Source organism: Grampus griseus (assembly GCF_964374135.1).
Source record: "Grampus griseus genome assembly, chromosome: 4".
In the NCBI taxonomy this organism is placed as follows: Eukaryota; Metazoa; Chordata; class Mammalia; order Artiodactyla; family Delphinidae; genus Grampus; species Grampus griseus.
This window is the reverse complement of record NC_138997.1, coordinates 29,921,928-30,498,643: the sequence shown is the minus strand read 5'-3', so window position 1 is coordinate 30,498,643 and position 576,716 is coordinate 29,921,928. Positions and strand designations below refer to the sequence as shown.

General features: G+C 42.3%; 3 protein-coding genes across 12 annotated transcripts; 1 reads left to right on the top strand and 2 right to left on the bottom strand.

Moving 5' to 3' along the window:
- The first annotated feature begins 138,315 nt into the window (after positions 1-138,315).
- On the top strand, positions 138,316-219,621 carry GATB (glutamyl-tRNA amidotransferase subunit B). Of its 5 annotated transcripts, none has more exons than XR_014296621.1 (14): positions 138,316-138,502; positions 140,463-140,613; positions 169,119-169,232; positions 171,593-171,791; positions 172,203-172,325; positions 180,824-180,937; positions 183,193-183,277; positions 183,985-184,029; positions 186,005-186,194; positions 197,791-197,924; positions 204,997-205,075; positions 211,581-211,715; positions 213,073-215,517; positions 217,589-219,621. XR_014296621.1 is itself a non-coding variant. In XM_082652869.1 (14 exons), the coding sequence occupies exons 1-13, from the start codon at positions 138,327-138,329 to the stop codon at positions 213,199-213,201; spliced, it is 1,674 nt and encodes a 557-aa protein (XP_082508995.1). In that variant the 5' UTR covers positions 138,316-138,326; the 3' UTR covers positions 213,202-213,204; positions 214,205-215,679. The 5 variants fall into 5 exon arrangements, 3 of the variants coding, with proteins under 3 accessions (XP_082508995.1, XP_082508994.1, XP_082508996.1); XR_014296622.1 differs by lacking the exon at positions 217,589-219,621 and having other exon boundaries at positions 213,073-214,406; positions 215,376-215,678; XM_082652869.1 differs by lacking the exon at positions 217,589-219,621 and having other exon boundaries at positions 213,073-213,204; positions 214,205-215,679.
- A 96-nt stretch (positions 219,622-219,717) lies between these two features.
- FHIP1A (FHF complex subunit HOOK interacting protein 1A) lies at positions 219,718-490,845 on the bottom strand. Of its 5 annotated transcripts, none has more exons than XM_082652865.1 (14): positions 490,820-490,845; positions 417,105-417,167; positions 411,945-412,071; positions 324,323-324,554; positions 312,626-313,252; positions 299,709-299,867; positions 297,482-297,568; positions 255,204-255,371; positions 249,645-249,724; positions 238,964-239,154; positions 234,209-235,351; positions 227,396-227,574; positions 227,001-227,139; positions 219,718-221,232 (listed from the first exon to the last, which is right to left on the bottom strand). In XM_082652865.1, exons 4-14 carry the CDS (start codon positions 324,425-324,427, stop codon positions 220,973-220,975), a joined length of 3,138 nt encoding a protein of 1,045 aa, XP_082508991.1. In that variant the 5' UTR covers positions 324,428-324,554; positions 411,945-412,071; positions 417,105-417,167; positions 490,820-490,845; the 3' UTR covers positions 219,718-220,972. The 5 variants fall into 5 exon arrangements, with proteins under 5 accessions (XP_082508991.1, XP_082508990.1, XP_082508989.1 ...); XM_082652864.1 differs by lacking the exon at positions 490,820-490,845 and adding an exon at positions 489,747-490,099; XM_082652863.1 differs by lacking the exons at positions 417,105-417,167; positions 490,820-490,845 and adding an exon at positions 489,747-490,099.
- Positions 307,438-309,599, bottom strand: LOC309821505 (biorientation of chromosomes in cell division protein 1-like; the record flags this gene model as incomplete). 2 transcript variants are annotated; one of them, XM_082652874.1, is made up of 2 exons in its annotated part: positions 307,438-309,040; positions 309,238-309,599. In XM_082652874.1, the coding sequence occupies 2 exons, from the start codon at positions 309,597-309,599 to the stop codon at positions 308,956-308,958; spliced, it is 447 nt and encodes a 148-aa protein (XP_082509000.1). In that variant the 3' UTR covers positions 307,438-308,955. The 2 variants fall into 2 exon arrangements, with proteins under 2 accessions (XP_082509000.1, XP_082508999.1); XM_082652873.1 differs by having other exon boundaries at positions 307,438-309,599.
- Positions 490,846-576,716: the final 85,871 nt, after the last annotated feature.

Sequence of the window (576,716 nt, the reverse complement as noted above, 5' to 3'; positions counted from 1 at the left end):
CAGGGGTGCCACTTGGGGATCTTCACGGGAACTGAGCTGGGGGGAACGGTGGGGGGAAGAGTCTGTGGGAAGTCACGGTCAGGTAGAGAGGAGAAGCGATGGAACAGGAGTTACTCAGCAAGCCCACGCCTTCCAGTGACTCACACCCAGATCTCTTCTCCAAATATGAAAGTGACTAGATGGACCTAGAGATTATCATACTAAGTGAACTAATCCAGACAAAGACAAATATATCATATTGCTTATAGGTGAAATCTAAAAAAAATGATACAAATGAACTTAGTTACAAAACAGAGACAGACCCACAGACATAGAAAACAAACTTACGGTACCAAAGGGGAAGCGGGGGGATAAATTAGGAGGTTGGGATTAACATATACACACTACTATATATAAAATAATCAACAAGGACATACTGTATAGCACGGGGAACTATACAAAATATTTTGTAATAACTTATAAGGAAAAAGAATCTGGAAAAAAATAGATATATCTATGTATAACTGAATCACTTTTTTGTACACCTGAAACTAACACAACGTTGTAAATCAACTATACTTCAATTTAATAAGTAAATAAATAAAATATGACAGTTACTTTGAAAACTACGAAAGTGACAATTGACACAATAAGGGATGAGCCTTTGGAACATGTATCCCACATCGGTAATCAGTCCAGCAGATGCTAACGACCTGACTTGTAAGATATTTGGAGACCATTTTTAATCTGCCTATTACTTTTCGTTAGGAAAAGATAAGAGTTCAATATTTTTCTACTTTTACCTTCTTCTGTTCACATCTGTCACGCACTTAGGCCTTTTCACACCTGTGATCTCTCGTCTTCCCATTATGTACATCCTCCCCATTACTGGACCCTGTGCCCTGTCAGGGCAACTTTCGAGGCTTTTGGTGCCAAACTCTAGGGACAGGTGACCTATCCCCTCAGCCTCTACTTCTCCTCCTTTCATCACCCTCCTGACTCCTCAACAGTATGGATTCTGCCACTTCCGTGACACAAATCACCCTCATCACAGCAGAGTCTTTAAGGACAAGCCCTCAGCATGTTTCAAAACAGACCCTCTGGTGCACCCACCATCTCGTGACCATTTCGCTTGTAACATTTCCATTTGATTTTCTTACAGCACTACAGACAGCAAATAAATTTTGAATTCAGTGCCCACTCCTGCCAACTGGTCACAGCTGCCTGGAGTGTTGAGTGGGGAAGAAAATTCAACTTACACCTAGGACGTGGTGATGGGTTCACACACTTGTCACAGGCCGAAAATGAGAGGTGTGGCATGGATCGCATGCACTCACCTTCCTGTACCACACAGCTTGTTTCCCCATGTTTCTTTTTTTTTTTTTTTTTTTTTTTGCGGTACGCAGGCCTCTCACTGCTGTGGCCTCTCCCGTTGCGGAGCACAGGCTCCGGAGGCGCAGGCTCAGCGGCCATGGCTCACGGGCCCAGCCTCTTCGTGGCATGTGGGATCTTCCCGGACCGGGGCATGAACCCGTGTCCCCTGCATCGGCAGGCGGACTCTCAACCACTGCGCCACCAGGGAAGCCCCCCCATGTTTCTTTTTGTTCTCTCCTTTTCTTTTACACTTCAGACACCTGTTGACTTCCTGACCACTTTTGGGGTCTCTCTCCATTGCAGGAGTGATAAAGTCATTGAGAGAGTGACTCCCAGTGAGACGATGATTAGAAAGCTCCTTAATTATACAGGAGTCGGAATCAATAGTAACGATTATTATCACCTTGATTTGTTTTTTGTTTTGTTGTTTTGCTCTTTTCAGAGATTTAGTGCATCGGATATCACGTGTTCTTTCTTGATGCTACTCGCTACCACCTTGACGCCTATGTCTGCGTTCCCAGCCCTGCCTTCTTATCTACACTTCAAGAAAGAAGAAGACAAGTAGAGAACAGGAAGCAGAAACCCCTGCAAAGGATAAGCAAAACCAAAAAACTAGGGAAGGTGACATTATTTTTCTTCCCTGAGAGTTTGTTCGTTTGTTTGTTTTCAACAAAATCAAAAAGCTTTGGAGGAAAAAAAAGATTTTGAAAATTATTCTGTGTCTTTATACCTATGGCAAAGACGTGATCCCTTCTACGGAGATGCTGACCCCCAAGTGTCTGACCTCTGGCTCCACAACAGGACAACCTGCTTACCTGCCCGCCTCACGTTTTCTCTTATACTCTCTCTTCTTCTTACCTGCTGAGAGCCTCTTTTGAGTGTCTCTACTAGGGTGGAAAAACAGGGTAGGAGGAGAAACAGACTCACAGAAGTACTAGTAGATCAAACAGGAGAAGAAGGAAGAAATGAGAAGGGAAGCAACAGCCAGCAGTGAAGCCCTCCTCTCCCAGACCCCAGACAGCCTCTCAGCCTCCACAATCCCGACCTGACCCCAGGTGCCATTTGACAAACCCCTTGTGGATGGATGTCTGCCTTCAGTATCTGTTTTTCTACCCCAAGGATGCATTTTGCTTTTCTACAGGTTATATGCAATCCCACCTTCTCTCTGCTGTCTTTGCAGGGGCCTCAGGAAGCTTTATGTTGGTCACAGATGGGGGTGGGGCCTGATTAGCCAGAATTACTCAGGAGGAGCGCCTCAAAGATAAGGCTCCTTGCTCCTCCCACCCACCCCAGAAGGGGGGGGTCTCTCCCTCCCTCCCCTCAGGAGGCTCAGATTCTAACAAATGAAAAGGAGCCCCTCCTCACAGAGACTTAACGTCCCCATTTCAGTTTGTTTCCCAAGTGTTGGTGCTAGAGCTTTTTCTCTCTTAAGAGATTGACCTTTTTCACAGAGGACAATGCTACCCTGTTTGGTGACTCCTGGCAGCTCCGTTCTGGGCCTGAGAGGGGAGGCTGAAGAATGGCCCCTACCCTGCTGCCGCTGGCCTCTTGGGGAATATCATGCAGGGTAATGGCTCAGCCCTAGGGCTGTGGTTCGCAGGCAGAGGGCCGCAGTTCTGGATACGTATTCTGAAGCACCCCAAGTCGAAAACTCTCAGATGGCATTCCCCATCAAAGAAAAACTCTCCTGACCGTAAACACATGAGTCACCTTGCTGATTAAACTCCATCCTGTTAGACATCAGTTGTACACTCTTTGATTTACCAAGTGCTATTTTAAACACGAGACACACATTCGTCACGTCGTTTATGAAGTGCCCTAGCACCCTGGAATTTTGCTTCCAAGCTCTTGTCCATTGTATCATCATGCATAGATTTGTATGATTATGTTTTTCTTTTCCTTTTTTAATTGGAGTATAGTTGATTTACAATGTTGTGATAGTGTCTGGTGTACAAGAAAGTGACTCAGTTTTACATATACATATAACCACTCTTTTTTAGAGTCTTTTCCCATATAGGTCATTATAGAGTATTGAGTAGAGTTCCCTGTGCTATACTGTAGGACTTTATTGTTTATCCATTCTATATATAATAGTTTGCATCTGCTAATCCCAAACTCCCACTCCATCCCTCCCCCACCCCTTCTGTTCTCTGCATCTATGAGTCTGTTTCTGTTTTGTAAATAGGTTTATTTGTGTCATATTTTAGAATCCGCATATAAGTGATATCATATGGTATTTGTCTTTCTCTTTCTGACTTACTTCACTTAGTATGATAATCTCTAGGTCCATCCATGTTGCTGCTAATGGCATTATTTCATTCCTTTTATGGCTGAGTAATATTCCATTGTATATATATTTTATGATCATTTTAACATCTGTGTTTTCAGCTAGACTGAGGTGCCTGAGAATACGGACCATATCAGCTCTTGCCCATCATTGTGTCTGTAGCTACTGGTACAATCCTTGGAACAACGAGCCTTGCTCACCAGGAGAGGGGTGAGGGGATGGGAGGTGTGTTCATGCCAGGAGCTGGTGCCTTTGGCTTGATTTCACTCTACTGGAACTTCTTGTCTCCTTTACATCATGGATGCCTTGGAGCACCTGGTGCAAACCATAGAGCATTGCCTCAGAAGCAAATGCATTTACACCAAGTTTCAGACCCCTTGAAGCCCATCCACCAACCCCAACTTTGAGAATTCCCCAGAACATACAATTGAGCATCTTATTTTTTCAATTGACATTTTTAGGGGCATTTCCCCATGATATGAATTTTTCCCTAAGTATCACTTTTGAGAGTTACAAATACATAATTATACAAATTTATCATAATTTACTTAACCTTTGTCCTACTGATGTATTTCCATATTTCTGAGGACCTCCTGATTATGGAATTCTAGGGATGGCATTATTGGTTGAAAGATTCTTAATACGAGATGCCATATTGCCTTGCAGAAGGGTGTACACATTAATACTCTAATGCTATGTTAGCGTAAAGTTGAGCAGTTTTAATTTAATAATGGAAAAAGAGTATTTAGGGAGCATTTTAATATTTCCTTCACTGATCTCTAATAAAGCTAAACATTTTATTAGCTACTTTATTGGCTCTTCTGTAAAAAATTTACAAAATTTTTCCTACTGTTCTGAGGTCTTGCCACTTTTTTCCTAATCAAAGTGTATCAGCTTATGATTAATCCTTTGTCTTATATGTGGAAGATGTATTTTTTTCTCAGTTGTGTTTTAAATTGGACTTACAGTTTGTTTTTTTTTTACATGCTTACTGAGGTTTTAAACTTTTAGGTGTCATGTATCTATTTACCATAGTAATTTTAAAAATTATTTTTCTGTTTAAAAATCCTTTTCTATGCAAATATTTAATCAAATTTGTATTGCTATTTTTTAAATTCAGCTATTTAAGCCATGAGGAAATTGTTTTTGTGTGTGCTATGAGCTGGTTCTGTATGAGCGTCTATTCATCCTAGCTACCCAGCTTTCCTTGGTAGCTTGCTAAATGTTGCATGGATGGTGGTGCCTTCACATACAATTGTTTAGGTCACATGATACGTAAGAGCAGCGCATCTAAAGAGGTGGCCTTTACATTGAAAACATCATAGATTTGCATTTTTATGATGACAGTTTTCTGACAGGTGGCAGGAAAGAGTCCTGTTCTAACATATTCAGAATACTATGACAATTTTCCAGCAGATGGAAGTAAGATGTCTTGAGCAAGGGGTGCCTTTTCTAATTCCCACAAGGCACAGTATGGACCAGTGCAGCACTGCCCGATTGGCCAAAGGGATCGATGCTTCCTGACCTCTCCCTTCACACTTAGAGGGTATCTTCATGACCTGGAAGCTCTATCCCACTAGATGTTGCCACACGTACACACACACACACACACACACACACACACACACACACACACACAAAATACCTTTCCTTCATGAATATGAAAGTAACAGGCCCTCCCGCAACAGCCATTTGGCCTCTTTCAGATAACTAAAGGCCTAGAGGAGTATTTGATTTGCTTCAACCTGAACTGTGACCACAAGGCTCTCTCGAATTTCTCTCTCTTCTCATAAATAAGGAAGTCTTCTCTCACCAGTTCAACAACTGGCCTTACAGATGGGACTCCAAGCACCCAAATGAATAAATGCCGAGATGGCAACGTGCAGGAAATAATTAATTCAGGAAAGAATCCACAGCTGCAGCATGCTCTGTGTGCTCTAACAAGGCTAAACATGACTTGTGCCACCTAGTTATGGCTCCAAGTGCTCACCTCGGGCCCTTCAAGTATTCCATTAAAAACTTTTTGATTAACTTGGTCTCAGGGCTAACTTTTGTATGTTTGTGTCTTTGGAATGAATAGACATTCCACACCCTTGTGCCCAAAGAGCCACCTGGGCAAATCAGCAGGAAGCAGTCAGGCTTAGAAAGACCAGAAGTGTGGGCATTACTCTCCGGACTGACATTACCTGAGAGAGTCAAGATTTGTCTGATTGATAAAAACTGCACCGCACAGGTGTGTAGAGTGGACTTTTCCATTTATTTTAAGGAACTTTGAGCTGTCAGGAGTTAGGAAGAAGGTGGCTTTGTTTTTTATGAGGCTGCGGTATTTTTCACTGTTTGATGCTGAGAGGAGATTACATGTGTGTGGATATAGACCCCTTCCCAGTTTGGACCCAGGTCATAATAAATGTATGTGCTATTTACACATGGCTTTAAATAATTTTACTAAGAGAAGTATGCAGCCTAGAAATTTAACTCCTCTTTGTAGTGCATAAATGGCTCTCTCTTTGAGAAAGAGAGAGGAAGGTAGGGGAGGAAAGAAGCAGCTTCTACCATAACCAGAACACTAATGATGATATCTTGTTTTTGCCTAGCACTTAGGAACATGCTCTCCCAGGCGTGTCTGATCCTCACAAAACCCCTGTAAAGTAGGAAGAACAGGGATTATTATGCTGAAATACACATATAGTTATATAAAATATTTATGTGATAATATAATTTGTTATAAATTATATATAACTATTATAAAATTATAATATGTATAAATATTTACATAAAATTTACATATATCTATATATAAAGAAGCTGATGCTTAGCATAAGAAGTTGACGTTTTCGAGTTCATGCAGATTGTGTTTCCCAAAACCTAGACTTTAGGGATTATGACATCAAGGAGTCCAATGGCCTTTTTAATATTCCATGCTACCCCCATAAGCCATTAAGGTTTTACTATCTACTATAGGGTCATACCATACTTTCAACATTTTGGCATAATACTTAATTTCCTAAGCCTTGTGCAGTTACTGAAAATTTTATGTGGACTGGGGTCCGGATAGGACTCAGCACCATCATGGATGGGACTACAGTAGGCATATGGACCACCTTACTTATTACTGGGCTCGTGACCGTCATCACCAATCAATCACCGCACCCTTTCCCAATGGCTGATGTCTTGGATCAGACAGAAAAAGCAGTTGAACTAAGTCCTGTGTCTTCCTACTCCACAGCACGGATTGGCCTCAAAACCTACTACCCTTAGATTCCTAGGGTATCCAAAGAGCAATCACTCACTTTGCTTCATCTTACTTCTACTTTCTTTGGAAATGGGAATCTCAAGACAGTGTTTTAAACCATCCCCACGATTGACAAGAATCAGCATGGGAGAAAAGCCTAGTTGCCACCACAGCCAAGTGTTCTAAAGCATATTGTTCTTGACTGTATTGATTACTTATATGGGGTTGGTCAAAAAGTTCTTCTGGGTTTTTCCATAGATGTTACAGAACCATGTTGACTATATCATTTCATTTCTAACCAAGTCATGCCAAGTATTAGAATCCCCACATCACTAAATCCAGGGCACTAACACATGAAGCCTTGGAGGGTATAAAATCTATGGCTCTATCCAAACTACAACACCCACTGTAGGGTCTGCGTTGAAAGCAATGCTGAGATTCCTGGCCCATTGGTTTGAAAGTGAACTTAAGACAGGACAACTACCCCACAGAGACTCTATTGCTGGAGCTGGAGCTTTGAAATGACAAAGGAACATAACACCTCTCACCATACTGGTCACTATGTATCAAGCTAAACTCTTCTTTATTCCAGTGTGATTGAGATATAATTGACATACAGCTCTGTACAAGTTTAAGAATTACAGCATAATGACTTGACTTACATTTATTGCAAATTGACTACCACAGTAAGTTCAGTTAACATATATCTCCTTATATAGTTACAAAAAAAAATTCTTTTCTTTGTGATGAGAACTTTTAGGATCTACTCTCTTAATAGCTTTCAAATATACCATACAACCAAAAAGGATCTACGCCCAGGGAACGATATTCAGTACCTTGTAATAACCTATAAAGGAAAAGAATCTAAAAGAGAATATATATATATATATATGTGTGTGTGTATATATATGTATATATATATATTTATGTGTGTGTGTGTGTGTATATATATATATAAACTGAATCACTTTGATGTACACCTGAAACTAACACAACATTGTAAATCAACTGTATTTCAATAAAAAAATTTTTTAAATACCATACAGCAGTGCCAACTATAGTTATCATGCTGTAAGGCTAAACTCTTTTTTATTTTTTTTAACATCTTTATTGGAGTATAATTGCTTTACAATGGTGTGTTAATTTCTGCTGTACAACAAAGTGAATCAGCTATATGTGTACATATATCCCCATATCTTCTCCCACATATCCCCATATCTCCCTCCCACCCTCCCTATCCCACCCTCTAGGTGGTCACAAAGCACTGAGCTGATCTCCCTGTGCTATGCGGCTACTTCCCACTAGCTTGTAAGGCTAAACTCTTAACTCCCTCATAGCATTTTTGATTTATTTGAATATTTATTGTCTCTCTTCAAAAAATAAAATGAAAGCTCCTTGAAGGCAGGAGGGGCTTTGTTTCATTTCCTGCACAAAAGCAACACCAGGAATGTAGTAGATCTCCAGTAAATATTTGTAGACAAACCTACAGCAGAAAAAAGAGACAAGAATTTGTTCCAGGCATGCTGGGAAGCAGATCCCTTTGTAAGCATGGGATTTTACAGGGAGTCCTTAAATCATGTAACATTTGAGATAATATTATACATGTCTGGGCTTTTAGAAATACTCTATTCATCTTTATTCAGTCAGCAAGTATCACTGACATGCCTATAATATGCTCAGGCATCAGGCCGGCTTTCTAAGGAAGACCTCAGCCCATCCGGCAGAGATGGAATCCCCAGAGCAGTGTGTGAATGGACCCACCCAGCCTCCCCAGCCTCATGTCATGGATCAGGGTGAGAAACAAGTTTGGGCCAAGTCCTGTGTCCTCATGAACAGCCAGGCACAAACCCACCTCACCTTGTAGGGTGGATTCCTAGAGTGAAAGAATAATCACTTACTTTGCTTCATTTTTCTTCTACTTCCTTCTAAAATGCTTTTGTTCTCACAACCATCATGGAAGCTCAGGGACAGGAAAAAGCAACTTTCTTAAATTTCTCTCTTCTCCTCCACCTTGACGCCCTACCTATCTGGTAAGTTCCATAACATCTCTGTATTACCCCCACATACAAGGAGCCATTGCTCTGGGAGGGGCGAGCACTGCCCTGCCTAAATCTCTTTTCTCATCCATATTCTAATTTATCTTTTCATGCCGAGGAGACAGCCAGGAATGGGGTAAGATTTTATAATGTCCAGTATAGCATTAATTTATAATAGCAACGCTCAGAAACAACATAAACTTTCTCCAGTAGGAGAATAGCTAATTAATTATAGTACTTCCATAACACGGAACACTAAGTAGGCTTTAAACAAGCATATTTAATGGCACAGAGAAATGTTCCTTATATAACGGTGTATGAATAAAAAACAGATGCAAAACAGACCGGTTATATAACTGCACACATAAATGCATACACCAAGAGACAACTGAAAGAGAGAAACTGAAAAGTTAACACAATTAACTCTCAATAATGGAATTTGGGGGTTTTTCTTCCTTACTCACACTTTGTGTATCTTTCCAAATTTTCTACAAGAAATCCAGTATTTTATATTTTTTATATTATAAAAAAAGCAACACATAATTGAGAAGGTGTGTGTATATCAATCATGGTTTATGACAGGAAAATAAACATGCGATAGATCAGTGGCTCTCACACTTGAGGATGCCTTGGGATCGCTTGGAGGGCACGTTAAAACACAGATGGCCGGAGTTTTTGATTCAATAGGTCTGGGGCGGACCCGGGAATTTGCATTTCTAATGTATTCTCAGATGATGGTGAAGCTGCTGGTCCAGGACCACTCTTTGAGAACCACTTTCAAGCAGAAAGAGGTTTAATTTTAAGCAGAAAGGGGTATTGCAAGCAGGAAGAGAATTAATTGTGAGCAAAATTGTTGGCTGTGCAAAAGAGAGATAACTTAGGGGAGATGCCCCCAGCTTTCATGCTACCCTACAACAGCCATGCTCCAGAGATCACCACGGCGGTCCTCAAATCCCGGGGCAGGAAACTGCAGCTGACTTCATAGCTGTCCCTGGACCTGAAGCTGTGACTGACAGTAGGACATAGAGTCCACTGCAAAAACTCACATCTGCTGCAGCCCATGTATCTGCCGTACTTCTGCCAGAGATTGAGGAGCCCCTTTCCTGCCTTCCAGATCTCCCTGGAGTGCTTCTCACCTGGAAGCAAGGGAGGCTGGATGTATGGTTTCCAGTCTCCCCCCAGCCCCGGACCAAGATACAAGCAAGAATATAGATGTGTTGCGGCTTCCCTGGTGGCGCAGTGGTTGAGAGTCCGCCTGCCGATACAGGGGACGCGGGCTCGTGCCCCGGTCTGGGAAGATCCCACATGCCGCGGAGCGGCTGGGCCCGTGAGCCATGGCCGCTGGGCCTGCGCGTCCGGAGCCTGTGCTCCGCGATGGGAGAGGCCACAACAGTGAGAGGCCCGCGTAACGCAAAAAAAAAAAAAAAGAATATAGATGTGATTGGGAAGCTGATAACAACAAATAATATCTAGCAGACGGGCGGGGAGGAAAGGGATGGGAGAAGAAGGGAAGGAGGAGGAAGAAGAGAGAGGAAATAGAGGTGGTGTGTATCACATTTAGGTGTGAAATTAAGTGCGATCTGCAGTTGTGGAATGGGAATTGGTAGTGGCATTACTGAGCGGGGGTGGGGTGGGGTGGGTGGGGAGTGGAGAGCCAGGAGACTGGCTGCACCAGGCTAACAGCACAGAAGAAATGTATGGACAAAAAGGTGTACTGGAATCAGATCCAAAATACATTAACGGAAAGATCAACGGCCAACGGGGCGAGACAAATTCTGTGATTAAAACAGAAGTAACAAAGTGTTGAGATTCCTCCTCCCTCATTTCCATCCTATGCCTTTAAGCGCCTCCGTTTTGGTAAGTAGATAAAATCTGCTCTACAGGGAGATCAACTCCATGCTTTGTGCCAACCTAGAGGGGTGAGATAGGGAGGGTGGGAGGGAGGCTCAAGAGGAAGGGGATATGGGGATATATGTATATGTATGGCTGATTCACTTTGTTATACAGCAGAAACTAACACAACACTGTAAAGCAATTATACTCCAATAAAGATGTGGAAAAAAAAAAAAACTGTGAAACACTATGCAGATGTAAGGAACCATCGTCTTTCTTTTTTACTCCAAGGTGGCCAGCTAACAATCACTACTGACTCATCAGAAAAGCAGGGAGAGAGGGCTCCCTCCTGAAAGCCTCCAGGGAGGTGGAGAGGCGAGGAAGGAAGGGGTCACCTGCCCACTCCCACCACCCCGTGCCCCAACTTGCAGTTCCCTCCCTGGTCTGCTCTCGCTTTGCTGCACAACAATCCTTGGGAATCCCTGGGCAACACCACAGGCCGGGTAGAACTGCTTTGCACCTGAACATTTATGGGCAGTAAAAGCGGTTGCTTTCTCTTCCTTTTACAGCGTGGCCAACCAGGTGCTGAGCCTCCTGATGGATGAGCCGGGAAGCTTCAGGACAGGATTCCCAGGGCAGCTTGGGGTCTGGGAGCTGTGTTCTGTGAAGCATGGAGGCACTGCCTGAGAAGTATTGATAGGAGACCTGAAAAAATAGCCAGAGGAAGCCCAGACTGTTCCCAAAGAAGCAGGACAAGAAGCTCTCAAAGTCAAATGATGGAACTTTTCCTAACGTTATTGCTCAAGGAGACGGAGGCTTAAAGAGGACGGCAGTGGGGAACTCAGATAAATCCCCTCTGGTGTTTCTCCACAATGCCCATATTCTCTTCTCCCCAGTGTCAGGGATTCAGTCTGATGCCCTCTTTTGAAGTCAGAGTTGCTGCTGAAGCCAAGAATGCACCAGTGATGACTATAGATCATAGATCCTCTTTTAGGAGCGGGGCTACCTCCCTGGGACTCGTGGCATCCTCAGACCCCCTGCAGCCGTCCTAAACCCACCTGGCATCACTGAGGCGCCCATGCCTCCCCTTCCAGGTTTCTCCAGGCAGGGCAGCAGCTCAGCCTGCCAGGGGCTCCTCAGAAATTGATCCTTCCCCGCTTCACACTCTGCTTTGCTGCTGCTGCTTCTGTTATTATTGCTGTGGGGGGTTTGTTTTGTTTGGGCTTTTCTTCATTTTGTTTAATGAATGGTCCTTGCCAGCCTCGAGCAGCAGAGCAAGGCACCTGTCCACTCCTCCCTCTGCTCTTTTCCCCCAAATGTGAACAAGGACCACATCTGGCTTCTACCCTCTGCCCAAGGGCAACGAGGCGCCGTCTCAGTTCTCTCGCTTTGCCTAGCCGGTAGGGTGAGGCAGGTTTACTGCTGCTAAAGAGACCCAGGTGTCGGCCGGCTTGAGGCTGACGTACAGACCATCTTTATTCAAGTCACTGGGGCACAGTCTCTTTTTTCTCTGATTCTTGTTCAAGGCTTGTGAGCTCTGGATTGGCCTTTTTACAAAAAAGAGTGATAACAAGTGGGGCTCAGGTGTGAACTTCGGGAGGGAAAAGCAAAAGCAAACTTTTCAGACTGCTTCTGGTACAACTGAAACAGGCTGGGACTCGGGACCCTTTGCTGCCGTGCTGCAATGCTTGCACCTGGCTAAACGTCTCCTCCAGCTACGAAATACCAAGAAACTAAAACTAACTGCGTGCTGCATGCGCAGTTGAGGCAAATTATAGACAAAAAGACCAAAAACCTCAACTGCCACTTCTGAAGAACCGGGAGCAAAAACAGGGTGTCAGGAGCAAAAGCAGCGTACTGCGCATGCCCCGCGACGCTCAACACCACCAGTGGGTGGGCAAAACACCTAAGCCAGCCCTTTGGTCTGACCCCTGGACCCGCCCCTACCCTCACCCCGCCCCTACCCTCACCCCATATAAGGAACCAGCTCGGCCCCCCTCAGAGAGCCAGCAAGGGAGCCTGTTCTTGCTCTCGCTCCCCCCTTGCTGCAGCAGGGGCCCCGATAAACCCTCGCCTGAATTTCTTGTCTGGCCTCTAGTCAATTTCTATTGATTAAGGAGGCCAAGAACCCTGGTCCATATCACAATCACCACGTGCCTCGTGATCGTTCCCCTCTGGGGAAACTCCAACTAATACCAGACCCATCTCTTACTCTGCTTGGTCCCCTGGGGGTATGCAGGTGCACGTGGCTGTGGGTGAAGGAGTTAGGGACTGTCTTTGGGCCATCGGGTTCTATATGAACATCCCTGTTTCCACTGAACCTGCAATCCAGACCACTCATTTAAGGCAAGGAGGGTGCCTGCCCTCAACGGAGTAAGTGTCCCACCTTAAATACTGTTCTAGCGGCCAAACTGCGTTGTCTGTGTCACACGCCCAATCAGACAAACATCATGAGCAAAGCATTCTGCTGGCTCTTCTCATCTTGCAGAAACAGGTACCCCATGAGCGGAGTGGGGACATTTTGCTCCCGAGACGCCCAGGTTGCTGCCCTTCTCAGCCGGGCACATGGGGGGTGATTCTAGGTCTGGCTTTTTTAGGCAACGGCATTCGTGGCATGTCTCCCAGATTTTGAAAAGGCTACAGGGTAATATACCATCTATCTAGACATTTAAAAGGCATTTTTAAAATGCCAAATGTCTGTTCGCTGTCTGATCAGATGAGCTTCTGTACCTCATTTCCACTTTAACTTTGTAGGAGCGGGCTCACGTACAGAGTGTGGAAACTTGGTTATTATGCACCAAGTTTTATGGCAAGAAGATCTGGGCTGATGAAGCTGACCGATCTACAACCTGTCTCTAATTTATCTGCATTTAAGAAACTGATCACGATCTAATCCATTCCTTCAACATTTTTGTTAGTTATATATGTTGTGGTATTGCTGAGTCTTTCATCAGAGCTAGCTAAGCCTTTAAAAACTTGAATTTCCACCTTTGTAAATGGGAAAAATACATTAATTATGCTACTCAGTTTTGAGAATCTAATGAAGCAACGTACGTGTAAGTACATTATAAACCATTGTGGACTTCACAAGTTAATGATATTTTTAAATGATTCTTGGATATATTGTTGGTGATTTCTCTATTATGAGTGGAATAGTGTATACCCCACCTCCACCCCCCAAAAAAGAAACTGGTCGTAGACGGCCAAGAGGACTGGGATTGCAATATCATGAGCTCAGAAGAGAAGCTGTGGGGAGGGGGAGGGGTGCCCCAGCAGCAGAGCTGGGTGGCGGGAGGGGGTCGGGGGACTCGAGAGTGGGAAGGAAGCTGAATGAGGCTCCTACTTCTCATGTGTGGTGCCTGAACCCTTTCCAGCATGCCGTCTTCCATTCCTGATACCGTGCGTCCCTTCCTTGTGCTTTGTTGTGATATCCCAACACTTGGCAAAGGGGATCCCAGTCCAAACATTCGGTGTTATTTTATACCAGGTGAGTGCGGTGCTCTGAGCAGGCTCGGGCTGGACCTGCAAAGGTGGCTGTGAGTGTGTGGCATTTGGTCGTGGAGCTTTTCATTCAGCATCAGGCTGTCCTAAGAATGCTTAGTTCATAAAGAAGAGCCCTGGGGGGTTAGTAGCCCACTGTCTAAGACAACTGTGGGCTGAAAAAAAGGCACTTAGCATTCTCAGCAAAGACCTGGGCATCTCCAGGCTTGGTAGGTCGCAGGGTACCCCAATTTTAGCCTGATAACGTCAGTCATATAAAGTTTAACAGTTACTTACTAATAGCCAGAGAGACAAACTACCCATAGATACACAAGTAAGAGAAATGCCTCTACAGATAGAGAAGAGAAAACTGAAGTATGCAAATAGGGGCGCACAAGGAACAGGACCAGATATTTTAATCAACCATGAAGTCAATCAACGGCCATTGATTGACCGACCATTTATTCCAAAATATTAATTGGGTATCTCCACGAGCCAGGCCCCAGGCCAGGTACTGGGAATATATCCATGAGTAAGACACTGACCCAAATGTAAATGGGCTCACAGCACATGTGGAGAATCTGAGAAGTACATCAATGATTACAGTAAACAAAGATAAGTGCCACAATGGGAAAGTTCAGGGAGCTGTGGGAGCACCAGGAAGGGACCCGTAACTCAGAGAAAACTTCCCAGGCCAGGTAAAACGTGCTGAGGTCTGAAGGAGAGAGGCTAGCCAGCCACGGGTGGGAATGGGTGTCCATCGGGATCATGACCCTCTCGGATGCAAAAAACTAACCAACTGGAACCAGAAGGTTGTGTCAGATGACAAAGGTTAGCGTTACTGGAACACAGAACTCGGCAGAAGCCATCAGAAAGACATCCCAGAGAATGTGATATGGGCCTTAGAGTATAAGAAAAGTTTATTCAGGTAGACAAAAGAGGGGAAGGGCTTCCATTACAGGAGAAAATTTATGGGAACAAGAAAGGACACAGGTGCTTAGGGGTCAGTACTTGGAACATTCATTCAATACATGTTTATTGAAAAGTACGTGGTTCTGAAGGGCAAATGAAGTCATATAAGACATGCTTCCACCCTGTAGATCAGGGGTCAGCTATCTGTAAAGGGCCACGTGGTAAATATTTTAGGCTGTGTAGGCCCCGTAGAGTTTGTCCATGGACCGTGGCATCGTGATCCTTGTTGGAGAGACTTACACTCTTAAAGGGATCACAAGATAGGTATGTAAATAATTATAATGCAAGATGAATCTCCCTGGAGTCTTGGGGAGCTGGGATCAGACTGTGGGGGGCTTTGAATGCCTGACTCAGCAGTTGGATGTCATCTTGTAAGTAATGAGGTACCATTTGCGGTTTGGAGCCAAGGATTGTCTTTTCGAAGATGAATCTTGCAAGAATGTGCAGGATGGATGAAAGCATGGAGAGCCTGGAGGCAGGGAAACTGGTAAGAACTCTAGCATGGTCCTCAAAGCATCAAGAGAGGAACTCGGATTCTCCCGTTAGTCGGGAACATGGGATGGGAGAGACATTCCACGCTGTTCAATAACTGGATAAGAGACCTGAAGGAAATTAAGGAATCCAAGGTAACCCCACAGTGACAAATCCAGGTGGCTAAATGTTGACTTTGAATGAACAGATATGAAAAGTCAGGAAAGGCAAGGGATTTAAAGGGACAGGTTTGTTTAGCTTCAATGCGTGTTGAGTTTGAATCGACAGTGAGACGTTCACGTGAAACTGATGGTCTAAAATACCAGGAGGAGAGCTCAGAGGTGTGTCCAGGATCGCAAGAGGAGACTGCGGCTCATCGATGAAGGATCAGCAGTCATAAAGTTTAGGAGAATAGTCAACAGTGAGCACTAACGTTATGACAAATATTGCCTTAGACATTTTTTTTTTAGATTTTTTTATGTGGACCATTTTTTAAAAAGTCTTCATTGAATTCGTTACAATATTGCTTCTGTTCTTTTATGTTTTGGTTTTTTGGCCCCGAGGCATGTAGGATCCTAGCTCCCCAACCAGGGATCAAACCCACACCCCCTGCACTGGAAGGCGAAGTCTTAACCACTGGACCGCCAGGGAAGTCCCTGCCTTAGACGTTTTACATGTGTTAGCTCCTTTAATCGCCCCAGCTACACTTGGAGGCATATATTGTTATCCTCATTTGACAGATGACAAAACTGAGGCTTAAAGACATGAAGTGATTTGCTCAGAGTCACGCAGTTATCAAGGTGTTAAGCTGTTAGTTGGTTATGTCTGCCAAGTAACGCTGTGCTCGCAGCGTCAAATGGCGCCGCTGTTTGGTTGAGGGTGAGGGTCCTTCCCTGGATGCAGACGCTTTCCTCTCCACTAGGCTATCACACTCAGAACCCTTATGCACTCTTGGGTTCCCAATGTATGTGGGAAAATACTCCCATTCTTTTCTTTTCTGAATTAACTTAAAACCCAGACAGGCACTGCTCACACACTCATCCATCCACTGCAGGTCCAACTTCCCCGAGGACGCGAGGCCTGGGGACAACCGGAGAGGTGTAATCTCCATCCCTCGATTACTGGGTTAGCATCCAGACCTCTTCCCTTTTCACCTGCTCTGTCAGCAGACGGCTGCTGGGATGTGTTCCTTAATGTATTAGCTCCCAGTGATAGATGGCAAAAAAGGCCACAATTCTTCCCCTTCCTGTATCCATGCCCTTGCAGTGTGACTTTGAAACTTCTTCCATCAAGAGTAGGGTATTTCACCCCGGGCATCTGGGTTGGCCTTGTGACGTGCTTTGGCCACTAGAAAGTTATGAAAGCGATATTTTGCCAGTCCCAAGCCCAGGCTTCACGAGGTCTTGCATACAACCACTACATCTTTAGAGACTGCTGTCTCTGCAGTTTGAACAGTTTGAATTAGCCTGCTGGATGATAAGAAACTACCTGGACCAGAGTCGAGTAGCCCCATCATCCCAGCCAAGTCCTAAGACAGGTGAGGGAGCCCAGCCCACATCAGCAGAACCACGTACCAACGCACAGACACACCACTGACCGGATGCCTGAGGAGGCCCCACGGAACCCAGACTAAGCTGGTGATTTGCAGAATCTTGAGCTAAACAAATGATTGCCTTTCTTTTTTAAACCCCTTCATTTTGGGGTCTCCTAGCCGTATCTGATACACTCCCTTTCACACTAAAACTTCATGATATCTGCATTTGAACAGCCATCAGCTAACCACATTCTACTCTAGAACTTCCTGGATTTCACATATTTGAGCCTCTGAGACCGGCTTGTTCGTGGTTGCTATGAGTTAGCACCAAAACTGAGAACAGAAGGCAGAACCAGGCTAGCTGTACCTCTAACCACACAGACACTCTCCCTCTTGGATGAAAGGGCTCTAATTAAAAGGCGGGAAAGATCAGATACCTGCAGAGTTCACTGCTTAATGTCTCTGAAAACCTGGCTCTTAAAGTCGCTTTGCTTCTGACTATTCATACATCAGAAGACTAATTAACTATGGCAAGTTGACCACTGAAAGCCATTTTCATGAGGATGACACAATGATGGATGGGTCCATGCTGTTACAATTTCATTGCTGAAAAAGATGTGATGAGTCGAGTTCCACTTACGTAGATGCACACACAATACAGAAGCCTCTTTAAAGCCGCAGAACCCCATTGCAATGGCCGACATGTGTCACATTTCTGTAGTTAAGGGCCACAGTCATGGGCCAATGACACACTGAGTTATGCATGTTAGGCCTTCTGTGTCTGGCAGTTGGAATGATACCCAACTATATCTTGTGGCTTCAGGGCTTTGGACACCAAATGGGAAATTTGTACAATAGAAAAACCCAGCCAAGAGCAATATTTTCCCATTTTCCCATTTCCAACATGGGAAATGTGTGTGTGTGTGTGTGTGTGTGTGTGTGTGTGTGTGTGTGTGTGTGTGTTTCCTGCCTAATGCTGCCCCACGCAGCAAAAACTGTATGTCCTGACTAGCCCTGCCTCGTCCATCACTCAATGGTTTTTATGTTTTTGTTGGGATGTGTTTGGTCCGAGGTTGGTCTCAGTTGTCACCATATACTTTAGGGCAAAATTTGGAAAATGATCTCAAAAGGTCCTAAATCTGAGGTGGCAAATGTTTTCCTGAAGGGCTGGATAATAAATATTTTAGTCTTTGCAGGCCAAGAGGCAAAAAGGCTATTGCCTAGGCATTTATAGAACCATGTAAAATGTGGTCATTCAAAAATGGAAAAGCCATTCTTAGCTCACCAGCCATAACAAAATAGGCAACTGGCCAGTTATGGCCCACAGGCCATGGTTTGCCAACCTTTGCCATAAATAAACAAAATTGTTAGATTTCTCACTAGTGCTATATTTCTTCAGGAAAAATTCCCTTAGCTGCAGAAAATATCTTTTAGGTGCAGAAAGTCTGATCACAAAAAAAATTTTAAATAAGTTAATAAAAAAATTATTTGCAGTAATATATTATATATATTATTATATGTATAATATATATTAATATACTTATTAAATCTTATATTCATATATAATAGATTACATGTCAATATTACATTATATAATATAATCAATATAATATTGACATTACATGTCAATATTATATTATATAATCTATTATATATGAATATATATGAATATATAATAGATTACATGTCAATATATTTATAATATATTTTTTATATATTATATTTATAATATATTATATATAATATATATAATATATAAAATATAATAAATTATATCTAGTAATATATTGATTATCACTTCTTCCAATTATCATCACAAACCAGTTTTTTTATTTCCCTCAAACAAAAGCTAAGGCTCCTTATTTGGTTCCCGATGTTGCCACTAACTCACGGCTCACCAAAACCTCCCCATTTCACAAATCCAGGGTGTAGGCTGGGGGTGAAGAGCTACTTGCCTAGAAATGTAGCAAACACTTTGATTTCATTATTTGAAGTATATGGAGGGGAGAGTTTTAAAGCCTCCTATTTTAGTCATCTTATGACCTTCTACATGTCTTTTCTACAAGAATATTGAATACTCTGTGGCACTAACATTTCTAATTTAAAATTCTAATACATTCACACGATTCAAGAATCAAATCTGCACAAAGACGTGTATTCTGAGAAACGTTGCTCCTGTTCATTCCCATCCACCCTGTAGAGAATCCTGTGTATGCTTCCAGGGTCTCTTTATGTAAATACAAGTATAAATTCTTGTTTACCTATTTTTAATACCCAAAGGTAGTCGACTTCATACTCTATTTTGTATCTTGTGCCCACGCCCCCTTGAATATACATTCTACCTTGGAAAATTGTCCACATCAGTACGTAGAGATGTGGCATGGATTTAAGGCAATCAAAATTAAGCAGATTTTTTTGGTAAACAGTTTGTTGGGATGTTTTAACTCTATGTGGGTACGAAAATGAAATCATCTTAATTTTTCCAAACTGTCTCCAACTTTGCTAAGTCAAACTCCATTTTCTTACTGGACAGTAGCTCTTTTAACAACATCTCAAGTTGATTTTGAAACTTGACAATGACTTCTGCTTAAAACAGTCACTTTCAGTTTTTAAGAACAATTGAAAAGCTCATGGCACACAGACCAGATTTGAGTTCCCAGAGGCTTAGCGAGGGGCAGTCATCTGGTGGTGGGGCCTGGGAATCTAAACTCATACTCTTTCCCTTTCCATTGGGTGTTGAGGCAAGAACAATGAATGGGAGGCAGGGATTTCACTTTATGCTGCTGACGTGAAGGAGCTGTAGCCCTTCTCTGGGGTCAGTCATTAACTGCATCTGGCTCACTGCCTGTGGGCTCTATGTAGATAGATGGTAGCAGCTTTGTTAGGCAGTGGGTGTCTGTGTCATTGGAATCAAACGCTGTTACAGGTGGTAGGAAACCCAAGTAATAGAGGCTTAAGTAAGAAAAGGGTAATCAGAAGTCTAAGAGTAGATAGTCTGGGGCTGGTATAGTAGCTCCACAAAGTTGTCTGTGACTTACGCTCTTTCTGACTTGTTGTTCTGCAATCTTGAGAGTATGACTTATCCTCATTCTCACAAAACAACTGTTGGAGCTCCAGCCGTCTCATCCAAGTTCCAAGAAATAAGAAATAGGAAAAGAGTAAAGAGAAGAAAGGACTTTGCCTATGACAGGAAAGCAAAACCTTCCCAGAAAACCCCAGTAGGCTTCCACACACTGACTAGACCTGTCTTATTTGAACAACGTGAGCTGCAAGAGAAGCTAGGCAATGTAGTTTTTAGCCAGGTATATTGCTCGCTCCAGATGTTTTGCAGTTCCCTTAGAAAGGAGAAAAGTGAGAGTAGATGATAATAGACAAACACCAGTCTGCCATGTGGTTCTTTGCAAGAATCAGTACATTTTCCAGGGAACCACCAGCTTGTGACCTTGCAGTATTCCTCTGCTACCCACAAATATCTTGCAAATTTGTAACCCCCCAGCTCACCTCTACTAGCCCCACCTCCAGAGCCTCCTGTTGTGTTTCGGATCTACCTTCAGTACTCCCAGAGACCAGAAACCACAGAGGATGCCCTTGCTCCCCTCTCTACCTGGCCATCTCTCTCTTGCCTCTCCCTAAGCTGCAAACAATTCAGTGAAGCGGGATGGTTTGGCCAGCCCAGTCATTAGGTGGGAACACCGAGGACATCCCTCCTCTCCTCTCCCAAATACTGCACTTTCCTATCCCACCCAGGTCCTCCTGAGGGGCAGCCACAATCGTTGGTGCTTTCCTGAACTTTGATTGTCATTGATTTAGAGCCTTTTACTTCCGGTCTTAGGTTTTAGATGAAATTCTGGAGTGACAAGATCCCCCTTGGCTCCCAAAATACCCACACCTTTGCCTAGATTTCTCACTACCCCTGGGCTTCCCCTCTGCTCCCCACAGCAGATGTCCCCTCGCCCTCCCTAATGGTGCAGTTCTGAGGTTCACATACTGTGATATTGTGATTTATAATAAGAAATATACATTTGGTCTTCATCCTGTTTTGGGCACAAAACTCCTAAAACCCTTGGAATTTCCTAGGTGATAAGAGCAATAAAGCTGTCTTGATATTCAAAGCAAATCCCTTTCAACCACGCTGGAATTTATGTTAATAAGGTGACTTTTGGACAGCACCTAAGGATGGGAGTTGGTTGCCAAGGGAGACAACCTTGTGATTGGAGCATTGGAACTTTCAGTCCCGCCCCCCTGACCTCCAGGGAGAGGGAGGGGCTGGAGGTCGAGTTGCTGGCCAATGGCCAGTGATTTAGTCGATCATTCCTATGTAATGAAGCCTCCATAAAAATCCAAAAGGATGGGGTTTGGAGATCTTCCAGGTCGGTGAATGGTGAATGTGGAGATTTGGGGAGAGTGGTCCGTTCAGATGGCATGGAAGCTCCACGCACGCCCTTTCCCCACCCCTTGCCCCGTGCACCTCTCCATCTGGCTCTTCCTGAGTTATAGTCTTTTATAATAAACTGGTAATCCAGTAAGTAAAATGTTTCTCTGAATTCTGTGAGCCACTCTAGCAAATTAATCCAACCCGAAGAGGGGGTTGTGGGAACCTCCTACTTAGAGAAGTTGGTCAGAAGCACAGGAGACCACCAGGACCTGTGATTGGCATCATAAGTGGGATGCGAGCAGGCTTGTGGGAGGAGCCCTTTACCTGTGGGATCGGACACCGTCTTCAGGTAGGTAGTGTCAGAATTGAGTTGAACTGTAGGGCACCCAGCTGGTGTCAGAGCACTGCTTGATGGTGGAAAAAACTCCACGTGTTGGAATTCAGAGCAGAATTGTACATACTATTCCAACCTCCAAGCCCCATTATTTTTTTCACAAGTATTTATAGCGACAGAGGCATCAGACATAGATGTACATGCACGCTACCTCCATCAGAAGCATTAGCTGTGTGGCTAAAATCAAGCTGTTAATGGGTTTGAAACTGTTGTTGGGCTTTGAGCCTCACTGCTTCTAGCCTTCTAAAAGCTTTGGGATACTAAGTCATTATCCGGGGAGATAAAATCATCCATGTCACGATAAAACACCAAGTTTGTTTTCTGGTGCATTCTGAACTTTGTTTAAGGCGTAAGGGCTACAGGAGCTCTGAGGGGGCCTTAGAGGTGTGTGTAAGTGTGGGGTGCAGCTCTGGGAGGGGTAAGGAAACAGATTCTCGGAGTCTTGTTACCCTCCCTCTCAAAGCCCGTATCTCCCGGCTCCTTTTTTCATCCTCTTCTGCTGCTGCCTTCTCCCAGTTTCCTCTCATCAGCCCTTGACCTCGGATTGTCATTCTTCAATCATCATGGCAATTTGGGCTGCTTTTATCCTAGATTCCATGAGTGAACAATGTCTTCAGGTTTGCAGGTTGGAGGCCTCTAACCAAAGGTTCTAAAAAGTGTTCCTGGCCAGAGGACTTCATGGAGGCAAATCCATCTGCAGACCAAGGAGTTCTGGGGCAGGCCTGGCTGACCCATCACCGCTCCCAGGCCCCCAGAGCCTGGCCCAGTCCACTTCAGCTCTCAGGTCTGGGTAGAGGTCCTGCTCTCTTCTCTGATTCACAGGAACCCCAGAACTCCAGGCCAGGGTCAGGCATTATCTGTTGCCCCCACTAGAACGTAAGCTCCATGCATGCAGGGATATTCGTTTGTTAATTCCCTACTGTAGCCCCAGTGCCTAGGACAATGCTGTCACATAAACGCACAGCAAATATTTGCTGAACACTTGAACGTTGGCCCCTGGAGAGACAGCCTTGGGACCAGGGGGGTGCTGCAGCTGACCCCGGGCTTGGGCCGGGGTACCAGCCGTACAGATCAACTGGACCGAGTTCAGATCTAACAAGCCCCATTCAGAAGTGTGTACAGGTGGCTGGTCCAGAATCCTACAGGACTCCTGGAGCTGGGATGGTGGGGCTTTGCTCATTACTTTTTTTTTTTTTTTTTTTTTTTTTCCGGTACGTGAGCCTTTCACTGTTGTGGCCTCTCCCGTTGCGGAGCACAGGCTCCGGACGCGCAGGCTCAGCGGCCATGGCTCACGGGTCCAGCCGCTCCGCAGCACGTGGGATCTTCCTGGACCGGGGCACGAACCCATGTCCCCTGTATCGGCAGGCGGACTCTCAACCACTGCGCCACCAGGGAAGCCCCATTACTATTTGACGTGTGCTATTTGGCTCTTTGACAAAGTGCAGAGACCCGCTCACCTTCCTGCCATGGTTGGGCCATTGTGTGTTACAGCCTCTCTGTGCATTATACGGAGTCATCACAATGCACAATTTCCGGTTCTGGACAAATAGTTCCACTTGCTTTTGAAAAAATGAAGATAATTCAGTTCACTGATTAGGCTTCCAGATGAATCAGTAGGGCATTGAAGATGGTTTCATTATTGTACTTTTTAAAAAAGGTGGGGAAAAAAGAGACAAGACTGAAAAGAAAGGCTTATGTGGTTTACAGTTGGAGAATTTCTCTTCTGAACCTTTAGAAATTTTCCCTGTGAGGCTTAATACAGCAAAGGCGAGAGTGGAAAACGTGCTTATCTGCGATCTCAGATGCGAGGCAGCCTAATAAATCTAGCCTGGGTTAAGATTAACATTGTCTGAAGCTGGAGCCTCTTGGTCTAATCTATAGTCAAAGGGGTACCCACACATCTTTTCATGTGGCCCACTGCTGACTTTTTTTAATTCGCAGAAATAGGACCAAAGAAAAACTTTAAAGCTGACGTCGTTGAACATTATAAGCTGAAAAGCACCTCTCTCTGCTGCATGGAGAAAACAGAGATTTTCATGAACTGCCAAAGTAGCGCCTAGTGAAGCCCCAGGTTTCCTTAAGGAAAATTCATTCCAGCTCCCTGAAGAGCTCCTGTGCAAAATGTCCAGGATGGAATGTGGAAAAATTGAGACAGGTAGTTGTTGATTTAATGGAGGGTAAAATACTTTGGAATCAATTTTCTTAGTGTTGAAAACCCCACAGTAGCTCCCTGTTATGGACTGAATTATGTCTTCCCGCTCCCCCAAATTCATAGGTTAGAACCCAAATCCCCAATATGATAGTATTAGGAGGTGGGGCCTTTGGGAGGTAAGGAGGGTTAGATGAGGTCATGAAGGTAAGCCCTCTGGTGGGATTAGTGCCCTTATAAGAAGAGACCAGAGCTTCTTCCCATCATGTGAGGACACAGCAAGAAAGCAGTAGAGTCTGCAAGCCAGGACGAGGGCCCTCACTAGAACCTGATCCTACTGGCACCCTCATCTTGGACTTCCAGCCTCCAGAACTGTGAGAAATAAATGTCTGTGGTTTAGGGCCCTCCCCCACCATGGTATTTCCTTGTAGCAGCCAGAGATGACAAGACACTCATTTCATGGGCTCTGAAAGACCTCCCTCCTCAACCTCCCTCTCTTTTTCTCTGTTCCAGCCCATCGGCCTCCTAGCACATGCTAGGCATACTCCCACCTCAGAGCCTCAGCATTGGCTGTTCCCTCACCTGGAACACTCTCTTCCAGGTGCCCACATGGCCTGGGTCACTCCCTAAACATCCCTCAGGTCTTAATCCAATGTCACTCTCTCAGTGAGGCCTCCCCTCACTCTGTTTGAAACCACCACAGTCACCCATAGTGCCTGTCTGCCTTTCTGCTTTATTCTCTCCCTGGCATGTATATTGTTTTCCTCACTTGATCTTGTTTATCATCTACCTTCCCTGGTAGATCATAACTTTCATACAGATATGTATTTTTGTCTTTACTGTTATAGCCCTAATACCTAGAATAGGCCCGGTACTTAATAAGCTCTCAATTTTTTAATTGAATGAATGAACACATGAACGAATCAGTGAATGAACTTAACTAATCCTAAACTTACTTAAATCTGAGGTCTAAACATATCTGTACACATTGTCCTATCTTAACTGTGTTTGCAAAATATTTGCTCTCTTCCTTCCAGACTTTCCACAGAGTTGCACGGCTTACTCCAGGTTGCCCGTCGAATGTACCAGATGGGAAGCATGCTATAGACTCTCGACAACTCAGGGCAAGAAGGCCCAAGAGGAAGCCAGGCCTGGACAGTTGAGAGTATGGGGAGGACTACAGAGCAGGCGTCCAAGATGACACAGTACTCAGCTCTCCCAGGCATGCAGACAGGACCTGGGCATAGCAGCAAGGAATTAGGATGTCGGTCAAATGCTCAGGCAGCCTGTGGTTCTAATGCCACAAAATCTGTCACATTTGATAGGACTCTACCCTGGGGGTCAAGCATGGAATTCAGTCCCTAGAAGATGAAATGGAGCAGAAGGATGGAAGCTCTCAAGACCTTAGCTACACAGTCCTAGAAGAGTAGGAACAGAGAAGAAATCAAGAGCCTCCAAAGTGATCCATCCCAAGACCCAGGGGCCACGTCCCTCTGGAGGGTGGCGCAGAGCAGGGAGCTCAGAGGGACTCAGGCCTGAACAAGGGGAGTGTGGTTCTGGCTTCAGTAAAAGGGGGAGCTGTCCTAACGGGTCCCCGGGCCCCGCGGGTTGGAGTGAGAGGTGACAGCCTCCTTCATCATGAGCCTGAGTCTTGGGGTGCAGACACCCCGCAGATGTAGCTGTGAGTGGTTGAGAAGGGCTGAGGAAGGAGAGTGAACCAGGGTCATTGACCCCACTCTGGTTGTTCTAATATTTTTATCATCTCGTGTCCAAGGGAGACTTAAGGAATTGCATTTCTTCTCTCAGGAGTTGCTTCTCAACGGCACTCTCGTCATTTTGCTTTCTTCTCCACTTCTGGTGCCCTGTTCTGTCTGGTGGATGCATTTAAATTCACTGTTTTAAACACAGTTGCTTTAATGAAAGCTTATCCAGGGTCCAGAGGACTCAGCCACCCCCCAGAGTCAGAGCTAACATTCCATTCAGAGCTCAAGCTGGTGGTGGTGGTGGATTAATTAATTCTGCCTTCAAAAAGAAAAAGAAAAACCCTCGTCTTTCCTTTAGAACCATGATAAACTACTTCTTTATTTTTTGTCAGTTTTATCAACTTTTTTTTTAAAGAGCTGGGCTCAGCTTTATGGGTTTTTTTTCTGTGCCCTTTCAAGTAAAAAGAACTTTTATTAACACTGCTCCTTGTCTGTTAAGAGCCCAGCTTCTGAATAGGATCTTCCTGGAAACCCCGAGTGATGGAGAGCACCCAGGGCCGTTCTGGGTTTGCAACTGGCTGTCTTAGCCGGGGAGCCTGTTTCCCCACATGCGCCAGGTCTGCGGAGACCCCCATACTGATAAACATAAAGATGTTTGAAAAGTGAGGCAAAGGACAGAAAAGAAAACAGGGCTCTGCTTCTTTCATTTCACTTTACTGTTTGCCACACTCTTTGGCTCTGTTTCTTAACCTGGGGCCAAGCAAAAGAACCAACTGTTCTAATCATATTCATTCTAGAGTTTCCGGATGCCCTGCCCCAATGACTACATCCAGGGCACCTTTGGTCCAAGGATGGCCAAGCTGCTCACAAACATCTAGTCGTTCTCGTCATACTCTCTCCCTCCCTGCCCCGCTCAGTCTCCTCCCAGAAGGAGCTCTCTATCCTTAACTCCAAGGAAGAAAACCAAACCCTGAACTGCTCATTATTTTTCCTGAGTCACCAAAATTTAAGTGGAGACTGGACCTAAGAGAATGCTCAGCCCAGGTTCCTGGACAGCTGTGTCTGCCCCTCCCAGGTCCCTTCACGGCGGCCAGAGCCAGACTCCCCTAGTGCAGGCCTGACCTGAGTCCTTCTAAGCCTCCCACAGGGACATGTTCTTAGGTCCCGGGATGGACCACTTTGGAGGTTCTTGATTTTTTAATCTCTCCCTGCTCTTCTAAGACTGCATATCTAAGGTCTTGATACCCTCCATTGTTCTGGTCAATTTCTTCCCCTAGGGACTGAATTCTGCACTTGAACCTCTCTCCCCACCTCCCCCACCCCCCGCCTCCCAACCCACACACACCATGCTTCTGGTCTCCTTGAAGCAATCAGGCTCAGGCTCGTCGCAACCCTTGACCTTGGCCATGGGGACAGCCAGGCTCGGGGCATGTTCCCAAGTGCATTTCAGCATCAGACCCCTTCCTTTCCCCTGGCCTCGGCAGGAAGAAACACTGAGCAGTGCAGTCCGGCGCCCACCCTCTCCTTCCTGCCTGACTGCTGTGTCCCTGGGGTAGCGCCCACTGGGAATAGCGCTTACCTTCCTAAGAGACGTTCCTGCTACTCGCCTCCTAGGATGGAATCCTCCTTCTCTTTATTTTTTTCTGAGAAAGCCGAAGCCCATTCCAACCACCTTATCTCTTTTGCAACTTTGCACAGCTGTCCAAGGTGGATTTTATAGTTATTCACAGCAGAGAATGCCCCCAGCTCCATTTTCCCTCCCATCCCCCAAAGAGCCAGGCTTGACAAAGTAATTCTGCACAGCTCCAGCCCAGGCTCCTACCAGCAAGAAGTGCATCAGAAGTTCAGAGATAATACAATAAAAACCACCAGCTTGTTTTCTCACTGGTAGCCTTGTAGCTAAGTGCTAATGGCATCTTCTGCTGAATTGATTAGGTCTATTGGCTGGTTTTCTAATACCTGGGCTGTTCTGCAATTAGAGAATACCTGCCACTTTTCTGTCTTTTTACCTAATCATTACTTAGGTCCTAAATCAAGGTGAGACGTTTCTCCCCACTCTTCTATTTGGAGATGAAGAAACAAGGGCACTTCACAGAAAAAGCCCATGGCAGAAACGATCCAATGACCTCCTGAGGTCCTCTCGGGCACTCTACCCACAGTCCTCTGCCACCAGGTTACTTTGGTCAGTGACACCAGACGGACCAGGCATTCTGCCCCCTGCTGAGACTCCTCAGAGCACCATAGATCTCACCACAGTGCAGCTGGGGGGGACCAGATCCCTGCCCTCAAGGCTGGCCTGTGGCCTAGGGGGTGTGAAAATTGTGTCAAACAAGGCTGAGCCCATCTGATCTTCTCTCCGGGAGTTTGAACTCAGAATCCACAGAGGGAGGTTCGGTTTTGCACAAGAGCTGCAGAGAATGTGGAAGCAGAGACAGAGTCACTGAGGATCATAAAGGTGGAGCATTAGAGCACGGGGCCACCTGCTGCCGCTGTAGTTACATTGTTAACCGGCTGCCACGGGGGCAAAGTTCACGAATGTTCTTATGTTACATGGTGGGCTCTTCCTAAGCAACCTCAGGGCCATTTGAAACTTCTGTCTTCAGGATTTTCTCCTGAATCCCTACAGCCAGCTCTCATAGCTAAAGATAAACTGCCCACAGCATTGTGAATGAATCCAGCAAATACATCAACCACATTAACCAGAAAAATAGTTAAATGTTGGTCTATTGTTTCCTAATAGATATTTCATGAGAACCAGGGAAGATGTCTTAGAATTATATCATGGCTTGCACTTTTAAAATGTGCAGATCCAAATCCCATCAGCCTTCCTGAATTAAATCAAAATTGAATCAGTTACAATAGTTAATGTGTGGGGCAGCAGCTGGTACGATGTCTGGAAGTGAGAAGGATTCCAATGAACATAAAATTTTAATTTGGATATTGAAACTTATGATTGACACATGACAGACAAATTTGGGTCAGAGTCTCTGGAGGGGAGAAGGTAGAAATGTTCCATGGTCAGCACCTGGCCTGAGGGCCTCAGGCCTATGGGGGCGGACACTGCCTCCAAGATGCTTTTGGGCTCAGGATGGAGGACACTGCACCAGGATGTTCAGAAGGGCTGATGAGCCAGGTTCTAGGTTTTCGGACAAGATACCTCTTTAGGCCCTGTTAGGCCTTCTCTAGAGAAGGATTGAAGCATAAGCAGGGAAGTGGATGATGGAGACAGAAACAGGGAATATTCAAGATGCCTAGAGCCTAGTCCAGACCATGGCAAAAAAAAGAAAACAAAAACAATAAAACCGAACACAATATTGTAAAGCAACTATACTCCAATAAAAATTTAAAAAAAAGAAATATCCTATGAGCTAGAGCTAGAGGGAGTGTTATGAGCTGAACTGTGTCCACCCAAAATTCATATGTTGAAGTCCCAACCCCCAGTACTTCAGAACGTACCCATATTCAAAGAGTGATTAAGTTAACATGAGGCCATTAGGATGGAGCCCTAATCCAACATGACTGGTGTCCTTATAGTAAGAAGAGGAAAAACACCAGGGGTGCAAGCACAGAGGGATGACCACAGGAAGAGGCAACAAGAAGGTGGCCACCTGCAAGGCAAGAAGAGAGGCCCCAGAGGAAACCATCCCTGCCAGCACCTTGATCTTGGACTTCCAACCTCCAGACTGTGAGAAAATTAATTTCCATTGTTTAAGCCACCCCATCTGTGGAATCTTGTTATGGTGGCCCAAGCTGACTAATACAGAAGGGGAATAAGAAATGAGTGAGAGTGGGATGAGCTAGGTCAGATCTGAAGACTGGTGGGAATGGCAACTCAGACTAGATTTTTTCAATTTGCTTTCACTTCTATTAGTTCAAAATCAGCAATTAACCAATGCAAAGGCTGCCCCAGAGTCATGAATACATGTGACGAGGCAGAACTCTGTTCCTTCCCTGACTCCTTGGAGTTTATTGGTCTTACCAGGTCCAGGAGCCCAATGCATGGCTCCCTGTCTTTTAAACCATTAGGCCGGGAGCAGGGCCACACCCACCCTGTCTGCTACCCCCACAGAAACAATTTCCTGCTCTGCCATGGTTATATACCTCCATGTTGCATTTTTTAAAACATCTTTCATTAGGCCTATCTGGCCATGGACCACCAACAGAAGGTCACAGCTGCCAGGTAGAAGATTGAGAAGATATCTTAGAATTACATCATAGCTTGTACTTTTCAGCCTCCAGCCAGGGTACTCAGTACCCACACCCTGTCCCATGGTTTCAGGAAGAGATGGGAGACATCTCCTGAAGGTCAACATCTCTGCAACTGAGCATGCACTGGAAAGAGCTCCTCCTCAGCATTTCTAGAACTGGCTGCTCAGCATTTTACATGTGTTATCTCATTTAATCCTCAACAACACTACAGAAGATGTATTATTACAGTATCACCCCGTATTACAGCTGAGGTTCTGCTAAAAATAGAGTTGCCCTATGATCCAGCAATCCCGCTCCTGGGCATATACTCAAACAGAACTCTAATTCGAAAAGATACGTGCACCTCAATGTTCACAGCAGCACTGTTCACAATAGCCAAGACATGGAAGCAACCTAAGTGTCTGTTGACTGATGAGTGAATAAAGAAGATGTGGTACATATATACAATGGAATATTACTCAGCCATAAAAAATAATAAAATAATGCCATTTGCAGCAACATAGATGGACCTAGAGATTATCATACTAAGTGAAGTAAGTCAGAAAGAGAAAGACAAATACCATATATCACTTATATGTGCAATCTAAACTACAACACAAAGGAACCTATCTAAGAAACAGACACAGGCTCACAGACATAGAGAACAGACTCGTGATTGCCATGGGTGGGGGAGGGATGGATCAGGACTTGGAATTAGCAGATGCAAACTATTATATATAGAATGGATAAACAATAATGTCCTACTGTATAGCACAGGGAACTATATTCAGTATCCTGTGATAAACCATAATGGAAAAGAATATGAAAAAGAATATATATGCATATATATATATATATATGTATAACTGAATCACTTTGCTATACAGCAGAAATTAACATAACGTTGTAACTCAAGTATACTTCAATAAGATTTAAAAAAAAGAAAGAAAGAAACTGAGGTTCTGGGAAATCAAACCACTTCCTCAAAGTCACAGAACAGTGTTGTTGGCCCTGAATATCCCACAGTTCCACATCTGTGGATTCAACCAACTGCTGTAGCAAGGGGAAAGGGTGGTGATGGAAGCCCAGGGTCTCCTCACAGCACCACAGCACCCAGCAAATTACCCAGAGCTGCCCACATGGTGTGGTGCTCCCTCTAACCGCCTTAGCACTCCCCGGTGTGGCCCAATGTTAGAACGTGAGTGTAATTGCTTTATTTACAATTCTCTTTTTCAATCGTTCTAATTATATAGCTCTGTTTTTGTTTTTTTTTGTTGTTGTTTTTTTCGTCTCACACCCCGCATACAGCCCACCAGGAAATCCTGCTGGAGCCAGACCCAACAATTCATCTGCAAACTCACTCTCTCCACTGCTGCCACCTTGGTCCGAGCATCACCCTAGATGCATTTCTGTACTTCCTGGATTCCTGCCACAGGGCTCCTTGCCCCACTATAGCCACAGATCGAGCTAAAACCTAATGTATCCCAAGCACCCAGAACAATGCCTTGCACATAGTAGGTGTTCACTAAACACTGGTTGAAGGGATGGATGGATCTGGAGCTGACAGGACCCTAAAGTCTTTGTGCTCCTCTCTCCCAGAGCCCATCGGGACACAGCTGTAACCCACCGTCTCCACCGTCCGCTTCTGGGGCAGGATGCTGGTACCCTACTGCTCTGTTTCTGTCCTTCCATCCCTCTCTCTGGGAGGAGACCTCTGTGTTCTGTATGTGCCTCCATGAGCTATCCCAGCCCTCCGGTTCTGTTGCAAATGCAAAACGTTTCAGCCCCACCTCAGGGCAGCTCCTTGTCCTGTCCATTCTACGCAGAATGAAGACTTGAGGCGTCTGAATCTCCAACCAAGAGACAACAATACTGCGCAGACCCCAGCATGTGTGAATGAACAGAATCCCACCTGCACTTCTTTTCTTTGTAGTCAGAAGTGGCTGACGGCAAACGTCATTATATTGGATAGCCTGCAAACTGAATGCGGGTTAAGGTTCACAAGAAGACGAACAATTAGTTCCTCCCCGGAAGTTGACACTTAATTTCCAAGGTTTACTGTTTATCTTGTCTTGTTTAGGGCCCTTGGTAAATTATTTTCATTTAACAAGTTTTCGACTCTCCCAAGTCTCGTATTTCATACTCGAGAAGCCAGAGAAGTCAAAGCAACACCTTTGATCAAAGTGGAATATTTTAATTAAATAACCATAAAATTCCCCTCTAGGAAACAGGTCCACACAAAAGCACAGTGAGCAGATTTTCTCATTGCTCTTTTCAGTTCATGACATTGGCCCAGTGCAGTCTCTGTCCTGCTGTGATGTGTGTGTCTTAAGCCCAGCGTCGTCCTCTTCACTCTAGGAACTGAGGCAGTGATTGCCAAGCCCAGGTCATCATCACATCACCTCGGGAGCTTCCCATGAATGAGGAGAATCTGGAAGCTCTGATCCCGTGTGCAGGTGACGGGGCCTGGAATCTGCTCCCTGGCGAAGCTCCCCAGGTGCTGCTGGTGAGAACCAGGTGTGGGAACCAGTGCCTTGGAGATTTCTTCCAAGCAAGCTGAGCAGAGCACTGCTTTGCACACAGTGGCGTCCACTTCAAAATACGCAGTGACTTGGAGAGAAAGAAGAAAACAGCTTTACTGATAGTGATGCTGAGTATTTGATACGGAAGCTCCAGAAGAATAAGGACCTTGCTGGTCAAGTTCTCAGTTGATCTCTAGCTTTTTGCGCCGTACCAGGGACACGGTGAATGAAAAATCACTGAGTGAATGAATCTACTCCAGCTGATCTCTTTGCGTACAGTGTTCATTTAACCTACTCCTTACAAAACCCAGGTGAAGCACGTACTATCGGCTCTACCTTTCAGATGGGCACATGCACTGACGTTCTAAGGAGTGAAGTAAGTTCCTCAATTTGCCTAGAAGTGCCTGAGGAAAGACTGAAGCTCTGATTTACTTAGCACCAATGACCTGCGTGTTGCACATCCCTGCAAAGTGACTGGTGAGCCAGTCATGGTGGGTTCAGACTGTGCCAGTTACTGTCTTTCCCAACCCCATCCTGCAGCAGTAACCCAAGCCCTCCACCCTGCCGGTCTTCTTCCACTCACCCCCTCCAAGGCCCATCCTGACCCTGTCTCTCTCAGAAGGTCAGTTCTGGAATGTGTCACGCTGCCCTGAGTTAGGACTACCCAGGGTAACCCCAACTATCACAGGGTTACAGAGCTGGACTCTCCCATCTTGTCTGCTTTCTTCCCAGGCCCAGCCAGGAGGAACCTGTCTGTAAGATCCGACTTCTCCTGGGCCCATCGCTGGAATTCTTGTCTCCTTTAGCCGAGTCCCCGACAGCTAGCCTGGCCCTTGTTAATCCCTTTTCCTGAGCTCTCCAGCCTGCATCCCCAGCTCATCCCTATCAGATTCCACGCATGTTCAGAACTCACTGGGTTTCCCTTGGTTTGTTGTCCTAGATTCCTAAGTGGTCTCCTGGCTTCAAGAATTGTTCCATTCTCCAGACATCTCCCATCATGATCTATGAAAGCACACGTTAAGCCTTGTTTTAAACCTCTGAAGGGGTCCCTATCACCTACTGAGTGGCATCCTAGCTCCTTAGAAGGGCACACCCACCCTTCCACAATCTGTCTCCTATCTCCCTCTCTGGTCCCATTTCTTGCAACTCTAGTCACATGGAACAAGCCATGCTGTTTCCACATGTCTTTGCTTTTCCCTCTACCTAGAAAGTCCTCCCCACCATCTTAAAAATATAACCCTGTTTGACTCATCCTCCAAACTTCAGCTCACCTTCTGCAGAAAGTCTGACCTCAGTTCCCATCCTGGGTTGAATACCTCTCCTCTGCACACTCAGAGCAACCTCAGCAGATTATGTTGACGTCATCTTGTAAATTCCCCAAGGGCAGGGCCAAGGTTTATTTATTGCTGAGCCTAGCACCATGCCAGCCACAGACTTGACATTCAAAAATTATATGGACTTAACTGCACTGAAGCCTGTTGGGAACCTCACCACCCCTAGGGAGCCCATCCCTCCCTCCAGCATGCCTGACCATCAGGATTTTAGTCTTTGGAGACTTCCAGCCACTCACTCACTAGATCAATATATCAGGATGTCAAAGCAAATCAGGCTGGTGTACCTCCTTCCGTGTGGAGACATAGACCATAGGCTTTTATTCTGCGGCAGCTTCATGGACAGAGGTCCCATCCACTCCCAGCCTTTTCTCCCTATCCGTTCCTGCCCCCAAAACAAGCCCAGCCTGACTCTGAGCCACATCCTCCACACAGGCCAGGTAGATGATACCTCTGGCCAGGGTCACACATCTAGCAAACAAGCATCACTGCTCTCAAAGGACCAGAAAGGTAGTACTGGTGGTTCAGCGTGCTCTCTACATGAACAACAACTTTAACATAGATTCTCTCCTGAGAGCGGGTAGGAGCCTCATGTACATACCTGAGTAACAACACTCAATTAATATGACACCTCACTGGGTAAGTAGGTTCCAATTTTCTTGCATCACCAAAACGAAAGCTCCAAAGGCACCCCTAGAACTCCAAGCCCCTGACAGTCCTGTCACTCCTGTGCCCTGATCCTGATGGGGAAGGATGGTAGTGAGGGGGAGGGTTTCCTTGCTGCCATAATGCCCACTCTCCTCCCACACTGGCATCTTAGAGCCATAAATGCACATTGTATTTTCAAGGCTTGTCTGATCCTATTTCTTTGTAAATTATATTGAACTCTTTACTGTGTATTACTGATATTAAAAAGGAATGAATTCACATCTTGCAAACACAGCAAAAAGCAATCGCTCCCATGGCAGGGAAGTCATTGGCCAGTATCCACAAGAACCCAGTTTTAACTTACGAGCCCAGTCAGCAGGCAGAGATGCTGGCTGATGGCAGGGTCAGACCCAGGCGACATTGTGAGCCGGGTAATGTGAGTTGTCAGCGTCTCAGATCTCCATCTTTTTCTCTCTTTCCTCCCCATGCATTCTGAGTGCCTCTTGGACACAAACACTCCATCCTCCTCCATCCTTCCAAGCCTCTTCATGTCTCCTGGAGAAAAGACCCTGGACATGAAGGTTAGGTATGGAAATGGCATGACCAGGGGATATGGTCTGTGAAGTCCTATACAAGAATCACAGCAACCCCTTATATGTGAATCATCTCTACACTTTGTAAAGCCCTCTTGTCTCAGTGGCATAGAAACTCTTTGGAAGGTTGCATCTCCACCCCACTCTCTCCTCAGTTTCTCTGCATTTTAGAAGATGATCTTGGTGGTAGAGAACAGAAAAACAAAGCATGAAGACATGAAGTTTAAGATTTCCAGGCTTCAGGGGAGCAGTGATTTGGGATAGAGCCTAGAGAAGGGTCAGGGGTAGTTTTCTGCATTCTTCAAAGTGCCAGAAGGCCATAGCTCCAAATCTGGCCCTTTTGAGAATTTTTAATGATTGGGATCAATAAAAACATGAAAGGAGCATGAACTACTTAGATATGACTTTCCCATAATCTAAATGTCCATATTAGGGGAATGATTAAATAGTAAGGTAGATTAAAGAGTAAGGTAGATCTGTATGTACTGAAATGGAAAATTCTCCATTGTAAAAAAGCAAGTCACTGAATAATGTAGGTGTTATAGAAGGATTCCATTAATACACACACATACCTACACATTTAGCATGTCTGTATGTAAAATACATATGTGATAATACATGGAAGAGGTCAGGATGGCATCTTCCCAAACTATCAAGAAATACAGATAGCCAACAGGCACATGAAAAGATCCTCAACATCACTAATCATTAGAGAAATGCAAATCAAAACTACAATGAGGTATCACCTCACACCAGTCAGAATGGCCATCATTAAAAAGTCTACAAATAACAAATGCTGGAGAAGATGTGGAGAAAAGGGAACTCTCCTACACTGTTGGTGGGAATGTAAGTTGGTACAGCCACTATGGAAAACAGTATGGAGGTTCTTCAGAAAACTAAAAATTGAGTTGCCATATGATACAGCAATCCCACTCCTGGGCATATATCCAGACAAAACTATAATTCAAAAGATACATGCACCCCTATGTCCATAGCTGCACTATTCACAATAGCCAAGACATGGAAACAACCTAAATGTCCATTGATAGATGAGTGGATAAAGAAGATGTGGTACATATATACAATGGAATACTACTCGGCCATAAAAAAGAATGAAATAATGCCATTTGCAGCAACATGGATGCAACTAGAGATTATCATACTAAGTGAAGTCATTCAGAAAGAGAAAGACAAATACCATATGCTATCACTTATATGTGGAATCTAAAATATGACATAAATGAACTTATCTATGAAACAGAAACAGAATCATGGACATAGAGAACAGACTGGTGGTTGCCAAGGGGGACGGGGTTGGGGGAGGGATGGGTTGGGAGGTTGGGGTTAGCAGCTGTAAGCTCTTATATATAGGGTGGATAAACAACAAGGTCCTACTATATAGCGCTGAGAACTATATTCAATATCCTATGATAAACCATAATGGAAAAGAGTATTTTTTATAAAAGAATATATATGCATGTATAACTGAATCACTTTGCCATACAGCAGAAATTAACGCAACATTACAAATCAACTATACTTCAATTAAAAAATTTATTGGGGGAGAAAAGGATCCCAAAGGATCGCCTTCACATCCTCATGAAGGAGTTTCCCCTGCCACTTCCCTGCTCTCACCCACCAGGAGCTGAGATATTCCTTCAAGGCTGGACTCTGCCACCATGGGCCTGGGTCGACCGTGGGTCCCATGGCTGGGTGAGGGCCTGGTGTTGCACACAGTCTCGCTGGAGCACTGGACACCCCCAACAGAGCACCCCACACAGATGCCCCTTCTCTCTGTGTCCAGCTGGGGCTGGGGGTGCAGGGCTCACAGCACACCTGCCTGCACTCCCAGGGCACAGCTCTGTGCATTCCTGCTTTCAGGTGACATTCACTGTCACTTCCTAAGGCCAGCCCATGGTGCCTGGCAGCTGAGTCAGAGGGGTTCCAGAACCATCCCCTCCCCTTGACCTAGGCCTTAGGGTTGTGTCCAGGTTGTTAGTCTAGATCCTCTCCCTTATATTGAGCCTATAACAAAGCAATCAGTGGCTTTGTGCAAAATTTGGAAATGATCCTGTCTCCTTGACTGGTGCCCTGAAACACAGTCCCCTGTTAGGTGATCTCAGCGAATGAAAACCTGGGCCACTTTCCACATGACTTGGCCACACAGACCAAGGTTTGGTCAGGTGGGCACTCAAGACGTCAAGCCCCTGGGCAGCTCATGTGCTAAGAATTGTCAACCTACACTGGGACATCCCTGGTGGTTTGGTCGAGAACCTGGCAAAGCCTTGGGGCATGAGTCAGCCTCTGCCTCTACTCACATTCACTGAAGCAAAGGGAATCTGACTCTAGCTGAGCCAACAATTAACTACTGAGACTGAAGAGTGAGAACTTGTCCTTCGGAACTATTGTAAGTTCTTATAAATGGGTGTTCTCCAAATGGGTTTCTTTCTTAGGAAAGAAAACCCTCTCGGACCACTGTTATGGGCTGAATAGTGTCTCCCCAAACATTTAGATGTGCCTCAGAATATTACCATATTTGGAGATAGGGTCTTCAAAGAAGTAATTAAGGTTAAGTGAGGTCATTAGGATGGACCCTAAGCCAATATCACTGGTGTCCTTATACCAAGAGGAAGTTTGAACATAAACCCATACAGAAGGAAGACTCTGTGAAGAAATAGGAAGAAGATGGGCAACTACAAGCTGAGGAGAAAGGCCTTGAACAGATCCTTCCCTCGTGGCCCTCAGAAGGAACCAACCCTGTCGACACCTTGATCTTGGACTTCTAGCCTCCAGGACTGTGAGACGATGAATTCCTATTGTTTAAGCCCCCAGTCTATGGTATTTTGCTACAGCAGCTCTAGCAAACTAATACGACCACTCAGCATTTTTTAAAAAGAGAAAAAAAGAAGAGGAGGAAGAAGACGGAGGAAGAGAAGAAGGAAGAAGAAGAAAGAAACCCACGAAGCAGGTGGGCTTTTGCCAGACAGTCTCTCCTGGACCCACTTCTTCCCCAGCCAGGTTGACCCAGTCTGTAGCTCTGGGTTTGATTCCCCAAACACTGATAGCTTTTGCTTCTCATTCTTAACTGTAGGTCTTTCTCGCAGTCACAAGGAATGAAGCAAGACCCAGGTGCAGCCGACGGGAGGGTGGGGTGTGATTTGTGAGCAAGACGGCGCAGGGGGTGATGATCGCTGTCTCTCGTTGGTTCCTGAGCTTCTTCAAGTCCGACTGCTAGACACAGGCTTCTCAGGTGGCTGCAACTGACAAACCCAGCTTATAAACAGAAGGTCCAACAAAGAGAATAGAGTTGTCCAGAGATGGGGGGGTTCATGTGCTGCTGGCTTCTGTTTCTAAAAATGGAACAGAAAAAATGGTACATATCCTTGAGTTCGGAGGAGGGAAGCTCTTCCAAGCATGGTGCCAAGAGGGAAGGGGGGTCTGCAAGTCACCTCTTCTGACCCACTCAGACTTGTGTCTCGCAAGTGGCCCAATTTCTACACAGGTAAATGGCCCGAAGAGAAAGGACTCCTTTGGGTCTGATGCTTTTTCAATGTTTTTTAAGAGAAACAGTCTAAAGCTGAACATTTGAGATGATTTGGGGTTCCCACCCACTGTCTGTGGGACAGCTTGGAGCTGACGAGCTTAGCTTGTTGAAACGCTCTGGGATCCACTCCGACGCTGCCCACACAGAGAAGCCTGGCACCTGCTGAGCTCAGGGAGATCTGATTTTTGCAAACAGCCCGTTTTCCCTCTCCCATCAGTTTGGGCCGCTTGTTGCTTTCTTTACCCATGATTTGAGGGCTGCTGCCTCCATCCTGGCCCAGCCCCTCAATCCCAGCTTTCAGGTTCAGTCAAGTTCAGGGCTTGGCCTCTTAGGGTGAGTTCTTGGAGCCGCATGCCTGTTCTCCCTCCAGCTTCTCTTGATTAAACGTTGCTGGTATTTTTACATATCTAAGCAGGCTGCACATGCTTCCTCCTCCTTGGCTCACTTCCTACCAGCTCTTCTGCTCCCGCTTCTCTGATAACCAACTCAGACAGAAGGGCCTTATGTAACACACCTCCCCCACACTCCCAGCAAGGGGGGCTTCCAAGCCAGCCTGAAGCACAGACATCTACATGTCCCACTTAAGGAAGCAAACACCGCGATGGGCTTCCTGGAGCCTCTCCAGGGCTGTGAGATCAAGAGAGGCACAAGCTGAGCTGAGCACATTCCTACCTGGCACCCTGGCCGGCCCTGCCTCTGCTACCTGGTCAGAGACGACATGAGCAATTGTCCTATAATTGTCATTGAATCTCTTCTCAGAGATTTCAGCTGGCTCTCAATTGTTTTGGCTAATACAAACTAAGGAGATTTGCAAGAAACTCCAGATGCGTTCGAACACTTTGGCGGATAGCGCAGCCTGAAGGCAGATGAAACTTAAATAAACAGAAGGTAATGTGCATTGGCAAAAGTAATCTAAGACGTGAGCGCACATCTGTATGCTCTAAATTTGCAGCTGTCTCTGAAGAAGCAGATGTGGGAGTAGCTTATAATGGATGAAGTGGGAAGAGCAGCTAAAAAGTATCCCAGGGTAACGACCCCTTGACAAGGAAAACTGGATCTCGTTTTGGGCAGATTCCAACTGTGGCCCAAACTGAAAGGTGTGCTTGGGTCGGCTACAGATTCCAGAACCTCACTCCCTGCTTTCTCGTGTGGGAAGACAGCGAGGAGTGGTTTCCAGAGGCAGGTGAGGCTGGGTGAGTGTGATGGCATTCCTGAGGGGGTGTGGAGAAGGATACCTCTGGGTTTGCCCATATTTACCATTTTCTGCCAAGGCCTGGAAGGTGCTAGGTTATCTGGATCTGCTGTTTAACCCCCAGGGTCACGTTTAGATGGGACAAGCTTTCAAAGTACAGCAGCCCCCCGTCTCAGTCACTTCCCTACTTTCTTATATAAAAAGAACTGAAAAGCTGCATTTTAATACATACACAAGATATAAAACAGAGCTCAGTTCCAGGGGTGATGGGGGGATATGTATACATATGCATATACACACACAACAAATAAATATATATGCATACATGTGTGTATACACACACACACATATGTGCTCATTATGATTCCTGCAGTTCTGTCTCCTCCTGGTCCAAGAAACCCAGTAGACAGGTAGGCGATGCTCCTGGCACTTTAGAGGCACCGGCCTATGCAGGGCAGGAGGAGGCTGGCACAGGCCTGCCTGTCATACCTTTGTCCTAACCACTTGACCCTCCTCCAGACAGGCTGGGGCAGGAGGCCACCCACCCCAAGAATCCGAGCTGCTCGGAGAGGTGCTGATTTCTGGAAACGGGAGGGAGAAATGACCTGTTCCCGCCCTCAGGAACTACTGAGCTACGTAGGGCCTCAGCCAGCCCAGCTACCTTTGCTCTCCCGCCCGACCCTGCAGAAAAGAAGCGAGGACTCCAAGGGAGGCTGTGGCTTGGGAGGGGAATTTGGGCCGGGAACATTCTCCTTCCCAGAAAATGGTGAGAGAAGTTCCAGAGCACGGCAGTCCAGAGGCCCCCTGCAGCGTGGAGGAGAAAGGAAGCCATGGCCACAGCACTGCCTTCATGGCCGGTCAGGTCCACATGGTCCGTGCATGATGTCGTGGCTTGAAATCATCAGTATGTAACTGACAACATGAAAGACCAAACTGCGCATGTGAGGGGGCTCACAGGGGTCAATATGTAATGTGCAGAGCTTCCCGCTGTGTGAAAGGCAACCACCAAAAAGCTGTGGGCTTCCCCCTCGTCCTCAAGAACGGAAGCATCTCTCTTCTTTCACAGTCAGCACCTGCTCGGCCTGAGGGCTCATGTCCTCAGGTCTGGTGACAAGAAAAGTCACTTATCAATTTCTCCCCCACTCTGAGGCCACTGAAACAAGCGTACCACCCCACTGCAGGCCTTGGAAAGTCTTTTATTTCTAGTAAGACAGGGAGTGGATTAATTCATTTATGCCATCAAATATGCCTCCACTCTGTACAAGTCACTATGCTAGGCCGGGCAGAAGATAAAGATTTAGCAGTCATAAACAAGACCAAAAGACAACCCTCAATATGGGAGAAAATATTTGCAAATGAAGCAACTGACAAAGGATTAATCTCCAAAATTTATAAGCAGCTCATGCAGCTCAATAACAAAAAAACAAACAACCTAATCCAAAAATGGGCAGAAGAGCTAAATAGACATTTCTCCAAAGAAGATATACAGAGTGCCAACAAACACATGAAAGGATGCTCAACAACATTAATCATTAGAGAAATGCAAATCAAAACTACAATGAGACATCATCTCACACCAGTCAGAATGGCCATCATCAAAAAATCTAGAAACAATAAATGCTGGAGGGGGTGTGGAGAAAAGGGAACCCTCTTGCACTGTTGGTGGGAATGTAAATTGATACAGCCACTGTGGAGAACAGTATGGAGGTTCCTTCAAAAACTACAAATAGAACTACCATACGACCCAGCAATCCCACTACTGGGCATATACCCTGAGAAAACCATAATTCAAAAAGAGTCATGTACCAAAATGTTCACTGCAGCTCTATTTACAATAGCCCGGAAATGGAAACAACCTAAGTGTCCATCATCGGATGAATGGATAAAGAAGATGTGGCACATATATACAATGGAATATTACTCAGCCATAAAAAGAAACGAAATTGAGCTATTTGTAATGAGGTGGATAGATCTAGAGTCTGTCATACAGAGTGAAGTAAGTCAGAAAGAGAAAGACAAATACCGTATGCTAACACATATATATGGAATTTAAGAAAAAAAATGTCATGAAGAACCTAGGGGTAAGACAGGAATAAAGACACAGACCTACTAGAGAATGGACTTGAGGATATGGGGAGGGGGAAGGGTAAGCTGTGACAAAGCGAGAGAGAGGCATGGACATATATACACTACCAAACGTAAGGTAGATAGCTAGTGGGAAGCAGCCGCATAGAACAGGGAGATCAGCTCGGTGCTTTGTGACCGCCTGGAGGGGTGGGAGGGAGGGAGACGCAAGAGGGAAGAGATATGGGAACATATGTGTATGTATAGCTGATTCACTTTGTTATAAAGCAGAAACTAAGACACCATAGTAAAGCAATTATACTCCAATAAAGATGTAAAAAAAAAAAAAGATTTAGCAGCCACCAGGGGAAAAGAAACTGGACACAATTTACAATGTCTGCCAGAAAAACAAAGCCAAGAAAATGCTCAGAAGAGCAAATTGCATCAGGACTAACTAAACAGGAATTTACCTGCAAAGCAGAAGGATTCCGAGTGATGTCATCAATCAGGAATTGATTGGTTCTGCTCAGACTTTGAGGTGCACCCAGGTCACTGGAGGAACCGATTCAGACAGGCTGGTGTGGACCTGAGTCTCTGCATGTCTACCAAGCTCCCCTGTGTTGGTGAGGCCACTGTGCTGTTGGTCCTCAGACCATTCTGTGAGTAGGAAGGTTCCAGACCACGTTGGTTGCCACTGTGTCTTCTATGAACTTTCAGCCCTGGGTGGTGGCATCACAAGAAAGGACGGTTCAGCTGTAGCTGAGTGGCGGGCGGGAGGCTACCATGACACCCATGTGGCCACATCCTGCCAACCTGGCTGGATCCAGGAGTCGTTTTCAGAAAAGCTGGAAGAATGGAGTTTGAACACGTCTTTTAAATTCTTCCTAAATATCGTTTTTTCTCAGTCTAACATCTTATAATACCAGGTGGCTATAAACTCAAGATGGTCTTCCCCAACACACACCTGGAAAGCAGGTGAGTTGCCACTGGAGCACAGGGCCATCTGCCACAGCAGATGTCAGCCACCTCCGACGAAGCTACGGAGCCTGGAAAGGATGTGGCCCTGGGTCAGAAGGACAAGGGTGTGGGAAGGACAAGGAGGGAAAGGGACTTCCCAGGTGAAGAGAAGAGCTGAACCAAGGCCCCAAAGTAGGAGGAAGAGTAGAGTGCGTAAGAGATGCTGTTCTCCTTGTTCGCTTGCCTCCTTCAGTTCTCCGCTCAAATGTCCCCCCTCAGGCCACCGCATCTAAAACAGCCTCCTTCTGCACCTGCCAGGCTCACCACCGCACCCCATACTTCACCGCACTCATCACCACCAGAGACCCCATCAGCTAGTTGAAGAAAATACTTCAGAAGCGGAAGACGCTGCAAGCGCAAGGCCCCGAGGCTGGAGGGAGCTGCCGGAATGCAGCGAATGGGGCTGAGAGTCCAGAAAGGCCGCTGGAGAGGACACCGGGGACCACGAGGCAGCCTCCCCAGCTAAGGTTGCCCAGCAGTGAGCACCTGTTTCTCTGTGCATCTGGCCGTCGGCTGGGGCAGCCCTCCTCCGTGTGTGTCGTTCTGGGGCCCAGGCTGCAGCCCCGCCAGCCCCTGGGGTCCATCCTCATCCCGGCGATGGCAGAGATGCAGGAGAGCAAACCCATCAGCACAGACTAGGTCCACTACCATCCCATGGCCAGAGCACAGCTCGTGGCTCACAGGGCGGGAGGACACCATGGCCTTGGCCAGGCTGTGGCAGGGTATGGGTGTCCTATTACCACACCACAGGGATGGGAACACGGGGACAGTAATTCATTCCTCCCCACAGTGAGTGGGATGGGGCAGTCACTGCGTGGGGGGAGGAGGGCATTGGGCAGAGGAGTGATACGACGGATGTACACTTTTTGGAGTCCTCTCTGGCTGTTGCATAACTAATAGACCCACCCTGGGGACCAGGGTGGAGACAGAGAGACCCTGCGAGAATACAGCCGATGATGACCGTGGGCTCACTGAGGCCTTGCCATGTGCCTGACAGCTAGAATACAGGAGAAGAGGAAACACTTAGGCCCTGCCTCAGGGACCCCTACACGGAGCTGTGGTCCCCACGCTGACAGCATTGAGGAAAGGCGAGCACGTTCGGTTTCACCCTCATGGTACTCCCAGCACTAGCGTGGACGGACAGGCAGAGAGAGAAAGCAGGGACCTCTGGCCCCAGGGATGACCACTGGGAACATCACAGGAGTGGGAACGGGCACTCGGACCAGATGTGGAGAGAAGACTCCCTGATGGCACTAAATGTGCGTGCGGTGTTCAGAACGAGGGCTGGAAGGGAGGCGGACAATCTGTGCCTCACTTGAGCTGTAAAAATAAGGCAGCAGGATGATGAGTCAGAGGAAGCTGGCTGGCTTCACACCCTGCAGGAAGAAAGGAACGGGCTTCCCATCTCATCCCATCCCACTTAAACCCTGCATGTGTCATGTCTCAGATCTCCCGATAGCGACAGCAAAATGAGATGCTCCGAGAGAGCAGCCTTTGGGAAAGCAGAACGTTTTATAAAAGAAACACACTGTAACCAGGAATTTCCGTCCGTGGAGAAGTCAACAAGTTGTCAGAGGGTGTCAAGCAGACACTGTAGGAAACAGGCAGAGGGATTCCTGAACTGGGCAGGGCTGGGCAGAGGGGTTGCTACCTTGAGATACGACAGGGTGAATGGAGGTACCTCTGGATCCCAAATAGCGGCTGTCAGCTGGGCACCCAACGGCGTGGATCAGATATCCTCTCTTCATAGCAAAAGGATAGCACTTTAAGGCCAAAAAGGAAACTTGTGTTATTCAAAACTTCATAGGCGTATAAATAGCAAAAAATAAGCACACACAACCAGAAAGGAAGGATACGCCACTAAATGGGTCAGATCCAGTCACGTAAGCTCTTGCAAAATTTAGTTTTTCGTCTTTAGGCTGGGGCGTTTGGACCAAGTCACATTTTAACATTCCTTTTAGTTCTGAAATTCTATGATTCACTAGAGCAGCAGTCCCCAACCTTTTTGGCACCAGGGACCAGTTTCGTGAAAGACAATTTTTCCACTGACAGGGGGTGGAGGGGGCAAGGCGGAGGATGGTTCACATGGCAATGCGAGCGACGGGGAGCGATGGGGAGCGGCAGATGAAGCTTCACTCCCTCGCCCACTGCTCACCTCCTGCTGTGCGGCCTGGTTCCTAACAGGGGTTGGGGACCCCTTCATTAAAGAACACCTTGCAAGAAACCCCGAAGAATGTCAAAATAAAACCAAGAAACTGATGGCGGTAGATGGAACGCACTAAGGAATGGAGAAAGGAAATAGAAGAGAAATTGTACTAGCGCTGTGCCTTGCCCTCTACCAGGGAAATGAGCACCCTTGAAATAGACAGGTCAGGACGTTCAACAAAATTGTAGTCAATGCACAGATTGTTCTAGTCTTAACTGACAAAACACGTATCAATAAATCACCCAGACAGGATGGGATTCACCTAAGGATTTCCAATGAATTCACGGGCAGGATTGCTTAACTGTCGACCATGATGTGAAACCAGTTGTTGCAAAAGCTGCTGTGTTAGATACAGAACAGTCAGGTTGCCAATGTCAGGCTTATTCCAAGTCTCCAGAGGGGACCCTGGGAAACCATCCACTGGTTGTTTCTCCCTTCCCTACTTGCCAAGCTGGTGGAATCGTTAAATAAAATACAGAACTGCAGAAAGCTCAAATCAGCACAGCCCATGGAGGCAAAGGAAGGACGGAATCTATTCGAGGAACTGGGTCTGATGATGAGTTCTTTGAGGGTCTATGGAAAAAGAGGAGAGAGTCATTTTCCAGACTCTGGAGCTGCCTTTGACAAGTGTCCGCACCAAGAACGAGTAAAGAACGGTTGAGTCACCATAGGATTAAGGGACTATTTGAAATGGATGAAGAATTTAATTCCAACATAGGAAAACTGGGTAATAATAAAAGAGACATTCCTTTGCAAAAAGTAGGAGCTCTCAGAGATCAAGAGGGGCTGATCTTGGTGACTAATTTTATAAAGAGATTTGAAGAACTAGGTACACAGTGAAACTTTCACAGTTGTCGATGATCCCAAGACATTCTAAGGAGTAAAATGGCAAGTCAGTGGGATAGAGGCATTTTTTTAAGGCTGAGCAGAAAGTGGTACAGGAGTTTCAGTGCTGGTAAGTTTAAGTTAAAGCACCTTAAAATCAAAAACTTGTAGAACAATAGCCTAGGAACTAACCCTAGAGCCAAGAGGAGACCTTAGGGGTTATTTGCTTTCCTGAGAACATTAAGCCCAACGCAGGACAAGAGCATCAAAGACAGTAACGTGCCAGGCACTCTATAAATATCTGTTAAATGAATGAAATGCTGAATCATCAGAAAGATGCAAAGTAGAAAATATGTTCAAGCTTGAAGAAAACAATTTGTAACAGGATGTCAAAATGGGACTCTTCTTACCACCGTTTTAGCTGAATCACGAAAACAATATGTTAATGTTCCAAAGTAAGACCATTTTTTTTAAAGACTTGTAAAAAGGAGATGGCTGACAATCTCAAAAAGATATGTACTGAATGATCCCATGAAATAACATAACTACGGAGATAGTTACGGCTTAGGGGTAACAGAAGAAAGGGGTGTGCTGTAAAGGGGTAACGTGAAAGAAACTTGTGGTGATGGTACCGTTGTGTATGTGATTGTGCTGGTGGTTACATGGAACTACACGTGTGATAAAATTGCACAGAGTGGCAAACACACACACACACACACACACACACACACACACACAATTGGGTGGTGAAATCTGAATAAACACTGTGGATTGTACCCATGTCAGTTTCTTGGGTTTGATATCTCTTTACAGTTATGCAAGACGTTAACATTGAAGGTGAAGGTTGCATGGGAGCTCCCTGTACATTTCTTTGCAATTTCCTGTGAACCCATAATTATTTCAAAATAAAGCAATTAAAGAACAAAAAGAAGTGGGAGGTTGAAACCAGTTTCAACCCTGAGCTGCCTACCCACCTCTAGCCTGAGGAGAGAGAAGAGATTGGAGAAGCCAGGAAAGGAGAGGGCAGAGGTCGTGAGATTCTTTCAGAGAACGCTCTAGGTGTGTTATGATTCCAATCCTCTCCTTGGAGGTAGGATTGCGATGTCAGCCCCTCGTGTTAAAATTAGTGAAGAGCCTTCAGTAGGAGCACCCCGAAGGCATAATCTACGTCCCCTGCAGGGATAGGAAACATTCCACTGTGTCTGACTCGCACCCAAGAAATGTCAAGATCAAGAGTTTCAAGGCACACAAGCGAAGGAGAGGAGGCTGTGTTGGGTGATCTCTGCTCTCACAGACTTTGTCAGCGTGAAAGATGCATGACTGCTTTCCATGCAGCCGAGGTTCAGCAAGCAGAGTCTTATCCAAGAAGGCCGTCTGGAGGGATGAACAGACAGCAGCAGAGGTAAGTTAGAGATAATGCCAAATGCCAGGAAGTGCAGGAGTAACAACGAACTGGAGACGAGTGCATTGTCTCTATTAGTGATCTACGGAGGCGACGGAGGTCTCCATTGATGGGGATATCAAACAAAAGCACAAAATAGAGATGAGAACCAAGAGTCAGCTTTCAACACTTCCCAGGCACAGAGAGGGCAACACCGAGCTCACAGTAGCACCAGAAAAGGAAAAACTAACCAATGTTATCTCTTCTCTCTCCCTGTGCTCTACACAGGGAGCAGAAATCACAGTTAACAGGATGGAGGGGAGATGGAGGAGAAGCACAAGGTGAAGAGAAAACATATCCCCTTTCCCTGCTGCCAGCTTCCACCTGCAACAGGTCATCATCAGGGGAGAAAAAGAAAACTTAATATTGAACCAAGTTCTAAGTATTATCTGTTACATGGGACTGGACTCTTACATTATTGATTAGAGGAGCTTGTATCACCTGGGTGACCAGCAAACCTGCCTGATTTTTCATCCAAATGCAAGAGAACGAAACCTACACAGCAACAGCCACCACTGTGTCCATGAGATAAGCTTACTTAGAGGGAACACTCTAGGAGAGGCCTGTGTCTTTGATACCCAGTCTAGGCTGTCTATTTCTGGAGAGAAAAATAAAACTTGACCTCGTTTAAGCTGCATGATTAGTGTTATTTTTTAATTGTAACTAAATCTAATTCTGATATATAGGTGTATAGTAAATATTTATTGGATAACTATACATGTGTTTTTCTTTTACACTTTTAATTTTCAAAAACTTTTAACTTTTATACTTTTAACTTTCAAAAACATACCTTGCTACATCCCCCACTCCAAATCTCTAGTTAAGCAGTTCTCAAGGGGGACTGGTTGATTGCAATGATCAAGAATCCTAGTTCAGTCTCTTACCTGCTAGCTGTCCCACCTGAGGCAACGTGCTTCAACTCACTAAGCCTCAGCTTTACCATCAGCAAATCAAGTCAACATTGTAAACAGATGCTTCATAATTATTCATTGCTGTTGTTATGGTATGAATTCTAAGGCAAAGTAAAATATTTTAGGAACGTGCCAGTGGCTGTCTCTGAACCTACACTGGGAAAACCACAAGGACAACCTAATCGACTATGACAATTCTCACGCTGCAGTGCTTGAAGGAAAAGAAGATGAATCATATATAGAGAACTCCTCTGAATGCAAGTTACTGGGACTCAGTGGGTCTAGCTAAGTTGAATTGAGGAATGTGGCTGAGCCAGGGAATGACTCAGCCAGAGACTGAACAGCCCCAGATTCTTTCCCCATCTCTGTTTCCTCCTCTTCTCTTTGTTTCCATTCCATTCTTCTCTTCCTCTCTGTAACCTGCTTCCTCTGCTTTTCTGGTTCACGTAGCAGAAAAATATGGCTGTAGAGAACCCTCTAAGTTCACGTGTTACTGTTCCCACCATCTGGGAGGAAACACAGTTCTCCAAGTTTCCAGGGAAGAGACTCTGGGTCAGCTCAGCACTATGACCACCATAGCCTCAGGAACTATACAGTAGGGGCAGGGTGAGTGAGTCCTACTATAGGAACATGGCCAGTCCTAACTCGACGGTATGGACAGAGATGGGAACAGCGCCCCACACTGGAGGGAGAACTGGACAGAAAAACAAAGTATTCATTATGAGAACTGAAGTCACGTTTTCTCTGGTGAGCAGAGTGTCTGAACCAGAACCAAGGAAGAGGTACAGGTGGTGAGCTGAATTGTGCGAGATGCTAACTCTTCAAAAAGCTGCCCCCCCCAAAAAAACCAGTGATATGTGTGGCTGAAAACTGGGTGTAATGGAGAGATGGACCTGAATGAAGACACCCTGGCCACTGCATGGACAATTCAGAGAAAAGCAACTTGCAGGAGAGTAGAGGGCTTGTAGTGGTCAAATGTTTCGTCTGATAAATACTCAGGTATCGTTCCCCTCAGAGACCAAATGCACAGATGGACTGAATGTAAGAAAAAAGAAAGTCTCTCATTGGCCGCCTTTAATCTCTTTCATCTTTGGAAGTAAAAAGACTATTTATAGATTTCTCTTTCTGCAAGCGCTGCTTTCAAGATGATGTGCAGGCTGTGTCTCCAGGGCCTCCCTGACGGCAGCTCCCACTAGGCACACCTCCCACCAGGGAGGGCCTCCTGGGTCCCACCACGCCCGGGTCAGTGAGCAAGGGCCCGTTACTGGTCCCTGAGTACTCACGTGGCTGTTCCCCTAACTCCTCCATAAGTCTCTTCCTTTGGGAAAGAAAAAGATGACTGCCTATGGTCCCTAGAACATAAACAGATGGCTTCCTTGCCATCACACCACTCATTGGTTTACTGCACGGGCCCTTCAGTGACATCTGGCTGTGTCACAACTCAGCAGCCTTGGTGACTGAGGCTCTGACACTTCTGCCAAGGCTGGAGCACCGTCACCCATGAGTGCTCGGAGCCTGAGAGAAGTAGTCGTTGCAGAAGAGACTTGGTAAAGGAGGCTAAATCTCTCTCTCTCTCTTTCTTTTTTTTTTTTTTGGCCACGCTGTGCAGCATGCAGGATCTTAGTTCCTCCACCAGGGATCTAACCCACGCCCCCTGCATTGGAAGCGGGGAGTCCTAACCACTGGACCGCCAGGGAAGTCCCTAAATCTCTTTCTAGATGGACCCTCCAGGGCTTTGTTTTTTCCTGACACTGATGTAAGCTTATGGGATTCTAAGCAGCCTAACTAAAATGAGGGGTAAGTCTCCCTGTGACATCCATTGCAGGGGGAAATAGAAGAAGAAACACATTTGAGGTAAATGCCATTGACCCTGAGAGATGCTGGGAGACCCTGCATGCAGGTAAAAGGAAGAGGGCATCCTGCCCGACGTTGTTTTCACCGAAAGTCAGGTGATCCCTCAGCCAGTTCAGCAGGGTGGAGCGTGCTTGGACTTTGAGGTTGTGCGGACCTGGGCTTGCATTCCGGCTCTAACCCTTAAGATCTGCAGGGCCTGGGGAAATTTTCCTAATTTCTCTAGGTTTCTGTTTCCTCTTCTGCAAAACGTGGATCATCTCCTGCTGATGACTGTGAAAATTAGCGGGACCACGTGAAGGTCTGGCACCAAGCTCCACAGAAAGTAGCATCTCAAATAAATGCATCTGGAGTCCTTGTGAATGTCGTTGAGACAGCATAATACACCACCAGCCTTTCAAAAGATCTTCCATTTCTTTGTGTTTCTTCAAGTTTTCTCACGGGTTTTAATAACGCCCCATCCGTTGCTGGCTCAGAGGGAACGTGTGTAAGCATCTACACCTCAGTTTCATCGATTATGCAGCTCACAGCACTGACATCTGTCAAGTTTGTAAAACTGCAGAGTCCAGGGCCCCACCCCAGATCTCGGGCAGGTGGGGCCCAGGACTCTGCATTTTAACCGATTTTCCACTGAGTTTAACATGTGAACTTGGGAGGACTTCTAGTCGATATGCAATGGGTTTTTTAATTTATTGGTGATATGTTTAAAGGCAGTCAAAGAGGACAGGACAGTGGTTCTTTTAGTTGGTGAGGATGGTCTTATAACAGAGGAGCTGCCCTTTCTCCCAGCCCCTGGCTGCTGGTAGGAGTGGTAACCATCCTCACAGTCCCAAGAAAAGATCCTCTCCTGCCTAGGAAAGCACCAGAATAACCAGGAGCCCACCTCAGGTCTGCCTACGCAGTCAAGCTTTCTCAAAAGTTTGGAAATTTTCCGATATCAAAAATAGTTTCTTTTGCTCAGCAATTTGCTAGGCTTACCCTACATCAGCAAATTTTTATCAATGAGAAAAACAAGATGGAAGACTGAGTGGAAGTGAGTCCATCTCTAAATGATTGATTTAAAACTTCTTAGAAGTAGGTTACAGAATACCACCTGATTGTCCCTTACCAAAGGCAGACTGCCTAGAGATCTCAGGACTTAAATTTGGATACAAGTCAGGAAACACAATAGTTTTGGTATTTTGTGGAGTTCCTTTTCTTTCTGCCCTTCTTTTTCTCTTTATTTCCATTCATCAAAAAATACTGTCTGCACTGTGTCTAAATATTAGGAAGAAAACACTGTCTGAAGGTCCCTGAGGTCCACCACTCTTGTGCGTACTGCCCAGTTTCTGTCTGTGCCTCTCCTGGGCACTGATCCATTCCCTGCATCTCTTGCTTCGTACGAACGTGGAACATGCAGCTTTCTCCTCAGATCCCTGTTTAACTGCACTTGTCTGATTAATTCACCACACTCAACACAAGATGGTCTTTGCTATCTGACCTCCTGGGAATTAAGGGCCTTATTCCTTGAAAGGGCCCAATCTACATCTAATGGAATTGAAGAAAGCCAAATATTTCTTCTTCTGATATGTCTGTTGCTATTTGCCAAGGTAATTCTGTGAACAACTGAGCTTTAAGTTGCTCCCTAATGGTTGATATAAGGTCATGAGGGAGACCCAGGGCTTCTAGGATTGGGACATCGTGAAGAGTATTCCAAGTTGTTACCCTTGATACCAAGGTAATGATACTTTGCCAGTTATTATTCTGCTGATTTATAAAGTCTCTTAAGGGGTGATTCCAGACTGATTGATCTTTTTTTTTAAATTAATTTATTTATTTTTATTTGGCTGCATTTGGTCTTCGTTGCTACACGCAAGCTTTCTCTAGTTGCGGCCAGCAGGGCTACTCTTCGTTGTGGTGCGCAGGCTTCTCATTGCGGTGGCTTCTCTTGTTGTGGAGCACAGGCTCTAGGCACACGGGTTTCAGTAGATATGGCGCATGGGCTTCAGTAGTTGTGGCTCTCGGGCTCTAGAGCGCAGGCTCAGTAGTTGTGGTGCACGGGCTTAGTTGCTCCACGGCATGTGGGATCTTCCCGGACCAGGGCTCGAACCCGTGTCACCTGCAATGGGAGGCGGATTCTTAACCACTGTGCCACCAGGGAAGTCCCCCGATTGTTCTTTAATCAACTCTTCTTTGGTTTCTTTGTTGCCTCCAAAAAAGAAAGAAAAAATGAATTTGTTGAGGTAGTAAGGAGCCCTGCCTACATCCAGTGATGAGCTTGGTAATGGAGCTGATTAAGCTCAGAGTTTTCAGTCTCACATGATCTTGTGAGAAGACAGACTCCTTTATCCCGGTCATTTGTCTTCACACATGTATATGCTTGATGACAGAAGGGACTGGGCAAGAAGGATGTATAACTCATTCAATATTCATCCCATTCACTAAATACTCACCAAGAACCCACCCTCAGACAGGCTCTATGCCAGGCACAGGTGTTAGAGTGGAGCAGCGAACAAGGCAGCTTCTGCCCTCTAGGAGCTCACAGGCTTGTGGAGAGAGAACAACAATCACCATAAAGTGTAAGTAGAGAGCGGTCAAGACGAAGTGGGAGGGAGGGGAAGGAACAGTGAAGACTGCCTGGTTAGCTCAGAGGATCAGCCAGCTACTGAACCCAGGACTCCAGGCTCTGTGGCAGGTTCCATGGCAGGTCAATAGCATTATCTTTAGTCAAAGGATTGTATCATTATCACAGTTGTCTGAGTGGCAGGGAAATAAATTTGCCTGTGGCTCCCATAAGCCCTACCTTCTTGTTCGACATTATAGGAAAGCCCAGCCTACTTGGTGGAGATCATTATTCCCTGATACGGGAAATCATGTTCCTGTGAATCACTCCACACCCCACAGCCACTCTTTTTCATCACATATAAGCTTTGATCTCGAGTTGGGTGTTGACAAAACTGTTCCCTAATGCTTAAGTAATAGCGTGGAAAATAGTTGACGAAAAATGAAAAGGTTGATTTTGATTATACATAGAATCTCTTCTCTTAAGAACAAAATGTGTTTGAACAGACATGAGTCATTCCTTACAGAGTTTGAGAGGATTGACTTGTTTATGTAGTTGGTTGTTTAACTGATTTTTTTTTTTTTTTGGTGCCGAAACCCAGGATTGATATGTTTTAAAATAATACCTTTACTGGCTTTATACATGCATATTATAAAAATTCAAGAAACACAGCAAAAAAACAATGCATTACTCAAATTCTATTCCCCAACAATAACTAGTGCTAATATGTAATTACCCTCAATTCAAACATCTCTATCTACAAACTATAATTGGACAGAGGAATGGATGGATGAACAAAAATAACCTCATAACAATGGAATCATGTTATATTTCCTTTAAAAATAAAAAAATTTAATTTTACATGGATTGAATAGAAGGCAAAAGAAACTAAAGTGAAAATAAAAGGAATAGTGAAATTCATAGATCTTTCCTCATTCATAAGAGATTGCTCTAAGGATAAGAAGAAAGACCATGAATACCGTTAAGAGGCTGTTTTCTAACTGCTTGTTTCAATTTTAGACAGTATGGATTGAAAGATTTTGCTATAAAAGCTTAAGTGACCAGCATACTTAGACTCTCTCCCACCTCCTGATTTTTTGGGTGTTTTTATTTTGTTTGCTTAGTCAAGATTTACGCATGTACGTTCTGTTCTGCAGCCATCCTTCCCTTGGTTGTTGCTGTTTTTGTTTTATCTTGGATCTATATTTAAACTAATTCAATGCTCACCAGCGGTCCATCTCTTGGGGGGATAGATTTCTTCATCACAATGATATATAACATTGATTACAGCGAACATATGTATATATGGCTTTTCCTATGGGCCAGGCACTATTCCAAGCACTGTACACACATTAATTTTTTAAATCTACACAAACAACCCAATGAAATGGTGACTATTGTTAACCCTACTTTACAGATGAGGAGACTAAGGCACAAAAAGTAACTTGCCTGAATTACACAACCAGGAAGTGGCAAGCCAGGATTCAAACCCAGACAGTCTGGCTCTGAGTCTGGTCTGGAAGGCTTTCTTCAAGAAGGTTTATGGAGGCTTTTTTCCCTGAGCTCTGTCGTGTTTTAGAATGCTCTCCTTGTTGCTTTTATACATAGATGATGATTTGACTGGATAAAAACTTTGTAGCTCACAGTTGTTTTCCTCTGTAGGTGTTGCCCTACTGTTCTCTGGCATGGGGAAGTGATGGAGAGAAGTCTGAAGCCCCCTGGATTTTCTTCCCTTTTGCTTTTTCTGCTGGATGTCTGAAGAATACTTTATCTTTGAAGTTGAATAGATTTATCATTATATGACTCAATGCTGTTTCTTCTATCTAAATTTTGCCTAGTATACACTGTGATCTTTCAGATGGCTGATTCAGCTCCTCCCTCACTTAAGGAAGGTTTTCCTGTACTATGTTTTCCAATATTTTTTCTGTTTCGCTTGTTCATTTCTTACCAAGAATGTCAAAGATCTTTATACTGAATTGTCTTTAAGCTCCTTAACTATTTTCTAATTTTTTCCTCTTGCAATTGCTGTGATTATTTCAAGTCTTCCTCTGTCATTAATAGAATTTTTAGCTATTTGCACTATCTCTTTCTGTTTCTAATAGTTACTTGAAATTTTATTTTGTCCCTTTTAGCTCTTCAATATCCCATTCCATATCACTTTGTTGTCATGTTATTTTATTTCATCTATGTTCTTATTAAGTTATTGTATAGTGCAATGTACGTGCAAGGAACCTGCTTGCTGTTTTGGTTTTGGGTTCTTCCAGACAGGATTGTTCTTCTGTGTCTCACATGTACTTTTTTCCCTTATTTTATTTGCACAGTGACTATGCCATTACTTTGCATCTTATTTATGCTTAATATGAGCAATTCTGTCTATTGCTTCAACAGAATACAGTGTAGGTGAATTTTCCTCGACATCCTCCCTGCCTCATATAGAACCTTTTCTCTTCTCCACTCGAAATGGCAGTTTGAGGACTAGGTGTTATTTTCTGTAGCTTAAAGGTGTGGGGATAAGGAAGAGGGACAATTCAGCTGGGCCTGGGTGGAGCCCTTGCTTAGGACCCAAAGTTTCACTCCTTTCTGAGATGCAGAGAACGATCTTTCACCCAAAGCCTGGTCCATCCAACAAAGGGTGTAGCGCACTCGCCTGGGTTTCAGCTGGTTTCTGCAACACAACAGACCGACCTGGGAGCGCTTCCAGCCTCAGTCAAAGGCCCAGGGTCAAGCATTGTGGCCTCTTCTCTGAAGACCTTTTCCTGGAATTGCTTACTCACCCTCCTCAATCTGTTTCTCTTGAAGCTGGAGCGTATTAATGAGAATCCTCAGGATTTCATTATTTGGCCATCTCTCCTCTCTGTGGCTTTGGAGGAACAGGCACAGGTGATGCGGGGTTAGAAACCCCACTCAGCTCCAACAGCATCTTCTGTTTCTTTTTGTAGCTCTCACTTCTTGATGTTTGTGGCACTTTCCTTGTTTGTTTGGTGCCAGTAAATAGCACTCAGTCTCTCTCTCTCTGTCTCTCTCTCCGTCTCTCTCAAAAGAAAATATCCCATACCCTTTGAACAGTCACTCCCCCTCCCCTCCCTCAAGCCAGCCCCTTGCAACCAGCAGTCTGCTTTCGGTCCCCATGGATTTGCCTGTTCTAGACATTTCACACACATGCACTCTTGCAATACGTGGCCTTTTGTATCTGGCTTCTTTCACTTAACATAACGTTTTCAAGGTTCATCCTTATTGTAGCAGGTGTCAGAACTTCATTCTACGTGTGGCCCAATAATCTTTAATTCTGTGGATACACTGCATTTTGTCTGTGGCCTCTTCCTTCATCTTCAAAGTCAGCAGTGTAGCTTTTCTCTGCCTCTGTTTTGTTTATCACATCTCTTTCTGTTACCACAGCCAGGAAAAGTTTTCTCCTTTTAAGAATTCATGGGATTCGATTGGGAACACTTGGATAATCCAAGATAACTCCTCATCTAAAAGTCCTAAACATAGTCACATCTACAAACTCATATTCTGGGGTGTGTTGCAGTATATTCTGTAACTGGTTATGGGGACTAGGGTGTGGACATCTTTGGGGGGTGGCATTATTCTGTGTACCACAGACATGTAAACTGATAGTGATAATAATAATAATAGCCAACATCTCCTCAGAGATTACCATGTGCCTGGTACTCCTCTAAGAGTTTTAATTGAATTAACTTATTTAGTCCCTACCATATTCCTATGACTATTATTATTCCCATTTATAAATGAGGAGGATGCCAAAGTAAGAAGAGATAAAATGACTTGCCTGAGGTCTCACAAGAGGTAAATAGCAGAGCAAGAATTTTAACCCAGCTATCTAGTGCCAGAGCCTGTACAATTAAAAAGGGGTCCACCTAGGGTCTTCCCTGGTGGTCCAGTGGTTAAGACTTTGCCTTCCAAAGCAGGGGGTGTGGGTTCCATCCTTGGTTGGGGAGTTAAGATCCCATATGCCTCAGGGCCAAAAAACCAAAACATAAAACAGAGGCAGTATTGTAACAAACTCAATAAAGACTTTAAAAATTGTCCACGTCAGAAAAAAAAAATTGTAAAAAAAAGGAGGGGATCCACTTACTAATAAGATTGGAACACCTACCCTAAAGGATAGAGCCTTTCCTAATCAGGTCTTGCCTTAGGTCCTAGCTGGTCCCCTCACCCCTCAGACGTGCCTGTGTACTGGGGAGGGAGGTGGTCCCACAGGGCGGGGCTCCAGGGCCAAGCTGGGATTAGGGCTCCACCAAGCACAGTCAAGAGCCCTTAAAATGTTATGAATTCTGGAATGCTATTTATGGTTGCCTTTGTATCTAGCGACTGATTAAGAAAATATATAACAGCAGCAAAGTACATTAAATATTGGAACTTGTTTAATAAATTTATCTCTTACTGATCAGTATATTTATATATTTAAATTATGATAGTTCTACAATCCCTTATCCCTGAACTTCATAAAGCATTGAAGATAGGGTTTGGGGTTTTTGTTTGGGTTTTTTTTTGTGAGGTTTATTTGGTAAGTTGTGACAAGCTAATTTTGGGGGCAAAACTGGACCCGAACTGACATAAGGCTATTTATATAGTCTTTCTTTATCCCATCAGTAGTGAACAGTCCCATATTTAATTGCAGAACAATTAAAGTGCTTGATTATAGGCTGCTGTCCCAGACTTTTCTGGGGATGTTATTAATGCATGGTAGATACATCCTATTACCTGACTTCTAAAACCTGAGATATCTGACTTTCAAGACACATTTGGCCCCAAAGGTTTAAAATAGGTGTTTGTGGACCTGTAGGAGCTACATGTGTCAGAAATATGGTTCATTTAGTCTATAATCAGTACTCGTGACTCTATTGACACCTTGTAATAAGTTCCCTTACCTGCACACCAAGCTTGCTGGCCTGCTTTGCAGGTTTACCAGGGTCTTTGTCCTCATTTAAACCGTCTAAGCCCCTAATCTAAGCACTACCTCATCTCCCAGAGGCCCGTTTAAAATAAATACTATATGAGTCCAATATACTTAATGGAAACATTTCAGTGTAATAAGAAGCCAGCATGATCCAGCTACAGAATAACATAGGATGGCTTATAATCCCCATGTGGAATTATAGAGAAGAGGAAATGTGGGTTGTTAATTACAACATGCTTTAAAGAGAGTGACAAAAAGTCCTTGCCTGGCTTGGGAGGCTCTTAGAAATGCAGATCCTGTGGAGCGCAGCAGAGAAAGAGAACTGGCTAGAAGGCCGTGAATTCTGAACACTGGTACTCCCCGCCATCTCACGCTGGGTGACAAAGCATGGGGGGCCTGCTGCTCTCGGCCTCCGTTTCCTCATCTATAAAAGGAGGTGATTTGATGAACTCAGCAGAGCTACAGCCTGTGGTTGGAAGGACCCTCCTTTCATGGGACCGCGAGGCCTTCAGGAACGCAAGTTCGAACAGCATCCCAGAACCTCACTTCTGACCCAGGTTAGCTGCCTCTAGAATGAAATGCGTGTTTTATATCGATAAAATGTAATATGTGTACCAACTATGAGCTCATAAATATACGCTCATTTATATGCATGTCTTAACTCATAAATAACCAAAGGAATCAACAGTTTATCAAATGTTCTTCTGAGGTCAGGAAGGGGACAACTCCCGCCTGCTTTTCCTGGAACTGGTTGTTGAGAATTCTGCCCCGTTCTGAGCTGACCCTGATGATGAACTCATTAATTCAGTTCTTGCTGTGCATCGGGTACTGTCCCGGGGAGGGGAGGGGAGCGGAGCAGGCTGTGGATTTTGCATTTATTGGCTCGCGGCACTGTGTAGCTGTCTACCTTTCACAGCATAAGAGTACATGCTGCCCCCCCCCCCACCCAGGTCTGATGGTGACGGAGGAAGTTGTTCATTAGCATGTCCGTTGAGTCCCACTCCTTTTTGATGTATCACAGATAATTAAGGTGGAATAGTGATAGCAGAAGGCAGGGGATTGTTCTGGAAAGCAGTTTTATTTGTTTTCTGCTTTTTCTCCAGCAGAATACTGACTTTAAAGTTACCATGTGGGCTTCCCTGGTGGCGCAGTGGTTGAGAGTCCGCCTGCCGATGCAGGGGACACGGGTTCGTGCCCCGGTCCGGGAGGATCCCACATGCCGCAGAGCGGCTGGGCCCGTGAGCCATGGCCGCTGAGCCTGCGCGTCCGGAGCCTGTGCTCCGCAACGGGAGAGGCCACAACAGTGAGAGGCCCGCGTACCGCAAAAAAAAAAAAAAGTTACCATGTGAGTGCAAAAAAGCTTCGCACTATGGTCGCCTCAACATGAAGCAGCACCAACCATCAGACCCAATTGGCCACGCAGCTGGCAACAAGCTCAGGGGCTCTCAGAGAGCCAGCGGGTGGCCTGGACTCCGGCCTCCTGGGCAGTGTCTGTGCCCTGCCCAGAATGGGCGGACAACATCGGCTGCCCCAGAATGTGATTCAGGGCTAACACTATCGCCCTCTGCATCCACTCCACAGCTGCAGGAGAATCGGCCCGGATTTCTGGCCAAGAGGCCTCCCAGTGAGGGCTGCCCATGCAGAGGAGCAGATGGGGGATGAGGCGGGCTGAGGGCCGTTGGCACGTGGCTCTCGGCTCTCTGAACCTCAGGATCACTGGCAAACAGCGACCTGGCTGTGTATTTGGGCTTGAGGGCCTGCTGAGCAGAGGAGTCCCTGGCCGGGGCCCAAAGCTTGGAGCCCTTCCTGCTGCCTCCCCTGCTGAGTCTTTCCTGCGCTCTGTCTTCCCAGGTAGACGGACGGTATTACTGACTCCCAGCACCAGCCCTTTCTGCTACAAATCAGTCACTGGGACCTGTGCTAGAATTACTCATGCAGGTCAGAGCGGTTTCAGAAATCGGCACAGTGCATATCCAGAGCTCTAGAGCTCTCTCCTGGGGCCCCAGTTCCCTTCTGCTCCGCAGGGGCCAGGCCCGGGCAGCACTCCAGGTCGGCACGGTCAGAAGCCCCACTGCAGGGCGTGGGTAACGCTTTACCTGCTGCTGTCACGCCAGAGCTACAGCCTCCGCCTCCCTTCTCTTCTTTCTTCCTTGTTTCAGTCCCCCTCCCCACTCAGAAACCCCCATCCTCTTTTTGTTCTCTTTTGTTCCCACCAGAAGCCTGAGGCACTTGACGGAGAACTCTTTCTTTGTACTAGAAGCTGTGCATGGCTTGAGGAGTTCTTCCTCTGAGGAAGATTCACCTTTCATAAGAGACCTAGGGAGGAGGGCCCTGCTTACCTCTAAGGAACAAGCCACAAACGGTGGCATTTCAGCCTCCAAAGGTGGACCAAGGGAAATTATTTTTAGATTGGAAATATCTGAAATCAAACCACAGAGACAGCCCCTTATCTGTGACGCATATGATTGTTACTGGTTCATTTGCAAAGCGAGGCTAGAAGACCTGGGGGTTAAGCCTAAGGCTACTCGGGCTCTGAAGCCACCAGTGACCGTGAGTGTGACCCTGAATTGCAGTGGTCTGCTTAGGACGCGTAGGGCTCTTGTGGCGCGGGCCACACCTCACTTCTCTCCTCCCAGACGGTCAGCTCCAAGAACGCCCTCGGAGGCAAGACCTTTTCCCTCCTCGGTGGTTACTGCAAGCCTAGCTCCTTCATCGCAGGGCGGCAGTGAGGTCTGTAAATACCCTCTTTTCCATACGCTCACCCACCGCCCCTGATGTTGAACTAAGTGGATAAGGATGTGCCGAGAACCAGAGATGAACCCAAAAGGGGGTTCTGCTAAGCAGGTTCTAAAGAAGAATCTGGTCCCGCCAGCGTAATTTAGAGAAGGGGGACATATACTCTGCTCAGTAGCAGGCACTCCTGTGTTGGCGATTTGCGTCGACTAGAGACACTGAAATCCACCCTCGGTGGAGGCAGGGGCGGCCCACGCTGAACCCCAGCGCCTCGGTCAGGTGACCCCACACCTCCTCCCTTCCGACGCCCACGACGTGCTCGGCGCGGACGGGACCGGAGGCGATCTGCCTTATCCTCAAGATGCCAACCCTCTGTGTCTGCATCCTGGACCCCCCAATCATCCTGCTGATAGAGAAACAGCCGGTCATTTTTCTCACCCAGCATCCCACCCGGGCTGGAGCTCCACAAGGACCCCAGGGCAAGGGGCGAGCAGCGCCCTCCTGTGGGCTGTCTGGAGCATAGCGGGCCGACTTCCCCGCGGTGTTTTTGATGGTTTGTTTTCTGCAGGACGTTTTTTCCCCTCTACCAGCCGTTCTCTTTGTTTCAGGGAGTGACTCTCTGTGCAGGATTTATTGGCTATAGCTAGAATCTATTTTCTCCAAAGACATTGCCGCAGATGCCCACTCTTTCATTCTATCCTGGTATGTAAAGAGGTCTGAAACTGACAAGAAATGGAAGAAATTTGAAACCCAAGAGGGAATGGAGCAGGATTGGGCAGGACATTTGCGTTCTAAGTCAGATCTTTCCCACCAAAGGAGAAGCACTGCGGCACAAAGAAGGATTTCTTAAATCAATTTCCTTCACAATCCCGCAGAAAACCTGAGTAAGGCTCTCTCTTATGGGTAAATGATTGTTTAAATCTCCTCCTCCCGTTTTTTACATAGCAGGTTCAGCCCATTTGTGGGCAATTCTAAGCCATGGTGCGTCCAGGAAGCAAATTTTTGATTTGTGGAATCCCACTCATTTATTCAGTAAACCTTTTCTTGTTTGGCCCGGGAGATCTGGAGATGAATATCACAGCTTGCCTCATGGGGGTCTCTAATGAGGGTACCGACCGAAAAACCATCATATTCAAGCCATCACCACATCCAAAAAGGAACTCCAAGAATAAGCTCACATCTATCCATTTGCCTCTGTCTTCACCAGCATCACCCCATCAAAGCTACCACCTCTTCTCTGGACTACAGTGATAGCCTCCAGAAAGACACTGTATAACTGTCACCAAATATTTCATTTTCTTTTCCTGCAATGCCCCTCCTTCAAGGGGCTACTTTCCCTCTCTGTGGAACTCAGGAGTGACCATATACGTTGATTTGGGCAATAAAATACAGGTAGAAGTGACAGGTGACATATCTAGGCAGAGATTTTAAGAGCTATGGTTTGCTATGCTCCCTTTCCTGCTGTGGTGACCATCAGTGTTCAAGCTGGTGGCTTGTTCAGGTCCTGGAGTCGGTGGATATGAAGAAGCTCCCAGCTGAGCTGCACTGGGTATGTAGCCCGAGTGCAAGGGTTCTGCTGAGATAAGCCACAGATATTTAGGGGTCGTTTGTTACTACATAACCTAACCCCTTCTGGCTGATACACTTCCTATATTGTTTCCCTCTTTCTATCTTGCCCCACTCCAATCCAGTCTTCAAACAGCAGACAAAATTATCTCTTAAAAATAAATCAAACTTGCTAGAAGACTTTCGCTGGGTTTCTGTGGCACTTAGAATAAAATCTGAGCTCACTAACACGCTTTGGCCCTTGTTTTCTCTGTCCTTCTTTTATGTCACTGGCTGTTCTCCCACCAACACTGACTTTCCCCCTCCTGCACAGGTGTTCCGGCTAGACTGACCTTGTGATGCTCCTAATAGGCCAGGCTCCTTGCTTCTGGGCCTTTCCATGTGTTTTTCCCACTAACTGGAACACTATTTCACCATTTTTATTATGGCAGGTTGCTTCTCATACTTCTGATTTCAGCTTAACTGTTACCTCCTCAAAAAAAGCTTGCCCTGTTTTTTTTTTTTGATGAAAATTAAGTTCTTCTTGTCATTAACACCATGTTCTTTTCATTCATAGTATTTATTATGATCTTTAGTCATCTATTTGTATAATTATTTCCTTTTTTATTGTTCCTCTACCGCCACTGAGATATCAATTCCACGAGGTTAGGGCCCATGCTTGTTTTGTCCGTAATGGCATATGCAGCACCTCACACAGTGCCTGACACCTACATATTTACTAAGTGAATGGATGAATGAATGAGTGAATGAATGAATGAACAAACAAAATAACTGCTTCAGAGGCTTGATTAAAGTAGCGGTGAGAACCAGCCAAGAGAAATACACGTCAAGGATAACTTCAAAGAGGAAGCTATAATCTGAACTAGAGATGGTCTGAAATGACAGAGAAGGCCCAGTTCAGGTTAAGGTGTAAGGCTGGTTCCAATGTTAATCCAGAATTTCAAGGCACAGTCAAAGGGAGCCTAGACTACAAATCAAAATCCCATGAAACTAGTCACTAGACAGGACCCCCAAGAGGCAGCTGGCACCTCTACCCTCTCTCCCCCTCCCCCATGCCAGCAAAGAATGCATTATTCCAGAGGACTATAGGCAGCTCCCTATTGCAATGGTGGGTTTTTTTTTCACTTGCCTATCCTCTAATAAAATGTTTGAAAACTAATGTGGCCCCTCAACACATTTTTAAGTTAACGTTTAAACTATTTATCATATTTACTGTTGCAAATCTCACATCATTACTTTTTCTCTTTGAACTCTTATTTTCATTCTACATTACCCATGGACTTTCATACTGATATAAACTTCTTGGCAATAAAGTATCAATATATTACCAATCTTAATAAATAATGCTTACACATATAATTCAAATTTTATTGAAAATGCATCTTTCAGTGGGAGAGATGAGGCTTCTGTTTTCAATCAGTTGATGCTCCACGAATAAACATTACTTTTTGCTAGAATAAGACGACTTCAGCAACAATTCTATTTCTACTCACTCTTGTTTTAAAGTGGAACTGCTGAGATACCTTGCTCACATAAATACATAGATAGGCTTGCATGGAAAGCAAATGGGTCTGTTTTAGAGGCGCTATTCATTTCTTTGAATTCTTTCTGATGCTTACATCAAAAAGTAACAAAGTGATCTATCACCACAAATTATTTTTAATGTCTGAGAGATGGCAACTCAATTAGGTCTTCCTTCAATTTTATTGAAAGCAAAGAGTTGAAACCCACCCAACTCGCAAAAGGATTTGTTACCCAGTCAGCCATCCTCTCTCTTAAATGCTGAGAAGTATATCAAAGTGTCTCTACCAAGACTTATCAAATGACTAGCATTTGTACATTTTACTCTTTTGCTTACGGGCACCTTGTTTAGCCTGATACACACGTAAAAGGTTGGGAAAATCAATTATTGCTTGTTTCATTAGCGCTTTTCCAATATAATATTTTTTGTTAAATGCTTTAATCTTATCACTGGCTTTAAATATATTTTAATACAAACTTGGAGCTATACATTGATCTCACTCATTAACGGAAAAATGTCTGCCGTATAAAATTGGTTTCTTGATGTCTAACCAGTCAGCCAGATCAGGCTTAACTTTCTGTCAGAATATATCTAACTTTGTATGTTAATCCAAACAAACATGTTAAGATATTTTGCTTTGACCACCATCCACTACAGAGAGACAGATAATACCCCCAGCCTTTCTATGAAACAAGACTCTGCCTTCAATTTGCCTTATCAAAAGTCACAGGGATCTCCCTCCACAGAAAATGTTTCTTTGGCAACATCTAGAGTATGGAAAAACAAGATCCTTTAAAAATGTTCCGTACTTCTAACACTCCCTTTGTTTGATACCACAGAGGTTTTTACATCCCGGGCAACGTATCTTAGTATGACTTGGGTTGGGTGAGAAATAAATGCTTCTCTAAAGTGGGAGAAGGGAGACTATGAAAGGAAATATGGAATAGAGAAACAGTCTTGTTTTCAGAACTCCCACTCAATTGTAGAAAGAGTATCTATGAAAATTGAGGATCTGGAAATGAATTCCCTTAAATGTAGGCATGCCGGTGCATCCCTTGTGACGCCTTTGTACAATAAATCCCCAGATTTCAACCTGCCGTGTTGCTCTTGGGAGAGGTCTACCTTGGGCTGCAGACTGAACTAAATCCTCCTCTATGATATGATGGATCCAAACAGCTGGGGGTGACGAGGGACCACCGAGGGTCCATCCCGCTCCATGCGTCTCATCCCGTCACATCCAGAGTAAGAGCAGTGGCCGTAGGAGTAGGGAACGTTTAGGAGACCACTTCCTGCTGCATGCTGCTGTTCTGGTCACTAGGAGATTGCTCCTTCCTGGGATGGATAAAATGGGGAGTACGCTTCCCTGCTGGCACGTCAGTTCAACATGAACCCAAGGGGTTTTCTAATTTTATTTTCAAAGACTTAGTCCAAATGAGTCAAAGCCATTCATTTCAGTAAATGTAAGCTTTACCCAGAAACTAAGTCAAAGTGGGATATGAAATGGAAGCTAGATTTTTCATGTGTTTATTAACTGACTTGTAACAAATGCAGATTTGACATGCCAAATCCTTTGCATAATACAGTAATGCTTAATCCTTCCAATAGCCCTGCAAGGCAGCTATGATAGCTCTCCGTTTACAGTTGAGAAAACTGAGGCTCAGTGTGGTTTCATGGCTAGCCAGGGGCAGACTCAGACTCACAAAGCCTTTGCAGTTGTCACCATGCCACACTGCCTCTGTACCCTTTGCCCACCGTGCCCATGGCACTCAGGACATGCATCCTCAACAGTAATAAGCAGCTGATACATCTTTCTTTCCTGTGTTTTGTGCCGATTAGTCAGGATTATGAGTCATGTCCCATTAACTATAGAAGTTGGCTAGCGTGGAGAAATTAAAACCACATGTAATCCCCAAATCTCATTTTAGCCAATAAATTCGGCCTCTTCTTTCATAAGGACTTTTAGAAGAGCTTCTAACAAAAATAATTGACAGGGCTTCCCTGGTGGCGCAGTGGTTGAGAGTCCGCCTGCCGATGGAGGGGATACGGGTTCGTGCCCCGGTCCGGGAAGATCCCACATGCCGCCGAGCGGCTGAGCCCGTGAGCCATGGCCGCTGCGCCTGCGCGTCCGGAGCCTGTGCTCCGCAACAGGAGACTCCACAACAGTGAGAGGCCCGCGTACGGCAAAAAATATATATATATATTTGACAGGTTCTATTTTCACCACCTTGCCTTTTCAACCTTACCCCTGAGTAGAGAGTGTAGCTAACACAAGAGAAATTTGCAAATTCAGTAGCAGGAAGAGAGAGAAGAGCATCTGGGATTTTGAATGACATCTGTATATGTGTAAGATGGCTACTGGGATGTTAAAACCGTATCTTCAATTGAAAAGCATGCTCAAATGCATTGATTCTGACCATGGAGGCTATATCTCAAACTGCTGAGTTTCAGATCACAGTCAGGGACCACAGCAGACACCTGTGGTACCACCCTGCCCCCACCCACCCTCACGTCATTCCCCTCAGTCCACCTCTGACTTCAGCTGCCACTGTAGTGGACAGCACCCAGTAATTTCAGACTCCCCTTGCTGTGTCAGGGTCTGCCCCATGGGCCTTTCTGCTGGGCAGTGGTGGGCAGGTTCTCTGATGCCATGGGGTACTCAGTCCATGCAAGTGTGTCCTGGGAGTGGTGAAGGATGAAGTTTGTTAATACCCCTGGGGCCACCTGCAACCAATAGGAATGGGAGACTATTGGCTACAGTCTTCTAAGTGCTAAGTGCTAAGTTCTACAGTCTTCCATCCTTCAGGGGGACCATCCTGGGATACATAGGTACACTTTTCTGTAGGTTCTGATAGAATCAAGCCCTTATTGCCCATAGCATAACCTCAGTAACACACTTGTCTATTGGCTTTTTCTTCTTCCCTATCTCACTCTCCCTGTTTGCTCACACTCCTGCTTCCTGGGACCACCTCCCTAATAAAATACCTGCTCTGAGGACTCTCACACTCTGCTTTGGAAGGAACCCAAGCTAAGACGTGGAATTTTCAGATGTTATTTACAAATAGGCCAATCTCCATGGGAATAGCTAAACAAACAAAAAACATTAAATAACAAAGCAGGTCATGCCAATAAGGCAGTAATTCTTGACTCACAAGTGGGCAAGTAGCTAGAAAGAGGGACACGTGCCCCAGGAGAAGCTGTATGAGTCATCAAGGGAGCTTTTCAAGCTACAGCCTTGAAATTCTGGTCTATCTTTATGGAGCATTGCATAATTTCCTCCTTCAGAATCACAGCCACATCAAGTCACCGTCTTGTCACCACTGCTGATGAGAAAATGTGTTGTGTGGGGCAGGAAAAGAAGTTTGCTGCACTGACAGCTTTTTAAAGACAAAATTGTTCAGATGCAATTCAGTATGTTACTCAATAGTCTTAGCTATTTTTAATTGTAGTTTAATTTAACTCGGGTCTTCTTTTCCCCGTGGAGCCTGAGCTTTTCTTTCTAGCATTTGTGTTGAACTTGGAAAGTCCTTATCACTCCTCCAGGCCCCTTTTGTCTTCTCAGTGACTCAGGAGATGAACATGTCACAGAATTGTACCTCTGACGGCACAAAACTCCTGACCTGTTTTCCATTTTATTCTTTAAATATCCCCTTTCCCAGCAACTTTCTAGTTAGAATTTGCCAACTCAGTGTAACTTAGAATTTGCATATAATTCCTTTAACAGCTCTCTGGAAACCTGCAAAATTTACAACTGCACAAGAGAGCCCCATATAAGGGGAAAAAAAGTTGCAGAGAATACTCATGTTGCTACTTAGAATAAATCATTTTAAAGAACAAATTTAAATAAGGCCTTTTGGCACATAGATTTAAATTAGAGTCACAGTAACCATAAATTTCAAAAGACTTTAGTTGAAAGCTAGGGGTTGGTGGGAATACTTTAAGCCTGGTACATAAGGGCTGCCCACTGCAGACATTATTAGTTGATCACAGCAATACAGACATTATTAGATGATCACAGCACTCTCTCTCACAAATCTGGATGCAGTCCCTGCATTCTTCTCAAGACAGCATTCTGGCTTGACCAAGGATCTTAAATTGATAGAAAAAAATCAGGAAAGACAAATATAGACTAGCATTAAGGATACAATCATGAACAAAATAAAGCTCTTGCCCTCATGGAGCCAGTTTTTTTGGGGAAAAACACAATAAATCAATAAACAAATGTGTATTTAATATTTGGAGTAGAGTTTGACAGTTGCCTTCTAAGTACCTATTTTTTGCTTCTCTCTCAAATTAATAGAAAAATGATTTTTATCTGGACACATGGTTTCCCAGATAAAAGACCATATTTCCCAGTCTCCCTCATAGTTAGGTGTGGCATAGGACTAAGTTCTGGTCAATGATATGTAATATCATAGTAAGCAGGTATACTTTGTGGGACTTTCAAGAAGTTTCCTGAAAAGAGAGGGAGCAAATACTTCTTTCCCTTTTCCTCCATCCTGCTGCGGGGAAACTGGATGTTATGGCTAGAGACCCAGCAGCCATCTTGAACCTAGAGGATTAGAGTCACATCCTAGGCACTGTGCTTTGGCAAGCTGGAAGAAATCTTTAGTTCTAAATTATGGAGGTCCCATACCAGCTCTGGACTGTACACCTCTAGACATTTTCTGCCTCAGAAAGAAAGAAATTTCCACTTTATTTAAGCTACTACTTTCCAAGTTTCTGTTATTCCTAACTTAACCTAATCCTAGCTGATAATTTTAAAATACATATACTCACACCCTACATAACATTGAAATAGATACATGATAGTGAAATATATGTCCAATAGTGGGTATTAATTTTTCATAGAAGAGAGGCAGACTTCAGTGTTTCAATTGGAACAAACAATTATAGATTTAAATTTGGGACATTTGGCAGGAGTAAAAGTACATATTTTCTTTTGTGGTTGTAGATTGTATTTATGGGTGGCATCATTTCTGAAAAGTTGCAGTGTCTGCATCTAGTAAATTAATGAATGGTTAAACGGCTATATTAAATTGAGAGATTGTTTTCTGTTTTAAAACAGTTTACAGAGCCGTAAATTTCCATTTGCATTGGGTATTCCAAGGGAACATGTCTCATCTGCATTCTAGGTCTCTTTGTCTTCTTTCATCAAAGCAGCAGCACCATTGAAACACCAGGGCTGCAATCCTATCCTCTTGTTTTCTAAAGCACCAAAGCCGTGCTGGTTTGCATATTAGTTGGCATACATTTGAATATTAATTTCAGTAGGCATTGCCTCTAAATCTAGAAAATAAATACAGCCTGCTGCAATTACACAGATAACCAGGATTTACGGCACATGGGTGCCTAAAAGTTTTAAACCTTCTGTGCTTAATTATACTCAGATTATACTTAACACATATACTCATGCAAACGTACACAGTTGTCACATTAGAGGCTGTGAACTTTACAATGAATTTGTTCCCACAGCCAGATGCAAAAATTTCCATTTCGGAAAAACTGATAATACAGTTTCAGGAATGTATTGGTCAGGACCCCCCTCCTAGTTACGAAAGGCAGAAAACCAAGCTAAATCTGCTTTCAGCTAAATTGTGAATTTATGGGCTCATGCAACTCAGAAGTCCAAGGGGTTATCTGACTTCTGGTACAACTGGGCTGAGTGTTCAAATGAATTCTCCCCCTTCATCTTTCTGCTCTGCCTGACTCTGCTGGTTTCATTCTCAATCAGATTCCCTCTATCTGCGGCAGCAAGAGAGCCCTGCCAGTCCCGATCTTGTCTTTGCACCTTATAATCTCAGAAGCATAAAAGCCCTCTCTCTCTCTCTCTAGCAATCCCCAGGAAGGAGCTGCTCTCAGCCAGCCTCTGCCAGGTGCCCAGGCTTCTCAGTGACAGCCTTACCAGAATCACATGCACTTCAGAAGGACTAAAGGAAACAATAGCCACAGACGGCGGGGTGGGGCGGGGGGGAATGTGTGTACTCATGAAGGGAATGATTATTTATTGCCTTTTGCTGAGGTGAATGTGAAATCAACTTACCACCAGGCTGGACAAACTGTGTCCCTTCTTAGCCGGTCCAGGCTGCTACTGTGGAAAACCACTAGGCAGCTGGTGGCATGTACTCCTCAAACTTTAACATGCATACACGTCATCTGGCGTTTTGTTAAAATACAGATTCTGACTCAGTAGGTCTGGGGTGGGGTCCAGGATTCTGCAGGTACAGCAGATTCCTAGGTCATGCTGATTCTGCTGGTCCCTGGACCACACTTTGAGTAGCAAGGGTAGATGCCCCATCACTACGGAAAGTCTGTTTGACCCCAAGAGGGCAGCTCCCTGTCTCTCTTCAGAGTTGTTGCACCATCTTCACTTTGGCACAGCCTCAGGTCCCGTGGATAAAGCCGTCTTTACTGCTGCCATTCAGGGGTTAACATGGCTAAGGTCCCTGCCTTTTGAATCTCCTGACACAGTTTTCCTGGCTTCTGCCTTGGGTGTGAGAATCCCCGGTGGGCAAAACTTCTTTTCTGTGACCGGCACCTGTCAAAGCAGATACACTGTGCTGAGCAAGTAGGTCTCATTGCCGTTTGACTGCCTTTCAGTTTGCATTCTCCTAAACGATGGAGTGTTTAGGAAAACTGTACCACTGATAGCACTACTTTCTGGACAAACAAAATTACTTGCTTGCATAATTTACCGGAAAATCATGTCTTAGCACCTGGGCATTCTTGCTCATTTAATGTGCAGGTGTATAAAAGATGCATAAGACTTTCTCTGGGAGCTCTCCAGACATAATACCCATCAGCTGCATCCTGGACAATGTCATCCGGGCTTTTGAATAGGGACACGAGAATGTGAAGAACAAGGGGAGTTAGGCATCATTTAGCTGAATGCTACATTTCTGTGTCTTCCTCTCTGCCTTTTTCCACACACAACCCTGATCCCCCTCCTGGCCACCACCAACCTAGTTCACACCCAACACACTGCTTTGTTATCTCAATGAAGGAGCAAGGGGTAAAGGGGAAACCTGGCAAACCTGGAAAAAAACATCACAGTGTGCACTTCTCTCCATCTTTAATCAATGAATTCCAGTGCAAATGAACTTCAAGGCTGGTTTTAAAGGGGGAAGAGAATTCCTGAATTGTTTGTGTTGAAGCAAAAAGGAGCAATCCCACCCATCTGACCTGGAAGACCCAGGAGTTTTTTTAGAAGATGTTGGGGGTAGGAGTTTATTAATTAATTTATTTATTATTTTTGCTGTGTTGGGTCTTCGTTTCTGTGCGAGGGCTTTCTCTAGTTGCGGCAAGCGGGGGCCACTCTTCATCGCAGTGCGCGGGCCTCTCACTGTGGCTGCCTCTCTTGTTGCGGAGCACAGGCTCCAGACGCGCAGGCTCAGTAGTTGTGGCTCACGGGCCTAGTTGCTCCACGGCATGTGGGATCCTCCCAGACCAGGGCTCAAACCCGTGTCCCCTGCATTAGCAGGCAGATTCTCAACCACTGTGCCACCAGGGAAACCCACCCCAGGAGTTTATAGGCTGATTGTATTTTATGTAAATTTTGCTGGCGAAGCGCTCTCCTGCTCTCCTTCTTCCCTGAGTCGCTGCTAAGAAGAAGGAAGGAAGGAAGAACACAGAGAGTTTATCCAACACCAACTCCTTCCCCTGCTGCGACCCTCCCCAGCCCCCCAGCCCCCCAGCTCAGAGTTCATCTGCCACTTCCTTGTTTCTCCAAGAGTCACAGCTTTGTACACACTGCCCCAAAAGAAGAAAATGTCAGTCCAGCCAAGTGTTTAATTGCAGGCACGTGCATGAGGTACAGGGCTCAATTTCCTGTACATAAAAAAAAAGTCCTTCTTGAGGATCAAAAATTCATACCACATTTTGTAGGAACCTGACGGGAAATGATGTCTGGGGAAATTTCTGCAACTTAAGATATGCAAATTCACTATTTGATTGTAATGCTAACCCACGATCCAGTGCTACTACCTGTCTCTTACAAGATGAGAAGCTATAAACACTAGTATATTAAAAATGTATCCACCAAAGTAAAATTAGTGCTCAGCAAATGCTTATTCTAGAGTTTCATTTCTCAGATGAATTGGTATAATTTTTAGGGATACATATTGCCAGCCTATAATAAATATATAAGCCTATCAAAACTGATAGAAAAAGGCATCAGATAATACACTGTGAACTAGGGATCAATTCTACATTAGTCTCAGGGGATGTATCTAGTGACCTAACAGAATGTTTCCAATTCTAATTTCTATGATTCTGTGAAATCAATTTTTCTATAAACTATAACCGGTACATGAGTGCTTTGCAAAAACTAATTGTATTGGCATAATAAGCGTGTCAAGTTATGGTATAATGGACATTCTGTTGTCCTTTTATTGAAACTAACAGAGTAACATTAAAGGAATAAAATACTCAAAATGATAACAGTTTATGGCTTTGATTTTTTTTCCAGCCTTTTACATTTGATGGTATAGCATATTGGCTCTCAATCCCCTTGTATGAGTATTTAGTTGAAACCTGTTTAAAATGACGAAGAAATGGCTAAGAAGAAGCATTTTCCCCTATGTGACCCTCAGCCAGTGTGGTCGAGAAATAGTCATGCTGTGGCCCCTTCATCTGCGAGGATCATATGTCAGCTGCTGCTGCCGGGAAGATTCAATGAGGGAGAAGAGTTATGATGTTAAAGCTCCTGCTTTGTAATGTTGACAAATTAGCCGATCTCAGCTCTTCATTTCGGAAGTACCTCTACCCAAGTAGAATGAGATGAAGTTGAAGTTGGTCATGCTAACCCGGGATGACCTTGAATGAAATAGATCTCTCTGCTTACCAGGCATAAATATTACCGTGGACTCATCCATCAGGAGGCCCACAGTATCATAGACTTATCTTACTAATTTGAACTTTACAGGCACTGGAAACTAAAGCTTCATTGCTAATTATTATTATGGTTGTTATTTAATGGGATTTGGAAGCCTCCCCCAAAGCAGATGGGCTCTCCTCGTTGATACTTACCACAGTTGTGGCTGATAATTAGTTTTTGATTATATATAGAATGTTTGACTCCCCCACTAGGCTCTAAGTGCTATGAAGCCAGGAAATGTACTCATCCTCCTAACGTGACAGCCCCAGTTGCTAGCACAGGTCCTCAGTAAGTGGAGGGACCAGTTTGTTCAGTATCAGTTTTCACCTGTTGTCCTGTAATAATTATTAAAACCTACAGTCTCTCTAGCACTAAGAATGTGTTAGAGAGATAAGTGGATGAGTCAGCACTTGGCCATATATTGGAAATGGCTGTGGGCTTGGAGTCGAGGGTAATTGGTTAGAGTCCTAATGACTCTGTATCAGTTATGTGACTTGAGCTAGTGAATTAAGCTCTCTGAGGTTAAGCTTCTTCACTGTGAAATGAGAAGAATCTAGAGCAAATATAATGCCTACTGCATCGGAACTCCTCAATAAGTATTTCTCTTTTTTCTTCTTCCAATACAACTTTCTGCAATGATAAAAATGTTCAGTACCTGCACTGCCCAATATGGTAGCCACCAGCCCCAGGTGTATATTGAGAGGTTGAAATGGGACTAAGGCAACTGAGGACCTGAATTTTAATTGTATATAATTTTTAGTTTAAATAGCCGCATGTGGCTAGTGGCTACTATATTGGACAGAACAGATCTAAGGGGTTTTATAGGTTTTAGAAGAGCCAAACTGGGGGATTACATAAATAACTAGGTTTTTTTTTGTTTTGTTTTGTTTTTTTGCGTTATGCAGGCCTCTCACTGTTGTGGCCTCTCCCGTTGCGGAGCACAGGCTCCGGACGCGCAGGCTCAGCGGCCATGGCTCACGGGCCCAGCCGCTCCGTGGCATGTGGGATCTTCCCGGACCAGGGCACGAACCCGTGTCCCCTGCATTGGCAGGCGGACTCTCAACCACTGCACCACCAGGGAAGCCCAATAACTAGTTTTAATAGAGCTCCCAATAACTGTTCTGGGGTCTTCAGCATCTAGGATTAATGAGTACATTTCTTTTCTTTTTGTAAATCACATATTCTGGAGGTGACCAGTTTGCATTGTCTTAGTAAACTGTCAACATTTGGATACTTTTTCAAAACCCAGGACAGTTCTCATAATTGTAACACACATTTGATATGAAATGATTTCTTTCCACCCATGAGAGACCGACCACCCCATAGAATGACACCATGCTAGGAGAACCCTAATTTTACAACACTACTTGGCTTCCATCAAAACTGTGAAGCCACCAAATGTGATTTATTTATGAAGTGAACAACTTGTAGTCACTTGGACTTTTTTTGAACTTTGGTGAATTATTTAAATGTCCATTTTTTAAATTTGAGATTTAAATCTAAATCTGGAGGGAGGGAATAGGTCTTACTCAATAAAAACTTCAGACTGTTGCATTAGTCCTTGAGCAATAGTTAATTGTTCCCTTGAGGGAGGAGGAAAATGGGGTGCTATGTTTTCACTGGATTCCAGAAAAATTGACTGAAAGAATTATTTCAACACTTCACCTGGAAAGAGAACATCATTTAAAAAAACTCAGATGAGCTTTCTCTGTAGCTACCATTTAAACCTGAAGTCATGAGTCGTTCACTCAAAACACAATAGCAGATTGCACTGAGAGCTGATTTTTAAGGTGTTGTGTATACATATTAATAGCAGAGCTCACGATCACTGGAGGAATCGAATGTATACTGGTTAAAAAATACTCAGTGTTGGAATTTCAAAAAGCTGAAAGGAGATCACAAACGTAGTTTTCATTTGTTTAGATGAATGCTAAAACCAGGTTTCTCTGGAGCTAAAGCAAGTTCTGTTTTCACTGCAGTAGAGAAAGGACCATTAATACCTAATTGCCCAGGCTTACAGCCCACTGCTTAAAAAACAGCGGTACTAGAATATCATTTTGTCCCTTTTGGTTCACTTAGGAGTATTTTCTTTATAGACCTTTCAGAATATGTCTAAATGAGAAATTCATTTTGAGTCATCGTCATCACGCCTCTAGCTAGAAAACCAGCTATATCTGTTCCAAATCAGGACAGACTAAAATCGTGCGCTTCGTATAGGCAAATCCAGTTTCTTAACTGGCTCTCCTCAGAAGCCATTGTGCCTGCTTGCCTAGTTCTTGCTGACCGAAAGGCAAGCCAGAAACATCACCGGGTAGCTTGGGGCCCACCACCAGTTCATTATGACTCCAGTGGAGAGTGGTTCATGAGATCATATACACTTACAACATGATGAACTCTCTGCTCATCAATTCAATTTTTTATTGGAAATGTCACTGCAAATGTGGCATAAATTTCCTGGGCACAGCGTTCGGTTTCACCTTATTATTCAGCACAGCTTTCAGAGATAGGAGGTACTGTGGCTAATCTGAATTTAATTTCAGAAGAAGTTAGCTCTCCTCCTTGCTAGAAGCCGAGCTCCATTTCTAATGTTACCCACAACGCTAACCAAGACAGGCTAGAAATACCTGTGTGAATTGTAGTACCAAAGAATAACCCTGAATCCGGAATAAAGGTGCAAAGTCTCAGACATTTCCTGGCATCACCAAGTCTATGCCTGCAACAGAAGCAGCTGGATCCTGCAGCACCGTTGACACGTGGCTGTCAGCATCTGTACACACCCAGAATCTCCCATGAAGAGCATCTCACAATTCTCAGAATCAAGCCACTAGCCTTCCAAGACAGAACTCGGTGTGCGGAGAAGTTCCTCTCTATTAGGGGAAATAAATAACTTGATGCCTTTTTAATCTGAGCAGATGCATGGAATTTCCTATGGGAAATTCTCACAAGGATATTTTTACTTGAATGTTTTTCTGCAAGAGAGAAGGAAGAGCCTGGTATGCTCCTGGATCAAAAGTACAGGTTTTTCATTCACTTGCGATGAATATTTATGTATCAAATCCACATCCGCTTAAAAAGGTGGAAATTACCCTCATGGTTTATTGCACCAGGCAGGGACTTATTAGTTCCATCGGTTCTTAACAGAGCTTCGACAGCTCCATAACTGAAGAAATTCTTCCAGGACCATAGATATTATTTAGATTTTCTGTTACCTAGGATCCACACCAGGAAGATTATGTGCAAACACAAATCAGATATTCTCCTAGGACTTATTTGCTGAATGTTACTTGGCGAGAATTCCCGCAGCATCAAAATTATGCCTGGAGAAAAAAAGAATGGAAGCCTCATAGCGAACCATGATGCTTTTTGCAGGAACAAAGCAATACAGAAAAATAAGGCCTTTGACAAACTATTTTCCTCCTCAAGTCTACTCTCTTGTCAGAGGCATCTTTTTAAAGTTTGTGGGCCAGCCTGAACGTGAAAGAGCTTCTCAGGCCAACGCTGTGACAGTTTCTGTGTCTGGAGAGTTTTAAAATATGCTGAAGCTAACAAACAAAAAATCTTTATATAGGAACCAAAAATCTTCACATTAGTATATATTTGTGGGTGGGTGTGTGGGTACGTGCGCACATGCACACGCAGGAGCTATGAATACCTCACATAACCCTGTGAAGTGAAAATAATATTAAGGATAAAGCATCTTTTAAAAAAATTAAAGTAGGGTTTCCCTGGTGGCGCAGTGGTTGAGAGTCCGCCTGCCGATGTAGGGGACACAGGTTCGTGCCCCGGTCCGGGAAGATCCCACATGCCGTGGAGCGTGAGCCATGGCCGTGAGCCACGGCCGCTGAGCCGGCGTGTCCGGAGCCTGTGCTCCTCAACGGGAGAGGCCACAACAGTGAGAGGTCCGCGTAACGCAAAAAAAATTAAAGTATAGTTGATTTATAATATTGTGCTAGTTTCAGATGTACAGCATCGTGATTTTGCAGATTATATTCCATTATAGATTATTACAAAATATTGGGAAAATTCCCTATGTCATACAGTAAATCTTTGTTGCTTATCTATTTTATGTATAGTAGTTTGTATCTGTTAATCCCATACTCTTAATTTGCCCCTCCCCCTCCTTTGGTAACCATAAGATTGTTTTCTGTGTCTGTGAGTCTGTTTCTGTTTTGCATGTAGATTCATTTGTATTATTTTTTTCAATTCCACATGTAAATGATATCATATAGTTTTTATCCTTCTCTGTCTGACTTATTTCACTAAGCATAATATTCTCTAGTCCATCCACCTTGTTTCAAATGGCAGAATACCATTCTTTTCATGGTTGAATAATATTCCATTGTATATACACACCACATTTTCTTAAGCCAATCGCCTGTTGATGGACAATTAGGTTGTTTCCACATCTTGGCTATTGTAAATAGTGTTGCTATGAACATCGGGATACATGTGTCTTTTCAAATTAAGGTTTTCATTTTTTCTGGATATATTCCCGGGGTTAGGACTGCTGAATCATATGGTATTTTTATGTTTAGTTTTTTAAGGAAACTTCATACTGTTTTACATAGTGGCTGCACCAATTTACTTTCCTACCAACAGTGTACAAGTGTTCCTTTTTCTCCACAAGGAATGAAGCATCTTAAATTACAGCTGCTAATTTGTCCCTCCATGATTTTGCAAAAACTTTACAAAATTGTCCAGTTGTTCATCTAGAAAAAGAAACATTCAAGAAGGGGTAAGAAAAAAGATTTAAAAGAATAAAAGAGAACTTGCTATACCAGATTTTAAAACTTAGGATAAAGCTGCAATAAATAAAAGAGTGTAGTACCAGCATAGCAATATATGGCTAGACCAATGGAGCGTGCACCAAAAAAACTATATATATATATATATATATAGAGAGAGAGAGAGAGAGAGAGAACATTTGCGGTGTAACCTGGATTTAAATTCCAGTTGTATCACTTCCTAGCTGTGTGCTCTTAAGCAAGTTAATACTCTTATTGAATATAAATTACCTAAATCTAATGGGGGTGATGATATGTGTCTTGAAAGGTGTGAGGACTTGAGGATCAAATGATATCCTGCATGTATCAAGCCAGGTTTTCAGTTCCAAGTAACAGAGATAAACTCTGGCTAACTGAGGCAGAAGAAGAATTTATTCAAGACTATCATGTGGCTTACAGAATTTCTGAGAAGGTTGGAGAACCAGACATGGGGAAAGGAAAGATCAAGGAAGACTAGGTGGGAGCCAGGACAGCAGAAATTCATGGCACCAAAGAGCATGCGGAGACTTCCAGCCCCACCACTGAACACCTGGCTGCCACAACTAGCCCTGCTCCATGAGCTCTTGGAAAGCAGGAATTGTTGACCTGACACAGCAGAATGGCCCTTGGTCACTCCACCTTCCCGGGATCAATAAATCCAGTTGTGAAGCCTGAATGGGTCCGTTGGTTGATTGACCCTAAATCACATGTTCCTTGCCTGAGTGCAGAGGAACATGGGAAATAAGCTCTTGGCATTTTCAGGTTTTATAGTCAAGGCAAGCACTCTTTCCCAGCAAGAGTCGTAAGACAGAGAATTTACCAAACAAAGGAAGGAACTTCAGATTCTGAGTGCCATAGAAGATGCACAAGTACATTACAAAAGATATCAAAGTTCCTGACACATAAGAGGCATTCAGTAAATGGTGACTATGAATATTTTCCTGAATCAGTGGGAAAAAGGAACAATCCATTATTCAACAAATGGTGCAGAAACTATTAGTTACTCGGGAGAAAATAATATACAATTCGCCAAAGTAAATTTCAATTGGATCAAAGATTAAAAAGAGAAATCAATCCTCAAAAAATTACACATCCCACTGTGCCCATCAGTGCCTCCTGACCCACCCTGAAGGGCCTTGTTTTACACATCTTTGAGTCCTATTATGCCTGGCTCAGTGCTTTAAACATAGGAGGCTATCAAGTCATGATAGAGGAAGAAACTTGAATTGCTTAACCTTAACTGGATAACTGTTTTGAAATGTCTGGTAATGGTTTCAGCGTTGAGAGCTAATTTAGATAAAGTCACCTCTCTGTTCCTCAATTTCCTTTCTTTTAGAAGAACCAGTACACTTACATTGCCTATTGCCCACATAGTGCTACATTGTGCCTAACTTCACATAACATCAAATATTGATTATTTCAGGCTCGATGAAACAATTCATAGATGACAGCTCTTAAGTTCACAGATGGACAGCTTTCCAGAATATATACCACTTTTTCCTCTCTTATCTATAATCCTTACTGTTCCCAACTTCCAACTGCCACTCCTATATCCAGTTCTGAAAGACTAGTCAAAAATGAGTGAGGCTGGTCAGAAATATCTCTTTTCTAGCTGTATTTCTTGTTGGTTACATTTTTCTTTCTAATTTGATACTTTTCTCTGATGTTAGAATAGATACAGGATCTGAAACATTACTTTCCTCATGATTGAAGTGATGTTTGCTTTTCTTTTGGCTTTCTAAAAGCTTCTGATATTATTTAAGTTGAGAGACCACTTTGAGACCCTTAGATGCAAATAAATGAAATATGTATATTACTAATGCTGCTTTTGCAAAAAAAGAGGGAAAAATCCATCTCTTACATATACTATATTTTCATATTTAAATCTTAAGAGCAAAAACACTGTTAGCCATGATACATCCGTAAATAACACATAAGTAAGGATTTACCGTCTCTGAAAAATTTTCAACTCCAGACCTGAAAAAGGCCATTTGCTGCCCTGTCTGATTCATCTCTGAGAATGAAAAGAATCAAAAGTCATTTCCCTTTAGTACAAACTCTCTTTCATATTTTATTTGCTAATGTACAGCTAATTTCTAAATTAAGAACATGCTTACATGAAAGGTTAGGAAGCTATCCACTCCAATCCATTAGTAAGTCTGGTTTTGACTGAAATTTTAAATAACTTTTGATAATTATTGCATCTTGGCTTTTGGATTTCAAATAAGATGAAAGAATCTGTTTTCTTTTTGATTTAAAATTACAGTAGATCCAGCCCAGTCAAAAGATTCCAGAGTTTCTCCCAATGAAACATTTTGGGAAATTCCTTAATTCTCACAAGGAAAATATGTGCTGACTATATATGCCCATCACCAACTTTTAAGTGGTCATAGTGTCGAACTATATTTGTAATGAGGTCAGAGGTCAGAAAACTTTTTCTGTAAATATCCAGATAGTAAATCTTTTAAGCTACGGTCATATGGACTCTGTCACAACCTCTCACCTCTGCTACTGTAGTGCAAAATCCACCATGGACGCTACACAAATGGCTGAGTAGAGTTATGTCCCAGTAAAACTTTATTTATAAAAACTGAAATTTGAATCTCATATAATTTTCATGTGACATGAAATATTATTCTTCTTTTGATTTTTTCCAGGAAGTAAACATCATTCTTAGATCATGGGCAATATAAAAACAGATGGTGGGCCATATTTAGCGAGTGGGCCATAGTTGCTGACCCCTGCTTAAGGTGAACAAGGGATGAAATTCCTAAGAAGTTTTTGCTTTTATTGATGCCCAAACTTTGCCATATCTTGCATAATTCAAGTCCAAATTCTTTCAATTTATGCTATACATTCATTTAAAAGAAGGATGTGGCTGTTATGTGCAATGATATTGAATGCTCTCCCAGGCACACGTGTGGAGTAGGCTCTCATTTATGTTTAAAAAGGCAAACTATACACACATATATACCTCTCTATGCAAAGACCTCATGAAGGATACACCAGAAAATCGTAACAGTAGTTGCCTCCATTGAGGGGAATTAGATGACCAGGGACAAGAGTGAGAGGGTGACAATTTTCACTGTATACCTTTTGGCTTTTGCACCATTTAACTGAACCTACTTTTTCTTTTTCTTTTTAAATTTTTTATACAATTTTTCAAGGTTACTTTCCACTTACAGTTATTACAAAATATTGGCTCTATTCCCCGTGTTGTACAATACATCCTTGAGCCTGTCTCACCCCCAATAGTTTGTATCTCTCACTCCCAGATCCCTGTATCGCCTCTCCTCCCCCCGACAGTGGTAACTACTAGTTTGTTCTCTATATCTATGAGTCTGCTTCTTTCTTGTTATATTCACTAGTGTATTTTCTAGATTCCATGTATAAGTGATATCATACAGTATTTGTCTTTCTCTGTCTGACTTACTTCACTTAGCATAATGCCCTCCGAGTCTATCTGTGTTGCTGCAAATGGCAAAACTTTATTTTTTTTATGGCTGATTAGTATTCAAATGAACCAATTTTTAAATAATACATTAAATTTTTAAAATTTTAAATGCTGAAAGGAATGACTAGAGGGATCTGAAGCTGGTACTTAATATCCTTCAAATTAAAAGGGGCCCAGAGCAAGAGTACCAATGAAGGTCCTGGCCCAAATGATTCCAATTTGAATTCTCTTAAATTCATTTTCACTGTCACTTGTCATTTTTTCTGTGTCCCAGCCTTGCATCATCTGCTAATCTGGAGATCCGAATTTCTGTCGTTCTACCCATTGCAGTCTATAGATGAACTGACAGAGACTCAGTGATTCCCAGAGCTCCTTTCATCAGCTAGAGGCCCTCTTATGGAAGGTGCCTAGGAAGGGAGGGAGGAGGGAGGAAGGAAGGGAGGAAGGAGGAGAGTATGCAACAGAGACCATATGTGGACACTCAGAGCTGGGAATAGTTACTATCTGAGCCTTTACGAACAAGTTTGCCAACCCTTGGTTTTGGAACAACCAAGAGGGTAAATAACACCTTAGAGGTCCAGCCCTTGAAAGAAATCAGGTAGCAGACTGAGAGGGTATCTGTCAGCTATTTTCACAATAATGCTGCATAGCAAACTATCCCAAATCTCTGTACCTGAATATCGCAGTTTACCTGTCTGTGGATGGGCCAGGCTCAGCTGCAGCAGCTCTGCTGATCTTGGCTAAACTCACTCATGCATCTGTGGGGTAGGGGGTGGACTGAGCTAACACAGGCAAGGCTAGGCTGGGGCAGTCTGCTCCACACTGCAAGTCTGCAGGTCTGGATCTCCACTGCTGTCTCTCCCCTTCCTTAAACCAGGCGGCTAACGAGGATATACTCTTCTCATGGCTGTGACAGAGCCCGAAAGAGAGTGGAAATATGCAGCAGCTCTTAGAGGCCTCCGCTGGGAACTCACACATCGTCACTTACTTCCCCAGCCTGCCCTCCGTCAAAGCAAAGCAGCAGGGAGATAGTCACCTCCCTTAGAGGAGTTGCCTAGTCTCACGGCAAGGATGTGAAGAAGGGAAGAGGGAGAATTCGGGCTGATGATGCAGACTGGAGCTCAATTCACCACATACTGAGCGCCAACACATGCCAGGCACTCTTCTGTGCCAGGGAGCTATCAGCAAACAAGACTGCCTGTTGCCCCTGTGCGGGAGCTTAATTCTAGTGGGATATGCAAGGGATTTAACCGTCAATGCTACCTCCTTCTTGTCTGTTTTGTTTTGTTTCACTAGCGGATGAGCCCTTTGGCATGTTTGCTCCTGGAGGCCAGGAATCATCTCTGCTTGGCCGGCTTTGTGTCTCCCAGCACCCAGCACTGGACTTGGGGCAAGGCAAATGTTCACTAATAAGTGAGGGAGGAAGGGAGGCATTTTCTCTCTCTCTGTTCTGGGAATCACTGAATCTCCGTCAAGTCATCCACAGATTGCAAGGAGTGAAATGACAGAAATTCAGATCTCCAGATTAGCAGATGATGCAAAGCTGGGACACAGCACAAATGACAAGTGACAGTGGAACTGGATGTAAGAGAATTTGAATCATCTGGGTGAGAGAGCCCACAGATGGCACATGCCTGCTCAGTGTAGAAAAATGGGTCATGGCTCCCAAACCAATCACTACACAGCCTCCGAGACCAGAGAGAGGAGCAGAGCCTTTGTGCCACAGGCTGGTCATGGAAGAGCGTGGGTAGATTTGTGGGGACTCTCTGACACATGGGGACCCATGCTCACGGCAGGATGGCAAAGCAAGCACAAGAGGGGGTGCTGTGCTCAATGAGGTTCTTGACCTTGGCCTTCCTGGGTAGACTGAGGGCGAGGCTGGCCAGAGGGTACCAGTGCTACTGTCACCACGGTGCCTGAAAGCGAGAGCCAGCCCTTGGTGTCCATGATGGCTGGGGACAGGGAACCAGAGGTCCTCACCCCAGCCCAGCTCTGCTTCCTGAGAAAGGCTCCTTGACCTTGGTTCCTTCATCTGTGATGTAGGCATTATGCTACCTGCCCTACTTACATCACAGGATTTTAGTAAGATTGCAAGAAACAGCAAGTGTAAAAATAAACCCAAATAAGCCCGACTCAGAGAAGGTGGGTAGGATTTGGTCTTATCTTCAGAAAAGCTATGCTACTCTGCCTTTGGGGAGGGGGTGGAATGCATGGGGATAAAGAAATTTGAGAACCATGCAAGAGATTGTTTCCAAAGTTGAAAGTGAGACAGGATTCACTGAGGAAAAGAAACCGTGAGGAATGATTTTCCAGAGCTTGAGTTGTGAAAGTTTCAGAGGCCCAACTGCTTCTCAGGAGGGTGATAACTGTGGGAAATAAATTAATTTTGAAGTTAATTGAAGCACAGTGTGAACAAGCCCAAAACACACCTACATCCCTTTCAAATGAAAGGGAATAGAGACATTAAGAAAGAAGGTCAAGGGGGGTGGTGAGAAAGGGGGCAAGGAGGCCAAAGGTCAATGTTGAAAAGACTAACGTGTTCTTTTTCTCAAACGGTTGTGATCTCAGACGCGGTGTTGCACGGGCAGGCAAGTCACCAGCCCAGGAACACCCTGTCCCTTGTGACCTGCCAGGGGAGGTTGCAGCGGTACCTGCCATCAGAATGTGCCCTGTAAGCTTCCTCTGATGGTGCCCCGGTTGCTCTTCAGGGACCATCACTGTCACTTTTATTTCAAGCCCTTCCTCTCCCAGACCTGCTGGGCACTAAGAGGAGGAGGGATAGGGGTCACAGCGACGTGGAAACAACTTTATACATCAATTGGCCTGAGGGCAACAGCAACAGCGGAATTTATGTAATCCATGAAAGCACAGAATTGGGTAGTAAAACTGCATAACTCATCTCTCTTTAAAACGCGAATTCTCACCAAGCGCCATCCCGATAACGTACGAGGAGTATCGCTCTCATCTGGACACACCTGCCCCCTAAAGATGACGTGCCTGGACGCCTCTGAGAATTACGCAAATGTAAGCAGCATTTACACATCAAGGACCAGAAGGTGTTTCCAGGTGTGAGTTACAAGTCCTCTAAAGGCCATGACTCCTTTACAGGGTTTTAGATTGTGGTGATTTTCTGTAAATCTGGCCCGAGCCACACAATCGGTCAAGAGCAATTAACATTAATTAGACGAGCCCCGTAAAGAGGTTGCTGCACTGACGCACGGGTAACCTGTAAACGCACTGAGCATGTGAACGTTCTCGAGGGCTTGCCTTCCACGGCTCCATGGGTGCAAGGCGGGCCCCTCCTGCCCCAGGACTGCACACACCTGAGCGTAACACTGATCAGCTGGAACCCAGCCCTGGGACCACCGCTCTGCAGGCTGAACCACCTGAGGATCCTGTTCAAATGAGATTCTGACTCAGTAGTCCTGGGGTGGGGCTTGAGAGTCTGCATGGGTAACAAGCTACCCGGCGGTGCCAAGGCAGCTCCACCCCAGACCTCACTCAGAGAGGCAACAGAAGCCCTCTTGACAGTCCCGGGGGGGATGGCCCAGGTCAGGGTCAGGGTCAGGGTCAGGGAGAGCAAGCCAAACCATCCAGTGCACTCCTAATGTGCTGGCCTTTCTAACCGCCAGGGAGTTACGGCCGAGGAGAAATACGCAAGCAGTATATTACGCAGACATTGAAGTTAACCTCTAAGTCACCCCAGATACTGGAAGCCTCATCTTCTATAGAAAGGAGCAGAGGGCTTCCCTGGTGGCGCGCAGTGGTTGAGAGTCCGCCTGCCGATGCAGGGAACACGGGTTCGTGCCCCGGTCCGGGAAGATCCCACGTGCCGCAGAGCGGCTGGGCCCGTGAGCCATGGCCGCTGAGCCTGCGCGTCTGGAGCCTGTGCTCCGCAACGGGAGAGGCAATGACAGTGAGAGGCCCGCGTACCGCAAAAAAAGAAAAAAAGAAAGGAGCAGAGATAAAAATCAGCCACTGAGAAAGACGCGTCCAGGAGTATCTCCACCCTTGGGTTCTCTGTATCCTGCGCCTGCCTGGTAGAGTGAGCCGCCAGGGATGCCGCGGCCCACCACTATGATGTGCGGCTTTTCCAGAGATGAAAGGATCGGGAACCCGGTAAACCTCTCAGTAGCGCCAAGAACCCTTATCCCTAGGCACAGCCTCCCTCTCTGACTTGACACCATGGTGCACAGAGAGGACCTGGATTTAAAGGCCACCACAGCCTGTGGCCAACAGTGAGGGGGAGGGGGACTGTGCAGGCAGGCAGACAGCGTGTGTGTGTGTGTGTGTGTGTGTGTGTGTGTGTGTGTGTGTGTGTGTGTGTAAGGAGAGAATGTGAGCAGTGGGGGTGGCAGGCAATGGGCAAAGGTCAAATATAGGCAGGACTGACCGTGGTGTGGTGACAGCCATGAGGAGTTGGCCAGCAGAAGGAAGGAGCATTCCGTCAGGACTGGGACAGAAAAGTCAGAGAAAATAGTACAGAGAACAAGAGAGAGAAGTGAGGAGGCTCTCAGCACCCACCTTTGGGAGCAGATGTGAGGTATGGAGCCGCCTGTAAAACTGTAGGCCAGCCAGTCATAAAACTATATTATGATATTATAACAGTGTGTCTGCAGAAAGCATCGGTAACAATGTATTGCCTGTGGCAGTTTCCACTTCCATTCCTTAATGATGTGATTGAAATTAGAAGTGTACCATGAGGCCATGGAAAGGGGCCTGCGTACTTTTCTTAAAGCAACCTCGTATCAATTTTCTGACCCAAAATAAAGTCCAGCTTGCAAAAAGTGGGGGAGGAAAAGGGGGAGTATTTGCTTGGGTGGATGAGATCTTAGCAAAAGAAGTCACAAGGGCCGTGCGGGGAGAGCCCACCGGGGATACCTCCTTTACACAGAGAGCTCTTGGATTCCTTAGAGACTGGAATCATCTGACCAGGAAATTTGCCCTTGAACCTGTGGCCTTTCCTTTTTCTTCTCTCTGTGACCCTTCCTCTGTAGCGTTTTCACTGCAACTCAAGCCAAGTCGGCTATTTATAGAGCAGAAACAATTTTACCACCGGGTGTGGTGTTTAATTTGAAAAGACGTCAAAGAGCGAGGGGCAGATGGCGGGTCCAGCCGTGCCTCTCGGTGACCTTGACGGGACCCCCAAGCCCACGGACTTACCCTGAATTTCATCCATTCGATCCTGAGTTGATCAAGCTCTGGGGAAGAAAGGATAAATTGATAATCCAGGTGCCCACTTATTAATTTCTAGAGGATCTAGAAATGAGAGCAATTCAGATGATCCGTTCTGAAATGACTCCATTTGAGACGCAATATATATCACAAGATCACTTGGATTTGGAAGATCCCAAATCTTTTTTTTTGGGGGGGGGTACATAATACAAACTGTAATGGCTGTGCTACCGTGTGGTCCAATTAAACATTAAGCATGAATTCAGCATCTGGTATTAGCTACCATGGAGGCAGGTTTGGAGGTAACAATGGCAACGGCCGTTCCCTGCCCTCAAAGATCCAACCATCTATTAGAGGCGGAATTACTATTATTATGAGTAACTTACTTAGCTTTTTCTCCCTGGCTGCAGGAGAAAGTTTAAAATGTATTGATGCCAAGGTTCTAGCCCTGACCAATGAAACCAGAGCCCCTGGGATGGGACCAGCAGTATTAGTATATTTTAATAGTTCCCGAGGTATGATGGTCAATTGTATGTATCGACATGACTGGGCCACCGGGTGCCTGGATATTCAGTCAAACATTATTCTGGTGTTTCTGTGAGGGTTGAAGGTCTGAATAAAACTAAAAGGCTGACCCTCTCCTGAATAAGAGGGAATTCCTCCAGCCTGGTTGTCTTCATGCTGGAACATTGTTTTCTCCCTGCCTTTAAACTTGAACTAAAGCATCGGCTCCTTCTAGGTCTTGAGTCTGCTGGCCTTTGGACTAGAACCACACCTTGGCTCTCCTGGGCCTCCAGCTTGCTGACTGCAGATCTTGAGACTTGTCAGCCTTCATAATCATGTGAGTGAATTTCTTATTTTATATGTATTTCCTTTGGAGAACCAGGTGATCTTAATATGAAACCAGCATTATTAAGAACCACTGACCTATAAATAACAGACGAGGGAATGATTAATTCTGCCTGGCGAGGAGACTTCACAAAAGCTATCACGTTTGAACTGGGCCAGAAAGAACAAGCAGTATTTGCCTTGCCAAGCAGATGGGCACAGAGGAAAGAGTATTAGCAAAGGAAGCAAAGAAGAGAGGTTGGGAAGAAAGAGGAGTAGTTGGAGATGAAGCTACAATGGAAGAGTTGGGACCCGATTCTGACCTGCTGCGAACACCATGGCTCAATGGTAAGAATATTGAAACGTGTTACATGTGGGAGTGGTGTACCATTTCTGCATTTTAGAAAGATGAATCTGAAAACTGTGTAGAAGAGACTGAGAGTGAGGGGGAGCAGTTAGGACATCAGTGTAAAAGCCTGCTGTGGACTGAATGTTTGTGTCCCATCCAAATTCATATGTTGATACTCTACCCCCCAAATGGTGATATTAGGGGGTGGGGCCTTTGGGAGGTAATTAGGTTTCAATGAGGTCATGATGTTACCAAACTCAGGTCTGGCTGCTTGCCACTCAAAACCCAATACCTGAGAGGCAGGTTCTGGTAGAAAGGAAAGTAGCTTTTAATCAGAATGCCTGCCGGCAGTCTGGGGAGAAGGTGGACTCATATGCCCCCCCCCAAAACCAACTACCAAGATTCTGCTCAGTGATGAAATCTTTTAAAGGGAAAAAAGGGAACTCATCTCAGTTAATCATTAACATAGGGGATCAGAGTGGTCACCATCTCCCACTATGTGCAGGCTTGTCAACTTCTTGTGATCTTTCTTTAGATAGATGCTATCTTGTTCATGCAGTTTGCTTACACAGTTTGTTTGCGAGATTACTGAAGGGGAAGCTAGGGAAGAGATCTGGTCACCTGTTAATTACTCATTCTTCATTTCTACTTATTTGATCTATGGAAAGACCCAACAGGTTAGGCAAGAAGGTATTGTGTGATCAAAAGATTTGCAAGGTGTGCTAGGGCCAGAGACGAGTAGAGCCTGTGGGTGCCTGGTTTCAGGTTAGCTACAATATAGCTCTGCTAAAGTGACAAGACAAGGGGGTTTCCTGCTCAGGGCTATTTCCTGCAAAGAGTTGCTTACAATGAGCGTAGAGACCCTCTGGTTGAATTAGTACCCTTGTAAGTAGAGGAAGAGACACCGGAGCTCTCTCTCTTCACTGCACAGCAAGAAGGCAGCCATCTGTAAGCCAGGGAGGGGGCTCTCACCAAGAACCAGATCTGCTGGCACCTTCATCTTGGACTTCCTAACCTGTAAAACTATGAGAGATAAATGTCTGCTGTTTCAGCTGCCCAATCTTTGGTATTTGTTATAGCAGCCCAAACTAACTAAGAAAAATCTCAAGCAAGAGATGCCATGGTCCTGGACTAGAGAAGAACAGAGGATTTTTGGTATGTTTTAGAGCTAGTCAACAGGATTTTGGTGACTGGTCTTGGGAAATGAGGTGGTGTCAAATATAACTTCAAAGTTCCTAACTTAGGTGACTGAGAGGATAGTCCTGTTAAGATTGGGAGGACAGGAGGAGAAACAGATTTTGTGAAGAGCATGATGGATCCACTTAAATTTGAGGTGCCACAGGACATTTGCATGGAGATGTCCAGTCAGCTGATAAAAATAGATTCCCAGCCCTCAAAAAAGGGGTTGTGCTCTTTATAGATAAAAGTTAGGAATCATCAGAATAACAGAATTGATAGCAGAATTCATGGGAGTGGGTAAGATTAGCCAGGAGGAAAATGAAGAGGGCTGAAAACAGAAGCCTGGGATATGTAACTGTTTAAGGAACAATGAGGCAGGGGAAGTTATCAAAGAAGCTAAGAATGAGTAATCAGTCAAATAAAAGTAAAACAGGTGAGGATGGGGTAGGAGAAGGCTTCTGAATCTGGATCTAATCAGTAGACAGAAACCACACATTCAAAACAGAAATAGAATACAAAGAATTATTAAGCAATGATAGAGATAGAGAACTCTAAGGTTTACCCTTAAACTGAGGGAGAGTGTGAAAGGAGGAATAAACTTAGAATTCAGAACTTATTGAAGAATATGTAGGTAGGAACATATACTCTTCCCATGGAAGTCAAGGAGAGGATTTAATATTTTCCAAGTAATAATCTAATCTAAAGCAAAAGCGATGATTGTCCAGTAATTGGAGGGAAACCAGAGAAGAGATACACTTGGCCGTCCTTGGGGTAAGTGATTAATATTCCGGAGCATTATCTTTCATTTTAAATCAACTGGGAATATATAATGGAACAGAAGGGAAAATTAGCATAAATTTTAAAGATTAAAAGGAGAATTTCAGGAAGTGTGTTTGCAGGTACATCTAGAACTACTGATACAAAGAACTTGGGTCTTAAGTTCTTCTCCTCTGCCGTTAGGGGTGCTGTGCTGGGAGAGTCTGAGCTGGTTCTTCTTGAAGAAAGTGGACCCATTTCTGAGAAAGTGCTCAGAAACTTCAGCTAAGCAAACTACCCCTTGAGTCTAAATTCCAATCTAGGGATTTAGAGCAATCATGGTAGTCCAGTGACTTTTTTTTTTTTTAGAAGAAAGTAAAACCTGGGAGGCAATTTGGCATTTAGCAAGACTCATCTTACTGCTTCCCAGGATTTCTTTTCTTTAGAGAGAAATTATTCAGTTCCACAAACGTTTTCTTCTATTAAAAGCCTATAAAGCAAAAGAAACAGCTTTCCATTGGCTGATATGAATTCAAATAAATGGCCATCTGGTCTTCCCATCAAGGCTTTCCAGAGACTCTTTGATCAGTCGTGACCTAGTATACTTTGTCTAAAAATATAGCAAAACCTCATTCTCTGAGGCCTGCTCATTGAAAATTGGTCCCTATCTTTTCAAGGCTTCTTTTCTCTGCAAAACAAGTATGGTTCCTTATCTTGCGACTTCTTTAGGAGAAAGCCCAGAACATTCACACAGCCCCTGTGGATGGTAATCATCAAGATCACAGTGTCCTCACTGCTTTGGACTAGATGGCTCTAAGATTCTATCTCCCCCGGTCTCAGGGTCTCTAAAAGGATTGCTAGAATGAATACTCTGCCTCGCCTCTTGTGACAGTTCATTACATTGATGGACCCACAGAACACCCCTCCTGATACATACAGGTCCCGGAATTATTGCCCTGTGTATTCCCCGCCCACTGAATCAGGGCTAGGCCTGTGACTTGCTTTAACCAAGAGAATGTGGCAGAAGAGGCGCTGTTCCTGTTTTAGGACCAAGCCTTATGAAGGCCTGGCAACTCCCACTTCTGCATTCTTGGGAGCCCTGAGGTGCTCTGTAAGACATCCGGCTTCTCTTTTGGAGAGATCATCTGGGAAAGGTGAGGCCCTGAGCCCTCAAGTAGAGGGAGAGAGAGAAAGCAAAAGAGAGAGATGCAGCCATCCCAGCATCCCAGCTGAGCCAGCTCAGAGCTGCCTGGCTAGCTAACTACAGTCATAGGAGGCCAGCAAAAGAATCACCCACTTGAGCTCAGTCCTAATGGCAAATCATGAGCAAGTAAAGTGATTGTTGTCTTTGACCACTAAGTTGGAGCGTGATTTGTTATACAAGAATAGACAGCCCCAAAACAAATACTATTATGACCCTATAAAACAAAGGTTGGCCAGGGTTGTGTGATATGCCAAGGATCTGACACTCTTCCTTGCAGAGGTGATAAAAGGTAGAATTACTAATTTGCCCAACCAATTATTGTATTAACCATGTCTTTTTATTCTGCATTGTTGATGTTCACCCCAAAAGGATTGCCCCTCCCTGGCGTAACCAATTCTTAGAGATGATAAAGGGCTCCATACCTTTCATATGGAAACCAACCAATCCAGAGCCCATACCCCCACCACCTCCTTTATAAAGTGCTCATACTCTGGACCACTATTCACCTGCCCTAATCACCCCAGGGCCAGTTACTAGACCACTAGGGCAGCCCCTATGCCCCAGAGCCCACTGAAATCACTCAAACTAGCCAATTCTAAGCCTACTCACCCTGCCTTGCCTATTCCTTCACTCAGAAACCACAATAAAGGCCCTTGTCCAAGTTTCCTCCTGCTCCCTCTGCCTCCTGACTAACCCTGGTGCTTCCCCGTGTGACTCCCACAGCATGGCATGCCCCCTCCTCTTGGGATATGTGAATATAACAAACTATTTTTTTCAATGGCAGTCATCACCTGATCTGTTGGCCTTGCTACAGCTAAATAATAATAAAACCTGTATAATAAGACAATAGCTTGTGAGTAAAAATGAGAGGGCAAATATGGCCATTGTAACTCTCACAGGAGACTAAGACAGATGAGGCAGAGGTGATTGGGAAGGACCACCTTGGAACACTGTGCAATGAAAAATAATAACTATTATTTTTGAATGCTCCTCATTAATCCTCAGGATAAGTCTAGAAGGTGGGTTTTATTGTTCCCATTATCCAGAAGGGAAAATTAAAGCTTCGATTAAATAATATGCCACAAGTTAAGTGGCAGAACCAGGATTCCAACCCAGTTTTGCTGGAATCCAAGACTAGAACTCCTCTCCTATGCTGTCCCAACAATCTTTGCCAGGCTCACCATAGTTTGCCAAGACTTCCTACATGTTATACCATACCTTGGTAGGTTTTCTGTGTTGAATTTTTGAAAAATCAGTTTTATCTTCTTTAATCACCTGATAGTAATAACTCTCATTGACAGTTTAAAATATAAGGAAGAAATTTTAAATCACTCCTACAAGCACTCAGGGATAACAACTATTAACATCTTGGTGTACGTCCTTCTGGTCTTTTTTCCATACCTATTTTGCATATATTTTACAAAACTTACATTAAACTCATTCTCTCTTATAACCTATTTTCTTTTTATGCAAAAATATATTGTGAGCATTTTACTATGCCATTCGTTATTCTCCTGAGATAGGAATTTTAATGGCTAATTTTTAGTTTCCTAGTTCATAAATACTGTAGCCATTTATTAGTGCTCCATTGTTATGTGAATTATTTCTAATATTTTGCTAATAAATGTGCTCTGCTTAATATCCTCATATGTCCTTATGCATAATTTTTTATGAATACCTTTGAAATCTTAGGAAAAATCTCTAGGTGTAAATTGCTGAGTCTAAGAATATGCGTATTTTTAAGACTTTTGATACTTTAAAATTTTTTATTGAAGTATAGTTGATGACAATATTACATAAGTTACAGGTGTACAACCTAGTGATTCACAATTTTTAAAGGTGATATTCCATTAATAGTTACTACAAAATACTGACTATATTCCCTGTGTTGTACAATACATCCTCATAGCTTATTTATTTTATACATAATAGTTTGCACCTCTTAATCCCCTACTCCCATCTTGCCCCTCCCCACTTCCCTCTCCCCACTGGTAACCACTAGTTTCTTCTCTATATCTGTAAATCTGATAATCATTTGTCAAATTGACCTGCAAAAATGTCATACCAATTCCCACTTACCACAGAGCCCTTTGTTGTTTTTTTTATGTTAATGTGTATTTCCGTTTTGAAGTATAGTTGATTTACAATGTTGTGTTAATTTCAGGTGTACAGCACAGTGATTTGTTTTATACACACACACACACACACAGACACGCACATACACACACACACACACATATATATATATTCTTTTTTCAGATTCTTTTCCCTTATAGATTAGTAAAAAATATCGAGTATAGTTCCCTCTGCTATACAGTAGGTCCTTGTTTGTTTACTACTTTATATATACTAGTGTGCATCTATTAATCCCAAACTCCTAATTTATCCATCCTCCCCCACCTTTTCCCCTTTGCTAACTATAAGTTTGTTTTCTATGTCTCTGGGTCTATATCCGTTTTGTAAATAAATTCAGTTTCATCTTTTTTTTTTTTTTTTTTTAGATTCCACATATAAGTGACATCATACGATATTTGTCTTTCTCTGTCTGGCTTACTTCACTTAGTGTGATAATCTCTAGGTCCGTCCATGTTGCTACAAATGGCAATATTTCATTCTTTTTTATGGCTGAGTAATGTTCTATTGTATATATATATATATATCACATCTTCTTGTTCCATTCAACTGTCGATGGACACTTAGGTTGCTTCCATGTCTTGGTTATTGTAAATAGTGCTGCAATGAACACTGGGGTGCATGTATCTTCTCAAATTATAGTTTTCTCTGAATATATACCCAAAAGTGGGATTGCAGGATCATATGGTAACTCTGTTTTTAGTTTTTAAAGGAAACTCTGTATTGTACTGCAGAGTGCTGTACCAATTTACATTCCTACCAACAGTGTACAAGGGTTCCTTTTTCTCCACACCCTCTCCAGCATTTATTATTTGTAGACTTTTTTTTTTGCGGTACGCAGGCCTCTCACTGCCGCAGCCTCTCCCGTTGCAGAGCACAGGCTCCGGACGCACAGGCTCAGCGGCCATGGCTCACGGGCCCAGCTGCTCTGCAGCATGTGGGATCCTCCCGGACCAGGGCATGAACCCGCGTCCCCTGCATCAGCAGGCGGACATTCAACCACTGTGCCACCAGGGAAGCCCTATTTGTAGACTTTTTGATGATAGACATTCTGACTGGTGTGAGGTGTTATCTCATTGTAGTTTTGATTTGCATTTCTCTAATAATTAGCAATGTTGAGTGAGCCTCTTTTCATGTGCCTTGTTGGCCATCTATATGTCTTCTCTGGAGAAATGTCTGTTTATTAGATCTTCTGACCATTTTTTGATTAGTTTTTTTTTTTTTTATATTAGCTGGATGAGCTGTTTGTATATTTTGGAAATTAGTCCCTTGTCAGTCTCATTGTCTGCAAATATTTTCTCCCAGTCCATAAGTTGTCATTTAGTTTTGTTTATGGTTTCCTTTGCTGTGCAAAACTTGAGTTTAATTAGGTCCCATTTGTTTATTTTTGTTTTTATTTCCATTACTCTAGGAGATGAATCCAAAAATATATTGCTGCGATTTATGTCAAAGGGTGTTCTGCCTATGTTTTCCTCTAGGAGTTTTATAGTATCTGGTTTTATATTTAGGTCTTTAATCCACTTTGAGTTTATTTTTGTATATGGTGTTAGAGAATATTCTAATCTCATTCTTTTACATGTAGCTTTCCAGTTTTCCCAGCACACTTCTTGAAGAGACTGTCTTATCTCTATTGTATATTCTTGCCACCTTTGTCATAGATTAATTGACCATAGATGCGTGGGCTTATATCTTGGCTTTTACTCCTGTTCCATTGATCTATGTGTCTGATTTTGTGCCAGTACTATACAGTTTTGATTACTGTAACTTTGTAGTATAGTCTGAATCCAAGGAGAATGATTTCTCCAGCTCCATTCTGCTTTCTCAAGATTGTTTTGGCTATTTGGGGTCTTTTGTGTTTCCACACAAATTAAAAAATTTTTTGTTCTAGTTCTGTAAAAAAAAAAAAATGTCATTGGTAATTTAGTAGGGGTTGCCTTAAATCTGTTGATTGTCTTGGGTAGTATAGTCATTTGACAATATTTATTCTTCCAATCCAAGAAGATGGTATATCTTTCCATCTGTTTGTGTCATCTTCAAGTTCTGATTTTTCATTGTTAGTGTATAGAAATACAACAGATTTCTGAGTATTAATTTTTTAACCTGAAACTTTGATGAATTCATTGAGCTCTAGTAGTTTCCTGATGTTGTCTTTAGGATTTTCTATGTATAGTATCATGTCATCTGCAAACAGTGACAGTTTTACTTCTTCTTTTCCAATTTGGATTCCTTTTATTTCTTTTTCTTCTCTGATTGCTATGGCTAGGTTTTCCAAAACTATGTTGAATAAAAGTGGTGAGAGTGGGCATCCTTGCCTTTTTCCTTATCTTAGATGAAATGCTTTCAGCTTTTCACCATTGAGTGTGATGTTAGTTGTGGGTTTGTCATATATGGCCTTTATTATGTTGAGGAATGTTCCCTCTATGCCCACTGTATGAAGAGTTTTTTATCATAAATGGGTGTTGAATTTTATCAAAAGCTTTTTCTGCATTTACTGAGATGATCATATGGTTTTCATTCTTCAATTTTTTAATGTGGTGTATCACAATGATTTGCTGATATTGAAAAATCCTTGCATTCCTGGGATAAATCCCACTTGATCATGGTTTTATCATCCTTTTAGTGTATTGTTGGATTCGGTTTGCTAGTTTTTAATTGAGGATTTTTGCATCTATGTTCATCAGTGATATTGGCCTGTAGTTTTCTTTTTTTGTGGTATCTTTGTCTGGTTTTGGTATCAGGGCAATGATGGCCTCATAGAATGAGTTCAGAAGTGTTTCTTCCTCTGCAGTTTTTGGAATAATTTCAAACGGATAGGTGTTAACTGTTCTCTAAATGTTTAGTAGAATTTACCTGTGAAGCCATCTGGTGCTGGACTTCTGTTTGTTGGGAGTTTCTAAATCACAGATTTGATTTCAATACTTGAAATTGGTCTGTTCATATTTTCTGTTTCCTCCTGGTTCAGTCTTGGGAGAATGTACCTTTCTAAGAATTTGTCCATTTCTTCTAGGTTGTTTCTTTTACTGGCATATAGTTGCTTGTAGTAGTCTCTTATAGTACTTTGTATTTCTGTGGTGTTGGTTGTAACTTCTCCTTTTTCATTCCTAACTTTATTGATATGAGCCCTCTCCCTTTTCTTCTTGATGAGTCTGGCTAAAGTTTTATCAATTTTGTTTATCTTTTCAAAGAACCGGCTTTTAGTTTCATTGATCTTTTCTATTATTTTCTCAGTCTCTATTTCATTTATTTCTGCTCTGATCTTTATTATTTCTTTCCTTCTACTAACTTTGGTTTTTGTTTGTTCTTCTTTCTCTAGTTGCTTTAGGTGTAAGATTAGGTTGTTTATTTGAGATTTGTCTTGCTTCCAGAGGTAAGCCTGTATCACTATAAACTTCCCTCTCAGAACTGCTTTTGCTGTGTCCAATAGGTTTTGGATCGTGGTGTTTTCATTTTCATTTGTCTCTAGGTATTTTTTAAATTTTCTCTTTGATTTCTTCAGTGATCCTTTGGTTGTTTAGTAGTATATTGTTTAGCCTCCACATGTGTGTGTTTTTTGCAGTTTTTTTCTTGTAGTTGATTTCTAATCTCATAGCATTATGGTCAGAAAAGATGCTTGATATGATTTCAGTTTTCTTAAATTTACCAAGGCCTGCTTTGTGGCTCAGCATGTTATCTATACTGGAGAATGTTTGATGTGCACTTGAAAAGAATGTGTATTCTGCTTTCGGATGGAATGCTCTATAAATATCAATTAAGTCCATCTGCTCTAATGTGTCATTTAAGGCCTGTGTTTCCTTATTGATTTTCTATCTGGTTGATCTGTCCATTGATGTAAATGGGGTGTTAAATTCCTGCAATATTATTGTGTTACTGTCAATTTCTCCTTTCATGTCTGTTAACATTTGCCTTATATATTGAGATGTTCCTGTGTTGAGTGCAAATACATTTACAATTGTCATATCTTCTTCTTGGATTGATCCCTTGATTATTATGTAGTGTTCTTCTTTTTCTTTTGAAACAGTCTTTAAAGTCTATTTTGTCTGATATAAGTATTGCTACTCCAGCTTTCCTTTGATTTCCATTTGCATGGAATACCTTTTTCCATCCCTTCATTTTCAATCTGTGTGTTTCTGTAGATCTGAAGTGGGTCTCTTATAGACAGCATATATATGGGTCTTGTTTTTGTATCTATTCAGCCAGTCTGTGTCTTTTGGTTGGAGTTTTTAATCCGTCTATATTTAATGTAACTATCAATATGTATCTTATTGCCATTTTGTTAATTGTTTTGGATTTGTTTTGTAGGGTTTTTTCCTTTCTTCTTTTGTCCTCTTGTGACTTGATGATTATCTTTGGTGTTGCTTTTGAGTCCTTTTTCTTTTTTGTGTGTATATCTACTATAGATTTTTGGTGTGTGGTTACCATGAAGTTTTGGTATAGCAGTCTATATATAAACAAGATTGTTTTAAGTTCCTGATCTCTTAATTTCAAATGCATTTAAAATATCCTGCATTTGTACTCTCTTCCTCTCACAATTAATGATTTCAATATCATATTTGTGTGTGTATGGTTTCATGTCTTTACTGTATGTTTGCCTTTACCAGCAAGCTTTCCCATTTTGTAATTTTCTTGTTTCCAGTCATGGCCTTTTCTTTTCTGCTTAGAGAAGTTCCTTTAGTATTTGTTGTAAAGCTGGTTTGGTGGTGCTGAACTCTTTTTGTTTTTGCTTGTCTGCAAAGCTTTTGATCTCTCCATCAAATCTAAATGAGAGCCTTGCTGGGTAGGGTGCTCCTGGTTGTATTCCCTTTCATCACTTTAAATATATTGTGCCACTACCTTCTTGACTGTAGAGTTTCTGCTGAAGAGAATCAGCTTATAGTCTTATGGGGATTCCCTTGTATGTTATTTGTTGCTTTTCCCTTGTTGCTTTTAATATTTTCTCTTTGTCTTTAATTTTTGTCAATTTGATTACATGACATGTTCCTCCTTGGGTTAATCCTGTATGAGACTCTGTACTTCTTGGACTTGGGTGACTGTTTCCTTTCCCATGTTAGGGCAGTTTTCACCTATTATCTCTTCAGATATTTTCTCAGGCACTTTCTTTCTCTCTTCTCCTTTTGGGACCCCTATAATGGGAATGTTGGTGCATCTGGTGGTCTCTTAAACTGTCCTCATTTCTTTTCATTCTTTTTTCTTTATTCTGTTCCACAGCAGTGATGTCCACCATTCTGTCCTCCAGCTCACTGATCCTTTCTTTAACCTCATTTATTCTGCTATTGATTCATTCTAGTATATTCCTCATTTCAGTTATTGTATTCTTCAACTCTGTGTGGTTGTCCTTTATATTTTCTAACTCTTTGTATAAAACTTCTTGTAACTTCTCACTCTGTGCATCCATTCTTTTCTGGAGGTCTTGGATCATTTTTACGATCATTACTCTTAAGTTTTTCTTGGGTAGATTGTTTACCTCCACTTCACTTATTTGTTCTTCTGAGGTTTTGTCTTGTTCCTTTGTATGGAACATATTCCTTTTCTGTCTCATTTTGTTTAAATTTCTGTTTGTATTTTTCTGTATGTAGTAGGTTAGTTATGTTTCTCGATCTTGGAGAAGTAGCACTCTGTAGGAGATGCCCTGTGTGTCCCAGCAGCACACTCCCATCTCATCACCCAAGGCCCAGGGACCAGCTGGTTCCAGGGCAGGTTCTGACCTGTGTTTGCAGACTCAGTTCCACAGGCTGTGGGAGCATACTTTTCTTGCTTCTGGTATCTGCACCCTGCTGTGTGAGGCTGGTATAGAGGCTTGTGCAGGCTTCCTGGTGGGAGGGGCCGATGCCTGTGCACTGGTAGGTGGAGCTGGGTCTTGGCCCTCTGGTGGACAGGGCCTCTCAAGCGGCATGTCTACAGGTGGCTATGGACTCAGGATGACTTTAGGCAGCCTGTCTGCTGATGGCTGGGACTGGGTGTTCCCAGTCCCTGATGGGCACCCTGATGGGTATTGCCACCCTGTTGTATTTTTGGCCTGATGCATCCCAGCACTGAAGCCTACAGGCTGTTGGATGGGGCCAGTTCTTGGTGCTAATAACCAAGGAAGATGTTTGCCGCCAGCAAGATTTCCCATAGATGAACCCTCTCAGATATGTCCGCCACCAGCTTTTATGACCCTAGGGATAGCTACAATGGCCCCCCAACTCCTCAGGAGACCCTCCAAGACCAGCAGGTAGGTCTGGCCCAGGCTCCTATGAAGTCACTGCTTTTGCCCTGTGACCTGGTGCACACGGAACCTTGTGTGTGTCCTCCAAGAGTGGAGCCTCTGTTTCCCCCAGTCCTGTGGAGCTCCTGCAATCAAGCCCCACTGGCCTTCAAAACCAAATGCTCTGGGGGCTCCTCCTCCTGATGCTGGACCCCTAAGCTAGGGAGCCTGACATGGGGCTCAGAGCTCACACTCCTGTGGGAGAACTTCTGTGATATAATTAGTCTCCAATTTGTGGGTTGCCCAGCCATGTGGTATGGGATTTGATTATATTTCAAGTGCACCCCTCCTACCATCTCACTGTGGTTTCTTCTTTACGTCTTTGGACGTAGAATATCTTTTTTTGGTAGGTTCCAATGTTGTTTTTTAATCAGTGGTTGTTCAGTAGTTAGTTCTGATTTTGGTGTGCTCGTGAGAGGAGGTGAGCAGAGCCCTTTGTTTTTAATATAAAATGACTTACCACTAGGAATTGTTCTGTGTGTGTGTGCGTGTGTGTGTGTGTGTGTGTGTGTGTGCTTGAGTGCATGTGACTAAACCACACACAGGGTCCTTTTCATGTTAAGTACAAGCAAAGTTTAGTCTTTAATTATCTCTATAGTTGGTAAATAGAGATAGTCCCTAGACTTGAAATCTTTGTTCTAAAAGAGCGGCTCCCTTTCTCTGAGGGACTTGCCAGTCTGATGGTGGAGTCACTATTGTTTTTCAGCTACACAGAACTATGACACATGACTACCTACATTGTTTAAATGACAGGTTTCTCTGTGTCCCTCTAACATAGTCAAATATATTGTGAGGAAGCTGTATACAGTAAGTCCGGAGAGAGAAGGCCAAAGAGCAATGCAGTGCATAGACTTCAATAAAGGAAGTGTGGCTGGAAGGGGTGGCATTTTACCTGATTCTAAAGAAGCGAGAGATGCAGAATCCTGGAATGCAAATAGGAGGCTGGATTGCTCCCCTCCACGCCTGGGCAAAGGAATGCACTACTTACCTGGTATGAATAAAGTGTCCCCCAAACAGATTCCTGCTTCCAAATGGCACTCCCCACCAGCCTTTTGTTGTGTGCCCTAAATTCTAAGTAGTAACACCTTTGGCTTTAAGCTGAAAGGTCCCTGTTAAGATGCAAATAGATGAGTTGGAAGGGCTAACACCTTAAACCATTAGCAGCATTAATAACTTAGCTTGGAGGAGCTTATCTAGTAGCTGTAGTCACCTAGAAAGGCCCCAAGGAAATGAGACCGGAGTATGCAATATTATACAGAAGCCAAAGTCAGGGTACAGTGGGTAGCAAAGTAATGTCCTGGATGATCTGGAGACAGAGGATGGCTCTGGTGGCAAAAGGGACAACATAGTGTGTTTTTAAGGACCCTGAGGAGAGAGGCTTCTAGGGAAGTGTTCAGTGGGGTTCAGGCAAGTCATTGGACTTGTTGGATTGTTGTACTAAAGCTAGAGTCCCATTCCCTGCTGGTCTCTTAACCACACTGGTTCAGAGCAGAGGTCATATCTGTGGCTTCTACTCACTGCCACCCACAGAACTTGTAGCAAGCAAATTACTCCGGGTGGCCACAGGGCTTATGTCTCCTTCCTCCAGAGGTATAAGCCCCGTCACATCCATTAACAAGGCCCCAGTTCCATGAACGGCAACCCTGAGGAGATTCTTCTGTGCAGAAGGAAGGCACTAAATATAATAGCCTCTAAACTGGAACATTGTTATTAGTATTATTATGGCTTCTTCTTCATGTCTGTCACTGGATTATGGTAAAGTTTTTAGTCATGGGTTTTAATCAGAGTTGAAGTCTCTGAGTTACTGACAGCTCGGGAGAGCTGTAACTGCTCCAAGATTGACTTCACACTGTCACAAAATCCTAACACAAGGAGAAAGCTAGAGCTTCTCAAAAGCCTCCTCCTGCCTATTAAAACCAAAGCAACTCTCTAAACAGCAGCCTCTCTTTCCAGGCTCCACACAAAAGGGAGGGAGACAGAGGGCACCTACACCCCCCTCCTCCTCCCCCCAAAGTTCAAACCAGGAAACAATGATCCTGGCAAGGGAGGTCCTAGAAGCAGACATTGCAATTTTGCTAATGGTACCTACAGGAAGCTAGAAATCATTCCTTTGACACACTGAGGCACTTACACAGCATCAAGCCATGTTGAGTTCTCCTGACCTCGCATTGCCTCTTCCCAGACGTCCACGATCACTCATGTGAATGACCACCATGGACCAGAGTGAACGGGTAGCCATTCTCTTTGGAGGTGATGAGACAGAGGCAGTCAGAGCCCTGGCCTTGCCTTCTTATCATCACATGTAATGGAAGTCCCTTCCTGACCAAATGGGATGATGACCGCAAGGCATCTAGCATTAGGCCATGTGTTAGGCAGAGATCACTACATCTTTTTCCTGTCACCAACCTTCGACAGACCCTAGATATTGCTCCATTCTGCCTTTGGGGTCCTTCTACTTCCTCCACATGCAACCACATTCCCTTTTAGTGCCATCATTCTTGGAACCCCATGACCAGCATCTAACTTACTTTTGTCCTTCACGTCTATCCAAACCCTCATTGACAGAGGTCCTGATCTCAAGTAACTATTGTGGAGAGTTGACCTGAATACATCAGGCAGGATAGGCTAGGTGATGCTGCAGTAATAAACAATCCCAAAATTGCAATGGCCAAAACAAGGGTTTCTCACTCCTGTTGCCCATCCGTCGCAGGTTGCCAAAGGGCTCTGCTCCTCAGAGTCTCTCAGTGACCCAGGCCATGATCTCAAAAGTTGCAGTGATCATCAAAGGAAAGAAGGCTCTAGAGTCTTTTCCTGGCAATTAAATGCACTGGTTCAGAAATTATAAATCTTACTTCTACTCTCAAGTCATTGGCCAGAATTAACCACATTGCCCCATCTAACCAAAATTATCCAGGAAGTACAGTCCTCTTTTGTGCATCAGAAGTATAGAAATATTTGGTGCATTACATAAATGACTAACACACCAATTCAATAGTGTTCACTAAGAAGAAAAAATGAAGATTCACAAGGTGTTACCCCTCCCAGTGGTATTCGCTAGTACAGTGATGCTTATGATAGTCAAATCTCCAGTGCTGGGCGACCAGATCACAGAAACAAGGAAAACCTCTCAATTCAGACCCTATACTTGCTTGATTTGCTAACAGTTCTCAAAGTGGTTTGCCAGAGTGAATCAATAATTATATAAATACGTGCTGATGATGAAAAAGGATGTGGTGAGAATGTTTATCCAAAAAATGCTAAATAATTTAAATTTAGTTTGAGGGGATCAGGGTAGAAAGAATTGGAAGCCAAGACAGGAATCTGAAAGGGACTCTGGGATGATGAAAATGGAGCTGGACAAGGATAATTTTTGCTGCTGGTTGCTGAGTTTCTGGAAGCAAGAAAACAAAAGTGCCGGTATGAAAATCGTAACATCAGTCTAACATGGAGCAATTAAGGCTTGGAGTGGAGTTGGAAGGAAAGAGATATCTGATCTCAGAATCTGAGACTCTGGTGAAGGAATCATAGATATGATGAGATGGTGGTGTGGGGAGATGAGGACCCTTGCTGTTCCCAGATCTAGGAAAGCAGCCGGGCACCAGCAGGAACTCTGGACATGGGCAGTGAGAAGCTGAGTTTCAGCAAACAGAAGGGCATCAAAATAATCTTGTGCCCTGGCAAATGCTATATATGTGCCCAGGGCAAAAACAGCAAAGGCAGAAGCAAACCCCAAGTGTGACCCATGGTGTAGTGTTGAGAACTCATCACCAGAGCAGGGGCAAGAGGGGGCAGAAATCACAAGGATCTCTGTCCACCTGTGCAGCAACGCCAAGCTAGTGGGCCTGAGGGGTGACACCACATCCCACCTGGCAGCCAATTCTGTGGGCTCTTCCTTCAGCATGTAACCAAAAGTAGACTACATCTTACCACCTCCACCTGCCACCTTCCGCCAAACCACTCTACTCTCATGCCTGGGTTTCTTCAATAGTAGCTTCCTAACTGGTCTCTTATTTAAACTCTTGCCTCCTGAGTGTCTATTTTCTATGAAGCAGCCAGATTAATCCTCTTGAATAATCATTTCTCTGCTCAATGAGAACTCAGTGTCTTACCAATCCACTCAGAGGATCCTGAGGCCTTCCCATGCCCTGGAAAGCCTTGTAGGATACAGTCCTCTGAATCTTCTGGGACTTCATCCCCTGTCACCCCTTCCCCACCCACTCACCTTTTGTTACATCAGCGTTGCTGCTCCTTCTACCAAGCCTTCCACCTCAGGGCCTTTGCACAGACTCTCCTCTCTGCCTGGAAGGCTCTTCCCTCAGAGATCTGCCTCAGGCCCAGCTCGCAGGCCTCCTTTGGGTCTCTGCTCAGATACCACCATATCAGTGAGGTCTTTCTTATTCATTCTATTTAAAAGAGCGACCCAGCTCCCAGCCCTGTAGGCCCTATCCCCCCTCAACTATCTTTCCTTAACCAGTTTTGTGTGAAATGACTCATCACATGGAAATAACATATTTTATACTCTACTTGTTTAGCTGTAGTATAAGTAAGCTCCAAGAGGGCAGGAGGGTGTCTTGCCCGATTTGTTTACTGCTGTAACCTTGGCATCTAGAACTTACCCTGCCACGTAGTATGAACTCCATAAATATGTTAACTGAATAGACTGAAATTTATCCCAATCTTACCACCACACAGATTTAACGTCAAAGCCATATTCAAGAGACAGGCATTTCTTTTTCTTGAAATGCCCTGTGAGGATTCAGAGAATCCGCCTCCTCCTACCTAGTATCAGCTGCCATGGATACAGGTTTCCTAAAGGGGTCAAGGATGGAACAGATGCTTTACATTAGCTTTTATATTCTCCATAAAATTAGCAACAAGCAAACCCTGAGGAACGGAGCTATAATTCTGTCTTGCAATTCTGATCCAACACAGAGTGTAAGAGCTTGGCTCTAGAGGCTAAAAGCTGTTTCCAGAAACCCTCAATGGAATTATACCTCTGTAATTCATTTACTGTTATTCATTTTATATATGTTTACAGATAGAACCCCCCAAAATCACACAGCCAGCAAAACCAAAGCAAAGAAGAAAAGAAAACCTAGTGGTTTTCATGTTTAAATTACAATCATTATGTAAGATATAATATTTTGTCACCCTACAGCTCTTCTAGACTAAATATGAAATACACTTCACAGCAAAGTAAACATAATATTAAAGCTTTTTTAAAAAATGAATATTACCTCACTCTGTCTTCAGGGATGTTGTTCTCAATAGCAATATCAATTCACAAAGAAAAGTCAAGAGAATAATTACGGCTCTTTAGCCAATAAGACTCATGGATGTGAACAAGATAAGCAAAAGTATTGGATAAAATCCTTGAAAGGTCTCCACAGTTATTGTTCAGCTACATGACCAAACACAATCCAATAAGCCTTCATCATTTATGTCCCAGTTTCTAATGAAACAAACCTCACGCAAAATAAACAAGTATACAGATGGACTTGGAGAGATCTGGAATCAAATATGCCTCATATTTTTTTAATTTTATTTAGTTTTAAGACCATTCAGGGCAATCAACAGTGGTTTGTTAGAAAGAAGCACTGGGGGAAAATGGCATTTTCCACACACCAGAGACAACGTAGATAAAGATAAGACGGATACACTTTCTCCAGCCAATGAGCTCCAACCTCACTTGGGAAGGAACCCAGGGACCTAACAGGTTCTTGTGGTGTTGATTTCTATCCACAGGGCATTTGTCTGTCACTTACGACCCATTTCATATATAGGTTGCTGAGCAGCCTCCAGATGGTGTGTATAAGATTTTACAAATGTTTTTCTTGTTCCAATCAGACATGACCTTTCAAATGTATAAAAGCATACACAAGAGCACTGCCCACAAGACTTCTAGAAAAATTGAGCAAATTCAATTCACAAATACTTTGGAGCACCTACTGTGTGTGGAACACCATTCTAGGTACTGAGGAAACGCTCATGAACAGAATGGACCTTAAACCCCTGCCTTGACGAAGCTTCTATTCTAGTGTGTGTGTTGGGGTGGGGGAGGGGTGCACAGACAGTAAACAAAATAAATTATAAATTTTGAAGGTTATAACTGCTAAACTCCTTTCTAAATAGAATTGGAGTAGGCTTCATTGGGAAAGAGACATTTAAGCAAAGACTCGATGGATGCCAATATCTAGAAGAGCCTTCCAAGCAGAGAAAACTGCAAGTGCAGAGGTCCTGGGGTGAAAACTTGCCTGGCGTGTGACTGGGCAGAGTGACCGAGAGGAGAGCAGTGGGTGAGGTCAGGGAAGTAGTGGGGGCCGTATTTGTTAATGACTCTGGGCTTCTCTCCCAGCAAGGGAACCATGGAGCAAGGTAGTGACATGTGACCAATGTTTTCAAAGCACCACTCTGGCTACTTTGTCGAGTATAGCTGTTGTAAGTAGGGGGATGGGAGGTGAGGGCAAAAGTAGAAGCAGGGAGACCACTTAGAAAGCTGTGGCATTAATGTAGGCAGGAGAGGATGGCTACCACCCTGGGACCAAGGTAGTAAGTAGCCATGTGGATGATACAACGCTGTCAGATTCTGAATATATTTTGAAAATATATAAGGTAAGACGGGAACAGCAGGACTGGAGCTCCCACAGGCTCATATGGCTACTTTAAGTTTATATGATCCTCTTCCAACCAGGTCCAGAGGAGTGTTATTTACATCATCCCTCACCCATCAAAAACTCACTGGCATTAATGCAAATTTTGAAGGCTAGTTCAGAAATTTGGCTTATTTTGGAAGATTTAAGAACCACGTTAGAATTTGAGTTCCTGAGTCAACACAAGGCGTCCCATCTCAATATGACATGTTGGAGGGGGTCAGGCTGACCCATCCCTGTGCTGGGAGCCACCAGCAGAAGAGCCCCGGGGGTACCATATCTGTGCTCAACGATTCCCAGTCTGGGATACGAGGTTACCTCCTCCTTTCTTTCTCTGCTCTTCTTCTCTGTTTTTCTCCTCCCCCGCTATCTCTGCCAGGGCTCCCTGGGGCCCTCGAGGCACCAAGATCCAAAGAGCCGCTGACTCACACTCCTGATAAACATGAACTCCACGGAGACTGCTTTCTCCCGCTTGCTCCCGTGCTCTTGTCTGCTGCCCGATGCCCGCTTATGCCCAGCTTCCCGCTCGGGAGTGGGGTGGCCCTGTCTCTGACTTCCTTCTGTTTCTTTCGTTGGCTCCTAGTTAACAAGGTAAAGCCCAAACCAAACAGGATGCGGCCCTATAAAGTCCAGGATCGACCTAAGATTAATGACAACGAGACCTTCCATGGGGCCTTTAACTTAGATGTTCTTCGACCTGCTCCTACCGGGAAGAAGGGAGAGTAGAGCATTCCTTTCTGAACAGCTGTGGTCCATGTTCCAGGTTACTTGGACCTTTCATTAAATGAGCCCTCCCAGTGACGGAGACCTACAGAAAGTCACTACTGTGTGGGTTCCTGATGCCTTTGAACATACAAAGGTATTGTACTGGGGATCATGGGGGCCTAGGAAATCAGAGTTTTACTGTCCACTTAGTTTGTAAACCATGTCTTTTCAGCATATGCTGTGGCAGATGGTAGGTGATACCACGGTGTATTCAGTTAGATGGGCTTCTTGCTAACATCCACCCATCCTACCTGCACACTCCAGAGGCCGGGACAGTCTTGTACCTGTGCTAAGAAATCCACCAAAACCAAGAAGACATTGTAAAATGGTCAGTAACAGTAACGGGTCTGTGCTAATGAAAATGCAGAGCTTCTCCACTCAGTGGAAAAAAACAAGTTGAAGCTGGTATCAGCGACTTTCCAGCAAGGCTGTCACTGTGATCTGTGATGTGCTATCAAGATGAAACTGGAACCAGTGTACTTTATTCAGGACATCTGTGAGATAAAAAATATAATGCTCCTTTTCTATCTTTGTGACATTGTTCGCAACGATGTGATTTGGCTGTTAAAACCACTTGCGCTCTATCTCAAGGCTAAGGCTGACAATTCAAATAAAAGCCTCTCCCTGTCTTTGGTTTGTTATCAGAGCCACATTAGCTATCATGGCTGCTCTACACACAGGGGCCTTGGAGAGGGGGCGAGGCATTTGACTGACCTGCTCTAGCTTCCCATCTGACTCTGTGCTTCTGATCTCATTTAATTGCCTGGGGGTCCTGGAAAGTTTTTTTTTTTTCTTTTTCAGTGCCCTCAAAACCAAGTGCAGTGTTAAAAGACAAAATGATGTTTAATTTTTAATAATTTTACTGTATGTACTTTGTAGAAATTTTAGAATATACATTATCGGTATAAAAAGGAAAATAGGATGCTACCATTTTCAATTAGCACTTTGAGTATTTCAACGCATTTCCTCCCAATCTTTTATTCTATGCGTGTGCGTGTGTGTGTGTGTGTGTGTGTGTGTGTGTGTGTGTGTGTGTTGGGCTTGTTTTGTTCAAGGGGAGGGGTCTGAATGAAAATTTTGTGAACTCCTCTTTAACAATGTATAACAAACCTTACTCCGACAACCTTTAATTCTCACCAGATGTGAGTACGCTATTTTTTTTGCCATCATCATTAATCTGCCAGGAACCCCATTTCAGACAAGTGTCTCTCTGATTTGTCATAAATCACTCTAGAAGACAATCAAAAGAAACCCTGTGAAACGTGTCTCTCTCCAGAGATACAGTGTTGCAAACAGAGAATCTTACCGAAAACATTCAAGTTCACTGGCCCTCTTGACTAGGCCTCCAGCAAGCACTGCATTCTTGTTTGCTTAACCTCAGAACCTCCAATGTGCCTGGGGTGGGGGGCCATTCTGGCCTGCAAAGGGTTCCCCCAGGGTGTCCTACTTACTCCTCTTTCTCCCCCAGGAGTGCTTCTGGCTTTCTGCAAAATAAGTCATTCTTACAACAAAACCCAAAGGGATTAGTCCTCTATAAGAATGCAACTTTCAGATAAATATATTTGTACATTCTCACTGGAGAGACTAGGTTATTGAGTTGATATTGAAAATACATTAAAAGCCCGTGGTGCTAAGCAGGAGAAAGAAGCACAATTTAAATTCAAAAAAAGGAACATTAAAATGTCACTCATTGGGATCTAGCATTGGCTGACAGCTATTGGGGCACCCCCAGTATGTGGCACTGTCTTGTGACCATGGTATACCCCCCATTAAGGAACCTCAGGAAAGCTGTAGTGGTTTAAGGAGGGGCATTGTGGCCTCCTTGAAAAAATTTCACTTTTGGAATAAGAAAACGGTGTGCAGTACACTCACTTGTCTTTTGTCCTCTGAGCTGACCTTGCATCAAATTGGGGTCAAGATTTCCATCTGGGAGGCGGAGCAGTTAGGACTAGCCGGGGCTGCCATGTCACTTCAGGTGCCTGGGACCAATGTTCACGCTGACACCTCAGGCAGAGAGTTGCTTACTTATTTTCTTTTTACCACAGTCAGTGTAGACATCCATTTCCAATTGCATACAACATTTTTAACGTTTTGTGAGACGGACATAGAGAAAATGAAGACACAATCATTGTTTCTTGAGGGCTAGAAATGGCAGTGGACTATGAAACAGACCTGAAATCTCATCTCTATCAGCAGGGGATGAAGAAAATCTGTTGTATTAAATCGTTATTAAACTCCCCTTTCCTGGGCTGTGGGAGGCAAGGAAAAGGGAGAGGTGCTCAAACTTCACTGGAACATTTAGAAAAAATCTGGCTAAGACGTAGCCCATTGATTGCTACTAGAAGAAGTTGCCTGTGGGTTCTGTAATAGTCTTATTATTTAAGAGCAATCACAATCCTGCAATGGTTTTTCCATCTCTATCCCTGATGATTTCCCCCTATTCCTTTCATCATTATAAGTTACTATTTCATGTATTTTTAAGTAACTACTGCCATCCAATAGGTGAATTCCAGGCTTCTAAGCAATGAGAGTTTATCTTTTACGTTAGGACACACAACTTGAAGTAAACTCATTGATTGTATAATTAAAAATCCACAGGCACTAGTGGCAATCTCTTAGCCAATTGATTACACTTTGTTATGCTCGTTTTCATGCTAAAATTAACCGAAGATCCAAGTAAAAACTGCCAGTTTGAATCAGAGGGGGAAAAGCTAGAAAAAGCAGCTTTCAAGTATAGAAATATTGGGTTCAAGACCCGGCACAAAAATGAGAGAACATAAAACAAAATTTCATTTTTATAGAACAGGTCAGGGTCAAGAGCACTACCATTAAAAATAATATTCTATAAATATGGAAATCAGCCCATTGTTCTCTGGAAATGTTGTGACACCTAAGAAGAAACTTGCAGGTGTTGGCATTTTCCGTGAGTAACAAATGCTGACCACCAAGGAAATCCATCAACAAGTGCCTAACCTAGAAAAGAAGAAAAGGGAACTCTAGGAGGAAAAAACACCTCCAGAGAAAACCTGAGTGGTTCTTGTAAACTGAGGAGGGTGGAGGAACTGGGAAACTTGAGTGGAGAAGTAAATCTCAGACCTGATGGTATGAGGAGAAAAGAAACAACCAAGGAGAACAGGAAAACGACATGAAATGGACAAGCTCGCAAAACAGAAATCCCAAGTAATGCATGTAATGGAGGGTGTTTAAAGGACAATTCATCGAAGGGAACTGCCCGAGACACTAACACGGGTACCTCTGGCATCCCCTTGAGTGGAAGGCAAGATTTTACACTGCAGGTTGGAACAGTCATTTCCATTTCATAAAGCCTACATCTCTGGAAAATTGGGTTCCATGAATTGAGATTTTTCTTACATTAAGCTTTACTTTTAACTTTCCAGTAGTTTTACAGGGGTAATTTATTTGAACCATTCAAAAGGATAGAACAAGCTTGTAAGATAAAAATGAGTCAAAAGTTTTAAAATTAATTGAATAAATCAATTTGATAAGTAGTCCAACAACACTGATTTTTCAGGAAAAATAAATTGCATATCAATTAATAAATCTGAAATTAAATGCAGTCAGTTTTCAAGTATCAGTGCTAATGGAGCAAAGGCAGAAATGAGAAACAAGATGCACAGAGAATTCTGAAATCTCATTTCCATTCAATCTTTTCCCCCATTTCCATTTCAGTCTTATTATTGAACAAATTCGAGTTTTACAAAACCTCTCTGTTTCCTTGCTGGTCATTAAATAAACATTTATGAAGCACCTGCTATGTGCCAGGTCCTCAAAAAAACATTCAGAAGAAAGAGACCAGGGCCAAGGGGCTGACCAGGACCCTAATAATAACAGAGTTGGTTTCAGTCGTTTCCTTTTATCACCCCAGCAAAATGCAGAGCATAACTTAGAATTAATAAAAAGAAAAAAATGCCCTTAGTATGTATGGATATCCTTATCACTTTTCTTCTCGAAAATAGAGTTTTCACTGGCTCTCATTTTTAATCCTGATTTCTGTATGAACAAGAAAATAGCAGCTGGGGAGAAATGGAGAAGGAACAGAAACTAGGCAAAAAGCAAAAGCAAAGTATATAGAAAATTAAGATATGAAGAGAAAAGCAGAGTATAATTCATCTATGAACAACATTGAAGTTAACCTCAATTTTTCCTAGCAGATGAAGAGCTATAAAAATGGATTTATAAATGGGAATGTCCTGCTTGACAAGCAAAAGGCTTATGTAGAGAGGATGTAGGAGTAAGACAGAAATGATGTCCATCCCAACAAATAGCCAGGAGGAAAGGAAGCTGGAGAAATCAGTGAGCCGGAGCATCTGCTCCACATTCATTACAGAAGAGACCGGTCAGGAAGTCTAGGACACAAGGAGCAGGTCAGGTCCATGATATGAGGAGCTCCTTCTACAAACTGTTTTCTTTTTTTTTTTTAACCATTTTTTTAAATTGAAGTATAGTTGATTGACATGTTGTGTTAGTTTCAGGTCTATAGCAAAGTGATTCAGATACTATATGTATTCTTTTTCAGATTCTTTTCCATTATAGGTTACTACAAGATATTGAATAGAGTTCCCTGTGCTACACAGTAGGTTCTTGTTGTTTACTTATTGAATATTTTATATATAGTAGTGTGTATCTGTTAATCCCAAACTCCTAATTTATCTCTCCCCCCCCACACCGCTATCCCCTTTGAGATAAGTTTGTTTCACAAACCATTTTCTTACCTACTCATTCCACAAACATTGGAGGTGCACCTATTGTGAGCTAGGCAACCAAAGAAACCTATCCACCTCAATGGTGTGCAATAAGTTTTTTTTTTTAACCAATAAACGAAAGAAGAATATAATGAACGATCAAGCCAATGCTTCAGAAAATCCACCCATCCTTTAGCACCTGCAGCTCCTGCTAGGTATTTCCTTATCCTCGGCTTCTGTTGGGTTCTCTCTCATCTACCCATTAATAAGGACTCTTAAATCCCAATCGCTATGACTTCAAACTCTCACGGGCCACACCAACCAAGTGAACTCAAGTGAATCCGGTCTATTAATGTTGAGGAATCTGAATAAAGGCAGGCTGTAGAATTCCAAGAAATAAGATTAATAAATCTTATTCTTACTTCCGACACTCACGGGCAAAATGGAAATATAAGTGTTACATTGCCAAATACCACAGAGAGAGCAGATATCTCCATTAGATAGTTCTAGTGTCTCGTAGAGAAAAGTGCCCCTAATTTGAGCCCTCACGCTCAGCCCCATGCCTTTCTGCTGTAATAAGACATGAACTGTGCATGATGTGATCTCAGGTGTCCATGACACTGGGTGGGATGACATTGCAGGTCTTGACACGTTCTAACGGTGAAGCACAGGCTCACACTAAAGTCAAATATGTGATGCCAAGGGTTGAGAAGAGATGCATACCAGAGGCTGAAGAGTGTCACCCAAACACACGCCAATGCCAACACCCGGAACAGAAGTGTCACAGACCCAACTTAACTACAGAAATCCAGAAGGAATTCTTCCAGAATTCAGTGCCTGACCAACACTGTCCCAGAACCCAGAGCTTAAGTAATACTAAACTCTTTACACCTGACACGTATATATATATTTTTTTAAAGCTCCCCAGGTGATCTCAGATTGAGAACCACAACTACAGCATCACAAAACTTCTGGTTCTTCCTCCTCCTCCAGGCTCCTTCGTGAAAATGACAGGCTCTTGAAACATTAAAAATTCACTAGATAGTGTATTTGACAGCGTCACAAGCCTTGCCCAAGACTAAATCCTTAGGAACATGCTTGTCGATCCAAAATAATTGTGGGAAATTGTAGAGTAAATTAAGTGGTTGACTGATCAAGGCAGTGGTGAAATGTGGCCCGTGCCTTAAGGAAGAGAACGATATGGTCTCTTGGGGCCCTTCCCCTAAGTTGTTTTCCCCTGCAGGGGAGGAGAAAACCTTTCCTTTACCCATCTTAGGTTCCTTGGCTAGAGCCCTGCAAATTAGACTGACAAAAAAAACCAAACAGATCAACAAGAGAAAAACAAACAGAAGTTTATTCCCACATGCATTGCACAGACACACAGGAGTAGTCAGCAATAAGTAACTCAAAGGGGTGGTTAGAACTTGGGCTGATATAACATCTTAACAAAAGACGAATAAATTTTGTAGAAAAGTGACAAGACAAAGGAAAAGAGCTTTAGGCTTTCACGGGTAGCAAACTCTGGGGAGGTAAATATATGGGGGAAACTAATGGAAGATAAGCGTTGTTCTGTGGATTCCTGTGGTGCTGCCACCTCTGGGCTGATAAGAGTCTAGAGTTGTCTCCTGTGATTAACAATTGCCTTACCCTTCCTAGTAGGAAGGCAGAGGGCTGAGAGGTTTTCTTGTCTACTTTTTTTTTTTTAATTGCCTTCAGCTCAAAATAATCCTTATGCCAGAGTGGCATATTTGGAAGGAGCATACTCTGAACTCCTACACCCCTTCAAGGCTGTTTGATGGGCTGGAAAGCCCTCTGTGCTCTCCCCATCAAGTTACTCTCTCTATGTCATCACCCAGTTGATTTCTTCTTTGGCACTTGTCACTGAGTAACTAGTAATTACTTAGTATATTAGAAGTGATATTTTGAAAATTATTTAATTAGCTTTTCCTGTTTGCTTTTGTACTAGCAGGCCCAAGGTGTCCATCTGCCATGGGGGAGATTAGAATTTGCTGTGGGAAGTAACAAACAAAAAGGATAAGGGTGGTATCCACTTGTAACATGCAAAATAGGATTAGGCAGCAAAACAATAGATTTACTAGCCAGGCATTTGTATTGAGAGGATTTTCCAAAGTCCTCTAATAGCCACTTTATGAAGGGCCATTGGTAGGGCTCTTCTCCTGTGTCCAGAGAAGCTATCCCTTTCCTCCTAAGACAGGAAAGCTGACAGCCTTGCTGCTCAGTAGGGGGAGGATGTAACAAAGGGGAAGTTAAAGAACTAAAACAAACAACAAAAGCCTGGGGAAGACTGGGGTAGTGGAGAGGAAGAAGAGAGAAGAGAGAGTCTGTGGACCAGCTTTGAACCAGACAAGGTAGGTAGTTGCTGTAGATAAATGAGGATGTGAGGGTAACACCAAGGGCAAGTACGGGCTCTTGCTCCCACCTTCTGTTAGGGTTCTAGAAGAGACCACCCAACTTCGAACTTGGCCACTGCAAATTGGCCCTGCAATGTCATTGGGCAGATGAGGCTCTGAGCCACTCTTGTTCCCATCGAATAGGAATTGAGTTGAGAACAAAGAATCCTGACATTTTGGTTAGCCTGTGCAGACTTTCTGTGGAAACATGTACCATCTCTTTCAGGTTTATTGAAAAAGTGAAACTAGTTTTACAAAGTGAAACTATAGTGTTTGTACCCACTCCAGCCAATATGCTGCAGGATAGTGAATTCTAGACACCCAAGCAGGAGTCAGGGGCCCTTTTCTATCAAGTACCGACATTTCCCCAACTCCCAACCCTGTAACTGTGAATACAGACATTTGCTTACTCATCCATCAGTCATCATTTATTAAGCACTGTGGTGTCCCATGTTCTGGGATATGTACAGCTGAGACAGAACTGTCCTCAAGGGGTTCACAATGCAGTAGGAAGAGGTGACAATGTAAAAAAAAGATTAAAATACTGCTATGAATTGAACTGTGTCCCCAGAGAGATATATTAAAGTCCCAATCACTGGTACCTCAGAATGGGACCTCGTTAGGAGATAAGGTTTTTGCAGATGTAATCAGGTGAATGGTAGCAGAATCGACCACCCCAAAAATGATTGCAGTAGTTCAAGACAGGCCACCTCAAATCATGACCCTTTAGTATTTTGATGATTTTGAGCTGTAAGCACTTGAGAAATGGCAAGTGCAGGGAGAGGATTTCCGTGAACTCCCCTTAACTACCTAAAGACAGATCCTCCAAAAGGAACTCCGTTATCATAAATCCCTCCCCGGGGGTTTCATGAACCAGGGAAGATGGACTCTCATCACAGGAGAAGACATTAGAGGTGGGCCACAGCCAGACAGACCTGGTCCCAAACCATCACACCTTCTATTCTTCCAAGGGCTCCTTCATCTTTCCCAAGAATCATTTCCTCTCCCCTAAGAGGCCAACATCCCCCTGCCCCCTTCTCTATTAAGATGGTATTTAAGCCCGAATTCTAAGCCACCTCAGAGAGTTACTCATTTTCCCTTGAGTGTCTCCCATTTATACATGAGGTATACATGTTAATAAACATCTGTTTGGTTTTCTCTTGTGAATCTGTCTTTTCTTATAGGGGTCTCAGCTAAGAACTCAGAAGGGTAGAGGGAAGATTATTTTCCTCTTCTATACAAGTTAAGATGAGGTCACACTAGAGAAGTGGGGCCCTAATCCAACACAACTGGTGTCCTTAGATGAAGAGGTTAAGAGACACAGACGCACACAGGGGAGGACACCACGTGGAGGAGTAAACAGAGACTGGAGTTAGGATGCCACAAGCCGAGGACAACAAGAATTGCAGGCAGCCGCCAGGACCTGGGAGAGAGACGTGGAAACAATTCTCACTCAGAACCTCCAGTGGGACCCAACCCTTCTGACACTTTGATCTGGGACTTCTAGCCTCCAGAGCTATACAAGGATACATTTCTATTGTGCTAAACCACCCAGTTTGTGGTAATGTTTCAGAGCAGCTTGAGGAAACCAGCACAAGTACCATGCGAGGGATGCTTCAATGGGGGACAGTTCATTCTCATAGGGCTGGGAAGCGCAGTGAAAGGAGCATCTTTTTCTGTAGAAAATGGAACGCTCTGTCTCATGGGCGTGGTACAGAGGTGACTGCAAGCAGCAGCTGCATGAAGTTGCCAGCTCAGCCAGAAAGACACAGGAAACCTAAAAAAGAGACTTCTCCATACACAGAACCTGTTTTGCGGCTCCCAGAGGAAACCAAGCCTATGGTGAACCAAGATGGAAGTTAGTCTCAGCATGTAGGGCAAAGACGTTTCTAACTGTAGAACAAAGGAAATGAGGAATTTATGACAAAGCTTGAAAGCAGGAGATGGAACAATGATTCTCTAAGTCTGTGTGAGTTGCTTTAGTGCCTTAAGTGGAGGAGCCCTAGGAAATGAGGCATCAAGGGAACAATGGAAATTCATAATATGCAGATGCAGACAGCCGGCCACTGATGTTCTGTGGAAAAAATGGGACGAAATTATGTTCAATCTCTTTCTCAATGAGATATTATCATCTTTATTATTATGACTTCCACTTTATCTACCAAGCTGGTATTTCAAGAAAGGATTTCTTAGTTGAAATGAATTCCTATCTTTTTCTACCAGATTCTGAGAATAAATGCATACCCCAGAGAAGGCGTATTTGGAATTCCAAGGGGTATTCTAGGTAAAATCTACTCTGCCATTCTTTTAAAACATATGAGATCGGTTGCACAAATACATTCATGCCGAACCATTTCTAAAAGAAATGGACATCAAGCTCCACAGATCATTTCTGAGTTTTTATTCCCATATTAAATGTCATTGTAAATCATAGAAAGAGTAGAGGCAAAAAAACTTGAGCTATTGTTTCACATTGCAGGAAATGTTATTTTTTCCCGATTCCAGCTTAACTGAAATTATTACCTTGCAAGGAAATGTTTCAAAATACAGGTAGAAGGAAACACATACATTTTTCTCAGTCAGACGATTAAGCAGGATCATTGGCAAGTCTTCTGAAAAAAACATATTAACCTTCTGTTTTTCAGAGACGGATTACCCAGGTCTGACTACTCCCTCCTACTGTTGACTGATCAAAGTCAAGGAGAAAAGGCTGAATGAGTCAGGAGCTTCCCAGGCCCTTCTCAATCCTTCTGATATGTTTGCATTTTAAGCTTTACCTCTGTGAAAGGGTATTTGGTTCAGAAAGCGTTATTTTCTGTGGCGCAACCTAAAATTTCAGGACACAGTGAGCAACATTCTCCTCCTCTTATGGATAAGGCCAGCTCTGCAAGTCCAGAAATAAGTGATATTAGAAAGAAAGAAACAAACAGAAAATTCCGATGCAATTAAGGACCCCAAATCCAAATGGGTAATTTAGATTAACATGTACTCTTTTCCTAATGTTAATTCACTTGTTCATTTATTGGATTTCAAAATTGCACCCTGTGCCCTCCAGCCTCAGCCAACAAAGACATAATTTAAAATACTGAGACACAAATGTGCTATTTATTACTGTGTAAAAGAGCCATTATTACAGTGACTTTTTTTTCTCCAGGAAGCTAGCTCTTTTCAAGTTATTTACCATGTTGTCAATTATTACCATCATTAATAATGATAATGATAATCATTAAGAACTAGCAATGTGCTAGGGAATAAATAGAGCACAGAGCCAGTCATGGTCCCAAACTAGTGAAACAATGGTGATTTTTGTTTCACCCCAGATTTTACAAAGTGAGGGCGGCAGATAGCAGGACAGTCTTTACCCATTATCCTCCCTCATCTTTTGAGTTTCAAAGCTCCCCTTTTGCAATTCCCTGGGCACACAGAGGGTGTGAATTCACAGTCGCCCTCTTTTGCATGACCTGGCAGGTACCCCAGCCCATGCAGTTCCTCAGGCTGGCACTAATTGCCAGATTCCCCCACCAGCTGAGAGGGACTGGATGTTAGTCCCACTGGGTGCGCTATTAGTGGAATCTGTTATCAAGTCACAAGACAAGATGCCAGTCTGGCAGTATCCTGCAAACTGGAAGTATATGGGGGAAACACAGACACCCTGTCTGACGATGAATAGCTAAGCTGTGAAACCAAGTGACGGGGCACCTACTAGAAATGAGCCTGTCAAAAATGATCGCACTGTATGAGATAGAGCATGATGTATTCTTGTGTCTGTCTATTCGCCTGCCTGTGCCCCCTTCAGCTTCATAAATGCATGTGTATGTCTATAACAGAGTCAATAACAACTGAATTTCTTGGGAAGTACCTTGCTTGGGTTCATGTGTTCTGATAACATTCTTCACATAAATCTAAGTGAAACATTAAGGGCAAGAGTAGAAATTATATAATAGCTCTTTTCTAAGGAATCATTCTTTGGAAGAATTGATCTCACGATTTTCAGGGATGCTTAGAATGAAATAGACAATTTATTTTTATCATATTATAGAAGTTGACTTAATACAAACTTAAAGGCATACCCCTCCCTACAATGTCTCCCAAGATTCTGAAGCTTTACACTGAACATGAGGAATATGGCTATGAAAGAAAAGTAGTAGCCCTTCTTGTTGTCCTCTGCCCCCTTCTTGGCCTAGCTGTCCATACGACAGGGGCTGGAAAGAAAACCACGCAACACTGGCCAGGGGAGTGCTGGCGGATCGTACCCTGGTTGGTGACATTTCTGTTTCATGGCCCCATTTCCTATTTATCCTATTTTTTTTTCCACCTAGAGACTACCAAATAAACACAGAGGATCAGAAAGGCTCTCCACGTGCACGTGTTTGTGTGCACACACACACAAACTCCTAAAACATAAGCTTTTCTGAAAGCCAGAAGTAGAGATCATTTAACAAGAAGGAAGGCAAGTACTCATTCTCTTATAGCCCTCGTAACCTAGTTATTCAGTTTTCAAAAACTTTCTCTTCAGAGGCAGTGGATAGAGACCCAGAAAAACTATGCATACATACAAACACTACATATGGACACAGGACACATGTATACATGATACAGATCAACTTCTGCTCTTGAAATTACACATTATTCTGAGATCCAAATACAACCTTAGCTTTTGTAGAATTATCTCAGTGGGAGTTATCTGTGTGTATCAAAGGGTGAAATTCAGTCTAAGCTAATTAAGTTTGTTTTGCTTTTATCATTTAGACATGTAGAGTGGTATTCTCAAAATATATTTATTGTGTTTTTAAGAAGGACTTTTTTCTTACATACACTTTTAAGTTAAAAGTGCTATGGATAGGGCTTCCCTGGTGGCGCAGTGGTTGAGAGTCCACCTGCCGATGCGGGGGACACGGGTTCGTGCCCCAGTCTGGGAAGATCCCACATGCCGCAGAGCAGCTGGGCTCGTGAGCCATGGCCGCTGAGGCTGCGCGTCCGGAGCCTGTGCTCCGCAACGGGAGAGGCCACAACAATGAGAGGCCCGCGTACCGCAAAAAAAAAAAAAAAAAAGAAAGTGCTATGGATAAGGACTTAGTTGTCAATAACAATCAATTTTTCTTCATTGGGAGTTACAGACCTATATCAGATTATTTCTCATAGAGACATTTTCCTTCAATTTTTAGAAGAGGGAGAAGGTAGAAGGAATATTGAGATTTTTATTTAAATGACCTGAGATTTGTGTCTTTAAACTTCCAATTAAAGAGCGCAGTTTTGCAGCTGAACATTCTGTAAACCTATCAGTTAAAAGCCTATGTAGTTTGATGGCATGTCACCTCCAACCCCTGATTAGCAAATTGCAGGCCAAGCTTGAACGCTTAAGCAACGCTGCTGCTTGTGTCAATTTGGAGGACTAGATCATTACAGTTTGGTAATTTAGATAAATCCTTGCAGCCTATACTTCTTCTCTCTGTAGAGATCTGTAGAGAAGGCACTCAGGGCCAAATTACACACTACATTTTCCTTATAAGAACATGCCAAAGAAATGTGCATTGATGGAATTTATAAGAGTTCATCGCATTCACTATCTGAAATTACCTTGTTCGTTTACTCATTTATGGGTTGTCTCTTCCTATAAAATGTAAGCTCCATGAGATCACAGACCTCGTCTCTCCTGGGCACTGCTGTATCTCCAGATCATTGCACAGAGCTCAACAAGTATTTGTTAAATGGATAGATTCATTCATTCATCCATTCCTCAGGTATTATAGATGAGAAAAAGAAGTTCCCTGCCTCGGAGAAGTTCAGTCTTTTAGAGGAGACACAAACACCGGACCACTACAGCGCAAGTACGTGAGCCTTGGGGAAGGCAGCAAACACTAGATATTACTCTTAAAAATATAAGCTACATATTACCTTCATGTATCACATATGTGCTATATATGAACATGGACATATTCACTATATTACCCACCAGTGATTACTTATTCAACAAGTATTCACTGAGTACTTGGGCAATGCTGCCATGCTTATAATTTAGAACCAAGTCAGAGCATGAAGCTGGCAGTCCCAGGGCAGAGGCAGCTTAGAGTCAAAGACAGGCTGGGGTAAAGCTGGGGCTGATGAGTGGCTTAGCCAATCTAGTCACTGGTTGAGGTAAGCAACTAGTCTTGGAATATTTGAAAGTCAGGAGGGCAAAGTTCAGTAAGTTCTATAAGTTCTCAACTTTTGCATCAAATGGAAAGGCCATGGTGTCTGAAGCTATTCACAGATGCCCGTGAAGTCAGGAAGACTGACTAGGAGATAATTCAGCCCTCTTCCCCTTGTTGTTTCCCAATTTCAGGGTTCTACTTTTCAAGACAGAATCAGTACTTGGCCCAGAGCCCTGACATGAAAATGTCTTCAAATGTTCTCACTCTATCCACCCCTGGCTTAAGGATCTAGGGGACCAGGGACACAGGACTGGAGGCCCTTTAGATAATGAGCCACCTTGTGCCAGGACAAGTCATCTCTATTTATTTATTATGTGCAAATTTATTTTAGCACTCAGATTAAATTACATGGCTCCAAATGATGACTCAATGCAGGGTTGATACAGTTGCTTTGTTGTTTCGCAGCTAATAACAATATAGTTGCTAATATTCATTGAGTGGTGATTATGTGCCAGGGCACCATTCTAGACACTTTCTATTGACTAACCTGTTTAATATTCATAACCACCCTATAGGGTGGCTACTGTTACTATCCCATCTTACAGATGGGCAAACAGGCCCAGAGAGGTTGAGTAATTTGCCCCAAATCACACAACTCATAAATGGTAGGATGCGACAGAGCACACACACCTGGCCCCAGAACAAGCAAACCCCTAACCACTGAAAATTGCTACCCTATTTTGAATGCCAGCTAAGTGCCAGGGGCTTTACATTTACTTTTATCTCTGTAAGTCTGTTTCAAACAGCAACACTGCAAGGTAGGCATTCTTTTCCTCATTTTTCAGACAAAGATACTATGGATGGCCCCAAAAGTTCTGAAATCAGGGTGTGAACCCTGTCTGTCTGTCTGTCTGAAAGGCCTATGCTCCATCCATTGCTCAGAGCTTCTTCTGTGATCTTCCTTCCCACTGACCTTGAATACTATCTTACCTGAGTCTTGCTTTTTCTATTCCTGATTTATTTAGTTTTCCCTGGTCAAAATAGCAACAACAAATTTTAATTAAGTGTTCATTAGGAGGTGCTGTGTTCCTTTCTGAGAGCCTTAATTTTTCACAGTAATATACCACTATATATATTTCCAATAATGTTCATTTACATGCCCTCATTTGATCATCATAACATCCCTAGCATAAAAGGTAGGCATTATTGTCCCCCATTTCTGGAATGAATAAACCTTACGAGCGAGAGAGAGAGAGAGAGAGAGAGTAACATGCCCAAGGGGCTTGCACCTCGTCCTGCTCTACTTTCATTTACTTGCCTTTGTTTCTACTTTGTGTAAACATCCCGAAGCAAAGGTCGATAGGTGGGAGAATCGGGCCAACAAAAGGAAATACGCTCCCATCTCTGAGAGACTCATATGGATTTCTGCAATAGCTCCCCTGCCTGCAATAAAAATATCTGAAAAGATATCACAGGGTTCTAGTTAAATACAGAGGACTGGACACTTGTATTTACCATTTCTTCTTCTTGAAATTATATAAAAATTACAGAAAATACATAAACAGAGCATAAACCCACAATAACAAAGATACTGAGACAGAAGATGATCAATCTAGGTGGCCCAACATCTGAAGAGTAGGAGCCCTGGGAAGAGAGAACAGAGGGGGATTACTAGAAAAATAATTCAAAATTTTTATCCACAACTGAAAGACATAAATTTTCAGATTGAGATGGTCAATGGAATGCCCAGCTCAAGAGATGAAAAACGACCCACATAAAGAGATAATGTTATGAAATTTCAGAATGTTAGGAATAAAGAGAAGATCCAAAAAGCATCCAGAGAAAAAAACAGGGGACATAAAAAGACTGAGAAGCAAATGGCCTAGCACTTCTCAACAGTAGTATTGAAAACTAGAATAAAACAATGGCTTCAAGAAGCCTAGGGGGAAAAGAAAAAAATTCTGAGGAAAATTATTTATTAAAAATTATATTTGAATTTTAAGCTCATCCAAATTACCAATCAAGTATGAGGTTAGAACAAAGATGCTGTAAGATATGTATCTCAAAAATATTTACTGCCAATGTGTCCTTTCCCAAGAAGCTACCAGAAAATGTGCCTTACCAAAACAAGGAAATAAAGCAAGAAAGAAGACAGCGGATGGGAATGAGGAAGTAGAGGTCCAACATATTAAAAAAGTGAATGGAATCCCCAGGATGATGACAGGATTATTCAGGAATACAGTTGTGTATCAAGACCAGGGAGCAACCAGCTCAGATTGGAACAAGAGGAAACAGAATGTTCCAGGAACATGTGTCTAAAACAAGGATGAAATTGATAGACAAATATATGTTTGGCTGTCCTGAGATGCAATTTACACTTAAATTAAAAGCTTAGAAATAAACTAGGGACATACAAAACTAAGCAAAGGAAAAATAATTCATTAAAAAATTTAAAAATATATGTAACTACAATATACTACATAACCCAGCTTTGAATCATATTAACATAATAATATAAACATTGAGTATTGAGTGAATAAAACTATGACATAACTGTATTGGAAGAATGGGTGAAGGGAACTGGGAGTGGTATAGGCATGTGGGTGTAAGAGCGGTAAACTTTTCATTTTCAATAGTAAAATAAATAGATACTATTTAAAACAAGAAAACAATTTGCAGCACAATGTTGTTGTTTTTGTCTGAAAATGAAGGTAAATATTAGGAGAAACAGAAAAAAGAGTTGAAAATAGTTGCCTCTAAGAAATGAGAATCAGAATGAGAAAGAAGATGGCAGAGAGGATATAGTTCTTAGCAATTCTGAAAGAAATGTTGTTGTCTACCATTCTTCTCTTTTTCCTTGGTAATAGAATCCCAATTTTATTCAGGAGAGCAGTATGCCAAGATAAAATACCAGGTTTCTCTGTACCTCTGCAACTAGATGTGGCAATATGGGCTTCATTCTGGCCACTGAGATGTAAGCAGAAGTTGTTGGGTATGACATAACTTTTATCTTTCCCTTTTTTCCTTTCTGCTTCCTGGAATGCAGACATAAAAATGGCTGGAGCTTATTGTGACTAAGGACAGAGAAGCAGAAAGCTAGAAGGAGCTTATGTTCCTGATAACATCAGGAACTGCCAAACTAGCCCTGGACTATCTAGCACTAAACAGCTTGTACTATAAATAATAAGCCTTATATATTTAAGACACCAACATTTGGAGGTTTCTGTTAAATGCAGCTGAATCTAATTCTAAGCAATCCATATGCTTTAAGTATGTATCTGGCTTATAAAACTATGTATGTGTACCTTGTGTCAAAATTAAAATTGAAAGAAGGGATGGATGGTCAGCAAATACATAAAGAAAAGAACTGCCAAGTACCCACTTTGGAAAAGTTCTTTAGGACCCTGAATATCCACGTGATGAATGACTTCATTGCTAAAGACATGTCTGAGATAAAAAATACACTGGATGGAACTTATGGTAGATGAGACATTAAAGAAAGAAAAAAAAAAGATTTCTGACTTGAAGATAACAGTAATAGAAACTATCTAAATAAAAATGCACACAGAAAAATGAAATTTAAAAACTGAAAAACCCTCAGTAAACTGTGGGATATCTTTAAGAAGCCTAATATCTATGAAATTTGAGTTCCTGAAAAAGAGGTGGGGTGAAGGAAGAGATGGATGAAAGAAATATTTGAAGAAATAATGACTGAAAATTTTCCATATCTGGAGAAACCTATATATCCACAGATCTAAGAAACTAGACAAATCACAAATAGCATCCTTTAATAGAATAAAAATTTTATTAAATTTTATTAAATTGCTAAAATCCAGTGATAAAAAGAAAATCTTAAAATCAGCCAGAGGGGAAAAAATCATGCTAGGTACAGAAGAGCAGTAAAGATTACAGCAGATTTCTTATCAGATACAATGGAAGTGAGAAGACATTGGAATGATACCTATAAAGTAAAGGGGGTAAAAAAACCCAACAATTGTCAACCAAGAATTCTACCATGAGACAAATGAAATGAAAACACAATGATCCAAAATCTATGGGATGCAGCTAAAGCAGTTCTAAGAGGGAAGTTTATAGCAAAACAAGTTTACATCAGGAAACAAGAAAACTTTCAGACAACCTAACCTCAAACCTAAAGGAGCTAGAAAAAGAAGAACAAACAGAATCCAAAGGTAATAAAAGAAAAGAAATCATAAAGATCAGAGCACAAATAAATGGAATAGAGAGTAAAAAAATAGAAAAGATGAAACTAAGAGCTTGTACTTTGAAAAGATAAACAAAATTGATAAACCTTTAGCCAGATTCATCAAGAAAAAAAAAGAGAGAGGGCCCAAATCAATAAAATCAGAAATTAAAAAGGAGAAGTTACAACCAACACCACAGAAATACAAAAGATCATAAAAGATTACTACAAACAATTATATGCCCCAAAAATGGGCAACCTAGAAGAAATGGAGAAATTCCTAGAAACATACAATCTCCCAAGTCTGAACCAGGAAGAAATAGAAAATATGAACACACCAATAATCAGTCATTTAATTTGAATCAGTAATTTTAAAAACTCCCAACAAACAAAAAGTCCAGGACCAGATGGCCTCACAGGTAAATTCTACTAAACGTTTAGAGAAGAGTTAACACCTATGCTTCTCAAACTATTCCAAAAAATTTCAGAGGAAGGAATGCTTCCAAACTCATTCTAAAAGGCCAGCATCATAGTGATATAAAAACCAGACAAAGACATTACAAAAAAAAGAAAATTACAAGCCAGTATCACTGACCATAGATGCAAAACTTCTCAAAAAAATATTAGCAAACCAAATTCAACAATACACTAAAAGGATCACACACTGTGATCAAGTGGGATTTATCCCAAAGGTGCAAGGATGGTTCAATATCTGCAAATCAATCAACATGATATACTACATTAACAATTGAAGAATAAAATCATATGATCATTAAATGTAGAAAAAGCTTTGGACAAAATTCAACATCCATTTATAATTTAAAACTCTCAACAAAGCAGGTATAGAGGAAACAAAACTCAATGTAATAAAGTCCATATATGACAAACCTTCAGCTAACATCATACTCAATGATGAAAAGCTGAAAGCATTTTCTCGAAGATTAGGAACAACATGAAGATGCCCACTCTCGCCACTTTTATTCACACATAGTATTGCAAGCCCTTACCACAGCCATCAGACAAGAAAAAGAAATAAAAGGCAACCAAATTTGAAAGAAGTAAAATTGTCAGTGTTTGTAATTGACATGGTACTATGTATAGAAATCCTAAAGATGCCACCAAAAAGCTGTTACAGCTAATAAATGAATCTAGTAAAATTGCAGGATACAAAATTAATATGTAGAAATCTGTTGTATTTCCATACACTAATAATGACCTAGTCAAAAAGAGAAATTAAGAAAACAATCTCATTTACAAGTGCATCACAAAGAATAAAATACCTAGGAACAAATCTAACCAAAGACGTAAAAGGCTTGTACTCTGAAAAATATAAGACATTGATGAAGGAAACTGAAGGTGATACAAATAAGTGGAAAGATATTCCATGCTCATGAATTGGAAGAATTAATATTGTTAAAGTGACCCTACAACACAAGGCAATCTACAGATTTAATACAATCCCTTTCAAAATACCAAAGGCATTTTTCACAGAACCAGAACAAACAATTCTAAAATTTGCATGAAAATGCAAAGAACCCTGAATAGCCAAAGCAATCTTGAGAAAGAAGGATAAGGAAATAAGCAAAGCAAAGAAAGACAAGCACCATGTGATTTTATTTATATGTGTGGAATCTAAAAAACAAAACAAACAACAAAACAGAAACAGACTCCTAGATACAGAGAACAAACTTGTTGTTGCCAGTGTGGAGGGGAGTAGGAGGATGAGGCAAATAGGTGAGGGAGATTAAGAGGTACAAATTTCCATTTACAAGATACATAAGTCACAGGAATGTAATGTACAGCATAGGGACTATAGTCAATAACATTGTAATAATTTTGTATGGTGACGGATGGTAATTTGACTTATTATGGTGATCATTTTGTAATATACAAAAATATTGAATCACTATTTTAGACACATGAAACTAATATAGTATTGTAAGTCAATTACACTTCAATTAAACAGTGGAAATATTTACATTTAAAAAAAGAAATTAAAATTTTAAAACAGTACCATCTATAATAGCACCAAATATAATATACTTAAGGATAAATCTGACAAAATTATGCCAGACATATACACTGAAAACTATGAAACATTGCTGAGAGAAATTAAAGAAGAACTAAATGAATTACACAAGACTCAATATTGTTAAATGTCAGCTCTCCCCAACTTAATCTACAGATTCAATGCAATCTCAAAGTCCCAGCAACTTTTTTTGTAGAGATTGAGAAACGGATTCTAAAATTTATATGGAAATACAAAGGACTAGAATAGTCAAAAGAAGTTTGAAAAGGAACAAAGTTGGAGAACTAACACTAACCAATTTCAAGATTTATTATAAAGCTATAATAATCAACACAGTGTCATACAGGTATAAAGATAGCCATATAAATCAATAGAAATTGATTAGAAGAATAGAAGAAATAGAAGAAGAAATAGAAGAAATAGAAGAAATAGAAGAAAATAGAGAGTCCAGAAATAGATCCAAATATACATGAACAACTAATTTTTTTTACAGTGGTACAGAGGCAATTCAGTAGAGAAATGATAGTCTTTTCCACAAATGGTGCCAGAAAAATGAATATCCATTAAAAAAAGAGAAAAAGGGAGACACAAGAGGAAGAGATATGGGAACATATGTATATGTATAACTGATTCACTTTGTTATAAAGCAGAAACTAACACACCATTGTAAAGCAATTATACCCCAATAAAGATGTAAAAAAAAAAAAAGAGAAAAAGAAAAAAAAAAGAACTTTGATCCATACCTTACACTACACAAAAACTAACTCAAAATATATCATAGAACTAAATGTAAAATCAAATACTATAAAAATGTCCAAAAGGAAAATGTATGAGAAAATCTTCATGACTGGTTCCCAGATTCATAATTTTGGAGTTCCTCTTCTACAATGCAAAAACTCTTTTGCACATGCAGGGTGACATCTGGTTATCACACTGCCCTGAAAGGGGAGAGTAGAATGTGAGGAATATATATATGTTTTATAAACTTTTAAATCACACTATATGCCCCCCACCCCAGATAACTCCAGCACTCTCATGGTCTTAACCCCCACTTATCTTCTTATGACTCCCAATTTATATTTCTAGTTTAGACTTCTTAGTGTTCACACTGGTATTTTCAGTAGCCCTGCATGCATTCACTGAGATGTCTCACTGACACCTCAAACTCAGTATGTCCCAAACTGTGCTTGGTATCCACCCCCTACATCCACTCATGTTACTGTGGAGGCATCATCTCTACCGAGTCACCCATGCCGGAAACCTGGTGATCACCCAATGCCCATGACGGTTAAGAGAGGCAAGATTCACTTATAATTTCAATGCTTGTAGCCAGAATAACTGAGAAGGTGGTTTCTCATTAACAGAAAAAAAAAAAAAAAAGTCCAGGGATGGAACATTACATTCAGGTGGAAAGATGCTGAGATTGTGGACGTGTTGATTTCTAGGTACTGGCAGGGCATCCAGGTGGAGATTCCTCGCAGTCAGTTGGAAATGCCACTGTACATGACAGATCGCTGATCTTGGTTACAGAAATGAAAGCTCAAGAGCTTTTCTGAAAAGTTTAAGCTGTGGTTTGACAGGAATCATACTGTTTCTAAGAGTGAAAACACTCAGAAACATTCGTCTGTGGAGGACAGACCACAGGGAGGAAGGGAAAGAGAGCCTTGAGAAGGTGGAGGCGTGGCATTTGGAGAATGATTCTCTGGCCAGTTAAAGGCCAGGCAGTACCAGTCACAATTTTTGTGGTAGGTCCTTTACTGGAGAGTTCTTCACTGTATGACTTCTCTCTCCTTCTCTGCCTGACAAAATCTCTTCCCTCTATTCCTGTTACATTTCTTATCCTATTTTTCTACTGGAGCCCTGCATGGGAGAAGGCAGCGTGGAGAGCAAAGGTCTGGCTGTAGGTTTTTCACTCCACTGCGTTAGGAAGGCAGACAGTGAGGAAGAGGTTCGTAGGAAAATTCTTAAGGCTTTGGCTGTCCTTTTGATTTGTGCATTAATGCTGTGGAGTTGATAGCCTGCCTCAGAGAGGCTGAAGGGATGTGTGTTCTGCCTGTCTGGAATTTATTCCTTTGGCTCTGTAAGATGTGACACCGCATAATGGCCACGAAGAAGTAATTTTGATCCTGTGACGGACGATCTTGGCAAAAGTTCCAGAAAGACATATGGACATAATCTTCTGGACATTTGTAGAGGAGCCTTCCCTTAAGGATGGTCTTTGCCGGCTTGGGTTCACTTCAAGACCTATGGCTCTCACTTAAGCTTTAGTCTGTTGTTACTTAGGAGGTAAAAATCTCAATTGTATTCAATTGAAAGAACCAACAATCTTAATGTAAGAGCAAGTCATCATTATGCCACATATCAATTTCTCACCTCTGAGGCGGTGCACAGATGCAGGGCTCTGAGTAATAGCCCAGCCATGATTAGGAAAAAAGAACTCTAGTGGATCTTAGTACATACTGTGAAAATATGAGTTTTCACCATGATGGGAGCCGGCATCTTCAGCTATGAACTTACAGAGAGGTGACATAAACAAAAAAGTCTTCCTAGGAATGAAAACTTGCTTAAATATTATTCTGTAACAAGCTATTATGAATCTAGGACCCTACATATCAGGTATATTTAAGGAATTACTTATTTCTCACTGGAACAGATTTCAATCTATATACATTTTTATTTTAAAAGAGTTGAGAGAGCACAATAAATCCAGCTAACTTTCCCCTAAGTTTCTGTATGTGTTTGGGAAATAACCACTTATTCAATTTAAACTTCATGTATGGCCTTCATTTAATCCTGGTCCTTGTTTCTTTCCTTGATAAGTCTAATGTGGTGATAGAAAAAACTCAGAAAATACCAAAGCTCAACCTCAGTCCATGGAGAATGACCATGCCTGCCCCAAAAGTTGCCCCTTAAAACTGGCTCCCAGAAGAAAGCCAGTTAAAAAGTCTGCCAGGAGACAATCTTTATTCATTTACTAGGGTTTTGTGAATCCCCTCTGAGAAAACTTTTTGGAGTTGTACTACTGGCAACAGGAGAAAGAGAATGAAACTGTGGAGAGACAGATGTTCTCTGGGGTATGAGGTCTTCTTTGCTTCGTGGTTTTCCCCCAAGGAAGCACTCAGAGTCACCTTGCTAAAAAACTGCCTTGCCTGACGGCCAGCCTAAAAAGGATGGGTTGGTTTTGTTTGTTTGTTTTTTTAATCTCAGTGGTCACTACACTATCAAGATCTAAGCAAATGACTGTTCTATGAACCTTGGCTGAGAAAAACGAGTGATCACGAACTTTTCTGTATTCCTACTCATCATGGTTATACGTGAAGTCAGTCTTATAGAATCTGATGATAGATCCAGAGAATTACAGATCTTGAAATGGCTCAAGAGGTCATCTGATCCAGCCTCCTGGTGCTCAAGGCTAGTGGATAGTACGTCGCAGGGGTGCAGGGACCGCTAGCAGGCTATCAGGACCTTAGCTGATGTTTGGGCATGTACAAACTAAGTTCCCCCGCACACGTCTGAGGCAGAGTGGAGGGATGTGTGTTCAGCATGTTGATGGCTTTCTCTTCATGGCTGGAATCTAGACTGCTGATAGGTCTTCGGTTTTACACAAGTGGGACAAATTGTTTTCTTAGTTCTGGTCCAAAAACATAAACCAGGAAAGGGCTCTGATCGGTCTTACTTGAATCAGATATTCCCTTCCTCCAGGACCCAAGAAACCATGCTCTGTGTGTACATGCACGCACAGTAGGACTGGCTTCGTGGGCATGCAACCTGTACAGTGGTACAAGGACCTGTGCTTAGAAGGATCTCATGCTTGGCTCAAGGCTCTGATGTTGCCACCTAGAAATTTTTAGTAATGTCTGAACAATGGATTCTGCATTTTAATTTTGCACTGGACCCCATCAATTATGCAGCCAACCATGGCATGGAGTCCTAGCTCAGCTTGGCAGTCCTGAACATAGTCACATGGATGGTGTAGGTGGGGAAGGGGAAATGATTCCCAGGATCAGTGGGTAGATCGTGGCCAGCTAGCATAGTTCTGAGAACTAAAAGGACATGAAACATGAAAGATATGGTCCTTGTACTCAAAAATCTCAGTCTAGTAAGACGGATTCTCTTTTTGAAAATTTGTTTCTGCAGTACACACATATCCAAATGAATATATTTATCTTGGGTGCTAATGGGAACATCCAACTGCTGTAGGAAAGCAGAGGCTCCTCAAGGAAAAAATAGAACTACCATATGATCCAGTAATTCCACTTCTGGGTATACATCCAAAGGAAAAAAAATTGCTTGAAAAGATATCTGTACTATGTTTATTGTAGCACACAATAGCGAAGGCACAGAAGCAACCTGACTGTATATATATGGAGAGAGAGAGATGTTTAATATATGAATAATAATAGATGGAATCATTTGTGTCATTTGTGACAATATGGATGAAACTGAAGGGCACTATGCTAAGTGAAATAAGCCAGACAGAGAAAGACAAATACTGCGTGGTATCACTTATATGTGAAATCTAAAAAAAAAAAAAAAAATTGGTTGAACTCATAGAAACAGAGAGTAGAGTAGTGGTTACCAGGGGCTGTGGGGTGGAGGAAATAGAAGTTGGAAAAAGGGTATAAACTTTCAGCTGTAAGATGAATAAAATCTGAGGATTTAATGTACAGCCTGGAAACTGTAGTTGATAACACTGTATTATATAATTCAAATTTGCTAAGAGTGTAAAACTTAAATGTTCTCACCCCTCCAAAAAAAGATAAATATGTGAGGTGATACATGTGTTAATCAACTCAATTGTGAGAATCCCTTGACAATGTATCTGTATACCAAATCATCATGTTGTACACTTTAAATATCTTATCATTTTATTTGTCAATTATACCTCAATAAAGCTGGAAAAAAATGTAAGTAAAGAAAATATATGGAGAATGTCCATCTTTGCTTTCAATATCACAAAGACTGGTTTTTATAAAACTGTAAGCTAGTCTATGACTACAGATGGAAGTAAGAGTCCCTTGTACAACAAGAGTGACACTGTACTAGCAGCAGTCCTTTACTATTACAAACTGTTAAAAAAAATATTCTTTCTTCCAAAGATACATGCGCCTCAATGTTCACAGCAGCACTATTTACAATAGCCAAGACATGGAAGCAACCTAAATGTCCATCGACAGATGAATGGATAAGGAAGACATGATATATATATATATATACATATGTGCTATATGTGTGAGTACACACACACACACACACACACACACACACAACAATGGAATATTACTCAGCCATAAAAAAGAATGAAATAATGCCATTGGCAACAACATGGATGGACCTACAGATTATCATGCTAAGTGAAGTAAGTCAGACAGAGAAAGACAAATACCATATGATATCACTTACATATGGAACCTAAAAAAAGACACAAATCAAATCAAGTACACACTTATTTACAAAATAGAAACAGACACACAGACATAGAAAACAAATTACCAGTTCTTGGCAACAAGAACCTACTGTATAGCACAGGGAACTATATTCAGTATCTTATAATAAACTATAATGGAAAAGAATCTGAAAAAAAATTTTTTTCTACCAAGATCCATGAAGAATAGGACAAAGTAAGCCCTGGAATGGTGCCTGTAGCCTAGTAAGGATTCAATGCATAGATGGACTATAAACAGGAGAAAGAAGTTGAGTAAAGAAGAAAAGAAAGGAACGAAGGAAGGGCGGAGGTAATTTGGTCATGCTGTTTTTCAGGGTAAGCAAGTTGTCCAGGAAGATGGTGGGTGGAAACCATAAAAATGAAGGGTAAGCCATAACTAGAGCAATAAATTTTATGAAATGTTAATTGGGTTAACTCTCAGAACTCTTCCTTTCATTATTCTGTTTAACAGCAAACACTAAAAAATTAATCAGAAAATTCCATCTGGCCAACAATTTTAATTTATGAAATTCCTTTTGCTTCTGAAAATTAAAAGCAATCCTCTGAGTGAATTGAGCATTCTAAGAGAGCCCCAAACAGCCCTGAACGAAAACTCTAGAGTGTTGCTTCCTTTTATATTGTAACATCTTTGAGTCACTTACAATCTATAAATAAATTTGCATTTTACAGGAACGGCTCTACAAAAAGCAGCCCCATGCTGGAATTCAGTACACAAGGCTACTTTTTAAAGCGTTTTGATTTTTAAAAATTAATTATAGGCCCTAGATAACACAGCAGTTATAACTTGGCTTACTACAAGTTTTATGTTGCTTAACAAGTCTTTAAAACAATTCTTACACCTGTGCTTTAAGTGCACAGCAATGTTAACTTGAAGACTCCATTGAGTGTGGCTGCCCTGTTCTACAGCAGGAAAAATGGGATCACTAATATTCTGAAATCAGCAATTAATATTGTTTACCTTTAAATATATATATTTGGTGCTCCTGTTTTTAGATCTCTTTGGTTTCCCTAGGTGTAAAATAAGAAGCTGTCTGACACCAAAATGAATCTTTGAAACAGAAGCCCTTGCCTTAAAAACATACAAGAGAAAAGCAAGGAAAATTTTGAGGCAGTGTTCATCTTGGCAGAAAGGCATGTTCAACTGCAATTCTGTGAAAAAAATAACATTATGAAATAATGAAAACTTTTGACCTAAATATATTTTTCCAATTGAACTTGTTAGTTGATTCTATATCAGGGATAACAGAGAAGAGTTCTTGACATAGAGGAGAATTAGGTGAAACCACATGCCTGGGAAATATTATAGCCTTTTTCTTATGTCAAAAGGCATAGATAGTATGATATAGAAGTTGTAGTATTTGGAAATTTTAGGCCTCAGAAAGTAAATGTTAACTGCTCTTTCAAGAGTATGGGATTTAAAAGTATAGAAAGCGAGGTGATTATTTCTGCCACTATCTTAATTAACAAAGAGTAAATGCCTAAGTCTTGTCTGGGTTTTGCTCTAGAAGAACAATCTTTGAGGATTTTCTCCTAAGAAGTCCTTTGGAGAGGAGCAGACTTTAGCCATAGTCACCAGAGACAGGACAGGACCTCGGATATGTGATTCCTGTAAGAGAAACAAATCGATTTCCCATAATTTGGCCTGTCTTGACACATTACATTTCAGACAGAGGGAAGATTACTACTTCCAAGCTCGTTTCTTGCCAATGGAAAATAAATGGCAGCATTTTTTGAAAGAAGAAAGCACAAACACAACATTTGATTCAATGATGCCATAGAAATCCAACAAAAAATACGTACTCAGTTTGACTTTTCAACTCCATGGACAACAGCTACTAACTTACACAGTGAGAAGCACAGTTCATGCGCTCTATTACACAATAGAACCGATGCAAAGGGATATTATCACTTTGAAATAAGTGACACAAAGGATGATTTTTCGGAGACACTAGTCTGCCATCTTCTCGGTCTGCCGGCTTTCCCAATAAAGTCGTATTCCTTGCCTCAAAAAAAAGAAAAAAGAAAAGAAATAAGTAACACCTTAGATCTCCGTTGGGCAAAGAGAACAGAAGGGCGTAAGGATAAGTCTAGTTGGAGTTTCCAGAAAGAGATAATAAACAATGTAGGCCAACAGCAAAATATTGTTGGTCTTCCTTGGGGAAGTGAGCTACTATTCCAGTAAACAGAATTGCTATAAGAGAGGTTGTTATACAGCCACTAATGTCCTCTTGCCATAGATCCCAAGAGAAAGGCCCCGGGCACCTAAAATGGTTGCTGGTCTAGAGAACTAAGCAAGACGAATTATTTTCTTTCCTAAACTCAAGATTCTTCATTTTGACATCTGCTCTGGACACTAAACTCTGAGAGATTGTGCAGTGTCAAACCAACCCTCATAAATTGTGAGAAGATTTCATAAGATTGTGTGAGTTTCAGTGTGGCAAGTAGAAGGTAATGAATTTATTTAATAAATCTATATAAAATTTTAAAAATCATGGGCTCTGAATCACGGCAAAATGTTTCCCAGAGAAACGTTACCAACATATTATGGCAGCCAAAATAAAGATAACAGCTCTAGAGAATGAACACAGAGAGAATATTAGGCTAGATGGGCCCTTGTTATTTGCTAGGGTGGCATTTTACATAATCTTACTTTCCCTTGTCTTTTGAAAAACACAGTAACCAGTCCTATTCTTAACAACATTTCTTTTCATTACTACTACATGAGAAAGGGGTGAAAATGCCTTTTAGCAGGAAAGCTGGTCTAAGTGTAGAATCAACATCAACTTGAAATCATTTTCGAGTCAAGCTATCAAATCTTATTCTTTGATAAGAATAGAATCTAGAGTCGGACTCCAAGGAGACATGAATAATGTCCGTGCTGGTCTTTCCCTTCCTAATTAGTATTCATGAATCGCTGGGAATTTTTTTGCTGTCTCTCTCTTTGCATTTATCTCAGTAGTTGTATCATTTGGGTGCTAATGTATTTGAATTAAGCTGCTTGATTTTAATTCAATCTGGCACCTCTTCGTGGAGTACTAAATTTCCCCTCAACAGCCATACGTTGAACTGTGCGGAGCCCTTAAGGCTCTGCCGCCAATAAGATTTCAGCCTTTATTGCTTTGTGCAGCCCATCCATTCTTGGTTCAAGGGCAGCCTAGATACAGAGATCCCAGTTCAGATACTCACAGGTAATGACACCGATTACCTGGCAGGATGTGCAAGATGATCCTATCTGTTCTCTTCTGTAGCATGCTGGTGGACTCTGATATATCTTCCCTTCAATTATCAAGTAGGGGTACACCCAATGAGGGAAAAGTGTCATCAAAGCTTATGCGTCTTGGGCTTCCCTGGTGGCACAGTGGTTGAGAGTCCGCCTGCCGGTGCAGGGGATGCGGGTTCGTGCCCCGGTCCGGGAGGATTCCACATGCCGCGGAGTGGCTGGGCCCATGAGCCATGGCCGCTGAGCCTGCGCGTCCGGAGCCTGTGCTCTGCAACGGGAGAGGCCACAACAGTGAGAGGCCCGTGTACCGCAAAAAAAAAAAAAAAGCTTATGAGTCTTGGTGGCATAGTTCTGTACCATTGTACTCCTCATAATCTTTGGACTTAAAATCAAGAGAACCATCTGACATCCAAAACCATCATGTTTTGAAACCTAAAAGCCTCTGATCATTATCTGTGCAAGATCCCGAAAAAAGACACCGCTTAGCTGTGTGTGTGTGTACAAACTCTGTAACTTTAAAGGCCAAATACCCGATTCCAAAACACAAAAGAAAGAGCTTCTTAGTGCATAGCAGAGATCTGACCACATAGCTTCCAGGCACACAGAGTTGAACATGTTCTACTGCCAATACTTGCAACTCAGGAGCATTTTCTTTCAAGGAAGCTGAGTCAGGAGGATGTGGAAAGGTGGAGCTTCCACACATAATTCCTGACTGCTTCCAGGATTAGTCAGATTTCTAGAAAAGCAAAAGCCTGGGAAAACAGCAAGCCATCCCTTGAAACCATATAGAAGAAGAAAGGGTGTGGAGAGATGACAGTTCATGGACCAGGCAAGCCTCACGGCAGCGATACACTGGCCCCATCTTCCCCAGACAGCACTTCATCTCTACAAAGACATTGGACAGGGTGTTCTATTTCCCTGCTTTGGAAGGAAGAAAAAGTTAATAGATTTCTTTGCCTCAGAGCAATCTTCCATAAAAAGTAATTGTTCCCTCCACATCAGTATTTTACCAGAATAAAGACTTAATTGTAAAATAAAAGAAAATGAATCTTGTTCTCCTGATTGCCCAGTATGCATGTGGTCCAAGCCCTTTTTCTTCCCCTAATGACACTCAACTGGGTCCTACAAGGTGGTTTTTCTAAAAAGGAACTTTATGCTTTCAGAATGCTTTTTCAAAAACAGGCTCTCCTCTAGTGCCAATGTTCTTCCTACCTGAAAATGATGCTGTCAGTTTTTGTCATCTGTACATCATCTGAAGTGGACTTTTTTTTTAGAGAATTTATCCTGACCTTCCTTCCTCCCTCCCCACATGATGTAACATTCAAGGCAGCAGGCTAGCTGCTGTAGCCATAGAACAGATAGAAACTAACAGTTGCACAGAGGAACTAAACTCACAACTGTGTTAAAAAATACTAAGATAGCCCTCTACATCCAGCTCTGTTAGACTGCAAGGGACATTATGTTTATTAGTCTGCTAGATGTCGTTAAAGTGCTGCCTTTGTTTCCAGAAAGCAAAAGTCATTAATCAAAGAATAGGTTAGTTAACACAATTTTCAGATTCAAAATTGTATACAAATCGATTTTGAGATATACTGTCAGGATACATTATTAAAATGAGGAGTGGAAACTATATCCTTTTAGTTTTACTTGAAATTTTAATGTTTCCATTAAAACTGTTTATTTCATTTTAAAAACTGGAAACTTAGAGCCACTTGTGTCATTCCCTCACACTGTACTCGTGATACTGAAGAAGTTATAAATCCTAGAATACCGTGTTTCCACACATCATTTTGCCCATCTCAAACCCGTGAAAGGATCAGAAAGAAAGTGATTACAATTAAACACCACTTAGATTTGGGGGGGAAATTATTTGTATTAAGAAATCAATGTGTTTATACAGATACCTGGGGATTTAGAGTCAAATACAGAGGTAAGCCAGTCTGTTCCAACTCTGATATTCAAAGACTCTCTGAAGAATACTAAACAAAACCAAGCATGTTGTTTTAGGTATACTTCCTAACTACTGCCGTTTATAAGTAACAACTCGAAATTCTGTCCTGGCTTCCATATCTTTTTAGGAACCTGTTCTAAATTTATTTGTCCTATGTCAATTATGTGAATAAAATAAGAGCTGAGAGACTCTCCCTAAGAAAATGTTTTTGCTAGGAACCCTGTCCTGCCACTTTCTGAGCTTCTTGAAAATGAAAATCTCTGTGTCTTCCAGATGACAGCCACCTTTTCGGTGAAACCAAAATAACTCTCTCAGCTAGAGAGCTGTCAGTAAGAATTCTGATAGATATCAGAGTTGGCATGCAGGAGGAAGGCAAGAGAAACGGTTCCGTGGTAGGGGGTTTGGTGGGAGCCCCTGACTAGGCAGGAGGGAAAACAATGCACCCCTAGACACTAGACCAAGCACGAGGAGACCAACGGGCATTTCCGGAAATGACAGATAATCTTGGGGGAGAAGGGAGACATTAGGTCCTGCAGGATTTTTAAAGGACTACGTCATATGCGTCGATCTGGAAGGTGTCCATTTGTTAAAGAAATCAAATACACTTCCATGCATAGGATTTTCTCTCCCTCTAGTGGTGGGGTGGGATATGCTATTACTACACGATACTACCTCATAAACAAAGATGAGTTTCCATTATAGCACATTTTGCCCATAAATAAGAATTTTCATGAGGTGTGCTGCTCTCTCTTACAGTGATTTCCAAACACCCTCAAACCCTTCATGCTAGGGAGTGAATTGCCTCCTAAGTAGGCTGGTTATCAGTGGGAAGGTAGCAAGGATCTCCTTGTCCTTTTGGTTAAAGAATGCCCATGCTCACTTCCAAGATACAGGATGCTCCTCTCCACTGTAGTCCCGATCAACAGGTTATTGATCAATAACTGCAAATCTATCAGTGTGAAATATATAAAGTATGCAGCTTTTCCCCCTGCTCCATACCATACGCAGTTAGGCATCAATGATGCTTATTTGACTTCTCCTCTTGTATGTCTCCAAGGCAACCAAAGTCATATTTTCCTGCAAACCAGTTTCTTTTCTAGTTTCCTTATCTCAGTGAATAACTTCATCGGCCATTCAGTTGTACAAGCCAGAAATTCAGGAGTTACTTGACCCCCACCTAGTCTTCCATCATCATATCCAATCCATCACCAAGTCCTTCAATCTCACCTCCTTAATCTATCTCACCTTAATCTATCTCACAGAGGTCGATTTCTCTCTGCCTCAACCACCACACTATTTCATCATCTCCTTCCTACACAACTAGTACTCCAAAGGGCATCCACTCCATCCCTTGTCAAATGCATTCTTCACACTGCGCTACTTCATTTAACAAATATTTTTGAGGGGCCTACTCTGTATTCTGGTAGTACTGTGTTGAATAAGGCAGACTAATTCCCCATTCTCAAGGAGCTAGTGGAGACAGGATATAGACATTAGATAGTCATAAGCACTATGCAGAGTTGTAAAATAGGGTGATCTAATAGAGAATGGTTGAATGGCTATTCTAAATTGTGTGTTCAAATACAAGAAATCAGTGGGAGTTTCAAGAGGGGATGAGTTTTGAAGCAGGAAAACAGAAGTCCACTGGGATGATGGTAGCTGCTATCAATTCCTCGTAGGTAAGGAAAGTGTTTCAAATACTGGCCAGGATCAAAAAGAATCAGTTAAAATGTTCCTGAAGTTTCAATCTAGGTCTGTTTGTCTCCAAGCACCTCTGCTGAAATATAGTCCTTATTATCTATGTGAAAGCATCCCATTTTCGTTAACTTTTCGGTACGTCTCGTCTACCAGTAACGTAAGCTCCATGAGCAGAACGGCCATAACTGCCTTGCTCATTGCTGAATCCCCAGTGCCTAAGAACTGTGTCTGGTATATAGTTGGCATGCAAATAGGTATTTGTTGCATTAATGCACAAATTGGTGTGTGAAGTGGAAAAGGAAACAAAAAATTTACTGAGTGGGTTTGGGGTTCACGAAGCCTTCGCGGAGATGTCAAGGTCATTTACTTCAGCTCGAAAGGTTAACTGGGCTATAAAATCCTGGCCAGGTTTCTCCGCTTTGGATCTCTGGCACCACCTGCTCTCTCTCAAACTCACACACGTGCTCACGCCTACAAAGCTCTCCAGCTCCCCGCTAGGAGAAGTGACACCTTCCGACACAGAATCCCTCCCACCCTCTCCCCTATTTCTCATTCCCTCCTCTCCCCTCCCCTCCCGGTTCCGGAAGTCTTCGAGTCGCAGTGCCTCCTGGGAACAGTAGTCTTCCGGTCCGAGCCTAGAACAGTTTATCCCTTTCCAGAACTACGCTTCCCAGAGAGCCTTGCGGCAGAGGGATGCTGTATCACCTGACCAGGACTCTGGAGAGGCAATGGCGACGCCCGTCCTGCGCTGGTGCTGTCCTGGAAGGCGTTGGGTTTTCGCCGGGATTGGCGGCGTTTCTCGCCACGGAAGAGGGGTTCCAACTGGGTCCACGTCCAGCGGGAAGAGGGGACAGAGCTCAGTGGCTCAGCAGCCCCTCATCACGGCCCAGAAACCGAGGAAAGGGTATATTATTTCGTACCATTACTCCCCGCTTAAGCGTGAGGTGGAATTGCGGGACTGGAGAGATAATGGCCACTACAGCCCAGCCTTCAATCTAGACGTTTTGGTGGGCGGGAGGTGCTGGGCTATAAGTTGCAGCTCTGAAACCTAAATGAAAGCACGAAACTGGCCCTCTGTCAGCCCCGTCCACACACGTAAACCGCTGTCTTCAGGTAGACAGGCATATTTGGGTAATTTGCGAGTGTAAAATAGCACGTGTTTTCCTGACTCGAAAGCTGCACGGACAGAAGAGTGGATTCAGTTACCTTAACTAATAGCACCAGTAGCGGGGTCGGTGACAGTAGAAGATGAATCTTATTTACCTGACATTTATTTAGAGCTATTGCGAGTCAGCAGTGTTGTAAATTATTAGTCAGAAAACACCACCTATCTGTGGAGGCGTTTCATTTTGAACATGTGTGTCTAGACCTAGGAGAATGCAGCCAATGACAAGAGATCTTCCCTCTGGTTATGTAGAAAGTGTTGTTTATTTTGCTTAATATCCACTGAACAGCTGTTTATATATCACTATATGAGACCTAAATAGTTTATTTTTAAGTACAGAAACATAAGGCATGTGTCTAATATTCAGTTTTTCTTTTGAGATAGTTAGGTTGCCATTATTTTTGCTTTTCAGTTGGAGGAACAGAGGGAAAATGTCCAGAAACACTGTTTCTGTTCCTTTCATAAATTAGGTTGTCTCACTGTGAATGTAAAGTATTTTTTTCTCTCATGTAATGAAACTGCAAAAATACATTGAACAAGGTTTTAGTGAATGCAAATTTCTGATAAGTTCTTCGTTTAATTCCTCTCAATTACAGGTTGTGCTTCCCAACTTTAAAAAGAAGGAATTCATCAGTACTACAGATGTAGAACTTCATGTGTTGAAATGACTGAAACAAAACCAAATACATGTAAACAAAATACATGTAAAAAAAAAATTCGATAATACAGAAAATTGCTTGGGGGAAGAGCAGGATAGGAAGAGGCAGACTATGGAGAGAGTAGGTGAACACCAGGTGATCTTTAGTTTGCCCAGGATACATGGGTTTAATAATAACCCATGGAATAAGCACACTTATAAGAACCTGGAGAGACCTCTGTATGGAATATTCATACAGACCCAATAGAGTAGGAGTGGCCAGATAAGAGATTATTGTAGCATTTAGGTTGCTTTATTGCAGCTTCTTAGGTTTGGTAGCAGTCAAGTATAAAACAAGCAAAGGAACCTGACACTAGATCTTTGGAATTTAAAGTGATCTGGGGAACCAGAAAAAAAAAAAAAAAGCCACTTGCAATGGTTTAATGGTTCCCTTTGCACAAAATTCCCAGGAAGGGTGTCATTTAGTGGTGATCTGTTATATCTGTCACTCTGGTTACTTTACTTGCAAACCATTGTTAGAAAATGAATTCCAAACATGACTGAGAATTTCCCTTCCTTTTTCATAATGAGATGTGCAACTATTTACCATTATTTCTCTAGTAAAACCCTGATGTTTATGTTAATTCTAAAAACGTTCACAAGATCAGCTTTCTTCATTTGCTGACCGACTAATTGACAAAGCACAGTTAATTTAGAAAATGCTTCTTTCATTAGTCAGCCAAGCAGTCACCACCTGATACCCATTTCTAAATTGTTTTCAGATGCCAAATTGTTCTTTTCTGTTACCTTCTTGTTTGCACAATGAACTCTCCTTATGCCACGTTGTAAATGAATTTTGCTTTGCCGGCCTTGTAGGTGTTCATTTTGCATTGCTTTTGATTTAGTCACCAGTACAGTATGACACCTTTTTTAAAGTAGGATATAAAATTTTAATAAGTTAAAAACACAAATAGAAAATTAACATTTGTGGTTTCAGCTCTTAGAAATTCATGCATGGTGACGGATCTAAGAACTTCTTAACCATTTTGTCTTCCTATTTAGTGAACGTGAATGGGCAGCTGTGGTAGGTTTGGAGATTCATGCCCAGATTGCCTCCAACTCCAAACTCTTCTCTGGATCTCAAGTCGACTTTGCAGCACCTCCCAATTCTTTGGTATCTTTTTTTGATGCATCTCTGCCTGGAACTTTGCCGGTAAGGTTTTTATTGTATTCTGTTTTCATTATACAATGTTCATGTTTTATCGAACATAACTCTTAGGAAATACTTGTTTAGGGAGCTTTGTATGAAGTGGGTTGGACTAAATGTTTTCCAAAGACTCATCTCTGTAATTCTGTTTCTAAGTCTAAACGTCATCCGTTTGTTCGTGTATTCATCTCACACACAGTGTAGATTGTTTACTCAGTATCAGGCTGTCCGGTCTGTGCTATGAACTGAAACAGAAAGATGAGCGACAAACCGTGCCTTTGAGGAGTTCAGAGACTAGCTGGGGAGATGTGTCTTCTGTACAGAGTACTGTGTCACTGCTCCTGTGGAGGTCATATGCAGAGTATGGTTTTGGAACCCCACTCAGGGACTTACTGAATTCAGTAAGAGAAGGACTGTTGTGAGAAATTGGGGAAGAGATAGGGTTGGCTAAGGAGGGGTTGTTGGAAGAGCAACAATCTTCTGAGCTAGCTGAGAAGGCAGGCGGGAGTCAGGCAGATGCATGGAGGAGGGAGAGGCGGGGGAGTCTCGTCAAAGGAAGCAGTATATGTCACGTGATATTATGGTATAAGGTCAATAATGATTGTGGTTTTAGAAAATTAAGAACTGGTCAGTAATGGAGAAAAAAGTCAACCACAGTATGCTTTGAGTGAAGTACTCATTTATCTATTCATTCGCACTGAAACTGGCAATGACTGGGTCTAGTGTACTAACTCATCAGCAAGATGTTTCGCATATATTTTCACATAGGTGGATGAAGTTTTGAAGGAAAGGATGGAAGGAACAATGTGAATATTTGGGCTAATACATGGCTCATAGTCTGTCCGGACACATAGTATCAACTGGGTGTGGGGTTTCCTGCCCTCCTTGCAGGGAATGTGTAAGTGGTGGTGATGTGGGCAGGGAGAGGTTTCCTGGGTGAGTTCCACACTTTCTAACATTTAAATACAAGTGAAAACTGGTTGAACTGCACACTGGCGGGTGTGCAGAGGCAGAGGTTTTCTTTTCCCAGAGTCACTGCCATGGAAGGTCATGGGCAGTGCCTCCAAAGTACCTGCTGCACCCAACGTTTTGGTTATACTAGGGCAGTGTCTCTGTCTTGGAACTTTTTCCTTACTTGTGCTTTTTGTCATGGAGGACTCCTATTCCTGTAAACCATGCCTAGGGTCACCTTCGACTTGCTGTTGGGTCTTTCTGGGAGAAGACAAGTATAGGAGTGTCTGTCCCTTCCCTCCTCCCTCCCTCTGCCCTAGAATATCTATTGATGGAGAGATTGTTTTTATTTGAGAAGAGACAATTTTCCAGTTATAAATGTATGAACTCTTTTTGGGGCAGAGACTCAGCTATAGTAGAAATAAAGTAATATCTATTTAGACAAGTGAATGGAAAGCAATTCATCACAACACCTCTTCTTTCTTCCTTCTGAGCTCAAAACATTCTTTTTCCACATGGTGGCTGGTTCATTATCAAGAGACTAGACACAACTGCTGAGTTCTTTCTAGGTTTCTCCAGCTCGGAATATAGTATCTAGCAAGGTATTTATTATAGTTCACATTGAAAACATCTATTTGCAGATAGACATGTTTTCTATAGATAGGCTCTTTACTTGTGGCTAACTGTGGTCAAATATTAGAGACAATTCAAAATAACTAAATGTCAACATGCTTTGAAGACATCTTGTTATGCCCCCAAAGAAGATACTTGCCCAGTGATAGGCATATCAACATGACGGTGAAGTCGTTTGGGACATTGGCGCATTGAGAACTTGGCTTACATTCACTAAATGACAATCAAAAGCTAGAAATCCAGTTTTGCTCGAGCTGGGTTTTGTTTTTCCTCTTCGGAGCCTACCACACGCATTGTTTGAGCAGCCTAATGGGTTATTCTCGCAACAGAGCTAATCTGCCTCTTTTTCAGAAATGTTTCTGTCTTTAAAAGACCTATGTTAGTGTGTGACCTAAATTATACCATAACTACCAGAATAAAACGTTGTCATTCCCACAGCCCTTCAAAACCCAGTGATGTATCTAGATAGAGATTTTAAATATACTGAAACCTTTAGACAGTTGGCCTTCTCTAAGCCTGTGGAGATGGTGTATTGATGCTCTGATATTCTGGCTACGCATTTGGTTATTTTTATGCAAAAAATGGTGACCATTTGTTAGATACACTGTTAAGAAGGTAGAAATAGGCAACCAAAAGAACTTAGGTTATAGTGTCAAGTCTTTTTCTGTAGACCAGATTCATTTGCTCTGCTGTCTTTCTGTAAGTATTTGATTCTCCCCCTCTCTTGATTGTGTCTTTATTCATTTGCTCAACTGACATTTATTGGCTGCCTCCCATGCACTAGCCATCGTAGAAGTTCTAATGATACAGGTTTGAAGAAGGTAAAAGATCGCTGTGGGTCTTGTCTTCACGGAGCTTGGACAATTAAGTGGGCAATTGCAGTACTTTTCAATGAACATGCTGGTAGTGGAAATACAGTGTGCTCTAGGAGGGGCGTTCAACACAGATATAGGGAATTTGCAAAATTTGGCCAAATAAAAGTGAATAGGATGCACAAAGACCAGAAGAAAAACAGGGCATGGCTTGCTCTAGGAACTGAAAGAAGTTCCGCGCGTTGTAGCACAGAACTGGAATATGGTGTGGCAAGAGGTGAGACCGGCGTGGAAAGCATAGTCTGTACCATACAAGCCCTGCTAAGGAGTGTGCATCCCATTGCAAAGAGGTAAGAAGATGTAAGGAGAGTACCAGGGCAGAGACTCGAAGGGACGGCATATTTTGAGGGGTGAGTACACAGTATTACTGAAATTCAAGTAAGGTGAGGACCAGGTAGTGGTCATTGGATCTGTTAAGGGGGATATTTACAGGAAGCGTTTCCGCAATGGGGTTAGAAGGGAGGTGGCAGAAGGTCGAAGAACTTGGGGATGTTGAGGTAGAGATGAGAGAGTGTGGGCAACTATTTCAAGAAGTTTGGCTTGGAAGGAAAAGAGAATGCAGTAGAGAATTCCCTGACAGTCCAGTGATTAGGACTCCGCGCTCTCACTGCCAAAGGCCTGGGTTCAATCCCTGGTGAGGGAACTAAGATTCCCGCATGCTGCAGGGCGTGGCCAAAAAATAAGTAAATAAAGAGAGTCGGTTTAAAAAAAAAAAAGCCTAATTTTCCTTAATGTTGGAGAAACTTGAGATTGTTTCAATGCTGATGAGTTATAGTCAACAGTAAGGTATCGTCCACTTAAAAATATGTTAAGGGCTTCCCTGGTGGCGCTGTGGTTGAGAGTCCACCTACTGATGTAGGGAACACGGATTCATGCCCTGGTCCAGGAGGATCCCACATGCCGCAGAGCGGCTGGGCCCGTGGCTGCTGAGCCTGTGCTCCGCAACGGGAGAGGCCACAACAGTGAGAGGCCTGCGTACCGCAAAAAAAATAATAATAATAAAATTAAAATAAGATTTAAAATAATTTTAATGCTGATGAGAAGGAGCCAATGAGGGGGCAGTTAAAGAGGCTTTTGATTAATGTGGCGAATTGAACGTATACATGTTAATCTGTCCTTCTCCTCCTACCCCAAAGAAACCCCACTGAAATGACAGTGAAAGAATTCAAAGTTATAAACCTATGAGAGAATGGGAGAGTAGACCAACGTGCATGAGACGGTAGATGGAGGAGGGCCTGACTTGGCAGAACGAAGTTAAGTGTAACCCAGGAAAGGGACAGAAAGCCTTCAGAAAGAGACACTAGTCAGAAATGAGATGGTGTGACCTATGCAACCCCGGAAAGGGTCCGGATGTGAGATCAACAGGTATTGTGGAGGGCCAGAGGGAGGTGAAGACAAAGGGATTAATTCGGAGTCTGGATACAGAGCAGTTAGACCCGAGGTCCTCTCCTGCCCCTTGGTAGCTGCCCTACCTTCATAGGAATCTATAGTTTGGGGAGAAATTCAGCTTGTGACACACTCCCGCTAGGGACCCCAGGCAGAGCAAGAGGTACTGGTGTTAGACAGCACCTGTACTCTGAACCCCAGGGCCTGCCCGATCCTTTCCCTGCCCCGTTTGAGGAGCTCAAGTGAACTGGTATGGCCATCTCTTCTCTTTCCCACCTCCCCCAAGCAGGAACCCCTAGGAACCTGACAGAACTTGACATTTAGGGGGATCTCAATTAAAAAAGCTACCTGGCCACCTCATTGATTGTCCTAGAATGAAGGCCACCAATCAGCAAGCCCTGGATATTTACATAGAATGCTTAATCAGCATTTTAGTACCTTACTTTAAAATATAAATAGACTGGGAGTTCCCTGGTGGCGCAGTGGTTGAGAATCCACCTGCCAATGCAGGGGACACAGATTTGATCCCTGATAAGCAACTAAGCCTATGCGCCACAACTGCTGAGCCTGCGTTCTAGAGCCCGTGAGCCACAGATACTGAAGCCCATGCACATAGAGCCCATGCTCCGCAACAAGAGAAGCCACCACAATGAGAAGCCCACACACCACAACGAAGAGGAGCTCATGCTCGCTGCAACTAGAGAAAGCCGGCGTGCAGCAATGAAGGCCCACTGCAGCCAAAAATAAATAAATAAAAAGTAAATAAATTTCTTAAAAAAAAAAAAGATCATTTCAAGAGGTAAATTTTAAAAATATATATGTGTGTGTGTGTGTATGTATGTGTGTGTTTATATATATGTGTGTGTGTGTGTGTGTATAAATTGACAGCCAAATATCACCAGACATTTGAAGAAATTCTCCAATGTAGTGGACAGAGCCCAAAATAAAAAGAAAACAAAAAAATAAGGGCAACAGATAATGCACAGGGTAGAATTCTTTAAAAATTAAAAGCTTTTATAAATATCCTTAGAAAGATAAGAGAAGGTAGCTGCATCCTTGAAACAAGAACAGGATACCACCATTTAAAAATAAACAATCAGGGCTTCCCTGGTGGCACAGTGGTTGAGAGTCCGCCTGCCGATGCAGGGGACATGGGTTCATGCCCCGGTCCGGGAAGATCCCACATGCCGCGGAGTGGCTAGGCCCATGATTCATGGCCACTGAGCCTGCACGTCCGGAGCCTGTGCTCTGCAACAGGAGAGACCACAACAGTGAGAGGCCCGCGTACTGCAAAAAAAATAAATAAAAATAAACAATCAGGGACTTCCCTGGTGGTCCAGTGGTAAAGACTGCCTTGCAGTGCAGGGGACACGGGTTTGATCCCTGGTCAGGGAACTAAGATCCCACATGCCACGGGGCAACTAAGTGCGCATGCCTCAACTACTGAGCTCGTGAGCCTCAACTAGAGCCCACGTGCCACAAACTACAGCACCTACGTGCCCTGGAGCCTGCACACCACAACTAGAGAAGAGAAAACCCACGCGCCACAATGAAGAGCCTGCGCGCCACAACAAAAGATCCCACTTGCCTCAACAAAGACGAGCCTGACTACACATCATTACAGCTACACTTGAATCTCAGAACGTCAGGGTGCCCTCCCGCTCTATTTTTCTAGGTTAAAGTTATGATTGAAAAGTAATTGGCATATGAAATGTTTTTATCTCACCTGAGATGTATAGAGTAGTATTTTTTCTGAGGATCACTCTTACCTCTTTTAATCTTGACGGCGTTACCCGGCCTACTTTCTGGTTGCCATCACTCAGGAGAGGAGACCAGGGTGGGGCCTGGGCAAGGACTCAGACCCTGAATGCCTTGGGAACCATGACTTTGATTATTTTGCTCTTATGAAACAGCTAATGTGATTTTTTTTTGTATTAATATGAAGGTTTTCCTCAAAATTCTTTTCCATCCTGGAGAGAAGCCAGCCCCAGAACAGTGAATAGTGTAGTGTTGTTGTGAGATTTCCCCTGTAGATTTTCTCTCCGTGGACTTGAACCAAGCACTGCTGCCACATCGGCCTTTAAAGCACAGGCTCATGTGGGGCCTCCCCAGAGGGTCTCATCACTTGGGGGAAGAGTTTGTATATTTTTTCGGTTGGCTTTTCTGTACCAGTTTCTGGCTTTTATTCTCAATATATTTTTGCTAAACTTGTTTCACAAATTAAAAAAGAAAACAAAGATCCCATGTGCCACAACTTAAGACCCGACCCGACACAGACAGAAATAAATTAAATAAATAAATAAATGATAAATCGTTTAAAAAAAATAAAAAATAAACAATCAGAACAAAAGCTCTCAGAAATTAAAATTAGGATGGAATAAAAAATCCAGAAGAGTCAGAAGATAAAATCAAGAAAATCTTCCAGAAAGTGTAACACACATGCAATCGGACAATCGGGGAAAAAATAAGAAAATTAGAGAATCAATCCAGGATGTCCAACCTCTGATTAATAGGAGTTCCAGAAGAGAGAAGATAGGAAGTAGACAAGAGGAAACTATCAAACGAATGACACAGATTAATTTCCCAGAACTGAAGGACATGCGTCTTCAAGTCAGAATGGCCTGCTAGTGACCCAGTGCAAGGAATAAAAATAGCCTCCCATGCAGAGCTGTCATCATGAAGTGTAGAATTGGAACACCAGGGATAAAGATAAGATACTAGAACTTACAGAGAAGGAAAGTCACACGCAAAGGACTGGGAATCAGAAAGGCATCAGACTTCTCAAAGCAGCACTTAAAGCTAGAAGATAATGGAATAGTGCCTTTAAAAATCGTAGGAAAGGGCTTACCTGGTGGCGCAGTGGTTGAGAGTCCGCCTGCTGATGCAGGGGACATGGGTTCGTGCCCCGGTCCGGGAGGATCCCGCATGCCGCGGAGCGGCTGGGCCAGTGAGCCACGGCTGCTGCGTCTGTGCGTCCGGCAACGGGAGAGGCCACAACAGTGAGAGGCCTGCGTAACGCAAAACAAAACAAACAAACAAAAAATCGTAGGAAAAAAAAAAAATCATCCTAACGTAGAATTCTGTATCCAGCACTATAAATCAAGTGTAGCAGTAGAATAATGGTATTTCAGACAGGCAGGTTCTCAAAAAATTGTCCTTCCATTAAACGGGAACCTGCTGAAGTCATGGAGAGGCTTCAGACTGCTGGCTGTGTAGCAGTGGGAGAGGAGGAGATGGCTCCAGAACAGAGGTTTCGAGAGAAAACGGGAGGTGGGGAGGGAAGAGCAGGTATCTAATGCTTGTGTAAATAAGAGACTTTACATAGAAACTGGAGTCTTTATTTATCTTATTGAAGTATAGTTGATTTACAATGTTGTGTTAGTTTCTACTGTACAGCAAAGTGACTCAGTTATACATATACGTGCATTCTTTTTCATATTCTTTTTCATTATGGTTTGTCGCAAGATATTGAATATAGTTCCCTGTGCTGTCCCATAGGACCTTGTTTATCCATTCTATATATATTAGTTTGCCTCTGCTAACCCCAAACTCCCAGTCCATCCCTCCCCCACCACGCCCCTCCTTGGCAACCACAAGTCTGTTCTCTGTGTCTGTGAGTCTGAGAAACCAGCGTCTTTGAGAATAATGAGGAATAGGCAGTAAGAAAATAAAGCAAATTATAAAATGAAAGACCTGTTGACTTCAGGAAGAAACAAAACGTTCAAGAAAGGACATGTAATCGGTGTGTACTTTACAGCTCAGCGGAGAGACATATTTACATAATAATAGAAACACCAACCACTCATGTAAAAAAAAAACTGTGATATAATTGGGATATTGGCAAGTAAAAGAACTAAATTTTTATCTACCATAATCAGAAGTCATGTCCTAAATTGATAAAGTAAGAAAAAAGTAATGTAGGAATATGCGTTAGGAATACTTTTGGCCACAGATTAAGGGGAGCCTTTTTTTCCTTTTCAGGCCCTAAGTTGATTGATTGGTTTTGTTTTTTTAATTGGGTGTTATTATTTCTTTTAGCATTTTATTTTTTTTAATAAGATAATGAGTGAAAGATTTAGAGCTCCCAAGAGACAAATTATTAGGCAAAAGGTTTTTCAACAAAACTTTTAAAAAAGTTTTTATATAAAGATAATATTAAGTAATAGTCAGATATCACCTCTGCTGGTTTCTCAGCCATCTGTTGGTGAAATTTATCTCTTTTTTGTTCCCAAAGTTCGAAAAGTGACAGCATCCCACCTCTTCCCCCACCTGTAACTCCCACCCTTACCCTGCCCTTAGGAGGAAAGGCTCATCCACATTCTAGATCCTTCATAGCCAAGTTCAGGCATGTGGCAGGAGTCCCTGCTTCCCCATGGGTGGAATGACTTACCTACCTACCAACCTGACTTTTCCACTTTGATGTCATTCAGGTCATCATGGGCTTGCACTTAGGGGCGGCTTATGTTGTTCTTGAATAGAAATGTGATAAAGTAACAAGCACGGGTAAATTCTATGGGACAGAATAAAACATAAAAGTATTGCAAAATATCTCACCTTGTAACTGATATACATTATCTCTTGGGAATGGCATGGGCCTAGTCTGGTGGCTCCATATTCCAAAAACAAGAACATTGGGTCCTTGGGACAGTTTGTCAAGTCTGTCTTTTCCCCAGATTAAGGAAGGATTGTTACGTGGCAAATGGCCAATAGCCTTGGCCAGAAAGTGATGGATTTTCCAAAGGTCCACTGGCACAGCATATTGTTTAAAAATAGGAAGGTAAATACCAGACATGACAGCTCAAAGATCTGAAGGTGGTTCAGGACTAGCGGCGGAGGGTGGCGGGAACTGCTGCTTTTTGTTGTAAATTATTTCTAAATACGTGCCTCTAACATTTTGTTAAACAATCAAAAGTTAGGTTTAAAGGAGTGACATATAGGGGAGAGGAAATTATTGATAGAATCAGGTTCCTGAGAAATCAGGAGCTGTCCCTGGAGCACAGGGAGAAAGACAGCTCTCCCACTGGAACCTCAGGGAAGGGGTGCCCCTCCACCCACAGCTAAAGGCAACTTTTGGGGTTGGGCTGTGGAAGGTTGAGGAGGCCCCCATATGATTTTTCCTTCTCTAGCAAATACTGTTTCTTGCATCTCACTCTCCTCCTCCTGGGTGCTCTTTCCTGCCTCTGTTAGTGTGTTTTGAGTTCTGGGTCTGGGTGATCCACTCTCAGCTTTTCTGGCCTCCAGTCCCTTCTGTTTCTCCCTGGCTCTCGAATGACAATATAGAATCCCAAGCTGACAGTTCTGTCCCCTCAGCACTTGGAAGACATGATTCCGTTGTCCTCAGACGTCTGTTACTGCCGATGAGGAGTCTGTATCCTTTGTAGGAAATCTGTGTTTCCTCTCTGATAGCTTTGGCCAGGATATGTCCAGGTATGGATTTGTTTCTGTTTATCCTGCTCAGTACTCAGTGGGATATCTCCACGTAAAGACTCGCCCCTGGACTGTGGCGGCACCTGTGGAAGGAATTCATGGTGACTGTGTTAGGGCCCGTTGGGCTTTACTGAACAGACAGTTTCTCTGTCCATTTATTGGCCCCCAGCTGTCACACTGCTTGGATGGTGCCGCCCTTCAAGCCCACACCCACGCCAGGAGCAGGGCCAGGGACTCTAGGTGGGTGGCTTCCTCCACATCAGCTCCTCAGTTAGTGGCACAAGATTTTCTGGCTGGACCAGGGTTTTGTGGCTCCCGGCTCCCTGCCCCCAGTGGAATGCCCGCCTTGACTTCTGTGCCACAGGTGCTTGAAATCGCCAACAAGTGGTGTCTCTTCAGTGTGGTTAACAATGCTGATGGTAGTAGAGTCAACTAACATTTACTGAGTGCTTTCTTTATGTGCGTGTGGTTATTTTAACCTCATAAACTTAATGAGGCAGCTCCTGTCATTATCCCAGTTAGAAAGTAAGTGGGCAAGCTAGATTCAAACCCTGTGGTCTGGCTTCCAAGTTCATGCTCTTAACCCCTTTGCTGTTCTGTCTCCTGCAGTTATACCCCTGGGTGATGTGGGCCCCAGGAGATTTCCTTTCTTTTGAGCTTGGCTGTGTGTATTTATACATTTATATGTGTATGTAAATGTGTGTGAAGACATAATACTTGTCCTCATCCCCCATGTCCCCCCCACCCCAGCATGTCTGCACCACCAGCTCTGTATCACTCAGGCTGCTATCTTTACCGGTGGTTACAACCTCCCCTCTCCATTCTGATTAGTGACCCTTCTTCTGAATGTTTCTTAGGACTACAGGCACTTTATCTTCTTATTTTACCTTTAGTTTTAGAATTATGTGGAATCCCATCATAAATCTTCAGACTGAAAAGGTTACTCAGCCTATTTTCCTGCTGGTAGGCAGGATTACAGCTAAACCAAGGACAACATTCTTTATTTTTATTAGCAGGCATTCAGCTTCGCTCATTGCTTTGACCTAATAAGACCCCTTACTCTGATACAGAATCTCCCTTAATTTATTAAATCATTATTTGTCTGTAGAATTATAGACAGAATTTTAGGTTATTTGCTTCAAGTCAATTATTTCCTATTTATCAATGTCATTCCAACTCTCTACTTGTAATATTTTGTATGTGAGATGCGAAATGGGAAGAAAAATAGGAAAGGAAATATATTTGTTTGATAAAACGTCTTGAGATATACAAGTTTATTTGTTCATAATTTACAAATGTTTCCAGTAATGGCAAGATTTCAGCAAGGCATCAAGTCTGTTTGAAATTTATGCCTGTGCAGACCACACACACACACACTCTCTCTCTCTCTCTCTCTCCTCGATTTCATTTCAAAAAAAATATTAAAGAAACTAGTAATTCTGCTCTTGTTTTACTTGTTTGAAAGCGTTTATCTGTACATAACACGGAACTGCCTAGTAACTGTGACTGCCTCTTACTCCTAGAACTGGGGAAAGGGCGATAGAAGCTCTCTTCCCCACGCGTATGCAAGAATGCTCTCCGCTTTTCTCAGGATCAGCCTGTCTGAAAAAGCATTGGGAGTTTTCCATGTCAAAGATATTTTAGATTTGCCCTGGCAGCTATGGCATGAAAAGTGGAACTGAGATACTGTTTACCCATTTTACAAAACTTTTCTTTTATTCACAAGAGTGTTACTACTGTTAGCAAGCAGAAGGGGAATGAAGAGGGAGGAAAATCTGATGTGAATAAATCTAAAGTGATGCCTGCCCTCTGGGAACTAACAAACAATGCAGTTACCATGCTTTATGTTGGAGATTTCTTCTTGAATGTGTATGCAAATCGCTCTGAAAGGGATCCTGCCCTTTTAAGAAAAGATAATGTGAATGCTTATGTAAAGTACTTTGAGATTAATTAATTAATTTTTTTTTTTTTTTTTTTTTGCGGTACGCGGGCCTCTCACTGCTGTGACCTCTCCTGTTGCGGAGCACAGGCTCCGGACGCGCAGGCTCAGCAGCCATGGCTCACGGGCCCAGCCGCTCCGCGGCACGTGGGATCCTCCCGGACTGGGGCACGAACCCATGTCCCCTGCATCGGCAGGCGGACTCTCAACCACTGCGCCACCAGGGAAGCCCGAGATTAATTTATTTTTAAAATTTCTTACAGCAGATTTATTTAATGCTGGGTAAATCTGCAATATTCTAGCTCTCTGAACATAGCAGATATTGGTAATAACTTTTGTTTTGAAGGACCTAATGGATTTAGAATTAATAGTTCTAGAGAGCATTAGGCTGAAGCGCTCTTCTGACCCTTAATTCTAAATGTAATTATAAACATTTTTAAACTCAAGACTTCTAAACAAAATAGAAATTCAAGAAAACAGCATTTGGGAAAAGTGTTTAAATGCATGCATTTATAATCAGATCTGTATTTGCCTCTCTGTCCATTCACACTTAAATGACGGTTAGTTATTTGACTAAGAAGACAAAATGGGACAGTTTTCTATTAAAATGTTTTTCCATTTCAGTGATTTGCTTTAATGTAACCTGTAGAACTTATAATTACATTGTGTTCTCAGACGCTAATCTTGCTGTTGTCTGAGCCACTGTTAACTTTTTCCTCATCTCTCTGTAGAGTGGGGTGTTCCAGGGGTTGCAGTGTTCTGCCCCGTGACCCTTGCTTCTGCAGAAGAGGTGTGTCTGCGAGCTCACGCACACAAACGTGGAGAGGCTCCCTTTCAGCTCTTAAACTCTCTGATGGTCCAGACTTGTCCTCTGACGTCATTAACTGGATTTCCCCCGTGGACTCGGCTGACGCATGACCATCACGGACCTTCATGTCCAGTAGGCAGCATGACCTCCCCTCCCTTCAGGGAAGCATTTAACTCCTTCCTGCCTTGGATCTTTTTTCCAGAGTTCGGTGGGTTCTTGAAAGCCTCCCTCTTCACGACCATTCTCCCTTCCCCCACCCTTCTGCCATTCCCACATGCAGTATTCCCCACGGTGAAATCTAATACTAGTGCTTCTACATTGTATCCATATATATTTCGCAGTTGACTGACCATCCTTTATGTATGTTGTTTATGGGGATTTCTGTGTTTGATTATAAGGTTCTAAAAGGCAGTTCATAGATCATACTCGGGCCACTTGACAGTACCTTGCACAGAACATGTATATATAACACCCATAATAAATATTTCTCTATATAATTGCACATACTTAATGAGCACATACATGAGTCCACATGAAAGAATTTTCCAGATATCTAAAACCCTTTTGATATGTTTTAACTTCTTTATAGGAATCTTTCTAAAATGTATTTTCTACTTTTCTCCTTTTAAATAGGGTATGTTGAACATAAGCTAACCTTTTCTTGATTGCTCAAGGTTGTCAGCAATATGTTGTTGTAATATAATGGTGCCTTCAGGGTCTACTGAGGTGTGTAAAATGATCTGATCCTACAGGAAATGGCTAAAGATAGCCATTCTTTTTAGGTTTCATATTACAGTCTTTGTTATTGCAGTCATCTATCCCTCAACTCCTTCCTTAAGCTACTGTCAGTATATTTGATTCTAGGAACCACTTCTTGCTCATTTTTCACTTCTCAATTATTACTTCTGGTCTGCTCCAGCCCAGAAAGCCAGATGATTGCATTTCTTAATGTAAGTAAGGACAGGCTCTGAGTAGAGACCTGTCCTACAAAATAAAGTACCATACGAATGGTATGAATGGTATGAAGGTAGTTAGCTTCTCGACATTGTAAACAGTGTGAGAATAGAGTAGGAGGAGATCCTGGAAGTCAATATAGTACTTTTAACTTAGATGAGAGAACTGCTGTTGTGACTTGCCCGCTGTCACTCAGTTACTTCATGTCCTAGTCAGATTAGAACTCATGTTTCTGACCTCAGTTTAACGCTCAGCCTCCAATCTCTTTTCTACCATAACTATTGGAAGTCTGATTTATGTAGGTGCTATTATTTTGCAAGTACGTGTATATTACAAAACATGGATACCATCAACTGGTGTATATGTGGTAATGTTAATAGATGTATGTCCACATACTATACACACACACACAGGCATTGACTGTTCAGCATTGACGCTGATCATATGTGCTATTTATTAGTGTCCAGTAGGTGAGAGATCTAAATCTGGGGGTGAGAGAAAAGTGGAAAAGAGTGCTGCTTCCAAAGAAGAATGGGTGAAAGGAGATCTGACCTAATAAGCTACCAGTTCAGTGCCCTGGACACTGGATTTCTCCAGACCCCCTGCTAAGAGAGCAGCCCTGACTCTGGGCAGCTCCCAGCTATACATTTTACCATGCAAATAGTAGCCATAATGAAATATTCTTTTAGAATCTTTTATCATTGTTTCATTCTGGGAAATTTTCTCTACATCTTCTTCCAGTTCACTAATTCTCTCTTTGTTATATATGCTCTACTCTTTAACATACCCACTGAGTTGTTTTTTGTTTTTTCACTGAGAGTATCTTTTATTTACAGAAATTCTGTTTTTCTCTTTTAAATCTCTCCTGTCTTTTTGAAAATATCTTGTTCCTTTTTCATGTATTCAGTTCTTCATTTCTTTGGTAGCTTTAAATCTAAATATTTTATAGCCTGTGTTCAGAAATTCTGTTACCTGAAGTTCTTGGGCTGTCTTGTTCTGCTTTTTGGTGTGTCTGCTGATTCTGGCAAATGGTAGATGATGTTCTTGTTGTATTTTGTATTTTGTATTATGAAGTCATGTTTGACAGGACTTTATTAGTGGGAATCTTCTGGCTGGGGTAAGAGCGAATCTCTCCAAAGAGCTTTTACTTTGGCTTTTGCCAGATACCCCAGGTCTAAGCCAGGCCATTTTTCATGTTTATCTTTTAGCTTGGGGGTTCCTTGACCACAGAGTTAGTAAATTAGAACCCCAGGTTCGCCTGAGAGCAGGTTGTGGCAATCAATTCTTAGGGCAGACTTTTTTGTTTTGTTTTAACCTAAGTCTGGGCTGAGACTTTACTACAATTGAAACTTTACAGGAGGGAACAGAGGGTGTGACCATGTAGCTGGGTCTGCAGCCCAGGCTGTGAAGGTGAGCGACTTAGACTCCGAATGGGACAGGAAAGGCATCTTTGTGTTTCTCTCAGGCTTCCCTTTCCTCTGCCACCGAGATATCCTTCCCTTCTGATTGCAACTGAGGCTGAGATCTGTACACCTCCCAGCTCATCTGTACACCTCCCAGCTGAGATCTGTACACCTCCCAGCTCATCCTATCTGTCCTCTTATCACAGACACAGATCAAGTGATTGAGCTCTTTCCAAATTCCCTCTGGTTGTGCAAGGATGCACACTCTCACCCACTGCCTTTAAAGGTTATCACTTTCCAAAAGCAATTCAACCTAAATGAATTGTTCCCTTCACCTCTGTTTAGAAATGGTGATGCCATCTTGTTCCTCTCAAGGGACAACAAAAAGTAAGACAGTAGAATTAAGAGGGACAGTGGATTTTGGTGGAGGGAACCCACGAGGAAGCCAAGGGGCTGTTTTCCCCTCCACCCCAGCCTCAGGGAACCTGAGGGACCTTGTCTGGCCTTCTCCCCAGGTGACTCTCTGACGCGGCCACATGCTCCTTTCTGGGAAAGGAACATCTCCAGGCAGCACACTCATCTCCCTAGAGATTCATTCCTGAGCAAGAAACCTTCAGTATTGGGCTTAGGGCTTTTCTCCCATTTCCACATCCCACTAGGCAGGTTTATTTTCCCCTCAGAAAATGCCCTTGGATGAGACATTGAGTACAATAACACCAAGCCCTTGTTAGAGAAGATAGTGCTCTACTTAGAACTCGTAAGTGTTTAAAATGAATTTGGTACACCACTGCACCCACAAGTCTGTAATGCTAAAAAACGAGGTGGGAATGTGTGGAAAATAAACTAAAAACATTACCAAAGGTGCCCAGGAGTACAAAAGCTTAGAGGTCTTTTGTTGATATAAATATATAGTAGTTTAAAAAATTACCTAACACTGTTCTGTGACATAGTTTTTGTCTCTGCCATTCAAGCAGCTCATACTGGCTTTGTTCTGGTGATTTACGCTAGAAGCCTATAATAAAAATGCAGCCTGAAATCATGCAGCTGGGTACCATTCATTTTTCTTCCACGGACAGTTCCAGAGCTTAAAAAATTGCAGCAGACCTGTAAAAGCTCTGCACCCACAGGACATGCATCCTCAGCCATGGCAGCTGGCTCTCTCAGGTTTCTTCTGCTCTGTGGAGTCATTGGTGATGCTGTTGGGGTTTCTGGATTGGTTTAATGAGTACTAGAAAAGAGTTTCCAGGAAGATATTGTGCGGTTTTAGGGCATCAGTAAAAATAATACTCCCTTCTCCTCTTGAGTCAGAACCAATTGAGAAATCAGCATAGAATTAAGACAAATGGAGATGAACCTACCAGCTTCATTACTGATAACAGCTTGATTGAAAAATGTAACATGATATATCCAAATGGCTTCTAGTACTTTCTGCCTCAGTTGAACTCAGCTCCCCCAAAACCATAGGCCTTTCACTTGCAGAAGGCTTATCGCATGGCCAGAGTAAACCAGAATATACCATCTCGGTGGGCATACTGATCAGAAAGAGCTGAGACAGGCTGTGTTCTGGTGATTTCTACTAGAGCCTGTAATAAAAATGCTGGGCCATAAGGAGCCGACCACTTGTGGTCGATTCCTTTTCCCAAAGTCACTTGTCAGAAAAGTCACTCCTCTTTGAGGACCAAAGAATATTGAATAGCAGAATCCAGCCACATGGAAACATGGGGGCAGGAGAATGGAGGATGCCCAGTTCTGCCTTCATTAGCCCGAGCCAGTTTTACTGTGTCTGCCTTTCATCTGGGAGTAGGTGTGAGATACTCTTTTGGGGTGGGTTCTGTGGAATTCTTTCTCCACACCACAGGTATATACACCTGTCTTCTGAGGCCATTGGGATAGACCTTTCCTACTTGACCATTTCCAGATGTATTTTCAGCTTCATATTTAGTTTGGGGGAAGAAGTTGGCTATTCTCTACACTGCAGCATCTTGGGGAATTTTTCTCCTTAGCTCTTTTAAAAACCTTGGCCAAGTTAAGAAGTCATTTGCCATTGGCATCCCAAATATGACAAGCATAGGCTTGGTGATTCTGGCATAGTTAGTGTAGTCAGGCTGGGCTCCTCTAAAGAGAGTTTTGTTACTCATGGCAGAGGGTTCTTGCTAGCGAGCCTTCATGTTTCCCAGCCTTCCACCACTGGTTGCATCCTTATAATAAGGCCTGGGTGCTGGGGCAGGGAGAATAAGTGGGAATCAGAAAACGTTAGTGTTCCCAGGAGCCTTAAAAGTACTCTATTCCAAATTTTGATGCATGAATCTCTTTTCTCAAGTATAAAAGCAGGAAGCATAGTCAATCAAGAGCCTTTGTCATGCTCTGCAGCTTTCTTAGGAGATGCAGACAGGCAGTAATATGTGATTGTCAACAGCATCTTGAATTTTCCGTGGTGCTTGCCAAGTCATAGGCCACCCAAGTGAGCAAGGTTGGGGCTCCAACCCCAGTTGGTAGGAGAAGAAATTGAGGGCCTTCTGGACTTATGCAAGGTCACAAAGAGGTCGGGAACCCAGTTAAAAATAGAAGCGAGACTTGCCTGGTTCCCATTCTTAGCATAAAGCACCAGACTTCATTCCCTGCTGCAGAATTTGCTAATTGTTCATTTCTGACAACACAACAGGGAATTTTTCCTTTGTAGCTGTTTGTAAACATTTAAGATGCCTGTCATCACTCATAACCTTTGTTTACTTATCACAGCTAGCTAGCTCTCTTATTTACGTATTTCTTGTTCTTTTCCGTTTTTACTTCTATGCAGAGAAGTGACTGTATATGAAAGCACTTCATAACTCTCAAGTGGCATGTAAATGTTACTTGTTATTATTGTACTCATATTCTTAACTTTGCACCATTAAAATATTAATACAGATAGTACTTCTATTTTATAGTGGCCAGTAGGTTTCAGCACTTAAGATGGGACAGCTTACAACAGCATGAATGACAATTAACATGAAGTTCTTCATCACAGATATATTTCAGAGAAGCACAAATTGAGAAATTGCCTGTGTATTTACATAGTGAGACAACAGAATGGAAGCATTAACAGAAAATAAGATACCTATACAAATTTGGGAGACGCTAAAAGTATTTTTCAGCTAGAAAAGATATAACTGGAGAAAATTATTTTCCTACCAGGTAAAAGAACACGTCTTCCCTTCATATTCTTGTTTATATATATGTTGTCTATACTTACTTATAGATGGTACAGAATTCCCCGTTAACAGATTTTTCACATGTAAAATGAAATACTTAATAGTCCTACGAGTGTTGTACTATATACTTCATTATCTACACAAGGAACTTAACATGTTGACAGCATAGGAAAGTTTAGACAGATTATAGTAAGTAGAATATTTTCTTTTCTACAACTGATTTTCAGCAATGCTGAATGGGAGCTTCCAGTACACATGTATGGTTTACAAGTTAGCATCAGTTTAAATAACTCCAGCCTCCTCTAGGCTCTCCTCCTGACTTTAAGGCTTGTAACATCTCCCCATTCTCTTAGGTAGGAGAATTATCTACTCCTTTCTTCCTCCCCCAGACTTTATTTCCAAAGAATTCAAACTTATAGAAAAGTTGAAAGAATAGTACATTGAACGTCCATCCTGCACCTAGATTTTTTTTTTCCCTTTGGATTAGCCATTTGAGAGTAAGTTGCAGACATCATGGCCCTTCACCCCCACATGTTTCAGCATCTGTCTCCTAGGAACAAAAACATGCTCTTATTGATGGCTGTATAATTATCACACTCAAAAAAGCTTAACCTGTTTACACTACTGTTATCCAAGACACAGTTCATGGTCATCTTAGTATTATCCTTTATTTACTTCTTCCCAACCCAGGATCCAGTCAGAGATCACACACCACATTTAGTTGTCATGACTCTTTGGTCTCATTTTTTCTTTTTCTTTGTCCTTTCCCTTTCTTTCTCTCTCTCCCCACTCTCTTCCTCCTGCTTTCCCTTTTTTTCCTTTCATGACATTGACATCTGTTTAGAATCCAGGCCAGTTCTTTAATTACCTACTCTTGAAGGAAACATAACTAAGGAAATAGGGGGTCTGCCTTATAAAGGTTTGGCTTTTTTTTTTTTCCTTTTAGCCTCCATGATTTCATGGCTTGCCGTGAAGCCTCTAACGAGATGCCGTATACCTACTGGATGCATAAAATACAGGATGGTTTTTTCTTCCTGATAACTTGTGTCCTGATAGACTCTTCCAAAGGCTCACTCCTCAGGCCATTCCTGGGACTGAGGAACAGAGCTAGTGCACTTTCAATAGAATGGCAAGTGTCTCTAGGAATTGCTTTCGATATTGACAGGCCTTGTTCCCTATCCAACTTCCCTGTCCATACCAGTAGTGAATACCTAGCTAGCATTTCTTAGAGTTCAGTTGGTTCAAGCAGTTGCTTTGTTTCTCAGCAATAGTCAGAGCTTTCAACTAAGTACTAACCTTTTATGTAAAGATAAAAGTAGATCTCTTTCTGGGTCATTAGAGCTTTTCATTCATGAAATTAATGTTTCTTATCACTATCACTGATTACTCTTAATATGAAAAAGTTTGTCATTCCATTGAATCTCTAGGTCTTGGGAGTAAATTTTAGGGTAGGTTAGAAAAGATGTGGCAGTTTCAGTGTGGGGGCAGTGATCTAAAATGAATGGATTTGTATGCTTTAGCCTTTTTAATAGTAATATACTCTTCTTAAAAGCTATAAACAAGAGAAAGACAAATATTCAGAGTTAAAGTTGGGGGAAATCTTTCTCCATTAAAGATCCTGGCCCAATCCTGAAGTTTTATTCAAAAAGGACAGTTATTGGGACTTCCCTAGTGGCGCAGTAGTTATGAATCTGCCTGCCAATGCAGGAGACACAGGTTCGAGCCCTGGTCCAGGAAGATCCCACATGCCGCAGAGCAACTAAGCCCGTGCGCCACAACTACTGAGCCAGCACTCTAGAGCCTGTGAGCCACAACTACGGAGCCCATGAGCCACAACTACTGAAGCCTGTGTGCCTAGAGCCTGTGCTCCGCAACAAGAGAAGCCACCACAATGAGAAGCCCGCGTACCACGACGAAGAGTAGCCCCCGCTCGCTGCAACTAGAGAAAGCCCGTGCGCAGCAATGAAGACCCAACACAGCCAAAAATAAATAAATTAATTTTTTTTAAAAAGGGATAGTTATTTTTTTTCCCCTGAACAAACTCTTTATTTTTTTTAATTGAAGTGTAGTTGATTTACAATGTTGTGTTAATTTCTGCCATACAGCAAAGTGATTCAGTTATATATACACTTTTTTTTTTTTTATTTTTTGCGGTACGCGAGACTCTCACTGTTGTGGCCTCTCCTATTGCGGAGCACAGGCTCCGGACACGCAGGCTTAGCGGCCATGGCTCATGGGCCTAGCCGCTCCGCGGCATGTGGGATCTTCCTGGACCGGGGCACGAACCCGCGTCCCCTGCATCGGCAGGCGGACACTCAACCACTGCGCCAACAGGGAAGCCCTACACTCTTTTTTAATATTCTTTTCCATTATGGTATATCATAGGATATCGAGTATAGACCTCTGTGCTATACAGTAGGACCTTGTTTATTATATCCATTCTGTATATAATAGTTTGCATCTGCTAACCCTAAACTCCCACTCCATCCCTCCCCCACCCCCTTCCCCTTTGGCAACCACAAGTCTGTTCTCTATGTCCGTGGGCCTGTTTCTGTTTTGTAGATAGGTTCATTTGTGTCGTATTTTAGATTCCACGTATAAGTGATATCATATGGCATTTGCCTTTGTCTTTCTCTTTCTGACTTAGGTCACTTAGCATGATAATCTTTAGGTCTATCCATGTTGCTGCAGGATAGTGATTTTTTAAAACGTGATTCCCATGTCTCCTTCATGCCTTCCTACATCTCTTCTCCGCAGACTCTCTTTGAATTTCAAAAGTAGCTGCTATCTTAGAAGACAGGAAGTCACAGATATGTGGTGGGCAACAATGAGACGGCAGTAAAAATGGACTCAGTTATCTGGTGTCTAACTGTTCAGCTTGTCAGAAGGTAGTTTCTCTCACTTAAGAATGGGAGCTTTTTCCAGCCACAGATTTATTTTGCTTCACGATAAAACAGAGAAAATGAAGTCATATAAGCTTCCTGAGACGTTAAGAAATATGGTCTCTATTCCTCTGCAGATAACAAACTAATTATCACAAAAGTGTTGGTTATCATTTAAGCGGGAAGTATGATGTTTGACATAATACATAATTTCAGCATCTGTTGTGCCGTACTTTGGATTGTAAATCCAGACTAATGGGTCTGTGGAACTGTTTAGACCCTTTCTTATTAGATTCCCTTGCCTCTTAGAAAAGCTTGCATATGAAAGATTCAGTTGATTTGGGCATTTTGCATTTAATAACACTTCCATTCTGAAACTAGTGTGTACTAAATGTCTACCATATGTTGAGTAATTTTATGGAATTCACCAAACAATCCTGCAAAATAGTTATGTTTTTCCCCTCGCAGATAAGAAAGCTGAGGCTGAGAGAGGTTAGGTGATTTGTGCAGGGTCACACAGCTGATGAGTAGAGAGAAGACAGGCTCAGGTCTTTCCGACTCAGTCTCGACCCAGTTTGTCTTCTCAAGATCAGAATAACTGCCGTGCTAGTAACTGCCCGGAGTGCTCTGGGAACAAGAAATGGAGACCAGCCAACCTGCACTCCCAGTCTTGCTTTTCACTGGCTGCCAACCATTCTCAAACCTTCCTCTCTAACCTGGCTCCCTGGCCAGGTCTGAGGCTCCACAAGTGAACACTGTAGTAGTTGGCTTGGCCTCCGACCCCAAAGTGAAGTCCGAACAAACCAGGCTGTGTCACGTGAGAGCTCTTTTTCCCTGGGCTAGAGGGACGCCTGGATCTTTCCCTTCTTTCTCCTACAAGCCCAGAGGTGAATGTCAGGTCCTAGTATCCCAATGGTCCATGGAAAAGCAAGAGGGATTGCTCCAGTGTCAAAGGCCAAGCTGGTCTAGGCTGCCCTCTCCAGCCCTTCCTTGTGGAGGGAGTGTGGGTACCAGCCCTAGGCCACCTGACCTTGCCAGGGAGGCGGGGGCAGGAGGAGAATGGAATCCCAAGTGAGGAGAGTGGGCCTTCTGGCACTTTGGACCAAGGAAATATCCTTGCCCTTGATCCTGACCCGTCCTGGGGAGCGGAATTGGTACAAGAGGGCTGAGAACAGAGAGGATCGTGGAGCTGAGGGACCCCTGAAACTGCCAGACCACACCCCTCCTCTTTGAACAAGAATTGTTTCCTGTGATGGATATTTGATGTTTTTTTCCCTTTTGTGAAAGAGGGATTTAAACAAAAGAAAAATCGTTGCATTCACGTTCTCCTTTTCCCGAGGCAATGCCCATGTTTAGATGTAAAGAACATATATATTTATGTGGGCATATCTAGATAAATATTTAGTATCTACAGAAACCTGGTAACTTTTGATGATAAAAGTCCACTTTTAAAAAAATTGTCTTAACTGAGCAGTTTTAGCAAGCTTAGTCATCAGTGCTCAAAGTGTTTGTATTTGTATCCGGGGATGATAAAAGAGCTCAAGGATGAGAAGGAATGTGGTGTGGGGAGGCGATGGGATGGGGAACAACTTTCTTTACCATAATGAAAATTTATCTATGTGGGAACTTTCGCTTTGAATATGAATCAGAGGGAGTTCGTGCTTTGAGACAAATTTATGGTTAGCGGTAAGATAAAAGCACGTTTTAGTGCCTTATTTTTACTTAATAAATCTTAATTACTTTCTCTCCATAAATTAAAGCATTTACCATGCTATATCTTAATCATCAGGTTTGTCATGTATAGCATTAATTTCATAGAGTAATTGCCACTTGGGATTTTTGTAAAACATCACCTTAGAGTCTTTGTTTGAATGATCCAGAGGAGTTGCTAACTGGGTTTTCAGTGAGTTACACTAGTCTTGTCATGTTGCCTCAATTTTTTAAGGAGGTACTGGTACCCACTGGACTAACTTTGGGTATCATGTTACTGTTGGGTCACCAGTTGAGGGTAAAGGAGGAAGGGGAGAGAAATGGTGTGAACTACAAACTATTTTGAAGACTATGCAGTTTTACTCCTTTGAAGTATATCACAAAATATTTCCTGGCATAGGTCCCCAAGACTGACTTCTGTGAATTGATTTATTTGTAATTTGTAGAATTTCACGTAAATGTGCTAAAATCCTAGGGAATGTTTTATTGACTGAATAAGTTATGGAGTCTTCTTCATTCCGTGAACTTACTTAGCAAATCGTTTCCTAATAGTCAATGTCACCTTAGAGTTCGGTCCAACCCAAATTGAGTTATCACAAATCCTTCTTATAAATTAGTAACATTTCATAATTCTTGGATACCAGTATGTGAAAAAGGAGTCCACAAGATTTTCATTTGTATGTTGATTGGATAGACTTGAGAGTGGCATCGTTTGATCAATTAGATATTTAACAAAAGAAGGAGTCATAGAAGTGAGTATAAAAATGGATGGGATTTGCTGTGTGGTCGTGGCCTGCGTTCCTCAGTTCCTCGCCTCACCATTCGCCCGCTCTTTTGAGTATCACTGCAGGGGGGCAGGAGGGCGGGGGGGGGGATCGGGGGGCATGTGTTCCCGCAGGCTGACGGTCCTAGTGTTCCCCCAACCCGCCCCCATCAGCTGGCTTCCGACTGGTTGGGCGGGAGGCTCTGATGAAAGACTGGAGCTGGGAGGAAAGAAGCAACAGGGAATTTCTCCTTCCCTCTTCCTCTGTCAGCATCACAGGTAGTGGAGAAGTCACGTCCACTGCTTCTGCTTCTCCCCACGCAGCCCCTCCATCCCTGGGGTATGAGTGTCTTCCTGCTGCTGAGAATCTTCTAAGTTGCCTTTTTGACATCCTGGCTCGTCTGTCATCTGTGTAATAAGGTCTCTGCATGAAATCTGTTCTATTTTACATGCTAAGAGTGGTTGCTTTTTCCTGACACATTTTATGGAACAGTTTTGCTTTTATTTCATAGCTTGTGGAGTTTGGGATGTTGATAAAGGGAATGCTAAATTATTCATTACCTCAGTTAATGTTTAATCAGCTGGTTTGCATTTGGTAATGGCTCAAAGAAGATAAAATGAGTTGACTGCCCTCAGGGAGCTCAGCCTGGCTGGGGAGCCAGTGTTTTTCCAGAGCGCACGGGAGCTGAGAAGGAGGGATACCTACGCTGAGGTACTGCTGGGTCAACCGGGAGGCTTGCCAGGTGCTAAGATCTTGCTCAAGTGGTTGAGGAGGAAGGGCGTTCCCAGCAGAAGCAGCAGTTTGTTTGAAAGCATGTCACGTGCAGAGCTGCATAAGCATCTGTCGGGTTGGGGGTAGTGGAGGGAGAGGAAGCCAGCAAGGTGATGATGGGCCGAGTCACAAAAAGCACTGAAGACTTCACCAGCCCTTGAGTTTATCCTTTCGGTGGTGGGGAGGAGGGAAGAAGCATTTTCGGCAGGGGAATTACATGAACAGATTTATCCTTTAGAAAGATCACTCTTGAATGGGTGTGGAGGAGAGATTATAGGGCTGAGGGTGGAGGCAGAGACACCTGGCCAGGTGGCAGGTGCAGAATTCTTGATTGGATGGGGGATTGTTTGAATGGAGGCCTGAATTAGAGGATTTGGGAGGAGGGGAAAAAATCAAGACAGACTAAGAAAGTAGAATATGAATTACTTGATTATTTATCTTGTATGTGTTGGGAGTTGTCATTAAATGATTAAACGATTGTTGTGCTCAGAGATCAGGAAATGTTTCTTTGGTTAGGCTAAGTAAGTCTTAAAACTCGAAGACTGCTTCTCATATTGTGGTCACAACGTGTCCTTGGAGGTCTCATGATGTTTCTGGGCTGTTTATGCTGCCTTATGCGCTGGATGTATTTTAGGTTCCACACAAGTTACGGTTTCAGGACTGCTTATTTTTCAAACAAGCCGAACAAGTGATGATTCTTTTTAAAGACCATTCACTACCCCCTCACCCTGTATCCTTTTTCGGGCCGTGATCTGCCCAGTCTCTCTGCTGGTCATGACATTTATTGGCTGTCTCATCTCCTGCCTCCGCCTCTCATACCTTTCTTAACTTCCGATTAAGGAATTAGCTCTTCACTTATTCAATAAATCGTTTCATAGGTACTTTTGTCTAAAGGTTTCAGAAGTCGAGCGATACAACATCCCCTGCTGATTGAGAAAAACTGTAGGTCCACTCACTCTCCAGCTCCCACATGCCAGAGCCTGTGTACAGAGTGTTCTACAAAGGTCAAAGAACACGAGGCTCACCCTCTAAGAGCTTGACATCTGAAAACAAGACTATGCAGGTAGAAACTGGCAGGAAGAAAATACTGGAAACGGAAGGGTTTGGTCTGAGTCGCTGCTGCAGAGTTATGGCCTGAAGTTAGGGTCTTGAGAGCTAACAGTAATGTCCTTCATTCTTTGAAGGCTTACGATGAGTGTAGCCCAGAGCCTGGGTTCTGGGGGTCTGACATCCTGGCTCTGCCACTTACTGTGTGTGTCACCTTGGGCCAAGTTACTTAATCTCTTGTGTTTCCCTTCATTATGTGTAAGATGAGGATTATAAGAGTATCTGCCCTAGGCCCACCGAGGGGATTAAATGGCACGTGCGTGTGGTGTGCAGAGCACACCTCCTGACACAAGCTGAGTGCAGTCAGCACTTGCTGTTCATGGTTCCCAAATTCAGAGTGAGGTGTCCTAAGGCTCACCTGAGAGAGTTGTGCTTTGTGAGTTCCAAGAAGCATTGCTTTCCTTCCACACGAAAGCTGCTGGGGTTAGCCGTGAGCTCCTTTGTAGTCACTGTATGTTAATTGCAAAGAAAATTCTGTAACAGGCTTCTTCAGGACAAGTTAGTCTTTGGAGTTTTTGAGTTACCTCTTTGATCATATCATACGTGATTGGTCATCACTTCAGGGCACTTCCAAAAATAAGTCTGAAGGCCAGCAGGTGGCAGGTAACACCTTGGAGGAGAGAGAGGCATCACTGCCTCTCTGAGACCCTCCGTGGATACCCATCACCTCCCTCCTCATTTGAGTTCAACACACATTGAGCACCACTGCTTTTCAGTTCTGTATGAGGCTCCAGGGGTCCAAGGCTGAACAGACAAGTCCCGTTCTCATGAAACTTAGTTTAGTGGAAATATATGTAAACACATCTAATCCACTGTGATACAAGCACAAATGGCAGCATGTAGAAGGTCAGAGAGGTACATAGGAAGAAGCGTAAGGAACGTTGCACAGACTTGGTGACATCTCAGTAGACTGTGAGTAGGAATAGGGCAAGTCAGCAATCAGCATGGTTTACAGGAGAACTGGACCGTGGGGTGGGGTTGGGTGGGGGGATATGTGATAGGAGATAGAATTGAAAATGGAGGCTGGAGCTAGACCGTGTAAAAGCTTGGCCTTTATCATGTAGACATGGGGGCCACTGAATGATTTTAGGCAACAGAATGCCATAAGATTTGCATTTTTAGCAGGATCATCCTCACGTGGAAGATGAACTTGCAAAGGATGTAGGATGTGCCGGCAGGTTCATGTCCTCAATGCACATTCATTGAGGCCAGCAACGGAGTCCTATGTCCCTCTGCATTCCTAAAGCCTAGTATTGTGTAGACACTGAAGACATTTTTTGGAATAAAGACAGCCCCAGTTGAAGTTTCCAATTCTGCATCCTCTCCTCAGAACATGCTGACCTGGACCTCCATCTGTCACAAGCAGCTTGACTAGGATCGCAATAAATTCTTTTTTCTTGGCATTCTTTTAACTGGCACTCTCTGTTTACTAGCCCTTCTGTGCAACTGTAGTGTGGTGATGATTGACGCTTATAATTCTGACCCTGAAGTGCTCCAAGCCGCCTAAATCATCCAGAAAAGATGAAAGTATATTCAATATTGCTGTAATGTTTGTGTGTTTTACTGAATTCTTATTCTTTGGAAATTGATGGTTTATCAAGTGCTCGTGTACTCATGTGCATGCAGGGGCAGTGAGAGTCTGTGATCACCCACGACTCTTCACTCCGCACAGCACCAGGCGAGGGGTGTTTATTAGCAATGCACACTCAGAAATTAGCAAGCAAAACAGACCTGGGCTCTCTTCATGCCTGGAAGGAAGAAGGTTGGCCCCAAAGCGGCAGACTGGACAGAGATGAGAGAGGAAGCAGTGGTTAGAAAACAGTGGGAGTGATAAAGCAAGAACTGGACAGACAGCCAGTCGGGCAGTTTCCAAGCACACCCATGCCGCGGCCCAGCCCCGGAGGAGTGGGGTTCGGGGCCGGGACCCCAGCCTCAGGTTCTCGTGTGCCTTAACCCGGGTCAGGTTTTTGGGCTTGGATTTGGCAGGCTCTTCCACCAGCTCTGTTTGTATTGCAGTAACAACTGTTCAGTAAAATGCCAAACATTAGCAAGTGAAAACGTCAATAATTAGAGCATCCTGTTCACGCCGCACACACATCTTACCGTGAAAACCATTATAACTGCAGAGCTGACGATATTATTTGGCCCAGAATGAAGAGCTCCAAATGGAAGCTGTGAGATGGCTCCATTTTGTAACCCGGTTTCCAAAACCAGGCACGTGATGATGTTATTAGGAGGGAGGTTTGCTGTTGGCTTTTTCTTTTGGGGGTTGTATGTTGCAGTGAGTAGAGACACCTCTTACATTTTCTTGTACAGATTTGTTTTTAAAATCTGCGTGTTTGATCAACAAGTCCTGCCTGTGTCTGGGTGCCTGGTCCCCGCACCACAGGGATTCTATTCTATTTGTCACCCTCTGGGCAAGGGCACTTGCGAACTCTCGAGCTGGCTTTAACATTTTCTGCTCTGAGATTCCAGTGAGTCTCTTGGTCTCTCTGGGTCTTAGTTTTTTCTTTTTCTGACATATTGGAATAATACAAATTCCCTCTTTATAGGGTTGCTGTGGGGCTGAAATAAAACGGCAGATGTAAAAAAGCATAACTGGAAAGTCCTACGTAGATAATAACATAGTAGATACACTAAAGAACACCATAAATAGTCTAATAAAAAATAGAAGTATGTTTCATCAGCAAGCATAATGTCCTCAAAACGTGCCCCGAAGCGGTGTGGGGAAAATGAACCATGTATTGAATTCCTGCTGTGGAGGAGGTTTGCCAGCTGTGACTTTGTCCCCTCTGCAAGGTAGACATTGAACCCCTCTGTCAGAGGTGAGGAAACTGAGGCTTCCAGCCCCACAGCTGTACATCTACACAGCGGCAGTGGGGTCTGGACCTGACTCCAGAGCTGAATGCTCTTTCCTCTCATCTCTAGTTGTCTACCTCATTCCAGCCACCTACCCACCCCCCAAAGTGCTAAGAGCTGTTTACGTCCCTTGGGGCCAGAAAGTTGGCCAGCCCTTTCTTGGTCTTTTGCTCCTGAAAGCGGGACAGGGTGGGATCCAGAAGGAGCTCAGGAGCCCCAGGAGCCCTGGAGGGACGAGCAGCTTGGGGAGGTGAGGGGGCGGGGCACGCTCAGCCTCCACTTCTAGGGAATCAGCCAGGCCTGGACCGAGAGTAGGAGGCAGGAGTGCGTCATTTCCCAGCCCTTGAGGAGATGGCTGCAGTCCTGTCATTTCCAGAACTTCATTCTTTCTGTGTCACAGTGTCTCCCAACCTCACTGAGGTTGTTTGGAGAGCTGCTTCTCAAACCCTCCTCTCAGGAATCAGTGCCTCCTGTGTGTTCTGAGCGGCTCCTTGTTCTTCTAGCAGAGGCAGTGACAGTAAGTTTATTTCCTGTAGTAACCACTCTGCTGAGCTTTTCTGGGACCTTCCCTGTTAACTTTGATGTCATGTCAGGTACGGGTAGGGGGGAAGGACCCCCGATGTGGCAGTTACTAGGTGCCCAATGGGACCCATCACCGCACGCATCTTCTTTTTTATATAAACTAGCCCTGACTCCAGATACAGAGTCGGCTTGTAAGCCGAGCTGCCTACACAGAACCAGAGGTGATGCCCATCGAAGGGCCGGATGGCCAGATTCGGGGAGGATGTCCGCAGGCGGAGGAGCGTTTGTTCAGAAGGTGGGTCTGAGAGGAGCCGCGTGTTCTGTCCCCCCAGGTCCTCAACAGGCGGTGTGTGGAAGCAGCCGTGATGACCGGCCTGGCCCTGGACTGCCACATCAACAGGAGGTCCTTGTTTGACCGGAAGCACTACTTCTACGCAGACCTCCCTGTGAGTATGCTCTGCCCTCCGTCCATCCATCCGTCTGTCCACCCACCCAGAGCTGGGGCTTAGCCGCGGGAGGGGGCTGAGCGCCTCTTCAGCCAGAGCTCCATCCATCCCAGCGGGAGGCCCTGCCCAGCCTGATGAAGCCAGTGCCCCCTGACGTTTACCAGACTGGATGCCAGGGTCCTGATCGCCGGCTCTGGCGGAGTCTCGTGCTTCTGGCGGCTCGCTCCTAACTGACTGCGGAGGGGAAGCAGCCCGCGCTCTCAGGCTCAGCCCGGCTGTGGGGTTTGGTGCTAATTGTCGTTAGGACAGAAGCTACTTCCGTGGCTGATGCAGCAGTCAGTGCATCCTGTGGCTCCGGAGACAGAGCGAGAGTGTCCCTCTGTTAAGTTGGAGGTCCCAGTAACAGGACCGGCTCCTCTGCAGACATTCATGTCGTCCCCAAGTACTGAGTAAGTGGGCAAGAGCAAGCAGAAACGTAAACCAGAAGCCTGGACGAACAGCAGTAATTGGCCGAGCAGCAAACCCAATATTAACCTGCTTTTTCCTTAAAATTAGAAAGGTTTTTTCTTTAAGAGGAAAGTCAGTGTGAACTAGAGCCAATTTTTCATATTACTGAACTGAACCAAAACTGTAATGTCAAGTGTGTTTCCCAAAATAATGTTTGATTTGCTCTGAGCCTCTGATAGTAAGTGTGGCCCTTCTTGAGGCTTAGGAAATCAGTAGTGATGATATTGCTTCACGTTATTCTCTCTGAACTGAAGGCGGGGGTGAGCTGTTTTCAGCAGGTGAGGGCAGGAGTAGAATTAAATAAAAAATACAGCTGGAACCTGAATTCTCCAATTGCTGCTGCTTTTTCCCTCTGGCTGCCAGCCTTGTAGTAAATTCTACTGCTTGGTAGGGTGGAGAGAATTGAACTGCATTTTTTTCATCTTTTAAGAGTGATAACGAGTTTGGTTCAGGTGGGAGACTTAGCAATATGTGACTAAAATGAGATGTTTTATTAACTCTGGCTTTCTGGATTTTCTTGCCCAGGTAGCTCAGATAATCTGGAGGTCGTGTTGCCAAATATTACATGAAACAGACACACTTATACTAAAAGAAGATTCGTTTTTATCTAAATAATGTATTCACATTATTCCTATTTCACCAAGCATCTGTATTTTATTTGGCAGCCCTACCCAGAGTTTAATTTTCACAGATTGAGACTTCCTGTCTCAGCACAGAGAGCAAATTGACCTAATGCAGTGGTTCTCAAAGTGTGTTCTCTAGGCCATTAGCATCAGCATCTCCTAGGAACATGTCAGACATATAAGTTCCCAGGCGCCACCCCAGACGTGCAGTCAGAAATGCTTCAGATGGAGCCAGAAGATCTTTGTTTTGACCACTCTACCGGATGATTCCAATGCAGCTGGTTTGAACAATGCTGGCCGGGTAGCTAGGGGCGCAGACTCTGAGTCAGATCATCTGAGTTCAGATCCTGACATTGATACTTACTAGCTCTGTGGCTTTGGGCAAGGCCCTTCACCCCTCCATGCCCTGTAGCTCCTTCCTAGGGTTGTCTTGAGGATTAAATGGTGTGAAGTACCGAGAACCGTGTCAGGGGACACTAACTGTGTCAGTGTCATTCTCTGTTCTTCCCCAGTTCTCCGTCCTGACCTGCCTTCTCTTTAGTGTGCGTTCATGCGCATGTGCATTTGAAAGTAATTCTTCCTCCCCACTTAGAAGGTGGCGAGGGAGCTCTGGCAACATCCATCAGTATTTTAGTACTCTGTGCTTTGCATTAGCCGGGCGTGAGTGTCACAGCATTTTCTGGCTCGAGGAACAAGGGAAGTCGGGTCAGGGAGGGCAGCTGACATGACTGGTGAGCTCGAAAAGCAGGAATGAATCCAGCTTCACCGCACTAGCAACTGGTGTTAGCTGTGCTGAGAGTAGATGGCAGGATGCTTAGCCAGCACTTCCAGTGAGAGGGTCTGTCAGGAGCCCAGTAATCAGTTGCAGGGCTGAGCTAACGAGCTTAGTGGAAACAATAGGTTCTTTTCTTAGAGGCTTCAGACAGAGAGATTATTGTTATTCCCCAGAATGGTGCTCTCTAGGGAAGATAGGGTCCACATTGTTCACTGCTTCATTATTGGGGGTGTGGGTTCAGGGATGGGGAAAGGGGCGTCCAGAGAAGCCAAAAGAGGCCAGGCTAAATTACGGCCGCAGCACATAAACTGATTTGTGTCTCCTTTTCCTTTTTTCCTTTTCTGTTCTGTTGTGGTTTTAAGTAAGTCTGTAGTTTTATGACATTAAAAGGAATGATCAACTAGTTCCCAGCTTTGACCTACAGATGAGTGACTCTGGCCCACATTTGCGTGCAGGCCGGCTACCAGATTACCCAGCAGAGGCTGCCGATCGCCGTGAATGGGAGCTTGGTGTACAGCGTCTGTGTGGGGAAGAGGCGGAGTCAGATGGTCACCAGGACAGCAGGGGTCAAGCAGATCCAGCTGGAACAGGACAGCGGCAAAAGCCTCCATGACAGCCTGCGGTCCCAGACGCTCATTGATTTGAATAGAGCGGGTAGGCTTGGAGAGTCCCCATTTTCCTTCCTGCCACTTCCCTTCCCCTCCAGAGTTTGCCCAAACCAACTGAGGAGACAGGCCCCGGAGCCTGACTAATGGCGATCGGAATATCATTGTTGGTGTTGGCAGAGCTGCTTAGAGTGCCGGGCTAGGACTGTGGTTTCTATGCGCTTGCAACTAACCCACCCCTAAAACGAGACAGCGTCGCCGCCTAGTCACAGACCCAGCAGCTTGACATCTGAAGCAGACATTAAAAGAAAAGAACCAAAGTTCAAAATCCAAGAGTGAGGGGAAAGTGAAACGATTCAGGGCCTGTCAGTGCTGCAGGGTTTTCCTAAGTTTCAGCCTGATGTATCTGCGGATCAGACTGGAGAGCTCCAATCAGACTGACTCTGCCTCTCTTTGGTAGGGGTCGGCCTTCTGGAAGTGGTCCTGGAGCCTGACATGTCCTGTGGAGAAGAGGCGGCTGCAGCCGTCAGGGAGCTACAGCTGATTCTTCAGGCCCTGGGGACCAGCCAGGCGAACATGGCAGGTAGCAGCCACAGAAGCAGTGCCCGCCTCTTCCCCATCTCCCTTTCCACTCCCGGGCTCTCTCCTCACTGGAGTCTTATTCTCTGCAGCAGCTACAGTGGGGTTGTTTGCATCCTTTGCTCAGCCTTTTCTACCTCAGGGTTTTGGGGTCTTTTCTTTAGAATTTTCCTTGAATTTTTTTCTGAGCCCCTGACCAAAAATAAACACACAAACAGCGGCCCTGCAGAGGTGCTGAGCCCAAGAGTGTGAGATTAGGAGTCCAGGGACTGGAGGTGTCCTCCTGGCCTCTTGCATCAGGACGTTGTGAGAATTAATAAAATAATGTGTTTGAACAGCTTCATCGTCCTCAGAAGACCCTGTGTTTATGCACAGTAGCTCTTAGTTTGTGAGTTCTGTGTGGGCAGCGCTTCATTGCTACTGGATGCTTTTCCTCTGGGTCTCTTTCCGCCTTTTATAGAATTTCCATCCATGTAAGCTGAAGCCAGATTGTATCGACTACAAACCAAGGTTATGATTTCACAAAACTTTAACTTTGAGATAAAGTCTGAAATTCAATAGAAATATAATAGGGAATTAAACAGAAGAAACAATGTGAAAACTTGGGATCAAGGAAATTATACATTTTAAGTGTTTGCAAATTGGATACAAAGATCACAAGTTTTGGTCAAACCCAGTTTCTTCATGAGCCTTTCCTAGTGCTGCTTTGCCCACTCTTACATCCTTGAATGCCCATCTCTCCCATGGTTTTCCCCTATTTTCTGTTCCCAGGGGCTTTTAAAAAATGTCTGCCACTCGCAGAGCACTCCCTGACAGCATGGAAAAAGGGTGCAGGTTCTGCATCTGCAGTGGTTAATCCATCTCTCAGTCCAGTGGCGTACTTACTAGTCAGGGTTTTCCAGAGAAAGAGAACAAATAGGATGTGTGTGTGTGCATGTGCGTGTGACATGTAAACAGATTTATTATAAGGAATTGGCTCATGTGACTGTGGAGGCTGAGGCGTCCCTGAGATCTGTAGTCATCAAGCAGCAGGAGAGTCAATAGTATAGTTCCAGCCCAGGACTGAAGGCCTGAGAATCAGGAGAGCCAAGGACGTAAGTTCCAGTCTGAGCCAGAGTCCAAGACAAGACCAGTATCCCCGATCCAAGGCAGTCAGGCAGAGACAGCAAATTCCCCCGATGCCAAAAACTCGACCTCTGTGCGCTGGTGCCAGATCGAATCTCAGAGACAGAGTTTGGGGTGAAGTAGAAAAGAATAGCTTTACTCCTTTGCCAGGCGGAGGGGAGCACAGTGGACTCATGCCCTCAAAACTGTGTGTCCCAACCCAGGGGGATTTGGTGAGGAGTTTTACAGCAGCGGTTCAAGGGCTGGGTTGCTGATAAGGATCAGGGTGTGTGCAGGGCCTGCACTCCTTTAATCTGGTCTCCTGATGAGCTTCTGTGGTTCTTAAGGCTATCACATCATGACCTTCTCTCTGGAATGAAGAATGCTTCATCAGGTAGTTAACATCTTCCATTTGTTGGGGGTTTTAGTTCTGTAAAGAGCTCAAAGATAGTGTTATGTGTATCCCTTGAGGGGGAACCAGGACCCTGCCCCAAGGCTGCACTGTTGTTTCTTGACTTCTCCTCCCTTGTCTCTGCATCCCCTCCCTTCCCTGATTAGCAACTGTATGAACCTGCCCTTTGGAACTCAGGGAAGGTCATGGAGGCTGGAATCTGTTCTCTACAAACAAGAAACAGGGACACAGAAAGGCTTCCATGTCCAGGAGCCCCGCAGGGTCCTGCTTGGCTTCACCCCGACTCTGCCTTTTGTTCTATTCTGGTTTTCAGCGGATTGAAGGAGGCTCACCCACGGTGAGCAGGCAATCTGCTTTACTCAGTAGATCAATTTGAAGGTTCATCTCATTCAGGAACACCCTCACAGACACACCCAAAATAACGTTTAACCAAATATCAGAGCATCCCTTGGCCCCGTCAAGTTGACACAAAAAATTAACCACTTAACATGTCACAGAGGGTGCCACTGAGTACCATTGGTGGGGATGATTCATCTCCCTGTCGGTTTATCATACCATTTACCGACCATTTTGTCACACGTTTGTTCACATGTTACAAAGGGACTTCAGAATTTGTAATGCCACATTTGTCACATAGGACATCTAATGGGCAACAAATTGTAACATCAAAGCCCTGGTACAAGTTGAATCTAGAGATGGAACTTGCCAATTTGCTCTCTTCTTTAAGCTAAAGTCAGGAAAAACACAGCCAGCCACATGAGTTTGAGTGGAGTGCTCTGTGTTAGAGCAAGAGAATTCTCCATTGTAGAATGGAGAATTGGCTCATCCTGTCTTTTTACCCACAGAATAGAAACAAAATATGGGCAGATTGGGTAGTTATCCATTTATGCACTGTTGCTTTAAAAAAGTTTTATTATTCCATTCTTCTTCAAAATAACTGTGATTCCTACCAAACCTATGGAATAATAAACAGGCCACCTGTTAGCTGAGAAATAGTCCCATCGGGTCCTTGCCAAGAGATAAACCATAACAGTGAGAACTCATCAGGCAGTGACAGCTGAGAGGGTTCATTAAATCTCATTTGTTGTGACACTTTTTGTTGCTTTTAAATACAAATCAGACAGCTTTGCCCCCAGCACAGCAGCAGAGTGGCTGATGTTGTCCTGAAGTGCTCTGGGTAGTGAAGGTCTGCCTGGAGTCTGCAGGTGTCCAGCTTTTGGTGCTCTCAGCACTTTATCAGCCCAGGCCCCTTTCCCATCCTTCTGTCCCACCACCATAGGCCACTGTGTCGCCATTGGAGAATGCAGCCTGGGAACCAACGGAAGGCTGCCCTGGAGAGCACCAGTGGACCCCCAGCGTGCTTTTGGAATGAAACTTAAATTGCTCCGGGCTGTGCTTCAGTGAGTTCCTGATAGTTTTGCTAATGAGCGTAGACTAGCTCAGCTTGGGTTCCAGAAGTCACTTCCTTCTCAGGATGTTTGCCACTGTTGAGATCCTCAAAGCAGTCTGCTGAGTTGAATGTGTACCAAAGTATATAGATACGCTAAATGTTTCCAAGGTTGTAATATCTGCCGGTTTGAACATCGAGTATGTGCTCATCAGTTCACTAAGCATTTTTTAAATTAATTTATTGTCTCATTTAAACTTTATGACATTCCTGAGAGATGGGTATTACTGTGCCTACTGTACAGGTGAGGAGTTGAGGCTTCCAGAGGTTGGGTTATTTGGCCAAGGTGCACAGGAAGTGCCCGAGCCCGGGTGTGTCTGACTTCTGGACGCCTTCCTTTGTAAGCACTGTCACCCCGCTTCCTAGTGCCAGCCATGACAGTGTCTCCGCTGCTGTGGATAACAACCTTGAGGGCTTCCCTGGTGGCGCAGTGGTTAAGAACCTGCCTGCCAATGCAGGGGACAAAGGTTCAAGCCCTGGTCCGGGAAGTTCCCACATGCCGCGGAGCAGCGAAGCCCGTGTGCCACAACTACTGAGCCTGCGCTCTGGAGCCGGCGTGCCACAACTGCGGAAGCCCGAGTGCCTAGAGCCTGTGCTTCGCGACAAGAGAAGCCACCGCAATGAGAAGCCCACGCACTGCAACGAAGAGTACCCTTGCTCGCCGCAACCAGAGATAGCATGTGCGCAGCAAGGAAGACCCAACGCAGCCAAAAATAAATAAATTAATTAAAAACAAACAACCTTGGGAGCTGGGTTAGCAGAGTGTGAGTGCTGAGGACACTGCAGGCCCAGACCTGGGTTGGAATCCTATCCTACCGCCTCTAGCTATAGAAACTGGGCGAGGTATTTGACTTCTGTGAGCCTCCCTTTCCACACTTGTGAAACGAGTCCCTAAATAATTGTATATGGAAAGAGAAAGCAAGAAACCAAAGAGGAGAGGAAGTCATCCAAGTCATCAAACAGAGTTGGGGCAGCAGGGTGGGAAGAGCAGGCGAGGACTGGCCTTGTGGAAGAAAACCTGGAATACCGTCTCGGACGTGTCAAGTGTGAATTGCCTAAAGGACGTCTAAGTGGATGTGTCATTAAAGCTCTGCTGTAGGGAAAAAACGTGGTAATGTGCATAAAACGTATCACAGATCCTGACAAATAGCCTGTGCTCATGAAAGGTCAGGTGCTTCTATTGACAGTAGTAAGTAGAATCACCACTCACTGTGGATGAATAAACTTTGTGAAATATGTTGGATAAAATTGAGCCACGTTATTTATTTTACCTTATTTTTTGTCAAACCCTGTTGTTTAAGTTCTGGAGAGTATTCAGTGATCAGAATGAAACAGCTTAATAGACTTTCTCACTAAATCATCAGGCCCCTGCTGTTGACAGAAACAGTTTTCTGCCCTGATGTTATATTTCTGGTGTGTGAATGTGTTTTTAAAAAAAAAAAAAATGTGACTGCACCATATCACTGTGCTCAGTAGTACAGGTTTTTTCGTTTTGCTGTTACCAATCTCTCTACTTCTAGAGGGTGGAAATTGAGCTTGATAACGTTCTTGTGAAGGCCCTCCCCCCGTGTTGCAGAATGCATTGAAGCAAACGTGACTGTGAGGCTTTTGTGGACTTGAGGCAATTTACCTTAATTTGTTTAAAAGGTATTTTGTCTTCACTGGGTAAATGCCTTTTGTGAGTGTTGGATACTGTATTGGAATCCAGGCAAGGGAACTGCCTTTCAACACTGCAGGACACTAAATGAGTCCCCTCAGACATCTATGGAGTGCGGTCTTCTCTGGGAGAGACTGAACCTCATGCTTTATTCCTTTTCCAAATTAAAAGTCTAAATTGTGAAAGATGGTTTTATTTTTAAAAGCAGGAGAGGTCCAATTCAGGGTTCTCAGGGCTCAAAAAAAGTTCTCTCCCAAGTATCGAGGTTTGGCTGGGCAGAGCTCAGCATACTTGGGAAGTTTTCCTTTGAGCTGAATGGGCCTTTCACAGGATTCAGTAGATTAGTCCTATTCAGACAGAACTTTAGAACTTGTCGGGAACCTACTGTGAGACCAGTCTGCTTACTCGTGGCTCAGGAAAATACCAAGGTATGAATTTATCGAACAATTACCATGTGCCAGAGGCAGCTCTAGGTTCTGAACAGAGCAGTGAAAAGGACATTGTTCCTGCTACCTAGAGGAAATATTGTATTCATGAGGGACACAAATCCATTAACAAATAGAACAAAGTAGTTACAGTAATAAGTGCTCTAAGGAAGTACAGAGGGTGCCGTGATAAAGAATACATTGGATGGTGAGGGCCTCTGGAGAATAACCCGAGGCCCCAGCCCCAGGGAGCTAGAGGATGAGCGTCCAGGAAGGAGCCCAGGCAAAATCCCTGAGGTGAGGAAAACGTACAGTATATGCTTGGAGGTAACACAGGTGGCGGAAGACCACTGTAGGGAAGGCGCGAGGAGCAGGGCAGTGTGGCCTCAGGTAAGACTGAAAAGGTCTGCGAGGGCTAGATCACCAACAATGATAAGAAGTTTGGATTTCATTCCAAGGGCAGTGGGAGGTCAGGGAAGGGCTTTTAAGCCAAGGAACAACATAGTCGGATTACCGTTTTGGAAAACCACCACGGCTGCTCCATGGAACGTGGCTGGTGTCGGTGAGGATGGAGAGAGCAAGATGGTGGGTTCGAGGTGGTTTTTAGAAATAACAGGATTTTTGTTAACAGGCTGGTGTAGAAGGCAAAGAGTCCGGAAGAAGTCAAGGAGGCTTGAGGAACGAGGTGGCGGTGCCATTTGCTGACACGGGGAAGATGAGGACAAATGTGCATGTGTTGCAGGGGCAGATCCTTTAGTTTCGGAAATTGAAATGCCTGGGCCACCTCCACGTGGAGATGAAGTAGGCGCAGAGGTCAGTGTGGATGGAGTTCAGAGTAGGGTTTTGGCTGAAGAGAGAAATTCAGGAGTTATCAGAACTTGAATGGTGTTTAAGACCATATACATTTACAGAGAGAGTGCAGGTAAAGAAGACAGTCCTGAGTCTGGATGGGAACAAATGACATGGACATGGAAAGTGTCCAGGAGGTAGGGGCCAGCTAAGGGTGAGTAAGGTCACAGCAGCCGAGGGAGGAAGATGTTGCAGGGAGGAAGCGTTGGTTGGTAGGTCACATGCCGCCGAGGGCCGGCGTATCCAGTGAGGGGAAGACACAGCGTGTCCTGCGTCCGTGGGATTTGGCAGCCAGGGGTTGATGGTGACTTTGACAAGGCGTTTTGCAGAGAGGTAGGGACAGAAGCCAGGCTGACATGGGTGTAGGAGTAAATGGGAGGTGAGCTCACGGAGATGAGACGCCAACAAACAAGCAGTACTTGTTTGAGAGGATTTGCTGAAAAGGAAAGCAGAGCAATAACAGCAGAATGATGAAGAGAGAACTGGGTTCAAGGGAGTGGGTCTTTGGGGTTTGTTTCTAGTGAGAAATACTGTTGATTATGGATACACATGCATAGAGGGAATGCTGAAGAAGAGGGTTAAGGAGTGCTGTGGGAGAGAGGAGAGAACTGAAGGAGTGATGTCTTTGGGAAGGCAAGAGGGGTGGGAGTTTTAAATCTGGGCTCCATTCCCAAGGGCCTTCCATCTGGTCTCAGAGAAAAGACTAATTCAGAATAGACTACAATCGTGTGCTCTACTGACTGCATGTATTCTGGTAGCTCCGAGGAGCCACCAGTGGAGGCCGGCCTACGGATGAGGGTTTCCAGGAGGAGAAGGTGGTACCACTTATGTGGGACCTCGAAGGATGAGCTGAGGTTGAAGGAGGGCCAGTAGCAGGGATGACGAGGGCCTGTGGGCACCAGCGAGCAGACAGAAGCTTCCCTGATGGGAGGAGGCTTTCTCAGGGAATGAGCAGCAGGAAATGTGGGGTGCATCGGTCAAGACCAGACGAGGGCTCTTGCATACCAAGCAGAGGAGGTGGGATGACCCAGTGGGAGCCAGCTGTGCACTTGGTCAAGTGCTGGGAGTGGATGTGGCCAGAACCGAGCTGGAGCGGGGCGGGGCTGGAGCAGGAGGGGTCACTGAGTTGAAGGTCAGGATGGGATGCGGGTGCTCAGGCAAGGATGGCAGCCGTGGGAATGGAGAGGAAGTGACAGCTCTGAGGGATGTTTGGGGGAAGGAACTGACAGGATCTAGTCAGTTAGACTACAAAGGGCCAAGAAAACAGCAGCAAAGGATGCCGCAGGGTTCCTAGACCAAGAGTCTGATGATATCAGGGGTCGCTGGGACTTCTTGAGATTCAAGGAAGCACATGTTGTCCTAAAGGGGCTATGGGATTTTGTAGAAATGTGAGAGGTCCATTCTGGAGACATAGAGTAATTTCTGGGCTGAAAGGCACCTTTTCCCTGCCTGCCAACGTGGGTGGCCATTGGAGCGGCAGAGTGGGAATGACAGAGACCTGTTGCAAGGGTCTCTTTTTCTTGGCATGGAATATATTTGAGCTATTTTATTATTTTAATATGCTTTTGCTATGAAACCTTGGAAAAGAAATTGCTTTCTTCAGCCCGTCGACACATTCCTCTTTGGCAGATTCTTTTTTAGTTCAAAGACTTGCCTAAGAAAAATCCAGCATTTTGTCTTCCCCTTTTGTTCTGTTTTAAATATTGTAAGTGGAATTGGAGAACAGAGAATTGAGGCCTTACCTTGCAGGGTATAAAATGTGATGATTTCTTATCTTTATCTCTCTTTGGCTTGAGATTTTGCTTCCCTATCCTCCTCAAGAGCCTCTTGGCCCTCTCCATAAACCACCTGCTTCCTTAGGGATTACTGTTCCCAAAATGGGGCGGGGGGGTGGCTTGCAGGGTCAGAGAAGGTCCTCCCAGGATGGGGATGGCCCCCTCTGAGTCCCTCCCCCACAGACCGTCCCCTTCATAACAGCACTGTCTGTCTGCTGCGGCAAACCCTTACAGCAGTCAGGAAGGATTCCGAGTCCTGTTTACGGAAGGAAGCGATCATTACAGTACCTGGAGGAAGGACGAGGGGAAAAGCCCAGGTTTCTGGCTCTTGCCCTTGAGCTGTAAATTCTCAAGGACCCTCTTATAAATCTCTCGGAATCACTGTTGGAAATCCACATTCCATTGGAGAGCAGTGTAGGGCTATCACATGATCATTTCTGAAGCCTTCCCCCACAACCCAGCTCTGACACTTTGAAAAACACTTCGGAATAAAACTGCAGGGTAAATCTCCATTTTTAACAGTGTTGTTTTTCTTATTTGGCATGAAAGAAATTAGATTTCCCAAGCCAGTATATCCAGAATTTCTCCTGCATTCTGCATGTGCACAAGTGCACAGAAATATATACACACACACCCCTCAGATGCCTTAGGACCATCATTTTCGCAAGTGGGCAGAAGTTAGTACTTCAGGACCAACCTTAACTTCCTCTGAGGTTAGGCTGCTGTAACTGAACAGGAACTAGAGTTAGACGTTGCTTGTACTCTCTTGCCTTGAAAAAACCACGATTGCCTCAGAGAATTTCTAAAGTGTTGTCTTTTTTCTTTCCTTACAGAGGGCCAGTTGAGAGTGGACGCCAACATATCTGTGCATAACCCTGGGGAGCCTTTGGGCATTCGAACCGAAGTAAAGAATCTCAATAGTGCCAGGTTTTTGGCCAAAGCTATAGGTGAATGTCAGCTGTTACTCCTCATATACTTCTTTGTATCAGTTATCTATTGCTGTGTAACAAGCATCCCCCCCCAACTTAATGGCTTACATAATAACATCTCAACTTCAGAGTTTTGTGGCTTGGGTGGTTTTTCTACTTGTCCTGCCTTGGCTCATTCATGTGGCTGTGGGGAGCCGGCAGCTCCGCTGAGATACAGGGTCCAAGATACCTCACTCACGTGTTGCAGCCTTGGTGCTGGATGTCTGCTGGGCTGCTCTACCCACGTGGGCTTGCTTCATTCACTTGCCTAGCCCAGCCCTTCTTATTTGGCGGAGGGGACACCCCAGGAGGATGAAGGCAGATGCCTCAAGGCCTCTTGAGTCATTAGCTCTAGAACTTGCACAGCATCTCTTCCAGCACATTCCATTCAAAGCAGGTTCAAGGGGAGGGGAAATAGACTTCACCTCTATGGGAGGATCTGCAAAATCCTGTAACTCTGTTTTTCCATGTACCACATTCCTTCTGACCAGACCGAACTGTATAAAGTCATATTTGTTCATTATAGATGGCCACGATTTGACCTAATTGGTCAGTATGTTTTTCTGCTTTTTACCGTTTTAACTAATAGATTGCTTGGGCCTGTGTAATCAGGTATTGGTCTTGTTTGTTCACATTGTGGATCTTTCAGTGTGGACAAATGTATACTAGTAGTTAAAATCGAACAGTTGAGCAAGGTCAACATCTAGGGTGGTCCATAGAAGTTGATATCTGTGAATGTGAGGGGAAGACATCTCAGAGGAATGAAAATATTCTTTAAAACCAAAGGTATCTAGAGAGGAAGAGAGGAGGGAGGAGGTGGAGGTTAAGGTGCACCCTTCAGGGTACACAGAGAACGGGACGGATGAATGTGGAGTCACAGCCAAAAGGTTTAGTAGCATCCTGGGTATTAGAAGGAACACAAAAAAGATTTTCTAATCTTGTATAAAATTTTATTATCCTGAACCTGAAATGATCAACTAGCCTCAGTGAAAACACTTTGAGTCTACAAGTTTTCAGGAAAAAAGCATTAAAATGGTCAAGGGGATGACTTCCAGGAGAGGAAGGTGTTGGGGAAGGTCCCCGCGTAAAGACAGACTAACGATGGTGGACTCTTCTGCCTGTAAAAGGAGACACAGTCCAGATTTCTGAGGCCATGATAGGTTTGGGTTAGGGAAAACCCTCCAGCTCAGGTTTGTGAAGGGGAAGCTTGGAATGAACAGAAAGAAAGTTCTACTTCACCTTGTAGGTGATAAGTGTTCTGGAACTCATTATTCTAAGAGGTGGTGATGGGAACCTAAAAAACAAGATTTTAGGTAGATTCATCCCTGATGACTTATGATGGAGACCCCTGCCTGATTTTGGCTGTCCCTAACCTGTTATTTTATGAAGGACCCTTTGGAGTAGTCTGAGACAGAATTCTACCTGTGGTCTGACTCAGCCTGGAAGAACCGAAGCTTTACTGTTATGGGCTTAATTCTTCAAGCCTGTAATTTTTCTACCCCATGTTTCTCCCTACATCACGCCTTTTAGCCATCCTCTTCGTGTTGCTGCTTTTTATCAGCTATGATAAGAGTTTGGATTTGGGCAAGGGCAGGTGGTACATGTTGGGCGGGGAGTTGAGGGGGGAGCGGAGGCTAAAGCTGTTTTCATAAGGAAGCTTAGCAACTGTGGCTGTGCTTTGCTTACCACTTCTGCCTTGTTGGGTGGTGAGGGAGTGTGGCATAGAGCAGTGGCTGTTCATCATTTGGGGTCATAGATCCCTCTCCATATTTTGGAGAGAGGGTCCAGAGTTTTTATTCTGGACCCTCTCTCCAAAATATGTGCCTGTGCACACATGCACGTTTGCATATAATCTCAGGAGGTACTAGAACCCCTTGAAGGCCACCCATGGATCCTGGGATAAAAACTCTTGATAAGCAGCGATCTTAGATCTGGGGTCATTCTGCGTAGATATTGGTCCTAGCCCTGCTTCTGCCACGTTTTGTAGCCTGTACTGGGTTACGCAATCTCTCTGAGTCTGGGTTTTCTCAAAAAGTGAAGAAGCAGAGCTTCCTAAAAGGCCCTTTCTAGCATGATTATTCTATGACGGCAGCAAGAATAAAATATAGCATCTGTGGGAAGAATTATAAACAACTCCCTTGATTAGTTTTTGACATAAAGATTGAAAAAGATGTCTAATTATTGCTAAACTGGATGAAAGGGATCAAAATATGATACTAAACTATTATTTTTAGACTATGAAATTCAGAGACAAATCAATGAACTCGAGAATGGAGGTAAAATCCTGAATGAAACTCGCTCGTTCGATTACAAGCTGGGGTGAGTTTGCGTGACAGCATCTTGAATACAGGTAGGTGGGGCTCCAGTCTGGGCTCACCACAGACCAGCCATGTCACCTTGGAGAAGGTACTTAGCTTCTCTGCACTTTGGTTTCCTCATTAGTAAAATTAGGAAAATAGGGTACCCTACAGGGTTGTGATATGCCCTCTAGGGCTGGTAAGAGGTTTCACCTGACTGCCATCAGACTTGCTGAGTCTTAAGTCCTGGCACTTCCCTGGCTTCCAGCTTACCTCCTTTGTTCCAAGAATTTTTACTTCCTTAAATTCTATCAGACCTAAGTTCTGCCAATTTAAGCTAGAAGTGGAAGAAAGCTTAGAACTGGTTGTAGTGGTGTCTTTTTCTGTTTAGATATCTTTGAGTCTAACTTTCTGACTCTGAATTTTGAGGATTTTATACACTTAACAGAAGACTGGGGAAAAAAGCTCAAGAGCCTAGAGTTTGAGCTGGTTAAATGTTGGAAACGTTGAAGCAATTTCTTTTCTGTTCTTTTTCTTTAATTATCATGCTAAACATTTGTCTTTCTTTAATATTATTTCTGCAATGTATTCATGAAAGTGTCTCCCAAGGAAGGCTGAGGGGCTTGAATCCCCTGGGTTCCCTATTGGTAGGGGAACCCCTGTCTGCATCTACACTAGCTGACGCTGCATGCAGCATTTTTAAAATGTTTTCTCATTTAACTGTCACAGGTGCACCGTGCCGATGAGAGACAAAGAAGGAAAACAAGACTACAGGTGGTTACTCCTCTTGTCAAAACACCATTCTATATTTGGGTCATATTCCAGATCCACTTACAGACCAACATAATGATCCTAGATTGCTTTTAGGAACCACTTTTCCTTGTTGTTGTCGCATAATGGAAAATCTAGGCTTCCTGTTTTACGTGTACACTGAGAGGAAGAGTATTTTCTTGATTTGGTAGCCTTGGAGTACCTTATTTGACAGGATTCAACAGCTGGAAAACACTTGTTCACTCACCTCTGTGTCAGAGTTTTCATAATTGAGCTAAGAGGATGGCAGTTGTGGGGTGGGGCCTAGGCTGTTCTTATTCTCATGTTCAGTAATTAATGCAGTAACACTGAAGTTCTGTGAGAAGGTAGAAAAAAGAGATGTATATGTTAATGGCAGTTCCCTTCAAACCTCAGGTGATGCTGTTTAACACGTTAGGCCTCATTTGAGATCCAGAAATAAAGCAAATAATAAGAATAGCTTCCAATAAATTGAGACTTTTGTTTCTTCCCAGTTTAGCAGACTGCAAAAATTAAAGATTTAAGCAACAAAGTGGTGGGGGTTGGCACTTTCCTTTGCGAAGTGCAGGAAGAGGTAAGAGTAGCCATTGCTGTCAATGAGGAACAAATATAGCATCGAGATTTAGGAAAGACAAAGCTCACAAACCCTTAGAATGCATGTCACCTCAAGGACTCCTCTTGTGTGTCTGTCAAAGTCACCATTGTTCTAATTATAGTGATCCCTCTAGGTTCAGTCTGTTCTTCCTAAGAACTTCTTTGTTTTCCATTGTCGCCCCTACTCTGTTTATGCTGCTTTCTCACTGAGCGTGGAGTTGGCTTTTAGCACAGCCAGTGGCTTCAGCTCTGTCTCTCAGGTTAACAGATGGGATTCAGGAAGCCTCCCTTTGGTTTCCTCTTGCCTTCAGAAGTCAGACTAATTCATAGCACAGATTTGGCATTGAGGTGATGGGTTGCTTGCCCTTCTGAGCTATTACGTTGGAGCCACCATTCTGCATTACCCTGCTTTTGCATAAGCCCTTTGACAAATATGGGCAGAGAGAAAACGTTAGAGTAGAACAGAGGGAAGGACATCTTTATTTCACAAGAGTATATGCAGCGGTGCGGCTTCCACATTTTTTTAAAAATTAGTTGACTTTTTTAGAGCAGTTTTAGGTTTACAGCAGAACTCAGTGGAGATTACAGAGTTCCCATATACTCCTTGGTATGTGTCGTATCCCCCCGCCCACACACACACAGAGGTTCCTCTGATAACATCTTGCATTAGTGTGTAGTGTGGTACCTTGGTTAAAATTAATGAACCAATATTGATACCTTATTATTAAGTAAAGTCCATAGTTTACATAAGGGTTTGTGCTTTATGTTGTCCATTCTGTGGGTTTTGACAGATGTATAATGACATGTAGCCACCATTACAGTGTCATAGAGAATAGTTTCACTGCCCTAAAAATCCCTTATACTCCCTTTATTCATTCCTCCTTCTCCCCTAGCTTCTACATTTTATTTAGGCAAAATCCATTTATTTCTTGCACTTCTCAAGAAAGAAAGTTTTCTTTTTCTTTGACTTTTCATTTGTTACACAAATACTGCTAAAAATATTTTTAAATTTATAGTCTTTCTTCCTAAAAAGTAAATTGTTCTCATTTGGTCCTATTTTTTCCAGCCTATGTCTTTATGAATATATACTTTATCCACAATTACAAACCACAGTGTGGCATCAACATGGTGCTGTGCCTTTTTCACTTAATGCTCGTTTAAGCATAGAGAGTGGTGGATTTGGTCATTTTGACCTTACACTTGTATAAGGACTAGTTCCTGGAAAACTAGGAGACTTGATATTATGGGCTGTTGGAAAATATTTGCAAGTAACATGGCATCCAGACACACACTTTCATACTGACGATAGGTTTGTTTCTTCCAGCTAAACTGAATACTCAGTCATGCCATCTCCTCTGTGTGCCAGGTTAATGCCGGAGCCCAACCTGCCCCCGCTGCTGCTCTACGACTCGGGGTCCCTGCCCCCTGGCACAGACCCGCAGCAGGTGATCAACATCGACCAGCTCCGGGAGCAGCTTCCCGAGCTGCCCCGCGTGACCCGGGAGAAGCTCGTGCAACAGTATGGGATGCTGCCGGAGCACAGCTTTGCCTTGCTGGTGGGTACTGATCAGAGGCTGCGATCAGCCCAGCAGGGGCGGGGGATGCTCCTCAGGGGGCTCTAGGTGCAGTGGCCCATGCCTTCAGCTGTACCGTAGAACAAGGCGTGCTAACCTTCCTCACCAGCCTTTTTGTTAAATGCTCCTCCGAAAACCAGAAGATGAGGCAGGATCTCGTGTCAGTCATTCCTTGTGTGTAGACACGAAGAGCTGCTCACAGCGGCCGTGGAGGCTTCTTGAAGACAGTCCAAATGTTATGGATGAGTGTTCTCCCTTGCGTCTGCAGGACAAAAGGAAATCAATATATAGGCTTTCTAGATGTCTGGCAGTATTGGACATGACAGAGTCTGGCAGGAAGTGGGGTTCTCAAAAAGCCAGCCAGTTGTTTTACCAGTTATAGAAGAAACATTTATTCCACATGAAATGCTGAAAACTCTGACTAAAAGTGTTGGTCCTTAGAGGATGCATCTGAAGGGGCTGTTAAGAATCTGACACCATGGAGATGTGCTCAGGGATTTTCCGTCCTTGCCAGGGCTGTTGGGCTTTGCAGTTTCCTTTGTCACGGCAACATTAAAGTGACACAGCGTCTGTGAGAGTGGCATTTCGTCACAGCTTGTCTGTCAGGGAGGATGAGGAAAGTTTCTCTGCTGCATCTCTCGGGGATGAGGTGTCTGCCACACTCATCGTGTGGAGCGCAGAATCCCTGGAAACGCTGGGTTTTGCATTGTAATTGACTGATAATAACTATGTAGGGATGTTAGAATATTCCTATTCGTATACATATGTATATACTTCAATAACAAAACTTGGCCATTTCTGGTACAAGGTAGGCGAGCGAATGCTTGTTGAATGAATGAGTCTCTCTTTATCATCCATTGATCAGCTCATTTGAAAAGTATCCAGAGTATACAAAACTCAGTTTTGTTCGGTCGACCTTGGAAAAACACACGAATCCTAACAGGCTTTCCGGCTAATAGGTGTTCTGTGCGAGATGCACATGAACCCTCTTTCACCACCAGTGATTAGACACGATGGGTTATTTTCTCTTGCTTTAGGCAGAGTTGCTCACCACCTCCCATGGGCTGCTGTTGTATCTTATTCACACCTCTGAGGTGATTATGTCACTGTATTTTAATTCTTTGTTAGTGTATTTCGTTCAGTGCCTTGAGGCCGAGGACGGTTTCATCCTCTCCCTCTGCTCCATTACTCCGCACAGATTAGCACATCAGCAGTGCTGACTGCCAACTCTTTGTAGGAATCAGTTAGTGAGCTTCTTGTTCCGAGCACCTCTTAACCTGAAACCTCTGGCAAGTCACGGCCTGTTCCTCAGTTGATTTAACAAACCTGAGTTTTAGTCTTACACATCTTCCCCACCATCTTGACTTTCCAGACCACTTGAAATAAACTTCAGACTCAATACTAAATGCTAAATTCCAGTCCTGCATTTCATAACGGATTTGCCAAATTAAGTAAGGAATGGGAGGACACAGACCAAGGCTTCTCAGCCCCAGGGATAGTACCCTCACCGCCAGCAAGTTCTCTGAGGCAGAGGCACATTCGCACTTGTGTCTGTGTCCCAGGCTCTGCTCCCGTGACCTTCAAGTGCCACAGCCTAGGAGGTCTTGGATAGATGGTTGCTGAGGGTGGCAAGTGAGTGAGTCTCTGTTTTCATAGTTTAAAGGCCCTGTTTAGGGAAACTTATTTTTGATCTCTTCAGTACAGCACTTTTACTGGCATCTCCTGTGTAGCAGGTACTGAGACAGGGACAGGGACTCTCCTTTTTGTTTGTTTGCTCTCCAGGAATATGTACAGATGACACTACAACTAACCAGTCCCCAGGGCAGACTGCACTAGATAGATGTGTGATGTAGGCTGGGAGCCCAGAGGAGGTAGTGATTACCTTGATGGAACAGAGGGGAAAACTCTCAAGAAGGAGGTGGTTTTTGAGCCAGTTTTATAGGGACTTGTTTTTTTTGATATACTAAAAATATGCTTATTTTTATAGCTTGCAGATAATGTAGTAGGTGACTCATTTCGGTTTTTTCTTTTTCTTTCAATGGCTAGTACTTGAAATTTTCAAGACGGTTGAGAAGAGAACTTAGTAGGAATGGAAAGAAGATGATTCAGACAAATTTTTTTTTCCTGAAATTAGGCATCTTGAGCCCTTGATGACTTGATAATCACTGGAAGCTGAGTTACTCGTAACATACCCGAAAATGGTCTGTTCACGTTTTTTCCTCCCTTCCTCAGAAACACAACAGATTGCTGAGAAGGGCAGATGCACAGATCTGATGAACTCTCTTTCAATTTAAAGAGTGCCCAGGAGTATTCATTAAATCAGTAGCCGTGGTGGAGGTCTGCTCTGCAGAGCTCCGAGTCCACACTCCTGCCTTTGGGTCACTTATTAAATTAAACATTAAGCACATACCCAACCCCGCACAGGCCTTACCCACAAATGATTAAAAAAAACTTCAGAACTTAACTCTAGTCTTTAATTTTTTTTTAATTGAAGTATAGTTGATACACAATATTATATAAGTTACAGGTGTGTACAATACAGTGATTCACAGTTTTTCAAGGTTGTACTCCATTTATAGTTGCTGTAAAATATTGGCTATCTTCCCTGTGTTGTACAACTCTAGTCTTTAATTTATCTTGTCGTCCTACTGTGTGGTGAGCGCTGAATTGCCTATTGATCATTTCTCCTTGGCATTTACAAAACTCTAATATAGGTCTATCTTAGCATTCACCACAAAGTCTGGCACACAGTAGGCATCAGTGAACAGATGGACAGGTAAGTGGATGAATAGGGTACTGTCACAATACTCAGGAAAGTCCTGGGAGAAGCAGTGTTCCTGATAAAGCATCCCTGTTTCCAAAGGTCAGATACATAAACCACCCTTTTGACAGCCCAGCAAATCACAGGGTGGTACCTGTGTCCTTGAGCTCCGGGGGAGAAGCCTGGGGTTTCCGCCTTAAGCTCACCATGTGCCGTGACCAGCCTCAGGTCACTTGGTCTCTCTGACTCTTGTTTTCTGAACTGGTTTCTTTAGGACATTAAATATCTGCATTCTGGTTTCATCTCTTAAACCCGTCTGATAATCCCCTCCCAACAGGTAACCTGTATGACTGTTTCTTCCTCTGGCCTCATGAAAAGTATCATGTCCCACCTGAAACTTCAGCCTAGTGAGCTAACCTTTCCTCCCTATCTTGTGTCAGACTCCCTTGATTTCTGACCTCATTTGTAAGGATTATGGAATGGACATAATGGAAGCTGAGATCACAGCATTAGGATTTTGAAAACTGAGAGATTCTAGTAGCGGAAGCACAGCAAGTTCTTCTCTGAGTCAGTGTATCCAGGGTTAATTATGAGAACAGTCAAGGTTATATGCAGGTACGTTTTTCTGGTAGATAATCCCAGGTGTTTTCTTTGGGGGCATCTCTTCCTAAACCTTGCTTTGCTGGACTTGGAACGCAAACGAATTGTTGTCATTGGCTTGATAGGCAGCGCAGAGTCGAGGCTGTTGGCTAACAGCAGGTTGTGCGGTTCACAGCAGACCACTTTCTAATCCATCTTCCCAGCACCCCCTGCTGCCGGTACCATCCATCACCCCATTTTCCCGGTGAGGAAACATCACCTCTGTGGTTGAGTGGTTGAGTGTAAGACACTGAGTGACTTCATCAGGCCTGTGAGGGAGCTGACTGCAGGGCCCATACTCTACTTGCAAGCGCTTCTGCCTGCTGGCACATACAATGTGCCACAAGGCCAAGTGGAAATAATGTTTCAAGTTCATTGCTGTTTTCACTCACCTAACAGAGAAAACAGAATGTTTACTTTTGTGGATATTAATGCTTTCTCCAGCCCCACTGATGCTTCATGAAACGGAGCCATAGAAATCAGTCTATTTAAAACTTTTGCCCACCCCTCTAGGTTTTTAAGATACCAGCCTGCCTATAAATAAACATAAAAAGTGCTGTCTACTGAATTTAGTGAAAATCAGTCAACTCCAATGAAAAGCAGAGATTTTATTCATTTTCCAAGTAGAAAATTTAAGTCAGAGGAAAGAAATGTAAGCTCTTCTCTGCAGTTTTATTTATTTTGTTTCTTAGACTTTCTGCCTTAGGTACTTGGCCCCTTCTGACGGAATCATTGAGAAGGGCCTCCACATAGTGCATGGGGTTTGTAGGTTGTGTGGGATGATTTTGCCCAGTTCCTTGTGTCATGCACTTGGTAAGAATGCATCTGAGCTCACAGGGTGGCTGGCTGTGTATGAATTCAGTGGACAGATTTCAGTGTCATCTGTCGTGGGAGGTTTAGTGGAGGAATGACATAGCAGCCTCAATTCAGTGTTTCTTGAGAGCCCACTGTACTCACCACAGTGCCCTATGCTGTTGTCAGATGTAAGAGCTTTATCTTTTCTGTGTTGTGTTTAATTCTCCTGAGGAGCCCTGCAGGCCAGTGGGTTAACACACTAAGAGACAGACACTCTTTTTTTTTTTTTCCTGACACATAGTTGATTTACAATGTTGTGTTAATTTCTGCTGTACAGCAAACTGACTCCGTTATACACGTATGTACATTCTTTTTTATATTCTTTTCCATTATGGTTCATCCCAGGACATTGAATATAGCTCCCTGTGCTATACAGTAGGCCCTTGTTATCCATCCAGTCTGTATGTAATAGTTGGCATCTGCTAATCCCAAACTCCAATTCCGTCCCTCCCCCACTCCCCCCTCCCCCTTGGCAACACAAGTCGAGACAGACACTCTTTCTTTTTTTTTCAAGATTTTTTTTTTTTGATATGGACCATCTTTAAAGTCTTTATTGAATTTGTTACAATATTGCCTCTGCTTTATGTTTTGGATTTTTGGCCCCGAGGCATGTGGGATCTTAGCTCCCTGACCAGGGATTCAACCTGCACCCCCCTGCATTGGAAGGCAAAGTCCTAACCACTGGACTGCTAGGAAGTCCTGAGACAGACACTCTTGAGTCCAGATCTCACCTCTGGCATTGAGGAGCTGGGAGGACTCTGAGAAGTTACCTGAAGCTGTTCCCTGCCCAGAGGAAAGAGGAGGGGAACGAGTCACTTCCCCAAAAGGTGACAGGCACAGCAGCGTCTTCACGGAATCTAAAAAGTCTACATACAGCTGACCAGACTCCCAAGAACATGCTGCCAGGGTGCAAGAGCACCAGACAGCTGCTAGCACATCAGGAGCCACGCAGGGCAGAATTTTAGGAGAAATCCAGCATGGCTTCTGTGAGACTGGAGGGAGATGTGATTACCCTCCGAGTCAGTGACTTCTGCTATGTGTCTGTCCGTCTTTGTGTGCAGCCTCAAGATATGTGGTCTTATTCGAACAAATTCATTTGCCCAGCTGGTTATTCCCCATTTAAAGTCATAATCTTTTGTTTCTGACATCATGGAAAGAGTAAGATGTCTCCGAGGAACAAAGAAACAGAAAGGATATCATGATGGTTGGCTGTCGAATGGATTGTTTTCCAAGAGTTTTGCTCTGGGTCTCTCGTTACCTTGAAATGGCCTGGTTTTCTGTCTGGATGAATTGCCTATAAAATAATTTCCCGTGATAGATATCTGTCTATCCCATAGGTAATACTGCTTTAAAGCTAATAGTTAGAAAAGCAACTGAACCTTATGGACTGCTTTTAACCGCCCAGACTTATTGAGTAGCAGAGGACTCACCGTGTAACCACAGCTGAAGGAAAATCCATTTGGTCAACACCATCGCTCACCATATTTCAGCTTCATGCACTTTACAAAATCGATTTTACTGTTCATTTTATAAAATTGCCCCCAGTGCTCGTCAGCTTAAGGGTGCTTTCACGGTTAGTCTGTGCACCGAAAAAATAACCCATGTTTTTATTCTGGTCAAGTCGAATCAAAAGGTGCGTCTTCTAACTTGACTCCCGCAAAACCCACAGTTCATTCACTTCAGGTGCAAATGGCAAGGGGCTTTCTGAGGTGAGTCCCCTCTGGGCCCAGGCACCTGCCCACTGGGGGGTGCAGTCCTGAGCGCCAGCCTTGGGGACTCTCAGGGACTCTGTCCCCAGCCCATCCCGAAGCCTCATTTCCTGTCTATACAGTAGACAGGTTTCCTTTTGGGGACAGTTAACGGAAAGCTTCAGCTGAGTAACACAGGTTTCGTCCGTGTTGGGACCATTTTGACAGCAGTGGTTTTAGGCTCACTGAAGTGTGATTACCATCAGAATTGATTTCTTGACAACATCCTCTTTGTGTCCGATTCTCGCAATCTTTGGTTATGCCTGTCTGCTGTCAACTTTTATTACCTGAATTATTTGGATTTTGATTGTCCAAGGGAAAGTCCTCCTCTCAAATTGGTTTCTCTCAACGTCTCTCCTGGAGTGAATGCATCACAGAGAATGTAGACTCATTTCCGTGCGTCTAAGCCGGGGGTCAGTGAGAACGCTCCCGGAGTCCAGCTCAGAGGTGTGTGCTTCCCGGCTTTGCTGGGAACAGAGCACAAGTGAAATGGATGGAACCGGAGTTTCGCTCAGATTTCAGGGGCTCCCAAGCTCTCTGGGAACGTGACCCAGAGGTGGAAATTGTGGGGACCAGAATAGGACTGTAGACCCATCTAACCATGTATTCCTTGAGTCAGGCTAAAGAGCATACCCTTGGTGTTTTGAGTCAGTTTCAGAGCTGCTTGAAAGTGGCAGTGATGGTTCAGGATTCCAGCTTCCTCCGCACACTCGGTGGAGAGCGGTGTTTTCTGTGCCAGCCTCACACCACCAATTAACTACCTTTTGTTTTCCCCACTGATGAATCCTCTGGATGAGTCTTTTTTTTCCCCTTCTCTCTCACTGAAGGATTTCCACAGCCCCTCCTTGTTTCCGTGAAAAGCAGAGGGAGGCCGTTCACAGCAGAGACCCCCCCTCCCGCCCCACTGCAAGTCCCAGTCCCTCCCATGGCCGCCCCTCGTAGGGGCCTCCTATCACCTCATTTCCATTTCCACCCCAACACTAGCAGTGATGTTATCTTCAGGGCCATGTTTCACAAAGTTTTGGGTCCGAGTTCTTTTTTTCTCTCACCTTGTAAGAAGGATTAGACTCACAGGAGTGATGTGGAAGCACAGAGCTCCCGTCGACGTGCAGATGCCGGGCCCTCTTCCCGTGGCGTGGCCCCTGTGGGTGCCTCCCTTCTTAGGGCTACTCCTCCTGGCTCCTGTGAGTGCAGCCCAGGCGGAGCTGTTGTCACTCAGTTGCGGGTACGGGGTCCCCCGAGCTGTCAGCCACTCCCCCCCACAGCACGACCTGCCCAGTTAGGTATAACCTCGTGCGTGAGTCACCCGCATCGGAGGAGCCAGAGTGCGAGGAAATACCATGTGCTTGACGCCGAAACTATGTGAGTGACAACAGGGTTTGTTTTGCAGTGACAGGGATGCTGCAGAATCAGGCAGCACCCACGCAGGTGCGCTCCCTGACTTCTCTGGGGAGGGGTGTGGAGGGACGCAGGAGAGAGGCTCCGGGGGTGTTCCGGCCACCCTCCTGTCCCCCCGGAAGCGCTGTATGGGGGGTGCCACCGTTCCTCTCCCTACCCCCCCCCCCCGACCTGGTGTGTGTCAGCCGCGGCGGAGAGCACCACGTGGTCTAGGTGTAACCTGGCAATGGCAGCACCTGAACTCACCATTTTCTCCTCCTAATTTCTAAGCTAATTGCTGAGGGCCTTTGCTACATTTTTAATATGTTAAGAACCTTTCAACAGCTGGCAGCTCTCAAAATCATGCAAGTGGTGGGGAAGTGCATTCTTTGGATGGGCAAGTTGCCTCGTGTTGTGCCCAGCCCTGGCGGGTGCTCAGTTTCAGTCCCCAGGAAGGCGGGGATGTGACTGTCCTTTGTCAGCGGCAGCGGAACCCAGAGGGTGAGAGCACAGGCTGCAGAGTCCCAGCTGTACTGTTTTCTCACCGTGGGACCTCAAGCAAGTCAGTGCTCAGAGCGTCCCCACCTGTAAAAGAGAATTCCACTAGTGCCTCGCCCACAGAGTCGTCGTTGGCACTGGATGAGTTAATGTAGAGAAAGCACCCATTATTGTTGCTGTTGAAACTACTATTAACATCATTAGCAGCAGCAGTAGCCACGTGCCGTCCCCACCCTTCCCCCCGCAGGGCTGCCCGCTGATCCCCGTGTAGCAGGTATTCAGGCAATAAAGCCAGGGTCCCCGTAGCTGACGGGTCACTCCCTGCCACATAACCAGCTGTCCCATAACGTGTGCTCTGTGGCCTTTTTCTTCTCTGAGTCTGCCACCGGGCAGCTGTCTCTATCGGGTTTCATTCGCCTTCTAAATATAGTCCAGCCTCATCCTGCCTATCATCAGATTCCCAGCGTGTGTGACTTAGGACAGGAATGGCAGTTGAGAAATCAGCCTTCCTCCTCTTGCAGCAAGATAGTCTTCTGGCATTTGGTCATCTCTGAAGGTAGGCTGGAAAAGTCGGCTGCGGGGCACCTGGCTTTAGGGCCCGATGCAAGTGTGGGTAAGGTTCCTTCCCAAAGCAGCAGGGAAGGGAAGGTGACCCCTCTGCCTTGCCTCACCCCAGCAGTGACCAGCGGACAGACCCACTGGCAGTGGAGGGTTCGTGTCTGCATCCAAGAGGCTGGCCTGGCATTGGCTTTGGGTGTCATGGGATGCTTTGGGAAATTTGATTAAAATGTGAAAAGGATGCTTCCCAGTTAGTCGCAGAGCTGTAAAGAGTGTCTGGTGTTACACAAAAGCCAGGACCAATTGTCCATGCCACTTGGGCTATCTCTCTCTTTTTTTTTTTTTTTTTTTTTTTTTTGCGGTACGCGGGCCTCTCACTGTTGTGGCCTCTCCCGTTGCGGAGCACAGGCTCTGGACGCGCAGGCTCAGTGGCCATGGCTCACGGGCCCAGCCACTCCGCGGCATGTGGGATCTTCCCGGACCGGGGCACGAACCCGTGTCCCCTGCATCGGCAGGTGGACTCTCAACCACTGTGCCACCAGGGAAGCCCCGGGCTATCTCTTGAAGGAACAGTTTGAGACATAGTCGGCCGGGAGACTTGACGCCCTGTGTAGCTGAAGGTTCAGCTCTGTCTGATGTGGGATAGATTAGTGCTGGCTTGTTGCCTCTGAGAAGGACATTAAGGGTTCCCTAATGCAGTGGCCTTTTTGCGTTGCTCTTTGTTTTTTTTTTTTTGCCTGCACCACGTGGCTTGTGGGATCTTAGTTCCTCGACTAGGGATTGAACCCGTGCCCTTGTCAGTGAAAGTGCAGAGTCCTAACCACTGGACTGGCTGGGAATTCCCCTGCGTTGCTCATAATATGGTTTTCATGTAAGGGAATTAACTGGTCCATTGTTTTCCCAAGAAAACCAGATGGCTGCGCGGCCATGTTCACAGGGGCTCCTGAGATCTGGGCCAAGCATTTGCCAATCTCACAGAAAAACGAAGAAGGCCTTACCTAGAATGCTGTGTTTTTCTCTTGGTAAGCGGGCTTCTGATGTAAAGAGCCCGAGCGGGCAGCCCATGTGTGACTTTGCATCCATCTGCCATTCTCCGGGTGGGGACAGCTCGGCCTCCTGCAGCCCTGCTGCCTACAACTCGCCCTGTCACGATCGCAGACTTTCCCATCCATTGCAGATTGTGTACTGAACCCACATATCCCCCAGTGAAGCACAGCCCCAGCTCAGAGAGGCTGCCTCCCAGCACTGACACGAAAAGACAAACAGAAATCTGACTTGCCATGTTATCCGTCCAACAACAAAACCACCCAAGGGTAGAGGAATAGATATTCATCACGTCCCAGCAACTCAGCCAGGCCTGTGAGTTCAGTATTTCTAGGTGGACTTAGAATACCTTTCCTCGGCAAAGCAGAGTCCTCCTGACAGCTCTTTTCACCAGCAGGCCAGCCTCTCTGGGTTAGAACAAAGGGAATCCCACTTATGTGATTTGGGCCGGTAGCCGGTTTTCTCCCTCTCCAGTGGTTTGTGTGCCATTGTGGAAATTTGAATACTTTTCCATAAGTTAAACAGAACTTTCTCTTCATGCTGCCTGAATTTGCCTTTATCTGTAGTCAAGCTTTGGCTGCTGAGGTGGCCTTTGCCCAGGTTTAGCATGAGCAGAATAATACCATCAGCTTGAAAAGAGATTCAGGAGATGATTATGGGATGATTCAGTAGGCTTGTCACCAGAGAATGCAACTGTTATAAAGGGCACGCAGTTCGTTTTTGTTTTCGTTTTTTTACGGAATTTCTATTTTAGCAGCTGTGTGCCTGTGTGTTTATTACAGCATCTACAATCACGAAACATTGAGAGCACTTTTGTTAGTGTGCCTCGCTTCTTCCTAGTATCGTATTTTTCCAGAATGTTCTTTTGGTTAATGAAGTTTCTCTGAAAGGAGCGAGGGTGAGAGCCTTACCTGCAATATAAAGTTAAAAAGGAATATTTTAAGGAAAGCGTGGTTTGATTTGAATTTCAGCAGGTAGGGGAAACCTACTGTTTAAAATGCATTTGGAACCTTCAGCCTCTCAGATGTGGGTGGAACATGTTTTTATTTTCTTCATTGAGAAACAAGGGCTGGGCTTAGCCACATTTCTTGGTTTTGCCAAATCCGTCTGAGCAGGCAATGTACTGTATAATTCAGTGAGTGCCTTGGGGATTACTCTTAGGCATAATTGTGGCAATTCCGATATTTAAAGGTGAACATGGTATGATAAAGGGTGAGCATTCACATGTGATTTTTTTTAAGAAAACACAAGGCGATGGGAGACGCTGATTCACCCATCGATGCTAACCAGGCAGCTGCCGTGACCCAGCACTGACATAGCTCTAGTCCCAGAGAGAACGGGCAGCGTGGCCCCTGACTCACAGAGTTGGCAGTCCGGAGGGGGAGGGAGAGTAGGGGCTTCTTCAAGCACGTCTCCTTGATGAGCCAACCCAGGTGATTGTTTTCACAGAGCGCAGTGAGAGCCAGGATCAGCTGGGCTCAGAGGCCTGGCACTACCCTCCACCCATCACGTGGTCTAAGTGGGTCACGTGCCTGTGTTCTTACTCATTTTGAAAACATGTGAAAACCACTTCTGTCCGCTCTGGGGATGATGTGAAGATGAGTACAGTTACGATCCACGTTTGATTTTTCAGAAGTAGAATGTTCTGTTTGTTCCTTCTTGGTCTGCTGCTTTTCTTACCTTCTTTTTCTAGCCATCGCTAGGACTTACAGGAGCAGACAGGCCTGGAAAGAGACAGGACGGTAAACTCAGGCTAGACATGCTGCTCAGGGATAAACGTTGTAGGGTAGGGTACCCATGGCTGACACTGAGAGGGCGAATGCGTTTAGGGGATGTCAGGTTTCATCGTCCTCTGGTCCACAAAGTCCAGGCTGTCTGCAGTATGTTCCTTCCTTCGACAGACTGCTGTATAAATGCATGCTGACAGTAGTAGAAGTAGTAGAATACTTGCTGTTTACTGAAAGGGATCAGAATTTTCTGGTGACATCCTTGTTTGGGGAAGTACCAGTAGATGTCTCAGGGATGCAGAGGGTGACAGTTTCAGAATACTGATCTTTCATTTTTTGGAGGCTTTATATCATTTTCTTTTTCTTTACAGAATGAAGTTGGCCTACTGGAGTTCTTCCAAAATGTGATAAAAGAAACTAGGGCAGAGCCAAAAAAAGTGACTAGTTGGGTCCTCAACACTTTTCTGGGCTTTTTAAAGCAACAGAACCTTGCCGTCAGTGAGAGGTGAGTGGGGTCTGGGGGCGCATTTTCCTTTCTGGTGAACTCTGTGTCCAGAAGCAGTTGACACAGGGCAGGGCTGGTGTTCTGCCCTCCTTCTTCCCCCTCAGGATCTCCTGACGAGACACAGACATCCCCTGTGAATGTCAGAGTCTAAAGCTGTCCGCCATCCCCTTCACATCTGAAAGCTCATTTATTCCGATCTCTGACCGTCCACGCTGTCCTTTGTACTGTGCTGGGCTGGGGACCTACAGATGAGTAAATGAGGAGTGTCCTACCTGCAGGGCATCCAGGCTGTAAGAAAGCAGACAGTCGGCTCAGTACGATCCCGTTACACCGCAGGTGTGTTCAGGCCACCATGAATGCACAGGAAGGGGACCTGCACCGAGGCTGGGGCGTCCACCAAGCTTTCCCTCAGGAGGGAGAGCGAGTTTCCCTCAGAGACCAAGCCCTGAGGAGTTGCCAAGTGGAGGGAGGGTTCCGAGCATTCTGGACCGTAGATGCAATTGTGCGACACTCAGAGACAAGAGGCGTGGTGGGCTCAGGAGGCCCAGAAGCTCCAGGGTGCTCGGGAGGGAGCAGGGGAGCTGCAGGGATGGGCAAGGCCACCCGGGAGGCTTCACACGCCTTTGTCGGCAGCTGTCAAAGGCCTGAGAGCACACGCTCACTCCAGGTCCCCTCTGGGGGGATGGGATGGAAGATGGAGCCGAGGTGGGAAGCCCAGTTGGGTACCTCTTACAGGAGCGCCCGTGCGAAACGCCCTGTGCCTGGGCCCGAGTGCGGTGGACCAAGGTGCGGATAGTGTTCTCAACTCCACATGACTCCACCTCCCTCACGCGGGCTTGGGGCGAGATGGAGTGGAGCCTTTCAACCTGGTGGGAGGTAAAGGAAGAGGGACAGGTGGGGAGGATGCCATGTTCCTGTTGGACATGCAGGGTTTGAGTTGCCTGTGGGACAGATGTCCCCCTCGTGGGGTGACTGATAGGCAGTCAGATACATGGGCCTACATCTGCTGGGAGGCATCTGGGAGTGTAAATCCGAGAGTTCTCACTTGTTCAAAACTCAGCACCTGTTAATTGAGACTCTGCCCTATGCTAAGTTCTGTGCTGAGCGTGGGGAAAGCCGGTTCACGAGGCAGACGCGGTCCCCGTGGTCCTTACAAAGCAGCGAGTTGGGTGCCCTGAGAAGGGGGAGAGGAGAGCTGAGCTCCCTGCTGAGTGAAGGGTGAACGGGGCCCAGCAGGCCAAGTCCAGCACACGCTCCAGGCGTGGAGAGCAGCGTGTGCACGTGGCTCGAGGGGAGCCCGAGCGTGGCATCTCGGGGAAGGCAGGGCACGGCCCAGTATAAGCGGATCGTGGACTCAGCAATGTGTAGATGGTACTGGAAGCCATTGGAGCAGGTGAGAGCTGTGGGGAGGATACCGTGTGACCAGGCCTGAGACTCCCTGGACTACCCAAGGAGCATGGGCAGGGAAGGAGGGACAGAACCAGGACCATGGGTGTCATAGGAGCCAGAGAAAAGGAGAGTGTGAGGAAGGAGAGAACGGGCAGCAGGTTTAAATGTGGGTGTTCATCAGGGACACACAGGCAGGTGGCGCCCCGCGGGAGGCCGAGCTGTTCTTGGGGAGCGTCGTTGCTGCAGCAGCGCCCACGGCCATATGGGGAAGCAGAGCCGGGGAGACAGGCGTGTGCTGACTGATACGTGAGTCCAAAGAGTCGTCTGTTCGGAGAAGTTACCCCTGTGCGATGCTGGCTTCATGTTCGGCCTCTTGCTCGCAGTGTGTTTGCACAGGTACCAGTGTGGCCATGTGGCTCTGTTTCACCTCCTCACGTGGCTTCTTACAGCCGTGACCTTGGATGAGTCACCCTCAGTGCCGTCACTGTAAATGACAGTGATAGTGCCTGCCTCCGAGAGTTTTTGAGAGGAAAACACACGGCGCCCGTGGGCCCTTAGTGTCCATTTCCTTCTCTATTCCGTGATGGTATGTGAGGTACCAAAACGATGTCCCCCCCTTCCCGCCCCGATCCCCAAACTCCCATGGCATCTGTTGCCTGTTTCTTTCCTTCTTGTCCTCCCCGGTTTGACCTCTCTACTCAGAAACTTCAGTCTTCACACTGAAAAGCCCGGGCCCATTCAGGCAGAGTTGATGGAGGAGGTATAGCTGTACCAGAGCCTGAATGGCTCTGGAGAGGTCTTGGTGAAGGAGGGGCCAGGAGACATCTGTGAGGAACCAGGGCGTGGGGATGGCGAAGAAGCAGCAGCTTTGGGGAGCAGGGGGAGCATAGCTGGGAGGAGCAGAGGGTGGAAAATGGCAGAAAAGTACAGTTGACCATATGATTGGGGTCGAGCCGGAACATGGAGGGTGTGGAAAGTCGCGGGAGTTGAGCCGTGAATCCAGCACTGGCTGTAGAGCACCCTCTGTGCGGAGCTCGTGGAGAGCCAAGCAGGACGCTGGCCCGGCCCTTAAGAAGCTGTGTCCTGGGGAGGACTGGACTTGTGCACTAATGCTTTTACCTCAAGGCAGAATGGAGTGCTTCTTGTTTAGAACTAGTCAGTGCGGTGCAAGCAGAGAGGGACGAGACCACGTTCACCTGAAAGGCTCCGGGAAGGAGTGGTTGGAGCTTTGGGAGGAGATCTAACTCTTAGCTTTAAAAAGCGTTTTCCATGTTGCTGACTGATTGCTAGAGTCACTGAATTTCAGTCTCAGCAGAGACCTGAGCTACCTCTGGTTCAGCTCTTTCATTTAGCAGAGGAGGAAATCCAGGCCCCTAGAGGTAAGGTGCACAACTGCTCAAACCGGAAGCCAGCCCCCTGGCTTCCAGACCAGTTTCTCTATATGTTGATCTGTGACGTGAGGGGTTTGCTAACAACCATTTTAGGAGCTTCTACAGGAGCTGAGATTGATAAATTAGACTGTCAGGGGAACTTGGAGCCTCTGGTATTTATCCAAACAATTCGTAAGCACTAGAGTCTTAAGAACTCCAAGGGGGGGCTTCACCTGGTAGCGCAGTGGTTAAGAATCCGCCTGCCAATGCAAGGGACACAGGTTCGAGCCCAGGTCCGGGAAGATCCCACATGCCGCGGAGCAACTAAGCCCGTGCGTCACAACTACTGAGCCTGCGCTCTAGAGCCCACGAGCCACAACTACTGAAGCCCGTGTGCCTAGAGCCTGTGCTCCGCAACAAGAGAAGCCACCGCAATGAGAAGCCCACGCACCACAACGAAGAGTAGCCCCTGCTCGCCACAACTAGAGAAAGCCCGTGCGCAGCAACTAAGACCCAACACAGCCAAAAATAAATAAATAAAATGAATAACTTTATCAAAAAAAGAAAAAAGAACTCCAAGGGCACCAAACTCTAAATAAAAGTGTGCTTGGTTGTTCCAAAGTCAAGGAAGGAGGAAGCTAAGCAACAGTTCTGTGCTAGAGTTTATGTAGAACAGGAACTGAACAGGAAGCAAGCTCTGTGTAGCAGCTCTCACAGTCTACACAGTTCAGACAACCACTGCCTGGGCTGCATATACCAGCCTCACCTTGGAGCAAACATTAACCAGTGAGCAACCTCGGCAGCTGGGCTAACGTTTCCAAAGCCTAGAAGGGCAGTAGCTGCAAAGCTAGCAGTAGTCTCATGATGACACCAGGCAAGGGACACTCCAGAGATCACGTTGGCAGGAAGTGATTTTGCAAGTGAGCGTTCATCTTTAAAGACCTCTCAGAAGACTGGTGTTTAAAGGGTCTGGCCAGAAAAGTGCTTGTTGAACTTGGCTTTTTCATTATTTTGAGCATATTGCTTTCTTGGTTAATAACTCATAGCTATTCATACCAGATTTGATTTAGTTAGGAAAGTGGAAGTTACTGATTCCCTGACCAAATATTTCCTGGTAATATCAGGCAGGTGCAGCTGTCCAGTTGTTCACTCCAGCCGAGGGCCTGAACTTGCGGGTCAGCTGCGGGCAGCAGCTCCTGAGGCACTAGGAAACCAGGGAAGGCCTTTGAGCTGAGAAGGGGCTGAGGCTCACAGGAGGATTAGTCCGGCAGCGTGAGATGCGGGGCAGCGTCCAAGAATGGGATGTAGGAGGTGGGAGCCTGTTAGAGGTCACAGCCGCGGGCCTGTTTGTATACAGCCTGTGAGCTAAGGATGATTATTACCTCGTATATTTAGAAACCAAAACAAAGAAGACTGCATGACCGAGACCAGGTGTGTCCCACGGAGCCTTAAATATTTGCTCTCTGGCGCTTCCCAGAAGTTTGCCGACCCCTGGCTTAGAACATGTGTGGGGAGACGGGAGCCCGGGCCACTCCTCGCCAGCGGGAAGAGGTGGAGGAGGGCAGTCAAGGAGGGAAAAGAGACTGGAGGCCCAGGGAGAAGGGGTTTTCTCAGGGGGTGCAGCAGGGTGGGAAGCTATTATGTTTGGTAATTAGTGAGGGGAGGTGATTTTAAAAGAACAGCATCTGCAGAGGGATAGGGTTGGGATCCAAACAACAAGGGCAGACAGTAGCCACTGATGCTCTTCATTGGTAAAAAATAATAATAATAAGGTCAGGCAGAATCAAGTGACTGCAAGACCACTTGGAGGCACTGTCAACACAGGGCAGATCTGAGCGCTCGTGAAGGTGTGGGGTTAAAGCCGCAGGAGGGAGGAACCCGGCGTCCGAGTAGGATGCGTAGCAGTGGCAGGTGATGCAGGCAAGAGCGTGGGTCCAGGGGGCTGTCTGATGGAAGAGGAGGAGGCGGGCACCCCAGAAGATTCTGAGCCTTCCATCAGTGGGTGACCTTATGATGCGGGAGGTGAGGGTCCGTGCTGAGAAGGGGCGTGGGAAGGAGACGCTCTAGAACAGCAGCTTGGGTGGGAGTGCCAGGCAGGGGCGCTGGGACGTTAGCGAGGTGAACAGAAGGATTGCTGAGCAGCCGCCTAGGTGTCCGTGTCTCCCTGTCTTTCTCCGCGAGCCTCTGTGTCCCATGAGCTTGGGCCTAAAATGAGCTCAGGGGTTGCGACAGGCGGCACATTTCACAGGAACGGGGGTGGCTGTGGAGGTGTCAGGGTGTCTGCTTCCAGAATCCAGGCTGGAGATAGAGTCGTGATCCCATAAGAGCTCTAGGGGATTGGGTGAAGTTGGAAGGCTTGAGAGATGCCATTTCCCCTCGTCTGCAGATGCGCCGGGCTGGGGATGGGAGACTAGCCTTCCACGTCGGGCTCTTCTTTAGTGGAGACACACCCACGGCCCAGAAACCAGCGTGATCTGACAGCAGCCAGTTGTGCTTCTGCTGCTGTTCTGTTCCAAATCGGCCGATTTATTTATTTAACCTGATGAGGGGGGCCTTTCAAGGCCAGGGTGACAGGTCCTGATCTTTGTCATCGTCTTACTGGAGGTGAGCCCTGGCACAGCTGGAATTAGTAGACACAGTGTCCCAGTTGGGGGGAAGGAGTCTGTGACACAGATACTGCTGACCTACTATGTGTCGAGCACAGTGGGTACAAAAGGGCGATTGAGAAATCCCAAGTCAGTGGAGGTATTTCATAGTGAATGAAGGTCATTGGATGAAAGGCGAAGTATTTTTAGTCATGCTGTACTCTATTTCTGTCCTTCTCTGTCTTCACATCCCTTTATCATCAGCTCACGTGGGAGTGGGGACCCTTTTGTTTGCAGGCTTGAGAAATCTAGTTCAACCTCAGTGCTTATTACAGGTTCTACACACAGTCTGCACTCTAATTGGCCTTTATGTTTACTAGGATCATAGAACATCCAAGAAACCCGAATTTATTTCGGGAATTCTTTGTTACTTGTCAATAGGGTGGGAAGTTAGAGAAAGGGTGTCTTGATTTCCCAGCCCTCTGCCCCTTGTCCTGCTGAGATTTAATCAGGGTGGTCCAGACACTCTGCAAACCTAATATCCTCTTGGAATGATCTTTTATCCATACTTCGGGATAAGCAGACACTTGCAGGACAGTGGGCTGCCTCTGTGTGTCAGCTGCCTCACGTGAACAGCCCTGTGAGGTTTCACTGCACCTGAGTCAGACCTGGTGCACTTGCACTCGGTTGGCCTGGAATTCCGGGAAATTGGAGTAGGGGCTGAGCGGTAGTTTCCTTTTTACTATCTAAGAGCTTAACAAAGAAATGAATAGTGAGTAATGGGAACTGAGACTTAAACAGAAGGTGTTTTCAAGTAGTGTTAAACGTTCCAGAAGCTTTCGTTTACACAGACACACTAACGTGCTATTTATAAGTCGTTCCAGTCTATTTAAAACTGGTCCCCTCATGACCTCAGACAGACAGCGTTTCATTAGCCTAGTTGCTGCATGTGTTTAAAAGTAGCAAAACTATGTATTTTAAAAGAAATAGTCTGTAATTCAGTCTTTTCCACTAATCCTAGGCACTCACCGCCCCCCTCACCCCAGAATGTCAATTAATGACACTTTACGCCTTTGGTTGCCTCTCGTCCTTTTATATCATGGGATCTTGGCAAATAAGTCCCTTCCTAGAAGTGTAGGCATAATGAATTCCAGGCCCTTCTGTGAGAAGCTGTTGCGAGCCTGCGGGAGAGAGCAGTTTGTGGATGCCCATGAGGATGGCTGACGACATGGCTGGTAGTCACTGCGTCCCTAAAAGACAAGTTCTTACGATTAAAAAGAATTTATATTTGCACAAAAACACTCGAAAACTGGCCTTGTTAGCTGTTTTGTTTGAAGTACTTTTTAGGCTGATCTTTCAGTCGAAAATATTTAATTACTGGGTTTTGGTTTTTTCTCTTCTCGTCATGGTTCATGAATTTTGCAGCCACCTCCTTTTTTTGACTAATTAAACTGAGCAGTTGTCTGTCACTACAACTTCTGCCAAACTGCGGTTATTGTTGGGTAGTAAAATAAAGAAAAACAACACTGGTCACAAAAATGTGTTCTGTCCTAAAGTACAAGATAACTAAATAACATAGAGCCTAACTGGCCTGTTACTTCTTTTCCTGGGTGTGGATTGAATTATTCAAACCTACAAAATCACGTGCTTTGATTTTAAATAACCATAAATGCATACACCGACAGAGTGAAATGTACATGTTTCTTCTCTCCTTTTTGGGGCTGCTAGTCCTGTCACACCCTCTGCCCTGGCTGAGCTGCTTGACCTGCTGGACAGGAAAGCCGTCTCTTCATCCGCAGCTAAACAGGTATGTCCCCACCTCCCAAAGGGTCCGACCACCCTGCCAGCCCCGTACATGTTTTATGTGAAAGTCAAATGCCATCACTAAGTGCATTTCATCTTTGAAGTATTAAATGCTTCTAAGGGCTATTTTTATACGGAGAGGTAGAAACATTTTATTTAGCAAATGAAATAAAGCCAGTACTATGTATGACGCAGGTAATTTGCTTCTCATCTTTGCTAACCAGACGGCGTAGTTGTTTGGCTTTGCCCGGAATGTTTCCCACACATTTGTTTATGTGAAAGGTGGGCCCTGAAGCTCCTGGGGGCTTCGGCCTGTGCGCTTCCCCCGTGCCCTGTGTGGCCGACACTGCTCCCTGGCCCTTTTCCTCCCTCGTCCGTCCTCTGCAGCCTCCCACCCAGTACCAGGGGCTCGTTTGTCTTGTCACGTGGTTGCCCCTGAAAGTCAGTCTTCCAGCAAGAAGGGTGAGGCCAGACAGACTGCCTCCCACTTAGTAGATCAAATTTAACAGACAGGCCCAGTGTGTGAAAACCCAGACAAATAGCATCGTCATCAAAGGCGGCCTTCCGCCTCATCTCCAGCCCCACCTGACAGTCTCAGGTGGGCGCAAGGTCCCTGGAACTCAGAAAACTCTTACAAATAAGCACCCGGAAAGATAAAGAACACCAAGGCGGCCGCCTGATCTCGACTTGAGATATCACAGCTGTCAGTTCTTCAGCCAGTAACTTAATGTTATTTTAATGGTGCCTTTGGCGTTTAATATTTATACATGTTCTCAGTAGTGGCAGGTTACATAGTGAGGCTTTGGAAAAGCGCTGCTTTTGGCTAATTACGAGGCACCATGGAGCATACACCCAGCTCTGTGCTGTGAAACTGGGGATAGGACCTAATAAAGGTTCTGTTTACCCACCACCAAGTGAGGCTGTCAAGTATAGGGACTGCGCCACATTTAGGAAAGGGTTTTGGTTGCCTGGATGTCAGAGGAATACAAATGTTTATGAGAGCGTTCAGCAGTAGCAGAATGATTAGATGGCCGGAGGGCAGAAAGAAACTGTATATACACATAAGAGCAAATGAATTGTTGCATTTCAAACCAAAGAGGAAAAAAACTTCCCCTTCCTACTCCTCCTGCCCCAGCAAAGAAAACCTAGTGCAGATAATATGTTAGGTTCAGAGGGGAGAAACTAGAACTGCGGGGGGATGCTGACAGCTGGGTTCAGACAGAGATAGAGACATTTTTGGATTCTGTTGGCTTCTAGCGTGTTTAAAGGAGGTGGGGTGAATCCTGGCTTCTGTAAGGCAATCACAGAACCAAAATAAGAGTCTGATTGTGTGTCCCATGAGGGCATCTCCCTTATGCACCATTGCCTTAGGGGATTTGCTTTTTAATTTTTCTACCTTGTTCTGTTTTTTTAAAAAATCACTGATTTTCTGGTGGGAAAAAAATGGTATTTGTTCATTGTAACAACTTAAGTAATGCTGAAAAATATAAAGATTTTCCAGTTCTACCACCTTGAAATAACTACCATTAATACTGGGTGAACGGGACTTCCCTGGCCATCCAGTGGTTAAGACTCCGCGCTTCCATTGCAGGGGGTGCAGGTTCAACCCCTGCTCGGGGAACTAAGATTCCACATGCTGCACGGCGTGGCCAAAAAATTTTAAAAATTAAAAAAAAAAATATTGGGTGAGCATCATCCCAGGCAGCTTCCTGTGCACACATACAGTTAGCAGGGTAGATTGTGGGCTGGGCAGACAGGAGGTTAGAAAAACAAGGCTTTTGAAAATAAGAGGTTTTAGTGTACTGTTTTTTAGTTTTATTTTTTAAGAAGCCTACAGTTCATTGGTTTTTAGTATAGTCACAAGGTTATAACCATCACCACTATCTAATTCCAGAACATCTTCATCACCGCAAAAACATAACCCTGCATCCAGTTAGCAGTTTCGCCCCATTAACCCCTTTTGCCCTAGGAAACTGCTAATCTACTGTCTGTCTCTATGGATTGGCTTCGTCTGGACATCTAAGATGAATGGACTCATACGATATGTGGCCTTTTGTGTCTGGCTTCTTTCACCTAGTGTCATGTTTTCAGAGTCCATCTATGTTGTGTCAGTACTTCGTGCCTTTTTATGGCTAAAGAGTATCCCATCGTGTGGGTAGAACCACATTTTGTCTACCATTCATCAGTAAGTGGACACTTGTGTTGTTTCCTGTTTTTGGCTCTTATGAATAATGCTGCTGTGAACATATATGTACAGGGTTTTGTTGGCGCATATGTTTTCAGATTTCTTGGGGCTGTACCTATAGGAATGGAATCTCTGGGTCATGTGGTAGTTGTATGTTTAACATTTTGAGGACCTGCCAGACTGTTTTCCAAATGGGCTGCACCGTTTTACAGTCCCGTCAGCAGTGTGTGAGGGTTCCAGTTTCTCCACATCCCCGCCAGCCCTTGTAATTGTCCTGCTTTTTGGTTACAGTCGTCTCCTAGTAGGTGTAAAGTAGTAGCTCGTGGTGGATTGATTTGCATTTCCCTGATGACTAATTACATTGAGCGTCTTTTTTATTTTTAGAGTCTACTGTAAAATGTAACACATAAATGTGTTATAATTATTTTTTACTGAATTTGACAGAGGAATCCAAGTAGGCCTTAGGTTTTAGAAACCCTGTGAGGCAGAAGGACTCTGGTTCCATTGGTTACTGGTGTTTCCTCTGACAGAACTGGAAGAGGTCCTACTAGTGACTGAATAACCAGGAGATGAGAAAGAAAGTTGACTGAGAAAATGACTCCTAAGGATGACAGATACGCAGAAAGAGTCATCCTGCCCTGAGAACGTTCTGAACTCCAAAGACTCTCCCACTTTACGTCTAATTTATTATTAATCCACCTCTTGCCATCCGGCTCTCCTTTCCATGACTGTCCATTATTTTCATCCCTGACACATTTCACTGCACCTTGCCCCCAGGTGTCCCAACAGTGCTTCTGAGGTTTACAAACCTCATCCTCTCAGCTCCCTGGGCCCCAGGGGAGTTGAGAGGTTGCTGCCGTGAGGCAGCCCTGTCTTTCAGAAACAGAAGCTCAAAGATTTTTTATCACCATGAGCAAACTCCTGGTAACTGTAGACAAAAGCACCCGGGCTCCTCTCACAGGATCCGGTTCTGTCTAATGAAGTAGCCCCTGTCTCCTCCCCTCACCAAGGACAGGGCACACCAGACTCCCACCTGCAGAATCACAACACCCCTGCGGCTAGCATGCCAGGGTCCTGAGCCTCTGGGGACTCGGAGGCCCCGGGCGTCGTCCAGACTGCTGGCCAGCCAGGCCCCGGGGGAAATCACCCCAGATGCCTACGTGTCTCCTCTGTGCGAGCCTGGAGTAAGTGCAGACGGTCCACCGTCTCCCAGGGATTGTCCCTCTAGTGCTTCCTGTGGGACCAGGCTGGACAGGGATTCCACAGAGATGGAAGTCGAATTTTAACATGCGAGTGTGCCATTTAAGCAATTTCCTCCTGTCTACTTTGGGGTCTGCCTTAAACAGAAATCACCAAAAACCTTTTAATATAGAAAATGTTACATCGTGCAGTAAAACTTACGAATAATTTGATGTCTTTTTCTCCGTTTTAGTGCGTCAGTTCTTTGCACATTTTCCTGTGCCCTGCTTCTCTTAAGGGCCTAGATTGACGTCTGTGCCTTTCTAGAAGAATGACGTTTCGCGATACTTGCCTTTGCCCAGAGGGACCCCCTCTCTGTCTGTCACCGCTCCCTCCCTGCCCTCTCCCTGGAACAGGTCTTTCCGCCACCCTCTGACCCTGGAAGCCCCAAACAGGCAGGGACAGGCCAGGAGCCTGTGTGCTCTCCTTTTGTCCTTCCCTCCAGATTCTTTAAAAATAGCTTTAGCTAGAGAAATGGTTGGGTAGTAGTTAGGAGGGTGTGTGCTCAGTCACCGGGAACTGAAGCCTGAGTTTCCACCGCATGCGTCAGAGCTGGCTTCGGTGGTGGGGGTGTGATCGGGGGTCCCCAGCTTGCAGCACTCCCTACCCTGGTGGCCATTTATTAACCCAGATGACCGGCCCTGCACCAGGACCCCCTTGTGATGCGGTCTGTCTTGGGTGAGCAGCTGCAGGCCTGGGAGGTGCACTCCTGGCCAGAAACAATTGCACTTCGATAGCACTTCCCAGGGTGGTGATTAAACACAGACAAAAGCTGAGGATTTATGCCGCAGCACGAGGTTGGCAAGCACAGAGCCACGATGTTTGCAGCCAGGAGGCCGGGGGAGGCCGCAGAGTCTGGCCTGGAGGCGGCCGGGCCCCGTATAGTGGCTCCCGCCCTGCTGGGCTACAGCCAGGAGGGCACAATCTGTGCCTTAAATAGGAACAAGCAGAGGATTGGATTCTGGAATCCACTGTGTCAGCCCAGGGGTGCTAACTGGGGAAGTGAGTAAGCTGGTGTGTTCTAACTCTGGGAGTGGGAGAACCCTGCAGCCACCGGGCACTTGCTCCTGGAGGCTGCTGAGGTGTGCTTCCCTAGGTCACTCCTTGGTACCCCTCCCCACTCTCTCAGGGAGCAGCCAGCCTCTCTGCATGTAAAAGCGTCATCCCAGCATTGTCCTGCTTTTCCTTCTGAAAGGTGTGGTTTGGCCTTGGTCCCTGACTGCCTCAATTGCCTTCATTCTTGTTATTTTGGCCCAAGCAGATCCAACCAGTGTTTGGGCCTGTCGGGTCCCAGGTGTACTGGGTGCCAGGCAAAGGCTGACCCCTGGGCGGCCAGCTCAGCTCAGCTCTGCACTTTCAGCCGCAGTGGCTGCAGGGGCCTGTGACCGCCAGGCGTTCAGCTCCTCCCAGGCCTGGGCTGCAAGCAGCATCCACACCTGCCGGGCTTTCCTGTAAAGAGTTGCTGTGTAGCTTCTCATCAATCACTCTTGCAGGTGACTTCTGTTATAAGCTAGGGATCTGGTCTCTCTTGGGATCTCCATTCTCTCTTTCTGAATGTTGGACATTTTCAACTAGAAACTTTTTTAGGAGACTCTGCAGATGAACAAAATAAACACTGGTCCGAATCTACCAGTAGGGGGTCATTTAAGTAAATCATGATGAATATTGGATTTTTTTGTTAATACAAGAAAGTACTTCTGTAATCAGTGAAACAGAAGCAGGTTACAAATTGTATATGTGCTGTGATCACAATTATGTTACAAAACAGAAAGAAAACCATGAAAGGGAAAATACTAGAATACTAACATTGGTCACCTTGAGGGGATGGGAATTGGGTAAGATTTCTCTTTGTCTTTTCTGTATTTCCTTCCTTATTTTCTACAGTGAACACATATTAAATTTTATAATTAGGAGCAATGTTTTAAAATTGTCTTATTCAAGAGAAATAACTCTATCAGGGAAAGGGGGCAGAGAAGCTCTTCAGACGCTGAGTCTTATCCGCATCACAGATTGTCTGTCCTCCGGTTCCTGTGCTGTGGGCACGCCATCAGTATGTCCGCTGAGAGCAGGGGAGGTTCTTACCCGCTGTGTGCCCCTTTCTCCTCAATGCCTTTCTCATTGTCGGCTGAATACACGTTTGAAGAATTGAGTTGGAGGCACTTATGTTCAGTATTTTTCTAAGAGCGGGGACAGGTCTGCATACGCGGCCAGGGCTGTGTGGTGATCGCCAGAGTGTGCCCTGTAGGTGCGCTTTCGGAAGGATGCCCCAGACGCCTCTGGGCCACAGTCACCATGGGCGCCCGACAGCCAAGCTGAAGGCACACTGCTCTGGGCAGAGGGGCTCCTGGCTGGCAAGTGCTCAGTGCTGACTGCTGGCTGAGATGGAGGCTAACGGGATCCCCTCCCCTTCCAGCTCACACTAGAGAAACAGGCACTGTGGAAAACTGCCCTGGGACACCCCTTCTTTACAGATGTCTTCCTTTTTTTCCAACTTTATTAAGTGTGGGAATTGGTTATCTCTTTAAGTAGAAAAATACCCACACCGTCAACTGCTCATTATCCTAGCCAGGTTCCGAGCCACATCCACCTGTGGGGATGGACGTGGTAAGCCTTGGTCCCCAAGGATTGTGATTTATGTTTTTCGTTATTTTCCATTCTGTATCTTCATTATGGGTTCCTCTCTCGCCCCCTCCCTGAAAAAACTCCTGTTTCCTAGCAGAGGCCAAGTTTTCATGACCCCCTCTAAGTGCAGTGGTTCCCTTTTGCAGCCCGTGTGGCCCCATCCTTCACCAACATGTCACCGCAATTAATTAATTCCGTGGCACTCCCGTCAGCAGGGGCCCTGTGAGTGATCATCTTCTCACACTCCCCGCCCTCCCTGCTGTGCCCTTGGAGTCGGCGAGTGGGGACGACCCGTCTCCGCCAGCGTCTCCACCGGCAGGGTCTCCGGCTCTGTTCTGAGGGCACAGCTCGGCGCGGGGAGGCCCCGGGTGTGTCTGCATGCAGCTGGGAATCCACTGACTGCTCTTCCACCCCAGCAAGTGGAGCTGGCAGAAGAGCTGACCCCGCCTCTCTCTGCCCGCAGGTGTTTCAGGAACTGTGGAGGAGTAAGGGCAAGACCCCAGCACAGATCGTTGCAGAAAAGCAGCTTGAACTGATGCAGGATGCAGAGGCGCTGGAGCAGCTCTGCCGCTCCACGCTGGAGGCACATCCTCAAGTGGTACTTAGCCCCTCGGGGGAAGGGGGTCTTCACGCGCAGCGGCAGGTGGGCAGGGGGTCGCCGGCAGAGGCCCAGGGCCAGGGCCGCCTGAGGACTCATCCAGGAGCCCCTCTGCTTCTCCCCCTTGCAGCCCAGCGGTGCTTCCTAATAATGGTTGGCCCGGTTTCATCAATAATCCCCCAGTTATTTTTGTCAGTTTTAAGCTAGAATCAAGAGATGAAATTAGGTGACTATTGGAAAAATACAGCTTTTCCTAGAAGGAAAATCCCCCCCGTGGAGCTTGATCTCATGGAGTTTCGGTTGAAGGGGGTGTTAGCAAGTTTCGACCTCCCAGGCCTGCGGCCCTCTCCCAAGGTTGCCGAGCTCTGCTTTGTAAGAGGACCTCTCTATCAGGAAGCAGCAGGCAGCACTGCACAGGGGCAGAGACAGGGAAACACTTCAGTTCTGTGCCTTTGAGAGCTGGGAAGAAAGGCAGAAGGGAAAATTATTTGTAAATTATGGGGAAAATCCTTGACAGGAACATAGCTGGAAATCAAGTCATTCTGTGTTCTGAGCGTAGAACACAATAGAAGAGCTAAAATGAGGCGCATCCCTCCCTCCCCAAGTCTAATCATATTGTCCAGAGAGATTTTTCAGTGGGGAACAAAATTGCTAGCATCCCTTTCAGAATGATACCACCTGCCCATCAGCTTGCGGGGACACTAACAGCTCTGTAAAGAGCTCTCGATAAGGAAAATGAGCTTGTGCAGGGTCTCGGCAATCTCCATCTTCCAGCCTCATCTGGAGTGACTGATAAAGACACACTTTTAGTTTCAGACTCAGAATGCAGCACTGCGCAGATACTCGCAGACGCTGTTGCCGATCAGAAGCAGGAGGTCGGGCGGGTGGCCCTGACGCGGTGGCTGTTTGACAGGCACTCAGCGCCCCCTGCCCCGGCCCTTCCAGCCTGCCAGCCAGGCACTCCCCCACCAGAAGCTCGGGGAGCGTTGCCATCTCGTGGCTTTGTCTTCTAGCGAACGAGCTTCTTGGCAGGGAGTCAGGGGAGGAGAGCCCGCTGAGCCCCCGCAGGGTCAGGAGCTTCACGATCCGGCACCCGGGTCCTGTGCACCGGCTTCTCAGCTGTGACACGTCACAGTCCTCCTCACTCCCTTCGAATCAGGAGGCGGGGTAGCAGACACCTCCTTTGCCAGGAGCCCAGAAACCTCCTCCGAAGGTCACCGCTTCCCGTTTCCTTTTCTCATTCTATATCTAATACAGAAAAAAGAAACTGAATTTAAGTTTCCATAAACGTAAACTTGATTTAAGATTTTTAGGCGAGAGCCTCTATTTTCTCCTCTAAAATAATTTGTCTTTAAAGGTCACGGATGTAAAGAAGGGAAACCCCAGGGCCATAAACAAACTGATCGGGTTGGTCCGAAGAGCGACTCTCGGCCGAGCAGATCCAACGGTGATAAAGGAGGTGCTGGAGAGGCAGCTGTCGTCGTGACAGGTTCGGGTCCCCCTGCCACGGCCGGGCTGGAGCCTGTGCGCTGACGTCCTAGGCCCCAGCCAGACGCCCCGCCTGACCTGCGCCTTGAGGTGCAGCCTCCACGCAGACCAGGCCTGGTGCCATTGCTTCATCGACATCACACGCTTCCGGGGGAGGTGCAGCAGTGGTGAGAAACAGCACGTCCTAGTGCGCAGTGACGCCAAGCTCAGTGCCACATGCTGTTTCAGATACTGTCACCACCCTAGGAAAACGTTTCATTCCGCAGGTCCCTCAACAAATATTTTTAAGCACGTGCTAAGGGCCGGGCGTTGTTCCAAGTGCTGGGGATTAGCAATGATGAAGAGAGGCCGTGATCTGGATGCAGTATTTTGTCTGCGGCGCTCTCATTAGTCTTAGTACCAGGAATAAGTATTCTCCCATCCACTGAGTAAAAGTGATGTTGCCCATTCAATGCCCAGGGATCCCAGAAGGCAGAGGTCTGAGAATAAATAATTTATTTATTTTTTTGGTTAAAAAAAGACAACAGAAGTTTTCAAATAAATTTAATGAATAAAATTTATACTGAAACATCACATAAAAAATTAACTTACACGTCGAAGATTGTGCAGTGGACAAACCCCCCTCCCCACCCTCAGACCGAAAAGTTTTAAAAGGCGAAAAAAAAGCTGTAACATTAAACTGATTTGTTTTGCCTGGAAAGAATAAGATGGTAAGCTAGTAAATCAAAATCTTGACCTTTAATGGTAACTGTGGTACAGTTAACAGTAGTCCATGGAGGCTGCGTTGCCCTCACCCCTGTTCTCATGGCAATAATACTATTTCTCTGTCGCACTGGGGCACCCCTTTGTTCACTGCACGCCTTTGTTACCTCTGACTCAAAACACTAAAGACCAGTTTTGCAAGTGCTGTTTTTTAAAAGCACATGTCAAATAAACTGTGACATAAAAGAAAATCATTGGAGGCCCTGATTTTACACTGAATTCTCTCTTGTACTAAGAAGAGCACAAACACTTCCGTCATGAACGGTGCTCCAGTGGTAGCTGGGGACCCGGAGAAGAGTCACCAACTTAGCAGCTCGTGGTTCCTGGTTGCAGACGATCGCTCAGGACTTCCCTAACTAGGAGTAAAGAGAGGACTGCCCCTCTTCCCAGCCAGAAAAGCAGGGACCAGTCATCTGGCTTATTTCAGACAAGCATGAAGAGGTAAGGTTTTTGAAAAAACTAACTTTTTTAAAAATGAGTGACTTAGAAGTGTTAAGAGAATACGGTACGTTACATCACCAGGAAGCTGCGTGCCCCTCGCGCATCCCGCTGCAGTACTGAAAACTCCTGGGCCTGACAGTAAAACATTTTCATCAAACCTCTTTTCGAGAGAGAAAGGCAGAGCCAGTTCCCACCCCCCCACCCCGTGGCTCCTGAGTCTGGAATCTGGCGGGATCATGATTTTGTAAGAAATGATAAGATTCAGTTTTGTTTTACAAACTCCATTTTCACCAGAGGTCTGGCTTCTTGGTCATCAACCCTTACAGAAAGCACTGGACGATCTTTCCAGACAATTTTAAATCAAGGGCTTACTTAAGTGGGGTCTGGGAGGGGCGGGGACAGCCAGATGAAGGCCATTTACCAACAATATCACGTCATATGTAAACCGTCTTATGGACTGATCATTTCGGGAGAAAAATGCCATTGCTGGGGTCGGAGGTAGAGGGAGGGCGAAATGGGTAAAGGGGGTCAACTATGTGGTGGCAGACAGAAACTCAGCCTTTGATGGTGAATACACTGTAGTGTATGGAGAAGTCAAAATATAATGTTATACACGTGAAACATGTAATGTTATAAACCAGTTACCTCAACACACAAAAAAGCACTGGATCTTTACAATGCTAACTCATCCAGCTCTGACAATTGCCTGTTGTCTTGAAGGCCCACTTCTGAAATCCTGAAAATGAGATTGTGTTGTTGTAACTGCTCATAGAAAGAAAAAAACATACCAAAGCACAGCTCAGATATCTTACCTGGAACTTGACTAGATATTCAAAATACATGTTTATCTAACACCCTAAGAAATTCACAAAGTATGGCTCTACTTGTAACTGGGCTTCAGTGAAATACAATTTTAAATACATTTTTGCGTGATTGTGAGTTTAGTCTGGTTCTCTGTTTGCTATTCAGGGGGAAATCTCATTGAAATTTATGAGTTGGCACCACAGGTGAAGCCAGTGCCATCTGTCACTGGAGCCCGCACACCTGGAGGCTGGGAGGGCGACGTGCTGGAAGACTGGCTCCCCCGGGTGCCCTGTGGCTTGAGGAGGAGGTTGGTTGATCGGCTGGTTCTGGGGGGAGGGGAGGGGTGGCAGCCGCAGCACTCGGCATGCTACCTGGCACGGGATCCGTTTTTAGCAAAAGTTCATTAAGTTTATAAAGCAAAATTAATGGACAACCTGTTGTGGGAGTCCCTCTGTATGAGGGGTGGCTGCTGCCATCCACTAGGCTTTTAAACTCTGGGTCTAGGTAGGAGCTTCTTGACTCTGTCCAGGCTTATGCATCAAGGTGAACTTCTGTTCCCATCTTTTAAGATGTAGACAACCCAGGGGAAAAAACGTGTCATTATTTATACCAAGTTAAGGGTGTTTTTAGCTGAGCTCCCTCCATCCCTTCTTTTTGGTAATTATGGCTAATCTGGAAGAAGGCTATGAATTGTTTTCAAGTAAACACTCTCCTAGAGCTTTGCGTTGGTTGGTTAGTTCAATATATAGCTTACGGCCAGGACCCACAATCCATATTGTATTTTTCAGGTCTATTGAATTTAGCCACATAATTTCAAGGATTCCACATAGGACTATTTGAAAAAAACGACTAGATCTATATGAAAGGCCATGTTATTTTACCCACCACCAAAAGCAGCATGGAAATGGCTGTCACGCCTCTTCAGTAGATTTTAGACAAATTGCATTTGTGGATTATTTGTGAACAGAGCGGACCCTCGATGGTGAGATGGAAACCGCTGATTGAAATCCTCTCTTGTTGTCTCCCTTCGTCAGACGTCTTAGCAAAAATCATTTAAGTAATATCGTCAACACCAAATAATCTCTTTTAAAATATCTGCAGGGCAAAATGGTACCTCGTTACAGGTGGGCCTTTTCTAGACTTGTCCCAGTAAAAAGTCAGCTGCTGCCCTAAGAAGCACAGACTTCTGCAGCCTCAGCTCCATGAAATGCACAATCTGGCCTAAGAGCTGCCATAACCCTTGTCAGGTTCGGAAAGCACACAGTAAATCCAAGGCTCCCCAAAGATGCCTGAGATATGTATGGGACGCATGCGGGCACACCCTACTGGCGACCTTGTCCCTTGTGTGGGTGACAGGAACAAACTTCACAGTGATGACAGACAGGGAGGGGCGTTCCCAGCTAAAATCGGCCCCTGTCTTAGGATTCCAAGTGCAGAGGCCAAAGAACTTTGCCCCTGTCCCTCTGGTCCCTACAAAGCCTCAACGAAAACCTTTCACTGAAGCCCCCGTTTATCCAGTTAATGAGCTGCCAGGATGATCTGTCCTCCAAAACAAGTAATGGCCTAATAAACGCCTGAACATAGAGAGGATTTACTGAGGCAAAATTATCCCGAAAACAATGCTCAGTCTTTTGAGAGCTCTTTCTAAAGCGTTAGTTTATGACGATCATTCAAAAAGGAAAAAAAAAGTCAACTCCATTTTCTTAAAATGTTTCCTCCGTGATGTGATTTAAGAAATGGAGTATAAACCGGTTTGACAGTGTTCTGTCTTAAGCTGTTATCTGATGGAGAATGAGTGTTGTGTGATTTACAGTCTGATGGCTGAAGCGAGAAGGGGCCGAGAATATCTTCTTAACGACTTAAAGCGTTGTGGCCTCAGCTACAGAGGGCTGCTGTTCAGGAAGAGCTAATACCCCAAAGCTGGCTGGGACGCGAGGGGAGCCACGAATTACCCCGGCCTGGCCAGTGACTCGAAGTAGCACATGCAGTAATAGCTGTCCCGCAATAAAGTGTTTCATAAAAATGGCCAAGGGTGCCAGCCATTTCAGTAAATACACGGCTGGTAGTTAGCAATTACATTGACCCATCCCTGCGTGAGAGCTGGGTGTGCGCTGCAGACATTCACCGTCACACCGGTGACACGTCCCACCCCCGCCAGGGCCGCACTTCCCAAGGAGAGCAGCCCAGGCACACTGACCCACGTTCAGAACGGGCAGCCTACCCACAACCCCAAACCTCTGAACACAGCTGGAAACCCACCCACACTGACCCTGGCAACCAGGCTGATTCCGAGACATCAAAAATGACTTTCAACCCCGAGTACCATGGGCTGCCCAAAATGAACAGGTAACCTGAATAGTCACGTATCCTGTCTCTAGATTCTACTCATAAGAGGATGCTCTCCTGACAACATCCGGGAGCCAGGATGTCTTAATGGACTGAAAATCAACAACTGCATCAGACCTAAGTAAAAGCCACTTGATGAGGAAAAGGTACCCCTGAGGACCCGCGGAAGAAGTGAATGCGTCCTCCCTACACGTGACAGAGGCATCGATTCCAACCCCCAGCTCGTCAAAGTATTTTACTAAGTCAAGTGGGGACCATGTCACAATTCCTCTAAATACCAGGGAAGGAAAGGAAGTACCTACTAATAAAACCACATCTCTGATTGGTTACTCCAGCATTCCCATTTCATGTCTGGGAATCTGTAATTCACTTCATAAAACTGTATTTTAGGCTAAACTCGACCTGGAATCGCTTTGAAATTTTAAAAACAAACATTTTTAAACATTTGGCCACTTCCAAAAATCAGTTTTAAGTATCCCAGTGCTCTCCTATATTTTGAAGCACAAAATCCACTCTACCTAGAACTTGACGTCAGACTCTGAGTTATGAATCAAGGTGAAGGATGTGCTCCAGGAACCCGTGACTCACCTCCGCTGCCCGGGGCCACCAGGCTCGACACAGCGACGCCAACCTCAGGGGCTGCACCAAAGCCCGTGTCCACTGAGTCCTGGGGGCCTGTCGCATACAAAGGCATCCAGGCACTGGCACATTTTAAAGCATGCCAAGTATCGTTCAAAATCCTTCCCCAAACTCATCGCAAAAGAGATTTCTAAGGGTGTCACCTATTACTTTGTGACTAGAACATTCTACTTCATTACCGAGACTTTTCCCATCAAGGAGTTCCCATCGCCACCCCCTGCTGTTCAGTATCTTCCTATCTGCCTAGATCAATGTTCATTCCTCCAAACCCCCCAGGATTTGTTCTTCTCCTATTTTAGCTTCCGGTTTCTGCTGTGTTCCCTCTCGCATGTCCACACCACCCCCAAACCATCCTTAACCTAACCCACCTGGCTGTTCCCCTCAACTGCATGGGTTCACCAGTTCCCTAGAATATATTTCCAGGCCCATTTTCTGACTTCATTTTGAGAAACGCTGGACTCAGTACTCTGGTGGAGGGCTGCAGTGGTTTCAGAAACCGGAACCAGCGTCCACCTCCAAATAGGTTGGGTTGTCATGTGGGTTTGCTACCAGCACCCCACCATGGGAGTTAGTTAGTTAATTTTCCTGCCTCTCACCCCACACCGGTCATCTCCGTCCTCCTTTAAAGCAAATCTACTTTTTTTATAAGTACCTACTTAAAAAAATACTCTTTCCCAGATGATGCCTTCCACAAAGGGGACAGTGGTTTTTTATAATAGAGCAACATGGACTCAAGGAGAGGAATCGACACCATCACCAGATAATGGAGAGACGTGGAAATCAGACCAGAAAGCTGAAGAATACGGCTCTCAGACGTGACTTTAGCTTCCTATATACCTGGTGAGTCCAAACTGGAAGATACGTACTTGTGCAAAGCAAAGTTGGAGGATAATACGTTACAGCTGAAACTCATCTTCTGTTCCTCTCTCTCCATCTCTGAGCCACTGACTTTTCCAGTAGAGACACTTATGCAAGTGCAAGTGGATGTCGGGAAGCCAAGAGCAGGCCAGTCCGCTGGGCCTCGCACATTCTGGCTGCTGCACCGCAGCCGGGCAAACCATCTTTCAAGACAGACAAGTTTGAAGTCAGAAATGTACAGCGAATCACTATCTTTGGTTCCTTGCCTAGACTTGCAAGCACCGCGAAGCGGGACTCCTGAGAGCCACCCAGCCCCAGCCAGAGCTCCTGAGGCTTCATTCCAGGACTGGCTCACTCGCTGCAAGATCCCTGAAACACAAAAGGCAGCCTCGGCTCTGCAGCGTCTCAGATGTGCTTCTCTCCTCCACGCCCTTCCTGTACTAGGGCCTGATTGATTAAAACCAAACCAGTGCTCCTGAGGCACCACCACCAGCCCTGTGACCACCCCCGGGGCTCAGCAAGATGCCCACAGAAAGAACAGAGACCCGGGGCTTCCAATTTCCTTCCAAACCGGGTGTGTGGGGGGGGGGCGGGGGGGGTCACCCTGCTTACGCGCTTCTCACCTGCCCACAGTACAGGAGAGTGGAATCTAATATCCATGAATATCCGTCGTTTATTGTCTCGTTCTTTTTTAGCCCACAATTAATTATTTTGTGTGTTTGCCCCTCTCTCTGTGGTAGGAAGACCATGGCTCTAAGTATAATTACACCTGGCAGAGCAGGCTGCAGAGCAGAGAGGCACTAATACATCACAGTGGGGCCTCGTGATGAACCCCATTACTCAGAAGGCAGCGTTTCTGTGTGGAGTGAGGCCCCAGCAGGCACTTGGCTTGGCGGGGCTCCCCACGACCTGTTTGCCTTTACATCCTGGTTCCCTAAGTGGCTGTACAGTTCTTGTTTCTCTGCAAAGTGCAACATATTAGAAAAAGCAAACAGATTTTAAAATAATTACCAAGGTTTGTACAGATTGTATTTAGTTTACTTTTATCCTTTCCCCCACACCATACCCCTCCAAAAAAACCCACTATGAGACAGTTTCACAGATGAACCAGTTTGTTTTTCATAAAACACTTAAAAGAATAATGATGGCTGTCTTCTTACATAAGCATATACCACGCTTTGTTCACACCGATCAAAGTCCTAAAAGCCAAAGTAACATTTTGCATAGGCATAGTTCATCTTGTGCAAATCTTACTAAAAATAAGGCTATTTTCAGTGTTTAGGTAGTGATATACTGAGCAAAGAAAGCTCTCGAGCAACAAGAACGTTTCCCTGCATTCCAAATTCTCTCCAACTACATCTGACTTCCCAGGCAGAGAGCTGAGACCAGTGGATTTGCCTGCGCTGTAAGGCAACACGTGTTGGGCGGAATACAAGTCTTGGAAGTAAAATGCAAAGGGACGGATGCTGTGTGCTTGTGTGACGGAGGCAAGAAGGGCTCCATCTTTATTCTTCTCTTAATAAGAAGACAGAAGCCACGACACAGAAGGCCACAGGGGCAGGTGTGCGTTCTTACGTGCTGTTGAAGGGCCTTCTGAGGTGGGCACCTCCAGAAATCACTGCCTCCCGGCGTTCGCTGGGTGTGATCTAAGCTGCAAGCTGAGTGACTCCGAGGGATGGGAGAATAAGGACCAAGAACTCTGAGGAGGAAAAACTGAGCCAAGACTTAGATTCTAGGGGGTACAAGGTGGGAAGATCCGGCTGGGGAGAGGAGGCACACAGAAAACCCCCCTCCCCACGTATCAAGTATCGTCAGGAAGTCTCAAAGTAGAGGTGTCTGTAAGCAGCTTTGCATTTAACGTTCAGTCACGGCACTAAAACCTTAAAAAAACGAGAACCTCTATTTGAAAAGAAAAAAAGCTAACAGTAGCTGTCATCCGAGTCGCCCAGGATCTTGCAGCAGAGAATGGAGTGTTCCTGGGCCAAGGCAGCTAGCTCCTTCAGGAACTCGGGGAAGAGGGCGGCCGCCAGCATGGTGTCCCGCACAGGCGGGGGCAGGCTGGGGGGCACCCCGGCCACCTTGGCTCTGTTTGTCAGGAAGGGCTGAAGCACTCGTGGGGGGCCATCCAGAAAACTCCGGCCGCTCCCTGTCCTGGAGGCGTCCTGAACGGGATCTGAAACTAGAAGGAAGACAGCCATGGTGATCCCCCAGAGCCCTTTCCGCCCACCCCTTAAATGAAGTATGTGTGTTGTGGGGGTGTGGAGTGGAGTGTCTCGTGCGGGTTCAGCTCCCGCTCTGACTGGAGTCTCAAGGCACGGCCCCCAGTCACCCCTCACACCACTCTGAGACACACGGATCTGCCCAGATCAGCTCCAGCACTGGGCACGTGACATGAGAGTTTGATCCCAAATCCTGTAGGAGGGCCTTCATGTAGAAACTGTGGCAAGAATATGGGTGTATCAAGAACCCTCCCCACCCAGGGCCTGGCGAGGGGGGAGAAGGAAGAAGGCACGTCCTGCGGCCGCGTCAACCAAGTGAGGACACAGGTCACTGCGACGGTTATTTAGGGGCCTCCCAGGGTCGGGGTGACCGTCCGCCCTTTGCCAGCTGAGCCCTGACCACCCGGCAGAGCTGCCGGAGGCCACCTGGGTTACACACACCACGCCCTGCCGTCTGCAGCCCGGGCTCCGGCCTCCTGGGCTCCCTGCTGATCCCCAGCCCCTTCTGGCCAGGACTTCCAGCCTTTGTGGAGAATAGAATGGAAGAAGGCTTTTAAAGGCTGGAAATAACGGAGAGGAAGCTGGGTGCTGATAAGACCAGACTGGGAACTTCCCGCCACCGTGGGCAGCTTGTGGCAGCAAGTGGCTTGGACCTTCCATTCAAGGAAGGTTTCCAGGAGTTTCGATTTCAGTTTCAAAAATGTAGGTCCAAGATGATATGAACCAAACTTCAACATACCCAAGTGATTTGCATTTTCATATCAAATCAGTTTTACCAATTAAAATGGTTCAACTTTCCCAACTATTTAATTCCTGAAGCTCTCCGGCCTTCACATTGACAGGAATTATTTATGCCTTCTTCTGCCCCCGACTCAAACAGACTCATTACTCCTTATAAATCATTATATTCAAGCTCTTCATTATTTTGGCTGCTTTTTAGAATTCAGTCCCATTTTTCAACACTCTTCTCAGAGTGTCGCTTAACTGTGGTACTAAAAATTCTTGACATTTATAGTACTTTCCACATCTCACTACTATCGTCGTTAGTGTTAAAAAAAAAACTTCCGCTTTACTGCTTCAAATATCCTTTTAGATTAAAGCTTATCACAGTTCATGCCATAAAGAACTGGAGAAGTTGTTGAGAATCTGCCGCTACCTTTCAGCAGAAACTCACAATATGTCTTGACAACAGAGTGAGGACGAAAGTGTTGACCTCCCTGAGCACACTGCCACCCTTGGGGGACCACGCCTGAGTACCTCCACCCCAGCCCTCCAGCACTGCGGCACCCGGCTCTCCAAAGGGCCCGGCGAGGCTCACTGAGGAAGCTGGGCTGATGCCGCGGGGGATGGGACACTCCGGGCACCAGCCCCAGAGCCACACTGCTCATGCTGGTTCCCCCACCTGGCATTCCCTTGCCCGTGTCTGCACACCTAAACCTCACCAGGCTTAGACTCTGCCACTTACTGGCTGAGCGACACCAGGCAAGTTGCTTTACCTCTCTGTACTTAATGTCCTCATCTGTCAAAATCTCATGGCGGTAAGGATTAAGTGAGTCAATAGGTATGATGTACACAAGGACCTCTTGGTAAGTGTCAGCCATCACACCACCGTCGATTCAGCCGTCACTGACTTTACAGACCACTCCCGTTTCCTGCCCTGGAAGTGATCCCCTGCTCTAGCCTCCCACTCATTTTATTTACCAACTGGGGCTTGCAGTGCCCTTCAGACTTGCGTCGCTGTTTATGCTCTTTCTCCTCTACCAGACTTCCAGGTTTCTGAGAGCTGAGCCCCTAAACGACGTGTCCCTCATGGCCCCTAACACGCTTCCTCATCCACAGAAGCAGCTAATAAACGTTTGCTGAATGAACGAGGGAAGGGACCGACCAACGTCAGGTCCTCCCTATACCTGATCTTACTGGAGCTGGTTCATTTCCTCATCTCCGTCTTCCTCTTTCCAATTCACTCCTCTTTTCCCCCAGAAGGGCTTTTGTGGATCGTTTATCCAGCGCGATCCAGGAACTTAAAAAGCGTCATCGCTTAGGCTCATTTACCTAGCTTGAATCTAAGAATCAACACTGTCTTCGCTAATGAAGGCAGGCGGGGGCCCAGGGAGGGAGACAGAGGGCCAGCAGGGAAGTCCTGGTGGTGGTTCTGTCCTGTCAGCGTGGGACTGGCCCTTCCGTGAGTCAGACTCAACTCAAAAACAAGGAGACCCGAGTTATGGTCCTTACCTGGCAATTAGCTAATCATATAACGTCTCAGTTTCCTTTTCCACAAGATGGAGATAATACCTACCTGGTCCCCTTCTAGAATTAGAGATCAGTGAAAGGACTCTGAATACAGCTAAATACTAGAAAATACCACCTCTGTGGTTGAGGGGAAAATGGAAAGACTGGCAAGTAGCTGAGCCTCAGAGACCGATAGTCTCAAGAGTGACAATGTGACAGGAGCACAGAAAGTCCACCCGGACTTCTTCTTTTGGAAGCGTTAGGCTGGTTTCACCAGGGCCTGCGTGACGGAGCAGCTCGGGCTGCGGGCGTCCATCGTAAAAGGGCCCAGGGCACGGCTGCAGCGCCCGGAGCAGAGGCAGGGAGGAGGGAAGTATAAATAAACGTCAGAACCGGGAGTGGTTTCCTGAAATGTTGCCCTGGGTCTGAAAAGCCACAACAAAGTGTTTTCAAGATACTACTGGGAAGACTTGAGAAGTTAGGAGAGAAATCCGTTCCCCCTCACCTCCCTGTCAGCGGCATCAGACAAGGCGCACGGCGCACGGACATGGACACCCCAGTATGTGGCCTCTTACGGGATTCTAATCACTCATTGCTCTGTGTCCCGGTGAGAACAGGGCTCCCAGATTCATCTCATTTATAGGCAATCACATCACACGCAAGCCTTCAGCTTTGTACAAGGGGACGGAGACCTTCGTCATTCTGTGCGTTGAGAGATTTTTGAAGTTGAGGGGAGGGTGTCACTTTGCTAACCTGAACGAAGTTAGGAGGTTAATCTGAAAAATTCCATCAAACAGAAGTCTTTGATCCTGACAGTAGCTTCCTACAAGTCAATGTCCCCTGAGAGTCACAGACCTTGGAAATCACCGCCCACAGCTGCCTAATTGACCACCTTACGCAGTGGGAACAAGACCCCCCTGGGCACGTATCTGGCAGCTGCCACCATCAGTCTGAGGCCAGGACAGAGCACAAGGCATGCTCACCTGGAGCGTGCAGGTCAAGGAGGCTGGCCAGGGTGTGTAGGCACCCGAGCTTAGTGATCCTAGCTGACCACCCGGGCCTCTAACTTCAGCTTCCTTCTATGAAAATGAAGCTAACAGTACCTTTCTTGCCCATTGCACAGTGCTGTTTGAAAAGTAAAACTGTCGGGGAAAGCACTTTACAAACTGCAAGATACAAGTGAAGACCAAGCCCAGAGTGCAGTGTGGGGAGACGCAAGTCACCTTCTGTCTGGAAGACTGCAAGAACTGCCATAATCCCTTGCAGCTCTTCCCATCAAGAGGTGGGGGGTCTGCTTCACTCCTGCACCTGGGCTGACCAGTGGCTTGGCCAGCAGAATACAGCAGAATCGACCCGGTGGAGTCCCGAGCTGGTGCCTCAAGAGACTGCGTGTGCTCACGCTCTCACTCTTGCAACCCTACAGCCATGAAGCTGCCAAGCCAGGGCTAACCTGCTGGATGACGAGAAACGCGGACCCCCAACACCATGGCCAGCAGCCACCCCTGTGAGCTGGGCCATCCCAGATGCCCAGCCCCCGAGCGAGTCCTGCCAGCATCAGCCATGCCCGCCCGGGCCAGCAGATCACCCGGGCAACCACACAGACTCATGAGCACACATGATGGCTTTGTCTTGAGCCCCGGAGCTTTTGTGGTGGTCTATTACGCGCAAAAGCTAGCTGAGGCACCGTCTCTCGCAGGGTGAGTCACACAGCGTGCCCCCAGCTCAGAAGGGACAAGCCAACAGGCCGACTGTCCACGGGGCTAGGAGAGGCCACGTGGGGCCCGTAGGCCACCTTCCCACAGACATGGGCACTCCTCCCCTCCAGAGATGGCCCGCCTGCTCTCATCCAGGGCCAAGGCTAGAAGCTGCCCCTCATTTCACCAGTGGCACAGGGCCCCCCTTTCTTTCAAAGGGTGCCTTGTGGTGTCCTAATGCACTTCACACCCTGAGTCCTACAGCCAGAAAGGACTCGAGAGATGGAAGACAAACCCTTCACTTAAGAGTCGAGGAGAGACTTCCCTGGTGGCACAGTGGTTAAGAATCCGCCTGCCAATGCAGGGGACACGGGTTCGAGCCCTGGTCCGGGAAGATCCCACATGCCACAGAGCAACTAAGCCTGTGCACCACAACTACTGAGCTCGCCCGCCACAGCTACTGAAGCCCATGCACCTAGAGCCCGTGCTCTGCGACACGAGAAGCCGCCGAATGAGAAGCCCGCGCACCACAACGAAGGGTAGCCCCTGCTCGATGCAACTAGAGAAAGTCCGCGCACAGCAGTGAAGACCCAATGCAGCCAAAAATAAATAAATAAAATTAAAATTTTTTAAAAAAAGGGCTTCCCGGGTGGCGCAGTGGTTGAGAGTCTGCCTGCCGATGCAGGGGACGCAGGTTCGTGCCCCGATCCGGGAAGATCCCACATGCCCCGGAGCGGTTGGGCCCGTGAGCCATGGCCTCTGAACCTGCGCGTCCGGAGCCTGTGCTCCGCAACGGGAGAGGCCACAACAGTGAGAGGCCCGTATACCGCAAAAAAAAAAAAAAAAAAAAAAAAAAGTCGAGGAGCACGAGGCCCAGTGAGGCCAAGTGACCGAGATCAAACAGCTACACAGAGGCAAGGTCATGCCTTCACAGGGCTGGGGTTTTTTCAGCTTCCCTCAAAGGTTTAACACTGCCCCGAGTTACACTTCTGCCTCTCACTCCAAATCGTGTTTCCGATCACATGCTTTAGCCCCGGACCAAGAGCCCTGCTCTCTCCACTGTTCACCTGCCACAAAGAAGCCTGGCTTGTCCAGGGGAGATGAGCGAAAGCCAGCACAATGTGGGCCGTTCCCTGGCTTGCCCTCTCACCAAGGCTGAGGCCACAGCTCAGGAGACAACTGGCGTCAAACCTGCGCCAGCAGAGCCCACGCGAGGCCAGGCAGCCCCGTCCCCAGGCCTGGCCGCCGGCAGGGTCCTCAGGCTCTGGTCGGCAGCCACCCCCCACCCCCCGCCCACTTGGCCAGGCCTCCTGAGCCGACGGAAGGCGCTTTCAGGAGGGCTAAGGGGTGCCTAAACTTTACTGCTTCTTACTGCTCCAAGGGAGTGGTTTTTACCTTCCAGAGCCTAAAGCACATTCATCTGGGGCCCGAGAGTATCTGAAAACATAATAATGAGAACGGATGCCCTCCTTAGGGTAGGACCGGCCAAAAAACGGCTCAGGGTGTGCACATACCGCTCCCTTCTGGCCCACACGTGCTAAGTTATTTATTCTAGCGGCAGTCCCCACATCACTCCTGCCCTGCACTACTCGGTTAGGAAAGCAAGTGCCCCGCTAGACTCTCCAAACTGGGAGCAGGCCGGGTGCGGGCAGGGTAGACTTTCCTTTGGGTTTAAGGACGCTCAGGGGAGGCTCTTCCCTGCTGCTTAAAAATGGAAATCTATTGAGATGCTTTTAGGGTCCAGGAGCTGAGGCAGCACCTGTGACTCCACGTCGGGAAGCTGGGGAAAGGGAAGAGCGGCTGACCTTTGGTGGGTGCCTCAGGGCTCGGGTCGGACAGGTCCACGCGGAAGAGCAGGTACTGCTGGGCTTGGATGAGGAGGCCCGGGAAGTCTCTCTCCCCAGAGGCGAACTGCTCAATCTTGTTCTTCACAGATGCGAGGACCTGTCAGAAGCAGCACTAATGACGCTACCGCCTCAGCACAGACTTCCACCCTGCATCAGGACATCTGTCAGGCAGAGGCCCCGCCGCAGGGTTTTAACTGCCTGGGTGTTCTGGGGAGGGCCCTCTCGAAACGTCAAACCACACGAAGCTTCTAAAGCTTCGCAGTTTGTCTAGACAAATCAACACAACCAGCATAACAGGTAACAGAAGGGGCAGGAGAGCAAAGGGATGAGAGCGGGGCGGGGCGGGGCGGTACCTGGTAGAGGGAGCGCACGCTGGGCTGGAAGACCATGTTGGTGTTGAGCAGGAAGGAGCGCAAGAGGGGCTGCGGGTAGCTGGCCAGCTGCGTGATGATGCCGATGAGCAGCAGATTCACGTGCAGAGAGTTCTCCAGCATGTTCTCCAGCTTGGACAGGACCACGCTGATGAACGGGCCTGTGGAAGGACACGAGGCTTCAGGGCCGGCTGCGGACACGGGCCATCTGTCCCGAAAACGAGGAGCCGCCGGGGCCACCGGGTGCAGCCGACGCGGCCGGGTCGCCTCCTGCCTCAAAACCAAACCACAAGACACACCACCGCCACAAAAAGAAAGCAGAAACATGGGGGTGGTAGCTAGTATTTTGACTCCCAGAGCAGTTTTAATACTTTGAAAATTATCATAGACCTTTAAAAAAAACCAGATGACCCATAATTTAATTTTTAAAATCAAAATATACTTTTCATACTATTTCTGTATCTCCTGGGGCTGTCAGTGCTCAAAAACATGGCATTCATCATCCCGTGATGCTGCGTGCTGTAGGGCGTCATGCAAACATTAGAGGCCATTAAAAGTTTTAGGGCTTCCCTGGTGGCACAGTGGTTGAGAGTCCGCCTGCCGATGCAGGGGACGCGGGCTCGTGCCCCGGTCCGGGAAGATCCCACATGCCACGGAGCGGCTGGGCCCGTGAGCCATGGCCGCTGAGCCTGCACGTCCGGAGCCTGTGCTCCGCAACGGGAGAGGCCACAACAGTGAGAGGCCCATGTACCGCAAAAAAAAAAAAAAAGTTTTAGTAACAAAAAAATCTTCATGTCGTTAAAGAATAGCAAACACGTACAACTATGTTTACCAAACAGCAGCACTGTGAACGGGGGACTGTCTGTCCCCCAAAAGCACCTGAGAAAGACTCTGTCTTGTCAGTGTCACAATGTGGAAGAACCAGAAGAAGAGAAGATGAGAGGTAAAGGTGGGCTTGGCTGTAATTTTAGAGCCATGCTTTAATTTTCAGGGGGAGGTGGGGATGAGAGAGAGGGAAGGGACTCAGTTTGGAGAGCTGGAGTTTGGTGTGTCCTAGGCTCCTTAAACAAGAAAATCCCTATCACTATAAAAGCAGTTTGTAAAAAAACAATAGGCAAAAAGAAGCTGTGACTAATCTGGGCCACTAGAAAAATAATATGCTTTCTGTTTGTGTTCACTGAAGACAGGGAACAGCCAGGCAATAAATCTGGCATTACTAAAACTACTTGAAGATGTTTTCCATTTTCACCATAAAAGTGGTCCATTACGCAAAATCAATGAGAATTTTCTATTTCCCCCAGTGGAGCTATTGATGATGTCACTAAACCATGGCATATTTATGACAAAAGCACATAACCCTTGATAAATAAGCATGTCTTATGAAGATTTCACCAACATTAATATGAGTTTAGCAAAAACATACTTCATCACAAGATGCTTCATTCAGAAGCCTTGGTTAGCGGAAGAGTTAAACCCTTTTTGTAAGAAAGCAGAAGCTGTCTGTGAGAAATGGGAACAGCAAACCACACCTGCAAGTAACAGGATAATGGCAATATTCCCGGTGCCACAAGCACAGAGGATGTCTTCTTAGGGGCCTGGGAACTCAGAAGAGACACTTTCCCTTTGTGGGTTGAGATTAGCCCCAACTTCCCCATCCCTGGGGGTTGGGGACAGAGCTCCTGAGTCACTTTCCATGACACAGGAGGTCAACGAATTCTTTGAATAGAGAGCCCTTGCTTACAAAACTGGGAGAGTTTGCCAAACACATTCGGAAACTCTGGACTGGAACCCCATTTTGAAAGCAACTTGATGGGGTTCCATCAAGAACCCCGAAAATGTCACCGGTAGCTCTTCTTAATTCTAGTCTTCCAGGCAGACAGGGGAAGGCTGCTGCTGTCCTCACTCCTCCACCCCAGACCCGGGCTTTCCCCGCAGTCCCTGGGGCTCAGCATCTATTTCCTTCCAGAGGAGTAGAGACAGGTGAATCAGGTGATACTTGGGTGGAAAGAGTCTCCTATAAAACCTGTCTCCTTAGTGGAGCCCTCAGCTTCTCTGCCATAGGCCCAGACTAGAGCTGGCCTCACCTGGCCATCCTACAAAAACGAAAGCTGCACGGTGCAGAGGCAGGGGACAAAGTCTACAGTCCATCACTACTGAGAGGGAGGAAAAAACCCAGCCTGCCCCCGCGCCCTGTGAGTCAGGGTCATCGCTGTCTCGCTTGAACGACAGAATATTAGGTCAAGGTCAGCCGATTGTCATTATAATCCACTAACAACATTAATTACAGCTTCTTAGGCGTGTGCAGTAAGAAACATATATTAAACACTTTCAAGTTCCTGTTTTATTCTTAGTTGCTTTCTAGCACTTAAAAAAACCTCCTTAGCAAAATGCAGTTGCTAGGGGAAACTGGCAAGCAGCTGAAAACGAGAAAAGTCAGCTACAATTCAGAAAGCTACAGGTGTGGGGGGGTGACGCCGGGTGTATTTTTTTCCCCTTTTCTTCCAGGAAGACAGATAACTTCTGCACCTATAAAATACTGAATTTTCAGAACAACTAATACTATGGCGTTTCCTTCTCTCCCCTCAAGCCCTCTTTTCCCTGCCTCAGTGGCCCCCCACCCCAGCTCCCAGACTCCGAGGGGAGCTGCCATCACCCTGCACCTCAGCTCTGCAGAGTCCACCCTGGAACATCTCCCAAACGTGGACCGCCACCTCCCCTGCCAGAACTGCCTGACGCCAGAGACGCCTCATTTCTTGTCTGGACTTCAGCAACGGTTTTTCTATTTTAATAAAGACTAAAATGATTTAAAATTTTTCTGCTTCAAGCAGTATAAGAATATAAAGAACAGGCCTCCTCCCTGGAGGTAACCCATGTTAACAGATCCAAGTGTATTCTTCCAGAAATGTTTCACATACGTAATAAGTACTAATAACTGAATTATCATTCAGAACATTTATTAATCACTTATTATGTGCCAGGCAGTGTTCTAAGCACTCTTAAAGTATCAACTTACTTAAATATTCACAACAACCCTACAAAGTGTGCTTATTATTTATCCACATGTAAAGATGACCAGAATGCCAAGTGCACAGTTAGTAAATGGAGTCACAATTTTAATTCAGACCATCTGTTTCCAGTGCCAGGACTCTTAACTGACACACTATCTTGCCTCCCAGGGTGTGTGTGTGTGTGTATCTCCTGGTATTTTTTTTTAAACAAATGATAAAATGACAACACTGTCTACACACCGTTCAGTCCCTTGCTTTTCCACTGCACAACAGCTCCCAGAGACCGTCCCACATCAGCACACACAGAACTGTCTCATTCATTCACAAGATATTTGGTTGCCATGGGTGTTGCATTAGCAAAACAGTCCCCTACTGGTGGACATATAGGTTATTTCTAGTCTCTTTCTATTATAAACAACACTGCAATGAACATCTTTGTGTACACATCTCAGCACATCCATGTGAGCACAGCTGTGAAAATGTTCCTAGAAACATTACTACTGATGCATTTCAAATCCTGATATGATGACAAGTCTCTTACTTTGATCTTCCTGGCACCAACCTCTCCTCACTCCAGTGCTCTCTCCCCACTCTCCAAGGCTAGCCTTTCCAAACACGGATCTGGTCACATCATTCGCCAACTCTGATAATTCCAGGGCATCTTCAGTGCCAGGAGCACAAGGCCCCCATTCCTCAGCGTGGCCCAAAGGCCCTCCTGGGCCGGCATCAACCAATTTTGTGGCTTCCTCTCTACCCCCCAAGACCCATGCCTTGTCACCCCCATGTGCTGTCAGGCTCCTTTTCCTTGCCTGTTTTTTCCTCTGCCTGGACTGTCATTCTCAGCTCCTTTTACCCAGAAGCTTCTGTTCACTGTGCCCCTCCTCTGTGAAGCCTTTCCCACTCCCCACACAGGGCTCCCATAGGATTTGGATACAATGACGAACACATTTCTCACTAAGAGAGTATAGTTCTTTATTGACGTCTCTTCTGAAAGTCTACAAATCCCTTCATTTTTGTGTCCTTAGTACCTAGCACATAACCTGTCAACTATTAGGGGATCAATAAAAGATTGCTGACTTCATGAATAAATAAAATTAATTAGATAAATGAAATGCAATGCTTTGATTTTGCTGAGAAGCAAATTCATTTCAGTGGAAATCAGGATTCCATGGAGAGAGGGAAGTTAAGCAAATGCTGCAGAACAAACTCAGAAGTTTAGACACTACAAAGTTCACAAACGTGGAAAGAGAAAAGACGTTTCCTGAAGCTGTGTACAAGCTTCAAAGGAGGAAACAGGCAACGTTTTAGTTAAAATTACCTATACGTACCCAAATCTCAGGTTATGTTTTGGCGGTGTTCAGGTGTATCATATTCAAAATATTGATGCTATTTTATAGGTGGTGTATTAGCTTTTTTTTTTTTTTTTGCCCTAAGCTATACTTTATTTCCTCAATTTGCATATTGCCCAGGGATGAAGCTCCTTGTATAGGCTGGCATTCTAAAGAACAATCTTAATTAGCAGTGGGTAGTCCTGATGTCTTGGAGAACACTGCAGACAAAGTAGGATTCCTGCTGGGGGAGAGTAAATGGGGCAGCCCTAGGGCAGAGTTGGGACTGAGCTAGGCTACTCTGCCCTCTTCCTCCCACCAAGCTCTCCCCACCCTCCCCTTATAAACTGGGAAAAGCCAGATTATCTAATCCTTTTTACTTATGATTGACTGATTGAATTTTAATTAAAACCCATTCACACTGAAATGTTATCTCAGCTAGACCTCAAGCCTTTTAATTGTGGAATTAAAAGCTTTCTCCCTGTTTAAATAAATTTTCAGGCTTCCGTAAACAGATGAATAAAAGTTGGAGGAGGGCGGAAGAGCTCCTTGAGATCACGTTAAGCCTGCCTGGCTGGACCCAAAGATGCTGTGACTTCGTGTATTTTGGGTGATCCAAGGAGGCGGGAGCATGATCTCCGCCCACCGAGCTGCCCCCTGCTGGCCAGGGAAGGACAAGCCTCGGCTGAGGCTGCTGGAGGCTGCCTGTGGTAACAGTCATGACACGGCCCACCACCCCAGCTCAGGATCACATTTGGTCCTCCCCGAGTTAGGGCACCAAGGCCACATGGCTGGAAGCACCAGAGCCAGGAGTCCCCACAGGCGTGACTGCAAGGCCAGTCTGTCCCGCTGAGATGTTGGCTCCTTAGGACCCTCTCCTCTAACGGAACACCATTCAGGGGTCCCACCCCAGCTGTCCCTGAGCCTGAGGACCCCTCCTCTGTGCCAGGTCCCTCTGTACCACGATTTGCAGATTTCAGATTTTGTACCAGAGCAGGACCCTGTGGGGCCTTCCCAGGACAGACCCCCCCTCCCCCCACCCCCGCCATGTCCTCCACCTGCCTCTTGCCTGCAGAAAAACTTTAGCCAAAGAATTAATTTAATCAGAGAAATGAGAAACTAAAAAAGCAAAGGAAAATAGTCAAGCAAGACAAAATAATAACAGTCTAGCCATGAAACCAAGTCAAGGCCCTTTAGTTCCTCCTCAAGGGCTGTAGAGAATATTCTGAGCCATATCCTTTGAGCTGTTTTGTAGATACTGAAACCCTCACCAGGTGGAAGAAGTGAACTACACGATGACCTGACTGTATCCCTGACATAAGCTGCTGCAGTTCTAAGAACTGGCCTCAGAGAAATGGGAACAAACCGACCCTGGAACTGAAGGCTAACTGTACTTAAAACAATCGAGATGACGATGCTGATCAGACCACTGCGTGACTCGTTTCAAGACGACTGTCAGAGCTGACGGTGCTGTTTCTGCAGGGAGCCCCCTCCCTCCACCTATACACCCCTGAAGCTCCCCTTTAAAAGCTCCTGCCCCCTGATCGGCAGTGGGGAATCGGCTTTTGGACACGAGTCCACCTTCTTCCCAGGTTGCCGGCCTCCTGAATACAGCAATCTTTCTTTTCCTACCGACAAGTACTGGCTTTGAAGCAGCGAGCAGCCAAACCTGAGTTCAGTGACAATTTTACTTGGGTAATAATTTAATGATAATAATTCTGTCATAATTCCTAACCTCACTCCACTTACCTGATACCCCATCCTACCCCTTTGCCTCGTCCGCGATTTCTACCTGCTGTTAGGGGTTTATCACTGGAACACAGCCACTCTTTAGCACAGTGATGAGTGTATGTGGGTCTACTCTACTTATTTTTGGATGAAGGTTTTGTGATTAACTGAAATGAGCTCCCAGGCCCAGGCAAAGGCACGACTAACCCCGATGGCCTCTGCTGTGTGGACACAGCCACATTGATTCAAGGGGTATTCTGAGTACCTACTATGTGCTCTCTCCACTGTTCAGCACCAGGGATAGAGCAGAGAACAAGCCAACACCTGTGCCCTCAGGAAGCACACATGCCAGTGGGGGAAACTGTAATTTTTTTTTAAATACACGTAAAAGCAAATGCTAAGGAGAAAAATAAATTAGGCTAGAGGAAATGAGGCTATTAAATGATGAGACTGGATTTCTTGTGTGGTTTAGTCAGTCCTACTACTTTATCAAAGGCATATCAAGGGAAGTTACTCAACGGCAAAATGTAACCTCTAATTTGCTGGGGGAAAAAAAAAACAAACGACAGAATAAGATAAAAATAAAACCACCCCTCCCTGCTGCTTACAAAAACATTCCACCCCTCCGGTAGGTAAACTGATAGCGCTCCTTACCTGCACCTTCCTCACTCTCCGGGTGCAATACGTACAAGCGCTTTCAAAAGCAGAAACCACAAAGCAATTAGCGTCACCTGTGAATGGGGTGCTCTGAGTCCTCGCGGGACGGTGACCGGCAAAGGCAGCCTCATCTCTCGCTCCAAACGGGGACGGCGGGGTCTCTGCGGCAGGAGCCTCAGCTATGAAAGAGTCAAAGTCATCCCCCTCCCCTTCTGGTTCCTTCTTCCCCTCTTCTTCTTCTCCTTTGCTCTCATTTTCCTCCTCTTCGGGCTCCTTTGTAAGAAGCAACGGATCAGGAGAGGAGACATTCTGCTCCATCAAGCCCTCGGTGCTGGAATCCAGTTCCTTAATGATTTGGTCATACTGGGCAATGAAATCTTCACCCTCGGGGTTAGCCACTGTCAGGCGTGCACCGTGCTCTGCCTCGGGGTTGGGGGCCGCTAACTCGGGGCTTGACTCCAGCGCGACTTCGGGCTCGTTCTCTCCTTCTGGTTCCTTGGACACACCGTGAAACACGTCCGAATCGTCCCTACCATGTTCCTCCTCTGAATCTGTCTCTGGCTGAGGGCCGGGCAGGGGGCCGTTGCTCACGGAGGGACCCTGGACCTGGGTCTGGGCTTGGGCTGGGGGCCTCGCGGCATCCTCCCGTGAACCGCTGGTGTCCTCTGCATCCTTCTCGGCACACAACCTGTATACCATCACGTCATCCTGGAAGTCGGACTCTTCGATGTAGGCCCCTTTGAAGAGCAGGATGGCGTTCTTCTTCATCTCCTGGATGTGTCTGGGAGGATCCACGGGGGCCGGGGGACCCGAGTTCTCTGCATCCTCATACGGCCCAGGGCAGCCCCCACCCACCCCCGAGGAGATCCCGGTGTCGTAGCTGTCGTCCCACTCCAGCTCCGTGTGGCTCTTCTCCTTTCCGGGAGCCAGCTGGGGCCCCGTCGTCCCGGGGACCTGCTGCGGGAGGCTGAGCACAGGGTAGGTGGCGCTGGGAGCCCTCTCCTCGGGCGGGCCCAGCAGAGCCGGGCAAAGCGCCTCGGGGTCGGGGGAGTCTCCATCGTATAGGGCGGACCACACGTGGCAATCCCTTATGCAGCGGAGGATGTTGGTGTGGGCCTCCCAGAGGTACTGCAGGTAGCTGATGTCCAAGGCTTTGCCGTACTCCACGATGCAGGCCGACGGCGAGAACGCCTCGGGGGGCAGCTGCTCCGAGGGCCCTGCCCCGGGAGACACACAAGTCAGAACCGGGCAGGGGGACACAGGCAATGGATGGGAATGCAACTCATCCGGCTGCCAAGGCTTTGTCCCACCAGCTACTTTGGTTCTAATAATTTCTGATTAAATGATTTCCAAACAATAAAAAAAAGTTAGATTTTAATAGGGAAAAATAAGAATAGAAACTCTATCCTCATAGAACATACAAACCAATCTGGCTGGTCAGATACCGGCCATCACCAACAGAAGGCTGTTACTTGGTATCAGTCTTCAGAGAAACGTGAGCTAATGAAGGCAACCTCTCAAGTCGTTGGGAGTGAGACAGGCTGGGACCTGGGACCCTTTGCTGCAGTGCTGCAGTGCTTGCACCTGGACACACCTCTCCTCAAGCAACAAAATACAGAGAAACTGTATGGGACTAAAACTAACTGCGTGCATGCGCAGTTGGGGCAAATTCTGGACCCAAAAGATACAAAGAGAGCAAAAAACCCAACTGCCACTTTTGAAGAGCCTGGAGCAAAAACAGGGTGTCGGGAGCAACAGCAGAGTACTGCGCATGCCCCCTGCACACACCACCACCTAAGGGGTGGGCGAAACACCTAAGCCAGCCCTCCTGCCTGACCCCTGGACCCGCACTTACCCTCACCCCGTATAAGGAGCAAGCTGGGCCTCCACTCAGGGAGCCAGCCAGCAAGGGAATCTGTTGTTTGCTCTCGCTCCCGCCCGTGCTCCAGCAGGGGACCCAATAAAGCCTCGCCTGAATTTCTTGTCTGGCCTCTAGTCAACTTCTATTGATTGGGGAAGGCCAAGATCCCTGGTCGGTAACAGGAGGATTAAGTTAGGTAATATATCCAATATAGTACCTGCCACTGAGTAGGCAATTAAGAAGCTTTTTACTTTAACTCTAAAGTGGAAAGCCTATATAATCCATGAATTTGGGAAACAGATTTTCTCTAGAAAACCCTGGGTTTTTCGAAAAGACTGTTCATTCATTCTGCCTTCCTGGGAATTATTGGGAATTATATGTACCAAACAGTGACTTAAGATAAAGTCATATTCACTCCCAAAATAGCCCTTTTAACCTAAGAATGCTACCCTGACTACCTTTGATGTTAAAAGCTCTCAACCGTGTAACTGAAACAGGTATGAAGACATCTGCATTTAAGTTTACATTTTCCTTTAGGGAAAAAAAAAAAGAACTCAGACAAGGGAAAACACAAACTCTACCATTTCTTAAACATCTACTACATGGCAGGCGCTTTCTCAGTCAGTGCTATCTAATTTAATCCTCACAACAACCCTACATGGAGATACTATTTTCTCCATTTACAGATGAAGAAATTTAGGCTCAGAGACAATGATCACCCAACGAGTCAGTGGCAGAGCCAGCAATCAAGCAAAAGTTGCCTTACGTCAACCTCTCTCCTTTTTTCGTTCGATGCCACACCGTTCAACCCTATTCATTGTCTAAATCTCTACCTGACTGGGCCACAAGTGAACCTTTAAGAATGACACATTTTCACGTCGTTAGGGTGGACACAATCCATGTTTTACAGCTCTACTTTTAAAAGTTTACCTCTTATCCACTTTGACTACTGATAATATTTATTTAGCACTTACTACATACTAGGTAGTTTTCTAACAGCTTTGTATGTCCTGCATCACTTATTCTTGGAACAACCCTTTGAGGAACGCAGAAGAGGAAAAAATCTTAGAAAGATCAAGTAGTTTGCCCAAGGAAGGAGCAGAGCTGAGATTCAGAATCCTAGCTCTTAACTACCGCACAAAAATCACATTATCTATCTACCCACCTACCTACCTGTGTAACCACCTATCCATCAGGGCACTTAGCCACCGTTAAGGCAACCTCAGAGAGAGGAGAGCGGAAAGAAATGGAATTTGGAATCAGAGGACCTGTGTCCTCTGTGTAACCTTAAATAAGTCAATCCCTCACTCTGAGTCTATTTCTTCATCTATAAAATGGGAATACTGTCTTCAAAGGATTAAATGTGATTAACACAGGGAAAGAACGTGGCGAGTTGCAGGCACTCAGCCATCATATGTTTAACCTGAAATTTGAATTCTGCAGAAAGGTCAGCCACAGACTCATTCTTAAAACAACTTTTTTAGTAAACAAAAAAGACATCAATTTTTAACTACGCTTTTAAAAATGACAGTTGGGTAGGAAAATATAAGATACGCATACTAGTTTACCTAACAGGAAAATATACTGAAAGTACAGCTTGTTACACTGCCACATAAAGTATTAATTTCCACGATACACTGTATCTTTATTTACAAACTAAGAATCAGTAAGACAACCTTAATTTCTAAGAATTGCATTTATACCAAATATGCTGATATTTTCTTAGTCAAGTAGCTCAGCTCTTAGACAAAATGCTTTTTATCGAAGAGGACTAGAGCTGGGTGGACAGAATGACACTGTTTGGGGGGATATCAGAATATAGATTGGAAACACGGAAGTCAGCACGAGGCCGGGACCATTTCCTAGTGGTCACAGGATAGGCAGACCCCTCCTGAGCTAGCTGAAGCAGCCTTCTGACCACCAAAGACACACAAACGCCCCTTTGCTGCCTGCCAGAGGGAGGGCCGCGGTTGACACGGGGGCCATTTAAATTTTACTTGGACAAGATCAGCTGTGGCTGGCAAACACCACGGGGTACTGTGGCTTCTGGGACAATAAGTATTTATGAAAAACCCCTCGTGATGTCAATCAAATGAATCATATACTCTTGCCATATCAGACATTTCACATTTTAGAATGATATATCATTGGCAGGCAAAAACGGGTCCCTTTGGAAATTAAAATAAGGGCTAATTCTGTCTTAGCTATAGCCACCCTCCACATCCTCGGCCCCATTTTGTTTAAAAAGACACACGGGTACACTATTCATACTGGACTCTGAGGATGGCGCTAGGAAGCCTAGTTAAAATAAAGGTCTGGGAACACTGAGTAGGTAAGAGCTGGGTACGTCAAGGAACACTGATTACCAAACGTCCAGAACTCTTTACAAAGCAGAAAAGGACCCCCAGGTAGTCAGTCAGAAAAGAAATGGGACTCACTGCATCATTCCCTGTCTACCTAGAGACAGACACATCCAAGGAGAGATGGAATTGGGCATCCTTTTGTTTAAAGATTATCCCTCGAGAGGTCCTCCCCTGACAGGCTGGGACCTGGGACCCTTCGCTGCAGTGCCTGGACCTGGACAAACATCTCTTCGGCTCCTCCAGCAACAGAATACAAAGAAACTATAAGGGACTAAAAATAATTGTGTGCACTCACAGTTGGGGCAACCTATGAACAACAAGATACAAAAAGGCCAAAACCCAACTGCCACTTCTGAGGCGTCAGGGGCAAAAGCAGGGCCCTGCGAAGGATTCCTGGCCTGACCCACCAATTCGCACCCCCCTCACCCCACTTAAGGGACCAGCTCGCTCCACCCTGGGGAGCAAACAAGGGAAGCTGCTTCTTGTTCTCCCTTCCTCGGGCTGTAACACGAGTCCCAATAAGGCCTTGCCTGAATTTCTCACCTGGTCTCTCTTCAATTTCTATTGATTAAAGGATCAAGGACCCAGGTCGGTAACACTCCTACCTGGACTCTCATGCGTGCACTTTGACCAGAGAATATAATCCCTCTCTTGGTTCCCAAGCGTCAGGGTGATCCCGCTGGAGCAGCAGACGGGGGTCAGGGCGAGCAGCCTGGCCGCAGAAACAGAGTAACAGTCTCTCTCCTTCACAGCCCACCTCTGACTCAGCATCATGTGATTGCAAGGGATCAGATACCTGGAAAGCCAAAAAGGGCCAGCGTTCAGTGTCTGCAGGTCTGTTCCCAGTCCGCCACCGCCTAAGCCACGACTGTCACAGCCGGGGTGGCTCATGCTCTCCCCACTCTCACTCCAGCCATCCCACCACCCCCCAGGGCTCACTCCCGTGCTTAAAACTTGTCAAGGGCTTCTTTCTTCTGGCGCAGATTTAAGGGCCTTCACAATTTAACCTCCACAAACTTCCCCATCTTTTAATGGATCCGCTATCCCTCTGTGCCTCCGGGCCTTTGCACCTACCCTAGCCGTCCCCTGCAATGTGCTTTCCCCTCCCCCTGCCTGACAAATGCCTTGTCATCCTGCAAAGTCTGGCTTCAGTGTCCTCTTCTCCGGGAAGGCTTCTGGGCTTCCTACTCCAAGATGGAACTACCCTCTCCCTCCACTATGCTCACAGCCTTCTACTAAGGCACTATTACTAGAATCACAGTCATTTCGGTGTCTGCCTTCTCAACATAATGTGCTATCAGAGCAAGCACCTCCTTCAAGAGTTTTGTCTCATGATCCCGGAAACTGGCTCAGAGTCGGTATTGAATGACAGCAGTTGCACAAAAAGGCAAAGGGACCCGTCATGGTGCGAACCTCCTCTCATATTCTCGCAGATGATCACGAGAACATATTGTGCTACAGGCGTTCCATCACCAGTTCCAAAGAGTGGGTGTGTGTAAGGCAGGGGCAGGATGTCCCCACCCCACCAAGCAATCAATGGTCCAGACATGAAGGTGTCCTTCAGTTCTGCTCAGGCCTGACGCGTCTAGCCGGAGATGGCAGCGCACCCCACAGGTTAAGGGTTCGGTCCTACAAGGCTTCCCCCGACACTCCCAACACACACACACACTTCAGACGCCACTCACAAGTCCAGCTGTCACCTGTGCTTCCGACTAACCGGCTATACATCAGAGGTGCCAACGACCCCCCTCCTCGGGTTCGATTAATTTACTAGAGCGGCTCACGGAACTCAGAGACATTTTACTTACCAGGTCGCTGGTTTATTACGAAAGGCTATAACTCAGGAACAGCCAGATGCAGAGATGCACGGGGCAAGGGTGGGGAAAGGGCGTGGAGCTTCCATGCTCTCTCCAGGCTCTCTCTCTCCCAGCGTTCACCAACCCAGAGGCTCTCCAAACCCGACCGTGGCGGGGCTTTATGGAGGTTTCATTATAGTCATGGTTGACTGAATCACTGGCCATTAGCGCTTAATTCAACCCTCTCCCCTCTCTGGATATCAGGGGGGTGGGACTCAAAAGAAAAAGGGCAAACACCAAATATATATTTCTCCTTATAAATCACAACATTACAGGGGCCAAGGACTCACCGGGGAACACTGGGCCCGGTTTCACACAAAACCCTTTTGGGTGGTGAGCAAGGCATCTCAGGATCATTATGAAGCTGGAGAGAAGAAAGCCTGGGCAATCGTTTCTGACACACTTGGAGCACACTAGCGGGCTGTGTGGGTACAATAAAGTGTGTTTAAATGGCTTCCTTTCCTAACAGGGAGATAGACCATATTGTTTATTTAAACAAAGATGGCACAAATGGGATGGAGGCCTCACGGCCAGAGCCGAGTGTCCCACGTCTGTGCAGGAGCCAACGCCAGAGACCCCAAGCCCGTAGGCGAACAACCACAATCTTCAATAAACCAGAGTGTTTTTGTTTCTGTATTTAGCTTTTGAGAGAGAGGCAGTACGGAGGAAAACAAGCTGTGATGACGGATTCAGTGAAAAAGATAAAAGTACAACTTCCAGGGCATGTCTTGAGGCCAGTAAACATTAAGCCGTCTCCCGCAGCTCCTGTTGGTCCCAAAGAGGAAAACCTATGTTTGCATTAATGACTGAGCCACTGCAAGTGCCTGAGTCAAGGAGGAAAAGAGATTTAATTCTCTTCAGAGCAGTTTACACTTAAGGTCTTAATAATGTCCATGGTATAAAATGACAAACTTGCCACTTAACCTTCTGTTCTCAAAACATAAATCAAACCATGACTCATTCAACCCAAACCTTAGCTAGGTGGCCAGGTAAGGGGGTCCCAGTCTCCCCTCCCCGCACTCATGGGCATACAACACACACACATGCGCGCGCACGCGCACGCGCACACACACACACAGACACGAGCCTAAATCCCTCTCCCTAAGACCCAGACACACCCTGCATGTCTGATGTGGTGGCATCTATTTGCATAAGTTCAGCTGCATGGGAGTCAAAGGTTCTAAAAACAAAAAGGAAACATTGGAGCGGGGTGGGGGAAAAGAGGCCAGATCTGTTCTAATCCTTAGCCCAGCTCTGGGGACCTGTACCTGAGCCCTACTGCAGAAGAAACAGATCCTGTAGGTAGAAAATGAAGGACCTCTTTTCATGAGGATCTCTGTGAGCAGAGATGCTTTGTTGACCGAGAGTGAGGCAGAGGAGAGAGGCCTTCTCCCACCTGTCTGAAGCCAGCGCAGCTCTGGCCCCTAGAACACTCAAGGAGGCAGTGCCGCTCCAGCACCTGAGCGCCATCCCCGTCCCCAGCACTCTCAGGAGGGGCGGGGACACGGCAGGGACAGAGGGGAGGCAGCACCAACCAAAGGGGCTCAGCAGAGATGATGCTGCGGCAACTGTCATGATCATGAACACACATAAGGCCCCTCCCTTGGGACACCCCAGAAGTGACGGCTGACGCTTTGCAGAGGGCCAAGGTCTTACATGAGGAGCTAGGGTGAGAGCCAGGAAAACCCATCCTGTGGTTGTTGATGTGAACGCTTCTGCTCTCACAGGCGAGTGAGGCTCAGGGAAACTCAGATTACACAGGATTTTTTTTTTTTCGTGGTTGAGAAAAAAATTTTATTTATACAGCATACATATAAGTTAAAAAGTGGCAGAATGTTAACAATTACTGAATCTAGATACAGAATACATGGGCGTTCATTATACTATTCATTCAAATTTTCTACGTATTAAAATATTTCATAATAAAAAACTGGAACATAATAAAATTAAAAGGGGCCTAAATGCAATGAGGTGCCCAAGAACAGGTCCCTGAGACAAAAAAAAAAAAAAATAATACATTAGTAGAAAAACTGTTGAAATCTGAATAAAGTCTGTACTATAGTTAATATTATTGTATTAATGGTAATTTCCTAGTAAATGTGCCATGGTTATATAAGATGTTAAGAGAAAGCTGGATAAAGGGAACTCCCTATACCACCTTTGCAAATTTTCTGTAAATCTAAAATTATTCCAAAATAAAAAGTTATTTTTAAAAGGGGGCAACCAGTATATAAAAGCTAGAAGTTTTCATTGATTTTTTTGACAGAATACATGATATAGGACTACTTCTTAATAACGCTAGTCAATCAATAAGGAAAATAAGTGATCAGTAACACAAAACGTCTGACTGTAGGTCTTCCAAGAAAGGAAAAAGGACTAACAAACAAGAATACAGTGCTTTACCATTTACAGATCTTTCACATACATTCCGTTTGACCCTCACAACATCGCTGTGAGGTGGGCAGCACAGATATTATTCCCATTTAACAGATGAGGAAAGTGAATCTCAGAGCAATTGACTGATGTGCCCAAGGTTCTACAGTTAGTAAATGATTTGTATTCATATCAGTCTTTGACCTAAAAATTCAGCACCCCACCTCCCCTCATACTTGCCTACCTACTTCACAGGGATAACGAAGATAAAATGAATTCAAGGCTAGAAAAATACTTTGAGGGAAATAATTTTCCACGATATATGGCTCATTCCCCTTCTGGTCCCAGCTTGCGCGTAAACACAGAATTTTATATTGCCTCTGTTCTGTGTTCAGCTAAGCAACTAAGTAAGACGGGGGAACAGTGTGATCCTCTTTCAAGTTACATAAATTACAATCAGGGTAACTGCTATTACAGCAAGTTGAAAAACAACACAGAAAGCCCAATGTGCAACTACACAGGATTTATTGTACCCTTATTTTCATCATTAATTATTCAAGAAATAAACTGCGTCAATGCTTTTATATACTGCAGGAACTCAATGGCTGCTTACAGCTCACACAAAGCGCATTTCATGATTTAAGTTGATGTATGTAGATTTCTATTCTTTGTTTGAAGTACTAAAACAAAATGGAACAGTGGATCAAACCTAATAAAGCTATTTATCACATATCACCAGCGGGTAGCTTGAAATTATATTAGAATACAGAGTTACCGGGAATTTGCAACTCTGCAAACACATGCTTTCCGTAGAAACTAAGCACTTTCTTCTGAGTAAATCAAGTAAAGGGAGATCCCCCACAGACTGAAGGAGGGGCTTCTATAAAATTGGAAATTGGAGAGTCAGTTCAAATGAGTAACACCCCTGTATTCAAAGCAGTACTTCTACTACTGTGCCTTTAAAACGAAGGATTATCCCAGAGGGAAGAGTGGGAAAACCGTACACTGACCCTCTGTCTCTCCATCATTTACACAGAAAGATTAGAAACAGAATAAAGTCAGAAGCTCCCCAAACGTCGAACATCAAATACACCATCATGTATAAAACAGATAGCTAGGGCTTCCCTGGTGGTGCAGTGGTTGAGAGTCCGCCTGCCGATGCAGGGGACACGGGTTTGTGCCCCGGTCCGGGAAGATCCCACATGCCGCGGAGCGGCTGGGCCCGTGAGCCATGGCCGCTGAGCCTGCGCGTCCGGAGCCTGTGCTCCGCAACGGGAGAGGCCACAGCAGTGAGAGGCTTGCGTACCGCAAAAAAAAAAAAACAAAAAAAACCCAGATAGCTAGTGGGAACCTGTGGTTAGCACAGGGAGCTCAGCTCGGTGCTCTGTGATGAGCTAGATGGGTGGGATGGGAGGCAGGGGGAGGTCGTCCAAGAGAGAGGGGATATATGTATACATATAGCTGATTCACTTCATTGTACAGCAGAAACTAACGCAACATTGTAAAGCAATTATATTCCAAAAAAAAAATAATAAAGTGGCTGTCGATAGCCGAAAAATCACTTAGGAATTTAGTACAGATGTCTGTCATCAAACTATCTTTTCATTTCAACTATATTTGCCTGGGGTGGGATTTTATTTAAATTCAGGAAGCAGTAAATATAATCAGAGGCTAATAAATGGCTTTAGAGGCTCAGATTACTCAAAGCCATCCCAATACAGCAGGAAAAATATATTCCCCACATCGTCCCCCCTTTTTTCATTATTTCCGCAACCCTCTGCAACCCTGGGTCCATTTTCTATTTTATTGGATATTACTCATTAAAATAAATCACCATCACTTCTGAAACAATTCAGTGATAACCAATCAATAACAAAGGACACACGTTGCCTACTGCTACACTGACAATAAAGACAAAGAAAACAAAGCAGTGAAGTATGATGAAGTAAGCAAGGTGCTTCTTAAGAGATGATGATAACCTCAGTAATGTACCAACAGGCAAGAATCTTAAAAGCAACGTTAGTGAATTTCAAAAAGCTCGTTTGTTTTTCAGAGACACTCTGGCTGTGTTTCTCCTATTCATCTTACCCTAGACTGGCATTTTTTCTCCCCTCTCCTCCAGACACCCAATGCCCACATAAGATGGAAATGCTCCTGAAGAGAACAGGCAGCTTCTCTTCGAGCAAAACAGCCTCTATCCGAACACAGCAGGCGAAGCAGTTCATAAACCTGACAAATGACCAGCACTTCTGAAAGAAACACCCCAACCAGAATATTCAGAAATGGCATTCAGGGTATTAAGCAATTAAATGTTGCCTAAACTGGGAAGTGCCAAGAACATGCAGTTGATCTGTCACTTCACTGCTTGTCAGCATTTCCTGCCTGCCTTAGGCCTATCATAGGTCACATCCCTGGAGGCGGGCAATTTCTCCTTGGTTTTCTGCTTCCTTAAATAGCCTCTCTTTGGGGGGACCTTATTTCAACTTACTTTTCTAATATTTTGCTAAAGGAAATAAACAGATCAGTTACAAATGGATTATCACTTTGAAATGTCAATAATTAAGAGTATCTGGGTTGCAACAAAAATTGATGCATTTATTTACCATGGAGCAAATAACTTCATTAAAAGGATTCACATAATCTTCACTGCTCTATTGCCTCTCAGATCTACAAGTTTATCATGTATATTCGAATGACTACAGTGGCAACAACAAAAAGAACAAGTTATAAATCTATTTTTTAGGTCCCTTAAAGTTTAAATGACTAGAAAAATAAGGATTTTTCATTGACCTTGCTTTTGGTACAGATTCTAAATAAGAAAAGACATTGTTTTCATTACAGTAACCCCTCCGCCCCTATCTGTGGAGGATACATTCCAAGATCCCCAGTGATGCCTGAAACCACGGGTAGTACTGAACGCTATATATATACTATGTTTTTTTCCTATACATACATACCTATGATAAAGTTTAATTTATAGATTAGGCTCAGTAAGAGATTAACAACAATAGCTAGTAATAAAATAGAACAACTATAGTAATACACTGTAATACAAGTTACGTGAATGTGGTCTCTCTGCCTCTCAAAATACCTTAGTGTGCTGTACTCACCCTTCTTCTCGTGATGATGTGAGATGACAAAATGCCTATGGGATGAGATGAAGTGAGGTGAACAATGTAGGCCTTGTGACGCAGGCTGCTATCGACCTTCTAACATATAAAGGAGGACCATCTACTTAAGGTGATCCTGGATCACTGAGCCATGAGGATGTTGATGGCTGGATATCAGGGGCAGACGATGTCAATGGCTAGGGATCCTGGGTGGGACGGCATGAGATTCCATCACAATACTCAGAACAGCGCACAATTTAGAACCTATGAACTGTTTATTTCTGGAATTTTCCATTTAATATTTTTGGACCACAGTTGACCTTGGGTAACTGAAACCTCAGAAAGTGAAACTGCGGGTAAAGGGGTTCTACTGTAGTTTAAAATGTATTTTCTAGAAAATTCCCCTCCCTTAAATTTGTGTAGTGCTTTACAGTGTTTCAAAATATCTTCACAGATATCACCACAGTTGATCCTCCCCAAAACCTTATGGGATAGCAAATTCCAAAACCAGAATAGGTCAAGGGGTCCTAACTGGATTCGTTACACCCCATCACTCCAGCCACCATTGTTCATAGCCTTGTTCTCATATTTTTAAATCTCATTATGTCTTTCTGCCGCAAATTTAGTAGTAACTTCTTCAATCTTTCTTCTAGTTCATTAATTCTCTCTTAATCTGTATCTTAAATGCTATTTATACCAAACACTCAGTTTTTCATTTTAATAATTACAGTTTTTACTTCTAAAAACCTCAGGTGGTCTTCAGATCTTCCTGTCATTTTTGCTTATCAAAATGCCACTTTTATTTTAACAGAAAGTAACAAGTACTGGAGAGGATGTGGAGAAACTGGAACCCTGTGCACTGTTGGTGGGCAATGTAAAATGTGCAGCTGTTATGGAAAAAAAAATTTAAACAGAATAACCATATGATCCAGCAATTCCACTTCTGGATATACACAAAAGAAGTGAAAGCAGGGTCTTGAAGAGAGATATTTGTACCCCCATGTTCATAGCAGTGTTATTCACAACAGCCAAAATGGTAAGCAATCCAGGTGTCCAGTGGCTAAGATTCCATGCTCCCAATGCAGGGGGCCTAGGTTCGATCCCTGGTCAGGGAACTAGATCACATATGCTGCAACTAAAGATCCCGCATGCCACAAGGAAGATTCCACATGCCACAACTAAAATCCGGCACAGCCAAATAAATAAATGTTTCAAAGTGTCCATCGGCAGATAAATGGGTAAACAAAATGGAGTATAAATAATGTATCATTATTCAGCCTTAAAAAGGAAGGGGATTCTGAGACCTGCTGCAATATGAATGAACCTTGCAGGCACTGTGCTAAGTGAAATAAGTCAGGCGCAAAAAGACAAACACTGTATGAGGCAACTTACATGAGATACCTAGAACAGTCAAATTCACAGACAGAAAGTAGGATGGTGGCTGCCAGGGGCTGGGGGAGGGGAGAAACGGGGAGTTAGGGTTTAAGGCATGCAGAGGGTTTGTTTTACAAGGTGAGAGCAGTTCTGGAGATGGATGGTGGCAACGGTTGTACAATATTGTGAACGCATTTAATACCACTGAACTGTACGGTTAAGATGGTAAATTGTAGGTTCTGCGTATTTTACTACAATTGAAAACACTTGTTAAGTGTGCGAGGCGATCAGCAATTCAGAGGACAGAGACCAGGAAGCAGAGGCTTCCTGCGAGTCTACCGCATGCTGACTTCTGACCTCTGCACCCGCCCCCCACCCCCACTCACTCTTCTCAGATTCCCCCAGGCAGCGCGACAGAATTAGAAATACAGAAAGTATTAAATAAAGGACAACTACTATTATTATGGTCTCACCATCATCCTCATTAAGGAAACAGAGAAGAAACTCAGGCTCAGAGTGCTGGACCCATGGTTACGCCCAGCACTCTTTCCAAGACTCCATTCAGAACCTGCGACCACGTGCCCTTCAGGTGCTTTCCTGGGAAATGATGGGTCCTTACTTGCCCTGGAAGTCACAGCCCCGACTTGGATGCCTAAGTATTTCAATCACAAGCTGATTTCTTCACCTCCATAAGGCACAGGTCTGGGTCTCAAAAGATGCTTTGACCAGTACAACCTCTGAGGACAGTTTTTACAACAAGTACCGCCCTACGAGTAGACAAAGGCCACTGAACAGAAGTGTCCGCCCCCTGGGCTCAGTCTCCCCTGGTGACCCAGAGCTGGGACGCCGGGCCAGGCTTCCAGGTCCACTGCAAAAGACAGCTGCTTTCCATGCCATCAAAGAAGCAGCATTCAAGAGTCTAACATTTAAATATAATCAGGATTTACCCTTGTTGGAGGCAAAGTCTGGTTTTGGGCAGTAAAAAAGGCTATAATGAGTTGCTCTGATGGATTTCATTCAGGCCTGCTAATGCACTGTCACATCAGTAGAGACTTGATGGGAAGCAAATGTAATCCTTTTAGGACAGATAACTAATGCTCTCCCGGTCTCCCCAGGGTGTTTCTTTATGAGCGGATTTATTCTTTGCTAATGCCCTAAGATTAGTTATTGATGACCTGATCTAAACCCCTAAAAAGTCCGAAAGCTCTCTTTAAACTAAAAAAATTAATAGGTGATACTCTCCCATAAAAGAGTGACTCCGTAAGGCCACCGTCGTTCCACCCACCAGCCCCCTGTGGTATCTGCATCGCTCCCTTTTGCAGGACACCACGTCTATACTGCAGCCTTCCTCAAACCAGTGGTTCTCAAACTTAGCCTCGCGTCAGAATCTGCTGGAGAGTTTGTTTAAAACACAGCCTGCCAGGCCCCACCCACCACCACAGTTTCTGATTCAGCACATCTGGAAGATGGCCAAGAACGTGTGTTTCTCACGAGATCCTGGGGGATGTCTCTGCCGCTGTTCCCAAGATCGCATGTCACCACCCCCTTACTTTTCCACAGCCACTTCTGTGGGAATGCTGGACATCCTCTTGGGATGCCAACTCCTCAGTAATTCTGCTCACGTCATGTCTAAACCCCAGTGGGGACCAGGGGCAGCCCAGATCTCCTCCCTCTTGCGCTGCTCTCAGCTCCTTCTGCCCTTCTTCTGCCCGAGGAGGGGTCAAAAACAGGGTCTAAGGAATGAGGAGGTGGAGGGCGTGCCCAAGGACCTGGTTGGCTCTTTCCTTTTTGTTTCCACACCACCAGAGGGGAGTGAGGGAGCACAAGCCCTCACCAACTCTTTTCCTTCACAAAAGGAGATGCTTCTCTCAGGGACCCTGAGAAGCAGAGGCAGGGGCAAGGCAGGATTGGGTGTTCCTGAGTTTCCTGCCAAACGACCAAACTAATGTCTTAACAGCACTTAGACTCTGACGCCTGTCTTCAGATACCAGTCCCTTCATGAAACCTTTCCCACCTGGACGTCTGAAGGACATACCTTTTCTGCCTTGTATACATGTATGTCCTTTTCAGTTCGTCCCCTCCATGCCTTATTCCCTTCTGAATTGTGCACAGAAAGTACTCATTAAATATTTACTGAATTTAACTGAAACATACTCACAGGTCAGACAGTGAGCACTGTACCATTTCTAAAGCAAGAGTCATAGAAATTATACATCAACAGCATTTAATATTTAGAAAAGTTGTTTTCAAAAACGAGTCCCCTAAAAATGTACTTCAGGAGAAAGACATGCAGCTACGGACCAGAAGAGCGTTCATAATACTTCTGAAAGTTTCCAAACATTCTACGTATTCTTTCCAGGAGCACATGTATGATATAATGCCTTTGGCCCCCTAAAAACTGTTAACAGTAAAACGAAAATTAACCTTGGGAAATAATGCATAAATTAAATTGATTTGCTCGATGATTTTCTTTCTTAGAAGCATGGCCCTTACTTCACTTACATTACCAAAGAAAAATGTAATAGCGATAGTGTAGAGCTTTCCTTTAAAGGGAACAAAAGATGGCAACTCACCTTAGAATTAGTTGTAACATCACATCTTCACAATGTAAACCGATGAGAGTTCTAAATAATGCCAGGGACACCACACAAAGCTGGGAAGCAAGAAAAATATCTCTTTCAGATATTGGAAGGACAGCTCTACTTCACACAGATGGTAAATAAATCAGAATTACAAAATAAAATGACCTTTTTTTTTTTTTAGCAGTTTTGATTAAGAAAAATGTAGAATTACCCTCCTAATAAAATGCCTGTGCTCATATTTCCAACTTGTAAAGATCCAGATAAATATGTTCCCTACAACTCCCCAATACACACACACACACACACACACACACACACACACACACACACACACACACACACACACACACACACCATCTCCTACTTATGTCATTTGTTTTCCTAGTTATTTTCAAATACGACACTGGTTATTTGCAAGACAGGGCTAACAGAAAATTGCATATACCCCAGCCATCTCTCTCTCTCCAGAGTCCTCAGCCCTAAGCCTCAGCTCCTCTTGCCTTATCTCTTGGCTTTGGGGCAAACATTCTCCCGGGTTCCATTTCCCATAGTGCTGAGGGACGATGTTATACCTTCCTAGGATGTTCATTAAAAAACAAGATTTCTTGCAGTCTCTGATTTCCAAAAAGGAAAGATAAACTGTCCAACAGAGAAGGTTCCCAAAGGTGCATTATAAAATCACCGTGCCTTTTGGGAGTAAGCTTTTGCTGCTCCACCAGGCCACTTAAGTCATTTAGGCTCTCATTCTTTGTACAGGAGAATAAGGGCGAGTCTGTGTTCTAGGCAGGACAGGTTTACAAGCTGGTCAATGAAATCCGTAACGGTGTTGTAGAGAAAGAGCTGTACTTGGCGTGCCCCAAAACATCTCTTGTGCTCAGGACAGGTCACACCTTACAGTTAGGAAGAAGCAAATACTTCATTCCGTTCCTTCCACGCCTTTGCACACGCTGTTTCTCTGCCTGGAATGTCTTCCTCTGTCTCCTCTGCAGGATAACCCTACTTATTCTCAAAGACTGACTGTAGGCATCACCTCTCCTAGGAAATCTTTCTTCTCTTTCTCCCAGGATTACCACTCAACACCCGCTTTCCCCAGTCCGAGTCCTCTCTATATGTTGCCATAGTAACCTGGGCAAATCACTGTCAAGGGTGCACAGCACCCTGTATCTGTCTTTTTATTACTGAGTCCAGGGAGTTCATTATTCTACATACAAGTATCTTTTCAGACACATGATTTGCAAAGATTTCTTCTTATTTTGTCAGCTGTTTTTTCAATTTCTTAATGGTGTCCTTTGAAACACAAAAGTTTTTACTTTTTTACAGATTTTAGATTTCTTCTTGAATCAGTTTCAGAAGTTTGTGTCTTTCGCAGGAATAAAGACACAGACCTACTAGAGAATGGACTTGAGGATATGGGGAGGGGGAAGGGGAAGCTGGGACAAAGCGAGAGAGAGGCATGGACATATATACACTACCAAACGTAAGGTAGATAGCTAGTGGGAAGCAGCCGCATAGCACAGGGAGATCAGCTCAGTGCTTTGTGACCGCCTGGAGGGGTGGGATGGGGAGGGTGGGAGGGAGGGAGACACAAGAGGGAAGAGATATGGGAACATATGTATATGTATAACTGATACACTTTGTTGTAAAGCGGAAACTAACACACCATAGTAAAGCAATTATACTCCAATAAAGATGTAAAAAAAAGAGTAAAATTTTAGTAACTATGAAAAAAAAAAAGAAGTTTGTGTCTTTCTAGAATTTGCCTGTTTCACCTAATGTATCCAATATTTTGGCATGCAGTTGTTCACAGTATTCCCTTATAATCCTATTTATTTATTTATTAACTACATTTTTTATCAATGCATACAGATGTCATTAACTATGAAGAAAAGAGAAGGCATATTTATTACAAAAATCAGAATCATGGTTATTTCTGCAGGAGAGGGAGAGGGTTGTAATCAGAGAGGGCTACCGAGGGGCTTATGAGGTGTTGGCAATGTTTCATTCTCCCCTGAATGATGATGACATGGTGTTTTCTTTACAATTAAACTGTATATTTAGGCTTTATACAGTTTTGCTCTGTATGAATATTGTATCTCATTATAAACTCTGACAAGGCATCATTCCACTGGGCAGAGGCTGCAATAGTAGTTCTCTATGTCTGGTCCAAGTCTTCCCATGGGTATAATGGATATAATCCTTTTTAGTTCTATAAGGTCAACAAACAGTAATACCCCCTCTTTCATTCTAGATTTTACTAATTTGACTCTTCTCACTTTTCTTCTTAGTAGTCTAAAAGTTTGTCAATTTTGTCAACTTTTTCAAAGAACCAACTTTTTTATGAGGTTTTTTGGTTTGTTTTTATTGAATGAAAGATTCTTTAAATTCTACAGTACTTTATAATTTTCAAAAGTTTCACACACATTGATTCCATATAATCCCATAATATCCCTTTTCCCCCCTACCCCTATATTGCCCTTCCTTCCTTCCCTCTCCCCACTGGTAACCACGTTTGTTCTCTATATCTGTGAGTCTACTTCTTTTTTGTTTTATTCACTAGTTTGTTGTATTTTCTAGATTCCCCATGTAAGTAATATTAAGACAGTATTTGTCTTTCTCTGTCTGACTTATTTCACTTAGCATAATGCCCTCTAAGTCCATCCAAATTTTGCAAATGGCAAAATTTCATACCTTTTTATGGCTGACTAGTATTCCATTGAATATATATATACCACATCTTCTTTAAACATTCATCTGTTGGTGGATACTTTGGTTGCTTCCATACCTTGGCAAATGCAAATAATGCTGCTATGAACATTGGAGTGCATGTATCTTTTCGAATTAGTGTTTCTGTTTTTTTCGAATATATACTCAGGAGTAGAATTGCTGGGTCATATGCTAGTTCTATCTTTAGTTTTCTTGAGAAACCTCCATAGTATTTTCCACAGTGGCTGCACCAATTTACATTCCCATCAACAGTGTAAGAGGGTCAAAGAACCAACTTTTGCTTTTGGTGATTTTCTATTGATTTTGTTGTTTTTCTAGTCTTCATTTCCTTAATTTCTGCTCTAATCCTTATTATTTCCTTCCTCCTGCTTGGTTTGAGTTTGCTCTTCTTTTTCCAGTGTCTTAAAGTAGAAGGTTAGGTTACTGATTTGAGATTTTTCTTCTTTTTTAACGTAGGTGTTTATAGCTATATATTTCCCTCTTGGCAGTGTTATACTGCATCCCGTAAGTTTTGGTATGTTGTATCTTCATTCTCATTTATCTCAAAGTACACTCTCATTTCCCTTGTGATTTCTTCTTTGACCCACTGGTTACTTAGGAGTACTGTTTAATTTCCACATATTTGTGAATTTTCTTTCTGTCAATAAATTTTAATTTCAATCCATTGTGGCCAGGGAACATACCTGGTATAATTTTAATTGCTTTAAATTCATTGAAAGTGATTATCACATGGTCCATCTTGGACAGTGTTCATTCCGTGTGCACTTGAAGAGAATGTACATTCTGCTGCTGTTGGGTGGAGTGTTCTATAGATGACTGCGCTAGGTCTAGTTGGTTTATAGCATTGTTCAAGTCTCCTATTTCCTTTTTCATCTTCTGCCTACTTGTTCTATCTATTATAAAAAAGTAAGGTGTTGAAATATCCCACAACGATTGTTGTATCTTCTATTTCTCCCTTAAATTCCACCAGTTTTTGCTTCATAAATTTTGGGACTCTGTTTTTAGATGCATATATATTTATAATTGTTGTATCTTTCCAAGGGATTGATCCTTTATCATTATAAAATGTCCCTCTTTCTCTCTAGTAACATTTCTTGTTTTAAAGCCTAATCTGTGGCTTATTAGTATAGCCACTCCAGCTTTGTTTTAGTTGCTGTTTGTGTAACCTGTTTTTTCTATCCGTTAACTTTCAATCTACTGTTATCTTTGAATCTAAAGTGTATCTCCAGTTGGCAGCAAATAGTTGGATCTTGTTTTTTATCTAGTCTGACAATCTCTGCCTTTTGACTGAATTTTTAATCTATTTACATTTAATATTATCATTATAGTTGGATTTATATCTGCCCATTTACTTTTTGTTTTCTATATGTCTGATATCTTTTTGTTCCTCTATTCCTATTTTACTGTCTTCTTTTACATTAAGTGAATATTTCCCCCATAGTAACATTTTAATTCCTTTAATGATTTTTTTTTTTACTATTTTTTTGAGTTACTAGTGGTTGCTCTAGAACTTACCATATACATCTTAATTTATCAGACTCTACTTCAGATTTATACTAAATTAATTTTAGTGAAATACAGAAATGTTACTCTTATATAGCTCTATTCCTTCTTCCCCCCTTTGTGCTATTACTGTTATACACATTACATCTACATATGTTACAAACAATAACACTGTTAATTATTCCTTTACCTTTTTTTGCATTTTTAATGGGTCTTTTTTCTGAAGTATAGTTGATTTACAATATTATATTAGTTTCAAGTGTACAACATAGTGATTCAACATTTTTATAGATTATACTCCATTTAAAGTTATTATAAAATATTGGCTATATTCCCTGTGCTGTACAATGTATCCTTGTAGCTTATTTATTTCATAAATAGTAGTTTGTACCTCTTAATCTCCTACCCCTATCTTGCCCCTCCCCTTTTCCTCTCCCTACTGGTAACCACCAGCTTGTCCTCTGCATCTGTTTCTGTTTTGTTAAATTCATTCGTTTTATTTCTTAGATTCCACATGTAAGTGATAACACACAATATTTGTCCTTCTCTGTCTGACTTATTTCACTCAGTATAATGCCCTCTAGTTCCACCCATGCTGTTGCAAATAGCAGAATTTCATTCTTTCTATGGCTGAGTAATATTCCATTGTATATTTATACCACACCTTTATCCATTCATCTGTTGATGGACACTTAGGTTGCTTCCATATCCTCGCTATTGTAAATAATGCTGCTATGAACATTAGAATGCATGTATCTTTACAAATTAGTGTTTTCATTTTCTTCAACTATACCTTTGCTTTTAAAACAATAATTGCACTTAAATAGACAGCCTTTGGAGAGAGGGTTGCAAAGGATTACACTAATGGTATAAGAGGATTTTCAAAGTTAATCAGAGCACCAAACTAAAGAATGACTACCTAAATTCACAACTGCCCAGACGTGCATTTCAAAACACTTATGGACAGAAATATGATCTCTAAATACCCAGACTTGATACACTTTGGTTCCCTGGCTTTACCTGAACTTAATTAAGCCCATATGTTCCCCTGTACCTTGTCTCCTCAGAAGCACATTCTGCTGGTTCTACAGAAGAAAGTGCCAACCCAGACAAATTGAGAAAAATTGTCCTATGAAAGGCAGTAACTCCCACCTCCCTGACAGAAGGGCTCCTGATAGCAAAACAAATTATCTAGTTCATCTCTTCCCAAATAGAAAAGTAATGGCTGCAAGAAAACAGAATATTCATAATTTTATTCCAAAAACAAACTCTCCTGAAATCTCTCTTGAGCTATAAATTCCCTTCCTCTGGGGCCTTCCTTACCCGAAATGGGGTGTTGATTCGGCTCGTGAGAGTATCTAGGATGTGGACGTTCTCATGCTGGTGCAACAGGATAAAACGGAGGAAGATCTCAAGTAGTGCTGGCTCAGAGATGCTACGCAGAAAAAGGTCCAGATATGCAGTTGTGGTCATGACCTCCTCCACAGTCACCTGGGACCAATGACAGAGTGAGCACAGGTGAGCATCCCCTCAATGCTCTGATACATGCCTCCTCAATGGCCCCCAGCCTCACCGCAGTGAACCCATCAAGGCAAGAACACGCCTGCCACAAGAACACACTTCAGAGCTTCATCTGAAGCCCATAACCTATTCACATTCCATAAAACCTCATGCTGCTTCCGCCCTTTAATTCAGTAAGGGAAAAGCAAAGGCAGAAAGAAGCAATTCAAGTGTTCCAACGACTCTAATTACCAGATGCAGTTCGAACACCATCAAGATTTTAGCGTGTAATCACAAAGGAGAAAAAAAGATAACAGAAAGTATTTCCATGGTCAGTAAGGGATTAATTATAAAGCTCAGTACAACTTGTTTCATTATTAGTCATTCAATAAACCTTTATTGGGACCTGCTATGTACAGGAGCTAGGAACATAAGAACATATTTTCTGTCTAGGAAGTTGGGTTATATATATGCTCTAGCAAACAAAATAATAATATAATAAATAGCAAATGAGAGGTCCAGACACAAAATGCTGTTGAACACAAGATGTTCAGATATGTTTCTGGAAAGTTGTAAGCCAAATTTTTATAACCGAATAATATATATATATAAGTATTATTTATAAACTGCTATAAGAGTTTACGGCTTATGAAGTAACTGTGACTTTTTTTAATAATACAGATTACTATTTTCTATATGGTGTGATTTTCCCACGTAGTAAAACGTTGATCTTTCAGGAAATAGAACCCTCTGAACAGTCAAGTTTTTCAAAGAGCTGAGGATTTGATCCTTAAAGCATCAAAATTTTAATTTTACACATGTTTATTGGGAATATTTTAAGAGCTAATATACGTTTCTTCATCCTCCTAAAAGCAGCATAGGGGTCATCAATTGCCTTGCCATCTGTAATATAGAAAGACTCAAACAGGGGTACGTGAAAATCACCAGGGAAACAGTTCAAAATTTCAGATTCCAACCTTATACCCTAGAAAGCTTAGAAATCTCCCCTGCCATAAGTCTAATGCACCTGATGCTAAATGAAACAGATGGTGATAATTTTCGAGTGATTACATCTTTTCTTTTCCAGTATTCCATCTTCTTTCTTCCTCCCTTTAAAAGCATTAACTGTCACTTTATCATACTGTTACTGGGCCATTCCTTTAAAAATCCATTCCTCTTCTCCTTTTCTGCCTTCAAAATCCACAAATCGGTTTAGAAACCACATCTCCAGACCTGCTATATAAGTGTAGATAGGCCTTGTGTGGATGCATCTGTGCAAAAAGGCTTAAATTACTTTTACGAATTTCTTGGTTCTTAGGGATGTTCTAGATAGATGCGTTCAAATAGATAAGATAATACCAAACCAGTTCTGTCTGTTTTCTTTATTCTAAGCACGGCCCCTATAGGACATCTGAATCCACTCTCAGAATCTATGGACAGCTCACCCGGCAGCACTGTGAGCGGCCCGAGCACTGCGTCGAGCCCTTCGCTCCCCAGCTCAGAGCCAATCCTGTGAGCCCTCAAACACTCAACACATCCCTGTGTCATCTGGCCAACGGTAAAGGGCTCTCTGTGGCCCAAATATAGCAAAGGAAATAGGTAAGCATCAACTGCATGGCAGATAAATTACCTCGAGAAGAGTGCTTCACGTGGGCTGCCCTGCTTCTGAAACAAACTGCTCCTATCCTGTGTTTTCCCATGTTCGCTAGCCCCAGGCTCACGGCACTTGTAATATTGTCCTGGGACACAAGCTGTGACTTTTTCTTTATTACTCCAGCGCAATGCAAAGAGCCTAGCGCGTAGAAGGTACTTAATAAGCGTTTCCTGAACAAATGACAATCCCCAAGGACCTAGCAATTTACATCTGTCAGAGTTGAGCTTAAGTTTTTAATTCCTCCCTCTTCTCTGCATGAGATCTGAAGGCCCCAGTGAGTGGGGATATTTCTTTATAAAGACCTATAGAATAACTGACGTCACCAGTATAGCTAAGGGGGAAAGCCTTTAGGCAAAAATCTAACTCCCTAACAATCTTGATCACTAGAAAAAAACTAGCACTAATCATTCCAAAGGGGCCTTGCATGTAGTTCCTGCAATACTGTTTTTTCAACTTACCTATGGAGTGCTGCTAAGCTGACACGTCACACAGAATTCCAGGAGCTGCCTCTGCATCAGTAATGCAGCATGAGTTTTTCCCCCCTTAAGTTACGCATGACCGTAATAAGCTCAAAAGCACAGCAATAAACTCTTTAGAATCTAAATCTCAGTCTTCAGGGCCTGGCATGAAAGAAGGGAATTAAGCATCTATTGTTTACTACTCTTAAGCTGCATAAATGAAAAGATTTTTTTTTTTTTAAGAAATCCAAGCTGTCATTTATAAGCTAAGAGGATTTAAGAAAGCACTTGGAGGGGCGGTATTTACATAACAGGCTATAAATATTAAAAGCCCAATTCTATTAAGCATCCAGTTGCAAAGTCTTTATAAATTGAGGTCACACTCATCTTAAACTAATACCCCAACCAAGAAAATCTGGTTCCATTCTCTATCCATCTCTTCCCTCCTCCATATGCTCAGAGCCCTTAGAAGCCTTTTATCCCAGAAAATCTTCTCCTGCCCCATTACCTTACTTCTCAGAAACTTCCTCTAATCCTCCAAATAGGTAACCTCCTTAGTGAGAAAGAGACTAGAGCCTAAGTGTGATCACTTGAAAGCTAACGATGAACCACCATGGGAAGGCGGCTCTGCTGGGAAGACTGTAAAACTCAGGTTCCCCTGACGCCCCAAAGAGCAAGTACCAGCAAAACGGGAGAGCAACCTCCTCCTCGTGGTCCAATTATGAAGGACAATCGGCTGTTGATGTAAGGAGGACCTTCTGCCTTATGGCTGACTGTCAATATTTATGGACCTGTTCTATAAAGAACTGCAGGTAGCTATGAATTTACATAGAAATTCTACTAGAAATGGTAAATGAGGTTCTACCACATAATATGCAATAATAAAGCTTAAGAATGCTAAAGCTTAGGAACGTTCTTTCTTCTTAAAGGCAGACCGCAATGGTGGCAATGACCTAAGGAAAACTCGGTTCCCACAAACAAATAATTATCCTTGACAAGAGAGGTACAACCATGAACCCAAACAGGATATCTGTTTAGGCACTTTCACGTGCTTCCTTGTCAGCCCAAGTTCTAGAATGGAGCTCTGACTCAGGTACTTAATTTTACTGCTATCCAGTCCAGTTTAGTCTATTCTTTGAAATCTCTTTCCTGGCCACCTTCTCCACCTCCACCAGCCCTTACCTGAGTCCTCCTTCATGCCAAACAACAGTTTGAGACCCAAAAGTGGGTAGTAAAATCAATGTATTGGTCCACTCATGGTTTAGACCAGATTCAAATGGAAAATATTAGAGTACACTGCACGTAGCATGAGTAACTACTGTTTTGTGAAACTTTGGTATATATATTTTCTTCAAACTATATGTAATACAATATATTATGTATGTGACTTCTTACATGTTCAATAAAAAAATACACACACACGCAAATGTATAAAATAAATTTCTGGCCATGAGTTACAGTCAAAACTATCTGAAAACCACTGAAGTAGTACTGCAGTAACCCAACAAATTCACAGTCCTTTCTGCCATCCTTTCCCCACCAGTTCCTTCTACTCCAGGCCATCACCCAGCATGGCCTGAATCTGGGTGAAGTGCATGTACAGTTGGGATCGGTTCTCTGAACAGAATTTACAGTCAGTCTACTCCTTTTTATTCGAGCCTAAGAGCTCCAACAGTGCATTTTTATTTTTTAATGAAAATTTCAAGTTTGCCAGAAATGGACAAAATAGAGGTTTTGTTTTCTTTGAAAAAAGGGGGTGAGTGGGAAGGGAGGAGTTGACACTGTGCGTCACATTCCACTTCTACAAAGTCAAAACTCTCTCAAAAGTGAAGGCTAGAACCAAGCCCAGCCGTCATGCCCATTTAATGCACAGCGCAGGAGGGAAACTGAGCATATAGACATCTTGACCTTTCTGTAATCAGCTCCAGTTGGGCAATTCCATTTGCATCTAAATTAGCACCAGAATCCTCGCTGTAATGGCAGGTTTATTGTCTGTCCTGAAAAATATATTTCCCACCTGCTAATTGGGTGTGTGTGTGTGTGTGTGTGTGTGTGTGTGTGTGTGTGATATCTAGTCACACTGGGACAAACAGATGGGTCCTACCTTCTGTCGCCCAGGGAGGTGTCAGCCAGTGGGATCAGGTGACTGTAGCACCCTCTCCAAGTTAGAAGCCACCCTTCCTTGGCTAGTCCTTTGGTGTAGAGGAGAAAACTAGACAAGCTAGGGTTCCTCTGGGTCCTCTGTGAGCCCTCAGCCCCAGCGGCTCCACCCAGAGAGCAGGAAACAAGGAGACCAGGGGTCCTCTGCCCACAGAAAGCAGCAGCGGGGAAGGAAAGATGAGGCTGGATTGCATGAAACAGGGGAACACAGGCTAAGACCCTTCCTGCTGCTGCCAGAGAAAGACAAGCTAACAGACAGGCAGGAGGCATGTCCACCCAAGTGCTGTCAAGGGCGGCAGCTGGATGGGCTCTTCCCATGCATCTCCTTCCCTCCAAGGATACAGAGCACAAGGAACATTCAGGAACAGAGGGAAGACAGTCACCCTGGTTCTCAGGGAGCGGCCCCACTGTTTCAGTCAAATTCAGGACAGAAAACATTCAATGATCCCAAGTCTGAAAAGAGTCTGCAGTTGATGACTGAAGCTCCCTCCTGCCTGGCTCCTTCTGCTTCTCGACCTGCAGGCACTCACTGCATTGACCACACTGCCAGAGGCAGGCAGGGGGCCGTGAGTGGACATAACATCCAAAATCCATAAGTGTGGCTACTCATTCCTAAAACACCTGAGGAAGGAGGAGATTACAGTGATGGCTACAATGACTTCAGCAACATAGCTTTAGGAAAAGATGTTAAAAATAAAGCCAGTCTCTGCCTCTTTTCCCCAGCATTTCCTCAATGTATCTGTAATACATTAAACATAATCATTAATTAAATCAATTAAATATTAATTGATTGACTAATTACCTATGATAGGGACTAATCTCCACCGGGGCGGGTGGAGGCTGGGAGCTCTTAGGTATGATAAACCTCTCCCTGGAGAAGTCAACAAATTATTTCTAGAGCCTTTCTTTTCCTATTCTATGTGTGTATAATCTGTATCCTACTACTTCATTATAATGTAACCTATCAGAGTATAATTCAATATATGATCCGTTATATTTGAACCACATCCAATAGAATTTTGTTATTGAAATATTCCAAATATCACTAAGAAAGGTATTTCATAGCATGGCTTTCAGGTCAGAAATAACAAACCAAATATATTTTAAAATAAAATAAAAAAATATATTTTAGCTTAGAAGCAGAGATCTGAAGAGTATTCCAATGATCATTTGATCCATCCCTTTCCTGTTACTAATTGTTCCTGTTACTAATTGTTCCAGAAAGATTCTTCTTAGTTGCAATACAAAGAACTACAAAGACAACAAGGCGGAAGAGTAAGACGTGGAGATCACCCTCCTCCCCACAAATACATCAGAAATACATCTACACGTGGAACAACTCCTACAGAACACCTACTGAACACTGGCAGAAGACCTCAGACCTCCCAAAAGGCAAGAAACTCCCCACATACCTGGGTAGGGCAAAAGAAAAAACAGACAAAAGAATAGGGATGGGACCGCACCAGTGGGAGGGAGCTGTGAAGGAGGAAAGGTTTCCACACACTAGGAAGCCCCTTCGCGGGCGGAGACTACGGGTGGCGGAGTGGGGAGCTTCGAAGCCGCGGAGGAGAGCGCAACAGGGGTGCGGCGGGCAAAGCGGAGAGATTCCCGCGCAGAGGATCGCTGCCGACCGGCACTCACCAGCCCGAGAGGCTTGTCTGCTCACCAGCCGGGGCGGGCGGGGCTGGGAGCTGAGGCTCCGGCTTGGGAGGTCAGATCCCAGGGAGAGGACTGGGGCTGGCGGCGTGAACACAGCCTGAAGGGGTTAGTGCGCCACGCCTAGCTGGGAGGGAGTCCGGGAAAAAGTCTGGAGCTGCCGAAGAGGCAGGAGAGCATTGTTTCGGGGGCAATGAGAGGGGGTGCAAGGAGAGGGGATTAAGAGCACCGCCTAAACGAGCTCCAGAGACGGGCGTGAGATGCTAAGGCTGCTGCTGCAGCCACCAAGAAGCCTGTGTGCAAGCACAGGTCACTATCCACACCTCCCCTCCCGGGAGCCTGTGCAGCCCACCACTGCCAGGGTCCCGTGATCCAGGGACAACTCCCCGGAGAGAACACATGGTGCGCCTCAGGCTGTTGCAATGTCACGCCGGCCTCTGCCGCTGCAGGCTCGTCCTGCATCCGTACCCCTCCCTCCCGCCGGCCTGAGTGAGCCAGAGCCCCCGAATCAGCTGCTCCTTTAACCCCGTCCTGTCTGAGCAAAGAACAGACGCCCTCTGGTGACCTACACGCAGAGGTGGGGCCAATCCAAAGCTGAACCCCAGGAGCTGGGCAAACAAAGAAGAGAAAGGGAAATCTCTCCCAGCAGCCTCAGGAGCAGCGGATTAAATCTCCACAATCACCTTGATGTACCCTGCATCTGTGGAATACCTGAATAGACAACAAATCAGTCCAAAATTGAGGTGGTGGACTTCGGGAGCTACGACATATATTTTTTTCCTTTTTCTCTTTTTGTGAGTGTGTATGTGTATGCTTCTTCGTCTGATTTTGTCTGTATAGCTTTGTTTTTATTTGTCCTATGGTTCTGTCTGTCCGTTTTTTGGGGGTTTTTTAGTATAGTTTTTAGCGCTTGTTGTCATTGGTGGATTTGTTTTTTGGTTTGCTTGCTCTTCTTTCTTTTTTTTATTACTTTTTAATTTTTTATTTTTAATAATTATTTTTTATTTTAATAACTTTGTTTTATTTTATTTTTCTTTCTTTTTCCTCTCCCTTTTCTTGTGAGCCATGTGGCTGACAGGGTCTTGGTGCTCCCGCCAGATGTCAGGCCTGAACTTCTCAGGTGGGAGAGCCGAGTTCAGGACATTGGTCCACCAGACACCTCCCAGCTCCACGTAATATCAAACAGCGAAAGCTCTCCCAGAGATTTCCATCTCAACACTAAGACCCAGCTCCACTCAACGACCAGCAAGCTACAGTGCTGGACACCCCATGCCAAACAACTAGCAAAACAGGAACACAACCCCACTGATTAGCAGACAGGCTGCCTAAAATCATAATAAGGTCACACACACCCCAAAACACACCACCAGATGCAGTTCTGCCCACGAGAAAGACAAGATCCAGTATCATCCACCAGAACACAGGCACTAGTCCCCTCCACCAGGAAGCCTACACAACCCACTGAACCAATCTTACCCACTGGGGGCGGACTTCCAAAAACAAAGGGAACTACGAACCTGCAGGCTGCGAAAAGGAGACCCCAAACACAGTAAGTTAAGCAAAATGAGAAGACAAACACACAGCAGATGAAGGAGCAAGGTAAAAACCAACCAGACCAAACAAATGAAGAGGAAATAGGCAGTCTGCCTGAAAAAGAATTCCAAGTAATGACAGTAAAGATGATGCAAAATCTTGGAAATGGAGAAAATACAAAAAACATTTAACAAGGGCCTAGAAGAACTAAAGAGGAAACAAACAATGATGAACAACACAATAAATGAAATTAAAAATTCTCTAGAAGGAATCAATAGCAGAATAACTGAGGCAGAAGAATGGATAAGTGACCTGGAAGATAAAAGAGTGGAAATAACGACTGCAGAACAGAATAAAGAAAAAAGAATGAAAAGAATTGAGGACAGTCTCAGAGACCTCTGGGATAATAGTAAACACACCAACATTCGAATTATACGGGTCCCAGAAGAAGAAGAGAAAAAGAAAGCGACTGAGAAAATATTTGAAGAGATTGTAGTTGAAAACTTTCCTAATATGGGAAAGGAAATAGTTAATCAAGTCCAGGAAGCACAGAGAGTTCCATACAGGATAAATCCAAGGAGAAACACGCCAAGACACATATTAATGAAACTATCAAAAATTAAATACAAAGAAAAAATATTAAAAGCAGCAAGGGAAAAACAACAAATAAAATACAAGGGAATCCCCATAAGGTTAATAGCTGATCTTTCAGCAGAAACTCTCCAAGCCAGAAGGGAGTGGCAGGACATCTTTAAAGAGATGAAAGGGAAAAACCTACAACCAAGATTGCTCTACCCAGCAAGGATCTCAATCAGATTAAACAGAGAAATTAAAACCTTTACAGACAAGCAAAAGCTAAGAGAATCCAGCACCACCAAACCAGCCTTAAATGCTAAAGGAACTTCTCTAGGCAGGAAACACAAGAGAAGGAAAAGACCTGCAATAACAAACCCAAAACAATTAAGAAAATGGAAATAGGAACATACATATCGATAATTACCTTAAATCTAAATGGATTAAATGCTCCAACCAAAAGACACAGACTGGCCGAATGGATACAAAAACAAGACCCATATATATGCTGTTTACAAGAGACCCACTTCAGACCTAGGGACACATACAGACTGAAAGTGAGGGGATGGAAAAAGATATTCCATGCAAATGGAAATCAAAAGAAAGCTGGAGTAGCAATTCTCATATCAGACAAAATACACTTTAAAACAAAGACTATTACAAGAGACAAAGAAGGACACTACATAATGGTCAAGGGATCAATCCAAGAAGAAGATATAACAATTGTAAATATTTATGCACCCAACATAGGAGCACCTCAATACATAAGGCAAATTCTAACAGCCATAAAAGAGGAAATCAAGAGTAACACAATCATAGTAGGGGACCTTAACACCCCACTTTCACCAATAGACAGACCATCCAAAATGAAAATAAATAAGGAAACACAAGCTTTAAATGATACACTAAAGAAGATGTACTTAATTGATATTTATAGGACATCCCATCCAAAAACAACAGAATACACTTTCTTTTCAAGTGCTCATGGAACACTCTCCAGGATAGATCATACCTTGGGTCACAAATCAAGCCTTGGTTAATTTAAGAAAATTGAAATCACATCAAGTATCTTTTCCAACCACAACGCTATGAGACTAGATATCAATTACAGGAAAAACATCTGTAAAAACTACAAACACAGGGAGGCTAAACAATACACTACTTAATAACCAAGAGATCACTGAAGAAATCACAGAGGAAATCAAAAAATACCTAAAAACACATGACCATGAAAACACAATGACCTAAAACCTATGGGATGGAGCAAAAGCAGTTCTAAGAGGGAAGTTTATAGCAATACAATCCTACCTCAAGAAACAAGAAACATCTCAAACAGACAACCTAACCTTACACCTAAAGCAATTAGAGAAAGAAGAACAAAAAAACCCCAAAGTTAGCAGAAGGAAAGAAATCATAAAGATCAGATCAGAAATAAATGAAAAAGAAATGAAGGAAACAATAGCAAATCAGTAAAACTAAAAGCTGGTTCTTTGAGAAGATAAAGAAAATTGATAAACCATTAGCCAGACTCATCAAGAAAAAAAGGGAGAAGTCTCAAATCAATATAATTAGAAATGAAAAAGGAGAAGTAACAACTGACACTGCAGAAATACAAAGGATCATGAGAGATTGCTATAAGCAACTCTGGCAATAAAATGGAGAACCTGGAAGAAACAGACAATTCTTAGAAAAGCACAACCTTCCAAGACTGAACCAGGAAGAAACAGAAAATATAAACAGACCAAGCACAAGCACTGAAATTGAGACTGTGATTAAAAATCATCCAACAAACAAAGGCCCAGGACCAGACGGCTTCACAGGCGAATTATATCAAACATTTAGAGAAGAGCTTACACCTATCTTTCTCAAACTCTTCCAAAATATAGTACAGGGAGGAACACTTCCAAATTCATTCTATGAGACCACCATCACCCTGATACCAAAACCAGACAAAGAAGTCACAAAGAAAGAAAACTACAGGCCAATATCACTGATAAACATAGATGCAAAAATGCTCAACAAAATACTAGCAAACAGAATCCAACAGCACATTAAAAGGATGATACACCATGATCAAATGGGGTTTATCCCAGGAATGCAAGGATTCTTCAATATACACAAATAAATCAATGTGATACACCATATTAACAAACTGAAGGAGAAAAACCATATGATCATCTCAATAGATGCAGAAAAAGCTTTCAACAAAATTCAACACCCAATTATGATAAAAACCCTCCAAAAAGTAGGCATAGAGGGAACTTACCTCAACGTAATAAAGGCCATATATGACAAACCCACAACCAACATCGTTCTCAATGGGGAAAAACTGAAACCATTTTCACTAAGATCAGGAACAAGACAAGGTTGCCCACCCTCACCACTATTATTCAACATCGTTTTGGAAGTTTTACACACAGCAATCAGAAGAAGAAAAAGAAAGAAAAGGAATCCAAATTGGAAAAGAAGAAGTAAAGCTGTCACTGTTTGCAGATGACATGATACTAAACCCAGAGAATCCTAAAGACGCTACCAGAAAACTACTAGAGGTAAACAATGAATTTGGTAAAGCAGCAGGATACAAAATTAATGCACAGAAATCTCTGGAATTCCTATATATTAATGATGAAAAATATGACAGAGAAATTAAGGAAACGCTCCCACTTATCACTGCAACAAAAAGAATAAAATGCCTAAGAATAAACCTACCTAAGGAGACAAAAGACCTGTATGCAGAAAACTATAAGACACTGATGAAAGAAATTAAAGATGATACCAACAGATGGAGATATACACCATGTTTTTGGATTGGAAGAATCAACATTGTGAAAATGACTAAAATACCCAAAGCAATCTACAGATTGCAATCCCCATCAAACTACCAATGGCATTTCTCACAGAACTAGAACAAAAAATTTCACAATTTGTATGGTAACACAAAAGACCCTGAATAGCCAAAGCAATCTTAAGAAAGAAAAACGAACTGGAGGAATCAGGCTCCCTGACTTCAGACTATACTACAAAGCTACAGTAATCAAGACAGTATGGTACTGGCACAAAAACAGAAATATACATCAATAAAAAGGATAGAAAGCCCAGAGATAAACCCACACACATATGGTCACCTTACTTTTGATAAAGGAGGCAAGAATATACAACGGAGAAAAGACAGCCTCTTCAATAAGTGGTGCTGGGAAAACTGGACAGCTACATGTAAAAGAATGAAATTAGAACACTCCCGAACACCATACACGAAAATAAGCACAAAATGGCTTAAAGAAGGGCTTCCCTGGTGGCGCAGTGGTTGAGAGTCTGCCTGCCGATGCAGGGGACACGGGTTCGTGTCCCAGACCGGGAGGATCCCACATGCCGTGGAGCGGCTAGGCCCGTGAGCCATGGCCGCTGGGCCTGCGCATCTGGAGCCTGTGCTCCGCAACGGGAGAGACCACAACAGTGAGAGGCCCGCGTATCGCAAAAAAAAAAAAAAAAAGGATTAAAGACCTAAATTTAAGGCCAGACACTATCGAACTCTTAGAGGAAAACATAGGCAGAACATTCTATGACATAAATCACAGCAAGATCCTTTTTGACCTACCTCCTAGAGAAATGGAAATAAAAACAAAAATAAACAAATGGGACTTAATGAAACTTAAAAACTTTTGCACAGCAAAGGAAACCATAAACAAGATGAAAAGACAACCCTCAGAATGGGAGAAAATATTTGCAAATGAAGCAACTGACAAAGGATTAATCTCCAAAATTTACAAGCAGCTCATGCAGCTCAATATCAAAAAAACAAACAACCCAATCCAAAAATGGGCAGACAACATTTCTCCAGAGAAGATATACAGATTGCCAACAAACACATGAAAGGATGCTCAATATCACTAATCATTAGAGAAATGCAAATCAAAACTACAATGAGGTATCACCTCACACCAGTCAGAATGGCCATCATCAAAAGGTCTACAAACAATAAATGCTGGAGAGGGTGTGGAGAAAAGGGAACCCTCTTGCACTGCTGGTGGGAATGTCAACTGATACAGCCACTACCGAGAACAGTATGGAGGTTCCTGAAAAACTAAAAATAGAACTACCATGCAACCCAGCAATCCCACTACTGGGCATATACCCTGAGAAAATCATAATTCAAAAAGAGTCATGTACCACAATGTTCACTGCAGCTCTATTTACAATAGCCAGGACATGGAAGCAACCTATGTGTTCATAGACAGATGAATGGATAAAGAAGATGTGGCACATATATACAGTGGAATATTACTCAGCCATAAAAGGAAATGAAACTGAGTTTTTTGTAGTGAGGTGGATGGACCTAGAGTCTGTCATACAGAGTGAAGTAAGTCAGAAAGAGAAAAACAAATATTGTATGCTAAAACATATATGTGGAATCTAAAAAAAAAAAATTGTTCTGAAGAACCTAGGGGCAGGACAGGAATAAAGATGCAGACTTAGAGAATGGACTTGAGGACACAGGGAGGGGGAAGGGTAATCTGGGACGAAGTGAGAGAGCGGCATGGACTTATATATACTACCAAATGTAAAACAGATAGCTAGTGAGAAGCAGCTGCATAGCACAGGGAGATCAGCTCAGTGTTTTGTGACCACCTAGAGGGGTTCGACAGGGAGGGTGAGAGGGAGATGCAAGAGGGAGGAGATATGGCGATATACGTATAGCTGATTCACTTTGTTATAAAGCAGAAACCAACACACCATTGTAAAGCAATTATACTCCAATAAAGATGTTTTAAAAAAATACTACAACAATATCACTGATCAGTTTTTGAGCACCAATGTGTAATTAAGGACTATTCTCATCATATTGTTTCAGCCCTTTGAGTCCACACCATCTCAGGAGAACTGAGTTGGCCTATACAGAAAAGAAAACTTATTGGAAGGAGCCTGGGGTAGGCTAACAGAATCTCCAGAAGCCTGGAAAGCAAGCTTAGAGAAGAAGGGAGGTCTGATGGTTGCCGACCAAAGGCAATCAGACAGGGGATGACACAGCTTCCTTTGGCAACGCAGCTCAGGAGGTCTCTGCAATCAAGAAAGCACGCCTCAGTGTACAGGAAGATTCCAGCTGCTATAATTTAAAGTGTGCCTTACTCTGCCATCACGTTAAGAAGTGGTGATGGGGAAATGCTGTCTCCCAAAACTCAACTTCCCATCCTATTCTAGGATTCTTATTAAACCTCTCAGCTTCCTCTTTTCTAGACTAAGTCCATTCCCCTTCTCAATTTTCTTAATGCATTCATCCATCCTTTAAGATTGCAAACTTACTGTGTCTGACCTACAGTGTGAATTCTCAAAACACTTGGTAGAGCAGCAGGGACCCAAAGGATAATCAATAAATGTGTTAAGATGGAAATCAGCTGCCCTGTTACTAATAAAAGAACAAATGTGGTCTTCACAGCCCACGTTAAGGATGTCTTCATTAGCAAGGTAGTTAGATTAATTTGAAGATACGTGAACAGCAAAGGAAATCTTCCTTTTATAGTGAATAACATTTCACTGAAAATAAGGAGCCAAACTCACGCTAAGCTCTTGATTATGGCTACCGAGAAAAGTGACCCATTGGGAAAAAGGAAATGCTTCCTCGGGCTTCCCCCTAATTTCTCTCCTTGATTAACAAGACAATACTATTGAATTCTGATAAGACTGACACTAAACCCAGCGGTGGAGGGGAAATGGCTCGTGGGCCAGTCTCAACAAGCAGCTTCTTTAGAATGAAGTATTTGAGAACAGTTATAAGGTGGTGGCCTCTAATGCCCGCCGCTCCCACCCCCCAGTCCATCTGCCTGCTGCATTCCATGTGTTATCTGGGGATGGCATTTTATACACAGACAATTTTCCTAGACACCAAAACTATAACAAAAGCAAGTTCTGATGATGAAGGACGGATTTCACTCCCGGCTTAATTTTCCATGAGAGATGGAAAGACCTCAACACAGGGAAGACTGAGAAAACACACAGGTGTCTGCCCCCAACAAATTCAATAATTCTAGTCTTTCTAGTTGTTTTTCTCTGTTATCCGAAACCTGCTCATCGTCAGGCACTGGACGATCACAGGGTAAGGCACACAGAGGGGCATCCTGTCAGAATTATTCTTTCTCTCTCTCACCTAAAATGCAAGTCAGACATAAAAATGATGGGAGAGCAGGCCCTTAAAAGAAGTTAGTGTACATATGACAACTTTCTATGCTATTATGTAATCTTCTGTTTACTGGAAGAGTCCATTGAGTCAACCTCCCCAGCCATGTAACTAAATCACTTTCAGAATAAGGAAATGAATAAATAAAATAAAATACACAATTTTTTAACCAAGTTAGTGTGGGGCAAAAGAAAATTATACCAAGAAGGTAAAATAAGCAGACTGTAAGCTTCCTTTCTGTTCTCCTTGCTTTTTGGTTTTCTTACAACTACTTGAAGAAAAACTTGCAGGGCATTTGTTGCTGATACACTTTTAATGGTCTCTTAGGAGAGTGCAGGGAAAGAAGAAAAGATTTACACCAACTTCCAGACCAGATTCTCCCTCGCCTCTCCACATCTGTTTCCAAGACAAATACCGACTGGCTGCCTTAGATAAGGTGGAGTTTTGTGGGAGTTATTTTTTGTGTTTCTCTGTGTAGAGTAGGTGGGACCCTTCCTATCTTTTCATAAGCCTGATGCTTAAGAACTGAATCCTTTGGTACTGCATTATCTCCCGCATGCACTTGTTGAAAAAGAAAAGAAGTGTGATTTTCCATTTCAAATCAAAAAGTAAGTGTAAGCTTAATTTATAGCCCTAATTTTCCTCTCCTGCAACAGAAGAAAAGTGACGTGAAGAACTACAGCGAGGTCAAAGATGCAGAGGCTTCACAGTACCTGGGACCTGCTCAAATGCTAAAACGTTTACCGTGTGTGTGTGTGTGTGTGTGTTTAAGACAAGGAATACAGGTTTGTCTCCTAACTTCTATAGATTTTTTTTTTTCAAGTATAGTTGACTTACAATATTGTGTTAGTTTCAGGTGTACAGTATACTGATTAAGTATTTTTGCAGATTATATATTCCATTATAGGTTGTTACAAGATAATGGGTATAATTTCCTGTGCTCTACAGTATATCCTTGCTACTTACTAACTTCTATAATTTTTAAAGTAGCAAATCTAGGGAAGAAGAGCTGTCCCAGAAAAAGGGGCAGAACCAGGTATATCTAGGGTCACGTGTTTAAGGTCACCTGTAGACTACCTGGCATCCTGCCTCTGAGTCAAAACCAGCCCATATAGTGCAAGTCTGTGAAGCAGTAAAAGCCACGCCCCCCCACGGGCCCCCGCCACCCGGCAGAGTCACCACCAGGGCCAGTTTGGAAGTAGACGGCTCTGCCAGAGAGCAGAAGTGCCTGCTGCCCATTAGATCAAGGTGCCCGTGCTGCAGGTGGACACGTCCCCACACGAGGCCACAGTCAAGCAGGAAGTGCGCTTCATTTCCCCCTCTGCCTGCTTAGCTGGGCATCCCTGTGCAGTGGACAATCTGCACAAGCCTATGCCCGGCCAGCCGGCGCTTTTTCAGTCATTACGATAACAGAAACTTCCAGCTGCCCATCAATAGAAACAAGATTTTGTTAACATGTGAGAAATGCTGAGGTTTGGGGTAGGCACTTCTAAATGTCCCCCGATACTCAGTCTCTCTTTCTTCCTTGGGAATAAACCCTAACTTTAGAGCTAAAAAACTACATTTCCCTTCTTCCTTTGCATCTAGGTGGGGCGGCATACGTCTTGGCCAGAGACGTGTAAACAGAATTGGTGGATATAACAGGAAGAGATTATTAAAGGGAGTTTTCTGTTATCTACAGTTAAACCCTATGCAAACTGATACAGTGTCTTCTCTGAAAATAAGATGATTTGCTTTGTAAGTAAACTGCTAAAGAGATCTCATCCCCTGCATTTAGAACAGTGACTCCCATATACTGGGTACTCAAAATAGAAAAGAATGTTCTATACCAAGAGAAGACCAACTAACATTTGCAGCACATGATAAAGCAGAAACGTAGCATCAAGACTAATTTCATAACCCATTTCCAAATAATCCTTCAAAAAATGATAACTGTCTTTTTCAAAACTTTTCAAACCATGACCCATCATAAGAATTATATTTTATGTAAAATAGATAGCTAGTGGGAAGCAGCCACATAGCACAGGGAGATCAGCTCAGTGCTTTGTGACCACCTAGAGGGGTGGGATAGGGAGGATGGGAGGGAGGGAGACGCAAGAGGGAAGAGATATGGGAACATATGTTTATGTATAGCTGATTCACTTTGTTATAAAGCAGAAACTAACACACCATTGTAAAGCAATTATACTCCAATAAAGATGCAAAAAAAGAATTATATTTTACAATAATATAGGATATTTACCATTACTAAACACAATGCACTCTGATATTTTCTATTTTATTCTGTTTTGAAGTGCTAACTGTGACCTACTCAACTGACTTTGTGACTCGTTAATGTGACAAGACTCAGTGTTTAAAACTCTGTTTCATATATATATATATATATATATATATATATATATATTTACTTACCTGTTAAATTTTCTGTCAACTACTAAATGAATAAGAACCAACACTGAAGTATAACTTTTTAATTTAAAATGTAATGGAAAGAAACAGTGGTAGAAATAACCAAAACATTGTGCTTATTTTGTTTGACATGTTTATACGATATTTAAATATGATCACTGAAGTCCTGGGGCCCCTACAACATAAAACAAATATTGAATCTGCACGGGGAAAACCTGCTGGGAACTTAGGAGGAGCAGAGAGCTGGTGAGGTGACCCAGCCTCCTCTGGTCTCTACTCCTGCTTTCTGCTCCTCCCTGACAATGGGCAGCATCCTCTCTCTGCACCCAGCAAAGCCAGGCTGTCCTTGCTCCAAGCTTCGTTCCTAACTTTCTACCCTGGGTGGGTAAATACTTGTGTTAGCTGTTCTTTCTTTCCCGAGCAGGAATTCAAAAGTGTACTTCCTTTCTAAGCTGGAATTCTCAGAATCTAGAGATAATAATTTAAGAAAGAAAAAGGGCATTTTCAAAAGGTAGTTGACATGGACTGCAGTGGGAATACAAAACGCTTGCATCTTAACCTTTAGGAGCTGGGGACGTTGGGCAAGTCAAGTAATCTTCGGCGTATCAACTGCTGTGGCTGTACACCAAGCATGGAGCCTCTGACCTGCTGTGTCATCTCGCGTAGGAAGTTTACCATATGTTAACGAAGAAGGTCAACAATGAGATGTGGTGACAGCTTCTGTGAAAAGCGCTTTTCTCCCCAGATTTTGGTGAGAACATAAAGACGTGAGCCTCTACAACATAATAGAAAAGCACTTTGGAACACTTAGAGGACAGCATAATGTAAATGTAAAGCTGCCACATCAACCTTCTGTGGATAAGATAATGTTAAGGAACTGAAGCATCTATTCCGTATCCTCTATTCCTCTCACAAATAGAGGAATAAGCTCTATTCCTCACAGACTCTGGACTGAACTTTTCCAATCAGAAGCCTTAGTGTTCTCAGCTGGAAAATGATGGTTTGAATTAGATGATCTCTCCTCTCAGTTCCCAAAATCTGAGATTCTTTGATTCCATGTGAGTGGCATGAAACAAGAGCTAATTTCAGTTCTTTGTCTTGGTAATTTTATCTTCCAGCATAACAAACACCTAACTCTATTCTAGTGCAGTGCTAAGGGTGCTAGCCACTGTTTTTTGATACATTTTTTTAACCAACTACATATTTATTGAGTGCTGTTCATGTGTACAATATACCAGCAGCTGAGGGTACATAAAAGAAGTATAAGAAACAGCCTGTCCCTCATGGTACTTAGAGCAGCTGGCTGGTGAAATTCACGTGATGAGACAAGTGCTAGACTGCCTGGTCCGTGGTCAAAAGCGCAGCAGCAGTTTAGGGATGAGAGAAAGCAGTGTGTGTTTAAGTGCAAGGTGGTAACCAATATGGGGACTGTACTGGGATTTAACAGATGAACATATTCTGGACAAACAGACAGGTGGTAGAAAGAATAATCTAGCAGGAACACGGTAATAAGCATAGAGGACCATGAGGGCACTGCTCTGACTTCAGATTTGCACTTGAAAATCATGGGGATGGTGGTCTCGTAGAATGAGTTTGGAGTGTTCCTCCCTCTGCTATATTTTGGAAGAGTTTGAGAAGGATAGGTGTTAGCTCTTCTCTAAATGTTTGATAGAATTCGCCTGTGAAGCCATCTGGTCCTGGGCTTTTGTTTGTTGGAAGATTTTTTTTTTTTCCTTCGGTACGCGGGCCTCTCACTGTTGTGGCCTCTCTCGTTGCGGAGCACAGGCTCCGGACGCACAAGCTCAGCAGCCATGGCTCACGGGCCCAGCCGCTCCGCGGCATGTGGGATCTTCCCGGACCGGGGCACGAACCCGCGTCCCCTGCATTGGCAGGCGGACTCTCAACCACTGCGCCACCAGGGAAGCCCTATTGGAAGATTTTTAATCACAGTCTCAATTTCAGTGCCGGTGATTGGTCTGTTTATATTTTCTATTTCTTCCTGGTTCAGTCTCAGAAGGCTGTGCTTTTCTAAGAATTTGTCCACTTCTTCCAGGTTGCCCATTTTATTGGCATATAGCTGCTTGTGGTAATCTCTAATGATCGTTTGTATTTCTGCAGTGTCAGTTGTTACGTCTCCTTTCTCATTTCTAATTCTATTGATTTGAGTCTTCTCCTGTTTGTTCTTCATGAGTCTGGCTAACGGTTTATCATTCTGTTTATCTTCCCAAAGAACCAGCTTTTAATTTATTGATCTTTGCTATTGTTTTCTTCATTTCTTTTTCATTTATTTCTGATCTGATCTTTATGCCAGACAAAGATGTCACAAAGAAAGAAAACTACAGGCCAATATCACTGATGAACATAGGTGCAAAAATCCTCAACAAAATACTAGCAAACAGAATCCAACAGCGCATTAAAAGGATCACACACCATGATCAAGTGGGGTTTATCCCAGGAATGCAAGGATTCTTCAATATATGCAAATCAAGCAATGTGACAGAGCATATTAACAAACTGAAGGAGAAAAACCATATGATCATCGCAATAGATGCAGAAAAAGCTTTCGACAAAATTCAACACCCATTTATGATAAAAACCCTCAGGAAGTAGGCATAGAGGGAACTTACCTCAACATAATACAGGCCATATATGACAAACCCACAGCCAACATCGTTCTCAATGGTGAAAAACTGAAACCATTTCCTCTAAGATTAGGAACGAGAAAAGGTTGTCCACACTCACCAGTATTATTCAACATCGTTTTGGAAGTTTTAGCCACAGCAATCAAAGAAAAAAAAGAAATAAAAGGAATGCAAATCAGAAAAGAAGAAGCAAAGCTGTCACTGTTTGCAGATGACATGATACTATACACAGAGAATCCTAAAGACACTACCAGAAAACTACTAGAGCTCATCAATGAATTTGGTAAAGTAGCAGGATACAAAATTAATGCACAGAAATCTCTTTCATTCCTATACACTAATGATGAAAAATCTGAAAGAGAAACTAAGGAAATGCTCCCAGTTACATTGCAACAAAAAGAATAAAATACCTAGGAATAAACCTACCTAAGGAGACAAAAGACTTGTATGCAGAAAACTGTAAGACACTGATGAAAGAAATTAAAGATATACAAACAGATGGAGAGATATACCAATTTCTTGGATTGGAAGAATCAACATTGTGAAAATGACTCTACTACACAAAGCAATCTACAGATTCAATGCAATCCCTATCAAACTACCAATGGCATTTTTCACAGAACTAGAACAAAAAATTTCACAATTTGTATGGAAACACAAAACACTCCGAATGGCCAAAGCAATCTTGTCAAAGAAAAACGGAGCTGGAAGAATCAGGCTCCCTGACTTCAGACAATACTACAAAGCTACAGTAATCAAGACACTATGGTACTGGCACAAAAACAGAAATATACATCAATGGAACAGGATAGAAAGCCCAGAGATACACCCACACACCTATGGTCACTTTATTTTTGATAACGGAGGCAAGAATATACAATGGAGAGAAGACAGCCTCTTCAATAAGTGATGCTGGGAAAACTGGACAGCTACATGTAAAAGAATGAAATTAGCACACTCCCTAACACCATACACAAAAATAAACTCAAAATGGATTAAAGACCTAAATGTAAGGCCAGACACTATTGAACTCTTAGAGGAAAACATAGGCAGAACACTCTATGACATAAATCACAGCAAGATCCTTTTTTGACCCACCTCCTAGAGAAATGGAAATAAAAACAAAAGTAAACAAATGGGACCTAATGAAACTTCAAAGCTTTTGCACAGCAAAGGAAACCATAAACAAGATGAAAAGACAACCCTCAGAATGGGAGAAAATATTTGCAAATGAAGCAACTGACAAAGGATTAATCTCCAAAATTTACAAGCAGCTCATGCAGCTCAATATCAAAAAAACAAACAACCCAATCCAAAAATGGGCAGAAGACCTAAATAGACATTTCTCCAGAGAAAATATACAGATTGCCAACAAACACATGAAAGGATGCTCAACATCACTAATCATTAGAGAAATGCAAATCAAAACTACAATGAGGTATCACCTCACACCAGTCAGAATGGCCATCATCAAAACATCTACAAACAATAAATGCTGGAGAGGGTGTGGAGAAAAGGGAACCCTCCTGCACTGTTGGTGGGAGTGTCAACTGATACAGCCACTATGGAGAACAGTATGGAGGTTTCTGAAAAAACTAAAAATAGAACTACCATACAACCCAGCGATCCCACTACTGGGCATATACCCTGAGAAAATCATAATTCAAAAAGAGTCATGCACCACAATGTTCACTGCAGTTCTATTTACAGTAGCCAGGACATGGAAGCAACCTAAGTGTCCATCGACAGATGAATGGATAAAGAAGATGTGGCACATATATACAGTGGAATATTACTCAGCCATAAAAGGAAACAAAATTGAGTTATATGTAGTGAGGTGGATGGAACTAGAGTCTGTCATACAGAGTGAAGTAAGTCAGAAAGAGAAAAACAAATACCATATGCTAACACATATATATGGAATCTAAAAAAAAAAAAAGGTTCTGAAGAACCTAGGGGCAGGACAGGAATAAAGGTGCAGACGTAGAGAATGGACTTGAGGACACAAGGAGGGGGAAGGGTAAGGTGGGACAAAGTGAGAGTGTGGCATGGACATATATACACTACCAAATGTAAAATAGCTAGCTAGTGTGCAGCAGCCACATAGCACAGGGAGATCAGCTTGGTGCTTTGTGACCACCTAGAGGGGTGGGATAGGGAGGGTGGGAGGGAGACGCAAGAGGGAGGGGATATGGGGATATATGTCTATGTATAGCTGATTCACTTTGTTATACAGCAGAAACTAATATAACATTGTAAAGCAATTATACTCCAATAAAGATGTTAAAAAAAAAAAGAAAATCATGGGGAAAGTTAGGTCAGTAGGTAGGGGTCAGATTAGGAGGGGTTTCTAAACACAAGTGAAGGAATCTGGATTATCTTCTGCAGGTAACAGGGACCCATTATAGGTTCTGGAGCATGGGAAGGACATTTAAACCACCCCTATTTGTTTTTTTAATATGATTTACTACTTGCAAATTTGTTAGCATTTAGAAAGGTTGGATTTTTATCGGCCCAAAAGAGAAAACTGATGTCTCCAATGCTAAAGTTTCCTCCCCGACACAGGATCTCCTAGCAGGGTGCTCCGGGACTCGCTCTGCCTCCCTCAATTACTCTTCACCTGGCGGGGGGCGGGTGGCAGGTAACTTGTCATTTTGCTGAGCCTGTCCCTTCCTCTCTTTTCTTCTGGGAGCCAGGCCGCCAGCAGGAAGTACTCATTCTTTTCTGTGTCTGGGAGAGTCTGTCTAATTCTGGGGCTCAGTATCAGGAAATCTCACCCACAGATATAAACCCTATTCTCCAGCATCAGTTTTACTGATAATAAAGGTGCTATTTTGGTCCTCTATCTGCCTCATTCCTTTTTTCTCAACTTGTCAGAACCCAGATGGGAAAGAAAGCCCTTTATACCAAATTAGACTATACTGACTTTTCTGAAACTGCATCACAGGTCGCTCAGCTACACAGATCCAGTTTATACTGATTCATAGAAATGCTTTTGACTCTAAGCCCAGTGCTTCAATGAAACCGCACTGTCCTCCAGACACTGCCAACTTACAGCAAATCACCAAGGTGGTACCAAGACAAACTTACGGCAACACACAGGCAGTCCTAACAGGGAACTCGGTACAGCCATTCAAAATAGCCACTGTGTTTGGGCCCTCACCAGTCCCGCATCCTGGCATCTCCTCTTCTCGGCTTCCCAATGGTCAAACCCTTTCTGTCTGTCCAAGGCCCACACCACCCCATTGTTAGGGAACCGCTGACCGAAACTGCCCACCTTGGCCAAGCAGGATGGTAACCACTTGCACAAGCTGTCTCACAACAGGAGGTCCCGATAAGGAACACGGTGCTGTCGCCGAAACTAACCGGGAGAATTCAGGAGGGGCCAGAAGGAGGCAGGAGACGCCAGCCCATAATACGTCCTGCCAACCTCCCAGAATCCTTCGAGCTAGAATCCATCTTGGCTGAGAGAGATGTACGTGCCACCAGAAAGGACCCTGAGTCAGACTAAGTATGGGCCAAGCAAGATGATTGGCCAGAGACAACCCAGAAACTCACCCCATCACCATAAAACCTGAGACTGCGAGCCACGTGGCAGAGCAGTTCTCCTGGGTTCCCTTACCCTACTGCTCTCCACCCCGGCGCCCCTTCCCCATGAAGTCTTTTGCTTTGTCAGTATGTGTGTCTCCTCACACAATTCATTTCCAAGTGTTAGACAAGAGCCCACTCTCAGGCCCTGGAAGGGGTCCCCCCGCTTCCTGCAACACCATGGCACCAGGTATGGCTTACATTAATCCCCACGAGTCACATTTTCCCTTCTTCCCTGCTAAACCTCCGTTCTACATTGTTCAGGTAAAAATCTACGTTCTATTCCCTCTGAGGTAAACAAGCAGAGTATACACAAGATGAGCGATCAGTGAAATTGACTCTTCTAGGGAGCAACTACACTTTAAGGGATTAACATGTGATGAGGCTAAATTATAACATGTGGGTTATGTGAGGATGAAAATTCTGAATACACCTTTCCCAGCTGGGACCCCTGTGAACAACACTGCTTTACCATCCCCATTCTCAGCCCACCAGGAGGACAACTGGACACATGGACCACGAAGCTGCTTATCTCAGGTACCATTTCCAAAGGAGATGAAAAACGTTGTTTATTACCATCATTATCATTAATTATTACTATTATTAATAGTAGTTCCAGAAACAGCTGCCATTTATGGAGTCCCAGTTCTGTGCCAAGCAATGTGTTAGGTGCTTCACATAAATACATTGCCTAAGTTAATTCACCTGTAGGGTAGGTTGATGGGGTTCTCATCTTACAGATATGAAAATTGAGGCTCACGAACTTGCCCCCCAAAGTACACAGTAAGTGGCAGAGATCAGATTCATGAGAGACCAGGTCTGCCCGATACCAAATTTCATGTTCTTTACACAATACTATTGTCTTGGAAAAGTCAAGACAAGGATTCTAACAATTCCTTGACATTCTCATCCTCTGCCCTCTGGAAACACAGCAGAAATACTTTGAAATTGAATTGTATAAACTATGTGGACTGATTAAGATCAAAGACACTGCTTCCCATTGTAAGAGCTCAATTTATGGCATTTTGGAGGATCCCTGTCCTTTTACCACCACACCCCTCCTCCAACCAATTCAGCTCCATTTCTCAGAAGCAAGCTGCCCAGTGACAGAGCAGGACTTTATTCCAGAAAACAGTTTCTCCAAAGAGCTCTCTGAGCACCTTATTCCCGGACACCACAGAAAGAGGGGAAATTCATCATGAAGCCAACAAGAGAAAAAAATAGATTGAATGTGAGACACCAATTTTCCTACTGTCACTGGGACAAAATGCCAACAATAGAGTCAATGCCCTCAGCAAAGGACAAGTATAAGAATACGTCAAACTGCCACTCACAAAAGCATTCCCTTCTGGCCTGCTCCTGCCTACCCTGCAAGTACTCCGGTTCCTCGGACCCAGATCGTACACCAGGACTGAGTCCATGAGCACCAGCTAGAGATGTGAGTCACACAATGATGACTTCATTACTCCAGTCACAATACAGTACCACTTCTGGTCCCAAAGAGAATACTGGTTTTCAAATATGGATCTCCAGTATTCAAACTGGATTTGGAATCCCATGATTCACAACACGCTTTCAAGGATATCATACAGCAGTGGTTCCGAACCCTGGCTCCATGTCAGAATCACCTGGGGAGCTTTTCAAACTTACCCATGCTCACATTCCACCTGGATCCAGGTAAATCAGACTCTCCAGGGGTGGGGCCAGGCTTCCTTTGTTGATTCCGATGTGCACCAAGGTGAGAACCACTATCACAAAGGATGCCTACACTGCACAGGTGATAAAGAAGTATTTAAGATATTGTATTTCAGCTGCTGGAGTAACAAAAATAAAAAAAAGAAAGAAAGAAGCCTGGTTTTCACGGAACAGTAGTCTGTAAATATAAAGATGACCAATCATATTCTTTCCAAAGAAAACTCAGGCCTAGAAGGTAATGAGCATTTCGGATCTCAGGGCAAAGTCAGTGATGAGATCCCGCCCTGTGTTGCCCACTCAGTCATCCAGTTACCCTGCTTGACAGACACCATCTTCTGCCACCGATCACATGAGATAAGTATTTTGCAGACCTTGAGAAAAGATTTAAATCTCTATTGAAGGAAACAAAAGAATAATTTGGAAGCTTCCCAAAACTTCATTTATCCAACTGGGCAGAAGAATACTGTGCATTACTGAAAAAGGTAATTGCCCAAATGAGTACTAGTGGATTTCCCAGGAATAACAGCAGGATTTGACCAATTCCCAACTATTACAGGAAGACCCATTACAGAAGAGTTACTGTTCTGAATTAACGAGTACAAGGATCCAAGCCCTGGTTGCAAAAATAGGTTGATATACTACCCAATTCCTTACCTTCCTTTCATCATTAAAAGAGCCTGGTCATGAACATGCCATGTTGTGAGCACCGTGAGGTACAAAGGGACCCTACCATCATTCTGGGCTTCCACCCTCACTCTCATGATACGAACAAAGGGTTCCATGTGAGAATCTGCAGATTAATTAAGTAAAAAATAGCTCCTTTCTTCTTTTTAAAACAGGGCCACCAAAAAATTAAACCCAAGAGCCTCTTCTTAGATCCACTAGATGGTGCAAGCTCTCCTTTTGGAACAGACTTACCAGGAGGACAAACTCAAGCAGGACATTAAAAATTTACTATGGGCGCACCCAAGCAGCCCCTGCACTGCACAGTAGGCTGCATGGGAAGGGTACTTGCTGTCTGAGAATCTTTCTATTTTGCAACTAAAAAAAGCATAAGGAGGGGCTTCCCTGGTGATGCAGTGGTTAAGAATCCGCCTGCCAATGCAGGGGACACGGGTTTGAGCCCTGGTCCAGGAAGATGCCACGGAGCAACTAAGCCCACGTGTCACAACTACTGAGCCTGCGCTCTAGAGCCTGCGAGGCACAACTACTGAGCCCAAGTGCCACAACTACTGAAGCCCACGTGCCTAGAGCCCGTGCTCCACAACAAGAGAAGCCCACGCACCACAACGAAGAGTAGTGCCCGCTCGCCGCAACTAGAGAAAGCCCATGTGCAGCAATGAAGACCCAACACAGCCAAAAATAAATTAATTAATTAATTTTAAAAAATTATTTTTAAAAAAAGCATAAGGAGAATTTTTCTAAATTCTGCATTAGGAGCTCAGGATTTAACTTAACGCCATGGAAAGACTCACTGGAACTAAGATTTACTTCGAAGGGAGTAATGGGAAGAGATGATACCAAAGCCTCAAGACGTGGAGATCTCGGTTGAGTCCAAGCTCGGCCGTAAGCAGATCTGTGAGCCTGAGCAAGTCACCTAACCTCTCCAGTCCTCAATGTTGGTATCTGAAAAACGAGGAGCTGGGACTAGACCAACTCTGGAATTAGGTCTAGCGCTAAAATTCGATGAGTGTGCATAGCGCTTTACGTTTTTATCTCCAATCCAATCTCTGCATTTTAGATGTGGCAAGAACTTTAAACACAAAGGATATGTTTCATGAAATCCATCCAATCTGAAATTTGTGTAAATTAGATATTAATTCACTTACTGAAAAACTGAGATGTTATTAATTCCTTTACTGAAAAATATCTATTAGATGAGTGCCTACTGGGTGCCAAGCATCGGGCCACCACTGTCAGGGAATAAGGACATGGACACAGATGAGAAACACACACACCCCGGTCCACACATAGCTCCCCAATGAAACTGAAATCCAGTGGACTTTAAAGTTCTAAACTTCAAGTTCTAGGAAAAACTGCACAGCTAAATCTACTAGTTCTGTTAAAGCATTTAACACAAATATAAATATCACACATCTTACCCAGATATTTTGATGTCTTGATAACTAACCATGGCAACCATATACTGTCAAATATTTTAAACTTGATATCTCATAGGCAACTAAAGCCAAAAACAATACGGAAAAGTTCGCCCACTTCGTATAATTTCATTATACGAAGATGTGGAGAGCACGTTTCAGACATGAATCTTAGAGCCATCACTGATTCGTCAATATATTTTTTGTTCATTTTCCTTCTGCTTCTTTCTGTAAAATATCTATGTCTTCCTTTACATTTTCCCAGCAATATCTGTCTCAAATCTGGTCATTTCCCTTCTGGACCTCCACAACAAATAAGCATTGTCTCTCTTTCAGCAAAAGTCACCTCTAGCCAATCCTCAACGCCCCTTCCCTCAAGTTCCTCACTTGTCTTCCACTCCACGCCGCCCGCCGTCAGCGAAACACCAGTTCATCAAACTGACGCGACCACGACAGCTCTAAACCATCCCATCTCTCTTCAGCTTTCTCCTCACTCCCTCATATTTGCTCCACACACACCCCCGCCGCACCTGCTCACCACATCCATGTTCACACATTCACTCTTTTCACTCAGAAAACAGTACAATACCTATTATGCACAACGCAGTGTGCTAGGTATGCTGCCACAATACTTGCTCAATGAAGAGATGAATAAATACACATGTATGGTCTCTACGCTCATGGCATCTACCTCCTGAGAGCACAGGTAAGACATTAAACCCATAATGATTGTACGAGGGGATCTTGAAGTGCCACGTGAGTGATACCAGCCAAACTCTAAGAAGTGAGGAGTGATTGCCTACTTCTGGCTTGATCACGAAGACTTCCAGAAGGTGGCATATGGTCAGGATCCTGGAGGAGGAGAAGGATTGGGGTAAGTATAGTCTCAGGAGAAAGGCCGCTCAAGTAGAGGGAAGCATAAGCACAGGCTTTTAACTAGAAGGCTAATTCGCACTCAGTGTATAGCAAATGGCCCAGGGGAGCTGGAGAAGAGGGTCTATGGAGAGAGCACGAGGAAGACACTGGGAATGGCCTGGGGAAGATTCAGAGTCGGGCTCTACCAAGTCTACGTCCAAGTTATTTCTCCAGTACCTTGATGTCTACAGTTCTCTGCCCATTTCCTCCTGGCAATGTGCCAAATGCCATGTCAATACAGATAATAATAATAGTAGTATTACAGTATAGTATTACAGATCAATGAAAGCACTGCTGGGTCATCTAAAATTATGATTTTCCAACAAGTACATAGTAAATACAGAAATCGTTACAATAGAGTTAACGCATACATAGCACTCTGTGCCAGGCATCATTTTAATGCCATTCAATCCTCACAAATCCTATAAGGTAGGCACTATTATTATCACCCCCATTTTACAAATGGAAATGAGGAAAATGGCTCAGAGAGGTTAAAGGTTCTGCCCAAGGGCACACAGCCAGCAAGTGGCAGAGCTGAGGTATCGACCCTGGCGGCCTGACTCTGAAATCCACATCGTATTAAACCCTTTGCAAAGACCTTATTCACTGGATACCACTACATCTAGGTTTGTGTCAATGAATGAATAAATCTGCCCTCCTCTTTGCTCTCTATTTTCAGTCTGTTTACTCAGGCCAGTATTGTTTGGTTTTTGTTTTTATTTGTTTTGGCACAGCATTAGATACGGCAGTGTAGAGACAAGGATGCCCCCAAGACACCATGAAGCTGTCAACACCAAGGTGATGACATCATGAATCCTATGGCCGGTTAGTTCACTATTTGTTCTGTGAACATGCAAAATGGAGGGAAATATTTAGATTTTCATTCATATAACAATATGCCCAGGCCCTGGCTGCACACACACCACGTGCCTTACCTGGAACCTCCATGTCTACAAAATATCCAAAGATACAGCGTTTAAAGCGGGCTGGAAACTTAGTGCAAGACCTTAGATATTAATTACAAGATTTTGTTTAGGATAAAAAAAAAAAAGAGGTGAATGTTCCAATAGCTTCTATTATAATCTACTGCCACATTCTCAGATGCTTTCCACAATAAATACTAGACATATCATCTTGTTCCACAGTTGGTCCACAAGTGATAGCTCTGGGATAAACAATGGACTCTCTTAGGCTTTTCTATATATTGATAAAGAGAAAAGAATACTTGTGTATGGATCTAAATATCTGTACATGTCATCTTTCCACTTAACATACAGTATGAGAAGTGAAAAAGTAATAATGGTTACAGTCAACCCGAGAAAATCTGCCCATCTCCTCTTTATTGTGTAACCTCCAGTTACAACCTCCTTTTCCCTTCTGCCCACAGCACCAAAGCACCTGGTAAGACCAGGTCGGCAGTGGAAAGGCGATGCCCTGTAATATTCTGGGATACACATGACATCAGTGAGTGGCCAGTATTCCCACTGCCAAGCTGACAGCATTTCCATTTGAAAGGAGTTTTTATGGTATTGACATCACTGTTTGCATATCTTAACAGCATCACACAGGAGTGCGGAGCTGATTTCAGGGTGATGAGTCGTAGCACTTGCCCAGCATCCTGAACAATGAGAGGTACTTCCCTCAATCAAACACTATGCACACATCAGGGGCAGAAACACATTCCTAGAACCCAACAATCTTCTTTCACTACTCAACCTTTACATATTATGACTACTAAGTCTTTAAATTATACAAACTATTTTCACATCTGCCTTGCTGGCTAAAACAGCTCCAGACCGGGCAGAGCAGAACCTCATCCCCATTTTAACACCTTGCTCACTTGGAAGAGGCTTCACGGCTTCCCAGACTGTTGTTATCTACCTTCTTGTCTGATGTTCCCCACAGTCTTGGGAAGCTGACAGGGTGGGATTACTACACATGAAAAAACTAAATCCTTAAGTGAGTTAAGATCCTTGCAATCACACATAAAACTAGAACCCGGGCTTCCCTGGTGGCGCAGTGGTTGAGAGTCCGCCTGCTGATGCAGGGGACACGGGTTCGTGCCCCGGTCCGGGAAGATCCCACATGCCGCAGAGCAGCTGGGCCCGTGAGCCATGGCCGCTGAGCCTGCGCGTCCGGAGCCTGTTCTCCGCAACGGGAGAGGCCACAACAGTGAGAGGCCCAAGTACCGCAAAAAAAAAAAAAAAAAAAAAAACTAGAACCCATGTCTTCCAAATCCTACTTCAATAAAAAAGCATAAACAGCCAAAGGGCCAGCAGAAGGTCACAGATCGGTGTGATCACCCGAGTGTGGCCCTTGGAGCACCTGGGTGTTGGCTAAAGTGTGAACTCCTGGGCCTCAGCCTCACCCATGAAATCCAAACACCCAGCCCTCGGGAGTTTACATGTAAGAAGTTCCCAGGGAACTGTTTTCGCACATTTACGTTTGAGAACCTCTGACACTGAGAATTAGAACAAAGTGGGAAATAACTCTATGAACAACTGAATTGACATCACATTCTGAGGGAAATAAGGGCAGAGTAAATCCAAAGTCATGCTGTCTATGAAATAATGTAAAAATCTGCTAAGGAACAATACGCATATTATCTAAAATCAAAACACGATAGTACTAAAGATGGTAAAAAAAAAAACAAACCACAACTCACCGTCCAGGAACATACAGTGCCATGGGAGGGATGTCTCATTTAGAGACCCAGCTGGTTAAGTTAATAGGTAATATGTATTTAGTACTGAGTGCCAGAGACAATAAGCTCGCTCAATGCGGCATCTCGTTTATTCCTCACAGGAACCCAATAAGGTAGGTGTTATTACCCACAGGTGACACATATACACAGATGATGGCACTTGCCACAAGGCACTGCTAGTTAAATAGCCAAGAGCCAGAATTCCAACTAAGGTCAATCTCAAAAGCCATTTCTCGCAACGTTAAGCTAGATTGCTTCCCCGAATTGTATTAACCAAATATAATGCATTAATAGAAGGTATTAGATTGCACATACTTTCAGTTTTCAATTAATAAATCAAGTATTTCCAAGTCAAAGCCTCTTATAACTGTCACTGAAATCTTCTATGTCTGTTTAATAGCTGGGTCTCGTTGGAAATAGCAATTATTAATTTAGGCTGTCTCAACCTGGCCCGCTTAATATGATTTTTTTCAATCCAAGTTTAACAGTGTCACATAGCTGCAGGCCCACGACAGGACTGGGCCTTTTAATTATCTCATTCGACTGCCCTTACTGATGGACGACAGCGATAGTCACATCTGGCCCCTCTGTTTCCACAGAACTCTCCTGTGGAGTCCAGGGTAACAGGAGACAGAATGATTGCTTGGGCTCTGTCCCCGCCATCCCAGATCCTCAGTCACCCCTGGATCCCCAGCATCGGACAGGAACCACAACGCTATATATGAGCTTGAGGTGGCACCAGGTGCCCCAAGCCTTCCTGCTGAGCTCACACATCACAGCGCATGGCTGCCCCCGCTGCCAGCTGGCCCTGGAGGGACCCTTCCGTGCCCTGGAGCCCGCTGGAGCCGCCTCAGAGGCTGTGAGGCCACGGCAGCAGCTTCCAAGAGGAATAACCTCATTTCACCAGGACACGCTTGAGAGCCCTTCCCCTCACACAGACCAGCATCTGTGGACCCAGGTGGGCACATAGCTATGCTTTCAGCACAGTGGAGAAGAGAATCATTCCAAGTAACTCGTTTACTCCAGGCACGGTGAGAAACAGAGTTCCATATGAACAAGGACAGTTCAACATCACTGCAGGAAGAAGATAAGGAGCTAGCAGAAAAAAGAGCAGGACAGCATTTGGGAGCCTTCAGTGATTGCAGAGGTTGGGTCAATAATGTAGAGAATGCATTTTAAAAAGCAAATTGTTGGGCTTCCCTGGTGGCACAGTGGTTGAGAGTCCGCCTGCCGATGCAGGGGATGCGGGTTCGTGCCCCGGTCCGGGAGGATCCCACATGCCGTGGAGCGGCTGGGCCCGTGAGCCACGGCCGCTGAGCCTGCGCGTCCGGAGCCTGTGCTCCACAATGGGCGAGCCCACAGCAGTGAGAGGCCCACGTACCGAAAAAAAAAAAAAAAAAAAAAAAAAGCAAATTGTTGAAATGCATAAATAGAGATAGGAAAGGGAGAGACCAAAATATGATCCCTCTACAGTTTTCAGTACGGTTCACCCCAGAGCTGGAGTCTAGTGTAGAGCTCCATGACTCAACGGAAAACTATAAAAGATTTAGCAAAGAACCACCAGATTTGAAAGATAAAATCTCAAATTTCCAGGGCCAAGATGGCATCCTAATTTCCTCCTCCTTCCAATTTCCCACTGAAAGGGGAATGACCTGATCGAAGAAATTTTACAGCATTATTGGAAACCAGACATAAAACGTCACGGTATTTGTCTTCTGGAGGTGACATAGATGATAGCAGAGTGATGAAGGGCACCAACCTGCTAGGCATCCAAAAATGCAACAGGAAGTCTGCCAGAAGAGCAAGGAGGGGACTTGTCTCTACACTCTTGCCACCCCGAGCCCCCCCACCATCTCCCAGACAAGAGATGCGTGGAGAAGGACGGATATAAGTGACAGTTAAGTGACAGGCTGCTCCGTCCACTCCTCGCTGGAGACTGAAACACCGGCAGAAGGGACCAGTGTAAACCTCCTCTACACTCAGCACCCAATTATAGCTCATTAACACTCATTAACGGTGATAATTTGAAGACGGCACGCAATTGCTCTTAAAATCTTCAGTCACTAGTTTCACTGGGCATGAAAGTCAAAAACATCCCTGGCTAGTGGGAGCCCCACTGGGCTCTAAAGGGGTCCCCGCCCACTGCACCCACAGACACACAAAGAGCAAGTGGGAGACTCACAGGTGTGGCTGCTCCCAGCCTCTCAAAATTTCCATCTTTTCTTCTCTAGTCCCCAAAAAACTTCCATCCATCAGCCTAAGTCAATAAGCCATGAATTATTGAGCTCACAGGATATAGATCATGAATATGTATGTGTGTGTTTGGAAGATGAGATTCTAAAACAAATGGGCCACATATATACAATGGAATATTAGCCATAAAAAGAAACGAAATTGAGTTATTTGTAATGAGGTGGATGGACCTAGAGACTGTCATACAGAGTGAAGTAAGTCAGAAAGAGAAAAACAAATACCATATGCTAACATATATATGGAATCTAAGAAAAAAAAATGTCATGAAGAACCTAGGAGTAAGACGGGAATAAAGACACAGACCTACTAGAGAATGGACTTGAGGATATGGGGAGGGGGAAGGAAAAAAAAATAAAAATAAAAAAATATAAAACAAATGGGCTCCACAGTGGCTTATAAGAAGCCAGCACACATGCATGCCTTTAAGGAAATGGCTGAAACTAGTCTACCCGTATATATTGTTCAAACATGGTTTTAGCACACAAGAGATGGTGGAAAAATCAGTGTTTCTGGTGGGGTTTTTGCTTGTTTTTCCAAGTGCATGTGTATGGAATAATTTGCTGAATGAAACACTGCTGGCTGCTCTCTGCAAAATCCAAAGGTACGGGCTTTCTTTGAGGTCATGGGTATTGCACCTAGCGCCTGTGAGCTGCCATCGGAAAAGAATGGTGTGTCATTAATTTTCCTTCCATCCATCCTTTATTTCAGCACGCTCCCCTCAAGGTCTCCACCTCCAACCACCACAGAGAGCCCCAAACTTCTGCCCTAATTCCCTCACAGTTTCCAGATAAAGGAGCCAAAATAACCCACAAAACAGAACATCCTAGTTTACAAGAAACTTGACAGAAATAATATGACAGAGCCCAGCATGCTCTGTATGCAACTCCGCCCCCTCTTGTAACCTTGCTGGGGCCAGGGCAGCACTGAAGCCATCTTTGGCTCCTACTGCCAAACATCCACTGGTCTCCCGCCAGCCCAGGGCCCCTAATCGACAGTCTGGACAAAGATTCCTCTAAGCTGGTGACAAAGCCAATCAGCCTGCTCCACTTCTGGGCTTGTCTGTGGCTCCTCAGCCTGACCACTACGTTCAAAAAAAAAAAAAAAGAAAGGGGGGTGGGGGGCGGCATCTCTCTCTACCTGGAGACCTTCTTCTACTATTATCATCCTCCTCAAACATTTATTGATCACCTAAAATGTCCAGGACACCATGCTACCCCTATTGCCAGGATCAGCAAACTTTTTCTGTAAAGGGCCAGAAAGGAAATATTTTAGATTTCACAATTTACATACAGTCTCTGTCATATACTCCTTTAAAAAAAATCTTGGAAAAGCGTAAAAAAATTCTTTTTAAAAATTGTGGTAAAGTACACATAATATAAAATTTGCCATTCTAATCTTTTTAAAGTGTATGGTTCAGTGGTATTAAGCACATTCATATTGTTGTGAAACCAACACCACCATCCACCTCCAGAACTCTTTCCGTCTAACGAAGCTGAAACTCTCTACCCATTAGACAACTCCCCATTTTCCCCTCCTCCAGCCCCTGGCAACCACCATTCTAATCTGTGTCTATGAATTTAAGTGTTCTAGATACCTCATGGAAGTGGAATCATACAGTATTCGTCTTTTATGACTGGCTTATTTCACTTAGCATAATGTCCTCAAGGTTCATCCATGATGTAGCATGTACCAGAATCTCCTTCCTTTTTAAAGCTGAATAATATTCCATTGTATGTATATACCATGTTTTTGTCTAATCATTCATCTGTAGATAGATGTAAAAACCATTCTTAACATTCAGGATATAGAATAACAGGCCACAGGCCCGACCTGGCCCACAGGTCGTAGTTGCCAAACCCTGCTATAGAGGCACAAAAAACATACAACACAAACCAGAGGTTCTGAAATTTTCTCAGTCTCTGGCACCTTCAGTATATCAGTAATTTTTCACAGCACCCCTAAGCCAAAAGAAATACCCAACCATCCCATCTATTATGGATTTAAGTCCAAACAACTTACTATGTGGTTAGGTCCTAACAACTTAACTCCTGTTGGGCACTCGAACCTCAGAATCAGACTGGACACTGCCAACCTCCCACCCTGTTCCACATGGATTTTCATGGGATACTTGCTTTTAAGCACAGCACCCAACAAAAACTCGGTTTTGCAGAAAGTATGCCCATATTGAAAGGAATGTATATTTAATGCAGAAACTGGCTTATTTCAAGTTAGTTAATTCACGTGGTGTCCAACAGGTGTCACTGTATTTCCCTCATAAATGTAGGCACTTTTCACTGAGTTCTCCCACCAAGAAGCCCAGGGTTCCTTGGCACACTGTTTGGGAAATGCAGATAGAGACTATTCCAGGGGTTTCAGATAGAGGTGGGGAAACAGAGTCAAATGCCAAGAATATGCTGAACAAGAGACAGTAGCAAATGCTCAGTTTCCAATGACCACTGACAGACACTGAGCTACAGATTCTAGACAAGAGACAGCCTAAAGCCCCAAAGTCAGGGACAGCTGCAGGCAGGAGTGGGATTTAGGCTACCCATTGAAGAGACAGTAAGACCCGACAGGAGAAGAACAAGCGAAGGGAACAGACTAAGTACAGGAGAGGCCCCGACATAAGAACGAGGCGGGTAGGAGGGGGGCCCTGGAGCAGCGTGCACACTGAGGAGACCTAGGACATGAGCCACTCAAGGTTTCAGAGGAAGGTGGTGCATTTAAAGATGTGTTTAGAAAACTTAATCCAGTAGCTATGGGTGCAACAACCTGAAGAAAGAAGTCGTAGCAATGAGACCCATGTCAAGGTGTGGTCGAGGTATGTACAGAGGGTGACCTACATGGACACTGTTGGGAGAAGAAACAAAAAGGATCAGACTAAAGAATCTTATGGGAAAAGGCTGGCCTTGTAGCAGCGGGGAGCATGAGAAGAGATTCAAGAATAATCAAGGTTTCTAGACCAGGTAACTAGGGGAAATGATGTCATTCACACAAAGGAATTGTGCAGAGGCTGCGCTCAGGTGGCCCAGAAAGAGAATATGAGTGTTGCTTTTGATATTCTACGTCTGAGGGCATGGCAGGTAACTCAGGCAAAGGGATCCAGCTGGTGGCTAATCAGCAGAGCCCAAGCCCTGGGCACACCCACACGTAGGGCAGGAAAGGAGAGAGGTCAGACAGACTCTGAAGGAGAACAGCAGAGTCTGGAGGGTGGAGGTCAGAGGGAAAGCAGGCAACTCTGGTCCAGGAGTCAGAAGCCTCAGGTTTGTAAATAAAGCGATTCTTTAAAATCCCAATATTTTAAACAAATGTTTAAAGTGCATTTAATGACGTGGCGAGAGGAACGCTGGCGGTGGTACCCGGGGAGCAGCAGTCTGCTCTCTCAGATCGGAGGATCTGATGCTTGGTGATCGGGACCACCTCTTCTCCTTGGAACCTTTACTCCCTGCATCCCTACTTTCTCCAGCCCCTTCCCCTCAACCCTTCACTTCTCTTGAAAGTCCTTCCTTTCTGATTTTTCAGTTCCCCACCATGCTTCCCAAAATGCCAGTGCACCCGCCGACCTAACTTTGTCCCCACCGGACTGTCCCTGAGCGCCTCACCATAGGAAGCCCCCTGCACTGAAACTCCTTGCTATGGACGTAAGAGTTCACCTGCCCTGGGAGTCAGGGTAGGGCCTTTGCCCAGCCCCCATCCTCCTGGGCCTCCCCTGCACAGCCACACTCCGGGTGTAGTGTATCCAAACACAGCGTCCGAGTCTTGGGTCCTGCCAGCGCTCTGTCCCCAGATGTCCTTCCCCAGATGCTCACCTTCATGGGTCAGCACCCAGTCACTCTCCCTCATCACCTACTCCGTGTCACAGCGCACCCCTCACCCACCCGCCCCTGCTGCTTTCTCTGTCATGGCACTTATTTTAGTCCATTTTGTTTGGAGTTTGTGGTTGGCCTGTCCGTCTCCTGGTTCCCAGATCACAAGCTCCACGGAGATGAGAGGGGTTTTCAGTCACCTCCATCTCCCCACAGGGTCTGATCACATGTTTTGCACCCAGCGCACACTCACCAAGTGGTCTTTGAACACACGATATTACCCTCTGCCTGCATATGAGATGGCAGACTCTGTCCTGGAGTGAGTACCATAATACCTTTGCGTGTGATAGTATACTGCTTTCAGAATGCTCTCATGGAATGGACTTGAGGACACAGGGAGGGGGAAGGGTAAACTGGGACGAAGTGAGAGAGTGGCATGGACATATATACACTACCAAATGTAAAACAGATAGCTAGTGGGAAGCAGCCGCATAGCACAGGGAGATCAGCTCAGTGCTTTGTCATCACCTAGAGGAGTGGGATAGGGAGGGTGGAAGGGAGGGAGATGCAAGAGGGAAGAGATATGGGGATATATGTATACATATGGCTGATTCACTTTGTTATACAGCAGAAACTAACACAATATTGTAAAGCAATTATACTCCAATAAAGATGTTAAAAAAAAAAGAATGCTCTCATGTTTGAGGCATGAGGAGTGTTACTATCTCCACCGTGCAGCAGAGGAAAATGAGACTCAGAGAGGTTAAAAGCTTTGCACAAGGTCACACAGCAGTAAATACAAGAGCCGGGATTAGAACCCAGATCTTCTGCCTCATGGTCTAGAACTCTTCCACCACACACCCTGCCTCTGTGTGAATCCGTGTCATGATAAGCTTGACTTGGTGATGGTTACCTGTGCTTGAGATATTGCTCTGCTGTTTATTCATGTCTCGTATGTTGTTGGCATATCTGCCTGTCACACTAAAGTCTAACTATGTTTTAGGTTCCAGAGAATAAGGATCAATATACAGTCTTAGGCAGTAACTCTAAATTGTACTTTCTTATGTGTTACTAGAAAATTTTAAGCCGCAATTTACTTAAGCACTAAACCCAAACACGCTCTTACAGTTGCCATCTCTCACTGCTGATGAACACTCTACAATGCTGAAGCGAGTACAGACATGTGCTGATGGCTTCCACTTGCCCATGCATACCCACTCTTCATCTTTTCCACCCTGCTCTGAGCCCCAATTCACCTGTATGCACCAATTTTCTCCATGATTCCCTTGCCACCTGGATTCCATCTGGTTCACCCAGTGGAGTCCAGCAGGAGATCGGAGGCAGGAAGGAGAGTGAAGTTTGGCTATTTATTCCCTGACTCCCTCCCAGATTGGCTGTGACCCACGTCTGAGGTTCCTGGTTCTTATCAGGGGGGTCTCTGCATATAGCTCTTGGACCCTTTACGCACAAATTCGGTCTCAGGGTGGTGACTGTGGTAAACCTGCCCAGAATATGGCCACAAATTCTTTGACATTCCTATCATCAAGATGTGGGGTCTATGTCCTCTCCCCTTGAAAGTGGGTGGGCTCTGCGACTACCAGGAACAATAATACATGGCAGAAGTGACACTGTTTCAGTGCGCAGACTGGCAGCTTCTACCTAGGGATGCTAAGGCAGAACTGTTCTGGGAGACGCAGGCCTCCTCTGAAGGCCTTTCTCACACTGCACAGAAGTCTCAGACACTCTGGGCAACCTCTCCCCCCTCCCTTCACCCGGGGTCAGGCTTGCATTGCAGTCTGACAGCTCCCCCAGCCTTCCCCACCTTGCTTCCTATTTTCTCTCTCACAAGCACTTCCCCTAATAAAATCCTTGCACATTTAATCCTACCTCGGCATCCTCTCCTCTGAGGACCCAGACTAATACAACCATCCCAATAAATATTCAGCCTTGAAAATTGAGCTTTGATGTTAAACATATAAAGACAGTAGAACTAGCTTTTGCTGAATAAGGGCGGTCCCATGAATCTAAGGTCATAAATAACCAGTCTTATATTGGGTTCACCGAAAAGTTCATTTGGGTTTTTCCATAACATCTTACAGGAAAACCCGAAATGAACTTTTTTTCCAACCCAATACAATACGATGTCTGTATGTATGGCTGGATCTAATTCCTAAATGATCTATATTAACACGGTATCATTTTCTTTAATAAGACTTTTACAAAGTATGGTTTTCACCTATCTCCAGAAATGTATCCTTCCCCAGATGTCCAAAGTAGGTTCTCAATCCCTTGTCCAAAACCTGGAGACCATGTGCATTTTGGAATTCAAAACTTTTCAGGAAGTAATATGTACATCTGCCATAGTTGACATAACAAACCCAGCAGGTCTGGCGCAAAACTCTACAATCAAATACATTAATACAGCAAGTCCCCTACATATGAACAAGTTCTGTTCCGAGAGCACATTCATAAGTCCAATTTGTCCGTAAGTCCAACAAAGTTAGCCTAGGTACCCAACTAACACAATCAGCTAATTAGTACTGTACTATAATAGGTTTATAATACTTCTCACACGAATAATACATAAAAAACAAACACAAAAAATAAAACATTTTTAATTTTACAGTGCAGTACCTTGAAAAGTATGCCAGACACGTGAGCCAACTTATGTGATTGGACACGCGAACGCACATTTGCATCTTTGAAAATTCGCAACTTGCAGGTTCGTATGTAGGGGACTTACTGTACTATGTCCTCCACAAAACATACAAATATTGAAACAAGTGGTATAAAAATAAATTGCCTAGAGACAGTGAAGGTATGGGTTTGCCACCAAAGGAGTTCAGCAAAGGTTAGACTGCACTGCCATATGAATTATTAAAAACATTCAGTTTTCAGAGCTTTTTGAATGTCTGAGTGTGAATAAGGGATTGTGGGCCTATATAGACACGCTAAACTATGCAGCCCTTTAAAAAAAACAAACAAACCAGATACTCCTTTGCACCAACACAGAATAAACGGCCATCCCCCAGCGCGGGATGAAGACGGCACCGAGCAGGACCCGTGCAGAGGCAGGGTGACGTTATGCGACTCCAGAGAGGGGAGAAGAAAGGTGGAGACGATCTTCACTTGTCAAAGCCCCACACCCACCTTTTACTGCCCTCAACCCTTTGTTACGACTTCATCTCTGGTTAAGAAATTCTGTGGAAATATTGTTTATGAGTATTGACTGTGATGTGGGAAAATTTTTAAACCTGAATTTATCTATACTATTTATGACACACTCCTGCAAACTGCCTCCATTGATTGCAGGCAACTAAAATGTTAGACGTAAATTGGGAGCTGAGATAGTCCACAAAGGAAATTTATGTAGGGTATTAAATAAGCCTCAAGGCAAGGGACACTGAATATGAGAAATGTGGACCGGAGCCGCTCCAGTAGCCCTGAGACTTCCGGGTGTCCCTTCCCGGGTCAAAGGCGAGGACACACAGTGTGTCTGCTCCCCCTGGGAGCTCCTCAGAAACACCCAGCCCTGCACTTCCCTCCTCCGCCCTGAGCCCCTGTCGTGCCGCTCACAAGAGGCTCTTCTCTTCGTCAGCCACGTAGGGAGCTGAGAGTCAGCGGAGAGGCCGTTCACCTTCCTCCTCTGCCCTGCTTCGTCCTAAACCTCCTCATTCTAAGTGATAAAAACACAAACAATGGAAGATGAAAAGCAGGGAGCGAAATAAATTAGGAAGGAAATATTCTCCCTAGTCGCTAAATAGCCCTGGGAGAAATGGTCTGCAATGGGTAAAAGTTAAGGAATATTATTAGGGATGGGAAATTCAAATCTAGCTTAGTATTAGTATTTTATATATTAGTATTTTATATATTCAGTATTGACTGTTTTTTCCCCCAATAAGCATGTATTAACAACTTCATGATTTTTCAATCTCATATGTTAATTATGGGCATAACTGAGAACAATGTTAGTTAACACATGTAGGTGCTGTTATTTTTCTCTAGGAACCACTGTCTGGGAATGTACTGAGTGCCAACACTCCGCCCAGCACTTTAACAAACATCATTCCATACCTGTGCTGTTCATTCAACCCCCAGGTCTAAGGGACTGTGCTCAGCACTGGAGATTCCCCAGGCGACAAGACGGGTGTGCGGCTTACCCTCAAGAAGCAGGCAGAGCACTGTGGAGACATTACACAAGGTCCTGCACATTGAATGAGTTAATTCCACTAGTGGCGAGTGCTACGAAGGAGAAGTACTCAGAGACCAGTCAGAGCCTCCTAACAGCTCTCTGAGGTGGATCTCATCCTCGATTGTAGATAAAGAGTTATCATTAATATTTGTAACATTAAGGTACGCTAATTATAATAACATAAAATGTCCTGGACAAATAATAATTACAATGATCACTATTATAATACTGACTTGGGAAATAATTTTATATCAGCTGGTCAATGAGAAAAAGGATGGGAATAAATGAGGAAGAAAGTCTGAATGCGCGAGAGAGTATGTGGATAATTACTGTCAAAGAATTTCCAGGGCACCATTCTATTCCCCCATAAAGGAAAATTCCTCCATGCAGGGGCTTAGAGACCTTCAGACACCCTCCCCTCCTCCAGAACAGCAAGGTACTAACAGAAGGACAAGGTAGAAACAAATACAAGGTTTGTATTTTCCAGAGATGTGTCCCATATTTCCCAAGACAAATTTAATTTCAAAGACTTGGTTCCTTGGTTCCCATAAACCAGTGAAAAAACCTGGAATCACAACCAAGATTACCTCCTGAACCCAGAAGTAACACAAAAATCCTAGTCAGACCAAGTACCCTGTTTGTTTGGCAAAATATTGCTACTGTGCTCAAAAGGCACTAAATGATAAGAGGTGAACATCTTCCACCAAGACCTGCTGCTCTAAACGAGAACTCCCATCATCACCACAGCCAGGCTTCCAAGTTATCATGATCAGGTGTTCTTAGCTTCTATAAAACGTGAGCCCATGGAAGTGGAACGTCCAGATATACAAAGGTGGGCATTCCATCAGAAGGCACGTGATACGTTGTTCCTTGCTTCTCTCCCTGCCAGGGCTGTCAATGCCAATAACTTGACAAGGAGCCTCTGAACTAAGTACTGTATATGTGTCTTTACTTAGTGAAAAAAGAAAACTCCTTAAAATTAGAATGCTAGGTCCACGATGTCTCCTGATAGCTCACAATAGAAAAGATATCAGTCGATTTATTCCATGAAATGAGAGCGTCATAAGGAATTCAGAGTGATGCTAATGAGACAGCCAACCTTTGATGGGAACTTCACTTGGCTTCGCTTTAATTTTTGCTGTCACAAAGCTGTTATAATAAAAAACTATGTTCTGTTAAGTAGATGGCAGCTCCAGGGCACTTGTGCCACCAGCGCCCCTCTCCATGTCCACAGGAAGCCTCACACTCTCTATGACAGACCTCTTAAGCTCAGAGGACAGCTTCACAGAGAGTTCCAAGTAGCCACTACCTATGAACTCAAGTAGACCCAAGAGCCAGTCCAGTTGCCAATGCTTGTTTAGACTCCCTTACTGGACATTCACAATGTCCTGTTCTATGACATCAAATGGATCCCATCAGACTTAAGCTGTTGCCGGCATTAAGACCTGTAATTGATACTGGTAAGGAATATGGATGGAATGAGAAGGAAAATAAGGCTAAAGTCGCCATCAAGTCAATTACACTGTGTTCACCTTCCTCAGTTTCCATCAGCTGTACTAGAAACAGGTAGAAGATTACATCAGCCAATCACTGACCTTATGGAGAGCTGGAGCCAAGACTGGTACCAAGAATCCATTGTAAATATAATTGACGAGCTGATTACGAATCAAGGGGTGAGCCACCTAAGAGAGAAACGGCAGTCATGAAAAAGGTAAGGAGCGCAATCTTTAGGTCTTCTTAAAATCAACCATTTCCGTGTACATCCTGAATTCAAGAAGGAAATCCAAATTTTGGCCATTTATTCCACGGTTAAAGAAAAACGCAGACTTCAAACCAACATGTAATTTTTCCAGATGGTTTATCCCATTATAAACAGCCTGGACTTTCAAATTTTAAAACGGGTAATTTTAAGTTTCTATCTGAAAAAACAATAATAAATAGACTGATTATGTATAGGGACTCATAAATTAAAGTCGACAAACTGGAAAGTATAATTTTTGCTCCATAACTTCCTCTATGTCCTATCTCAACCTGTGACTAATTAAAAAAATAATAATAACTGTCAAAATAGACAATTAAAAACATTCATTTTGGTAGCAGAAAAAAAATTCTCATTTTGAAAATGCATTTTCTGATAATCATTTATATTGAGGAAGAAAGCATTTAGAAAATTTTTTCATAAAAAAGATACTGTTAAAAAGCAGAAAACATTATCAGAGGTACAACACTTCCTATATTTAATTTTCAAAATATATTTAGCATGGATAAGCCTTACTAATATCTTTTATAATTACAACCATCCCTGGGTGTCTGTAGGGAACTGGTTCCTGGATGCCCACCCCTACCAGGATACCAAAGTCGGCAGATGTTTAAGTCCCTTATATAAAGTGGCACAGTATTTGCATATAATCTACACACGTCTTCCCATATACTGTAAATCATCTCTAAATTACTGTATAATACGTAATACAATATACATAGTTGTAAATACAATGTAAACGCTGTGTAAATAGTTGCTGGTACACAGCAAATTCAAGTTTTGCGCCCTTTGGAACTTTCTGGATTTTTTTCGAAATATTTTCAGATCCTCTGTTGGTTGAATCCACAGCTGTGGAACCTGCAGATACAGGGGTCAACTGTAATCTCTTCACTTATACCCCCAAACAAAAAATCTTAAAAGTATATGGCTTCAATCTCAAAATATGATACAAAATGTATCATTTCTCTGTTCTTAACCATGCCCGTTAGCTTTCTCCTTCTCTAAAAAAATAAAAATAGCATCAAACAATAAAGTAAAAAGCAATTTCTAGGGAAGTGAGGCTAGATCTTTAAATTACTGACAATCTCTCTCTCTGTGTACATTTGGGGAGAAACTAATAGTTCCATCTTTTTTATTTCCACATTCTTCTGCAAGAAAATATTGACAGACTGTAATGTTAAAGGAAAAAATAACTTAAGATGCAATCCATTTATCTCATACATAAATAAAATTTCCTTTGCCTTAGCAATAAAAATGAGATGGGAACTAAAGTAATTTACTTGCATTTTCTTCCAGAAGCCATTTCTTTATTTGGTAGATAAACAGATTATAACTAACATTTTTCACCTTACAATCACCATAAAGAAAATTTGATTTCTTAATAAATCCAAGATTAAGGTAATATTTGTGCTATATAGAAATAAAACATTTTTTGATGAAAACCTACTACACCCTTGTGTATTTATAAAATCTGGGTTTTTTTTACTGAAAACAGTAACAAGAAATCTGAAGGTAAAAATCTAATCAAAAAGCCAATATACTAGAGTTCAGTGGTTGGTTGTTCCCCGAAGCAGGCCAATTTCAAACCAAATTTAATTTGTGTTGCTAAGAAGATGCTTAACTTCTTCTAAATTCAATTGGAATAACAATATTCTTTATGCAGTAAGCACCATTAAGCAAAATAAAGTGTTTTCCTTTGTAGACTCCCAAGAAGACCTTGAAGTGAAAGTGGTATAATTTGGAGTACTTAGAAGCCTAAAAATATCTATTTACTGAGTCAGGCAGTGAACTTATTTTTGATAGTTAAGTGGATAATCAAAACAGAATTAACACTTTTTATAACGAAGGTAAAGAAAATCTACTCTTTTTTTCTCAATTGAAACTACCCAGAAACCTCTAAACTAACACTTTTACTCATTCGAGAACATTCAGTAGGCTTAAAGTAAAGCATCAGTATTCCATAAACGTTTATTGAAATAAGAAAAGGAATGTTTATCAACTGATCCTTCACAATGCTTGTATCCTGAATGGACCACAACAGAGGGTTCCTTGCCTGCTCCCACCTGAATGACGGCGTTGCAGAACTCAAGGGAGTTCATGAACTGGACCAGAGGAGGGAGCAGGACCCAGTCGTCCTTCAGAAGGCAGTGCCATTCCTCGTCTTTCTCTTCCAGCTTGGCAGGCAGGGAAGAGTACAGACCACTGAGCCCGGTCGCAAGCACCTGTGTTCAGAAATAAAAACGTAATAAACACTTTCCCCAGGTTCTTAACCTGCAACAAACAGCTCCCAGGTGATGCCACTGCCACTGGTCCAGACTGTACTTTAGGTGGCGAGGTATTCCAGCATCAGAGGCTGTCAGCTAGGAAGGATTCCACAGCTGGAGGCGGGAGGGAAGGACAACTCCAGCAGAGGGAACAGAAGCACCAGAGGTCTTCGGCTAATACCTACGCGATTCTACAGGTTGTTTATCTCCTACGTGCCAGGCCTATGCTGGGCAGTGGTAGGGGGAGTGAGGGAGACACATGCAAGGTGAAGAAAACATGGTTCCGGCACCCAAGGTATGCAGGAGAGGAGCGAACTCATAAACAGTGCGTTCTATTACACGACGCTGAGTGCACACACAGAGATGACCCACACCCCCCGTTCCACGGGGACACACCCTGGACTGAGGCGGCCCGGGACAGAAGATCTCACACGGGCAGCATGAGTAGCTTTATGAGAAAGATTCCTGCAGGCATGTTAAAGCTCATGACTGACACGTGCGTGCTTCCAGTTTAGAGAGTGCTTTCATCTCATCTCCACAAATTATAGCAAGAAGAAAGAACTGGGGGTCACAGGTCAGTTAGATGGGATGACGAAACTTCAAACAGAGGTAAAATGGGTCTACACGGAAGCATCGGCAGTGGGAAAAAGAGGAGTAAAGAAAGGGGAGGATCACATGTAAGGTGGACATGAGGGTGAGCTAACTATCATACCTACCTATCCAGTATTAATCCAAAGCTCACAAGGTTTACTTTCTTCCCCTGCTCGGTTTCTAAATGACACTGACAGTGTTTGGGCTCAGTTAGTGACGGTGAGTGAGAACTCCAAACTGTCACTTTATCCAGCTTGGTCATTAAGAAAATGCAGATGCATCAATTGAGACAGAAATATAGAAAAGGAACACACATGTCGACTGCCTAGTAGTTTTATCTTGTGGAGAACAGGACCAAGGAAAACAATGAATTTCACAGTACGGGGAAGTGATGCTAGCCAAACAGCACCTTAGGGCTCCTGATCCGGTAGATGTGCAAAGGATGGACAGGAAGTGCCCAGAAAGAAACACAGAAGTGATTTATAAAAGGGGTTGCTCTAGGGTAAACCCTGAGGTTATAAGAAACTCAAATGGGATAGAAACATTCAAGAAAACATTCCATTCTGAATTAGGCCCAGAAAAGAAACAGCAAAGTATTCACTAATCTCACAGTCTCATAAGAGATGAACAGGCAATTATAACAGTGTAATAAATGCTCAAACTACTTAATAGAAAATATGTCACCATGGATATACAAACCCAGACTTGGAGTGTTGGGAGCAGGAAATGTTCTCAGAAGAAGTGATGTCGGGCTCCCCTGGTGGCGCAGTGGTTAAGAATCCTCCTGCCAATGCGGGGAACACGGGTTCGAGCCCTGGTCCGGGAAGATCCCACATGCTGCGGAGCAACTAAGCCCGCGCACCACAACTACTAAAGCCCGTGCACCTAGAGCCCATGCTCTGCAACAAGAGAAGCCACCGCAATGAGAAGCCCACGCACCACCACGAAGAGGAGTCCCCGCTCGCCGCAACTAGAGAAAGCCCACGCCCAGCAACGAAGACCCAATGCAGCCAAAAATAAATTAATTAAATAAATAAATTTTTTTAAAAAAGAAGTGATGTCTAAGCTGCTGAAGAATGAATAAGAGTTAGCCAGAAAAAGAATGTTGGAAAGAAGAATATTCCAAGCAAAGGATGTACAAAAGCTCAAAGGAGCAAGAAAACATGGCACCTTCTGGAACTAAGAGAAGTGCAGTATTACTGGAGCATATAGTTAGAGATGGGAGGAGCCTGGCAGGTACGCTGGAGCCAGATCCTGCAGGGTTCTGTAGGACAGAATACAGAGCTAGAGCCCAGTGGAGAGTCCAGCAGACAGTGTGTGGGTCTGATGCCTACGAGAGGCACCTGGACTAGAGATGGAGCCCTGGAGCTGTCCACATGGCGATGAGACCCCAAGCTATACAGACCAGAGAGAGAAGGGAAGGGAGGTTTAGACCATGAGCTATAACAAAATAATCCATAGTGCCTGGTGTCAGACACAGAAAGTCAAAAGGAGGTATAAGGACCTCCCTGGCAGTCCAGTGGTTAAGACTTCTTCCAGTGCAGGGGGTGCGGGTTCGATCCCTGGTCGGGGAGCTAGGATCCCACACGCCTCGGGGCCAAGAAAACCAAACCATAAAACAGAAGCAATATTGCAACAAACTCAATAAAGACTTTAAAAATGGTCCACATCAAAAATACTCCTTAGGGACTTCCCTGGTGGCACAGTGGTTAAGAATCCGCCAGCCAGTGCGGGGGACACGGGTTCGAGCCCTGGTCCGGGAAGGTCCCACATGCTGTGGAGCAACTAAACCCGTGTGCCACAACTACTGAGCCTGCACTCTAGAGCCCATGAGCCACAACTACTGGGCCCGAGTGCCACAGCTACTGAGGCCCGTGTGCCTAGAGCCCGAGCTCCACACAAGAGAAGCCACCGCAATGAGAAGCCTGCGCACCACAATGAAGAGTAGCCCCTGCTCTCTGCAACTAGAGAAAGCCCGCACCCAGCAACGAAGACCCAACACAGCCAAAAATAAAATATAAATACATTTAATTTGAAAAAAGGAGGTGTGGATCCCGGCGTGCCGAACTTGGAAATATTACCTACAAACTGTTGCCTCTCCTCCCCCGTCTTGATCCTAGAGCACCCTCTGGAGCTCCCTGTGTAGCAACTGTCCTCCGTGCATTTATTAATTTATCAGCCCTCTTCTCCATCTCACCTGGCCTGACGTGTTCATTCTCACCCACACGGCAGAAGTGGGTGACTTGCCCAGTCAGACGCTAGCAGTACTTCCCCTGAGTAACACATCCGTCAACAACAGAGGATGGGCCTGAGGATTGGTCACCTGGAGGTCTCAGTGCAGAGAAACCAGACGCCGCCAGGGGGCAAATGGGGGAGGGGCGGGATGGGGGAGGGGTGGGTATAGGGGCTATGAGCTCACAGTGGAGTGTGAGGGCAGCGAGAGAAAGACACGAACCGTCTCAACAGTGGAGAAACAGAAAGGTTACATACATTTCTCTGTTCTATTTCCTAGTGACCTAGATTTACTCGTTCATTCATTCACTCACTCATCTAAAAAAAAAAAAATCAGTGAGCACCGTCAGGCCAGGTACTATGTTAAGTACGGGACATACGATAGTAGACAAGATAATGCACGTATCTCTTTCAAAATCAGGGCATCTGTGGTCCCAGAGGAGAATGTCCCCGATTTAAAAGCATTTAGCTCCTTGTCAGCAAACCCAAACAAATCACTTAATTTCCAGTTTTGAATGTGACCCCAAGTGAGCTGTTTGTTATAAATTAGAAACTGCTGGCAAGAGAGAACAGAGACCAAAAGTTCTCCTTGAAGGGAAATCTAATCTTGATGCCACATTTTAAAATCGATTACATTTGCTAACTCATGCTAAATTAACCACAGAACAAAGGCTTTAATTCTGCATACTCCCGATTCCTTAACCACTTTGAGGCTTTGAAAAAGAATTCATAAAGACAGCTTAATTTGTCTGACTAAGAAGCTGGGAATAACTATTCAGTCTATCAGTATAATTACAGCAACATTAATTTTCAAATTACATACATCAGTGGCGGTAATTAAAAAGAACACATACCTAATATTCACTTGTTTTTAAAAGAGTGTTCTGAAAAGGGCATGGCTGAGATGCGAACACGGCCCGCCTGTGCGGGAGGACAGTGCGGTGTGCCCGCTGGACACGCACTCCTGCCATGTGCTCGCCCCTGGAAGCAGAGCCAGAGAATGTTTCTGCAATGGTCTCCAGCGTAACGAAGAAACACAGAAGAAAACAGTCTGCACGATAAAGAGGACTACACGGGCTTAAGAGCAAGATTCCAAATCTTTACTGCTAAATATTTATCCTTTCCAAGACTTTGCTCAGAGTTCAGATTCCTTCATCCAATACACATATAATTCTAGAAGACCAACGACAGGCCAGGCACCGTGTCAGGCCGGTGCTGGGGAAAGAGCATTGAGCGAGTCAGACTGGGTGAGATGGAGAAGACCACCAATCAACCAATAAATGCAAGAAAGGCAATTACTCCAGGAAGAGATGCAGGTGGTGCTGTGGGAACAGGAAGAGGGGAAGGGAGGGGCAGCAACAGGTCTGCAGGTAATTCTTCCAAGAGTTTGATGGCACAATCTATTTCCTTTCAAGTTTAATTTTTACCTTAAAAATGTAAGAATATATAGACATTCAACAGCGAATTTTTTTAAAATGCTCATCCACTCTTTTAGCCTTTTACTGATCCTGACCACAAAAAAAGTAACTGTAAAACACTGTATTTATTCCCAACAGATTAAGTATTAATTTTTTTTTTTTTTTAGCCGCGCCGTGAGGCATGTGGGTCTTAGTTCCCCAACCAGGGATCGAACCCATGCCCCCCTGCGTTGGGGGTGTGAAATCTTAACCACTGGACCGCCAGGGAAGTCCCATAACCCAGTATTTTTAATTTATCTTTTCTCAAGAGTCTTAAAAAAACAAATCACCATATAAAACCACAAGGATGACAGACAATTTAAAAAAGCAAACCACTTCCCAGACGGCAGTATAGCATGGTAATTGTTGAGACCATGGATTTCAGTATCAGACTAACGTGGTTTTGAACCTGTCTCTGCCATTCACAGGCAGAAAGTCCCTGAAAGTTCAGTTTCTTCACTGAGCTGCTGCAAGGATTGAAGGAAATCGTGCACATAAATAGGAAGGCACGATGGTTTACACACAGCAATGCTCCCGACGGAGGGAAGAGAGATGATGTGCACAGAGCAGTGAGCAATCTGGAAAGGTCCGTCCCCCTTTAACTTTAAGCGTCTAATAGTACCCAGTTAATTTCAGCAAAAACAAAAAGATCGTAAGCAGATGGCTTTAGTCTGAAGCTAGCAGCAAAACACCTGGTGGGGACCATATGTGACAACTTGCCGAAATAAAGAGCCTCATAAATTTTAGATATGGGATAAATAACTTTCTACCTGCGGCTGTGTACCGAAAGGTGGCTTATTTCAATTTGCATTTCCTAATGTATGTGTAGGCTGTTTTCGACTTTTGCCAATATGTAACAAGTAACAGGGCTTAATCATCAATACTCCGTTTAAAAAAATCAAAAGAAGCTACGGTCATATACTCGTCAACCATTCATTGGCACTAAATAGTTCCCTAGAGTATCCTCATTCTCTTTCTTTTCTTGGGAAAACACAGCTTGAGACAAGAGGCAGCTGAACCAGCAAGCTCTTCCTATCAACCACAGAACAAAAGTTTCCAAAAGTGGTCCAGTTTCCTGAAAGAGTCATTACTCTTCCCAAAGCCTGATGCTAACACACTTTGACAATCATACTAATTAGAGAAAGCTTTTTGTCAACTGTGGTCCTTAGCTGGATGGTTAATAGTGTATGCTTTTATCTTCAACATAAAGAGGTCTTTTTTTTTTTAATTATGTTGTCAGTTGTAATTATAGAAATCTGGGTACAAACGACATTATGGGATCTATCCTGAGGGGCAACTTAGCACAAGGAAGCTCTGTGTTCCATTCTGGCAAATAAGGTCAGCTGGAGATGTTTTCCCTCTAATTTTAATGAACTGTACAGTGTTTTAAAACACTTTTTTTATGAAAGCAACAACTACTCAGTGAAATCTGCCTATAACTTAGTAAGTGGAAATCTAAACGTTAAAAGCATGCTCCATTCTAGTCCTAATATGTTTAAATGTGTAAAATATGAAATATTACAAAAATGTAAAACATAATAGAATAGAAAACCATCCACAAGATTTAAGATTTTAATATTTTGCCATAATTTCTTCAGAGTGCTCTTTATTATTTTAAAAATAAAACATTACAAATAGAGCTAAACCCTACTCCAATCCCATTACCATCCCTCCTCCTTCCTTTGCCCCCAAAAGTAACCACAGTCCTGAACTTAGTACCTATTACTCCTGTGCTTGTTTTTGTACTTCTACTGTATTCATAGGTATCCAAAAGCCAGTATACACTAAGATTTCGTCTTAAAACTTCATGTAAATTTTATGTAAATATTAACATACTATATGTAACCTTTTGCTACTTACTTTTTCATGTTTCTAGATTTTATGCTTTTTGTTTTTAGGTTTATTGGTGTTCACACATGTAGATGCAGTTACATGCTAATAAATGTGATTCACTGTTTTTTTATTGAAGTACAGCTGACTTACAATATTATTAGTTTCAACATAACACAGTAATTTGATATTTTTATAGATTACACTCCATTCAAAATTATTATAAAATATTGACTATATTCCCTGTGCTGTACATTACATCCTTGTAACTTATTTACGTTATACCTAGTAGTTTGTACCCTTCACCTATTTTGCCCTGACCCCAAGCCCTCTCCCCACTGATAACCATGAGTTTGTTCTCTGTACCTGTGAGTCTTTTCCTGTTTTGTCATATTTCTTCATTTGTTTTATTTTTTAGATTCCACATATAAGTGAAGACATATTTGTCTTTCTCTTATTTATTTCCTAAGCATAATACCCTCCAGGTCCATCCATGCAGTTTCAAATGGCAAAATTTCATTCCATTTTTATACAAAGAAAACAAAACACTATTTCGAAAAGATACGCGCACCCCAATGCTATACATTATCTTTGTGCATGTACCCTTGTAAACATGTGCCAGATTTCCCTAGGGCAGATATCTAGAAGTGAAGATGCAGGATCACATGGTATGCAAATATTCAATTTCATTAAATATTGCCATATGGCTTTCCTGCGTTATTGTACCAATTTATATTCTCAAGAGTTCCTGTTTTTCCACCCCCTTGACAGCACTTGGTGTTATCAGATGTCTAATGGTTAGCGACTCTGATGCCATGACCTGGTGTTTCATTGTGGGTTCATTTGTATTTCCCTGACGCTAGAGAAGATGAGCATATCTTCATATATTTATCAGGTTTGGGGTCTTTTGGGAAATATCTGCTCGTATCCTTCACCCATGTTTCCTCATTTTCTTATTAATTTGTAGTATTACAAATATTTTTGTATATTTTGGGTACCAACCACTCGTAGTTATGTGTGTTGCAAATATCTTCTCCCAATCTGTGTTTTTGCTTTTTTAAAATTTATTTATTTATTTATTTGGCCGCTCCGGGTCTTAGTTGAGGCACACGGGATCTCTGTTGCCGCGTGTAGGATCTTTAATTGCAGCATGCGGGATCTGGTTCCCAGACCAGGGATCGAACCCGGGTGTGGTTAAGAATCCACGCTTCCAATGCAGGGAGCAGGGGTTCCATCCCTGGTCAGGGAACTAAGATCCCACATGCCGTGCCATGCAGCCAAAATGAAAAAAAGAGTCACTTGGGCCTAATTGGGAAACTGGATATTAGATCATATTATGGAATTATTGTATAATTTTCTTAGTGTAATAATGGTATTGTGATTATGCAGGAGCATGTCCTTATTTGTAGGAGATACATGTTAAAATACATGATGCCTATAATTTAATTTCAAATGGCACAGCAAAACAAATAAAGGGCATAGGTGATAAATATACAGAAGTATGACAAATATTAACAATTTTGAATTTAAACGGTGTGTACATGGTGTTCATCTTAGTATTCTTCCAAGTTTTCTGTATTTTGCTTTTTTCCATAATAAAAAGTTGTAAAACATAAATTGCATTAACTTTATGGACTGACTTGCAGAAAAGTGTCCTCTACACAGTATCTACAAACTGCAGGGCTTTCCATTTACTTCTATCTTATTTTATGCCCTTCAATAAAGTTGTATAATTTTCCTTGTGAAGGCCTTTTACATATTTGTTAGATTTGTTCAAGATAAATCATGATGCTTTTGTGAATGGTACCTTTTTATTTATTTTTTTAATAAATTTATTTATTTGATTTTTGGCTGTGTTGGGTCTTTGTTGCTGCTCTCGGGCTTTCTCTAGTTGTGGCGAGCGGGGGCTATTCTTTGTTGTGGTGCGCGGGCTTCTCATTGCAGTGGCTTCTCTTGTTGAGGAGCACAGGCTCCAGGTGCACGGGCTTCAGTTGTTGTGGCACTCAGGCTCAGTAGTTGTGGCTCGCGGGCTCTAGAGCGCAGGCTCAGTAGTTGTGGCACAAGGCTTAGCTGCTCCACGGCATGTGGGATCTTCCCAGATCAGGGCTCAACCCGTGTCCCCTGCATCGGCAGGCGGATTCTTAACCACTGCGCTACCAGGGAAGTCCAATGGTACCTTTTTAAAATTGACATGTAGATACTGAACAGGCGAACCACGCAAATTTTTTTTTTCAGAGTATCAAATGATTTAATTACAAAACTTAAGCCACTTATTAATTATTCACCTTCTAAAAAACACAAACATGAGAATAAAATAAACACACCCAAGACTCACTAGCCCTTGCAGGATAGGAAGCAGCCCCGGACAGAGAGCCTGCAAATGTTTTTCCTTACACCTAATTCTACATTTCCTCATGCATTCTAGGGTCCCATGTTTTGACACCTCTTACAGGGGAAAGGAAACGGAAGCTAAAGAGTCATGGACAAGAGGGTCACAACAACCTTAAAGCTATTTGATGCTAACGGCTTGTACACTCTTATTTGAAACTCTGAGAAACAGTATCAAATAAGCATTGTCAAATACCTACTCCTGGCTAACCTTTACTGTCATTCTTTGAAATTGCATCTTTGGGACTGGTTATGTGCCTTCATTGTAGCTGTTGCTTATCCCCAAGCACAAACCCTAAAATTCATACACAGTCTCTAAGTTCAAGTACAGAGGTTTGTTTCAGGACAACCCCAAGTTGATGTAGTGTTTCTTAATGTATCTGTAGTGTCTAGTGGGTGTCACCCCTTGGACAGGCTGGCCAGACGGCAGCACGATGTGGGGCCCACATGGTCAACTCTCCTACTGGCCCATTTGCTCCCTACTTTATCTGGACACCGCCCCACAGTCAACGTTGAATTGTGAAATCAGTGATGACCTTGGCCTGTCTTCACTCTGAAGTTGTACTCTTATGTAACTGAATCCAGTTCTTCACCATTAATTCAATGGAGCTTCCAAAACGTGTCAGGCATATTCTTAGGAAGCATCCTGGGATGGGGCTGGAGGGTCCTGGCTTTCAGGCTCTGGAGGGGGTGCTGGCACAGCTTCTTTTTTCTGGGCTGCCAGGAACTCATGAATTGCTCGTTCTATCTGTGGCCTGAAGATGTGGTTTAGTTTGGGATTCACCACCTGGGAAATAATTCTGTCCACTCCAGCTTCCAACATCCCTGACTGAACCACACTCTGCCTCAGACCATTTCGCAATTGGTTTTTGTTCATCGTAGGATTCCACTCCTGCTTGTCCAGATGTGTTGACACAAAATTATCCACTTTCTGCCTCAGGTTTTGGTAAGCTGGCTTGGTGTCCACGTCGGCCAGGCAGTCCCGGCGGAAGCTGTCAAACAGCCCCCGGCTCTTGAGCTGCTCCACGATGAGCGCGATGAGCTGCGGGTCGCCGGGAGGCAGTGAGGCCGGGTTGATGGGGCCGCTGCTCCCACCGGCTCCCGTCGCGCCTGTCGTCGCTCCCGCCGAGGCTTGGCCGGCGCCGCCGCCGCCCACCGCGCCGGTGCCCCCTCCGCCCCCGCCGTCCGCCATGGCTGCGCCCCGGGCCCGCGAAGGAGACTGAATACGGATTCCTCTCAAGGACAGAGGGCCTGGGTCGTGTAGAGGTGGCCGAGGGGCCGGAGAAGGAGGAGGCGGCGGCGGGGGAGGAGGAAAGGGTGGCGGCGAGGACGGCGGCAACGGCAGCTTCTGAGGCAGCAGAGGTGGCGGTCCACGCAAATGTTTTGATGATTTGTTTTAATACCTGCACTCCCTCTTTAATAGCAGAACTACCCAAAACAATTCAAGTAAGCCCAAACTCAAACCTTTGCAGAGCCCCTGCACAAAAAAGCCTCATTGTTTAATGAGCTGCTGCCTACACATCACTGCTCAGATCCAGCTCCTCTCTTACGTTCTCATTCCTGCCACTCTTGTTTCTCGACCCTAATGTGTGTCCCTGCTTCCTCCACAACTCCCAAACTTACATAGTCAGATTAAACTCCTACAAGAATTTTGATCATGCTGTGTTCTTGATCAAATCTCTTCAAGAGCCCTCCAAACTGAATGAATATGGCAACTGTGGTAGGCAGAATAATGGTCCCCCCAGACCTGTCTATATGCTGGTTCCTGAGCCTGTGAACAAATGAGGTTCCATGGCAAAGGAAAATTAATGTGGCAGATGGAATTAAGGGTGCTAATCAGCTGATCTTTAAATAGAGATGATCTTAAAAATCTTTAAATCCTGGATGATCCAGGTAAACACAATGTCCTTGTGGAAGTGGGAGAGGCAGGCAGAAGAGCAGAGTCAGAGGGAGACGCGACTACAGAAGGATGGTCAGAGAGACGCAGTACTGCTGACTGTGAAAATGGGGGAGGGGGCCATGAGCTAAGGGGTGTGGGCAGCCTCTAGAAGCTGGAGAAGGCAAGGAAACGGACTCACCACAGAGCCTCCAGAAAGGAGCACAGCCCTGCCGACATCCTGATTTTAGCCCAGTGAGACCTTCTGGACTTCTAACCTACGGCAAGACACTACTACTGTAAGATAATAATTTGTGTTGTTTAAAGCCGCTAGAGTTTTTGGTAATTTGTTACAGGCGCAGTAGAAAACTAATACAGCAACGTATTCCAAAGAGGCTTAGATTCAGGGTGAGACGTTACATTTTTGCCTTAAGATATATTCTTTAAAAAGAGTTTATAGGGTTTCCCTGGTGGCGCAGTGGTTGAGAGTCCACCTGCCGATGCAGGGGACACGGGTTCGTGCCCCGGTCCAGGAAGATCCCACATGCCGCAGAGCGGCTAGGCCCGTGAGCCATGGCCACTGGGCCTGTGCGTCCGGAGCCTGTGCTCCGCAACGGGAGAGGCCACAACAGTGAGAGGCCCGCGTACCGCAAAAAAAAAAAAAGAGTTTATAATCTAGTTTATAATTCTGTTGAAGGAGATAAGGAAGGGAGATTTAATATGTTGGCACAGATGAATGGAATCAGTTCTTCACTTCCCATTTGATTCTCAATCTTGTGCAATTTCTTATTCCGTTGGTCAGAAGCCAGAAGAGAAGAGATACATGGCACCCTGAACTTAATTGAAATTCTATTTTTCAAAATTTTTACTCATTTGTTTCCCCTGAAATAAATATTCACCACACACTAGGGGACTCTGGTCTATTAGTGAAAATAGGACTCAGTAGTATAAAGAAGATTACTGCTTTTGAACCTCAAAGCAAAATACAGTATGTTACTCACTAGGATTGCTATTAGCGTCTGGGGCAGGTCAGCTCTTTCCTGTGTGTGACCGTTCCACAAGCTACTGGACATTAAGCATCCCTGGCCCCTGCACACTAAATGCCAGCTGACCTCCCTCCCAGGCGACCCCGTGTCCCTTGACAACCAAACACACCCCACGTACACTTCTAAATGCCCTCACCCCGGTCCAGAACTACCCACGGAGTGTTAATTAACAATGAATCTGATCTACTTATGGCAACTTGCCTGGCCTGTTCTAATAAAACTCACTAATGGTCTTAACACACGATTCCAGCAGAATCAGGAATATTTAAGGCAATACAGTTTATAAAGTAACATAATGAGATGATTGGTACAAAGAACAGATAATGGAAATAAACCGGAAATGTTCACTGATTTAGGAAAATAAAAATAGCTGTGGCCCAACATTTGACAAACCAAGAGAAGATATAAATCTATAAATCTGTCATTTAAATAACACCAAAAAATAATCAGAGTCCTAAGGCTTCTTAAGAATCTCAGACAGCTCCCAGTATTTTCTAGGACTGTGACTGGGCCTGGCTACTCGGGCATCTCCAAAAGACCTTACCCTTTATTTCTCACCAACCAACTATTAAGAAACTATACAGGGACTTCCCTGGTGGTCCAGTGGTAAGACTCCTCGCTCCCAATGCAGGGGGCCCGGGTTCCATCCCTGGCCAGGGAACTAGATCCCGCATGCATGCAGCAACTAAGAAGTCCGCATACCACAACTAAAGATCCCGCGTGCCGCAATGAAGACCTGGTACAGCCTAAATAAATAAACATTAAAAGGAAAAGAAAAAGAAACTATACAGAGCACTTCTTGCTCCTTCAAAGTGTAAATATGTATTCCTTTTTTAAAAGATAAAATCAGTGCTTTGGATCTACAATTTTGGTCATTATCTTGCTGGGAAACAAATTAATTTGTGAAGCCAGCTGTGAGGGGTCTGACCATATGCCATGACTCGCTGGCACAGAATCAACCTGAAAAGCTAAGAATATAAGAAGAACAGGTTTTACCAACTGCTCAGGATATGCTCTTAGAAAAAACTAAAACAGCTCGTAACCCAACAGAAATGAACCAAGAAACAGTAACACGTATAGTTTCCTCTGTTGGCTTATTTCCAGCTGACACTGCTCAGCCGAATGGCATCTCAACTTAAATTCCTCTGCTCCCTCCAAAAGATTTCCTCTAAATATCTTTCCATAGAAGGTGCCAAGGACAGTCTGCTGAAAAGAAAGGAATAAAAAAGTATTTGTCATTAGCCCAGGAGAGGAGAAGAGAAGCGGGTGGAAAATGGGCCAACAAGAAGGACTTACTGGACAAAAGTAGGTGTTCTCCACGATGTGATGGGCCACCATGCTGTTCTCAGCAGAGAGAGACATGATGAAGAGCAAAGCATCCCGGGCCTGCTGGCCTACAGTCCCCTCCCGGTGAATGAAGGGAATCAGAAGAGAGAAGATGAGGAAGTTGGCAGCCCCTTGGTCCTCGCTAGTGTGGAAGAAGAGTTCCAGGATGGATGGATCTTTGGCAAGAATGGAACAGAGCTGATTGAGCAGGACAACCAGCTTCCCCTCCACAGTGGGGGTGGTTGTTCCTGAACAAGAGCTCAGCAACATCATCAGGGGCTTCAGGATGGGCTTGTGATGCAGCAGAGGCTGGTGGGACTGGGTGATCAACATCTCATACATCTTTAGCTGCTCCATTTTAGTCTCATCAGTAAATTCCCGTCTCAGACTCCAAAGGAAGAGTTTTTCCATGATGTTCTCAGAGACCACAAATTCCAGGATTGGCCCCATGGCAGCATCCCTGGCTTGCTCTTCAATCAGCAAAAAGAGCATGTGTTCTACATAGTTCTGTACAGCACTGGCCTCATCTGGAGGGATGAACCCATATTTTGCCTGGGTGTTCTTCAAGGGGTCATGCTTCTCTAAGATTTTCACAACCTGAAACCAAATCAAACATGTGTCATCCATCTGATGTTTATCATAACCACAAAAACACACCACTGCTAATCGTACCAAATCTTCATGGAGAATGTAAGAGCCATGACCCCCAACAAGATGCATGTGAGCATTCTGTGTCTCCCTCTCATGAGAAGAAAATGAAGGGGTTAAACTACAGAAAGAAGATGTCTGAAGTTGTTCATTTGTCATAGTGACAAATGTTGGCAACCTAAATGTCAAAGAAAGTAATATGGTCATGTAAATTAAGCTACATGCATTCCTGGGCCTATTATTATGAAGACTATTAAGCAAAATGAAAAATAAAAAACCTGTAAATGATATGCCAGATGAAAAAATAAGTCACTTGTATATAGTTAGATCCATCATTATCAACTATGTCAAAAACACGCAAGTGAAAAAAGACTGAAAAGAAACATGGAAAAACAGTAATCGCTTTTGTGTTCAAAGTAATGACAAGTTCTTAAATTTTTTTCTAAACTGTCAAGAATATAATTCACTTTGTTATAAAGCAGAAACTAAGACACCATTGTAAAGCAATTATACTACAATAAAGATGTTTAAAAAAAAGAATATAATAGTGCTTTTAGGGACTTCCCTGGTGGTGCAGTGGTTAAGAATCCACCTGCCAATGCAGGGGACACGGGTTCGAGGCCTGGTCCGGGAAGATCTCACATGCCGTAGAGCAACAAAGCCCGTGCGCCACAACTACTCAGCCTGTGCTCTACAGCCCGCATGCCACAACTACTGAGCCCGTGTGCCACAACTACTGAAGCCCACGCACCTAGAGCCCGTGCTCCGCAACAAGAGAAGCCACCGCAATGAGAAGCCCGCGCAACACAATGAAGAGTAGCCCCCACTCGCCACAACTAGAGAAAGCCCACGCGCAGCAACAAAGACCCAATGCAGCCAAAAATAAATAGATTAAATAAATTAATTTTAAAAATAATAATAATAGTGCTTTTAAATTTTAAAATACACTAAATAAGTAAGACTACCCGTGTTCTCCTACAAATAGAGTTGATTTGGAGATTTCAGCAGCGGGACACAGCTCCTCAATGCCCTTGACAAAATAATAGCCCTCTCTCCTCTACCTGGATTGGCACCCCCTTCAACCAAGCATGCATCATTAGGAAGGATGAAAGGAAACAGATGAACAAGTGACACGTACCTAGCAGAATCCCCGAACATACAGCATATGTTGAAATTTTAAGCACAAAGAGTTTGAATTGTGCATTTTTTTAAGCCAGAAAAAAATTTTGAGATAACCAATTATAAAATAAAGCCCTAAAGCACAGGGTTTCTATTTGGGGTAATGAAAAAGTTTTGGAAATAGTGATGATGGTTGCACGACATTGTGAATGTAGTTAATGCCACTGAATTATACACCTAAAAATGATGAAGATGGCAAACTTTGTTTTATATATATATATATATATATATATATTTTATCACCAAAAAAGAAAAAATCTATTAACTGTAAAAAGTAAATAAATCTCATGTGACAGCCCAGGTGTTTCTCTCCCTTACCACTGCTGGCATTTGAACACTTCCTAACTCCCTCTGCCCATCAATACTTAATTTCTACTTTGCGACCTGAAAATTAAAACAATTTTATATCTCAACCTCCATTTAACTTTATGACTTGGAATTTCTACAATAATATCCATTCAATTTACTTCCTTTAAAGTATATATACATGTTAATTTTTTAAAAATCAAACATTTTATCAACATTTTTAACTTGTTCCTTTTTGCCTTTCTGAACTGCATGTTCTGTGGAATATGTTTAATTTCTGCCATACCCTCCCAGCCCAGTTCTAGGACATGCTGTTACGTGTTCTGGTATTTAGGTTATAGAATTTTTGCAAGTCACTGTGGAAGCTGGCAAAGGTACAAGGCTATGTCAGCATTCATGAGCAATGAGGGAAATTTATTTCTCAGGGAAAAGTCTAAGTTTTTCCCCTGGCAGAAGGAGAAAAAAGGAACCTTTATAGACTAGGCTAGTATATCCTTATGAATAAGTAGATTTCCACAGAATCTGTAATCTCCATCAACTTCCATTATAAAATTAAAAATACTGTCAGGAAAAACATCACCCCAACACCCCTGAGTTGACAATGTCAACGAGGAAGCCCTCGGTTAGCCACTACCCAGGAGGTACACGGCTCAGTGACTGGTGGTCTGGGTCTCCCCACTGGTCATCCCCTCTCCTTGGCTGCGCGCGGACTGCAAAGTGCCCCCACTATCCCCCAACCTCCAAGAAGCCCTCCACGACTCCTCGCAGGCCTGAGTACCTCTCTGGCAGAAATGCTGGGACCTACTGTGCTCCTTTCCCTTGGCTCTGGCCTTGACATCTCACAGCGTGGGGCTGCAGTACCACATTTGTCCAAAAGGGGACTCCACCTCAACACAGCATGCTCTCCAGCCCCGAAGCCCCAACTTCAAGGCTCCACATTCTGAAGAACAGATTAGCTCCACATTTTACCAGTTCTATAATTTCAAAGTCCACATATTGAGTTTACTTATGAGAGCTATCTATACAGCAAGGCCTCGGGGTAGAAATGTAATTATACTTGTCATGTGTGCTCAGACTGTCTAAACTATCTAAAATTGGGACTGTGCATTATACATTGATAGTGGCACAGCAAATTAGCTCAATCTTTCTGGAAAACAATCTGGCAACATGTAACAGAAGCTATAAAGTCGTTCCTGCCCTTTGACTTGTTAATCTCACTTTGGGGAAAATGCCAAAGGAAACAACACAAAATAATTTGTTTTAAAATGTTCATGCCAATGATATTTTCAGTAATGAAAAATAAAAATATTATTGACCCAAACGGTCAAGAATAAGAGAATTATAATCACGATGTTACATCACTATACACTAAAGCTATTAAAAATAAACACTAAGTGAATCATATCATTACACGCCAATATATACAAGAAATAATTTAATTTAAGAACTAAATATATTGATAAATAGATGTATGATTAGAAGTGAGTCTGAAAAGATACAAATGAGATTTTAAGGTTAATTAGTCCTTCTTTCCTGTAAATTGATCTAATAAATAAAAACAAAGTAATTTTGTACTAATGTCTAAGAAAAGGATCAAAACACGGAGTTAAAAACAATAATTCTCAGAAATTCCTAAGCAATATAAATTTTTACATATGCATAGGTATTTATACTATATGCATGCCTGTAAATACTTATAAAACATCTAAATATATATATGTAATGTAGACCAAAACTATTTACATGATCGCAAGCTACATTTTCCTCATGAATTAATCTTCACTTATTTATTCAAATGCAGTCCTCTGCAAAAAGACCTGCTTTTGGTGGGGGTGGGGAGGGCGGTGGCTATGAAAAACCTAAAAAAGATTTCATTCTGAGATTTTTATACAGAATGTAAACTATTCAGCAGCTTTTAAAATGAAGCATCTCTCTCTACCACCCTTTATAGAAGCTCTTCTACTCCGCCTTCCGGGTTCATGGGCAGAGAAACATGAAAACAGAGCTGTAATAACCCACCAGGATAGAAGGTTTGTTGATCATTTGGAACACAGCCCTTTACTCATTCCCGTCCCTGGCCTGGAGGTTTTCCTGCCTAGAAGATGGGTGTGTTACAACCAGGGCCTGTGAGTCATGGAAAACACAACGCTCAGCAAAGTGCTGATTATGCCTGTGTTGCCACTTGTCCTTAACCTCCCTCCTTAGGTGTCAGGACCCTCCCAGGCCACCTCCCTCTCCCTTCCAGGCAGGCACACCCATGACCTGCTTTTACAAGTGGGCTCTCCAGGCCCACACCCTGGGCCTGGTTCCCATCCTGACAGGGAATGCCTAGGAAAATTCTTGGCTAGAGCACAACTGGCATTGAAGTGCCAAAGATCTTCTGTTACGATGTCCCATGTTAGCTGCCCAGGTGGTCATAGTTCTTTCAGTTTCTGTAAGCTGATTCCTGATGTGACCTCGATTTTTCCTTATTCTTTCCCTTGGGTCCTCTTCTCACATCGCTCCCACCGAAGTCCAATATTCCTGGGCCCCTGATTTCTGCTTGCTGGGATCTACTATGATCCATGATCTCACGCTGCTTCCCCAGGCCTGGCCCACTCCTCTGATTACCCTCTATCTTATACTCTCAACCTTCCCTCCGATTCCCCAGCTCTGGCTGCTTCTCAGCTATATACTCTCAGGCTCAGGGATTCAGTTAAGGGGAAAAAACACAATTATGGTGGCTGGAGAGATACAAGTAGGAAAATACAGTTTGCAAATATTTCCTTTACTAAACAGTTTCCTTCGTTAGGCTAAATAGCATTTAACAAACTGATCAACCCCCCGATAAACCCCACGCTCATTAAGTCGCTCATTAAGTATGTAAGCCAGCTGAGATCAGATACAGCACTGTAAATGGTTTACCAATCATAGCTAGGCATTTGTTGATCTACAAACTTTAACGTATATAAGCTGGTGTGTGTGTGTGTATATATATATATATATGGATCATGAGCCTAGATCACATATTGTGACTCTAAAAAGAAAAAAATACACAAAAAATAAAGAAAAAAGAAAAAGAAAAAAATACACAAAAAATCAATAGTGTGAACAATGGTATACAAATTATCATCTGACCAATACAGCTAAATTTTAACCTAACTTCAAAGTCATTTGACCTATAAATATGAGGGTCATTGGAGATCAATAAGATGAACAAATAGCATATTTCTTTCATTAAGGAATATCAGCTACTGCTATTCTTAGCTCCAATGATGGCCCCCCACCACTCAGTGATAATGGGCCTGAATTTCAAATATTCACAAATTCTAAATAGGAAGTTCAAATGCTTTCAGAATGAAAGATATACATAAATCACATAATCACACCACAAGCTAACAAATTATTATTCTTCAGGATAAACACAGTGTTTCTCTGATGGAGCTTTGACTCCATCTGACTATCATTCTATTTCTTATACACATGCATATATCAGTAGATGACTATTTATACTACTTTGGTTAGAGCCTAGTTACTTCAAGGAAGTCACGTGAGTACAACCCATACTTCCAAATCCTTTGGAATGCTAATTTAAAGTGGCATTGTGGAAAAAACCAAGTTCCTAAGCAACATTTTCCATCACACAGAAGAAGGACAGGATTTAGTGATCAAGCCAAATTCCACTTAATGTACCAAATTAACTACAACAAAAGTACGTTTCCATCCAGTTCCTGTTTATTACTTAGCAGCTGTGTCTTTCGATTTAGGGTTATTTCCTACACACCTATTCCCATGGGAGACCTTTACGGAGTCATTTCTTCTCATATTAAGATAACGGCCTAATAATATATGTGTACTTGCAGAACTTGGTTAATGTCAGCTCCGATCCTGAACTACAGAGATGTGTCTACATCTGGAATTAAACCTGATAAAGCAGAAACTATACATGCCATACTTCCTTGGGACCAAAGTAGTCTAGTAATTACTCTAACACAGAAACATGGTAGGAGCATCAATCAAAATAACATAGTCAAAAACAAAAACAAAAACAAACAAAAAAAAAAGGGCTTCCCTGGTGGCGCAGTGGTTGAGAGTCCGCCTGCCGATGCAGGGGACGCGGGTTCGTGCCCCGGTCCGGGAAGATCCCACGTGCCGCGGAGCGGCTGGGCCCGTGAGCCATGGCCGCTGAGCCTGCGCGTCCGGAGCCTGTGCTCCGCGGCGAGAGAGGCCACAGCGGGGAGAGGCCCACGTAAAAACAAAAACAAAAACAAAAAAAAAAAAATAAATAACATAGTAACCTAACACTTAAGTTAGGTATATATAAATTTTTTTTTAATTTCAGTATCGGGGAGGGACTGAAGAGTAATGATATATGTAATAATATTTCAGAGAACCCTGTAATTCCAACCACAGTGAAAACAGACTTATCACCGAGCATATAGTGGGAGAGCTTCTGACTTCTCATATTCAACCACTTTAGAGTCTGATAGAGGCACAACTCCATGCCCTGGCCCTCTACAGAAGCATAGCTTTTGTTCTGCTTTACTTTCTACTGTGAAGTTTAGAGCTACTTGAAAAGCTGAGAAGAGAGACACACATTTTTTAAATGTTAACAAACATCACTTTACTAAGATACTGAGAAGGTTAATCAGAGTTCCGTAATATTTTCTAACTTTTCATCTCTCAAAGACTTCATGTAATTTCTCTCTGTCATTTAGTCCATGACAAGGCACAGACCAAAAGAGTGAAGATGAAGAGAGTGAGGGAATGAGTGTCACAGGGAACAGACTGGAATGCAGATCTCAAAGCCATGTATAAGTGCCCTTTGCTTTTTTAATGGAGTCAGGCTACTTGGACCTCTAACAGGTTACCATACATAGGACATATTGTCTATTTTTTATTATTGTAGGAGGACATTTGACTTACTTAATCCAGATGATTCAGTTTTTTCTCATCCCCGTCCCCTTCCAAGAAGAAAAAGGCTACTAAATCCACTAGCTTTTCTTTATCCATCACCATTATTCTATCTGAACTCTGAAATGTTCTTAGCTCAAAAAATTGTATAATAGCTTGTATTTGGAGGCTGAGGGTGGTAAGGAGAAGCTTTGCGCCATTAACAAGCACACAGAAATGTGCATTTACAATTGATTTTTTTTCACCTCTGTTCTCCTGGCTTTAAGAGCAGACACCATTTAGTACATAACTAATACTGATTCGGTATGTGAAAGGAGAGGATAGAGAATGAATAGAGCAAGGGCCATGAAGTTTCACAAAGTAAAAATGTGCCATTAAGGATACCTAGTGTGGGACTTCCCTGGTGGCACAGTGGTTAAGAATCCACCTGCCAATTCAGGGGACATGGGTTTGGTCCCTGGTCCAGGAGGATCCCACATGCCGCAGAGCAACTAAGCCTATGCACCACAACTGAGCCTGCGCTCTAGAGCCCGTGTGTCACAACTACCAAGCCCGTGTGCTGCAGCTACTGAAGCCCATGCTCCACAACAAGAGAAGCCACCGCAATGAGAAGCCTGCACACCGCAATGAAGAGTAGCCCCCGCTCACCACAACGCAGCAGTGAAAGCCCACGCGCAGCAATGAAGACCCAACACAGCGAAAACAAACAAACAAAAAGCAACAACAACAAAAGAATACCTAGTGTGTGTGTGGTGGCGGGTTAGTTCACATGGCAATATACTTGGGCAGTTTGTTATCTGATGGACCAATGCTTCTTACTTCTTGCTCTCTCTTCCATTCAGAAGAAGCAAAGGCGAGAGATAAAAACAACAGTCTACTAGACTATAAACCGTTCTTATAGACTACTATAAAAATTAAACATTCTCGGGGCTTCCCTGGTGGCACAGTGGTTGAGAGTCCGCCTGCCGATGCAGGGGACACGGGTTCGTGCCCTGGTCCGGGAGGATCCCACATGCCGCGGAGCAGCTGGGCCCGTAAGCCATGGTCGCTAAGCCTGCGCGTCCGGAGCCTGTGCTCCGCAACGGGAGAGGCCACAACAGTGAGAGGCCCGCGTACCGCAAAAAAATAAATAAATAAATAATTAAACATTCTCTTTCTCTCCCCGACCCCCTCCTCTGAAGATCACTGATCATTAAATGCAAGTCTAAGGTTCTTACTGGTAGCAATTTATAGCAAATGTTTTAATATTAGTATATGTCTTCCAAGTCTCCTAGCTCTTCTAAAGTTGCATTAACCAGGCGGAGGGATGTTCTAGGCAGAAAGAAGAGGAAGTGCCTAAGGCAGAGAGGCATGAAACAGCACGAGGTGCGCTGCCAGGAGAGGGGATGGCTAGGAACTCCAAGTAATTTTGCATTTCTGGAGACTAAATGAGAGACAAGGAGTGAAAGAGGCCACAACACAGAGCCCTATCTGCCATCCTGGCCTGTAGGTGGCCAGAAGCCACTGAAATGTCCGACTACAGGAATGCCCCAGACAGAATCTGGGTTTTAGGTTCGCTGCTCTGTCTACTGCAGCACAAGACGGCACCTCAGAAGACAAGAGGACGTACAGGCCAGAGGCTACTTCCTAGAGCCTGGATTCTCCAATGTTAACTATTCCTGGAGGTCCACTATAGAACTATTCTGAGGATAACGTGAGAGCACTGGACCCAGGGACCGGTTTGGAAACTCAAGTGCACCACTGGGCCACTCAAGGTCTCTCCCCTGGCGACCCCCCCTGAATCTCGGACTGCCTCAGATGGTGCCTCGGATGATGGATGGCTGTATAACCAGCTGTCCCTGACAGACTGCCAAGTGTAGGTGGGTAAGCGGGTATGCTTGACCACCACTCAAGGTCTGAAGTTGAAGCTCCTAGTGAACAGCAGAACAGAACCTGCCGAATATATGTTAATTATGCTGAATTTGTACTGAAGTATCCTAACAAACAGAAGCACTTTGGACACCACTGACTTTTGCTGCCTTCATTTTCCCTAACTTCACATCTGAAAAAGCATGGTACTTGCCAGCTAATGGAACACTTTGGTAAACAGACGGTTGTCACCCAGTTCTGTCTACACATTTCCTGCCAGCCTTACAGTTTTCTTGGGTTGCCTCAGGGGAACCCGGGGGCTACGTCACACTAGTCACAGAAGTTTGTGTCAGATTGTAGCTCATTTCCCAGTCCTCTGCAACTGCTCTTCATCCGCCCCCAGCCTGAACAACTCACAGCAAAGCGCTAATGCATGAAACTCCAAAAACAATAAGTAGCCCTTATTTCTATCAGCTGAAAGTCTCATTCCTTACCTCAAACTTAGCCCCACAGCTCTGCCTTGCCCTGACTTCCTCACCTTTTTTATTTCTAACCATCCAAAAAAGGCAAAGCTGAGCATTTGTTCCCAACACCCCTTCTCTAAAATGTTCTTTTCCTTTCTGTCATCAAAACCTTCTCTTCCCACAGTCAAGCTAACAAAATCTCACTTCCTGGATTTCACAGGCCATTTCCATCCGTAATAGTCCCTTCCCTTGACTTAATTCCTGTGATCAATATTATTCATTTTATAATAATGTATCTCACGTTGTCATCCAAACTGGCTTATACATTCCTTAAAAGCCCAAAGGAAGGCTTATACATTTCTACGTCCCACCTGTGATGCCCACAGTGAGGTAGTTGAAGTTTGGGCTCAGTAAATCTCCATTTAACAATACAGTCGGTCCTGCGTATCCGCGGGTTCTGCACCTGCAGATTCAACCAATCATGGATCGAAAATATTTGGAAAAAAATTTCAAGAAGTTCCAAAGAGCACAACTTGAATTTGCTGCACACTGGCAACTATTTACATAGCACTTACATCGTATTTACACTATTCACATAGTATTTACACTGCATTAGATATTATAAGTAATCTAGAGATGATTTGGAGGATGTGCAGATGTGCGTAGGTTATATGGAAATATCATTTTATATAAGGGACTTGAACATCCACAGATTCTGGTATCTGCTGGTGTCCTGGAACCCATCCCTCACAGATACCAAGGGACGACTGTAATCACATTGACATCGACATGAATTTCTTCAACCAGTATTTTTATTCATAAAGGTAACAGTAGGCCCTCAAGAGCCTTTGGAACTAGAGAGAGACTGAGGGCATTTTCCAGATTTATTTAAAAGGAAAAATTAAGACTAAAGGGGTAAGAAACTTGGCCAAAGTTAAAAGAAATGGCTGAAACGATAATGAGACCAAGAGTGTAACCACTTTAGGAAAGGAAGGGTTTAATAAACTAAACCCCAATCCCTCTGACAAAGTAATCCTTACCCTCAACTCAATATTTTTCTGCATTAAACAGAGGGTGGTATGCGTCAGCAATAAAGTACAATGCCAAAGGTAATTACTCTAATTATCTGGAAAATTCCTGAATTACTTTCTTCCCATTGCTAAAGCAGATGTGCCCTTAATATTCAGAGCAAACCCATGAAGACTATAACAGTAAAAAGTCAGAGAAGGGGAAATGCATAAGAAAATCTTGGAAGTTTTACACTGGATACTGACAAGAAGCCACACAGTGTAAATGACCCAGAAGCAGAACTGATTTTGTTTTTGATCTAAACTGTGTCCCCTTATAATTGCTGTGATTTACAGGCTCAGTGCTTTAACCCATGGGCTGTTTCCGGCCACAGGAAGGAACTGGGTAGTCATTAAAAAACTGTCACATAAATAGCCACTTACCAGCTCACCTGGGGAGTGTAATGCTGTACAAGTAGTAAAGAACTGCCAATTTTATTTATTTTACTACTTGTAAACTCCCTGAGGAAAGGGGTGAGCTGGTAAGTTTCCTGACCATTCAACCCTTAATTATCCATACAAGCAGATCAGAGAAGAGTCACAGAGAAGTCAAAATGAATAATCAAAAAAACTTTTATAATCAGCTTTGTAATGAATTCAGATACTTCCAGGCACCTTCTTTCTTTAAATGAATAGGGACCACCAGCCTGAAAAATGCTAGAGCACAGAGGTCAAATACGCTGGTCTTGGTTGGAGTCATGGGACCAAGGTCTCAGTACTTGATTGGAAACTCACTAGTCGTATAATCTCAAGCAAGCTATTTAACCTCTATAATTTTCCATTCCCTCATCTGTAAAATGAGGAAGCTAAAACCAACTGCCTTACTGGTTTGCGGAGAAGATTAAATGTAAGGTATTTGATGTATTCGGCACAACACTTGGCAAATATTTAATAAATTTGTATTTTAGTATTGGTAGCATTTAAGGACTGAATGGAAATAAGCAGGGAGGAGGGAAAGAAAGAGGATATACTCATGGTCAAGTGTATTGCAAAGTGAAGGACAAGTCACTTGAAGGCCAACTGCTACTCTTATAAAAATATCTGAGGAACATGCATGTCCCCTAATTGCTTTCATGAAAACCAAGGTTTTTAACCATTCTAGGAATGCAAGCAGAGAAATTTGCTTTTCTTCCTACCTGAAAGGGTTTCCTCCCTATGTTTTCCAGAAGCCCACCTGTCACACAGGTTGGGAACTCTGGTTCAGTGCAATAGAGGCTTCTAGGGCTACCTAACCAGCAAAGAAGGTGGAACTCATACATTACCTGCGCCCAGTGGTTTTTAAATACAATCATGCATGTTTCTGGGTCAACTCCCTGCAAGCTCACAGCCTGCCGGAGTTTGCCTTCTGTCGCAACCGATGACATCATAAGCCTTCAAAAACCAAATGCTTCTAAGTCATATTTAATTTTCATGAAAATTTGGTAAGCAGTCACTAACTTTCAAGTATCACAGTAGAAATGTAACTTCTTCACATTTCATTGTCACCTTCGAAACCTGTAATGACAATAACAAAAAAGGCATCCCATTACATTCATATATTAAATAGGACACTGACTTAAGTTAAAATCAAAACACAGACATTCTCAAAGTCCAACACGGAGCAAAATACCAACAAAATAGACATTTATACTCAACCTGAAGCCTTTCTTCTGTTTTCTCTCACTGTGCTACTAAATATACAAAATAATGATGCTACCAAAGCTACATGAATAAATTAAACAATTACTGGATTTATTCTGTCCACTATCACCAACCACAACCTCCTAGATTATTATTCTATATCACTCAAATCTAGTTTCCAGAAGCAATAAACTACGATAGCAATGTTAGTGGTGTGTAGAAACACCCAGAAACAGGAAAATCGTTAGTTAATAGTGACTGAAATAAATGGCTTGATGTAACTTAGGGGAGTTATAACACAGCACCCAGACTCCTGGGTCCAATAATACCGATTATTTTAATCAATAACTGTCATAATGGAATTGAAAGCATTCTCAGTCATTTCGTGGCTACAACCTAAGTTAAGGTTTCCAGCTTTCCTGAAAAATAAGAGAATTCCAAGTAACCTTGACAAATCATACAGAAATGATCCATCAGAAACAAGAGAGTGCTTACTTGGGGTGAGGACAAGGCAGCAGCACACCTATAGATGAAAAATGAGTTATGTGGACAAAATATGAAGCAAGCCTGACCCAACAGGGCCAGTGGGGAGAAAAAAAGATACTGAGGTCACAGAGTATACAGGCAATGTGATCCAGTTGTGTGGTGCTAACTCTCTGACAAAAGCACTAAGATACTGGTATTATTATCTTAGATTCATCAGCCCAAAAAAGGACTGGGGACAGTTCAAAACGTTATCTGTTTAGTGTACAGACTAGAGAGAGTTCAGAGAAAAGTAATTACATTATAATTACCAGAGCACTGGAAAACAAAGTCCATGATAAAATTTCCAGACTTGTAGTACCAAAAGATTAAAAAAAAAAAAATGAGGCTATATTTTCAACTGAGTAACTAACATGAAGGGTATTACAAGGAGAACACTGATCAACTATTCCTTCTATAAACAATAAAATGTGAGAGAGGGGACTTCAGGTGATGATTCAGGTTAGATTTATTGATCAAGTTCTTTGTGGGAAGAGGAATTAAACACTGGAAAATAGTTAAAGGAATATTCAAAACAAGTACTTATGCTGGCGTAGAAGACTTACCAATCAACATTAAAAGATCTTTATAATAAATTTTAGTACATAAGAAAAGAAAACATGTAAGAATTAATAATTTTGGGGAAAGAAACATTTCTTAAGGAGAATGATGGGGGATTAAGGTGTGTGGAAAGAGGGAAGCCTGTTAGAATGAGGACTGCATAGATATTGTAAGTGAAACAGTTTACATGTATCTTTCATGACTATGTTTTATTATGTAAATTGGTGAATTCCCCAACATATAATTCTTAATAATACAAATGTGTTGTTTTCTTTTTTAAAAAATAAATTTATTTATTTATTTATGGCTGTGTTGGGTCTTTGTTGCTGCACACAGGCTTTCTCTAGTTGCGGCGAGCAGGGGTTACTCTTCTTTGTGGTGCACGGGCTTCTCATTGCGGTGGTTCCTCTCGTTGTGGCTCGCGGGCTCTAGAGCACAGGCTCAGTAGTTGTGGCACATGGGCTTCGTTGCTCTGCGGCATGTGGGATCTTTCTGGACCAGGGCTCGAACCCATGTCCCCTGCATTGGCAGGCGGATTCTTAACCACTGTGCCACCAGGGAAGCCCAAATGTGTTGTTTTCAATAAGACATTATCCATTACCAACATGGCCCTTTGCCACTGAGACGCACGTTACACTGCGCCGAACTGGTGTTTTAAAAATCAGGAGTGTCTGCCCATGCACGCAGAGTATGTGTTCCCAGTCACACACACACACACACACACACACTCCCTGTGATCCTCCCGCCACTCTCTTGACCTCACTTTGGTTCGCAGGCTAGCCCTTCTAGACGGTATCTCATTGTGCAACCCTGTTTTAAGTGATAAAAGATAAAACAGGGCTTCCCTGGTGGCGCAGTGGTTGAGAGTCCGCCTGCCGATGCAGGGGACACGGGTTCGTGCCCCGTTCCGGGAGGATCCCACATGCCGCGGAGCGGCTGGGCCCGTGAGCCATGGTCGCTGTGTCTGTGCGTCCGGAGCCTGTGCTCCACAACGGGAGAGGCCACAACAGTGAGAGGCCCGCGTACCGCAAAAAAAAAAAAAAAGAAAAAGAGATAAAACAAGTTCTGATTCAACGTCCTTGTTGTCCTAAACACTATATTTCTTTGAAAATGTCAAGGTCTCTTATTCAGATGGTGTAATGATAATAACGAAGAAAATCAGAGTGTTTGGGTTTATCCCAGAGGTTGAAAAAGTAGAAGACTCTCTGAGATGCCTTCCAGCTCTGGGATTCTCAGATTCTTCTTCGAAGGTATGAAGGGAACATAAATCATGCCAATTGCCTCTAAATCAAAAATAGACAGATGCGCTCTAAGATCCTTCACATTAGTTCTCAAAGGGACTTCACATGCAGTCTTTTCACACAGTGAGACCGCAGTACAGACAGGATGAATTTCTTAGCTGAGGCCAAAAACTTACAAGTCAGTTTTGATGGAGACAGAAATGTCTCTGGACTCCTAGTCCAGTGTTCTTTCTAGAAACTGTATTCTCCTCGCTCCTGGCTATAATCCCTAGCCCTAGTCCCCTTAAGGAATCTGTATCTTCTCTGAGAAAAGTACATCTCCGTTGATGCTTATCCAATCATACTCTTGAGGCAGATGCCTGAAAAATCTAAATATGCCATGAATGTAGAAACCACAACATCGAGAGAACCTGGGAGAGAAAGCAGAGGGGGAGGCAAGTCCAGCAAGCCACGTTTGGGAAGCGAAAAGCTATTGCAGGAGACCCTGTCAAAGAAAACACCACCTCAGCACCCAGAAGCCACTCTCTCTCTCGTTCCCAGGTTAAAGTGGTAAAGCACTGGCATGTCCCCAGGGCAGTGTGAAAATGAAAGAGATGGTCCATAGTCATGAGCGATGTTTAAGGACCCATTTCCTCAAGCACGAAGGTTTTCAACATATTTCTGCATTTTCCTGTTATCAGCCTTTCCTTTTTCCAATTCCAAGCATTTTACTTAACTCTCAGACAACAGCTAAAAATCCCAAATGAAGAAAACAGAAGGACAATACTAAGCAAGAGGCCGTGAGCAGGCAGGAGAGGCTGCAGGTGCTAGATCGTGTGCTTGTGGCACGTGGCATCGCTGGATGTCACCGCTTCTTGCCCTCTGCTCTCTTCAGCCTAAGGCATCTGAAGTCGGAATGGCTAGGGTAAAGTTTGCTGCTCTTGGCACACATGCAGCCTGTTCTGCCCATAAATACACACATGCACATCAACTCGAATTTCATGCCTGACAGAAAGCTCTAGAAATTGTTTAGCCCCTAACGAGTGATTTTTTTCCTTTCTTCAAACAAACCACCACCAACAAAAAATACCCAAAGGACTCTTCCCACAGTGGTTGCATGTGGTATTGTGGTACGGTTGTTGAGGTTTTTGGTCTTGGGGGGAAGAGATGAGCTATCAAAATACATGTATGTATTATGTATGTACGTATGAACGTATGCTGAGATATTAGCACAGTTTCTATACTTCAAAGACAGAACCGACTATATTATTTCCAAAGACATTACTGAGTGGTCACATTTATATATCTCATTAATATTATATATAAAAATATTTTCCATCAATAAGGAGAGAAAAATTCTATTAAATATTGTTGAAGACAGAGATAACTGACATAAGAATTACCTATATTTTTATTTGCCCTTTTTTGAAAGTATATGATATCTTTTATTTGACTATGAAAAAAGCACAAGCATATGCTTCCATATCACAGAATTATAAAATGTACCATATAATCATAAAAGCCTAGATTCTAGTCATCTAGATCATACCTCTCTCCAATGTAAAAATTCCTTCTACCTCCCTCCCAGACAGACATCTTATCTAATTTCAGACCCTCTCAAAACTCAAAAACTACAATACTTAGGAGAGCTGTAAATGGGTCAAAATCACATATTTTCCTGAACTACCAATGACTATATTTTAATATAGCTCTCTTTCACTATCAGGCTGGACTTATAATGTATATGTTTTGGCATTTAATTATATATTATTTCATACCATCCTTCAATTCTTTTACATATTTAAATATAATATCCTCTAATAATGGACTATAAAAAAATCCTGAAGGGAAGGAAGTGGATGGCCACCTTAAGGGAGACACAGCCAAGGGAACATTTTTATTAAGGGAAAGGTGATCATATTTGTAGGTCTAATGAGAAGGAATCAACGAACATGGAGAATTTGAAGATACCGAAGAAAAAAAAAAGGGGGGGGGGATTTTGATGGGGCAAGAGGAGGAGAAAGGCGAGGTCAAGAGCACAGTTAGGAGAGGCCTAGAGAAAAAAGAGAAGCACGGCCGAGTCTTTTCATAGTGAGTCACCAAATCTTGAACTGGATGGAAAGGCTCCCTTCCTACCTCTCCTTCTCCTTCCCTCCTGATATTCCTCTGGTTGGTTTCTAGAGACAGTCAGAGAGGATAGGTGGATTTAAAGTGGGGAACAAAGCACCAGGGCTAAGAGTTTTGAGCTCAGTTCTCCAAGCATGGAAGTCAGAAAACTTAGGTCCCTACTCAGGGACGTAAGCTTTGACTGGGAGACAGGGTCCAGGACTCTAGCTCCAGCTCTAACCAGCAGGAGACTCTTGCTTTGGAACCTCGCTTTGGAGAGTACTTAGGACTAAATGATTATTTCTTAGGTCTCTCCCAGCTCAAAAGTCATCATTTTACATACTCTTTAGCAACTGTTATACTAATTGGGGAGGGGTAATTAGATAATCATTAAAGGAGGATAATGGCCATGGTACAAAAATCTTTGAAAGAATTCTAGTTGTAAACAGGATTCTACCTGTATTCTTTCATGATTAATGCATATTTCACTTAAGGAACCTAAAGCACAGAAATCAACCATCTCAAATATAATTTGTGTTTGGTTTGTTTTTTTCCTGAGCAACTGCCAGTAGAAAAACTCATTGTTTTAGAATGCACTTCGGAAGGCTCTGAATTGGCTGCTATTAAATACATAAAGAGTCTATTACTGTAAATAAATGTGCTTATCAAGTAAAATTCCATCTAAGGGTGAAGACTCTTCAAATATTGGGAAAACCTGAAGAGATGGGAACCGTGTGCCCTCAACTATAACTAATAGCAGTGGGAGGAATTCATTTTGGGTCAGACTACCTCAGACAACCTCTACTTAGAGCCTAATAAAATCCTATTAAGACTATATCCTCCCTGTTCTCTAATCCTCTGGCCCAGTTTCCTTTTCTCTCTTGCTGTCGTATCACATGGCAATGCTCGGCTGTTGGAAATAAAGCCAGCATCTAATAGCCCCGACTCTCCTGGACCTTGTCCTAAGACTCCCTCAACTTGTTGGCTCATTCATTGTTCACTATCCATCATCTCAGTAAAGTACACCTTGTTTTGTTCCCTCAAGTTGTAGGTCACCAGTTAACACAGAGGGTGTACACAAAGAAAATTCTTGCAACCTGTGCATTCCAAATGGTTTCAGGCTTTGATAAATGCATACCTCAAAATAGTAACCAGACTGCAGAAAACTGTTATTAATGCCATGAAATAATTCCACCATGTTTTACATCTTAATTTCACTAAAATAAGCTGCCAGCCAACTAGGTCATACCCAAGTGCCATGCAAGTGACTGGTAAACAGAATAAATGGAGAAGAAAAATTAAAATTAATATTCAAAACATACCTAAAACGTGTTATGGGACTTAATTTTTAAGGCTGCTTAAGAAACTAAACCCCTAGTGGCAAGGATTTGGAATGTAAAAATTACAGCTTTTGAAAATTGTAGCAAGTGAATGGTGCCTGAACAGGAAAGTCTCTTACACACATGGAGTACTTTGTCAAAACGTGAAAACTGGACCACTCTTGGGCAAAGTCTCCCCAACAACCCAATCAATCACTATCGTCTTGGTAGTATGCACCATCCTGTCACATCACTATCTTGATGAAAGCTATTAAGGGACAACTCAGTTACAATATCTGCCATGAAACCCTAAAATTTAGCTAAGGTAAATTCAGAGATAAACTTATCTGACAAATTCTGTGGGGTAGCATTTTAAAGCAGAGATTTGAGGTAGATGCTTGGAATCTCTCTCTAAGAAGAACTCTCTCATACTAATGAAGCTCTTCTCAAGAAATGTTCCTGGATCAAAAATATGTAAGTTTTTGACCAACATGTCTTGGTGCCTTTGGAAAGTTATGCTGTTTAGTCTAATACTTGTCTTTGCAGCTCTATTAATCAGAATTAGTTCCCTACCAGCAGCCTTTCAAATGTGCCTTTATGTGAAAATTTTCAAATATGCAACCTGCACTGTAATTAAGATGATGTGATGATTCTCTTTTGGAATAGCAACATGAAAAGATCTTTTCGAAAATGTCCTTCATCCATGCATGGTTTAAGACATACTAAGTGCAATGAGTGTAGTAACAATAAAATTCCATATATGTCCACGAATCTCACAAATTGTGGGCATATTTTTCTGGAGAGAGGTGGCTATAGTTTTCAGCCAATTCTAAAAAGGGTAAAGGAATTTCTTCCCTTCAAAAATGTTTAAACGCCTCTTTAAAGATGCATTCATTGGAAAACCATGAAGAGTCCCAAAACAGAGACTAACAGCCAGTTCAAATTCTACAGGTGTTACTGAAGAGACAGCCATGGAGCTTTTGTGACTTCGGTGATACAGAAAGTTCCACTTCAGCAGCTTGGGGGTTGTTCTAGCCTGCGAGTAACCATGATCTTGAGTAACAATCAGGGCAGGCTTCAGTGCCTTACAAATTTCATGGCTGGTTAGATACTTCCAGTCCAACTCAAAACACTGCAAGGTGTGGCATCAGAGGTACAAAGTGATTAGCATTTATTATAATGTCAGCAACAGGCTCAAAGAATATGGTCCTACGCCAATTAGGACAAAGCACCTTTCTTCACCAGTCTATGAAATGGGCCACAAGGAGTTTGGGGGCCTTTTGTGCACTACAGACATGACAGAAGTGGAGTAAATCACTGGTACTTGAAATAGCCAATACAGGTATCTTGAAATTATAGGTGGAATAATATTAGCACTTATGTGGTAACCTAAGACCGCAAAGTTCTAATTTCACATTTCTTTACTTTTTATGAACATAAAAATAATGAAAGACTTCCTCCCATGTAAATATAATAATCTAACAAATGGTATCACTGCTGTACCAGAATTTAAAAGACTATATTTTCTCATCGAAGAGTAGGCAAAAGATTCTACAAGTTCATAGTAAAAACGTACTGGTTTAAAGTAGTTAACCACTCACATATATATTATTGCTATGATCAGTTTATCATCAAGATGTCCTATTGATAAAAATAAAAAGCCAAATCTAGAATCACTGAAAACTTTCAGGGGGAAGAAGATTTTATCTTGAAATCTCTCCCTCCTCAGTAACAGCTACACGGGCCTCAGTTATATACTATCAGTGTCCAGATTTACACATTTCAAGAGGTGACTTAGGAGAAGTAAAAATGGGTCCATCTCATACACCTCAGGTGAGAACATAAACTGGTGTTCTATCTGCAAAGGGCAATTTGGCAACAGTCTTCAAAGACTGAATTTGATCAGCAAAACCACTTGTGTGCATTTATCCTATAAATATACTTTTATCTTACAAAATGACATATTGAATAGTAGCAAAGAGTTGAGACTTACTGGGCACTTCTCTGTGCCAGATACTATTCTGAAGACATTACACCATTAACTCATGAAATTTTCTCAGCAATCCTGTGAACTACATTTCCCTCTTCTACAGATTAGGAAACTGAGGCACAGAGAGGCAAAGGAGCTGGTCTAATCAAGGTCATACAGATATTCTGGGGTCTAACCCAGGCACATTCTCTTATACACTAGCACCTCTCTAACTGCAGAGATGTCCTTTGTAGCATTGTTTAGATAGTAAACAACTGGAAAGACCCCAAATATCCATTAGCAACGGTCTGGTTAAATAAATACGGCACTTCTGTATAATGAACTAACTATGTCACAATTTTTAAAAGGATGCAGCAGATCAGCCAAGATGGCAGAGTAGAAAGGCCCTGAGCTCGCCTCCTTCCACAATCACATGAAAATACAACTGTTTGCAGAAAAAGACCGAAACCTGTCAGGAAATTAAAGACATAAAGAAGGAACCACAAGGAGATGGGTAGGAGGGGCAGAGCTGCAATCTAATCAATACCCACAAACTGGAGAATAATTATATTACAGAAATTCTCCCACAGGAGGGAGAGTTACAAGCCCCACATTGAGCTCTCCTGCCCAGGGGTCCCGCACCAGGAATATGAGCCCCACAGCGTTCAGCTTTGAAGGCCAGCAGGGCTTAATTTCGGGAGTCCCAAAGGACAGGGAAAGAGACATTTCACTCGTAAAGGGAGTACACAAAATCTCACAAGCAATGGGACCCAGGGTAAAAGCAGTAATTTGATAAGAGGCTGAGCCAGACCTACCTACTGGTCTTGGACAGTCTCCCAAGAGTGGCAAGGGGCAACTGCAGCTCACCCTGGGGACACAGACACTGGTGGCAGCCATTCTTGGGAGCCCCTTCTACCACGTGGACACTGGTTTTGGTGGGCACCATTGTAATGTCCTCTCTATAGCACATTAGCTCCAAGACCTGGCCCCAATCAACAGCCTACAGGCACGAGCGCTGGGAGGCCTCAGGCCAAGCAACTAAGTGGGTGGAGACACAGCCCCATCCACTGGCAGACAGGCTGTCTAAAGACTCCCTGAGCCCACAGCCACCTCTAGACACTCCTCTAGAAACAGTCCTGCACACTAGAGGGCCAAGACCCAATTCCACCCACCAGGTGGCAGACACCAGACACAAGAAAACCACAATCCTGCAGCCTGCAGACCCAGCCAGCCCACAGCAGGCCACACCCACCCAGGACCATCTGGGCCCCGGCCCTGCCCACCTGCAGACTAACACAAGCTTCCCGACACCGCAGACCCTATACCCAACTTTGTCAGGAACCACACCCTCACCACCAGCAACCTGACACCAGCTCTGGGATTCCTGGGCCCTGTAACCAAACTCCAGGACCTGGCTCTGCCTGCCAGTAGTCCGGCACTAACCCCAGGACCTGGCTTCACCCACCAGTGCGTAGGAAACAGCCCTGAAGTCGTCTGGACCCTGACTCTGCTCACCAGTGAGCCAGCACTAGCCCTGGGGCCCCCTGGGGTTCTGTAGTCAGCCACCTCTTAACCAGAGCTCACCAAGTAGAAAAGGCAGGGCCTGGCAACCAACTGGGACAGGGGCCAAGCAAGCCCACCAGACCACCCACAAAGTCAACCTGCCACAAGAGAAGGACCCATGCAGCCCTCATGGGGGGAACCCTTAGAGCATATAGCTTGGGTGATGAGAGGGGCATGCACTGCTGGGATGCACAGGGCGTCTCCTACAGAGGGCTACTTCTCCAAGGTCGAGAAATGTAACTAACCTACCACATACATAAAAATACAAAAAGTAACTTAGACAAAATGAGGAGACAGAGAAATATGTTCCAGATGAAGAAACAAAATAAAACCCCAGAAGAAGAACTAAGTGAAGTCAAAATAGGCAATCTTCCCAAGAAAGAGTTCAGAGTAATGATCATAAAGATGGTCAAACAACTCGGGAGAAGAATGGATGCACAGAGTGAGAAGTCAGAAGTTTTTAATAAAGAGTTAGAAAATATAAAGAATAACCAAACAGAGACAAAAAATACAATAACTGAAATGAAAAATACACTAGAAGGATTCAACAGTAGACCAAATGATGCAGAGGAACAAGTCAGTGAGCTGGAAGACAGAGCAGTTGGAAATCACTGCTGCTGAACAGAAAAATGAATAAAGAATGAAAAGAAGTGAGGACAATTTAAGAGAACTCTGGGACAACATCAAGTGTAATAATATTCAATTATAGGGGTCCCAGAAGGAGAAAACAGAGAGAAAAGGGTTGAGAACACATTTGAAGACCTAATAGCTGAAAATTTCTGTAACAATGGAAAGGAAGTAATCACCCAAGTCCAGGAAGCACAGAGTCCCATATGGGATTAACCCAAAGAGGAACACATCAAGACACATAGTAATTAAAACAAGAAAATGATAAGGGAGAATAGTAAAAGCAGCAAAGCAAAAAGCAACAAATAACATACAAAGGTTATAGCTGATTTTTCAACAGAAACTCTGCAGGCCAGAAGGGATGGCACGATCTATTTATAAGGATGAAAGCGGAAAATCTACAACCAAGAATACTCTACCCAGCAAGGCTCTCATTCAGATCTGAGGGAGAAATCAAAAGCTTTACAGACAAGCAAAAGTTAAAAGAGTTCAGCACCACCAAACTAGCTTTACAACAAATGTTAAAGAAACTTCTCTAGGTGAAAAAGAAAAGGCTACAACTAGAAACAAGAAAATGACAAATGAAAAAGCTCATCAGTAAAGGCAAACATAGCTAGTAGGAAGGTTAAGGGACAAAAGTAGTAAAATAATCTATATCCACAATAAGCAGTTAAGAGATACTCAAAACAATTAGATGTAAAACATGATATCAGAAATAGTAATCATGATGGGAGGAGAATACAAATGCAGGCTTTTTAAAATGCATTTGAAATTAAGATTTCAATTTAATTAAAATTTAAAACAGTCACATATATAGAGAGATTTCTATATAAAAACCACATGGTAACAACAAACCAAAAATCTCTAATAGATATACACACAGAATACAAAAAGGAATCCAACATGACACTAAAGACAGTCATCAAATCACAAGAGAAGAGAACAAAAGAAGAAGAAAGGGGGGGTGGAGGAAGATGTACAAAACAACACCAAAACAATTAACAAAATGGCAACAAGAACAGACATATTGAAAATTACCATAAATGTAAATGAACTAAATGCTCCAATCAAAAGAGAGTGGCTGAATGGATAATAAAACAAGACCCCTATATATGCTGCCTACAGGAGACTCACTTCAGATCTAAAGACACACACAGACTGAAAGTGAGAGGATAGAAAAAAGATATTCCATACAAATGGAAATCAAAAGAAAGCCAAGTAGCAATACTTATATCAGACAAAATAGACTTTAACATAAAGACTGTAATAAGAGACAAAGAAAGACACTACATAATGCTCAAGGGATCAATCCAAGAAGAAGATATAAAAATGTAAATATACACGCAACCAACCTCAATATATAAGGCAAATATTAACAGACATAAAAGGAGAAATTGTCAGTAACACAATAATAGTAGGGGACTTTAACACGCCACTTACATCAATGGAAAGATCATCCAGACAGGAAATCAGTAAGGAAACACTGGCCTTAAATGACACATTAATTGACATATATATATATATATATATATATATATATATATATATATATATATATAAACTATTCTATCTGAAAGCAGCAGAATACACATTCTTTTCAAGTGTACACGAAAAACTCTCCAGGATACATCACACGCTAGGCACAAAACAAGTCTCAATAAATTTAAAACTGAAATCATATCAAGCATCTTTTCTGACCAGAACACTAAGAGACTAGAAATTAACTACAAGAAAAATACTGCAGAAAACATAAACACATGAAGGCTAAACAATATGCTACAAAACAACGAATAAATCACTGAAGAAATCAAAGAGGAAATCAAAAAATACCTAGAGGCAAATTAAAATGAAAACACAACAATCTAAAACCTTTGGGACATAGCAAAAGCAGTTCTAAGAGGCAAATTTACAGTGATACAAGCTTACCTCAGGAAACAAGAAAAATCTCAAACAACCTAACCTTACACCTAACAGGACTTGATAAAAAAGAACAAACAAATTCCAAAGTTAGTAGAATGAAAGAAATCATAAAGATCAGAGCAAAAATAAATGAAATAGAAACAAACAAAACATAGCAAAGATCAATAAAACTAAAAGTTAGTTCTTTGAGAAGATAAACAAAATTGATAAACCTTTAGCCAGAATCATCAAGAAAAAAAGGGAGAGAACTCAAATCAATAAAATTAGAAATGAAAAAGGAGAAATTACAACTGACACCACAGAAATACAAAGGTTCATAAGAGACTACTACAAGCAGCTATAGACCAATGAAATGGATAACCTAGAACAAACGGCCAAATTCTTAGAAATGTACAATCTCCTAAGACTGAAACAGGAAGGAAGAAAAATATGAACAGACTAATTTACAGTAATGAAACTGAATCAGTCATTTAAAAACTCCCAACAAACAAAAGTCCAGGACCAGATGGCTTTACAGGTGAATTCCACCAAACATTTAGAGAAGAGTTAACACCTATCCTTCTGAAACTCATCCAAAAAATTGCAGAGGAACACTTCTGAACTCATTCTATGCGGTACCACCCTGATACCAAAAACAGGCAAAGAATCACATACACAAAAAGGATTACAGGTTAATATCATTGATGAACACAGATGCAAAAATCCTCAGCAAAATATTACCACACCAAATCCAACAATACAATAAGAGGATCATACACCATGACTAAGTGGGATTTATCCTAGGGATGCAAGGATTTTTCAATATCTGCAAATCAATTAACATGATACATTAACAAATTAAAGAATAAAAACCATACGATCATCTAAACAGATTCAAAAAAAGCTTTTGACAAAATTTAAAATCCATTTATGATAAAAACTCTCCAGAAAGTGGGCTTAGAGGGAACATTCCTCAACATAATAAAAGCCATATATGACAAACCCATAGGTAACATCTTACTCAGTGATGAAAGCTGAAAGCATTTCCTCTAAGATCAGGAGTAAGACAAGGATGCCCAAACTCACCACTTTTACGCAACACAGTTTTGGAAGTCCTAGCCATAGCAATCAGGGAAGAAAAAGAAATAAAAGGAATCCAAATTGGAAAGGAAACATGTCATATGCAAACGGTCCCTGTTTGCATATGACATGATACTATAACCAGAAAATCCTAAAGATGCCACCAGAAAACTATTAGAGCTCATCAATTTGGTAAAGTTTCAGAATACAAAATTAATATACAGAATTCTGTTGCATTTCTATATAATAACAATGAAATATCAGAAAGAGAAAAATTAAGGAAACAATCCCATTTACCATTGCATCAAAAAGAGTAAAATACCTAGTAATAAACCTACCTAAGGAGGTATAAGACCTGTATTCAGAAAACTATAAGACACTGATGAAAGAAGCTGAAGACAACACTAACAGATGGAAAGATATATCATGTTCTTGGATTGGAAGAATTAATACTGTTAAAATGACCATAGTCAGATTGGTTCAAGATGGCAGAGTAGGGCTCCCTGGTGGCGGAGTGGTTGAGAGTCCGCCTGCCGATGCAGGGGACATGGGTTTGTGCCCTGGTCCGGGAAGATCTCACATGCCGCGGAGCGGCTGGGCCCGTGAGCCATGACCGCTGAGCCTGCGCGTCCGGAGCCTGTGCTCCGCAACAGGAGAGGCCACAGCAGTGAGAGGCCTGCGTACCGCAAAAAAAAAAAAAAAAAAAAAAGATGGCGGAGTACAAGGATGTGTGTCCACTCCTTCTTGCGAGAGCACCAGAATCACAACTAACTGCTGAACCATCATCTATAGGAAGACACTGGAACTCACCAAAAAGATACCCCACATCCAAAAGCAAAGGAGAAGGCACAGTGAGATGGTAGGAGGGGCTCAATCACAATAAAATCAAATCACATAACTGCTGGGTGGGTGACTCACAAACCGGAGAACACTTATACCACAGAAGTCCACCCACTGGAGTGAACGTTCTGAGCCCCACGTCAGGCTTCCTAACCTGGGGGCCCAGCAATGGGAGGAGGAATTCCTAGAGAATCAGACTTTGAAGGCTAGCGAGATTTGATGGGAGGACTTCGACAGAACTGGGGGAAACAGAGGCTCCACTCTTAGAGGGCAGCACAAAGTAGTGTGCGCATCAGGACTCAGGGAAAGGAGCAGTGACCTGCTAGTGTTGGAGGGTCTCCTGCGGAGGCGGGGGCTGGCTGTGTCTCACGGTTAGGAAAAGGACACTGGCAGCGTAAATTCTGCAAAGTACTCCTTGGCGTAAGCCCTCCGAGAGTCCACCATTAGTGCCATCAAAGAGCCTGTGTAGGCTCCAGTGTTGGATCGCCTCAGGCCAAACAACCAACAGGGAGCAAACCCACCCCCACCCATCAGCAGGCAAGCGGATTACAGTTTTACTGAGCTCTGCCCACCACAGCAACAGCCAGCTCTACCCATCATTAGTCCCTCCCATCAGGAAACTTACACAAGCCTCTTAGATAGCCTCATCCACCAGAGGGCAGAGAGCAGAAGCAAGAAGAACTAGAATCCTGCAGCCTGTGGAACAAAAACCACATTCACAGAAAGACAGACAAGATGAAAAGGCAGATGACTATGTACCAGATGAAGGAACAAGATAAAACCCCAGAAAAACAACTAAATGAAGTGGAGATAGGCAAACTTCCAGAAAAAGAATTCAGAATAATGATAGTGAGGATGATCCAGGACCTCGGAAGAAGAATGGAGGCAAAGATCGAGAAGATGCAATAAATGTTTAACAAAGACCTACAAGAATTAAAGAACAAACAAACAGAGATGAACAATACAATAAATGAAATGAAAACTACACTAGAAGGAACCAATACCAGAATAACTGAGGCAGAAGAACGGATAAGTCACTTGCAGGACAGAAGGGTGGAATTCACTACTGTGGAAGAGAATAAAGAAAAAAGAATGAAAAGAAATGAAGACAGCCTAAGAGATCTCTGGGACAACATTAAACGTAACAACATTCACACGATAGGGGTCCCAGAAGGAGAAGAGAGAGAGAAAGGACCCAAGAAAATATTTGAAGAGATTATAGTGGAAAACTTCCTTAACATGGGAAAGGAAATAGCCACCCAAGTCCAGGAAGTGTGGAGAGTCCCATACAGGATAAACCCAAGGAGAAACACACCGAGACACATAGTAATCAACTTGGCAAAAATTAAGGACAAAGAAATATTATTGAAAGCAGCAAGGGGAAAATGACAGACAACGTACAAGGGAACTCCCGTAAGGTTAACAGCTGATTTCTCAGCAGAAACTCTATAAGCCAGAAGGGAGTGGCATGACATATTTAAAGTGATGAAAGGGAAGAACCTACAACAAAGATTACTCTACCCAGCAAGGATCTCATTCAGATTCAATAGAGAAATCAAAAGCTTTACAAACAAGCAAAAGTTAAAAGAATTCAGCAACACCAAACCAGCTCTACAACAAATGCTAGAGGAACTTCTCTAAGTGGGAAACACAAGAGAAGAAAAGGATCTACAAAAACAAACCCAAAACAATTAAGAAAATGGTCACAGGAACATACATATCTATAATTACCTTAAACGTGAATGGATCAAATGCCCCAACCAAAAGACACAGGCTCGCTGAATGGATGCAAAAACAAGACCCATGTATATGCTGTCTACAAGAGACCCACTTCAGACCTAGGGACACATACAGACTGAAAGTGAGGGGATGGAAAAAGATATTCCATGCAAACAGAAATCAAAAGAAAGCTGGAGTAGCAATACTCATATGAGGTAAAATAGACTTTAAAATAAACAATGTTACAAGAGACAAGGAAGGATACTACATAATGATCAAGGAATCAATCCAAGAAGAATATATAACAATTATAACTATATATGCACCCAACATAGGAGCACCTCAGTACGTAAGGCAACTGCTAACAGCTCTAAAAGAGGAAATTGACAGTAACACAGTGATAGTGGGGGACTTTAACACCTCACTTATATCAATGGACAGATCATACAAAATGAAAAGAAATAAGGAATCAGAAGCTTTAACTGACACAATAGACCAGATACATTAATTGATATCTATAGGACATTCCATCCAAAAAGAGCAGATTACACTTTCTTCTCAAGTGCGCACGGAACATTCTCCAGCATAGATCACATCGTGGGTCACAAATCAAGCCTCAGTAAATTTAAGAAAATTGAAATCACATCAAGCATCTTTTCGGACCACAACACTATGAGATTAGAAATCAATTACAGGGAAAATAACGTAAAAAACACAAACATATGGAGGCTAAACAATACGTTACTAAATAACCAAGAGATCAGTGAAGAAATCAAAGAGGAAATCAAATAATACCTAGAGACAAATGACAATGAAAACACGACAATCCAAAACCTATGGGATGCAGCAAAAGCATTCTAAGAGGGAAGTTTATAGCAATACAAGCCTACCTCAAAAAACAAGAAAAACCTCAAATAAACAATCTAACCTTACACCTAAAGGAACTAGAGAAAGAAGAAAAAACAAAACCTAAAGTTAGCAGAAGGAAAGAAATCATAAATATCAGAGCAGAAATAAATGAAATAGAAACAAAGAAAACAATAGCAAAGATAAATAAAACTAAAAGCTGGTTCTTTGAGAAGATAAACAAAATTGATAAACCATTAGCCAGACTCATCAAGAAAAAGAGGGAGAGGACTCAAATCAATAAAATTAGAAATGAAAAAGGAGAAGTTACAACAGACAAAGCATCCTAAGAGACTACTACAAGCAACTCTATGCCAATAAAATGAACAACCTGGAAGAAATGGACAAATTCTTAGAAAGATATAACCTTCCAAGACGGAACAAGGAAGAAACAGAAAATATGAACAGACCAATCACAAGTAATGACATTGAAACTGTGATTAAAAATCTTCCAACAAACAAAAGTCCAGGACCAGATGGCTTCACAGGTGAATTCTATCAAACATGTAGAGAAGAGCTAACACCCATCCTTCTCAAACTCTTCCAAACAATTGCAGAGGAAGGAACACTCCCAAACTCATTCTATGAGGCCACCATCACCCAGGTACCAAAACCAGACAAAGATACTACAAAAAAATAAAAATACAGACTAATATCACTGATGAATATAGATGCAAAAATCCTCCACAAAATACTAGCAAACAGAATCCAACAACACATAAAAGGATCATACACCATGATCAAGTGGGATTTATCCCAGGGATGCCAGGATTCCTCAATATATGCAAATCAATCAATGTGATACAGAATATTAACAAATTGAAGAAGAAGAACCATATGATCCATATGATCATCTTAATAGATGCTTCTGACAAAATTCAACACCCATTTATGATAAAAACTCTCTGGAAAGTGGGCATAGAGGGAACCTACCTCAACATAATGAAGGCTACATATGACAAACCCACGGAAAACATCATTCTCAATGGTGAAAAACTGAAAGCCTTTCCTCTCAGATCAGGAACAAGACAAGGATGTCCACTCTCACCACTGTTATCCAACATAGTTTTGGAAGTCCTAGCCATGGCAATCAGAGAAGAAAAAGGAATAAAAGGAATACAAATTGGAAAAGAAGAAGTAAAACTGTCACTGTTTGCAGATGACATGACACTATACATAAAGAATCCTAAAGATGCCACCAGAAACTACTAGAGCTAATCAATGAATTACATAAAGTAGCAGGATACAAAATTAATGCACAGAAATCTCTTGCATTCCTATACGCTAATGATGAAAAATCTGAAAGCAAAATTAAGAAAACACTCCCATTTACCATTGTAACAAAAAAAAAATATCTAGGAATAAACCTACCTAAGGAGACAAAAGACCTGTATGCAGAAAACGATAAGACACTGAGGAAAGAAATTAAAGATGATACAAACAGATGGAGAGATATACCATGTTCTTGGATTGGAAGAATCAATATTGTGAAAATGACTGTACTACCCAAAGCAATCTACAGATTCAATGCAATCCCTACCAAATTACCAATGGCATTTCTTTACAGAACTAGAACAAAATATCTTAAAATTTGTATGGAGAACAAAAGACCCCAAATAGGCAAAGCAGTGTTGAGGGAAAAAAATGGAGCTGGAGGAAACAGACTCCTTGACTTCAGACTATACTACAAAGCTACAGTAATCAACACAATATGGTACTGGCACAAAAACAGAGATATAGATCAATGGAACAGGATAGAAAGCCCAGAGATAAACCCACGCACCTATGGTCAACTTATCTATGACAAAGGAGGCAAGGATACACAATGGAGAAAAGACAGCCTCTTCAATAAGTGCTGCTGGGAAACTGGACACCTACATGTAAAAGAATGAAATTAGAATACTCCCTAACACCATACACAAAAATAAACTCAAAATGGATTCGAGACCTAAATGTAAGACCAGACACTATAAAACTCTTAGAGTAAAACATAGGAAGAACACTCTTTGACATAAATCACAGCAAGATCTTTCTTGACCCACCTCCTAGAGTAAAAGAAATAAAAACAAAAATAAACAAATGGGACCTACTGAAACTTAAAAGCTTTTGCAAAGCAAAGGAAACTACAAACAAGACAGAAAGATATCCCTCAGAATGGGAGAAAATATTTGCAAATGAATCAACGGACAAAGGATTAGTCTCCAAAATATATAAACAGCTTATGCAGCTCAATATTAAAAGAACAAACAACCCAATTAAAAAATGGGCAGAAGACCGAAATAGATATTTCTCCAAAGAAGGCATACAGATGGCCAAGAAGAACATGAAAAGCTGCTCAACATCACTAATTATTAGAGAAATCAAATCAAAACTACAATGAGGTATCACCTCACACCAGTTCGAATGGGCATCATCAGAAAATCTGCAAACAACAAATGCTGGAGAGGGTGCGGAGAAAAGCGAACCCTCTTGCACTGTTGGTGGGAATGTAAATTGATACAGCCACTATGGAGAACAGTATGGAGGTTCCTTAAAAAACTAAAAATAAAATTACCATATGACCCAGCAATCCCACTACTGGGCATATACCCAGAAAAAAAACATAATTCAAAAAGACACATGCACGCCAATGTTCACTGCAGCACTAGTTACAAAAGCCAGGTCATGGAAGCAACCTAAATGCCCATCAACAGACGAATGGATAAAGAAGATGTGGTACCTATATGCAGTGGAATATTACTCAGCCATAAAAAGGAAAGAAATTTGGTCATTTGCAGAGATGTAGATGAATCTAGAGACTGTCATACAGAATGAAGTAAGTCAGAAAGAGAAAAACAAATATTGTATATTAACGCATATATGTGGAACCTAGAAAAATGGTACAGATGAACTGGTTTGCAGGGCAGAAATTGAGACACAGATGTAGAGAGCAAATGTATGGACACCAAGGGGGGAATGTGGTGGGGGGCTGGGAGGTGGTGGTGGTGTGATGAATTGGGATATTGGGATTGACATATATACACTAATATGTATACAATGGATAACTAATAAGAACCTGTTGTATAAAGAAATTAATTTTAAAAAATTCAAAAAAATTGACCATAGTACTTAAGGCAATCTACAGATTCAATGCAATCCCTATCAAAATACCGGCAGCATTTTTCACAGAACTAGAACAAATAATTTTACAATTTTTGTGTAAATACAAAAGATCCCAAATAGCCAAAACAATCTTGAGAAAGAAGAATGGAGCTGGAGGAATCACACTCCCTGAATTCAAAACTATACTACAAAACTACAATAATCAAAACAGTATGTGTACTGGCACAAAAAAAGACACATAGATCAATGAAACAGGATAGAAAGCCCAGAAATAAACCCACACACTTATGGTCAATTAATCTACGACACAGTAAGCAAGAATACAGTCTCTTCAATAAGTGGTGCTGGGAACACTGGACAGCTACATGTAAAAGGATGAAATTAGAACATTCTCTAATACCATATACAAAAATAAACTCAAAGTGGATTATAGACCTAAATGTAAGACTGTAAACCATAAAACTCCTAGAGGAAAACAGAGGCAGAACACTCTTTGACATACACCATAGCAATATTTTTGGGGATCTGTCTCCTAAAGCGAAGGAAATAAAAGCAAAAATAAACAAATGGGACCTAATTAAGCTTAAAAGCTTTTGCACAGCAAAGAAAACCAGCAACAAAACGAAAAGACAACCTACTGAATGAGAGAAAACATGTGGAAATGTTATGACTGATAAGGGGTTAATATCCAAAATATATAAACAGCTCATACAACTCAACAACTAAAAAACTGCCAAAGTAGGAAAGGAACCTAAGCGTCTATCAACATGTGAATGGATAAAGAAGATGTGGTATGTATATACAATGGAATACTACTCAGCCATTAAAAAGAATGAAATTTTGCCATTTGCAGCAATATGGATGGACCTGGAAAGTATTATGCTGAATGAAATAAGTCAGATAGAGAAAGCCTAATACTGTATTATATCACTTACATGTGGAATCTAAAAAAAATACAGCAAACTAATGAATGTAACAAAAAGGAAGCAGACTCACAGATATAGAGAACAAACTGGCCTAATTTCATTGCCAGTAGGGAGAGGGAATCAGGGCAGGGGGTAGGAGGGCGCAATATGGGGTAGAGGATTAAGAGGTATAAACTATTAAGTATAAAATAAGCTACAAAGATATATTGTACAACATGGGGAATATAGCCAATATTTTATAGTAACTATAAATGGAATATAACCTTTTAAAATTGTGGATCACTATATTGTACACCTGTAACTTATAGAATGTTGAACATCAAGTATAGTTCAATTTTAAAATTGTTTTAATTTTTTTTAAAAAGGTTGCAGCTCTGAATGTACTGATATGGAAAGGCTACCAGGATATGTACAGAACAGCAAGTATATTATGCCATCATCTGTGTAAGAAAAAAAAAAAAAGGCATGTGTTACTGTATATGCTGGTAAATGCTGGTAAATTCTCTGTGAAGATACCCAAGGACTCTGAGGTGGCTGCCTCAGCACAGGGACACTGGATGGCTGGGACAGGGAGGGAGGGAGACTTGCTTTTCACTGTGTGCCCTTCTTCACTTTTTGAATTTGGTACCATGATTATGTACTACTTAGTGAAAACATTTTCTAATTAACAAAATAAAAGCAAAAGAACATCCGAACAAAAGGAAAGTACCTAAGTCCAGCTTAAGTGTAGCAATTACAGTGAACTTGAAGTCTCCAACTCTCTGGGAAAGAAAGAAGCCTGCACAATGATTATATAGCCTAGTGGATATGAGTAGGGATAAAAGAGTACATTAATGTACTATGCTATTTGAATCAATTACAATGACCACAAAATATCTGAAAAGTATTAAACAGAAAACACACAAAGGAAACCCAACTCGATTTGTAGCATATAAACTGTTAACTTCCAGCGGAATAAACATGGATGAAAATGACATGTTACGGAAGCGTAAAGAACTCAGCGTAAGAATTCTTAGTTTTAAGGACCACTATTTTTTTAAAAGCTTATTTTAATTATTATTGTGCAATAATACTCCAAAAGTAGTCAGAGGAACCCTAGGGTTCCACGAGCCCCTTTCCAGGGGTCTGCAAGTTTCTCAATACTTTTTCAGAACCTCTTTTTAAGAAAAACAAAATCAGTCAAAGTAAATATAGCTCACTATGAAGATTTCTCATACCCAAGAAACCTTCAGCACTGCAACTTGCTGTAGTTACACTTGAGCAGTGTCACCACTATTCACTACAAACTTTTAAAATTATTTGGCTTTTTTATAGGATTTCTTTCTACTTATGCAAAGCCTTTCAAACTATCATTTGCCCTAAAAATCAAAGATCATTATGCACCTGTAAATAAGTTGCTTAAACTTTCTCTTTCTCTTTAAAAATGTTGTACTCATTAACGGCAGATCTCACTGTTCTGAAGCCTCATTTTGCCACAAGCATCATTTTGTGGAATACTGAAATAGAACCTGGTAAGAGACCGGTTACCCCTGAATGAAGCACTGCTTCACCTCTCTCTCCCTCTCATGCACGGAGTTTCGCACATGTCCATGTGTGGGCAATGTGCGCGTGCACGCACACACACATCTAGCTCTGCACACAGATGTAAATGCTAATCATTAGTTGCTACCTTTTGAGAGACTCCACAATAGAAAAGCCATGTGTCATTTGCAATTAACAGAGGGTAACGAAGGCTCTAATTTCTGCTTGGAGGTCCAGCATTTCGGCTTACTGGGATGCCTTTCCAAGAAATACAAGTAAAAACCGCAACACCTTATATTAAGCAGTTCCTCTGTTGCAACAAGGGTGGCTTATTGACTGGATGGCTGCCAGTCTCGTGAGCAGACTTGCAGAGAGGCTGTCTTCATGGAGAGGGAGGCATTAATTTATCTATAGGCCTCCAGAAGTAACTGAGATCGCAACTCTGCCACACTCTGCTTCAATTTACATACACTTGCCTCTAGAGTGACTGGCACAGACTTGAATGGTTTCAGGCTATCTATACTTCTTTAATTAAAACTCTTCTCCACTAAATTAACATGGGGGTATCCATGTATTTTGTATGGAGAGGAAAGAAAGAGAAAGCAAAAGCAAGAAAAGAAAATTGAAGGCAGTGTTTTAAAATGAGTTTTCCTTCAGGTAAATTCTGCATTTGGCACTATTTCTCCCTAGAGTTGGTGCTTCCGGTAGAAAACCTGGAGCAAGGAGAGTAGACAAGGGTTCCTACTTTCCCCTGAAAAGCATCCTGCACTTTAGAGCTAATTAACCACTTAAAATCAAAGGAGTTGTGAAGAGGGTATGAAAGCAAAAGAGGAAATTTGGTCAGTTCCTTTTTTTGGCAAGAATAATGTTATATATTATTAATATATATGCATAATAATTCACTCCCATTCTATGCCCTGCAGGATTACCAAAACTTGATAATCTGACTCTATACTATTGGAATAGAACCTATCTGGAGATTAGGTTCTAATGTCAGTATATAAAGCAAGACATAAAAATACTCAAAATTACTCCTGAACACCCCTTAGCAAGGTGCTTGTTGGAAATCAACATACTTTTTCTCATTAAATTGGAGAAATAGTTGAATATCCAACAAAGCAGCAGGCATTTGGGGTCGGGTTGTACAAACAATAATGTGTACCTTCGATTGTAAGAATGACTTTTGGCACAGTGTGATAACTCACACCATGAGAGGCAGGTAGAAACTGGGACCAAGCAAGGAACCAGCAGGTATACACAGCTACAGTTCCCCAAGAATAAACTCAGAAGTATCCAAACCTTTTAAATTACTGTCCTCTCTTTCTATTTCTGATTTTTTTTTGGGGGGGGGAGGGTCAAGGATATATACAGTAGATGAAGTTACCACACAACACTGGCGCCTTCCTCAGAATAACTACCCTGGAGGAGCTTCACAAACATTAATTACACAGCAAATCTGCACTAACTTCCAGGTAAATTATATTTCCTGTTTTCATAGAAAAGGAATCTAATATAGGTAAACCATCCAGGAGACAACTCAAGTAAATTAAAGACAGATTTTTTTTTCCATTAAGAAACATAGGTTTCTAAAATATTTTAGATTTACACCCATAAATATAGCAAACATTGCCAACTGGCCATTCGGTAATCAACATCATACTCTGGAGAAAGATTTCTCAAAAGCGAGGCAAAGGATGATGATCCAATGGAAACCAGACAGATAAGAGGATTTCGGTTTCAGGTGGACCTGGTCATGTAAATATTAGTATTCCTCTAATGAACTGATAGGGAAATTAGTAGCACTAACTTCTGGCTCTGCCATACGAATTGCTCATGTCTAGGTTCCTTCTGTGAGAATTTTGAGGTTTAAATCTGACCATATTTAGTTCTGAGGGCTTATAAAAATTAAAGCACATTTAGAATATATGTATTTACCTTAGCACCAGAGAATCTTCCCCATGTTTATGTAGTGATTATTGAGAGAATAAAATCAGTCTCTCTAAAAAGTTTCCACAACATTTTTCTATCAAGTGTTCTGAGAACTTAAGCCCTGACGCCAGAAAAATGGTAAAGGACCGCTCTAATGCTAGAATTAAATACACTGTATATGATTATATCACAATAACATCTTCTTCGGTCTAACACAATCAGGATTCTATATTTGTTTCCGGCACAAAACTATAATTACTCGTTGATTTGATCAAAATTACTAGCTGACTTGAGCAATTCAGTCTGCCTGCCAGCCAGCCTTCAGGGTAATTAGTCAAATCAACGGTGTATCAAAATGACTAATGTGCTTGTGAGTCATGGTTAGACTATCTACGACATCATGGCAATGCTTAGATTCAGTTCCAAAAGCTCAGTTCATCTTGTTTAACTCCAGACTATTTTCCTCATAATTTAATTTACTCTGTACAAAGTTCAGAGTTTGTCCTCTCCTTCAAGGGAAAAAGGAAAGTGACAATAAGAACCAAAGTCCAAAATTCAATGAAATCAGATACTCTTGTTTCAAAGAAATAAGAGGAGAAGGAGGAGGGGTGTTTCCTTCTTGTGTGACAGGAGTAAGGTCAAGGGGAAAGAAAGAAAAATGGATTCTCACCAATCAAAGCACCTGTCAGTGCTTCAGATTCCCTTAAAGGCCACAGTTCCGTTGATTTGATGCCAAACACCTCTAAAATGTTCTTCCACTTAAGAAAAGTGTTTTTTGAAAGAACAAGGAAAGCAATACATTTAAAGGCTGGAGAAAATTTTCTTCCATTTACGTGGGTCAGTGAAACATCCATCATACAGAAACAAACACCTCACAGAATAAAAGATCAGAGGAGCTACGCTGGTAGAAGATCAAAGAACCAGAACCACTGGGAGAATCAAACAAGTAACTGTCTGAACAGAGCCCCCCTGTGATTTCTCTCCTAAATCTAGCTGATATGACTAAGGTGGGGGAAGACAGAACATGCCGGCGCCAAAAAATGTGATTAAAAATAATTAATTCTAGTTTGGCTCTCTCTCTGGAGAAAGAATCCTTTCAAAGCCATTAAATAGAATAACTACATAATGAAAATTTTTAAAAAAAAGCAACATGTTCAAATTACCTACACACTAACTACAACCAAGCATATGAAATTACCATATGCTCAGCATAGCAGCACACCCAGCGTAAACAATGACAGATACATAGAGTAAATGGTTGCAAAAGTGTCAAAAAGACCTGGATGCATTGAACAGATGCCCTCAGATCTAATTCCACCTGCTTGGGCTTAAAAAAAAAAGCACTCTGTCCATCCCTGTCACATGCACAGTTCAAAGAACAAGCTGTCATTAAAAATTGAGGGGTAGAATTCAGAGCAGAAATATAATATGCCCAGTATAATCCAGCAAAAACTTTCAGCATCCCAAAACCTTTGGTTGCCAGGATCAAAAACATTATGCTGAACACCTACTAAGCACCTGCCTTAAACCTGTCCTATTCACATCTTACCGCTCTAAACCTCTTAGTTTAATTATATCTCCCTATGGTGATGTCGTTTCTGCTTTGTGTTGCAGTTATTTCAGAACCAGACTCTGGTCTCCTTGAGGGTAGAGATGGCATCTGATGTTATTCACGGGTGATTCGAGAAGTATTCATCCACTGCCCAAGATGTGCAGTGTAAAGCATGTGAATAAGATCCAGTCCCAGGCCTCAGGGAATAAGCTCACTGTGGGGTGATGTTTGTCTTGGCAAGTAACGGCAATAGCCAGTGGCAAGGGGTGCCATCTATTGGGCACTTACCCTGTGCCGGGCACCACATTAAACTATTTAATTCTCACCACCACCCCATGAGGTAGGGACTGTCATACTCATTTCTTACAGATGAAGAAACTGAAGCTTAGAGAAAAGTGAATAGTGACGTTAACGAGAGGCAGAGTCAGGAGGGTTGAGGAGACTGGATGGGAGAGAGGACGAGTCCACTTGCAGCGGTGCTCAGGAGAGGGAATGAGGAAGGGCTTCACCAAGGATGGGCTCCTTCGCTGATATCATGATAGTATAGGAATATATCTGAGGTGACACGAGGAAGGAAGTCACCTAAGCAAATGAGAAAGTGTGGTGTGGATTTTAAAAATATGATGTGATTCCCTGCATTCCAGCCCCTAATGGAATATCTCCATTTGCTTATTTGTTTTACCATAACGTCCACAGAACAGTGTCATGGAACTTGTACCTATCACAAATCCAAACTTTAGGGAGGTTAAAAGTTTGGGACGAGGCAAAACGATGGCTTGAAGAAGCTGAAACCACTAGTCAGCTAGTCATGGCTACCACTGCAGTGTATCTAAGAGTCCAGAAAACTTGGTGTTTCAGTCACTGGAGATGCTGTGACATTTCCCTGCTTACACAAGGTCTAGCTACGCAAACAAAGTCCCACTGGTTAGTAATTCTAATGCCTGTTAGAAAGATTAACAAAACTGATTATCCTACCAGTAAAAAGAAAGAAAAACCACTAAACGTGAGCCATTTAATATATCCAGATTCATCACTTTAGTTCTAAGAGAGAGGATATGTTAACAGCTATTGAAAGATGCATTACCCAAAATGCTGATTCCAAATACGTTTTGTGTTTTCCTTTTCACACGGTATATATTGATCAATATTGCAAGGAACAGCTCATAAATTCAGCTGGATATCTATGGTAACTTTTTGTATACAATTTAAATTAGCAAATTAAAATGTAACTGCATGTGTTTTTCCATAATTGTTTATGAAATATAAAACCATGCAATATTTTCAATGAAAATTCAGGTCATTAATCCTTACACGAAATACCCCCTGTGAATCAGACTCTGCAATTTGGCTCCTGGTTTTATAAAACTTCTGTAGACTGTGCTCACCTTCCCCATGCAGCATGGTCCCAGCCTTTCCCTCGGACAATCATAACACAAAGCACATTCCTCTGTGAGCACTTTAAGGATCTGTGACTTAGCCAGATTGGGGATTTAATACTAGAATAAATCACATCATGAATTAGGTAAGTTGTATTTTTAAAGTGGTTCTATTTTTACAGGCTTATGTATCAAACTTTCTTACACACACACACACACACACACACAGAGAAGGGAAAACTGGATTTGCTAACAGATTACATCTTGTACAACTACCCATCTACCTTAAAACCATATTCATCACACAAAGGTGATCTGATGAGCTTCTCTCCAGCTTCCCCTACCCTTTTACTGAATTTGAAGAGTTAACGGCACTGTACTGGATGCTGTGACATCCACCAGTCTCTCCAGGATAGAGAGATGTGTTCTCCCAGCTGCTAGGAGGGCTGCTGGCCGTCAGGCCTCTCCAGAAATCGTCCTCTGCTGAAGACAGCCACTTTGCCAAGATTAAACCCTCCCCTTGAAGGCAGCCCACATCCATGCCTGGACTAAGAGAGGGTGCAACTCCCTTGCTCCCAAATCAGGACAGCTCTGTAGGGTGAGCCCAGGCCTTTGTGGAGACTTCACAGCACCCTCCCTTCTGCCACCCCTCTCTCTGCCCAGAGCTGCCTCCTTCTCTCCCCAGGGTGTAGATTCAAAGAGCACATCCCAACACACTCCTCCATCTCCGAGACTGCATCCCAGGAGGACCTGCAGCGCACACCACCACCATCAGTCAACTACAACAAAGACACTTGGACAAAAAGATTTTTACAAAATAAAGATTCTTTAAAATGTTACAAGCCTTCAAACAGAGAACGGACATCACTTTTGATAGGTAAACTAACAAACACAATACCAAGGCTGCTTCGGTTATTTAAATCAACATTTTCCAATATTCAGCCTTTTATAGTTCTAAATGATTCCCAAACCAATATTAAGAATTAACACAGGGCTTCCCTGGTGGCGCAGTGGTTGAGAGTCCGCCTGCCGATGCAGGGGACACGGGTTCGTGCCCCGGTCCGGGAAGATCCCACATGCCGCAGAGCGGCTAAGGCCCGTGAGCCATGGCCGCTGAGCCTGCGCGTCCGGAGCCTATGCTCCGCAACGGGAGAGGCCACAACAGTGAGAGGCCCACATACCGCAAAAAAAAAAAAAAAAAAAAAAAAGAATTAACACAAAAAGTGGCTTTTACTCTAAGTGCTTAGATTACCATTTTAAAAACATTTATCCCTTATGTTACGTGGTAGGTAATCTAGGTAATTTTAAGGACATACATACATACACACATACACACATACCAGCAGCCTGAAGAATAAGAAAAGGAAATTAACCTAGCTACTAACTTTTTCATTTCAAAAATAAACCCTTTTGAAAGATTTTTCAAGTTGTCTAATTAAAGTAAAAAGAGCAAGGGAGGAGAGAGAAGGAGAGATTTCTTCCCCTTCTACTTTAACACATGTTCATCTCCCTTTTAAAAAAAAACTATTCTTAAACTACGTGAAAAGAAGGACGTGTGTCCTGTTAACTATATTTTGTTTTAAGGGAACTGTGTTTCCAAGAAACTAGCTCATCTATTAACTATCACTCTGATGTTTCCAGAGCAGTTGTCACTATGATATACACAAAGACCACTGGACCAGGGGTCAGAATTCCTGGGTCCCAATCCCAGTGCTGGCACTGACCACAAATGTGATCTCAGTAAGGTCAGGACCACATATTGTGCCATTCAGTGCCAATGTCCCACTAGATCAACAATTAAGGGCTTTGGCTGGTCAGTCACGGACACCTGGGTTCAAATCCAACTCCCACCGCTTACTAGCCATGTGACCTTGGGCAGGAGATTAAGCCTCTCTAAACCTAAAGCCTCATCTGTAATACAGAGATGATCAACACCGTGCCTACCTCACAGGGCTGTGGGAGAGATTAGATGTGAAACTGCAAGCAGGGCTCAGCACAGTGTCTCTCATTGCAAACACTAATAAAAGTGAGCTATTACTATTAGCTCTTTTTCAGGTTGTGCCTGTCAGAACCCAAGAGCTTTAGGGAAAAGCATTGCTTCAGGCATTTAAAAATAATGAATATTAAAACTCTCTAAGGTGTCAATTCATTGCTTTTATCAGATTTATATTCTAGATTTCCATGGAAGATTTTGTTGGGAGAAAAAAAAAAGTGTCTAAGAAAGTTCAAAGAACATTGACTAGGTGACCTTGAACTTTAGCTTTTCTTTCTGTGAGTCCATGCTCTGCTCCAACGGGCGGCTTTTCTCCAACGGGCTATTTTCACACAAAAGTAGAGAAGTGCATCCTGTTTCAGCAGCCCTTCTTTCTAATACGTTTCCAGCACTGGGTCTGCAGGTACTTCTGCCACTTCTCACACAATGTATGATGCATCCAATGGCCTTCAGGCCCTTATGACAACACTCCAGGGGACAAGATATAGACAACCTATGGCACCACTGCACAAAAGCATATCATGATTATTTTCGCCTGGTTTCTGAGTCAGAAGAATCCATCTAATCAGAACTGCCAACCTAGAGGAAAGAATCTCCACGCAGTTTTCAAACGACAGGAACAACTGGCAAGGCACAGAGGAGCTGGAGCTGCCAGAGCGGATGCAGAGGGAACCAAAAAGAATGTCTTTGCGATTGTAACCCAAACCTTCGAATCTCCCCCCCCCGCCACCCCCTCACCCCCACTAATGAGGCCTGGTCACAGTGGAGAAACAATGTTTAAGTTCTAAAAATAACAGCAAACGGTTTTTGCTTCTGAGATGAAGACTCTGTAATTAAACCTGAATATTTCCACGGCCCCCTTCTTCAACATATTGTACACGTAGCTTCACCTTCCCAAGGCACCCCCAGATCTATCCATAGTAGGCACCATCTTCAGATTTCCCCTCACTCCTCGGGTCTCGGCTTACATGGCTTCACTACCAGTAAGCCTTCTCAGAAAGACTTGACTTTTTGCCCACAAGGCGCTTATAAATTCCATGAAAGCAAAGTCTACATTTTGTTCATTGCTATATCCCCAATGCCTTACACGATACATGTCACACAGTAGGCCTGTAAGAAATCTTTGTTGAGTGAATTAACTAATGAGTAAGTGAATTAACAAGTAAAAGGGAGGAAGGTGGATTGTGCCAAAAATTTAAGCCCACTTTTACTGTCACTTCCATGATGTTTAAAAAAACACGTCTCTAAAACATAAACAGGACATGGTCATCTTTTGAAAAGTTCCTTTTCTGAGCTTCTCGTCCAAAAGCACATCAAATAGCATTAAGACCTTTCCCCAGAGGCGAGAGGCTTTCAAAGCAGGTTTCTTTTTTGATTACTTTTATGGGAAAATTAGAATCTATCAAGATAATTCTTGTAATGTGTTGATAACATTCTTTGTTCTTTGTTAAGGACAGGGTGATAAAGGGAGGTTATTCTGAGAATTTCTAAGAAAGAAAACATTTTGCCTTGGTAATTTTAGTCAATCTTATTGGCAATAAAGTATTTAACATGTGTTTCCAGCCTTGAAGCTGCTAACCTTTTTATAGCTTAATCATCACAATATCAAATAAAAAAAAAGATTTGAACTGCAAAACTTCATTGCATTTACTTTTCATCCTGCTATATCGATATACAGAGAGAGTAATACACACTACCCTGACCTTCCTGGGAAACCAAGTGCTCTTAAGATAAATGCAAAAAGAGTGAGGGCAGTGAGGACTTCCACACTGCCGAACCTGCAGAACAAAAGCTGCATTAAGATGAAGGCTCCCAGGACCGTTTTCCAAGGCAAGGTGCGGTCAGGCTGAGCCAGCTTCTGTGGGTTAGCTCCGCACCGTAGCTTTTCTCCACACCATGGAAGAAGAGAAAGGCCACGCAGCCAGACATTGCAACTACCACACAGCCCATAACCCTTAAGGAAACCTGTTTCCAGGCACAAAGCACTCTAAACAACCTCATGGAGTCTGAGGCCTCTGTCTGTCAGGGAGAGGCCACATTTCAGGTCCCTATCTTCACATCCCTCCCATTTTATCTGAGTTAAACATTGGCACCTGAGAAGCTCTAAGTGGGGAAAGGAGGAATTAAATGGTGACAAAGCTGGACTGCCTGAGAGGTTAATCAGAATCCTTTACCTTACTCCCAAAGAGTGGCAAGCATTGATTACTTTGTTCTGTGGTCACAAGCACTACCCCCTAATTTGGTCAGCCATGTCAGGGAAGCCAGATGGAGGGATGTTCGATGAATAATTAAGGTAAATGAAAAACTGTGTGACACAGTGAAAAATCAATGAGTTTGAAAACCAGAAATCTAATACTCCTTCTGCTCCTAACCAGTTGTAAGAACTTAGACAGGTTACTTGACCTCTCTGTGTCTCACTTTCTTTATCTTCAAAACACGGGGCTATATTAAATGGACAGTGTCCTCCAGTTCCTACATCCTAGAGTTCTACAAAGCCCATCACATCCCTACTGAAAAACCAAGTAGATATTCATGGAACACCATGTGATTGTTACTAAAAGTGCTTTGTGTTCACTGCAACTTGAACCATAACCCTTGCCCTAGAGCATCTATCACATGAGCAATAACTAATCAAAACATTATTGGTAATAAGAACAGTGAACAAGTAGTCAACAAGGACAGTGAAACACGTGGAGTTTCAATAAAACACTGTTTTATTACAGTGGAAGTAATAAATGGGTGCAATCTTGGAAAGGCAATTTTGCATACAGACCAGAAATCTTTTTTTTAAAGCCATGACCGGGCTTCCCAGGTGGCACAGTGGTTAAGAATCCACCTGCCAATGCGGGCAACACGGATTCGAGTCCTGATCCGGGAAGATCCCACATGCCGGGGAGCAACTAAGCCCGTGTGCTACAACTGAGTCTGTGCTCTAGAGCCTGAGAGCCACAACTACTAAAGCCCTCGAGCCTAGAGCCCGTGCTCTGAAACAAGAGAAGCCACTGCAATGAGAAGCCCACACAACCTAATGAAAACCCAATGCAGCCAAAAGTAAATAAATAAATTAATTTTTAAAAAAAGCCATGACCTATGACCCATCTAATTGTAGAAATGTTTTAGTCATTTAAAAATTGGAAGTACAAAGAAGATATACAGATGGCCAAGAAGCACATGAAAAGCTGCTCAACACCACTATTAGAGAAATGCAAATCAAAAATAAGAGTGAGGTATCACCTCACACCATTTAGAATGGGCATCATCAGAAAACCTACAAACAACAAATGCTGGAGAGGGTGTGGAGAAAAGTGAACCCTCTTGTACTGTTGGTAGGAACGTAAGTTGATACAGCCACTATGGAGAACAGTATGGAGGTTCCTTAAAAAACTAAAAATAGGGGCTTCCCTGGTGGCGCAGTGGTTGAGGGTCCGCTTGCCGATGCAGGGGACACGGGTTCGTGCCCCGGTTCGGGAGGATCCCACATGCCATGGAGCAGCTGGGCCCGTGAGTCCTGGCCGCTGGGCCTGCGTGTCCGGAGCCTGTGCTCTGCGGCGGGGGAGGCCACAGCAGTGAGAGGCCCACGTACCGCAAAACAAACAAACAAACAAAAAACAAAAACTAAAAATAGAATTACCATATGATCCAGCAAGCCCACTACTGGGCATATACCCAGAAAAAAACATAATTCAAAAAGACATATGCACCTCAATGTTCATTGCAGCACTATTTACAACAGCCAGGTCAGGAAGCAACCTAAGTGCACATCAACAGATGAATGGATAAAGAAGTTGTGGTACATATATACAATGGAATATGACTCAGCTGTAAAAAGGAACAAAATTGAGTCATTTCTTGAGACGTGGATGGATCTAAAGACTGTCATACAGAGTGAAGTAAGTCAGAAAGAGAAAAACAAATATCGTATATTAACACATGTATGTGGAACCTAGAAAAATGGTACAGATGAACTGGTTTGCAGGGCAGAAGTTGAGACACAGATGTAGAGAACAAACGTATGGACACCAAGGGGGGAAAACCACGGTGGGGTGGGAATGGTGGGGTGATGAATTGGGCGATTGGGATTGACATTTATACACTGATGTGTATAAAATTGATGACTAATAAGAACCGGCAGTATATAAAAACAAACAAACAAAGAAACAACTAATACTAAACTTTCTTTGGGTTATTTGTACGGAAATATGTTAATATAAATGTTTCAGACATTACACGAAATTTCTAAAAATCTTATATGTTCTGGCATAATGTTATAAGTCATAATTCTAGTTATTAAAATGTATATCTTTAAAATGTATATCTCATAAATAACTAAATTTCCTTGTCAATTGCATTATTATGAACTTTCATCAAATCTTTACCCGTGGTCATTTTTAAGTCTTTTGTCATTTACAGACAATTCTGGGTGTACTCTGATGCTTTTGCAAAAATGTTCCTGTAAAAGGGTTTAATCTTCAAGGAATTCATGGAAAAGACTGACAAGTACATGTTTCTGGTAACTGACTATACTGCTGAACTGAATGAATAAGCATTTTCAGAACTCTAATGGAAAACTGATGAATTCATAAAAGTGCTAACAAAAGATAAAAATAAATAAATAATGAAAATTGGAAGTAAACAATATGTCCACCATAGACAAGTTAACTCAACAATTAAGTTATTTGAACTCATTAAAATGTTGACTTAGAATAAAATTTAATGACACAGGCAAATGCTTACACTATAATGTGAAGGAAGAAAAGTGGGATACAAAAATTATATACATGGCATGACCATAATTATATATAATATGTATTTATGTCCAATATTGTCATGTGTATATGTATAATATTTATAAATAACACTATTTATAAGGACAGATAACATGTGAATAGTAGTTATCTCCAGGTGTATTTTATTTCCTTCTTTGATGTTTCCATAGTCCAGATTCTCCATTTTAGCATGTAGTAACTTTGTAATCAAAGGAATTTTTCGTACATATACAGGACTGAAAAATATAAAACACTGAGGATTTAAGCAATTATGAGCTTATTCTGCTGGATACATGCATTAGGAATTCAGAGAGAGAGGCGTCACTAGAAGCTGTGCAGCAGAAGAGATTCCTGGAGGGGGTTCACAAGTAGAATTTAGGTTTATAGACTAGTGCTTAAGAGCACTGATTCTAGAGCTAGATTTCCCAGGTTCAAATCCTAGCCCTGCCACTTACCAATTGTGCGAGTTTAAGCAAGTCACTCAAACTCTCTCAGCCTCGGTTTTCTCATCTATAAGATGGGACTGGTATCAGTTCTTACTTCAAAGAGTTCTTGTGAGGATTAAACAAATTCACGTAAGTAAGGGCTTTAGGACAGTGCCTGACACATAGTAAGCATTATATAAGTACTAGCATAATTATCAAAAGGGCATTTTAGACTACATGAGCATAATACATTAGTAGTTCACCCTTTTGCTGAATTCTAACTATGTGTCAGACACACACACAACTCACACTTTGCACTTCTAGGTAGGAAGGACCATCACTATGCCCAATTTATAGATAAGAAATCTGAGGCACAGAGAGGTTCATGGCCCAAGGCAAGTGGCTGAACCAGTACCTGATCCCAAGCCAATCTGACCCCAGTGCCCATGCTCTTAACCATGGCACCGTCCTGTAGGGAGCAGTAAACAAGCTTACCTCGAGCAGACAGATGACTACTTCGAAAGATCACAGGAACTACCATCAACAGAGGGCGTGCAACCGGAAAATGAAGCCAGACAGGGAGTCAAGCTCCATTGCATTGGGCAACTGGGAGAAAGATTCCTGAGCAAAGTGGTTACAGGACAAAAGAGGGATGTAAGGAAATTAGTGCGGCAGATAAACAGGGAATGAAGCACAAGGAGGCTGTTGACAGAGAGAGAGCAGTTATAGACAAAGCAGTGGTGCGCTGGTGAGGGACTGGGCCAGGTGACAGCACAGAGAGACAGCAGAGCTGGCAAATCAAAACAACGCTTTGAAGGGAAAATTAAGAGAACTCAGAAACACAATACTGGAAGCAAAAAAAGAGAGAAACATCATATCTCACAAGCCACTGAGGGCTGGACGAGAAATGTTTCCTTTTATTTTGATTTCTATAAGTTTTGTAAAATGTTTAGTGCATTTACTTACATATTTGTAAAGCATTAAAAAAAAACCTAACCAACAGTAGCACGATAAAAAGCATCACACAACACTGTACTCTATGCAAGCAACGCTGACTGAAAAGGTGTATTGCAGTAAGTGACAAAAGTGATTAGCAAGAAATCATAGAGCATAACATCTTTTGTGTAAAGGAAGTGGCTATTTAGAAAATCAAGATAAAGAGCCCACTAATGGCTAATACTGACAAAGAGCCCAAGTCTGATAACATCTCCCAGCACAAAGACAGGCTGATTTATCCCTTGTTTTAAAGTGGCAGCCAGAGCTTGCCAACAAAAATATGTGATTAATCTAATTAGCTTACTGAACTGAGGAAACAACGTGCCAAAATCATATGTACTCACAGATTGGCCCTTCCAGGACAAAGCAGTGTCACATAAAAGCCTATCCTTCAACTTAAATGTTCACGCTCATTAAAAGGGATGAAGCCAGCAGTACTCAGCTTGTAGGAGCTTAATGAATATTACTGGATGGTGATGACACAGACATGAGCCTCAAAAGAATCAGCTCTCATGGTGGAAAAGAGGAAGGATCACAAAGGACTGCACAAATGTATGTGCTGTGGCAAAAGTCCAATTACCCGCTCAGGCCAGGCAATTGGACCACGTTACACCTGCATTAACATTCCCACTCTCAGCTTAATGCTTTAATAGCCTCATTGACAATGCCTGTCTTCACTTGGGGTTATCAGCAACTACAAGCCACGTCTGTTGAGACTGGCAAAGTCATCCATTTATTCAACAAATATTCTTGGGCCCTTACCATGCACAGGTAATAAGTGATTATCTCTGTCTAGTCTTTTGCTGCTAAGGCAAGAGAGATTCTAAATACCAGTTTGGTGCACGAAAAACCCTTAAAGGTTAGAGACGAACAGCCTAGAGAATAGAAAAGGCACAACACTAGCTTCATCTAATAGTCTGCAGATCACAAGGGCAGCTGCCTCATTGGTTCCCATTAGGGGGTACATATGTATCCAAAAGGCAAACTTTCTTCTTCGGCGGGGTGTCGTTCAACAGCGTCTCTCTCATAGACTCAGACCCAAGTCACTGTAAGGAAAAATGTGAGTAACTGTTTATTCAAATTGCCTTGCCTCTTCTACCTTCAACATCACCGCTTAGAAGGATCCCTGGTCCAGAGAGCCACAGAAGCTGACACTCCTAGAGCCATGGGTCAGGTGAGCTGACCTGAGCAGCTGGGCAGCCTTGCCCGGCGTGGGAAAGCAGGACACACCCGGAGGGCACAGGGGGAGTAGAACAGAGTCGGGCTTACAAGCAGATGGTTGATATTTGGTATTTTCTAGACCTCTTATTTTTATCCCTAAGATCCTATATAAAACAATGTATCAGTTCACTTCTGAAGTAAAGATAATTTATTATACCCGATTTCACTGCCACAGAGTAATCTGAGTACCCCTGAACTTGAAAAATGAATCATTTTGTATCACCTTATATCAAATCATGAGCATCATTTATATGAAAAGTTTTTCACAGGAAGAGAAAACAAAAATGTTGATTTTACCAAATGTATAATTACTGATAATTAAGTATTTGACAAGCTGAAACTAGATAGAGCTATGGTATAAAAGAGTCAAACTTTAAATTTCAGTAAGAATTTTTTTAAAGGTATTTATAAATACTCTGCTTTGGGAGCATTGTTTTCTCTGAAAAGAGAACCTCCCCAACCCCTTGACTACAGACTAGTCTCAGTCAATTGTCAGCCACTCAGTCGTCAGCATGTAGCCCTGCAGGACCGACGACGGCAGAAATCCTGCTGCAACAAGGTGGTGGTTGGTAGATTAACAGACAATGTCATTTATGGCAGGGAATCACTAAAAATGACATATACACACATTTTAAATACCTTATTTCATCATGAACCGTAAAAAGGCAAATTTATTTGCCAATATTTTCACACAGGCCAAAGCTAGTTCTTCAAGTACAGGTCTACTGATTGAAGTTCAAAGCTGTCTTTCTTGCACAAACCATCCTCATAATGTATAATATACGATTTCCAGTTTGTCTACTTGAAGCTGAGAAAAATCTCAATGTGAATCAATCTAAGTGCAGAATCATTCTATATTTTAAACATCTTCCCAATCTTTTAGTTATCTCTTCCACATCCAATTTGACAGCAATGTCTTACAGCAATTTGCCTTTATTTAGTCTTTGCAAAGAATTCAACTTCAGAGAAACAAACCTTTCTTTTCACACACACACATTTCATCAGATTGTATGTTACTTGATGAAAGTATATAATTACTGTAACAATGCACACAACTCAGCAGTGGGAGGAAAAGTCTGGCCCTCCAGAGCACCCAGGAATTAGCCAACCAGACAGAGCATTCAGCAGGGTGTGGACAGAAACCAGTGTGTTCTCCAGAGAGAAGAGAAAGTACTGGCAATCCAGGGGCCCACTTAGACTGGTGAAGAGAACTCCTGTTGTATTATAAAAAGAAGCCAGTTGCGCTTTCAAGAGATAGCTTCTGGCTTAAAACAGTATCTCCAGGCAACTAATGTTATGACTTGTTCAGGGGAGATGTCAGTGAAGTCTCCCTGGGAAGAACTGCTATGTCCTGCGACACCCCTCGTGGGAAAAGTCCTATGGAGTCATTCTTTGTGAGAAAGGAAGTATGTACTGCTATCTATATAGCCTGAGGTTATCTCTGGACTTTAATTTCCATTATTTACACTGGATGATAATCTGTAATAGACAAGCCGGTAGAAAAACTGCTGGCCTCCAGCAGCCCGTTTACAAGAAAACTGACACACAGATTAGCAAACAGTCTCCCACACTGCCCCCCACCTCCACAAAAGACACGACTCCATACCTGTGCAAGACCATTAAAGCTGGCAGCCAGAATGCTGAATCCAGTCCACAGACTGTTTTTTTTTTATTACTACTGTTTTCATTTGGACGCCTTTAGGTATTTATGCTCCAGTTTACCACAGACTCCAGCACTCCCTATGGTCTCACATCTGCCTCACCCCAGTGGTGCAACAGAGTCCCACCAAAACTCGACCCTACAGAAACTTTGGTTAGTCTCTGGCAACACTAGGCGTGCTCGCAGCGAGAAGGCATTCGCCTCGGCAGAGGCACCCAGCCACGCCAATAAACAGACACCAGGGGGTTCTCTTCCCACGGAGAAACAGAAATGATTGGCAGCTTAAGCAACTGTTCAAAAACCGTAGCCTTTGTAAGAACCATGTGGGAACCTTGCTGAACTGCAAATTCCTGGAGCCCTAACCCTTCAGATTCTGATTCAGTAGGTCTAGGAGTGGAGATCCAGGAATCTGCATTTCAACAAGCACCCAAGGTGATACTGATGTGAGAGGTGTAATAATAAAAACATTAGCAACAATCGTAAGTGCTTACCAGGCCCTGCTCCAAGCACTTTACATATAATGGCTTAACCCTTGGAACAACCCTATGAGGTAAATAGTATTCTTATCCCCATTTTATGAACGAGAAAACTGAAGAAGAGAGAGATTAACAAACATGCCTCTGCTTACTCAGCTAGTAAGGGGAAGAGCCAGGAAGAGACGGTCTCTGAGGAACGAGTCTAAAGTCCATGCCGGCTATAGACCAACAGTTCTGAGACTTGACACCAAAGGCACAAACCATAAAAGGAAAAATTGACAAACCGAACCTCATCAAAATTAAGAAAACTTTTGCTCTATAGAAGGCTACATGAAGAAGATTAAAAGACAAACTAAAGACTGGCAAAAAATATCCACAAGTCACATATCTGACAAAGGACCAGTGTCTAGAATAGTAAAGAACTCTCAAAAACTCAACAGTAAAAAAACCCAAATAATTCAATTAGAAAATGGGCAAAAGACATGAGCAGACATTTCACCAAAGAGAATATACGAAAGGCAAATAAGCACACGAAAAGATGTTCAACATCATTAGTTATCAGGGAAATACAAATCAAAACCACAAGGATGCATCACTACACACCTATCAGAATAAGCTAAACAGTAACAATGCTAAATGTTGATGAGGACGCAGAGAAACTGGATCATCCATACACTGCTGGTGAGAATGTGAAACGGTGCTGCCACTCTGGAAAACTGTTTGGCAGTTTCTTTGAAAACTACACATGCAATTATCATGCAATCCAGCAACCGACCTACTGGGGATTCGTCTCAGAGAAATGAAACTCCCGTTCACACAAAAACTTGTACACAAATGCTCACAGCAGCTTTATCTGTAACAGCCAAAAACTGACATCGGCCCAGATTTCCTTCAATACGCAAATGGGTAAACAAGTTGTGGCCCATCCATACCATGAAGTATCACTCGGCAATAAAAAGGAACAAACTACCGATACCAACAACAACTTGGATAAATGACCAGGGAATTACACTGAGTGAAAAAAGCCAGTTCCAAATGGTTATATACTGCATGATTTCTTCTACATAACATTTTTGAAATGATAAAATTTTATTTATTTATTTATTTTATGGAAATATATTTGATTTACAATGTTGTGCTAATTGCTGTACAGCAAAGTGATTCAGTTATACATATATAGACATTAGTTTTCATATTCTTTTCCATTATGGTTTAATCACAGGATGTTGGTCATAGTTCCCTGTGCTATATAGTAGGACCGTGCTGTTTATCCGTTCTATATATAATAGTTTGCATGTGCTAATCCCAAACTCCCAATCCATCTCTCCCCCATCCCTCCCACCCCCTGGCAACCACAAGTCTGTTCCCTATGTCTGTGAGTCTGTTTCTGTTTCATACATAGGTTCATTTGTGTCATATTTTAGATTCCACATATAGGTAATATCATATGGTATCTGTCTTTCTCTTTTTGACTTACTTCACCTAGTATGATAGTCTCTAGTCCATCCATGTTGCTGCAAATGACATTATTTCGTTCTTTTTTATGACTGAGTAATATTCCATTGTGTATATATATATATATATATATATATATATATATATATATATATATATATATATATATATATATATATATATATACCACGTCTTCTTTATCCATTCCTCTGTCAATGGATAGTCAGGTTGCTTCCATGTCTGGCTATTGTAAATAGTGCTGCTATGAACACTGGGGTGCATGTATCTTTTCGGGTTAAAGTTTCCTCCGGATATATGCCTAGGAGTGCGATTGCTGGTTCATATGACAGCTCTATTTTTAGTTTTTTGAGGAAGCTCCATACTGTTCTCCATAGTGGCTGCACCAATTTACATTCCCACCAACAGTGTACAAGCGTTCCCTTTTCTCCACACTCCCTCCAACATTTATTATTTGTAGACTTTTTTTTTTTGGGTGGTACGCGGGCCTCTCACACTGTTGTGGCCTCTCCCACTGTTGTGGCCTCTCCCGTTGTGGAGCACAGGCTCCGGACGCGCAGGCTCAGCGGCCATGGCTCACGGGCCCAGCCGCTCCGCGGCATGTGGGATCTTCCCGGACCAGGGCACGAACCCATGTCCCCTGCATCGGCAGGCGGACTCTCAACCATTGCGCCACCAGGGAAGCCCTATTTGTAGACTTTTTGATGATGGTCATTCTGACCGGTGTGAGGTGATACCTCATTGTAGTTTTGATTTGTGTTTCTCTAATAATTAGCGATGTTGAGCATCTTTTCATGTGCCTGTTGGCCATCTGCATGTCCTCTTTGGAGAAATGTCTATTTAGGCCTCCTGCCCATTTTTTTGATTGGATTGTTTGGGTTTTTTTCGTTATTGAGTTGTATGAGTTGTTTGTATATTTTGGAAATTAAGCCCTTCTTGGTCACACTGAAATGACAAAATTTTATGAATGGAAGACAAATTAGTTGCCAGGGGTTAGGTATGGGAAGATGGGGGCTGGGAGCACAGGAGAGAAGTGGCATGATTATAAAAGGGCAATAGGAGGGACCCTTGTGGTGTTGGAACTGCTCAGTGTCTTGACTGTGGTGGTAGACCCACAAACCCACTCCAGTGGTAAACTTGAATAGAACTTAATATAGTAATACAGGTACACACAAATGAGTACAAGTAAAACCAGGGATCTGAGGACTGTATCAATGTCAACATCCTGGTTATGATACTATACTTCTGCAAAAATGCTTCCTTTGGGGGAAAATGGGTAAGGCGTACAAGGAACGTCTCTATTATTTCTTACAACAGCATAAGAATTTACAATGATCTCAACAAAATTTCAATTAAAAAGAAAAACTCCATGCTCCCAAGTGTGCAGGTGAAATCAGGCACTGTGTTCTTTCACTAGGAATATAAAAAGGCACTACCTTTCTGGGGAACATCTGGCAATGCTACCAAAAGTGAAAAACATATATATCCTTTGATCCAACAATTCCGTTTTTAGGCTATTAATTGTAATGAATAATTTATGATGTGTCAAACATTTAGTTACGAGAGTACTTAATTTCAGCAGTGCTTTTTTAATAGTTAAAGACTAGAGACAACTGAACGTGGTACGTCCACAACAGGAGATTCTATCAAGTCAGCAAAATAATCTTTGGGAGTAAAACAGCTGACCTGGAAAGATAGGCAAGATAGATGCAGATGTTCTATGGATATTTACTCAATTCCTGCTATGTGCCAGGCACTGCTGTTGACTGGGAACTCTCACACAACCAACAAGGCATGGTCCCTGAGCTCAACTATACAGTCTGATGGACTGTCCTCTACTGGTAAGTAAACAGTTGACAAAACGCTATACATGTATCTCTGTAGGTGATTACAAATACACACGCACATACATATACACATATTTTTTATCTATATATAATATAAATTCTGGAAGGATATAGCCAAAATGTCAATAGTGGTGATTTCCGGCAAGTAGGATTGTGTGTATGTGTTTTATTTAATTTTATTTGTTTTGCACATCTATGTATTCTAAATTTCTACAATTAACAAGTTTCACTGGTATTAATTTTATTACTGGGAGGAAAAAGGCTGGTCCCCAGAGAGTGCCTTTTTTTTTCTCTTTTTAGTTTCTTTTGATTTCTAATAAGGCACAATCAGAGTGAAATTTTTCTAAATCCTGATTCAAAGAACTCAAAGACCTCTTCAATTATCAATGTGAATAAAGGCAAATTAACCAAACTGGATTACCTCAGGATAAGAATTGGGCCTATTTGTAAAAGTTGCATTTCCTTACAAATTCAGGTTTGTAAGCAATTTCTAGCCCTTGGATTGAGCTGGGGTTTCTATTTCAGGAAGTTTGTACTGTTTGCTTTTGCTAATTTCTTAAAACAATGCAGATTCTTTACAGAAAAATATTTTAAATACAGATGTCCAATAAAATGTAGTATCACTCAACCAGAAAAAAACAACTATTTTAAGCTCCAGATATACTACTTTAAACTAATATCTATGTGTGCATATTTGCTAGTTCATGTAGTTACACTAAGATGGTCTCACACAGCACATACTGCTGTTTAAACTGGGTAGGGTTTTTTTTGCTTAGCAACATATGCCGTTTTAATGATATATTTTAACATTAAATATGTTTATTTAACCAATCTGCTAATGGTTGGATATTTAGTTTGCTTCCAGGTTTCAGAGTTACAAACAGTTGACAATGAACATTCTTTTAACTGAACATTTGAGCATTTCCTTGATTTTGTCCTCCAGCTGAAATCCCAGAAGAGGACATTCTGGCTCAAAGGGTATGAGCCGGAGGGTATGCACACCTGAAAGCTATTGATGTAAGTGGGCTCCCAAAGAGCTGTACCAACTTAAAACAATCAGTACGGGAAGGAAAGTGATCCGGTTTCTATCAATACATGCTCACTAATGCTGCTGACCAACATGAGAATTAACTTGTTCTTGGATTCTCTAGAATTTCACTTTTGGGGAAAAAAAAAATCATTTTAATAGCAGATCAAAACAGAGGGATTACCTGGCTGCCAGTTAAATTAGAAATTTTACTCTGTCAACTTCACTTTAATTGCAGAATTTTGTCAGACCCACTAAGGCAAACCAAAGATCATCTCTGTAGAACTCTGTATTCAATTCAATGATCTTTATTTAGATAATCACTGTGAATTCTTATCTGACATCCCCAAACCTTTACCCTACAGAGATCAGCCTCCCCACCAAGAACTCCCAAGCTAAGACAGAGGTGGCCATTTCATAGTAACTACCTCATGGGGCAACGTGGGAATAAATGAGATCATGCAGGTTCATGCACCTGCTTAAGGCACAATGCTATTACTGCCCATCACATATTAAATGGTTCAAAAATGTTTACTATTAGTGTTCTATTATAAGTAACTCACCTTCAGCATGACATAATGAGGACTTAAATTCCAGCTATTTCGATCCTCTTTTATTTTTACAGATGAAGAAACTGGGGTTCGCAAGGCTAGGTGTAGCACTCAGGCCTCCTTGACGCCAGTCTGATACTCTTTCTCTAAAACTATTTTGTCTGTTGGTAGGTTTTCTCTAGTGAAGGCTACAAACACCTTAATTCACACAATTACACTTAATCAGAGCAATCTGCAATTTGAGATTTAAGTCTACATGTTCAGAATATACTTGGCTTATAGATATCTGCCTGGTTAAATAATAATTCTCTAAAGCAGGTATTTTAAGTTGCAGGCTAAAAGCAAATGGGTTTATACCCACCTCAGAAGATGATGAATGATTGATGATAAATCTCTATGCTGATCGAGGGTTTCTGATTACATTAGACAGAGGGCATGAAGACTAATTAAAAATGCTCATACACTCATCACCGCTGATTGCGCAAATCCCACCGCTGAAAGTACAAGTGCAGCACCTTCTCTAAAATGACAGAGGAAACAGATGAATTTCTACTCAGAACTCCCAGAGGCTATCTGTCTTGATTTCAGGGTAAATGGGTTTTGCCTAAAAACCTAAATCACAAACAGAATGACAGTCCAAAAACCCTGGACCAAATTTTACTATTCTGTCTGAGCAGGGGCTGGCCAGGTCTGGTCACATGGCACATGATCAATAAATAATTACAGATCGATTGGTAAATAGGTCTGTGGGCATACTTTAGGGATTTTCAAAACTAATTTTTCTAGATGCCTACATAATTGGAAGTCGTGGTGTGTGTTCCAGTGAGCTAAAGGAACTACATCCTATATGCCACCAAAAACAGCCCTTATATGCACTCCAGACTCTGGTTCCCTCTTATAGGCACTCCTGCCCTACAGTGAGGGGCTTGTACTGATCTCTCCCTACCCCTTCGGGGCCACAATTATTACCTGACAGTCAGCAGTGTCGCATTCACCCAGGAAAACGTCACCAGGTAAAACACAGACAGGTGCTTTCTAATAACAAGTCAAGAGGGGTGGTTCTGGCCTCTGTCTTCTAAGGAACCTCCACCCACCACACATCACAATCGTCAGCACATGCTGCTGAGCTGAAAAGGGAAGGATGGGAGGAGGCTGACAGTCAACCTGCGCTCTCCTACTCCTCAACCCCAACACACACACACACTCCGCCCCTATCCAGGAAAGCCACCACCACCAGCCTCCTCTCTGACCTGATTCAGGACTTAGAATCCTTACCTAGCTTCAGGATGTGACAATGGGAGAATCTACCCATTATGCTGCCTGAACGCGCCCAAGTGTTTATTTTTGGTTTGTTTGTTTTCTTTTGTTTTGTTTTCAGCCCTGCTGCATGGCACAGCGTGTGGGATCTTAGTTCCCTGACCAGGGATGGAACCCACGCCCCCCATTGGAAGCATGGAGTCTTAACCCCTGGACCGCCAGGGAAATCCCTGCGCCCGAGTGTTGAAGGAGCATTTACCCATCTTCCTCCAGGAGACGCCTGTGGCCCCTCTGTGTGCCTGCAGCGGGGGCAGCCAGGGGAGTAGGGAAAGGAACAGTACCTGGCCCATGCAACGTGCACAACAGAGGGCATGTTTGGAGAACTGGCTTAAAACTCAAAATCCTGTTGAATGAAGATATCTGTCATACTAGCTTTTGATCCGCTTGATGTATAAAGAATCAGAAAAATGAAAATGGGTTTTAAATTACATAATCTGCATTAATAGCAAGAAAAAGTCTTGAAATTAATGGAAATTCAACACAGCAACCATAAACCCAAGGTGGAAAAGGGAATCAATAATGAGACTCTGAGCTTGCAAAGTCATCCTAGTTTAAGCAATAAAAGGACAAAAGCCAAAAAAAAGACACAGACCAAACAATACCAAAATTATTACGCAGCTGCTCAACCTCTGCTTTTTGAAAAACAATCAGATACCAGCAGGGAATTAGGCAATGCCACACATCCACAATACTCTATGTTCTTTCCATGTGAATTACCAGCAAGTGAAATTTACGTTTTCTATTTTGTAACTTTCTTATACATTCCTAAATATATTCCTATGCTGTTATATTTTATTTTATTTTTTAATTCTTGCCTTTTTTACTTCACTCCCTTTTTTTTTTTTTCATTCCCTTTTTGATACATCTCTCACTGGGCCCTGGTGATCCAGATTCTGGCCCAAGCTCTGTCCCTATAGATATCAATGTAATTTATATAAGTATCACTGGGCCTCTGTTTTTCCATTAATGTATTCAACAAATTCTACCCTGCACCAGGTTCAGTGCGAAGTACGAGGCATACTACACGGAACAAAGTCAAACACAGGCCCTGTTCTTAAGGAGCTCAGAGTCTTTAAAGAGGAGGCTTAGCTATGAAATCAACAATCCGTTTAAGTTCTCACGGTTTTGTCCTTACTCTTCTCCCTCTTTCTTCTGATTCTCAAGGAACTAACTTCAACTTTTTCATTCCACTATTAATCACCTTTAATGCTTCCACAACAGTCAGTGCCACACAAAAATTTTATGCTCTAACACCGGGATTTAGCCAGACTGGTTCACAAGGCAAGAAGGAGGAAAATGGAGAAGAGGGATTCTATAAAAATCAAGGCCTCAAAAAAATGTAGAGCAGCTAGCTCTGTTTTAGATGAACACAGAATGTGAGTAAAGGTAACAGGGGGAAAACAAGCAGCAAGAGAAGCAGAGAAAGCATAACTGGCTCCTCCTCAGAAAATGGAACCTGACCCCCTGAAAGTCTGGTCACTGGGTTATTCAATCCTGATTGCTTAATGAAAGTGTACAAATCAGCAGATATTATGCCTGAGCGTTCCAAATGTCCCTAATTATGACCAAGTAGGTGAAGGCCTTAAAAAAATCACACTTCACCTTATTGGAAGGGTTTCTGGCACATCAGTAATTAAAACACCTCAGTTCCCAACTACATTAGAAACATGATAATTATCTTCATACGAAATTTGCTTTTACAACACTTGAAATGCTTCAAATCCTAGCATGACAACGGAATATAAACAAAAAGACGGCAGATTAATAAGGCTTCTGTCCATGACTGTGTTGCTGCAGCTCAAAGTTAAGAGCTCCCCCCTTTGGGAAAAACGAGCATTAACAGTCCCCAGAAGAAAACGCATGATTATCATGATTATCATTATAATAATATTAGCAGCACCTAAATTTTCTTGAGTCATTACTGTGTGCCACGCCTGTACTAAGTGCTTTGTTACATGCCCCGAGCTCAGAGAGACTGAGTAACTTGCCAAAGGTCACCCAGCCAGGACGTGTCAGACTAGGGAACTGAACCCAGATCTGCCTGGCTCCAAAATTCATACCGTTCATCACTATGCTGCCACCAAAGAGGTAGCATCAACGGAAGGGAGGGGGAAAGAGAAGGAGCTGGCAAAGCACAGTTTACAAGATTAAAAATCATTAGAGCCATAGAAGTTGAATGCTGAACCACTAGAGAAGCCCAAACAGAATTCCAAAGAATTCCCCAAACAGGTAACAGAAAACCCACCTTCTTGCCCAAGGCTAGTAAAATTTGAACAAAGAGAAATGGTGAGGCCGTGGCATGAGGAAAAAGTGATTCATCAAGAGAGTCCCTCCCTGGAACTTGTTTGGTGGTCCAGTGGATAAGACACTGCGCTCCCAATGCAGGGGGCCTGGGTTCGATCCCTGGTTGGAGAATTAGATCCCACATGCCACAGCTAAGAAGCCCGCATGCCACAACTAAGAGTCGGCATAATGCAACTAAGAGCCGGCACAGCCAAAAATAAATAAATATTTTTTTAAAAAAATTAGCACTGCATTTATTTAAAAAAAAAAGAGGGTCCCTCCCTGAGGACAGGCAGTGGAGACAAGTTGTCCAGGACCATATGCCTACTGTGTGCCAGTCGCCAAGCTACTGCCCTGGTTATGGTCTCTAGGCTCCATGTGCTAGAGAGAAATGACAAATCCCTAAATGAGGATGAGAACCTGTACACAGACCCTGTGAAGGGGAAACGAGCAGGACTGATGGGATCTTCTCCTGGAACATTTGCCTCCAGGGTTGCTAACTCAGATGAAGACTGCTCAGTGTGAGAGCCCTTCCAACACAGCCCCTAGCTCAGCTGTATTATAGCGAGAACAGTACCACCGTCAAAAGACTGAGTTTGAACTATTTCCTTTCAATAACAGAAAACTCACAATCTTTCTTAGAAGCTCTTTTCCTTGCGAGGGGAAAATGAGAAGGTATCCTGGTTATCAGGCACTAGGAAAAAACTCACGGCCCCAGCCCCTCCGAGAATAAGAAAGGGCCAGCACTATTCACCAAGTTTCAACACGGCCTTGCCTTATTTTTGAAGAACTCAAAAGTAAAAAACATGTCACGGCCTAGTGGAGTCAAATTAATCTAGCTTCAGATCCCAGCGCTGCCGCCAACTAAGTCGTTAACTTTAAGCACAGTACTTAACCTCTTTTGGCCCCAATTTCCTCAGTTTCAAAACAGGGATAATAACCTCCATCTTACTGGTATCTTGTGGGCATTACGTGAGGGTGGACTTTTCACCCCAATGGGGTGCTTGCCCTGCCCACAGCCCCTTCTAAAGGAAATTGGTAATATTGCCAATCAATGTTTGAGGGCAGCACTTGGCAATGATTTTCTGTACACGCACGCGCACGCACACACACACACACACACACACGCACACACACACATACCGTCAACCCGCTAATCATATGGAACAGAATCTGAGAATCTGACAGAATCTGAGAATCTGACAGGGGTGGGAACCTGATCTAAAAGCAACTAATCCCTAGGCTGTCCATCAACCATGGTTTAATCTCAGAGGTGATGGCTAATTAGTTCAGCCACTCAAAATCTACTGGAGGGTTGAATTAGGAAGTAAAGCTAGTGGTCAGCACAGAGTGAAGCAGATAGGCCCCAAAACAGAACAGCAACTTGGAGAGTAGCAGGGTTAACAGTGAGGTCGATGCCCAGAACGACACTCCACAGCCCCTCAGCTGAGGCTCCCAGAACCAGCTGGGATCCAAACACCTTCTAATTCCAGCCTCCAGGTTTCCAATTCCCTGCCCTTCCTGAAGCCGGGCTGTTCTCTTTTCCTAGGATCTAACAATAAACTTCCTATGACCTGAGGTCCCTTGGAAGCAGAGGTAACAGGTAAGGAGCCTCCACCCATCTGTGAGAGAGGCAGAGGGCAGAGAATCATTCACCAGACTTTTTTGTAGGACCTCGCTGAACAGACTGGGAGACAGGACACGATCCATCTGGCAAAGAAAGGCTCAAGATGCCTTTCAGAGATCCAGGCTAGCCAAGAAAACAACCCAGGGGAGGGGATCCCCGTTATGATAGGTATTTGATCTCTTCAAGAAGTTCCTTGAAGGGAAACAAACACCAAGTCACGTTCCAAAGCCCTAGTACCTTTGCCACCACTGAGAGCCTCCTCTGAGGGGGAAAATAATACTCTAACCCTTCTTGAGATTGAAATGAAGACCAATGTTGCTGGTTTTCTCTTTGGGGTAAATTTTCATTAAGGAATGAAAAAAAAACAAAACCAAAGTAGTCTATCCAAGCCCCCTCAAAACAAAAAACAAAACAAAATAAAAAAACCTTAAGGCAAAGCCTCCCTCCTCTCCCCACACAAATACATAATTTAGAAAATGACAGTCAAAATAACCAGCCGCATCAATCACGCAGGAGCCACTACACGAAGCCTTTCCCAACACCCACCTCCTCCAGCCTGGCCTCCAATCCCATGCCAGCCCTTCTGGAGCAGCTGTGGGGCCCCATTCCATTTATCATTTATTTTATTATCTGGCTTGCAAGACAACTTGTTCCACTTCGTGTTTCTGGTTTAAATATGTGAGTTGTATATTTCAACAGAATGAACAACGGGCTTCGGGGACACGCTTGATGTACATTTCACAGCTACCTGCTTCAGTGCCTCTCTCCAATCTGCATGTAACATAGCAAATTTGTTTGCTATATATTTAAAAGAGGCAGCAGACAAGCACTTCTGCACAAATCTAACCTGGGGAGGGAGATAGGGGTATACTAACAGGCCAAGGTGTAATTTACCTAGATTTACTTTTCCTCAGACCACTACTCAGCTGAGCTTGAAAATTGTTGTTCCTGTTAGCTTTTCTTTCAGCCGCCAAACGAAAAAGGCTCAAAGCAGCTGCTGTTTTGACAAAGTATTGACTTCTCACGGGTGGGAGTGAACAGAAAAATTCAGCTCTGAAGCCACTGGCCTGCGTCCATCTGATATGTTATAAGAAATCCCTGAGATAACACTTAGGCTTCTGTTGCGAGCTACACGGTTTTTATTCTGTTCTCTCAGTGCACAAGATTCAATGCCTTCCTGGCACTGAGTGGCAATAGCTCAAGGTGATGAGCAGTGAATCACAACAAACTTCACCGAGTGTCTTCTTGAAGCCTATAAATAAAATCAGAATCTGTGAAGCTAGCAAACCTTCTGAGGTCTGAATATCCCAAGGTTATTCATTTCTAAACTTCTCTGGGAAGGATAAAAACACAATCAAAAGAAACGTGGTTTATGATGAACAAAATTTCTTAATGTGTGAAAATTCCCATTTTAATTGTCAGGGACGTTATGCTAAAGTATTGCAGACCTTTAACTTCTCACTCCCTGTGTTACCCCCAAAAAGCTCATTTTCCAACAGGGTTTGGAAAGTAATAGAGGTGAGCAGCGAAACACCAGCTGCAAGGAAAAGCTGAGGTTCTGAATTATTTTTATATGATGAAGTTGATAAAATGGGCTGAATAGATCTAATGCCTCATTATGCCACAAAGAAATTTCAAAACACTTATGCAACAAATGGCACATAACTTTTTAGGAATTTGGGTAACTTTAAGTGGGGATTTTCAATTTGTTGGGAGTATCTGCCTAGGCCCTCTTCTCTGCCCCCAACACCTACAGTTCAAGGGTGGGAACTGCAGCCATTCTGGTGTTACATGAGCCGGCTGCCCTGTCTCCCACCTTTGCTGACTAGACTGAGCCCATCAAATTTTCTCCCCTAGAAATTTAAATCAGGATTGGAAAATGCTAAATGAGTTTCTCCAGTTGCTTCAATCACTGGGACACAAACCCACGAGGTAAAAAGCAGCCCAGTTTGGCTACGCAGAATGAAAACTAGTTCAGTGATAGAAGGAAAGAAAATGAGTGCCGAGCTGGCATTCCAGTTCCTGGTATGAGGGCAGGCTGAGCCTAAGTCCCTTAAAGATACCAGAATCCTATTGATAAATTTCCCTTTTTATTTAATCTAGTAGAGGTTTCTCTTCATTTCAACCTAGTTCAATCAGGGCTAGGGCTAGAGCAGCATAAGCATGGGATGAAGGTTAAGTAATACTAGAATGATCCTTCAGCAAGTGAAAATAAAATTAAGATAATCATCAAAATTCCGAATCAGAAAACCGACTTGGATCAAAAAAGATGGTGCTGACATGCCATTTGAGAATCTGATTCCTACTTCTGTCATGTATTTATTATAGCATCTCAGTTCAAAATCAAAGAGCCTCAAGTTTCTCTGTGTCGAATGGGTAACACTTCCCTTCCAAGGTCATTTCTTGCTGTCCTCCCTGTCCCCGACCGTACTGACACGCAGCAGCAGCCAGGATCTCTTGCATCTTCCCTTAGTGTTAATTTGCTCACGTTAAGCTTCCTCTCAAAAGCCTACAGTGGCTTCCAACTGCTTGACATGTCAAATTAAAATACCTGATAAAGTGTTGCATCTATTAGTTCTGCATTACCTAACCACTGTCATAACCCATTATGCCTAAACTCACAGCCAGTCCTAGAGTCGGCTCTTGTGTTTGTCATCCCATGGTCACAAGACGCCCACTCCAAGTTGAGAGCACGGCACTTGCTGGTGCTTCCTCTTGGAAATGAGTAAAGAGAAGGGATCCCAGAGTCTGGACACCTGGATACCAGTCATGATTCTTCTATTAACCATCGTCTTTTAATTTCTGTAGGCCGGATTCCTTCTCTATAAAATAAAGATGCTGGGACTTGACCACTGGCTTTTAGCTTTTTTCCTGCCTCAACACATCTAAGAGATGTGACAAGAACACGAGAAAAGTTACATAATAACATATGAAAACAGGATAAACTATGTCATATGAACTGCATAGAATACCCAGGAGATTGCTATTGGCTTGGCTGGCATCCTGGCAGAGGTAGAACCTGAGCTAAGCCATGAAGAAGAAGAAGGACAGGGATCAAAGGAAGGACACGCACTTATGTCACTTAATTTTTCACCTCCTTTTGTGCCCGTTAGTGACAAATGGTATTAACAAACCTTTAGGAAAAAACACATATTAAGAGATTGTACTGGGAAGGAGGAAGAAAGGAACTACTCTAAAAATCTATCAAACACTTATTGAGAAAGGTGTCTGTAAGGCAAAGGGTAGTGCTAAAGGCGGAACCCAAAGGTAAGTGGACGTGGTCCACTGCGTCTAGTATCTAAGGTCCAGGACCACAGCTGCTTTGCTCATACTGCACTCCCAAACCCTAAGAGCACCTAGCTGAACACTCAATAAATTTCTGTTGAAAGAATACATAAATACAGCCCCTACTTTTAAGAACTTCAGGTTTTTTTAATGGAGACTAAAAGAGAGAGAGAATACGTTGTCCTTTCCCTTCAGGATCCCTAATAACTATGGCATCAACTTCACTTAAAGGGAGCCCTCCTAGGGATAATAGAGAGAAGAAGGCAAACCTCACACAACAACCATTTTATACAATAAATGATCAAATCCCACCACGTTAGCAAGTAAACAGATCTGTCACTAGTCTCATTCTCTATGCTGATGTATTAGCCAAGAATGATCCTTTTAATAAAAAAAGAGTAAGTCCCTCCACAGTGGTAAGCCCAAATCTCTCTGATACACAGGTAGCTCTCTGCATCATCAGTTCACAGTTGGTCGACTCTGTGGATGCCGGATCCCTGGTTTGGAAGGTGGACTGTACTATGGCCATTTTATAAAAGGGACTGAAGCATCTGCGGGTTTTGGTATCCGCATGAGTCCTGGAACCAGTCCCCCGTGGATACAAAGGGACAACTGTATATATTAATTTGTTTCAAAATGCCACTTCCTCTTAAGTTGGTTTTCCCCTCCAAATGCCTCAACCACAGGCAATTATGTCACATGCACCAGATCCGTGCATCCAAACGACAAACAGTTCCCTTAAACCAAATGTATTACCATAGCAACAAAGGGATTACCCTTGCCCTTCTCTACCTGCCATGGCCCGATCTATTTAACATGGCTACACTACAGTGACACTATATAAATGATCATGCTCATTAGCAGCAAGAGTCAGCTCTGGGAAAACCATAAATACCAGACATGCACACAAACGAAACACACATACACACACAGCTGGACGATGGTGTCAGAGATCATAGTGCAAAGGGAAGGAGGGAGAACTAAATATTCTTAAATTTCAGCTTCCAGTTTAGAATGATATGAGCACACAAATCTCCCAGTTCTTATTTTTTTAAAAAAGGGAAACACAAAAAATGACTTTATACCTATAACACACATTATCAAAAGTTGCTGAAAGCAAGATGATTAGATCAGAAGATCAGAGAGGTAAAGGATGAAATTCATCTTAAACTTGTTTTATGGTTCTGGTTTTGGTTTTTGTTCTGTCCCAGTTTCTGGCTTATTTCTCATTAGGAGAACAGGCAGGAGACTGGAAAATTGGACGCTGAAGGGAGTGTACAGCAGCTGACAGCCAGCTGTGACCATCCTCTCACTCAACCTGGTGAAATCTCCACCGACTTCCCCCGGGGAGATTCCTGAATAGAAAACTGAGGACATCCATCTGGTTCTCTGGGAAAGGAGAGAGTCATCAAGAATAATACGAGACTGAGTTCATGCAGGACCCCTACAATTCACACTGGGACACAGGGCGAAACCTTAAGGTCAATACAACCACACCCAACAATTCTATCTTAAACCATCTGGTGGGTTTAATCCAGATAGGGGCTAGGTTAGGGTGGCCCCTGTGCCTTGCATCCACAATGACCTAGTAACAGGATCGCCATTGAGAGCTGGAATCAGCTTTGAGGCTGGAAAAGAGGATAAATGGCTCTTTGACTCACTTTGTTGCGCTCTTTCTTGTCACCCCCTCGGAAAGAGGAGGAAAGAGAGAAAAAGGGGACAGCCCTCTAAAAGATTCTAACTTATTTATATTAGACCATAGTCTGATAATGAAAACTTCACACAGACAAGAGTTTATATTTGGCTAAAAATAACTGACATGATCCAGGAAGGGAATCTCTAATAACCGACATACGTAAAAGCCTGTATCAAAGTTTGAAGAACCCATTTGTATACAGAATTCCTGTACTACTCTTCTAGATATAGTCCTCTGTCTGCTTTGCCAAAATCTAGCTTGCCACACACTGCAGCTATCAAACTTTGATTACAGACTGCAGAGATGACTTAATAATTTGTGAAAACTGTAGTTTTCCAGTACAGTGGTCTTTCCACCACAGATATTAATTTTTATTGTCGTAAACACAAGAAAACCTCTTAAAAGATTATGATGCACAATTATTTCTCTGTCCATTTGGGGAAAAAACCAAAACTTTGAGAACATGGAAAAAAAACAAATATTCACCCCAAATAACTGTTTTTTCCCTTAAAAATCTATCTTCCCAAGAAAAACATCACAAATACCTAAAATGATGTCTAGGGTGGCCTATTCACCACAAATTGCTCCTGTAAGTAGATAAATTATCAAGTAAAGAAGCAAAGAATTTAGAAACACTTCACGCAGTGGTACAATTTTATTTATATACCCACATAAAATAAGAACATGTGCCTCGGAGATCATTTACACAACTAAATGCTTTGCTGATTACCATACAAAATAGCTTAAGACAGATAACCTCTCACATCCGACAGTACACAGGACATGAGTTATGACTGCTGTTCTGTTTCCATAATTGAGTGAATGCCTTTCGACAACTGGTCAAATATCTGCGCCTCATTTTCAATAACGTGACATGCATACAAATACATGCTTACAACATATTATGGGACCCATTGAGAACAGTATGTTCTAAGAAAGTCCTTTTAAAGTTTTTAGTCTTTCTACTTTTCTACTCTAATAATTTGGGTTGACAATATAATAGAAGCGACCTGTAAATGACATTTAGAAGCAAAGTGAATTCTTTTCTGCCAGCTAATGAGGACTTCATAGCTGTTGGTCACGGTATTCACTCTACCTTCTGGCCAAGAGCAGACACTCTTGCTTGTCCCAGAACTAAAAATCAGAATATACTATGTAAAGTTAAACAATAACATTGCACTCGTACATATTTGCCTTGAGTTTTGTTTATAAATTATTTCTGCCACTTATAATCTAAATAATCAAAGATTAAACAACACAAGTAATATGCATCATATTGTTTTAACTGAAGTGTAGTTGATGTGTACAATATAATGATTCATCATTTTTAAAGGTTATACTCCAGTTATGGTTATAAAATATTGGCTATACTCCCTGTGTTGTACAATATATCCTTGTAGCTTATTTTATATGTAATAGTTTGTACCTCTTTTTTTTTTTTTTAAGGTTGCACCAGGTCTTAGTTGCAGCACACAGACTCCTTAGTTGCAGCTCACCAGCTCCTCAGTTGCGGCTCACGGGCTCCTTAGTTGTGGCATGAGAACTCTTAGTTGCGGCACGCACATGGGATCTAGTTCCCTGACCAGGGATGGAACACGGGCCCCCTGCATTGGGAGCATGGAGTTTTAACCACTGCACCATCAGGGAAGTCCCAAATAGTTTGAACCTCTTAATCCCCTACTCCTATATTGTTCTGCCCCTCTCCCCTCTCCCCACTGGTAACCACTAGTTTGTTCTCTATATCTGTGAGTCCGTTTCTTTTTTTGTTATATTTACTAGTTTGTTGTATTTTTTAGATTCCACATATAAGGCGTGTCATATAGTATTTGTCTTTGTCTGACTTATTTCACTTAGCAACAATATTGTTTTTAATAGAAAAAATTATAAACTTCAAAATGCCCAACAATGGCCGAGTAATTCTATATGATTATGGACATCCATACAATATACAACTATTAAAAATGGTGCAAGAGGGACTTCCCTGGTGGCGCAGTGGTTAAGAATCCACCTGCCAATGCAGGGGACACGCGTTCAATCCCTGGTCCGGGAAGATCCCACATACCACGGAGCAACGAAGCCTGTGTGCCACAACTACTGAGTCTGTGCTCTAGAGCCTGCAAGCCACAACTACTGAGCCCACGTGCCACAACTACTGAAGCCCGCACGCCTAGAGCCTGTGCTCTGCAACAAGAGAAGCCCCCACAATGAGAAGCCCACATACCACAACGAAGAGTAGCCCCTGCTCGCTGCAACTAGAGGAAGCCCGTGTGCAGCAACAAAGACCCAACACAGCCATAAATAAATAAATAAATAAATAAAATTTATTTTTTTTAAAAATGGTTCAAGACGAGTAATCAAGTAGATTAATGGAACAGAATCGAGGGCCCCAGAAATAGTCCCCCACATATACAGTCATGATTTTCAACAAATGCATCAAAACAATTCAATAAGTGAAGAAAAATCTTTTCAACAAATGGTGCTGGAATAACTGGGTATCTATATGGAAAAAAATTAACTGTGACCCTTACATCACTCACACAAACTGACTTGAGATATAATATAGATATACGCATAAAAGCTAAAATTATAAAGCTTTTAGAGGGAAATATAGACTATCATCATAATTTGGGGGTGGGAACACTCAGGTCACAGAAAGCAATAATATTTTTTAAATAGTAATAAATATGACTGTTGAAACAGAAATTCTCATCAAAAACACAGTTAAGAAAATGAACAGGCAAGTCACACACTGGGAGTAAAAATCCACAAAACATATGTAACAAAGGACTAGGACTCAGATATATAAAAAACTCCAAAAACTCAATAATAAAAAGACAAACAATCCAATTTTTTAAATGGACAAAATACTTAAACAGACACTTCACAAAAGAAGTAATTGGCCAATAAGCACATGAAAGGTGCTCAATAGCATTATACTACTACACACCAACCGAATGACCAAAATTAAAAAGACTCAAGGATGTTGAACAACAGGAACTTTCATATATTATTGGTGAAAATGTCAAAGAGTGGGGCTCCCCTGGTGGCGCAGTGGTTGAGAGTCCGCCTGCCGATGCAGGGGACACGGGTTCGTGCCCCGGCTCCGGAAGATCCCACATGCCACGGAGCGGCTGGGCCCGTGAGCCATGGCCGCTGAGCCTGCGCGTCCGGAACCTGTGCTCCGCGACAGGAGAGGCCGCGGAAATGAGAGGCCCGCGTACCGCAAAAAAAAAAAAAGAAAAAAAAAATGTCAAAGAGTACAACCACTTTGGAAACAGGTTTGTCAGTTTCTTATAAGGGAAACACATACCTACCCTATGATCAAGCCATCCTACTCTAGGCATTTACCCAAAAGAAAAGGAATATATATATGTATATATATATATGGATGCACATGAATACACACACGTATATACCTATACCTATATGTAAATATACACATACATATATCCACAAAAAGACTTGTAGAAGAATGTTCACAGCAGCTTTTTCATAATAGCTAAAAAACAGAAATACTCCAGGTGTCCACCAATAAATAGGAGAATGCGGAAACTGTGGTATACTAATACAGTGGAATACTGCTCAGCAGTAAAAAGGAATGAAACTACTGAAACATACAGGAACCTGGATAAATCTCAAAAACATTATGCTGAGTGAAAGAAAGACCACACTAAAAAAAAGTATACAGCTGACCCTTGAACAACACAGGTTTGAACTGCACAGGTCCACTTTTATGAGGATTTTTTTCAATAAATACGTATGTGTACTGTAAATGTATTTTCTCTTCGTAACGTTTTTTTTCTCCAGCTTACTTCATTGTAAGAATACAGTGTATAATACACATACAGAATATGTGTTAATTGACTATGTTATCGGTAAGGCTTCCAGTCGGCTATTAGTAGTTAAGTTTTGGAGAAGTCAAAAGTTATACCTGGATTTTAGACTACATAAAGGGTCAACACACCTAACCCCCATATCGTTCAAGGGTCAAATGTATATTGTATGATTCAATTTATATGAAATCATAGAACAGGCAGAACTAATCTGTGGTGAAAACAATTAGAACAGTGATTGCCTCTGGAAGGGTAGGGGGTGGGGAATAACTGGAAGGGTCATGACGGAACTTTCTAGGGTGATAATGATGTTGTATAATCCATGTCATGACAGAATTTGATTCATACAGGTATATGTGTTTGTTAAAACTCAGAAAATATACATTTAAGATGTATGCATCTCACTGAGTACAAATTCTCATCAAAAGGAAACCTGTAAAAAAGTATTGAATGCCAGTTAATGATAAGCATTCTGAAATATGTAGAGTAAATATACTGATATGAGCAATTTACTTTGAAATGTATCAAATAGTTAAGATGGATTAATGAACAGAGAGAATGGTAAAGAGATCGATATGTGATTAAGGAAGTATAGAATAATGTTAACAGTAGAACCTGGGTGATATGTATAGGTTCTAACTGTTAAATTCCTTCAGCTATGCTATGTTTGAAATTTTTCGTGATAAAATTTTTCACAATAAAATGTTGAAAAACGTGGTGTGAAAAGTATATTTATTAACATGGAAAGATTACGTGTGTATATATTGGGTTGGCCAAAAAATTCGTTCCAGTTTTTCCATAAGATGTTATGGAAAAACCCAAACGAACTTTTTGGCCAACCCAATACATACCTATAAACACACACAAATATATATACATACAGTTAATTATAAATAGCAAGATATAAAATAGCATCTATAAAATGATTGCATTCTAGTTTTTTAAAAGGTAAACATATGCACAGAAAAAGGGCTGGGAAGATAACCACAATTAACATATCAGTGCATTGAATAACTACATTTTAACTCTACTTCACAGAGGGACAATATATTACCCATTTGCAAAAAAACAAAGCACTGACAAGTTCCCCAGATTTACCTAGGCCATCTTATTTATAATTTTGAACTGAATAGCACGTATGTATTTCATAGTCTCCAGGGAGTGCTCTTTCTAGTTGGGGCAGACTAATGAGAATTTGTCAGATCAGGGTGAGTTTTGGGGTCTCTTTCCATGTGTTTCCAGGCACCCTGTATGTATCTCTACCAGAGCATCTTCATACTGTTTTGCAACTGCATATTTTTCCACTAGACCATTAATTCCTTAAAGGCAAGAGCTACATCTTGAAGTTCAAATATCTCCAGAGATTAGTACAATATTTAGCACATATGGGACAGTCAATAAATGCTAAGTGAACAGAAGAATCAATAAATGAGCAAACAGCAATTTCAAGAGTGCCTCAATTCAAAAAATAACCTCCTTCACCCAGATTCTACTATCTCTGAAATGTGATCACCAGAAACTGTTACCTTTGGATTCACTACTACTGTTAACAGGAAAATGTCTTAGAATGTAAAAATTCTTACAAGAAGATAAAATTTTAAGTCACTAAAACCCATTCATAGATTGCCAACTCCTTGAAGGTAAGAGAAAGGGATTAGGCCATGACTGGATCCTGAGGATAGCAAGGTCCCTAGGACAGGAGAGGTTCAAAAAATGTGCTCAGTAGAAATCATGACTCAATTGGCTGATCAGTTAAGTAAGACATTAACATTAGGGGAGGCTGGATGAAGGGCATAGGGGAACACTCCATATTATTTCTGCAGCATTTCTGTAAATCTAAACTTATTTCAAAATAAATAAAATGTTGACGGGGGCTGGGGGGGGTGGATTGCAACACGTTGAGTGGGGCAGCTAAGGAAGCAGGAAGCATGCAGGGCACAGAAAAGGAAACCCTCCTTCCGGTTCCCAACCTTGTCGAGGACCAGCCACGCTTTCAAACTTTCAGTAGTAAGAAAAATATTTGGGCCTCCCAAAAGGTACCTGGCCCCAAAAAGAAAGATAAATCAATCCTTGACCAAACTGAGGTCCAATCCAGACCACAACATGTCAAGACAGAGGGGTAAAATAGGTAGGAAAATATCTCTTTAAATGTATTTATACCTACACAAAACATTAGGAGTAACTGTACCGAGTACAGTATTTAAAAAGCACTTCCAACAGCTCAATGGTAAAGAAGTGTGGAGTGAACAAAGGCGGAGCCCTGGGTGCAGTTTCGGTGCTGGCCTTCTATTGGCCGCCCTTATTTATTCCTTGCCCCAACCACTGTTAACTTGTTTGTCAGCTGAGAATGACAACAGAGGTAAATTTCAAAAAGAATAAGCTCACACACGGTGCTCTCGGTCTCCAAGGGCAGAAGTCACATCTCCTAATATATTTTGTACTATCCCTGGCTCAGCGCCCCATGCAGGTAAAGCGCTTAATAAATGCTTTCAGTGGTGCCAATGGCTGAGAGAATTTGCTTCCCATCTCATTTACTCTCTCAAGGAATACTTATTAAATTATTTATTTGTACAAGGGTAGCCCCATGTTAGGTGCTATTTGTATCTTCTCCCAAAGAATGCCTAAATTCTGCAGGGAGGAATTTCATCTAAATCCAAAAGGAGGAAAATCTGTTGCTTGAAGGGTTTCCTTGGTTTATCTTGGGGCAGAAGTTTTGGAACAAGTGTTCCTTCAAAGTTACAAGTAGTTTTTAAGGAAGGCTGGCTGGGAAAGGGAAAAGTATATAAGAACTGACTGGTGGGGAAATGGGTTTTTCCAACTTTGGAGCTACCTGTTTATTCTGCTCTGTCTCTGCCAAGGTCCAGACAAGCCCGACAGGGCAGTGCCCCATGGTTTCAAGACTCAAAGTAGGTTTCCAATTCCAAATGACCCAACTTTTGTTTAGCCCCAAATTCTTTCTTTCTTTTTTTTTTTTTTTTTTTTGGCCACACCATGCAGCTTGTGGGCTCTCAGTTTCTCAGTTCCCTGACCAGAGACTGAACCCAGGCCATGGCAGTGAAAGCCCAGAATCCTAACCACTAGGCTATCAGGGAACTCCCTAGCCCCCAAATTCTAAGATTTGCAAGAATAATAAAGTCAAACCTTGATCCTGAGAGTCTTCTTATGCAAGTACACAGCTGATGTTTTGGTTCAACCAATGACCGTGGATCAGTGGCGTGCTGCTGTTAACCTAGAGGGCAAGTAGAAGATGGCCCTCTCTATCTCACCCCTCATCCTTCCACCCGTAGCTCCAGCTGGGGCCACAGTCATTCACTTTATTTTCGGTTCCTGTGCTCTGATGAGGAGCCTTCAGATGGGCCAGATCCCACCCAAGGCAAAAGGCTAACAATTCCCAAGCCAGCAACCTAAGGAGACAATGCTGGCCAGTGATTAGACCTCAGCACACTTAATGTTACCATACTGTGCAGGAAGGCAGGTCCCCAGAGTCTTTCTCCCCTAAATTACTATGCCTGCCTTGGTCTTTCCTAGATCTTAAGTTCCCAAGAGGATGTTTTTCACTGTAAATGTTGCACCTTCTGAGACAGTCAAAGATTAAATAAACACTGAGTTACTCAAAAGCACAGAGCCACGTAAAATTATGCAGTCCTGTTATATAACCCCTACTCTCTCTTCCTAGTTGCCTCTCTGTGCCTCTTCCAAACCTGTTCATAAACCTGCCTGTTAAGGCCTGCCTGACTGCTCAGCCTTCCTCTGGTACCTCCTCTTGTCTTCTCCCTGAAACGGCCCCTTCGGCTTTCATTCTATATTCTCTGTCTTCTCCTCCTGAATCTTTCAGACTCGAAATGCCTCAGGAAAGAGACTCTAATTTCAGTACTGCTTCTGCTTCCAGAAGCAACATTTGCCTTCACTGTTTAAATAATATATAACACGATCTCTCTGGTAAGTACTATACACCGTCCTTTTCCTGATCACCTCTATCCCTCTCTCAGATTAAACTGTGGCTCTCAAGGTGTTTAAATTCATGCGGGGTGGGGGAGGGATGGAGAGACCAAGGGGGCCTTTTCTCTAGGTCTTTATAGCTTTGAAAATAAATAATAAAAAGATCACAGATGCCCGCTGTTCATTTAATAGTCCAAGAAAACATTTCCTACAAAATATAACATGGATCGAAGATCATCTGCCATGCCATTTAACAATGTATAATGATATGAAAATAAAAATACATTAGATAACCCCTTAATTATCACATATTAAAGAATACAGATATTGACTAGAAGGGAGCAATAAGTGGAGAATTTGGGTTAAAAATAATACTTAACATGTTTTAGCTTCTTTTAAAAAACTTCTTGCTTCTCATTTTTCTGGTTTCTATCTCACTCCTTACTGCCTTCCTTTTAAAAATGAGATACAGCTATCACAGTGTAAACAGAGACAGTGGTACAAGGCACTGAATTAAGCAGTGCTCCTCTCGGTATAAGAAATCTCAGCTAGAAACAAGTACTTCCTTTTGGAGATTATGAAAGTTTCATTTTTGCCATGGAATGTCATATTTGGTTTCTCTTTTAGAGAAATGGAGGGATATGTCCTCTGTCCCAGGTAACAAAGTTGGTTTGTAAATAAATTTAAGAAGTAACTATCACAGTTCTAAATCTCTTCCATATTGCATAACTGGCTTCATATTTTTATGCTCTGAAATTCAGCACTCTTTTAAGGTTGTCTTTTTTTAATTTAGTGGAAATACTTCCTTGGCAAAGGTCACAGAAAACTCAGTAGAGCCCTGCAGTCACAGTAAATATTTTATTAACTATCCTGTCCAAAAAATCACCCCTCTCTACCTATTCACTGCCCAGGTCAGTCCTTTTCCCCCATTTCCCATAACCCCATTCGAATTCTACCCCCAAAAATATAGGTTGTACCTTCCCTAGTTCAAGAACATGATTTATTAATGCAAATGTGCTAGAATCTGAGACCTGATCATTGACTTTCTGAGAAAGCCATTTGGCAAAACACCTTTAAATAAAAGTCACTGACCAAATATTGGCAGACTATCCGTCGCTTGGGTATAGCTTAATCTGCCCTACTTTATGATGAAAGCTTCTTCAAGTTTGACTACTGATGCTCTCAATATCTAGCTCTTGGTAAATGAAATTGGTTTGCAGATGGTCCAGAGCTCAGTTTATTAAACTGTTTTACATTTTTAGAAACCCCAAATTATTCAGTGCGAGGTAACCATTAAGTACAAAAGAAGATTTTTTTGTGGCCACTCAGTTTATTGTTAATGGCCTTGAACAACAAACAGTTTTGTTGTCAGTCACAGCACACTAGGACAACTAAAAAAACACTGTACTGGGTGCATAATGGGCAGTGCTGGAGTTGTGTCATTTCCCTGTCTCCTGCAGTTATTACAAGGATGGAATCAGCCCATGTGTTCAATGCAGTTAAAGAATTTAAATGACTGCTACACTGAAATATTTGTTTTACTCCATTACCTTCAATTCCTTGTTCTGAAATTGGACTGTGCCCATTTTGTTTCTCTATACATGTCCCTTATTTGTCTTTGAGAAAATAAAAGTAAGAACCCTACTGCAATCCCACAGATAGAAAAATGCTAGATTCTACTACCATCATTAATGTTTCCAGGCTCCATTTAGTTCAGTGCTTCTCCCCAAGTGTATCAGGACACACTATGTTCCAAAGGCCTAACTGTCTTATTGTGACAACACCTGACGTTCCCCACAACATGGACTACCTTTGGGCAGATCCTAACCTCATACCCTTTGTCCTCAGATTTCCAATCAATTCAGTTCCCATCCCCTATCCTTACTAATTAGAATTCTATTCAGGTTTGCTTTGAAGGCAAAACAATAAGAATGTCCCCTGGGTGCATGAATCCCATCTCTAGAGAACCTAAAGGTAAGTACTCCCCATACTGGTCATACGGTTATGTTTTTACAAACTATGAACAGATGAAAGACACAACTTCTGATATCAAATTAGTCTCACCAAAAGCAACTCAAGATCAACTATTCTAAGACTCAAGTTGATCTCAACTCAAGATCAACTATTCTAAGACTATTCTAAGACAGAATAGTCTTAGAATATTCTCCCGCAATATTTCTGAAGTATATATCTTCCCACATTTAATCGGAATAAGATCTCTTAGGGAAAATCTTTGCAACTCACTTATTCTAAAACACTTATAAGGAACGAGCTACAGTTATTTAATATTGGCCACAAGACGGGAATAAAGACGCAGACCTACTAGAGAATGGACTTGAGGATATGGGGAGGGGGAAGGGGAAGCTGGGACAAACTGAGAGAGTGGCATAGACATATATACACTACCAAACGTAAAATAGATAGCTAGTGGGAAGCAGCTGCATAGCACAGGGGGATCAGCTCGGTGCTTTGTGACCACCTAGAGGGGTGGGATAGGGAGGGTGGGAGGGAGGGAAACGCAAGAGGGAAGAGATATGGGGATATATGTATATGTATAACTGATTCACTTTGTTATAAAGCAGAAACTAACACACCATTGTAAAGCAATTATACTCCAATAAAGATGTTAAAAAAAATAAAAATAAAATAAAATTGGCCAGTGACCATTTCCAAAGTGAGATTTTTTTTCCCCCACTATGGTCATGATTGGCAATTAGTAATCTTTTCCAAAGCTGGGTTAGATTTAACGTGAGTGTGTCCTTCAGCGTGGAACACTGGGGCCTCAGTGGTTCATTGAGCAAGGTATTAAAGTGAACATTTGTTAAAAAGCATGGCTCTATCCTTAGATACTTCCTCAAACAGTGTATTATTAATCAGTATGTTTGAAGTTACAGGTGACAGAAACCCAACTCAAAACTGCTTAGGCAAAACAAAAAATATATTAGCTCATTTAGATGGATAGCACTAAGAAGAAAACTGGAGTCAAGACTCAACACTGTCAGGAAACTCATTTGCTCTCGCCCACCACCCACCTTCCTGAGTCTCTGCTTATCTGTGTCTCTTTGCTTCCCTCTCTCTACTACATGTGAGTCTTCCAGGTGACCCAGGAAATAAACTCCAGGCTATCATCTGTCCTGCACTTATATCTCAAAAACGTGAATGTCTTGCCCATCAGCTGTATCGTAAAAGTCCTCATTTGTCTGGTTATATCTATGCCTTCCCCTGAACACATCACCGTAGCCTAGAAGATGGGGCAGCCTAGGAGACAGGGATCTCTAACTAGGCCTCAATCACATGCTTACTTCTGTGGCTAGGAACAGGAAGTAGGGAATAGGGAGGTTATAGATCAACATGATTACTGTCCTTATCAAAATCACATGAAATGGGAAAGAAGTCTCCAAATGGAAGGGACTGTTATTACCAAAATGAAAGAAAAACATCCAGGGCAGCCATATCGTTAGCTAGTAGAGTCTACCACTGACCTCTTTCATGCAAAGATGCAGGTGTCATCTATTCAGGTGTGATTCCCAGACTTTTTACAAATTTTGAGAAAGGGAGAGCAATCTGCCACCCACTCAGATGACATGTTGGATATATTCTCGATCAATAATTTTGAACAGCTGAACTCTGGATAATCACAAAGAGAATAACCTTGAATTCTCTGCTGCTTGGTTCTTATCAAAAGCTTAGTTTTAGGAAATAATATTCAAGGAAGATTACATGAAGGATTCGCTGTCCTCTATAACTACTGGTTACCTTTCCAACAGCCACTTTGCCCATCGTGTTTTGTGTTGGCAGAACTTTATTTTGTTTGGGTATCTGCCCTGGCTCTATGTGTCTCAGGGCTAACACTCCCTCAGGGTCAAGGTCTGATGAGTTAAATTCTAAGCCAGTGATGATGATCCCATGCTCGTTGCTAACGCTGGTTTAAGGGCAGACAGGTGACCCATCTCTAGCCAGTGAGACATGTGCGGAGTCTGCTTTGGAGGTTCTGGTTTGGAGGTTCAGCTTCCCTGCCACTATAAAGAAGGAAGAAGAATGGCTGGAACTCTTTCTACTTCTGGACAATACTGCAGCCACCCTGAAATGTGGAGAGGGGCAAGTCTAGAGGCAAACACACTGAAGATGGTGGAAAAGCGAGAGGGCTTACTGATGACACTGTAGAGCTGCCAAAGTCAGCTAGTCCTGAAATCTATCATAGAAATATCTATTTTGATAAAAAAGAGTCTATCACAGAAATACAACAAAATGCCTTGCAGTTAAACTGATTTAGTGTTGGAGTGTTCTGTTTTCAGAGTAAAAGATAGAGCAAAAACTTCTCTTTACCAGGCTTCCCTGGCAGTGCAGTGGTTAAGAATCTGCCTGCCAATGCAGGGTACACGGGTTCGAGTCCTGGTCCGGGAAGATCCCACACACCACACAGCACCTAAGCCCGTGCACCACAACTACTAAGCCTGTGCTCTAGAGCCCGCATGCCACAACTACTGAAGCCCGTGCGCCTAGAGCCCGTGCTCTGCAACAAGAGAAGCCACCACAATGAGAAGCCCGCATACCGCAACAAAGAGTAGCCCCCGCTCTCCGCAACTAGAGAAAGCCCACGCGCAGCAACAAAGACCCAACGCAGCCGAAAATAAATAAATAAAATAAATAAATTTATTTTAAAAAACCTTTCTCTTTACCCAGAATACCCAAATTGGACAGTTAATTATGAAAGAGTTGGCTAACAAATGGAATCATTAAAACCATATAAACATTATTTTATTTTTAAGCAAACATATAAATATACATCCATTCACCAATCTTTTGATGTAAGACCAAGGCATTTTCTTTGTGTACGGGACTCTGCTGACTGGTATTACAAACCTTGTTTCATATATAAACCACCTCCATAATACATTGTTATACTTTTCTAGTTTTGGTTTCTTTAATGTAGGTGAATAAAGATACTTGCGAAGCAATCTGAATGCAGAATCCTTAGAGTTTTTATAATTTTTTTCACGATAGTTTACAGTAGTCTCACCTACACCAAATTTAAAAACAATCTGTTGATTCATTCTCAAGTTTTTCCAAAGCATTAAAATTTATTTTCTTAGAAATATCATTTTGCTCATATTTAACTACAATATTAAGTAAAATTTGCACAAACATACACATAGCTGACAGAAGATAAACATAAAATTCAACTGGAAGAAGCACACATGCACAGGCTATTTAAGTAGCCACTAGCTGCTACTACAACTCAGCACACTGTGAACAGCAGTCACAATGCTTTGCAGAGAAAATGGAAGCTGGATTAATCAAGAAATTTGGTGAAATGAAGATGAATTAAGAAAACTTGTAAATGTGTATCTTATCAGGCATATAACTTGCAAATATTTTCTCCCATTCTGTAAGCTGTATTTTCACTTTCTCAATAATGTCCTTTAAGAGACAATTTTTTTTTTAATTTTTATGAAGTTTATTTTCTCCTTTTGTTGCTCATGCTTTCTGTGTCAAATCTAAAAAGCCATTGCAAAACCCAAGATCATGAAGATTTACCCCTATGGCTTTTTCTAGTAAGTTTATAGTTTTAACTCTTATCTTTAGGTCCTATCCCTTTGAGTTAATTTTTGTAGACTAAGCTCAATATTTATTCTTTGCATGTGGTTATCCAGTTGTCTCAGCATCACTTGTTGAAGAGACTTTTCTTTCCCCTTAAATGGTCTTTTGACCCTTGTTGAAAATCAGTTGGCCAGAGATGTTTGGGTTTATTTCTGGTTCTTCAACTCTATTCCATCAGTCTATACTCCTATCCTTATGTCAGTACCACACTGTTTTGATTACTGTGGCTTTGTAGTAACTTTTAAAATCAGAACGTATAAGTCCTCAAACTTTGTTCTTCTTTTCCAAAATTGTTTTAACTAATCAGGGCCTCTTGCAATTCTACATGAAATTGAGGATTGGCTTTTCCATTTCTGGGGTGGGGGTTGGGGAAGCCACTAGAAATTGAATAGGTATTGCATTGAATCTGTAAATCACTTTGGGAAATAACCATTTTAACAATATTAAGTCTTCCAATCAATGAACACAGATGTCTATCCATTTACTTAGGTCTTGTTTAATTTCATTCAGCAGTATTTTGTAGTTTTCAGTGTATAAGTCTTTCACATCCTTAAATGTATTCCTAGATATTTTATTTCTCTGGATGCTTTCTTAATTTTCTTTTAGGATTGTTCATTACTAGTATATAGAAACACAGCTGATTTTTTGTGCTTTGATCTTGTACCCTGCAACTTTGCTGAATTTGTTTAATTAGCTCTAGTAGTTTTTGTGTGTATGCATTCTTTGGGATTTTTAACATACAGAATTATGTCATCTGCAAATAGATATAGTTTTACTTCTTCCTTTCCAATTTAGATGCCTTTCATTTCGCTTCCTAGCCTAATTGCTCTGGATAGGACTTTCAGTACAATGTTGTATAGTGATGGTGGAAGCGGACATCCTTGTTTTGTTCCTGATCTTGGAGAGAAAGCTTGCAGTCTTTTACCACTGAGTATGTATGTTAGTTATGTTATAAATGCCTTTTGTCATGTTAAGGAAGCTCCCTTCTACTCCTCGTCTTCTGAGTCTTTTTGCTATGAAGGGTGTTGAATTTTATCAAATGTTCTTTCAGCATCTATTGAGATGATCATGTGGATTTTTGACCCTTTGTTCTATTAATGTGGTATATTAAATTGATTTTCTTAGTGGTTACCATAGAGATTACAGTTAATATCCAAAGTTTATAACAAACTAGTTTGAAATGATACCAACTTAGCTTCAACAGCATGCATTAAATCTGTTCCTATCCAGCTCTGTACCCCCATTTTATGTTGTTTTTGTCACACATTACATTTTATACATCATGTGCCCATTAACATAGATTTATAATTATTGTTTTAGACATTTGTCTTTTAAATCATATAGGAAAGACAGAAGAATTACAAACCAAAATTACAATGATACTGGTTTTATATTTATTTATATAAATAGATATATTTATCTATTTAGTGAGAATTTATTTCAGTGATCTTTATTTCTTCATATGGCTTTGAGTTACCGTCTAGTGTCCTTTTGTTTCAGCCTGAAGGACTCTCTTTAGCATTTGTTGCAAGGCAGGTCTTAGCAATGAACTCTTTTAGCTTTCATTTATCTGAGAATGTCTTAATTTCCCGTTCATTTTTTTTTTTTTTTTTTTTGCGGTATGCGGGCCTCTCACTGTTGTGGCCTCTCCCGTTGCGGAGCACAGGCTCCGGATGCGCAGGCTCAGCAGCCATGGCTCACGGGCCCAGCCGCTCCGCGGCATGTGGGATCTTCCCGGACCGGGGCACAAACCCGCGTCCCCTGCATCGGCAGGCGGACTCCCAACCACTGCGCCAGCAGGGAAGCCCATTCCCGTTCATTTTTGAAGGACAGTTTTGCCAACACAGAAGTCTTGGTTGACAATTCTTTTCTTTCAGCACTTTAAATATATCATCCCACTGCCTTCTGGCCTCCATCGTCTTGATGAGAAATGGGCAGTTCATCTTACTGAGAAGCCCTTGTATATGACAAGTTGATTCTCTCTTGCTACTTACAAAGTTCTCTCTTTGGCTGTCAACAGTTTTATTATAATGCGTCTAGGTGTGGATGTCTTTGGGTTTATCTTACTTTGATGCTCTTAGACTTCTTAGATGTGTATATTAATGTTTTCCATAAAATTTGGAAAATTACAGACTTATTTCTTCAAATAATCTTTCTGCCCCTTTCTTTCTCTCTTATCCTTCTGGGACTCCCATATTGCATATATTGCTAAGCTTGATGGATCCTATAGGTCTCTTAGGCTCTGCTCCTTTTTCTTCATTCTTTTTGCTTTCTACTCCTCAGACTGGGTAATTTCAATTTTCCTGTCTTCCCATTTGTTGATTCTTTCTTCTGCCTGCTCAAATCTCCTGTTGAAGCGCCTTAGTTTTTCACTTGTTTGCTTGTTTTTAATTTCAGTTATTGTAACTTTCAGCTCCAGAATTTCTATTTGGTTCCTTTTTACAATTTGTATCTCTATATTGATACCCCCTACTTGATCATACACTATTCTCCTGATTACCTTTTGTTGTTTATTTATGGTTTCCTTTAGCTCTTTCAGCATATTTAAGGGAGTTAATGTACAGTCTTTGTCTACTAAGTCTAATGTCTCGGCTTCCTCACGGATGGCTCCTACCAATTTCTTCTTTATCAATGGGTCAGACTTTCCTGTTTCTTTGTACGTTTTGTAACTTTTTTTTTTGAGAACTGAACATTCTGATAAGGGTTTCATATTCAGAAAATACAAAGAACCCTTACACTTCAACAACAAAATAAACAACCCAATTTTGTAAAATGGGCAAAGAATGTTGAATAGACATTTCTTCAAAGTAGGTATTCAATTGGCTAACAAGCATGTGGAAAACATGTCCAGCATCATTGGTTATCAAGGAAATACAAATGGAAACCACAGTGAGATACCACTCTCTACCCACTAGGATGGTTATAATAAAAATAAATAAATAAATTACAAAAAAGAAGGAAAATAAGATCTGGAGAAATAGGAATCCTCATATATTCCACCGGAAACGTTAAATGATACAGCCACTGTGAAAAAACCTTGTGGTTCCTCAAAAAGTTATACATGGAATTACCATATAACCCAGCAATTTCACTATTAGGTATATACCCAAAAGAACTGAAAACAAATAAATACTTGTTCACAAATCTTTATAGCAGCATGATTCCCAATAGCCAAAAGCTATAAACAATCTAAATGACTATCAACAGATCAAAGGATGAACAAATTGTGCTACGTACATACAATGGATGATTATTCAACCATGAGAAAGAATGAAGTACTGATAATCTGAATGCACTGCAAAAACATTTTGCTAAGTAAAAGAAGCAAGACACAAAAAGTTACTTGTTGTATGGTTTTTATGTGAAATAGGCAGAAGAGACAAATCCACAACAGAAAGCAGATTTATGGTTGCCAGCGGAAGGGGAGAAGAGGGGAATGGGGAGTGATTACTTAATGGGTATGAGGTTTTCTAGAGTGATAAAAAATTTTTTGAAACTATAAAGAGATGGTAATTGCCCACATTGTGAATATTCTAAATGCCACTGAATTGTACATTTTAAAATGGTTAACTGCATGTTGTGTGAATTTCACCTCAATTTAAAAAAGAAAATAACTTCTGTGGCTTAAATTATGCCTGTAAATCAACCTTAAGTCTCAGAGCTTCAACTTCACTGCTTTATCTCCTGGAAGAATCACTTCTACTAAATTGTATTCCTAGTACTTGGCATCATGTACTTGGCATCATGTACTTGGCTTGAACTGAGAGGCATTACAAGTATCAGCCAAATGAAAACTATTACTGTAGCTATCACACAGCTGTTGTTGAAAGCAGGCTGATTTCCCTGTCACCCAGTGCCCACTTCACAAGGACCCATAGGAGTAATTCCTCTCAGGCCTCACTTCCTAAAAAGGTTCCTGGATAAACAGTATCTTTTTAAACCTTAAAGACGCTGCGTAACTTGAAATGATTGCACTGAGTTGTTTAGGGGAACCTGTTCCACTCACACCACCTTTTCCCAAATCTCCAGAGTGGGCAGCAAGTCTTTAGACCTTCTCAAGTACTTGAGCTGGGAGAAGAAGAGAGAAATAAGAAAAAGTAAACAAAACTAAGTCACACTGATGGCAGAAGACTTCAGTAAAGGTCTTAAAACCCCTGCAGCTGAGGTCTGCAAACACCATGAACCTAGACCCCAACTCCAGCTTCATGGAGGCTCAGCCTCCCCCAGGAGACCTGCTCTTAGATCAGTGTGATGTTTCAACTTGTGGCTCCCCTTAATTTGAGCCTGAAGCTCAGATGCAAATTTATGGTCCACATTCAATAACAGGGGCAGGCAAACCTTGTTAACACATTTCTGCAGCCTTTAACTTATTGCATGCCTTTATTTTCACCTTCACAATTTTATCTTTCTTTTTTTACCTGTATTTCTATTAACCACTCAATCTTTTTTTAGGACAAGATGGAATATAAATAACAGGAAAATAAAAGTGTGTGTCACGTTACCAATCTGTATGGAAAATAAACAACCTGCCTACAAATATAACTGCCATCCACCTCTGTGCAGTGATGGTGACCCACCATTCAGGTAATAATATTTAAGATAAATTCTTTACCTTTCATTACAGAATTATCAGCTCAGTTTTCAATCAATGATTTGAAATTATGGCACTTGTAAAAAACCTTAATTTAAAGTTATCTACTGTCCAGTCCCTTTCTTAGACCAGGGAAAATTACTAATACTTGAGAGGACAAGTCTCTGGTGCAACTGTTTCCTCCATTTTATCATATATTTTCATCCTTGTAATAATGGTTCAAATATATGTATATACATATATATGTGTGTGTGTGTGTGTGTCTGTGTGTATATATATATATATATATGTTTTATTGTCAGTTTCAAATCCATTTTGAAAATAAGCAAAGTTAACCAAAGAATGAAAATGAAAGAATAACTCAATAGTCAGTGCTTCCTTCCTTTCTCCCCTTCCACCTTCCTTCACCATTAGAAGCCCAATGTATACAGTTTTTATCAGTGGGCACAATCCTCTCTACTAGTACCTTGAAAACTGTACAACAGTGCTTATGAACAAAAAAGAATACGATAGATTAAACACTTCTAAGTAACACATGAGTCAAAGAAGAAATCTCAAGAGAAAATTTAAAATACTAAATGAAAATAAAAACAGAACTTAACAAAATTTGTGAGATGCAGAGAAAGCAGTGCTTAGAGAAAAATTTACAGCATTGAATGCACATATTAGAAAAGAAGAAAGATCTAAAATCAGTAATACAAGCTTCCACCTTAGGAAACTAGAAAAAGAAGAGCAACTTAAATCCAAAGTAAGTAGAAGGAAAAAAATAATAAAAATTAGAGTAAAAATCAATGAAATTGAAAACAAAAAATCAATAGACAAAAATCAATGAAATCAAAAGCTGTCTTTGAAAATATCTCTAAAATTGAGGAACTCTTAGCCAGATTAAGAAAAAAAGACAGAAGACACAAATTATTAATATTAGAAATGAAAAAGCAGTCATCACTACTGATCCCATGGACATTAAAAGGATAATAAAGGAATATTACGGAGAACTCTAGGCCCACAGATTTGATAACCTAGGTAAAAGGGACCAATATCTTGAAAGACACAATCTACCAAAACTCATACAAGGAAAAATAGATCAATGGCCTATATCCATTAAAGAAATTGAATCAATAATTAAGTACCTTCCAAAACACAAACACCAGGCCCAGATGGGTTCACTGGTAGATTCTACCAAACATTTAAGGAGGAAATTATACCAACTCTCTATACTCTCTTCCAGAAGACAGAAGCAGAGAGAATATTTCCTAACTTGTTCTATGAGGCCAGCACTACCCTAATATTAAAACCAGACAAAGACATTGTAAGAAAGGAAAGCTATAGCCCAATATCTCTCATGAACATAGACACAAAAATCCTAAACAAAATATTAGGAAATCAAATCCAACAATGTATAAAAAAGCATGTGGTACAGAAGGCCTGGGTTTGAGCTTCAGGTTGTCACATACTATTTAGTGGCCTTGGACAAGTCACTAAAACTTACTTTATCATAATTGACACCTGCCTACCTACTGTATAGTACTGAAGAAATCAAATAAGAAAAAAATCTGCAGAAGCACATCAAATTACATTGTTACTCCAAACTAGGAAGCACTAATTTAATGAATCACAGCAATGATACCCTGAGCGACAAGAGTCAAGAGTGGGAGTTACTGAAATCAAAGCCACAGGTTTAATCTTGGATGGGCTTCAAATTCCCACTGGTATTCATGGCAACAGACTGTAGCTCCAAGTCTAAGTAGCCACCTCCAGGATGCACAGACAACCACCAGGACCAACACACGCTCCCAAGAAAATGACTTGAAGATGCAGATCCTGCAGACAGTGGCAGGACACCACATCTCTCAGGCACCACCTAAGTGCATGACAACACTGCCATCCTATGTTTCTGTAGAGGCTGCATTTATTTTCCACTAAGTGTTCTGGCAGACTGCTTTACCGGAACCTATTACACAGCCACCAATTTATTCGAAAAGGGGAGAAAATAGACACACACACACAAAATTCATTACCCCCAGGATATGTCACAGTTAATGGTAATTAATCAAACTTTTTTCCCTTCGTGTAGAAAACCAGCCACATAAATAACCATATCAGGGATCAATGGAGCATCTGTTTCATCTCTTAAAAAAGCTACTGGCAGAATGCTGCTCAGATTTTCTGGTATGCTTAAAGAAAACTATTTTCAGACAAAGGAGCTATACTTTTATTTGGAAAAAGAAATCCATAATCTCTTTCCTAAATGTGTTTTCTATGCCATAATTACATTCTTTTATATATGTGTACACACACATTAACACAGGTGACTTGATCAGAAACGCACATATAAAAAATTTAGGTTAGTGCCAATAAAATAGGAAGATAAGGCTTTAGGAATTTCCTTTGACATTTTAGTAAAGCAAATTTCATTTGGAAATGTTTCTGTACATCTAAATAGCATAACTATACTTATAAAAATGTCTAATCTCCCAAACTCATATCTATTGAACAAAATGAAGGAAAACTGCCCCTTATTTGGCCAAATAAATGGCCAAATTATTCTGCCAACTAACCTAAATTTGGGTGTTTGCATTGCCTTTAGTACTGCTAGTATCACCAAAATTCAAACTCCATGTATTCTGCTGTCCTCTCCAAAACCAAACCCCATAGGGAGCTTCGTCCTCATGCTCCTCAGCAAATTGTTTTCACAGTGAAACGTATTTAACCAGGTGCCATTTTAACCAACATCCCTGATAGGTACCCAGGCAACAGCAGCCCTTTTCAGTGCCTCGGCAACTTTTGTCAGCTAAAAATACCTTAAACATAAAGGGATATGCTAGTGTGGCTATGGTGGGTAACCTATTTGAAAAATATATAATCTAACACTGCTGGCTATTTCATTTATCCTTCTCTGATTTAAGGTATTTCAAAGAATTAGACTTTTCTTTCTGGAAATGTCTGAACATATTTCCTTGAATTCCCTAAAAATATATTTGGCTAGATTAGGTCATTAACTCCAAGAAAAATAAACACTATTATTAATAGCTATGGCTTGGAGAGCAGTTACAGTGTGGCCTGAACTATTTTAACAAATTCATACATTTGCCTTTTAGCTTCTTACTTTGAAGATTGCAAGGTTTCATATTTTAATGAAGATTCTAACAGATAGAAAAATATTGGGGAGTCACAGGAATGTAAGGTACAGCACAGGGAATATAGTCAATAATATTGTAATAACTCTGTATGTGACAGATGGTAACTAGACTTATCCTGGTGACCATTCCATAATATATAAAAATATCGAACCACTATGTTGTACACCTGAAACTAACATTGCATGTCAATTATAATTCAATTTAAAAAATATTAGGGAGGAAGGGAGGTTGATAATGAAATCCCCCTATACAGAGTCAATCTTATTTCACTCTTAAGGATACCCAGGGAACAGAGCCAGTACCAAACACAAGGGAAGGGGACTGCTGCAGAGTCATTTGCAGAGGTGGTCCCTGAATTCATACACGTACCAAATGTTACCAAATATTATTTTAGCTCAGGGTTTCTCAACCTCTACACTACTGATATTTTTAAAGAAAAAATATTCTGACACTTGCTAAACCAGTAAGGAAGATTTTATTCAGGATTATCGCAATGGCTGTCGACTGTTGCAATAGGGGAGAGCGATCAGGTTCAACTCTAAACACTGCAAAGACAGCTGGGAACTTATACTAACAATCAGAGTGAGGGGGTCAAGAGATGGAAAATTACTAAGACATCAAGGGTAGGGGGATTCTTACCAAACTGACCTAACAGGAGTCTTGCTGAACACAGGCCAGGGTGATCAGACATCAAGGGTGGGGGATAAGGAATTTGATCAGATAAGAAGGGTGATCTGGTATGGAAAGCTAGCGGTGCTGGGGTTCACTAAACTGACTCAGCAGAATCTTGCTAAAACTGGGCTAGGCAGGCCAAAGACAGGATGGGGGCCAAGGCTGAGTGAGGCCTAAACAAGAAGGCTTGGAGGCGCCCAACTAAAGTTTGGGAAGGAAAGAGTCTTTGTCAACATCTTGGATCAGTTAAATCTTTGTCTTGAGAGGCCATTCTGTGCATCTGAGGATGTTTAGCAGTATCTCTGGCCTCTACCTACTGATTGCCAGTAGCACCTCCAACCCCCTCCACCCCCTCCCGCCCCCAGGTTGTGACAATCAAAAATGTCTTGAGACATTGAAACCACTGCTTTAGACCAAGGATTAGCAAACTTTTTCCGTAAAGGGCCAGACAGTAAATATTTTCGGCTTCGAAGAATACATATACATATTCTTCTTTGTCTTTTTTCAACCATTTAAAAATATATAAACTATTCTTAGCTGGTAGATCATAAAAAAATGCAGCAGGCCAGATTTGGTCCTTGGTTGCCAAGCTCCACCTCAGACTACCACTTTCCAAGTAGATATAGACAGTATACATATACTATTATATTCAACAAAATACAGATTTACTTAAACTATGATTTGGGTCTTGGTAACTTTCTATCAATATTATTTTCTCAAAGGAGGAAGAACAGAATTAGAGGCAAAATCTTGTGGCAGTCCACATTTTTTTTTTTTTTTTTTTTTTTGCGGTATGCGGGCCTCTCACTGTTGTGGCCTCTCCCATCGTGGAGCACAGGCTCCGGACGCGCAGGCTCAGCGGCCATGGCTCACGGGCCCAGCCGCTCCGCGGCATGTGGGATCCTCCCGGACCGGGGCACGAACCCGTGTCCCCTGCATCGGCAGGCGGACTCTCAACCACTGCGCCACCAGGGAAGCCCCACGTATGTTTTTACATTAGAAAAGTAAGCGAATTCACAATAGCCTGGGGAAAACTGCTCCCGCAAATCTGCCCTTTCCGCTCTAAACACAGCCCAAACCTTGCATTTCCATCCCTTGGTCTTCAGATGCCCAACTACATAGCGTTGATTTAGGAGTTTGTTTTAGTTGGTGTTTTTTAACTGATACTACTTTGGTTTCTGTTTAACATGTTTTTTCATACTCTCTCTCTTCATCTAACATTCTGGAATGCATCTCTAAAATTAATCTATCCCAGGCTACAGAGTCTACGAATATGAAGTAGGTCACTGGAACACCTTATCTTGCTTAAGGGTCAGTTACATTAACCCCCATGTGCCACAATCCTCTCAGCTTTTGCCTCTAGAAACAAATATGTCCTCATATATTAACAGGATTACCCTGGAAATGATGACATGCTAAAAATGACCCTAGGACTATCTAAAGGTTATACTACAATCCAGCTACTGAATGTGAGAATTTAAGCTATGTGGTACTCTTGTTTTTAACAGTTACAACAAATACAACTGAGAAGAAAAAAAAGACCCAGAACCTTGTATATTTCAATTCACTAGATTCCATTAGGCAAGGTCTAAATTACTAGGAAAAATGGACAAAATATCTCTGAACAAATGCAGTAAAATATGTCTAACCTCATAGGATATATCTGCCATGTGCTTATTCTTCTTTGATAAAACATCAACATTAAAATGTCTCCTTTGGGGGCTTCCCTGGTGGCGCAGTGGTTGAGAGTCCGCCTGCCCACGCAGGGGACACGGGTTCGTGCCCCGGTCCAGGAAGGTCCCACATGCCGTGGAGCGGCCGGGCCCGTGAGCCATGGCCGCTGAGCCTGCGCGTCCAGAGCCTGTGCTCCGCAACCGGAGAGGAGAGGCCACAACGGTAAAAGTCCCGCGTACCGCAAAAAAAAAAAAAAAAAAAAAAAGTCTCCTTTGGGAGCTCCCTGGCAGTCCAATGGTTAGAACTTGGTGCTTTCACTGCAGGGGGCATGGGTTCAATCCCTGGCGGGGAACTAACATCCAACAAGCTGAGTGGTGTGGCCAAAAAAATTTTTTTTTAATTCTCCTTTGATGCTGACACTGTAACTAGCAAAGCAGAAGCTTACCATATTCTTTTTTTTTTTTGGCCACACTGCACAGTTTTCAGGATCTTAGTTCCCCGACCAGGGATCGAATCCGTGCCATCAGCAGTGAAAGCGTGGAATCCTGACCACTAGACCGCAGGGGAATTCCCAGAAGGCATATTCTTTATTTTTGAATTAATTTATTTTCAAATCATAAAAACAATATATAGCCATTGCGGTATATAGAGCCATTGCAATATATAACCAACAATATAGAGAGAGAGAAAATATAAAGATAGTAAAAATCCCTCAAAGCACCACCACGAGACAAACTATTTTTAAAGCTTTAATATATTTCTTCCTAGTCTTTTTTCTATACTTTCTAATAATTTCATAAATCTTACTAAGTCGGAAGCATAATTATGTGTGTTTATACACACACTTGGCAAAAGGTTTCAACAAATAAGAGATCTATATTTTTAATGTCTTTCGCTCATTCTTTTATAAATCTATCATAAAAACCCAGAAATCTAGGGACTTCCCTGGTGGTCCAGTGGTTAAGAATCCGCACTTCCATTACAGGGGGCGTGGGTTCGATCCCTGGTGGGGGAAATAAGATCCCACATGCTACGTGGCATGGCCAGAAAATAAATAAATAAAAGTAAAATAAAATAAAAACAGAAATCTAAACAAAGTTATATAAAAATGTACTGAGTCTTTCATTGAAGATTATTTCTAAGAGTGAAAAACGGGTACAAGCAAAGTGTTCAATAATAAGAGAAGGATTAAATACATATGGGACATCCCTATAATGGAATGAAGGACAACTATTAAAATTGGATTTTTTTTAAGAATTTAATGACTTGAAATTAAATCTTGATTCCTTCTCCTTCCATTTAATTTTACATCCTGAGCATTTTCCCCAGTCATTAAATTCTAAAAATAATCTAATTTATAAAATTTAGATTTTAGATTTCTTAATATCATTGCCAATGTTCTAGCAATTTATACTCGTACCAGCAGATTCTAGGGTACATCTCAATGAGCCTTTAAGAAGGTATACTCTTAAATCAACAAGTGCAAATACCTTGAAAATGTATTTCAATAATGATTCATGAAAGTAATTATTTAGATTTTTTAGATGCTTGTAATTAAATCTCCTAAAACATCCAAAAAAGTTGCTAATTTTATGTAAAGTGGCTAGAAACAAAAAGCGGTAAGACTCCTTTCAAATCCACATTTTATATATATACATTTCTTTAAGTGCTGACATACTGTTCTGCAAATTACTTACTAAAACTGTCTGTGACCACTTAAGAGGAAATCATCCTAAGCTGTGTAGCAGCTTCTAGTTACCACTCAAAAAGAAGCAACCGAAACAGACAATTAAAACAAAGTTTGGTGAGTCATATGGTAGGGAAAGAATGGCATGCTATGACATCATATAAGAAGAAGCATTTAACCCAACCTGTTGGTTGGAAGGCAAATGGATCAGACAAGCCTTTCCAGGTGAAATGAAATCTAAGCTGAGTCCTGAATATGGAGATGAAGGTGTTAGCCAGGCAAATGGGGCAGTGAGGGAAGAGTACTCCAGGAAGAGGGAAGAGCGTATGCAAAGGCCCAGAGGAAGTAGAGAGAATGTGACATATTACAGGGGGTGCAAGTCGTTTACTACGGCTGGAGCACAGAACTGGAGTGGGAGAGCACTCTTCTTAGGGCCTCCAAAATTACAGAGGCCCTCCCTCTCTGGCCAGACTAGACTCTGGACTTTTTTGTATTGTTCTTTTATTAAAATAAATAGAAACTAAGGACCAAAAGAGGCAGAGACTCTTCCCAGCTCTCTTCCTTGTGGCGAGATTCTTCAAATGGTGGAATTGTCCTGTTCCTCCAAATTGGTGGGGCTTGCTCAACAATGAAGTAGATAATAGGGGGTTTGCCCAACACTGGAGGACCAGTCGAGGAGGGTGAGTCTGGCAGATGCAGGCAAGTGTCATGATGAGATTTACTGCTAGGAAGAATAACACTCTGGCAGTAATATAAAGAAATGGATGGAAAGAGGACACCGTTATAACAGCGGGGGCAAACAATGAAGGAGGTCCGGACGAGAATACCTACGATGGAATGCAGAGAAATGGAAGTGTGCTTTGAAGAGAGACTAAGTAGGTGGACTGGAGAGGACTGAGCAGATGTCCAGGTAAAGGGGAAGGGTAATCCTAGATGTCTAGCTTGGGCTACTGAGAAAGGAAGGCAGCAGAGCACAATGATTAAGATTCCTCGCTCTGGGGCTTCCCTGGTGGCGCAGTGGTTGAGAGTCCGCCTGCCGATGCAGGGGACACGGGTTCGTGCCCCGGTCCGGGAAGATCCCACATGCCTCGGAGCGGCTGGGCCCGTGAGCCATGGCTGCTGAGCCTGCGCGTCCGGAGCCTGTGCTCCGCAACGGGAGAGGCCACAACAGTGAGGGGCCCGCGTACCGCAAAAAAAAAAAGAAAAAAAAAAAAGATTCCTCGCTCTGGGATTCCATCTCTACCAGATAATGGTTTTGTGACCTTGGGAAAGTTACTTCAACTCCATTTGCTTCAGTTTCTGCATCTGTATAGTGGGAATAACAGTAAAGTCTATCTCAAAGGATTTTGTGAGGAGTTACATGGAAGTTCTCAGAACAGGACCTGGCATGTAGAAGATGCTGGATAAGTATTAGTCATGTAAAGGGTAATGGTGATGCCATTCGCCAAGATGGAGAACACGAGAGGAAGTGCAGATTCCAGGGGAGAAGAATGATGAGTTCAAGCTCGGATATGCTAACCTAATCTGCCTGCAGGGCATCCAGGAGGCAGCCGATGACATGGGGCTACAGCTCCGAGGAGAGTTGTGAGTGTCAGATGCTACTTTATAAAGGGTGGTGCTAAGGAGACATCTGAGCAAGGACCTGGCAGACAGGAAGAAGCAGGCCCCAAGGGGACAGCACCCAGTGAGATGTGGAGAAAAGAACTCGGGCAGTCCCTAGGGAACACCGACATTCAAAGGATAGACAGAGGGAAACAGACTGGGAAGGAGCAGTCACAGAGACAAGAGGAAGACTCACAAAAAATAATTCTAATAAAGCTGTACCGTAAAAACTAAAGAAACAAAAACATGAATGACATTGAGATAAGGGCGACGTACCACAGTGCACAGGGAATCAGCTTAGAGATTGGAAATCAAGGGTAGGGACAAAAAGATCTCAATAAAAAATAGTATTCCCTAAGAACCAGCATTTACAGTTTACTAATTTTTTTTTTATAAATTACCTAGAAGAACCACATAGTGAAATCTCCAAGTTTATAAGACGCAGAGAGCTCTTTTAGTGAGCGGACTGCCTTACCAATGAGGATAAGCCTGCGAAAAATCTCCTACAGTAATCTGAGTAGCCAAGAAAGAATCACATTTTTCAAGGAAAGAAAGCAGAACATAATGGCTTCACTGAAAAATAATGCAAACTGCATTTTGAAAATAAAGTTCTGGCCCCGAAGCCTTCAGTTACTGAACACAAAAAAGCCACTTTAAATCACATCACTTTGGGGCTTAGAGGAAACAGAGATAGTCATTGGTCCAGATCGTAGATATGGGAACTATTCTGGAAATCTTGCTGAAAAGCAGATAACTGAGTCATCCAAGACCACTGAGTCAGAATCTCAGGGTATGTGGTTAGGAAAAATGTACCACTTTCTGACAATTTTTAAACAAGCTTACCAGACAATTCACGTGCACACCAACATTTGGGAAGCCCTGATCTGCCTGAGCAGGAGACCAAGGGCTAAAGAAAATGAATGGCTTGGACAACAGCACACAGCTAACGAGAGCATCTAGAGCAGTTCTCAAACTCTAAAACGCATCAGAATCATCCAGAGAGCTTGTTTAATACAAATTTTTGAGCTCTACTCTCAGCGTTTCTGATTCAGCCCAAGAATTCACATTTCTAACAAGTGTCCAGGTGAGGCTGCTGCTGCTCACCTGGGGACCACACTTTGCAAACCTCTGGTCTGGACCAGTCATTAGAGACTCTTCTCTGAGTACATCAACTCAATGCAGCCTGTACCCTTAAAGAAAAGGCAGGGTATTTCAGGAATGAGGCTGAAAGTGAAATAGAAAAACATGACAAAATATAAATTTCATACATGTATTCTAAGCCCTTCTGGTCAATTGGAAGAGTCATAGAAAGCTGGAAAAGACCCAGACTAAGCTAGAGTGAAATTATAAGGGTCAGGGAACATGAGAAGAGACCAAAATGACTGAATAAATAAAAAGACTAAATTCACAAAACAAGGTAGAGACAGGTCATGATTTTAAAATCCGTAAAATTATGAAAAGGTATGTGCAGAATGAACAAATTTCAGAATGACAGCATTAGGCAGCTGGTTTGATTATTTGACTGTGAGAAGTCGTTTTTAAGTCTCTTTTTTGTGTTATTTACTCAGAACATCCCAAAACAGTCTTGAGGCTAAATTTTAACTCAAAACAACTTTTGAAAATGGTTTCCCACTGGTCCCACACAAAGCCAGGGAAGCCACGGAGAAACATTCCTCGCTCACCACCTCAATTCTGTATGACTCAGACATTCTGGTATTACATTAGAAAGAACAGCATTCCAAGGCTACTCTAACTGCTCCTCTTTTCTCATATAGACAGCCCTTAGCCCTGAAACACTACATTCAAATACAGAATTCTCTCAACAGCTCAGAATATCTGTAATTGCCTCTGTCTACCTGCTATTTGTCTCACTGTTCTGAGAACACATCCAAAATCCGTAACGATGAATTCCACTGACAGCATCTCCTCAGGACTGTCATGCACATATTACATCATATTGTCTTCACCTCTTTTCAAACCCATTTTCCACTTGTGGTTCTTACTGTGCTACCTCTAGTATCCGCTGTCATTTCCTCCAAAGAAATACACCTAAGTGTTAGATCCTTTCGTTATCCATTTTACTCCTACATCCAGCTAAGCTCTCCCTCTACCTTCTAAGTATCCTTGCCCAGGCTTTCCTCTTGGTTACATATATTTGCTTTTGTACTCTCCCCACCCAACTCCCAACACCCTCCTGTCTTCCCCAAAATAACCTGACTTCCAAAGGCACAATATCTGGTTTTTGACCTTTTCAAAGCCAGTGTAAATATCATTCTGTCAACACATATACTGCTATTTAGAGCTAAGAGGCAAAAACAGGATCTAAGTAACTTCTGCTACCCAGACAGGTGAATGGTTCAAGCTGGCTTAGGTTTTTCCCAGGATTCATTACAGGCTATTCTTCATCATAAGAATGTCGATTCTGCTTCTGGCCTTGAAACTAAAGCTTCCTAAGACATTAGAGGATCTCTCATTGGCCAAGCCCTATAAAAGGACACAGACACAAACAGACAGACACACAGACACACACACACACCCCTACCTGAAGACCAAAACTCAGAGTTTACCATCATCAAATTCCAAATATAAGTCATTGCCCACCAAATAACTAACATAAAACTTAAACACAGGCTCTATGCTTACCTACAATTATTAAATCTCAGTCTAAGGTGAGCTTCAAATCTATGCAATACTGTTTTGTTTCTGAAATATATTCTTAATTAGAAGCAAGAGACTTTATGGGAATTGCTACATAGATCCAACAGTGACATTATGACTGTCTGTTTGTCCTTTCCTTATCCTAAACTGTCTTTAAAAATACAAACTTCACTGCAATAAGTAGTGTTGGGAAAACCAGATATGCACATGCAAAGGAATGAATTTGGACCTTTACTCTACACCATATACAAAAAGTAACTCAAAATGAATCAAAGACCTAAAATAAGACTTAAAACTATGAAACTCTTAGAAGAAAACATAGGGGAAATGCTTCATGATACTAGACTTGGTAATAATTTCCTGCATAAGACACCAAAAGCATAGACAACAAAAGTGAAAACAGACAAATTGGACTACATCAAAATTTAAAACTTCTGTGCATCAAAGGACATAATTAACAGAGTAAAAGGGCAGCCTACAGAATGGGAGGAAATATTTGTAAACCATATATCTGATAAAGGGTTAATATCCAGAATATGTAAAGAACTCCTACAACTCAACAACAAAAAGATAAATGATCCAATTAGAACATGGGCAAAGGACACTGACTAAACATTTTTCCAAAGAAGATATGCTAACAAGCATATGAAAAGATGTTTAACATTACTAATCATTATGGAAATGCAAATCAAAACCATGAGATATCAGGATGGCTACTATCAAAAAACAAAACAAAACAAAAAACAGTGTTGGTAAGGATATGGAGAAACTGGAATGCTTGTGTACTATTGGTAGGAATACAAAATGGTGTAGCTGCTGTGGAAAACATTATGGTGGTTCTTCAAAAAATTAAAAATAGAATTACCATATGATCCAGCTATTCCACTTCTAGATATATACCCAAAATAGCTGAAAGCAGGAATTCAAACAAATATTTATATACCCATGTACAAGTAGCATTATTCATAATAGCCAAAAGGTTGAAGCAACCCAAATGTCCATCAATGAATGAATGGATGCACGAAATGTGGTGTGTATGTGTATTTATGTGTGTGTGTATGTGTGTGCATGCGTGTGGGTATAATGGAATATTATTCAGCCTTAAAAAGGGAGGAAATTCTAACACATTCTACAACATGGATGAACCCTGAGGACATTACTCTAAGTGAAATAAGCCTGTCACAGGAAGACAAACACTGTATGAATCCACTTCCATGAGGTATCTAGAAGAGTTAAATTCATAGAGACAGAAAGTAGAATGGTGGTTGCCAGGCGCTGGGGGAGGGAAGAATGGGGAGTTGTTTAATAGGTAGAGAATTTCAGTTTTGCAAGATGAAAACATTCTGGAAATTGGTTGCACAATAATGTGAATATACTTAACAATACTGGAACTATACACTTAAAAATGGTTAAAATGGTAAATTTTGTGTTGTGTATTTTAACACAATTTTTTAAGTATAAACTTAATGAAATATTTTCTTGCAATAGACTTAACTTATAAATCTATAGTCACATTTTTATCTTACATAAAGTGTATTATCTCTTAATATTAACATGCACAGAATGCTATAATATTATATATGTCTTTGAAAGTAAAGGTATAATCTGTAGAATTGAAAATATCTAAAAAATAACACATTTTATACACAAAGCTTACATTCTGTAAAATTAATAACTTTATAGGAAGGGTTACTAAAGAATGCACATGATAATGAAAATAACATGGCATCAAAGTCTAGTACTTGATGTTAATACTCCATTTCATGTAGGGTATTCAAAGAGCTTCATAAAATCTCAGAGCTCTATAAAGAAAGGATTTCACCTGTCTGAACCATAAATTGCACAGCAAAGCTTTCATCACAATGTTTACTGAAAAATGCTTGACTGGATGCTAGAGTAGCATAGCACAGACTCCAGGGGCCTCTAATACCTACCTTTGGTGCTCCAAGGACAATGGTGCTTCAAGGACAAAGGACGACTCTGCCTGAAAAAGTTTCAACGTCACACCCCCTACCTGACTCTTAATCGCCCTCCCCACCAAGTTGCGGTGGTTACGAAATTCCTGAGCCCACCTGGGCGACGGGACCTGTCCCAAATAAGGAAAGGCATCTGCCCTGTCCCACTCCCACCCTATAGAAGGAAGGTATATGTGCCTCAACCAATCAGTAAACGAAATTTTCACTTTGGACCGTTCTTTTATTTTCTGCCTATAAAAACTGATCAATAGCACATGTTTGGGCTCGACTCTCCCAGACTACTAGGAAGTCAGCCCGCTGTTCTGGCAGTGACCCTTCTCTCTAATAAATTCTATCTTCTTTACATTCTGCCTTGTGTCTGGAAATTCTTTTCCAACCCGCGTTCGGACCACGACACTACCCCGTTACTCTTTACCCTCCATCTGAATATCTGACGTACGACTTACTGGCAAATTAAGAAGATATTTCATAAAGATATTTCAAAAAACTTAGTATTCAGCATCTAGAGGTTAAAAAACAGATTTATCTATTTGCATCCAATGAAAAATATATCCATTTTGAATTTAGACATAAAGTTCAAAGTATAGCTTTATTCAGTTACATTCTTAATTTGATCTAATAATAAGCTATTTGAGAACATAACCCTGTGTCACAACAGTATACTAAAAGTACTGGCACTGTTTTATTCAAAGCAAAAATTAAGGTGATTACAACACCTTTAAAACCAAAAATACAAAGATTAGGTACAACTATGCTTTTATTGCATTGGGGGTGTCAATCTTGGGTGGTATTTACTTGTAAAACGCAGATTCCCAAACCCTTCCCCCTAGCACTCTGATTCAGATTCTGACACACTAGATGGTGGCCTACTAATTTGTATTTTCAATGTGCTTTTTAACAAGCACTCTAACAAGGCTTTGAGAAACAATGCAAAACACACCTCTAATAAGATGCTAATTACAGTGCCTTAGAGGTATACCTTATGAGGAAGTTAAATATCATCTTATTCAACCTGATAAACACAGGAATCCTTTCTACAATACTGACAGATAGACTGATTGATCAATTTTAATAAGAAAGAATACCAACATTTATATACAAATAAATAGCATATGCTTCTCTGTAAAATACAAGTCTAATCACTTATTTTAACAAGACTACCATTGCTTGAAACTTAGAGTCACCTCTTTCGAGAATTAACTTTCAATACAGTGTATAAGCCTTCAAACACATATACAATTATAAAAAGAGAAACTGGTTTCATTACGTTATTGCTCCTGATCAAAATTAGAACTCCCCAGATTCCGTAGCTCTGAAGACATTTAGATTACTTCCCAAATACACCCTCACAGGGTTGAGACTTGCCACCACAGAAAATAGGATGTTTAGATACATGTTTATGTATGGCCAAGTCGCTTTGCTGTGCACCTGAAACTATCACAACATTGTTAATCGGCTATACTCCAATGTAGTTTAAAAAGAAAGAAAATAGGGGCTTCCCTGGTGGCACAGTGGTTAAGAATCCGCCTGCCAATGCAGCAGACACGGGTTCGAGCCCTGGTCCGGGAAGATCCCACATGCCGCGGGGCAACTAAGCCCATGCGCCACAACTACTGAGCCCGCGTGCCTAGAGCCCCTGCTCCACAACAAGAGAAGCCACCGCAATGAGAAGCCCGTGCACCACAACGAAGAGTAGTCCCCACTCACCGCAACTAGAGAAAGCCCGTGTGCAGCAACGAAGACCCAACACAGCCAAAAATTAATTATTATTTTTTTTTAAAAAGAAAGAAAATAGGATGTTTAAAAGAATGCTACCAGAAGATCAAGATGCAGTTCCCAAAGAAAAAATGTTTAAATGTTTTGAGAAGAGGAGAGAGTGTAGCCTCTCAGAAACACTGCTTTGAACAAGATAATGTTCACCTCTGTGGACAGGCAATGTTGCCTGCCATTCCAGTAAACAAAGAATGTTGCTGCCATTCTAGTAAACAAGGACCAAGCCATCAGCTGCTGCAGCATCCCACCCCACCACCACTGATGGTACGCCCTGAGGGGAATTCAGGATAGAGAAAAACAGGAAGCATTTTGTGCTTTGGATACTGGCCCTAGATAGTTAAGATGCATATCTAAGGAATAATTTCATTCAGCCCAGATTCTTACATCTCCCCATACACAGAAAAGCATTAAAATCATTAACTTGCAATGTCTGTTTTTGTGATTAGCAGTTATCTTTTGATGTTCAACTACATTTTTGTTCCAGCCCAATACGCCTATGCATCCTGGCTCCTCCCTAAACTCTCTGGAGCAGCTCCTCAGAGGTATCTGAGAGGCTGTCTCCTGGCCTATAGTCCTCAGTAAGGTCCCCGAATAAAATTTAACTCAAAACTTCCAGGTTGTGCATTTTTCTTCTGTCAACACTTGGATGTGTAAATTCAAGTAGGCTTACTTTTTTTTAAGTTTATTACTGAACATTACTGAACACATCTCAATAGTAATAAGAAAAGACGACATTACCTGTGAGTGCTCTCTTCACGAGCCTTCTGCTAGGTTGCGTTTGCTCACTTCACTCTATCAGAGGGGTAGAAAAGATTTCTCCAACACTTGGCACTGCTGGCAACGCCCAGAAGAAGACTTCCAAAATCTACAGAAAGGAATTAAAAAAAAAAAAGCCCCAGAATCATTGATACACCACAAAAAAAACCCAATCTAAATTTCTCCAGTTTTTCTCCCTCATATTTACCACCATTTGTTGTGCACTGAGTGGGTTCTCCTCAGATTGCACTTATTATTAAAAAAAAGTTATAAACAAGGGACCTCCCTGGTAGTCCAGCGGTTGAGGGTCCACACTCCCAGTGGCAGGGGGCGTGGGGGAGTGGGGAGGTGGCAGGGTTTGACCCCTGGTCGGGGAGCTGGATCCCGGGTGCCCCAGCTAGGAGCCTGCATGCCACAACTAAAGATCCAGCATGCTACAATGAGGATCCCGCAAGGGGCAACGAAGATCCTGCGTGCCACAGCTGAGACCCAGCACAGCCAGACCAATAAATAAATAAATATATATTTTTTATATTTTTTAAGTTATATGCAAAAATCAAATCTTTACTTAGAATTCTGAATGCTAGCCAGAAATGAAAGACTCCTACTGGGTAGCAGAAAGTAGAGAAGGATTCTTCTGTCCTCCAAGAGATGGTAAGTAATTATATACTTCTTTTAGAAGAGAAAAAAATGTGAAACTAAATAAATCCATATCCATGCATCAGCAGCATCATAGTATAAGGACAACAAAATATAAAATAGCAAGGAGAGGATCACAAATAACTTTCGTAACCTACTTTTTTAAAAGTGTGATACTCCCCAAATATTCCCTGGTACCTCTGACCTATCCAAACACTGAGAGTTGAAAGTTTAGTTTCTGCCATCCCATGGGTAAAGTTTACTTTGGTCTTAGACGCACATTTCATATCATCAGGCCTAACTGGGAAGATAAGTTTCACAATACAAATGCATGGCTTAATCCCTACTGTACAGGCAGAAAAACATAAGCTTAAAGAAGGCTGGGAAATTATCCCACCTAAGATAAACAGTGCAGAGAAGAGGTGTCCCGGAAAGGACAGCAAAGAGACTAACCCCAAGCGGTTAGAGCATGAAAGGCAGAAGCTAATGCAAATGCTGAACAAACCCCATGAGAAGCCGCTATTCTAGATCAGAACAGGTGCAAGCTAGAGACAATGACCAAGAAAAAACAATTTTTAAGAAAACAATAAATACTATACTTAGTTAAAGCATGGGAACCATTTAAATGCCCAATAACTGGGGAAGAAGAGTTAAGTAAATGTGACAAAAAGACATAATTTAGTTAACCACGATTTTGTTAGCTGTCAGAAAATTTTGAGTTTTAATAAAGTGAGAAAACGCCATTTATCACATAAAGAAGAAAGAAAAAACAGAGTACAATGCTGTAATTACATATGATCACGATCACTTACGCAAAGCAAGAAACAAGAAGCAACTTGTTCTGATATAGTTAGAAGTATTTATAAGTGAAATTTCCCCGACTTTAGATGGGTTAAGGTGAGCAATTCAAGTCAGAGTCTAGTACAACAAATAGGTCTTTTCAAAATCTCTGCGTAGCAAGGATGCACCACTCACTAACATAATAATTTTTCTGGAACAGCCCTGTATATTAAAGGATGGTTCCCTATAAGTCACTGTAAGAGGTTTTGTGTGTGTGTGTGTGTGTGTGTGTGTTTGACCTATAGATGTCTCAAAGACTTGGAATGCAATACCTTTTCTTATAACAAATGTTTTGTGAAAGGGAAAAAAATGGAGGAAGGGACCTCAACTTGACCTAAAGCTTCAAAACTAGGCACAGTTGTAATGCCTGGGCACCAAAGAGTGCGTATGGGGCATGAGAAGCAAAGGATAACATTTGACAAGCAAATAAACAAATTCTTCTTATTAAAATTTTGTCAGTACCTTCAAATCCACCCTCTTCACTCTACTCAATTATAAAGCACCTGGGGGCTTCCCTGGTGGCGCAGTGGTTGAAAGTCTGCCTGCCGAAGCAGGGGACACGGGTTTGTGCCCCGGTCTGGGAAGATCCCACATGCTGCGGAGCGGCTGGGCCTGTGAGCCATGGCCGCTGAGCCTGTGCGTCCAGAGCCTGTGCTCCGCAATGGGAGAGGCCACAACAGTGAGAGGCCCGCATACCGCAAAAAAAAAAAAAAAAAAAAAAATTATAAAGCACCTGGGACCTTGCAGTATAATTCATAATCAAATCTCCGGGCATTTATTCGCAAGCCGTTTTAAAATGGCTTACAAGCAAGAGAATTCTACTTCTTCCATAATACCATATGAACTGTTTTATCATCGTGTCCTGGAGAGAGACAGGCTCTCCTACCGCCTCTTAAGAATTACAGATTGCTTCCAGATGCTTTTCAGGTGATTTCAAGCCTTTTCTCATTCTGTGACTCTTGAATTACGAAAGGGCATCTCTAATTCATGAGAAATACTGCTCCCACTTCAGTGTCCATTAACATACATTCTCCCCTTCCACTACATTGTAGGCACTCACACACGTATGCTTTTAGTTAGGTAATAATGCCTCCCTGTGTATCAGTCAGGGCTTTACTGAGAACCACTCATATTTTACCATCGTGATTCCGCTAGCAGCCACGCTTTGAGACTTCAAAGGAGGCTGAGTCCCTTGACAGTGATGCACAGAATGACATCAAAAGCAAGGTTAAACAAAACTCAAGTAAAGGGAAAGGACTCTCTTAAAATTCACTGGGTCTTGGTAATTCTCTCATTATCACCTCATTTAAAAACAAAGTATGTCTCCTGCTAAAATGTGGGGAAGTTGGCAGTTAACAATTCAGTCACACTCAAATCTCTGCCCAGGCAAGTGCTTTCCTTCTAACAAAACGTGCTATCTCCACACAGCAAAACCAAATCCAGCCTCAGAATCCTTCTGGGCAGTGGCTATGTCACATCCCTAAATTCAACAGAGGAACAAAATTTAAACCTCATTTCCAGATGGCATAAATTCAGTGAATTCAGACCTCTACTGTGCTGAGTGCATAAATCTGTTAACAGGCAAAGAGTGCACAAAAAGCACAGCAAACCGCCAAATGAACACTGTGTGTTGTGGGCAGAGAGAATTAATATCCACATCACAGATTTCTCTCTGTATCGACGAAATGAATGCAGAGGGGCGTTTTTACAGGAGGTGTGGATTTTTCCATAGCACTGGATTAACTGACCCGTGTTATAATCAAGTGCTTTCCTGGAGAGTAATTAACAAATCAATCAATCAACTACAAGTTTTCAAATACGTGGAGTTGACGATGAGTTAATTATTGAATAATTTCATTCTCCAAAAGAGCCGAACTGTGACAGGTTATGTGGAAACTTGCAGAGAAGAACAAAATGTTCTACCAGGCCCACAGTCTTCACTATTCCACTTAATATTAATAAGGGACTTCCCTGGTGGCGCAGTGGTTAAGAATCCGCCTGCCGATGCAGGGGACACAGGTTTGAGCCCTGGTCCGGGAAGATCCCACATGCCACAGAGCAACTAAGCACATGAGCCACAACTACTGAGCCCACGTGCCACAACTACTAAAGCCCAAGTGCCTAGAGTGCGTGCTACACAACAATGAGAAGCCCACACACTGCAAATGAAGAATAGCCCCCTCTCACTGCAACTAGAGAAAGCCCAAGCCTGCGTGTGGCAACAAAGACCCAACACAGCCAAAAATAAATAATTTAAAAAATAATTAATTTTTAAAAAAGAATATTAATAATAACTCAAGAGTCTTAAAATGGTTGGATCTAAACTCAGTCCCTGAATTTTATAGATGATAAAAATAAAGCACAGGGAAGCTAAGTGACTTTAGGGAAGACAGAGGTAGAACCCATATCTTCCAACCCACGGTGATGCGATCTTCTCCACATTAAACTCACAATTCCTCAACTATCTACCCATTAAGTCTATTTCATTTCCCTCAAACAGCAAAGCTTTTAAAGCTTTGGGAAAAGTGGAACCAAATGAAGCTTCAACCTCCAGTTTCCATCCAATCAATCCCTGAGATTTTACATTAATTATATAGATTCTCTTCTTCACCCAAGAAATACAGTGTAATTTGGATCACCTTGGGAAGGTCCCAACCATGAAACAAATGAGTGAGCTACAGCACATCACCGAGGAGGAAGAGCAGACAGAGACAGACTACAGCCATCTCAGAAATGAATCAAGGATACTGACTGATCAAAATAAACAACGGGGCTTCCCTGGTGGCACAGTGGTTGAGAGTCCGCCTGCCAATGCAGGGGACGCAGGTTCGTGCCCCGGTCTGGGAAGATCCCACATGCCGCAGAGCGGCTGGGCCCGTGAGCCATGGCCACTGAGCCTGCGCGTCCGGAGCCTGTGCTCTGCAACGAGAGAGGCCACAACAGTGAGAGGCCCGCGTTTAAAAAAAAAAAAAAAAAAAATGAATAACGAAGATTAACAAAATCAAAATCTAAGTATTAAGTGCTATTTCCCAATGTAACAACTATTCCTAAGATGTTTCTTAAAGAAAAAAATGTAGTGGTCATTGTTGTTTAAGGTTGTGTAATCAAGCAGATTTGGAAAATGCGACATTCTAAAATATCCCTCTTGAACATTCACAAAGCGCATCATGTGTATAAAGGCTCGAAGAAGGCCTACAGGAAAGAAGCCCACTTAGTTTTGTTTAATATATACAACGTTTCCCAATCTTATTTGACATCTTCTGTTTGCAGAACCTGTACTGACATTCTCCAAGAAGCATCCTTCAGGAAGCACATATAGCATTTTTGATGAATAACATGGCATCCATTAAGCAGCATTTATAGTGAGATTGGCTTCCTCTTCCAGACCCAACTGTTAAAAATCAACTCTTGGGACTTCCCTGGTGGTCCAGTTGTAAAGAATCTGTCTTGCAATGCAGGGGACACAGGGTTAGATCCCTGGTCAGGGAACTAAGATCCCACATGCCACAGGGCAACTAAACCCGTTCACCACAACTACTGAGCTCATGCACCTCAACTAGAGCCTGCGTGCTGTAAACTAGAGAGCCCACATGCCCTGGAGCCTGTATCCCACAAATAGAGAAGAGAAACCCACACGCCACAACTAGAGAGAAACCCGCTCACCACAACGAAAGATCCCGCACCACAACGAAGATCCCGCGTACTGCAACTAAGACCCGGCACAGCCTAAAAAATAAATAAATAATAAATCTTAAAAAAAAAAAATCAACTCTTGAGGTAAAGGACCCTGTGATTACAATGAAAATAACAACCACCACCACCAAGTAATAAGTGCTAAGTGCAAGGCACTGTGCTAACTACAATTTTTTTTTGAGAAGGGGTAGGATGTATTCAAATTCAAATTATACTCCCCAGAGCCTGTATCTATTCATAAACAAGAAAACATTTTTTAACAACTAAACATATCACATACACTGTTCTGTACCTTGCATTTTTCACCAAACAACATATATTGGAAATGACACATAAAGAGATTCACTGGTATCTTTTTATGACTGCACAGTTTTCTAATGTACAGCAGTACAGTAACACAATGTACTAATTCAGTCTCCCATGGATGAACATTTTGGTTGTTTCCAATCTTTAGTCATTTTATAAACATTACTACATAAGTATCTCTGTACATAAATCATTTTCTCATGAATGTAATATGTATGTATATGTAGGATACATTCATAGTATATATGAATGTATGTATATCTAGAGGAATGTACTCAATATTTGTACCTAGGATAAATTTCTAGAACTGGAGCTCCTAGTCAAAGGTATGAGATTTTGCCAAACTGCCCACTAAAGAGACTATTGTTTTGCACTCATTATCTCTACAGAGTAGGTTACAGAACTTCTTAATCTTTGCCCATCTAATAGTGATGAACGGTACCTCGGTTTAGTTCTAATGTGACTATCTCTTATAATGAGCAGAGTTAAGCATCTTCTTCATATGTTTAAAAGACACTGTTATCTCTCTTTCTGTAGACTATATCCTTTGTCCACTTTTCTACTGGGTTGTTGGACTTTTTCTTATAGATTTGTAGAAGCTCTTTATTAGGGAAATCAGTCCCTTTGTGATATGAGGAGCAAAATTTTTTCCCCATTTTCTTGTTCTTTGTCTTCCCTTATGCAGGATTTTTTCTGTTAGTTATTTAATGTAATCAAGTTTATCAATCTCTTACGGCTTCTCTCTTTTCTGTCTTACTTAGAAAGGCCATATACACTCCAAGATTATAAAATAACTTTCCCATGTTTTCTTCTATAATATACTTTATTTTTAAAATTTCTGTTTCATATAGATCAATTTTGGCGTAACACTTAAGATATTGCTCTAAATAGCTTTTTCTTTCCCCCGTCCAGATGGCCACCTGGTTATCCCACCACTGTTTACTGAACACAGCATCTTTCTCCAATTAACTTGATATTTGGTAACACAAATGTTTCAATTATTGTAGCCTTATAGTATGTTTTAATCTCTTTTTCAGAATTGGCCTACCTATTCATGCTTACTTATTTTTCCATGTGAGCATAGAATAAGGTTGTTTAGCTCCCCCAAAGTCCTGTTGTTATTTTTATTGGAATTACATTAAACATACACATTAATTTAAGGAGAACTGGCATCTTTATATCCAAGAATACGACAGGCCTTTTCATATCTTTTTTGTATCCCTCAGGAGCATTTTTAAACTCCTTCACACACATCATACATATTTTATAAGTTTATTCTTAGGTATTTTATCCTTTTTATGGTAACTTTTTTCTTCCACTACATTCAAACTAGTTGTTAGTATATATGAAAGCTATGAATGCTGACATATTACTTTGGTATCCAGGCACATTTATAAATTATCTCATAAATTGTCTTATTCTTTATAATTAGTTTTTCACTTGATTCTCTTGGGTATTCTAGTCATATATTCCTATCATTTATTTGGAAATGATAGGAATATATGACTAGCTTTTATACCTTTATAACTTTATTTTCTTTCTGTTGACCACCTACATTAACTTGTGATTCCAAAACACCATTAATAAAGAGTGAAAATAGTGGACATTCTTATTTTGTTTCTGGCTTTAATGGTCTCAAATTTCCTATTAAGCCTGAGATGGTTTTTAGATTGAGAAAGACATATTTTACTAAGAATACTTTCCTACTATATTTTGACGGTTTTTTTAAAAAATCAATAATGATACTGAATTTTATCAGATGTCTTTTTGTATAAAAATGATCATATGATTTTTTCTATTTACATTTAACAAGATGATGAATATCTTTAATAAATTTCATACTACTGAACCCTCCTGCATTCCTAAAACAATCCTCACTTGTTATGGCGTATTATTCTTTTAATGTGTACAAAGCACACAAACGTCATCTCACTCCATCCTCTAAGCAGCCCCGCAAGGTATGTTTTGGCACCATGGCTGCACGGGCCCTCACCCACTGTACTCCCGCTCTCCTCACTGCTCCCCCTCCAGGACTGTGCCGCTCCTGCCAGACCTGCTGTTCCCGGAGATCCTCCATCCCCAGATTGCCTCCTCTATCCTTCCTCTCTCCATGTACGCCTCTGCCGACACAGCACCTCCACACAAAGGCCCTCCCTGTCTACTGTCTACCCCATGTAAAACAGACAGGAAACACCTTCCGATCTTGTCACTCATTCCCTGACCCTGTTCTATTTCTGTTTGTAGCAACTGTCACCATCTAGCATATATTATATTTCACTTCTATTAATTTACATTCCATCTCCCCCAGTAGAATGTAAGCTCCATTAAGAGAAGGAGTTTCATCTCCATTAAGAGCAGGAGTTTCATCTGCTAGGCCTGGCACACAGAAACTACTTAATATTTGTTGAATGAGGGAATGAACAAATGAATAAATGAATGAACACCCATTTTATAGACAAGAAAGCTGAAGCTTAAAGAGATGAAGTAAAATCATTCACTGGCAGAGCTGGGACTGAAACCCAAGTCAAACTTCCAATTCCCTACCCCTAACCCTTAAAACAAATGACAGGTGATTTTAGGCCACAGAAAATGCTCATATATCTTATGAATACGAAAGTGCAAGTTAGTGACTCCATTGAAAGTAGATGTCCCTTTACAAGGTAAGCAAAAGAATCAGAAGATGGCGCCCATAGACTGGCTTTGGAGCCCAAAGAGATAATCTCCAGCCCTACACTTGTCCAACACAGTCACCGCTAGCCATACATGGTAACTGGAACTTGGGATGTGGTGTCAGCGACTACGGAACTGAAAGTTTAATTTTATTTCATTTTAATTAATTTAAATCTACAAACTGATACTAGTGGGAACCCACTTTTTCTTTCTTTTTTTTTTCATGGCGGTAATATTTTTAATAGTACAAAATACAAAACAATCCAAATATCCATCAGTGGTAGAATGGATAAATAATGTTATATTTATACAATGGAATACCCTACAGCAATGAAGATGAATGACCTACAACTACATTCAACAATTCCCTTGATTCTCACTAACATAATGTGGGGGGGGGGGAAGCCATAAAAGATTATGGTGAATCTAATTTTTTTTAATTTTTGAATTTTATTTTAATTTTTTATTCAGCAGGTCCTTATTAGTTATCCATTTTATACACATCAGTGTATACATGTCAATCCCAATCTCCCAATTCATCACACCACCATCCCCAACCCCCGCCGCTTTCCCCCCTTGGTGTCCATACATTTGTTCTCTACATCTGAGTATCAATTTCTGCCCAGCAAACCAGTTCATCTGTACCATTTTTCTCAGTTCCACATACATGCATTAACATAAAATATTTGTTTTTCTCTTTCTGACTTACTTCACTCTGTAGGAAGTCTCTAGATTCATCCATGTCTACAAATGACCCAATTTCGTTACTTTTTATGGCTGAGTAATATTCCATTATATATATGTGCCACATCTTCTTTATCCATTCATCTGTAGATGGGCATTTAGGTTGCCTTCATGACCTGGCTATTGTAAACAGTGCTGCAGTGAACATTGGAGTGCATGTGTCTTTTTGAATTATGGTTTTCTCTGGCTATATGCCCAGTAGGGATTGCTGGGTCATATGGTAATTCTATTCTTAGTTTTGTAAGGAACTGAGATACTGTTCTCCATAGTGGCTGTATCAATTTACATTCCCACCAACAGTGCAAGAGGGTTCCCTTTTCTCCACACCCTCTCCAGCATTTGTTGTTTGTAGATTTTCTGATGATGCCCATTTGAACTGGTGTGAGGTGATACCTCATTGTAGTTTTGATTTGCATTTCGCTAATAATTAGTGATGTTGAGCAGCTTTTCAAGTGCTTCTTGGCCATCTGTATGTCTTCTTTGGAGAAATGTCTATTTATGCCTTCTGCCCATTTTTGGACTGGATTGTTTGGATTTTTAACATTGAGCTGCATGAGCTATTTATATATTTTGGAGATTAATCCTTTGTCCGTTAATTCGTTTGCAAATATTTTCTCTCAAACTGAGGGTTGAATTTTTTCTTCTTTGTACTTTCCGTTGCTTTGCAAAGGCTTTTAAGTTTCATTAGGTCTCATTTGTTTATTTTTGGTTTTATTTCCATTACTCTAGGAGGTGGGTCAAAAAGATCTTTCTGTGATTTATGTCAAAGAGTGTTCTTCCTATATTTTCCTCTAAGAGTTGTATAGCGTCCGGTATTACATTTAGGTTTCAAATCCATTTGGAGATTATTTTTATGTATGGTGTGAAGGAGTATTCTAATTTCATTCTTTTACATGTAGCTGTCCAGTTTTCCCAGCACCACTTACTGAAGAGACTGTCTTCTCTCCACTGTATATCCTTGCCTCCTTTGTCATAGATCAGTTGACCATATGTGCGTGGGTTTATCTCTGGGCTTTCTATCTTGTTCCATTGATCTACATTTCAGTTTTTGTGCCAGTACCATATTGTCTTGATTACTGTAGTTTTGTAGTATAGTCTGAAGTCAGGGAGTCTGATTCCTCCAGCTCCACTTTTTGCCCTCAACACTGCTTTGGCTATTCGGGGTCTTTTGTGTCTCCATACAAATTTTAAGATTTTTTGTTCTAGTTCCGTAAAAAATGGCATTGGTAATTAGATAGGGATTGCACTGAATCTGTAGATTGCTTTGGGTAGTAGAGTCATTTTCACAATATTGATTCTTCCAATCCAAGAACATGGTATATATTTGCATCTCTTGGTATCATCTTTAATTTCTTTCATCAGTGTCATATAATTTTCTGCATACAGGTCTTTTGTCTCCCTAGTTAGGTTTATTCCTCGGTATTTTATTCTTTTTGTTACAATGGTAAATGGGAGTGTTTCCTTAATTTCCCTTTCAGATTTTCATCATTAGTCTATAGGAATGCAAGAGATTTCTGTGCATTAATTTTGTATCCTGCAATTTTACCAAATTCATTGATTACCTCTCGTAGTTTTCTGGTGGCATCTTTAGGATTCTCTATGTATAGTATCACATCATCTGCAAACAGTGACAGTTTTACTTCTTCTATTCCAATTTGTATTCCTTTTATTTCTTTTTCTTCTCTAATTGCCGTGGATAGGACTTCCGAAACTATGTTGAATAATAGCGGTGAGAGTCGACATCCTTGTCTCATTCCTGATCTTAGAGGAAATGCTTTCAGTTTTTCACCATTGAGAATGATGTTTGTGGTCGGTTTGTCGTATGTGGCTTTTATTATGTTGAGGTAGGTACCCTCTAAGCCCAATTTCTGGGGAGTTTTTATCATAAATGGGTGTTGAATTTTGTCAAAAGCTTTTTCTGCATCTATTGAGATGATCATACAGTTTTTAATCTTCAATTTGTTAATATGTTGTATCACATTGATTGATTTGCATATATTGAAGAATCCTTGCATCCCTTGGATAAATCCCACTTGATCGTGGTGTATGATCCTTTAAATATGTTGTTGGGTTCTATTTGCTAGTATTTTGTTGAGGATTTTTGCATCTATATTCATCAGTGATATTGGCCCGTAATTTTCTTCTTTGTAGTGTCTTTGGCTTTGGTATCAGGGTGATGGTGTCTTCATAGAATGAGTTTGGGAGTGTTCCTTCCTCTGCAATTTTTTGGAAGAGTTTGAGAAGGATGGGTCTTAGCTCTTCTCTACATGTTTGATAGAATTCACTTGTGAAGCCATCTGGTCCTGGACTTTTGTTTGTTGGAAGATTTTTAATCACAGTTTCAATGTCATTACTTGTGATTGGTCTGTTCATATTTTCTATTTCTTCCTTGTTCTGTCTTGGGAGGTTATGTCTTTCTAAGAATTTGTCCATTTCTTCCAGGTTGTTCATTTTATTGGCATAGAGTTGCTTGTAGTAGTCTCTTAGGATGCTTTGTATTTCTGTGGTGTGTGTTGTAACTTCTCCTTTTTCATTTCTAATGTTATTGATTGAGTCCTCTCCCTTTTTTTCTTGATGAATCTGGCTAATGGTTTATCAATTTTGTTTATCTTCTCAGAGAACGAGCTTTTAGTTTTATTGATCTTTGCTATTGTTTTCTTTGTTTCTATTTCATTTATTTCCTCTCTGATCTTTATGTTTCCTTCCTTCTGCTAACTTTGGGTTTTGTTTTTTCTTCTTTCTCTAGTTCCTTTAGGTGTAAGGTTAGATTGTTTATTTAAAATTTTTCTTGTTTCATAAGGTAGGCTTGTATTGCTATAAACCTCCCTCTTAGAACTGCTTTTGCTGCATCCCATAGGTTTTGGATCGTCGTGTTTTCATTGTCATTTGTCTCTAGGTATTTTTTGATTTCCTCTTTGATTTCTTCAGTGATCTCTTGGTTACTTAGTAACGTATTGTTTAGCCTCCATTTGTTTGTGTTTTTTATGTCTTTTTCCCTGTAACTGATTTCTATTCTCATAGCATTGTGGTTAGAAAAGATACTTGATATGATTTCAAATTTCTTAAATTTACTGAGGCTTGATTTGTGACCGAAGATGTGATCTATCCTGGAGAATGCTCTGTGCACACTTGAGAAGAAAAGTGTAACCTGCTGTTTTCGCATGGAATGTCCTATAGATATCAATTAAATCCATCTAGTCTATTGTGTTATTTAAAGCTTGTGTTTCCTTATTAATTTTCTACTTGGTTGATCTGTCCATTGGTGTAAGTGAGGTGTTAAATTCCCCCGCTATTACTGTGTTACTGTCGATTTCCTCTTTTACAGCTGTTAGCAGTTGCCTTATGCATTCAGGTGCTCCTATGTTGGGTGCATATATATTTCTAATTCTTATATCTTCTTCTTGGATTGATCCCTTGATCATTATGTAGTTTTCTTCCTTGTCTATTGTGACATTCATTATTTTAAAGTCTACTTTATCTGATATGAGTATTGCTACTCCAGCTTTCTTTTGATTTCCATTTGCATGGAATATCTTTTTCCATCCCCTCACTCTCAGTCTGTATGTGTTCCTAGATCTGAAGTGGGTCTCTTGTAGACAGCATATATATGGGTCTTGTTTTTGTATCCATTCAGCAAGCCTGTGTCTTTTGGCTGGAGCATTTAATCCATTCACATTTAAGGTAATTATCAATATGTATGTTCCTGTTTCCATTTTCTTAATTGTTTTGGGTTTCTTTTGTAGGTCCTTTTCTTCTCTTGTGTTTCCCACTTAGAGAAGTTCCTTTAGCATTTGTTGTAAAGCTGGTTGGATGGTGCTGAATTCTCTTAGCTTTTGCTTGTCTGTAAAGGTTTTCATTTCTCCATAGAATCTGAATGAGATCCTTGCCGAGTAATCTTGGTTGTAGGTTCCTCCCTTTCATCATTTTAAATATGTCATGCCACTCCCTTCTGGCATATAGAGTTTCTGCTGAGAAATCAGCTGTTAACCTTATGGGAGTTCCCTTGTACGCTGTCTGTCAAAAGTTTTTCCCTTGCTGCTTTCAATAATATTTCTTTGTCCTTAATTTTTGCCAAGTTGATTACTATGTGTCTCAGCGTGTTTCTCCTTGGGTTTAACCTGCATGGGACTCTCTGCACTTCCTGGACTTGGGTAGCTATTTCCTTTCCCATGTTAAGGAAGTTTTCGACTATAATCTCTTCAAATATTTTCTCGGGTCCTGCCTCTCTCTCTTCTCCTTCTGGGACCACTATCATGTGAATGTTGTTACGTTTAATGCTGTCCCAGAGGTCTCTTAGGCTGTCTTCATTTCTTTTCATTCTTTTTTCTTTCTTCTGCTCCACAACAGTGAATTTCACCATTCTGTCTTCCGTTCTTCTGCCTCAGTTATTCTGCTATTGGTTCCTTATCGTGTAGTTTTCATTTCAGTTGTTGTATTGTTGTTTATCTCTGTTTGTTTGTTCTTTAATTCTTCTAGGTCTTTGTTAAACATTTCTTGCATCTTCTCGAGCTTTGCCTCCATTCTTTTTCCGAGGTCCTGGATCATCTTCACTATCATTATTCTGAATTCTTTTTCTGGATGGTTGCCTGTCCCTGCTACATTTAGTTGTTTTTCTAGGGTTTTATCTTGTTCCTTCATCTGGGACATAGACCTCTGCCTTTTCATCTTGTCTATCTTTCTGTGAATGTGGTTTTTGTTCCACAGGCTGCAGGATTGTAGTTCTTCTTGTTACTGCTGTCTGCCCTCTGGTGAATGAGGCTGTCTAAGAGGCTTGAGCAATTTTCCTGATGGGAGGGACTGGTGGTGGGTAGAGCTGACTGTTGCTCTGGTGGGAAGAGCTCAGTAAAACTTTAATCCACTTGCCTGCTGACGGGTGGGGCTGGGTTCCCTCCCTGTTGGTTGTTTGGCCTGAGTCAACCAAACACTGGAGCCAACCTGGGCTCTTTGGTGGGGCTAATGGTGGACTCTCGGAGGGCTCACGCAAAGGAGTACTTCGCAGAACTTCCTATGCCAGTTTCCTCTTCCTCACGGTGAGACACAGCCACCCCTGCCTCCGCAGGAGACCCTCCAATACTAGCAGGTCACTGCTCCTTCCCCTGGGCCCCAGTGCATACACTACTCTGTGCGTGCCCTCCAAGAGTGGAGTTCTCTGTTTCCCCCAGTCCTGTCAAAGTCCTGCAATCAATTCCTGCTAGCCTTCAAAGTCTGATTCTCTAGGAATTCCTCCTCCCATTGTCAGACCCCCAGGTTGGGAAGCCTGATGTGGGGCTCAGAACCTTCATTCCAGTGGGTGGACTTCTGTGGTACAACTGTTCTCCAGTTTGTGAGTCACCCACCCAGCATTTATGGGATTTGATTTTATTGTGATTGCGCCCCTCCTACCGTCACACTGTGGCTTCTCCTTTGTCTTTGGAATGTGGGGTGTCCTTTTTGGTGTGTTCCAGTGTCCTCCTGTCGATGACTGTTCAGCAGTTAGCCGTGACCCCGGTGCTCTCGCAAAAGGGAGTGACAGCACGTCCTTCTACTCCGCCATCTTGAACCATTCTCTCTACCTTTTCAACTGTACATTTTATGCAACCTCAACAGAGATCAAGCATTTCTGGTGAAAAGTGGGCATCCACATGGAGAGGTGCTGTAAACATAAAATCCTCACCAGAGTTCGAAGACTGAGTACAAAAAGAGAATGTAAAAGATCTCATTAATAGTATGTTCATATTGAACATTTTGGATAGACTCGGTTAAATAAAATACATTATTAAAATTTTTTTTAAAAAAGAAGATGGCCTCCAAAGAATTCCCTGGAAAATATAGGCATTATATTAAGGCAGGTCTCCTCTCTCAATACCCATTAGCCTACAGCAAGCATCATGAAGCTCTAACCTTCATCCACATGTGTCCTTGGGTATCCAGAAGATAAAACTGGATGCTTCGGGCTTCCCTGGTGGCGCAGTGGTTGAGAGTCTGCCTGCTGATGCAGGGGACACAGGTTCGTGCCCCGGTCTGGGAAGATCCCACATGCCACGGAGCACCTGGGTCCGTGAGCCATGGCCACTGAGCCTGCGCATCTGGAGCCTGTGCTCCGCAATGGGAGAGGCCACAACAGTGAGAGGCCCACGTACAGCAAAACAAAACAAAACAAAACAAAAACTGGATGCTTCAAGAACAAATGGCCATTAAACATGTATTTACTACCAGTTCTGGCAGACACGAGTACTAGAAGCAAACTCCCCCAGGGACTAGCCATATTATGGCCAGTAATGGCCACCAGGGACCTGGTTTTGAAAAATTATTTGCTTCTTCAATGCCTAAGCCTCTTTTCTGGTTTCAAAAGGGCCATTTACAATTACATATTCTTCTCAGCCTTTCCCTCTTCTATCACTGGGATACTTTCCTGAACCAACTATAGGCTAAAAACAAAATTTCACAAATCATTTCTAACATTAAACAGTACCTTTAACTTTTCTTCAAAATTCAATCAAACCCTGTATTTTAAAACTGCGGGGCTGATCCAGCTTTGCAATGTGGCACATTTAATTCCGTCAGTATAAAATGTAATGAGCAAAGATCTGAGCTAGTGAGGCATAACTAAATGTTCTGAACCTGTGAACTGAAAAAGCAAGGCTCATTTATATTATTTCTAAATAGTAAATAAAATCACTTTCCAACATTTCACTATCAAATTACAGTAATTTTTCTACCAGCACACACTTGAGGAATGCCACAAAAGGACCTTTCTAACAGTTCGTTTTATTGCTGCTCATACCTTCTAAATATTTCTCCGCTGGCTTCTATTCAAAGGTAAATGGAAGGCAGTAAAATTTATGGAAAATGTATTCAACTGCTTAAAATACATCAACCAAAAGAAAAAAGATTTTAAGGCTGTATTATGAGTTGTGAAATTATATCTCCTTTGCTTAGTCTCTGATTTCAATTGACAGGTAACAAAACTGACAAACCAGTCAAGTTCCCAGACCCCTCCTATACAGAGCCCAACCCTCCCATCTCAAACTCTCACCTTGGTCAAGGCCAGGGTAAACACCTGTCCTTCACATTTTTACACAACCTGACTTTGTATGCCACAAATACAAGCTCTCACACCAGGCAGGGAGCAAATTCCAGTGCACGGAACAAATTCCCACTCTTTTAAACCATCTGTTGACAGTTCCCTTGACTTTCTCAGCTGTCAAGGTAGTGAAGGGAGGAAAAGGACCTTTCTGTATAACTGTAAAGTGTAACCAGATAAGTGTGCCCTAAGCAATTCACACATAGAAAGGTAAAATAAAACTCTGGTGAAGGCTTAAAATTTAGCTATAAAAATTATATTATAGGTCGAGAACAAGGTGGCTGAGGAGAAGGACGTGCTCTCACTCCCTCTTGCAGGGACACCAGAATCACAACTAGCTGCTGGACAACCATCGACAGGAAGACACTGGAACTCACCAAAAAAGATATCCCACATCCAAAGACAAAGGAGAAGCCACAATGAGACAGTAGGAGGGGTGCAATCACAGTAAAATTAAATCTCATAACTGGTGGGTGGGTGACTCACAGACTGGCAAACACTTATACCACAGAAGTCTACCCTCTGGAGTGGAGGTTCTTAGCCCCACGTCAGGCTTCGCAACTGGGGGTCCGGCAACGGGAGGAGGAATTCCTAGAGAATCAGATTTTGAAGCCTAGTGGGAGTTGATTGCAGGACTTCGACAGGACTGGGGGAAAAAGAGACTCCACTCTTGGAGGGCACGCACAAAGTAGTGTGCCCATCGGGACCCAGGGGAAGGAGGAGTGACCCCAGGGGAGACTGAACCAGACCTACCTGCTAGTGTTGGAGGGTCTCCTGCAGAGGCGGGAGGGGGCTCTGTTTCACCGTGGGGACAAGGACACTGGCAGCAGAAGTTCTGGGAAGCACTCCTTGGCCTGAGTCCTCCCAGAGTCTGTCATTAGCCCCACCAAAGAGCCCAGGTAGGCTCCAGTGTTGGGTTGCCTCAGGCCAAACAACCAACAGGGAGGGAACCCAGCCCCACCCATCAACAGTCAAGTGGATTAATGTTTTACTGAGCTCTTCCCACCAGAGCAACAGTCAGCTCTACCCACCACCAGTCCCTCCCATCAAACCTTTTAGATATCCACAAGAGTGCAGACAGCAGAAGCAAGAAGAACTACAATCCTGCAGCCTGTGGAACAAAAACCACATTCACAGAAAGATAGACAAGATGAAAAGGCAGAGGACAATGTTCCAGATGAAGGAACAAGATAAAACCCCAGAAAAACAACTAAATGAAGTGGAGATAGGCAACCTTCCAGAAAAAGAATTCAGAATAATGATAGTGAAGATGATCCAGGACCTCGGAAAAAGAATGGATGCAAAGATCGAGAAGATGCAAGAAATGTTTAACAAAGACCTAGAAGAATTAAAGAACAAACAAACAGAGATGAACAATACAATAACTGAAATGAAAACTACACGATAAGGAACCAATAGCAGAATAACTGAGGCAGAAGAATGGATAAGTGACCTTGGAAGATAGAATAGTGGAATTCACTGCTGCAGAATGGACTGAAGAAAAAAGAATGAAAAGAAATGAAGACAGCCTAAGAGACCTCTGGGACAACATTAAACGCAACAATATTCATACTATAGGGGATCCAGAAGGAGAAGAGAGAAAGAAAGGACCAGAGAAAATATTTGAAGAGATTATAGTCAAAAACTTCCCTAACATGGGAAAGGAAATAGCCACCCAAGTTCAGGAAGCGCAGCGAGCCCCACACAGGATAAACGCAAGGAGAAACACGCCGAGACTCATAGTAATCAAATTGGCAAAAATTAAAGGCAAAGAAAAATTACTGAAAGCAGCAAGGGAAAAATGACAAATAACATACAAGGAACTCCCATAAGGTTAACAGCTGATTTCTCAGCAGAAACTCTACAAGCCAGAAGGGAGTGGCAGGATATACTTAAAGTGATGAAAGGGAAGAACCTACAACAAAGATTACTCTACCTGGCAGGGATCTCATTCAGATTCTATGGAGAAATGGAAACCTTTACAGACAAGCAAAAGCTAAGAGAATTCAGCACCACCAAACAGCTTTACAACAAATGCTAAAGGAACTTCTCTAAGTGGGAAACACAAGTGAAAAAAAGGACCTACAAAAACAAACGCAAAACAATTAAGAAAATGGTCACAGGAGCATACATATCGATAATTACCTTAAATGTGAATGGATTAAATGCTCCAGCCAAAAGACACAGGCTTGCTGAATGGATACAAAAACAAGATCAATATATATGCTGTCTACAAGAGACCCACTTCAGACCTAGGAATACATACAGACTGAGAGTGAGGGGATGGAAAAAGATATCCCATGTAAATGGAAATCAAAAGAACGCTGGAGTACCAATACTCATATCAGATAAAACAGACGTTAAAATAAAGGTTACAAGATAAAAGGAAAGACACTACATGATGATCAAGGGATCAATCCAAGAAGAATACATAACAATTGTAACTATATATGCACCCAACATAGCAGCACTTCAATACATAAGGCAATGTGCTAACAGCAATAAAAGAGGAAATCGACAGAACACAGTAATAGTGGGGGACTTTAACACCTCACTTACACCAATGGACAGATCATCCAAGTAGAAAATTAATAAGGAAGTAGAAGATTTAAATGACACAATAGACCAGATAGATTTCATTGTTATTTATAGGACGTTCCATCCTAAAAGAGCAGATTACACTTTCTTCTCAAGTGTGCACAGAACATTCTCCAGGACAGATCACATCTTCAGTCACAATCAAGCCTCATTAAATTTAAGAAAATTGAAATCATATCAAGCATCTTTTTGAGCCACAACGCTATGAGATTAGAAATGAATCACAGGGAAAAAAACGTAAAAAACACAAACACATGGAGGCTAAACAATACGTTACTAAGTAACCAAGAGATCACTGAAGAAATCAAAGAGGAAATCAGAAAATACCTAGAGACAAATGACATGAAAACACAACGATCCAAAACCTATGGGATGCAGCAAAAGCAGTTCTAAGAGGGAAGATTATAGCTATACAAACCTACCTCAGGAAACAAGAAAAATCTCAAGTAAACAATCTAACCTTACACCTAAAGGAACTAGAGAAAGAAGAAAAAACAAAACCCAAAGTTAGCAGAAGGAAGGAAACATAAAGATCAGAGAGGAAATAAATGAAATAGAAACAAAGAAAACAATAGCAAAGATCAATAAAACTAAAAGCTCGTTCTCTGAGAAGATAAACAAAATTGATAAACCATTAGCCAGACTCATCAAGAAAAAGAGTGAGAGGACTCAATCACATTAGAAATGAAAAAGGAGAAGTTACAACACACACCACAGAAATACAAAGCATCCTAAGAGACTACTACAAGCAACTCTATGCCAATAAAATGAACAACCTGGAAGAAATGGACAAATTCTTAGAAAGACATAACCTCCCAAGACAGAACAAGGAAGAAATAGAAAATATGAACAGACCAATCACAAGTAATGACATTGAAACTGTGATTAAAAATCTTCCAACAAACAAAAGTCCAGGACCAGATGGCTTCACAAGTGAATTCTATCAAACATGTAGAGAAGAGCTAAGACCCATCCTTCTCAAACTCTTCCAAAAAATTGCAGAGGAAGGAACACTCCCAAACTCATTCTATGAAGACACCATCACCCTGATACCAAAGCCAAAGATACTACAAAGAAGAAAATTACGGGCCAATATCACTGATGAATATAGACGCAAAAATCCTCAACAAAATACTAGCAAATAGAACCCAACAACATATTTAAAGGATCATACACCACGATCAAGTGGGATTTATCCAAGGGATGCAAGGATTCTTCAATATACGCAAATCAATCAATGTGATACAACATATTAACAAATTGAAGAATAAAAACCATATGATCATCTCAATAGATGCAGAAAAAGCTTTTGACAAAATTCAACACCCATTTATGATAAAAACTCTCCAGAAAGTAGGCTTAGAGGGAACCTACCTCAACATCATAAAGGCCATATACGACAAACCCACAGCAAACATCATTCTCTATGGTGAAAAACTGAAAGCTTTTCCTCTAAGATCAGGAATGAGACAAGGATGTCCACTCTCACCACTATTATTCAACATACTTTTGGAAGTCCTAGCCACGGCAATCAGAGAAGAAAAAGAAATAAAAGGAATACAAATTGGAATAGAAGAAGTAAAATTGTCACTGTTTTCAGATGACATGATACTATACATAGAGAATCCTAAAAATGCCACCAGAAAACTACTAGAGCTAATCAATGAATTTGGTAAAATTGCAGGATACAAAATTAATGCACAGAAATCTCTTGCATTCCTATACACTAATGATGAAAATTCTGAAAGGGAAATTAAGGAAACACTCCCATTTACCATTGCAACAAAAAGAATAAAATACCTAGGAATAAACCTACCTAGGGAGACAAAAGACCTGTATGCAGAAAACTATAAGACACTGATGAAAGAAATTAAAGATGATACCAACAGATGGAGAGATATACCATGTTCTTGGATTGGAAGAATCAATATTGTGAAAATGACTGTACTACCCAAAGCAATCTACAGATTCAATGCAATCCCTATCAAATTACCAATGCCATTTTTTTACGGAACTAGAACCAAAAAAATCTTAAAATTTGTATGGAGACACAAAAGACCCCAAATAGCCAAAGCAGTGTTGAGGGAAAAAAACGGAGCTGGAGGAATCAGACTCTCTGACTTCAGACTATACTACAAAGCTACAGTAATCAAGACAACATGGTACTGGCACAAAAACAGAAACACAGATCAGTGGAACAAGATAGAAAGCCCAGAGATAAACTCATGCACCTATGGTTAACTAATCTATGACAAAGGAGGCAAAGATATACAATGGAGAAAAGACAGTCTCTTCAATAAGTGGTGCTGGGAAAACTGCACAGCTAAATGTAAAAGAATGAAATTAGAACACTCCTTAACACCATACACAAAAATAAACTCAAAATGGATTAGAGACCTAAATGTAAGACCAGACACTATACAACTCTTAGAGGAAAATATAGGAAGAACACTCTTTGACATAAATCACAGCAAGATCTTTTTTGATCCACCTCCTACAGTAATGGAAATAAAAACAAAAATAAACAAATGGGACCTAATGAAACTTCAAAGCTTTTGCACAGCAAAGGAAACCATAAACAAGACGAAAAGACAACCCTCAGAATGGGAGAAAATATTTGCAAACGAATTAACGGACAAAGGATTAGTCTCCAAAATATATAAACAGCTCATGCAGCTCAATATTAGAAACAGGGGCTTCCCTCGTGGTGCAGTGGTTGAGAGTCCCCCTGCCCATGCAGGGGACACGGGTTCATGCCCCGGTCCGGGAAGATCCCACATGCCGCGGAGCGGCTGGGCCCGTGAGCCATGGCCGCTGAGCCTGCGCGTCCGGAGCCTGTGCTCCGCAACGGGAGAGGCCACAACAGTGAGAGGCCCGCGTACCGGGGGGAAAAAAAAAAAAAAAAGAAACAAACAACCCAATCCAAAAATGGGCAGAAGACTGAAATAGACATTTCTCCAAAGAAGACATACAGATGGCCAAGAAGCACACGGAAAGCTGATCAACATCACTAATTATTAGAGAAATGCAAATCAAAACTACAATGAGGTATCACCCCATACCAGTTACAATGGACATCATCAGAAAATCTACAAGCAACAAATGCTGGAGTGGGTGTGGAGAAAAGGGAACCCTCTTGCACTATTGGTGGGAATGTAAATTGATAGAGCCACTATGGAGAACAGTATGGAGGTTCCTTAAAAAACTAAAAATAGAGTTACCATATGATCCAGCAATCCCACTACTGGGAATATACCCAGAGAAAAAACATAATTCAAAGAGACACATGCACCCCAATGTTCATTGCAGCACTATTTACAATAGCCAGGTCATGGAAGCAACCTAAATGCCCATCAACAGACGAATGGATAAAGAAGATGTGGTACATATATACAATGGAATATTACTCAGCCATAGGAAGGAACGAAATTGAGTCATTTGTTGAGACGTGGATGGATCTAGTGACTGTCATACAGAGTAAAGTAAGTCAGAAAGAGAAAAGCAAATATTGTATATTAACGCACGTATGTGGAACCTAGAAAAATTGTATAGATGAACGGGTTTGCAGGGCAGAAGCTGAGACACAGATGTAGAGAACAAAAGTATGGACACCATGGGGATGAAACCATGGTGGGGTGGGGATGGTGGTGTGCTGAACTGGGCGATTGGGATTGACATGTATACACTGATGTGTATAAAATTGATGACTAATAGGAACCGGCAATATAAAGAAACAAACAAACAAAACAACTAATACTAAACTTTCTTTGGGTTATTTGTATGGAAATATGTTAATATAAATGTTTCAACATGACATGAAATTTCTAAAAATCTTATATGTTCTGGTATAATGTTATAAGTCATAATTCTAGTTATTACTTTAAAATGTATATCTCATAAATAACTAAATTTCCTTGTCAATTGCATTATTATGAACTTTCATCAAATCTTTACCCATGGTTATTTTTAAGTCTTTTGTCATTTACAGACAGTTCTGGGTGTACTCTGATGCTTTTGCAAAAATGTTCCTATAGAAGGGTTTTATCTTCAAGGAATTCATGGAAAAGACTCTGACAAGTACATGTTTCTGGTAACTGACTATACTGCTGAACTGAATGAATAAGCATTTTCAGAACTCTAATGGAAAACTGATGAATTTATAAAAGTGCTAACAAAAGATCAAGATGAAATAAAAATTAATTACACCGGACTGAGTGAACTGATGAGGATGATTATAATTTTTCTGACTTTCTGTTTGAATAAAAAAAAAAAAATCCCACAAGGACTCAGAGGCTAAAAATATACAAATCAATTTTCACTGCAAAGTGAAGGAGCTGTTACAGTGGAGGATTACTGGACTGAATGTCAATATTATGACATAGTATGAGTGTGTTTCGTGTTTGGTAATTGCAATCATTGTTGCTTTTGTTGTGGTCATCCATTTACAATACTTGGTGTCAGTTTATTTATCTCTTGTAAAAATAAAATACAGTGTGTGTGTGAAAAAATAAATTTAAAAAAATTTTTTAAAAATATTGTAGCACTTGACCAACATGTTGCAAGATTTTAATAAAATAAGATTATTAAAGTGAAGTCAACTGAAGTCAATTCTTAAATTTCATGGGCCAAGCAAGAGACTTTAAAGAAGAATTTTTTTTTAAGTAACATTTCAGAGATACCATACGTTATAAAATTAAGAAGAAAATGACAATTGTACCAGTTCAGTAATGCCTTAAAATAGGGAAGTGAGTGAGTCTAAACAGCATAACTATTTAAAAAGGAGACTAATGCCGTATACTAATGCATATATATGGAATCTAAAAAAAAAAAAAAATGGTACTGATGAACCTAGAGGGAGGGCAGGAATAAATATGCAGACATAGAGAATGGACTTGAGGACACGGGGTGGGGCGGTGGGGGAAGGAGGAAGCTGGGGCGAAGTAAGAGAAGCATCGATATATATATACTACCAAATGTGAAATAGATAGCTAGCTGGAAGCAGCCACATAGCTCAGGGAGATCAGCTCGGTGCTTTTTGACCACCTAGAGGGGTGGGATAGGAATGGGGAGAGGAAGACCAAGAGGGAAGGGGTATGGGGATATGTGTACGCATATGGCTGATTCACTTTGTTGTGAATCACAGAAACTAACACAGCATTATGAAGCAATTATACTCCAATAAAGATGTATAAATATATATATGTAATAAAAATAAATAAATTAAACTTAAAAAATAAAAAGGAGACTAAAGTCTTTAAATTTAATAAAAAGATTAGTATTGAGAAAAATTCACCTTAATAAAACTCAGCTTAACATAAGAAAATAATTTATTCATTTTACATAATACTGTTTCATTTTATTTAGTCCTTTCTCTAAGAATCCTAGAGATCTCTGTAAATATTGTCCATTTAATCCTTCGTTTACCAGTATAAAAGGAAAAGGCATAGCTATTATCATTTGCAAACATGCAAGAGATTTAAGAAACAAAAAAAAAAAGAAGAGATATGAAGTTTCAGGATACTTCAAAGTGAAGAATACAGGAAGTACATTTTTTTTGGCTTGGGTTTTTTATTAAGACATGGGGTGAAACATACAATAAAAATGAAAACGTATGCCATATAGTTCAGGCTTAAGTAAGCAAACAGACCTGGAATTTATTGGCCAACAGTCTTGCCACAGAGATGCAGGCAAGAATCCCAGTTTAAAATCCAACATTCGAAAATACCTTTTTATATCAAGTGCATGATTTATAATTCTAACAAATAGACTAACATCAGGCATCACCACTTACATTTCCATCTTTGAATCTTAGAAACAAGAAATATTGAGAAGCATGAAGTAGCTGACAAAATTCTAACTTTCATATGAAATCTCTAACAGAAAACACTAAGACAAGGAAGTAAGACATGTTGCTACAAAAACATAGAGCAAGAGGAAAAAATCCACCATTTTCAGTGGTGGACTCAAAAAGGAAAGTGCAGTCAACGTCCTTTGCAGTCACAGGGCACCTTGTACATGTCTCTATTAATATCTGTTATCCCCCTAGGAGACCGTGATCTCCTTCAAGGCAAGGACCTGGCTTTATATCATCATGGCCTGTCAGACACTGAATTCAAATAAATGAACCAAGTGTTGAGTCAATTAACCTTTCGTAAATTCTCTTGACAAAAAATATTCACAGCATTTGTGTTATGTAAATTTCATCTCAATTAAAAAGGTACCAAAAGAAAACCATGGCCTGAACACATGTTAAAAGCCAAATGGCAGGAAAAGGGCTTTTTAAAATTACTAAGACAAAAAGTATTTTAAAGTCAGATCATGAGTCACTGGACTCTAACATAAGGGTAATATGTTTTACGATAAACAATAAGCTGTGTAATCACACAAGTATTTCCTAACCTGAAATATGTCCAGAGTCCTCAACTGTCCAGACAGGTGAATACACAACCTCAAAACACCCATTAACTTATGTGTGGTTTCTGGGACAGCTGACTGACATGCTGTTGAAACTTATTTACCTTCTTTCTTTAAAAGCAAACAGATTCTATAATACTAGGTTCCTTCATAGGAAGCATGGATTCAGCGTGCTGGGGTTTTATTCCTTATGGGAAAAAATACGCTACAGTGTTTTTTAAAAAAACAATACGGAGAGATATTCAGAGTTAAAAGAAATTTGAACTTTGGGGAAATGCGGAGGCCTGCTTTGCCTCAGGCTCCATCTTAGCCTTGGGTATTTGAATCTATTGTGCTTCTTACAGGAAATGTAAAGACCACCACCATGAGCTGGAGGACTGACTGGTACATGGCCCTAGAGCTCCTGACCAAGCACCTGCCCCTAATCTCCCTAAATCTCCTCTGCACCTGCACCCACTGATCCCCCTGAAATGAAAACAACAAAAACAACAAGCAAAAATGTGATCTTTGGCCTTGCACTCTGACTTTGAAAGGTCAAGTACACACCAGCCAGCATTTGAGGCAATTAGCTAACATCATGCCCACTGTCTTTGCCCCACAAATTTAAATCCTGGAGCAAAAATGCAATGTGGCCACAGACCTAAGAAGAAAATGAAAACTTCAATACAACAGTGCAGGGGACAAAGATATTATCATTAATTACCCAGTCAAAACTCCTAATTCTATCCAGCAAAAGCAGTTCTAAGAGGGAAGTTTACAGTGATACAAGCTCACCGTAGGAAACAAGAAAAATCTCAAATAAACAACCTAACTTTACACCTAAAGCAACTAGAGAAAGAAGACGACAAAACCCAAAGTTAGTAGAAGGAAAGAAAGCATAAAGATCAGAGCAGAAAGAAAAGAAATAGAGACTAAAAAAACAATAGAAAAGATCAATGAAACTAAAAGCTGGTTCTTTGAGAAGATAAACAAAATTGATAAACCTTTAGCCAGACTCATCAAGCAAAAAGGGGAGAGGACACAAATCAATAAAATTAGAAATGAAAAAGGAAAAGTTACAGTTGACACTACAGAAATACAAAGGATCACAAGAGACTACTATATGTAACTGTATGCCAATAAAATGGACAACCTGGAAGAAATGGGCAAATTCTTAGAAAGGTAGTCTCCCAAGACTGAACCAGGAAGAATTAGAAAAGATGAACAGACCAATCACAAGCACTGAAATTGAAACTAATTTTAAAACTCCCAACAAACAAAAGTCTAGGAACTGATGGCTTCACAGGCAAATTCTACCAAACATTTAGAGAAGAGCTAACACCTATCCTTCTGAAACTGTTCCAAACAATTGCAGAGGAAGGAAAACTCCCAAACTCATTCTATGAGGCCACCATCACCCTGATACCAAAATCAGACAAAGATAACCACTAAAAAAGAAAATTACAGGCCAATATCACTGATGAACAGAGACACAAAAATCCTCAACAAAATACTAGCAATTTGAATCCAACAGTACATTAAAAGGATCATACACCATGATCAAGTGGGATTTATCCCAGGGATGCAAGGATTTTTCAATACCCACGAATCAATCAGTGTGATACACCACATCAACAAACTGAAGAATAAAAACCATATGATCATCCCAATAGATGCAGAAAAAGCTTTTGACAAAATTCAACACCCACTTATGATAAAAACTCTCCAGAAAGTGGGCAGAGAGGGAAGCTACCTCAACATAATAAAGGCCATACACAAAAACCTACAGCTAGCATCATACTCAGTGGTGAAAAGCTAAGAGCATTTCCTCTAAGATCAGGAACAAGACAAGGATGTCCACTCTCACCACTATTATTCAACATAGTTTTGGAATTCCTAGCTACAGCAATCAGAGAAGAAAAAGAAATAAAGGAATCCAAATTGGAAAAGAAAAAGTTAAACTGTCACTGTTTGCAGATGACATGATACTATACACAGAAAATCCTAAAGATGCTACCAGAAAACTACTAGAGCTCACCAATGAATTTGGTAAAGTTGCAGGCTACAAAATTAAGACACAGAAATCTGTTGCATTTCTATAAACTAACAATTAAATATCAGAAAGAGAAGTTCAGGAAACAATCTCATTTACCATCACATCATAAAGAATAAAATACCCAGGAATAAGCCTACCTAAGGAGGTAAAAGACCTGTACATACTCTGAAAACTAGAAGACACTGATGAAAAAAGGCCACACAAACAGATGGAAAGATACACTGTATTCTTGGACTGGAAGAATCAATATTGTTAAAATGACTATACTACCCAAGGCAATCTACAGATTCAATGCAATCCCTTACCAAATTACCAGTGGCATTTTTCACAGATGGGAACAAAATTTTTTTTAATTTGTATGGAAACACAAAGACTCCAAATAGCCAAAACAATCTTGAGAAAGAAGAACAGAGCTGGAGGAACCACACTCCTTGACTTAAGACTATACTACAAATCTACGGTTATCAAAACAGTAAGGTACTGGTACCAAAAAAAAACAACACACAGTTCAATGGAACTGGATAGAAAGCCCAGAAATAAACCCACCCACTTATGGTCGATTAATCTATGACAAAGGAGGTAAGATTATACAATTGAGAAAAAAAGTCATGCTGGGAAAACTGGACAGGCACACGTAAAAGAATGAAATTAGAACATTCTCTAACACCATATACAAAACTAAACTCAAAATGGACTAAAGGGACTTCCCTGCTGGTCCAGTGGTTAAGACTTCACCTTCCAATGCAGAGGGTGCGGGTTTGATCCCTGGCTGGGGAGCTAAGATCCCACCTGCCCCGCGGCCGAGAAAACCAAAACATAAAACAGAAGCAATATTGTAACACATTCAATAAAGACTTTTAAAATGGTCCACATCAAAAAAAAATCTAAAAAAAAAAAAAAAAAAAAGGATTAAAGACCTAAATGTAAGACCAGATACTATAAAACTGCTAGAGGAGAACAGGCAGAACACTCTTTGACATAAATCACAGCAATATTTTTTTGGATCCAACTCCTAGAGTAATGGGAACAAAACCAAAAATAAACAAATGGGACCTAATTAAACTTAAAAGCTTTTGCACAGCAAAGGAAACCATAAACAAAATGAAAAGACAACCTACAGAATGGGAGAAAATATTTGCAAACAATGTCATGGACAAGGGCTTAATTTCCAAACTATAGCTCATACAACTCGACAACAACAAAAATACAACCCAATCAAAAAATGGGCAGAAGACTTAAATAGACATTTCTCCAAAGAAGCCATGCAGATGGCCAACAGGCACGTGAAAAGATGCTCAACAACACTAATTATTAGAGAAATGCAAATCAAAACCACAATGAGGTATCACCTCACATGGGTCAGAATGCCTGTCATCAAGAAGTCTACAAATAATAAATGTTGGAGAGAGTGTGAAGAAAAGGGAACCCTCCTACACTGTTGGTAGGAATGTAAATTGGTGCAGCCACTATGGAGAACAGTATAGAGGTTCTTTAAAAAACAAAAATAGAGCTACCATATGAACCAGCAATACCATTCCTGGGCATATATCAGGAGAAAACTCTAACTCGAAAAGATACATGCACCCCAATGTTCATAGCAGCACTATTTACAATAGCCAAGACATGGAAACAACCTAAATGTCCATGGACAGATAAATGGATAAATATGTATATGTATACATATACAATGGAATATTAGCCATAAAAAAGAATGAAATAATGCCATTTGCAGCAACATGGATGTACCTAGAGATTATCATACTAAGTGCAGTAAGTCAGACAGAGAAAGACAAATATCATATGATATCACTTTTATGTGGAATCTAAAAAATGATACGAATGAACTTATTTACAAAATAGAAATAGACTCACAGACACAAAAAACAAACTTATGGTTACCAAAGGGGAAAGACGGGTGAGGGATAAATTAGGAGTGCATTTTTTCTTATTTGGGTTAGAAATTAAGCCTTTTTGTATGGTGTGTAATTTATAAAAATACTGAATCAGTATGTTGTGCACCTGAAACTAATACAATAAGTCAACTATCCTTCAATAAAGCAAAAAAGAAAAGAATAAATAACATACAAGGACTCTTGTAAAAAAAATAAAATAAACTCCTAATTCAGATACCAATGGCTTGAAGAATTAAGAGCTTTCACATGATCCATCAGGTTTCACTAAATAGATTGTAAGAAGGCAGGGGAGGAACCCTTTTCTCTTTATTACCATTACTGTCAAGAAATCACAGAGGTACAAATGCTAAAATTAATAGAGATATTTAATATTTCCCCCAAAAGAGTCTAAATGACATTAATATACATATTCTTTTTTTGTTTGTTTTGTTTTGTTTTAAACTTAGTTTTGGCTGTGTTGGGTCTCCATTGTTGTGCGCGGGCTTTCTCTAGTTGTGGCAAGTAGGGGCTACTCTTCATTGTGGTGCGCGGGCTTCTCATTGCTGTGGCTTCTCTTGTTGCAGAGCATAGGCTCTAGGAGCGCAGGCTTCAGTAGCTGTGGCACGCGGGCTCAGTAGTTGTGGCTCGCGGGCTCAGTAGTTGTGGCACACAGGCTTAGTTGCTCCTCAGCATGTGGGATCTTCCTGGACCAGGGCTCAAACCCATGTCCCCTGCATTGGCAGGCAGATTCTTAACCACTGTGCCACCAGGGAAGTCCCAATATGCATATTCTTGATAGAAACACAGAGTCACTTGCTCAAAGTTAATTTTCATAATCCAACCTCTGACTTGTTGACAGAAAGAACCACCATTCCACTCACGAATGCCTTGTCTACCCACCTAATACCCGGGAAGTGAAATAAATGACTGACATCTTGATGTCCTTTTCAGTGACCCCACTGAAATGAAAACATAATTCAAATCAGAACAACAATCTTTATAAGAATTGTTCTAAGCACAAATATTCCTTTCGGAAAATGTACTGGCCCCAAGCCCTCAGCACAGACACCTTTTATAAGCCAGCCTGCCTTAACCCCTAGAATCTCGGTACTGCCTGAATCATGACACAATGCATTTGCAAAATCAAAGTAAATTAAATATCCACATAGCTCTCTTTTCTACACTATTAGACAAAAAGCACAAGTGGAATAAGTGAAGAGGCACTGACCTCTGGCTTGAACATAAATGGAATTACCCTACCACACATTACTTAAAAATGCAAAGCACAGTCTCAAGTTAATTTGTCACTTGGAGAAATCGGTGTGCTTTTATGATGAGAATTCATTTATGAGAAGCTCTTAGCACCGTTTTTCCCTTAACCTTCTCAATTTATCTTACATTGCTACTCTTCCACAGCAAATTTTTATGTGTAATTTTAAGGCTGAATAATGTAAGTCACAAGGGCACTAGTCTTTGAAACCCAAAGAACAATCTAATGAAAAAACTGAGGTGATGCTACCAGCCGCCAATGATTTACCCTCTCCTGACCCAGCATGCTGAAAAAATATGATCGGGTAGGATTTTCTATGATCCTCGTGGAGGAGAACAGAAGAGGGGCTGGGGCCAGCTTTTATTTGACTGTGACGTGGGAAGATTATATCCATAAAATTATGTTTCAAAATTGCTAAAATGAGGAACAGCCAAAACGAAATCCACAGCTTTAACACGATCCATTCCCTCTGGAAAGGAAATGATGATGATCAGCCCTTTATCCACAATGAATATCCACAGTATATTTAGAAGTGACCAGAGTATGAGCCTAGCGGGGGTGTCCAATGCTTTCACATGATGGTAAACCTAGTGATATTGTTTCGTGCTTTTGTCTCAGCCTCACCGTCATCCGTGTAAACAGGGATAATATCCCTCCTACTCTGTATATCTCACAGGGTTGAATTTTTTAAAGAAACTATACCTGAAACTACTGGATAAGCAGAACCAGTCTTACTGTACTTATGTATACAGTGTACCTGAGGAGCCCACGTGGCAGGCTGAAGTATGACTGCCAGTCCCACAAAAGGTCTTCCAAATGGCTGCAAATCTTATGAGTTCTTACAACTTTTATCCAAAAACAGCTAAAGTAATAGTTAATCAGTTTCTGGGGAGGGGGGAGGGCACACAGATCCTTTCCAGAATCTGATGGAAACAAGGGACCCACAAAAAGTCAGATCCATACACACAAGCAAAGCTTATTTGTCTGATATCAGGGTCAGTTCTTGGATCTCAGATTAGGAATCCCCAGCCTCAGGCTGTTGACCGCCTAGTGAATCAGTGAGGCACAAGAGAAAAGGAAGAGGTTTCTACAGCCAGCGCACATAAGATGATCATGGCTACCCAAGTGCTGCACTTAGGAAATCCTCCATCAGACCCTCGCTGAAGACAAGAAGTTGAAAGGGCTGCGATTCGGAGTTACCTCAGCAGTATTCAGACAAATGAGGCCCTGGCTGGTCAAGCAGAAAATCACTTCCTTTCCCAAACAAGCAAGCTTCCAACTAACACCTAAAATATCGTGTTCACGTACATCCAATGGCTGCTTCAGAACTTCCACATAAAAGGGACCAAAGAGTGGTAACCTAGTGAGAAGTCAGAGCTAGGGTGTTTGTTTTAAGATGAAGTTGTTTAGGACTTCACGTAAGATTGAGAAAACATCAAATTTCCATAGCAAAGCAGGAAGAGTGCTTATAGGAAGGGGAGGGCAGGGGGGGAAGCAGCACCACAACCCCCCCAAGCCAACCCTGGCACCACTGCTGTGCCCTTCGATGCCAGTGGTTCTCAAACGCTAGTGCCGCAGAATCACCCAAAAGGCTTGTTAAATACAAGTCTCTGGGCTCCACCCTCAAAGTTCCAGATTCAGCAGGTCTGGGTAGAGGCCAAGAATCTGCATTCTAACAAGGTCTAGGAGCTGCTGCTCAGGGGACCACGCTTTGAGAATCACTGATCTACACAATCAGAGCCCTTCCCATGAAGGACATCCCAACTTCGTAAGCATATTCATAGTCTCATCCAGATGCCATACTCGCCATCAACTTAAAAAAAAAAAAAAAGTGCTAGCCATCCTTCAGGTCAGCTTCTTACCTGTGTTACCTAATGGTGCGCACCGGCTATGTTGCAGGTTCACAACACACAATAAGCTTCTTTATGACTGCTGAGTGTCTACAGGTAATTCTCAGTAAGATACATGCAGAGGAACTCTGAGCTGTTCTGTTTTTGAATTTTGCCCTCAGGAAGCAATAAACAGCAAATTGGTGCCAGGAAGATTCATTTAAGACTTAGCAAAACACCCATTACTCCAGAGTTGTGGTTTTCAAATTGAGCTCCACAGAGGCCCAGATGTTATATCCCAGTACCTCCAGGACTGGGGGTGGGAAGGGCGCAGAGAAACGATAGAGGCTTTCGGTCTCCCATTTCCATCCCTCTCTGAACTAGAAATTCAGCCTTTCTCTCATTTATATATAGGCATAAATTAGTGGTTTTACCGTCCCTTTGAAGGAAGGAAAAGTTTAAAGTATACTAGATTTAATTACCTCTGAGATTCCCTCCATTTCTGTGGTTCTATTATAACACAACGAAGACTGAGTGGCACATTACAAAAATAAAAATACCAAACCAGCCCAGGAGGCTGACACAAAGCTAAAAATAGCATCCAAATGAGTGCTCAGCAGTCAGATCACATTTAAGTCCGGTGTGAAGATCGGGATTCACACAGAGGAGCTTCCAAACGCACTGAGGGCAGCAACTAAACCTCTGTAAATGGAATATAAAAAACACGCAAACTCCAGTGGTGATTATCTCAACTTAAACTTGCCCGGTCAAGCAGACACCTTGCTGAAACCAGGGTCTTTTCAGTAAGTGCTGTGGCGCTGCTGTGAGAGAGCAAGAAGCCACGTGCTCAGGACTGTCCTCAACAAGGCCACCTACTAAACTGGCTAAACTTATGACACATATTTGTAATCTTCCAGGCAAGCTGCTCATAAAGTACTAGGATCACTGCCGCAGTCCACGACTGGACCACAGCTGGAAAGACAGAACGAAGCATGGGGGGAGAGGTGGGAAAGGGGGTTTGGGGGAGGAGATATCTTCTATTATGCTTTCACTTGTAAGTCACCCACAATTCCAGTGTTTCAAAACTATCTTTGAGGGGCAAATGAGGAAATGGAAGCTTCTAAGTGGGGGGGCCATCCATTCGTGCCCTGTCGGGGACTGGAAGATACGGGTTCAGTATTTTTTTTAAAAAGGTAATAAGAGGATCTTCGTACACACATCATCTTCCTACTTTCAACAAATCCCCATTGTTCTAGGGATGGGGGGGCGGGCAGTGGGGGGAAGGCATCAGGCAGAGGGTGTTCTGTATTCACTATTTCATTTAACAGGAAGTGTTTTCTGAGCTTCTTTGCCAGTGATGAATCTCAAGACGCTCACCGGGGCCCTGAAAGACCTACCCTCAGCAAACAATACTGTTAAGTCATACCCATTGGCACAGGGAACTGGGTTAGAATCCAAAGTCAAACTCAAGGCAGCAATTACAAATAGTCAAAACCACCCTTGAAAATCCCCTGAAACTCCTCATAAAACACAACACTATGCTGTTTCTCACTAAGTCCGAGATGACCAGTTTTTTCCTGACCTTTAGGAAAGACTATTATCTCTTCAGGTCAACACCAGATGACATGTTTGGCTTGGATTTTGTGAGTCAGTTAAACCCAAACACTCACAATCTTCGAGGAAATGAAATCTCCCTACAAACTGCAGGCTCATATCTCCCATCTCATGTTCGGTCTAGGACCATGCTCATCATATATATATATTTTTTTTTTTGGCTGCGTTGGGTCTTTGTTGCTGTGTGCGGGCTTTCTCTAGTTGTGGCGAGCAGGGGCTACTCTTCGTTGCGGAGCGTAGGCTTCTCATTGCGGTGGCTTCTCTTGTTGCAGAGCACGGGCTGAGGCACACGGGCTTCAGTAGTTGTGATGCGTGGGCTCAGCAGTTGTGGCTCACGGGCTCTAGAGCACAGGCTCAGTAGTTGTGGTGCACGGGCTTAGTTGCTCCGAGGCATGTGGGATCTTCCTGGACCAGGGCTTGAACCCGTGTCCCCTGCGTTGGCAGTTGGATTCTCAACCACTGCACCACCGGGGAAGCCCTGCTCATCATATTTCAATTGTCATTTCTTCCCCCTTTTTTTCCTTTTGTTCAAGTTTACTTCCCATGAGTAAAAGATGCATATAATATGACACCACTATAATATTACCACCTTAATATTTACCCAAAGACTTGCCCAAAATGCCATCATTTCTTTGAGTCAACATACTGAGAATCCTTCTTTTGAATTCAAACATGTAACAGGGAATGGCTTATGTATTAACCCTACACAGGAGAATGAATGTTTTTATTAAATTAGCTCCAGTTATCTGGGGAGACAAGAGACATGAGAGAATGAACATAAAGTTTGGTAGATGGAAAGAAAATCAGGAAAGATCCAGAATATGAAATGCATTCCCAGAAAATTGGGCCCTGTCAGGGAACAATGTGATGCCATGCTGCACCCCAGGAAGAAGGCTGGGGGAGCAGGAGGGGGAGTCTAATGACACAAAGTCAGTCCTGCCCTCAATACACTACAAAGTAACCCCCATCCCCAAGGTCTGCCAGGTAAGGGATGATGCAAGGAAAAGAGATGGCCATCCCTGCTAGGCTACTCTGATTTGACTCAACTAGACTGCCCACCCAATGGATTACATGAGTCTCAACTGCCACTGTCTTCCATTCCCTTCAAGGTCACACACACCACTCTGGCTCCAAACACTTCCCTGGAGACGAACACAGTCCCTACATTTCTGTTCCCACATGGTCATTAAAACGAGTGTCCCACCACCACACCTCAGACTCTGCTGGGCAGCGTCAACAAAGTAAGCCTGAACGTTTGCTGGGAAACCTGGCCCTCTCCTACTCCCAGAGGGGCATGTATACATTATTCCAGTCAACAACAATGTTTTCTCAGGAAACAAAGAACTCTCTTCCTACCTCTTCCTCAAGCTCTCTCCACTTCACCTGGGTTTTTTTAGCCTTCTTTCCTCTTTGTCGCTGTAGATTCTCCGGGTGTTGCCCCTTAGCAGGGCCCATGGTTTCCCCTCCTTCATGTTATTATTTTTAGCTTTTAGGGTGGACATCCCTCTCTCTTTTGTCCCCTCCAGATTACAGCTCATCTTCATCTGTTCTTCCTCAACCTTCTAATAGTCTAATTCTTAGCCTCCAGTTCCCCGGAAGAATAGGTGGCACGTTTAATTGCAAAAACACACAAAAGAAAACTATTTATACTAGTCAACATCACATAGATTTAAGCCCCATTCCATTCTTCTGGATACAAATGCTCCGCACCAGCCTTAAACTGTTCATGTGTGCATTTCCCTCCTTCCGTGAGTTCCTGATCCGCTCAGAACTTTTACATGACCCTTAGTCCACACTTACCACCGTCTTAAATTCTTCAGCTGATTTTGGAACTGAAAAATTTTAAGCAGGCAATTAAAAAAGACTAAACCTATTCTTGACAGGACTAGACTTAACAGTAATGAGATAAAATGACAAGCACATAGCTTGTTGCCAGAGTACCATGAACAGTTTAAGAATTAGATTCAAAATAGCTGATAGAATCTGAAAGGCAGAGTGACCTCCATACATGATATCTTTTGCTTGGTTTGCACTGTGTGCAAGATACAAAACTCAAAATATTAAGGTACCAGCTGAAGAAGAGACCTTCGAGATTTAGGAAGAGGTGCTGGGGGAGGTTACTAGAGCAGAATACTTACTAACTAGATGCAACTATTTTTATCCACAGCGAACATGAAATATGTAATGTACCGTTTTCCTAAATTTTATGCTCAGAAACACTTCAAAAATTTTTTGTTTTGCAGAATAAAATGACCATTTCTTTGCTAAAATGCTTACCTCTCACGCAAATATATAAACCTAATAAATTAGGAGAATTTAACATGGGACCTATAGAAACAACCTAATTTAAAACATTAAAATTGTTTCCACATTTGAAAAACAGTATGTCAGCATTCACATTTTCATAATAATGTATTCTCTAACACCAAAAAGAAATGTCATCTTTCAATAGATATCCACAATTTCAATAAGAAATGTCCTCCCGTGGTGGGGCGGGGGGGGGGGGGGGGTGGGCAGGGGAGAGAACTCTTAAAATATGAAAAACCATAAGCATTCAAAACAACTGACACAAGGTTCCCTTTGTTACATTTGTTCCATAAAATTAAGAGCATGTGTCCAGTAATACAGAAAAACGTAAAAAGCTGAATTTCAAGTGTATACAAAACCCGACTCTAGAGGTAAATAACAGAGATTAATGCAGTATTACCTTGAACAAGCAATTAAAAGGGGCTGAAAAGCAGCAACTAAACCCCAAACCATTTGCTCTTCAACCACAGAAAGCTGAAGATAATCTTATTTACTAAACATACATCACTTGAGATCTGGCCAGATTCGTAAATGATGTTCCAAATGGAAACACTGCAAAGCCAGGAGTTGCTTACATAAGTCTTTTCTTCCAACCCTGAAAACAAACTGGACCAGTTTTTCTTGTTGCTTCTAGGAAAGCGATCATTTTAAGGCAATCAAGCAATTCAACAGAAGGGCTTCCCTAAGACCTGTTCATGCTCCATTTTTCGCCCCACCCCTGCCCCCCTTCTCTGAACAGTATTAGGTTTCCTGCCACTGAGTTTGCTTCCTTCTCCTTCAGTATCTATTTTAAAAAGTCTTTAGGCTACAGAAAGCATGCTCTATTAATGTGTCTTACCTTCTCATGTATTTTTGTAGTATATTCACATTGTTCAGGAAAAAACGTCAAGATGCAGCCCTTTAATTTTTCCGTGTGTGTGTGTGTGTGTGTGTGTGTGTGTGTGTGTGTGCTCTTTTAAAATTTTCTCTTTAGGGCTCTGTGAGGTTTATGCAGACAGACCTTTCACAGAGGCCACTGTGTTTCCCAGGGTTCATGGTCACGGGCAGCCAGGTAGGAATAGCTGGGCTCTACTTTTCACTTCCTTGAGTTAAAGGCACTTAGACAGACAGGCTTTGACAGCTACAGTGTGCAATAAGTCAGTGACATGTCTCTTAAAATGTGCTGTGTTAACATACCTTTACTTTTTGGTTGACTCAACAACCAAAGGTTTGTGAGGACTTTCTTTCCACTAAATACCACGGGAAATGCCAGTGGTCCCAATAGAGATCCACTTGGCCCCAGAAAAGCTACTCAACAGCGTGAGTAGAGCTGTTGAGATAGTCAGACAAAAGACAGTGAGAGAAGTCAGTGCCCTCCACCCGTGGAAAACCTCACTTAGTTTTAAAGTGCATTGTGACAGGAAGCCCTGGATTAAATCTCAAGCCATACGTTTTAGTTCTTTATTCCACAGCTCTAGCTATTCCCTCATTCACAGTTAGGAAGCCAAAGGTACGAAATATCCAGTAGAGTTTACTCCCATCTGCCAAAGCTCGGACCAAGCCTCAGGCAGTCAGATTTTCCCCTCCTACATGTTGCCCACACACCACACGCATCTTCTGCACCTCACAGGAACTAGTACTTTCTTTACCCCCTACCAAGGCCTCACCTCCCTGGGCACCTGAGGAAGATGTCTAGAGCCTGTCCACACCACAGCACACCTGATCCTGCTGTCTCCTTCTCCTCCAGGGCCAAGGACACTGCCCGTTCTCCAATGCCCGGCTGCTTCCTCCAAGGCCTCAGAGCTGGCCACTGCCAACACTGTGAATAGCCTGGCCACTGACTGACAACTTTTTTCCTATCCAATGAATGCAATTCAAAGTTCTGTGGCCTAAAATCAAAACACATCACAGAGCTCAAGACCCAGAGGCAGACAAACCTGTCTTGGTTCTCTGCTACTTACTACCTCTGTGACACGGGCAAAAAGCCGCAGTTTTATCTCTGAGATGAGGATAGTAATAGTGTTTACCTTTATTATGAAGACAGGACAAGATAATGCATGTACCCAGCAGAGTAAGCACTCAAAAAATGTTAGCTATTTTTATTACCATTATACTCTACTCCACTATGCTGTTACTACAGCAGTAACTGGCATAAGCAGGCTTCTAGCCAAATTTGGACTTTCTGTTTGGCCACCACAATGTAGTCTGTGTTTTCTTTTTACGTTAACGCCTTTGGAGAGGTGAGCATCCTCCCACCGGTCACAGTGCCCACTCCTCCTTAGAATCTTTTTTTCTTTACTGAAGTCTAGTTGATTTACAATGTTGTGCTAATTTCTGCTGTACAGCAAAGTGACTCAGTTATACACATAAATATATTCTTAATATTCTCTTCCATTATGGTTTATCCCAGGAGCTTGGATATAGTTCCCTGTGTTATACAGTAGGACCTTGTTATCCATCCTAAATGTAACCCCAAACTCCCAGTCCATCCCTCTCCCTCCCCACCTTCCCCTTGGCAACCACAAGTCTGTTCTCTAAGGCTATGAGTCTGTTTCTGTTTTTGTAGATAGGTTCATTTGTGTCATATTTTAGATTCCACATATAAGTGATATCATGTGGTATTTGTCTTTCTCTTCCTGACTTATTTCGCTTAGGATGATAATCTCTAGTTGCATCCTTGTTGCTGCAAATGGCATTATTTCATTCTTTTTTATGGCTGAGTAGTATTCCTTCAAATCTTACGTGCTCATTATACAGCTGTCTGGCCCCTAAGTTTGTGACACCCTTTCCCCTCAAGCAAAAGGTCTCAGAACTACAAGGAATTTTTTAATAAAGACATTAGAGGAATAGGACAGCCAGACATTATACTAAAAGCAATGTCTTTTTAAAAACCACAGCAGAGACACACCAATTTCCAAGAAGATTAAGACGTCTCAACCAGTCAAAAGGCACATATGTGACAGGTAGGGAGAAAAAGGAATAAACTCTACTCTGTAGTATTATAGTCAGTAACAACTTCCAAAACGTGGAGAATTTGTGAGGTTCTTATAAAACACAGAATCCCACTGTTAGCTTTCCAGGTGTGGCACAAAATGGACAGAGCAAATATAATAAGGGCAGATCGGAAAACATACCCCCAAAGCCCGGCTCTTCCCTAAGTGTGAAGGCCACACTGCCCAGGCAATTTCTTGTTCCAAATGTTCCGGTCAGCTGTCAGTAGCTTTGCACATATTAAAAAATTAAGTTGTCTGACACTTAGTATTTTTCTTTTCTTCCTAAACCCACATAAATTTTCCGTGACTGATGAAAAGATATAACTAATAATTAAGAACCACACACCTTCTTAATAGCATACATCATTTCTGGAAAAGAATACCACTATAAAAAGGACAAAAAAACTAAACACTATAAGAATACAAAGATATTTACCTATTACAGAGATTTATTACTATCATAAAATTAAACAACCATAGTTCTCTTTATTAGAAAAATCTCCATTTCCTTCTATCATTCCCAAAAGTGGGTCCACTGAAAACATTCTCTTTAAAATAAGGTCATTTGCTTTAAAATACTCTAAAATGAAATCAAGTGGACTTTTTTCAAGGTTTACAAAAAAATTTCAAAATAACTATAAAATAAAAGGTAGGCAAGGTCAAAATTATCATTGCAATAACCAACACAATGATCTTGTATAAACCCAACTCATATTTATTCTTTTTTTTAATGAAATGAAAATTTATTAACCAGGAAAGGTAGACATCATAACTGAAAAAAAAAAAAGCTGCTTACAAATCCTATGTACCGGACAACTTCACTTTGATAAGACATGCATGCAGACACAAAGACAAAAAGATCTAGAAGCATATACTAGGTAATAACAGAGAGATATATGTATAATGAGGTAAACTCTGGGTAGTGAAAATATGTTTTCTCTTATTTTTGTTTTCCTATAGCTTCTATATGTATATATATGTTTTTGTAGCAATAAGGTAGTTGTTAAAAATACCATGTTTTTTAAAAAGGCTATAGTGTTTACTTATTCATCAGACCAAAAGGTCAGCTGGATCCCTGAAAAGCTTGACAGGTAAATTCTTTTTTTTCTTCAGATTTTAAGGGGTTTTTTTTAAACTTTTTATTTTACATTGTAGTATAGTTGATTAACAATGTTGTGATAGTATCAGGTGATCCAACTCATAGTTATTCTTTATGGAATCCGTACACCCTCTGGTGTGAGAATCCAAATAAATATATAGTCAATTACATAGAAAAAACAGGTCATATTCCACACTGTTAACAGTGACTATTTCTAGGTAGCCAGATTATAGGCGATTTATTTTCCTTCTGTGTGGTATTATATGCGTGTTTTCCAAGTCTTTTGCTCTACAAAAAAGGTTATTACTTTCAGTATCAGATGAAAAATGTTATTTATATATTTTAATAATCCTGTACCTAACTACGATTAGAGGATCAGGGTATATTTTCTAAAGGACCCAGTTCCTGAAGGAGTCGGGAGTCAAAAGTAGCTCTGTCCAAGGTGTTCCTCATTTGCTCTGTCTTCACCTGATCTCCTGGGAGGCTTAATGACCAGCTTCTACTGCCCAGAGTTCCTGAGCACTGACGCTCTGGCCGCACAGCGCTGACCTCTCGGCCGCCCTGGGCATGTTGTCCAGGGCTCAATGCTCTACCTTACACCCTGGACTCCTTGCAATGGAAACTGTTTTACATTTGTTCTATGGACCTCGACAGAGCTTAGCACAGCTCTCTCAACACACAGCAGGCTCTGGCTATCTATTTGTTAAACATGAATGAAATAACTCGTTAACCAATTAATTAACAGTAAAGTAAATCCAGTGCTCTGCTTCTTGGCCTTTAAAGACAGCGTGCTATTATGTGTCGTAAGGAAGACTGAGGAGCGGTCCCACTGACCCAGATCAGAACTACTGATGGGAAGGCTTTCAGGAAACAACCAAAGCACCAAGGGAAGAAGCTGTTTCTCTCTGAGTCAGCTCTGAACTTCCAAAGTAAGGGGAACAGACCTCGGGGGCGGGGGCACATCTCAAGAAAGCAATGCAGTCAACTCCTACTGCTTGTATCATTCCCATGCAAGGGCATGTGAGGTTAGCTGTGGGCTCCTAATCCAGCTTTACTATTCCAAAGAGAACTAAATCAGCAAACAGTGGGAGGCAGGAGTAGCTGATCCCTGCTGGGTCATGACCTGCCGCCTTTAACGACAGCAGTGGTTATCTCAGTTTACACAGCCTATGAAGCACTGGCAGAGTTTTCAGGGTTCTTAGACAAAGTGCTATTATTACAGTGACGCTGAGGACTGTCGAATAATAGAGGAAACACCATTACATTCTTTAGCTTCAATAGCTTTAATTATATTTACTGTGAATTCTCAAATCAGTGGGTGTACAAACTGTACAGAGAAAAATGTAAGTTGTATGTGTAAAATTAATTGTATTGGGTACTGTGATGCTACTGTTAATCTAGTGCTTGTGATTATTAAACTGAGCTGCTTCTGAGTCAAATTATCATCTATACAAACTGCCATTTAGAATGGCCAAGTGCAGGGGCGGGTGGAGACTGGGATTTGATCTCCCAAAGAGGCTGGGTCGCTCTGTCTGTCCCAAACCACAGTAAAGAATGATTTTTGTTTTACCTCTGGAAGCCAAGAATTGCTGTTGGAGTTAAGTGATGTCCACAAAAGTGGACAAGGAATGAAAAAAATAAACCCACAAAAAACCTTCATTTACACAAACAAACTTAAGGGATGTATTTATAAATATTCATAACCTCTTTGAGTATAATCTTTCAGGTGGTTGTAATGCAACATTTACAGTCAAACATGTAACGCTTCCGTGATTTCAAAAATGCCCCGAGGAAGCCCCTGTGCATCTCTTAGGCTTCCTGTGTTTTACTACAACCTCTGCTTGAGATTTTTTTAAGCCAAATTTGCCTAACTTGCTGTTTTCTTCACAGGACTGTAATTGTTAGGTACACTGAGTGCTTTAAACAAACACAGCTGTAAACACAGGAAAATGAAAATTTGCCCTGGGGAGAAACATAACAAACTTGCTAGCCTCTTTAGTTCTGCAAAAGAGCTATTTCACAGAGTCTTTGTCATAAGAAATGCCTGTATTTTGTAACAGCTTGTCCCATGTCACACAAGCAGACCCAAAGTTATTACAGAAACAAAGTTCCTGGACCAAATGGGAAAAAAAATGGCTGCCAGCCTCTCACACTAATAACTCCAATGCTTCCTGGTGAGCCGCCAAGGTGTTACACCTGAATCAAGAGGCAGATGAATGCAACATCACAACCCTTTAAGAATCAACTCTCTTTGACTTAACCCAGTGATATTTAAAAAGCCATATTTTATCACCTCCTTCCCACAACAAAAAAACAGAAAATAACAAATTTTGATAAGGATGTGGAGAAACTGGAACCCTGTGCACTAATGATAGGAATGTAAAATGGTGCGGTTGCTATGGAAAACAATGTGGGAGTTCCTCAAAAAATTAAGGGGACTTCCCTGGTGGTGCAGTGGTTAAGAATCTGCCTGCCAATGCAGAGGACACGGGTTCGAGCCCTGGTCTGCGAAGATCCCACACGCCGCGGAGCAACTACACCAGTGCATCACAACTACTGAGCCTACGCTCTAGAGCCCGCGAGCCACAACTGCGGAGCCCGCTCACCAAGAGCCCGTGCTCCGCAACGAGAGAAGCCACCGCAATGAGAATCCCGCGCACCACAACGAAGGGTAGCTTCACCGCAGCTAGGTAGCTCACCGCAGCTAGAGAAAGCCCACGCGCAGCAACGAAGACCCAGTGCAGCCAAAAATAAATAAATAAATAAATATTTTTAAAAATTAATTTTTAGAAATACCACGTGATACAGCAATTCCACTTCTAGACGTATACCCAAAAGAAAGCAGAATCTCAAAGAGATATTTGTATACCCGTGTTCATAACACCATTATTCACCATAGCCAAAAGGTGAAGGCAACCCAAATGACCATTCAATAAATAAAATGTGGTATAAATAAATGTGGTACACACAATGGAATATTAGTCATACAAAGGAAATTCTGACACATGCTACCACATGAATGAGTCTTGAGACATTATGCCAAGTGAAATAAGCCCGTCACAAACAGAATAAATATTGTATGATTTCACATATATGAGGGACCTACAGTGTTCAAATTCATAGAGACAGAAAGCAAAAAGTTGGTTGCCAGGGGCTGGGGAGGGAGGGAGAATAGGGTACAGAGTTTCAGTTTTGCAAGAAGACAAAAGTTCTAGAGATGGGTGGTAAGGATGATTGCACAACAATGTGAATATACTGAATGCCACTGAACTTTACACTTAAAAATGGTTACATGGTAAATTTTATGTTATGTATTATTATAGTTTGTTAGGGCTATCATAACAAAGTTTCATAGATTGGGTGTCTTAAACAACAGAAATTTATTTTCTGATAATTCCGGAAGCTAGAAGTGTGAGATCAAGGAGTGAGCAGGATTGGTTTCTTCTGAGAACTTTCTCTTTGGTTATCAATACTGTCTTCTAGCTGTGCCTCCACGTGGTCTCCGCGCCATAACTGTCTGTGCCTTAATTTCCTCTTCTTATCAGGACACCAATCGTACTGGACTAGGGCCCATCCTAAAATGACCTCATTTTAACTTACATCATTAAAGACCCTATCTTCAAATACAGTCACATTCTGGGGTACTGGAAGTTCGGGTTTCAACATATGAATTTAGCAGCAGCGGGAAGCGATTCAGCCCGTAAGGTGTATATTTTACCACACTTTTAAAATAATAATACAATAAAATAAATGAGAGCAGGCAAAGGGAAAAGAACAATCTGAGGGAGGGCCCTGAGGAAGGAAAAGGATGTGATTAGAGGAAATGAAAGAAGGCCCATGAGGCTGCAGCAAAGGGGGCAGTGATCGCTAGGATTACAAACAGAAGGTAAATGAAAACACAATCCTTGAAAATTCATTCCGAAATTTACAAAAACTCAAAAAAAGTAAACCTTCTTAAAAGAACAGTCACAACAAAGAATAAGCAACTTATGTAAAAGAGGTATTGGGCTTCCCTGGTGGTACAGTCGTTAAGAGTCCGCCTGCCGATGCAGGGGACACGGGTTCGTGCCCCGGTCCGGGAAGATCCCACAGGCCGCGGAGCGGCTGGGCCCGTGAGCCATGGCCGCTGAGCCTGCGCGTCCGGAGCCTGTGCTCCGCCACGGGAGAGGCCACAACAGTGAGAGGCCCGCGTACCGCAAAAAAAAAAAAAAAAAAAAAGAGGTATTGCTATTTACCTCTGAAAGACTTCTCTGCACTGAAAAATATACACTACTTCAGTGTCCATCTTTGCACTTCGTTAGAGCCCTAAATGTTCCAAAAACTTTTTTTTTCAGCCTTGGGTTTTTTAAACAATATTATTGTAGTGAAATATACATAACATAAAATGTACCATTTTAACCATTTCTACAGTTTTTATTTATAGAAATATCACCACTTAAAAGAAAATGTCCCTTAAGTCAGGATACATTGTTAAATGGAGAAGAGAATGGCTAGTAATTAATGCTCTCTTTTTATAAAGCCAACTTACTTTTCCATTAAATTTCAGAAATGTGTAAACCGGGGAGTCAAGAAAAATACCTTTAGAGATCTGGGTTAAAAATACATTAGCGATCTGGGTCAGCATCCACCTCCCAACTCCTCTGTTCCCCAAGTACTGGCCACCCTGTGGTCTGACACCATTGAAGCACTTAGATCTCTTAGCATCAAGCATCATGAGCACTGTACTCCAACTTAAATAGTACACACTCCAAACAAAACATTCTGAGTTACTGAATGTCAAGGATATATTTTCAACCAGAATTGTTTCACAATAGAGGGAGATTAAGAGGAGGGATGGAAAAAAGACTCCAAAAGTTTTTAAGTGCCAAAACTTACTTTTCAATTTGTCAAAGATTAACCACAAATAAATAGAGAAAAAGAGAGAATGTTATAATCATGGCTGCAGGAAAACTGACTGCTGGACATGAATACTGCCTTTTCCTCCTGATGCAATGGATCCTGCCCACAAAAAAATAAATTCCATCACATATTATAGATACACATACACACACACTCTTATATATTCAGGATATACAAGGAACACCCACCAGTCAATAAGAGAAAACGGGGAAAACATGGCAAACTTTCATAGAAGAGAAAGCATGAAAGGTTAATAGCCATATGATAATATATCTTTAACCTCATTAATAATCAGGAAAATTAAAATTAAAATCACAGTAAGATAAATTATACTAAACATAAATTACATCTCAATTTTAAAAACACACAGTAAGATACGATTGCACACCCACCAAATAGGCAAAAATATTTGAAATCTGATCACACTAAGGTCATCAAGCCAAGGGCAACTGCACACACCAGTGTAGTCTATCCTAGTACAGCCACTCTGGCAAAGACGTGTCATCACCTAGTAAAATTAAATATGCATATACTCTATGACCCAGCTATTCCACTCCTAGGTTTATACATTTAGAGAAACTCTAGCATATATACAACAGGAACTACGTTCATACCAGTCTTCCTCACGATTGTGAAAAGTTACACAAACAAGTGTCCATCAGCAGCAGAAAAGATAATTAAATGTGGCATATTCTTACAATGCAATGCTATACAGCGGTAAAGTAAATAAAATATAGCTTCATGAATAAACATGGATGAATCTCAAAAACAATCTTGAGTAAAACAGCAAGGTACAGAAGAATACAAGTTATGTGATTCTATTTATTCAAAGAGCCAAAGCAGCTAAAATTAAACAATTTATTGTTTGGAGATAAACATACATAAGACAAGGGAATGACTTTGAAAATGAAGGATGATGGTAACCACAGGAGGCAGAGAGGGTGAAGAAGATGCAATCAAGGAAGGGTACCCAGGGTTTTCTAAGGGACCGAAAACGTGACGTGCCACTTCTTAAGCTACGTAGTAGGTACGAGTGTTCATTTTATCACTTTTCTTTAAATTATACATATATTCTATGTGTATGATGTATCTCTCATTTAAAAAAGCAAAATAAAAGCCAAATGCTATTTTTTAAAAGAACAACTTTGAGGTTTCAGTTTCAAGATGGTTGATAGCCTGGTTCTCCCACCTGAATCCCTAATGAAGTGAAAGCACCAAAAAATAAAATAGAAGAATTCTGTAAGATTAAAAAGAGTTTACTGGACACGGACCTAGAGAACAAACGTACGGACACCAAGGGGGGAAAGGGAGGGTGGGAGGTATGAATTGGGAGATTGGGATTGACTTATACACACTAATATGTATAAAATAAATAACTAATGAGAACCTGCTGTATAGCACAGGGAACTCTACTCAATGCTCTGTGGTGACCTAAATGGGAAGGAAATCCAAAACAGAGGGGATATATGTATACATATGGCTGATTCAGTTTGCTGTACAGTAGAAACTAACACAATATTGTAAAACAACTATACCCCAAAACATTTCTTATTAATGCACTATATATATATATATATATACACACACAAAATTTTACAAAGCCACCAAGAGGTTTCTGATCAACAAAGTCATGAGTTTAAAAAGCAGAAGGGTGTGACATATACACACTACTGTATATAAAATAGATAATTAGTAAGAACCTACTGTATAGCACAGGAAACTCTACTCAATACTCCGTAATAGCATATATGGGAAAAGAATCTAAAAAGAGAGTGGATATATGTATATGTATAACTGATACTTTGCTGTACACCTGAAACTAACCCAAGATTGTAAATCAACTCTACTCCAATAAACACAAAAAAAAAAAAAAGAAAAGAAAAGAAAAAGAGTTTGCTGGAAGAGAATTTTAAATGCACAAGAGATTGCAACAAAATTCTGGAAAACGAAACAGGAGATGGGAATGTGGTGACAGATGAAACAGTGAGGGGAGAGCTGCCACCCATGGGCCACCAAGGAGACAATCTGCTCAAGAGAAGCCCAGGGAGGCTTCAGGCTCAGAGTCAACAGGTATCACAGAGCGGGGAGGATGACACCAGGCAGCAAACAGGGGGATAAAGTGATGACGGTTAGCACGCCCCCCCCCTGCCTCCCCACCCTCTAACAGAGCCTTCAGGCAGCATGGCCAAGTATAATGACAAACATCTGAGGGTTCATCTCTAAAGGAATAGAACCAATCGTGGCAGCAGGGCATGAGAGATGGCTTGTGGAGGTTTCCGATGTGAATCTTGGTTCCTCAGAGTAAATCCTCCTCATCAGGGCATTTTCGGGGTGAAGCAAAGCTGGTCAGTGGACCGCTCAGTAGCCCTGCCCCCCACTCCCACACACACATACACACTGAGCTCTGTTTAGAATTCCTGCTCAAGGGAGGGAGGGGCTGGGGGGCGGGGGGGCGGGCGGGCTCTACATATAGATGTTTTCGAGGTAGTAAACTCTCCCCAGTCCTTCATCCTTAATTATGAAGAGGCAACCAGTCCTACAAGGAAAATCAGTAACCTTAGGGGTAAAAAACTGACACTGAGGGCTTCCCTGGTGGCGCAGTGGTTGAGAGTCCGCCTGCCGATGCAGGGGACACGGGTTCGTGCCCCAGTCCGGGAGGATCCCACATGCCGCGGAGCCGCTGGGCCTGTGAGCCATGGCCACTGGGCCTGCGTGTCCGGGGCCTGTGCTCCGCAACGGGAGAGGCCGCAGCAGTGAGAGGCCCGCGTACCGCCAAAAAAAAAAAAAAAATTGTCTCTTTTGAGACTCTGACTTTGGAAAAATATAGGCTCTAACATGGCCTAAAACCAAAATCTCACGTCAATGCTGGCAGGTATCAATATGTTGGCCCACGCAAAACAGAAGGAAATAGGTGCAGGAAAGGCAGAACGAGAGAAGAGGCTATGTGATCACGACTCCTGACTTTTTAGCCTGTTCCACAGTCCTTAATGGGTCCACTGGTGTCATCAAGATGGGCTGTTAAGTCCTACATCTTTAAGTTTTTTTCTATTTTATTTAAGTTAATTCGAGAGGGCCTCTGTTCTTTCCAACCAATAAACTCCGACTAAAACAGCAGGCATCTGCTGTCTGGAGCTGCACAGTACCCAGGAGACACCACCCTGTCTGCTGTACCGCGGGGCACCCTGCCTCTCCCTGTACCGAATCAGAACACAACATGGGCTCCCACGGCCTGTCATCCTGTCAGCACTACGCACAAATGGGAGCCAGGCGGGACTGTTGAACATCATTACAGTTACATGTGATCAAATACGCCTGATAATTAAAATGTCAGAATCCAGAAGTAAACATACAGTGTATTCAATGAAAACTTGAAACTGTGGAACAATTGGAAAAGGAGGAGAATGTTAACTTGACTTACAATATGGAACAAGAGAACAAATCGTGCAAGATTTGGAAGAAAAAGAACAAATTAATGTCTTTTGTATGCCCACTGAGTTTTTCAATCAGCCTGAAAAATTAGAAAGCCAAGCAAAAATTCTCTTTCAATGACATGAATAAAGCTGACTTACTTAAGGCACAAAATGCCATTCTCTAGACTAATCTGAGCTGAACAAGAAAAAAAATATTCTTTGAAGTTCAAGCAATAGAAAGAAACTCTTTTGCATATTTGGAAGGTAACTTTCACGCATTCCCTGGCTGAATAACCAGAGTCAAACCACAGCATGAGAATCTTAAGCCAATGTCTGAGACCTTGAAAAATGGATACAGATGGTCCCCCGACTTACAATAGTTAGACTCACGATTTTTCTACTTTACGATGGTATAGGAGCCATACACATTCAGTAGAAACTGTATGTGGAATTTTGAATTTTGATCTTGTCCCATGCTAGTGCTAGGCAGTACATACTCTCTCATAGTGATGCTGGGCAGCTCCCAGTGAGGCACACGATCAAAAGGATAAACAACCAATACACTTACTACCATTCACTCCCATACAATCATTCTATTTTTCATTATCAGTACAGCATTCAATACCTTACATGAGATAGTCAACACTTTATTATAAAATAGTGTTTTGTGTTAGATGATTTTTCCCAACTGTAGGGTAATATAAGTGTTCTGAACACATTTAAGGAAGGCTGGGCTAAGCTATGATGTTCAGCAGGTGAGGCGTATTAAACGTGTTTTCAACTTACAATATTTTGAACTTACTGTATTGAACAGTACAATGGGTTTATAGGGATGTAACTCCACCGTAAGTTGAGGAAGATCTGTACTGTGCAACTGAGCAGGGAAGAAAATGGCCACCAGGTGAAGGGTCAAGGGATGGAGTATGTATGACTACCAGCCAGACTTGTCTTTCCTAGTTTCTGATTTCACAAACCAGTAAAATTACATACACATACACACACACACAAGCAGAGCCAATTCAACTGCCAATTTTCTATATTTCCAAATAACGATAATTCACTTGAGTCCATTGCTATTACTAGAAGTAATTACATCATTTAATTTTTTAAAAAGATATTTTAATGCCAAAAAAGTAGGAAGGACTTGATCTTAGCATTTTCTAAAGCCCTTGAAAACAGCACAGGCTAGAAAATACACTTAAACTAAGTCAATTTTGTTCCAGCTTAGCAGGTGTTGCTTTAGCTGTGATTTGTGATTCATTCCCTAACCCCCAACTCCATTATTCCATTAGTCCCTTTCCTCAAAAGCAATAAATAGGCAAATGGAACATTTAAGAATTGGGCTTCCCTGGTGGCGCAGTGGTTGAGAGTCCGCCTGCCGATGCAGGGGACACGGGTTCGTGCCCCGGTCCGGGAGGATCCCACATGCCGCGGAGCGGCTGGGCCCATGAGCCACGGCCGCTGAGCCTGCGCGTCCAGAGCCTGTGCTCCGCAACGGGAGAGGCTACAACAGTGAGAGGCCCGCGTTCAGCAAAAAAATAAAAAATAAAAAAAAATAATGCAACATTTAGGAGCCCCAAACATGATACAGATGGCTTCACATATGTAAGGGCTGAAAAGCGTCCCTTGTTGATTAAAGGAAGACAGATTTGGATAGATAAAGAAAGAGGAAAACCAAGTGCGTGATGAACACAGTATGGTATGAACAGAGGGACATTAAAGCAGGAACGGGAATGCTTTAGGGGATGCTAAGGAAGAGGCTCAGCTGAGGGGAGAACAGACAAGGGGCACCTGTGTGATCTAGAACTGGAAAGTTCTTGGGGAGCTCACTGGACTGCAGGCTGCAGACCCGGGACTTTGTTTAGAAGCAACAAAGAATCTCCAATGGAACTAGATGACAAAGGAAGCATATGGCAACATTAACCCAACAGAAGCTATGATTTTAGCAGTAAGTTTTGGTAACTTTAGTAATTTCCTGGGCAGTTAAGCAGTTACCTCTAGTTCTGGCTCAAAAGGTTCCATTTGAGAAGATTCAGGCCCAACTATCTTGTGTGAAAATGCACTGTCACTGTTTCTGCACCTAGACCCTTGTGGGCAGTGACTGCCTTAATACCCCTGAAAATCATGTAATTTGCTCTGTCTTGGGTACGGCTGCCAACTTCTCTAGGATTTTGCTCTTGGTAATATGAAAGTATTCATTGGTGGAAATAAGAAAATCATGAAAGAGTGCTGTTTCAGAAGTGATCAATTAATAGAAATGTCCACTAGGCAACTGAAGATTCATTCATTTATCCGACAATATTTATTGAGCCCATATCTGGCTACCTACTGTGTGCCAGACACTTGAACAAAAAGAGATAAAGATCCCTGCCCCTAGGGCTTCCCTGGTGGCGCAGTGGTTGAGAGTCCGCCTACTGATGCAGGGGACACAGGTTCGTGCCCCGGTCCAGGAAGATACCACATGCCGCCGAGCGGCTGGGCCCGTAAGCCATGGCCGCTGAGCCTGCGCGTGCGGAGAGAGGGCCACGTATCGCAAAAAAAAAAAAAAAAAAGATCCCTGCCCTTGTGAAGCTTACATTCAAGTAGGGATACAATACAAACAAGAAACAATAAATACAGTATCTACAAGTATGTAAAAAGTGCTTTGGAAAAAAAGAAGTAAGATAAAAAGAAAAATCTAAAAAAGAAAAAAACTCAAATACTAATCGAAGCTAAGAGAAGAGATGAGTTCCCCAGGGAGTAGACTACCTGATTAATGCCCTTTCCACTTCTAAAACTCTACCACTCCAAATCAAGGAATTTGACACGTATAACCTCAACCTTCTTGTTTAAGCAGAAGGTACTATCAAAGCATCACATTATTGTTGTGACTTAAAGAAATAACAGAGACCCATCACCAGGGAACTGTCCTCTTACAGATGAGAAAGTGGAGGACCACAGAATTTAAGTAAGATCACCTTAGAGCACAAGAGAACTAGGGGCAGATGGGAGTTCCAGAACTCTCTAGCTTCTTGTAACTTTTAAGAGCAGAAGCCCTTTCAGTCACTTCAAAAGTACTTCAAACCCTCTTGGAGGCAATGAAAAATATTTTTATTACATAAATAGTTTAGCCATATAATGGCAATAATAAAAATAGCACACACTTAATAGAGAACTTACCTGTGCCAGACACTCTTCTAAATCCTTGTCATGAGTAAGAAACTCACTTAATCCTCACAACAACCCTGTGAGGCAGTAAGACTTCAGAGTGAGTGGTTTTAATGCCACGCCACCCCTTCAATTATTTATGCATACCTTCACAGAGCATAATCCTTATCACTAATTAGGAAACTGAGGTCTAGATTTTTCATCTGGACTTGGCAGAATTAGATATTTGTATATCAAAAATGCAACCATTTAAGCTTCATTTGAAGTAAACATGTTTTAGAAGTAAAGGAAATTTGAAACTATATAATCAGTATTATGCTAAAAAAAATGGTATTTCGGTAATTCAATAAAGGGTCCTCAAAGGTATGTTTTCAACTAAACAGTCTTCAGAGAAAGACACTATTTCAAGACCCTAAGTAAAGTTTTTAAAAAATGAAATTCTAGTAAGGCAGATCTTTTTTTATGTTTCACTTGAACAAACCTTATGCTTTGATTTTCACAGAAGGGAAAGGGAGAGAGAAATACAATGAAAAAAAGTTCTTTCCCCTAGTATTTGTCTAAGCATTTAAAATTTTAGATTAGATTTTAGAAAAATCAGAATCATGAGGCTTACCAGTAACATATAACATAATAAAATACAATAAATTTTTTAAAAACATAGTTTCCCTTTCTCAACACACCAAATATAGATTGTGTAAATTCAATTATAAAATAAAGTGTTACTATGTATCTAAAGTTGAGGATCTTTTTGCCTTCAGTTCACTAGGTTCATTTTCATTTCAATGGACTTTCCTATTAAAGAGTTTTGACTATATGTCACATACAATTACAATTCACTCCATGGATCTGTCCACATTCTTTAGTGGTACTGGAATTTCATCATATAGAATAACAGTTGCATACATGGATCATTGGCTACAGCTCACAACCATTTTAGAGATGACGTAATCTGCATTACACAGTAGGTATGTCTACACTGTTTGTATGCATGGATCTCAAAGCAACTTCTAAACCTTCACTGGTAAAATTGCCCCTCTCCTAACAAACTCCTTGTCTTTTTTCTGTGAGAGAAGAGAATTAATCTTCCTTACTGGAGCAAGGTTGGAGAGGCCAGGCTCCCAACTTTCATGCATCATATATTCAGATAAGACACAAAGAGGAAAACAGCATATGTTGGCTCCTATATTCAACATTCTTTTCTCATCCTTAGGAGCATCCCACTTCATTGTGCCATATTTTTAAACATACAATCCCTCTGACCCTCAGCAAATTTCAAAACCTCCACTGGCATACTACATATTTCTTTCTCCTTATCCTTACCACCACGGAGGGCCCAACATGAAGCTATTTTTGAATGGCCTAGTCACAGCTATTACCTGAGTGCCAAATGGGTGCAAGACACTGTGACGGCACTGTAAAGAATATAAACAAAAGTAGTAGAATCCTTGTCTTCAAACAGCTTTTAAAACTAGTAGGATTAGATAACCGTACCAGTCACTGTAGCCACAAGGTAGAATGAGAGCCAGAATTGAGGTGTTGTAGACGTTTAAGGGGGAGGAGGGACTCTGAGCTTTGCTGCAGCCAACATGTAGAGGGAAACATGATCTGTTATAAGATTCAGTGTCCCTGGGGTAAAAATAAACCGGTTGCTCAGAGAAAGAACAACTATTTTTGCTACTGAGATCAGAAAGCAATTCAACCGATGGTTTCTAAGAGAAAGTTCTGTTAAATGTAATAAAAATCCTAAGGATATTTTTTTTACAATAAACAAGGGTAAGTTTGAAGAGGGCTGAGAAGCTCTAATGAAAACCAAGAAATCTAACAATGACAAGAGGCAGAAGAGCAGGCCTCAGCTCTACCATGACTGCAAACTCCACACGTGCAGAAGATCGTGAAGCATGACTGACATTGAGAATAACTGCATTTCTCTGGGCGGAATGAGATGGCGTCTAAATAGTAAAAACCACTGTGTTATTTAACTGAATTCATTTATCCTTATACAAACAGAATCACAAAGACATTTTGATGTCAACATTTGACATTTCATGTAAATAGAAAGTAGGTCATCAGTTGAAATAGACAAAAGTGACATATCTAAGAATTACTTTTTTTTTTTTTTTTTGGCAGTATGCGGGCCTCTCACTGTTGTGGCCTCTCCCGTTGCGGAGCACAGGCTCCGGATGCACAGGCTCAGCGGCCATGGCTCACAGGCCCAGCCGCTCCGCAGCATGTGGGATCCTCCCAGACCGGGACACGAACCGGTGTCTCCTGCATCAGCAGGCAGACTCTCAACCACTGCGCCACCAGGGAAGCCCAGAATTACTATTTTTAAAACAAAGTTCCTAAAAATATCTCATCTAACATGCACTTGATTCTACAAAGTTTTTTGTACCACTTAAATTTATATCAGCGGGCTTCCCTGGGGGCGCACTGGTTAAGAATCTGCCTGCCAATGCAGGGGACATGGGTTCAAGCCCTGGGCTGGGAAGATCCCACATGCCAAGGAGCAACTAAGCCTGTGTGCCACAGCTACTAAGCCTTTACTCTAGAGCCCGCGAGCCACAACTACTGAAGCCTGTGCGCCTAGAGCGCGTGCTCCACCACCGCAATGAGAAGCCTACACACCGCGATGAAGAGTAGCCCCCGCTCACCGCAACTAGAGAAAGCCCGCGTGAGGCAACAAAGATCCAACGCAACCAAAAATAAATAAATAAAATTTTTAAAAATTTATACCAGCATAGGTTCACAGTTTTCCCACTTTATAAGAACTGACAGGATCGTTTGAGGGAAGGATGACACTTTGTCAAGTTTAAAATTGGGGTAGAATTTCTGCTGGAGGCTACACAGGGCAAATAAGATAATCACAGATATCCCCTTAATTATTTGGCGATCTTAATTTAAAAGACTTTTGTTATAAAGGAATCTAGTTCTTCATCCAATCACTGAAAGCAAAAGTTTCCTCCTAAAAAAGTAATTTCTTTAGACGACAGAATCTAAGAATGATTGGTGGAAAGAGGTCAATTCTTTTTCCCTAACCAGTGACCTGCTCATTGCTCAACAGTGAACACTACACAGTCTTCTGAGGCAGGGTTTGCATACATTGATTGGAAATAAAAGCATTACTCGATCATATCAGCTCAAATTCCAGTGATTAGTCCCAGGCCATTAATGACATCAACTCCAGGTTTCCAAATGGACCAACTATTAAAATTTATGAATGACTGACAAAAAAATTCCAATTCTTTTGCAAAGATTCATACACCTGGAAATGAATAACTCATCAAGAGGCAGAGTGGGCGGGGTCAGTGTGCAAATATTTACTCATGAACTTGGCTCCTACATTGCATCATTTTTCATTTAGTTTTACAGTCTGTGATTATATGTACCATTTGCCTAAAAACTCACAGTTCATAGAAAACAAAGAACATAAATTTTAAATGTGATGAGTCCTATTTATGTACTGATCTGTAACATTCTAAGTATTCAATACATCTCATTCATATAGTGAACACCATAGTGGCATTATTTATTTAGCCCTCATCTCATTCTACAAGGAATCTGAGATAGCTTATGAGAAATGCATGTATTAAGGAAGGAAATTAATAATCATGACCAAGGAGTGCTCACTTGGGCTACACACACACTAAAACTGGAATGATAGAGAGAAGATTAGCCTGGCCCCTGCACAGGGATGCCATGCAAATTCGTGAACCACTGCATATTTTTTAAAAATCATGACCAAGGAAAAAAATCATAAATTAGAGAAGAAAATGAAGACTGTGGCTGGTATAAGAGATATTGGAATAGAACTCAAATTTGGAGACCTATTTGAGTCCTACACAGTTACTACAGTTAAGCAGAGAATTCGAGTCTGTGCTTCCTAACAGCCAAGGTGAAAATGTCAATGTGATTAGTTATATGATTTTCTATGAGGAACAAACATCTACACTCCTTCAGGAAGCAAAGCTGTTTCTTATCACTTACTGTGAAAGAGCTGCTCTAGGAGACTCTGAAAGATGTGATGGAAAAATTTCCCAATAGCATTTCAATGGCAAATAAGGTCACAAAGCTGGTTTTTTTTATGTTGTCCCAGATTAAAACTGAATTCTACAATGGAGTCAAGATAATATGGCCAAGGCGCCCAATTTTTCAAGCAACATGGTGGACTGAGCTGAGAATAAAGAGCTGGAAGTCCAACAGTGTCGTTTAAGAGATTATTAGCACTAAAGTGCAAGAACAAAAATTAAAATAAACAGCCAAAATTATGATGCTTCTAAGTTTCCATCCTTACCGCCTTTCTCTCTTTGAACGAGTAAGTCCCTGACCAGTGTCATCTATTCCACAACTGAAACCACTTAATTATCTCCCCAATCTACATCTTCTAACCCAGAGCTAAGGTCTCCTTTTCATGTACGTATCTGACACTTTTACCTCAAGGTCCTACCAGCACCATTAACTCCACAAGTCCCAAACTAATCTAAGTTATCTGTCCTCTCAAACACATTTTTCCTTCTGCCATCCTCAGTTTGTCATAGAAATCCTATCCTCTCAGTCACCTGGGCTAACATCCTTGGAATCATTTTTTTTCCTTCCTCTCCATAACTGCCCCCTTCTGATCAACAGTCTGCCTTACTGTTCTCCCTGTACGACTGGCCCACATTCTCTACTCCAGCCCCAGGGCCACCTTCCTGGATCAGATCCCCAGTACCTCAGGGCCATCACAATAGCCTCCTGAATTACTGTATTCTCTCTCCCCACCCCAATTTCTCATATACACTACTGCAAGAATAATATTTCTAAGGTTGTGACTATGTCAGTCTACTAAAAAAAAACCTGTAGCAGGTTCCCTCTGCTTACCTGAAGCAAACCAGTCTACCTAAGCCCCCAGTGGCTTTCTCTCTTACACACCCTATGCTCCAGCCAGTCCATAAACTCATAAGTCTAGGCACTCCCAAAGTAAGCTCGATCTTTCCTCTTGTTCACAGTAGTATGGCCCTGAGATGCCCTCCCCTTCACCTCTACATATTTAAAGATCAAGTTTAAATGCCACCTCATTCAGGAAGCCTTCCATAATTCTCTCTGTAAGAAGTACCACTTCCTCCTGCCGCCTCCCCCCTGCACTTGTCTAGGGCTGTAATCCCAGAGGAATGACCATATCCTACCGTCAGCCTCTTGCTGTCTAGCCTATGCTTGAGACCGCTCCACAATCGCCATCCTAAATACACACTCGGTCCTGGCAGCACACAGCTCACCGTCACCCCTCAGGTTCCCTCCACAGCACTTTGTTCATACGTGAATCACTGCACACACTGATTCTACTGTAGTTCGCTGTTTACACGTCTACCTCCTCCAGGGCAAGGATCAAATCTTATTTATCTCTGCAGTCTAACGTAGTCAGCTCTCCGCACACCATCCGAGCTTAATTCCCTGCAGAAAGGGTCTTTTCTTGCTTATTTCTTGTGTCTCTCCCACGAGAATGTCCACTCAGTGAGAACACAGACTTTGCTTGTTTTGATCTCCACTATTTTCCCAGCATCTAAAACAGTGTCTGACACATACTAGGTGATCAAAAGCGTAGGATGAATTGATAAATTGCTGCATGATTCTCACTGTCTAGCCCAGTCCTGGCACACCATAGTGCCAAAAAAATAAAAAGTTTGCTGAATGAATCTTGTCATGTGTAAAAGTTATTTTTATACACATTTTAAAGCTCTAACAGTTAGTGATCTTGATATCCTACTCTGGTACCTAGCGTAGTGCTTTATACATAGGAGGTCCTTGATTGATTTCTATTAAATTGAACAGGTAGTTCAATAAATTAATACCTTACTCGAGCTTTTATCTTCTAAATCTGAATTTGTCTCATCTCGTCAATAAAGAGGAATCTGTATTACTTCTTATGACACAGGATGCCTCCCTCCCAGGGGGAAGGCAGCACTGCAGAGTGAAGATTACCAGCGGTGCTGTCAGAGAGGTCTGGGTTCGGGTCCCAGCTCTGGCACTGCTCAGGTGTGTGACTTTGAGCACACTGTTTAACCTCCCTTCAGCTTCCTCCTTAGAAGAAGATTAGGAGGACCTCCCAGGCAGAGCAGTCTATTTACTTCACAGCTAAATGAACAGCCAGTCCTAAATCCTTTATTACCCCTTCTTTACCAGCCTTAAATCGTTCTAACTCATGTTAGACTATTTTAATATATGTTGCCTGAACTTGAGTGGGTCATTATTTAATATAGTAGTGGATTATGTTTACAAGGCATTAATTCTCCATTAACTTTTCATGACCTTACAGCCCTTCAGCACTCATCCAGAATGCACAGGTGACTTGAGCACATGACTGCCATCATTCCTAAGACTTTCTGGAGTCACAGCAACATAGTGGCCCAAGGTGGCACTACCTCACACAGAAGGGCAATTCTCTTTCCCACACAGGAAACAGCACAACAATCTGATAAGTGATGGGTACAACAACTAGACCCATCAAATACATTACACAGTGACATGACCCTGGCTTAGGATGGGACGATTTATTTTTTAAAATAATAATAAAGCGCTTAATGCTAATGTAAGTGCATCTCGATCAAAATGCATTCAAATCCCTCTGGAGGACAATTCCGTCGGGACGTAGGGAGTGCTTAGCCAGGACTCACACAGACGAATGTCACTGATCAGGTATGAGGTTATGACTCAGTCACAGGCAGGATTCACTGAGATTCATGCAGATGGGCGGAGAACACAGTGAGTCTTCTGCACAAACATTAAGAGGTCTTTTTCTAAAAGCCTTATTTAATAAAAAGCAGCGACCTGCCAAGGAAGATAATAGCATAGAACCAATCTTTAAAAGACAGAATTCAAAAGATCATTCTCTCACAAATCTTGATATTACTGCCTGGCACAGAAAATATTTGCATAAGGAGGCACAAAAATATTTTTTGCGTAAGTAAATACTGTCAGCATGGAAGCAATATGAAAATGTAAGACTTTACTGTCAAGTAGTAAACCAAACAAAAAGCAACTGAAAGCCAAATCTCTGTTGCTCATGTGAAAAGAACACTTGAGAATAAAAGGTCAATAGAACTTTTGTTGGCCAAATAGCTAAGGCTGGCCACCTTGTGAGCTGACAGAGCTGTCTACTATTCTGAGAGCGCCTACACCATGTTGAGTGTCTGAATGCATTTTCTCAAAAGTCAACAAGCGAAAAGCACAGTGCTAGTGGTGACCTGAATGAAGCTGTGACAAATGTCCTGCTTGAAGATAATCTTCAATAGCGGCAGTTATTGGTTCAGTACCACCAAAAGCGTTCCCAGAGATTAAAAGGCACAGGCGTAGCTGTGCTATTTTATTTTATTTTTAAAATTTATTTATTTATTTTTGGTTGCATTGGGTCTTCATTGCTGCACGCAGGCTTTCTCTAGTTGTGGTGAGCAGGGGCTACTCTTTGTTATGGTGCGCAGGCTTCTCATTGTGGTGGCTTCTCTTGTTAACGGAGCACAGGCTCTAGGCGCGTGGGCTTCAGTAGTTGTGGCATGCGGGCTTCAGTAGTTGTGGCTCACGGGCTCTAGAGCACAGGCTCAGTAGCTGTGGCGAACGGGCTTAGTTGTTCTGCAGCATGTGGGATCTTCCCGGCCCAGGGCTTGAACCCATGTCCCCTGCATTGGTAGGCATATTCTTAACCACTGTGCCACCAGGGAAGCCCAGATGTGTTATTTTAAATTCAGTTACTCCCACTCAAAATCCATGCTGATTTAAGGTGTTGGAGAGAGGGAGTAGGCAAAGCAACTTACTTCCAAAATCAGGAGGTAAAGGAGCAATACCTACCACAAAAGAGGTTAAGTGACAGTGGCTACAAAAAAAATCAACAAAAATATTGAATAAATAATCTTGAATAGCAGAACTTGGCAAGAATCCCTGATACTTTTCAGTGTAAGAATGTGGTCCCAGTTCTGTGATCTTTCACACTAACAGGGACTTTTCCTAAACACAGAACTCAACATCTAAGGAATTTAAAACACTTGATAATAGTTAATTCAATTCCCTATTACATTCCTTCCTGGTTAAAAAAAAAAAAAAAAACACAAATTTTGCAAAATGTATTTTGCCCATGGAGGATGGGAAGCACCAAGATGAAATGAATGACTTGACAGTAAAATGCATCCCTCTGCCTCATGGCCAGAAGCAAAAGTGAGACATCCTATGGCATGAAGAGCGACTTCATCAAAGATTTTCACAGAAACAGCAGAGCCCACACATCCACAGGAGTACGAGCCCCTTCAAAGACTACACACTCGTTACAAAAATGCCCGCCAATGCTCAAGACATCTTAGGAACAAATCTTTTAAGGCTGTCTTCACGTATATAACATTCTTTTGAAATCTTCAACTGTGACAAATTTGGGTCTTTGAAAGTGGAATTTGATATCTGTAAGTTGGAAATACATTGAGAAAATAAAGGGAATCATCAGGCTGGATTTTATTTTTAATCAAAAGAACAAGTGCTTTCCGCAGCTTGTAAACTAATACTTCCAAAGACAATTCTTTAAAACTAGTCCAAACTCCCTTTCTAAGAGCAGCAGCTATGGAATAAGCAGGCAGCCTCCCTAGATGACCTCTTTGAAGGGCACCTTTTGCTTTTTAGGATGTCTTTGGTATTGGCATTGCACGTGCACTTAATTAGGTACCAGCTAAATCTGATTCCACTTTTCCACATTATTCATTCATTCAACAAATATTTATGGTGCACCTAATACGTGCCAAGTACTGTGTTAAATCCTAGCAAGATGATGAGGAGTAGGCCCACGACCTGTCCTCGTGAAGACGATTTACATAAGCACACAAATTATAACCCATAAGTCAGTCCAGTGGGAAAAAAAGACATATGGTGATGCAAAAACCTATTAAGAAATGATTAAAGAAGACAATGAGGTGATACAAACAAACTTTATTTAACACTTTATGAAGCGGACAACCTCCTTGCGGAGAACTGCAAAATGGGGTGGACAGCTGGAAGCCTTCATAGGATAAAGAATAAAAAAACAAGGAAGAGAGGGACTTCCCTGGTGGTCCAGTGGCTAGGACTCCAAGGTCCCAACGTAGGGGAACTGGGTTCAATCCCTGGTCAGGGAACTAGATCCCACATGCCGCAACTGATCCCGCACGCCGCACTAAGACCCAATGCAGCATGCATAAATTAATTAATTAACAGAACAAGGAAAAGAAAAATAGAAAACATCGGTGATCAACTAGGGCCGCACAGTCACCCTTGTCTGGAGTGAGAAGGCCCAGAGCTGGCTTGGCCCTTGCAGAATGGCTGACTAGCTATGCTCACTGCGTTCCTGGTCAAGCAGAGCGGTTTCAGGGACACCAGAATCATCTAAGTGTCAGTTTGCTGAGGTGGCACCTGGGCAGAAGCGGCTGCATCTGGGGCCTAGAAAGTTATTTCAACAAGCATATAATAGTGAGATCCAGCTAGTGTAAAGAGGCTTCCCTGAGGAGATGTATTAGTTTGAGCTGAAGATAAATAGGAGTTAGCTAATAAAAGCAAAGGGGACTATGTGGGGAGAGGTATGGAGACAGTGGGGGTGGAGGAGAATGATGTTCCAAGTATTGTGAACAGCATGTGCAAAGGCTCTGTGGCTTTTTAAAAGACTGTGGGTACATGAAGAAGTGAAAGAGGGACTTCCCTGGCAGTCCAGTGGTTAAGACTTTGTGCTCCCAATGCAGGAGGCATGGGTTCAATCCCTGGTCAGGGAGCTAGGATCCCACATGCTGCATCATGTGGCCAAAAAGAAAAAGAAATGAAAGAGGGGACTTCCCTGGTGGCACAGTGGTTAAGAATCTCCTGACAATGCAGGGGACACAGGTTCGAGCTCTGGTCCGAGAATATCCCACATGCTACGGAGCAATTAATCCCGTGTGCCACAACTACTGAGCCTGCACTCTAGAACCCGCAAGCCACAACTACTGAGCCCGTGAGCCACAACTACTGAAGCGTGTGTGCCACAATTACTGAAGCCCATGCCTAGAGCCCATGCTCCACAACAAGAGAAGCCACTGCAATGAGAAGCCTGCACACCACAACGAAGAGTAGCCCCCGCTCGCCGCAACTAGAGAGAGCCCGCACACAGCAACAAAGACCCAACGCAACCAAAAATAAATAAATAAATTTTTTTTTTTTAAAAAGAATCTATTGTAAAAATCTAGAAGAGAGGGTGGAGCTAACACAGATGAGAGAAATGAATGGATTTGAGACACTAAGGATGTAAAGGCACTAAAGGTTTGGATGGTATTCTATATTTGTTATTTACTCAAAGAAAATGCTTTGGTTTTGCCTAAGAATTCCTTATTTGTTAATTATTTGCAAACAAAAAAAGTCATGCAAATGTCAGAGTTCTTTTTCAGAGTTCTGCATCAATTTTATCTTCTTTTAGATAAAGAAGAAAAAGTAACAAAGAGAAAAACAAAACTTAGTAAGTATCTCATTTTATGTAAAACTGTGTGTTCCCGAAAAACTGAGCTACACCTGGGTAATAAAAGAACCTATATCTTATTACTGAGTAAATATTTCTTCCTTGCACAAAAACACACTAAAAAATGCAGAACAGATTATCCTGATACTATATCAAGTGAAATGTAAACCATTATCTCAATTATTTCCATACATCATTTCTCCTTTATTATAAGGTGCATAAATCAGGTGATTTTACAACTCTAAAAGGAGGGAATGGCTGAGAGATTTAATAATTACCATCAAGTTTTATAATAAACCATTTAGTAAGCAACTAGAATGCCCAAGAGACTTGCAAGGATTTAAAACTATTCTTCCACCAATGACTTCACCCACATGGAAAAGTTATTTTTATACCTATATTACTATGATATGCACTTGTAGTCCACACCCTCCAAAAGATACAGCTCTCCAGTAGGCCTGGGTTACCATGTCATAGCAATGTAGTAAGAAGTTCAAAAGGTAGTCAGCCTTGTAAACGCTATGAATACACATATACCACAAAAAGTTGAATTTTGTACTGAATTGGCCACATGTTCTTGTGTCTGATGTATACAGGCCAATTTGCACCACACTCAGAACAAACATAAAGGAGGAAACTGGGTTTCAGCAGTCTCATATCAACAACAAATGTACCAGCTAAATTCTAATTCCATGAGCTAAGAAAAGTCTAATTTTGAGACTGTGCAACTAGAGTCTATACCACCCCTTCAAAATGCAGGTTTTAACTTGGAAAGAAACAAATTCAGTATGGAAACCACTGAGGAAAGAAAACCACGGCATGTTAATAAACTGACTTCTAAAGGATAAATGCATATTTAAACATGCTGCTTTTGGCGACTTAAGTCACAACCCAGGCATTACTTGATCGGAGACTCTGCATATGAATTTCTATTTTCTTTCCTTTAAAAAAATCATTAAGCGGGCTTCCCTGGTGGCGCAGTGGTTGAGAGTCCGTCTGCCGATGCAGGGGACACGGGTTCGTGCCCCGGTCCGGGAAGATCCCACATGCCGCGGAGCGGCTGGGCCCATGAGCCATGGCCACTGAGCCTGCGCGTCCGGAGCCTGTGCTCCGCAACGGGAGAGGCCACAACAGTGAGAGGCCCAAGTACCGCAAAAAAAAAAAAAAAAAAAAAAAAAAAAAATCATTAAGCAACTAAAGTATATGTGAAGTAACTTGAATTGCCTAAAACACTGTCTTGACAGTCATTATCCTCTGTAACATATACATTTAATCCTGAATTGGGCATATAGTGGTATTTTAAGAAATAAAAATTCTGGGGACTTCCCCGGTGGCGCAGTGGTTAAGAATCCACCTGCCAATGCAGGCGACACCGGTTCGAGCCCTGGTCCGGGAAGGTCCCACATGCCACGAAGCAACTAAGCCTGTGCACCACAACTACTGAGCCTGCACTCTAGAGCCCACAAGCCACAACTACTGAAGCCTGTGCGCCTAGAGCCCGGGCTCTGCAGCAAGAGAAGCCACCACACGAGAAACCCGTGCACCGCAATGAAGAGTAGCCCCCGCTTGCCGCAACTAGAGAAAGCCCGTGTGCAGCAACGAAGACCCAACGTGGCCAAAAATAAATAAATAATATTTTTTAAAAAAACAAAAACAAACAAAACCACACACACACAGTTGAAAGATGGGCCCTATAGTAAAGATGTTGACCCTTTCATGATTTCATCTGCTTGACAAAGATGTCATGATGTCACTTGGCACGTGAGGTTCCTAAGTGGACCATGCCCCTTCACACACTCACCAGTATTTCAGTGAGGAACAGCAAAAGGGGTTCTTATCTAAGTCTCAGGTCTTACAATTTCTGAGTTCCAAGTGAAGGGATAGTCATTCACCCTTTACTTTTCTTGAGAAGCACCAAGAAGTATGTCTGCAAAGGCAGCAAAAGCTTGAAGGATTAACGAGGATGTCAGATGTCTCATATCTAATTTTTATGAACAGAAAAAAATGGAGGTTTGTATTTATCAGGGCTTAATATGGTATGTTCCAGAATCTGAGAGGACCTGATTACTGAGGCATTTTGGTTTACCTTTTCTGGTTTTCACTTTTTATTATGGAAATTTTCAGTACATACAAAGTTGAGAGAGTAGTATGATGAACTGCCATCACTCGGCTCAAGAATTAACAATGTATAGCTGTTTATAATCTCCCATTCCCACTCCTTTCCTCTGCTGGACTGTTTTAACGCAAACTTCATATACCGTATCTGAAATAAGCAGAAAAAGTGCTCTGCAAAAACGTATCACTTCCTAATCCCCAGAAGCTGTGAATATTACTTTACATGGCAAAAAACTGTGACTGTAACTTTGGATCTTAAGGAGGAGTTTATCTTGGATTATCCAAGTAAGCCCTAAATGCAATCACATGAATCTTTATAGGAGACAGGCAGAGGGAGATGAGACACAGACATACCAAGAGGAGAAGGCCATGAGACGGTGCAGAGAGATGCAGCCACAAGCCAAGGACAGCTTCCAAACCTGGAAGAGGTAAGAATTCTCCCCTAGCATCTCAGAGGGAGCATGGGCCTGCCTACACCTTGATTTTAGACTTCTAGCCTCCAGAACTAAGAGAGAATAAAGTTCTGTTGTTTAATCCACCCAGTCTGTGTTAATTTGTTACTGCAGTCATAGGAAACTAATACAATATCACGTAATCTGAAAAACATTTCAGTATGTATCTTTAAGAAATAGACTCTTTTTTAATAATAATATAATTATCATTCCCTTTTTTTAAGAGTCCTTTAATTTGTCTAATATCCAGAGTTTAAATTTCCCAAATTGTCTCATAATTTTATATTTATAATTTATAACTTTATGTTGATTTAGCCAAACCAAGATCCAAACATGGTTATGTCTCTTAAGTCTCAATGCCACTTTTTAAAAAATAATAAATAAAAACACTTATCTGACACTGACTTTGGGAGAAAAAATAATAGTTCCTCTTCCTTGTTTTTCTTGCCACTTATTTCCTGAACAAACTGAATAACTTGTCCTACAGAAATTTCTGCATTCTGGATTTGGCTGGTCACATCTCCATGGTACTTTTTGACAAGGTCCTCTTTTTCCTATGCTTCTTATAAACTAGTAGTCAGATCTAAAGTCTTGATCAGAATCACATTCAGCTTTTTGGCAAGAAACTTCAGAGATGGTTCTATATATTCCCTATTGCATCAAATTAGGGGGCACGTATTCACTTCTTTCTCTTTTTGTAATGTTAAGATTGATCAGTGGGTCCTGGGGTTATCAGCCTGATCCATCAATTATAAAGTTCCCAATCAGCCTTTGACCTAATAGTTTTCACAGTCACACATGACCATTCCCTAGATCTGTTATTTCATTAGGGGTAATGAAATGATACTATTTTCTTTATATCATTCCTTTTGCATTTACTAGCTGGAATTCTTCTAAAAATAAGATTTTTGTTCAAACAATCTATTTGGTTACTCTAAAATACAGGGGTTTTGATTGTTTTTTTTTAAACAGGAAAAGTAAGATAAATGCTTGACAACATCTAATTTTTAAGGTAGTGCCAGGACGGACATCCGCCTCTTGACTACAAAGACTACCTTGTCTGTACTCAATGAAGGTAACTTCTCCAGTGTACGCAACTTAGTCCTCAAGTTACCAATTCAAATACTCAGCCTACAATATGAAACCTGGTTTTTTTTGAGATTTATTTGTGCTTTTATTTGCCAGTATAATTTAACTACAATGGCCTGAAAACTTTTCTGATCTAAAAAGTACATTTTACATCACAGTCCAACAAACACACACACAAATGTAATATGCATACATAGATGAAAGTGAAACAAAAGAATATGAAACCTATTTTTAAAGAATAAAAGCCAGGATCCAACATGTCTATGTCAATTTGATGTCGATTCTTAGGATTTATGCCCATCAGATCAGTCCAAACTCCTCAACCAACCCCTTCAAACCACTCACCCTGAGTCTACCTGATCCTGTTTCACTAATACAACCCATCTTCTCACTCTGGACTCTGTGCCTTTGGTTCAGTGCTCTGCACACATGCCTCTAACCCTGCAACCAGCTCAAGCTGTCCTCTTCCCCCTCAAAAGTAAACACGTGGGGCTTCCCTGGTGGCGCAGTGGTTGAGAGTCCGCCTGCCGATGCAGGGGACGCGGATTCGTGCCCCGGTTCCGGGAAGATCCCACAGGCCGCGGAGCGGCTGGGCCCGTGAACCATGGCCGCTGAGCCTGCGCGTCGGAGCCTGTGCTCCGCAACGGGAGAGGCCACAACAGGGAGAGGCCCGCGTACCGCAAAAAAAAAAAAAAAAAAAGTAAACACGCCTCCTGCTCCTCCATCCAACACCCTCCTTTCTTTTATGAATGGCACAATCCTTCTTTCAGGAGACTGTGCTTTCTCTGCGTCCTAACTATGGATATGTATTTCTAGATGGGGCTGCCAATTACCAAATAATTTGGGCCCCTGGCCACAGGGAAAAGGGTGTCACCCAAGCGAAGTCGACCAGAGGCATTCCTGGGATTCTGAGATGTAGACTGAAAGAAAGTCAGGCCCTCTTTCTGGGTGATCCTTGCCTTTCTGGCAGTCATGCCCCCAGCCACGTGGAGGAAACTGACTCAGAGAGAAGTAGGGATAAGACACAGAGAGTCTTGGTGGTATACAAGTTTTCAGTTTTGGTTTCCAAGACCGCCTTCACTTCTCCCATACCTTTGACCATATGAACCAATAAATTCCCTTTCTGTACAGTTTAAATTTCTAAAATTTACAACCAAAGGAATCCTAATATGACCCCCACCATGACTCTTGAAGCCTATGACCACCATGACCTCTACCTTCCTGGTTTCTTGCACTTACTTTCTATACAAATAACATTTCATCACATGCTGTCCTGATTTTTTTGTGTGTCAAATACATAACTGTCACTATTTTTTGTGGCCTTGCAGACATATATCTTACATACCTTTTGAAAGACCCCCAAACAATCCCTAGAATAGTGCTAACAGAGCTTCAGTAACAAATAACAATTACCATGTATTGAATATTACTTCCACGGTAAGCACTTCACATGAGTTATCCTATTTAACCCTCACGGAAACCTCCTGGGTTGGGCGTTATTATTTCCACTTAGAGACAAAGAAGCTGAGGTTCATCATAGGAAAGTAACCGGTGCAAAGACACACATTTACTAAATAGTAAAGCAGGGATTTGAACCAGATTTGCATCCAAATTGCATCCTCTTCCCACCTCACCGGTGTTGCCTCCAACAATGATAGAAACTTGCTAATTAATTTACCAGAGACTGTAATTGATCAAAGACCTCCATTTAACCCCTGATTTTCCACTAACCTCAAAGTGCAGGTCCCTTCATCATTAAGAATAACATTAATATATGAATGTATAAATAAATACGCTATATGAAAATAAGTATCTTGAAAAAGTTATAATACAGTTTCTCCAAAATTGCTTCTGGCAGCCTGAAGATGAAATCCTGGCATTTCTCTTAAAGTAACAGGCAAAAGGAATGAATATTTATTTAAGACCACTCTGCCAGAACAAGATGTATACAACTCCCCTGGCAGTGATATTTCAAAACAGCAAAAGGAGATTTGTGAGCACCTGTCAATGTGTAACGTGCCTTCAGCTCTGCAACTGCTCACAGGAATATTCCTATGTCATCATTAGACACTAATGTTATTGAGCACTCCCATGGCTCGGAGGCAAGAACAGAAGCCCTTCAGGAAGAACATGGCTCCGTCTTCTTAGCTCAGCAACGACAGGGGCCAGGAGGACAGGAACAGCAATTTACTGGTAGAGAACCTAAAAGCCACCGGCTCTCATCTCTACATGATCTGCATCCTTCAGGCCAACGTTTTCAGTTCCATGCTTGTGTCTCCAATTCCTGCTGGACACATCAACATGGAACTCCCGCTATCAAATTAACTTTGGGGCAATAATAGTTTTTCAGCATCTAGCCAAGTACTTTCCATTGAAAAGTGTCCCATAAACTTGTTGGTGGTTGTCTGTTTCTCTTTTTTCCTTTCTCATTTTTACCACTTTACTTGAGGGCCTTATACCATATACACACTCTTCTGGGAAATATAATGATTGTTCCTAGAAGGCCAGAAGCTGCTATCAAAGAGGCATGCTCCTTATTTATAATTTGGCAACAGCACAGCCAAGGGGAGGGTATGCCTAGCACTCACTGAAGAATGGCTGCATCCCCTGATGGGACGAGACTTTGCTAACTTGCATACTCTGGTCAAAGACAGGCCCTAAAGAATTCATTGCCATCACAGACTCAAAAATACTTCAGATGAGATCGTATATATGATAGTGCTTTGTGACTCTAAATTACCCCTGCTAGTGATGTGGTTGTTACAAAGGCAAAGACCTGGGGAATAGGTAGGCGTATGGTTTGAAAGAACTAACTAGGTCCGAATAGAAGGAGGAAAAAAGAAAGAGAGAGCCCAGAGGATTCAACAGAAAGCCTAGACAACAAAGGGGATGTGGTGGTGGAAAGTTTCAAGTTAGCAAACGCCCACTCAGTTCAACAAACACTTACTGGATGGCAGGCACTGGTCTACGTCTTGGGACACAGAGCCAAAGACAGTCAAAACTAATTCAGCCAAGATCCCTGCCCTTCGTGGAGCTTTATGTTCTTATTCGGGGAGACAGCTGATAAACAATACACATAATAAATAAGTAAATTGTAGTATGTTAGAGGATAAGTGCAGGAGAGCAGGGGAAGGGGGATGGAAAGTGCAGAGGGTTTGCAATACTCTCAGGTTAAAAGGCATGCCAAAGAGCATAATGAGTCAGATTTCCAATGATGTTCCTCAAAAACTACATTCAAGGGACTTCCCTGGTGACGCAGTGGTTAAGAATCTGCCTGCCAATCCAGGGGACATGGGTTTGATCCCTGGTCCAGGAAGATCCCACATGCCATGGAGCAACTAAGCCCGGGCACCACAACTACTGAGCCTGTGCTTTAGAGCCCGCAAGCCACAACAACTGAGCCCTCGAGCCACAACTACTGAAACCTGTGCGCCTAGAGCCCATGCTCCGCAACAAGAGAAGCCACCGCACTGAGAAGCCAGCACACCACAACGAAGAGTGGCCCCCGCTCACCGCAACTAGAGAAAGCCCACACGCAGCAATGAAGACCCAACGCAACCAAAGATAAATAAATAACTTTTTTTAAAAAACTACATTCAATTGCAGGAGAAATGAGGAAAATCAAACAGAGCTTGAATGAAACGTGCATAAAAGTTGACAAATCCAAATTGCCTAGGAACATACAGCTCATTTTCCATATTTCGTCTTCTTCACCCTTGTTCAAAATTATTGACACCAACAGGCTACATAACATATTTACAGAGGAAGATATGAAACAACTTAGCCAGAGGCAGAGCAAAGGAAATTATAAGAGACAAGGGCAAAGCAGATGAGAGCAAAAACAGGTGCAAAGCAGTACCTCAGGAAAGGGCTAATTCAACAGGACTTTAAATATGACAATTTTTTCTTAGGAATAGTTGGCTCTAGGTCGAGGATGATATATAAGTTTCATTTCTAGTAACAACCCCAAACAGCTGGCAAAGTCCTTCTGGATCCCTGCATTGATAAAGAGTTCTGGGTCCTGTGGGCAATGAACTAGACATTTCTTCCAAGAGGTCAGGATGGGGGACTGCGCACACATGCCCTACACTTGCCTTTCCTTCCTTGGTAGAGCTTAGCGCTTTAAAAAAAAAAAAAAAAAAAAAGCAGTAAACACTCACTGGTCACGTACAATGTGAAGCAAAACCAAGAACAGTGGAGGATTTGGAGTGTAGAGCTTGATCCAAGTCCTAGTGGAGTTTATAATATAATTTGGAAGAAGAATAATTACACAAAAGATAACACTAGAAAGCATCAAATGACTAAATTCCTAAAATTTCAGTACGGAGATTCAGATGCCAGGAAATTGCTACAGGAAAAGATAGCCAAGAAAGGCTTAAAGGAGGACACAGGCTCTGAACTGGGCTTTGAAGAATTCACATCACTGAAATAACTGGAAAGAGGAAGGACTGGTCCCAGCAAGATGGCAAGTAAGGAATAGGCAGGTGTGCTCAGGAATGAGGAACAGATCAGCACGGCAGCCAGAGCAGAGGATCTAAACAGGGCACCAGATCATAGATGCCTTGAGTATTAGTCAGGGATCTCCAGAGACAAGAGAACCAACAGGAGACGTATATATAAAGGAGATGTGTGTGTGTATATATAGAGACAGATAGAAAGGTTTATTATAAGGAATTGGCTCATGCAATTATGAAGGCTGAGAAGTCCCAAGGTCTGCACTCGGCAAGCCAGAGAAGTAGGACAGCTGATAATATAGTTCAAGTCCAAGTTTGAGGCCAAAGGCACAGAAGATGGATGCCCTAGCTCAAAAACAGGCAGAATGAGCAAATTCTCCCTTACTCAGCCCTTCTGTTCAATTCAGGTCTTCAATGGATTGAATGACGCCCACCGACAATGGAAAGGCCATCTGCTTTACTCAGTCTACCAATTCCAGTGTTAATATCATCCAGAAACACCCTCACAGACACACCCACAATAATGTTTAACCAAATCTCTGGGCACCCTGTAGCCCAGTCACGTTGGTACCTAAATTTAACCATCACAGCTTGAACTGAGTTATTATCCAGTAGGCAACAAGGACCGTGATCAGAGACATGAGCAAAGCTATACTTTATAAAATCAAACTGACTGTGGCATGAAAATGGATTACAGAAAGAAAAACTGGAAGCAAAAACAAGGTAAAAAAATATTATAATTGCCCATGTGATAATAAGAGGCAGACCATCAACGACAAACACATACAGGATTCTATTCAAGATGAGGTACTCTGCTAGGTGATTAAGATGAGCTACTCGTGTCACTCTACAGTTTAATTTGATGTCAGGATCGAAATGGAGACCTATGCAGCAGGACTGGAGAAGCAAGCCTAGGATTCCAAAGGTCAGCAATGAGGATGCGGATTTAGGGATTACCCATATAGGGAAGGGAGCCGAGTTGACAGTTTGCTTCTGGCGTGCCCATCCTGACAGAAGCCCGCAGGACAGCAGGTTGAATCAGTCAGTCTTGAGTCAGGAAGCCTCATCAGACCAACTCGTTTTTGTGATTCACTGGGGAGGAATGACCACTCCTAGGTGGCAAACTAATCCTAAAACATGATCAAGAGGTGGGATTACTTTAGAGGAAAAAAAGGCAGGAGGCAACACAACCAGACTGCAACACCTAAACACAACTTACAAGCTGATTCATCAAGAGCAACTGCAGGGTCCACTTTCCAAATCAGACACACAAAGTCTTCAACAGGAACCCAGTGGAGAAGAACAAGGAGGAAATTGAGAGAAGGTCAAACTTCATCAAGCTGATAAGAGATTAGCATTAACCATTAAGTTTCTAACACAACTCAGGTAAATAGCAGGTTATCTGGTATTTCCTGAAGCAAATCAAGGTCAATGGAAGTCCTACTGTCACATTTTTCATAAGCATTTAAATTACTGCATCTTGCTTAAAATAAGCCAAAGTGAAAAATAAATAAATAAATTAAAATAAGCCAAAGTGTAAACAGTCTGCAATATACACAAACAGGAGAGATTTTAAATATTCAACTTACCAAAAAATGTTAGAGAACAGGAAGTAACCAAGACTAATACATAAGGTATGTTGCATCTTCCCACGAAAAAAAAATCAAAAGAACTATATACAAACGATGAAGTTTCTCCTGTATTCTAAGAAATTCTTTTTTTATGAATTTTTCATACAAAAAATATCAAGGAAAAAAATCAAGAAACATTTTTCCTAATACAATAAATATGGGCAGCAGCATCTTCATTTTGAGGATGCACAAAGTTTCATGCTAAATGACCTACTGACGATCTTTTTTTTGGCTGCGCCATGCTGCATGCAGGATCTTAGTTCCCCGACCAGGGACTGAACCCGTGCCCCCTGCAGTGGAAGTGCAGAGTCCTAACCACTCAACCACCAGGGAAGTCCTGATGATCATATTTTTACAGTATAGCTTATATCACTTATGCATAAATACACACATGTATATATATGTCATATATATATACACATAAGGTGTGTATATGTTTATATTGTACAGATATTTATATTTGTTAAGATGCTTTTATACTCATTCTGATACAGTACAAAGAAAATCATGAATGAACTCCAAGTACAAGTTCCATGAACACACACAAAGCAGAAGATACTCATCTTGAGGAATGCAACATAATCTAATTGAATGCTTATGAACAAAGCTTGGACTCGATGAAAATATTAATCGACTCTCTAAGATGGTCAATAAAAACTTTGCCACAGGAATTTCTGAAATGTTCCTCCTTCAATGAGCCTGGGTCATGAAATTTAGCCAAAGTATCATATTTCACATGTGCCACACACAGATGAGTGAAATCAGTTCCTGGGACTTTCTATAGGCCTAAAGATCTTAAAATTGACCCATGACCAATATTTCAACAGAGGTAAATTTTCATACAAGAAGAGGAGCTAAAATACACTCACTCTGCATTCTGCAAAACCTGGTGGATTCTCTGAACTCCTTAATAGCATGTCCTAGAATAATGTTCTTAAAAAAAATTTTTTTTTAACTATGCTCCATAAAAAATAATTAGCAGCTCATCCGACAACTGCAGAGTATTTTTATAGCTGTTATCGATTACTATGTTCTCTTGGGGAAAACATTAAAACCAAAAAGAACCTGACATGTGAAGAAATGAGGTAAGCCTTACCTAAAAGCTCAGCGCCTTCTGTTACTACGACCTTTTGTTTCACAGTCGGGTCATGTAATAATAATTTCTATCTTCAGTCCAATACATTCAAAAAAGAAAGCTATTAATATAATTTAAAATGTAGGGACACTATTAGAGGAAGTGTAAATTAGAGGAATTTAGCATTTTCATACCTCTGACTCTTTCACAAACCTTTCCTACACAAGTGTACAAAGATAGACTTTAAAGGATGTTCTCTAAAGCACTAGTCTTACTATAGAAAAATGGGAAACAACCCAAATTTCCAACAACAGGAAACTGTTAAAATAACCTGTCATGCAATACTATACAGTATGATCTGTATGTATGGTCATGGGAACATTTTCAACACCAATTAAGTTAAAAATAAAAACGAAGTTGAAAGTTGTTTTATATTACCCCACTTGTTATTAACAATCACAATAATAAATATATTTTAATACAGGGAAACTTTGGGGAAGTTTCTCTAGAATACAAGATCACAGTGCACTTTATCTTTCAACATTACATATTTCTGTGATGTTTGAATGTTGAATAATATGCATTGTGTGTATAATCAGAAAAAATAAAGTTTTATTTTAAGTTAGTGATATAATTGGAGGGGAAGTAGGAAAAAATTTTATGTATAAAGAAAAGGGAAGGGGCTTCCCTGGTGGCACAGTGGTTGAGAGTCCGCCTGCCGATGCAGGGGACACGGGTTCGTGCCCCGGTCCGGGAAGATCCCTCGTGCCGCAGAGCGGCTGGGCCCGTGAGCCATGGCCGCTGAGCCTGCGCGTCCGGAGCCTGTGCTCCGCAACGGGAGAGGCCACAACAGTGAGAGGCCCGCATACCGCAAAAAAAAAAAAAGAAAAGGGAAATCTTAGGGTGTTAAAAACTTTTCTATTTTAGCTCTACAATATTCTCTACAATATTATCTGCCTCTACCTCTCTTTTGGAAGACAGCTGTTTCCTTATTCTCAGAATTTCAAAACTGAACAACATACATAGACATTGGAAGGGCCCCTTACCATCTCCCGTTAGTAATAGCTTATAGGGATAAAAGTTTAGGCCAAACTCCAGTATTTATCAAATTCAACACTGTCAGTTCCTGAACAGTTGCAAACAAACTGCAAAGGTGTCTCTAAGTTATTTCAGAATTAACCAAAAAAAAAAGAAGAAGAAAAAGGATTCTGCAGACTCTGAAACTATTTGAAGCATTTTCATGATGGAAATACGAGGAATTAGAGATAGCTACCTACTTTTGAATCCACAGCCCTGTAACCTATTCAAACATTGTAAAAACTAGATGGAAAGGACAAGAGAACAGTGCCTGGAAAGGTAACTGAGGAATCACAAGCATGGGGGAAATTTCCACCTGCCTGGGGAAGGGTGTGAACCTGTGCCGGGAGAGGGGTGTCTCCACAGTCATGTGACCTTGGCAAAACAATTAAACTCCTCTACCACAATTTCCTCACCTGCAAAATCAAAGGACGGAGAATAAACAATCTCTGTGGTCCCTTTCGGCTCTAAAATTCTGAAAACAAAGCTTTACCCTTTCCTTGCCAAAGGATATCTTAAATATATATATATATATACATATACATATATATATACACACATGTACATAGCATAAAATGTAAGGTATAAGGTTATAAGGTACATGGCCAAAAACAGCAGACGCCTGCCTGGCTCCTCCCCAACCTTGAGTTCCACTCTCCAAAAGAAGCCCCTTCAATTCTTTTAGATGTTTCTTCTAGTAATTACTTCCATACTTGTAAATCACACATTTAGATTACTATTTTCTGATTTTTCTCAATTTTAGACCCTACCAAAAGTTCCTTATGGCAACTATTGGGGCATTTATCACCTGTCCCACCTCCTGGGGTGCAGCTACACAGTTGAGATGCAAAGGATATAAAGATTATACGCATGTACACACATGTATAAGAACGTGTTTCTATATAGTTCTGTCCCCAGTGAGCACTCATGTTGATCAATGAGAAATAAGGTCCCATTCTAAACACTGCACATCTAAACACTGCACAAAATGTAGCAGAGAAAAAATTAAAAGCCTGGCCTCTAAATCAGAAAAGTCCTGCATTCGGGCCTGAGTCCACCACATACAGGAACAAAGTATGCACCTGAAAATTCCTTATTTTCTCTGAATCTCATCTATTTTCCTCCTGTGTAAGCTGAATATAATACACCAACTACAAAATGGTTAAATCACAAAGCACAAATACGGTATACCTGTGAAAGCACTTTGTTACTCATAAAGCACTATAAAAATGTTACTTTCCGTTACTGTCTTCACTAAGAGATCCCTATAAATGAAGTACCTGAAGTTACTGGTCACTGTTCTCCTATGTAGGCTAAAAACTAAGAGTCAGAAGTCACTGAGAATAAGAGTGAAATAGATGTAAATCATGTTCCAAGGCCAGAATCTGAGGGTCCAGCTCTTCAAAGGGTCTATGTATTGCCCTATGAGACAAATGCACACAGAACAAAGATTGAGCATCTCAGCAGGGATCAGAGAAAGCAATTGTTTTATATTTGCAGAGAGAGCGAGCTTCCTTACCAAATTTTCTTTATAAAAGTAATACAAGGGGACTTCCCTGGTGGTCCAGTAGTTTAGAATCCACCTTCCAACGCAGGGGACCCGGGTTTGAGATCCCACATGCTGCGGAGCAACTAAGCCCATGCACCACAACTACTGAGCCCACGCGCTCTAGAGCCCATGCGCAACAACTAGAGAGAAGCCCGCATGCCGCAATGAAAAATCTCACATGCTGCAACCAAGACCTGATGCCGCCAAATAAGTAAATATTTTTTTAAATAAATAAAAATAAAATACAAGAACATAATTTCAAAAGTCACTCCTCAGGCTTCTTCTAATATGTACCTCTATATTTCAAAATAATTTGTACATCTGCTTTTTGATTTGCAGACATAATCTATTGGCTTCCTATTACAACAGAAAGAACTTTGCAGAGAAAGTGTTTTGGACCAAATTTGGGAAGTTATCATGAAGAACTGTCCAGCAATGCATTACCGACACTACAGTAAAACAGTCCTCTCATTTCTGGTCTTCAGAGGCCTACATTGAAAGTGATACAACCATAGTGTCTCTATTTAGAGGCAAGTAGGAAGCTAGCTGGGCAGATAGATCTAGATTATGAGACCACTCTAAATCTCTCTCTGAATCTAGTTCAGTGATACTCAGTTTCTCTTGTCTTTTCCACATGCCCCACACAGTTTAATCCTGTTCCTAAAGCTACAGGTCAAATGACAAATGGGACCCCAAACGTAACTTATTTCAAGACAAGCATGGAAACAATTCTATGAGCTGTGCGGAAAGGGGTTAACTGGAACTAAAAGAAACCAGCCTTTAATTATCTGAAAAGTTATCTAAAGCCAACAAATATGCTGCACTAAAAAGTAAATTTATGGACTGAATCTCCTGCTCCATTTCTGCCCAGAGAAGACCACTAAACTTCTCCAGATGTGGTCTTGGGCTGTGGCTCGCTACATTTGGGCAGTTTCAGGGAAAACATCCTGTCTAGTGCCAGGTGCGCAAGTGAACTTGAGGTCAGGCAGGTGACCCTGCTGACCAGGCATGGTACATTAAGGAGAGGAAATCTTTTCTCTCGCTAATCAACAGGATAAAGGTGATTAAGCAGGAATTATTTTTTCAATGACCTACATAATTTCATCAGGGCTGCTGTGGCTATTAGCAGAGAGCAGCTGACTTTCTAATGAGATGAATTTGATAGCAGGGCCCTGCCAGAGAAGGCAGGGAGTGGGCCCAATCCACAGGGAAGCAACAAATGGTGCGCACTGTTTACTACTCCTCCCCAGGGCTGTCTCTCCTCTGTTTTGGGCTCCTTCCTTCCACGGGGAATACTCCCCACCCTGGGATGCCTAAGGCTGCAGCACCTGCTGAATGGTGGAAGCCGGGTCTATTTTTTTTTTTTAATTTTTATTTTATATTGGAGTATAGTTGATTTACAATGTTAGTTTCAGGTGTGCAGCAGTGTGATTCAGTTATACAAATACATACATCCATTCTTTTTCAGATTCTTTTCCCATTTCGGTTATTACAGAATATTGAGTAGAGTTCCCTGTGCTATACAGTCTTTGTTGAATATCTATTTTACAGATAGCAGTGTGTATTAGTCCAGCTCTGTCCCACCCACTTGGATCCACCCATTCTTAATAAACCCGAATAAATTAGGAGTCTGGGATTAACATAAACCGGGTCTATTAAGAATGGATGGATCCAAGTGGGTGGGACAGACCTGGGCTAATTCATCAGAACTGCCCACGTGATTCCCAAAGTCCCAAGCAAACAAGGCTACCGCTGCCACCAACACCTCTCTCTGGCTGGGCTTGAGATAGGGCAGCAGTTAGTTCCACTCCCTACCAGAAGTGGAATTAACAAGGGACCTTTGTTAAGGTCGGAGCAGGACACACACACGCACGCACGCACACACATACCATCATCATCATCAATAACAACCACGACTTGAACGCAGTTTCATTAGAGAATTTGACGAAACTGAGCAAGAGCCACCCAACAAGTGAGTCCTAACACCAGGAAAGCGCTGCAATCCTCAGAGTGGCACCGCCTCTGCCTCTTGTGTGAAAGCGAGGAGGTCGGGAGAGGAAAACTGAGCCCCAGATCTCTTCGCCTTCGCCTGTTCCTCCGGTAGGATCCGGCTCTCCGGCCCCAAGAACCAAAAAAAAGGGTGGAGAGCCCAGGTGCCATCCTCCTCCGTCAAAACAAGCTGGCTCTTTCTCCCCCGGGATCAGTCACCGAGTCACGCCCGGTCCAGCAGCTCTGGGAGCCCCCTCCTCCCCGCCGTGCCTCGGCCCGACACAGCAATCTTGTTTGGGATAGTCCCAGCGGGGGCCCCCCCTCACAATTCCTGCTCCTCCCGCCAAGTCGGAGAACGCAGGCAAGGGATACTTCTGCTCTCCGCCTTCCCATAACCCCTAAAATAAAATAATCCCTCAAGCGCAAATCTCAGATTCGCACGCCACGTACCTGTCAGCGGCCGCGGCTCCTCCTCCCGGCCCGGTGCGGGACTCGCCACGACTGTCCGAGGACAGTCCAGAAAGTTTGTGCCACCACCGCGCTGGGCACCGCGAGGAAGGGGGAGCGGGCTCCTCGCCGAGACCGGGACAGTCCGCTCTGCGCCCCGGCCGGCGGCCGCTCTCACGCCTCGGCCCGGGTCCTCCCCACCCAGCTCCAAGTCTACAGCGGCGCCCCGGGAAGAAAGTACGAGGTGGCAGAAGGTCGGAGCGCAACTTTCCGACGGTGCGTCAGCCGGTGGCGGAGCCGCGCCGCTCCTGGGCTCCCCCGCCCCCCAACCCGCGCCCTCGGGGGAGCGCGGGCGGGGCCCGAGCCGAGGCGGGGCCCGACCTGCCTGGCCGGCCCAGGGGAGCTCGCGTCCGGCCCCGCCCCTGCCCTCGCCGCTAGCCTCGCCCCTCCCCCCGGAGGGGCGGCCGTCAGGTGCGCGGGGGTCGGGCTCAGCTGCGAGGCCGCCCCGGCGCCCGTTGCCAAGGTGAAGGAGGCGGAGCCTCTGAGGGAAATTTTCCACCGAAACTTAAACCCCGCGGAATGGAGGACACCTCGCCCCTGGGGACTCGCCTGTCGCTGGAACTACACCCCTTCACGAACACACACACACACACAGACACACACACACACAGACACACACACACACACACACACACACACACACCACGTTGGTCCTGCCAAAAGGCTCATTTCTTGAGTTCTGCTGAGTGGAGAAAGTCAGACATCTCCACGCGGCACGCACCCTGCGAGTATAGGTGTACGTGTCACAATTCACTGGTAATTTTCCCCCTGAAAATGAGGACTCTTTAATTGGACAGTTATACAGCCAAAAGAAATTTCCCCAACTCTCCCCGGGAAATGGGAGAGCAGGTTGGGAATCCGTTTCCCTACCACCCCGAGTATGGCGGTGGCCCTTGGCTCTGCCTCGTGTTTCGCCGTCCTTCCCAGAGCCCAGACCTCGGACCCCGGCCGGCCCGGCCCCGCGTTTGCCGGCTGGCCTCCATCAGAGACCTCGCACATTGCCAAGCTGGTATTACCATCTCAATGTCCGCATTTCTCCGCCTTCCACACCTCTTGCGTGCTTGGGTGGTAAAGTCAAGGATCTGCTTTCTGAACTTTAAATCCAGGAGGGGGAATCAAATTCTTGGTTAGAGGCTCTCTTGGCAGTTTCAGAGCCCTGTGGTTGGTGTGGCTGAAACTTGAGGTGAGCCGCAGTCTGAGCGGGTGTGGCGGGTGTGGAGCTTTTCCTACCGCAGCAGCATCCTGCTGGGGCCTCACCAAATTCTCCTTTGGAGGAAGTATCTTCCTCCCTCCATTCTCGATGAATGGCATCCGAAAACAACCGAAATCAAATTTACCTAGTTTCAGGTTCTCTTTTGCAACCATGGCAATCAGAGGACGCAAACTTCACACTTCCTGCTCTACCACCACTGCTATACTTGATGACGGCAGCAGGAATGCAGCTGCTGCGAATAACTCTCAGCATTCACCAGCCTTCCACCTATAACAAGTGCAAGACAGGTGGCTCCTAAGTAAAAACTGGGGAAGGACAGGGAGATAGATGAGTAGGAGCGGGGAAGTCCTGCCCAGCAGGTCACCTGGGCTTGTTCTAACAACTGGGATGTGGGGCAATCATTTATTCAACCAATATCGATTGAGTGCTTTTTGCATGCTAGACATTCTTCTAGGGGTTGGGGACACAGCAGAGAACAAAAACATAAAAATCCTAGCCATCACGGACCTTACCTTCCAGGTGGGAGAGACAGATGATAAAGAAAATATGTGCCTGCAATATGATTAGAAATGCTATGGCGTAGCCCAGGGAGATCAGCTCGGTGCTTTGTGCCCACCTAGAGGGGTGGGATAGGGAGGGTGGGAGGGAGACGCAGGAGGGAGGGGATGTGGGGATATATGTATTCGTACAGCTGACTCACTTTGTTATACAGCAGAAACTAAAACAACGTTGTAAAGCACTTATACTCCAGTAAAAATGTTAAAAAAAAAAAAAGTAATGCTATGGAGAAATATTAGGCAGGGGTGGGACATAAGGAGTTTGAGGGGTGTTCTTTTAAGTAGGTGATCAAAGAAAACCTCTGGAGGTATTTAAGCAAAGGTCTGAAGGAGGTTGGGAAACAAGATATCTGGGCAGACAACTTTTGAAGCAGAAAGCACAGCAAGTACAAAAGCCCTGAGGCAGGAATATGCCTGAGTGCTCTGGGAGCAACCAAGAAGCCAGAGTGGCAGAATGGGGAAGTCAGAGAAGAAGTAGGGGTGACAGGCCAAATGAGGTCCTTACTCTGCATGAGTTGGAAGCCACTGGAGGGTTTTGTGTAGAAAAGTGTCATCTTCTGACACACTGTGATAGGACCACTTTGACTGATGGGTTGACAATAGACAATAGGGGGTAAGGGCTGAAGCAGAGACCAATGAGAAGGCTATTGAAATAATCCAGGAGCGGGCTTCCCTGGTGGCGCAGTGGTTGAGAGTCTGCCTGCCAATGCAGGGGACACGGGTTCGAGCCCTGGTCTGGGAGGATCCCACATGCCACGGAGCAACTAGGCCCGTGGGCCACAACTACTGAGCCTGCGCGTCTAGAGCCTGTGCTCCGCAACAAGAGAGGCCGCGACAGTGAGAGGCCTGCGCACCGCAATCAACAGTGGCCCCCGCTCACCACACTAGAGAAAGCCCTGGCACAGAAACGAAGACCCAACACACCCAAAAATAAATAAATCAATTTATAAAAAATAAAAAAGAAATAATCCAGGAGCAAGAGGAGAGTGATTGGACCAGGGAGATAGGGGTGGCAGTGATGAGCTGTCAGGGATTCCTCACAGACTGGATGTGAAGGAAAGAAAGCAAGGAGGACTCTGAGGGTTTTGGCCTGAGCAGCTTGGAAGGTTGGACCTGCCATAACAAAGATGGAGAAGGCTTCAAAAGGAGAAGGTTGGGGTAAAATCAAGAAGGCCAAAGGGAAGGCCAGAAAGAAAGCACACGTGATTTGAATGATCTTCGATTTCCTCAGCTTATAAAATGAATGAAAGAATACCTACTTCATTAGGATTGTTTTAAGGATGACATGAATTAATGTAGTGAAGTGTCCAGCACAGTACCTGACACCTGGCAGCCACTCAAGAATGTTCCCTCTCTGCAAATATGAATTCATATACATCCATTATACCCCAGAAGTAAAGGAAAGGGAAAGAAAACAGGAGAGAAAGGACAGGAAATGAAAACAGAAGAAATAAAGTCCAACAAAGGTGCCTAATGCAAATTGTCTGATGATAGTTTCTCCTAAATTCTGCTTCCTCAAGGGGACACACTAAAGTATCAGAGTTTGCTAGTTTGGGAAAGGAGTTTGAAATATGAAAAGTTGGTAATAAAGCAGAAAAAAATACCCACAACATGAATAAAGAATTTCACTTGCTACTCCTTATAAAGCATTCTTACAAACAAATAAGAAAGACAGAAGAACAGAAAAATAGTCAAGGGAGATGAACAGAGAATTCTAAAAAAAAGCCAATATTCTATAAAAAGTCCAACCATATTAAGTAAAGCTAGAATGAGAGGCAATTCTTTTTTATTTATAAATTTGACAAAGATTAGAAAAAATAATTATGCCTATTGTGGATATTGGACAATATCATACCATGCTGAATGGAGTATAAATTACAATAATTTTTAGCAATTGATGTCTAAATCATTAAAATGTATATACTTTTTGAACCAGAAATTTAACTTCTAAGAATTTATGCTAATATTCAAATATTTGCTAAAAATTTACATATAAGAATGTCCATTACAATGTTATTTAAATGTAGTGAAAAAATTAGAAATATCCCAAGTATCTAACAAGACAAAATTATGGTAAGCGTAAGCACAATATGTTATGGTTTAGCCATGTTAGAATATTATAGGCAGATTTTTTAAAACATTGTTGAATACCTATTAAATGGAATATGTTCACAATACATTAATGTATAAAATAAGCTTGCCACAAAACAGTATGTAAAATATGGTTCTCCTTTAAAATGTTAATAACTGTTATCTCCATACTAGGATGACAGTTTATTTTTATTCTCTTTGTGCTTTTCTCTATTTCTAAGTGTTCTGGCATAAGCAGGTATCCTGTTCTCTTAGGAGTGGAATTGCTGGATGACAGGCTGTATATATCAGTCAGATTTAGTTAATACTGTCAAACAGTTTTCCAAACTAGCTATACCAATTTACACTCCCACTGGCAATGTATGAGTTCTGGTTTGAAGATGCATTTTTTTTTTGAAGATGCATTTTTAACAGCATGCGTCCAGTAAACAGCCATTGATTTGAATCCTACTGCTTTAGAAGTTACAATAATTAATTAAGAAGTTAGAAACAAGTACATCAGTTGTGAATGCCTATGTTAGTAACAATATCAACCATTTCTAACTTGTACTTTTCATTAATTTATCTCATTTTATTTTTACCCTCTTTAAGTGTGTTATATACCCTACGTTAAAGAACTAAAATTAGATTTCTTTAGTGCAGAAGCCAGACAAGATTTCCTTCTTTTTCTTACCTCCTTTAGTCCCACTTAAAAATGTAATTATGTCTTAAATTGTACTATACATTTCTCAAACTATTAAATATTTAAGATACCAAAAATCCATGCTTATATGAAAAAGGAGAGCAATATCTTACTAACACACGCATACTTGCACACACTCTTCTTTCACAGAGCTCATAAGACCATAGTCCATATCTCTTTGAGGAAATGGACAAAGGGTATCACCCTCTGTTTAACAAAAAACAGAAGTTAAGGTGTAGCATAGGGAAGAGAGCAGTCTGAGATGAGGACATCAAAACGATCCCTTCATTGACCCAGATACCTTGGAATCTAAACTAAAAATAGCATGAAGACATTATCATTTGTAATCAAATTAAATTTAAATTAGCTTCTAAAGTTTCTTTTCTTAGAAAGAGCTCAGAAATGAACAATGGATATCCTATTAGAATATTAATTATCCCGTCAAATTCTTTTTTCTAGCAAATACCTTAACAAAAACCCATTGCTTTTGAATGGTCTTGTCTCCTGTAGAAATTGTCAAGTGGTCAGGGTCTACTGCACTGATGATGTGAGTCTTATTTATTATTAAAACTCTTCTCAAATCCATCTGTCTTCTCTTTTAAAGTGAATCACCATAGCATGTTAAGGGCCCAGGCTCTGGAGCAGATGCACCTGACAGACGTGTTCAAAATCCAGCTCTACTGCTTTCCAGCTATGTGACCTGGATCAAATAACTAAGTATTCTTACTCATTTCTTGTTGTGCCTCAGCTTTCTCTCTAAAAATAACCATCATGGTACCTACATCATTGGTTTGTAATGAGGATTGTATATCTCTATCTCTTTATATTTTTCTAAGCACAGTCTACGGCACATAATAAACACTCATTAATTTAGTTTTCAAGGCAATTTCTAGGAACTTTATCATAAAGAAATAATTCTAAACATGAAGATTTATGTACAAGTATTGTCATACCAGCAAGATGTTATAATATCAAAACTTTGGAAACAATTTAACTGACAAATAGGGATGAACTAAAATAAATTATCTTCTATCCAAACATAGTTTACCAAATAGTATGATCTCAGTTTTATAAATACTATAAAATAGGGCTTCCCTGGTGGCGCAGTGGTTAAGAATCCGCCTCTCAATGCAGGCGACACAGGTTCGAGCCCTGACCCAGGAAAATCCCAAGATCCCACATGCCGTGAAGCAACTAAGCCCATGCACCACAACTACTGAGCCTGCTCTCTAGAGCCGGCGAGCCACAACTGCTAGCCCGCGTGTCACAACTGCTGAAGCCCACGTGCCTAGAGCCCGTGCTCTGCAACAAGAGAAGCCACCGCAATGAGAAGCCCGCACACCACACCAAAGAGTAGCCCCTGCACTACTAGAGAAAGCCGCACACAGCAATGAAGAACCAAAGCAGCCAAAACTAAATAAATAAAATAAATGAAACTGTATATAAAACTATAAAATAAATCCCTTGGTACATTCAGAACTACAACATATAGTTGTAGAAGTTCTTCACTGCACAAGATACCTGCCCTAGGGGCAAGTGAGATCTGAAATCTAGCTGTGCTCTGCTTGTCAAAAACCATGCAACCATCTCTAGGGTTGCATTTACCTAGAGAACAGGATGCCTTTTTTTGAATTGCTCAAAGGGGCATTATGGATTAGCACCAGCCATCTGGAAATATGGACAGAAAAAAGACTGGAAAGACGCAAACCAAGGTATTAACACTGATTATTTTAAAGTAATAGGATTCTGAGATTTTTTTTTTCACTATGATTTTCTATGTTTTCCAATTTTTCTTTTTTTCAATAAATAAATAAATAAATTTATTTACTTTTGGCTGCATTGGGTCTTTGTTGCTGCGTGCGGGCTTTCCCTAGTTGCAGCGAGCAGGGGCTACTCTCCATTGCGGTACATGGGCTCATTGCGGTGACTTCTCTTGCTGTGGAGCACAGGCTCTAGGTGCGTGGGTTTCAGTAGCTGTGGCATGCGGGTTCAGTAGTTGTGGCTCGCAAGCTCTAGAGTGCAGGCTTGGTAGTTGTGGCCCATGGGCTTAGATGCTCATTGGCATGTGGGATCTTCCCAGACCAGGGCTCGAACCTGTGTCCCCTGCATTGGCAGGTGGATTCTTAACCACTGCGCCACCAGGGAAGTCCCTTCCAAATTTTCTATAATGAATATGCATTGCTTTTATAAGACAAAAATTTTACTTTTAAAAAAGAAGTTGGATTTTAAAAGGCAAATCAAAACTAAGATACCACCTCATATCCATTAGGATGCTACTAGTAAAGAAAAACAGAATATAACAAGTGTTGGAGAGGATGTGGAGAAATTAGAACCTTTGTGCTATAAAGGGATATAAAATGGTGTAGCCACTATGGAAAATAGTAAGGCAGTTCCTCAAAATATTAAAAATAGAATGACCATACGATTCAGCAATTCCACTTCTGAGTGTATATCTAAAAGAATTGAAAGCAGGATCTGGAAGAGATATTTGCACACCCATGTTCTTAGCAACATTATATCCAATAGCCAAGAGGAGGAGGTGGGAAACTTGGGCATTGCCCTTGACTAGCTGCCTCCCCCAGGGCCATGCCCGCTTCTTGCGGACAGCCTGCATCCAACAGCTGGCCTATGCAAAGAGTAAAGGTTGGGGCTACTCAGTCCAAATCAGAAGGGCTCCCCCAGCTCCAGAGTTCCTCATGCAATCAGGCTGAGACTGCCCCTGTTCAACTTCTCCATCAATGGGATTCTGCTTCCTTCACTCCTCCATCTTGTATTGAGCCTGAGAGCACACCCCAATAAACTTCCTGCATGCAAATCTTTTTTTTTTTTTTGAATGCACCCCTTGGCAAGCAGGAGTCCTAACCACTGGACTGCCAGGGAAGTACCCAAATCTCTATCTTAGAGTCTGTTTCCCAGAGGAACCAACCTGCAACTCTTATTAAAGAAATCCTTTCCTTTCCTGATACTCTCTTATATTTTCTTCTTTCATTTTATATTTGATCTCTAGACTTTTAAAAATACATTTGGAGTTTACTTTTACATAATATAGGGATCTGATTGTATTTTTCTCCTTGCAGTGAGAAAATTTCCTCGGCACCATTTACTAAATACTCCATCGTTTCTTCTCTGATTTTATTTCTCTATCATATAACAAATTCTCATATATACACAGGTCTGTTTCTTGACTTTCTACCCTGCCCTCTTGGCTTAAAGATTTGATCCTGTGATACTGTTTCAATTGCTTTGGCTTATTTTTCAAAATTGCCTTTAAATATTCACCAAATACACTTGAGAATCATTTTATTGATTTACCTCCAAAAATCCTTCTGGAATTGTTTTTCGAATTACACTGCATTTGTAGATTAATTTTGCAGGAATTAAATCTTTAAAATGTTAAATCATCTCACCTTTTAGCATGGTATTTTGCTTCATTTATTCAGGTGTTTTTAATATCCTTTAATAGAGTCATACAATTTTTCCATAATTATTTTAATATTCTTTTTTAGTTTAATTTCTGTATATTATATGGTTTTGTTGCTATTAAAATATTTTCTATTAAAATTTCTAACTGGTTATTATTGGTAAGGAGGAATTAATTTTTATATATTGATCACATGCCTGGCTGTCTTACTGAACTCTCTTTTTAGTTCTAAAGATAGGTTGAATGTGAAGATGTATTTATATAAATGATCAACATCTGAAAATGAGAATTTTACCCTTTCTTTCCCATCCTTCTGTGTAATAACAGATGCTTATCACTCTTTCCAGCCACCTAGCATGTTTGAATATCCTTCCTAGATATTCAAAGAGGTTTCTCTACTTGTAAGTCCCCAGCTCCTATGATGAAAGACAGAAACTTGCTTTTTTCAGACTCCTGTGCAGCTAAAACACTGATTTTGAAAGAGAAATTGAGGAAGGAAAGAATAAAGCACTATGAGGAGTCATTCTGAGAGAGCAATTGGGTTGTGGCAGAGATTCTTGCAGTAATACCCCGTGCCCAGATTGGTGGAGTTGTCGGTATCCACTGCAGTGTCTTTGCCAAATAATGGTAACAGTGGTATGTCTAGTGGAACAGACCTGCAGTATGATTTGGGTATAGTTTCTAGTTACATAGGCTCCAAATTTGTATCTGTGGTCAACTTTATAAACTCAGTAAGCTACCTAGCATTGCTTAATAAGTTATTTTCTTTTAAACGAACTAGATAGAGTCACTGAAGTTTGTGGCAGAACTCTGACAGAGCTATATGTCACATTTATGTTTGTCCTTTTGCAATGGCCAAGACATCAAGTACTAATTTGAAAGGTAGTGGTCATGGTGGGGATCACTGTGCTTTTCTCAAGTTAAAGTGAATACAAAGCAGACACTACCAGTTGTCAACCCAATTTCAAGTCTCTATTTTTTCCTTTCTACCAGGAACCAATTTTGTATAAACAAAGCAAAATGCAGCTGCCTTTGCAACTGAAGGTGGTTGTGTAACACAGTCCAAGCCCATGGTATGTTAGAAGGACGTGCCTGCATGAGCTTTCAGAAACCCCAGCTGGCTTGGTCCACATCTCTTTACCCTTCTCTCCATCCTCTTCTTCCTGCCTGGATCATGATTACCTAGAGAGGCAGAAACAACCTTGAGAAGATGAGAACAAAAGCTGAATGTGCGGGATGAAGGGACAGAGAGCTAGAAGGGGCCTAGGACACTGAAGCTTTGTGAAGCCGTGTACAAGGCTGTACTGCCCACCTCTGGACTTCCTGTCTGTTATAAGGAAAAGCCAATCCCTGTGTGTTTATACCACTGTTGTTTAGGTTTCATTTACATACAGCCAACACATGCCTAGATAATATCGCATCTAAAGTTCCTGTTAAATGTGATATTTGCTGTAGATTTTTGGTTGATGTCCTTCATTAGGTTGAAACTTTTCCCTTCTATTCCAGAGGTGGAGATCTCCCTTCTGGCATCTCCAGAATTGGTGTGCATGAGAAAGATCCAGCAGCCATTCTTAGCTCACCATCTTATCTAGCACCAGAAGTCCCCGGTTTAATGCATCAAACATTGATGCAAATATATTTCACTAAGTATAAATACATACCTTAGGGATAAGGAAGATACCATATGTGTGTGTGTACAGATACATTTATTTTTTTCCTTCCTTTCAGTATTTTACACACATTTCAAGAACCCACCAAATTCCAAACATTCCACTAGTGCTTGAAGGAGGCATAAAAATGAACACGATACCATCTTCACCACTGTAATCCAGAAAGGAAAATAAACTGTCTGTCCTAATCCCTGTAAACAAGTATAACATGATTAGAGTTACAGGATAGTTTTTTAGAGGGTAGTAATTTTAGATGGGGCTCTGGGAAGGTCTTAAAGACAGGTATTTGAAAATTAACTCACCTCGTACCTCAGACACACTAAATCTGCGGCTACATATGAACAACTTCCTGGGGTTTGGGGGGAACTAGCAAGCAACTCCTACACATCGGGAAAATTAGAAAAAAGTGGGTAGGAGAGGCTTAAAACCAACCCTGGTGTGGTAACCTACAATCAGGAGGGGACTCAAACTTCAGAGCTTCTCCCTGAGGAGCAAAGGGTTTTAACCCCACATCAGGCACCCCAAATTTTAACACCTGTATTTAAGACACAGATGAGCTTTGAAAACCAAGGGGGCTCACACCCATGGGACCTGCCGAGGTACAGTGAAATGAGAAACAACTCTTAAAGGCCTAGTGCATTCAGATCACCCACCCCAGGGAGCAGAGAGGCAGCCAATTGTAAGGTGTCCAGATTTTACATGAAAGAAGCTCATTTGATTATATTAAAGCACTGGGGGACTTCCCTGGTGGTCCAGTGGTTAAGAATCCACCTTCCAATGCAGGGGACGTGGGTTCGATCCCTGGTTGGGGAACTAAGATTCCTCATGTCATGGGGCAACTGAGCCTGTGCCCTCTAGAGCCTGAGCACCACACCTAGAGAGCCTGCATGCCACAACTACTGAGCCCATGTGCTCTGGAGCCTGTGTGGCACAACTAGAGAGTCTGCATGCTGCAACTACTGAGCTGCGCACCCTGGAGCCCAAATCACAGCTAGAGAGAAGCCCGGGCACTGCAACAAAAGATCCCACATGCCACAACTAAGACCTGATGCAGCCAAATAAACAAATAAAAGTTTTTTTAAAAGAGGTTTGTTTAAAACACAAAGCACTGGACCAAGGGGCAGGCATCTAATTTAACATTCATCTAGGGACCTACTGGGGTACTCTCCAGAGACAGAGGCTGGTTAGTGCCATCTTTGTTGCTCTCCCTCTGCCACACTCCAGCTCACCAGTATCTCCCAGAAAGGAGACTGTACCCTCCTCTGGTGCCCCAAGTTTTGTAGCTGCCACCAGGGGACACCTCCATATCACCTGGCTCTGGTGGCCAGCAGGACTTACACTTGTGGTCCCACAGGAATGTATATATTTGCATACTTTAAAAGCTGCTACCTGAGAGTCTGGCTTCCAATCAGCTTGAACCTAGGTGTTGACTGAGAAGCTCTCCTTTGGGACACTGACAGGTCTTGGCACATCCTCAACTACTGGGAGCCCTAAAATAGGCTGCATGGACAATCACAAATGTTTGAGAGACAACCAAGAGTTAGGGCAGTGTTGAACAATAAGGTTCATGTCCCACATGAGGTCACTCCTTCAAGACTAAAGAGGTGTCTGTTTTATCTAATACATAGAAACCAACACAGTGAGTCAAGAAAAATGAAGAAAGCAGAGGAATATGTTCCAAATGAAAGAACAAGATATAATCTCAGAAAAAGTCCTTAATGAAATGGAGATAAGCGATTTACCTGATAAAGAGGGGTTTTTTTAATGATCATAAAGACGTTCACTGAACTTGGGAAAAGAATGGATGAACACAGTGAGCACTAAAACAAAGAAGAGATGGGAAATGTAGTAAAGTACCAAATAGAAGTCAAAGAGCTGAAGACTACAATAACTGAACTGAAAAATACACTAAACGCATTAAACAGCCAACTCGATGGAGGAAAGAAAGAGATCCACAGAGCAGTGTAACTCACCCAATCAGAGCAGCAAAAAGAAAAAAGAATGAAAAAAAAAAGAAGATAGCTTAATGTACTTGTGGGACAACATCAAGCAGACCAACATTCATATTATAGGGGTCCCAGAAGGAGGAGAGAGAGAAAGAGGCAGAAAACTTATTTGAGTAAATAATGACTAAAAACTTCCCTAACCTGGGGAATAAAACAGACATCCAGATCCAGGAAGCCCACAGAGTTCCAAAAAAGATGAACCCAAAGAGACCTACAACAAGATATATTATAATTAAAATGTCAAAAGTTAAAGACAAGGAGACAATCTTAAAAGCAGCAATAGAAAAACAACTTATCACATTCAAGGAAACCCCCATAAGTCTATTAGATTTTTCAGCAGAAACTTTGTAAGCCAGAAGGAGTAGTACAACATATTCAAGTGCTGAAAGGAAAAAACTTCCAATGAAGAATACTCTACCCAGCCAAGTTATCATTCAGAATTGAAGTAGAGGGGGCTTCCCTGGTGGCACAGTGGTTGAGAGTCCGCCTGCCAATGCAGGGGACACAGGTTCGTGCCCCGGTCTGGGAAGATCCCACATGTCGTGGAGCGGCTAGGCCCGTGAGCCATGGCTGCTGAGCCTGCACATCTGGAGCCTGTGCTCCACAACGGGAGAGGCCACAATGGTGAGAGGCCCGCGTACCGCAAAAAAAAAAAAGAATTGAAGTAGAGATAAAGTTTTCCAAACAGAAAATGTTAAAGGAATTCATCACCAGTAGACCAGCCTTATAAGAAATGATAAAAGTACTTCTTCAAGCTGAAATGACAGAGCACTTAAATGTTTGACAAAAAAACACATGAAAGTGTAAATCTCACTGGTAAAGGTGAATATATAGTAAAATTCAGAATAATCTAGCGTTGAAAAGGTGGTGGATCAATCACTTATAAGCCAGTATGAAAGTTAAAAGACAAAAGTAGTCAAAATAATTGTAACTACAATAATTAGTTAAGGGATAAACAAGATAAATGTGACATTAAATACATAAAATGTGGGCAGGGTGGGGAGTAAAAGTGCAGAGTATTAGAATGAATTCAAACTTAAGTTGTTATCAATTTAAAATAGACTGTTATAAATATAAGTCATCATTTGTAAGCCTCATGTTAACCACAAAGCAAAAAACTATAGTAGATACACAAAAGAAAAGAGAAAGGGGGACTTCTCTGGTGGTGCAGTGGTTAAGAATCTGCTTGCCAGTGCAGAGGACATGGGTTCAATCCCTGGTCCGGGAAGATCCCACATGCTGCAGAACAACTAAGCCCGTGAGCCGCAACTACTGAGCCTGCATGCTGCAACTACTGAAGCCCATGTGCCTAGAGCCTGTGCTCCACAACAAGAGGGGCCACCTCAACGAGAAGCCTGCAATAAAGAGTAGCCCCTGCTCGCCACAACTAGAGAAAGCCCATGTGCAGCAACAAAGACCCAATGCAGCCAAAAATAAATAAATAAATTTATTTTTAAAAAAAAAAGAAAGAAAAGAGAAAGGAATCTAAGTATACCACTACAGAAAACCATCAAATCACAAAAGAGAGCAAGAGAAAAAGGACAGAGGAACAACAAAAGAGCCAGAAAATAATTATCAAAATGGGAGTAAGTATATATCTATCAAAAATTACTTCAAAGGTAAATGGACTAAGTTCTCCAATCAGAAGACATAGGGTGGCTGAATGGATGGATAAAACAAGACTCACCTACACATTGCCTACAGGAGATTCACTTCAGATGTAAGCACACAGACTGAAAGAAAAGGGATGTAAAAAGATATTCCATGCAAATGAAAACCAAAACAAAGTGGAGCAAATATATTTATATCAGATAAATAGACCTTAAAACAAAAACAGTAATAAGAAACAAAGAAGGGCATTACATCATGATAAAGGGATCAATCCAAAAGAGAATGTTCAATTTGTAAATGTTTATGTACCCAAGCTAGGAGCACCTAAATATATAAAGTAAATATAAACAGCCTTAAAGGGAGAAATAGACAGCAATACAATAATAGTAGGGGACTTTAATACCCCACTTTCATCAATGGATAGATCATCCAATAGAAAATAAATAAGGACGAGTGGGACAAGATGACGGAGTAGCAAGACCCTGAGCTCACCTCCTCTCATGAGCACACCAAAACCACAAGTATCTACAGAACAACCATCAGTGAAAAAGACTGAAACCTAGTAGAAAAGGTTTTCTACTACTAAAGACATAAAGAAGAAATCACAATGAGATGGGTAGGAGGGGTGGACTCGTGATATAATAAAATCCCATAACCCCCAGCTGGGCAACCCACAGACTGAAGAATAATTGTATTGCAAAGGTTCTCCCACAGGAGTAAGAGTTCTAAGACAAATGTCAGGCTCCCCAGAGCCAGGGATTCTGGCACCAGGAAGATGAGCCCCCAGAGCATTTGGCTTTAAAGGCCAGTGGGGCTTCATTGCAGGAGCTCCATAGGACTAGGGGAAATAGAGATTTCACTCTTAAAGGGCACACACAAAATCTCACACCCACTGGGACATGGGCAAAAGCAGTAATTTGATAGGAGCATGGGCCAGACCTACCTGCTGGTCTTGGAGAATCTCCTGGAGAGGCAGGGGGGCAGCTGCAGCTCACCGGTGGCAGACATAATTGGGAACATTCAACCACATGTATTCAATACATTGCTGCTGCTGGCAGCTGACATCTTGGATCATTAGTGCCAAGACCTGGCACTACCCAACAGCCTCCAGGTGCCAGTGCTGGGACTCCTCAGGGCAAACAACTAACTGGGAATGACACAGCCCCACCCATCAGCAGAAAGGCTACCTAAAGATTTCCTGAGCCTACAGCCAACTCTAGACACCCCCCTAGACACAGATCTGCCCACCAGAGGGCCAAGACCCAGCTACACCTACCAGTGGGCAGGCACCTTCCCCTCCCACCAGCAAGCCTGCACAAGCCTCTAGACCAGCTTCACTCACCAGGAGGCACACACCAGAAGCAAGAAAACTACCATCCCACAGCCTGCAGAACAAGTCCAACAATGCAGGAGGCCAGATGCTTCCCTGGAACCAGCTGGGCCCTGGCCCTGCCCATTAGCAGGCCAACACAACCTTTGGAACACTGTAAATCCCATACCCAACTGTGTCAGCCCCCACCCCAACCAATGATCTGAAATGAACTCTGGGATCCCCGGGCCCTGCAGCCAGGCACTAACCCCAGAAATGGACTTCACCTGCCAGTGGGTGGGCAACAGTTCAAGAGTCTTTGGGACCCTGACTCTACACACAGTGAGCCAGAACTAGCCCCGGGACCCACTAGGGCTCTGTAACCAGCCACCTCATGACCAAGCCCCACTACACCTATCCTTCTGAAACTATTCCAAAACCTTGCAGAGAAAGAAACACTTATGAACTCATTCTATGAGGCCAGCATCACCCTGATACCAAAATCAGACAAAGAGATTACCAAAAAAATTAATAATAACAGGCCAATATCACTGATGAACATAGCCGCAAAAATCCTCAACAAAATACTTGCAAACCTAATCCAACAGTACATTAAAAGGATGATACACTATGATCAAGTGGGATTTATCCCAGGGATGCTAGGATTTTCAAAATCTGTAAATCAATCAATATAATACACTACATTAACAAATTGAAGAATAAAAATCATATGATCATCTCAACAGATGCTGAAAAAGCTTTTGATAAAATTCAATATCTAGTTATGATTAAGAAAACTCTCCAGAAAGTAGGCATAGAGGGAACATCCTCAACATAATGAAGGCCGTATATGACAAACCCACAGCTAACATTATACTTAGTGTTGAAAATCTGAAAGCATTCCCTCTGAGATCAGTAACAAGACAAAGATACCCACTCTCACCACTTTTATTCAGCATAGTTTTGGAAGTCCTAGCCAGAGCAATCATAGAGGAAAAAGAAATAAAAGGGATCCAAACTTGAAAAGAAATAAAACTGTCACTGTTTGCAGATGATATGATACTATACACAGAAAATCCTAAAGACACTGCCAGAAAAGCGCTAGAGCTCATCAATGAATACATAACATTGCAGGATACAAAATTAATATACAGAAATCTGTACACTAACAACAAAATACCAGAAAGAGTAATTAAGGAAACAATTCCATTTACTGTTGCATCAAAAGGAATAAAATATCTAGGAATAAACCTACTTAAGCAGGCAAAAGACCTGTACTCCAAAAACTATAAGATGCTGATGAAAGAAACTGAAGACAACACAATCACATGGAAAGATATACCATGTTCTTGGATTGGAAGAATCAATATTGTTAAAATCACCATACTTCCCAAGGCAATCTACAGATTAAATGTAATCCCTATCAAATTACCAATGGCATTTTTCACAGAAATAAAACAAAAAATTTTTTAGTTTGTATGGAAACACAAAAGACCGCAGTAGGCAAAGCAAACTTGAGAAAGGAAAACAAAGCTGGAATCACGCTTCCTGACTTCAGACTATACTGCAAAGCTACAGTAAACAAAACAATATGATACTATCACAAAAACAGACACATAAATCAATGAAACAAGATAGAAAGCCCAGAAATATATCCATGCACTTACTGTCAATTAATCTATGACAAAGGTGGCAAGAATATACAATGGAGAAGAGACAGTCTCTTCAATAAGTAGTGCTGGAAAAACTGGACAGATACATGCAAAAGAATGAAATTAGAACATTATCTACCACCATACACAAAAATAAACTCAATGGGCTTCCCTGGTGGCACAGTGGTTGAGAATCTGCCTGCTAATGCAGGGGACATGGGTTCGAACCCTGGTCTGGGAGGATCCCACATGTCGCGGAGCAACTAGGCCCGTGGGCCACAACTACTGAGCCTGTGCGTCTGGAGCCTGTGCTCCGCAACAAGAGAGGCTGCGATAGTGAGAGGCCCGCACACCGCGATGAAGAGTGGCCCCCACTTGCCACAACTAGAGAAAGCCCTCGCTCCGAAACAAAGACCCAACACAGCAAAAATTAATTAATTAATTAATAAACTTCTACCCCCAACATCTTCTAAAAAATAAAAAAAATTAAAAAAAATAAACTCAAGATCGATTAAAGATCTATATGTAAGACCAGATACTATAAAACTTCTACAGGAAAAGATAGGCAGAATGTGCTTTGACATAAATCGCAGCAATATTTATTTTGGATCCATCTCCTGAAGTAATGGAAATAACAAAAATAAGCCAATGGGCCTAGTTAAACTTAAACACTTTTGCATACCAAAGGAAACCATAAACAAAACAAAAAGACAACTTATGAGATGGGAGAAAATATTTACAAACAATGCTACTGACAAGGGATTCATTTCCGAAATATACAAAGAGCTGATACAGCTCAATATCAAAAAAAAAAAAAAAAAACCCAATCAAAAACTGGGCAGAAGACTTAAATAGACATTTCTCCAAAGAAGACATACAGACGGCCAACAGGCACATGAAAATATACTCAACATTGATAATTATTAGAGAAATGCAAATCAAAACCACAGTGAGGTATTACCTCACACCGTTCAGAATGGCCATCATTAAAATGTCTACAGGGCTTCCCTGGTGGCGCAGTCGTTGAGAGTCTGCCTGCCGATGCAGGGGACACAGGTTCGTGCCCCAGTCTAGGAGGATCCCGCATGCCGCGGAGTGGCTGGGTCCGTGAGCCATGGCCGCTGGGCCTGCACATCCAGAGCCTGTGCTCCACAATGGGAGAGGCCACGACAGTTAGAGGCCTGTGTACTGCAAAAAAAAAAAAAAAAAAAAAAAATGTCTACAAATAATAAATGCTGGGGAGGGTATAGAGGAAAGGGAACCCTCCTACGTTGTTGGTGAGAATGTAAATTGGTTCAGCCACTATGGAGAACAGTATGGAGGTTCCTTAATAAAGTAAAAATAGAGCTACCATATGATCCAGCAATCCTACACCTGTGCATATATCCAGGAAAAACTATAATTCAAAAAGATACATGCACCCCAATGTTCATAGCAGTACTATTTACAATACAGAACACATAGGAGCAACCTAAATGTCCATTGACAGATGAATTGATAAAGAAGATGCGGTATATATATACAATGGAATATTAGTCATAAATAAGAATGAAATAATGCCATTTGCAGCAACATGGATGGACCTACAGGTTATCATACTAAGTGAAGTAAGTCAGACAGAGAAATACAAATATCATATGATATCATTGTATGTGGAATCTTAAAAAATGGTGCAAATGAACTTATTTACAAAACAGAAATAGACTCACAGACATAGGAAAGAAACGGTTACCAAAGGGTTAAGCAAGGGGTGTCAGTGGGGATAAATTAGGAGCTTGGGATTAACTGATACACATCACTATATATAAAATAGATAAACAACAAGGACCTACTGTATGGCACAGGGAACTGTATTCAGTATCTTGTAATAATCTATAATGGAAAAGAGTCTGAAAAAGTTATATATGGATAACTGAATCACTTTGCTGTATACCTAAAACTAACACAATACTGTAAATCAACTGGGACTTCCCTGGTGGTGCAGTGGTTAAGACTCCATGCTCCCAATGCAGGGGGCCCAGTTTCAACCCCACATCTTGGAACTAGATCCCACATGCGTGCTGCAGCTAAGGAGCTCTCCTGCCACAACTAAGGAGCCCGTGAGCCACAACTAAGGAACCCATGAGCCACAACTAGCACCTGAAACAACCAAATAAATAAATATTTTTAAAAATTAAATCAACTACACTTCAATGAAAACTTTTAAAAATAAAATAAATAAAGAAACATCAAACTTAAACAACATATTAGACAGATGGACTTAACAGATGCATAAAACATTCCATACAAAAGCAACAGAATACACATACTATTTATTTATAAATATATATAAATATATTTATATAGTTTTTCAGATTCATTTTCTTTTCCATTATAGATTATTACAAGATATTGAATATAGTTCCCTGTGCTATATAGTAGGTCCTTGTTTATTTACCTAATTGAGTACACATACTTTTCAAATCCACATGGAATATTCTCCAGAATACATCATAAGTTAGGCCACAAAACAAGACTTAATAAATGTAAGAAGACTGAAATCATATCAAGCATCTTTTCCAACCACAATGTTATGAAACTAGAAATCAATTACAATGGCTTCCCTGGTGGCGCAGTGGTTGAGAGTCCACCTGCCAATGCAGGGGACACGGGTTCGTGCCCCAGTCCAGGAAGATCCCACATGTCGCGGAGGAGCTAAGCCCATGCACCACAACTACTGAGCCTGAGCTCTAGAGGACGCGAGCAACAAGTACTGAAGCCCGCGCACCTAGAGCCTGTACTCTGCAACAAGACAAGCCACTGCAATGAGAAGCCCGTGCACCACAACAAAGTGTAGCCCCTGCTCACTGCCACTACAGAAAGCCCACGTGCAGCAATGAAGATCCAATGTAGCCAAAAATAAATAAATAAAATAAAAACTTTTTTAAGTTAAAAAAAAGTTATAAAGAAATCGATTACAGGAAGAAAAGTAGAAAATTCACAAATATGTGGAGATTCAACAACATGGTGCCAAACCACAAATGGGTCAACAAATCAAAAGAAAAATAAAAAAAAATCTCAAGACCAGGAAAACAAACGGAGCTGGAGGAATCAGACTCCCTGACTTCAGACTATACTACAAAGCTACAGTAATCAAGACAATATGGTACTAGCACAAAAACAGAAACATAGATCAATGGAACAAGATAAAAAGCCCAGAGATAAACCCACACACCTATGGTCAACTAATCTATGACAAAGGAGGCAAGGGTATACAACAGAGAAAAGAGAGTCTCTTCAATAAGTGGTGCTGGGAAAACTGCACAGCTACATGTAAAAGAATGAAATTAGAACACTCCCTAACACCATACACAAAAATAAACTCAAAATGGATTTGAGACCTAAATGTAAGACCAGACACTATAAAACTCTTAGACGAAAACATAAGAAGAACACTCTTTGACAAATCACAGCAAGATCTTTCTTGATCCACCTCCTAGAGTAATAGAAATAAAAACAAAAATAAACAAATGGGACCTAATAAAACTTAAAAGCTTTTGCAAAGCAAAGAAACTACAAACAAGACGAAAAGACAGCCCTCAGAATGGGAAAAAAAAATTTGCAAACAAATCAACGGACAAAGGATTAATCTCTAAAATATATAAACAGCTCAATATTAAAAAAGCAAACAACCCAATCATAAAATGGGCAGAAGACTTAAATAGACATTTTTCCAAAGAAGACATACAGATGGCCAAGAAGCACATGAAAAGCTGTTCACCATTACTAATCATTAGAGAAATGAAAATCAAAACTACAATGAGGGGGCTTCCCTGGTGGCGCAGTGGTTGAGAGTCCACCTGCCGATGCAGGGGACATGGGTTCATGCCCCGGTCTGGGAGGATCACACATGCCGCGGAGCGGCTGGGCCCGTGAATCATGGCCGCTGAGTCTGCGCGTCCCGAGCCTGTGCTCTGCAACGGGAGAGGCCACAACAGTGAGAGGCCCTCATACCGCAAAAAAAAAAAAAAAAAAAAAAAATTACAATGAGGTATCATCTCACACCAGTTAGAATGGGCATCATCAGAAAATCTACAAACAACAAATGCTGGAGAGGGTGTGGAGAGAAGGGAACCCTCTTGCACTGTTGGTGGGAATGTAAATTGATACAGCCACTACGGAGAACAGTATGGAGGTTCTTTAAAAAACTAAAAATAGAATTACCATATGATCCAGCAATCCCACTACTGGGCATATACCCAGAGAAAACCATAATTCAAAAAGACACATGCACCCCAGTGTTCACTGCAGCACTATATACAATAGCCAGGTCATGAAAGCAACCTAAATGCCCATCAACAGATGAATGGATAAAGAAGATGTGGTACATATATACAATGGAATATTACTCAGCCATAAAAAGGAACGAAATTGGGTCATTTGTTGAGACGTGGATGGATCTACAGACTGTCATACAGAGTGAAGTAAGTCAGAAAGAAAAACAAATATCGTATATTAACGCATGTATGTGGAACCTAGAAAAATGGTACAGATGAACCAGTATGCAGGGCAGAAATTGAGACACAGATGTAGAGAACAAACGTATGGACCTCAAGGGGGAAAAGTGGTGGAGGTTGGGGTGGTGGTGGGATGAATTGGGCAATTGGGATTGACATATATACACTGCTGTGTATAAAATTGATGACTAATAAGGACCTGCTGTAAAAAAAAATAAAATTTTAAAAAAAGAAGAAAAAGAAAACAATCCCATTTTCAATTGCATCAAAAAGAATAAAATACTTAAGAATAAATTTAAGAAGGTGAAAGACCTGTACATTGAAAAGTATAAGACATAGATGAAAGAAATCCAAGATGATACAAATGAATGAATAGAAAGATATTCTGTGCTCCTGGATTGGAAGAATTAATATTAAAATGTCCATACTACCAAAGCAATCTAATATAGGTTCAATGCAATCCCTATCAAAATTCCAATGGCATTTTTTAGAGAAATAGAACAAATAAACCGAAAATTCAAATGAAATCACAAAAGATCCTGAACAGTCAACACAACCTTGAAGAAGAACAAAGCTGGAGGCATCATGCTTCCTGTTTTCAAAATATATTACAAAACTATAGCAATCAAAACAATATGGCATTAGCATAAAAACAGACCACATAGATCAATGGAACAGAGAGCCCAAAGAAAAACCCACACAAATATCTTCAATTAATTTATGACAAAGAAGCCAAGAATATACAATGGGTAAAGGAGAGTCTCTTAAATAAATGGTGCTGGGAAAACTGGACAGCCACGTGCAAAAGAACTATCTTACACCATACACAAAAATTGAGCAAATTAAAATGGATCAAAGACTTGAATGTAAAACCTGAAACCATGAAACTCCTAGAAGTAAATATAGGCATCAGTCTTGTCAATGATTTTGTAGATTTGACACCAAAATCAAAGGCTACAAAAGCAAAAAGAAACAAGTAGGACTATATCAAACTAAAAGGCTTCTGCGTAGCAAAGGAAAGCTTCAACAGAATGAAAAGGCAACTTACCAAATGTGAGAAAATACCTGTACATCAAATATCTAATAAGAGGTTAATATCCAAAATATATAAAGAACTCACACAATTCAATAGCAAAAAAAGAAAACAACCTGATTTTTAAAATGGGCAAAGGACCTGAACAGACAGTTTTCCAACAAAGACCTACAAATGGCCAACATGTACAAGAAAAGATGCTCAACATCACTCATCATCAGAGAAATGCAAATCAAAACCTCAATGAGGTACCACTTCACACCTGTTAGAACGGCTATCAACCGACAAGAAATAATGTGTCGAAGAGGATGTGGAGAAAAGGGAACCCTTCAGCACTGTCAGTTGAAATGTAAATTGGTTGAACCAACATAGAAAAGAGTATGTAGGGTCCTCAAAATAATTAATAATAGAACTACCATGTGATCTAGCAATTCCACTTCTAGGTATTTATCTAAAGGAAATTAAAACCGTAACTCAAAGATATATGCACTCCCAAGTTCACTGCAGCATTATTTACAATAGCCAAGACATAGAAACACCCTTAGTGTCCATCAATGGATGAATGAATACAGAAAATCTGGTGTGTATATATACACAGTGGAATAATATACAGCTATAAAAAATCAAATTTTGCTATTTGCAACAATATGAAGTTACCTTGAGGGCATTATGCTAAGGGAAATAAGTCAAAGAAAGATACATACTGTATGATTTTCACTTATATGAGGAATATATAAAACAAAAACAAAAAAATCCTGAGCTCATAGATAAGCGAACAAATCGGTAATTGCCAGAGGCAAGGGCTGTGGGTGGGAGAAATGGGTGAAAGGGGTCAAAAAGTACAAACTCCCACTTATAAAATAAATAAGTCCTGGGGATATAATTCACAGCATGGTGACTATATTCAACAATACTGTATTGCATATTTGAAAGTTGCTAAGAGAGTAGGTCTTAAAAGTTCTCATCACAAGAAAAGTTTTGTTACTGCATATGGTGGTGAATGTTAAATATACATTTGTGATTGTTTCATGAAAAATACAAATACTGAATCATTATGCTGCATATCTGAAACTAATATGATGTTACGTCAATTATACGTCAACTTTTATAAAAAAATAAAAGAATGGTATTTGACCAAAGCTTTGATGGAGTTTTTAGATTTTCAATAGGTCAAGATTGGTAAAGAAAATATTTCCTATGAAAAAGGATAGCGAAGCACCTTCAAGATGGTGGAGGAGTAAGACGTGGAGATTACCTTCCTCCTCACAAATACATCAAAACTACATCCAGGGCTTCACTGGTGGCGCAGTGGTTGAGACTCCGCCTGCCGATGCAGGGGACACAGGTTAGTGCCCCAGTCCAGGAAGATCCTACATGCCGCGGAGCGGCTAGGCCCGTGAGCCATGGCCGCTGAGCCTGCGCGTCCGGAGCCTGTGCTCCGCAACGGGAGAGGCCACAACAGTGAGAGGCCTGTGTACCGCAAAAAACAAAACTACATCCAGAGGTGGAACAGCTCCTGCAGAACACCTACAGAACGCTGGCAGAAGACCTCAGGTTTCGCAAAATTCAAGAAACTCCCCACATACCTAGCCATGTGGCTGGCAGGGTTTGGTGCTCAGGCCTGGTGTCAGGTCTGAGCCTCTGAGGTGGGAGAGCCAAGTTAAGGACATTGGTCCACCAGAGACCTCCTGGTCCCACATAATATCAAACAGCAAAAGCTCTCCCAGAGATCTCCGTCTCAAGGCTAAGACCCAGCTTCACTCAACAACCAGCAAGCTACAGTGCTGGACACTCTATGCCAAACAACTACCAAGACAGGAACACAACCCCACCCATTAGCAGAGAGCCTGCTTAAAATCAGAATAAGGTCACAGACACCCCAAAACACACCACAGGACGTGGTCCTGCCCACCAGAAAGACAAGATCCACCCTCATCCAACAGAACACAGGCACCAGTCCCCTCAACCAGGAAGCCTACACAACCCACTAAACCAATCTTAGCCACTGGGAGCAGACACCAAAAACAATGGGAACTACAAACCTGCAGCTTGCGAAAAGGAGACCACAAACACAGTAAGTTAAGCAAAATGAGAAGACAGAGAAACACTCAGCAGATGAAGGGGCAAGGAAAAAACCCACCAGGCCAAACAAATGAAGAGGAAATAGGCAGTCTACCTGAAAAAGAATTCAGACTAATGATAGTAAAGATGATCCCAAATCTTGGAAATAAAATGGAGAAAATACAAGAAACATTAACAAGGACCTAGAAGAACTAAAGAGCAAACAGACAATGATGACCAGCACAAAAAATGAAATTAAAAATTGTCTAGAAGGAATCAACAGCAGAATAACTGAGGCAGAAGAACAGATAAGTGACCTGGAAGATAAAATAGTGGAAATAACCACCACAGAGCAAATAAAGAAAAAAGAATGAAAACAATTGAGGACAATCTCAGAGACCTCTAGGACAACATTAAATGCACCAACATTTGAATTATAGGGGTCCTAGAAGAAGAAGAGGAAAAAAAAGCGACAGAGAAAATATTTGCAGAGATTATAGTCAAAAACTTCCTATATATGGGTAAGGAAAGCGCAGAGAGTCCCATACAGGATAAATCGAAGGAGAAACACTCCAAGACACATACTAATCAAACTATCAAAAATTAAATACAAAGAAAAAATATTAAAAGCAGCAAGGGAAAAGCAACAAGTAACATACAAGGGAATACCCTTAATGTTAACAGCTGATCTTTCAGCAGAAACTCTGCAAGCCAGAAGGGAGTGGCAGGACATATTTAAAGTGATGAAAGGGAAAAACCTACAACCAAGATTACTCTACCCAGCAAGGATCTCATTCAGATTTGATGGAGAAATTAAAACCTTTACAGACAAGCAAGAGCTGAGAGAGTTCAGCACCACCAAACCAGCTTTACAACAAATGCTAAAGGAACTTCTCTAGGCAAGAAACACAAGAGAAGGAAAAGACCTACAATAACGAACCCAAAACAATTTAGAAAATGGGAATAGGAACATACATATAGATAATTACCTTAAATGTAAATGGACTAAATGCTCCCACCAAAAGACACAGATTGGTTGAATGGATAAAAAAACAAGACCCATATATATTCTGTCTACAAGAGACCCACTTCAGACCTAGAGACACATACAGACCAAAAGTAAGGGGATGGAAAAAGATAATCCATGCAAATGGAAACCAAAAGAAAGCTGGAGTAGCAATTCTCATATCAGACAAAATAGACTTTAAAACAAAGACTATTACAAGGGACAAAGAAGGACACTACATAATGATCAAGGGACCAATCCAAAAAGAAGATATAACAATTGTAAATATTTATGCACCCAACATAGAAGCAACTCAATACATAAGGCAAATGTTAACAGCCATAAAACAGGAAATCGACAGTAACACAATCATAGTAGGGGACTTAAACACCACACTTTCACAAATGGACAGATCATCCAAAATGAAAATTATTAAGGAAACACAAGCTTTACATGATACATTAAAAAAGATACACTTAATTATTACTTGTAGGAAATTCCATCCAAAAACAACAGAATACACTTTCTTCTCAAGTGCTCATGGTACATTCTGTAGGATAGATCATATCTTGGGTCACAAATCAAGCCTTGGTAAATTTAAGAAAATTGAAATCATATCAAGTATCTTTTCCAACCACAATGCTATGAGACTAGATATCAATTACAGGAAAAAATCTGTAAAAAATACAAACACACAGAGGCTAAACAATACTCTACTTAATAACAAGAGATCACCGAAGAAATCAAAGAGGAAATCAAAAAATACCTAGAAACAAACGAAAACACGATGACCCAAAACCTATGGGATGCAGCAAAAGCAATTCTAAGAGGGAAGTTTATAGCAATACAATCTTACCTCAAGAAACAAGAAACATCTCAAATAAACAACCTAACCTTACACCTAATGCAATTAGAGAAACAAGAACAAAAAAACCCCAAAGTTAGCAGAAGGAAAGAAATCATAAAGATCAGATCAGAAATAAATGAAAAAGAAATGAAGGAAACAATAGCAAAGATCAATATAACTGGTTCTTTGAGAAGCTGGTTCTTTGAGAAGCTGGTTCTTTGAGAAGATAAACAAAATTGATAAACCATTAGCCAGACTCATCAAGAAAAAAAGGCAGAAGACTCAAATCAATAGAATTAGAAATGAAAGAGGAGAAGTAACGACTGACACTGCAGAAATACAAAGGATCATGAGCGATTACAACAAGCAACTATATGCCAGTAAAATGGACACCTGGAAGAAATGGACAAATTCTTAGAAAAGCACAACCTTCTGAGACTGAACCAGGAAGAAATAGAAAATATAAACAGACCAATCACAAGCACTGAAATTGAAACTGTGATTAAAAATCTTCCAACAAACAAAAGCCCAGGACCAGACGGCTTCACAGATGAATTCTATCAAACTTTAGAGAGGAGCTAACACCAATCCTTCTCAAACTCTTCCAAAATATAGCAAAGGGTGGAACACTCTTAAACTCCTTCTACAAGGCCACCATCACGCTGATACCAAAACCAGACAAAGATGTCACAAAGAAAGAAAAAAAAAAAAAGCCAATATCACTGGTGAACATAGATGCAAAAATCCTCAACAAAATGCTAGCAAACAGAATCCAACAACACATTAAAAGAATCATACACCATGATCTAGTGAGGTTTATTCCAGGAATGTATGGATTCTTCAATATATGCAAATCAATCAATGTGACACACCATATTAACACATTGAAAGAGAAAACCTTATGATCATCTCAATAGATGCAGAAAAAGCTTTTGACAAAATTCAACACCCATTTATCATAAAAACTCTCCAGAAAGTAGGCATAGAGGGAACCTACCTCAACATATTAAAGGCCATATATGACAAACACACAGCCAACATCTTTCTCAATGGTGAAAAACTGAAACCATTTCCACTAAGATCAGGAACAAGACAAGGTTGCCCACTCTCACCACTATTATTTGGCATAGTTTTGGAAGTTTTAGCCACAGCAATCAGAGAAGAAAAAGAAATAAAAGGAATCCAAATCAGAAAAGAAGAAGTAAAGTTGTCACTGTTTGCAGATGACATGATATTATACATGGGGAATCCTAAAGACACTAGCAGAAAAACCACTAGAGCTAATCAATGAATTTGGTAAAGTAGCAGGATACAAAGTTAATGCACAGAAATCTCTTGCATTCCTATACACTAATGATGAAAAATCTGAAAGAGAAATTAAGGAAACACTCCCATTTACCACTGCAACAAAAAATAACCTGCCTAGGAATAAACCTACCTAAGGAGACAAAAGACCTGTATGCAGAAAATTATAAGACACTTATGAAAGAAATTAAAGATGATACAAATAGATATACTATATTCTTGCATTGGAAGAATCAACATTGTGAAAATGAGTCTACTACCCAAAGCAATCCACAGATTCAATGCAATCCCTATCAAACTAAAACTGGCATTTTTCATAGAACTAGAACAAAAAATTTCACAATTTGTATGGAAACACAAAAGACCCCGAAGAGCCAAAGCAATCTTTAGAACTAAAAGTGGAGCTGGAGGAATCAGGCTCCCTGACTTCAGACTATACTACAAAGCTACAGTAATCAAGACAGTATGATACTGGCACAAAAACAGAAATATAGATCAATGGAACAGGATGGAAAGCCCAGAGATAATCCCACACACATATGGTCACCTTATCTTTGATAAAGGAGGCAAGAATATACAGTGGAGAAACGACAGCCTCTTCAGTAAGTGGTGCTGGGAAAACTGGACAGGTACATGTAAAAGTATGAAATTAGAACACTCCCTAACACCATACACAAAAATAAACTCAAAATGAATTAAAGACCTAAATGTAAGGCCAGACGCTATAAAACTCTTAGAGGAAAACATAGGCAGAACACTCCATGACATAAATCACAGCAAGATCCTTTTTGACCCACCTCCTAGAGAAATGGAAATAAAAGTAAACAAAGGGGACCTAATGAAACTTAAAAGCTTTTGAAGAGCTAAGGAAACCATAAACAAGACAAAAAGACAACCTTAGAATGGGAGAATATATTTGCAAACAAAGCAACTGACAAAGGAATACTCTCCAAAATATACAAGCAGCAGCTCATGTAGCTCATTATCAAGAGAACAAACAACCCAATCCAAAAATGGGCAGAAGATCTAAATAGACATTACTCCAGAGAAGATATACAGATAGCCAGCAAACACATGAAAGGATGCTCAACATCACTAATTATCAGAGAAATGCAAATCAAAACTACCATGAAGTATCACCTCACACCAGTCAGAATGCCCATCATCAAGAAATCTACAAACAATAAATGTTGGAGAGGATGTGGAGAAAAGGGAACTCTCTTGCACTGTTTGTGGGAATATAAATTAATACAGCCACTATGGAGAACAGTATGGAGGTTCCTTAAAAATCTAAAAATAGAACTACCATATGACCCAGCAATCCTACTACTGGGCATATACCCTGAGAAAACCATAATTGAAAAAAGTCATGTACCACAATGTTCATTGCAGCTCTATTGACAATAGCCAGGACATGGAAGCAACCTAAGTGTCCATCGACAGATGTATGGATAAAGAAGATGTGGCACATATATTCGATGGAATATTCCTCAGCCATAAAAAGAAACGAAATTGAGTTATTTGTAGTGAGTTGAATGGACCTAGAGTCTGTCATACGGAGTGAAGTAAGTCAGAAAGTGAAAAAAAAAATACCATATACTAACACATGTATATGGAATCTAAAAAAGAAACAAGAGGTTCTGAAGAAACTAGGGGCAGGACAGGAATAAAGATGCAGACATAGAGAATAGACTTGAGGACACGCGGAGGGGAAAGGGTAAGCTGGGACGAAGTGAGAGATTGGCATGTACATATACACACCGCCAAAGGTAAAATAGATAGCTAGTGGGAAGCAGCCGCATAGCACAGGGAGATCAGCTCGGTGCTTTGTGTCCACCTAGAGGGGTGGGAGAAGAAGTGTGGGAGGGAAACTCAAGATGGAGGAGATATGGGGATATAACACATCATTGTAAAGGAATTATACTCGAATAAAGATGTTTAAAAAATAAAATTAAATTTAAAAAGATTTCAACTATGATATGGAGTTATATATCTATATTCAAGGGATGTGAGATAGCCCAGCTGGATGAAAAATGAGTAAAACCAAACAGCTTTGTAAGAATTCATGTAGACTAGGAATGGCCAGCTACATATGTGGTATTATCTCAATGCTCTGGTCTGGATATATGTAAATCTCTAAACTCTTAAGGTTTTTTTTTCTTTTTTTTGAATTTTTGAATTTTATTTTATTTATTTTTTAAATAGCATGTTCATATTAGTCATCAATTTTATACACATCAGTGTATACATGTCAATCCCAATCGCTCAATTCACCACGCCCCCATCCCCACCCCCCCCACCCCACCCCCGAGGCTTTACCCCCTTGGTGTCCATACATTTGTTCTCTACATCTGTGTCTCAACTTGTGCCCTGCAAACCAGTTCATCTGTACCATTTTTCTAGGTTCCGCATACATGTGTTAATATACGATATTTGCTTTTCTCTTTCTGACTTACCTCACTTGGTATGACAGTCTCTAGATCCACCAACGTCTCTACTAATGACCTAATTTCATTCCTTTTTATGGCTGAGTAATATTCCATTGTATATATGATCCACAACTTCTTTATCCATCCGTCTGTCGATGGGCATTTAGGTTGCTTCCATGACCGGGCTATTGTAAATAGTGCTGCAATGAACATTGGGGTGCATGTGTCTTTTTAAATTACAGTTTTCTCTGGGTATACACCCAGCAGTGGGATCGCTGGATCATATGGTAATTCTATTTTTAGTTTTTTAAGGAGCCTCCAAACTGTTCTCCATAGTGGCTGTATGAATTTACATTCCCAGCAACAGTGCAAGACAGTTCCCTTTTCTCCACACCCTCTCCAGCATTTATTGTTTGTAGATTTTCTGATGATGCCCATTCTAACTGGTGTGAGGTGATACCTCATTGTAGTTTTGATTTGCATTTCTCTAATAATTAGTAATATTGATCAGCTTTTCGTGTGCTTCCTGGCCATCTGTATGTCTTCTTTGGAGAAATGTCTATTTAGGTCTTCTGCCCATTTTTGGATAGGGTTGTTTGTTTCTTTAATATTGAGCTGCATGAGCTATTTATATATTATGGAGATTAATCCTTTGTCCATTGATTCATTTGCAAATATTTCTCCCATTCTGAGGGTTGCCTTTTTGTCTTTTTTATGGTTTTCTTTGCTGTGCAAAAGCTTTGAAGTTCATTAGGTCCCATTTGTTTATTTTTCTTTTTATTTCCATTACTCTTGGAGGTGTATCAAAAAAGATCTTGCTGTGATTTATGTCAGAGAGTGTTCTGCCTATGTTTTCCTCTAAGAGTTTTATAGTGTCCGGTCTTACATTTAGGTCTCTAATCAATCTTGAGTTTCTTTTAGTGTATGGTGTTAGGGAGCGTTCTAATTTCATTCTTTTACATGTAGCTGTGCAGTTTTCCCAGCACCAGTTATTGAAGAGACTGTCTTTTCTGCATTGTATATCCTTGCCTCCTTTGTCATAGATTAGTTGACCATAGGTGCGTTGGTTTATCTCTGGGCTTTGTATCTTGTTCCATTGACCTATGTTTCTGTTTTTGTGCCAGTACCATATTGTCTTGATTACTGTAGCTTTGTAGTATAGTCTGAAGTCAGAGAGTCTGATTCCTCCAGCTCCGTTTTTTTCCCTCAACACTGCCTAAGCTATTCGGGGTCTTTTGTGTCTCCAAACAAATTTTAAGATTTTTTGTTCTGGTTCCGTAAAAAATGGCATTGGTAATTTGATAGGGATTGCATTGAATCTGTAGATTGCTTTGGGTAGTACAGTCATTTTCACAATATTGATTCTTCCAATCCAAGAACATTGTATATCTATCCATCTGTTGGTATCACCTTTAATTTCTAACATCAGTGTCTTATAGTTTTCTGCATACAGGTCTTTTGTCTCCCTAGGTAGGTTTATTCCTGGGTATTTTATTCTTTTTGTTGCAATGGTAAATGGGAGTGTTTCCCTAATTTCTCTTTCAGATTTTTCATCATTAGTGTATAGGCAAGCAAGAGATTTCTGGGCATTAACTTTGTATCCTGCAACTTTACCAAATTCATTGATTAGCTGTAGTAGTTTTCTGGTGGCATCTTTAGGATTCTCTATGTATAGTATCACATCATCTGCAAACAGTGACAGTTTTACTTCTTCTATTCCAATTTGTATTCCTTTTATTTCTTTTTCTTCTCTGATTGAAGTGGCTAGGACTTCCAAAAATATGTTGAATAATAGTGGTGAGAGTGGACATCCTTGTCTCATTCCTGATCTTAGAGGAAATGCTTTCAGTTTTTCACCATTGAGAATGATGTTTTCCGTGGGTTTGTCATATATGGGTTTGTCATATATGGCCTTTATGATGTTGAGGTAGGTTCCCTCTATGCCCACTTTCTGGAGAGTTTTTTATCATAAATGGGTGTTGAATTTTGTCTAAAGCTTTTTCTGCATCTATTGAGATGATCATATGGTTTTTATTCTTCAGTTTGTTAATATGGTGTATCACATTGATTGATATGTGTATATTGAAGAATCCTTGCATACCTGGGATAACTCCCACTTGATCATGGTGTATGATCCTTTTAATGTGTTGTTGCATTCTGTTTGCTAGTATTTTGTTGAGGATTTTTGCATCTATATTCATCAGTGATATTGGTCTGTAATTTTCTTTGTTTCTAGTATCTTTGCCTGGTTTTGTTATCAGGGTGATGGTGGCCTTGAAGAATGAGTTTGGGAGTATTCCTTCTTCTGCAATTTTTTGGAAGAGTTTGAGGAGGATGGGTGTTAGCTCTCCTTTAAATGTTTGAAAGAATTCACCTGTGAAGCCATCTGGTCCTGGACTTTTGTTTGTTGGAAGATTTTTGTTTTGTTTTGTTTTGGCCTCTCACTGCTGTGGCCTATCCCGTAGTGGAGAACAGGCCCCAGACGCGCAGGCTCAGGTTTGTAGAGTTTCTGCTGAGAAATCAGTTGTTACCATTATGGGAGTTCCCTTGTATGTTATTTTTCGTTTATCCTTTGCTGCTTTCAATAATTTTTCTTTGTCTTTAATTTTTGCCAATTTGATTATTATGTGTCTCAGTGTGTTTCTCCTTCGGTTTATCCTGTATGGGACTCGCTGCACTTCCTGGACTTGGCTGGCTATTTCCTTTTCCATGTTAAAGAAGCTTTCGATTCTAATCTCTTCAAATATTTTCTCTGGTCCTTTCTCTGTCTCTTCTCTTTCTGGGACCCCTATAATGCGAATGTTGTTACATTTAATGTTGTCCCAGAGGTCTCGTAGACTGTCTACATTTCTTTTCATTCTTTTTTCTTTATTCTGTTCTGCAGCAGTGAATTCCACCATTCTGTCTTCCAGGTCACTTATCCGTTCTTCTGCCTCAGTTATTCTGCTATTGATTCCTTCTAGTGTAGTTTTCATTTTAGTTATTGTATTGTTCATCTCTGTTTGTTTGTTCTTTAATTCTTCTAGGTCTTTGTTAAACATTTCTTGCATCTTCTCGATCTTTGCCTCCATTCTTTTTCCGAGGTCCTGGATCATCTTCACTATCATTATTCTGAATTCTTTTTCTGGAAGGTTGCCTACCTCCACTTCATTTAGTTGTTTTTCTGGGGTTTTATCTTGTTCCTTCATCTGGTACATAGCTCTCTGCCTTTTCATCTTGTCTATCTCTCTGTGAATGTGGTTTTTGTTCCACAGGCTGCAGGATTGTAGTTCTTGCTTCTGCTATCTGCCCTCTGGTGTATGAGGCTACCTAAGAGGCTTGTGTAAGTTTCCTGATGGGAGGGACTAGTGGTGGGTAGAGCTGGGTGTTGCTCTGGTGGGCAGAGCTCAGTAAAACTTTAATCAGTAAAACTTGATGCTGATGGGTGGGGCTGGGTTCCCTCCCTGTTGCTTGTTTGGCCTGAGGCAACCCAACGCTGGAGCCTACCTGGGCTCTTTGGTGGGGCTGATGACAGACTCTGGGAGGGCTTACGCCAAGGAGTACTTTGCAGAATTTACGCTGCCAGTGTCCTTGTCCCCATGGTGAGCCACAGCCCCCCACCCCCTGCCTCTGCAGGAGACCCTCCAACACTAGCAGGTAGGTTTCATTCAGTCTCCCCTGGGGTCACTGCTCCTTCCCCTGGGTCCTGATGCACACACTACTTTGTGCATGCCCTCCAAGAGTGGAGTCTCTTTTTCCCCCAGTCCTGTCGAAGTCCTGCAATCAAATCCCACTAGGCTTCAAAGTCTGATTCTCTAGGAATTCCTCCTCCCGTTGCCGGACCCCCAGGTTGGGAAACCTGTCATGGGGCTCAGAACCTTCACTCCAGTGAGTGGACTGCTGTGGTATAAGTGTTCTCCAGTTTGTGAGTCACCCACACAGCAGTTATGGGGTTTGATTTTATTGTGATTGCGTCCCTCCTACCGTCTCCTTTTGGCTTCTCCTTTGTCTTTGGATGTGGGGTGTCTTTTTTGGTGAGCTCCAGTGTCTTCCTGTGGATGACTGTCCAGCAGCTAGTTGTGATTCTGGTGTTCTCGCAAGGAGGAGTCTTAAGATTGGTTTTTATGTGCGATTTGTGAAATATCTCATTGTTTTACGGTCACAATTCTTATGTGACAGCCAGAAAGTCCTGTCCTGTCCTCTCTCATTGAGGGAAGATGACTGGTGAGTCCATGAATATTTTTTAAAGGTTCCCTGCTCTTAGCCCCTCCTGATATGAACTGGTGCTGTCTTTTGTTATTATTAATTTATTTTTTATTGAAATACAGTTGATTTACAATTTTTATTATTTATTTTTTAATTTTTTTTTTGCGGTATGTGGACCTCTCACTGTTGTGGCCTCTCCCGTTGCGGAGCACAGGCTCCGGACGCACAGGCTCAGCAGCCATGGCTCATGGGCCCAGCCGCTCCGCAGCATGTGGGATCTTCCCGGACCAGGGCACGAACCCGTGTCCGCTGCATTGGCAGGCAGACTTCCAACCATTACGCCACCAGGGGAGCCCTCCTTTCCTTACTAAATATGTGTGTGTGTGTTTATTTGGAAATAATGTTCTAAATATAGGAAAATACAGAGAATAGTATCATAAATATGCACATACCTATGGCTCACAATTAACGGAAATGGTCAGGTGTCAAATGAGTTCCTGATTTTTAAAAATATTTAAGTCATAAAACACTCAACCACTGGCTTCCCTGGTGGCGCAGTTGTTGAGAGTCTGCCTGCCAATGCAGGGGACACAGGTTCGTGCTCCGGTCCGGGAAGATCCCACATGCCGCGGAGCGGCTGGGCCCGTGAACCATGGCCGCTGAGCCTGTGCGTCTGTAGCCTGTGCTCCACAACGGGAGAGGCCACAACAGTGAGAGGGCCACGTACCGCAGAAACAAAAATCAAACAAACAAAAAAACACTCAACCACTACAGACAGAACACCCAGCCCCAGGCCTATTTTCTTTCCTCTCTCCCTGCAGAGACTGTTTTTATGATTTTGCTGTGTCTCCTTCAATTCCATAGTTTTGATACTTTTAATGCATACTTTTGTATTTATGAAAATGTATTGTTTTGTGTGTTTCTAAATTTTACATGAATGGATGCATACCATCTGGAAGTCTTTTTTTGCAGCCTACTATAGACAAATTTTTACTAGTTCATTCTTCCTAACCAGTGGTTCTCAACAGGAGGCAATTTTGCCTCCCCGAGGGACATCTGGGGACGTGTTTTTGGTTGTCACAATGGGGGAGGAGGAGGGGTTGCTGGCATCACGTGGGTAGAAGCCAGGGATGCTGCTAGACATCCTGCAGTGCACAGGACAGGCCCACAGCAAAAAATTACCTGGTCTGACATGTCAGTAGGGCCAAGGTTGAGAAACCCTAATCTAAACCAGTGATTCTCAAAGTGTGGTCCCTGATGAGCAGCATGAACATCACGTGGGAATTTGCTCGAATTTGCAAATTCTAGGACTCTACCCCTCACCCAGTGAATCAAAAACTTAGAGGGGAGAGCCCAGCACCTATGGCTTAACAAATACTCCAGGTGATTCTGATGCACAGCAAAGTGAGAACCACTGGTCTAAACTACTGAATAGTATTCAGTTGTATAGAAACACCCCAATTAATTTATCTTGGAGCCATTTCACATTTATTATGAAGCACAACATTCTCTGTACTATGAGGCTCCTTTGTCTTCCCACACTATACCATGAAATATACCCTTTTACAAACTCAAATGGATAATTTAGTAGTAATAAACATCTATTGAATGCTGACCATGTGCGTGGCATTATTCTAAATGTTTTTCATCTATTAATGACTCATAAAAACCCAGGAAGTAGGTGCCAGTATTATCCAATTTCACAGCTGAGAATCTAAGTAGTTAAGTAATTTGTTTAAGGTCACACAACGAAGCATTTCCTGGTCACACAATGAGCCAGGATTTGAATCCAGTCTGTCTAGGACCAGAGCCTGTTTCCTTAACATTACATATACTCTCAGAAACATAGACCATATCATTTTGGCTTAATGTTCAGAACCCAGTATAACGGCTGATGTAGCCAAACATCTAACAAAATCGATGTGAGAATGAGAGAAAAGGATGCGGTGAAGATGAAATCTAACCTACTTGGCATGCTTCCACCACGCAGAGAATCCACATCTTGACTAAAATACCTCACAGCACCTGCTCCAGTCATACATACAGGCATTTATACTTGTAGCACTAAAGTGTGAACCACCACATAAAATATGGAGGAAGTGTCTGGCTTCTCAACACTTTTTTTAGATTAAAACCAGGATTTGAAATCAGGTTGAATTCTGATCTAAGCACGTGAAAAATAGATGCTAAAACCTTAATGGTATTTTTTAACCCCCCCAAAAGAAAAAAACTTAAATAATGACTTTTAAACCGTTTCTGTGGTTTTTAACTTTTCTTGAGTGTCGTATTCTATTCTGACGTGTTATGAAAACTTTAGTGACTTTTATCCTAAAATATTTAGGCTTGCATCCTATCAGGCCTGTGAGCACGGCTTCCCCCCTTTAAAGGGCGAGCTATTGGTATCTTGAGTGGGATAATTCTTCATTATGTAGAACTCTCCTGCACATTGCAAGAAGTTTAACATCCCTGCTCCCCACCAGAGAGTGGAGCCAGGAATGTTCCCAGTCACGTGACAACCAAAAATGTTCCTGCACGTGTCTGAACATCCTCTAATGCCTTGATACTCAAAGTGTGGCCCTTGGACCAGCAGCTTCAATGTTACAGATGTTGTTAGAGATGCAAAAGGGCAAAAGGTGGGGCCCACCCCAAACCTAGGGAATCTGAAACTGCATTTGGACAAGCTCTCCGGTGCTTTGTAAACACATCAAAGCTTGAGAAACAGAGTAGGACCACCAGCTGAGAACCATTTCCCTAGAGAAACTCTTCCTACGTATATCAGGAGGCAGGTACACACATGTTTAGACTAGAGATGCTAAATATTTTGCAAAGCAGCTCTACTTCTGACTGAAAATCAGTAGCTTTGAGAGAGCATTTCTGAAAAAATGGAGCTGACATCTAGTGAGATGCAGAGTCAAAGGGCAGATGAGCACAAGTCCAACAAAATTGTTTGCACCCCTCAAAACATCCTTGCCTATAGGATATGTAAGTCAATACCTGGATATATAAATCAATACACTGCTTTTTTTGTTTAAAAATATTCCTAACCAGGGGTCTGTGAATGGGTCACTGAAGTGCCAAGCGGTTGATCCTTTCAGACTTTTGGGCAAACAAATGGAGCCCGAGATGGCCGGAAACCCCAGCTGGTCACCTCTGACCATGAACGCCTTGGCTTGGTCACCCAAGTGTGCTTAGTCATCATTTCTATGTGTGCCTTGATGAAAAAAAAATACTGGGAATTATTGTTATCAGCAATGGGAAGCAACTGGAGGTTTGCTTGTTTGATTTTAAATTGTGGTAAAGTACACATGACATAAAAGTTTCCATCTTAACTATTTTTACACGTACAGCTCAATAGGGTTAAATCTATTCACACTGTTGTGCAACCAATCATCAGAACTCTTCTCATCTTGCAAAATTAAACTCTATATTAGTTTAAAAATAAAACATTCCCACCTGCGGCCAGTCCCTGGCAACCTCTCTTCTACTTTCAGTCTCTATGAATTTTACTTCTCTAAGGACCTCATATAAGTGCAATCCCACAATATCTGTCCTTTAGCGTCTGGCTTATTTCACTCAGGATAATGTCTTCCAGATTCATCCATGCTGTAGGATATGACAGAGCTACCAGGACTGATTTTTTTAAAGGAAAGGATTAAAGTTTCCCTCCTAGGACTTCCCTGGTGGCACAGTGGTTAAGAATCCGCCTGCCAATGCAGGGGATATGGGTTCAATCCCTGGTCTGGGAAGATCCCACATGCCACGGAGCAACTAAGCCCGTGGGCCACAACTACTGAGCCTGCACTCTAGAGCCCACGAGCCACAACTACTGAGTCCACATGCCACAACTACTGAGTCCACATGCCACAACTACTGAAGCCCACATGCCTAGAGCCTGTGCTCTGCAACAAGAGAAGCCACCAGAATGAGAAGCACCCACACTGCAATGAAGAGTAGCCCCCACTCACTGCAACTAGAGAAAAGCCTGCACGCGGCAACAAAGACCCAACTAATTCACATTGGCCAGCATCTCGTAGTTGCGGCAGGACATATTTGTCTGGAAGAAGCAGAAGATTAGAATAAACTCTATGCCTGATGTGATGCATTTCCCATGGAGGAAAGATACCGTGCTTGTTCCTACTGAACCCAGAAGTCTCAAATTGATACAATAGTCAGAAATCATTTTTTCATACAAGAAACTTCAGTCTTGTGGTTCTAGTCAAGTCAAGTAGAAATTTCCTGATAGTTGCGGTGTAAGAGTCCGCAGCTACTTAACTAGAAAGCTGTCCGTGGCCAACTTATCCTGCTCACTGGTTTCTGTATTTGATAGGACGTGGTATCTGTATGAATCAAAATTGGATGACTCAAAATACAGAATAGGGTTTGATTTAGAATCTCAGTTCCTCAGACTGACTTTATGACAACTTGCAAGTTACACTTTTAAAACATGCATTGTATTAAAAAAAATGCATTGTATTAATGCTCACCCATCAAAGGGCTAGTTTCATTTCCTCTTTCATCATGAAGAGAATAGAATTTTTCTCAAGTAAGGATTCAGAGTTAATTCATGTATCTCTAAAGCCTTGGAAACAGTTACCTGTGAATACTAATGAGGTGGTCTTACAAGAGTTGGTTGTTAATTGTTTTGGCTGATTGGTTGGTTGTTGTTATTAGTCTGCCGAACAGTGGCAGAATGGGCAAATACATTTCTTTGGAAAGGGAAATTCTTCTCACTGGCTTAACCTTATCTTAAGGCTCTCTTAGGTCTATTCTTCTTTCCAATCATACGATACATTTAAAATAGCCACCATGGGTGAAAAAAAGTTTTAAGAGTTTGCTAAACTATTCACTAAGCTATTACCAGTTACTAAAAAAAAAAAAAACAACAACTGAGTTTAATGCTCTAAAAGCACTTACTGAGATTCCTGCCATCATTTTTGGAAACTTCTAATTATTTTATCATTTCTAAAATAATTGAACTTGATAGGTTTCAGTGCTCACTAGAGCATATTCAATTCAAACCATGAAAAGAGATACAGCTTCACATTTGCAGCTCTGAATGGGTATTTTAATTTTTGTCCTTAATGTTCATTAATTACTATAATTTTTGCTACCTTTCCTTTCATTTAAACATTCCCTAAAGTTCTAGAACTTGTAAAGGCAAGATATTAAGAGAAAGCTTTCCCCAGTATAAACTTTTAAAATAGTCCTATCCAGGATCCTCAGGTGTAATGACTCATCATTAAGCTAGAAATTTTAACTTATTAAATATAATTGGTTAAGTTACCAAAATTAAGCATTTCATAATATTATTTTCCTGAATTTCATTATTCAGTTGCCTCTAAATCTTGTGTGAAAGCAGAACAACATAAGCCTAAAATATATATAAAGCTTTGTACACCATGGAATACGTAACAGTGATAATACTTAATAACTGTATAGAGCTTTACAGTTTATAGGGCTTTCACAGAGTAAGTAATAAGGACTTATGAGGAATTCTCACAGAGTTTTAAAAAAACAACAGTTCTTGAAGAATTCATTGTTGTTCAAAGGTACATAGCCTCTGTCAAATGTAAACTAAGAATTTGGGGCTATTAAAAGGGCAAACTTTGCTATGAAGATATAAAAACACATAAGGGACTTCTGTTAACATACAACATGGAGCAACATGGACCAGATTTATTCTCCTGCCTGAAAGCCCCCAAAAGAAAGAAAGAGACAAAATTTAACAAGAGTTTCCAAGGCAATGGACATCAGGCAATGAAGTAAAATGATACCTGGAACGTGGAAAACAAGGAAGGGGAAGCCCACTCTCGCTGCAGTGTACAGCTTCGGGATAGGTTCCAGGCTGCTGTGTGGGGAGATCGGGCACAGCCCAACAGATTCCCAGAGCTGAGATGGAGCTGAGGGTCCAAGAAAATGAAGATGGTTAGCGTCCACGGTCCAGAGTACCAGAGAACAAAGACCTGCACGAAGAGAGAACTCTGGAGATATACAGAGGGCCCACTTAAGTTTCCAGCAGAGTATTGATTAGTGCATGCATGTGAGGAAAACACAACACTTAGAGGAAAAAATTATTTGAAAGGCACAAACTACCAAAGCTCACTCAAGAAGAATTAGGCAACTTAAAAAGCCTTATGGACTTTCCTGGTGGTCCAGGGGTTAAGATCCACCTGCCAATGCAGGGAACACGGGTTCGAGCCCTGGTCCAGGAAGGTCCCACATGCCGCGGGGCAACTAAGCCTGTGTGTCACAACTACTGAGCCCGTGAGCCACAACTACTAAAGCCCGCGCACCTAGAGCCCGTGCTCGGCAACAAGAGAAGCCACCGCAGTGAGAAGCCCGCGCACCGCACCGAAGAGTAGCCCCCGCTCGCCTCAACTAGAGAAAGCCCGCGTGCGGCAACGAAGACACAGCACAGCCGAAAAATAAATAAATAAAAAAGCCTTATATATCTATTTCCAAAACTGAATATGTAGTTAAGAGCCTTCCCAAGAGAGAAAACTCCAGGCTCAGGTGGCTTTACTGGTGAATACTACGTTTAAGGAAGAAATAATACCGATTGTAAACAAACTTTCCAGAAATTTTAAATTTAATTTCTGAGGCCAGCATTCCCTTAACACCAAAACAAGACAAACACGTTACAAGAAAACTGTAGATCAATATCACCCTTTAATATAGATGCAAGAAAAAAAATCTAAACAAAATTGAACATTAAAAAGGATAATACATCATCATGACCAAGTGACATTTACCCCAGGAATGCATAATTAGCTTAACATCAGAAAATTAATCAGTGTAATTCACCATCTTAAACTGAAAAAGAAAAATCATAAGATCATCTGAGCAGATGCAGAAAGGCATTTGACAAAATCCAACATCCATTTTCTCAGCAAACTAGGAAACTTCCTCGGCCTCATAAAGGGCATCCATGAAAAATCTATAGCTAACATCTTACTCAACTGTGACAGACTGAATGCATTACTCCCTAAGATCAGGAGCGAGGGATGAACCAACACTCCTTTTCAACATTGTACTACAGGTTCTGGAAAGGAAGATGTAAAACTACTCTTATTATCAGACAATATGATCATCTATGCAGAAAATCCAATAGAATCTACAAAAGAGTCACTAGAACTAACAAGTGATTTTAGCAAGGTTGTAGGATACAAGATCAATATATAAAAATCAATAGTGTGAAACTAATCTCTATGATACTGTAATAGTGGATAGACGTCATTATATATTTGTTAAAACTTACAGAATGTACAACACAAAGAGTGAATCCTATGTAACATAAGCTACAAACTTCAGTTAATAATAATGTATCAATATTGGTTCATCAATTACAACAAATATACCACAATAATTCACAATGTAAATAATATGGGAAACTGGGGAGTGGGGAGAGTATGTGGGAATTCTCTGTACTTTCTGATCAATTTTCCTACAAAACTAAGAGTTCTAAAAAAAAACTATTAATTTTTAAAAACTAACATATAAATTTACAATTAAGTAAATTATGTCAATTCTTCCTGAATTGATTTCTAGATTCAATGGCATCCCAATCAAAATCCCGGCAGATTTTTTTTATTTTGGTGGAAATTAACAAATGTTTCTAAAATTTATATGGAAATGCAAAGGACCTAGAATGCAAAAGAGCTTTGAAAAAGAACAAAGTTGAATGACTAACGCTATCTGATTTTAAGACTTATAACACTATAATAGTCAAAATAGATACTACCGAGCGAAGTGTAGATTGGAGCACCCTTTCTATGTGTCAATTGGCAAAGACCTGAAAAGTCTTTGACTCAGTAGTTCAGTTCTAGCAACTTTTACTGAAAAATAGTCAAACACACACAAGAACAAAAATATTAAAATCATCATTATTCTTAGTGGCTAAAAAGAAAATAAACAGATGTTTAACAAAAGGAAACCAGTTAAATAAATTATGATATACACTTATGTTAAAATAAATATGCAGCCCAGACATCAAAAATTATGTATTAAATGACATGGGGAAAAGTCCAGTATATACAGTTATATGAATTTAGCAGGTCACAAAACAATAGTTCCTACTTTGTTAAAAAAATGTTTGTTTATAGATCTGGAAGAGTATATAACAAAATATTTACAGTTCTAAGTGAAGAAATTACCAGTTATTTTTCACAAAAACTGCATAATGCTTTTGTGATTTTGAAAAAGCTTTTAAAGTTTAGACTTTTTGAAGTTCTATGATTGGAAAGATATATTTATCAAAATAGTCATTTTTAGCATAAAAAAAATGATGGCTATCTCAAATGACACGTGACAATTTAAGATCCTGTTTCAAACTGGAGAAGGAAGATCTCTCTCTCAGTGACTGGAAGATATGTTTCTCCCTTCCTACTCATTTAACTGTGTTTTTCATCTGGAAGTCAGTCTGTACCTGTTATTATTTTTTGTATTTTAAAATAAAATCTGTACATGCTTTCTATAGAAAAATTTGAAAAATACAGAAATGTATTCAGAAGAAAATAAACAATTATCTATAATCACTACTAATATGTTCTCAAGTCTCATTATCCTTTCAAGGACTTGTGAGTGTTTCTCAATCCCTGACCTGTATCAGCACAAGATCCATTAATGTTAATAAACACACATGGAGTCAGTCCCATGAGCCAACTTAGCCTCATGTAACCGTGATAAAATCATAAAATTGTTCTTCTTTGGGGATGAATATTTGCTTATTTGTTTTGGGATTTCCCTTATTAATTTTCTTCTAAGCATAAAAGTATCATATTCATTATTTTATAAATATAAAACAATATAAAGAAGAAAACAAAAATCAACAGTAATTCTATCATCAAGGATTATCACTGGTAACTTCCAAGATTTTAATTCTATGTAAATATATATATTATAAACACTTTAATAAAACTAAGATATCACTATATATTGTTTGGATTTTGCTTTTTTTTTTTCACATAACATTTTTTCGTTATCATGTATCCTACCTTTAAAAGGGTGCATTCTATTTCTTTGTATGAACATGCCAGAAGTCGTTTAGTCAGCCCCTGATCATTGAACACTTCGATTACTTCTAATTTTTTTACAAGGCAAGTCCACTGTTTACTGGGACATGGGGACGTACAAGTAAGTCCTGTAGGGAACATCAATTTACAAACATTTCTGTACTCCACACACACTATTTATGATAGAGTTTTGGTTTTGTTTTGGGCGGGGAAGGTCGATGGATGGTAGAGGAAGAAAGCGTGGAGGGGTAGAAGTTGGGGCACTCCCACCTAGTTCAGGAAGAACCGCCTTTGCTGCTCTGGGGAGGGATTTCCTGGGACCCCGCCCCCAGACCCTTCGTCGGGCAGCGCCGGTTCCCGCCGTCCGCTGAGCTGCACTGCACCCCTGTGGCCCAGCTGCGACACTGCAGCACAGGAGCAACAGAGCCTAGCGGTTTTCAGGAGGCATTTGGGTTATTTTTTGGACTGATTTTTAAAATCCAATTTAAAACTGTAATTTTTTTTTTCAGCTAAGCAACAGAAAATGTACAAGCTCAAAATGATAGAATGCGTGGGATTTTGGTCTGTAATAAACATTTTTTAAGAGCCCTGTAAATGTTCTTTAGAACATCTCTTTAGAGCACTTGAATGAGAATAAACTTAGTCCTTCTGTCCCCTGCTCGTTTCTCCAGCTTCAGTCGGGTCACTCTGCCCTTAGGCACTATCCCTTAGCTCTAGAGAACTACTTACAAGTTTCCTAATGGTCCAGGCTTCGTTTTGCTTTTAGTGGAATTTACACGAGCTAAGCAACCTCACACCCCTGCCCCCGCCTGACTTCTAAATCTCCTTAAGACTTAGGCTCCTTCTGATTCCATCAGATGAGGTTGATGGTTGATTGGTGTTCGGGGCTCCGTGTAAACTCACCTCTCTCTCCCCTATTGGACTGGAGGGTCCTTGAGCACACACGTGACTCTTCCTCCTTTTGTCCACCACTTTTCTCGCCTTGGAGACGGTAAATCACAGAGAGTAGGAATCTAGTATGTTCAAAGGAGGAAAGCACATGAACATGGACAATATAGTATATTCTCTCCATTCATTTCCACTGGATTCAGTTCTGCCAATATTGATGGGACACCTACTGTCCAAGAGTCCTCTCGGACAGCATGGGAGGGGAGCAGGGAAGCGAGAAAAGCTCTGAGATGACAAACTGATACCTCCTGCTATTAACTGCACAATTCGTTATTCCTTTCAAACGCCTACGGCGTGGACAAAGCTTGAGGTGTTGAGGTCCAATGTTTGCACCTCACTTGAGAGGCTAGGCTCAGGCATGCATTTTTTTTTTTTTTTTTTTTTTTTGCGGTACGCGGGCCTCTCAGCGCCGCGGCCTCTCCCGTTGCGGAGCACAGTCTCCGGACGCGCATGCTCAACAGGCCCAGCCGCTCCACGGCAATGTGGGATCTTCCCGGACCGGGGCACGAACCCGTGTTCCCTGCATCGGCAGGCGGACTCTCAACCACTGCACCACCAGGGAAGCCCAGGCATACATTTTTTAAAACATTTTTTGGCCACCCCGTGATTTTAATGCCCCAGAGTATCTGTATCATTGTAAGAAACTCCTGAGTCCCAGTCTTCAACAGTGAGCAAAAACAGTGAGAATTTCAAGTAAGCTGGTGGAACACTATTTGAAGACAGGAGTAATTTGGAAAATCTGTTGGTTTTGCCTACCCAGTATCCATTCTTCTGCTGCTGCTAGGAGCCCCTCGATTTTCCTCTGGAGAACCACCCCTTCCCTGCTCTAAGTCCCTGCAGTTGAGGTAGGGCTGATTCTCATCCTTGCCCCCACCCCCACTGATTCCCAGCACACACATACATGGGCGCTCGTAGGTGGTACTTGCACACACAGCCCATCCAAGCTCTGAATTTGCTTCTTTTTCAACTTGAATTGCACATGGATTCAGCCACATCTGAACCTTTAGACTGAACGTCTACCCTTAAACTTTCCAATTACTGAGCAAATTAATCTGCTGCCACATTTTTCCCTAAATGAGTTTGAGGTGGATTTTGTCATTTGCAAGCACGAAATTTCTAACAGAAATGTATGAGACTTTCAAATGAGATAAGCAACTTTATATTCTGTCTGCTTATAGGAAAGGGGTACGTTAATTGACGTGTCCTGATATGCTGAGGTTTTGGGGTTTTTTCCTTGTTTTTTGATAAGATTTCCTTCACTGTTTTTAGCTTAAGTTTATTAAACATGAAAAAGCCCATTTACTTGGCCTAGTTTAGCCCTGTTCAATGTATTTGGTTTTGGCATGGGCTTTTAAAAGCTGCCCACATGAACAAAATGGAGATAATGGAAATGGAAACTTATCTCGCAGAACTGTTGAAGGTAAAATGAAACAACATATGTGAAATCACCTTATGCTGTATAAATGTTGGGTATTATTCCTACAGGTTTATCATCATATTTCATTTTCTGTCAGCAAAGTTGCTGGAGAGGGAATTCTCCAGCGATGCAGTGGTTAGGACTCTGAGCTTCCACTGCAGGGGGCTCGGTTGAATCCCTGGTCTGGGAATTAAGATCCCTCAAGCCATGCGGCACAGCTGAGAAAAATTTAAAAATAAAATAAGATTAAAACGTTGCTGGAAAGTTACTTATTGTTAGTAGTACTGATAGCTGTACAAATGCAAACTGTAACCGAGCAAGTAAAAGATGAAAAAAAAGGAAATTTGATTCCTTTTAGGCTACAATCATCCCGGGAATGTTGTAAATGACCAGTTGAAATCATACATTTGAAAAGGCTTTGAAAACAAAAATGCCATGTGATTATAAGATACTGTTATCTCAGCCCTGCAGGTCACTAAAACTTTGACGTTGCTCATTTGCATATATGTTTGATTTCAGAGTTTATTAATATCTGATACTTTTCATTTAATTTTAAAACAAAAAAAACCACATGCTGTTTTATAGAGCACAGTCTTATACAGTGAATGGCTTTATCCTGGTTTTCTTCTCTTTGGCCTCTCTGTGGCATTTAACCACCCTGACAATCTACTCCTTCAAATTCTTTCCTCTCTTAGATCCAGCGACACTGCATTTCCCTATTTCTTCTTGACCTGTTCAACGACTTTTGATTCCCCTCTCCCCTCCCAACTCCTATGATCTCTAGTTCCTTCTCTTCCCCCCACCCCAAGTTCCTGTACAAGTCACCCATTCTCATCTACCTTGCATCAGTCCATAATTCCATCTTTATTGCATATTTATTTCAACACATATGTCCTGCCACTAACTCACTTTCAATATCTCCAAAAACGTCATAGTCTCCTGCATTCCAATTGGCTGCCTTTACAAGTGCCCCACTGCAATTGGTGGCCGTGCCGTTGTCCCCATGTTCCTGCCCTTCTTCTTGCTTCCCTCTCTTTCAATCCCTTTTTCCAGGCTCCAAATACTTCAGTGCCTTTCAGACACTTTTTCTCTGCTCTCCTGATACCCACACACCAGCCCAGGCCCTCATCATCCCTCTGCCCATCCTCACAGCTGGTCTCTTTAGCTCTGGACCCTCCTCACTCCTGTCTGTCCTGTGGATGGCAGCTGAATCAGGCTCCTAAAACGTCTCTTTGTGAGCTCCATCAGAGCAAGTACTGCACACCGGGCATCTTGGAGCTCCCAGCACCTGGTACAGTGTCTGGCACAGTTACAGCTATTGACTGATGGTCCTTCCCTTGCTCAGGGGAGTTGCTTCAGTGTGTGTGTGTGTGTGTGTGTGTGTGTGTGAGAGAGAGAGAGAGAGAGAGAGAGAGATCAGTTTCAGACTTCTTAGCTGGACTAGTTCTTCATAATATGAATTATTTATCCCATGTTATTTTCAGCTGCTTCACAAAGTAAACCCTTTACTCAAGCCAATCTGGTTTCTCCTTTTATAAATTTACATTTCACTAATAATTTAGATCAAACTACTTAGCAATCATTGTTTCTCTCCTATCAGTGTAATTTGTCTCCCTAACTAGGTTATGATACCCTGAAAGCCTGAAACTCTGTTTATTGGCCGCTACAGTCTTTTGATCCACTCCCTACCAAATGCCCTTACACCACAGATACTGCCTCTGAACCCACTAAAGTAAAACTATCTGATATTTTCCTTTGTATATTTATACTTACCTTTTTATTTATAGACCTTTAATATAGGTTTGTATATCTCAAAACACCTAGCTCCATGGTGAGTCCCGGGGTCACTTCAAATGTTTGTTGATTGATCACATGGACCGAGCAGCAGTCTACTCTGGTCCACTCCTCGACCTGGAAGCCCAACACAAAACAGCATCTTGGTGGCCTGACCTTGATACCATTCTCTGGAAATATAAGGATTTAATTTGTCACAGAGTGAGTCTTTTTTTTTTTTTTTTTTTTTTTTTTGGCTGTGTTGGGTCTTTGCTGCCTGCGGGCTTTCTCTAGTTGCGGTGAGTGGGGGCTACTCTTCGTTGCGGTGCACGGGCTTCTCATTGTGTTGGCTTCTCTTGTTGCGGAGCACGGGCTCTAGGCATGTGGGTTCAGTAGTTGTGGCTGGCTGGCTCTAGAGCTCAGGCTCCGTAGTTGTGGCTCTCAGGCTTAGTTTCTCCGCGGCATGTGGGATCTTCCCGGACCAGGCCTCAAACCCGTGTCCCTTGCATTGGCAGGCGGACTCTCAACCACTGCCCCACCAGGGAAGCCCATAGCGTGAGTCTTTTGATACTGGAATGATAGGACTCCAAATATTTATTTTACTTAAAAATATTAGAAGGAAAAGCAATGATAACAACCATTGATAAACATGACTGTATAAACTGTAGGACTTACAATGAAAGACTGACGGCCTCTGAGCTGCTGCAATGTTAAAAAAAAAGAGGTAGCGGGGTGCCTGAGGGACTTTTAGCCAATCCAGTCTTGTGTTGTTTCTGACTTTTTTTTTTCTTTTGCCCAGAACAAAAATGATCACCTGGTAGCCTGAAAGAATTAATGGACCTCTTTTCAATTCCTAACTCGAAGCAAGGGAGTTATTTTGAGTCCTCGGCAGAATCTAACACATTGTGTCGATGCAGGAAGGAGCCTCAGAAATGGAGTCTTTAAGGCTGTGTAATTCTGCATGTATTTGAATAATTCAAACTTCTGAGCCCCCTCCCCCAGCCATCCCTTTATGCTCAGCACACTGCAGACATTAACGACATGAAGCAATCGTGCACTCGCACACTCTCTGAAACAATCGCACTAGTTGTGAACTTGCCAACTGCAAACAAAAATGCTAGTGTGCATTGCTCTGCAATTGTGCCCAGTTCTACGAGGAGATAGCAACACTGTTGTCTCCACCAGCCAAGGCTCACAGATGGGTCACTCGGCTGCGGCCGAACTGGGCTGTACTCTTGGCAGATGGACTGGAAAGTTGGCCGACTTGCTCAGAAACCTGACATCCTGGTCATCTCCAGCCCCCATGGGCAGACTCTCCTGACACCCAGTTGAATCTGAATCTTACCACCTCCTCTCCGCATCAGTAATTGTCCTTGGAAAAGTTTTTTTTTTACTAGGTAGCTCGCTTTCATTCTGTTTCTATGATGACTGTACCTTTGCATGTCATATATATTTATATATAATATATATGTCATATATTATATATAAAGATTTTAAATTTTGTTTTATATATAAAACAAATATATGTATATTTATATAAATACGTATAAAATATGTATATATATATATAACAAATACATATATATATACAAAGAGAGGCAGAGACAGAGAAACGGAGAGAAGGGCTTCTCAGCCTCAGCACTGTTAACATTTCGGGCTGGATAATTCTTTGTTTTGGGGACTATCCTGTCATGACAACCAAAATGTCTCCAGACATTGCCAAATGTTCCCTGGCGGGGAAAACGGTCCCTGTCTAAGAAGCACTGGTATAGAGTAATGTTGAGTGAATTACTTGAATTAAGGTCTTGATGGGCTATACATGCATACACACATCCACGACAAAGTACAGCCATATAAAATTCACTAAAACTGGGCTTCCCTGGTGGCGCAGTGGTTGAGAGTCTACCTGCCGATGCCGCGGACGCGGGTTCGTGCCCCGGTCTGGGAAGATCCCACATGCCGCGGAGCAGCTGGGCCCGTGAGCCACCGAGCTTGCGCGTCCGGAGCCTGTGCTCTGCAATAGGAGAGCCCACAGCAGTGAGAGGCCCGCGTACCGCGCAAAAAAAAAAAAAAAAAAAAAAAAAAAAAATTCACTAGAACTGAAATATTTCTAACTGAGAGTCATTTTTTTTTAAACACCTTTATTGGAGTATAACTGCTTTACAATGGTGTGTTAGTTTCTGTTTTTATAACAAAGTGAATCGGCTATACGTATACATATATCCCCATATCTCCTCCCCGAGAGTCATTTTTATCTCAAGAAATATAAAATACAGCATAGTTAGAGTATTAAAAAATTGAATGGGCCCTTAAATTTTGTTGCAATTTGTTGTTCTTAATCAAGTATATTTGACATACTAGGCTTTTATTCAAAACATCTGAATAAGTAAGAAAAATGTTTCTGTAGGTTGCGCATCTCTCCTCTTCTGCCCCACTGCAAGTTTTTACTGTATACACAGATCCTGTCCTAAGTGCTTGAAAAACATTTTTTAATGAAGTGGTTCATGCAACATAGTATCTGGTACATAAATGTTAGCTTTTAATAACTGAATAGTTATTATCATCTTATTTAATCCTCATAACAACTCTTTAAGTTATAAGTTATTATCCCTATTTTGCAGATGAGATCAGAGAAGTGGAGGAGCTTCCACAAGGTCACACAACCACAGCATGTCCAAGCTATGTCTAGAACCCAGATATTTCTGGCCTTAAATCCTGTTTTAACCATTTGTTTACTGCCATATTAAGGGAACCAAAGCCAGGAGAAGAAATAAATTATCCAAAATCCCAGAGAGATTGCTTTGGTGGCCCCACTGTGGTTGATGCAAAGGAGTGATGATGGCTGTGACATAAAGTCGTCTCTCACTCACGGTTGACTCTTGCCCACTGTGGCCATGGGAATGTCACCCCATCACTGCTCCTTTGAGGAGCTCTTCTTCTAAGTGCCTACTGAAAGTGCATTCAGACACCTGGGTTCAGCCCACACCAGGAACAGGATAACTTCCAAGTCCGATTTTGATCCATGAGGAGGTGATACAGGATGAGCTGCTATGGAGATAGGTGATAGGGGAGGATCCAGAACAGCTGTCAGAGAGGTTGGGAATGATGTGATCACAGGGTAGGCAAAGGGAGGTAAGGGTTGGAAGGTGAGGTAGGAGGAGAATAAGGCTGGGGGGAGGTAAAGATGTGTGGCCCAAACTGGGCAGAGAGAGACATGCTTATAGGGCAAGAGGCAAGGGAAAAAGTGTGGCTCCAACTGGGGATGTTAGTTAAGTTTGTACTATTGTCTCAAAGGATCTGTATTAGTTTGCTAGGGCTGCCATAACAAAGTACCACAGACTGGGTGGCTTAAACAATGGAAATTTATTTTCTCACAATTTTGGAGACACGAAGTCCAAGATCAAGGTGTCGGCAGAGTTGGTTCCTCCTCGGGACCACAAGGAAGAATCTGTTCTGCACCTGTGCCTTAGCTTCTGGTGGTTTGTTGCCAATCTTTGGCATTTCCTGGCTTGTAGAACCATCACCCTGAACTCCTCCTTCATCTTCGTGTGATGTTCTGCCTGTGTGTATGTCTGTCTCCAAATTTCCTCTTTACAAGGACACCAATCATATTGGATTAGGGTCCACCCTAAGATTTCATTTTGACTTAACTACCACTAAAAAAAAAACCCTCTCTCCGAGAGAGATCATATTCTGAGATATCGGGTGTTAGGACTTCAACATATGAATTTTGGAGAGAGACAACTCAACCCATAAAAGGAGCCAAGGAATACTGGATGCTTAAGAATGAGTAATAAAACCCTCCACCTCTGTTCCCTCTTCATCTCTGACCCAGCAGGAGTGACACCAGTGCTCCCACTCCAGGTTCAGACACTGGAGGGGCTGCTACCGAGTGGCAGCCAGGGAGTCCCTATCACGCTACTGCTTCATCTCCAGGGAAAAACCTCACAAAAGCTACTGTGGGTGTTTTTTAAAGCATAAGCTTAGCTCTTATATATTGAAATTTCTATTCTGAGCTATGGAAGTTAAAAAAATAGATGTCTTTCAAGATAAAACAGATATTAGAGGTACAAAGGGACACCTTAGAAATCAAACTGTTTGAAGGACTATGTGTCAGTGACTCAGAAGTAATTAAGACATAATTAAGGCACACTGAAGGGACAGGGTTAATTCATACTCAGAAGAGTGGAACCCAATCACAAATTGGAGCCCTTGGATCTTGAATCAGGAGAGGGGTTCTAGCCAAAGTCACCTGAGCATCTACAGGAGACATTTTGCTTTTGCAAAGCAACTGTTGTCTTTGTTCAGTGTCCTCCCTCAATCCTTCCGGTGACAGCCTCAGCCCCCTGCCCACAGGGGAGTCCGTGTAACCCACACTGAGTTAGTCTAGCTCCATCCCCACCACCCAACCCGTTGCAGTATTCAGCCCGGATGCACACACGAATCAAACCAAGTCGTTTCAAGCCCTTATCCAGAATTTTCCAGTGGAGCTGTGGGAAGGAAGCTCACTCTTGCCTGCTGGGTAGCAATTTGAGGAGGACGTGAATCTGGGGCTGTCACCACCAGCACGGGCAATGAAGTGAAGGCTCAACAGAGAGACCAGGGAATTCCCTGGTGGTCCAGTGGTTAGGACTATGCACTTTCACTGCCAGGCCCGGGTTCAGTCCCTGGTAGGTAACTAAGATCCCACAAGCCACGTTGCGTGGCCAAAAAAATAGAGTGCCCAGTTATAGTCTCCAAGAATCCAGAGTTGTCTTGCTCTGGCTTTCCTTTTTTTAATTAAAAAAAATTTTTTTTAATAATAGCTTTACTGAGATATAATTCACACACCATTAATTTTGCTCATTTAAAGTGTACAGTTCAATGGTTTTTAGTATATTCCCAAGGTTGTGCAACTCTCACCATTTAACATTAGAACACTTTCATCACCCCAAAAGGAAACCTCGTGCCTGTTAGCACTCACTCACTCACCTCCCCCAGTCCCTGGCAACCACCAGTCTGCTACTGGCTCTGTGAATTTTGCCTTTTCTGGACAGTTTCACTCTACTCTCACACTGGTTTAAAATTGTTTTGAGGTCTGCCTCCCCAGCCAAGGCAGGGACTGTGGAGGGAGCTAGGGATACCTGACAGGCACTCAGGGAAAGAAGATACCCTAGTGGGGGGCCCTCCCCTCTATCCCATAATTTGGGCAGATGACCTAAGTTTGCCTCTTAGCTTGAAGCTTCTAGTGGACTCATACCTAGAGGGTGATGAACTTTTTTGGTGTATGTAGTGAAATAGACATAACAAAAATGTTCCAATTTTAGACATTTCAAAGTATACAGTTGAGGAGGCTTCCCTGGTGGCGCAGTGGTTGAGAGTCTGCCTGCCAGTGCAGGGGACACGGGTTCGAGCCCTGGCCTGGGAGGATCCCACGTGCTGCGGAGCGACTGGGCCCCGTGAGCCACAACTGCTGAGCCTGCGCATCTGGAGCCTGTGCTCCGCAACAGGAGAGGTCGCGGTGGTGAGAGGCCCGCGCACGGTGATGAAGAGTGGCCCCCGCACACCGCAACTAGAGAAAGCCCTCGCACAGAAACGAAGACCCAACACAGCCAAAAATAAATAAATGAATAAATGAATAATAAAGTATACAGTTGAGTGATATTAAGTACATTCACATTTTTGTGCAACCTTAACTACTTTCCATCTCCAGAACATTTTCATCTTCCTACTGAAACTCTGTACACATTAAACAGTAACTCCCCTTCTCCCCCGCCCTGTTCCCCTGCTCCTCCTGGCAGTCTCTTTTCTACTTTCTGTCTCTATGAATGTGACGACTCTAGGGACCTCAAACAAGTGGAATCCTACAATATTTGTCCTTTTGTGACGGGCTTATTTCACTTAGCATAATGTTTTTAAGGTTCCACTGTGTTGTAGCATGTGTCAGTACTTCATTCCTTTTTTCCCCAAACTTTTTCTATTGTGATAAAATACATATAACATAAATGTTATCATCTTAACTATTTTTAAGTGTACAGTTCACTACTATTAAATACATTCATAATGTTCTGCTATCATCACCACCATCCACTTCCAGAACACTTTTCATCTTGTAAAACTGAAATTCTATACCTATTAAACAATCACTCCCCGTTCATTCCTTCCTCCCAGACAGTGGAAACCACCATTCTGCCTTCTGTCTCTATGATTTGGACTAATCTATGTACTCTCTATAGACTATATGACAACTGCATATACTCTATAAGTGGAAATATACAGTATTTATCTTTTTGTGACTGATTTATTTCACTTAATATAATGTCCTCAAGGGTCATCCATGTTGTAGTATGTCAGAATTTCCCTCCTTTTAAAAGCTTAATAATATTCCGTTACATGTATATTCCACATTTTGCTTATCCATTCATGCATCAATGAACACTTAGGTTGCTTCCGCTTTCTGGCTGTTGTGAATAATGCTACTATGACCATGGGGTACAAATATTTCTCTGAGACCCTGCTTTCAATACTTTTGGGCATATACTCAGAAGTGGAATTGTCAGGTCATATGGTAATTCTATTTTTGATTTTTGGAGGAACCACCATACTGTTTTCCATAGTGGTTACACCATTTTTCATTCCTACATTCCCGAGCACAAGGGCTCCAATTTTCCCACATCCTTCTAAACACTTGTTTCTGTTTTGGTGGTGGTGTTGTTTTAATAGTAGGCATCCTGAAAGGTGTGAGGTAGAATCTCAATGTAGTTTGATTTTCATTTCCCGAATGATTAGTGATGTTGAGCGTCTTTTCATGTGCTTATTGGCCACTTTTATATCTTCTTTGGAGAAATGTCTATTCAAGTCCTTTGCCCATTTTTGAATCAGATTATTTTTTTGTTTCTTGAGTTGTAGGAGTTCTCTATATATTCTGGATATTAATCCTTTATCAGCAATATGATTTGAAAATATTTTCTCCTAAAGCAAATCTCTTGTAGGCAGCATAAAGTTGTGTCAATTTTTAAATCCATTCTGCCCATTTCTCTTTTTTAACTGGAGAATTTAATCTATTTACGTTTAAATTAATTACTGGCAAGGAGAGACTTACTTATGTCATCTTGCTATTTGTTTTCCATATGTCATTTATCTTTTGTCCCTCATTTCCTACATTACTGTCTTCTTTTATGCTTAGTTTATTTTTTTATAATGAAACATTTACATTTTTTATTTCCTTTTGTGTATATTCTATATCTATTATCTTTGTGGTAACCATGGAGATTATATTGAACATACTAAACTTGTAACACTCCAACTTGAATTTATACTAGCTTAATTTCAGCAACATATAATACTCTGTTCTTTTACAGCTCCATCCCCACCCCTTTTAGTTATTGATGTCATAAGATTGTGTCTTTATATATTGTATACGCAAAACATAAATTAATAATTCTTTTAAATGCATTAGTATCAAATTATGTGGAAAACAAAATGTGGAGTTACAAACCAAAATTACAATAATACTAGCTTTTAGACTAACAATTATTTTTGTTAATGTGTTAGTCTCTTACATCATATAGAAAATAAAAAGTGAAATTACAAACTGGTGTTACAGTAATACTAGCTTTTATAATTGCCCACGTATTTACCTTTACTGACATCTATATATCTTCATATGGCTTCAAGTTGCTGTCTAACTTCCTTTCATTTCAACCTACAGGACTCCATTTAGCATCTGTTTCAAGGCAAATTAATGTCAATTAATTCCCTCGGTTTTTGTTTATCAGGGTATGTCTTAATTTCTCTCTCACTTTTGAACAACAGTTTTGCCAGATGTAGGACTCTTGGTTGACAGCTCTTTTTCTTTTAGCACTTTGACTATATCAGCTCATTGCCTTCTGGCCTCCAAAATTTCTGAAGAGAAATCTGCTGATGGTCTTATTGAAGATCTCTTGTATGTGAGTAGGTTCTCTGTTGCTGCTTTCAAGATTCTGTCTCTGTGTTTGGAAAGTTCGATTCTAATGTGTCTCGGTGTGAATCTCTTTGAGTTTGTCTTGGAGTTCATTGAACTTCTTGGATGTCTGTATTCATCAAATTTGGGAAGTTTTCAGTCATTATTTCTTCCAATATTCTCTCTGCTCCTTTCTCTTTCCCTTCTCCTTCTAAGATTCTCTCAATGTGTATGTTGGTCTACTTAATGGTGACTCATAGGTCCCTTATGCTCTACTCACTTTTCTTCAATCTTTTTTCTTTCTGTTCCTCAGATTCAATAACTTCCATTGTACTCTCTTCAAGTTCACTGATTCTTTCTTCTGGCTCGTCCAATATGCCTTTGAATCCTTTTAGTGAATTTTTAAATTTCGATTCTTGTATTTTTCCATTGCAAAACTTATTTTTGGTTTCTTTTTAGATTTTCTATCTCTTTATTTTATTTCCATTTTGTTCATACATCTTTTTCCTGACTTTCTCCACACCCTTTAAGACAATTGTTTTAAAGTCTTTGTCTAAGAGATCCATCATAATGTCTTTTTCGAGGACAGTTTCTGTTGATTTATTTTTTTACTTTAAATAGGCCATACTACCTCACACCAGTCAGAATGGCCATCATCAAGAAGTCTGCAAACAATGAATGCTGAAGAGGGTGTGGAGAGGGGGTAACCCTCTTGCATGGTTGGTGGGAATGTAAATTGATACAGCCACTATGGAGAACAGTATGGAGGTTCCTTAAAAAACTAAAAATAGAACTACCATACAACCCAGCAATCCCACTGCTGGGCATATACCCTGAGAAAACCATAATTCAAAAAGGCTTATGTACCACAATGTTCATTGCAGCTCTATTTACGGTAGCCAGGACATGGAAGCAACCTCGGTGTCCATTGACAGATGAATGGATAAAGAAGATGTGGCACATATATACAATGGAACATTACTCAGCCATAAAAAGAAATGAAATTGAGTCATTTGTAGTGAGGTGGATGGACCTATAGTGAAGTCATACAGAGTGAAGTAAGTCAGAAAGAGAAAAACAAATTCCATATATGGAATCTAAAAAAAAAAAGTGGTTCTGAAGAACCTAAGGGGCAGGACAGGAATAAAAACTCAGACATAGAGAAAGGACTTGAGGACACAGGGAGTGGGAAGGGTAAGCGGGGACTAAGTGGGAGAGTGGCATGGACATATATACACTACCAAATGTAAAATAGATAGCTAATGGGAATCAGCTGCATAGCACAGGGAGATCAACTCAGTGCTATGTGACCACCTAGAGGGGTGGGACAGGGAGGGTGCGAGGGAGACTCAAGAGGGAGGAGATATGGGAATATATGTATATGTATAGTTGATTCACTTTGTTAAAAAGCATAAACTAACACACCATTGTAAAGCAATTATACTCCAATAAAGATGTTAAAAAATAATAATAAAAATTAAAAAATAAATAGGCCATACTTTCCTGTTTCTTTGTAGGTCTCATGATTTTGTTATTGTTGTTGGAAATTGGATATTTGAATCTAATAATGTGCTATATCTGGAAATTAGATTATCCTCCTTCCCCCGGGTTTGCTGGGGTTTTTGTTTTTATTTCTGTTTTTAAATTAGTGTAGGCTATCTCCGTGCCCTGGAGCAGCCTGAGGTGAAAACATAAGGTCTTCTCAGGTCTTTTGTGAGCCTACACCTTTCCCTGGTCATGTGTGGTGACTCTAATTTCCCTAATATAAGCAATTGATTCTGAATGCCATAACCTTTAATATCTGGAGCCTAAAAAGGAAAAAAGAGAAAAATGAAGGGGCGCTGTAAGTTCCCTAGAAGTCTCCAGTTGGAGGGAGAGGGACTTGCAACAATGGCGGGAGATGCAACGACAATGGCCACTGACCACTTTGTGGTGAGAAGGAGCATATGCAATTAGAGCACAGATCCTTGAGATTTGGAGGACAAGGTCCTTCTTGCCCACCCTGGCTCCCAAAGCTGTGTGCAAGCAGTTCCAGGAACACGTGTGCAGCTGCTTGCCATGGGACTGGAAGTGGGGGATGGGTAGCTACGAGCTGAAATTGACCACAGTTTTACCATCCAAACTTCCCCTGAAAGTTGCAAGCCTGCAGTAGACTCCAGAGTTCCGAAATATCTACATCAGATAGATTCTACCAGTGTAATTATTGTCCAGGTGGAGAGGTGGATTCCTGGTGCTCCCCACTCTGTCATCTTCCCAGAATCCTCTGTTGGTTCTGGCTTTCCTCTCAGCTCTGTGAGCTACCCTAGTACCTATCCAATAAATCTAACGTTGAAACTAAGCTGGGTTTGGCATTCTGTTACTTACAACCAATAGAATCCTGAAGAATACACTTGGATTCTGTTCTAAGACTATAGAAAATGAAATATTTTTACCATAATTGAATATAGCTATACACGGCTAACAGTAACTGAGGGTTTAATAAGTGCCGGGCACTGTTAACTCAAACTGAAAGTTTCCGTGGTACTTTTGCTAGCACTTCGCCGAACCCGTGAACAAGTATATAATAACTAGGCGGGGGATAACCTCCCATGGTCCCAGTCTGTCTCAGCTGAGGTCTGCCTTAGGACACTTAGCAATGATAATGACAGGACCTGGTGCAATGAAAGAGCAGCACATGAAGAATGAGTTACCATGTAGAAACCTCAGAAACTATCTCAGCATTTGAAGCTTAATTATAGAGTAAAAAAATTTCAAAACCTCAGGTAGGCCTGTCAGAAATATTTTCCTCACTTTTTAACCAAGCCTGGGCTGACAGTTCTCTGGGCTCATGGTTATTATCCCTACACTAACATGCAGCAAGTCACCAGTTCCCTAACTCCCCTGGAATAGAGTGTAAACGCCTTAACCTGAGAAATACCCTTTGCAATCTCACCCAGCCTCTTCTTATATCTTAACTTCTACCTCACCCCCCTGTTTCCTGATTTGCTTCAGCCTTGGGGAACTACTCTCAGCGTCCCATCCATGCCTTGCGTGGTCCCATCTCTGCTTCCTTGCTGACATGCCTTCTGCTGGTCCTCTTACCCTTAAAGGCCAGCTCAGATGCTTTTCTATTGGTACAACCAGAAATGTGACTTATTGATCCTTGAACTCCTAGGGTTCCTTGATTGTGCCTCTCTGGTGACCCTTGCTTTTCATGTAGCTCTTGTGAGTGCACCCTCTCCTCCTTGACTGTGTGCTCTCTTAGGCTAGAGACTATAGCTTTATATTATCTACACAACCTAAAGGAATTTACAATAAATTTTTTGTTGACTGAATGAATAAACAAAGGAAAGTTTCTTGACACTCAAGGCTCTCCATTATCTAGCCTAACTCTATTAATCCATTTTCTTTTGGCTCTTTCTAAATATGCTTCATGCAGGTGGTTCTTGCCATCGTTCCCTGGGTATACGCAGTTGACATGAAGTTTTTTCTCATATTAACTCTTCATGTACCTTTTCATTTATTCAGTCATGTATCCATTCATTCACTTATTCACTCATTCATCCTGTCACTCAAATATTCACTGAGCATCTGTTGGTTGCTAGCTGCTGTGCAGAGGCACCAAGAACACCAAATGTCCAATATAATAGGAGAGACAGATGTGTAAACTGAGCACTTCAAATACTGTGTGGTATATTTGGTACATAAAAGAGGTAAGTACACAGTAAATGTGGAGACAGAAGAGGGAGTAGGTAACTCTCCCTGGGAGGTGGGAGACCATGTTCAGGAAAATTTCACAGAGGAAATGTACCTTCAAAACCAAGTATCATCTAGAAGGTTGTTGTTAAGAGTGGACTCACATTACTCCGCCATAAAAAAGAATGAAATCGGGTCACTTGTAGAGATGTTGATGGATCTAGAGAGTGTCATACAGAGTGAAGTAAGTCAGAAAGAGAAAAGCAAATATCGTAATAACTCATATATGTGGAATCTAGAAAAATGGTATAGATGATCTTATTTGCAAGGCAGAAATAGAGACACAGACATAGAGAACAAATGTATGGATACCAAGGGGGAAATAGGTGGGGTGGGAGGAATTAGGAAACTGGGATTGACACATATACATTATTGATACTATATATAAAATAGACAACTGATGGGAACATACTGTATAGCACAGGGAACTCTACCTAATACACGGTGGTGTCCTAAATGGGAGGGAAGTCCAAAAGGGAGGGGATGTCTGTATGTGTATGGCTGATTCATTTTGTTGTGCAGTGCAGGCTAACACAACAATGTAAAGCAACCATACTCCAATAAAAATTAATTTAAAAAAAAAAGAGTGGACTCACAGTAAAATGTGGTGGGCCGTCCTGGGTATGGCTCTTCTAGGCCCCTGTGACGCTCTGTCCCTAACTAAGAACTCTGGAGGCTGAATTTGGGTCTTTTCTCAGAATGGGATTACGAGTCCAAGGCCCACTCAGACATACTTTTTTTTTGTCTTAATTTACAACCCCTCCCAATTGCTTAATATAGTATTTGTTTAGACAAGTGAAATCTCCAGTTCTTCTCTAAACAAATCACACACCTGGCCTGTGACCGGTTCAGTTTCTTTAAAGTACCTGTGCCTTTATTTTATTAATCAAATTCTAGAGTTCAAGGGGTGATTCACTGGCACACTCCACATTTAACTGCTTTATATGAAAACTTCTCCTCCTTCACTAGGCTGTAAACTCCACGAAGGTGCATTTTCTCCCCTAGCATAGCACCAACTGTACTAAGCCCATGATGAGGGGTCAGTGTCCCTTGAAAAAATGAACTCTATTCTCTCATGGGCAGTTCCCATTTCTCTCCATTCCTCTCCTCCTCCAACTTCTTATCCACTGACCCTATTCCCCTACCTCCTGTGGTAATTTGCCTTCTGATGATGTGGAGCAATCTGCTATCTAGGAAATGCAAAATGTTTTCAGGAGAGTGCAGAGCCTTCCCCTTGGGGAGGATATCTGAATGTAGAACAGGATTAGACAGAGGTTTGAACTAGCTGAACTTTAACATTCTTCCCTCACTGAGATTTTATGATTCTGTCTTAAGTTGCTGCTTCAAACTTCAAGCAGCTGGTTCCCACACTTCCTTGTGCTACTGATTTTTTTCAGGTGCTATTAGTGCAAAGTGCAGGGTAGGAGGGGGAATTTTCAATATAAACCACACCTTTAAACTGAGGTTAGGATATTGCTAGCTGATAAAGCATGTTTATTGTATGTTATTAATAAATTGTTAAGCAATCTTTGAATCACACAGTAGTAAATCAAAGAAAACCAAGTTCAAGGCTATTTAGAGGCATTAGTGTGTGTAACTATGCTTTGTAACCTCTGAGTACTATGCAAAAATAAGATGTTATTTTTGACACAATTATTACTTGTAGCTGTCCTAAACATGTGATTTTCCTGACTCAATGTACAAGATAAAAAACTCCAGAGGTCTTTCTGTTCCTTATCAGTGTAAGATACCAGTAACAAGCAGAGATAATTTTCTCTTTTTTCCAATTCATCTTAGACTTGATCAATAGCCAGCCCAGAAATTTCAAATGACACAATTCATTCAGACAAGGCTGTGCATGCTTTTAATGTTTGAACAAAATTTGGAGGCCAAAAGAAAGTTTTCTCAAAGAAAAATCCTATCATCAGTGGACACTGGCATTTCAGACAAAAATGGAGGCTAGTCCTGATGGGAGCCTGCCTGGCCTCATCCTGTTCCACAGGCACCTCAAACCAAAAATCACAGCAGCTGGGTTGTGCTACTAGATGTATGCAGTTCATCTCTTGGAAATATAAAGACAAGGTGGACTAAGGTAATCAGTGCATCTGAGAACACACCCTCATATGCATGTGATTTGTGTAAATATGTCTGTTTGACTTCAAGAGATTTTGTACAATAGAATACGGAAATGTAGAACAGGAGTACAAAGTCTGAATGAGCAGGAGATTGAAGAGAGAATGACAAATTCTTGAATTATTTGCATTGTTCCAAAAGAATTTTGCCATGCTTATGAATTTCTTATGGAATTACATTAAATTAAATGAGTTGCACTGTGGAACGAAAACCACATTCACAGAAAGATAGACAAAATGAAAAGGCAGAGGACTATGTACCAGATGAAGGAACAAGATAAAACTCCACAGAAACAACTAAATGAAGTGGAGATAATCAACTTTCCGGAAAGGATTCAAAATAATGATAGTGAAGATCATCCAGGACCTCAGAAAAAGAATGGAGACAAAGATCGAGGAGATGCAAGAAATGTTTAATGAAGACCTAGAAGAATTAAAGAACAAACAAACAGAGATAAACAATACAATAACTGAAATGAAAAATACCCTAGAAGGAATCAATAACACACTAACTGAGGCACAAAAATGGAGAAGTGACCTGGAAGACAGAATGGTGGAATTCACTGCCATGGAACAGATTAAAGAAAAAAGAATGAAAAGAAATGAAGACAGCCTAAGAGACCTCTGAGACAACATTAAATGCAGCAACATTCTCATTATAGGGGTCCCAGAAGGAGAAGAGAGAGAGAAAGGACATGAGAAGATATTTGAAGAGATTATAATCAAAAACTTCCCTAACGTGGGAAAGGAAATAACCACCCAAGTCCAGGAGGCACAGAGAGTCCCAGGCAGGATAAACCCAAGGAGAAACATGCCGAGACACATAGCAATAAAATTGACAAAAATTAAAGACAAAGAAAAGTTATTGAAAGCAACAAGGGAAAAATGACAAATAACATACAAGGGAACTCCCATAAGGTTAACGGCTGATTTCTCAGCAAAAACTCTACAAGCCAGAAAGGAGTAGCATGATATATTTAAAGTGATGAAACGGAAGAACCTACAACCAAGATTACTTTACCCGGCAAGGATCTCATTCAGATTCGATGGAGAAATCAAAAGCTTTACAGACTAGCTAGCAAAAGCTAAGAGAGGGCTTCCCTGGTGGCGCAGTGGTTGAGAGTCCGCCTGCCGATGCAGGGGACACAGGTTTGTACCCTGGTCCAGGAAGATCCCACATGCCGCGGAGCGGCTGGGCCTGTGCATCCAGAGCCTGCACTCTTCAACAGGAGAGACCACAACAGTGAGAGGTCCGCATATTGAAAAAAAAAAAAAAAGCTAAGAGAATTCAGCACCACCAAACCAGCTGTACAACAAATGCTAAAGGATCATCTCTAAGTGGGAAACACAAGAGAAGAAAAAGACCTACAAAAACAAACATATAACAATTAAGAAAATGGTCATAGGAACATACATATTGATAATTACCTTAAATGTGAATGGATTAAATGCTCCAAACAAAAGACACAGGCTCACTGAATGGATACAAAAACTAGACCCTTATATATGCTGTCTACAAGAGACCCACTTCCAACATAGGGACGCATACAGACTGAAAGTGAGGGGATGGAAAAAGATATTCCACACAAATGGAAATCAAAAGAAAGGGGAATAGCAATACTCATATCAGATAAAATAGACTTTAAAATAAAGAATGTTACAAGAGACAAGGAAAGACACTACCTAATGATCAAGGGATCAATCTAAGAAGAAGATATAACAATTATAAATATATATGCACCAAACAGAGGAGTGCTTCTATACATAAGGCAACTGTTAACAGCTATAAAAGAGGAAATTGGCAGTAACACAACAATACTGGGGGACTTTTAACACCTCACTTACACCAATGTACAGGTCATCCAAACAGAAAATTAATAAGGAAACACAAGCTTTAAATGACACAATAGACCAGATAGAGTTAACTGATATTTATAGGACATTCCATCCAAAAACAGCAGAGAACATTTTCTTCTCAAGTTCACACAGAACACTCACCAGAATAGATCACATCTTGGGCCACAAATCAAGCCTTGGTAAATTTAAGAAAATTGAAATCATATCAAACATCTTTTCCGACCACAATGCTATAAGATTAGAAATCAATTATGGGGAAAAAAACATAAAAAACACAAACACGTGGAGGCTAAACAATACACTACTAAATAACCAAGAGATCACTGAAGAACTCAAAGAGGAAATCAAAAAATACCTAGACACAAATGACAATGAAAACACGACGATCAAAAACCTATGGAATGCAACAAAAGCAGTTTTTTTTTGTTTGTTTGTTTGTTTGCAGTACACGGGCCTCTCACTCTTGTGGCCTCTCCCATTATGGAGCACAGGCTCTGGACGTGCAGGCTCAGCAGCCATGGCTCACGGGCCCAGCTGCTCCGCGGCATGTGGGATCTTCCCGGACTGGGGCACGAACACATGTCCCCTGCATCAGTAGGCGGACTCCCAACCACTGCACCACCAGGGAAGCCCAAAAGCAGTTTTAAGAGGGAAGTTTAAAGCAATACAATCCTACCTCAAGAAACAAGAAAAATCTCAAGGTTTTTCTAGACACAAATAACAATGAAAACATGATGATCCAAAACCTATGGGATGCAACAAAAGCAGTTTTAAGAGGGAAGTTTATAGCAATACAATCCTACTTCAAGAAACAAGAAAAATCCCAAGTAAACAATCTAACCTTACACCTAAAGGAACGAGAGAAAGAAGAACAAACAAAACCCAAAGTTAGCAGAAGGAAAGAAATCATAAAGATCAGAGCAGAAATAAATGAAATAGAAACAAAGAAAACAATAGCAAAGATAAATAAAACTAAAAGCTGGTTCTTTGAGAAGATAAACAAAATTGATAAACCATTAGCCAGACTCATCAAGAAAAAGAGGGAGAGGACTCAAATCAATAAAATTAGAAATGAAAAAGGAGAAGTCACAATGGGCACCGCAGAAATACAAAGCATCATGAGAGACTACTAAAAACAACTCCATGTCAATCAAATGGACAACCTGGAAGACATGGACAAATTCTTAGAAAGGTATATATAACCTTCGAAGACTGAACCAGGAAGAAATAGAAAATATGAACAGACCAATCAAAAGTAATGACATTGAAACTGTGATTAAAAATCTTCCAACAAACAAAAGTCCAGGACCAGATGGCTTCACAGGTGAATTCTATCAAACATTCAGAGAAGAGCTAACACCCATCCTTCTCAAACTCTTCCAAAAAATTGCAGAAGAAGGAACACTCCCAAACACATTCTACAAGGCCACCTGATACCAAAACCAGACAGAGATACTACAAAAAAAAGAAAATTACAGACCAATATCACTGATGAATATAGATGCAAAAATCCTCAACAAAATACTAGCAAACAGAATCGAACAACACATTAAAAGGATCATACACCATGATCAAGTGGGATTTATCCCAGGGATGCAAGTATGCTTCAGTATACACAAATCAATGTGATGCACCATATTAACAAACTGAAAAATAAAAACTATATGATCATCTCAATAGATGCAGAAAAAGCTTTTGACAAAATTCAACACCCATTTATGATAAAAACTCTCCAGAAAGTGACCATAGAGGGAACCTACCTCAATATCATAAAGGCCATATGTGACAAACCCACAGCAAACGTCATTCTCAATGGTGAAAAATTGAAAGCATTTCCTCTAAGATCAGGAACAAGACAAGGATGCCCACTCTCGCCGCTATTATTCGACACAGTGTTGGAAGTCCTAGACACAGCAATCAGAGAAGAAAAAGAAATAAAAGGAATACAAATTGGAAAAGAAGAAGTAAAGCTGTCACTATTTGCAGATGACATGATGCTATACATAGAGAATCCTAAAGATGCAACTGGAAAACTACTAGAGCTAATCAATGAATTTGGTGAAATTGCAGGATACAAAATTAATGCACAGAAATCTCTTGCATTCCTATACACTAACAATGAAAGATCAGAAGGAGAAATTAAGGAAACAATCCCATTCACCATTGCAACAAAAAGAATAAAATACCTAGGAATAAACCTACCTAAGAAGGTAAAAGACCTATACTAAGAAAACTGTAAGCCACTGAAAAAAGGAATCAAAGATGACACAAACAGAGGGAGAGATATACCATGTTCTTGGATTGGAAAAATCAATATTGTGAAAATGACTGTACTACCCAAAGCAATCTACAGAGTCAATGCAATCCCTATCAAATTACCAGTGGCCTTTTTTACAGAACTAGAACAAAAAATCTTAAAATTTGTTTGGAGACACAAAAGACTCTGAATAGCCACAGCAGTCTTAAGGGAAAAAAACAGAGTTGGAGGAATCAGGCTCCTTGACTTCAGACTACACTACAAAGCTACAGTAATCAAGACAATATGGTAATGGCACAAAAACAGAAATATAGACCAATGGAACAGGATAGAAAGCCCAGAGATAAACCCACGCACGTATGGTCAAATAATCTATGACAAAGGAGGCAAGATATACAGTGGAGAAAAGACAATCTCTTCAGTAAATGGTGCTGGGAAGACTGGACAGCTACATATAAAAGAAGGAAATTAGAACACTCCCTAACACCATACACAACAATAAACTCAAAATGGATTAAAGACCTAAATGTAGGGCTTCCCTGGTGGCACAGTGGTTGAGAGTCTGCCTGCCAATGCAGGGGACACGGATTTGTGCCCTCGTCCGGGAGGATCCCACATGCCGCGGAGCAGCTGGGCCTGTGAGCCATGGCCGCTGAGCCTGCGCGTCCAGAGTCTGTGCTCCGCAACGGGAGAGGTCACAACAGTGAGAGGCCCGCGTACCGCAAAAAAACAAAAAGACCTAAATGTAAGGCCAGACACTATAAAACTCTTAGAGGAAAACATAGGAAGAACACTCTTTGACATAAATCACAGAAAGATCTTTTTTGACCCACCTCCTAGAGTAATGGAAATAAAAACAAAAATAAACAAATGGGACATAATGAAACTTAAAAGATTTTGCACAGCAAAGAAAACTATAAACAAGACAAAAATACAACCCTCAGAATGGGAGAAGATATTTGCAAATGAATCAACAGACAAAGGATTAGTCTCCCGAATATATGAACAGCTCATGCATCTCAATATTAATAAAACAAACAACCCAATCAAAAAATGGGCAGAAGACCTAAATAGACATTTCTCCAAAGAAGACATACAGATGGCCAAGAGGCCCATTAAAAGGTGTTCAACATCACTAATTATTAGAGTAATGCAAATCAAAAGTACAATGAGTTATCACCTCACACTGGTTAAATGGGCGTCATCAGAAATTCTACAAGCAACAAATGTTGGAGAGGGTGTGGAGAAAAGGGAGCCCTGTTGCACTGTTGGTGGGAATGTAAATTGATACAGCCACTGTGGAGAACAGTATGGAGGTTCCTTAAAAAACTAAAAATAGAATTACCATATGACCCAGCAATTCCACTACTAGGCATATACCCAGAGAATAATTCAAAATAATTCAGAATAATTCAAAAAGAGTCATAAGTCAAAAAGAGTCAGTCAACAGTGTTCACTGCAGCACTATTTACAATAGTCAGGACATGGAAGCAACCTAAGTGTCCATCAACATATGAATGGATGAAGAAGATGTGGTACATATATACAATGGAATATTACTCAGCCATAAAAAGGAACGAAATTGGGTCATTTGTAGAGATGTGGATGCACCTAGAGACTGTCATACAGCGTGAAGTAATTCAGAAAGAGAAAAACAAATATCGTATATTAACACATATATGTGGAATCTAGAAAAATGGTACAGATGAACCGGTTTGCAAGGCAGAAATAAAGACACAAATGTAGAGAAAAAACATATGGCTACCAAGGGGGAAGGTGGGGAGGGGGGGTGGGATGAACTGGGAGATTGGGATTGACATATATCTATACTAATATGTATAAAATAGATAACTAATAAGAACCTGCTGTATAAAAGATAAAGAGCAAAAACAAGGATACACACTCTTGCTTTTATTCAACATAGTATTGAATGTCCTAGCCACAGCAATCAAACAAGAAAAGGAAATAAAAGGCATCCACATTCAAAAGAAAACAATAAAACTGTCATTGTTTGCAGATGACATGGTACTATGTATAGAAATCCTAAAGATGACATTAAAAAACTGTTAGAACTAATAAATGAATTCAGCAAAGTTGAAGGATACAAAATTAATATATGCAGAAATCTGTTCCATTTCTCTACACTAATAAAAGAGAAATTAAGAAAATGATCTCATTTACAAGTGCATCACAAAGAATAAACTATCTAAGAATAAACCTAACCAAAGAGGTAAAAGATGTGTATTCTGAAAACTATAAGATACTGATGAAGGAAATTGAAGATGACACAAACAAATGGAAATATATTCCATGCTTATGAATTGGAAGCACTACTATTGTTAAAATGACCATACAACCCAAGGTAATCTACGGATTCAATGTAATTGCTATCCAAATACTGAAGGCATTTTTCACAGAACAAGAACAAATAATTATAAAATTTGTATGGAAATGCAGAAGATCCCAAATAGCCCAAGCAATCTCGAGAAAGAGGAGCAAAGCTGGAAGGATCATGCCCCCTGATTTCAAACTATACTACAAAGCTGCAGTAATCAAAACAATATGGTACTGGCACAAAAACAGGTACATAGATCAATGGAACAGAATAGAGAGCCCAGAAATAAACCTACACCTATATAAGCAGTTAATCTATGATAAAAGGGGTAAGAATACACAATGGGGAAAAGATAGCCTCTTCAATAAGTGGTGCTGGGAAACTGGACAGCTACATGCAAAAGAATCAAACTGGACAACTTTCTCATGCTGTGCACAAAAATAAATTTAAAATGGATTAAAGATATAAGTGTAAGACCTGAAACCATAAAACTTCTGGAAGAAAATATAAGCAGTATGCTCTTAGACATTAGTCTTAGCAATTTTTTTTTTTTTTTTTGCGTATATCTCCTCAGGCAAGGGAAGGAAAAACAAACATAACCATATGGGACAACATCAAACTAAAAAAGCTTTTACACAGCAAGGAAACTATGAACAACACAAAGTTAGCCTACTGAATAGGAGAAGATATTTGCAAATGATATATCTAATAAGGGGCTAATATCCAAAATATGCAAAGAACTCCTGCAACTCAACATCAAAAAAAATCTGATTAAAAAATTGGGAGAGGATCTGAACAGATATTTTTCCAAAGTCATACAGATGGCCAACAAGCACATAAAAAAAAAATGTTCAACATTACTAACCATCAGAGAAATGCAAATCAAAAGCACCATGAGATACCACCTCACACCTCTCAGAATGGCAATCATCAAAAAGGCAACAAATAGCAAGTATTGGGAAGGGTGTGGAGAAAAAGGACCTCTCGTGCACTGTTGGTGGGAATGTAAACTGGTGCAGCCACTATGGAAAACAGTATGGAGGTTCCTCAAAAAAATAAGAATAGAACTACCATATGATCCAGGTATCCCACTTCTGGGTATTTATCCAAAGACTATAAAAGCATTAATTCAAAAAGACATCTGCATCCTCATGTTCATCGCAGCATTATTTACAATAGCTAAGACATGGAAACAACCTAAGTGTCCATCAACAGATGAATGGATAAAGAAGGCATGGTATATACGTACAGTGGAATATGTTTACTAGACTTACCATGGTGACCATTTCATAATGTATGAAAATGTCAAATCACTATGTAATACAGCTGAAACTGATATAATATTGTACCTCAACTATAATCCCATAAAATAAGAATGAATGAATGAATGTCATACCTCCCTCCAAACCTCTTTCTAACATTGTAATCATTGAAGTTTTATTGCCAAACATTGAAGACAAGATATAGAATAAAGTGTCTCTGGGAACAGAGACATATGAGGGGCATGTCAGGACTCTGTTAAGACGACCACACATCCCTCCTTCAGTCAGTGCCTGAGGCATCTGATCTTTGCTTCTGCAATATTTAGAAGGGACAGTATTTAAGGCAAATCAGCCCTGACACCCCATACAGTCTTGGAATTAGGTATTAGGCCAATTAACCTACAGACTCAGAAACACAGCTAGGTTAAGGGAGTGGGTGAGTGACATTCGAAATGATCCAAGGCTTCAACATGTAGTTTCAAATCAGGATCAGTTATGAAGCTGCCCAAGTAAACCCCAGTGTAGAGCAATCCCTAGAAAATAAATTTCTGACATCGGGGTGGTAGCAAGGAAAGGAACGTTTTCCTTTCAAACCATTACCTAGAGCATCAATCATCATGATGGCAGATAAATCATAGTTCATCTCCAGCATTTATTAAAGTGCCCAGAATATCATAGATACTCAATATTTATTAGACAAACGAATCTCAGCTTTTTAGAATGTTTGACAGTTGGTTCCAGGTAGAAATGAAGGATTAAGCAAATGCTTCTAATCTGACTCCCTCCAGAACCCCCACTAAAACTCACAAGGATCGGGGAGAGGGAGAAGAAGCAATAACAACATAATTTTGGAGGCTAGAAAGCAATGATAAAGGACTGGCAGACCTGAGAAAACCAAATGCTAAGTTAGTGGCATTGCAAAACCCTCTGGATGTGGAGTGAAGTTGCAGGAGGGCTGAAATAAGAGAACTGATTGGAGGTTGGAAGCTACTTGAGAGGTAGCTACTTTTATACCCTACCTTCTCCCCCACTTTTTTCCACTGGGTGACTCCCCTCTCCTACTCTAACAGAAGTGGAGGTTTATTCACTTTTTTTTCCCCAAAGCTGAAGGGGCTTAGGGACTCTAGCAAGAAAACAGGGATTAATTAATATAAGCACGCCAAATGCTCAGATCTTCTCCCAATTCCTGATGGGTTAGAAATCAACCCTTACCCTCCAGACGGAAGATTGGAGAAGACTTCTCTAAGGAATATGACTAGCCCAAGTGAAAAAAAAATCCCTAAAGATAGTGATACGGAGTGGGATGGGGTGAGGGGTGGAATTCCCTAACAAAGAGCTTACTCATATCATCCTTCAGTAAAATTTATGGTCAATAAGTCTTCCCGAAAGCATAGAGCTTCTCGTCAGCTTTTTGCTATCCCACCCTTTAAATATAAGCAGGCAACTAGGTTACCAAACATCAGAGGAAATCTTAATAGGAAAGATAACCGAAGGACCTAAATTGCCAGATTAAAAGAGCCCACAATTACCCAGCTCAATGAATGGAAACATATCAAGCATATTATCATGAAATTCTAGAACACCAGACACAGAGACAACATTCTCTATACTTCTAAAGAGAAAAAGCACATATACAAATGAGTAGGAATCAGAATGGCATCAGACTTGTCAACAACCACCCTGAGCCCTGAACTCTGAGGACAGTAGAGCAATGCCTCCAAAATTCTGAAAGAAAATGATTTCCTACCTAAAATTCTATACCCAGACGAACTGTCCATCAAAAATAAAAGTAGAATATACATAAATTCCCAAAAAGCTTACTTTCCATGCACCCTTTCTCAAGAAGCTTAGGGACGACATGTTAAATCAGAAAGAGAGAGAGAGAGAAAGGGAGTAAACCAAGGAAGAAGAAGGTGTGGAGGTGTGGATTCTAGGGAAACAGAAAATCCACGTAAGGAAATAGGTGAAGTGAGTCCTCAGGATGACGGTGGTGTAAGAGGTGTGTACCAGGTTTAGAGGGCAACAAGTACACATAGGAGTGATGTGACTCAGGAGAGAAGACACATTGAGGCAGGTTATCACTAAGACGTCAACTGCTATTACTTTTTAAAATCTGAAGATGGAATGCCTGAATAAGCATAATCCAGGTTGTTTTTGGTATTTCCTTACCCATGTTTTCACAGAGTTTCTGTTCTCCTGCCCGCCTGCCCTCCCCCTCCTCCACACTATGACCTACTGCCTGCGTAAACTGAGAAAGCTCATTAAATCTCACAGAAGTTTTCTGCATGGACCTACTCCAGAACTGGAGATGGGTTTTGGTGAATTTAGAAAATGCAGAGCAATCCTCTCCCCCACCATAGTCTTGCCAGATGTCCTGCACCCAAACCGCCTGCCAATGGTCCCGACTGTAATAAGTCCTATGTTTCCCAAGTCTCACTCATGACCTTATCCACTGATTTCTCCAGAAATGGCTGTTATACACTTGCATAGATGCTGAAGCCAGATTATGGGCTAGAAATTCTCTTTAGCTTATCTTCTTGGAGATCATCTAACAGAGCCTTCCTGTGCTTTTTCTTACACACCTGGGTTTCTGCTTGCTGCTCAGTTTTATATTAACCACATATGGTGGTTGATAAAATATTTGAGGAAAAACAGGTGTTTCATAGTGGTATTCCTTATTTATTTTGATGACTTCCCTCACCTGGGACTTTGGAAATGAAATCCTGAGGATTGAGCCAATGAGTAGTGGATAGAAGTGGAAAGAGTTTGTGTTGCAGAAAAGCAGCCTCAAAGGACCTGAATAGTTGAGAAAGCATCCATCTTCTCTGCTTCCATTTCATGTCCCACATCATCTCCATTTGGCTGCTAAAATCTCCAATTCCAAATCTTCCCCTGCTGCCAGTACTAGACCCTTTCGAGGAAAAAACAAAGCAAAACAAAACAAAAGAAAATACCTAAGTGGTAGCAGCAATGCTGCAGAGAGACTAAGGGTGTGATAAGGAGACAGAGCTGAGTCCAAAATACTGGGCCCTCTCAACCTTGTTCCTGGCTACCAGGTCACTCTGCTGCTTAAATTCCTCCCATGATCCCTATCGCCCCATCAATGGATGGCACACAAAGGGTTTTCATTTCACTTTTCCCTATCTTGCCAACTTCACCTGTGATGGTCCCTTATAGCACTTTTCTCTTGTCCACAGCAATATTCATCTAATTCCCTGGCTACTGTGTTCACAACTATCGGGTTGGCCAAAAAGTTCATTTGGGTTTTTCATAACATCTTACAAAAAACCCAAACAAATTTTTTGGACAACCCAATACTTTGGTCAAGCTTAGAAGTCTCTTCTTACACCCTCCCTTCTTCTTTGCCTGGTTAATACCTATGTATTTTCAAGACCCAGTTCAGACATAGCTTCCTCCAGTAAAGCTCCACTACGCTAGCAACCGCTCTTCCCTGGACTGGGTTACATGTGCTTCCTCTGTGCATGTCACACTGTACTGAAAATTCTCTATTTATCTCTCTGTGTCTTTCATTACATTAAATTCCTTGAAGATAGGGCCAAGGTCTTCCATCTCTGCCACTCCAGTACCTAGTCTAGTATAGAGTAAGCAGTCAAATATTTGATGAGTGTAATTCTTATAAAGCCTATCATATTGAAATTATGTTCATATTATTTTTTTCTTTTAAAAATAATTAACAGGGCTTCCCTGGTGGCGCAGTGGTTGAGAGTCCGCCTGCCGATGCAAGGAACACGGGTTCGTGCCCCGGTCCGGGAAGATCCCACATGCTGCGGAGCGGCTGGGCCCGTGAGCCATGGCCGCTCAGCCTGCGCGTCCGGAGCCTGTGCTCCGCAATGGGAGAGGCCACAACAGCGAGAGACCCGCATACCGCAAAAATAAAAATAAAAAAAAAAATAATAATTAACATACTTAATTTTTTAGAGCTGTTTTAGGTTTGCAGGAAAATTGAGCAGAAAGTACAGAGTTCCTATATTCCCCCTCTTGCCCCACCCAGTTTCTCCTGTAATTAACGTCTTGCAGTAATGAGGTATATTTGTTACACTTGATGAGCCAATATTGACACATCATCATTAGCTAAAATCTACAGTTTACATTAGGGCTCACATTGCATGTTGTACAGCCTACAGGTTTTGACAAATGTAAAATATTGTATAGTCTAAGGGTTGTGACAAATAGTTACATTTGTATCATACATTATGGTTTCACTCCCCTAAAAATCCACTGTGTTCCACCTACTCATCCTCCCTCCCTCCCTCAAACCCCTAGAAACCACTGATCTTTTTACTGTCTCCATAATTTTTTCTTTTCCAGAATGTCATAGAGTTGGAATCATACAGGATGTAGGCTTTTCACACTGGCTTCTTTCACTTAGCAATATGCATTTAAGTTTCCTCTCTGTCTTTTTGTGGCACATTATTATTTTTAATCTTCAAAACAACTCTGCAAGCTAAGTATTATTTTAGTAGCTGAACACCTGAGACTTGGAGAGGGAAGGTGACAGTGCAGAAGTAGTCAAAGTATCAATAATGCCTTACTATCTGTCCATTAAATAAACATTCATTGGTCCCTGCTTTGTGTCGGGCACAGTGTTTACTTGATTCCGAGAGCAATAAGAAGATAATTTCCTAGTCCTCAAGGAACTAAGAGTTCAGTGTATGACAGGTATATTAAAAAAATTCATCACTTCACAGTATGAAAAGGGTTACTAAAAGGGTGGGTATCCTGCTGATATAAGTAGTAATTCACATAATGTAGGCACTTGTCACAATAATGCCACATAATAAGTGCTCATAGAATGCTGACTATTATTATTTCACTTAGTCCTTACAACAGCCCTAACCCCTGTATATTGCTATCTCTTGTTTTTCTGATCAATAAATAGTTCAAAGTAATTAATTAACTTGCTCAAAATCACAGAAGAAGGAAGTGAATCTGGGCTTGCCCCAAGTCCATGTGCCCTCTATATTCTTCTTGTCTCGGTGATCCTGGCAGAAGTGACATCATGTCCCAAGGTAGAGACATTAAAGAGAAGGGTGTGTTGGGAACAGTGCCAAGTTGAGAGTGACTGGAGCACAGAGGGTGAGGACAGGAGCAGTGAGCAGTGGGGCTGGTCAGTCAGGCTATGAAGGACTCCCAAGTACTGAAGTTCGTAAAATGCTCCCAACCCGCTCATTTGCTCATGCTATTTAGCTCTGAGAACTGCTGAAGCTGAACATTCCGTTTGGAGTGCACGGAATAAGACAAGCTCTGTGTAAGACATTTTTGGTCTTGCTGAGGTCAGTGTGGTGGGTTTGTTGCTGAGGGAGAGTTCTGACAATTGCTATTGAGACACTACATAAGCAAAGATAAGCAAAAACGTTTGACTTCCGAAAGCAAAATTAGAGGGAAGCACAGTAAATCAAGATTCCATACGTAACAAGTTTTGCAAATAAACACCAATTTGAAGAGAAGCTTCAGGAAATGGAATTTAAATTGACTGAGTCCAAGTCTTTACAGAAGACCCATCTGCTTTCCCCCCTAGGTGACAGGAATGCTAACTTGTGGGGGCATTTCCTTTTATCATCCAACGGCTTCTTTATTTGAGGAATAGAAATAAGTAGAAAATTTACCTTTGATCTCTATTATACGCTTGAAAGCATCAGAGCTGAATTTTTCTCTTCTGGGGAGAAAATGAAAATTAATTTCTGCCTAGCTATTTTTAATGTATTTGGCATTGATTTTAATATAATAGAAAAAATATTAGCATTGACTTTCAATTCAGAACAATTGAAGAACATTACCAATACCTACTAATCTGATATATTTTTAAAGTATGACTTAAATGAAAGCAAACCAATGGAGGTCATTTTAACCATATTTTCTTGCTCCCATAAAAAAAAATCTGTTTTCTGCCAATACTTGTTTACTTATTTAACCAAACTGGTTATTGAGGATCTACTGTTGCCCAGCTTGGTGTCAGGTACTAAGAATATAGTCATAATCCAGACAGACACAATCCCCACCCTGATGGAATTTATAGTCTAATTAATAATAACAAAATTTATAAACAATTGCATCAAAGGGTTAAGTTAGACATTTTTATTACTATATTGCAAGAAGATTGGGCTTGTGAGTGCATAGAACAGTGCTTCTTAAACTTCACATGTGAATCACCTGGGGAGTTCATTAAAATACAGGTTCTGATACAGTAGATCTAGGGTGGAGCTGATATTCTGTATTTAAATGTGCTGTCATGCTGATGCCGCCAGTCCGTGGACCATAATTCGTAGCAAGGACGTAGACTATTAAGATGTAAGACGTAATATTAAAATATAAGGCATAGAGTAATATTAAAATTTTTTCTTTGGGGTATAGAGCACATGGTAAGAATAAATGGGTGAATGAGATGCATTTACAAATATAAAATGTTCCCAAGGGGAAGTAGAAAGTGGTCTGGGAGCCATATAGAGAAGAAACATCATGAAGACTGGGGAGGGGAGGGGGTTCAGGAGGTGCTTCCCAAGGGAGGTAGTGTCTCTAATTGAGCCAGGAAGATGTGGAGGATGTCTGCTGCTGGAGAGGGCAGGATGGTGCTCCAGGTTGAGCACTGGCATTGGTGTTTTCAAGGGTCAGCTCAGGGCTCGTCCAGAGACCAGCTACTTGTTCTCTTCAGTAGCTCTTCCGTGCAGGGAAGCAGGAAGGATAAGGCTGGTAAGGAGGTCCAGAGGAAGCCTTGCCTGATGAAAACCACCCCCATCAAGGCCAGCCCCAGCATTCCTAAGACTGGACCCAAAGACTCTGACCTTTCTTTTTACTTGTTTTCTCTGCATACATAGCACACAATACTTGGATTTACTGCTCAGGGCTTTGTCTGTTGTCTAGTTCAGGAATCGCTGTTTTTCAGCTCCTCTGGCCACTGACTATACCTCCCCTGGCCCTATGAAGTGGAAACTGAACTGGCATGGCTATGCGTTTGACAGGATATCTGGTAATAGACTTCTCTGCATTGGCCCTAAGATCCCTTTTTGTGAACTGTTGTTTTGGGTACTCAGGTGGGTTCTGCTCTCATAACCAGAACACATGGCAAGACTGTTCCCATATTCCTGCTGGAGCTGAATTCCTGTTGTCCCTGTTAGATGGACATGAAGTCTCCCATTCACCTCTATCTTCCCAGTCTATGTTGTCTTCCTCATTTATATTACCTACTTGATCCTTGGGAGAAATCTGAGGCTGCAGTCTGATTGAATATGGGGGACAAAGGCAAAGGAGGGGGGATAAAGACAGAGATAGAGTAGTGAAGAGGAGCCATACACGAGGAGCTGTGTCTGCCTCAATTACTTCTGTATTCCCACTGCCCAAGAGAGTGGGAATAATCCATAATATCCTAATAATCCATAATAATAAATAATAAATCCATAATAATAAATAATATTAATTAATTAACAATTGATTAATATATTAATTAATATATTGTTAATATAATTAATAATATATAATAATATATAATATAATTGATTAATATAATTAATAATTATATTGATATAATATTAATAATATTATAATTAATATTATTAATTAAATAAATAATAATCCATAATAATCCTAAGCCATAATAGAGGATCAACACACGTTGACTTAATTGTAAATACAGATTTTGTATAATCTTATTTCACTAATTTTCAAGACATTGTGGATTTTAAAAGTACTCTATTTAGGGAACGTTTTAGGTTTCTCAACCCATAAGTATTTTCTATCTTATATCATTTTAAAGGTAGATGAGATAGTATTTATGGTAGACAGAATTCTAAGATGACCCCCAATGACCCTTACCCCTGTGAGTGTGGGTGGGAACTGTGACTATAATGAGATATCACTTCTATGGTCATGCTATGTTATATGGCAAAAAGGAGATTTTCAAGGATCTAACATTATTGCATGAATCCTTTAAAAGCAGAGTTTTCGTTGGCTGGTTGCAAAAGAAGAAGCTAGGATTTGATGTCCCATTACTGGCTTGAAGATGGAAGGGACCTGAGAGTGACTTCCAGGAGCTGAGAGCCAGCAAGAAAGTGGTGACTTCAGTCCTACAACCACAAGGAAATGAATTCTGTCAACAACTTGAATCATCTTAGAAACAGATTCCTCTCCAGAGCCTTCAGATAAGAGCCCTTCCTAGCCCACACCTCGATTTGGGCTCTGGAAGACCCCAACCATAAAACCCAGTTGAGCCTGCATTGGCTTCTGACATACAGAACTGTGAGCTATTAAACGGCTGTTGTATTAAGCTTCTAAATTTGTTGTAATGTGTTGTGCAGCAGTTGAAAACTAATATGACATTTTATATGTCAAAGAAGTTTGCAATATATATGTACACATACATACATACATTTATAATGTATCCACATAATATGTGCATTTAGCTTGCATGTAGTCTACTGTATGTACTGGAGGAAAAAAGAGAAAAAAATAATTTAAATAGTGTGGGCAACAACCCCTCTTGGTTATTGCCCTCAAAAAGCCATCAGCAACATCTGACAGAGTTGCACTCTCTTCTTGCAACACATTTTTCATGTAGCCTACTGAACAACCTCCTTTTAGGTTCACCTCCCAGTTTACTAGACACTTCTTTTCAGTCTTTTTCGGGTTTCTCTTCTTCTTCCTTAACTGTAGATTTTCCTAAATACGTTACACATACATATTACCCTACCCTGCAGGGTGGTGTAAACAAAATGCAATAGTCCTTCATAGGCAGTTAAAAGGTATTCAAGGGTAATTTTGACTATCCCCTGCTCAAGAAACAACTTCACTCTATCCGTTTTTCTCATCTAAAATTGAGAGTCACCCAGACATTTTGGTATGAGGTCAAGAGGATTAGTGAATTACCCTGTCTTCACATCGGATCTCTTCTTTAGCTCTGAACCTCTGCTGTCCTATATAGAAGCCATTAGCCACGAGTGGGGATTTAAATTTAAATTTTAATTAGTTAAAATTACATAACATTTAGGGACTTCTCTGGTGGCACAGTGGTTAAGAATCAACCTGCCAATGCAGGGGACACAGTTTCAAGCCCTGGTCCAGGAAGATCACACATGCCATGGAGCAACTAAGCCCGTGCACCACAACTACTGAGCCTGTGCTCTAGAGCCCGCAAGCCACAACTACTGAAGCCTGTGCGCCTAGAGCCCGTGCTCCGGAACAAGAAGCCACCACAATGAGAAGCCTGCGCACTGCCACAAAAAGTAGCCCCCACTTGCTGCACTAGATAAAGCCCGCACACGGCAACGAAGACCCAATGCAGCCAAAAATTAATTAATTAATTAATTAACTTAAAAAAGTTACATAACATTTAGATTTTAATTCCTCAGTGGCACACATTTCAAGTGTCCAATAGCCAGTGTTACCCATGACTACCACCTTGGACAACATAGAGCATTGCTATCATCAGAGCAAGTTCTTCTGGACGTGAAAAAGACCAACCCCTTTCACTGCCATCTGGTCCACTCCACTTAAATATCCTAGACTCATTGCTTTCCCCAGAGATTTCACAAAGGAGTGATGTAAAAAATGCATTCTTCGGAAACAAATTGTCTGAGTTTCAATCCTGGCTCCACCATTTGCAGGCTTTTCCCTCCTAAGAGGGCTACCTGACCTCTCTGTGTCTCAGTTTCCCTATCTGTAAATTGGGGATAATAGTAGGAACTATCTCCTAAGGTTGTTGTGAAGGTTAAATGATATAATTTATATAATGCACTTAGAATAGTGCCAAACTCTTGAGTTCTCAATAAATGTTAGCTATTATTTTTTGTATTAGTATTGTTTTAGAGACCTACTTGGAATTTGGTGTAATTTATTAATCTGAAGAGTCATGATTTTTATTAATTCTGGATAATTTTCAGTCATTTTCAAATGTTGTCCTTCCTTAATTCTTTTCGCTTTTCCTTTCTAGAATTCTAGTTGGACATCCATCAAACCTTGTCATTATATCTTCTATAAACTTTATGTGACTTAGCTTCCTTACCAATTAAATAAGAATACAAATAGTATCCACCTCATAGGGTTGTTGTTAGAATTAAATAAGTTAAGATATTTAAAACACTTTGAATAGTACCATATGTGTGACAGCTATTATAACACCCTGGTTATAGCTCCTTATTCATTTTTAGCCCTTGTAGATTTCCCTTAATTTATTCGGGGAGTGATACTGTGATTTATAATAAGAAATATATATTTGGTCTTTGTCCAACTTCTATCAGGAGCTCCTAAAACCCTTAGAATTTCCTGTGATGAAAGTGATAAAAAGTGTCTTTTGTTATGTTAATGAGGTATCTTTTGGACCCCATCAAAAGATGGGGCCTGGTTGTCAGTGGAGCCAACCATGTGGTTAGAGGGCTGGAACTTTCAGTCCCACCTCTGACCTCCAGGGAGGAAAGAGGACCTGGAGATTGAGTTCAATCACCAATGGCTGGTGATTTAATCAACCATGCCTTTGCAATGAAGCCTCCATGAAAACCCAGAAAGACTGGCTTCAGACATCTTCCAGATTGGTGAACACATGGACATTTGGGGAGAATGGCAAAATCAGAGAGGGCCTGGAAGCTCCACGTCCTTTCCCTATATCCTGCTCTATGCATCTCTTCCATCTGACTGTTCCTGAGTTGTATCCTTTTATAATAAACCGGTAATCTACTAAGTATAATATTTCTCTGAGTTCTATGGGCCACTCTAGCGAACTCAGGGGGTGGTCGGAGGATGTGGGGGGAGGTTAGCATTTCCAATCTGCTGCTGTCTCCAGGTGGACAGTGTCAGAATTGAGTTGAACTGTAAGACACATGGTGGTATCTGAGAATTGCTTGGCGATGTGGGAAAAACCCTCACATGTTGGAATTGGGAGCAGAATTGTAGCAATACTTTGTAATAGAAAGGTCTTTTCCTGATTATTTAGTTCACTCCATTGTGAAAAGAGAAGTTATTTTAGACTCTCTTTTGCTTGGAAACCTTTATATATAATCTTTCTTCTGTTCAGAACACTTTCCTTCCCTCTTACCTCCTTTCATGACTGTTTAAGACAGAGTTTAATATCTGTAACAGTTGGAACCACACTAACTGTGTGACAGAAAACCCAAAATGATCATAGCTTTAAAAAGTAGAAGTTTATTTCTGACATAAATGAAGTCTAGATGTATGAGGTCTGATAGGTATGCCTTCTCCATGATCACTACAGGGACAGGCTTCTAGTTCCTTAATATCTGTGGTTAAAGATGGCTACTGCAGTTCGAGCCATTACATCCAAATTCTAGTCAACAGAGGCAAGGGGTGAAGAAGGGCATGTCCCTTCCCTTTAATACATTTCTTTAAAGTTGTACACACCGTTTCCCATTGGCCAGAATCTGGTCACGTGGCCATGCCTAGTGCCATGGGACACTGGAGAAAGTAGTCTTTATTCTTGACCACCAAATACCAAGGAGATAACAGATATTGGGGGAAACAGGTAGTTTCTATTTCTCCTATGCTCCCTCTTGGATCCTGTATCTTCCCATCTTGCTTACCTCTAGGGTGACTGATTTGGCCTGGTTTGCCCCAAACTTGCCTGGTGTTTGCACTGAAAGTCCCTGTGTCCCAGGGACATCCTCCCACCCCTCAGCCCCCAGGCATGGGCAAGCACACTGGGACAATAGTCACCCTACGTCACCTCTACCATGAATCTTATCACACTATGAGCTCCCTGAGGGACAGACCTGTACCTGATTCAGTTACATTCTCAGTACCTATCACAGTGCTCCACACATGGTAGGCAATCAATAATAGCAAATACTTACATAGTGCTTTTTATGTGTCAGGAACTGTTCTAAGTGCTTTACATATACGTTATGAGTTGAATTATGGCCCCTGCCCCCACTTCCTATGTTAAAGTCCCAGTACCTAAGAATGTGACCTTATTTGGAAATAGAGTAGCTGCAGATGTATTTAGTTAAGATCAGGTCAACTGGAGTAGGATGAGCCTCTAATCCAATATGACTGGTGTTCTTATAAAAAGGGGAAATTTGGGGCTTCCCTGGTGGTGCAGTGGTTGAGAGTCTGCCTGCCGATGCAGGGGACATGGGTTCGTGCCCCGGTCCAGGAGGATCTCGCATGCCGCGGAGTGGCTGGGCCCGTGAGCCATGGCTGCTGAGCCTGCGCGTCCGGAGCCTGTGCTCCGCAACGGGAGAGGCCACAACAGTGAGAGGCCCGCTTGCCACAAAAAAAAAAAGGGGGGGAGGGAAATTTGGACACAGAGATATGCACACAGGAACAACTCCATGTGAAGATTGGAGTTATTCTGCACAAGCCAAGGAACTACCTGAAACAAGGAGAGAGGCCTGGAACAGATCCGTCCCTAGAGCTTTCAGAGGGAGCCTGGCTCTCCCAACACATTGATTTTGGACTTCCAGCCTCCAGAACTGTGAGACAATAGATTTCTGTTGTTTAAGCCACTCAGTTTATCGTACTTTGTTACAGCAGCCCCAACAAATCAACATAATATATTAACTCATTTTAATATTCACAGCTCCCTTGTGAGATATTATTATTATTCCTATTTTATTGATTTATTTATATTTTTTTGATGGGGACCATTTTTTTAAGTCTTTATTGAATTTGTTACAGTAATGTTTCTTTTTTTGTTGTTGTTGTTGTTGTTGTTTTTGTTTTTTTTCTGTACGCGGGCCTCTCACTGTTGTGGCCCCTCCCGTTGCGGAGCACAGGCTCCGGACGTGCAGGCTCAGAGGCCATGGCTCACGGGCCCAGCCGCTCCGTGGCATGCGGGATCTTCCTGGACCAGGGCACGAACCTGTGTCCCCTGCATCGGCAGGCGGACTCTCAACCACTGCGCCACCAGGGAAGCCCTGTCATGAACTTTTAGGAGTTGCTGCGGTTCAAAAGGTGGCAGGTGTTCCTCTTTCGGCTAGCACCATAACTAGATGAATTGATGAAATAGCAGGGGAGATTGAGGCACAATTGTTAGAGGATTAATGAGTCACTGTGGTACGCAATCCAGGTTGATGAGTCTACCGATGTTGACAACAAGGCAACAATGCTTGTTTTTGTGCCATATATTTTTCAGGAGGATGTGCATGAGGAATTGTTATGTGCACTTTTGTTGCCAGCCAACACCACAGCTGCAGAACTATTCAAGTCTTTGAATGATTACGTACCTGGAAAACTGAATTGGTCATTTTGTGTCAGTGTATATATGGACGGAGCAACTGCCATGACTGGACGGCTTTCTGGTCTCACTACTTGGGTCAAAGAGGTCGCTTCTGAATGGGAGTCTACACACTGTGTCATCCATAGAGAAATGCTGGCTAGCCGAAAAATGTCACCTGAACTTAACATTTTGCAGGATGTAATTAAAATTATCAACCATATTAAAGTACATGCCCTTAACTCATGTCTGTTCATGCAGCTCTGTGAGGAGATGGACACAGAGCACACACGTCTTCTCTTACACACAGAGTGAGATGGCTTTCTAAAGGTAGATCACTGGCCAGAGTTTTTGAGTTAAGAGAGACACTCCAGAGATTTCTTTTAGAAAAATAGTCACCACTGGCAGCACATTTCAGTGACACAGAATGGGTTTCAAAACTTGCTTACTTGTGTGACATATTCAACCTGCTCAATGAACTCAATCTGTCATTTCGGGGGAGAACAACAACTGTGTTCAAGTCGGCAGATAAAGTGGCTGCATTCAAAGCCAAACTGGAATTATGGGCCAATGAGTGAACATTGGGATTTTTGACATGTTTCAAACATTAGCAGAGATTTTGAAAGAGACTGAGCCAGGGCCTTCTTTCTCCCAGCTGGTGCCTGATCAGCTATCTCAGCTTTCAAAAGAGTTTGAGCGTTACTTCCCAACCACAAAAGACCCCCGAACTGGGAAGGAATGGATCCACGACCCATTTGTGAATAAGCCAGGTGAATCGACTTTGTCCGTGCTAGAAGAGGATCAACTACTTGAGATCACAAATGATGGTGGCCTTAAAAGTATGTTTGAGACCGCTTCAAATCTCCATACATTCCGGATTAAAGTCGAGGTGGAATATCCTGAGACTGCCACAAAAGCATTGAAAAGCCTGCTTCCATTTCCAACATCCTATCTTTGTGAAGCAGGGTTTTCTGCGTGACAGCCACCAAAACGAGATTACAGAGTAGACTGAACATAGCAACACACTTCGGGTGTCACTGTCTCCCGTGACCCCCAGATGGGACCACCTAGTTGCAGGAAAACAAGCTCAGGGCTCCCACTGATTCTGCATTATGGTGAGTTGTATAATTATTTCATTATATATTACAATATAATAATAATAGAAATAAAATTCACAATAAATGTAATGCGCCTGAATTATCCTGAAACCAACCCCCCCCGGGTCTGTGGAAAAATTGTCTTCCAAGAAACCAATCCCTGGTGCCAAAAAGGTTGGGGACTGCTGTTTTAAAGTACTCTTGGATTCAGTTTACTAATATTTTGTTAAGGATTTTTGCATCTATGTTCATCAGTGATATTGGCCTGTAGTTTTCTTTTTTTGTGATCTCTTTGTCTGGTTTTGGTATCAGGGTGATGTTGGCCTCATAGAATGAGTTCAGAAGTGTTCCTTCCTCTGTATTATTTTGGAATAGTTTCAGGATAGCTGTTAACTCTTCTCTAAATGTTTGGTAGAATTCACCTGTGAAGCCATGTGGTCCTGGACTTTTCTTTGTTGGAGTTTTTAAAATTACAGATTCAAATTCAGTACTTGTAAGTGGTCTGTTCATCTTTTCTATTTCTTCATGGTTCAGTCTTAGGAGATTGTACCTTTCTAAGAATTTGTCCATTTCTTTTAGGTTGTCCATTTTGTTGGCATGTAGTTGCTCATAGTCTCATATGGTCCTTTGTGTTTCTGTGGTGTTGGTTGTAACTTCTCCTTTTTCATTTCTGATTTTATTGATTTGAGTCTTCTCCCTGTTTTTCTTGATGAGTCTGGCTAAAGGTTTATCAATTTTGTTTATCTTTTCATAGAACCAGCTTTTAGTTTCATTGATCTTTTCCATTTTTTTTCTAAAAAATAATGAAATTTTAAAAGTACACAGGCAATATGGAGAATAATGTAACATAAGAAACACTCATGAACCCACCATCCTACTTTAACAAATCTTAAAATTCTGTCATATTTGGTACAGATATTTTAAGAAACAAAACTATGAAGATATTATACTTTTAAAATCCACTGTATACTCCTGCCCATCCTTGCTTTTTCTTTTTTGAGGTCTTCAACTGTGAATTTTTAATTTCAGGGACTTACTTCTTATTTAAGTTGAAGGACTTGAGACCCATGTCTTCTGATCATTCAGCAGGAAAAAAACAACAAAAAGGAATTATATTCACTCAGTCATTAAACAAATTTTTATTGTGCCTTCTATTTGCCAAGTATTGTACTACATATGTATTTATATAGTATATTCTCATTTTTCTTAGTGTTCTATTCTCACACCATTTTGTTTCAGGCTGTATATCCAAAGTGAGAAGCAAAGAACGTTTTCCTCTGTAATGCGGGCTGTTTTTCAATATCTCTTACAAAATTTTCTCTTAATACCTTAAAGCTTTGAGGGCAAATCTTGTTCTACTCTTAGCTGTGGATTTTCATTAATATTTTCCTTCTATGGGTTTGGCTCTTGCTGTGTCACTGGGGTGGGTGGGGTGTTTTGACAGATTTATTGAGTTGCCAGTTGGCCACACCTTTCCTTTTCTTTCATATGTTTAAGCAGTTATTGCCTGTAACTCCTATCTGGTTTCTCTAGTTCAATATGATGACTTCGGAGTGCAGTCCTCTCCCTGGTCCTTGTTTTCTTGCTTTCACTGTGAGTGGGTTATACCTTTCTTAAAAAATAACAGCTTTGGGATGAAGTGAGAGAGTGGCATGGACATATACACACTACCAAATGTAAAATCGATAGCTAGTGGGAAGCAGCCGCATAACACAGGGAGATCAGCTCGGTGCTTTGTGACCACCTAGAGGGGTGGGATAGGGAGGGTGGGAGGGAGATGTAAAAGGGAGGAGGTATGGGGATATGTGTAAACATATAGCTGATTCACTTTGTTATACAGCAGAAACTAACACACCATTGCAAAGCATTATACTCCAATAGAGATGTTAAAAAAAAAACAGCTTTATTGGAATATAATTACATACCATAAAATTCATCCTTTAGTATATTCAGAGTTGTGCAACCATCACCACTATCTGATTTTAAAATATTTTCAACACAGCAAAGAGAAATAATATACCTATTAACTGTGACTCCCCATTCTCCTCTGTCCCTGGAAACCCCTACGTTACTTCCTTTCTCCATGGATTAACCTCTTCTGGACATTTCATATAAACAGGGCCATACATCTCTGGTTTTTTAAGCTTAGTATAATGTTTTCAAGGTTCATCCATGTTGCAGCATATATCAGTACTTCATTTTTATGACTAAATAATATTCCATCGTATGGGTAATGCCACATTTTGATTATCCATTCACCAATTGATGAGTATTTGGTTCTATCTACTTTTTGCCTATTATAAATAATGCCACTGTGAGCATTCAGGTACAAGTTTTTGTGTGGACATGTTTTCATTTCTCCTGAGTATATACCTATGAGTAGAAGTGTTGTGTTATAGGGTAGCTCTACGGTTAACCTTCTGAGGACTGCCAAACTGTTTCCCAAAGTGCCTGTGCCATGTTACATTCTCACCAGCCGTGTATGAGGGCTGAAATTTCTCCATATCCTTGTAACACATTATCGTCTATCTTTTTTACCTTAGTCATCCTGGTACGTGTTAAGTGGTATCACACTGAGGTTTTAATCTACATGTCCCTAATGGCTAATAAGGTTGAACATCTTTTCTTGTTCATATTGGCCATTTGTATATCTTCTTTGGAGAATGTCCTTTTAAAAATTAGGCTAATTTTTTTTTGAGTTTTAAGTTCTTTATATATTCAGCATACAAGTCCCTTACCAGATATATGATTTACGAATATTTTTTCACATTCTGAGAGTCGTCTTTTTACTTTCTTGATGATGTCCTGTGAAGGACAAAAGTTCTTGATTTTGGTGAGGCCCAATTTATTTTTTCTTTTGTCACTTACAAATTTTGGTATAAGCGACACTCTAAGAAACTATTGCCTAATACAAGGTCATAAGAGTTTAGTCCTATTTAAGGATTAAACCTTTTAAATTTAATTTACTTTGAAGTTTTCTTTGAAGAGCTTTATAATTCTAGCGCTTACATTTAGATCTATGATCCATTTTGAGTTAATTCTTTTATTTATTTATTTATTTATTTATTTTTTGCGGTACGCGGGCCTCTCACTGTTGTGGCCTCTCCCGTTGCGGTGCACAGGCTCCAGATGCACAGGCTCAGTGGCCATGGCTCACAGGCCCAGCTGCTCCGCGGCATGTGGGATCTTCCTGGACCGGGGCATGAACCCGTGTCCCCTGCGTCGGCAGGCAGACTCTCAACCACTGCGCCACCAGGGAAGCCCGAGTTAATTCTTTTATACAGTATAAAGTGGAGTTCAGATTTTCTCTTTTGCAAAGATAGTTCTTTCTCTATTGAATTATCTTGGCACTCTTATCTAAGGTTATACATTTATTGTAGAATTTACCAAATTTTGCCTTGTTTTGTGGTAAACTGGATCGGCCCCCCTCTGTCAGGGGAGGACAGGAAATATGTTTTGTTCATTGAAAATGAGAAAACCTATGTGAAAAGCACCTACCATAGGGCCCCAGAGTAAATATTTCTTTCCTTCTTTTGAATCTCCCCACAGCACTTATTGTGGTATTTGTCATACAACAGTTACATAAGTGTTTGTTGAATGGAAAGTCAGCTTGAGCCTACACCTCGAAAGGGCATGGGTTCCTAAAGCTCTGATTGGATGGACATTCAGAACACTTTCGGCCCTTTTCAAACTGAGAAACTGAATAGTGGAGAATGACAGCTTTGTGAAATTGGGCTGCTGTCAGGGTAGGGGCTTCCAAATGACTTATCCTCTAAGGTAAGTGACAAATACCCAAACACTGATAACAACCCTAAAGGTCCAGAACCTTTTTTTCTTTCTAGTTTAACTTCAAGTGGTCCGGATGTCTACTTATTTAACTGCTTATGCAGTAAAGTTTCACTTGTGAATTTGACTACAATTCCACAAAATCGATCGTGGTTCTTTTCTGCCTCAAAGCAGAAAGATTTTCTCTGGCAGCAACAAGCACTATTAAAAAGGGAAAGAGACAGCGCTCAGGTGTGGCTGGCGATTCTACTTTCAGTGACCCGTTTCTCCCTCTCTTTTTCTCTCTTACATGCTGAACATTAGGAGTTCTCACAAGCTTTCAAAAATAGAGCAAGAGGCTGAAGATAAAGGCCTGTTCATTCCATCGGGGAGTGTCCTACGGAGTCATGTCCGGGCAACGTCTCTGCCTGCATCTTGGATATCTTTTTCCGAGGTGTGAGAATCTGCCCCTCTCTGTGCGAAAATGTGTACGTGCGAGTGCGAACCGAAGACGTGTACTATACAGAGACACAGAATAACTTTCTTACCCCAATCTTTTCAGCTTTAGGGAAGTGCTTCAAGTGACAGCTTCTGACTCCAGAGCCACTGCTCTGTCACTTCACCAAATTGCCTTTCTGCAAATAATCAGGTCCCG

Excerpts from the sequence above, each read along its gene's own strand:
- GATB (XM_082652869.1), top strand. The coding sequence starts at position 138,327 with ATGGCGACGCCCGTCCTGCGCTGGTGCTGTCCTGGAAGGCGTTGGGTT. Across the intron at positions 172,326-180,823 it reads CAGCCAGGCGAACATGGCAG|AGGGCCAGTTGAGAGTGGAC; the intron begins GTAGCAGCCACA and ends CTTTCCTTACAG. Across the intron at positions 184,030-186,004 it reads GAAGGAAAACAAGACTACAG|GTTAATGCCGGAGCCCAACC; the intron begins GTGGTTACTCCT and ends TCTGTGTGCCAG.
- FHIP1A (XM_082652865.1), bottom strand. The coding sequence starts at position 324,427 with ATGATGTCATCGGTTGCGACAGAAGGCAAACTCCGGCAGGCTGTGAGC. Across the intron at positions 297,569-299,708 it reads TCTGCAACGCCGTCATTCAG|GTGGCTCACCCCTTGATTCG; the intron begins GTGGGAGCAGGC and ends TTTCTCTCTTAG. Across the intron at positions 249,725-255,203 it reads GAATCAACACCCCATTTCGG|CTTTGTGTGGTGTCCCTGGC; the intron begins GTAAGGAAGGCC and ends CTTGCTTCCCAG.